At 39.8% G+C, this 576,716-nt stretch overlaps 10 protein-coding genes, 1 long non-coding RNA gene, 1 other non-coding gene and 5 pseudogenes across 46 annotated transcripts in view; 7 read left to right on the top strand and 10 right to left on the bottom strand.

Moving 5' to 3' along the window:
- Positions 1–22,608, bottom strand: part of KRIT1 (KRIT1 ankyrin repeat containing) — a 35,241-nt gene extending 12,633 nt beyond the window's left edge. The window contains exons 1-13 of one of the 10 annotated variants that reach the window (XM_036328221.1): positions 22,196–22,308; positions 21,805–21,950; positions 16,072–16,175; positions 14,656–14,815; positions 13,554–13,646; positions 12,448–12,577; positions 9,999–10,242; positions 9,426–9,541; positions 9,112–9,255; positions 5,736–5,892; positions 4,966–5,073; positions 2,716–2,872; positions 1,557–1,708 (exon numbers count right to left, since the gene is read on the bottom strand). In XM_036328221.1, the coding sequence (XP_036184114.1) occupies positions 1,557–1,708; positions 2,716–2,872; positions 4,966–5,073; positions 5,736–5,892; positions 9,112–9,255; positions 9,426–9,541; positions 9,999–10,242; positions 12,448–12,577; positions 13,554–13,646; positions 14,656–14,815; positions 16,072–16,173 (1,563 nt within the window). In that variant the 5' untranslated portion in view covers positions 16,174–16,175; positions 21,805–21,950; positions 22,196–22,308. Of the gene's footprint in view, positions 1–1,556; positions 1,709–2,715; positions 2,873–4,965; positions 5,074–5,735; positions 5,893–9,111; positions 9,256–9,425; positions 9,542–9,998; positions 10,243–12,447; positions 12,578–13,553; positions 13,667–14,655; positions 14,816–16,071; positions 16,176–17,412; positions 17,531–21,017; positions 21,781–21,804 lie in introns of those variants that run through there. The other 9 variants (XM_036328217.1, XM_036328223.1, XM_036328220.1 and 6 more) reach the window with 9 other exon arrangements.
- On the top strand, positions 9,679–9,785 carry LOC118666737. The gene has a single exon (XR_004971064.1). It is a non-coding gene; the product is annotated as a U6 spliceosomal RNA (small nuclear RNA).
- A 23-nt stretch (positions 22,609–22,631) lies between the features above and the next one.
- Positions 22,632–156,935, top strand: ANKIB1 (ankyrin repeat and IBR domain containing 1). Of its 6 annotated transcripts, none has more exons than XM_036328216.1 (20): positions 22,632–22,847; positions 53,666–53,954; positions 56,036–56,336; positions 75,003–75,185; positions 86,049–86,166; positions 97,922–98,130; positions 99,300–99,388; positions 107,088–107,232; positions 110,245–110,411; positions 115,556–115,644; positions 122,792–122,922; positions 128,079–128,213; positions 129,351–129,437; positions 129,526–129,592; positions 131,397–131,542; positions 132,366–132,544; positions 133,374–133,425; positions 139,353–139,467; positions 140,418–140,551; positions 153,648–156,935. In XM_036328216.1, exons 2-20 carry the CDS (start codon positions 53,767–53,769, stop codon positions 153,654–153,656), a joined length of 2,544 nt encoding a protein of 847 aa, XP_036184109.1. In that variant the 5' UTR covers positions 22,632–22,847; positions 53,666–53,766; the 3' UTR covers positions 153,657–156,935. The 6 variants fall into 6 exon arrangements, with proteins under 6 accessions (XP_036184109.1, XP_036184106.1, XP_036184104.1 ...); XM_036328213.1 differs by lacking the exon at positions 153,648–156,935 and adding an exon at positions 140,878–144,045 and having other exon boundaries at positions 139,371–139,467; XM_036328211.1 differs by lacking the exon at positions 153,648–156,935 and adding an exon at positions 140,878–144,045.
- Positions 153,708–172,330, bottom strand: LOC118666238 (protein lifeguard 2-like). Of its 3 annotated transcripts, none has more exons than XM_036328228.1 (11): positions 171,825–172,330; positions 171,592–171,685; positions 165,610–165,881; positions 163,201–163,279; positions 162,970–163,023; positions 162,090–162,180; positions 157,894–157,931; positions 157,723–157,810; positions 156,324–156,413; positions 155,363–155,410; positions 153,708–153,890 (listed from the first exon to the last, which is right to left on the bottom strand). In XM_036328228.1, exons 3-11 carry the CDS (start codon positions 165,875–165,877, stop codon positions 153,747–153,749), a joined length of 900 nt encoding a protein of 299 aa, XP_036184121.1. In that variant the 5' UTR covers positions 165,878–165,881; positions 171,592–171,685; positions 171,825–172,330; the 3' UTR covers positions 153,708–153,746. The 3 variants fall into 3 exon arrangements, 2 of the variants coding, with proteins under 2 accessions (XP_036184121.1, XP_036184122.1); XR_004970912.1 differs by lacking the exon at positions 153,708–153,890 and adding an exon at positions 157,204–157,417 and having other exon boundaries at positions 155,364–155,410; XM_036328229.1 differs by lacking the exons at positions 157,723–157,810; positions 157,894–157,931.
- Positions 172,331–177,705: 5,375 nt separating this feature from the next.
- On the top strand, positions 177,706–187,762 carry GATAD1 (GATA zinc finger domain containing 1). Of its 2 annotated transcripts, none has more exons than XM_036328210.1 (5): positions 177,706–178,206; positions 178,768–178,893; positions 180,427–180,486; positions 182,635–182,818; positions 186,238–187,762. In XM_036328210.1, the coding sequence occupies exons 1-5, from the start codon at positions 177,949–177,951 to the stop codon at positions 186,426–186,428; spliced, it is 819 nt and encodes a 272-aa protein (XP_036184103.1). In that variant the 5' UTR covers positions 177,706–177,948; the 3' UTR covers positions 186,429–187,762. The 2 variants fall into 2 exon arrangements, with proteins under 2 accessions (XP_036184103.1, XP_036184102.1); XM_036328209.1 differs by having other exon boundaries at positions 177,707–178,206; positions 178,765–178,893.
- A 3,751-nt stretch (positions 187,763–191,513) lies between these two features.
- LOC118666581 lies at positions 191,514–192,347 on the bottom strand (annotated as a pseudogene).
- Positions 192,348–192,586: 239 nt separating this feature from the next.
- Positions 192,587–192,672, top strand: LOC118666653 (annotated as a pseudogene).
- A 6,337-nt stretch (positions 192,673–199,009) lies between these two features.
- On the bottom strand, positions 199,010–199,954 carry LOC118666233 (annotated as a pseudogene).
- An 11,564-nt stretch (positions 199,955–211,518) lies between these two features.
- Positions 211,519–261,219, bottom strand: PEX1 (peroxisomal biogenesis factor 1). 5 transcript variants are annotated; one of them, XM_036328204.1, is made up of 24 exons: positions 261,048–261,219; positions 256,416–256,559; positions 255,658–255,741; positions 255,353–255,467; positions 254,503–255,269; positions 252,808–252,927; positions 251,360–251,483; positions 251,026–251,129; positions 250,085–250,167; positions 248,818–248,950; positions 243,894–243,990; positions 242,150–242,320; positions 240,306–240,460; positions 236,482–236,671; positions 236,100–236,266; positions 234,503–234,637; positions 231,450–231,514; positions 227,087–227,229; positions 226,901–227,004; positions 225,965–226,141; positions 224,319–224,549; positions 222,750–222,938; positions 222,357–222,487; positions 211,519–211,785 (listed from the first exon to the last, which is right to left on the bottom strand). In XM_036328204.1, exons 1-24 carry the CDS (start codon positions 261,168–261,170, stop codon positions 211,701–211,703), a joined length of 3,837 nt encoding a protein of 1,278 aa, XP_036184097.1. In that variant the 5' UTR covers positions 261,171–261,219; the 3' UTR covers positions 211,519–211,700. The 5 variants fall into 5 exon arrangements, with proteins under 5 accessions (XP_036184097.1, XP_036184096.1, XP_036184099.1 ...); XM_036328203.1 differs by lacking the exon at positions 261,048–261,219 and adding an exon at positions 259,015–259,670; XM_036328205.1 differs by lacking the exons at positions 211,519–211,785; positions 261,048–261,219 and adding an exon at positions 259,015–259,672 and having other exon boundaries at positions 222,358–222,487; positions 222,755–222,938.
- Positions 215,812–222,045, top strand: LOC118666232. 2 transcript variants are annotated; one of them, XR_004970910.1, is made up of 3 exons: positions 215,812–215,863; positions 220,280–220,441; positions 221,257–222,045. It is a non-coding gene; the product is annotated as an uncharacterized LOC118666232 (long non-coding RNA). The 2 variants fall into 2 exon arrangements; XR_004970911.1 differs by lacking the exon at positions 215,812–215,863 and adding an exon at positions 219,733–219,816.
- Positions 261,220–261,416: 197 nt separating the features above from the next.
- On the top strand, positions 261,417–268,214 carry RBM48 (RNA binding motif protein 48). 8 transcript variants are annotated; one of them, XM_036328194.1, is made up of 5 exons: positions 261,421–261,703; positions 262,241–262,431; positions 263,969–264,114; positions 265,503–266,071; positions 267,545–268,214. In XM_036328194.1, exons 1-5 carry the CDS (start codon positions 261,593–261,595, stop codon positions 267,629–267,631), a joined length of 1,104 nt encoding a protein of 367 aa, XP_036184087.1. In that variant the 5' UTR covers positions 261,421–261,592; the 3' UTR covers positions 267,632–268,214. The 8 variants fall into 8 exon arrangements, with proteins under 8 accessions (XP_036184089.1, XP_036184087.1, XP_036184094.1 ...); XM_036328195.1 differs by having other exon boundaries at positions 261,700–261,822; XM_036328196.1 differs by lacking the exon at positions 262,241–262,431 and having other exon boundaries at positions 261,417–261,703.
- On the bottom strand, positions 268,158–281,994 carry LOC118666228 (EF-hand calcium-binding domain-containing protein 1-like). The gene is made up of 6 exons (XM_036328202.1): positions 281,137–281,994; positions 275,991–276,146; positions 274,916–275,020; positions 272,543–272,697; positions 270,983–271,087; positions 268,158–268,258 (listed from the first exon to the last, which is right to left on the bottom strand). Exons 1-6 carry the CDS (start codon positions 281,192–281,194, stop codon positions 268,205–268,207), a joined length of 633 nt encoding a protein of 210 aa, XP_036184095.1. The 5' UTR covers positions 281,195–281,994; the 3' UTR covers positions 268,158–268,204.
- Positions 281,995–283,229: 1,235 nt separating this feature from the next.
- Positions 283,230–308,271, bottom strand: FAM133B (family with sequence similarity 133 member B). 2 transcript variants are annotated; one of them, XM_036328191.1, is made up of 12 exons: positions 308,050–308,271; positions 305,625–305,725; positions 301,770–301,867; positions 299,890–299,968; positions 299,182–299,256; positions 298,512–298,544; positions 298,037–298,099; positions 297,509–297,601; positions 295,752–295,802; positions 288,737–288,829; positions 286,977–287,024; positions 283,230–284,828 (listed from the first exon to the last, which is right to left on the bottom strand). In XM_036328191.1, exons 1-12 carry the CDS (start codon positions 308,264–308,266, stop codon positions 284,742–284,744), a joined length of 1,038 nt encoding a protein of 345 aa, XP_036184084.1. In that variant the 5' UTR covers positions 308,267–308,271; the 3' UTR covers positions 283,230–284,741. The 2 variants fall into 2 exon arrangements, with proteins under 2 accessions (XP_036184084.1, XP_036184085.1); XM_036328192.1 differs by lacking the exon at positions 305,625–305,725 and having other exon boundaries at positions 308,050–308,196.
- A 6,722-nt stretch (positions 308,272–314,993) lies between these two features.
- Positions 314,994–531,966, bottom strand: CDK6 (cyclin dependent kinase 6). Of its 5 annotated transcripts, XR_004970907.1 has the most exons (9): positions 529,046–529,196; positions 528,334–528,933; positions 467,371–467,506; positions 422,739–422,906; positions 378,335–378,444; positions 335,165–335,215; positions 333,737–335,054; positions 330,907–331,023; positions 330,650–330,777 (listed from the first exon to the last, which is right to left on the bottom strand). XR_004970907.1 is itself a non-coding variant. In XM_036328189.1 (8 exons), exons 2-8 carry the CDS (start codon positions 528,564–528,566, stop codon positions 325,239–325,241), a joined length of 981 nt encoding a protein of 326 aa, XP_036184082.1. In that variant the 5' UTR covers positions 528,567–528,933; positions 529,046–529,189; the 3' UTR covers positions 314,994–325,238. The 5 variants fall into 5 exon arrangements, 1 of the variants encoding a protein (XP_036184082.1); XM_036328189.1 differs by lacking the exons at positions 330,907–331,023; positions 333,737–335,054 and adding an exon at positions 314,994–325,385 and having other exon boundaries at positions 330,642–330,777; positions 529,046–529,189; XR_004970908.1 differs by lacking the exons at positions 330,907–331,023; positions 529,046–529,196 and adding an exon at positions 531,817–531,966 and having other exon boundaries at positions 330,655–330,777.
- On the bottom strand, positions 507,360–513,801 carry LOC118666223 (annotated as a pseudogene).
- LOC118666225 (60S ribosomal protein L31-like) lies at positions 522,382–528,471 on the bottom strand. The gene is made up of 2 exons (XM_036328190.1): positions 528,334–528,471; positions 522,382–523,414 (listed from the first exon to the last, which is right to left on the bottom strand). The coding sequence occupies exon 2, from the start codon at positions 523,407–523,409 to the stop codon at positions 523,032–523,034; it is 378 nt and encodes a 125-aa protein (XP_036184083.1). The 5' UTR covers positions 523,410–523,414; positions 528,334–528,471; the 3' UTR covers positions 522,382–523,031.
- Positions 531,967–558,007: 26,041 nt separating the features above from the next.
- Positions 558,008–559,455, top strand: LOC118665702 (annotated as a pseudogene).
- The last annotated feature ends 17,261 nt before the right edge of the window (positions 559,456–576,716 follow it).

Genomic DNA, 576,716 nt, shown 5'->3' with positions numbered 1-576,716 from the left:
GTGGATAGTGCTGCCCTGAACACTGCATACAGGTATCTGTTTGATTTCTTGTTTTTAATTCTTCAGGTATACACCTAGGAGAGAAAGTGCTGGATCATATGGTAATCCTGTTTAGTTTTTTGAAGAACCACTAAATTTTTTTTCATAGAGACTGCACCATTTTATACTCTCATTTGCAATGTACAGGGGGGTTCCAATTTCTCTACATCTTCACCAATACTTGTCATTTTCCTTTATAAATTTTTATTATAGCCATCTTAATAGGTTTAAATTGGTTTCTCATTTGTGAATAGATAGTTTTACTTTTCCTTTTCATATTTGGATGCCTTGTCTTTCTTCTTTCTCCTCCCTCCCTCCCTCCCTCCCTCCCTCCCTCCCTCCCTCCCTCCCTCCCTCCCTCCCTTTCTGTCTTTTGTCTACTTGCTCTGGCTAAAACTTCCAGCACTATGTAAAATAGCAGTTATGAAAACAGACATCCTTGTCTCGTTTCTGATCTTAAGAGGAATGCTGTCAATCTTTCAACATTGAGTATGATGTTTTGAGTTTTTCATAAACTCCATTTACCATATTGAGGAAGCTCCTATCTATTCCTAGTTTTGTATGTCAATTGAGATGATCACGTGGTTTTATTTCCTTCATTCTATTTGTGATTCTAACATATTTTTTTTTATTCTAACATATTTTTAATAAATAATCAGTATCTTAGTTTTTGGTAAATTTTATACAAATTTTGATATACCTTCCAGCATATTTGGGTAACAGGATCAAATCTCAGAGGGACAATATGAGTAGTCAGGCACAAAACATTTACCAAGTTTGGACATGGTCATTGAAATTTTCTTGTGCTGAAATCTGCTTAACCTTATTTGTTTAATATTTTCTTGAATAAAGAATATATAAATGCATTATATATTTTTTTCAGTTTTGAGACTTCCCTCCTACCCCAATTTTCATAGCTATCTACAGTAACCTTTATAGTCTAATTCAAATCCAAACATACTTGTTTGGAACAGATCTTTTTATCCAATGTAAACTGTATTTTCTTTTTTTAGTATCTATATAATTCTCTGCTTGAGTTGAGAACAGCTACTTACTGACTGTAGAGAACAATTTTTTATGTCTCGTTTGCAAATATAATTTTCTCCACTTAGAATATTCTTTTCTGTACTCCCCCATTCCAAGGTATCTCTTCGCTCCTTTGAGATTTACACACATTATTAGCCCTTTGTTAAATTTACCTTTGACACTATACTATTCTGAAAAAAAACTTTTTTTGTATAATCTGCCTTCTATCTGGTTGCTAATAATTCTCTTTAGGATAGACTCTCTTATTTCTTTTGCATTCTAAGACAATGAAAGGAAACCAACGAGGGGCTTTATAAAAGCAGTCTGACTCAAACTCTACCATTTACCAAAGGGATGTGAGGATTAAACAGAAAAACAGAAGTAAACCCCACCTGTACAAGAAGAGCACAAATTCTGCCTGTAGTGCCCACTATAGGAACTCAATAAATTCTGTACATTTTCATGACTATAAATAAGATTTTCAAGCAAACCTTTTTTTCAACTTCCAAAGGAAGTCTCACATCTCTTCTTAGGAAAAGCTGTGGTGTTTCCCTTTGGGGATCCAAATTAGTCAATTCAGCCAGTATTTCTGGCCAGTCCCGAACATGTTGCAAGGGTTTATGATATGGTTTGAGTTGAAGGCCTGAAAAACATCTTTCCTTTTATAAATGATAATGTAAAAATAGATCAATTATATCAATGCACAGAAACTTTGTATTAAACTCTCTACACTTAAGTACCGACTACACACAAATTAAGTGTAAATTTAAATCAACATTAACTTTAATTAATACTACTCGACTTGAGTTGATTGCTTTTGTTTTTAAGAATATAAGAATTGCCCTGGCTGGTGTTTCTCAGTAGTAAGAGCGTCACTGCAAGGACTGAAGGGTCACGGGTTAGATTTCCGGTCAAGGGCAGATACCTCAGTTGCAGCTTCCACCCAAGGCCCTGGTGAGGGTGCCTGCGGAGCAACTAGTCAATGTTTCTCTCACATCAATGTTTCTCTCCACTACCCTCCCCCCCATCCCTCCCTACCACTCTCTTTGGAAAAAATTTCCTTGGGTGAGGATTAAAAAAAAAGAAGAATTATGAGAATAATTCTTAAAAGTAAAAAAATTATTAAATCTATTTAAGATCCTTAATTTCATGATAGCCTAATTATGATACAATCAGTAGTATATGGTTAAAAAAAAAACAACCATTAGATAACCAATCAAAACAACCTCAATTAAATCCTTTATGTATTTGCAATAATTTGAGAGACAAATCTACAGTAAAAGATTGATTTTAAATAAAAAGATCTGAAAGAAAATTTATATAAAGAAGAAATTTTATATTATTTTGAGCACTGAAAATAAAGGCAAGTTGGATGAGCGCCACATTTAATGGCATTCAAATAAAATTCCATTGCCAAAGAAGAAATGTTTTGTTTTTTTACTACTTAAAATATTGTTTGAATTAAGTGAGGGAGGCTTACCTTTTTCAACAGTTTGAGCACAAATAATTTATATAAAAGAGAAGAACACTGTATCACTTTAAAATTTAAAAGTCAGTAATTAACTGTTATTAGACTGATGTTAAATGTAACTGACCAACCCACTCTCAAAAAAGAATAATGATGTTCACACAAAATAACAAATTTCTTACTGAGGTTTTCTGAACAGATCCAAATAGTGAAATATTGCTGTGTTTCTTGAGAGAGACGCATTCCTTCCATTATCTGCTGCACTGTGGTATTATTTCCATGCTTCAGTTCAACAGAACGGTATGATCCATCCATTCTGTATATTCGAACTTTTTCATACTAGAACAAAGAATGATAATAAATTATGCAACCTGGTTAGAAATTATACAACCAAATCACCAAAATGCTTTAATTTCAACTTCATCTGCTTAATATAGATTTCTAACATGGAAAATATCAGAAAAACAGCTTCAAGTGAGAATGTGCTGGCAATATTTTTCAAAATTTTACTTTTATTATTTATATTTTCTAAAACATTTTCCTCTGGATATCCCATATTCACATAATTTTGAGAAACTAAGACAAATTAGTTTGTTTTTTTTTTTAAATTCAACTTCAAAATCTTCTGAGAGGATTTTTTTTTTTGGTAAGTTGCTATGTACAATGTAGATATCAAATGGGGGATATACATTGGTTAACTAAATGTGGTGTTAGTCAAGTACCTCATGAGTCTAATGGGCCAAAAATTATACTACAGAAATGTGTACCACCAATAATTTGTCCTAAGAGAAATCTGTAATAGAAGACTTTGCAGGTAGAAGTTTTAAGCAATGGACCTTAAGTCAGTTTTTTTTCCTCCAGTTCAGAAATTCCTAGAGACAAATGAAATTCTCAGTAACATTTTTGTGGTTATGGGGTCTCCAAACAACTTCCAGGACAGTTCATTTTGGATAAAAGTACCTAATTCCTTTTATCTTTTACATTCCAATATAAAAAGTATGGGAAGAAAAAAAAGTATTTTAATATACAATTAGAAAATGAATTGCAATGACGTATAACATAAAGTTGCCTATACCACTTAGCTATTTTCTTGCCCTTGTCTTGTGCTCATGGAATAGTGTTTTCACAAAATGTGCATGAGTGTGTAATCATCTTTAAAGGGAAAGATCATATATTCTTTTTTTTTAATATGTATTTTTATTGATCAGAGAGGAAGGGAGAGGGAGAGAGAGATAGAAACATCAATGATGAGAGAGAATCACTGATCAGCTGCCTCCTGCTTGCCCCCTACTGGGGATTGAGCCCACAACCCGGGCATGTGTCCTTTATGGGAATGGAACCTGAGACCCTTCAGTCTGCATCTGATGCTCCATCCACTGAGCCGAAACAACCAGAGCGAGATCATATATTCTTTATCAGTTATCAATTTCAGCATTTCATGATGTTAAACTCACAGGACTATTCAACAAAGACTTACTGTCTCATTGATGGGAAGTTTGGAAAGGCTCACACATATGGGTTATATTTGTTGGTATCAAACTTTTATCCTATATCTGTTAATATGAATCCTTTTATCTGGTTTGCAAGTTTTCAAATCTTTAAATTAATGATAGATTTATCATCACTATAACTTTTAGGATTGAGTTTTTTTCTAATTGTTAATTCTTTTCTACCTTAATGTCACTGCTAGTTATTTTGGACATAATTAGATGGAAAGCCAGGTTGAATAGGCAAAACAAAAAAGCTAGGAAAGCCCTAACCGGTTTGGCTCAGGGGATAGAGTGTCGGCCTGCGGACTGAAGGGTCCTGGGTTTGATTCCAGTCAAGGGCATGTACCTTGGTTGCGGGCACATCCCCAATAGGAGGTGTGCAGGAGGCAGCTGGTCGATGTTTCTCTCTCATTGATGTTTCTACCTCTCTATCCCTCTCCCTTCCTCTCTTTAAAAATCAATAAAATATATATATATATATTTTAAAAAAGGCTAGGAAATCTCCAATCTTAACTCATGCCATGCACTTTCTTGAGGAGTAAAATGAATCTGTAATAGATAACTTGCTGAAACTAAATTAATGAATGATGGTTAATGTCAGTATTTACAAATATAAAATATTGCTGAGGAGGCCTAAGTAGAGATCTATGCTTCAATGAACAGATTAATTTGTAATTAACACACCAAGTACAGAGAATATACTGAAAATTAAATTAATTTTAAGTGATTAAAAGATTTACTTATGCAAGTTTCATTTTGTTAAGCAAGAATAAACATCCAACCATATGGATGATAGCAAAGTTAATGTTTATGAAGTCTAACCATGAGGTTTTATAAAAGCAGTAAAGAAACCAGCCATTCACCCTTACACCTTGTCACAGAACCTGAAATTACTTATCAATTTAAGTAGGATGCTTGGCTCTACTCTGAAGGTAATCTTACTGGTTTGTTAATGGCTTCCTTCAACAATTTTGCAGTTTCTTCCCAATTATTTTGTTTGTTTTCTTCACAAATATTTAAAGGGGATTTTCCTTGTTGGTCTGTTATGTGCTAAAAATGAGGGGGTAAAGAAGAGGATAAAGAAAAAAGGCATATAAATATATGGCAATCTAAAGGCAAACATTAAAGTTTGATTTAAAAAAAGACTCTTCTCAAGTAGTAAATATGAACCATACTTAGTACATGCTGTAGTTAAAATAAACATGAATTACCAAATATGAAAGACTTAAAGCTCAGATCAATGTGATTATTGTTTTTTAAAAGTTATGATTACAAATACAACAAAGGTTTTGTTAAAACTATTCTTTTTCCCTTCACAAAATACTTGTTAATACAAATTCTAGAAAGTGGGTAGAAAATCTTTTTCATTCTTAAATATATTTTTGAAGAAATACAATATGAAATGAAAAGAGGTTAAATTTTATACACATGCTGTAGAAGACTGAACAGTAATATGAATGTACTTAATGCCACTGAACTGTACTCCTAAAATGGCTTAAATGGTACATTTTATGCAAGACATATTTTAGCATCATCAAAAATGTTTATGTATAAAGCAAAGTTTACACATAATATGTATTCTGTATAGTAAGTGAAATTTGTTTTTATTTTTCAGCTAACCTCTCAAGTATACTACTGAGCATGTTAGTATCATTATTTGTTATTCACTGCTGAAACATTAAAAAACAACAACAACCTGGAAAATAACTTACTCTGTCAATTTCTGGATGGTTTAAGAGAATCTGTACTATTTCAGCATGTCCCCCACCAGCAGCAAAATGAAGAGGAGAACTAAGATGTCCATTTAAAAGGTTTGGATTGCACTTTCCTTTTTCTAACAATATGCGAGTGGCCTCAACCTTTCCAAGCCTATTTTTTAAAAAAAGAAAAAAGTCATTTCAAATGTTTTAAAACTCCAAATTTTAGAAGACACCCCAAAGAAATCTAAGATTTTTCTAGGCAGAGAGCAAGGAACTAAGATACAGACAATGTTTTCACTGCTTAGGGACTGATTCCTTATTAATTATTCTGGTTCAATTCAACTGTGTTTACTTCTGATCAATTCGGAGAAAATATAACCTCAAACACAAGATAGAGCACATAAAGTACAAAAATTATAATTTAAAGAGAGAAAATGTTTAGTCAAAAATATGTCCAGAATCAGAAAGTAACTCATAAACTTTTCACAAAGGTCTGTGATTTAATAGGCCCAAAGATGTAATTCTGTATGTAGCTGTTATGTTAGGTAGTGGATGACACATAAACATATGTAAAATACATAGTCGCTGCTCTAATAAAGGAGTACGATGTAATCAGAGAAGTAAAACAAAAAACATGGAATAGTTACATAATGCTCTATAATTTAAGTAACAGCTTAGGATACTAACCAACAAAATAAGGTACTATATACTTATCAAGATAGTATATAATTAATGCTTTAAAAATATTGGAAAAGGAAGATTATTATTTCAGTCTAAGATGGTTAAGTAAAGAGTTTTAATAGGCTAACAACTTTAACTGGATTTTAAATAGGAATAAACTGAAGAGATATTGAAGAGAGGTAAAATATTTTAGGTAGTGGGAAAAGTAATAAGCAAATCAAAGACCCAGAAAAGTGAGTAGTGAGTCCAACATTTGGTTACAGCCAAATACTTATGTAAGGATGCAGTTTGAAGCAATGATGGAAAAGTAATTAATAGTTTAGAAATAAATGGGTGGGAGGAGGAGAGAGGAAAGGAAATTTTTTTTTAGATATGGTGCATTTAAGGGGAAAATTGCACATCTTCAAAACTGGTTTGTTTTGATTTTTAGAAAGGAGGGGATGAGGGGTGAGGAGGAGAGACATCAGTGAGTTGCCTCCTATACATACCCCAACTGGGAAAAGAACCTACAACCTAGGGATATGCCCTGACAGGGAATTGAACCCACAGCCTTTTGGTTTATAGGATGATGCTCCAACCCACTGAGACACCTGGCCAGGGCCACTCAAAGTTAATTTTATCAAAGGATAAAACTTTTCCTTGGTGTATTGTAATAATAATATTTTTAAAAAAATACTGAACATGAATGAACTTTAGATTTAAAAATCAAAATCTTTAAATTATTACAATACTTTAATAGTAACAGCCAAGATTTATTGAGTGCTTATTATATGCCAGTACTCTAAAAGCATTATTTGCATTTTCTTCTTTAATCTTAAGAAAGGTACTATGATTAAGCCCATTTTATAGATAAAGAAACAGATCCTTAGAGACTTTAAGTAACTTGCTAACGGTCATACTTTTAGGAACTAAAAGTTGGGATTGAAACCTAGGGGCAATCCAAAACACATTAAATACTATACCATACTTCTGTTTTTATGCAACAGATAGTTGAAAATATTACCATTCTTTTATTAGATGAGAAAATAACCCTGCCCAAAAGGGCAACAAAATAGCCAAATATAAATTTGGGATTTCTAAATTAAAATTCACTGCCTGTGTCTTTCCTAATTCCACAGTGTACTTTCTTGGGGTTTGAACTATTCTCTACCTCTTTTTGCTTAGTTCCAGGTAAAGTATGTGAAGTTTTCTTAGTATTGTTGCTACTAGCAGTATTTACTAGTAATATGTGTAAACAACTGTTAAGTTTAGGTTAAAAGATTTAGGGTAACTTTTTACAAATTTGATATAAAAACTCTGTAATGGGCAGACAAGAACATATGGATAGAATATAGGAGCATATTTTTAAGGAATGGCATAGTTTAAAAGGAAGAAAAATGTATATTTATAAGCAACTGTATTTAGCTTCTTGATAACAAATACTGGAATCAGTAAAACAAAAGAATTTGAGCTGAAAAGAACTCTAGAAATTATCTAATTAATGCATTTTACATATAGATTTAAAAAAATGAGAGGCAAAGAAGTGAAATGAAGTACCTTGCTTAATGTCATGCAGTTAAGAAGTGTGGACACTTAATAAGCACTAAATAATATAGGCACTTTTTAAATGAGTCAAAGAAGTTCACTTTAGTACGTCAAAAGCAACTTTTCCATAAAAAGTAAATAACTTTATTACTTCCTCTCTAAAGGATGGGCTATATGGCAAATGGTTAACTACTGCTATGAATACAAATTTAAGAACTCAGACCAACGGAGGGGAAGAGTCACTATCGTGAGAAGAGTAGGTGAGCAAGAGCTACATTGGGCAACTAGTGGAAAGAGCTAGCCTCAATCCTGGGAGCTAATCCCTCTCATCTTAAAAAAAAAGAAAAAGAAAAAAAAAAGGAAGGCTTTAATGCGAATGAATGTTTTTGGGGGTTTCCTGATACCACAGCTTCCCAAAGAACTAAAAAGGTACTTTACTGATATAATGCAAGTAAATCATAAGTAGCTAACACATGTAAATTTTATAGTAAGGGTAAACAAACATAACTCCAATACAAAACAGATAAATAAGGGTCCTGTGCTGTGCAATGACATTTGCTAGTCATCAGCTATCTTTCTGTATGACCTGGTAATAATGCCTGAGAACACTAATGATACTTTTCCTATAGGGCAGACCTGGCAATTCTGAATGGAACACATCTATAGGCACATCAAAGACATAAACAGAAAGCTCATTAGGCAAACATGGTAGAAAAAAAGTGGCTGGAATGAGTTTTGAAAAGGAGCACTAATATTTGTAACCAACTAGAGGCCTGGTGCATGAAATTCGTACTCAGCCCAGCCTGCACCCTCTCGCAACCTAGGACCCCTTGGCGGACATCCCTCTTGCAGTCCGGGACTCCTTGCTCCTTACCACCTGCTTACTCTCTGCTCTTACCCCTCCACTCGCTGCTCCTTAGCACTGCAGCAGAAGTGGGAGAGGCTCCCGCCACCGCCACTGTGCTTGCCAGCTGTGAGCGTGGCTTTTGGCTGAGTGGCGCTCCCCCATGGGAGCATATTGACCACCAGGGGGCAGCTCCTGCATTGAGCATCTGCTCCCTGGTGGTCAGTGCACATTAGAGTGACCGGTCATCCTGCCAGTTGGTCGATTTGCATATTAGAGTTTTATTATACAGAATGATTCATTCTTTCTAAAAGGAAAATAAAAAGTAATCTTATTTACCAGCATGCATAATGAATGGGCGCCCAGTGGTCATTATCTAACTGATTGACTGAAAATTTTTCATTGAGAAGACGAGTTAATAATTCTGAATCTCCTTCACAGGCACTTCGATGGAGAGGAAAATCATCTACCCATGGTCGTTCTCTATTCATAAAAACAAATTGAAAGCTGTGTATCATTGAGAAGCCAGAAACTGAATTACTTATGCAATGATTATGTTATATATTAATTGCATATTACATGTTAATTAATTTTAAACTATAACAGAATGCAAGTTTTAAAAAAAGCAAGGTGGAGTAAAACCAAAACAGTACTTGTCTTCTGTGACACTGCTCATGCTTCTTTGCCATTTTTCCTGCTTGGGAATTTGGATTTTTGAGTAGTCTGGAGCTCCTAGACCAAAGTATGGATTTATTACCACTTTATCAACCTAGAAAGGGAAAATAAAACAAACAAAAAAACCCTTAAGAGCTTTAGATAATTAACTTTAATATATAAGGTATCCCCCCAAAATGTATACATACTTTGAATAATTATAAAGGCAGTGTTTATTAGAATACATTTCATGTGCTTGCTTTGGCAGCACATATACTAAAATTGGAACAATACAGAGAAGATTAGCATGGCCCCTGCACAAGGATGACCGGCAAATTCCTGAAGCGTTCCATATTTAAAAAACACACACAACATTTCATTTTTAAAATGTAATAGAAATCAACTGTTAAAATATATATATACATTTTTTTGGGACACCCTGTATATAGAGTTAAGTATGGATGTCATGTTAATATTTACAATTAGTAATAGATGCATTTATCTCAGGGGAAAAAACTCATTTGAGATGAAATGTCTTTTGAAATCAAAGCCAAAATTCATTCAATTCTTACCCTGTTTGTATACTGAAGATCTGATCCAAATAAAGGGTTGTAAATACAGGTATCTGCTTTCTCTAGGGCTAACATTTTACTCTTTATTTCTAGTGCACTATAGCCCATATGTAGTGAGTTTTCTGTCTGACCTGATTCAGTAGCATATGCAGGATTTATGACATTAGTTTTTATCCGCTCAAGAGGAGATGGTCGGAATAAAGCTGGAATAAAGTGAGATTGTGCATGACGTTCATCTAACCACCTGGCAAAATAGAATAAAAGAATAGTAGATACATTTGTTCAAAAGTGAGGATAAAAATATAATACTATCCAATTCTGGTACGTGATACTTTGTAATATTCAGATTTTTATACTTTTAATTAATGTTGGTTAAGTACTTCATTTACTATTAACAAAAGTTTTGATCATGGACATAGCAAACCACTTTAAAAAATGTATAAACCATTATAATAATAAAAACCCTTTTCAAAAAACATGAAGCACTTTTAAAATTTAAACCACTGAGACACAGGTACATTAGCCCTGTTGTTACAAAAAGACAAAGGCATGGTAGATTAAAAGACTTGTTCACTGATGAGAGTAACTCAATACTAAATCTAGTTTTATAACAAAGGAATCTTAATTAAAACAAGGCATTCTTTGCCATTTTTGAAGATAAAATTAACATGTTGCAAGCAAACAAGGACAATCCTATCTTTGGAGTTTTTCATTTTTATGAAAATGAAATGATACTTCAAAGACCATTATGATACTTCAAAAACCATTTCTTGCAAATTAAAACCATGAGGTATCACCTCATACCTGTTAGAAGGCTATTATTCATTTATTTTTGGTTAATCCTCACCCGAGTGTATTTTTTTCCATTGATTTTTAGAGTGGAAGGGAGGTGGAGAAGGGGGAGAGAGGTAGAGAGGTAGAGAGGGAGAGAGAAGGGGAGAGGGGGGGAGAGAGAAACATTAACATCAACGCGAGAGAGACACATGACTGATTGCCTTCCAAATGTGGCCCTGATCTGGGCAGGGGATCAAACATGAAACCCAAGTATGTGCCCTTGACCAGGTATCGAACCTGAGAGCCTCCAGTGCAAAGATCAGTGCTCTAACCACTGAGAATACTGGCCAGGGCTAGCTAGAATGGCTATTATTAAAAAGACAGGAAATAACAAATATTGATGATAATGTGGGGAAAAGGAAACTAACTCTCAGGCACTGTTGGTGAGAATGTAAATTGGTGCAGCCACTATGGAAAATAATATGGAGGCTCCTTAAAAGATTAAGGATAGAACTACCATATGGTCCAGCAATTCCTATTCTGGGTATCTACCCCAAAAATATGAAAACACTAATTTTTAAAGATTTATATACCCCCTATGTTTACTGCAGCTTTATTTATAATAGCCAAGGCATGGAAATAACCTAAGTGCCCATCAACAGATGATTGGGTAAAGAAGATGTGGCATACATATACAATGGAATACTATTTAGCCATAAAAAATGATGAAACATTGCTGTTTTCAACATGATGAATCTTGAGGTAATTATGCTAAGTGAATTAAGTCAAACAGAAGACAAAAACCTTATGATCTCACTCATATGTGGAATATTAAAAAAGAAACAAATGAACAAAACAAAGTCATAGATTCAGAAAACAGAATGGTAATTACCAGAGAGAAAAGGGGGAGGGTGAATTGGTTAGGGGGTCAAATATATGATATGGGAAGGAAAATAGACTGGGTTATGAACACACAATAGAGTATACAGATAATGAATTCTCGTATTTACACATGAAATTATTTAATGTTATTAACCAATGTCATCTTAATAAATGTAATTTTTACAAAATTTACCATTTAATGGAACTGGAGAGCATTATGCTAAGTGAAATAAGCCAGTCAGAGAAAGATAAATATCATATGATCTCAATCATTTGTGGAATATAATGAACAACATAAACTGACGAACAAAGATAGAACCAGAGTCATAGAGGCATTGAATAGACTGTCCAACCTATGAGGGAAGGCGGGGGGAGGGGGGGTGCGGGTAAGAGATCAACCAAAGGATGTGTATGCATGCACATGAGCATAACCAATGGACACAGATGGAGCGGGGGGTAAGGACATGTGCTGGAGGTTGGGGGCGGTCAGGGAGAGGTCAATGGGGGAAAAAGGAGATGTATGTAATACATTAAACAATAAAGAATTTAAAGTAAACTAAAAAAAAAAAAAAAAATTGCCACTAAAAAAAAAAAAAGAAAAAATAATTTTGCCACTAACTAAAAAAAAAAAAAAAAGAATTTAAAGTAAAAAAATAAAAAATAAAAAAATTTACCATTTATGAATACATATACTATTAATTTCATTATTTTCTTCCCAAAGTGTTGGTATCAGAGTTAATTTCTATTATCAACATATATTTTATTAAAAAATATTTTTAATGGCAGTTCTTACTTATCCAAGGCTATTAACATCCTTGCTGTAAGAGTAGCAAAGTGAGTGCTGGATTCACTACAGACTCGCATAATATCTTGTAAGCAGTAAAAAATTGGGCATCCTGGAGTATACGTATATTTAGTATTATCTGGAAAAGAAAAATTAAGAATTATGCCATCATATAAAAGGTTTACAACGGCATATTTCTTATTTAAAAGTATATGTTTATAAAAATAGTTAAATATAACATAAATTATTTTAGATTTATTTTTTAATATATTTTTATTGATTTCAGAGAGGAAGGGAGAGGCAGAAAGAGATTGAAGCATCAATGATGAGAGAGAATCACTGATCTGCTGCTTCCTGCATACCCCCTACTGGGGATCGAGCCCACAACCCTGGGCATGTGCCCTTGACCAGAATCAAACCTGGGATCCTTCAGTCTGCAGGCTGATACTCTATCCACTGAGCCAAACCAGCTAGTGCTATTTTATATTTCCAATTAGAAGACCTGGAGTCAAATGATGGGCAGCTCTGTGACCTTATCCACTTGGGTGAATACACATTTATAATTTTGGAGAATTAAAAAAATTATTTCTTCTTTCTCTTTCTCAATAATATAAAACTGATTAATAAGATTTCCAAAATAATTTTAAAAACTGAACTTTTTCCCCCAACTATGGCTGGGAAAACATTATTTTCAGTCCAGAAGCTGGAATATTACTTTTAAATCAAAACATCTTTGTTTAGCACTACCTGGTTTGGCTCAGTGGAAAGAGCGTCAGCCTGTGGACTGAAGGGACCTGGGTTCGATTCCGGTCAAGGGCACATACCCAGGTTGCAGGCTTGATCCCCAGTAGGGGGCATGCAGGAGAAAGATGATCAATGATTCTCTCTCATCACTGATGTTTCTATCTCTCCCTCTCACTTCCTCTCTGAATCAATAAACATATATTTTAAAAATATATATTTAACAAATTTCTCCATCTTACATTAATTACAACATGTATTTTATATAACAGTATTATGTAGTAACTATGAATGCAAATTCCTAAATTTCTAAATAGATTTTAACTTAGCATGTAAGGCACAAAAAGATTCATAAGATAAAACTTGAACTTTACCTTTGACAACTGATGGAACAATAAATAATGCTGCTTCTCTGCCCATCTTCTCCCCATCCAAAGGAAATTTCTTCAGTAGTACTACTCGTTTTCCTAATCATTTTTTGAAAAGTCAGTAAAGATAAAAAGTAATGGGCTTTTATATTTTATAAATTACTCTGAGAATTAAAATTATTTCAAAAAGGCAGTAAGAACAGTCAATTTTTATAATATGCCCTAATAAAAACTGATGATTCTGATAATATTCATTTTGTGGACAATCAACCAGTAGACTCATGGTCCTGGTCTTGACTCAATAGAAGAGAAGTTTCCTATGCCTGGAAAAAAAACTGTCCTGCTAAGGACTGGCAGAGCAGCTCAACAGGAAGGCATCCTGCAGGCTCAAACAGCATATAACTCCTCACTTGGCGGGGATGCAGACGGTAAGAATTTTACTACAGTCTAGAGTAGCTAAAGAGGGTGGTGTATAAATTGCAAAATCTTAAAAGTTTAGCATCTCTTCACTTAATCTTCAACCTCCGCCCTCAATTTCTGATTTTTATTAAAATCTGATTGGGCTACAAACTATTGTTTTGAATTGTAACCACCTTTCTTAGTTTATTTTCCTGATTTGGCAGCAAGGGAGACAAATAATAACCTACAAGTCTTGTACTCTAAAACCTCTCATCTTTGCAGTTCAAAGATACCTGAGAAACCATATTTCTAGCAAAAGTAGTTTGCACTTTCTTTTAGTTTCATGGCACCCCCCCTTGGCTGTTCTCTAAATCATTAAAAAAATTAAAGTCAGGTTACTTTTTCTTTACTCAGGTTACTTCTTCAAGGGGCTTAGCTGTATTTCAAAAAATTTTGAGTCTCTTTTAAGTTTTTTAAATGAAAAGCAGCATAACAAGAAATTGATTTTAATATATTTTTTAAATGTCTTTCTCCACAAGCATTTAAAGCAACTGTGTTAAAGAAAGAGCAGTGGGGAGAGATATATGTAATACTTTAAATTATAAAGATTTATTAAAATTAAATAAAAAAGAAAGAGCATAAGAAAAAAAGAAAGAAAAAGAGAAAGAAACAAAGAAATAAAGAAACAAAGTTGTGGGGTTTTTTTTACCTCTGATACCCTGGTTTGCAGGAGAAATTGGTTTGGTGGTTTCTACTACATAATCCAATATGCCTTGTGTTATTTCACTGTTGCCTTGAAGTTTAGTTTCCAACAAAACTTTCTTTCTCTTTTTTTTCTGCCCTTCAATGGGAACTTCATGCAATAAAATCTTAAATAAGAAAAGTAATAAGAGAAAGTTTAAATCAAATTTATTTACCCTGGAATATAAGCTAGCTGCATATTAGACACTAGTTGTATATTAGAATAATCTGGGAAGCTTTTTAAATAGTATTAATACCCAACTTCATCTCAGACCTATTAAATCAAAATGTGTAGGGAATGGGGTCCTGGTACTGGAAGTTTTCAAGTTCCTCAGGTGATTCAACAGTGCAGCCAGGAAGGACAACCAGTATGCCAGAGCACTGCTAAAGCAGCAGCCTCCTGAGAACCCCTGAAATATTCTAATAGGTTTCAGATAATTAACCCTAAAAATTAATTTAAGCAAAATGCTACAAAAATTAGCTGGAGTTAGGTGAGATTAGAAGTACTCTATTAGCCGAGGCCGGTTTGGCTCAGTGGGTGGAGCGTCGGCCTGCGGACTGGGGGGTCCCAGGTTCGATTCCGGTCGGGGGCATGTGCCTGGGTTGCGGGCACGTCCCCAGTGGGGGATGTGCAGGAGGCAGCTGGTCGGTGTTTCTGACTATCTCTCTCCCTTCCTCTCTGTGGAAAATCAATAAAATATATTTAAAAAAAAAAAAAAAAAAGAAGTACTCTATGATGTTTGGAATCTGCTGTATAGAAAAGATAACAATTCTATTTTTGGTCATCCCATCACATCTACATGTAAAACAGGGTGTGCAAAAGTAGGTTTACAGTTATGAGTGCGCAAAACCAGTTTATTCTTGTATTATTATTTATTAATTATTGTATCATTTTCCATACAAACAATTATAAATCTACTTCTACCCCACCCTGTATAATTGAAGACTACAGAAAAGTAACTTAATCTCCTAAAACTTAACTAAAGGTAAAAAGATATTTTTTTAGTGAACTGTTGAAAACAGTTGCTTGGGATAATAACAAAGAACAATATGTAGACTGTAATTTTGAATAAACTGACTTTAAAAAATTTTTCTTTAATTTTGAGAGCCATTCCATAAATTGTACTAAAAACTAAATAAATTATCTGGAAAACTCAAACAAGTACCTTTTAATATCTAATAACTTATATGTATCAATGAATAGAAAAATGGTGAAAAATATACAGCAGAAAAAGACAGTGATGGGCAGAGATCTAGGGTTGTCAATTTTAGCTTGTCAACATCTAGGCTGTCAAGAATTTACAGGATAAGACTACATGTAAATGAAAATAATAAAGAATGACATTCAATAGTAGCAAATCAAATGTTAGCAGATTGTTCTCACTTCATATGACTTAGCTTTGTATTCCCGGGAATTTAGACTGGCCATATTCTTTGGACGAATAACAGCAACATATGCATCTTCTATGTTTTCTGGATTCCCCATTGCTTTATTAAAAAAAACAAAGAAATATCTTGAAAGATTACATTAAAGGACACATAATCACTTTATACACTACTAAATAAGATGTTGATTTTTCTATCTTAGAATATATATACTACCTAAAAGGCAAGCCTGAGATGACTGTTATATCTTATCATTAAACTATTTAAAACCTTAGCTTGTAATTTAAGACTTCCTTGTAATCCGTTTTCCCTTTTCTGTTAAAGGTAAAAAAACAAAAAACAAACCAAAAATAAACCACAACATACTTTCAGAAGTCTTAATTGCATAAAAATCTACCTTTTATATTTAAAATAGTGATACAATTATAAAAATGTCTTGTATTGAATTGAAATAGTGATTCAGAATATTAAACACTTATTTTCCATAAATTACACAAAGTGCAGGTTATTTGGTTAATAGTTTGGAAGCTGTAACTAGGTAGCTGCTGCCATTGACTTTTTTTTTTTTTTTTTTTCAGAATCTTTAGAGAACTTTGATATGTGACATTTGAATGAGTTAAGGTATAGTTTATAACTTCCTTTGGAGGTGCCTGCCACTGTCAAAAACATTTGGTTAGTTGATAAAAGCTTTCTGACAATATGTACTAGTAAAAATATTTTCTACTTCCAGAAATAAAAATATTTTTATCCCAATATATATTATATATGTACATATATATACATATATACACATATATATATATACACACACATATACATACACATACATCTGTAGACTTTTTCCCCCAGACTAATTTTAAATCTCCATTGAGCAATTTCCAACGAGTGAGTGAATTTCAAGCACCCTCCTGGTAGTTTAATAGTTCTATGTTCTTAAGTGCTATTATTAAATGTTTTCAAGGCTAGACTAAAATGCATCTTTGCATTGAATATATTATATTTATCTTTTAAAAAAAGCTTTCCTCATTTACATGCCAGCAAATTTCTTTTAAAAAAATTGATTTTTAGAGAGAAGAAGGGAGATAAAGAGGGAAGAAGGGAAGGAGGGAGGGAGGGAGAAGAGGGGGGAAGGGGGAGAGGGGGAGAGGGAGAGAGAGAGAAAGAGAGGGGAGAGAGAGAGAGAGAGAGAGAGAGAGACAGACATCAATCAATCAATCAGTTGCCTCTTGCGCCATGACTGGGGATCCAACCCAAAATCTGGGTATGTGCCCTGACCAGAAACCAAACGCCCCAGTTTTTGGTTTATGTATGATGCTCTAACCAACTGAGCCACACATACCAGCCAGGGCAGCAAATTTCTAAGAAAACATCAAACACAGTTTCCAGGTCATGTTGAGATGAATGTTCAATTTTTTTCAAGTCTATTAGGCATTAAAATGATCTCTCTGTTCATATTTAATGAGTTCTTTATTGCTCCTACTGTCATAGAGAGAGAAAGAAAAAGATAATTTTCAATAAAAGTTTTTAAATATCATTTCAGAGGAGATAAAGGAATTTTTATTCTGTTTTCTCAAATGAAATTAATAAAGTCATTTTGGAACCTATATTTTAAAAAAAAGCCCTATAATTTGAAAATTTCCTTAAAAATAAATTCTTTTAAAATACAGTTGCTTTTGTCATTTTAAGTAAACATTAGCCTTACATTAAAACAACTATTAAAATTATTGCACAGTTCTAGCTGGTTTGGCTCAGTGGATAGAGTGTTGGCCTGTGGACTGAAGGGTCCCAGGTTTGATTCTGGTCAAGGGCACATGACCGGGCTGCGGGTTCAATACCCAGTGGGGGGGAGCATGCAGGAGGCAACCAATCAATGATTGTCTCTCATCACTGATGTTTCTGTCTCTCTGTCCCTCTCCCTTCCTCTCTGAAATCAATAAAAATATATCTTAAAAAAACATTGTTCAAAAAATTATTGCACGAAAATTTAATATTATTTAAGTAATTAAATAATCTTAGTTTATTTTAAAGTATAAAAATTTTTACTTATTTAGCCCTAGCTGATCTATCTCTCTCCCTTTCCCTCTCTGAAATCAATAAAAATATATTAAAAATTTTTTTTCACTTGTTTAGATGCAGATATTTCACCAGAGAAACTACAATAAAACATTAAAATTGAGATATTCATTTTGAAGATATATCATTCATTCTCACTCTACATCTCATAGGATTTTTTTCAGTTCAGTTTTCCATAAGATCATTCTTAAAACCCCACTTCATGTAACAGAGCTTCGTATACTACTGAAATCAAGATAAGTCCTTTTGCTTCTCAGAATTTCTATTTAGCAATTACTTTTCACTTCACATTAACAATGACCAAGACAACAGATGCTCAAATTATGATATGTATGGATATCTCCTTAAAGACTACAAGCTCCCAAAGAAAGGCATTGTATTGTGAATACAAAAGGTATATGCACAAGTAAATAAAACATTTGTGTGTTTTATTTCTATTAAGCACCTAAAAAAGAAAACAAGTAATTCTTAGTTTTCTAAACACTATTTAAATATATTTTTTTTATTGATTTCAGGGAGGAAGGGAGGGAGAGAGAGAGAGAGAAACATCAATGATGAGAGAGAATCATTGATCGGCTGCCTCCTGCACGCCCCCCACTGGGATCGAGCTTGCAATCTGGGCATGTGCCCTTGAATGGAATCGAACCTGGGACCCTTCAGTCCGCAGGCATCCACTCTATCCACGGAGCCAAACCGGCTAGGGCTAAACACTATTTAAAGCAAATAAATTCTTTTGGTCAACTAATATTAGAAAAAATATATATCTATAAGCAAAATGCTTTACCGATGCTCATCACTTCTCTAAAAGATAAACAGATGTGATATAATAAAAAACATTACCATGAAGGTTATATAGTATTTTGTTTTTACATCATTTAATGTTAACATAACCCTAAGAGATTCTAAAAATTGATTTTCAAGAAATATTCATAGTTGAATATTCTTAATATACGTATTTCCAGTGACATGAAAAAAAGAAACAAAGGCTAAAGTTAGGAAAAGAATAAAAGCTACTAATATATGAAGGCAAAACTGCTAAGGCAGAAACAAATGTGAGGGGACTGGGAGGTTAACTTGAGCTAAAAATAATTAAGCTATAACTAGAGTTTGCAATATGCTTAGACTGGGTTTTAAATAAGGGTTCAAGTTACTAAGTATAGGAAATATGTGGCATTTTGTTATATGCTTCATTCTATTCAGGAAAATACTTTGACATAAATGATGATATGCTGCCTAAATAATGAGGCCTTACAAATATGCAGAAGTGGTTCTCAATTGGAGAACCACCTATTAACATCATCCCATAACATCCACTACTGGGAAAGGACATGCGTGTCTCTTTGCTCAAAGCCACCCAAAAAAGTACCTAATTGGGATCATTTGAAAATCTATAGGGGCCTGGCTGGTGTGGCTCATTGATGAGCGTCAACCTATGAACCAGGAGGTCATGGTTCAATTCCTGATCAGGGCACATGCCCAGGGTTGTGGGCTCCATCCCCAGTGTGGGGCGGGCAGGGGGCAGCCGACTAATCATTCTCTCTCATCATTGATGTTTCTCTCTCTCTCTCTCTCTCTCTCTCTCTCTCTCTCTCTCTCTCTCTCTCTCTCCCCTCCCCCCTTCCTCTCTAAAATCAATAAAATTATATTTAAAAAGAAGAAAATACATAGGGGCCTTTCTAGTGGTCACTATGACTGGGGGAAGGGAGGTATACAAATGGCCATTTAGTCCCCAATAGGCAGGTCTGTTAACATCTCTCTACTATGCTACTCAGTCCTATTTAACAAAATGCCAATGTCTTTTAATAAGAAACACCTGCTAAATAGAGTACAGAAGTGCAAACTTAAAAAGACTTTTGCAATGAAGAATCAGTATGTAAATATAAGGATCATAAATTTCCTATCAGAAGTTGAAGTCAACAAGATGATTTACTTACCAGTTTGTAAACTACATGCTAATAGAAATTACCAATAATCAGAAAATATATCTTCATAAATACCTCCCCATCTCCCCCTCGTCCAAAAGCACATTATCTTAGGATTCTGTAAGATGTTCCTGAGACCAAAAAGAAAGCTCTCCCTTCCTCCATCCTTCAGCAATGTTTCTCAATCTTTAAAATCCATGTCAAGCCCTGGCTGGTGTGGCTCAGTTGGTTGGAGAATCGTTCAATACACTGGAAAGTGACGCTGGATTCCTGCTCAGGGCACATGCCCAGGGGCCATAAGGAAGGCAGCCAATTGATGTTTCTCACATCCATGTTTCTCTCTCTCTCTCTCTCTCCAATCAATAAGCATATCATCTGGTGAGGGTTAAAATAACAAAAACAACAAAGTCCATGCCACCTTTAAATAACCAAAGCAACCCACAAACCTTACTGTCCATAGTTGAAAATAACTAATAAAATGCATTTTATTTTTATCCCTACCAGCCAAAATGACTTTTATCAAGTTGCCTTTAAGTTTTTATTGCTTTCATTTTTCTAAATTTAATTTAATATACTTTTAAAATAATAGAAATAATAGTTAACACCTATAATGCTTATTTTGTGCTAGACGCTGTGCTAAGTGCCTTCCATAAATTAACTCATTTTACTCCACCCCCCCCCCCCACAAATCTGATGATGTAGGGATTATTTTTATCCCCATTTTACAGATGAAAAAAACAAGTAGAGTGTCTAAATTACTTGCCCCTTCCCCATTCTCCTGAAACAAATCCACTATTTTAAAGCATTATAACATTAAAGAGGAGAGATGGGAACTAAATATCAGGAATTCCCCTACAGGGATTTTTGACCATAAAAACCTCATTCTTAAATTGGTTAATGGCAATAAAAAGAGAGGAAGTAATAATGAAGCCGAATAGAAAATACCCACTAGCGCTGCTGCTCCTCAGCTTCTTTCTCCTTGTCCGTTCAATTCGTCACTCGTCAATAAACCTCACTGATAATTTTAGAATTCTTTTAAGTGGCACTCTACTCTTCAATTTAAGATATTTGATAATCTTCAAATAGCTTTCGAAGGCAATTGCACTAAATTTGGCTAACAGAGAAGGAACTAAGTAATCAGTGAAACTGGCAACCAAGTGAATTCCTACAGTGAACAGCACGTACACTCAATGAGCTTCTTTGGGGAAAGCACCATATCCCTAGTGTATCTAAATAGGCTACATATTCGTTGTTACTGTGGTTCTATAACCCAATTCTAAGGGGGAAACATTAAGAGAAAAAGCGGGTCACGGAATGAAATGTTCTGTATTGCTATGAAAACATTTTTGAGTTTTTGACCTTTCCTCCAAATGAGATGAGCACCGCAAAACCGTGAAAAGACTAGACGAAGGGAGAAACTGTGAAGCCACACCCCTTCTCCCGGGGTGCGATGAGAATGGAAGTGAGAGAGAGCTGGGCCAGCTCGGTCAGACAGCTGGTGCGGCTAAAAGCAAACCCAGAAAGCGCACAGCCTCTAAAAGATGGAGAGAGGCGCGGCAAGGAGAGCTGAGCGGGAACGGCGTGCGGTGCCCAGGTTTCCCAGACGTGACAACAATAAACACGCCGCCCGGGTGGGGCAGTACCACAGCACCGGGGGCGGCCGGGCACGCCTCTCCGCTCCCAGAGCTGCCACCCAGCCAGGGGCGTTGGCCGCTGGGAAGAAATAAATTCCTTGCCTGGAGAGACCAGATGCGGAGATAGTCCAGCCTCCCGCCTCTGCTTTCTCGCTGGAGTCTGGATCGTGCAGCTCCACGTCTCACCCGTGCGGGCGGCCGAGCACCTCCCAGGCCGCTACATTCGCCTCACGGGGTGGGACAGCCACCTGGGGGCGGGGGACCGTCCCGCTGTCTCATTCCTCCTTCCCTTCCCTTCCCTCTCCCAGCGGCCGGGCCCAACTTCCTGTGACAGGAAAACCCTGGGTCGCCCGCGAAGTTGCCGGATGTGTCCGGCCGCGCTCCCGACCCCGCGCCTCCAGAGCTCGGAGGTCTGGAGCTTGGAGAACCTCTAGCCCACGGGCCGTTTATTGTCCTGCCCTCTCTTCGCACCTCAACACCATAAACGCCTCACCCTCTCCCGAGCTAGGGGTTTCCAGACAGTCACAGGCCTTCGCTTTCCATCCCGCCGCTACCGGGGCGAGGGAATCGCTTCCGGGTTCACACCCGTGACAGCCTCGCGGGTGGCGGCGGAAGAGCTTCCGGGTCGGCAACCGAGCTGCGGCCGTTACCTGCTGCTTCACGCTGGGGCTGCGGGCCGCGTGGGGCCGGTGGCGGGAGGCTCGGGTGTCGGCGGCGGGCGCGCCTGCAGCTGAGCGAGGGGCGGGTACGGGAGGAGGACCGGGGCTGGGCGCGCGCGCGCCAGGCTGGAGCATGAGCCGGACTTGACCGCGAGGCGGAGGCGAGAGCCACCGCCCCCTCTTCCCCTCCCGCGAGAAAGGCGGCGCGGCGGCCGGCGAGGGATGGGGGGCGCCTGCTGACGGAGCCTCGGCGCGGACGCCTCCGGCTCACGCAGCGTTCCCGCGGGTCCCCGGCGCGCACCCTCGGCCCCAGCAGCATCCGCCCGGCGGGCGCACCCGGGCGGGCGAGGAGGGGGCGCCCGTCCGGGTGGGTGGGGCGGGGAGGGTAACCGAGGTCACGGACTCCGCGGGAGAGGCTGGGGCGGCCGCGGCGGTGGCGGAGCTGCGGGGTCCTGCCGACCCTCACCTTCGGCCCGGGAAATAACCGTAAGTCTCCGCTTCGCCATACGGGTCTGTTTGAGGCTCACGCAACCCATTGGGGCTCCTGGTTCCGCGCTGCCCGGTTCACGCCCTCCCCGGCTTCCAACGAACGTGCCTGCCTGCCCTCGCGGAGGGCTGCCCGCCCGTCGCCGCTCCTCCGTCGGTCCCCCGGGGCTTTTCTCCCGGTGAATGTGCCAGCCTCCGCGGCGCGTCCCATCCTCCCCGTTCTGGATGCCCCTCCTGGTCCCTGTCCTCGAAGGATCGGTGTCCCCCCTCTTTTCCTTCCTGCACCCCAGTCTTCACGGCCTCCCCCGCCCATCCTTTGAGACGTGGAAAGGCTGCGGGTCTTCGCTGGCCGGCGTCTTGGGCAGCGGGATGGAAGTGCCGTGCAGGGACGGCTGCGATGGGTGGGGATCGGTGCAGATGGCTTGTGTGACTTTCATTTTTGGAGCTTTTGCCACCAAAACAAAAGAATGGGCCTCTTTCCTGGACCCTCCTTCCTCTCCCTTCCTCTAAGCCGTGTGCTCTCCGTGGCTGCTTTGAGGCTCGGGAAATTGGAACGAGAGCCGTAATGAACCATCTCCCGAGGAGGTTTGGAGAATTAGTCTCGCAAGCTCCGTTCCCGCGGAATGGGATATTGAACAACCTTGTATTGAAATCAAGACCCCGTCCACAAGGGCTTTAAGAGTAAATCTGATAAATGGATGTGAAAACAAAAGTCTGATGTTTCAAATGTGTTTTGGAATTTAGTTCTTAATTTACAAAGTGTGTGAATGATGTGAAAATCGATTGGAAGGTTTTGTTTCCTTAGTGGTAAAAAACAAAAATCCCACTGAAGTGATTTTTTAAGGATTTGTATCAGATTATATTTGGTAAGATATTATTTTAAATCTTTAATTCCAGAGAGGCCCTTTTTAAAATTTTTACTCGTTTGGATCAACCACCTACAGATGTTACACACCTTGGTGCTATGACCTCCCTGCTTCTTAGTTTAAAAAAAAAAAAAAAAAAATTAACTGTATTTCCAGATTTTTGACTAGGCTTTTTTTTCTCATTAAAATTTGATTGGCTTTTTAAATTGCCACTGCAGAAATTAGATTTAAAAATATTTTTAATGCTGTCAGTGACTGGACAATAGCTCTTACATGCCTTCATGCACTTGATACTTTTCAAGGCACCATTGGAAGCAAATGATAATTTAAGAATAATTTTACTCTGTGTTGCAGATTTTTTGTTATTCTGTAAACTTCTGTAACATTGCCTGTTAGCATTGTTTCTTGTTTGTTTCTGAAAACATTGTCATTTTGTTAAAGGTAGATGTGTCTAATGATGATTTTTTTTGTTTCTTTTCAAAACCTTCAAGCAGTTGATTTGGGACTGTTATTTGATTTGTAACTTGAGACTGTTCACAGATTTTAGTTTGAAGTAGGCTCAGGAGATGCAGCTCCAGCCGTCTCTCTGGAAATGTAGTTTACTGACCCGGCTCAGGAACCGAGCGGTGTATGAAGTTGAGTGTATTATTAAGTGTGCCCTTCATAAAGTCCATCAGTTTCCAAATAGAAGAGTGTGGTGCTGCCCTGGTCCGTGTGGCTCCGTTGGTTGAAGCGTGGTCCAGTGCACCGAAGGGTCGCAGGCATCAGGTCAGGGCGCATACCCACGTTGAAAAATAAAAGAGTGGTGCTGTAGTGAGGTGGACAGTAACTTGGAAAGGTCTTTTTTTTTAAAAAGCCTACTGAGCCCTATTATTCTTGGACGAAAGGTACGGAAAATGGGACTGTATTTTCATATTACACTTTTTCCCTTGCCCACTGCACTGAGAACTTTGAGTCTTCAATACCAAGGGTTTCCAAAACCTTGAGTAGACTGTGCCTAAGTGTGGGCTCTAACAGGTGACTGCTGAGACATGGGAGAGTTTTGTTAGACACTCTTTTATACTTCTTTAGTACTGCCCACTTTTGGAATAATTGATTTTCTTTCTTTTCTGGGGTGTGCACTTGAACTTGTGAAAGTGAAGTATGTGTGTTTACAACTTAGTTGTAGTTAAAAGTTTAAGCTAATTTTCATGTATATATAGATGGAAGAGCTATGAATTAAACTTACCTGATTCTCCTTGACTGGAAGTTAAAAAAGATTCCTCAATGCTTTGGGTACGTTTTCCATTTTTCAGGATGTGCACAACATTTTTTTTTAGATGACATTTAAAAATACTCTAATATTAGACTTTTTATGTGACACATTTGCCAAAACAGATTTGAGAGTGGCTCAGTCATTATTACAAAGACCAGTCTGAGGTGAATTTTTATGCATGGTTCTGAAAATGCTTAGGTATTTTATTTTCTTTCTCAAAGTGACTTGCTTAGGGCATAGTAATTTTTGGACTGTTTATTTTTCAGACAACCTCAGACTACCTCTTTTTTTCCCCTTTCCAGATAACTTCATACTCACTTCATTTCAGTAAACCTTTATTGAATACCTACTGTGTGTGCCAGGCACTGTGTTAGATTCTGGGACTATAAGGATAAATAAGTTCAGATTGCTTTCCTCACTGAATTTGCCAAATTTAGATATTTAACTATGAGTCTATCCACCTGCCTTTACAGATTTCTCTAATAGGTTTTTAAGTCACTTGACTGCATTTCAGGGTTGTTTCACATCCTTGCTATAATAATAAACACATTTGCCTGACTAGTGTGGCTCAATGGTTGAGCATTGATCTTTGAACCAGGAGGTCACTGTTAGATTCCCAGTGAGGGCACAGGTTGTGAGCTCCATGCCCAGTAGGGAGTGTGCACGAGGCAGCTGATGGATGATTCTCTCTCATCACTGAAGTTTTTATCTTTCTTCCTCTCCTCTCTGACATCAGTAAAAGTATATTTTTTTTAAAAAGAAGAAACACAATAAATACTATTATGTGCTTAATTCTTGCTAGCACCATGCTAAGTCCTTTATGTACATTATCTCATTTCGTTCTTAGAACAGTTCTAAGTGTATTTATCTCCATTTAAAAACCGTACCAAAAAACCCCAAGCCATACAGATTCTGGTTTACAGTAATGCTAAATTTTGTTTTATTCGTAATATGCTAGAAAAGATTTGACCTTACAGTTTCTCCTTATGGGAAAGAAGTTGTAATATAGTTATAATAGTTTTTAAGTTCCCTAATAATGCTTTAAATTGAAGAATTCTACTTTTATGAGATATTGGTAACTTTTGTTTTCTAAAGCATACGAATTGTTATCAAAATGTAATTTTCAGTTGTTTAAACCTTTGAAAAGTCACGTCTGAAGTTTATTATGGTTAACCATAACCAGTCTTCAGGCATACATAACTCCTTTTTACTAATTCAGCAAGGAGATCCAGGGTCTATAACATGTATTAAAAAAAAAATGTGTGTATTCTTTAGGAAGGACAGAGTATTGAGGTATATGAAGTCTATTTAGCTGTAATTTTTTTTTTTTAGTTTAATTTTGACATCTATCTAAATGCCTTGCAGAGTTTCTGTTTCTGTAATGAAAATATATTCTTTCACATTTATAAATGATCATACTCATCTATTAATAAGATAATGCTTTATTAGCAATTTCATATGTTTCATTTTAATAATTTTTCAGACCCTCTCACATTTTTTAAGGATGGTCTTCCACTGTCAACTCTTTTCACCAAAAGCCCCATATGTGTTCTAAAATTGTTATTTTGTTTTATTTTTATTTTTTTTACCAAAAACTCAACAGTTGCCATTCTTTAGGCTAAGACCTTTTGTTACTGGTTACACACTCTTCTGTTTTAGGACTGTAGGGCAAATAATTATTCCTCCTCTAAGTTTCTAAGAAAGGTAATCCTTGATATTTTTTCTATGCTCAGTCTGATATACATATTTTAATTTGACATAGACAGTTTCTCCCTCCCATTGTAGCAGAGTCCTTGATAATCAGGTCACTGTATTTTTCTGATTGGAACAATGTTGTATGTAGAATTACTGTTCAAAGACAGAACAATGATTAAATTATAATGTGTTAGGTGCTGAGACCACAAAGATGAATGAGTCAAGATTCCTTTCCTCATTGAACTGTAAAATGCCTGTTTAAAGTCCATGAAGAGAAAACATTGAGATGCTCTTCTATAAATAGACATAAAAACATTGCCCTCCTTATTAATGTACCGCCTCAGAACATTGTAAAGGAAGGTACGTAAATAAACATATTAAATAGGGTTTTCACTCTGTCATGGCCTCAGACAATAATGATTATTGTTTGTTCTAGCACTAGATATTCTATATTACATCTTTATTTCACATTTTATTATTTTGAAATAATTTCAAACTTTCAGAAAAGATTCCAAAACAGTACAAAGTATTCTTTCACTCAGATTCTACCATTGTTAATTTTTTTACTGCATTTGTTCCATCACCTGCTCTCTCTCTCTCTCTCTCTTGCTCTCTCTCTGTCTCCATACATATATTACATACGTGTGTAAATACATACCCATTATCATATTTTTTTCTGAACCTTTCAGAGCAAGCTGCAAACATGTTCATTCCATCACCCATAATCTCTACAAGTGCCTATATCTCAGAAACAAGGTAATCTTATATAGCCAGCATTTAACTCTCCAAATTAGAAAATGAGCATTGGTCCAACACTACTATCTAATCCAATTCATATTTCATGAATATCCCAACAATATCTCTTTCTTTTCTGGTCCAGGATCCTTCTCAGGAATACTGGTATATGTTGTATTTAGTTATATCTCTTCAGACTTCTTCAGCTGCTTTTTTCCTTGAAAGTTTGAGAAAGTACAGGCCCTACATTTTGTAGGATGACCCTCAATCTAGGTCCATGTGATATTTCCTCATGACTTCAATCAGGTCCTGCATTGCTGGTATGAATACCACAGAAATGGGGTTGTGCCCTTTTCAGTGCATCTAATGCAGAGGCATACAGTGTCAAACCATACCACTACTGGTGATTAATACCTTGGTCATGTGGTGTACTTTCATATTTAATCAGTATTTGTGGAGAGGTAGTCCAAAATTATGCTATCATCCTGTTTCTCATCAAACTTATGCTTACTAGCCCTAGTGGGGGTGTCAGTGATGACTCCTACCCTAATTCACCACTTTTATGATAATTTCCAAATGGTAATTCTCTATTTGTATTATTCCTTTTACATGTATTGGTATTTTTTTTGTAAGGTAGAACTTTCCTTTCTCCCATGTATGTATTTATTTGTTTATTAAATCAGCAAGGACTCATGGTTTTCAATTTTATTTAGTGTGTTGTGATTTATTAGTTATTATTTATTTTGCTGTTTACATTGTCCCTGATTTAGCCACTGGAAACCTCTGCAAGCTGGCACCTATGCCTGTTTATCATGTGCCCATCTCATTCATTGTGCATTTCTGGCAGAACATGCTGTTCCTGGTTCATCTTGTACTTTGTCTGGTCTAGTCCTGGAATCAGCCATTTCTCCAAGGAGCTCTGTTTGATTGTTGTTGTTGTTTATCTTTGTAAAAGATGGTGTTTAAAAACAAAGGTTAGGGGCTTAGTGTGCTCATTGCTACTGAGGTGTCATTCCTTATGCAGGAGTGGGGAACCTTTTTTCTGCCAAGGGCCATTTGGATATTTATAACATCATTCTTGGGCCATAGAAAATTATCAACTGAAAAATTAGCCTGCTATATTTGGTCAAACATTTAATTAACTCACCCCCAATGCCTTGGCAGGGCCAGACCAAATGATTTCATGGGCCAGGCGTTCCCCACCCCAGCCTATAGGAAGTAGGAAATGTATGAAATGTATGAGTATGTGAGTATGGTATATATATATATATATATATATATATATATATATACACTCTCACATTCATAATTATTTCTATGCCTGTACATATTATAAAACTGTAAGTTATGTTTCTATACTTCCAATTCCAGTCCAGTTCCCCAGGCTTCTTTCTAGTCCACCTCCTTTCCATGTTTATAAATGCCTTCTCTGGCAGTAAGAAACTTGGCTTCACATTAAGCTCAGTATGGTTTTACTTACTCGCTCATTGTGTTATCATTCTCCCTGCCATGTAGACCACCCTGTATCTTCCTCTCCTGCCCTGCATCATTGACTGCTGGGTTTGCTGGCTATGTCTCTGTGGGTCCACAACTCCTTGCAATTCCCTATCCCCACTCAGCATCCCATTATTCTTGGCTGTGGGCCAGTTGGCTCAGACCTCTGCTGGCCTTCCTAACTTGCCCTCAGTGTCCTGCATCTTCAGCCAGCATGCTGACTATTTTGCATGGCTCAGTATTTCATTAGTTAATTTTTAATTATATTACCAAGGATTTATAAACATGCATATATATGATGAAATAGATACATAACTTCCCCAGACACAAATGATAGCACACTATAGTAAATGTTCTACATTTTGATTTTTAACAACTATATTGTATTTCATTGTGTGCATGCACATATGTGTATATACATCCCGACAGACACAGACACATACACACAAACCCTCCTGACCTGTAGTAGATTGAGTAATGACCTTAAATTCCTCCCATCCTGGTATGCAGTCCTCTTTGCAATGTGATTTTGCTGCTTCTCCTAGCTAGAGGTGGACTCTATTTCTCCATCTCCTGAGTCTTGACTGGCCTTGTGATTTGCTTTGACCAATAAATATGGTGGAAATGATATATGAGTTCTGGAGCTTGGTCCTTAAAAGGCCCTCAAGGAATACCCTCCTGCAACTGCCATGTAAAGAAGCTGGTCTAGCCTGTAAGAGGACAAGGTCTTTTGGAAGAGAACCAAGTATGCCTCTGTTGACAGTTAGTGTCAACTAGCAGACATGAAAGTGAGCTGTCTTGGACCTACTCACTCAGCTGACCCTTTAGCTCAATGTACCTGCAGAGGAACCAGAGGTGAAAGCAGCAAAGAAACCATCCAACCAACCTACAGAATTTTGAGAAATAATATTGTTTTGAGGCACTAAGTTTGGGGTCGTTTGTTCTGTAGCAGTAGATATCTGAAAGCATATCTGTTCATTTTGGACATTTGGTTGTCTCTAGTCTTTTACTATGAACAAGATTGCAGCAAATATCTATATATATAAAAGCATAATATGCAAATCGATCAGGTGGCAGAACAACCAGTCAGCTGTGACGTGCACTGACCACCAGGGCGCAGATGCTCAATGCAGGAGCTGCCCCCAGCCTGATCGGGGCCTGCTGGCCAACCTTTCGGTCCCCCCCCCCCCCCCCCCCGGCTGGCAGGCTCCAATCGCCCAATAGGCAATGGGAAACCGGGGGGAGGGGGGAGGGCGGTGGCACATCTGCCAGGGCCCCAGTCCTCTGTCAGTCGCCCCACATAGAGCGACCAGTGGCGAGGGGGGAGACGGGGCCGGCGAGTGGGTAGGAACAGCCAACCTCTTGGTCCCCTGGCCGGCAGGCTCCAATCACCTTATGGGGTACCAGGAACCAAGGGTGGGTGGTGGCTGACGCTAGCAGTGCTGTGGCGCTGTTAGCCCCGCCAGTCGCTCCACACACAGAGGGCAACTGTGGCAGCAGTGGCAGGGGGTGGGGCTGGCTGCCGGCAGCCGGGGAAGATCAGCCCTAATAGCAGGCCAGGCCTAGGGACCCTACCCATACATGAGTTTTATGCGCCGGGCCTCTAGTCTTGTATATAATATATATTGTTTTAATTTTAATAATGCCAGATTATTTTCCAGAAATGTTGATACAATTATTATTGCTATCATTAATATCTGAGAGTAACTTTCCCCCATAAGCTGATGTTATCTGATGCTTTTCTTTGACAATAAAATATGTATAAAATTTGTTTCTTATTAATTCTGCATTTTCCTAACTACTTGTAAAGCTGATCATCTTTTGATGTACTTGTTGGTCCTTTTGGTTCTTCAATTCTCTGAATTGCTTATTCATATCTTTACTCATTTTTTTTTTATTGGAGTTTTTTTCCTTATCAGTTTGTTGGTTTTCTTTCATATATAATGGATATAATCCTTTAGCTTTGTTTGTAAATATGTTGTTTGTCTTTTGTTTTTGTCTTAGTTTATGGTATTATATACCATACTTTTTTTGTATTTCATATAATCATTAATGTCTATCTTTTTCTGTATGACTTTGATGAGAATATATCTCTCCTATTCTAGGTTTTACTAACTTTTTCCTAACTTTTCTTCCAACTTTATGTTATCTTTCCTATCAATTAGGAAATGATTTTTAAAGTGTGGTATTAACAAATTAGGTGGGAAGATGGCGGCATAGGTAAACACTTGAACTAGCTGCCTCTCACAACCACATCAAAACTACAACTAAAAGACAAAATGGATATCATCCAGAACCATGGGAAGGTTGGCTGAGTGGAAGTCTGACAACTAGAGGGAAAGAGAAAAGCACATCTAGACTGGTAGGAGGTGCGGAAGAACGGAGGTATGGAGGCGCGCGAAATGGGCTGGCAACTGGGTATGCTGTGGTCTTTTTCAATCGGGAGGGAGATACAAACTCCTGACTGCTCTGAATTCCAGTTCAGGGCAAAACTCTAGGGACCCAGACTCATATGGGGAGAAACTGGACTGTCTTGCATCAGGCCAGAACATGAGGGCGGCTTTCTCTCAGAGGTGCTTGCAGCATTCATTGTTCCTGCACCAGGCCGCGGGACCTATCAGGCAGGGCTGATGGGCAACCATTGTTGTTTGCACCGCCCCATGATTCCCTGAGACCCCTCCCCACCCAAGCTGTGCTCAGAGGCTTTTGCATATGAATAGCCTGCCCTTTTGCAATCTAAAACCTAACAAACTGCAACTGGGTCAAAGAACCCCAGAGCTTCCAAAAGAAGGCCTAAGGCTCGTCAGCAGCCTGCATTGCTTCACAGCTGCACCTCATCTGGGCACCTCCAAACCCCAAACAAAGAGGAGGAATCTGCAGATCTCTCTGTAGTTCCTGCTGGGTGGCCTCAGGCAGTGGCTGACTTTGCACCTTCTTGGAGATCCAAGAGCCAGTGTACCCAGTGGTCAGTGAGACCACACCAGATTACAACTCTTCAGATCCATAAGAGACACACTCGGGGGCAGACTCAGTGAGCACCAAAGCCCCACTGAAGCAAGTCCTGCCCCATAAGGGTGTTTCCAGCACAGCAGTTCTCCCATTGTAGACACAACTGGTCCTCATAGCCAATTGGCCTGGAGGTCAATTCCTCCCAGTGATACCAACAGCAGTCAAGGCTTAACGACAACAAGACTGTGCACACAGCCCACAAAGGGGTGCACCAAGAGCGTCCACCTCAGGTGACTGGGGAGGCTGAGGCACTGGGCCCTGTAGGACACCTAACACACAAAGCCACTCTATCAACACAGGAAAGCAGCCAAAATGCGGAGACAAAGAAACATACCACAAATTACAGACAAAGAAACATGTCACAAATTACAGAAATTACAAACTACTGGATATAGAGTTCAAAACCCCAGTTATAAGGTTACTCAAGAATCTTCTAGAAAGCTCCGAGAAATTTAGTGAGACCCTCAAGGATATGAAAAAGAACGAATTAGAAATTAAGCATACACTGACTAAAATAAAGAATAATATATAGAGATCCAACAGCAGACTAGAGGATCCCAAGAATCAAGCCAAAGATTTGAAATACGAAGAAGCAAAAAACATCCAACCGGAAAAGCAAAAAGAAAAAAGAATCCAAAAATATGAAGATAGTGTAAGGATCCTCTGGGACAACTTCAAGTGTACCAACATCCCAATTATGGGGGTGCCAGAAGAAGAGAGAGAGAGCAAGATATTGAAAACCTATTTGAAGAAATAATGACAGAAAACTTCCCCTACCTGGTGAAAGAAATAGACTTACAAGTCCAGGAAGCGCAGAGAACCCCAAACAAAAGGAAATCAAAGAGGACCACACCAAGACCCATCATAATTAAAATGCCAAGGGCAAAAGACAGAGAGAGAATCTTAAAAGCAGCAAGAGAAAAACAGTTACCTACAAGGGAGTACCCATATGACTGTCAGCTGATTTCTCAACAGAAACTATGCAGGCCAGAAGGGAGTGGCAAGAAATGTTCAAAGTGATGAATAGCAAGAACCTATAACCAAGATTACTTTACCCAGCAAAACTATCATTTAGAATTGAAGGTCAGATAAAGAGCTTCACAGATAAGAACAAACTAAAGGAGTTCATCGCCGCCAAATCAGTATTATATGAAATGCTGAAGGGTATTCTTTAAGAAGAGAAGAAGAAAAAGATAAAGATAAAAAATTATGAATAGCCGAAACCGGTTTGGCTCAGTGGATAGAGCGTCGGCCTGCGGACTGAAAGGTCCCAGGTTTGATTCCGGTCAAGGGCATGTACCTGGGTTGCAGGCACATCCCCAGTAGGAGATGTGCAGGAGGCAGCTGATCAATGTTTCTCTCTCATCGATGTTTCTAACTCATTATCTCTCTCCCTTCCTCTCTGTAAAAAATCAATAAAATATATTTTTAAAAAAATTATGAACAACAAAGTGACAACAAATACATATCTATCAACAAGTGAATCTAAAAATCGAGTGAATAAAAATTATGAACAGAATAAACTGGTGAATATAATAGAATTAGGGGCATAGAAAAGGAGTGGACTGAATTCTCGGGGGAAGGGGGTGTGGGGGTGCGGGAAGAGACTGGACAAAAATAGAACACCTATGGATGTGGACAGTGGTGGTGGGGGGGGTAAGGGCATGGGGTGGGGTGGGAACCGGGTGGAGGGGAGCTATGGGGAGAAAAAGAGAAACCACTGTAATAATCTGAACAATAAAGACTTATTAAAAAAACAACAACAAATTAGGTGGTTCATTTTCTTTAATGAGAAGTTAGAGGTAGGCGGTCCAGCGTGGTATGGTGGCTTCATGATGCTATCAGGAATATAGACTTATATATCTTTCTGTTTAGTCATCATAGCAGGTATTTGTCACCTCTTGGTTCCAGAATGGCATTCCAGGCTGAGCAGCAACTTTTTGTGCTCTGGGAATGGGGCCAAGACAAAGCAGGTCCCCCATAAGAGAAAGTTCTTGTGAAATATATTTTCTTTCTTTGAAAAAAATAATGCTGATTTTGCTTTCTGAATCATAATAAATGTGTGTGTAGAATAAGGCCTGAGAATCTTTTTCTTTAACCTGTTGGACAGCCATAGTTCCCCCATCTCCAAAGTTATTTGTAAGAAAACAGGGAAATAAACATGATTATATTCTCAAATTGAAAACTAATGTTGAGAACATAGGACTTTATCATTATGTTCAATAGATAATATGAAAGGTGTTTTATACACCAGTATAATACTGAATATTATGTGATTCTTGTCCTCAAGAAGTTTACCAGATAACTGGGGAAGCAGATTAAACATTTCATTACAGTATTTGATGGTAAGTGAGTGTATTTTCAAGTTGGGGAGGCAGGACATCTAACTATGTTGGTTGAGAGTTAGAGAACTATGATCAGGATAGGAAAATGGTTTCTAAGCTAAGTGACTAGGAGGAGTTAATCTATTGAGGAGGAACTTGTAGGGGGATGGTAAGAACATTCCAGGAGTTCACTGGTTTGTGGGAGTTATCAGAGATAGGCAATGATGAGATAAATTCTGGTTTAAGCAGGGACTTTTCCTTATATCCTTAAAAGCCAGGAGCCTTGGGAAGGTTTTAAAATGGAATCGGACAAGATTGGACTTGATAAAGTTAAGCTAGTTGAGTGGTGGTGATGGGGGGAGAGGAGAGTGGATGCTTTAGGGAGTGAGATCTGGATCCAAGGGCACCTATTAGGTAGGAAGTTTATCTGATGTATTAATATCTAGTCTGTATTAAGTATTTATTGAGTACCTTTGTGAATATAATGGGGGGAGGGATAAAGAGATATTAAAAATAGTTCCTAATCTCAAGTAGTTCGTATTTTGAAATAACTACCAGGTAAAGACTAGATATCAACAATATGAGGCAGTATACTAATATTATGGCTTCTATCTCATAAAGTGAGGGCAAGTAAAGACCAGAATTAAAGCTTGAACCTAGAAGATATTCAATACTCCAAAGCACATATTCTTTCCATGTATACCGTGCTGCCTTCCACAGCACTTACTTAATTATCAATATGTTACCTGTCAGTTACCTAGAACCCTTGTGAAATAAGATTGGAGTACCATTAAAAAGATCTTCAGCTTGGGACACAAAATATCAAAGGAGCTCCAGGCTTTCTCCAAGCAGTTTCTCTGTTGAATAGAGTATAACCAGGAAGATAAATGTTGGTCAGAAAAATTGCCACATTATCTGAATTAAGTAGTGTTGTAAATAGTCTTGAGATTAGTTTCTGGGAAACTTAATATTGAACTAATGGGACTATGGAGGACAAGACTGGCATAGCATGCCCTGTCATTAGATAACTGAATAGCATTCTTATTAATGTTAATGGTCTTTTTTCCCTTGTTAATCTGTTAAACTATTAGTTTGGCACAGGCAAAATAAAGATGGCTAGAGATAATAATTTTATCCTTTGGTGTCTCTAATTTTGTAAGTATGTGCTTGCCATGTGACTCTCCGGGCTCAATTGTAAGTTGAGACATTTGGATAAGATCTTCTGAGGGTTCTTCTTGCTCTGAAATGTGACTTGACATGACATCTACAGAATTACTTAAAAAGTTAGGATATGACATTCTGATTGGAAGAACATCATCTTCCCTATAGACTAGGGAGGACTAGGAAGGAGAGAGAAAGGTTGGGCTGATACCTTGGTATCACAGACAATGCTCTAACCAATTGAGCTGAGCTACCCAGCCAGGGCCAACATCAGTGGCTTTATATCTTAACATTAAATTGTTTATACAAAAAGTATACAATCTATACATTGTCAACCTCCAAATTATATCTCCAGCCCAGACCTTTTTTCCTCAACTTCAGATTTGTATATCCTTTGGGCTGCCGGACATCTAGTAGGCCTCTCAAATGTTACATGTTAAAAAATAAGCAGATTTCCCCCTTCTCATACCTCGCCTCCTGCAATCTTCCCCTCTCAGTAATGGTAACTCCATCCTTCCAGGTGCACATGCCAAGAAACTTAGAGTCATTCTTATCTTTTCCCTTTCTCTCAATGCCTACTTCCAAGATGCCAGCAAATTCTGTTGGTTCTTACCTTCACGGTACATCCAGAATCTGATCACGATTCACCATCTCCACTGCAGCCTCCCAGGTCCAAGCTACCATTATCATTTAGTACTTGGATTAGGGCTGCTGCTTCCTAAATAGTCTCCCTGTTTCTAGTCTTGCTGCCACCCTCATTAGTCTTTTAGACAGACAGCCAGGGTGATCCTGTTAAATTAAATCAGGTCATTTCATTCCTTTGCTAAAAACCCTCTAGTGGCTTCCCTTTTCACCCAGAGTAAAGGCCTAGTGATTTATGTTGACCCTTCAAAACTCTAAACAGTTCACCTGCCCTCATTACATCTCTTCAGATACTACTTTCTTCCTCACTCTACACTATGTAACACTGGCCTCTTTTCTGTTCCTTGAACAGATAGGGTATGCTCTTAAAAAAAAAAAAAAAAAAAAAAGATTTTTGAGAGAGAGAGAGATTTGTTGTTCCACTTATCTATTCATTCATTGGTTGATTCTTGTATGTGCCCTGACTGGGGATCGAACCTGCAACCTTGGTGTAGTGGGACGATGCCCTAACTGGCCAGAGCCTAGGGCATGCTCCTTTTCATTGGCTGTTTCCTCTGTCTGGAATACTCTTACCCCTAGATATCACATGGCTCACTACCTCCTTACTCAAATGTCACTTTCTCTAACCATTCTTTTAAAAATATGACATCTCAAAACTCTATCTCCTTTCTAGCTTACACACAAAAATAGTACAATTCCAGAGGCCATACATAACACCTTTGGAAACAACTAATTCACCATTGTTAGTATACTCCAAGAAGGACATATATTATTAGGCAGTACAGGTTAAAGAACCCTCAGTGTGACTTACTGTGTCGTCTCCGACCCTACGGTTCCCAGTCTAGTCCAATTAATTCAGTCCAGTATTTGGTTTCAGGACTCCCTGAAGGCAGACAGTACCAAACAGATTTGCTTGTCCATGACATCAGTTCATCCTTCTCACAAATACTAATGACATCTCGAGATAGTCTGCATGGAAAGTGCGGGAACTAGGCCACCCTATGCTGTCTTGTAGTAAGTTTGTCAGGTGTGATCATAGCTCAGTTTGAATTCAAAATGTTCATAGCTTCTTGTAAAGGCGGCATTGGCAATTCCTTCAGTAAGAGGAGGATGGACTGGATGAAAGAAGGTGAAGGGGTTAGCCAAAGAATATATATGCATAACCCATAGACACAGACAACAGTGTGGTGTTGGCCAGAGGGAAGTGGGGTTTAGGTTTGGGTAGAGGTGGGCAAAGGGGGATGAGGAATGAGGACAACTGTAATAGTGTAAACAATTAAAAAAAAAAGTAAAAAAAATAATAATTCTAAAAAACAGAGATCATTAATACCCTTTCCCATGCCTTCTAGGATGCTAGATTTCTGTTTTGTCTCTTTTGTTACAAAATGAATGTGCCCTATTTAGCAATCATAACTATATTTTTCAATCATCACCTGTTCTCACCCAGACCTTTTATCCACAAAGATTGGGTTTAAAAGATACAGAAATATTTTTTGTAGAAAAACATTTTCATGTAATTTGACCAGAAAGATACATTACATTCAGGAATTGGTCGGGATTAAATCCTGACTTTTCAAAAATATTAAAAATGGGATAACATAATTTCCCCTCTTTTTTTGTCCTAATTATTATCTAGTGAGCAGTCTGAAAAAGGTCAAAATCAATCTCTCTCTCTCTCTCTCTCTCTCTCTCTCTCTCTCTCTCTTTTTCTCTCTTTTTTTTGACAACTGTATTTCTCTCTCTCCCTATATTTAGTAATTAAAATGATTCATTAAGGTGTATCTACCAGGAGAAAGGTGAGGGAAGTAGAGCCAGTCTATCAGTCCATTGTTGTAAATTGTAACTAATCTCTCAGAAGAAGTCCAGAATCCAGTCTGTCAGGAGTGAAGTGAGTGGAGGGGTCACACTCCTTGTGATATGCTCTCCTCCAACTTGCAGCTTTTGGCAGGAATCACAAGTTAGGAATGCAATTAGCCTCTGAATCAGAAATATAGAACTGATCAGTAGCCTAATTTTAGATGTTCCCATCAGAGAGTAAGTCATTTCTTGTGGGGCATGTGGATGTGAACCAGACAGTCTAGCCAGCATCTAAGGATGTTTTCATAGTTTAGGGCCCCACAAAGGAGTGTCCTAAATCTGCAACACTCCCAGAGTCCAAATTCTGTTCATTGAGGCACTGCCTGCCTTCTTTTCAGCTGAGCTTTGGGCTGAGGCTGAAGCAGCCCATATCAGACAGCTTCATTGTTTGTTGTTGTTTGTTAATCCTCACCCAAGGATACTTTGATTTTTAGAGAGAGTAGAAAGGAGGAGAAGAGACAGAGAGAGAGAGAAACATCTATGTGAAAGAGACATATCAATTAGTTACCTTCTGCATGCATCTGGACCCGGGGCAGGGTATTGAGCCTGCAGCCGAGGTACATGCCCTTGACTGGAATCGAACCTGTGACCCTTTAGTCCATAGTCAAATTCTCTAACCACTGAGAAAACTGGCCAGGGCTGACAGCTTCATTTTTTTATCAGTCAGGCCAAGGCTATTGGAAACTGAATTTAGAATTCCAACAAATCTAGCAGTTAGTCATTTGCAGATCCAAGACAGCTGTGTTCCAAATACAAGTAACAAGCATGGCTTCCTTAGCTCTTTTATTTTGTCAGTCTTAGAGTCCAAATTGACCGACTCAAAAATATACATATCAGGCTGAAGGAGCATCTTCCTCTAAGAATCAGGAACTTGATTTCATAAGAGCTCATTAGTGAATAAAAACTGCTTTTTAGCACTGTAAAAGTGTATCTACATCTAGAGATTGCCTCTCTTTTTATGTTGCCTCCTTTCTTGCAGAGGCTGCAATAAAAAATAATCAGTTATGGAGACTTACTCTGTTTCTAATATTTAAAGAGTTTATTGCATCTGCTCACCAGCAACAAAAGGCATGGAAGTTTTGTCCTACTGCCATATTCTTTTTAATTGCAGCTTTTTCTGATTGGGATGAGTATTTATGAAATTATAAGCACATAATATTTTATGTTAGTTTTCTCATACATCCAGATGTGACAGCCACAAAATACAAAAAAAGCATTTTGTAAAAATTTCCCTTTTTTCCCTCATTGCAAATTTTTAGAATATATTGTTGAGAGTATTACAAATGCTCCCCTTCTCTCCCCCACTGCCCTCCCTCCAACCAGTTCCCACCCCACCCCAAGCCTTCACCACACTATTGTCTGTGTCCATAGGTAATGCCTATCCTATATAATCCTATATAATAAAAACCTAATATGTTAAGTGTTCGGTCGTCCATTCAACCAATCAAAGCGTAATATGCTAATGATATGCTAAGGCTGCTCAATTGCTTGCTATGACGTGCACTGACCACCAGGGCGCAGACTCTCTGACCGGTAGATTAGCTTCTTGTTGGGGTCCAGCCAATCGGGACTGAGCGAGATGGGCTGGACATGCCCTGGAGCCCTCCCATGGTCCCTCCTCGGCTGGCCAACCTCCTGCATCCTTCCCCAACCCCGACTGTGCACCGGTGGGGTCCCTCGGCCTGGCCTGCGCCCTCTTGCAATCCGGGACCCCTTAGGGGATGTTGGTGTCGGCCTGACAGCAGAATGACCAGCTGCTATGACGTGCACTGACCATCAGGGGGCAGATGCTCAATGCAGGGGGAGCGCCGCTTAGCCAGAAGCTGGGCTCATGGCTGGCAAGTGCTAAGGATGTCGAACTGCGGGGAGCGGGCCTAAGCCGTCAGTTGGACATCCCCCGAGGGCTCATGGACTGCGAGAGGGCTCAGGCCAGGCTGAAGGGACACCCCCCCCCCCCCCGCAGTGTGCGAATTTTGTGCACCAGGTCTCTGGTATGCATATAAGTTCTTTGGTTAATCTCTTCCTGTTACCCCTCCCCCCTTCCCTCTGAGATTCCTCAGTGTGTTCCATATTTCCATTCCTTTGGTTCTATTTTATTCATCAGTTTATTTTGTTCATTAGATTCCTTGCTCATTTATTTTGATTTTTACATTCAGTTGTTTGTATTTATTGCCATTTTGTTGTTCATATTGCATGTCGTCATCTTCTTCTTCACTGCTTTTCTCTTGCTGCTTTTAAGGTTCTCTCTTTGTCTTTAACCTTTGGCATTTTCATTATGATGTGTCTTGGTGTGGGCCCCTTTGGTTTACTCTTGTTTGTTACTCTCTGCTCTTCCTAGTCTTGTAAGTCTATTTCTTTCACCAGATAGGGGAAGTTTTCTGTCTTCTCCTTCTGGCACCTCCATAATGTGAATGTTGGTACCCTTGAAGTTGTCCCAGAGGCTCCTTACACTATCTTCATATTTTTGGATTCTTTTTTCCTTTTGCTCTTCTGATTGGGTGTTTTTTACTTCCTCATATTCCAAATTATTGATTTGATTCTTGGAATACTCTACTGTTGAATCCCTGTAAATTATTCTTTATTTTAGTTAGTGTATGCTTAATTTCTGACTGGTCATTTTTTTGTGTTTTTGAAATTCTCACTAAGTCCCTTGAAGCTCTCATTAAGATCCTTGAGCTAGCCCTAGCCAATTTGGCTCAGTGGATAGAGCGTCATCCTGCCGACTGAAAGGTCCCAGGTTCAACTCTGGTCAAGGGCACATGCCCGGGTTGTGGGCTTGATCCCCAGTTAGGGGTGTGCAGGAGGCAGCCAATCAATGATTCTCATCATTGATGTTTCTATCTCTCTCTCCCTCTCCCTTCCTCTCTGAAATCAATAATATATACATAATAAATAATCCTTTAAGTAAATTTAACATTTACATGGTTACCATTGTGTGTGTGTGTGTGTTTTGGGTTGGGAGTATATCCTGGCATAATGCTAGAGGATTGCGTTTGCTGCAGCAGCAACTAGGTTAAAGGAACTGTTGAAGTGTAGCCCCCTCCACTTCTCCCCCCCACCCCCCGGGTTTATCTAAAACTTTGCTCCAGCCCTGGCAACTGATATAACCCTTTTTTCCTCTCACTTGTAGGAGAGAACAATGCAAACTTTCAACATTTTTGGCCTACCCAAAGCTCACCTTTGGGAATGTTTAGGCCCATTTTTCTCCAACCTTCAGAAAAGAACAAAAATCAAAGATATCACCTGGGATGTAATTCCCCCCATCCCCGCATTTTGGCCAGTACAGACAAAACAGCCAGAGGTTCAGCAAACCAACCATTTCAAATTTCATAGGCAACCTTATTTCTCATAACAGAAATTAGCTCAGCTGCTGTTTTATATCACGGATAACTTCACAGCTATCCAGGGACCGAAGGCTCATTATTCCCCACTCTTTCAGTCTTTCATTTCTCAAACAATGCTTTCACCATAATTTAATGAGTCCAGGGTAGTCTAGCAAATCCCACTTTTGACACCACTGTGACCACTTCTGACCTCACCTCCATGCTCAGTGATTCTCTTGAAGGACTCACACCCAAATTCATTACAGCAAAAGCAGCAAGTTGAAATGCATTTAGGGCAAAGTCCAAAAGAAGCTAGACACAAGTTTCTGTGAGTACTCTCCCCACAGATTCGAACAGGATGTGTCTGATTTCTCCAGCATCAAATTATGACAACACATGTGAAATGTTTTCTACAAAGGAAGCTCACTAGAGACTTAGTGCACAGGCTTTTATTGAAGGCTGGTTATGTAGGCAAATTTTGCCTAGAATGTACCAAAATTCCGGGCTCCCAGAGGACAAGCAAATGCTTAGCATATACCATGTTGTTTATACAAACAACCTAGGTACCGTGAGCCAACACCAATCAATTGTGGAATGGTGTACACCCTCCTTAAATCCACGTTTCCAGACACCATTCAAGGGCCAATCTTGTAAGCAGGTCTTTTTAAGGACAGCCATCTTAGACCTGCAATGTATATAACCCTTTTCTGTAGAATAGGGTAGCACAGTGGTTCTCAATCTTCTGGCCCTTTAAATACAGTTCCTTATGTTGTGACCCAACCATAAAATTATTTTCGTTGCTACTTCATAATGTTGCTACTGTTATGAATCAAAATGTAAATATCTGATATGCAGGATGGTCCCCTGTGAAAGGGTCGTTCGACCGCTAAAGGGGTCGTGACCCACAGGTTGAGAACCGCTGAAGCACATCCTCAGAGAAATGGGGCTGAATTTGTAATATTGAATAAACTTAGTTTAACATGATAAATTACTTTAGGTTTAGCAAGACAATGGATAAAAAACAGTATGAGCTCCTAGCAGCTAAATAGTGTTATACCTTGACTCAATATAATACTTCTAGATATCTACCCATAACAATTTAAAATGAGTCCTCTAAATGGATATAGCAAAGCCATGTAGACTCACTGACTTTAAGACATTTTATTTATGCTTTGTGGTTAGTGTAAGAAAGGGATTTCTTCTCTTTTAATCCTATTTTGTAAACTTGTACTAAATTTGAATATTCATAATTATTAGAGATATGTTAGGGAACAGTTCTGTTCCCTGACATGAAGACATATAACTTCCAATTACAATTCATTTTTTAAAGATTTCAAGCATTTAATACTGCTTGCAAACAGTAAAAATTATTACCTTTATAAACAATATTTGATTATACATTTCTAAACTTCCATAAATAGTATATAATTATTTTTCAATTGGATATACAGTTTATTTAAGTTTAGGGAGCCTCAAGTTTGAGACTAAAGGTTTGCCTTTTGAAACGTAAGTAATTTTGACTTTTTTTTTCAATTGCATCAACTTCCTAATACCAAGATAGAAGACTACCAATTTAAAATTTTCACTTATGTTTATGAAGTAAGGACAATACATTATTCAAAAATTGTGAACACAAACATTGCTGAATAATCAGAGATGCCAAAGTTGCTGAAATTAAGCAGCCATAGCACCATAGCATTACAGCCTTAAATGTTAATTTTTCAGCACTATGAAATTCTGAATTCAAAGTATAAGAAAGTCTTGTGAAGGGAGAGTTGAAATATAACACATAATATTTTGAGTAGTCAAAATTCAAATGTAGGAAAGCTGAATATTGCCTAAGAAAAATTTTAGCTAACTGAAAAATATGTTTGTGTGAGTTCTGTATTTTGTGATAATTGCAGATAATTATGTTTTGATAGGAAATGGAAAAGTGAGAGCGATGCTTCACATATTAGTTGTACCCCAAGTTTTAACTCTTTTCCACTTGTGGCCCTCATGCTACCTATTTTCAGTGTTCACTTGCCAGCTTGGCAAAAAGGGGCAGTCAGCTGCTGCCCTTTGCAGCTGTTTTCATTTCTTCCTTTTCTAACTGTTGTGTCCTTTTCCACACTGTGAAAGCCATATCGATATAAAAGGTAACAAGAGCAGCAGAATATATGTAGAACATATATATGTTGGATTAATCTCTTTTTCCTTGATTGCTGAGAAACCTCAGGCAGCCAGACTACCACATATAATTTTTTAGTGCTATCATGATAATACCTTTGTGTTTATGTAGCCATTTTATTTTGAATTCTGCCATATTTTAAGATATTGTAATAACAGTTAATTCTCATTTTGGAGTGCATATTACAGGGAAGTTGCTTTCTTTGTTAAAAGATTTTTCTCAGCTTAGATCATTGTCATAGTATTTGCTAATACTCATAAGTTTTCCTATAGACTGTGAATTTTCATGAACTACTTCTAGGAAGCTACCAAGAGTAAAGCCATATTTGACTTCGATTTAATATGCAGTTAGGCAGGCTAAATCCCAAATTTCGTAAACCATACTTCATTTTTAGCAATATTTTAGACTGAGATCTCTTGCTCCTTGCTATGATGTGTGTGTGTGTGTTCGTGTTCGTTCGTTCCATATGCTCACAATGTGAGATTCTATGTACTGTTCCTGGTTTTATACTAAATTCTACAGCCCTTCACTTAGTATTTTTTAAGTGCAATTACATAGGAGAGACTGGCTAATATTGACAGAAACCTAGAAAACTAGTGAAAATGCAGTTACTTTGGTTCAGAAGATAGTTGAACATAGTTCCCAAAGGTCGAACATCTTTTAAGTCATAAAGTCTAGACTACCAGTTATCTATTATTCCTGATCTGGAACATAGAGTTGGTGACAATTTTCTTAAGGTTTTACTGTCTTTTAAAAAGAATGAATATGACTTGCAGATCCTGATAGGGGAAGGAAGATAAAATGTATTGAGTACCTGCTATGTGCTAGGCACTGTATTACCTACTTTATCTAGGTAATCATGACAATTCTTCAAGGTAGGTGGCTTTATCCCCATTTTATAGATGAGGAAATTGAGATTCATAGAGGCTAAGTGATTTATACTAGAACTAGGAAGTAATAAATTTGGGATTCCAACCCAAATTGTCTGTGCTATGCTCCTTCCATCAAATCAGGGGTTGGCAAGCTGTAGCCCCTTGGCCAAATAACCATGTCTATTTTTGTAAATGAAGTACAAACACTACCACACCCATTCTATTACATATTGCCTATGGCTTTCAAGCTACAATAGCAGAATAGAGTACAGTCATGTGTTGCTTAACAACAGGGATATGCCTCATTCTGAGAAATACCTCATTAGTCATCGTGCAAACATCATAGAGTGCACTGGATATTATAGCCTACTACACATCTAGGCTACATGGTATAGTCTGTGGCTTCTAGACTAAAAAACTGTACAGCATATTGTAGTTAATACTGTAGGCAATTGTAATACAGTGTATTTGTATATCTAAACATAGAAAAGGTACAGTGAAAATAAAGTATAAAAGGTAAAAAATGGTACACCTCTATAGGGCACTTACCATAAATGGGAGCTTGCGGGATTGGAAGTTGTTCAGGATGAGTCAATAAGTTAACAGTGAGTGAATATGAAGACCTAAGACTGAACATTACTGAACACTACTGTAGACTCTATAAGCAGTATATACTTAGGCTACACTAAATTTATAAAAAAGAATTTTCTTTAATAATAACCTTAATTTGCTGTAACTTTTTTACTTTATAAATTTAAAAAATTTCAAGCTTTTCTACTCTTGTAGTAACACAAACACATTGTACAGCTATACAAAAATATATTTTTATTTGTATCCTTTTTCTATAAGCTTTTTCTATTTTAAAGTTAAAATTTTTTGTACTTTATAAACGTTTTTGTTAAAAACATAGACACAAACACACTCATTAGACTAGACCTACACAGGGTCAGGGTCATCAGTATCATTGTCTTCCATCTCTACATCTTGTTTTACTGGAAGGACTTCAGGGGCAGTAATATACATTGAACTGTCATATCCTGTGACAGTGATGGCGAACCTATGACACACGTGTCAGAGGTGACATGCGAATTCATTTTTTTCGTTGATTTTTCTTTGTTAAATGGCATTTAAATATATAAAATAAATATCAAAAATATAAATCTTTGTTTTACTATGGTTGCAAATATCAAAAAATTTCTATATGTGACATGGCACCAGAGTTAAGTTAGGGTATTCAAAATGCTGACACGCTGAGCTCAAACGGTTTGCTATCACTGTCCTATGATAACAGTGCCTTCTTCTGGAGTACCTCTTGGAGGACCTGCCTAAGGGCTTCCTCAAGAAGGTGTCATTCTTTTCAGAGATGTGTTTCCTGTGATTTACTTTGTTTGTTTCTTCTTTTTTTAAATCATAGATTTACTTGTAAGCAGATAGTGCACTGTGAATAGTGAAAAGAAAACCTTTCAGTGTTGTTGTCCATGTTTGCTAACTTTAAGGAACTTGTTGAGTTCTGCAAAAGCTTCTGTTAAACTCTTCACTGTGATTTCACTTGGGGTTCTTATGTTCTCCTGCAGTTTCCTTTGCCTTTTCTTCAGCTATGTTTTTTTTTTTTTTTTAAATATATTTTATTGATTTTTTACAGAGAGGAAGGAAGAGGGACAGAGAGTTAGAAACATCAATGAGAGAGAAACATCGACCAGCTGCCTCCTGCACACCTCCCACTGGAGATGTGCCCGCAACCAAGGTACATGCCCTTGACCGGAATCGAACCCGGGACCCCCCAGTCCGCAGGCCGACGCTCTATCCACTGAGCCAAACCGGTTTGGCATTCAGCTATGTTTTTGTTGTTGTTGTTGTTCCAGTTCCAACAACTCCTTGTTAGTCAATTTCTTAGGAACCACCTCTAGGAACTCCTCAATGTCATCTCATCCATGGTCACATTAAAGTTGTTTGCCATCTCAATCACTGCCTTGTTGCTTTTTGCAACCTTTGCGCTATGACATTATGATGGCTATGACGTCATTAGGCAATAGGAACTTTTCAACTGCATTATAATCTTACTAGAGCAACGGTTCTCAACCTGTGGGTCGCGACCCCTTTGGCAGTCGAACGACCCTTTCACAGGGGTCGCCTAAGACCATCCTGCATATCAGATATTTACATTACGATTCATAACAGTAGCAACATTATAGTTATGAAGTAGCAACAAAAATAATTTTATGGTTGGGTCACAACATGAGGAACTGTATTTAAAGGGCCAGAAGGTTGAGAACCACTGTTAGAGGCTCAGTGCACAAACCCGTGCACCGGTGGGGTCCCTCAGCCTGGCCTGGGGGGATCGGGCTAAAACCAGCCGGTGCAAGAATTCATGCACCGGGCCTCTAGTATGCATATTAGATCTTTGGCTAATCTCTTCCTGTTCTCCCCTCTCCCCCCTTCCCTCTGAGATTCATCAGTCTGTTCTGTTTCCATGCCTGTGCACTGAGCCTTCTGGTGGTCATTGCATGTCATAGCTACTAGTCGAAGGGTTGCTTAGGCTTTTATATATATAGACTAGGGGCCCAGTGTGTGAAATCGTGCAAGACCCAGGACCCAGAGTCCAGCGGCTCGGCAGGACCCAGAAAGAGTCCTGAGGCCGCTGCCACCGCTGTGGGAGGCAGGACCCAGAAACCCACCCATGCCTCCAGTCAAGTCCTCCAGAGTCAGGCCCCCACCCACAGCCTCCTGCTGGTCGGTCGTGATGGCATGACGACCACAAGCTTTTTATATAATAGATGGGATCACTATTATATATGCAGTCCATCATTGACCAAAATATTGTTATGTAGTTCATGACTGTATTTTATTCTTTTTGATTCAGTTGTAAATGGCATTGTTTTCTTAATTTCTCTCATAGTTTGTTATTCATGTATAGAAATGCAGTAGATTTCTGCATATTGATCTTGTATCCTGCAACTTAGTATCATTGTGTATCACAATACATCCATTAGAAAGGCTACTGAAAGGGTGATAAAAAAAAAAGAAATCCAGTGGTTCAAAGTGCTAACCAAGATAATGAAGTTAAACAACTTACCACATGTCCCAGTAATTCTGCTCCTGGATATTTGCCCAAGGAAAATTAAAACACATATTTACACAAAAACTGTATGTGAATGTCATTATAGTTTTACTTAACAGTTGCCCCAAACTGGAAACAACCAGCATGTCCTGTAATATGTGAATAGTTAAACAAACAGTGGTACATCCACAAAATGCAGTACTACTCAGCAATAAAAAGGATTGAACTATTGATTCATGCATCAACACAGATAAATCTTAAATGTATTTAAAATGCTAAAGCCTGAAAAAGATCTAGCTCAAAACCTGTAATGGCTCCCTATCACAAACAAAATAAAATAAAAACCTTACAATGTTCATCTTTATGATCCCACTGCAATATAAACTCTATAGATGCATTGGTTTCTATTTGTTTGTTCACTTATATTTGTTAACTGAAGAAAATAAATATTAATACTTCTGGTGTATAGGTGAAGAAACAACTGAAAGAGATTAAGTTACTTGGTAAAATAGAAACAGAATTTGAACACAGCACTTCCTGACTATTACCCCCTTTTCCTTGCAGTCACAGTTCTTGCTAATACATTAGGCTTAGCACAGTTTCAAAACCAATCTATGGTCCTTAATAGTAAACTGTATATATTTTAAACTTTTCGCTCTGGCCTTGTCCTTTCTAGACCAGTTGAAATCATCCTCCCCACCCCATGATTCTAGTGCATGGCAATAAAAATTACTACATGTTATGGAATAAGTGAATGAACAGAGTTGATAGCTTAATATATTATTTGCCCACATGGTTTCTGTCTGTTGTAGTATATTGACTTTTCATGACTTTCTTCCTTATTTATTTTTTTTACCTTACACCTTGATAATTCTTTTAGAGTCTTTTTAAAACCATCCTCTCCTTTTTACTCAGTTTTATTGTAATAACAATTAGAGCATTTCTTTGGACGTAGAGCTTTTTGGAATTTTCTTCTTTGAGACACATCTTTCTGATTTCAAGACGGGGGTGGGATTGGACATATTATTTGAGTGAACTTTCTACTTCTGTTCTGGCTAAAGGAATGTTTAGTTGTAGATTGAAATTGTTGTTATTAGTTGTTGAGTTGTTGTTTTTTTAAAAATATATTTCATTGATTTTTTTACAGAGAAGAAGGGAGAGAGATAGAGAGTTAGAAACATCGATGAGAGAGAAACATCGATCAGCTGCCTCCTGCACACCTCCCACTGGGGATGTGCCCGCAACCCAGGTACATGCCCTTGACCGGAATGAACCTGGGACCCTTCAGTCTGCAGGCCGACGCTCTATCCACTGAGCCAAACCGGTTTCGGCGAGTTGAGTTGTTCTTAACTGCAGAAAGTTGCAGGATGATGTGTGTACGTACGCATGTGTAATAATGGGGTCTTCTTCCTGTTAAGTGAAAAATAGGAGTCACTTATTTTGTTTAGGTCAACAATTTCAATCCGTAATTATGACTTTAAGATAATTTACTTTTGTAGAAACAGATAAATTAGATGTTACTTATATCTGAAGTATTTCATCTTCTGTAAAAGGTTTCTGGCGGTAGTTTATTAATTTAAGTGCACTTGAGTTGTTGCACTGATTATTAACCTATGAATGGGAAAGTTGAGAGACAAAGGTTTAAAGCAAGAGTTATAGAGCCCTTCACATTTAAAAGTTAATGAAAAATTAGGGAAAGCTATCTGGTGTTCATTGGCGGTGTTTTTTTCTTACTTTTTTCATTAAATACTTATTAAGTGCTTTACTTTACTAGTCAGTGATGAAGCTTTACCTGGATTTTCCTGTATAACTTAAAAGCCCAAAATAAGAAGTTATTTGATAATCTATCACTTGTATCTTGAAGCTCTCTATATAGATTTATCTTAGAGTTGGAGAAATAGTACTTAAGTGTTTGATTTCAAAAATAAAGGGAAAACAGTCACTTCAGGTTATGCTGCTATAGCTGTGAAAAAGTAAAAGGACAAATCTGGCAAGACTTGTGAAAATAAATCTGAGAATAGAATTATGGCTGCTTTAAATGATGCATTTCCTGGTGACTTTCAGGCTTATTGAATTCATATTTAAAAATGAAACATACTTGAAAATAACTGAGAACTACAAAAAGATTTCCAGATACCATTATGCTTTCAACATGAGTAACAGTAATATTTAAATGCACATTTAGAGTATTATTGATTTTTTTTTAAGTATCTTGGTTGTTTTAACTAAGTACTCCCATGATGATATAATTGCTTTCTTAGATACTTTTTTCACATGTTGGATAGAAATTATTTTCATATAGGATATTTCTCTAAAGTAATAATGTAATTCAATGATAATGTTATTTATTAGTGTAATCGAAAACTCTGAAATGTTCATAATTTGAGCTATAGTCTGTCAGGGAAGAAAGATAAGGCTAGACAATTGAAAGTTTCCAAATCCTTAGGAAAGACCTTTTAGAACCCATATGATTTCTTTTTCCATATGATATTCTTTATATTTTTTTATAAATAAAAATATACAATGAACTGAATGGAGTTTTCATTAAGAATAATAAACTCTTAAAGTGCTTAAAGCAGTACAACAAAACAAATTAGTTCACTAAGGATAAACATATGGCTCCTAGATTCTATGAAAAACAAAAGAAAAATAAAATCCAGGCTGTTGCTAAAAAATCCCAAAAGTGGCTATAGTATATTTTGATAGATTGTGGGAGGGGGAGTTTGCTCCTCATTCAAGATGAGATGATAAATGACTTTATGATAAAGGTTTAACAACTCTCTAGAAAGTTAAATAAATTGTTTAAAATTATGTAGCATAATCCAATATATATATAAGTATTTATAGTATATCTATAGTAATAAAAGTGTAATATGCTAATTAGACCAGATGTCCTTCCGGACGACCTTCTGGACGAAGCTGGGGCTGCAGCCACGGGATCGAGAAAGCTGTCCCAGATTCAAGGGATCCAGGCAGCCACTGTGGCTGCAAGGGAGGAATCCAGGCAGCCACCACAGCTGCGAAGGCCTACTCTTGCACGAATTTTGTGCACCGGGTTTCTAGTATTTATATAGTAGTATATATAAATAGTACATATGCATACAAACACATATTTATGTACATTATAAATAAGGCAGTTATTTATCAAAATGCTAATAGTGGTTATCTTGCAGTAAAGAGACAAGGAGTTTTTGTCCTTTTTTTTTCATATTTTCAAAACATTCTCTGTATATGTATTTGCATATTTAGAGTAAAAAGTCAGTAACAACCTTTAAAAGAGCCAAATGATGACCTTCTTAAGTATAGTTGTGTGCCAGAAAGTCTACTGCTATAGTAAGTAGGTAGTTAATACCTATCTCTAAAATAAGTTTAACAGATGTCTTATCCTGCCTGCTCACCTTGATCTCCATACTCAGATATAACATTTAGCTAGAGGTATTCAGGAGCTTTTTATACAGTGGTGTATGCACATTGAACTCACCTCAGGAGCTTAAATTCTAAGGCCTGGGTGCCTCCCACTAGAGACTCTGATTTTATTTATCTGGGATGTAGCTTGGCCAATGAAGTTCTGCTGGGGTCCTGCCCCAGCAGGTCCAGGGGTCCCCAAAGGTGTGGACGGAGTCGGCGAAGAAGGAAGGACACGGAGACAGTGTTCAGTTGATCAGCAGCCTAGCCAGGATCTCCAGCCAGGATCTCCAGCCAAGTTCTGGTCTGGATCTCCAGCGAAGTTCTGGTTCGGACCTCCAGCCAGGTTCTGTTACCATGTTCCCTCGCTAGGTTCTCCAGCCAGGTTCTGTCCAGGTTCTCCAGCCAGGTTCAGTCACCAAGTTCTAGTCAGGTTCTCTTGCCAATTTCTGTAGTCAGGTTCAGGCCAGGATCTTTTGTCATGTTCTCTCGCTAGGTTCTGTCTCTAGGTTCTGAGGCCAGTTTCTGTCCAGGATCTTTTGCCATGTTCTCTCCAGCGAAGTTCTTCTGTCTCTAGAGAACGTTCTGTGTAGGTTCTGTGCCTAGGTTCTGTCTCTCTTGGTTCCGTATTCTAAGTTCTGTGTCTTGCTGTCTTATTACATCTGTATTTATACCAGTTGATTCAATCCTATCAATCTCTATTACAAAGGTTAGGGCGTTTCTTATCTCCATTCCAGGGAGTAAAGATTATGTAGCTTAAGCATGATTGTTCATAGTTAAAGTGATTAATTACCCACCTGGCACTAGTTAAGAGGTTTTATTCCCTCCCTAACTTCAGGGGAAAATCCCTACCTGGGAAAACAACCTTTCTCAGAGACCTTGGTTAAAACACATAGTGCCAAGAAGGTGAGCAAACATATTAAGAACAGTATGCTATATATGCCAGGTCCCTTGAAACAGCAAGCATGGACCGGCTCCCGGCAAAGTTCCCCATGTTATTAAATGTATAGCCAAAGTTGAGAGCCTCTGTTATACAGAAAACTAAAAAGAAAAATAAACCACCCCAGCCAGTAAGGCTCAGCATCGACCCAGCAACCAAGAGGTTGCTGGTTCAATTCCCAGTCAGGGCACATGCCTGGGTTGTAGGCTCAATTCCCAGTAAAGCGTTTTCAGGAGGTAGCCGATAGGTGTTGTTCCTCTCTCATCTCTGTCCCTCTCCCTTCCTCTCTAAAAGCCAAAACATTAAAAAAAACAAAAACTAAATTGTTTTTCACTCCTTTAATTTGTATTCTGTTAAAACTGTTACTGCCTCTACAAAGCTTATGTTGAAAAAGTACGTATTATTTTCAACTTTTCTTAATGCTATGTTTTAATGTCCAGCCTGCCACTGAGTTAACTGGGTGACATGATGGATTCTTGTATTCTCCTTCTAAGTTTTTCTCCCTCTAGTCTATCTTCTACAATGTCACAATAACTAATTTTCCAAAGCATAAAATAATTATATCATTGCCCTTCATAAAGCCTTTAATTATCTGTTCTTTACAGGTTAAAGTAAAAGTTTATCAGTCTGGACCCAACCTAGTATTTTATTTTATTTCCTGGTAGTTCAACACTAGAGAACTTGAACTTCATTCGTACTGAATAAGCCTTTTGTTTTATACCTGCCTTTGCATATGCTGTTTCCTTTATCACTTATTTTGATCATAGTTCAAGAGTAGATTCAGAATCATTTCTTGGAATGGAAGGAAGCTAGCATTTATTGAATACACTAGTCAAGGACTGTGGTAGGTACTTTAAATAAAATACTTATAATCCTCACAGCCATCCTTAAGAAATAGTCATTTTCTGCCCTGCCAGTGTGGCTTAGTGGTTTAGCGTCAACTTATGAACAAGGATGTCATGGTTTGATTCCTAATCAGGGCCCATACCCAGGTTGTGGGCTCCATCCCCAATGTGGGGTGTGCAGGAGGTAGCTGACCAATGATTCTCTCTCATCATTGATATTTCTATCTCTCTTCCTCCCTCCCTTCCTCTCTGAAATCAATAAAAATATTTTTTTAAAGGAATAGTCATTTTCTTTTACTGTGCAGTTAGGAACCCAAGGCTTTTAGAGGGTAAATAGCTCAAAATTGCACAGCTAGTGTAAGTAGGTAAGAGATTTTGAGCTCCAAATCCAGTGATTGTTTCCATGTCCTTCTTCCTCTGCCCACGTCACATTGTTTCAGTAGTTAATGCCCATATAATTATTATCTTAGCTTCTTTCTAAACATAGTATGTGCAAGTATTTGATGTTTTCAGTTTTGTTTTAAATTCTTCATAGTAGAAATAAATAAATGTAATGGTCTTAAGGTAGAATAAACAGTTTCCATTGTTCTGTGTATAGTCAGTTTTAATACTTCACTGTGACTATCTCATTAACCACTTGAGTTGTATGGTCCTATATGTTTATATTTGTAACCTTTTCTCTGATGTCCTTATGAGTACTGAGCAGTTTCAATTTAACATCTATTCTGTAGTTCTTATATGAGCAAAAATAAAAATCTACATTTTTCACTATCCCACAAGTTGGTAGAGTCAGATTTATACATAGTTTATATAGAAATTTAAATACATTCACCCATAAAATTCAGTTAAATGCATTTCCTGTTCATGTAAAGAGGAACATTGAAAAGCTACTGTATGTAGATAACTTTAATAGTACAAAGTACAGCCTGTGAAACCTTAGCAGTCTCTGTACTGGAAAATGTTACAGTTTAACAAGAAGTTAATTTGGACAGTGTTAAAAATTTGAGACTTTTTTGGCTAGTAAGATAAATGTAATACTAGTATAAGTTGTCACTTTACCTTCTCTTTCTAGATTTTATTAGTGTTCTTAATTGTGATGGTTTCTTTAGGATACTGCTTCATAATTATTGTTTCCCAGTCTCATTTGATCTTTTTTTTCTCTATTAGAATGTGAAACATGTTGCAGAAGCATTCAAGAAGTGGCTGAAGGGGGAGGAAAAAAGTGCCATTGCCTCTCAGAAAAAAACAACAAAACAACAAAACAAAACATGGGAAATACAACCACCAAATTTCGTAAAGCACTCATCAATGGTGATGAAAACCTGGCCTGCCAAATATACGAAAACAACCCTCAGCTAAAAGAATCCCTTGATCCTAATACATCTTATGGGGAACCCTACCAGCACAATACTCCATTACACTATGCTGCTAGACATGGAATGAATAGAATATTAGGGTAAGTATTCCTATAAACAAGTTGATAATAAATTAGTCAAGGGAGAAAAACATATTAGTGAAAGAGGGAAAAAACCCTGATCTTTGAAAATATATACATACAGATGTGGGTGTTATATGGTATTGTAGTGAATTGAAATTTCTAAAACTGAATATGCTTAAATTATTAGGTATGACTTTTTAAAATTAAGTCTAAATTAGACCAAAAGTTTTAATAGTGAGGTTGGTTCACATATTTTTGTTGCTACAATGATTTTGATTCTAGAAAAGTACTTATCAACAAATTGCAGGGACTGGGCCCTATAGCAAAGTTCTTAAGCTCTGATTCACTAGTTGAAGTTGAAAAACAGATACTTTTGCCTTATCTAGTTATGATCAGATTTGAGTTTCCTTTCTTTTAATGGGGTTTAGTTACTTAAGAAGACTTTTCTAAAAGTGAAACATTTCCTTAAAATTTAAAATACTAACAAACTTAAAGCTTTTCAAGTATTAGTAACAGGGAATATATTTATTCAGATTCTTACCTAATTACAAGGGAGTTAAATTTGATATTTACTAGCTTATAACATGAAAGAAGCAAAGGATAGAAAAGTAGCTCCAAAACAAATTTAGTTTTTTTAGAAGTAGATTATGCAGCTATGGGAGTCTGATGCTAGAACAGAAAGAAAGAAACACTTCTTTGCTTACACAGTGAAACATAATTCTTAAACATGTATTCAAAGCTTTTTAGAACTTAAAAACTTTCAAGCTTTTTAAATTTCATTTTATACAAATTGTTGTTCAAATTAAGCTGTTCTTTTATATATGTATATATTTTATTGATTTTTTTAAAGAGAGGAAAAGAGAGGGATAGAGAGTTAGAAACATCGATGAGAGAGAAACATCGATCAGCTGCCTCCTGCACACTCCCTACTGGGGATGTGCCCGCAACCAAGGTACATGCCCTTGACCAGAATCGAACCTGGGACCCTTTAGTCTGTAGGTTGATGCTCTATCCACTGAGCCAAACTGGTTAGGGCAAGCTGTTCTTTTTTATATACCTGAAACATGCCATGTGTGTTCTGTCTGCCATGTCCATGCTGCTCTCTTTGCCCCAGAATCCCCTTCCCCACTCCACTCAGCTTTCTCTTTCTTTGCTAAATCTTACCCTTCCTTCAAGGTCCTGGGAAGGCTTTATCTTCTTAGCCTGTCACAACTCACAAGAACCTCAGTCTTTCTTTCTTTTTTTTTTTTTAACTTATACAGCTCTTTTTTGTTTTTATTACTTGTTTGGCATTCACTATCTCATTGTATCTTCTCTCTGCCTATCTAAATTGCAACTTTGTGATAAAAGTGTCTTTTTTGTACTTCTGTCTTTTTTGTACTTCTAGCATCTAGCATAATATCTTACACAAAGTAAAAATAAATTTTATAAAATCATTGCACAAGGGTCCTGCCTGCTAGCTCAGAGGGTGAGTGTCAACCTATGAAACAGGAGGTTACAGTTTGATTTCCGGTCAGGGCACATGCCCAGGTTAGGGGCGATCCCCAGTGCGGGGCGTGCAGGAGGCAGCAGATCAGTGATTCTCTCTTTATCACTGTAGTTTCTATCTCTTTCCCACTTTCTTTCTCTCTGAAATGAATAAAAATATATTTTAAAAAATTATTGCACAAGGAAATATTCTTATGACCAGGATTATAGTAAGATTTATGGTGGTATAAACTAATAGGATTTTAAGAAAATATTTGAAATGAAATGTGACAACATCTAGAAAATCTGCATAACTTGGTGAATCAGTACTTTTCAGAAGATCATTATGTATATGACTTTTTAAAATTATGCATGGGTAAAAGATTATTCATAATGCAAGGTAGATCATTGGATTTTAATGTAGCAGTGAAGAAGGTTCTTTGATATTAATTTCAGAGTCTGAAAAGTAATCTTTAGGTTTGATTAGCAATAAATGACAACTTGTTGAATTTTTGGTATAGTATCAAATGTGCATATTCATAATTATCTTTTAAATTTGTTATCTTCTATGTATTCTTATTTCCAAGTAGGAAATAATTGATTTTTGTCCTTCTTTTCCTTTACTACTTTAGGACTTTTCTTTTTGGTAGAGATGGAAATCCAAATAAACGGAATGTGCACAATGAAACATCTATGCATTTGTTGTGTATGGGACCTCAAATTATGATATCTGAAGGAGCCCTTCATCCTCGTTTAGCACGCCCCATGGAAGATGATTTTAGAAGAGCAGATTGTCTGCAGATGATCTTAAGATGGAAAGGAGCCAAACTTGACCAAGGGGAATATGAGAGAGCAGCTATTGATGCTGTAGATAACAAAAAAAACACACCCCTGCACTATGCTGCTGCCTCAGGGATGAAAACCTGTGTAGAGGTAAAACTTTGTTGTTTTGAATAATCTGCATGGTAAAATTTTCGTCTTGAAAATGTGTAATAATCAGTGTTTCTTTTGCTTTTTAAAATTGTATTTATTTTGATCTTCACCAAAGGATATTTTTCCCATTGATTTTTTTTAGAGAGACTAGAAGGGAGGGAGAGAGACACAGGGCTGGGCAGAGGGCTGGGATCGAACCTGTAACCCAGGTACATACCCTTGACCACAACACTTAGGTTCAAAGTCTGATGCTCTAACCACTGAGCAAAACCAACCCGTGCATGTTTTGCCTATCTTAACAGTTAACTAGTTGTTTTTGTCCCTTTTGTGGTTCTAAAAGAAGCAGGATTTCTTTCACGTAAAGTCATTCCCCTGTTTTAGGTAAATATTAAAAACAAACCCACAGTTACACAGCAAACCTTGGGAATAAAATGGTATCAAGAGCAACTGAAGCCGAAACCGGTTTGGCTCAGTGGATAGAGCGTCAGCCTGCGGACTGAAAGGTCCCAGGTTCGATTCCGGTCAAGGGCATGTACCTGGGTTGCGGGCACATCCCCAGTGGGAGATGTGCAGGAGGCAGCTGATTGATGTTTCTCTCTCATCGATGTTTCTAGCTCTCTATCTCTCTCCCTTCCTCTCTGTAAAAAATCAATAAAATATATTTAAAAAAAAAAAAAGAGCAACTGAAAATTTGCTAACATCCCTGAAGATAACAGTAATCAATTAAACACTATAATATTGAGAGTAATAGCTTTAGTAGAGACATGTTTTACTTTTTTGCTGATTTTTAGTAGACATTGTATAATAAAATGTATGCATATTGGATATGGCAACTCTTGGCAATGGGAACTATAGTTAAAGATATTGTTCAGTTCCCTAAGCAAGAGATAAATATTAATGAATACATTTATTGGGTTATCTTTAAAAACATTGATAATTTTAAAATGTGCTTCTTTTTCTGTTTAATGTGTATTAAAGTGTTCCTGAATATTGTATTTGAGCTTTTTTCCTCTATATAATTTCATATATATATATATATATATATATATATATATATAATATCTAACAACAGGCTTAGTTAAGGTCAGCCATATATAATGTAGGATCTTAAGATAAGAAATCATTACTCTCTTTATAGTATCATCACTACTTACAACTGGTTTTTCTCAGTTACATTCATGTCAATTTATACATAACTCATAGGGGTTCTTTCATATAGATATATTTATGATGGGGAGCACTTTCCCTAAGATCACAGAGTATCTACCTTTCCAAAAAGGTAGACTTTTGTTGAAAAAAAAAAAAACACACAAAGATCCTAATCAGGTTAAATTATATATCTGAAAATTTACTATTTCCTTAATATTATTCATGTATATATACTTTATACTTCTGAATTGATACCAAAAATATGGATGCCCTTCATTTTCTTACTCAGATTAAAAGATTACGTTATTTAAATGATTTCTTTAGAGTATCTTTTTTAAAAAAAATATATTTTATTGATTTTTTACAGAGAGGAAGGGAGAGGGATAGTGAGTTAGAAACATTGATGAGAGAGAAGCATCGATCAGCTGCCTCCTGCACACCCCCTACTGGGGATGTGCCTGCAACCAAGGTACATGCCCTTGACCGGAATCAAACCTGGGACTCTTCAGTCCCCAGGCCGACGCTCTATCCAGTGAGCCAAACCGGCTAGGGCTTTAGAATATCTTTTTGTTGTTGTTATTGACAGTTCTTTACTGTATCTTAGTGTCAATTCTTTTCACTTCTAAAACCCTTATCTTTTGTTTACTGCTATTATTTGTGATATTTATTAATCTTTTAGAGTCTTTTATTTCTTGGGTTTGTGTCACCTTTGCCCACTAGTTAGTCAGTGACAGTTATTAACATGAAACTACTTTTTTTTCAGGCAATGTTTTCTAACATTGATTCACAGCATGGTAGAAGGATGTCCAGAGGATTCAGGGGAAAGGAGGTTATTGGAAGAATTCCTGAGGCTTTTACACAAGCCTTTTTGTATATTGTTCTATGCCCACCTCCCGTGAAAGAATCCCTGCTGTAGTGACTCACCATTACTGATGGGACTGTGTCATATTTCTCAAGCGAGTTAGAGTAGACAATAGCTCATTCTTGATAGTAGTAATAATGCTCTTAAATTGCTGCCTTAATATCTTTTTTTTTCTTTTTTTTAAATATATTGATTTTTTTATTGTTTAATTGCTTAAAGTATTACAAAGGGTATTACATATGTCTCCTTTTTTCTCCCGCCCTTGACAATCTCCTGGCCTCCCCTACCCCCCAGTGTCTTATGTCCATTGGTTATGCTTATATGCATGCATATAAATCCTTCGGTTGATCTCTTACCCTCCGCTTCTGCCCCCCTACCCCCCAACCCCCCTGGCCTTCCCGCTGCAGTTTGACAGTCTGTTTGAGGCAGCTCTGCTTCTGTATCTATTTTTTTTTAATTTATTTTATTGCTTAAAGTATTACAAAGGGTGTTACATATGTGTCCTTTTCTTCCCCCCCGCCCTTGACAATCCCCTGGCCTCCCCAACCCCCCAGTGTCTTATGTCCATTGGTTATACTTATATGCATGCATACAAGTCCTTCGGTTGATCTCTTACCCCCCCTCCCTCCTGCCCCCCAACCCTCCCGGCCTTCCCGCTGCAGTTGGACAATCTGTTTGAGGCAGCTCTGCTTCTGTATCTATTATTGTTCAAAAGTTTATAATGGTCTCTATTATCCATGAATGAGTGAGATCATGTGGTATTTTTCCTTCATTGACTGGCTTATTTCACTTAGCATAATGCTCTCCAGTTCCATCCATGCTGTTACAAATGGTAAGAGTTCCTTCTTTTTTACAGCAGCATAGTATTCCATCGTGTAGATGTACCACAGTTTTCTAATCCATTCATCTACTGATGGGCACTTAGGCTGTTTCCAGGTCTTAGCTATGGTGAATTGTGCTGCTATGAACATATGGGTGCATATATCCTTTCTGATTGGTGTTTCTGGTTTCTTGGGATATATTCCTAGAAGAGGGATCACAGGGTCAAATGGGAGTTCCATTTTTAGTTTTTTGAGGAAACTCCATACTGTCTTCCATAGTGGCTGCACCAGTCTGCATTCCCACCAGCAGTGCACGAGTGTTCCTTTTTCTCCACATCCTCTCCAGCACTTGTCGTTTGTTGGTTTGTTGAAGATAGCCAGTATGACAGGCGTGAGATGGTACCTCATGGTTGTTTTGATTTGCATCTCTCGGATGATTAGTGACTTTGAGCATGTTTTCATATGTCTCTTGGCTTTCTGAATGTCCTCTTTTGAAAGGTGTCTGTCTCTTTAGATCCTTTGCCCATTTTTTGATTGGATTGTTTATCTTTCTTTTGTGAAGTTGTATGAGTTCCCTATAAATTTTGGAGATTAGGCCCTTATCAGATATGACATTGGCAAATATGTTTTCCCACGCAGTGGGTTTTCTTGTTGTTTTGTTGATGGTTTCTTTTGCTGTGCAGAAGCTTTTTATTTTGATGTAGTCCCATTTGTTCATTTTCTCTTTAGTTTCAAGTGCCCTAGGAGCTGTATCAGTGAAGAAATTGCTTCGGCATATGTCTGAGATTTTGTTGCCTTTGGATTCTTCTAGAATTTTTATGGTTTCCCGTCGTACATTTAAGTCCTTTATCCATTTTGAGTTTATTTTTGTGTATGGTGTAAGTTGGTGGTCTAGTTTCATTTTCTTGCATATATCTGTCCAATTTTCCCAATACCATTTATTGAAGAGACTATCTTGACTCCACTGTATGTTCTTGCCTCCTTTGTCAAATATTAATTGAGCATATCGGTTCGGGCCAATTTCTGGGCTCTCTATTCTATTCCATTGATCTATATGTCTGTTCTTGTGCCAGTACCAGGCAGTTTTGAGAACAGCGGCTTTGTAATACAGTTTGATATCAGGTATTGAGATCCCACCTACTTTGTTCTTTCTCAGGACCGCTGCAGCTGTTTCGGGTCTTTTTTTATTCCAGATGAATTTTTGGAAAGTTCGTTCTAGATCTGTGAAATATGCCGTTGGTATTTTAATGGGAAGTGCGTTGAATTTATAGATTGCTTTGGGTAGTATGGACAGTTTAATGATGTTGATTCTACCAGTCCATGAACACAGTATGTTCTTCCATCTGTTTATGCCTTCCTTTATCTCTTTTTTCAATGTCCTGTAGTTTTCTGAGTAGAGGTCTTTTACCTCTTTAGTTAAGTTTATTCCTAGGTAGCTTAATATTTTTGGTGCAATGGTAAATGGGATTGTTTTTTTAGTCTCTCTTTCTGAAAGTTCACTATTGGTGTATAGAAATGCCTTAGATTTCTTGGGGTTAATTTTGTATCCTGCTACATTGCCAAATTCATGTATTAAGTCTAGTAGTTTTTTGATGGAGTCTTTAGGGTTTTGTATGTATAATATCATGTCGTCTGCAAATAAGGACAGTTTTACTTCCTCTTTTCCAATTTGGATGCCTCTTATTTCTTCTTCTTGTCTAATTGCAATGGCTAATACTTCCAGTACTATGTTGAACAGGAGTGGTGAGAGGGGGCATCCCTGTCTTGTTCCTGTTCTTAGGGGAAATGGTGTTAGTTTTTGTCCATTGAGTATGATGTTGGCTGTGGGCTTGTCATATATGGCTTTTATTATGATTAGATTCTTCCTGATTGAGTTTTGGAATGTTGTATTTTTCTAGGAATTTGTCCATTTCCTCCAGATTGTCTAGTTTGTTGGAGTAGAGTTGTTCATAGTATTTTTTAACAATCATTTGTATTTCTGTGGGGTCTGTTGTTATTTCGCCTCTATCATTTCTGATTTTGTTCATTTGGGTCCTCTCTCTTTGCTTCTTGGTGAGTCTGGCTAGAGGTTTGTCAATCTTGTTTATCCTTTCAAAGAACCAGCTCTTGGTTTCATTGATTTTCTGTATTGTTTTTTGGTATCTATGTCATTTATTTCTGCTCTAATCTTCCCTCTGCTCACTCTGGGGTTTTCTTGTTGCTCTCTTTCTAATTCTTTGAGTTGTAGAGTTAGATGATTTACTACCATTTTTTCTTTTTTTATGAGATAGGCCTGTAGAGCTATAAACTTCCCTCTCAGGACTGCTTTCATTGTGTCCCGTAGGTTTTGGATTGTTGTGTTTTCATTGTCATTAGTTTCCAGGATGTTTTTATTTTCTTCTTTGATTTCCTTGGTAACCCAATCAATATTTAATAACATGCTATTCAGCTTCCAAGTGTTTGAGTATTTGGGGTTGTTTTTATTGTAGTTTATTTCTAATATTATGCCATTGTGGTCTGAGAAGATGGTTGGTATGATTTCAATCTTCTTGAAATTGGGGAGACTTTGTGACCCAATATGTGGTCTATTTTTGAATATGTCTTATGAGCACTTGAGTAGAATGTATATTCCGTGGCTTTGGGGTGAAGTGTTCTTAAGATGTCAATTAAGTCCATCTGATCTAGTGAGTCATTTAGGATTGCTGTTTCTTTGCTGATTGTTTGTTTAGAGGATTTATACAGTGATGTCAGTGGTGTATTAAAGTCCCCTACTATGATTGTATTGTTGTCGATCTCTCTGATATCTTCCAGGAGTTTTTTTATGTATTTGGGTGCTCCTGCATTGGGTGCATATATGTTTATAAGGGTTATATCTTCTTGTTGTATTGATCCCTTTAGTATTATGAAGTGGCCTTCCTTATCTCTTGTTATGGCCTTCACTTTGAGGTCTTTTTGTCCAATATAAGTATTGCTACCCCAGCTTTCTTTTCATTTCCATTTGCCTAATATTTTTCCATCCTTTCACTTTCAGTCTGTGTGAGTCCCTTCTTCTGAGGTGGGTCTCTTGTAGACAGCAGATGTATGGGTCATGTTTTTTTTATCCCTTCAGCCACTCGATGTCTTTTGGTTGGAGCATTTAGTCCGTTTATGTTTAAAGTTATTATTGAAAGGTACTTGTTTGTAGCCATTTCTTTTTTTGTGTTGCTGTTTTCTTTCTGAGCTTTTTATTTCTTCTTTTTACACCAGTCCTTTTAGCATTTCTTGCATTGCTGGCTTGGTGGTGATAAACTCCCTTAGCCTTTTTTGTCTGTGAAGCTTCCTATTTCCCCTTCAATTTTGAATGATAGCCTTGCTGGATAGAGTATTCTTGGATTCAGTCCTTTGCTTTGCATCACTTTGTAAATTCCCGTCCATTCTTTTCTGGCCTGATGTGTTTCTGTTGAGAAATCATTTGATAATCTAATGGGAGATCGCTTGTATGTAGCTTTCTGTCTCTCTCTTGCAGCCTTTAAGATTCTCTCTTTGTCCTGAACATTTGCCATGGTAATTATGATGTGTCTTGGTGTGGGTCTTTTTGGGTTCACCTTGTTTGGGACTCTCTGTGCTGTGTGACCTTTTTTCTTCCCCACCTCAGGGAAGTTTTCTGATATTATTTCTTCATATAGGTTTTCTAAATCTTGTTCCTCTTTCTGTTGTTCTGGCACCCCTATTATTCGTATGTTGTTTCGTTTCATGTTGTCCCATAGCTCCCTTAGGCTCTCCTCCTGTCTTTTAATTTTTTTCTCCAATTGCTGTTCAGTTTGGGTGTGTTTTGTTTCCCTGTCTTCGAATTTGCTAATTCGGTCCTCCACTTCTCCTAGTCTACTGTTGTAACTTTCAATAGTGTTTTTTATTGCAGCTATGTCACTCTTCATTTCTTCTTGGTTCTTACATAATTTATTGATTTTTTTAATCTGTTTCTTCTTGCTTCTTGCATAAGTTATTTATTTTTTCCTCCATCTGGTTTATGCATTCTATGACCCTTAATCTGAATTCTTTTTCTGTCATGCTGCATGCCTCGGTTTCACTTAGCTGCTTTTCTTGCGAGTCCTCCTTTTCTTTCCTTTGGGGGTTTCTTTGTCTACCCATGTTTGATCTCACCGACATATCTAGATGTTGAGTCGTTCAGTGGCTCCTCCCTGGGTGGCAGTGGCTTCTCGGCCTGTGGTTGCTCCTCGGGCGGTTGTGGTAGCAGCTGCTCCTCAGTTGGCAGCAGCTCCTGTGGTGGGTGCTGTTCACCGCTGTGGTGGCTCCTCTGGCTGGTGGGGGGAGGCTTCACACACAGCTGCTGTTTCTCAGACAGAGGGTGTTGTGATCAGGAGGCTGCTGTTCCTTGAATGCTGCCTTAATATCTTACTGCCAAAAATTCTATAAACATTGCTTTAGTAATCGTTGATTTTATAATATGTTTGCAATGACATTCTTATCAAATTGTTCAAAAAAATAGAGTATAGTGTTTTTACCAGCATTATTTTTTCCTCAGTGAATGACATTTGTGCCAGGTTTTATTCTAAACTATCTGACAGGCCTGATGATTTGCTTCATGTGAATGTCTGTATATGTTTTAACTGTTTGATTTATCAGTATATCAGATTACATAAACCACACCATTTGATGACTTTTTATTTTTCTATATATTCAAAGGAGCTCTTAGACTTAATGTAAAACATCCCAAATAGAGCCCTATAAATACCTTGGTTACATTTATCCTAGTTTTCATCGGCAAATTTCAGCATATCGTTTTACCCATATAGCACTATCTTAAATCTCTTATAGTATACTACAGGCCCGATACACGAAATTCATTCAAGAGTAGGCCTTCCTTCCCCCAGCTGCCGACATTGGTTTCCCTCTGGCGCCTAGGACCCGGGCTTTCTTTGCAGCCCCAGCTTCATCCAGAAGGTCTTCCAGTCTAATTAGCATATTACGCTTTTATTATTATAGATACTGGACTGTACACTAGCCCAGCCTTGCGCCCTGAATGACTTTGGTAATGCTTACTATTAAGTAAAATAGAAGATTTTCCTGGGGAAGCATACATTAACTAATTCGCAGAGGTCTTACTGTGTTTTTTAATGCTAGTGCATAGAATACATGCATTTTTAAAAATCTATGTTAGTGTACTTCTTAAAGTATTAGTGGTTATGTATCTTTATTTCATGTCTTACTCCTTTAGTGAACAGGAAAGGCTTAGACTTCTCTTATAAAGTTTACTATCATAGGTAATTTAAATGTGGGCTCCTCCCCACCCCCCAAACTACTTATTTGACTGCATCATTGTTTTTAGACCTTTAGTCATAAGAATAACAATTATAGCCCTAACCGGTTTGGCTCAGTGGATAGAGTGTCGGCCTGCAGACTGAAAGGTCCCAGTTTCGATTCCAGTCAAGGGCATGTACCTTGGTTGCAGGCACATCCCCAGTGGGAGGTGTGCAGGAGGCAGCTGATCGATGTTTCTCTCTCATCGATGTTTCTCTCTATTCCCTCTCCCTTCCTCTCTGTAAAAAAAATCAATAAAATATATATTTTTTAAAAAAGAATAACAATTTTACTAACATTTGTATATACTGTTTTTCTAATCTTCATAATGCTCATTGGTACCAAGCATGATATAAAGGGTTTGGCTTAAGTGACAGAGTATTATCAGGTATTTATTACTGTCTTGGTCCTCATAGTGACTATCTGTAGGACCTTGAGTGAGTCACTCAACCTCTTTAAGATTATCATTCCCAACCATCCAAGACGAAACCATCACAGTTACCTCAAAAGTCCCCATTTAGCCCTAGTCAGTGTCACTCAGTGTATAGAGCATTGACCTATGGACTGAAGGATCCTGGGTTTGATTCCCGTCAAGGATTGCAGGCTCAGTCTCCAGTAGGGGGCATACAAGAGGCAGTTGATCAATGATTTTCTCATCATTGATGTTTCTATTTCTCTCTCCTCTCTTCCTCTCTGAAATCAATAAAAATATATATTTTTCAAAGTCCCCATTTAGCACCAATTTTCTGTTAATCTATGATTGTAATAAAATATATCCCATTTCAGAATCTAAGCCTTTAAGGCTAAATTGATTATTTTATTCCATGGCTAAGGTCAAGCTGTTTTTTGTTTTGTTTTGTTTTTTAACTATTAAAGCACTTATATCTATGGAAATATATCTTCTCTAGTTATTTAAATATTTTGCTCTCTGTATGTTTACGTAAGAACGAAGTTGATAAAGTTGTCAGTTGGCAATTTCACATGTGCATTTAATAGTTTAAATGGTTTCCTATGCCTCATTTAGAACCAGAGAAATGACATATTTACTTTAAAACTTCTCCTTCTCCCTATAATAATTGTGTTTCATAATAAGCTTAAGGTGTGTGTGTACACACACACCACACACACACACACACACACACACACAACGTAGGAGCCTCTCAATCATAGAGTTTGGGGAACTTATCAGTGGTTATATGTAGAATATTGCAATGGAATTTCCAGCCCTGAAATCTTTGATGCTATATTGCTTCCTACCTAATTGACTTCACCATATGAATTTTTCAGGTCTCTCAAGTTCAACATTTCCAAAAATGTACTCAGTCTTCTTTAGCCACTTGTTTCTCTTCTTGATTGCCTTGTTTCTGTTAACGATGCTACTACCATTATCTCTTGATACCTGGATTTACCTTGGACTGATTTTTTGTTTTGTTTTTTATTTTAGGGTTTTTTTGTGGTTTTGTTTGCATCGAACTCATGCTGCTTGTTTGCAGAATAGAGCTCTTCCTTGTCTCTTTTTCCCAGCCCTTCCTTTTTGTTTCTGTTGTCCACTCTTTCTAACACCAGGTGCTTATATTAAACCTTCGCTTTGGGATATTTTTCACAACTTCCTTAAGTAGGAAAATCTGGAGTTTCAAAAATATTAATCATTCAAAATTATTTATGAGATAAAAGTAATGTAAATAATAGTGGACTGTATTGGTGTCAAAATTGGAAATGCTTATATGTTAAACATTTATTAAGGATAAACTATAAATAAAGCCCTTCTAATTCTAATTTTTTTTATATTTCAAAGAATTGTTCTGAGGATCAGCAAACTTTTTTTCTGTGAAAGTCCAGATAGCAAATATTTTAGGCAATTGCTCAACTCTGCCCTTGCAGCTGAAAAGGAGACATAAACTATACAGTAACAAATAGGCCCGGCAGTGTTCAGTAGAACATTGTTTATGGACACTCCCACATAAATTTCTTATATTTTTCACATAGTATTAAATATTCTTCTTATTTTTTTCAACCACTTAAAATGTAAAAACAGTTTTTAGTTCTTGGTCTATACAGAAACAAGCAACAGGCTGTGTTTGGCCCACGGGCCTTAATTTGCAGTGGATCCCTGCATTATGCAAAGAACTGGGAAAGGAGAGCAGGACTGCACGCTTCAGAAGCTTATTTTAAATAGATGAAATAACATTATCAATATGTACAATTGCTGTATGCTTTAAGATTATACAAAATGGAACTCCTTTAAAACACATCTTCCAAGATGTTATTACAATAAATAGTACACTTTTTTCTTAGTTGTTGAGAGTTTTTGTTTTTCTGCTTTGTAATAGAGATGGACTTTGGAGAGGAATGGTGGTTAGGTCTATTAGCATGGCCCAATTAAAATCGAGTGACTTTTCTCCTTTTGGCAGACTCCCTAGAAAAGCCTCATCACTAGACCTCATTTTATTTATATTAGTGCTTCACATGCCATAGTGATTCAATAAATGGTTGATATGACAGAGATTGTTGTTTTTGATAGGGCTTTAAAGCATCTTTTTAAAATGAGTATTATCTTAGGTATTTCTTGTGCACTTCTGTTCTACTTGTTTATTCACAGTTCTAATTGTAGCTGCTTGTCAGATCAAATAGAGGTCACTAGAAAACCGAAGATGCTAAGTCACACTTTTTCCTTCCCAGCCACAGAGCCTGTTTGACACTTTGGCAGCTATCAAAGCATTTCACACTTCATTGAAAAGCCATAAAAACCATTCATAGGTCAGACTGAAGAGTTTTACCTAATTATATTGTATTTTTAATACCTGGAATTTTAAAACTGTAAAGAATACAGAATTTGTGGTCCCAGCTCAGCAGTGGAGTAACTCTGCCTATCTGGGACTCAGTTTTCTAATTTTTAATCAAGAAAGATATTGCCTCCAGAATATTATAATGCTAAGGGCCATATAAATCATTTAGGCAGTGGTTCAAGCTCCCCATCCCAGGAGCACTCCAGCACCTCTCCCCTCCCTCTATTCTTTCCCCACAGGCATACACCTCCTAAACTCTAAAGGACACTATGAGACTTGCAACCAGGACAGCAATGGGCAGTGGTAGTTCATCCCAGGCAAACCCCCTGAGATTCTCCCCAAGGTTCCCTTTTCTCTGACTTCTTAATGAGCCAAAGCAGACTAGCCTAGGCTCACTTCCCTAACCCTTTCTTGTTTCACTGTCCTCAGTCTTTATAAATGTCCTCTAAAATTCACCTGGACTCGTATTGTGAAGTCTTTCCTGCATGAAGTCAAGAATCCACACCCAGATCCCCTTTCTGGTAATAGTAGTAAGGTTTGAGTGGGTATGATTTCACTTTAAGTATTCAGAGGAGGCTACTCAAAATGTCACTCTCAGACCTGTAGCATCAGTAACTACTGGGAGCTTATTGACACTCATAAAAGAGAAAGATGCAAATTGTACCTTCATGACGCCCTCCAGCCAATCAGGAGTGAGTATGCAAATTAACACAACAAAGATGGGCTAATTTTCATAGGCAGGCACTGAGCTGCTGGGGGTGGGGTGGCACGCACTGCCCCAGCCAATCCGGGCCTCTGGGCAGCGTGGGAAGGCGGAAAGGCGGCTCCGGGCTAGAGCAAAGGCGCCCGGAGCAAAGGCGGAAAGGCGGCTCCAGCCAGAGCGAAGGTGGTATCAGCAGCCAAGGGAAGGAAGGCCTATTCTTACATGAATCTTCGTGCATCGGGCCTCTAGTTATAAATATAGCCCACCAGACCTCCCGATTCCAAGTCAGAATCTCTAGGGAGTAGACTCCAGGAATGTTTTAAGCAAGTTCTCTGGGTAATTTTTTTGCACGTTACAGTTCTGTGAAGCACTATCTAGGTCTCAAACATATAGATTGAAGTATTTTGTGGAAGGACTGATAAGACAGATCATGTAAAATGAAGATAGAGTCCATAACAAAGGAAAAGAAACTAAATGCCAAGGTCAAGAATTTGGGATTTATTTATAGAAAATTGAGTCACTGAAAATGTTTGATTAGAAAAGTGCTAGTAAAAGAAGATACATTAAAATTAGCTTAATGGTTGTAGTGTAGGACAGATTTGAAGAGTAATTCTAAAGCGGTGTTTCTTAAGGTCTTGCTCTATGAAGAATGATCCTGAGACTGGTGTTGGTATCAATCATTCGGGAAGTTGTTGGAAATGTGGAATCTCATGCCTCACCCCTAACTACTTTTTTTTTCTTTATTGATTAAGGTATTACATGTGTCCTTATCCCCCCATTGTTCCTCCAACCCCCACCCCCCACTCATGCCCTCACCCCCCTGGTGTCTGTGTCCATTGGTTGGGCTTATATGCATGCATACAACTCCTTTGGTTGATCTCTCCCACTTACCCCCACCCTCCCCCACCTTCCCTCTGAGGTTTGATGTTCTGATCAATGCTTCTCTGTCTCTGATCTGTTTTTGTTCATCAGTTTATGTTGTTTATTATATTCCACAAATGAGTGAGATCATGTGATATTTATCTTTCTCTGACTGGCTTATTTTGCTTAGCATAATGCTCTCCAGTTCCATCCATGCTGTTGCAAATGGTAAGAATTCCTCCTTTTTTACAGCAGTGTAGTATTCCATTGTGTAGATGTACCACAGTTGTTATTTTTGTTGTTGTTTTTACAGTCATTAATTCTACTCCTTGAATCTGAGCTTTCCTTCCTTCCTTCCTTCCTTCCTTCCTCCCTCCCTACCTCCCTCCCTCCTTCCCTCTCTCTCTCTCTTTCTTCCTTTCTTCCTTCCTTCCTTTCTTCCTTTCTTCCTTTATTTCTTGTTAAGATTATTACAGATGTCCCTCTTTTTCCCCCCATAGCTCCCCTCCACCTGGTTCCCACCCTACCCCAGGCCTTTGCCACCCTATTGTCTGTGTCCATAGGTACAGCATACATGCATATAAGATCTTTGTCTAATCTCTTTCCACCCCCCCCCCCAACCCTTTCCCTCTGAGAATCGTCAGTCTGTTCCATTTCCATGCCCCTGATTCTATTCCATTCTCCAGTTTATTCTGTTCATCAGATTTTTTATTCATTTGATTTTTAGATTCCCTTGTTGATAGATATGCATTAGTTGTCACTTTGTTGTTCATAATTTTTTATCTTTACCTTTTTCTTCTTCCTCTTCTTAAAAAATATCCTTCAACATTTCATATAATACTGGTTTGGTGATGATGAACTCCTTTAGCTTTTTCTTGTCTGTGGAGCTCTTTGTATGACCTTCAATTCTAAATGAGAGCGTTGCTGGGTAGAGTAATCTTGATTGTAGGTTCTTGCTATTCATCACTTTGAATATTTCATGCCACTCCCTTCTGGCCTGCATAGTTTCTGTTGAGAAATCAGCTGACAGTCATATGGGTACTCCCTTGTAGGTAACTAACTGTTTTTCTCTTGCTGCTTTTAAGATTCTCTCTTTGTCTTTTGCTCTTGGCATTTTAATTATGATGTGTCTTGGTGTGGTCCTCTTTCACCGGGTAGGGGAAGTTTTCTGTCATTATTTCTTCAAATAGGTTTTCAATATCTTGCTCTCTTCTTCTGGCACTCCCATAATTGGGATGTTGGTACACTTGAAGTTGGCCCAGAGGCTCCTTACACTATCTTCATATTTTTGGATTCTTTTTTCTTTTTGCTCTTCTGGTTAGGTGTTTTTTGCCTTCTCGTATTTCAAATCATTGACTTGATTCTTGGGACCCTTTAGTCTGCTATTGGATCTCTGTATATTATCCTTTATTTCAGTCAGTGTATGCTTAATTTCTGACTGGTCCTTTTCCATTTTATTGGCATTCTCACTAAGATCCTTGAAGGTCTCAATAAGTTCCTCGGAGGTTTCTAGAAGATTCTTGAGTAACCTTAAAGCTGTGGTTTTGAACTCTATATCCAATAGTTGGCTTTCTTCCATTTCTTTCATTTGTGACTTGTTTCTTTGTCTCCATATTTTGGTTGCTTCCTTGTGTTTGTTTCTATGTATTGGGTAGCTGCTAAGTCTCCTTGAGTTGATAGAGTGGCCTTGTGTAGTAGGTGTCCTATAGGGCCCAGTTGCTCAGCCTCCTCAATCACCTGAGGTGGAGACTCTTGGTGCACCCCTTTGTGGGCTGTGTGCACAGACTTGTAGTTGAGCCTTGATTGCTGTTGGTGTTACTGGAAGGAATTGACCTCCAGGCCAATTAGCTGTGTGGACCAGCTGCGACTACAGTGGGAGAGCTTCTGTGCAGGAGACACCCTTATGGGGCAGGACTTGCTTCAGTGGGGCTTTGGTGCTCACTAAGTCTGCCCCTTGAGTATGTCACTTATGGATGTGAAGAGTTGTAATCTGATATGGTCTCACACTGACCACTGGATACACTGGCTCTTGGGTCTCCAAGGAGGTGCAAACTCAGCCACTGCCTGGGACCACCAGCAGGAGCTACAGGGAGATCTGCAGATTCCTCCTCTTTGTATTGGGTTTGGAAGTGCCCAGACTGAGGCCCAGTGGTGAAGCAAGGCAGGCTGGTGCTGGTACTGGCCTTGGGCCTTTTATTGATAGCTTTGGGGCTCCCTGACCCAGCTGCAGCTTGTTTGACAGGTTTTAGACTGAGAAAGGACAAGCCATTAATATGTAAAAGTCACTGCACATGGCTTGTTGGATTGTAAGTTGGGTGGGGCGAGGTCTCAGAGAATCTCCAGAGTGGAGCGAACAGAAATGTCTGCCAGTCCGCCCTGCACCGGGGAGGTCCCAACACAGGAACAATGACCGCTGCGAGCACCTCCATCTGAAAGAAAGCCGCCCCCACGTTTCTGCCCCAATACCAGACAGTCCAGTTTCTCCCTGTATTTGTCTGGGTCCCCGGTAGCTTGTAATTCAGTTCAAGGTGCTGACCTTTCAAGACAGTGGTTTTCAACCTTCCTAATGCTGTGACCCTTTAATACAGTTCTTCATGTTGTGGTGACCCCCAACCATAAAATTATTTTCGTTGCTACTTCATAACTGTAATTTTGCTACTGTTATGAATCGTAATGTAAATATCTGATATGCAGGATGTATTTTCATTGTTACAAATTGAACATAATTAAAGCATAGTGATTAATCACAAAAACAATATGTAATTATATATGTGTTTTCTGATGGTCTTAGGCAACCCCTGTGAAAGGGTCATTCGGCCCTCAAAGGGGTCGCGACCCACAGGTTGAGAACCACTGTTTTAAGAGGAGCAGCTGCATCTCTAGCAGCTGTGTAACTCAGCCCCAATCCTCACTTGGTTTTATAGTTCATAGTTCTTACTGCCCGTAGGGACGTCTCTGGAACTCTGGGCAGGGAGTCTGGTGTGGGGCTGGGACTCCTTACTCCTCCAGACGGCCTCCAAAGAGGCGATCTCCCTCCCTATGAAAAAAGCGGCACACCTGGGTGCCAGACCAGCCTATTCCGTGTCTGCACACCTCCTACCAGTCTTAATGCGCTTTCTTCTTTACCTGTCTAGTTGTAGTACTTCCACTCGGCCAGCTTTCCCGTGGTTCTGGATGATAGTTCTGTATTTTAGTTGTAATTTTGATGTGGTTGTGGGAGGCAGCAAGTACAGGTGTTTACCTATGCTGCCATCTTGGTTCCAATCCTTCACCACAGTTTTTTAATCCACTCATCTGCTGATGGGCACTTAGGCTGTTTCCAAATCTTAGCTATGGTAAATTGTGCTGCTGTGAACACAGGGGTGCATATATCCTTTCTGATTGGTGTTTCTGGTTTCTTGGGATATAGTCCTAGAAGTGGGATCATGGGTCAAATGGGAGTTCCATTTTTAGTTTTTTGAGGAAACTCATACTGTTCTCCACAGTGGCTGCACCAGTCTGCATTCCCACCAGCAGTGCACGAGTGTTCCTTTTCTCCCCATCCTTGCCAGCAATTGTCATTTGTTGATTTGTTGATGATAGCCATTCTGACAGGTGTGAGATGGTATCGCATTGTCATTTTGATTTGCATCTCTCAGATGATTAGTGACTTTGAGCATGTTTTCATGTCTCTTGGCTTTCCTTATGTCCTCTTTTGAAAAGTATCTATTTAGGTCCATTGCCCATTTTTTGATTGGGTTGTTTATCTTCCTTTTGTTAAGTTGTATGAGTTTCCTGTAAATGTTGGAGATTAAGCCCTTAACAGTGATAACATTGGCAAATATGTTCTCCCTTGAAATGGGCTTTCTTGTTGTTTTGTTGATGGTTCATACCATGTTCATGGATTGGTAGAATCAACATCGTTAAAATGTCCATACTACCCAAACCAATATATAGATTCAATGCACTCCCCATTAAAATACCAATGGCATATTTCACCGACCTAGAACGAACTCTCCAAAAATTCATCTGGAATAAAAAAAAACCAAAATACCCAAATAGCTGCAGCAATCCTGAGAAAGAAGAACAAAGTAGGTGGGATCTCAATACCAGATATCAAGCTGTATTACAAAGCCACTGCTCTCAAAATTGCCTGGTACTGGCACAAGAACAGACATATAGACTAATGGAATAGAATAAAGAACCCAGAAATCGACCCAAACCACTATGCTCAATTAATATTTGACAAAGAACATACAATGGAGTCAAGACAGCCTCTTCAAGAAATGGTGTTGGGAAAATTGGACAGATACATGCAAGAAAATGAAACTAGACCATCAACTTACGCCATACACAAAAATAAACTCAAAATGGATAAAGGACTTAAAAGTAAGACGGGAAACCATAAGGAATTGACAGGCAGCAAAATCTCAGACATATGCTGAAGCAATATCTTCACTGATGCAGCTCCTAGGTAAATGGAAACTAAAGAGAAAATAAACAAATGGGACTACATCAAAATAAAAAGCCCTAACTAACTTTGAATCTGTCTGGCAGAAAGCTGCCCCTCTTACCTCGCCCTCAGGCCAGACAATTCAGTTCCTTCCCATAGGTCCCTGGTACCTTTCAAGGTGCTGCCCTAGGGCAGTGGTTGGGAAACCGCGGCTCGTGAGCCACATGTGGCTCTTTGGTGCCTTGAATGTGGCTCTTCCACAAAATACCACGTGCGGGCATGCACGTACAGTGCAATTGAAACTTCATGGCCCATGCACAGAAGCCGGTTTTTGGCCTGGGCGAGTTGATATTTGGCTCTGTTGACTAATGAGTTTGCCGACCACTGAGATAGATGAAACAAGTATACAAGACGAGTGTGGATGGGAGAGTTGGAAGGGGTCGACCTCAGCAAATGTACCTCAATCAGATTGAGGACATTTTTAGCAAAGGCCAGCTTAGGCATACCCTAAGTAAGTTAATAACAATATACCTACCTATATAGTTTAAGTTTAAAAAATTTGGCTCTCAAAAGAAATTTCAGTCGTTGTACTGTTGATATTTGGCTCTGTTGACTAATGAGTTTGCCGACCACTGCCCTAGGGAGTGAGTCCAAGTCCATGCATGGGCCCTTTAAGAGAACTGCTGGGACTTCAGCAGCCTGAGCCTCAATCCCCACTTGTTTTTACAGCTAGAAGTTATGGGGATTTCTCTTTCTGGCACAGGAACCCTGGGCTAGAGCGCTTGGTGTGGAACTGCAACCCTTCACTCCTCAGGGGAACCTCTATAACTAAGATATCCCTCCCAACTTTTATCTGCTACATGTGGGTATGGGACCAGCCTGCCCCTCCTACCAGTATGGATGTGGCTTCTTCTTTACATCCATAGTTATTCCACTAGATTTCAGGCTGTTCTCAATGATAATTGTTTAGTTGTAATTTTGATGTGGTTGTGAGAGGACATGTGTACCACAGTCACCTATGTTACTATCATGACCAGAAGCCTTTATCACTTATTTTGAGGAATATTGAAAATGGTTTTGTTTCAGTGATTTGCTCATCCTAATTTCATTTCAGTGTTTGACTGAATAAGGAATGATACAAATGAAAATTTTTGTTCACTATGTCAGGAAATCCAGGTATTTGTGGTTAAAGTAACAGTATCACTGGTATCCTTCTTGTTTAAGAATGATTCCTAGAAATTTATAAAAGTGAAAGCATTGAATAACTATAAATTGTTTTATTGATAACTAAAACTTTATTTTTGAATTGGGCAGAATGCTTAAGAATTTCTTTTTAAGCTCTGGCCAGGTAGCTCAGTTGGTTAGAGTGTTGCCTCCATACACCAAGGTTGCAGGTTTGATCTCCTGTCAGGGCACATAGAAGAATCAACCAGTGAAGGGATAAATAAGTGGAAGAACAAATCGATATTTCTTTCCTCTCTCATTCTCTCTCTCTGAAGATTAATTTTCAAAAAGGACTTTATTTTTAAAGTTTAAGAAATTGGTGGTGTTGTAGCTTTTATTTTTAACCAAAAGGTATTCATCTTAATACTAATAAACAAGAATTGCCAATCTTAAAATCAGAAGCAACTAATACCTAAATAACTTTTATTGTCATTTTATGAACTAACATTGCATTTTTGTTGTGTTTCATTTATTAAAGGCTTTATATTTTTAACATGACAATAACTTATTTAAATCTATCATTGCAAATTTTTGAAAAAAATCTTTTTTAGATTTTAGTAAAACATGGAGGAGACTTGTTTGCTGAGAATGAGAATAAAGATACTCCTTGTGATTGTGCTGAAAAGCAACACCACAAAGATTTGGCCCTTAATCTGGAATCCCAAATGGTATTCTCACGAGATCCCGAAGCTGAAGAAATAGAAGCTGAGTATGCTGCATTAGACAAACGAGAGGTAAAGTGTATTTTTTTAATTAAAAAGTTATATGGATTTTATATTAAATTTTTTTCTTGTTTAAAGCCCAGTTTGTGTGGTCTTTTTTTGCAATGGTAAATATCCAGTCATCTACATAGCCATAAGTATAAAAATACATTTAGAAACCCTGAAGGTCTAAGCTTTCCTCTAACAAATGTGGGTATGCTTACTTACACATAAAAAGAGATGCTGGTATGTGGTATGAATCCTAACCACTCCTACTAATCCAAGACTCCAATCCTCCTGTTCCTCAGTCTCTCTCTGTCTTCTGGATTGTTCTTGTCAACAAACATGCTTTGGTAAATCCTGTCATAAAAGGCAAAAACAGCTTAACAGTCTTTCCATTGACCGCTCTTCCCTAGCCCTGTCCCAGTCTCCTGCAGTTGTAGACCATATCTCCCATTTTCATATGGGAAAAACCAACTTAATAGTTGCCCCTTCCAAATTCCTCCATTCTTTAGCCCATCTAAGTGTGACTTTCTTCCCTTCTGTGATGTAATTGAACTTATTATCATGGACATAAAGAGCCTTTCTTGTCTGAGTAAATATTACCTCCATTTACTTAGTTGTTCTAGCATAAACAACTCATGCATTCTTGATTCCCCATCTCTTCTTACATCCAAACAATCTGGCAATCCTGACAGTTTTACCTCCAAAACTATAACCTAAATCAATTTACTCCTCCCAATTTCCACTCCTACCTCCCTAGGCCCTTGCCACCCTCACTTCTCATATGAGCTAATGTAATAGTTTTTTCATATTAGTCTCCTTCCTTCTATTCTGGTTTCCTTAGAATCCCATCTTGTACACAGAAGCCAGAGTGACAATTTTAAATTAAAACGAGGTCATATTACTTAAATCACTTAGTAACTTTTTATGGTACTTAAAATAAAATCCAAACTATTTACTCAGATATAATACCTTTTGTCGTCTGGCTACTACTCACCTCTTCAACTTTATCTCAAACATTTTTTCTTAACACACTTTGCTCTAATTATCATACCTAGACTACATCAAGACTTTGCATTTGCTATTTTCTATGTCTGAAATATCCCAGTTTTTCTCTTGGCTAACTCAAGATCACTTTTTCAGACAGGCAGTCTTTAATCATTCTTTCTAAAATAAGTCCCTCTCCTTCCATTATTCTGTACTATAATATCCTGTTCGTCCCTCTTAGCATTTATCATGTGCTATAATTATTTTTATGTTTGTTTACTTATTTATTTCCTTTCTCTCTTATTAAATTGTTAACTCCACAAAGACCAGGGTCTTAACTGCCTTATTTAACAGTGTATTTTCAGTGTCTAACATACTGGTGCACAGTGGGCACCAATAGATATTCCTTAGATAGAGAAATTATAAGACAAAATAAATTTTTCCTCCTCAAATGATTCTGATTTGATGTTCAGTGCTAACTTGATTCTAAAAGAAATTTTATAACTCTTCTTTGTGTTTAATTGTATTGTTAGTTTTCTTTTTCCCATGAATTCCCAGCAGCTTGAGGGCTGCTATACTTTGCATATGGGGAAAAGAACTGAGTTTCTTAGAATTAAAAGATTTACGTTTCTTTACCTTTTGTGATTCTTTAGATTGTTTAATATTTATTCAGATTAAGTATACATAGAGAGAAGGCTGATGTCCTAACACTTTAATGTGGTTGTTCAATTCACATAGTAACCTTGAAATGACAATTATGACCCCTTCTTTTTTTAAATGAGGAAGATAAGCCAGGAAATAGTTGAATATCCTATCACCAAAGTAAGCTGAACCTGATTCTTATGACTTAAAAATCTAAGAATCTCTTTTTGCTACACGGCCTACCTTTTGACAACCGATACATAGAAATTATACTGTAATAATTGATATAAAAATTTAGTCAGAAGACATTTAAACAATAATATTCTAGCAGTAATGTTGATGTGAGTAATCTGAAAGTCATTTAGGTCTTTTCATCAAGATATCTTCATTTATTAGTAAATTTTTAAAATAATAATACTCATCAATAGATTTAACATCTAAATGAATATAGTATAACTATAATAAACTATTATGTTAAGCAAAAATATTTACAGAACAGTTTGACACTAATTATATAGGGGAAAAATGTATATTTGAAGAAGTTTGCTATATACCAAAATTATAATTGTGGATATGAGTGATTTTCTTTACTATTACTATTTTTTTCTATTTTCATGCATTGCTTAAAATTTATAATGAATATTTATTGCTAAAAAATTTCCTCCTTCCTGATTTTACTCATCAGAGGTAAGTTTCTTTTTTTATGCTACCAGACTTAAGCAAACATATGCATACAGAATTTTTAATGCAAAAGTAAGATCATATAGTATATTGAGTTCTGCTAAAATATGTTTTCAGGTTAATGGTATATCATGAACATCTTTCCCAAGTCTGAACATATGATCGACATATTTCTTACCTATTGATGAACATTTCAATAATTTAGATATTTTGCTAGTTTTGTACTTTTATTTTTAATCCATATTGTATTTTTTAAAATTGACTTCAGAGAGAAAGGGAGAGGGAGAGGAGATAGAAACATCAATGATAAGAGAGTCATCAATTGGCTGCCTCCTGCATGTCCCCTACTAGAGATCAAGCCCACATTCCAGGCATGTGCCCTGACCAGGAATCGAACCATGATCTTCTGGTTGATGCTCAGCCACCGAGCTACACCAGCTGATATTGGCTTTATTTTTGTCTACTATTTCATAATGTGAAAAGCACTACTTTCATAAATAAATACTTATATACAAATACTTATAGCAACACTACTCACAATAGCCAAAAATTGAAAACAGCCAAAATGTCTATCAACAGATAAATGGATAAATAAAATATGAGATATATATACACAATGGAATATTACTCAGCCATAAAGAGAACTGAAGTACTAACACATGCTAAAAATATGGATCAATCTCAAAAACATTATGCTAAGTGAAAAAGCCAGATACGAAGGACACATATTGAATAACTCCATGTATATGAAATGTCCAGAGTAAATAAATCCATAGAAACGAAAAGTACATTAGTGGTTGCCAAGGGCTGGGAGGAAGAAGGAATGTGACTACTTTATGGGTATGGGGTTTCTTTTGGGGTGATGAGATTGTTTTGGAACTAGATACAGGTGGTGGTTGTACAACATTGTGAATGTACTAGAGGCTACTGAATCGTACACTTTAAAATGGTTAATTTTAAGTTATGTGAGTTTCATAACAATTTTTAAAAACAAAAAAATAATGTTTGGGTTTTTTTTACTTCAATGTAAACAATACTTTTTTAAAATTCATTTTTGTATCTTCTTTGACCCTGATCAATTCTTGTATTATTCTGTCTATGCTAGAGTTTCACATGGCCTGCTATGTAATTGTATTAAGCCTACATAATTAGCACTTTTTAAAATTTATGTTCCCAAGGTGCAGTGTTTATTTTAGCTAAGGTTTCTATTCAGTTAATGATCTGCACAGTGTATAATATTATATCTCTGTAATTTCTTATTGACACATTTTAGTTTAGCTTTTTCCTCCAGGTGATTAGTTTATAAATGGTAAGATCTACTTCATTCATTCATTCTGCAAAACTGATTAACTGCTCTGCCAGACAATGTTTTAGGAGCTTAGAGATTTAGTGAGGAACAAAGTTAAACTCCTGCCTTCTAGGGGCTTATGTTTCATCATGGATAGAGAGAGACACACAAATAAGTTTAAAAATAAATGAACACAATTTTTGAGAATGGTAACTGCTACAAAAAAAATAAATAAAAGCTAGATGATGTATTAGACTAATTAGAGTGATGGCTGAGAGCAGTGTGTTCAATTTATTGAAGTCCCAAAAAAGAGCAGAGAAACTAGTAAGTAATGGGCCTCATGGACTATGGACAGGCTGTAGGAGTGGATTGTGTGAGTACACCTGAGTAAATAAAGGGGAAACCAAACATTGCACTGCTATGAAAGTCATCTAAAGACTCCTGCTTTCCAATTTAGAATTCAGGAAGGCTCAGGCTCTTTTTCTGGTAGGAAATCCATATGCTGGACTTTGCCTTAGCTGGCTACCCCAGTTAGCATAACGTTTAACCTACTCCAGGTGTCTTCCTCTTAGGTCAAAGTACACATCAGGGTAGCCTAGGTCTTGATCTTCAGGTGAGAACAGCTGAGTAAGTAGCATGGAAACTGAAAAGAAGAGAAGGGTCTGAGAATCCTAACGGCATTCTCTAGCTATTTTCCCCCCTTTCTCCCAGGCTACGCTCATGGATCACTAAAGAGAAATTGGTATTAAAAGGAATTGGAAATATCCTCTCCTTTCCTTGAGTGTCTTAAGATTTTAACAATTACATTATATTTGGGTAAATAAGTACTCATTTTTTCATTTTTTAACAATGAACGTGTTTTACCTATATAATTAGACGGAGGGGGCAGCTGTTTTCATTGTGAGAAAAAAAATACTTTCATAACTCCTTTGTCGTAGTCTTTTCTGAAACAGTTTTGAAGGTACTATCACTTTATACATGAAATCAAAGTGTTATCGTTTGTATGCTGGGCTGTTTTGCATTTCTTTAGTGATATTTTGATAGCAATAGTATGTACAGATGCAAAAGAGGCACTTTCAGCCCAGTTGGTGTGGCTCAGTGGTTGAGTGTCAGAGGTCACTGCTTTGATTCTCAGTCAGGGCACATGCCCGGATTGCAGGCTTAATCCCCAATGCAATGTTCAATGTACAGGAGGCAACCCATCAATGTTTCTCATTGATGTTTCTATCTCTCTATCCCTCTCCCTTTCTTTCTAAAATCAATTAAAAAGCCATATTTAAAAACAAACAAAAAGAGGCATTTTCATACTCTTTTTAAATTAGTTTCCTTTTCCTTCTTTGTATCAGGACTGACTGCTTGAAGGTTATTTGTGTTTCATCTGAAAATAGAAGCAGTTTGTCTTGCAACAGGAAAGAGAAAGGCACCTTCATTTTAATCCTTCCTGCAGAAGAAAGGACTTGAGCCCACTTGGGACTGAGCAATGTATTGAAATGCTTCACATGACCTAATTATAGTTCTGTTGCAGAGATTCAGAGTGAATATCTTACATACTCATGAAGGCAGCATGTCTTTCTCCTTCAAGAACTATTTTTTTTCTAGTGTAACCCATTTAAATTTTTAAAACTGCATTTTAAAGAAACTTTATGCAGATTGCTTTCTGTTACCCCTTGGTTAATATTTCTAAAATCAAACCTTACTTTGCTCAGCATAAATTAGGTAGAATGATGGCTATTATGAAAAAAAAATTTTTTAAACAAAACTATACCAGGAAATACACAATTGCCACCACTAGAAATACCAAGAAATATTCACCCTCTGCTAATTTAAGAGAGGTGCCTGGGAATTTGGAGCTCGTTTTTTAGAAGCAGTGGTATACATAGTATAATTTCTATCCTGGAGTGAGTACTACAAATTTAACCTTAAAAGGACTTGTTAGGTTTTTGCAAGGGAATGTGTGGTTCACAAGTTATCTTAAAAGCAAACTGTACATGATGATTTGAGGGGCTTTTCAAACAATGGTTTGCATTTACTTGCAATTTTTTTCTGTTGTAGTTAATGATACCCCTATATAGAATAGGTTAAGTTTTCTTTACTTTTTCTAGTTAGGTTCATATGATACTAGTGGCCCCGTGCATGAAATTCGTGCACATTAAAAGGGAACTAATTAGAGGAAATATTTTATCTTGCTATTTGCCCTTTCTCTATAATAGAAATGTCAGAGATGAAGGAAAATTAGTAAAACGTATATGAAAATCTTCCTCCTGTCAGAGTCTGAGGTGCACCGCGAGACCCAGAGTGAAGTCCCCACCCACCCGCATGCACCTCAAAATCATGCAAAACCCAGACCTGGCTGGCCCCACCCCCATTGGGCAAGATCCAGATCCGGCTGGCCCCACCCCCGTCAAGCCCCGCCGGGCGGGGGGCACACCTTCAAGTCCCCTGGCCCAGCGCTGGGTTGGGGGGGGTACAGCCTCAGGGCCCCCGTCAAGCCCCACCAGGCGGGGGATGCAGCCTCAGGATCCCCGACACACCCTCAGGACCCCTGGCCCAGTGCCGTGGCGAGGGGCATGGCCTCAGGTCCCCTGGCCCAACACCAGGGTGGGGGGTGCGGCCTGAGGTCCCCCAGCCTGGGCCGGGCAGGAGGCACCCTTTGAGGTCCCCCGTCAAGCCCCACCAGTGGGGGGCGCAGCCTGAGGTCCCCCAGCCTGGCGCTGGGGAGTGGGGGGCACATCCTGAGGTCCCCCGGCCTGGGCTGAGGCAGGGAGCATGCTTTGAGGTCCCCTGTCAAGCCCAGCTGGGTAGGGGGTGCAGCCTGAGGTTCGCCGGCGCAGGGAACATGGCCTGAGGTCCCCCGGTCCAAGGCTGGAGGCGCGGCCTGAGGTCCCCCATTAAGCCCTCCCGGGCGGGGGGCACAGCCTGAGGTCCCCCGGCCCAGTGCCATGGCAGGTGGCATGATGGCCTGAGGTCCCCCGTCAAGTCCCACTGGGTGGGGGGGTGCAGCCTGAGGTCACACTCCCCCCCCCCCGCCCCCCCATCCAGCGCCATGCAGCCTCAGGTCCCTTCTGATCACTCATTAAGACTCGTTATGGGAACCCCGCCTCCACTGTGGGCCCAGCCATCTTGTGATGGTGTGAGGGTTAATTTACATATTACCTCTGTATTATATAGGATCTGTATATGTAGAGGCTCATGGTAGTATACGTGAACGCATACATAGGTGCAGGAGGCTCTTAATACAAGGTCATACGAAATGCATTTAGCATAAGTTTTCACTATTTTTAAAATGCTCTAACTGGTTTGGCTCAGTGGATAGAGCCTGCGGACTGAATGGTCCCAAGTTCGATTCCGGCCAAGGGCATGTACCTTGGTTGCAGGCACATCCCCATTAGGCGGTGTGCAGGAAGGAGGCAGCTGATTGATGTTTCTCTCTCATCCATGTTTCTAACTCTCTATCCTTCTCCCTTCCTCTCTGTAAAAAATCAATAAAATATATATTTTTAAAAAATGAATAGCACTGCAGACTGTGTGCGTGCTCTGCCACTGTTGAAAACTCTAACATCTCCAGTGATTTATCTTTTATTTTTTAATTAATTTTTTCCTACGAAATATGTTCTGTATAAAAAGCAGAATGAAATGTTTATTGTTCTACCACTTAGAAATAATCCTTGTAACATGGTGCAGGATTGTCTTTCATTTTTCATCACTGGAATGGTATTTTATATCTTAAAGTTTTTCCCTCCTTAGCACTTCTATTTTTTTTTATTATTATTGATTTGAGGGGGTAGAGGGGAGAAAGAGAGAAAGAAACATCAATTTGTTGTTCCACTTATTTATGCATTCATTGATTACTTCTAATATGTGCCCTGAGTGGGGATCAAACCCAAAATATGGGACGATGCTGTAACCAACTGAGCTACCCAGGCAGAGATTCCCTTAATCTTTCTTTCTTTTTTTTTTTTTAATTGTTTTATTGCTTAAAGTATTACAAAGAGTATTACATATGTCTCCTTTTTTTCCTGCCCTTAACAATCCCCTTAATCGTTCTTGATATTTACAAACCCATCATGCCAATCATCTTGAATGACTACAGACTATTCTAACTTGTAGATGTCCTATATGTTCTTTAATGTACATTTGGGTTACTTGCATTCTGTCACTTTTATAACAAACATTGCAAATGACTACAATTTACCCCATATTTATGGTTATACCTTCGGATAGATTTCTACAAGTAAAATACTTGGGCCAAAGATAATTGGTTTAAAGATTCATAATACATGCTTGGTTGTTAAACGATATACCAATTTTTATTTTTACTCACAGGGCAGCAGAGGGCAATCTCACTGAAACCTTTCCAATATTGAGTATTATCTCTTATTAGTCCTGGACACTTTGCTAGATTTAAAAGTAATACAATTTTTATGTTTAAAACTTGGCAGACATTTATACAGTCAAGTCTATTACTCTTTTCTGTCATTAATACATGCATTGCTATATATATGTTCCTGCCAGAAGACATCTAAGGAGCAAGAAACAGGGGAGAAGGCCTGGGCTGGGGGGGCAGGGATGGGCTAGGAGAGGACAATGGGGGGAAAAGGGGTCATATGTAATATTTCAACAATAAAGAATTTTAAAAAAAGAAAAGAAACATGTCAACTGAGAAATTATCCCTGGTTAATAGAGTCCCAGTCATACAGGGTTAAATGAGAATTGATGAAATGGTTTACATGGTACCAAAAAAACAAAGCAAGAAATAAAGACAATATCTATTTCCAAAATATCGGTAAGCCAATTGCAATGGATGAGTTTTGCTAACCACTCAAAGCTCTCTGGAGACTGTGATATATGCTACCAGAGGACATCCTCAATGGTTGTTGTTCTGATAAGTACTTGGGAATTTATACTGCTTTTTAAGCGATGGCCTTTAGTTCTATGCATATTGCATGCAGCAAGCTTAAAACTGTTGAAAGGATTGAAATATGTGTATCAGTATTAATAATGCAAACACAATACTGAATAAAATTAGGCAGATTGCCTGGTGCCGTGGTTGGCAAACTGTGGCTCGCGAGCCACATGCAGCTCTTTAGCCCCTTGAGTGTGGCTCTTCCACAAAATACCACGTGCAGGCGCGTGTACAGTGTGATTGAAACTTCGTGGCCCATGTGCAGAAGTCGGTTTTCAGCCTGGGCGAGTCTATTTTGAAGAAGTACTGTTGATATTTGGCTCTGTTGACTAATGAGTTTGCTGACCACTGGAGTGATATATATAATGTTATGCCATAATATTATAACAGCTATCAATCAAATTCATAGTTAGTGATTGTCATAGGCAAGGATGAGGGAAATTAGGGAAATGTAATAGGAAAACATGTCACAGATTATGAGGTTTTGCTTCTTTTGTTTCATTTTGTTTTTAAAGGGACTTGAAACAAGTAAGAAAAATGTTATCAATTGTTTGAATAGTAAGACGTGTGATTTTATTCTTTATATGTTCTCTGTTAAAAAAAAAGATGAAAGATAGCAAAAGAACAAAAAACTTGAGATATATCATCTATATGAAAATTAAGGAACATTAATGAACACTCAAACATATTGAAATAATATGTTTATGGCTAAAAAGTCTGAATAATATAGCATCGTTACTTCTCTCCAAATTAATTAATAGGTATTATATAATCCCACTAGCAGTCTAAATTGGATATTAATAAGTGTAAATGTTTGGTGATTTCATGATTAAAACTGATTAAATTAACACATCTACACTAATAAAAGACAAACATGCAAATTGACCATACCTTCGCTACGCCTTAAGCCACGCTCACTAGCCAATCAGAGCGACTATATGCAAATTAAACCAACCAAGATGGCGGCTGGCAGCCACGGAGCTGAAGCGAGCAGGAGGCTTGGTTGCTCCAGTGATGGAGGAAGCCAAGCTTCCCGTCCGGCTCTGAACTCCACTCAAAGCAACAAAGTTTCAATTATAGAAGGTAAATAAACCCAGATACTTGCTTTCAGCCAGCCATGGCCACGGAGCTGGAGCGAGCAGGAGCCGGCTCTGAGCTCCACAGAAGGCAACAAAGTTTCAATTATAGAAGGTAAATAAACCCAGATACCTGCTTTCAGCCGGCCGTGGCCACGGAGCTGGAGCGAGCAGGAGCCGGCTCTGAGCTCCACAGAAGGCAACAAAGTTTCAATTATAGAAGGTAAATAAATCCCAGAATAAAAGAAAAAAAGGAAAGGCTGGGAGCTTCTGTCACCGGGGGGCTTGGCTAGCCTGAAAACGGCCCTCAGCCCCTCACCCAGACTGGCCAGGCACCCCAGTGGGGAACCGCCACCCTAAAGGGGGTGTGGCCAGCCTGCAAACACCCATCAACCCTCACCCAGGCTGGCCAGGCACTCCAGCGGGACCCCCACCCTGATCTGGGACACCCTTCAGGGCAAACCAGCCGGCCCCCACCCAGGCACCAGGCCTCTATCCTATATAATAAAAGGGTAATATGCAAACTGACCCTAACAGCAGAATGACTGGGAATGACTGCTCACTATGACACACACTGACCACCAGGGGGCAGATACTCAATGCAGGAGCTTCCCCCTGGTGGTCAGTGCACTCCCACAGGGGGAGCTCTGCTCAGCCACAAGCTAGGCTGATGGTTGCCAGTACAGCGGTGGTGGTGGTAGCCTCTCCTGCCTCTTCAGCAGCGCTAAGGATGTCCGACTGCAGCTTAGGTCTGCTCCCCGCTGGCAAGTGGACATCCCCTGAGGGCTCCCAGGCTGCCAGAGTGATGTCTGACTGCCAGCTTAGGCCCGATCCCCTGGGAAGCGGGCCTAAACCAGTAAGTGGTCATCCCTCAAGGTGTCCCAAACTGTGAGAGGGCACAGGATTGGCTGAGGGACCCCCTTGAGTGCACAAATTTTTGTGCACCAGGCCTCTATTATATTTATAATTGATTTGCAACAGAACTGGATAAAAATACTTGAGAACTTTAATCATGATTGCTCGATGTGTTTTTTTATTCTTTTTTGTATTATCCACATTTTCAAAATGGTCTTGTCATTATAGTATGATACTTTTATTTTAAAATGATAAGGTGCATAAGCCCTGGCATTCATTTTTCAGTTTAAAAAGACCTGGGAAAGAGTAGTTTGAAATAGTGGTGGAGCATACAGAACCTTTTGAACTTACATAACCAAACTGAAACTGAAATAAATAATAATCTTTTATTTGTTTATAGGCATTTTGAACTTCCTAAGAGTATAATAGACAATTTAACTTCTTTTTCCTTCTTTTCAAAGCCGTATGAAGGATTAAGGCCTCAGGATCTTCGTAGATTGAAGGATATGCTTATTGTGGAAACTGCAGACATGCTCCAAGCTCCACTGTTTACTGCTGAAGCTTTACTTCGAGCTCATGGTAATGAAACAAATGTCGTGCTTCTAATCATATGGGTGCCTTTTGAAGCTTTTCAGAGTTAAAAGATGGCTATTTTATTTAATACAGAACAAAATAGTTTGTTATACAAGCCTGAGTTGTTCTTTGGGCAGTGGTTACTGTACAGTACTCAGTATCTTCATAATATTTTGTATTGAAGTATAAACTGGCTGTAAATCACAGAGGAGAAATAGGAAATTTCTATTTAAAAATCAAGCTACTAAATCAACGTATAGGTTGTCTAATTTTAGAAATATGACTGATTTGAGCAGAGTTGAGCATTGTAATCCATAGTCCTAATCCTGGTTTTAACATTTTACTTGTTAATTAAATATTTGACAGTTGTGTTATTAGTATTATCACTTTATTTTATGTAAAAGCTGTTTCTCACCATGAAATGCACAAAGCAAAATTGTAGAGTCAACACAAGACTATACTATCCCCTCTTAAGGTTTGTTTTGAAGGAATTACTCGTTTTACTTAGGAAAAGTACTCAGCTTGACACTTAGCATAGCCATTCTGGGAGTTGTCACATGCTGAGCTAGATATGGACCCTTTCATTGCACACTTGTTATTTAACATTTTACTTGGTCCCAAAGACAATTTTTTTCTGATTTAGAAATAATTTTTAAAAAGAGAAAGGTAAATGGCTACTATAGTCCAGCCATTTTGAGGCTTACCTGTCTATTTTAACTATAAATCTTTAATCTATACTAAAATAGACTGTTAACTTCAAATTTTTTTTATATACTCATTTGATCAGAAGAAAATTTAAAACTCCGTATTTTATTATCTTTTGATCACTACCATAAATAATTTGGTATATAATCTTGGGGTTCTGTACTTGACACTCTTTTTCACTTTATAGCCAGTGACTGTAAAATTTTAGAGTAAAAAAGAATTTCCTGGGAAACCAACTGAGATTCCTAGGATTAATTCCAGAGAGTCCAAGTCATTAGGTGAGGGTAAGGCATAAAAAAGTGTGTTGTAAACAAGCCTACATTGCTGTACACATTTATCTAATGAAACCAAAAGTTTCAAATACCATCTGAACAGTAAAGAATATATCTACAACCTAACTTAATCAGGTATTCAAAGCTGTATTTCTAAATGCCTATTTAGCATTTTCTCCTCGTTCTCAAGATGTTTACCCTGAACTCATTTTCCCACTGTCTTAATACATGGGCACCAGCATTTCTCTAATTACTGTAGCCAGAAACTTGAAAGTCATACTTGACTCCTCCATTTCTATTATATTTGGCCATAGTCTTATTTCTCTTCCTAAATATCTCTGATCCTCCTCCCACCCTCCCTAGCTGTTTCTATTCCCTCTGCCATCAACTTAAATTCAAGATGTCATTATTTTTCATTTAACTGTAGTCTCCCAAGTCCTAGTTTCCAGTGTTTCCTTTCCTCTTTCATCCTGTTAATTTTTCCTTTGCCATTAGACTTTTTTTTTAAATGCACATTTAAGCATCTTACTCCCCTTCTGAAAAAACCCTTCACTGACTCTCCACAGACTTATGATCATCCAAACTCTCTAGTACAGTGGTTCTCAACCTTCCTAATGCTACGACCCTTTAATACAGTTCCTCATGTTGTGGTGACCCCCAACCATAAAATGATTTTTGTTGCTACTTCATAACTGTAATTTTGCTACTGTTATGAATCGTAATGTAAATATCTGATATGCAGGATGTATTTTCATTGTTACAAATTGAACATAATTAAAGCATAGTGATTAATCAAAAAAACAATATGTAATTATATGTGTTTTCTTTTTTTTTTTAAATTAAATCTTTATTGTTCAGATTATTACATTTGTTCCTCTTTTTCCCCCCATAACTCCCCCCCCATAACTCCCCTCCTCCCAGTTCCTGCCCCACCCTCCGCCTCACTCCCCACCCACTGTCCTCATCCATAGGTGCACAATTTTTGTCCAGTCTGTTCCCGCATCTCCCACACCCCTTTCCCCCCCCAAGAATAGTCAGTCCATTACCTTTCTATGTCCCTGATTCTATTATGATCACCAGATTATTTGTTCACTTGATTCTTAGATTCACTTGTTGATAGATGCATGTTTGTTGTTCATAATTTGTATCTTTACCTTTTTCTTCTTCTTCCTCTTCTTTTTAATATATTTTATTGATTTTTTACAGAGAGGAAGGGAGAGAGATAGAGAGTTAGAAACATCGATGAGAGAGAAACATCGATCAGCTGCCTCCTGCACATCTCCCACTGGGGATATGCCCGCAACCCAGGTACATGCCCTTGACCGGAATCGAACCTGGGACCCTTCAGTCCGCAGGCCGACGCTCTATCCACTGAGCCAAACCGGTTTCGGCCTTCTTCCTCTTCTTAAAGGATACCTTTTAGCATTTTATATAATACTGGTTTGGTGGTGATGAACTCCTTTAGCTTTTCCTTATCTGTGAAGCTCTTTATCTGACCTTCCGTTCTGAATGATAGCTTTGCTGGATAAAGTAATCTTGGTTGTAGGTTCTTGGTATTCATCACTTTGAATATTTCTTGCCATTCCCTTCTGGCCTGCAAAGTTTCCGTTGAGAAATCAGCTGACAGTCGTATGGGTACTCCCTTGTAGGTAACTGACTTTCTTTCTCTTGTTGCTTTTAAGATTCTCTCTTTGTCTTTTGCTCTTGGCATTTTAATTATGATGTGTCTTGGTGTGGTCCTCTTTGGATTCCTTTTGTTTGGGGTTCTCTGCGCTTCCTGGACCTGTAAGTCTATTTCTTTCACCAAGTGGGGGAAGTTTTCTGTCATTATTTCTTCAAATAGGTTTTCAATATCTTGCTCTCTCTCATCTTCTGGCACCCCTATAATTCTGATGTTGGTACACTTGAAGCTATCCCAGAGGCTCCTTACACCATTTTCGTATTTTCGGATCCTTTTTGCATTTTGCTTTTCCAGTTGGGTGTTTTTTGCTTCCTCGCATTTCGAATCTTTGACTTGATTCTTGCACTCCTCTGGTCTGCTTTTGGGTGTCTGTATAATATTCTTTATTTCAGTCAGTGTATGCTTAATTTCTAGTTGGTTCTTTATCACAACATCGAGGGTCTCATTAGATTTCTTGAGGATCTCGCTACATTTATCGGCAGTTTCTAGAAAATTATTGAAAGACCTTAAAATTGCGGTTTTTAGCTCTATATCCTCCATTTCTGTCATGTTTCTTTGTCTCCGCATTTTTTATGCTTTCTTGGTGCACCCCCTTGTGGTCTTTGTGCGCAGTCTTGTAGTTAAGCCTTGATTGTTGTTGGCAGTACTGGGGGTGATTTGACCTCCAGGCCAACTGGCTGTGAGAGTCAGCTGTATCTGCAGTGGGAGAACTTCTGTGCTGGATCTCTAGGGCGGTGCTAATCTAGCGTTTGCCTGAGGCTATTGGGCAAATGGCTCTGCGCAGGGCTTGTGCGGGGCGGGTCCCCGGGGATCTACAGGGCGGTCAGAGCGAGCAGTTATGGCTGCTCTCAGTTCCGTCCCTAAGGGCTCTGCCTCACAAAGTCCCAGCAACCACTGCAAACCTCGGAGAGAAAGCTGCCTTCGAGTTCCGACTGAAGCCAGACAGTCCCGCTTCTCCCGTTTGAGTCTGGGTCCCTAGAGACTCGCCCGGATCTGGAGCTCAGAGTCTGAAACTCCCTCCCGATTGAAAACAACAACCGCGCCCTCCGCCGCCAGCCCGCTCCGCGCGCACTCTGCACCTGAGTATTTCACTTCAGCACTGCGCCTCCTCTGAGTCTGGGTATGAAATTCTCTTTCCTCCTAGTTGTAGAATTTCCACTCAGCCAGCCTTCCTGTGGTTCCGGATGATGTCCGTTCCGTCTTTTAGCTGTATTTTTGATTGGTTGTTCGAGGCAGCAATCTCCAGCGTTAACCTATGCCGCCATGTTGGTTTCTCTATATGTGTTTTCTGATGGTCGTAGGTGACCCCTGTGAAAGGGTCGTTCGACCCCCAAAGGGGTTGCGACCCACAGGTTGAGAGCTGCTGCTCTAGTAGATCTCTATGAACCAGGCTGCTTTACTGATGCTGTCAATCTCCCCACTTCTTTTTATTTTTAACTAGAGGCCCGGTGCACAAAAATTTGTGCACTCGGGGGGGGGGTGGTCCCCTCAGCCCGGCCTGTGCCCTCTCGCAGTCTGGGACCCCTCGGGAGATAACGACCTGCTGGCTTAGGCCTGCTCCCGGGTGGCAGAGGGCAGGCCCAATCCCTAGGTGCAGCCCCTGGTCGGGCTCAGAGCAGGGCCGATTGGGTAGTTGGGGCGCCGCCCCCTGTCATGCACAGAGCAGGGCGGATTGGGAGGTTGTGATGCCACCCTCAGTCACGCTCAGGGTAGGGCCGATTGGGGGGTTGGGGCACCGCCCCCTATCACACTCAAGGCAGGGTTGATGGGGAGGTTGCGGCGCCACCCCCTGTCACGCACAGAGCAGGGCCAATCAGGGGGTTGGGGCGCTGCCCCCTGTCACTCACAGAGCAGGGCCCATCAGGGGGGTTGGGGCTCCATACCCTGTCATGCACAGAGCAGGGTCGTTCAGGGGGTTGGGGAGCTCCCCCCTGTCACGCACAGAGCAAGGCCGATCAGGGGGTTGAGGAGCTCCCCCCTGTCACTCACAGAGTCGAGCCGATAGGGGAGTTGGGGCACCGCCCCCTGTCACACACACAGCAGGGCCGATCAGGGGGTTGGGGCACCGTAGCCTCTCACACACAGAGCCGCAGGGCGATCAGAGGGTTGGGGAGCTCCCCCCTATCAGGCACAGAGCAGGGCTGATCAGGGGGTTGGGGCGCCTTCCCTGTCAGGAACAGAGCAGGGCAGATAGGGAGATTGTGGCCCCACCCCCTGTCACACACAGAGCCGCAGGGCGATCAGGGGGTTTGGGCGCTGCCCCCTGTCACGCTGATCCCAGTGCTGGGAGTCCTCGCGACTCCGCTGATCCCGGTTGGAGGCATATTACCCTTTTACTATATAGAGTAGAGGCCTGGTGCATGGGTGGGGGCTGGCTGGTTTGCCCTGAAGGGTGTCCTGGATCAGGGTGGGGTTCCCCACTGGGGTGCCTGGCCAGCCTGGATGAGGGGATGATGGCTGTTTGTAGCTGGTCACACACCCTTCAGGGTGGGGGTCCCCACTGGGGTGTCTGGCCAGTCTGGGTGAGGGGCTGAGGGCTGTTTTCAGGCTGGGACTGAAGCTCCCAACTTCTTTTTTTCTTTTTTCTTTTTTATTCTGGGCCAGCTTTAGCTCTGGCTCCAGCTCTGAGGCCTCTGCTGCTGCTGAAAGTAGGTGTCTGGTTTGTTTAGGTTCTATAATCGAAACTCTGTATCAACTCCAGCTCTGAGATCCCAGCTGGCTGAAAGCAGGTTTCTGGGGTTTTGTTTAGCTTCTATATTTGTAACAATGTTTCAAACTGCAAGCTCAGAGGCTGGCAAGGCAGGCAGGAACATTGGAGTCCTCCGTCACTGAAGCAAGCAGGCCTCATGTTGGCTTCAAGCTGCCTGGCTGCCGGCCGCCATCTTCGCTGGCAGTTAATTTGCATATCACCCTGATTAGCCAATGGGAAGGGTAGCAGACGTATGGCTAATTACCATGTTTCTCTTTTATTAGATAGGATATCGTTTTATTTCAAAAAGGAAGGGAGAGGGAGAGAGAGATCAATGATGATAGTGAGGGGGGGGCTTTCTCCTGCACACACACCCGTCCCCCCACCCCCCTGGGGATAGAGCCCGCAACCTGGGCATATGCCCTTACTGGGAATCGAACCGTGACCTCCTGATTCATAGGTCGACGCTCAACCACTGAGCCATGCCAGCCAGGCACGACTTCTTTACTTTCCCACTCTTATTGTCTTTAGGAGTCACCTCTTCCAGGAAACCTTTTCTTCTCATTTGGCCCCAAGTCTGCTTTGAGACCCTTCCTGTGTATTCCCGTTATATCCTGTGCATATCTAAGTCATACACTTAGAATTGAATATTGTGATAATCTATTTGCTTTTCCTCTGTATTATCCTGGGAGCTCTTAGAGGGCAGCTTTTTTTGTTTTTGTTTGTTCATTTCCATAATATCTGACATGGGTTAAGTCTGCAGAAATAGTAATAGAATAAATAGATAATATAGCTGAAGTGATATTTATATATATTTTTAAATTCACCTTTTTATTATAAAATTACATTTCTTCATTGCCATCTTTCTAAACTTTAAGTAAATCCTTTGGAAACAAATTTAAACCAGGGTCAAACATGAAATTCAGAATAGCTTTTAAAATAATAAAATTTAAAGATAAAATATTTTCTTTTTAGCCAGTAATAATGCTTTAAGTCTTTATATAAAAACTTGTACAGAAGCACCGACTCCCTTAAATTGTGTTTCTTTAGGATAAATTTCCCAGCACAAGAAGGTATATCTTTGAGCTTTTAATTACAGAAAGTACATTTAAATATACTGTAAATCTGGCAGAAAAGTAGAAGCTGTCCATTAGTGGGGAGCCATGACATAACAGTTGTATTAGGGTAGGCTAACTGTTGAAAGAAAAGTGTAAATTCAAACAGTAAACATTTATTAGTCATGTAAATGTCAAAAGTATTTCTCTTTATGGTTAGAAGTGGGAAAGGGATTCTGTTCACACATTTATTCAAGAACCCTAATTGATTGAGACTTTGCCATCTTATACAAAGTGGATATCTAAGGTTTATTCTGGGAATTATTTCCATTCCAGCCAGACAGTCAGAAAGGGGAAAGAGCATGGAGAAATAAATGTAGGAAATTTTTGAGCCAGTCCTGTAATACTCCTGACATAGGACACTGCTTGCACATATTTCATTGGCCAGAATTCAGATACATGGCCACACTTAACTGTAAGCAACATTTCTGTTCTATACTGTAGCACTTTTGTGTACCATACCCATTTCTGCCCCAGGTATCTAATTCAGCTAAATAATATAATGTATCACAACTTAAGTTAATATAAGGTATCATAATATAAGTTACAATACTATATAGAATCTAATGTGGGGAGCAGCTATAGGGTTAAGCCTCGGACTGACCTGTTGGCCAAGTCACAAACAAGTCCCAGCTTAGAGGGCACAGTCCTCTTAAGCATAATTAGGCTTGACCTTATGACGCTCCCTAGATCTTACCTGGGAAGCTAATGGGCTGAGGGAAGTGCAACAAGAACAAAATCAAGTGAAACTCACAAGAACAGTGTAACTTTGGTAACCACTACCTTGTTTACCTCTGACTATGAAAATAAAGGCTCAGATTGCCTCGGGATCTTTCTCTGTGGCCTCAGCCAGGCACAGGAAGATCCACAGAGACTAGAGAGAGCTAGAGAGTTCTGAACGCTGTCTCCGTGTAAAACATTCTTCGCCGACTCCGTCCACACCTTTGGGAACCCCTGGACCACTGAGGCTGAACCCCGGCAATCTAAGGTTAACTTTACAAGTAATTTTATTATAATTAAAAGAAACATTTCATCTCTATTTGCTTACATATATCATCAAGTATTATTAAATAAATGATCAACTCCATTTTTACTTCATTGGTATCACTCTAAATTACTTCTTTCACATAGTAGAGATCAATTTTAATAAAGTGATGTCTAATTTCCTACCTATAATTTGTCTATTCTGTGATAACTTTTTTGATAGAGTTTCATGCTTTTCCTCTGTTAAGGCATCAAACAAAGGCTAATGCAGGTTTCGATTGGACAGCTCTTCTATATTGTTTAGGTAATGTCAGTGGCATTTGGTAATTAAGAAGTACAGAGATAAATGATGTTAGTGAATAAAGTGGACAGTGGACAGAACTACAATTTACTCTAATTGCTCTCAAAACCAGGACAGGCTCTGTTTCAGGCTATTGAGCTGAACTGTTTGGAAGATTCATAGATTATAACCTTGGTTACATTCATTCAGCTTTACACAGGAAAATAGATTTGAACATTATATTATCTATTGTCAAATTTATTCCCAACATAATGAAGTTGATCTTGATTAAGCAGAAGACAAACATGTTTGGCAGTATTTGCTAAGTAGTAATTGAATTTTAAGGAGGACTCTGTTAAGAATACAAAAGATCATTCTCTGAGCATTTCTTCAGTAATAAAAGTAGCTTATATAATGGAATACTATCTAATGAGAAAATAAGTATAATTTACAAAATATGAGACCAAGGTTAATTTTGCTTGGGCCTAGAGTAAATTTATATTGAAGTCCTTTTTAAGTTCTGTTGTTGGAGTCTTATCATCTTTTATAGGCAATTAAATGTTGGTAGTCCACATCTTCTCTCTCTGCTCCCTTCTTGCAGAATGATATCTTCTCCCAAGGCTTCTATAGGTATAGATTTCTCCCTCTGGACTAGACCTCTTTTATACACGCATACTCTTATATATAACTGCCTATTTAAAAGCATGGAAGATTTGGCTTAGGGTGTTGGGCACAAATTGCAGTATACAGATGGTGTGTTATACAGTTGTACACTCAAAACCTATATGATTTTATTAACTGATGTCACCTCAATAAATGTAATTTTAAAATAATAAATCCTATGTAATAAGAGCCTAATATGCTAAGTTCTGGTTATCCAGTTGTCCATTCAATCAATAAAAGTATAATATGCTAATGATATGCTAAGGCTACACAACTGTTCACTATGACATGCACTGACCACTAGGGGGCAGACAATTGACCGGTTGACCAGTCGCTATGGCTTGCACTGACCACCAGGGGACAGACACTCTGACCAGTAGGTTAGCTGCTGGGGTCCGTGCGATCAGGACTGAGATGGGCCGGACATGCCCTGGAGCCCTCCCGCGGTTCCTCCCCAGCTGGTTAACCTCCCATGTCCCTCCCCAGCCCCAATCTTCCACCGGTGGGGTCCCTCAACCTGGCCTGCAACCTCTCGCAATCTGGGACCCCTCGGGGGATGTCAGAGAGCCGGTTTCGGTGGAACAACCAGCGCTATGACGCGCACTGACCACCAAGGGCAGACACTCAACACAGGAGCTGCCTCCTGATGGTCAGTGTGCTCCCACAGAGGGAGTGCCACTCAGCCAGAAGCTGAGCTCACGGCTGGTGAGTGCAGCAGTGGTGGCAGGAGCCTCGCCCGCCTCCGCGGCAGCGCTAAGGATGTCCGACTGATGGCTGGGGAGCAGGCCTAAGCCCTAAGCCGTCAGTCAAACATCCCCTGAGGGCTCCCACACTGCGAGAGGACGTAGGCTGGGCTGAGGGACCACCCCCCCCACCACCACCCCACAAGTGCACAAATTTCGTGCACTAGGCCTCTAGTAAACAAATTCTCAAAACAGATCTAAGGATATCTCAAAAACATCTTAAACTCATCATGTCTAAAACTAAAAATCATGCTCTTCCACCTCTGCCTGATTCTCTGGTATTCCCTGTTTACACAGATGGCAGCACCAACGAAATGACTGGGTTAACCTGGACACTAACTTTGGCATTTCCTCTCCTTTAGACTCAATATCCTGTTTTCACCAAATTATCAGTTTCACCTCTCAAATTGTAAACTTATGCCTTTATCTTCATCTACACTTACAGCCAACCACCTAGCCCCAGCTGCCATCATCTTTCACTTATACTACCCAATAGCCTGCCCAACCTTCCCTCCACTCTTGCCCTGTCCAATTTCTTCATTTGTTTCTTTGTTTCCATACTGTAGTCAAACTGATCTTATCAGATGTATTCATGAAAACCTGTCCTTCCTAACCCCATGCCCAACTTTTCACTGACTTTTACTCCTAAACTAATGATAACAATGTTATTAAATGAAGTCCTGCATGGCCAGCCCCTATTTCTTCAGCCTCATCTCACACAGTGCTTCCCCTCTAGTCTCCATGCTTCGGCTACATTGACCTTTTTAATTTCATGAGGATTCCACCTTCCCTCCTGCCACAAAGTCTTTGAACATGCTGTGTACCGTCTGTCCAGTGTGTCTTCCCTCTACCTTTTACCTAGGTAAATCATTCTTGTCCTTCAGCTGTCTCTCCAGGCCATTTTCCCAGTCACCTTCTCTGACCTCCCTGACTGGGATCCTCTACCTCTCTCTCCTTCATGTCTCTTCTGACATTGATGATTGTTTATTAAATGTGTTGATTTTCCTTAATGTCTTTCTCCTTATTAAACTATAAGTTCCATGAAGGCAGGAATTGTGCCTGGTTTTTCCTTCCATTGTATTTCTACTGCCTGACACAATGCATGGCACATAAAAGGCATTCAATAAGTATTTGCTACATAACTGATGTGATAGAATCCAAACAGAAATTTTTCTGAAAAATATTTGTAGTAGATAAGACTAAAGTTTACCATATTTCATATCTCTATGTATGAATTACAGTAGTTCTTTTTTCCTTTATTAAAGTGACATAATAGAGACTTTTGGAAAGTAATCATACTCTCCTAAGAAAAGTAATTTTAACTTTTTAAGTAAGACCTATCAAAACACTGAGGTCCATTTAGCAACATTTCCTGAATTGTACTCATGTGCAGTATTTTTCAGTTGTTGGATTTTTCTTACTCTTTGTTCTCTAGTCACTTTTTCTAGTGTTATTTTTCGTCTCCCCTGGCCACCACATGATATACTATAATTTTACAGAACCGCACATCTGTCTTTGTTATACTTCTGTGCCTTTGCACATATGGTTTATACAGGTAGAAATGCATTCCCTCTATCTTCATTGCATGTCTGAGTCATAATTATCCTGTTTAAACCACCATATACATTGACTTAACATGGTTGAAAACAATCTTATATAGAAAATTTCCACAGCTAATTTATATTTTGACTGTAAAATTATAGAGAATGAGCCTACAGTAAATAATTGAGTCTGTACCACTCTTGACCCTACGCTTGATTGTGCTGCACTTTGGAGTCACAGAAATCAGTTAAATAATTCCTCACTATCTTTGTGAGCCTGGGTAGGTTATATAACTTCCCTGAGTGTTCGTTTCTTCACCTCAATAATGGTTGAAAAGTTTGTTGTGAAGAATAAATGAAATAATGTGTGTAAAATACCTAGCAAAATAATTGGATATATTAGTTTATTATTTTAAAGGATTAGGATTTCATGGCTCTGGTGTTTATAATAACATGCTTCACTTGGTTATTTTTTAAATGTTTGTAGTAAGTATGAAGATAATATTTTTTAGGTAAGCCAGATTGGAGCTCACTTACTACAGAATTTATACCTAACTCACTAAAACTTTATTTATAGCCATAATCCCTTCAGAAGTTCCTTCTGCTTTTAAGCTTTTTATTAAATGATTTTTAAGTATTGTTAGCATTTTTGACATGTTTATAGTGAGCTGTGCAATAATTTTACAACTTGGTACCAGTGAAGCTAATTGCAAAATTAGGTATTTTTCTTGAAAGAGTAAAACAGCTAACTTGCAACAAGAATTTAGTAAATTCCAAAAGAGGTGAGCCACTTCTTTTGATTATTAGTAGAAATGACTAGAAATTTTGACTGTATTGTAGACATGGTTGTAATCCATGGTAGATTATAAAAGTTTAAATTCTGTTTAAAAATATTAATGAGTTAGCATACCTGAATATTCTATTTGCAATTACTACTTTATATAAGTATTTTTTTCCTTGGATGGCCACAGGAAATATCTTTTTAATTTATCCTCACTTTCCTTTGTTATTATGAAGTTCTTAAAACACCATAATTTTCTGTGTTTTTTGTTTGTTTTTGAGAGATAATCATTCCATTTTTCTTAAAGACTGGGACAGGGAGAAATTACTTGAAGCTTGGATGTCTAACCCAGAGAATTGCTGCCAACGATCAGGTGTGCAAATGCCAACTCCACCACCAAGTGGGTGTAATGCCTGGGACACGCTCCCTTCTCCAAGAACTCCAAGGACTACACGCTCTTCCGTTACCTCTCCAGATGAAATAAGTTTGTCTCCTGGGGATCTGGACACCAGTTTGGTATGGTTTTGTATTCAGTGTACTTCCCATAGTTTTGTGTTTACCTTTTTAATTGTTTCATAGACCCTCTATCATGTTCTGGTCATTGAATCCTATACCCTTCTTAAAGGATTCCATTATTTCATGATGTGGTAAATAATTCTTATCACAGAATATTTTTTTGATCTCTGAATTACAGACTGAAAAATAAAGGTTTTCTTTACTCATTTCAAAACAAAAAACATAGAAGAGTGTAGGAAAACCACCTACTATATTTCCACTTAAAAACTCCAGTTGCTTAAAGTTTTTAAACACACCATACTGAAATATTAAAAGGTGAGATTGTGATAGGCACTTTACACCAAAAATATGAAAAAATATTTTATATTTTCTTCAAAACATTTATACTATGTTGATAATTATGTGTTTGTTTTAGTAAAGCTTCTGGAGTTTGTTATCTAGATAAACTTCCATAAAAATGTTACTGAGAAACAGTACTGCCTGTGTCTGCATTTTTCACTGGCATAACATTCGTATACTGTTATAGGAAATTTTTAAAGTTTCTTGAATGAGTCAGCCCTCAAAATTTGTGATAAATGAAAGTATTCCAGGTTTTATCTAGGCCTTCTTAGAAAACAGAATCCTACTTCTATAATTTACATCTGTAACATTATAATGTTTGTTTCTAATAAGTCATTGTTTAGAAATTACATAGTTTTATAGCAGAGTTCCTTGGGTAGAAATCCTTGACTTGCTACTCTGAATATCCTGAGTTGCTATATTGAAAAAACAGTTACTCTGTTTTTGTAGATTTTCTGGGGTGAATATAGGGTAAAAGACATGATATTGAAGTAGTAATTTTGAAATGGACAATTTGATCTTGACCTGAATAGATTGTAATGATTTTTTTCTTGTACTTCCTTTTCCAAATGTGTGTAGTCACTGATTAATTTAATATATAAATTTGGAGTGTAAGAGTAAATCTCACAATCATTTATAATGAGGTAAGCGTATTTGTTATTCAATCAAAGGTAGGCACACTAATTTTAACTTACCTTATAATTTTGGAACACTTAACTTTTTATAATTACTGTATTAGTATTTTTGCCTTAAACTAATGGACAGATGAATGTATTGCACTCTTTTCAACATATGACTTTGTTTAAATCATTGCTCTTCTTCATCTCCAGTGTGACATTTGTATGTGCAGTATTTCTGTATTTGAAGACCCGGTGGATATGCCCTGTGGACATGATTTCTGTAGAGGATGTTGGGAGTCGTGAGTATGCATTATATTTCTTACTGCATGATAGCACTCTGATTTGACAAAAAGAAAATTTTTTGCTTTTAATATTTAATTATATGGATTATTTTATTGGTTACAGAGTTATTGCACTTCACTACTAAGGAAGAATTTTATTTTCCTTATTTTAACATTTTTCCATCTATTACTTTTGTGAAATTATTTAATTTAGCAATTAGTGTTATTTTTAGCTTAATGTAAAGTACTTTAGGGGACAAAGCAGGTATATGTAAATGTGTTTTCTTAGTATTTGAATTTATATTACAGCTCATGTACATCTCAAGCCTACACCTGAATATCAACAATTTCTTATATCCCAAGAATTTTTAAGCATCTATTTTTATGCTTTCTCTGAATTTTTGTAACGAATTTTCTCTGAATTTTCAAATAACCTTGAAAATCTATAAGAATATGGATGTTTAAAATTCCTTTTTAAAAAATTCAAAGTTGCCGAAACCGGTTTGACTCAGTGGATAGAGCGTCGGCCTGTGGACTGAAGGGTCCCGGGTTCGATTCCGGTCAAGGGCATGTACCTGGGTTGCGGGCACATCCCCAGTAGGAGATGTGCAGGAGGCAGCTGATCGATGTTTCTCTCTCATCGATGTTTCTAACTCTCTATCCCTCTACCTTCCTCTCTGTAAAAAATCAATAAAATATATTTTAAAAAAAATTCAAAGTTAAATGCTTCTGCTAGGCATGGTTGGGTATATACTACAAGTGGAAAACTTATTTTGCTTCTCACGTTTATTCTTCTTCCTATTAACTTGCCAAGATTTATAATTTGCCACATCCATTAACTTTGCTCTAATGTATTTTTCTAGAGAGGTTTATAAACAAAATGAAGATCAATATAATGAGTAGTATAATACTATGTTTTCTCTGGAGACACATAAATATGCTGACCTAATGAAGCATGACCTAAATGAAGCATGTCATTATTTAAGGAAATCTTAAAAATCAGAAGTTTTCAAACTACTCCTTTTCATGGAGTGCTGGGTACCAAGTTTAGAGAGCTGGGGAAATACCATGTTGGGTAAGAAAGCCAAGAATATGAGCAAATACTTATTGGGGTGTAATTGACATGTAATAAACCACATATTTAAAATAAATAATATTGTTAGCTTTGGCATGTGTGTGTATCCATGAAACCATTACCACAATCAAGATAATGAATATATCCATCACCCCCAAAAGTTACCTCATTTCTCCTTGAAATCCCTCCTGCCTTTCTCTTTTTGCCTCCTTATCCTCCCACCACCACCCCCTCCCTCCAATCTGTAGGTAACACTGATCTTATTTCTGTCACTCTGGCTTCATTTTGAGTCATTTTCTTATCTGTTTTCTAAACCAGAGTATGAAGCAAGATTTCGTTTGGAGGAGGAAAAAATACTGCTTAAAAGAAAGTCAGAATGAATAAGGCTCTCAGGTTGTTTATTTTAAAACGTAGGCTAGTCAGTCTAATTACGTAGGATCAAATCAGTACAGTTGATGCAGGTAAACTAATTGGCAAGGGTCAGAGCTCACATTCCAAAGTATTGTATTGTATTAGGAAGTATTATCTGGGTTCTACCAGGTTTGCTACTGTTGACCTTGGTTTCTATGTGAAAACTGAAACCTCTCCTCTTCCCAGGGATTTACTTGATATTTTTTCGACTTCCTCAGCCTGTCTTAGCTAACTCCTATAACAGGAACCATTTCCTATACTCACCAGACTATCCCTTGAGAAGCTTATGGTAAGATTTAAATTTGAAAGATCGAATTATTGTTTTCTATGGTATCTTATTAGCCTACCTAGGATTCTCCTATACAGGAGTGCCAGGTAGTTCTTGTCAAATCAAGCACCAGTAAAACAGGTTTCAGGTTGGGTGATTAATATGTTAATAAAGTCATTTTTAAATTAACTGCAGCCTTTTCATATTTTGTAGGCATATAAAAAAGAAATGCCTCTGTCCAAAAATCAAGGAAAAAAAATGTTAAAGTCCTTAGATAGTTTGAAAACCTCTCAATTTATTTTATGCTTCCCTACCTCCTTAACAGTCCAGCCAGATGCTTTGAAGCACCTATGCCAAGAGCTTAAATGAAAGGGAAATTAGTATTACCCACCCTAGAATATCATTCCTGCTACTTATTGTTGATTTAGTTAACTGGTAACCTCTCTGTGCCTCAGTTTTGTAATCTATAAAATGGTGATAATAGTAAGGACTTCATAAATTATTGTCAGTTTATTGTTAAATGGCTTAATATATATAAAACTAGAGGCCTGGTGCACGAAAATTTGTGCACTTGGGGGGGGGGGTCCCTCAGCCCGGCCTACCCCCTCTCATAGTCTGGGAGCCCTCAGGGGATGTCCACGGGGAGCAGGCCTAAGCCCCAGTCTAGCCTCCCTCTGTGGGAGGCGACTGGGCTGATCAGGAGAAGGCACCGCCCCCATCACCCTGCTGTTGCTAACACTGCCAGCCACAGCGGCTGTGAGGCCTGAGCCCCAGGCCTTGCAGCCGCCAGAGCTCATGGCTGCCTGAGTCCATGGCTGGCGTGAGCCCTAGGCCTCGCAGCCACTGTGGCTTTGTCTGGATGGATGTCTGGAAGACATCTGACCTAATTAGCATATTACCCTTTTATTAGTTTATATGCTTAGAACAGGGCCACTCAATAAATGTTACTTATCATTTTCCTAAGTTTGGTAATAAGCAGAGAAATATAATCTGTGAAGCTGATGTATAAGTAAAGTTTGCCTCAGATTTCTTTCTTTAACATTTCATCAGCTTCATGTTTTGCTTATAAATTTAGTGGGAAATTGTATTTTGATGAGGATTAACAGCATGGCTCTCAGATAAATGACCCTGACTTCTGTCATTATGATCCCCAGAGGTAATTAAACTGGTTCTGATGCATTAGAATACATGCAATTTAAAACATCATATAGTACTGTATCTAAGTAAGCTATGCACTCTAACCAGAGTACTATAGCCACATGCCGCATAACTACGTTTTGATCAGTGAAGAACCATATGTATGAAGGTGGTCCCATAAAATTATAATGAATTATTAGAAAAAAGTTTGTTTGCAATGTTGAAAGGAATGGCTGGACCCAACTACAATACCAAATTTACTGCTAGCTCTGGGTGATTTAAATAAATGAGGAGGCTCAGCATGCTGTCTACTGCTGTGTCCACACATGTGTGCAGTTGCACATCACACACAAAAATACTCATTTCCCTTCCCTCCATTTCTCTTTCTCTCTTTCCTCCCAGTCCTTTTCCTCCATCCACTCCTCTCTTCTTCTCCCTTTTGTTATTTCTCATCTCAAGCTTTATCTCTCTGGGTTTCTTTATATCTCCACTCTCACTTTCCCCTTCTCTTCCTTCTCCACCCCTCACCTCTCCTACCTCCTGATGTCCATTCTCCAAAGGTACCTCCCTCCACAGCCCTCCCAATATCCCCCAATGCATGCACACACAGGTGCACAACTTTATCTTTTATACCGTATTTTTAATGCACCTTTCTATTTTTAGATATATAAATATGTACCATCGTGTTGCAATTGCCTGTAGTATACAGTGCAGTAACATTCTGAAGCCTAGGAGCAGTAGACTATATACCATATAACCCAGGTGTGTAGTAGGCTATACAGTCTAGGTTTGTGTAAGTGCACTCTCTATGATGTTCTCACAAGGGTGAAATCACCTAATGATGCATTTCTCAGACTGTGTATCCCCTTGTTAAGTTACATATGACTGTATAAGATAAATTATATCCAACTTTCCAGGGAACCTATTCATAATTAAAATGAAGAGATTCCTGTTGTGTGAAAAGGGAACTCTGCAATTAGCACTTTTCTAACTTTTAGTTTCAAGATCCCTTTAGACTCTTAGAAATTCTTGAGGAGTCCAAAGAGCTTCTGTTTATATGGGTGATATCTATCATCTATATACTATATTAAAAATTAACACTGAAAAAATTAAGATTTGTTTATTCACTTTGATAATAAACGCATTGTATGTTAACATAATATTTACTATGAACAATAATTTACCTCCATTAATAAATTAGAAGAGTGGTATGTTTTGCTTTTTTGCAAATTCTTATATCTACTTATGCATTCAGTATGTTATAATTTATTGTTTTGGTCAATGTTTATAAAGAAATCTGTCCTCACACATGTGTAGATGGAAAAGAGAGGTATATTCAGATAGGTTTGGATATTCTTTTGATATACATCAAAACTCAATAAATAGTATTTTCTTAATGGTTAATTGCAATGTAAAATTTAAAACCATACTAATGGACTTTTTTTACTCTTACATTAAAATCCCTGGGTCTGTGTTGCACTTTTAATAGCTCTTTTACTCTTATCTGGTTTTGTAACATCAGTTGGAAAATATTGGTTCACTGGATTGTTTAGATCTTCCAATGTTAACATATTTCACTACACACAAATATAGTAAAAAGTCACATTAATTAATATCATTACCAGTCTCATCAGGAAAGTTTCTGATACTGGGAAGCTGTCAAACAGATAAGAATCTTTTAAAATTCTAAGTTTTATCTGAAGGCTTGAATTTTGTCATTGGCAATAAATACCCCCAACTTTTTTCCTTGACATGCCAGGTTTATTTCATTCATTTTTAAAAGTAGTCTACCATTTAACCTAGTCTGAATAATCATTGTTTGCAGTCACTCTTTGAAAAAAAAAGGTGTTCCATGATAAAAGCAAGTGAGGCTGCTTGTATTTGAACAAGAGCCTGTGCGTTTTCCTTGAGATAACCATCATGCTTTGTTTAGTGTGCAGCAGAAGTTCATTGTATTGTACTTACTTCCCATTTCATTAATACTTGATCAATAATTAATAATTTTTATTACTCCATCAAGGGTATTCTTAAATGAAACTGGCATTTGTTTGTTTTTTAACTTTGAATATAGAGCAATGAAGAATGCAGTCTACTAGTATAATTTTAGGGCCACTGCCATGATTCATGCTAAAGCACCAGCAGTTTTAACCAAAAAACCAAATGAAGGCTTAATATTTTGAAAATAGTTTTAACCTCATAAACCCCCTGGGAAGCCTCAGGAACCCTCATAGGTCTACATATCACACTTAAGAGAATGGCTTGCTCTGTAACATTTTCCCCTGAATTCTTTATCCATCCTTCTGCCAAATTATTTTTCTTGACACAGTAATACAAATAATTTTTAACTGGTAACTAATTTGCAGAATGTTCTCCTATTGGAATATATCAGACTTTTATGGAGCCTGTGTAGTTTTAAAACATTGAAAAAGGGGGGAGATTTTAAAGATGCTGAATTAAAATGCCTATGGGATATTTGAACAAAAATGTGTGTAATCAAGACCTATAATTAAGGGAGATATGGGTTTTAAATTTCATTAGCATGTAAGTGGTAGTTTATGATAGGGGTATTTATGTATTTATTTATTTATTTTAATATATTTTATTGATATTTTACAGCGAGGAAAGGAGAGGGATAGAGAGTTAGAAACATTGATGAGAGAGGAACATCGATCAGCTGCCTCCTGCATACCCCCCACTGGGGATATGCCCGCAACCAAGGTACATGCCCTTGACTGGAATCGAATCCGGGACCCTTCGGTCTACAGGCCGACGCTCTATCCACTGAGCCAAACTGGCCAGGGTTGTGACAGGGGTATTTAGATCATCCAGGAAGATTGTATGGAATTGGGAAGGGACGAGTTTGGTGTGAAAATCTTAGGGAGCAGTAAAATATAAGTGAACAGGAGAGTAAAATGCACTAGTGAAAAAGATGGACAAGAAGCAGCTAAAAGTAAGAAGAATGCTAAGAAAATGTTAAAAAGTTCTGGGACCCAGAGAGAATCTGAAAGAATGAACTGTTAACAGTGTCTAATGCTCTAGAGAAGTGAAAGCAAATAAAAACTCAGAAGTCTTGAGTAGATTGAGCTAATGAGTAATCTTAATGGCCATGTTGTGACCGGTTACTCAATGAAAAGGTGATAGAAGCTAGAGTGTTACCGGCTTAGAACTGAATATGGACTTGAGGAAGGCATGGCAAGTCATTATAAACTATTTTGCCAAGAAACTTTGATAGGAAAGCAAAGTAGAACTAAAAAAAGAGTCATTTGACTGAGAAAGGTTTTAAGGATGGGGAAAACTTGAGTATGCTGTTGTGCTAAGGGTGAGAGATGAAACAAAGGGAGCAGATGTGACAAGTCTTATTAGTAAGCTTGATACTTTAAGTGCAGTGGAATTAAGAGACAGAACTAAAGGGAAAATATACTCTAGGCCAGCGGTTCTCAACCTGTGGGTCACGACCCCTTTGGTGGTTGAACGATCCTTTCACAGGGGTCGCCTAAGACCATCCTGCATATCAGATATTTACATTACAATTCATAATAGTAGCAACATTACAGTTACGAAGTAGCAATGAAAATAATTTTATGTTTGGGTCACAACATGAGGAACTGTATTTAAAGGGTCAGAAGGTTGAGAACCACTGCTCTAGGCAGTGGAATAATGAGCTATTGTTGATGGTGATGACTAGAAAATGATGATTTAATTTCCTGTTTTCCATTTATTTTCTCTAGGTTTAAATGTTAAATATACACTTCAAAAATTTTTTGTTTCTGTAGGGCAACATTAATAATAATAACAATAAAACTTTGCTAAAATTTATAAATTCTTATTCTGTACAAGGCACCATGCAAATATTTTACATACATTATATCTTTTTTTTTTTTAAATATATTTTATTGATTTTTTACAGAGAGGAAGGGAGAGAGATAGAGAGTTAGAAACATCGATGCGAGAGAAACATCGATCAGCTGCCTCCTGCCCATCTCCCACTGGGGATGTGCCCGCAACCCAGGCACATGCCCCTGACCGGAATCGAACCTGGGACCCTTCAGTCCGCAGGCCGACGCTCTATCCACTGAGCCAAACCGGTTTCGGCTACATACATTATATCTTATAACCTGTATAACAACCCTGAGACGTGTATATTTTTATCTCCATTTTATAGATAATAAAACTGAAGATTATATAACTTGTTAGTGGTAAGCCTGGAATTCTCTAATTCAAAATCCTGTTCTTAACCACTTAATTCACCTTGTGCTAGATTCCTGCCACTTTCCAGGGTGCCTTTTCCCTACTACCTCAACTAGTGTAACTGGAATAGGAAATGAAATCCATTTTAATATTTGTCCAGATGAAATATAAGCAGAAAACCTATTCTTCAAAAAGGCATGCTACATTTAAGTACCATCCCAAAATCTCTTAAGTTATGCATGGTTTAATTCTGTACCAGTGCTCCTTTTTGTTTAAAGGTGTAGAATATTGAGAATTGAATATGACCTTTCTAAACCACTTATTTCTGAATTTTTAATGTTAACAAATGTATTGTTTTAAATTTTTAAAGGATGAAGTGGAATAGGAACATGTAAAAATATGTAAAACATAAATATATACGTGTATGTATATTCATATAAATAATGAATGGTTGGGCAGGTAGTGAGTGTGGACTGTGATTTATATGAATCAGTGTGTTATACCTGATATTCCACACTTAGTCCACTGGTGTTATTTTAATTATATTGTAGCAGATAATTCAGCAAAAAGATAAAATCTTAGACTGTGTAAATAAATTTTATCTTTGCCCATTTTCTATCAATTGATCATTTTAATAGGTTTTTGAATCTGAAAATTCAAGAAGGTGAAGCCCATAATATTTTCTGCCCTGCATATGATTGCTTCCAACTTGTTCCTGTGGATATCATAGAAAGTATAGTTTCTAAGGAGATGGACAAACGATACCTACAGTTTGATATTAAGGTATGCTGGAAATTCTCAGTCCAATCCCATAATTTTAATTTTATGAAAACTATACAACAGATTTCATTTAATATTTTTGTTTTATTTTTGAAAAATCATGAAAATTGCATAAAGGAAATGAAATTTACTTTTGTCTCAAAAATTGCATAAAGGAATGGCAGCATTAATTGAAGTTTTAAGCTAAAGCATTATTTAATGATCATGAAAGAAGTAAAAGTGAAAAGCTAAAATAGTCATTTATTAAAAGAAATAAAACTATTGCTCAGAACTATATACGGATTTGCCTGTTGTACTTTTATAACTTATTGATCAAGATAATGTTCAAAGTAGATAGTAGTACTTTAAGTTTTCCAAAAGACATTATCTATACTACTAATAAAGAAATATACAAATTATCTGTTATACCATAACGTCACAACCAGATCAGCAGGCTACATCCCCACCCTCTGCTCAGGCAGCTGCAAGGCCCAGGGTAGGGTAGGATAGGATACAATAGGCAGGGATAAGAAAGGAGAGGGAGAAGAAGGCAGGCCTGCATGCAGACAGGTCGAGAGGAGAAACAGAAATACAGAAAGGGAACAAGAAAAAGACACAGGAATGGAAAAGGGGAGGAAATTCAGGGCTGCACACAGGAGGGGTTGGCAACCGCAGCAAGGGCGGGAGCAGGTGCACCCGGCGAGGGGCAGGGCAGGAGCCCTGCCCAACACAGGAGGGCCAGGGCGGTGGCCCCCAGCGTGGGCCGTTGGCAGGGAGGCGTCCACAGGTCCGGGACGGAGTGGTGGATGGTCTGAGGCCTTCTGAGTGGAAGCGCTCTTGCTTCGCAGCAGCAGCAGCACCCGGGCTGTGCAGGCCTCGGCCTCCCTCACTGGGCCAGGGGTCCTGGGCAGGGAATGGGAGCAGGACAACGGTGGGGAGGTTGGGGAAGGGGGTGCGGCGAACACCTGGCGGGGACTGAGTCCTGGTCTGGGGGTTAACACCCCTATGAACGAAAGCTTTAAGAAGGAAAGGAGGGAGGGAAGAACTTTATAAAGGAGTCAGTAGAGAATAGATTTAAAGAAGGAAAGAGGATGAATAAGTGAACTGTAGGAGCTATAATGAAAATCAAGTATAGTTGTGTACTGGGGACAGATTTTAAAAGTAGGAGTCAAAAATGAAAAAAAATAAAACGATAGTGAATAATTATGCAAGTAGATAGATAGACATTAACAATGGAAGTAAGTAGAGAAGAATGTATGGGAAAGGTAGGATGAGAGAGCAAGAGGGAGGGAAGAAAAGTTTTAAAGGGGAGCCGGTAGAGCTTAAAAGGAGAATGAGAAGAAGGAAGAAATGGAGGAGGGAGCAAAGCAGGTCCAAGGAAGTGAAGAAAAAAATTAAGATGGGAAGGAAGGAAAAGGGAAGTGAGGGCAGGTGTAAAAAAGATAAAGGAAAGAAGGAATGTGGGGAGGGAGGGTAGAAGAAAGATGGGAAGAAGATGGAACAGAAGTAGGAAATAAGGAGGAAAGGAAAGTTTATAAATGATGAGTCAGTAGGAAAAAGTGTCACTTAAAGGAGAGAAAAATTGTATGAGAGGGAGAAGCCAATAAGGCAGTCAGATTGTGTGTGAAGGGGATAAGATTTTTTTTTAAAAGGGTAATAGGGGCGACCAGGCTGGCAGGGGAGAGCAGTTAGGGGGATCAGGCCGGCAGGGGAGGGCAGTTAGGGGGATCAGGCAGGCAGAGTGGTTAGGGCAGGCACTTGAGCGGTTAGGAGCCAGAGGTCCCGGATTGTGAGAGGGATATCCAGCTGGCAGTTGGACATCCCTTGAGGGCTCCCGAATTGGAGAGGGTGCAGGTTGGGCTGAGGGACCGCCGTTCTCCCCCCGACCCCCTGCATGAATTTTGTGCACTGGTCCTCTAGTATTTTATACTCCTAAATATAAATATTTAGAAATAAAAATTATCAACTTAGAAATATATGGGGTTGTCTTTTAGTTTCAAATAATAGTTCATGTAATGAATTATATTGTTTATTACATCTTTTTCTATATATTTATTAAGGAGTTATTCAGAAATATATGCAAATTACAAATTTTCTTTTATGATTTAAAAGTTCATCTTAAATGCCTTGTGCAGATTTTGGGGGTTCTAAACCCTAATGTGTAGACTTTTTAAAAAGTTCTACTGTTTCTTTAGATAGAAAGCATCACAATATTGATTTTTATGTATTATTAGGATGCCATTTAGATATTTAGTATTCTAATGCAACTAATAATCACATGTAAGATTCTGTTTATAATTAAGTTCATCAGAAAAGTGGCATACTGTATGAGAAAACATTTCTAAATTGCACATTTTCTGTGAATAATTGCATTTTTATTTTATCATCATCATCTTGGTTATTTAAAGAAACTTATATAAGTTTATATAAAAGAAAATGTAAATTTGAGAAATCATGTCATTACTGGGTAATTGCCACTTCTTTCCTTCTTACTAAATTGTTTCATGATTTCACTTATATGTGGAATCTCAAGGTCAAAACAAAATAACAAGCAAAACAAGAGTTACAAACTCATATATACAGAAAACAAACTGATGGTTACCAGAGGGGAAAGGATTGGGGGGCATGGGTGAAACATGTGAAAGGCACTAAGAGGTACACATTTCCAATTATAAAATAATTAAGTCAGAGAGATGTAGTGTACAGCATAGGGAATATAGTCAATAATATTGTAATGACTTTGTATGATGACAGAAGGTTACTAGAATTGTGGTGGTGATCACAGATATCCAATCACTGTGCTGTACATCTGAAACTAATGTAATAGTGTGTGTCAGTTATACTTAAAAAAAAAAGTTGTTTCGTACTTTCTGGTATTATTTGAGTTATATTTTGAGACTGACTACTTTGTATTAGTTCGCTTTTTTTTTTTTTCTTTTTTTTTTTGCTTTAAAGTAAATTAACATAGGAACACATTCTATATTAAAATTTAGTTAAAATATTTTTTGTTGTGTTTTGTTATTACTGTTTAAACAGGCCTTTGTTGAAAATAATCCTGCCATTAAATGGTGTCCTACTCCAGGCTGTGAAAGAGCAGTCAGACTAACAAAACAAGGCTCAAATACATCTGGGTCTGATACACTCAGCTTCCCCTTGCTCAGAGCTCCTGCTGTGGACTGTGGAAAAGGACACCTCTTCTGCTGGTCAGTACAAGACAAGTTGGAATTAGCCTAGGCACCTTCCTAATAGTTCTTAAAGAATTTGTACCTTCAATCAGGCTTTTAAATTTTACTGTTTGGTATTATTCTTATTAATTAAGTATATTGCATATACATTTATTGTGTGCTTGATATGTGCTGAGTACTGTGCCAAATATTTTGACATATTGAGTTCTCCTGTCTTTGCTACGAGTTGAGTGCTGTTATTATATCCATTTTACAGATAAAGAAACTCCAGCTCAGAGAAGTTGCCCGGGATTATGCAGCTAAGAAATGGCAGAAATGGGATTAGAGCCCAGCTCCATTTGGTTTCAGAGCCTATGCACTAATATCAGATTGCTGACCACAGATTAGAAAATGTTTAGAGTTTCACTCTGTTCCTTAAAATAAAAGTCTCCAGCCCTGGTCAGTATGCCAAGTGGTTAGAGCATTGGCTTACGCACCCAAGGGTCTTGGGTTTTATTCCCAGTGAAGGGCACATACCTGGGTTGTAGGTTCGCTCCCCTCCCCCAGTCAGGGCATGTGCTCTCTCACATTGATGTTTATCTTTCTCTCTCTCTCTGTCTCTCTTTCTCTCCCTTCTTCCCTTCTGCTCTCTCTGAAAAGCAGTGGAAAAAATATCCCCAGGAAAGAATTAACAAACAAACAAAAAATCTCTAGCAGTGATTCTTAACTAGGGATGCCCAGAATTACTGACAACTTTTCCAAATTGTCATCCCAAGCCTAGCAAGTCATGTTTTGATTTAGTAGATTTTGGAGGAGGGATCCAAAAAGCTCTTAGATGATTCTAATGCAGAGACCTACTTAGGAACTACTTTGTATGTCTTTAATTTCCAGTGCCTGATAAGTACTCAATAAGTATAAACTGATGATAAATCAATAATGGGTGGTATGTAACTATGTTTGCCTGACATCAGTATTCTAACTTTATTCAGAGTAGATTCAATGATAATTAACTTTTATTTAATTAAATGATCAAGAAAATAAGTAGTATTTTTTCTTTTTTGCTCATTTGTAGATTTATCACATATGCAAGGATATACTTTAGATGAATATAATACTCTTTACTTATCTACTTATTAGAACCAAAATTAAATTATAGACTTGCTAGATAATAAAAAGGCATAGTAATAAAATATTCCTATCCTGAAAGATCTGTTTCTTACCCTCAGCATCATTGTCATTAGCTAAAAATATTTATTCACCTGTCAACCTATATATAGCATAAACTCTAGGTCAGGTGCTACAAACAGTTACCCACACCAATTTTTGAAAATAAAGTTTTATTGGAACAAATACTTCTTGGCCACCAAAAATTTTATCACTTCCTGTTCTTATTCCTATAGTAGAGCTTTTCCTGTAATCAGAAATTTCAAAAAAAATTTTAAATAAATTCTGAGTAGAATTCTGCTCTTCTGTAATGTCTTAAAGAGAGAAAAAAATCTGCTGCATGCAAAAGGAAGCTTTGCAAGAGAGATCTTTATAAAATAAAGGCATGTGATTCTAGGTTTGCTTCTTTCTTTCCCCAAAAAGCTCAGAAATACTCTTTAAAGATGATTACAAAAACCACAAGAAATGGCAATAATAATTTCTTCTTTTTAAGAACAGCATGTGACAGAGTCAGTTGAGAGTCACTCCCAAGAGATGTCTGCCTGAGTAGAACTGAATGTATTCATTGTTAGGAGGGAAGGTAGGAGTAGGCATTTATTTCCCTTCCCACCAAAGGATAGCCTTTTCTATTATAAATTGTTCACCAACCAATTCTGTACCCTTTATAACTCAATCCAGAACGCTCTCTCCCCAAGCCTGTATAACTGCAAATTTGTCTCATCTTGACAATGTTATCCCATCAAAACCTGAATGGAATCTCACTTGAACCAGTGACTGCCCTCTGTTTTTCTTTTTATTAAGTAGAACATGCTACTACTTTGCCCTCTGGACTGACACAAAGTCTTTTTTTCTCTGAGTTAACTCCTTAAAGATTTGTTATCATAAATACTTCTTGATCACCAAAATCTTAATCTGTGAGGAGAAAAATTCAAAATTACCCTGGTATAGTGGTCATTTCTCTATTTTGTCAACTCTGAATGTCTCCTGGTTCTTTTAATCACAAATATATCCGTTGGAAACTGAGAAACTTACTTAGAATTCATCTCTTCTAAATCCGTGCAAGTCAAACCTATTTTAAAGTTATTCACTGAAATTGACTGGCATGAATATTCTAAGTAATAAAATGGTGAGGTTTTTAATATATCATGTAGCTTTGGAGCATTTATTTACTGAACCTATGCAAAGAAGCTTTAAAAATGGTGTCACCACCACCAGGAAACAAATTTGAACACCTGATAGGAAGGTTTGAATCACAGTGATACACCTGGTGAGGTCACAGTATCGGGTTTCTAGTCCTCTTAACTTTCTAGTGAGTCTCGGGGGCACCATGCAGAACTGTTAAGTACTTGGGAAAACTTGGAATGTGAATATCTTGGCACTAAAATTGTATAGTTCATTCTGGTTTCCTCCAATACCCAGGATAAGGATTTTAATACTGCATGCTCTCTTGTTAGGGTCATGAATCTTGATTGAATTAAAGCAACATTTTCATGCTTCATCTCCTTCTCCATCGACAGACAAAGGGACTCTTGATTTACGAGTCCACTGGGTGCCCTGGCTGGTTTGGCTCAGTGGATAGAGCGTCTGCCTGTGGACTGAAGGGTCCCGGGTTCAATTCCAGTCAAGGGCACATGCCAAGGTTGCGGGCCTGATCCCCAGTAGGAGACGTGCAGGAGGCAGCTGATTAATGATTCACTCTCATCATTGATGTTTTTATCTCTCTCTCCCTCTCCCTTCCTCCCTGAAATCAATAAAAATACATATTAAAGAAAGATGTAAAAAAATAAAAAATCAGTGGAGCCCTAAGCGGTTTGGCTCAATGGATAAAGCGTCAGCCTGCGGACTGAAAGGTCCCAGGTTTGATTCCGGTCAAGGGCATGTACTTGGTTGTGGGCACATCCCCAGTAGGAGGTGTGCAGGAGGCAGCTGATCGATGTTTCTAACTCTCTATCCCTCTCCCTTCCTCTCTGTAAAAAATCAATAAAATATATTTTTTAAAAATCAATGGAAAATAAATACATACATAAAATAAACAGAGGTAACAATATTTAAAAAAGAGAGAGAGAGAAAGTCCATTGGGCAAAATAAATGAGGCTGTCCTTGTTTGTGGACCTAATAGTTGAGTCTCATCCTTTCTTGCAAAATCAGAGTCTCAGACCCTTACCTTAATAGCTCTGGTTCTGGGAAAAAAAGATTTCCCCAGACTGGCAGTATTCAGCTATTTAAGTATCAGAGTTTTTCCAGCTAACAGAATATTCCCCATTTTTTCTAGGCCAGGAATGAAAACAGGATGCTATTTATGTATTTGGTAGAGATCAATCATAAGACCGTGTTTAAATATCATATCTTCTATATAAAGTAGCATACCCATATAAATACAGGTTTATCCCACTACCCTAAAGTGTTCCTATGAAACCTTTCGTAAGTGTAATAAGTGGAATGACATAAAGTGAAAATGCAGTGACGATTCTTTTACATGGAAAAATTTTGAGTGTACCCAGACCCAAAATATAACCTATCAAATCATACCAAGTACCACATAAAACACCACCAACATGTAGTAAAAGCAGCGCCACTCCCTCTGCTCCAGTGCATGCTGCTTATACAGTGGCCTGCTGCAAGACCAACGCTGAATGCCATTTTCACTTTCCGCCTTTTTTTATTTTTCTGCCAATGGTTGTGCGTGTTGACACATTTTCAAGGAAAGAACCATCCCTTGGTCTCTTGAAATTAGTTAACCTTCATATTTGGATAGGGTTAAGAATTTTAGATTAGACAACAATTTTTTTTCTTTATAATTTCTTACCAGGCACTTTTTCCCCTAAATGAACCCACTGTATTAATTTCAGTGGACTGTGTGCCAAAATTCCCCTTCCCATTCACTTGTTTTTAGTGACATTTTGAGGTGCAGTCTCAACAATAGGTACCAGGTCTGTCAGAATACTTGTCATCAATCATTGGTGTTTTGATTAAAACTTTCTTCAGGAATTTAGGTTTCAAGTACCTGAGAATATTCCAGTATCTTCATTACTTCTCTCAGAAGAACCTCACTTCCTACACACTGATAATCCAGATCATCAGTCACCTATCAGTCAGTAGCATTGTTATTACCAGACTTGAAGAAGTTCAGCCTTATTTTTCAGATGCCTTCGTTTTCAAAGATCTATAATAGTATTAAGTGGCAGCCTCTAGCTCTCTCTAATTTGTGGCCCTTGCTCTAGCTTCTCCTTTTTATACCCACTCTTAGCATTGCATTGAGAACTAGTGGAAACTGTGCCAATCAGTTATAGCATCCAGAAGAGATCCCACTGCTCGGGCTAGCACCTGAGGAAGTAGCAGGTCTGTCCTGTGAGGCTCTAGAAAAGGAAACCAGCTGCTACTGTCTAATGCAGCACAACTTCAGAGAATCAAGCATAGTGATAAATAGTTGTGGACTTTTGAAGAAGTAGCATTTATATTTTCAGACCCCTGTGATTATTTTCTGGGTCCTGTTAGAAATTGTTGTAAGAGCAGAGCTAGTCATACTGGTATTGATTCTACTAGGGGGAAAAATATTGAATACTCTAATTAATTTCCAGGGGGTGAAAATCTTAAACTTAATGGAAATAATTTATTTCACTGACTTCATTTGTTTTGTTTTAGGTACTGCAGATATATAAGGCTATTCTATACCTTAATTTTTGTTTTGTAAATGAATCATGAGGAATACAGATTCTGTATATCTACATACATTCTCAAGCACCATATGGAAACACTGTTCCTAGTTCTGTGGAATATTTCTAGCACTAGTGAATGGTAGTATTCGTGCCAATTTAAAATTAACAGTTATTACAGATATCCCTTACATTTTAGGACAGCAGAGTTGACTTTGATATGTACTAAAAGAATTCTAATATATCTAATTCCATGCCTCAGTTTTCTCAACTTCAAAATTGGAAGAGTTACTTTCCACCTATTCTTTTACCTGATGTTGATGAAGAATATTTTGTAAATTGCCATTTCTATGTTTTCCTTTTTAGGGAGTGCCTTGGTGAAGCACATGAGCCTTGTGACTGCCAAACATGGAAAAATTGGCTACAAAAGATAACTGAAATGAAACCAGAAGAACGTAAGCTGAATTTTTAGATAGCTATGCTACATATTTTCTGATTGCATACAAAAGATAATGTGGTCATAGTTCTTCATTTAAGAAGTTTTCAAGTTTGTTCATGCTAGGGTTCCCCTGTTAACATCACCCCTCTAATCAGCATCCTTTTGGAGATGACAGAATTTGCAAGAGGGACTCATAGGCAGGTTCCATGTTTCTAGCTGACTTGTTTTCCAACCTAAGATAGGCAGGGTAAACAGGGGTCTCGTTAAGGCTCTTCCTACAGCCTTCCCTGTTATCCTGGGTTAGGCTAACTAACTCTGTACTTTATGGGGAGAAATGTATGATCTGTAGTGAGAGGAAGCTTCTTATTTCCCTGGAAGCTTCCAGTGGAGAAGACAAGTAGATTCCTTGCTACTGTGTTTCTGTGGACTTATTAAATGCCATGTCAATAATGATTTTTATTGAGACTTCTATAAATACATTATCTCAATTCTCACAGAAATTGGTGAGATTAATATTAGTAATCCCATTTTACAAATGAGGAAATTAACACATTTTATTGAGTGACACAGGGCACAGGCCTGGTAAATAGAATGGGTTTGAATTAGCCTTCCTAATAGCAATTATTGCATTTAACAAGTAAATATATATGTTTTATAACAACTTTTATCTTCTGAAGTGTTTTATACAACTATTTTCTTTGAAATTAATATAGATGAAAATTAATTTAGAGGGGTTTTCTTTGCTTTTTAGATAATGGAGTTAGTTTGAGGAACTGCAAATTAGGACTAAGAATTTACTCAGTAATTTACACTTATTAATGAGCAAAGTACATGTTAAAAATGATGTTGTCCTTCCAAGAGTGTATGAGTTCTATAAATAGATTAGTACCATTACCTACAACACCTTTAAACATGACAACACAATTAGATTTGCTTTCTTTTCTTGCTTCTGACATCTATGTTTCTATTAGAGGTGGCTTGCTATTGTCCACATACCTACATTTTTTTATACATATCTAAGAAGCTTAAAGTTAAGGTCCATGGGAGAAGATTGCAAGAGATGAGGCTTGAAAGGTGGGTGTTTCCAGATTGTGAGGGTTCTTGCCAAATTGTCTGAATTTATCCTAATAACAGAATAAGCCATAGAATACATTTTTTTAAATAGAGATGTGGCATTATCAGAAATACTTTTATCAAGATAGACAACTAGGAAGAGTAAACTAAAGGAGAGAGACCAGAAGTAGGGCAGTGAATTTTTTTTTTTTAATATATTTTATTGATTTTTTACAGAGAGGAAGGGAGAGAGATAGAGAGTTAGAAACATCGATGAGAGAGAAACATCGATCAGCTGCCTCCCGCACATCCCCTACTGGGAATATGCCCGCAACCCAGGTACATGCCCTTGACCGGAATCGAACCTGGGACCTTTCAGTCCGCAGGCCGACGCTCTATCCACTGAGCCAAACCGGTTTCGGCTGGGCAGTGAATTTTTACTTTGGATCAGATGGTGGATCATGATACCATTAGTTAATTTAGGAACTTGAAATAAGGGAGTTACATTTAGGGGAAAATAACGAGTTTTGCTGTGGACATTTTGAACTTGTACTTTCAGGACATATGTCAAAGATGTAGTAGAAGTTGCCTGCAGCTCAGAAAACTTAGGAGAAACTTGTTAACTTTTGAATGGTATCTTCATTGTTTATTTAACATTTTTTTCTGCTACTTTGTTAGAATACAGAAATAAGATGCCCTCTACGCTCTTGAAATGTACATTTCATTTTACTTTTATTTTTGAAATGTACATTTTAGAGATGGAGACAGCTATATACAAAACTAAGGGAAAAAGAGTATTATAAATGCTGTGAGAGAACAGTGTACCTGCAATACATTGTGAGGATGGGGAGAGGGATAAAAGGAGGTTAGTTGTGTTATCTCCAAGGAGAGAATCAGAAAAAGTTTATAAAAGAATTGATGCATAAGCTGCATCTTGAAAGCAGGTAGATGCCCTTCACAGAGACCAGAATTGGAAGGGCATTCCAGGCATAGGCTGAAGGAGGAATGCGAAGCAGCGTGGCATAGTCCAGGACTACAGACAATTCAGTACAGCCAGTGCAAAGGAAGGCACATTGAGGGATCAAACTGCACAGACAGAAATGTGAATCAGGCTAGGGGACTGTCTAGGGCGGGGGGATAAAATGGACACATATGTAATACCCTTTGTAATACTTTAAGCAATAAAAATAAAAAAAAAAAAAAAAGAAATGTGAATCAGGTGTCTGGGTGGGTTATAAGCAATCCTGGAAGGTCTGGCTTTATCCCGAAACACTGAGAAAGTAGGTGTTGCCATATTACTAGGGTTCTTGCCAAATTTATCCTAGTAACAGAAGCCATAGAAAGCATTTTTTTTAAGTAGGGAAGTGGCATTATCAGAGATATTTTTATCAAGATAGATGACAGGGAAGGGTAGACTGAAGGAGAGAAGAAGGGGTTTTGAATAGGAGACGTAACTGAAGATGCTTACTTAGATCACTTGGGCAGAGGTGTGGATGATGGATTAGAGACTATTGAAACATTAGGTAAGAAAGCTGTTTCTGAGACAACTTCAGAATGTCCAAGAGGATTCGAGGGCTTGAACAAGACAGAGGCAATGCCGACGAGAGAGGAGAAGTGTATGCAGGAGAGTTAAGATGTCATACTAAGTTGAAAAGTGAGGGAGGGTACTTACTCGTTGCCAAAAGAGTTAATATACCACAGGAAATAATTAGTATAATATATTATTTGATTCTTTAATAGTAAGTAGCCAGAAGTGTCTGATTTGAGATGTAAAACAAATATTTTGAAATGGGTGATTATTTTCAGTTATCCTTTAAAATTCTAAAGTTGGATCAATTACTCCATATCCACTAACAAGCTTTACTAGGGAAGGAGAGGAAGAACGGCCAGGCCAGTAAGTCCAGGTTATTGGTGGCACTGTGACCGACTACCTTTACACGTGAAAGTGATGCTGGTAATGAGGAAGGAAATGTAATAGAACTAGGAAATGATATACATGGTGTATACATGTTTACTTCTGGTGGCCAGAGATAGGGAGACCTCAAATTAAAAACTGAAGATCACACTCAAAAAGTTCCAAATAGGGTTTTAATTCCGAGACATGGAGAAACTGTAGAAAATTGGATAGTAGGCAAGAGAGTGAGGATACCTATGAAGTGTCTACCAGAAGAGACAAAGCCAAGGCTGCAGAGAATGTTCCCAGCTGCTGGGAAAAACACAAGAGTTTTCTCACTTTTCTCCCACCGAAAGGTGTTGACTAGTCGGTTATTATAATGGCCACTTAAATTTATGAAATTGAGCCCTGACCAATGTGGCTCAGTGTTCAGAACATCGGACCAAGCACCAAAGGATTATGGGTTCGATTCCTGGTCAAGGGCACATACTTGGGTTACAGGTTCAAACCCTGGCCCCAGTCAGGGCACTTGCGGGAGGCAACCAATCAGTGTGTCTCTCTCACACCAGTTTCTCTCTCTCTCTCTCTCCCTCCCTCCCTCTCTCTCTCCCTCCCTCCCTCCCCTCCTCCCCTACCTTCCTCTCTCCCTCTTTTTCCCCTCCCCTCTCCTCTCTCTAGAAAAAAATAAATAAATGGAAAAAATACCTTTAGGTGAGGATTAACAAAAAAAAAAAATTAGGTTGAAGCTTAAAGCAAATAGTAATAAGCCAAGTATAATACTTAAGTAGACATCATTATATTTAAAAAAAAGAAAAGTATGATTAAATACACCATGGACTTTATATATTACTTTGGCTCATGATCTCATATCTGGCATAAACATTTTACATCAAACTTGTAGATTCATGGGAAAGATTCTCCCTTATGCCCAGTGTTCCATAGTCATTGAATTATGAGACTGAAAAGGAGCAACAAAATTTAATTCATGAAAAAAAGTATTAGAAAATAGATCAGTTTAAAGAATTAATTCCACATAAAGGTTCAGGTACTATTTTTAAGTTCTGAAACTGCCTCTAGTACAGCGGTTCTCAACCTGTGGGTCTCCACCCCTTTGGGGGTCGAACGACCCTTTCACAGGGGTCGCCTAAGACCATCGGAAAACACATATATAATTACATATTGTTTTGTGGTTAATCCTGTGCTTTAATTATGCTCAATTTGTAACAATGAAATTGGGGGTCACCACAACATGAGGAACTGTATTAAAGGGTCGCGGCATTAGGAAGGTTGAGAACCACTGCTCTAGTATGTCTAAATCAAAGCAAGAAGCAGGAATATTTTCTGAGAAATAATGGTTATTTATAAAATTGTCAGATCAGCCCTGGCTGGTGTGGTTCATGGTTAGAGTATCAGCTGGCACACCAAAGGTTCCCAGGTTCGATTCCCAGTCAAGGGCACATACCTGGGTTGTGGATTCAATCCCGGCTCTAGTTAGGGTACATTCAGTAGGCAACCAATTAATCTTTCTCTCTCTCTCTCTCTTTCTCTCTCTCTACCCCCTCTCCCTCCTTCCCTCCCTCTTTCTAAAATTCAATGGAAAAAATATCCTCAGGTGAAGATTAACAAATATAAGTAAATAAATAAGATTGTCAAATCAGTTTTTTCATAGTACATAATAAATGGTTATTGAATGGAATTCAAATTGTCTTTTTAAGAATTCAGTCTTTAAAAAGAACTTTGTTTTCACTTTCATACATATTGACCCTACTAATAGGTCTTAGATTCTGTTATTCTCAAATATTTTATTAAATGAAGTTAATATTTCTTAGAAAGAGACCTAAGCACACGAGATTATAAAGGAAAGAAGATCGAGATATATAGACATATAACTGAAGTAAAGGGAAGAGTATGGAAGTCAGTACGAGCGAAGACGACTCATCAGGTAGATTGAAGGGAGGTAAGGTATTGCAGGTATGAAGAACAGTATGTATAAAGGGCAGATGTATGAAATAAGCGTGTTCAGAGAACTGGAAGTGAAGGCATTTTTTTTTTTCAGCACAAGTTTTTGTTGTAATAGTGGTCATTTTCTGAACATGACTTATTTCATGCAATCTACTAAAATGCAGTTAGGAACTAGCATTCTCTCCAAGGGTGGGAGAAAAAACACTGTTATATTGCAGGCCACACAGCTACTTTGTTTTAATGGCTTTGTGCTTTATTTATTGTAACAATGGACAATAAGGTCATAAGAACATGTGAGAATCTCTGAGCTAAAAATAGTGTTGATGCTGAAGGGAGGAGAAAGGCCACTACATGTAAACAAAAATTAGATATTTGTACTTAGTAATTAGTTTTATAACTATACCCTTTGTAAACAGCATTACCTTTCCAGTTTGATCTTATTGGCCATGAGTATAGTTCATTCCAACACCCTAATCAAACCATCATCTACCAATGGGTTTTGAACTGGAGTGGAGTGTGATCAGTTCATTGCTGCTGTTGCTATTATTTGTTTTTTGCTGTGTGGAATTGAAAACCAGTACTTCATAGTCCAGCAGTAGATGCTGTGCTATTGTTGGCACAAACAAGGGTTTCTTGTGGCAAGGTGGCCCCCTCCTCCACTGCTGGGCTCCATCAGAGTGCTGCTCCTCGTCCCAGCTCTTCCAGTTCATATGCAGAGCCATTTCTGAGGGAGGGCTCAGTCAGCTCAAACCTTTGCCTCCTTCCCTTTCCAGGGATTTACATCTGGAGGTTGGGTAAGTTTTCCTTTTAAACATCAGTATTCAAAACATCTGATTTCTCCACTGCTTTTAACATTAGAACTAATCCCTTACCCCACCTTTCTGAGAGTGTCTGCATATAATCAGAGCCTTGATTGGACGGGCCACTTTGAGTGATTCCAAAGTGATTTTCTGACACCTCTTTCAGTAAGAAAACATAGGGCTTCTCTGAGCTCATAGAGCTAGAAAACAGAACAAACTTGATTATTGACATTTCTTGCAGGAAAAAATAAGTTTTTAATTTTGCATCTAGAACTGCCTCTAGCCCCTAACTCTCCACTGTGGGGGGAAAGTTTATAGAATGTAAAATGTCAAATTTAGAATATTTTAAAAGCATGGCATTCCTTTAAGATTGCAGGTTTGTTTTTTTCAAATTTATCTTTAATGTTGAAAATACTACAGATGTCCCCTTTCTTTCTCCATTGGCTCTCTCCACCCTGCCCTGGCCTCCAGATCTCAAATTTAGTAGAATGAATTGAGTTTAAGATGATGAAGAACGTAGATTTGTGTGGGGACAGAATGTGGGAGAAGTTTGCCAGGTAGACAGTAGCTAAATCATAAAGGGTTTTATATTCTTTGTTAAAGCAATTTGGTTTTATTTTGTAGTCCGTAGTAATTAGAGATTACTGTGTAGGCTGTATTGTGGGGGGTGGGAGCAGGGAGAAGGAGCTGGAGAGATAAGTTGGTTGTCTGTGTTTTAATTGTCTAGGCAGGAAGTGTGGAGGACCCTCGCAAAAGCAATAAAATTGGAAATGGAGAGGAACGGGTATGAAAAAGAGGTAGAATCAATGGGACATGGTGGGTTAAGGAAAGAGAAGGGTGTGTCCAAGATCATGCTCTTCCTGGATTGACTTGAGTAGATGATCTTATCTTTACCAGGGTAGGAGATAGAGAAAGAAGCGATTTGGGGGTCAATGGTAAGTTTAGTTTTAGACATGTCACATTGGGTTTATTTTTAGCTCATCTAAAATAATCATGGGTAAAGTGATGTTAATATTTCAATATAATTTTCATGTTTTTTACTGTGAGGAAGACTTTATGGCAATTATATTGACAACTGGCATATTTCAGAAATTATTGTCGAAAGTAACCATTCTTTCTATATTTTCTCTGATGCAATAATTATTTTAAACAGAGAATAACATAATGCTTTCTTTTAACTTTAGATATATTTCTTCCCCAGTTTATTCAAGCACAGCTTTAGGGAGAAATCTCTTTTAAATCAGATTTCCTAAATAGAGCTTTTGGAACACAGCTCCTTATCCTATAGTCATGCTATTTAAAATGAGGCAGTTTAAAAGTTTTGCCATAGAGCCTAGTGGGAAAATAAACCTGTGTTTAAAATTGAGAGGCAACCTGCAAAGAACACTCGGGGTTTTCCCTTGCAGTTCTATATTAAATCATTTATCTTTGTGTTTGTGCTTAATATCCTAAAGTTGTGGGAGTTAGTGAAGCTTATGAGGATGCTGCCAACTGTCTCTGGTTGTTAACTAACTCCAAGCCTTGTGCTAACTGTAAATCTCCAATACAGAAGAATGAGGGATGCAATCACATGCAGTGTGCTAAGGTAAGAAGCTAAAGAGGATTGTGAATGTTTTGCAATTGATTAGCAATTTGATTGGTTGTTGTAAACATAAAAATGTTTTTAGATTTCAGATGGATCCTAGGAGATTGCATTCTACATTCTTTTTGAGTAACTTAAGTATTGATTTATATTACTAAATTTGACGCTCATGGTGAATGTTAAAAATAAGAGTAAGGATCCAGTGGTATTTGGCCAGAAGATCCGAAACACCTGAGTCCTTCCCTGCCAATCACCTTCCCAGTGAGGGTCCTGAGAGAGTTTTGTCTATGTATAAATAGTAGTATTAAATGATAGTATACTACTGTGTATAGATCTCTTGCAAGGTTGGTTTTGGAGCACATAGCTTAGACTCAAGTCCCAAGCCAGGCCCCAGGAATCCCCATAAGTCTAAATCTAAATCTTGTTGTCTTTATATAAGATATGTGTACAATAAAGGTGCCCAAAGCATTGGGCAGACTTTAGGTCTGCTAATGAAACTGTTAATTAAATAAGTAATTCATTCTTAAATTGAAAATGAAAATGCCAACAAAGACCTACTTGACTAAAAAATGATTAATATGTATAATTACTATTAGACAGCTACCCTCCTGACTTAGTTGCATAGAAAGAAACTACCATATTTAAAACAAATACTCTGGAATTAGGTTAACAATATTTTATCCTATGCCTAAATGTATGAACATTTTTAAAAATCATAATGATAGTCCAATTTTTTTCTTGTCATTGGAAGTGCCATGAATATAAAAATATTTTAAATTATTGATAGGACAGTGTAATTTCTATTATTTAGGACTAGAGGCCCAGTGCACGAAATTTGTGCATGGGTAGGGTCCCTAGTGGCTGCCAGGGTCTTCCTTCATTCCACGGCACCCCTTGGTAGTCAGCACACGTCATAGCGAGTGATCGAACTCCCAGTAGGTCGAACTCCTGAGGGGACACTTTGCATATTAGGCATATACATTATATATACACACACACACACACCACACACACACAAACACACACACACACACACATACACATATATATATGTATATGTATATGTACATACACACACACACACACACACACACTAGAGGCCCGGTGCACGAAATTCATGCATGGGTAGGGTCCCTAGGCCTGGCCAGCGATCAGGGCCTTCCTTCCCCAGCTGCTGGCCGGGGCCTTCCTTCATTCCGCGCCGCCCCCTGGTGGTCAGTGCACATCAGGGGGCAATCAAACTCCCGGTTGAACTCCCGAGGGGACACTTTGCATATTAGCCTTTTATATAGATAGATAGATGTGACAGAAATACAAATAGTTAAGATTCCAATAAAATATATTAATATCTTCTAAGTATTATTTTATTTTCAACCTTAGAAACTAATGATCATTATTATTATGACTTTTAACACATTGTTTGCGGGTAGTTTTTATCGCGCGCTAACAGGTGGCGCAGGCCATTTTTGCTAATTTTTTGCACAAGTGGGCAACGTTCAGTAAAATTACAACAATTTTAGTTTACATATTTATACGTTACCCGCATTCTACCGCTAGTCTATAAAAAACGTATTAATACGTGTCCCGCGCTCTACTACACTGGTAGAACGTATAAATACGTAAAATGTATAAATACGTTTCCCACATACAATGTGTTAAAATAATGGTAGTTACTCAATGATTTTTACAAGCTTATCTATATATATAAAAGCCTAGCCCTAGCCGGTTTGGCTCAGTGGATAGAGTGTCGGCCTGCAGACTGAAGGGTCCCAGGTTCGTTTCCGGTCAAGGGCATGTACCTTGGTTGCGGGCACATCCCCAGTGAGGGGTGTGCAGGAGGCAGCTGATCGATGTTTCTCTCTCATCGATGTTTCTAACTCTCTATCCCTCTCCCTTCCTCTCTGCAAAAAATCAATAAAATATTTAAAGAAAAAAGAAAGCCTAAGTGACTGTCCAACCAGTAGCTATGACGCACAATGACCACCAGGGGGCAGACACTCCAACTGGTAGCTATGACACACACTGAACACCAGGGAGCAGATACTCAATGCAGGAGTTGCCAAGCTGCGGTGACTTGGCAGCTGTGGTTCTCGGGTGATGCACCCGGAACCAGAAAGGAGGGGACCCAGTTCCGGGGCACATCACTTGAGAACCATCCTTTCACAATCTGGGACCCCTCAGGGGATGTCAGAGAGCCAGTTTCTGCTTTATCCCCACAGGCCAGGCCAAGGGATCCCACTGGTGCACGAATCCGTGCACCAGGCCTCTAGTATTACTATAAAATTAACAGAAAGGAATTGACTTAGTGAAACAGTATTAATAATTTCCTAAGAGGCAAGAAGAAAAGCCTAGTACAGTATTCTGAGCAGAGTGCTTATTAGTTAGCTGATTAGGCCAAAATTATTTCTTTTGTTTTGTGGTCTTAGTCTCCAAAATTCATAGTAGTTTTTTCTTGGAAAATGTGATATAGACAGCGTAGATGTGTAAAGAAATACAGGTTGACCATAAAAATCAGCAGTTGGGTTACTAACAAAGGAGCAGGATCCAACATTACCTTTATTTCTTTAACACAGTGGTTCTCAACCTTCCTAATGCCGCAACCCTTTAATACAGTTCCTCATGTTGTGGTGACCCCCAACCATAAAATTATTTTTGTTGCTACTTCATAACTGTAATTTTGCTACTGTTATGAATCGTAATGTAAATATCTGATATGCAGGATGTATTTTCATTGTTACAAATTGAACATAATTAAAGCATAGTAATTAATCACAAAAACAATATGTAATTATATATGTGTTTTCTGATGGTCTTAGGCGACCCCTGTGAAAGGGTCGTTCCACCCCCTAAGGATTCGCGACCCACAGGCTGAGAACTGCTGCTGTAACAGCATCTACCAGTAGTATTTGATTAATATGTATTTAGTGAGTGAACGTTTTCATGAATTAACCAAACTAAGGCTATCAGGTAGTTTATCTTAAACAGATTTTGCTTAAGCTTCTTTAAGCATTTATAAGAAGCATTTACTTATATAGTATGTAAATTTAGCAGTCTTGTTTAATATACATCTAAAGTATTTGCATTGAACAAAAACAAAAAAAAAACACCTGATAAGTAATGCTTTTTTGTGTTTTTTTATTTTATGGTTTTTTTAAATATAAGTATAGTTGGCATACAATGTTGTATTAGTTTCAGATGTACAACATAGTGATGCAACATTTATATACCTTACAATATGATCACACTAAGTCTAGTAATCATCTGTCACTTTGCAAGCTTATCACAATATTATTTACGATGTTCCCCTTGATAAGTACTTCTCAGGACATAGAAGAAGACATCTAAAAAGTAATGGGCTTGCTACAGAAAAATTTTATACTTTGGGAATTTTTTTTAAATGTAAAAGTGGGACAACAAACAATTTATGTGTAATTGAATTCATGCTCTAACACAGTGACTAAATCATAATATACTTTTATTAATGCCCCAGTGTTAGTAATGATTCAGTAGAGCTTTTACTTTCTGGAATCAAATTGTTAAATATTTTTTTAAATGAGAAATTTGGCCCTATAAAAATAAATTTATTAATTTTTAAAACACTCATTACTCTATTCGTTACCCTTTTGAGACTATTTAGATTTTGCATTTACACATTTTAATACATATTTTTTAATTTATCCGGGTTATATTGATTAATTAAATAGGTTTCATGTATACAGTTCCATAATACATCATCTATGTATTGTATTGTGTGTTCACCCTGCATAGTCTGTCTCCTTTCATCACCGTTTATCCCCCCGTACCCTCTTCTACCTGCCCCTACTCCCTTCCTCTGGTAATTACCATACTGATGTCTATGTCTATGAGGGTTGTTTTTTGTGTGGATTTTTTTTCTTAATCCCTTCACCTATTTCACACATCCAGATACTAGTAGAATAAATATTGAAAAAGAAGATCTCGTTAATCTAGAAACTTAAGTAATATATACAAAGTGTACGACATATGAAGAAAAAAATATTTTTTAAATGAAGAAATTTTTAAGAACCCTATCTGTAAGACACAAAAGATGACAAACAAATGAAAAGATACAGTTCTTGGATAGAAAGATTCCAACAAAAATACCAACAGGTTTTTTGTTATGCATCTAGATAAGCAAAAGTTCATATGGAAAAATAAAGCAAGAATAGCTGGGAAAACTCTGAAAAAGAACAATGAGGAGGAACTAGCCTTATCAAATAGTAAGAGATATTATAAAAGCTCAATAATTAAAATAGCACAGTGCTGGCACATGAATCTACATATCAGTGGAACAGAATAGAAAGAAAGCCCAGAAAATAGACAAAGATAAATGGGAATTTAGCATATGGTAAAGTAGGCATCTCCAAACAGTGGATTAACCTGAAGTGTTCAAAATGGTAGTGAGATAACTGGAAAAAATGAAGTTGAATTCATATTGTATCCCCAGATAACATATAAACAGCTCAAAGTCTTACATTTAAAAAAAAAAAGACTATTAAAGTATCAAAAAAGAACATAGCCTTGGAATGGGAAGATCTTTCTGACTCAAAACCCATAAGCATACAAAAGGGTGGGGATGCATTTTCATACTGGAATGCTCAGTTTTTTGGCACTGTCTAATAAGTATAGTAATTGGGAAACTGAAAATTTCTAAAAAATGAGAAACAGGTTATATAGCAGCTGTGCTACTAAGAGACCTTTTAAACTTGTTCTCAGTTTCAAAACCAATTTGTCAGTTACCAGATGTTTTCAAATAGACTGGTAAAGCTTTATAGACCTAAGTAAGATTACCATGAACTTAGAAATGAAACATTTGTTGGTATATGTTTTTATTATTTGTAAAAAATATCCCTATTGATTTTTTTTCTAATTGATATTTTTAAAGATCCCTTGAGATTATCCATAATATCATGACTTCCATTGAGCTTATTTGTATAAACAGTAATCTTAAACTAACCCCACATCTTTCCAGAGTGCAGATAAGGCTTCAGAGGAAATGTGAAAAAGAGGGTGTGTCTTTAAGATTTATTTCTGGTCACACAGGCAGGATTGTTTAATCTCTACAAATTGGTAGATTAGAAATTGAAAATAACATGCATATTAACATGGAGAGATGTTTGCATGTATGTTTTCTTTTGAAGTGCAAGTATGACTTTTGCTGGATTTGCCTAGAAGAATGGAAAAAGCACAGTTCTTCCACAGGCGGTTATTATAGATGTACTCGCTATGAAGTCATTCAACATGTGGAGGAGCAATCCAAGGAAATGACTGTGGAGGTAAAGACAACTGTTTAAGCCAACACTTCTGGCTAAGCCACTTAATACCATTGCAAGTGCTTTGCATTTCTCCTTTTCCCATCTTCATCGTAATGAGGTATTAAATTGAATACACTTTAGAGTACCCTTTTATTTAAACAAATGGCTCTGTAAACTTAAGAGCTTTTTTTCCCCTTTTTTTATACTGAAGATAAGAAAAGTCATATGTGTCTCAGTCTCTCTCTGTAATGACTTAAAAACAATTTTTGTATTAAAGTATAGTTGACATACAATATTATATTAGTTTCAGGTATACAACATAGTGATTTGATAGTTACTAATTTATGCCATATGATGTGATCACCACAGTAAATCTAGTAACCATCTGTCACCATACAGAGTTATTATATTATTGACTATATTTTCTGTAGTGTACATTACATCCCTGTGACAAAAACAATTTTAATATAATATCAACAATAGAGTATTATGTTATAGCATATAATAAATATCTTAGTCTACTTGGCTGCCAAAATAAAATATCATAGACTGGGTGGCTTAAACACAGAAATATATTTCTCATAGTTCTGGAAACTAGAAAGTACAAGATCAAGATTCCTGCCAATTCAGTTTCTGGTGGTGACTCTTCCTGGCTTGCAGGCAACTCTGTTTTTGCTTTGTCCTCACATGGTGGAGAGAGAGAGTTCTGGTGTCTCTTCCTCTTATAAGGGCACTAGCTCTATGGGATTATAACCTAATAACTTTTATCACCTCACAGGCCCTTTCTCCAAATAGTCACATTGGGGGTTAGGGCTTCAACAGGAATTTTGGGTGAGTGGGGGAGCACAATTCAATTCATAGCAATAAGATGTGTAATAAAACATTGAAGATTATGATAAACATATGGCTTGAGAGACATCTTTGCCTTACACTCTGGGATTGTGGATTCAGTGGTTTGTCACAGGGAACACAAATGCAGGACTTTGTCCTGGGAGCCTTTAAATGTATTGGTTATTATTTTCTCTCAGTAAAATAGTAAACAAATCTGTATAAATCACTACCTATTACTAATAGAATCGTGAAGTGATTTTTTAAAAAGCAATTTTAAGAGCTAGTACTTTTACTTATAAAAGTCACTTATGGAGTTTTGTTTCCTAGGCTGAGAAAAAACACAAACGGTTTCAGGAACTTGACAGATTTATGCATTATTACACGAGATTTAAAAACCATGAGCATAGCTATCAGGTATGTCCCAAATCATTTCAAATGCAGACTTACACTGTTGTGGATAAATAAAGACAATGATATAAATTATTCATTTCTGTTTCTTTAGTTAGAACAACGCCTTCTTAAAACAGCTAAAGAAAAGATGGAGCAATTGAGTAGAGCTCTCAAAGAAAGTAAGTTATAAGTGGCATGTGGGATGATAAATGTAAAATAGCCTTCGATGCTTGTTAGTCCGCTGCTTCATTGGAAGTTAAGGCCCTTAAGGGAATATATTTATCTCCATTAGCTCACTCTGGTACTATTTGGAGTATTCTGAAACCCAGAGTGCTGCTTAGCATTTGAGTCCTCTGTGATTAGGTTTTCCACCTGGCTTACCTCATCTCCTCAGAATGCAGCCTACGCTGTTAGCAGATGAACACACATCATGGTTTTGCTTACTCTGTGCCACTGCTGTTGCTCTAAAATGTTGAGAAAAGTGGATGGGCCCTAAAAGTCATCTCTGACCTAGTCAAAAGAGCAAGATCTGCATGCCATCCAATTATCTGTGACTGAATTCCCAATGAGTCTTGAGAAAATTTAGCCAAATGCCTAGTGGAGTGGAAATCAAGGACAGACTGGGGAGAAATTACCTCGCTGGTGGATAATAGACACTGGATTCAAAAAGCAAAGACATGAGATAGGGCAAACTTGCAGATCCTGACATGGAAGTTTGGAAAGAACATTTCTAAAAATGGAATTAGAATGTAATATCTCACATTAGAATATAACACCCTTTTTATGAGAATAATTCCCTAATTAAGACAGTAACCATATGTGTCACTAGCAGCTCAGTCTCCTTATTATTAGTACTTAGACTTTTACAGTGACCTAACTATATCACATCAATATCAAACTCTTGAAGTTTAGTCCATGGTACAAATTGAAAAGCAAAACCCTCACAGGTTCTACAGTTCTTCAGCAGGGAATTTTGTCTGTCTCATCACTGATGTATTCCTAATGCTTAGAACAGTACTTAACATACACTAAACACTCAATAAATACCTGTGGATGTTTATTACTCTTTCTGTTCAATCTTTTGCAGGCTAAAGTAAGATATGAAAGAGAATAGCAGAATAAGATATGAAAGAGAACTAAAAGATACAGGATTAGAAAGGAGAAACAAAACTTCACACACTTCTCACTTATAATGAGCAGGGGTGTTTGTTTTATTTTTATTTTTTTACCTCTTAGTTCAGATCCCTATGCTAGGGCAGGTATTTTGGGATGGTCTGTATTTCAGTGTGTGTACATACCCATGTGATTTCTTTCTGCAGATGAACAGAATGATCTTATATCCAAAAGTACTTATGAAATAAATTCTGCTAAATTTCGATTTATTTGTAGTTCAGGAAAAAGCTTGTGTGGTATAATAATTTGGGATGGAACAGTCTCCCAGAATATTATACCACGCTAGATTTTCTTTTTCCCTCTTCCCACTCTCTCTCCCTTTATCTCTCTCCCTGGAGTTTTCTGTTTACTAGCAATTAGTTATTCAGTTGTTCTCGTGTTGCGTCTTTTTCTCCTTTCATAATAGGCATGACTATAACTTGGCTTTTATTTTTTCTTAGCAAACTCTTATTCAGCAAAGTTCCACCAGGGATAACCTAAAAAACTTAGTAAAGCATCGCAGCTCTGAGTTGACCTAAAGCTAGATTGGCTGCCAACAGGGTGAGAACAGAATCCAGGATCAGTTTGTGTGTGCTCTTTCATGACTGCCATGTGCTCTTGGGCTTGTGCGGGTGTTCCATTTATAAATGCATACAAGTCACACACGAGAGTCCTATGTAGGCTTTTAGTCTGCTTCCAATAAATACTATTCAGCTACTTCAAGCTGTTTCTTCTTAGGGGTTCTTTTTTTTCTTTGGAAAATTTAGTTGTGTAATTTTATAATAGCATATTTACAGAAGACTTTTTTACCCTGCCTGGTTTACTTCATAGCTGAAGGAGGCTGTCCAGATACCACTTTCATTGAAGATGCAGTTCATGTGCTCTTAAAAACTCGGCGTATCCTCAAGTGTTCTTATCCCTATGGATTCTTCTTAGAACCTAAAAGCACAAAGAAAGAAATTTTTGAACTCATGCAAGTAAGATATCTTTTTTAAATTAAATTTAAATGTAGTTATTATGAAAAGCAAATTTTTGACCACTTAACTAAGTTTTTTTGATGTAACTAGTCATCAATTTTTTCATTTTAGGGTGGTTTTTAAATAGTAATAAATTGAAATTTTTTTTTATGTTTAAATCGTCATTCGGCAGTTCTGAGCTATGCAGACATTTCTTAGTATGTTTAGTTCTTTGTTTTAAATTAGTTGAGGTGAAATCTGGCCTAATCTTAATTACATAATTAGGAATTTCATCTTCAAAAATGGTGGGCGGGGGGAGCATATTACATATTAAATGGGAAGGTTGTTATTTACCAATTTATTTTAGGAGTGCAACTAAAAAAGTTACAGGACTTTAAAAAACAAAACACCTAAGTCAGCTGATATCTCAGTGCCTGACCAGCTTCATTGTACATTCCTCTTCTAGACCTAAACCCACATCACAGGGCTCTTGCCTTCAGCATTTACGGATAGTCTGCACCACATATCATGCATCTGCATATATAGTGACTTGACTTGAAATTTATTAGTTTTTTTCACATAGACATATTATAAATTCCTTGTACACACCTGGTGTACTCACTCCTTCATGATCTATACCAACTACCTTGCTTAAACACCTATCACATGAGTGCTGTTTCCTATAATGTGCAAAATGGAAACATATGTTAAATGCAGTTACTTCAAAGATTGGATTAATTTCTGACTTCAAAATACTTAGAGTTAACTGAGAAACCAGATAGACTTTGGATTTGCTATTGACTAATCCACTCAGTCTATAATTTTTTTTCTCTTCTTACCATAGACAGACCTAGAAATGGTCACTGAAGACCTTGCCCAAAAAGTCAATAGGCCTTACCTTCGCACACCCCGCCACAAGATCATCAAGGCGGCATGCCTTGTACAGCAGAAGAGGCAGGAATTCCTGGCTTCCGTGGCTCGGGGAGTTGCTCCTGCAGACTCACCTGAAGCTCCCAGGCGCAGGTAAAAGGGATGCACACTGTGGAATCACCCTAGCTCCAGCCACAAACCAGCAGGTTGATTTTTTTAAATCCTACTAGAGTTTATATACCTAAAGTATGGAGAGCTGGTTAAAATATGGTAGCTTCTTTTTGGTGATTTTCCCCCAAGTACTATTTCTATTTTCCTCATTTTTCGTTTGTCATTGTGTAGTTTCTCACCAAGTTAGACTTGGTGAATTTCACACTTCAGTGAACTCATAATTCAGAGTATTCTAATGTGTCATTTCAGATATGTAATGTGTATAGTGATATGATAGCCATAAACATGTTGTAGAATTTGGAAGCCTTGCCAATTTGTCATGGACCTATTTGTATTTTGTGGTGAGGTTGTGAAAAAATTAGAAATCTGATATTAGTAAAGTTACTTAAGTGATATTTATCCTTTAAAGAATAGTTGAATTTTGGTTGTTTTACATACTTATACTACTAATGCCATTATAAGTTGAAGTATTTTTTATTCATAATAATGGCAAGCATTAGAAATTCCTTTGACCCTGTTTTTACATAAACATTTATAACCTAAAAACAGAAAGCAGTCATAAAATACTTTATTTTTCCACCATTTTACACAAACATAAAGTAACTTAGACTTTAAAAGAAATAATATAGTTGTAATAATTTTAATTATATTTAAAATTATTTATATTTAATTATATTCTATAGTTGATCTGCTTTGGTTAAATAAGTTCCAAGCAGAGGAATTAAAATTAATGTTCAAAAGGCAAGGGTCTGATTGTTTGTACTTTGCAGTACTGGTAATAAATCAAATGGTATGTCTAATTTCTTTGTAGCTTTGCTGGTGGAACATGGGATTGGGAATATTTAGGATTTGCATCACCTGAGGTAATTGTTTTGTGGGGGTTTGGCTTGTTTTGTTATATTTTTCCTTAGTATAATCCTGCTTGTATTTGCACCCTTTTCTATTCTAAATCCTCAAACTGTCAGCAGTGTTTTTCTTGTATAATAAAAATGCCTCAGCAGAGCCTGCATCTTAGTTATTTATGGTATTGGGTTATGATCACATTATTAAATGCATCTCCCCTTTATCATTTTTAATTACTGGATAGTCAGAATTAAGGCCAATTTATAGCATGTATTTTTGGAAAATATTGATTAATAGAAATACAAATTTCACTTATTAGAAATGCATTTCTAGTTGTAATATTATTTCAGCCTGAATCTAGTTTTTTAAGTTATTGAGATAACTCAAGAGAATTGGTTTATAATCAGTTGCTAAGGTGGAAACTTAACATTAGTGATGTTTATGCAGTAAGAAATGCTTTGCTTATTAATTGCTTTCTGCTTCTCTTAAGATTTTCACACTCTTCTTGTTTTTTCTTTGTTGTCATATACCATTTTAAAACATAGAAGGTCTAAAATACTAGCACTACAAATAGTAATTGCCGCAAATAAAAAATAAGGCAGAGTGAAAATCTTAATCATACTGCTATTTTCTGAGATTTAAATTGCCACCGTCAATGTTGAGTCTGAATTTTTATATGGTTTTAACAGTTCTCTACACTTTGTCTCCTTCCTTGCTCTTTTATACCATCCAGTGCTTGGAAGGAGGCAGGACAAGCAATGAATCTTTTATCCTTTGTATCCCATTTGTTATCTGCAACTGAAAGACAGTGAAATTGGTTATTATTCAGAAATGACTGTGGCTTATTTAAATCAGATACTTTCTCTTTTCAGCTGCTGAGGATACTTGCAATCACCTTGAGGCTTTTGTATTGGTAGATATATACAAGAAAATATTGACTTGAGAAAACAATTTATGCTTAGAGCTCTGATATGAGGGTTTTAGGTCTACTTAAATTCCCGCCCTCCATGGTAATATCTTAATTAAATGGCTGTCGTAAAACAGATTATGAACCTTTTCTCTACCTGATCTGTGCTTATTATTTCTTTGTTTTAATTACAGCTTTAGGGATATTGGGGGAAATGTCCACGTAAAAGGAGAAATAAACAAGCTTCAGTTATTTAAAAAAAAAAAAAAAAGAGCACTGAAGCTTTTAGAATTTCAAGATAGAAACACAATTTAGCAAAAATAAAACTTTACCAGTGTAGTCACCATCGTGCATGCATCATCTTGCAGCCTCTGGCTCATAGTAACGTTAGGAATCTTGAAATACTCGTCCTTGACTAATTTGGACCTGCTAATATGACTGACACAGATTCACTTTGCAAAAAATAGGAAGGCTTGCCACCTCACATGTGAATATTTATAAGTTAAATTATTGAGCTTTTGTTCTCCAGAGATTGAGAATTGTGAAAGTATCAATAACAATTCCTTCTTAAATTAATTTTTTATGAGTCAATAAAATTTAAAAAAATTATTTAACTCTCTTTTACTGTTCTCTTATTTAAAGTTTTTGGCACATTGAAAGACCAAGCTTTTATGTAAACCTTATTGCAAGTCTAAAGAATTACCACACGATGTGAAACTTTAAAACTTTGCATGTATGTAACTGTCAGGTAACTACCAAAATTTTATCTTTATTTTTTTTTCAAAATTTTATCTTTAAAAGTAAGCTTTTTGCCTTTATATAGACTCTGAAAAAATATTGCCAAACTCCAGTAGACTTTTAGGTTGAATTTATATTTTTTCAGTAAAGTTAATTCCATCTTATTCTTTTTTTAATTAAACTGAATGAGTCAGTGGCAAGAATAAGTATGTGTTTTGTGCTGCCTTAAAGGCAGTGGAGCTCAGGAAAGGCCAAGTCCTGAAGTTTGGGGGCCCCTAAATGCAAGGTCTAGCTCTGTAACTTGTTAGACCTTGGGCTGTGTTCTTCCTTAATTTGTTATCTTCGGAAATTTGTTATCTTCTAAATGTGGATGGTGATACCATGGGAGTTCTGGCAAAATTAGAGCATCTCTTTAAGTCACTGACAAAATTTGTGCTCAATAAATGCTAGCAGCTTTTTTCCCTATAAATCTTAGAACCTCTTAATCTTTGTAGCATTAACACTCTCAAACCATTTGGAGTATCCCAACTAAAGCCTTTTCATATGCTTACTTGAAGACCTTAGGGATCCTTGGAAATTTTCAGATAAGTTTAATTTTATGACAACAATTTTTTAAAGCCTATTGCATCCTGAGAAAATGCCATGTGAGTTTTCCATCAGAAAAATTATATAACGGGAGAAACCAAGATGGCGGCATAGGTAAACACCTAAAATTGCTGCCTCGAACAACCACTTCAAAAATACAACTAAAAGACAAAATGGACGTCATCCAGAACCACAGGAAGGCTGGCTGAGTGGAAATTCTACAACTAGAAGAAAAGAGAAAAGCACACTGAGACTCAGGAGGTGCGGAAATAAAGTGCAGAGGTACGGAAGCACGCGGAAACAGCTGGCAACTGAAGACGCGGTTGTCTTTCTCAATCAGGAGGGAGTCACAATCTCCCGACTGCTCTGATCTCCAGTTCCCGGCGAGTCTATGGGGACCCAGACTCATACGGAGAGAAACTGGACTGTCTGGCATCGGGCAGAAATTGAGGGCGGCTTTCTCTCAGAGATGCTTGCAGCGATTACCGCGGGACACTGAGACCCGGGGCCCCTTAGGGCAGGACTGAGGATCAGCCATAGCTGTTTGCTCCGCCCTGTTGATTCCCTGAGACCCTGAACCACCCAAGCTGTGCACAGAGGCTTTTGCATTTGAATAACCTGGCCCTTTGCAATCTGAAAATTACCTAACAAACTGCAGCTGGGTCAGAGAGACCCAGAACATCCAAAGAAGGCCCAAGGCCCCACAGCAGCTTGCATTGCTTCACAGTGGGCCTCATCTGGGCACCTCCAAACCCCAAACAAAGAAGAGGGATCTGCAGATCCCTCCGTAGCTCCTGCTGGGTAGCCTCAGGCAGAGGCTAAATTAGCACCTCCTTAGAGATCCAAGAGCCAGTGTACCCAGTGGTCAGAGTGGGACCATCCAGATTACAACTCCTCAGATCCATAAGGGACACACTCAGGGGGAAGACTCAGTGAGCACCAAAGTCCCACTGAAGCAAGTCTTGCCCCAGAAGGGTGTCTCCAGCACAGAAGTTCTCCCACCATAACCACAGCTGATTCTCACAGCCAGTTGGCCTGCTGGTCAATTCCTCCCAGTGATACCTACAACAATCAAGGCTTAACTACAACAAGACTGTGCACAAAGCCCACAAAGGGGTGCACCAAGAGTGTCCACCTCAGGTAATTGGGAAGGCTGAGCCACTGGGCCCTATAGGACACCTACCACAGAAAGCCACTCTATCAACACAGGGAAGCATAAAAAATGTGGAGACAAAGAAACAGGTCACAAATGACAGAAATGAGAGTTCAAAACCACTGTTACAAGGTTTTTCAAGAATTTTCTAGAAACCGCCGATAAATTTAGTGAGACCCTCCATAAATCTAGTGAGACCCTTGAGGATATGAAAAAGGACCAACTAGAAACTAAGCATACACTGACTGAAACAAAGAAGGTTATACAGAGATCCAACAGAAGACTAGAGGATCCCAAGAATCAAGTCAAAGATTTGAAGTATGAAGAAGCAAAAAATGCCCAACCCGAAAAACAAAAAGAAAAAAGAATCCAAAATGTGAAGATAGTGTAAGGAGCCTCTGGGACAACTTCAAGCATACCAATATCCGAATTATAGGGGTGCCAGAAGAAGAGAGAGAGCAAGATATTGAAAACCTATTTGAAGAAATAATGACAGAAAACTTCTCCTACCCGGTGAAAGAAATAGACTTACAACTCCAGAATGCTGAGAGAACCCCAAACAAAAGGAATCCAAAGAGGACCACACCAAGACACATCATAATTAAAATGCCAAGAGCAAAAGACAAAGAGAATCTTAAAAGCAGCAAGAGAAAAACAGTTAGTTACCTACAAGGGAGTACCCATACGACTGTCAGCTGATTTCTCAATAGCAACTATGCAGGCCAGAAGGGAGTGGCAAGAAATATTCAAAGTGGTGAATAGCAAGAACCTACAACCAAGATTACTTTACCCAGCAAAGCTATCATTCAGAATTGAAGACCAGATAAAGAGTTTCACGGATAAGAAAAAGCTAAAGGAGTTCATCACCACCAAACCAGTATTATATGAAATGCTGAAAGGTGTTCTTTAAGAAGAGAAAGAAGAAGAAAAAGGTAAAGATAAAAATTATGAACAACAAATACATATCTATCAACAAGTGAATCTAAAAATCAAGTGAATAAAAAATCTGATGAACAGAATAAACTGGTGAATAATATAGAATCAGGGGCATAGAAAGGGAGTGGACTGACAATTCTCAGGGGAGAAGGGATGTGGGAGGTGCGGGAAGAGACTGGACAAAAATCGTGCACCTATGGATGAGGACAGTGGGTGGGGAGTGAGGGCGGAGGGTGGGGCGGGAACTGGGAGGAGGGGAGTTATGGGGGGGAAAAAGAGGAACAACTGTAATAATCTGAACAATAAAGATTTAATTTAAAAAAAAGAAAAATGATATAACAAATTTCTTTTATAGTTTTTAAACTTTCATTTTCTCTAATTGGAAATATGTATATTCTGTGGTCAATAATAGATTATTTAATTCAGAATAATTTTGTGCCATTATCAAGTATACAAAGTAAACAAATTCTCCCTAAGTATAAGTCTTGAACTGAGATAAGAGTTTCATGTCATCTTTGTCTAAGAAATGTGATGGGCCTCAGTGGCCCAGTGAACCATATTAACACGTAACAGGCATCCATTTTGGGATCCTAGGCCTCCAGGCAAAGAGGACATGATATCCGAGCTCAGTAGGACATTTTAGAGAACCTTAAAAATCCCTCCAGGCACTTGTATCTTTTATGCTTTTGTTCCTAACCTAGCAAGATTGCTACCACCTCTTATTAGATCATACAGGTGAAGGACTTCAAATAAATTTAACCAGAGTGGTATGATGTGAAAGTTTCATTTGTAATATAAAACCTGTTCAGTACTTTCACAATATAAGCATAGTGAGTCCTCAAGGGTAACCTGGATAACCATAAACCTGAGTATTTTAGTGTTTATCACTGAAAAAATCTATAATTACCCTCAAAATTAGCCTTCTCATGTTGGTGTCATACATACTGACCTTTCTTCTCATCTCCTGTGTCATTAAAATCTGGAAAATAAACTCAGGGACATCTGCCTGGATTGTGTTCTTCCCATACAGTAAATAGAAAACACTGCACCTGCCTGTGTGGGAGGTAACCCCACATGTCAGTTGATGCCGATAGGAAGCCCAGCACCATCTCATTTTCAAGCTAACGCCATATCTCTCTTAAGCTGGTCATTTGTCTTGTGAGTGTGATATGTCACAGTCCCCAAAAAGACAAGATCTAACGATCTGACAAGGATTTAACAGTGTGTGCTTTTCCTTTCTTTCTGTTGAATGTATCACTTACTTTTTTAAAACCAAACTTCCAGGGAGAGCCTAACTTACATTAGTAAAATCATTACAGGATTAGCTATAATATTAAATAATATAAGACCCAGGCAAATGAAATAAGGCTCAGTTGCGATCTGGCTTTGGAGCTTGCAGGTACTCCCAATTTACCCAGGCGATTGTAATGACTACTTAAAATTTTTATTTTTCCCTTTCTGTTTCCTTGGCATGGCAAAACCTGAAGTTTCTTTTTCTAAAGCCACGTGATTTTATAATATGTATATAAAATCACACATTTTTTCCTCTGGGGGAAAAAGTGTGCTGTTTAATTTGCATTAAAAAAGCTGCATGCTCTCCTGTATTTTATAACCTTTGGTTTATGCAGGAATATGCTGAATTTCAGTATCGGAGGAGGCACAGACAGCAGCGCCGGCGAGGAGACGTGCACAGTCTGCTCAGTAACCCTCCAGACCCTGATGAGCCCAGTGAAAGCACTTTAGGTAAGTTCTTGGGTTGGGTATGTCTTAATCTCTTAGCTCTCTTGAGTTTATTCTTAAAACTGAGTAGGTGATTGTGAAAGAATTCGTAATTTAGATACACAATCTATAGGTAGCTGCTTCTAAGGTCACAGGGTACAGAAAACTATGGGGGTTAAGAACGCAGGCTTCTGAGTCAGAAAGACCTGGATTCATGACCGCATCTCACTGCCTATCAGGGAGACACTTCAGTTCAGTCACTGAACCTCTCCAAGCAGCAGTCTCCTCATTCTAAAGAAGCAATACTGAGAGTGCCACTAGGGGGCAATTGTGAGCTTTTAATGAGATAATGCCTGTAAAATCCTTAGGCATGAGAAGTACCTAGTGAGCATTCATAGGTGGCTATTGGTTACTGTAGCTATTGGTTACTGTTGGCTGTGTTCATGGAATGTTTTTCTTTTAGCCTCACTTTTCCTATAAGCATTCTTTAAAAGAAAATTTCTGGTATTAGGAGTAAATTATCTTAATTATCAACTTTTAAATGTTAAGTTATAATTGAAAGTCTTTATAATATCAGCAGAGCATCTTTAGTAAGGATCAACATGTCTGAAGATTTGTTCTTCAGGCATTGTGGTTCCCAAATTCTTTTTATTTAAAAAATAACTCTGAAAACTAAAACACCATTATTTATTGTTGCTTAAGAAAACAAAGAGGAGTAGCATTGGCCTTTCTGAATAGAACCATTTGTAGTGCAAGCACAAATGCAAAGAATAATCATGGATTTGAAGCAAATGGTATGAGATAGATATTGTTGCATCTGGTGAGACAGATATGCATAAGAAGTCTCTGGAAGATTAAGTGAATGTGTGAACACAGGTTTTCACCTGCACTGAAAGAGGAATTGCCATTTAACTAAGAAGATGTATGAAATCTGTATGGCTGAACTGTTTCTGGTACCACTTGCTCTGAAACAGATCTCCCAGAAGGTGGCAGTGGCCGCAGACCAGGCACCTCCGTGGTCAGTTCTGCGTCCATGAGTGTGCTGCACAGCTCTTCCTTGCGTGACTACACCCCTGCCAGTCGCTCGGAGAACCAAGACTCTCTTCAGGTAGTTTCCTGGGCGGCCCCCTGGCCCCTGCTTCTGCTCTTGCTCTGTGTGGCCTGGTTTTCTAATTTCACTTTTATTGCTTTCCTTTTTCTTCCTTACATTCAAAATTGTTTCAGGGGTGTGCTACAGGAAAAGAGATTTAGCTTTAGGAATTTTTCCCCTATAACATGGAAACTAAAATAAGATTTGAGTAGATAAAATAATTCTTCTGTATAAATAGAGGTAATATTAATTATCTGTTAGGTAAAAACACAGTGGTAAACCTCATTGGGTTAAATCATTTTTTCTTTTAAATTTTAAGTGATTTTACTTTCTGTTGCCCTCAGGCTCTGAGTTCTTTGGATGAAGATGATCCTAATATACTTCTTGCAATACAGTTATCATTGCAAGAATCGGGGCTGGCCATCGATGAAGGAAACAGAGACTTCCTCAGTGGCGATGCTTCCTTAGGGGCAATAGGCACTTCTCTACCTTCCAGGCTGGACTCCAGCCCCAGGAACACAGATAGCCCTGCAGCTGCGTTGAGCAGCTCCGAGCTATTGGAATTTGGCGACAGCCTCTTGAGACTAGGAGCCGAAAGTGACACATTTTCAAGTGACACCCTGAGTTCACACCCTCTCAGTGAGGCAAGAAATGAATTCTATCCCTCATCCAGTGACCCTGACTCAGCTGGCCAGGATGCCAACATCAGTGACAATCTTCTGGGCAATATCATGGCTTGGTTTCACGACATGAACCCTCAGAGTATTGTCCTGATTCCTCCAGCAACTACAGAAATCAGTGCAGATTCCCAGCGCCCCTGTGTTGGAGATGGGTCAGAAGGCGTGAAAGATGTAGAACTGGTGCCGCCAGAAGAAGACTCAGTGTTTGAAGATGCTGTGGTCAGTGAAGGTAGAGGAACCCAAAGAGAAGAAGAAAACTCTTTGGAAGAGAATATTCTGGCTGGGGAAGCAGCGCCTCAAGCTGGCGAAAGTGGTACTGAGGCTGCCAGCAAGGGAGCTGGTTCAGATGTCTCAAGTCAAACACCTCAAACCTCAAGTGACTGGCTGGAACAGGGACACTTGGTGTGAGCTGCACTCCTCTGTCTCCAAGTGCATCGCGGTACAGGTGGCATGCTGGTGGAGTGTGCTTCATGGAAACTGGATCCACTTAATTCCAATTCAACTCTAAACCACTGACATTAGGGTTGAATACAAGGAGTTCCCTTGAATGGCGGCTTCGTTTCGGAGTTTAACCTCACAGGAAACTTCTTTGGTATTTAAGTGGATAGCTTTCCCCTTTTTGCTGACAAAAAGAAGAGCAGGAGAGAAAGAAAAACGAATGGAGTAAGTAGGTTAGATTCCACACTCTAAGAAAATGCAGTCCTCTGTTTAGCCTAAGGCCAGCAATACTTAAAATGGAACATTTAAATTAAAGGCTTACTCCCTCATCCTTGGGTGGTTTTTCTCTTTAAAAAGAAAAAAAAAAGGTTTTCTTCATTTTAGAAGTTCTTTTGGACAGATCTGATAACACTGAGTTCCTCGATCTCTTTGTGCTCTTCCATAACTTTCTTCCTGCCTCTTGGTCTGAGCAGTGTGAATCGAAGTGTCCAAAGCTTCTCTTTAGTGCTGCATCTCCCACAATGTAATTAATTTTCATTTTCACATGAGTCAAAAATTTCTTTTCATGTCTTACAGTCCACTTGTGCCAAACTCTGACTCGGGCACTGAGAAGGCGTTCAGGTGTGGCTCCAGGGCAGTGTCAGCATTCTCGGGAGTAAAAGGTGCCACTTGGTAGCCATGAAATGCCAGGCTTTAATAGGCTTTTGTTGCCATGGAGACTGCATTTAAATAAATGTAGCCTGTAGCTTAAGTTAACTAAAACTAATGCTGCTGTTAAAAACAGTTTATTTTAATATTAAAATACAGTTGATTAGCAACAGCGGTGCTGTATTTTAAGAGACACTTTATTGAAAGTGCAATCATAGTTCTTTGTTTTCACAATTTTACAGTGCATTCTAATTACTAATGGGTGCAATTACTTTTAATGGTAAGTGTTTTATAAAATAGAAAACAGTGGAGTTTTTATGAGTTACAGTAAATCCGACAATTATTAAAAATCCAGTAAGACACCCTGCGCAACATGTTACCGTGCCTTTGCCTAACCTCAGTGGATAGCTGCCAGTTCAATAAGTGAGTCATTCAAATTTCAGTGTCTCTTCTGAAGTAACTATGCTATGAACTGCAGAGACCTCCATAAACCACCCATGGCCTTGCCTTTCCAGTCAATATAACAACTAAATAAATGTTCAATCCGTTTGTTTGCCTCAATAGCAAATGCTGACGTGTTTGTTCTGTTGCACAATACTCATTTGCTGTGTGACTACTGTTTAGTGTTGAAAAAATCAACTTCCTGGTTATCAGTGTCTTCCTGTGAAGAAAATACTGGTCTTAGTTGTAATTAAGATTCAATGGTACATTGTGTAATTAAAACTAGAGTAAACTGTTGGACTGGCTCTTTTACTTACATATTACCCAAACTAGCATAACATAAGCAAAGTAGATAGGCAACACCCCATTTAATGTTTTGCCAGATTTTTACCAAAAGTCTACAGATACCAAATTTCAGTACTGAGTTTGTACAGGCAAGTCCTGGACTGGGTGAAAGGTTGTATTAGTATTGATATTCACATGAGTTGTAATTATGGTTTTTTATTACTTTTTATTTTCCAAACCCTATTTTTGAAATATTCTTATATTTGGAATTCATGAGACCTAGGACATTATATTATTTAATATTCCTCAGGTTCTCCTGGGATTAAAAAGAAACTATGTAGGAATTGTTCCTATGCTTTGGGTGTCATAAGTCCACATTAGTTTTTATTTCCCCAATTATCAGAAACATTGATATCAACCCTTATTAATTTGTTGGGGTAAATATTAACTTTTTTCTACAGTGTATTGCTGTCTATTAAACTGAAATAGTCCATTAAAAAATTTTTTTACAAGTTTATTTTGGATTAAAAATATCAACACCGATCAGTTTTTAGACCAAGTTGTAATTCTTTTCAAAAGAAAGAGTCTGTATCATATAGCGGTGTCTTGCAAAGTGTGGAAGTGCTGCGTGAAGGCTGTGGAGTGCATGTTTCTGGTGAGGCCGGTGCCTGGCACCTGGTGTAGTAAGTAGCCCTTGTTCCTGTGCTGTTCTCTCCTGAGCATGAGGAAAGATCATTATCCAATTTGTACTTCCTTGGTACATATTTTAAAAACAACACAGTCATTGACTTTACAGTTCAGAAATAAAGTTTGGCAAAGCCTATTTTGTAAACACATTAATTTTATAATGTAAAAAAAATTACTCTAACCTTGACTTGTTATTTGCACTTTCATAGTCTATACTTGATACATTCCCCCTTTATATACAATAGGATTCTACAACCATGTAGATGTTTGGCCAAATGAATGCTGTTAATAATATGTAAAATTCTTTGATTAAACATTTATTACTTAAACTACTTCACTTTGGTCTCATTACATTATAGACTCTGTTTTAACCAAGTTAGGAAGCTGATCTTCCAGTTAAATTCCTTCAAATATGATGGGACTAGTTTGATTCTTACATGTAATCAATCAGTGCCTAATATTTTTTACAGTGAGCATTTTATATCTCAGAAGAGTAGATTTCTTTCTAGAAAGATATAAGTGGACTTTTCTAGACTATGACATGACTGTCCTTATTTTAGGAACTGCGGTAGTCATACTTCTTAAAGAAAGGTGGGCCAGAAAAGCTTGCTTTTGCTCTCTGTTCCACTTAAGACTGACAGATGGCTAACAAACTGAGTGGTGGCCAAACTTGAAGGAATTATTCTTCTCAGTCTATAAAATGAAACATTTGTGAGCAGGTATATGTTACCTTTTAACCAGCTATTTGCACAAGGGACCAGTTTATAGACTGGCTGAGACCAGCCTGCACGAGGCACCAGCTTACCGACTGGCTGAGAGGGAGATTTATGAAAGAGCAAACAAAGCACAATATAGAAAAGGATCATCACTGGACAAAACAGTCCTGTCCTGGTGCACACCTTGTTTGGGTGTGCCTAACAAAGTTGCCTGGGCCAGTTATGCAGCTGGAGACCTTAGCAGCAGGCTTGCTTTCAGGCATCGCTGTCCTGACCCTGGCTCCTCCACTGCAGCACACCCACTGCAGCTTAACTAAATGGAGCCTGTAGCTACGTTCGCCCGGGCCTGCGATGTTGCTCCTGTGGAACTGGGGTCAAGGGAGCTGACACAAATGTGCTGATGTTCATTCGCATGCTGTGCTGTGAGGGCTTTACCCCCGACTCCGGATATCCTTATCCTGTCAGCAGCCAGGGAACTGTGCCAGGCTGACTTACTGGTTTGTGAGCAGGGTAAAAGCAAGCCCCAGACCCCACAGTTTGACAATAATGTTAGAATGCTGACAGACGTGATTTTCTGCAAGAGAAACTGGGCCTAGTTTGGGAATATAAGACTCCATTAAATCTGTGTGGTGGTGAACGCTCTCACCCAAGGGATAGATTAGGGGTGGGGCAGATTAAGGGTTGTCCTTTCTGTTACTGAACAGGAGTTGAACTGATGTTGACAGTCTGAGGGATCAGATGTGGGATTGAAACGACGACGAAATGTGTTCCTGACTAGGAGTCGGCAGTTCCTGGAGCCTACCTGAAAGGTAATGTGATGCACCTGCTGAGTCAGGGAGTCGCCAAATGTAAAACAAATGTTATCAGCAATAGGAAGCTTGCTGCTTGAGAGTTTTGAGTGGACCAAAAACATTAAAAGTTCATTTGGTTGAGCTGCAACGCTATCCAAATGCAAAAGGGAATGCAAAGCCTTGCCTAACCGTGCAAGTCAGGCCCCCTCCCAGCAGTGAGGATAGTGCTCAGTATAGGAGCGACACCAGATGACAAAAGCTGCGGGTGTGCAGGAGCCGAGAGAAGGCCGTGGGCCCTGGCTCTGGATGCTGACAGCCTCAGTCCTGCTGTGGGAGAGGTAGCTGTGCCAGTTTTCAGACACTGACCCCAGAGCAAAGGGCTGAAGGAGAAAGAGGACCCTCCCCCACCCCTGGCCTCCTCACCCCCTTGGTTGATCTGCCACCCATTTATCACCCAGCTGTAGCTCCTGACTCGCACGCATTTTAGACTCCGCTGGGAAAAAGCATCTGGACACTTTCAGTAGTGGGGAGCGGAGCTTCCCTAGTGGGCCTGGCCCTTTGGGTGATTCCGTGTAATGTATTGCGTGCCCAAGAATATCGTGGCACACGTTAATTGTCAGGGATCCTCTCATTCAGGGACTGCCTTATGTAGAGAGCTGATGGTGGGGCATCAGTCACTCCCTAGCCTGCCTCCTTGTCCCATCTCTGGTGGTCCAGCAGAAACAATACAGAATCCCAGGAGGAGAAAGAAAGTTCTTTCCAACTTCCAGTATCATTTATTTTTCGAGGAGTCAACTGTTTACATAGTAAAAAGCTATGGGAGGTCAAAGGCACATGCCCGGGTTGCGGGTTCAATCCCCAGTGGGGGGCGTACAGGAGGCAGCCAATCAATGATTCTCTCGCCTCATTGATGTTTCTCTCTCCCCTCTCCCTTCCTCTCTGAAATCAATAAAAATATATTTAAAAGAAAAAAAAAGCTTTGGGAGGTTAGTGCAACACTTCACAGGTTAGGACAGATAAGCAAAGAATAACTTTGTTGATATGTAAACTAGTGTATAAAGGCCAAATTCCATAATATTAAAGCCCACGTGTTCATATAAAATATTGTGTAGCTACATCAATATTGAGTAAATGTGTTGGTGTGTCACATTTTCATTTTCCAGTTATTGGAAATCACTCCTTTTAACCTGAGTATTCAGGCCATCTCCCAGCACAACATCGCCACCTGCCGCCATGGCCACCATGTACACCCCTTTTGGAGGAAGACTACTATTAACCTGCTCTTAGGCTCTTGTTGAAACTGAATGCTGGACCCATGAAGCCTTCTGTATCACTTGGTATGACATCTCCACTTTAGGGTGAATAAACTGCAGTTGGAGAAGTAATATGGACCCAGCAGGCCTTGCAAAGAAATGGTTTATTTGGGAGTGCAGCTAGCCTGACGATAACAGCATTTTACTTTTACATGAAAAACTAGTAGCTACCCCTTTGGGGGATACTTTGTGGCCAACTCCACTGCCTGAAATAAAGCCACTGGTTTAGTTGGGGGGGGGGGGGGGTCTCAGTTCACAGGTGCCTGGGCTTGGTTCAACCACTTGGCAGTAATTTCTACCAAAAACCAACAACTCTTGTGGTTATAGAAAGGAAAGTCTAGTATTTATATAGAAAGGCAAAGGAACTAAAGTGGCTAAAACTATTTTAAAGAATAAAGAAATGGGAGAAACTAAGATGGCGGCATAGGGAAACACCGAAATTGCTGCCTCCTACAACAACTTCAAAACAATAAAAAGACAAAACGGACATCATCCAGAACTTACAGGAAGGCTGGCGGAGTGGAAATTCTACAACTAGAAGGAAAGAGAAAAGCACACTGAGGGTCAGGAGCTGCGGAAGTAAAGTGGAGAGGTACGGAGGCTCGAGAGTGCACAGAAAGGGGCTGGTACCTGAGGACGCAGCTGTCTTTTGAATCGGGAGGGAGTCACAAGCTCCCGACTGCTCTGAACTCCGGTTCCGGGAAGTCTCTGGGGACCCAGGACTCATACGGGGAGAAACTGGACTGTCTGGCAGCGGGCAGAACTCGGAACTCGAGGGCGGCTTTCCCTCAGAGGTTCTTGCAGCAATTGAATTGTCTGGACACTGAGACTCGCGCGGCCCCTTAGGGCAGGGCTGAGAATCCGCCATAGTTCCTTGCTCCGCCCTTTGATTCTCTGAGACCCTGCCCCACCCAGGCTGCGGCAGAGGCTTTTGCATATGAATGCCCTGGCCCTTTGCAACCTGAAAATTACCTAACAAACTGCAGCTGGGCCACAGACCCAGAACTTCCAAGAGAAGGCCCAAGGCTCCACAGCAGCTTGCATTGCTTCACAGCTGGGCCTCATCAGGGCACCTCCAAACTCCAAAAAAGGAAGGGGAATCTGCAGTTCTCTTCATAGCTCCTGCTGGGTAACCTCCAAGAGCCAGTGTACCCAGTGGTCAGAGTGGGACCATCCAGATTACAACTCCTCAGATCCATAAGGGACACACCCAGGGGGCAGACTCAGTGAGCACCAAAGCCCCACTGAAGCAAGTCTTGCCCCAGAAGGGTGTCTTCAGCACAGAAGTTCTCCCACTGCAGACACAGCCGATTCTCACTGCCAATTGGCCTGGAGGTCAACTCCTCCCAGTGAGCCTACAACAATCAAGGCATAACTACAACAAGACTGTGCACAAAGCCCACAAGGGGGTGCACCAAGAGTGTCCACCTCAGGTAACGGGGGAGGCTGAGCCACTGGGCCCTATAGGACACCTAGCACACAAAACCACTCTACCAACACAGGGAAGCATAAAAAATGTGGAGACAAAGAAACAGGTCACAAATGACAGAAATGGAGGAAAGCAAACGACTGGATATAGAGTTTAAAACCATGGTTATAAGGTTTTTCAAGAATTTTATGGAAACTGCCAATAAATTTAGTGAGACCCTCGAGAAATCTAGTGAGACCCTCGAGGATATGAAAAAGGACCAACTAGAAATTAAGCATACACTGACTGAAATAAAGAATAATATACAGAGATCCAACAGCAGACAAGAGGATCCCAAGAATCAAGTCAAAGATTTGAAATACAAAGAAACAAAAAATACCCAACTGAAAAAGAAAAAAGATTCCAAAAATATGAAGACAGTGTAAGGAGCCTCTGGGACAACTTCAAGCGTACCAACATCAGAATTATAGGGATACCAGAAGAAGAGAGAGAGCAAGATATTGAAAACCTATTTGAAGAAATAATGACAGAAAACTTCCCCTACCTGGTGAAAGAAATAGACTTACAAGTCCAGGAAGTGCAGAGAACCCCAAACAAAAGGAACCCAAAGAGGACCACACCAAGACACATCATAATTAAAATGCCAAGAGCAAAAGACAAAGAGAGAATCTTAAAAGCAGCAAGAGAAAGAAAGTCAGTTACCTACAAGGGCGTACCCATACGACTCTCAGCTGATTTCTCAACAGAAACCATGCAGGCCAGAAGAGAGTGGCAAGAAATATTCTAAGTGATGAATAGCAAGAACCTACAACCAAGATTACTTTATCCAGCAAAGCTATCATTCAGAATTGAAGGTCAGATAAAGAGCTTCACAGATAAGAAAAAGCTAAAGGAGTTCATCACCACCAAACCAGCATTATATGAAATGCTGAAAGGTATTCTTTAAGAAGAGGAAGAAGAAAAAGGAACTCTTACCATTTGCCACAGCATGGATGGAACTGGAGAGCAGATAAATACCACATGATCTCACTCATTTGTGGAATATAATGAACAACATAAACTGATGAACAAGGACTGATCCAGAGACGGAGAGGCATTGATTGGACTGTCGGGCCTTGGAGGGAAGGTAGGGGAGTGTGGGGGTAAGGGGGAAAGATCATCCAAAGGACTTATATGCAAGCATATAGGCCTACCAATGGACACGGACAACAGGGGGGTGAGGGCATGAGCAGGGGGGTGGGGGGGTAGGGGGTAACGTGGGGATAAGGACACATATGTAATATCTTAATCAATAAAAAATATATTTAAAAAAAAAAGAAAGATTGGAGAGAACCTGGATATGTATCAGTGGGGGACTAGTTAAATAAATAATTTGTATTATTATTTATATTCAAAAAAAAATAAAGAAATGGGAGGAATCATTCTACCCAATTTCAAGACCACTGTCTGCTACTGGTGGGAGAAGACACATACATGGATAAAACAGAGCAGAGACCCAAAAACAGTCCCACCAATGTCATCAACTGGTTCTGACAAAGGTGCAAAAGCAATGCAATGGCAGAAGGGTAACCCTTTCAACAAATGATGCTGGAACAGGGCTAGAAGATGCAAAAGTATGAACCTCTCCCTAAACCTCACACTTATATAAAACTTAAAATGGATCATAGATTTTAATGTAAAGTTAAAAATTTTTAGAGCCCTGACCAGTTTGGCTCAGTGGATAGAGCGTCGGCCTGCAGACTGAGGGGTCCCAGGTTCGATTCCAGTCGAGGACATGTACCTTGGTTGTGGGCACATCCCCAGTGGGGGGTGTGCAGGAGGCAGCTGATCGATGTTTCTCATCGATGTTTCTCATCGATGTTTCTAACTCTATCCCTCTCCCTCTCTGTAAAAATCAATAAAATATATTTTTTAAAAATAGAAAAAAGAAAGGAAAATTGTTATGATCTATGTTAGCAGATAATTCTTATCAAATTCTTGCCAAAATTATAATCCATAAAGGAAAACATTGATAAATTGGACTTCATCAAAATTTAAAACTTTGCAAAAGACCTTATGAAGAAGATAAAAAGACAAGCTACAGACTGAGAGAAAGTATTTGCCAGCTACATATCTAGAATATGTAAAGAACTCTCAAAACTCAACAGTAAAAAGAAAACCCAATATAAAATGGACAAAACGCATGAGACGTTTCACAGAAGACGACCGTGGCTAAGAAAGAACCTTATAAAAAGATGGTCAACATCACTATCCATCAGGAAATACAAGTTTAAATCACAAGACACATCACACCCCTACCAGAATGGCTGAAATAAATAGTATTAATACCAAATGCAGAGAAACTGGATCACTTATATATTGCTGGTGGGAATATAAAATAGCCCAGCCACCCTGGAAAATAGTTGGGTAGTTTCTTTAAAAACTAAGCAGGTACTTCCCAGCATTTGCACTACCAGACATTTATCACAGAGAAGTGAAAACTTATGTAAAATCCCGTATACATTGTTTATAGCAGCTGTACTTGCAATAGCCAAAAACTGGACTCCACCAAAATGTCCTGAAGTAGGCGAATGGCTAACCATGGTATAGCCGTGCAAAAGAATCCTATTCAGCAATGAATGGGAACTAACTACTGACACAAGTTGCAACGACTTGGATGGATCTCAAAGGCATGATGCTGAGTGGAGAACCTGAAAATGTCACGGACATAATTCCATTTATATAACATTTTTGAAATGACAAAATAATAGGGAAATAATTTAGTGGTCACGGGGGTTGGGAATGCTGGAGGGGGCCGAGAAGGAACATCTGTGGTGATGGACTAGTCAGTACATTGGTTAGCATGCACCTACACGTGTGAGAAAATAACAACTATACATGCATATTGTACCAATGTCAACTTTCTGGTTTGGATTTTATACATTTTGTGAAAGATAACCACTGGTGTGTGTGGGGGGGGGGGGGGGGGATGACCAGGTAAAAGTACACAGAGCCTCAGTTATCTTTGCAACTTCCTGTAAATCTATATTTCAAAATAAAAAGTTGGTGTGTTTTTTTAAGATAAGCCAGATTTGGCATGCAGACTATAGTTTGCTGACCCCGGCTTTAGAACAACAATCAGGCAAATGTCGTCTTAGTACATTGGAGCTGTCAGCAGTGCTACAACCGGGGAACCGTAGAGATCTTCAGCAGTTTCATTTGTTTCAAGGACTTTGATTAAGCAAATGATACACTGCCAACATCCGTTCTGGCGTTGACAGTCTTTGAGCCTGTGAGTGCAGTATGGCATACTAGGACATGGCTGACTGCACTAGCCTTTCGCATGCGTGATTTCATAAGGGCACTTGTGTGTAGATAGATGTGCTTATCAAACCATGCCTAGGGCTAGATGAGGGAATGCCCATTTGGGATAATATAAAGAACAAAAGTTAAAAGTATAGGCCCAAATTTGTGGGCATTATAGAAAGTGTAACCTGAATCCTATGGATTCGCCTCACTCTTTTCCTGTAAGCTTCCATTGCCCCCATTATAGGACATCATGAGTTGATTTACAGACGGATTTGGGACCACTCTTGCCAGATGTTCAGATTGTGGACTCTCTTCTAAAAAAAATGAATATATATTACTAAAAGGGTAATATGCTAATTAGACCAGACATCCTTCCTGACGAAGCCGAAGCCAGGGCCAGAGGGAAGCCAGCCTAGGTCCCGGGTGCCTGCCAGCGGCTGGAGGAGGGAAGCCCGCCTCCCGGCTGCTGGAGGGAAGCCAGTACCAGCAGCTGGGAGAAGGAAGGCCTACTCTTGCATGAATTTTCATGCATCAGACCTGTGTGTGTGTGTGTGTGTGTGTGTGTGTATTGATTTTAGAGAGGAAGGGAGAAGGGGAAAGAGAGAGAGAGATAGAAACATCAATGATGAGAGAGACACATCAATTGGTTGTCTCCTGCATGTGCTCCTACCAGGGCCAGGGATCAAGCCTGCAACTGAGGTACGTGCCCTTGATCAGAATCAAACCTGGGGCCTTTCAGTCTGCGAGCTGACGCTCTATCCGCTGAGCCAAACAGGCAAAAGATGAATTTCTAATACTGAGAATTAGTCTACTCATTTGATTGACCTTAAGAGGTGTGTCTTGCTCAGTCTTTACTAAATGCAGAAATGAAAAGCATTAGAATTTCTTTTGAGTCATCACCACTGTGGAATGGCACATACAGTAGATGCACACAATAGACTATGTGCCTGGGAACATTGCTGAGACAACAGAAATGCCTACTGGGGTTGCTGGGACAGCAGAAACTTAAGTGGAGAAAGAAATTGGCCAGCATTCCTTATTATATGCAGGAAGATTTTTTTGATGCCAGGAGGATATGCAAAACCTGAGGCTTTCCAGCTGCATTTGCTTTCTTGTGTGGCCTTAACTCACCATGACTTTGGTAGCAAAGCCTTTGACAAATGTACACACAGTAGTATTTGTCAAAATATCCAGACCAGGAAGCTTTAGAGGGAGGGTCCACCCGGATTGTTTTCTGGATGACTTTCATGTCCCTTTCTCTTCTTCATGCTCACATTTCAGAGGTTACCCCCATCTTCAGGACTTTGCTGGTAGCAATGAGATTATAAACACAATGAGAAGCTTTACCAAAGTTGTGGAGGTAGGGCTAATCTGAAATGACAGATAATCAAGTAGTCAGGTGTGTGTGACTATAGTGCTTATATTTCAAATGTCCTACTTGAGATCTGTAAGTTTAGTTATGTCTAGAAGTCGAGCTCTTGTGAATAATTCGAGAGACCAGAAGAGTCCATCTAGTCTCCCCATCCTCCCTGCTGCACAGTTCACCCATGCTGTAAAGATCCGTCCGTCTGTGTCCCTCAGGGACAAACCAAACGGGTTATAAGAGGTGTGTGAATAAATAAGTCAGTGCAAAATACATGGCTTCTTGTTTAATGGGGATGGAGTTTCAGTTTTGCAAGGTGAAAAAATTCTGGAGATTGGTTGCACAATAATGTGAATATACTTACTGCTATTGAACCATACACTTAAAAATGGTTAAGACAGTAAATTTTGTTATGTGTATTTTATCACAATTAAAATTGAAAATTTGATAATATTATGGGACCTCAAAGGAGGTCAGTTGTCCCAGACAACCAGTGGAGGTGGTCTCTGAGTTAAGCCCAGACGTGTAGGTGGGACAGCGACGCTGGCAGGTGACGCAGTGCTCTCCAGCCTTTCGTGTACATTAACTTCATGAATCCTCTCCATCCCCTTCTGGGAAGATACCGTCCTCTTCAGCCTGCCTCTGTAATCCAGGAGAAAGGCGGAATACTTTGGCTTACCTTACACTTAAAGTCAGACTGTGCAGAAATATTCCCATAGAATGTCCGAATCAAGAGAAGAGAATGGAGTAAATATAGGGTTCTGTAATCAATTTTATTCATAGAGAGAGATGTTTACAGCCTTAACTAAGTGCCAGGAAAATATCAACAAAATAACAGGCATCTAAGAAATGTTTAAGTATGGTATTTTGATACTCATCTTTTGAAATTATAAAAATCAGAAATGTCCCACAGGAAGTTTTGCAACGTGACAATGGAACTTAAAATATATAACAAGTTAAAGCTACCATCAACTGAATGTTTGCTTTCATTTGAAAAAAAAAATAAGTGCTCTAAAATATTTCTTTTAATCACAGGGCTTATGAGATGGCCACCTCTGCATGTCTGAGCCTGGCGGCACTTCGCAGATGGCCCTCCTTCCCTCTGGTCAGCACAAGCTAGCCTTGGCCATGGGCCTACCGTCCAATCAATTGCAAAATAAAAATAAAAAGGTTGATTATATCCAAGTAGATGTTCAGAGCAGCAAACACATACTCTTCAGGGTCCAGCTGCACATGATGGCTCCCCCCCATCAACAGCTGCACATCCATCACCAAGTACTTAAAGAAAAGAAAGAAAAATTAGCTACTTGAACTGTTCATTCCTATCCAATAACTGTCCTAAACCATCTGGGAAAGTTAGCATCGATACACATGATTGCGGAAAGTCGGCTTGTGGCTATATATGTTGTTATACAGCCTCAGCCATTTACAACGTTCACGTTTGCACTCCATTAAGGCAAATGCTTTGTCCTTCCTTTGCTTTTCCAGTCCAGTAGCCTTGTGACTTTAGTCAACGAGATGGGCCAGGTGGGCATATTGGACACAGTGATACTACAAAATGCCCTGTGTTCTCACTGAACAAAGAATGAAAATAAAATGGTTCCCAGCATTTAGATTCACACACAGCAATAATTTTGAATTCCTGGAGCTTTGTGGTGATGTCGGTATTTCCAAAATAGAATGAGGGAAGGTCATGTGAGTGATCAGAGTGGAAGAGAAGGGAGTCAAACCCTAGGCTGGGGGGATGCTAAAGCAGACGCCGGCCTGGACCACTAGGCCCTTCCCTCCACTCCCCCTCCCCGCTCCCTTTGTGATTCCAGCAACTCTGGGAGAAGGTTTCTACTTTACCACGTGATCCAGCAGTCACACTCCTCGGTATTTCCCCAAAGCAGCTGAAAATTTATGTTCACAAAAAAACCTGCACAAGGATGTTTAGAGCAGCTTCAAGCAAAATTGCCAAAACTTGGAAGCAACCAAGATGTCCTTCAGTAGGTGGCTAAATACATAAACTGTGATACATCCAGACCGAAATGAGCTCTCAAGCCATGAAAAGACACAGAGGAACCTTAAAAGTGCACATTACTAGGTGAGAGAAGCCAGTCTGGAAAAGCTACATACTGTCTGATTGCAACTATATGACTTCTGGAAAAGGCAAAACTAGGAAACAGTAAAAAGGTCAGTGGTTGCCAAGGGTTGGAGCCAGGGGAGGAATGAGTAGGCAGAGCATGGGATATTTAGGGCAGTGAAAATACTCTGTATGATACCATAACGATGGAACATGTCGTTTATTATCCATTTTTCCAAATGCATAGAATGTACACCCACAGTGAACCTAATGCAAACTGTGGAGTTTGGGTGATATTGACACCTCAATGTAGGTTCATCAGTGTAACAAATGTACCTCTCAGGGGAGTATAGTTAATAATAGGGGAGGCTGTGCATGTGTGGGCAGGGGTATATGGGAATCTCCGTATCTTCCTCTTGATTTTGCTCTGAACTTAAAAGTGCTCTAAAAAATCATCCTTATAAAAGGGGGAGGAGGAGCAGGGGGAGGAGGAGGAGAGGAAGGAAGAGGAGAGGGAGGAGGAAGAGAGGGAGGAGGTGGGGAGGAGCAGCAGCAGCAGCAAGTCTCCAGGAGTGCTTTCCAGTGAATCACTGACTCTACTTGACTCCACGCTTAGCACAAGGGCTAAGGTGGCACCTTCCATGCATGTACCCTACTCTGCCAAGAGAAGGAGAAATGGACTTACAAATGAGAAGAGCACAGTTCCGAGTGCAGCATACAACAGATGCAACCACTGCAAGAAGAAAGGAGACAACTGAATATTAAGAACAAGATTTGAAATAACAAAAGGGCGCACTTAGGTCACTGCTGTTAGATAAGGACCCAATTTTAAGAAAGTCATATCTGGCTTTGATCCCTCCTGCTCCCAGGATGAATTATTTAATGTCTCTGAACCTGTCTTCTTATCTATAAAATAGATGAGATGTGTACTTTTCAGGAATGTTGTGAGAACTGAATTGGATGCCTATATGACAAACACGTGGGCCTATGTCTGATACCTGTGAGAAGTCAGTGAATAGATTAAACAAAAAAGGGAATAAAGAAAAAAAATAGGAGCCTCCTCTAGCTGCTGTTGGAAAAGTCCTACGGAGCCCATCTCCACTTCCATCACTTCAAACAAGCAGCACAAGGAGTCTGATCTACCCTGGGCGCGGGTCCACCCACACTCCTCCTAGGGAAGGACAGCGGTAGTCCAGGGGAGGAGCTCCACCATCATGGCCCAGACCTCCTGTCCCTGGGACCCAACCACCTGGCCAGCCCCTGGGACGGGCCTCACAGTCCTACTGCCCCAGGGCCACTGCAGCCGGCTCCTGGGCCACACTCCACTTCTCAGTTGGTGGGAGACACGGGACCACTGTGCTGGGACGTGGACGTTACCTCCAGGACTTGCTGGTGGCCTTGCTGAGCCTTTCATCGTCCAGAATGCTCCCACGGACCCCCTTCCGGTCCCTCACCTGGGGTCGCATTGGCCCTCGAGGTCGGAAGGCTCTACCAGCCTTCGTCGCTCCCCCACTCCTCTCTCGCAGACATTTCTCCCAGGAAAGTCCCCCCACTCCCATCTCGGCTCTGCCTCTCAGAGGCTCCATCCTGACACCACCAGCCCCTCTCCCGGATCCCTAACTGTCCTCCGGGGGAGGCCCACTTACGTATGACCGTATGAAGATTAAGAGGATTCCGTAGATTAAAAGCACGACCAGCAAGACGAACAGCACTTCATTGAGCAGGGTGAAGTCCAGCTGGGGAAACACACACCAGGCACAGCTCAGTCACCGCCTCCACGGAATCCCGGGAGGATGAGGACGCGCCTCATACCCTGCAGACAGAAACTGGCCCGTTGGCTAATCATGTACCAGGCCAGTTTGGAGAACCAGGGAAATCCATCAGCCCAACCGCTGACAAGACATGAAGGGCCCTGCTGCCTGGGACTTGCTGCTGGCGGGAGGGGAGGGAGGGCTGTGGGGAAATCACAGGGGCCGCGAGGGGATGGTTTTTGAAGCTGGCGGTGGGCACATGGGAGTTCGTTTTGCCGCTCTATTTTTGTATTTCTACAAAATGTTCCCTAATGAAAAGGCACATTGAATGAGCAGGATGTAAATGTGTATGTGTAGCATGCTCATAATTATGCTCATAATTACCCATATCTTCAAAGTGTGAGCATAGACTACATTAATGAAATAAAATAGACCTAGAGGTTAATTAACTGGGTGCCCTTTTCACATTTGTATGCATACCTTTGAATAAAAAAATATATACATATACTAAACTTTCAAAAACTACTATTAATGATTCTTTTGTAATTTTGAAATTTATCAACATGCTTTTTGGTTTTGCCTTTATAAATCAGTGGCCAAATCAGCCGGGGGAGGGAGATTAAAATTTCTTTTAAAGAAAGGGGAATATTAATCTTCTGGCCTGAGAAATCTGGGATTGTACAGCAAAAGAAGGTCCTTGAATCCGAGACATTTTCTTGCAAGAGCTTTCTCCTAGTTCCTCTAGTTCTGCCCTCACTCCCTACCTTTCACATACCCAGGAAATGTACTCTGAAGTCCTGCATCACCTCGTGTGGTCCTCAGCCCAGCAGCAGGGGCACCACCTGGGATGCAGATTGACCTTCCGGCTCTGCGTGTCCGGGGGTGGAGCCAGCAAGCTGTGGTTCAACAAGCTCCCCAGGTGACATGCTGCTGAGAGCTTGTCCACAGGTGTGCTTCCCACACCTGGGGCTACTCCAAGCTGAGATGCGCTATCAGTACAAAACACACACGGGGTTTGAATATTAATTCAAAAAAGAGAATGTAGACTAGCTCATTCATATTTTTGTCATGTTGATTACTTGTTGAAATGACAATGCTTCACGTACATTGGGTTAAGTGAAAGATGTTATTCAGATTAATTTCACCTTACTTCTTTTTACTTTTTCAATGTGGTTCCTGGGAAAGCCCGAAGCCCCAAGGAGAGGAGGCCACAGGACAGCAGAGAGGAGAGCGGAGGGGGGAGGAGCATGTCCTGCACGCCCTTATGGCAGAAATCTGTTTCAGTGATACCTACTTTTGTTTGGAGAGCAAATAAAGTGAGCGATAACGTCACCAGAGCGGTTGCCCCTATGGCCCATAACACCTCATCGGCCTCATAGAAACTGAAACCAGAGACTGCAGTTATTGTTCACATACAATCGAGGAAAAGCACATGCAAAAAGGAAAACGTGTATCACTGACTTACACTGACACGGCTCCCAGCATCAGACCTTGCAAAAATGTCTGCAAACAAAACGCACAATCCATCAGAAGGCTGATCCCGAGGCCGGCAGCAGGGGCGAGGACTGGAGGGGGCGCGGGGGGGGGGGGGGTGCTCGTTGGCAGGGTCTAGGGAGCAAGTGGGAATACCCACAACCCTAGCGCACAAGCTACAGGGCAAATGGTTATAAAAAAATAAACAGTACAATTAAACATTCTCCCTAAGACTAGCAAGAGAAAATTCTTTTATTAGAAAAAGAATTTTAGGACACAATAGCAACTTTCAACATATTTAGTGAAGTAAATATGTATTGATTAGGAATGTGGAAACCAACGTAAAGGGTTTACCTGCAGACCATATTATCATTAATCAACTGGGGCCATCCACACAGAATCGTAACATTTTATCCGAGCGGGATATGCTATTTCTACTGCAGCTTCACCAACCGTTTCAGTACCGACCTTTCCCGTGGTGCTTGGGTGAGAATAAAACACTTCTTCAAGCCTAGGGGTGGGCTGAGGCATGAGGCCTCCTCAGTGAGAGGGGTGGTGTGAGGCACTATTTACAGAGCATGAGCTGCACCTGCAGGGGCCCAGCCAGGGCTCGGAGCAGAGCTGTATTGGGGCTGCATCAGGCTGCAGGGTGCCCAGGGGCCGGTGCTGAGAGCCAGCAGACAGCCACTCAGGAGGATGTCAGGCTCCAGGACAGCGGGCTGACCTGAGAGAGCTGCCCACTCCCCATGCGTGTCATTCTTACTTTCCCATGTATCTGTGTCCTTCTGCCCGATAGGAGCAGCTGGCCGATGGGGAGGGGAGAGCAGATTTTGCGGATGACCTGCAGCTCTCCCATACTGCCGGCGGCGGCATTGGCATAAATGCTCATACAGGATTCAACCCTGTCTCTGCTTCATCGGCTCAAGTAGTGACCAGCAGCCCAGGCCAGTTGGTTGTCCGGTTTTACATTCCTGCCACTCTGGTGGTACGAGAAGAAGGGGAGTCCTCCGGGGTGAGTACCGGGGATCCCACTTGCTGTCTGGACTGGGGTTCCTGGGGCTGAGGCCTGGACTCTAATCCAAAGCACTGCCAGGAATGCTCCTGTTGGAGTCCCAGCCGCAGCCTCAGCCATCCCTGTGGGCGGACGCCGTACGGGATGAAAGACTGCAAAAGAACAGGGCTCCTGGGAACCCTCAGCTGCCTCTCCACGGCCCAGACCGGGTGAGGAAGGGCCTACTGTGCTCAACCTACAAGTAAGCTGTCTTTGTTTTCATTAGAGGTCAAAAGGAAAAGGTTATATACAGTGGGGCCTTAACTTACGAGCGTCCCGACTAACGAGTTTTTTGAGATACCAGCTGTCTCTCCACCGATTTTTTGCTTTGAGTTGACAGAGTAATTTGAGTTAACAAGCTCCTTAACGAGCTCGGTCTCAGAATGAATTAAACTCGTAAGTCAAGGCCCCACTGTACCATGTGTATCCTACATACGCATGGTACTTTAATAAGGTGCTTGTCTCTGACCTTCTTTTCAAGGTTAATTTTCTTCTACTTGCTCAATTGTTTCACATTCCTCCATCTTCAGGAGCACATGGAAGAGAGAGCAAGAAAGAGGGAGGAGGGGGAGTGGGGGTGGGAGGAAGGAGGGTGCTGGGAGCCGGTTCATCCTTGCTGTTTCAAGGGACCTGGCATATATGGCATACTGTTCTTAATATGTTTGCTCACCTTCTTGGCACTATGTGTTTTAACCAAGGTCACCTCTCTGAGAAAGGTTGTTTCCCCAGGTAGGGATTTTCCCCTGAAGTTAGGGAGGGAATAAAACCCCTTAACTAAGTGCCAGGCGGGTAATTAATCACTTTAACTACGAACAATCATGCTTAAGCTACATAATCTTTACTCCCTGGAATGGAGATAAGAAACGCCCTAACCTTTGGAATAGAGATTGATAGGATTGAATCAACTGGTATAAATACAGATGTAACAAGACAACAGGACACAGAACCTACACAGAACCCAGAGACAGAACATGGCAAAAGATCTTGGACAGAAACTGGCCACAGAACCTAGAGAGAACCTAGCAAGAGAACATGGCTAGAGAACCTAGACACAGAACTTGGCTGGAGATCCTAGACAGAACTTGGGTGGAGATCCTAACCAGATCCTGGCTAGAGATCCTGGCTAGGCTGCTGATCAACTGAACGCTGTCTCCGTGTCATTCCTTCTTCGCCGACTCCGTCCACACCTTTGGGGACCCCTGGTCCTGCTGGGGTGGACCCCAGCAGGAGGGGAACGATTTCAAGCCGGAAACCCCCCTTCAGTTTTCCCAAGGGCAGGACAGTGAGTAACAAGAGGCCTTAGAAGTCGAACTTGCCCCATGGCTCAGGGGCCACAGTTCCCGGGGCAAGAGCAGTCTTCAGGATGCGAGTGTTTTCCTTTCTTCCCTCGGGTCCTTTTCTGAAATGGTTTTCTCTGTGCAGTTCCTAACACTTGGGCAAGACATAAAGTCTGGGGAATAGAACGAATTCTTACCCATCTATAATATTCCTTCTCTTAAGCTTTCCCTGCTGTGGAATAAACAGCAAAACTTCAGAAATGAGAGCTTCCTTTAAGACCAATAGCTTTGATCTCTTCTTGTAACAATAAATTTAAAAAATCAAAACCATTGAAAATTCTTAAAAATTCAAAATTTCTGGAAAAATACTCGCCCCCTCCCCCCAACACACACACACTCACCCACCCACACCACCACCACCATCATCCCCATCACTCGCCTCTGCTCCAGGATTCTCAGTATCTTTCTATTTGGCTTTTAGCCCCCACCGCTTCCTGAGTGTGGTCTGTGCAGGAACAGGGAGACCCCACTTGCTCAACTGGCCAATGAGCAAGGGATCCACACCAGCTAAAAAAAAAGTCCCTTCAACGCTCTGGCTGCTGAGAAAATGCCCAAATGTGGGCACCAGAGGGTCCGTCTTCTCCAGCCTGGGGAAGAAGCTATTCTCTCCGACAGAAATCACACTGGGCCTCTGCACAGTAGGGATGTCCCCTCTTTGGTCATGTGTCTTTGCTCGCTTTGACCACCAGGTGGCGCAGATTCGAATCTAGGCTCAACATTCAAGTGCATAGGACTGCAGTTTGTGTACTAATCTAACCACTGGCTTTAATCTTTTACCCTTATTTTTCCCCCAATCATATTCCTCCATATATATTTTACATTTTTTTAGTTTACCAAATTCATTCTTTATTGGATGAGTAACTGGAAACAAATTCGCCATTACCTTTGTGAAAATTTTGCTAGTTTAAAATGATCTCCACCAACTTATCTTCATTTATACTGTGGATATTTTTATAAGCTCCCATATGGAACCAGATGAGGAATCAATCAATTGGTAAATGAGTCTTCCAACATGGAAGGGTGGTCAACAGTGCTTGGGAGGACACGCCAGCTCTCCCCGAAAGAATCACTTGCCAACACACTGAGCCGGTTCTGGGTCCCCGCGGGCAGCACAGACAGGAACTGGCGGCAAGAAAAGGTGCCACCAGGTTTCTGAGGCCAGAGCGGCGCTGAGCCACAGAGGGCCCATGTGGCGAGGCCTGGCGAGCGGACGCCCACAAGGTGGCGCTGGTGAGACCAGAACAAGACCACGGATAAAGGAGAAGAGCCAGGGAGCAGAGGGCAAACACCCCTCACCGCCCAGCGCCGGGCCCCGCTCCTGGGAACTGGGAAAGGCCTCCTGGACTGAAATTCGGGGAATAGGAGGAACCTGAGCTGAGCTGGTTTCAGCTCCCAGTGAGACTTGAAATAAGTTTTACAAAAATAAAGAAAATGATATGCCGTGTACATGAGTTTGGGAACTAAATGTGGAACCCACTCTCCACAGCAAAGTCTGTGTGTGGCGCCGGGCAAGGGTCCAGGGACGGGTTAACTACTCCTGAAACGCAGCCCCGGGTGGCGTGGATCCCCCCGGTGGCCTCCAGGGAGCGGCCCGCGCCCCCGAGTTTCCCAGTTTACTAAGCGGGTGTGGACACGATCCCAGAAGCAAGTTTACGCGTCGCTGGAACGGAGCCAGCGCAGAGAAGGCCGCACAGGTGACTTCCACCTGCACTGTGCCACAGGGAGATTTCCCACGTACAAGGCACGACTTTAATAATGCGGTCACAGCACATCGCAAAGGGGCCACCAGGCTTCACTTACAAACAATCCCAGGAGAAGGTAGTTCGCAGGCACCTGACGGCGGAGATTCTCACAGCAGGCGAGCACGATGAGCACCGCGAAGAATGCGGGGCTGCGGACCGTTTAAAATCAGGTGTCATTTGCGTCCAATGACCATATCACGTGACACAGGTGAATAGAGACAGAAGTCATTATATATTAATACCTGATAATAAGTTTCATAAAGTTAACCAAAGTGTGGATTATCATCTTTACCTCTTTTTTTTTAACTTTTAAAACTGGCTTTTCTCATTGCTATCCACAGGTAGTTTGTGGGCTCTTTTAACATTTTTTTTAATTTTGAAATAATTGTGAATTCATTGGAAGTTGCCGAGAGGCAGAGAGGCACCCTTTACTTCGTTTCCCTTAATGGTTCCATCTCACATTATTTATAGTCTATAATACTAATGCCAGAGCCAGTAATTTGACACTGTACAGTGTGGGTATATAGCGCTCTGCATAGGACTGTGGCATAAATCTATGTGCAGATACATGTAACCAGCACCACAATCAAGACGTGAAACTATCCCATCATTAAAACATTAACAAGGGTCTCCCTGTGCTATCCCTTTATGGTAACACACAAACACACACACACACACACACACACACACCTAATTCTGGCAACCACCAACTTGCTTGTTTTCCATGTCTATAATTTTGTCATTTCAAGAATGTTATATCTGTAGGGAGTATGGGTGTGAGTGGAGACGGAGGAGGGTATGGGAGGGTATTAAAAATGATAGAGAAAAAGAAATAGCTATAAAAAAAGAACATCTCTGCTTAATTTTTAAATGAAGAACCTTGATCAATAGCTAGTAGGAAAAAAAAAACACTTTTTATTAAATCCAATAATACTTACAAGATTGCATAGGTGAACCAGGGATTCTTGTGCACCCAGTTTTTTAAACCTAGCCTGGTTAAAAAAAAAATAAAATCAATAGTTTTACTCAAGAAGTACTTAATTTTGCTAACTAATGTAATACTTAAGTAGAATTAAAACCATCTCAGGAGAAGGGGGAAACTCTAAAGGACTGACAGTGACAGAGGGGAACCACTCAGCGTCCCATTAGCATCAGCAGAGGAGACTTACCAGAAAATAAATACAGAGATGATGGCCCCAGTGATCACCAGCTGAGCAGACAGGAGGAGGAACACTTTTACAATGAAACCTGAGGAGACAGAAACGTTATTTTTGTGATGTAATCTTCAAAAGTAGTGACAGAAGTGCAATGACCTATCTTTGATACTTAGCCAAAGAAGTGCTTCCTCTGGCTGTTGGAGGCTGGGAGAGGAGCGCTGGTTTTGACGGAGCCGACTGAAGGAGGCCAGCTCTGCAGGCCCGTTTGAGTGTCTCATTGGAAGGCTGAGGGGTGTGCATGGAAGCCCCAACATTTTAAAGGCAAACTCGGGAATGGAGTCCCCTCTGAGGCACACCCTGTCCTCTCAGGCCCCAAAGTGATCTGAAAGGGCCAGGGGGGTCCAGCCACACCCGTGGGCAAAACGGAGACCAGAGAAGCCTGCAGGAAGGCTGGCCAAGCGGGTGCGTCCCCCTGGGCCGTGGCGGTGGCCTTGGGCTGCGGGGAGTTGGCAGCTTTTCCACCACGTTTCTCTCCCCCCACCTGCCGTGAGCCATTCCCTTCCCAGCTACCTGAGCAGAAACTAGGTAACCTGAGGGATTGTGAGCCGGACCAAGGAGCCCCCACGAGGGGCCTCCCGCGGCACAGCGCCGAGGCCTCTCTGTGGCCTGCTTCCTGCTGCGCAGCCGTTCCTGGGGCCTCTGAGGGGTGCTGGCAACGACAAGTTACCTTTTGGTGGTTTTATGCCAGTTGTAAAAGGAAAAAAAGAAATGCTGCTTAAAGTTGACTTAGCAGCGGTTCTCAACCTGTGGATTGCGACCCCTTTGGCGGTCGAACGACCCTTTCACAGGGGTCGCCTAAGACCATCCTGCATATCAGATATTTACATGACGATTCATAACAGTAGCAACATTACAGGTACGAAGTAGCAACGAAAATAATTTTATGGTTGTGTCACAACATGAGGAACTGTATTTAAAGGGCCAGAAGGTTGGGAACCACTGACTTAGAGGATCACAACTGTGTCCTTTTGCCAGGTTGTTTCTGGGTATAGGAGGTGTGACTGCGGCAAAATGGGCCTGAGCGATCTTAATGAAAGCACCAGGACGTATTTACCCAAATGTGCGCTGCCTACACTAAAACAGCCACATCGACTATGTATCAGGATCTGTGAGAGAATGAGTATTAAATGGCCCGCCTCATGAGACTAGACGTGCAGATGATGGAATCGAATTGAAAGTCCAGAAATAATTGTTGAGAATGTATGGTCTGCAACAGCATGGATGGAACTAGAGAGCATTATGCTAAGCAAAATAAGCCAGTCAGAGAAAGAGGAATATCACATGATCTCACTCATTTGTGGAATATAATGAACATAAACTGATGAACAAAAACAGATCCACAGCCACTTCAGTTACAGGGCCGAATGGGCTAAATGCAGTGACCTTCCCCTTGCGCAACCCCAGGGAGAAAGGACTGGCACCCATGGCAGCGGTGGCTGGCTGCCCAGGGACATCTGTTCTCCCCCATTACCTCACTATCTAACCCAGATCTTGTTACTGGTGGCAGTACAAGTGGCAATACAGGTGGCAATGGACCCAACTGAAAAACTGCAGAGGGAGGTGGTCACGTGGGCCAGGTGGAGTCAATGACGTGAGTTGAAAACTCTTGGGTGTGGTTTCTGGAAAAGCCTCTGAACAGAGGTCAGATTTGGAGGACACTCAGGGCATCTATCCATCCATGGCAGCCCTGGTGTTGTGAGGGCGGCAGACCAGCCTGGTCTCCTTCTTTCTTTTTCTTCTTCTTCTTCTTTTTTTTTTTTCCTCTTTCCCTACCTGGAAGGCTAGATAGAGCTCCAAAAGGCATCTCTCCAGCCACAAGGAGGGCGAGGGCCAGCAATGACATTCAAGCTCAACCTGTCCAGGCCCTAACAAGGCCTAACGGTGGCAAAGGGGTCACGGGGACCTGTGGCATTTGCCTTGAATTTTTTACCCTTGAACTTCATATTTCATGAAAGAAAAATACTTCTCATTTATTTACTAAGCCACCGTTTTTAAGTTTCTTTACTCACAGCTAAATGTACTTCCTGTACAGAATTAATATCGAAGGCGTTGAGTTCATATTCTTTAAAACTGAAGCCAATACTATGGTATTCACATTGTATACAGGTAAGGACATTCGACCATCAGTGACTAATTCATAATTCCTAAGGAAACCATACGCTTTTCACTACAATATGTTTACTAGGATTTTCTGAATGCTCTGGACAACTTGGGGGTGGTCTAGCCACAGCAGCCCTACCCCATGTTTCATGGAAAAGCCTGGCTGGGAAAAACTAAAAGCAAAATTCAATCTTTCTGTGGAAACATTTTAAGAGAACATATGCTTTTTCTCTCCCAGAGAGGAAATGTCTTTGTTCTCACCTCTGCGGATAGATGCTTCTGAGAATGGGCTGGCTTCAGCATTGCTCTCTTCAGGGGTGGTCTCATCTGAAATTTCCACCACGTAGAAATCAGCTCGCTGGTTGGTCTTTGGCTTTGGTTTCCCATGTGTTTGCTTGAGCTCAGGTGAAGGTGGTGTTGCCTTGGTCTCTTTAGATTCGGGCTGGGTGCTATTGTCTCCTGCTTTCCGGACCAGATGCTGGTGATCTCCGGTACTGAAGTCTACTGGCTCGCTGACCTCCAAGTCCATTTCCCTGAAGGGGAAGATGGTTATTCGGGTCCTTATGATCATACCACTCCAACCGTAACATTCAAATGTTTTCCCCTTATTTTAGCCCCCATGGCTCAGTACTTACAAAGTCAGTGCTCACTGACTGAATGAAGAACGCTTTTAAGATGACACCTATGGAGTAAGACTACTTGCACTCTATTGTGAAATTACATTCATTTGGCAAGGAGTTTAAGTTCCCTCTTCTGTGCCAAGTGCGGAGCTGCCCTTATCACTCACCTCTGCCCTCTGAGAGCTTACATGTGGAAGAGAAGAGAACCAAACAAACAATAGTATTTTGGGGCCAGGAACCATGGAGGATGGCACCGCAGCCTCTAACAAAGTCTGGAAGAGCATGCAAGGAGTACAAGAGGTTGTCGGAAGCTTCCAGAAAAAGCCAAGGCTGCAGATGACTGGGAGTTAGGTGAAGAGGCGGGGAAAGGTTTGCCAGGCAGCAGAGTCAGCCTGGACCAGGACTGGAGGAGCAGAAAGGGCAGGTTTCAGAAATTAAAAGTTCATGTGGCTGGAGCAGGGAGTTCAAAGGAGAGAGTAGAACTGGCTTAATCAGAGGACCAGCGGGGCAGGTCACTGATGGGCCAGCAAGGCCATGGCTGTGGTAGACGGAGTAATGTCCACATCCTAATCCCTGGAACCTATGAATATGGTACCTCACGTGGCAAAAGGAAAGTTGCAGATGCGGTTAAGAGCTTTGAGGTGGGATAGGATCCTGGATTATCTGGGTGAGCCCAGTAGAATCACAGGGGTGATTCTTATGATCATACTTACCAGGGGGAGGCAGGGGGACCAGAGCCAGAGAAGGAGGTATGACAACAGAAGCAGGGGTCAGAGCGATGCAATTGCTGTCTTTGAAGATGAAGGAAGGGGCCATGAGTCAAGAAATGCAGGCGGCCTCTAGAAGTTGGAAACGGAGGGAAACGTATCCTCTCGCAAAGCCCCCGGAAAGGAATGCAGCCCTATTGACACCTTGATTCTATCCCAGCAAGACTGATTTTGGACTTCTGACTTCCAGACAAGAAGTAAGCATTGTTTTAAGTCATTACGTTTGTAGTAATTTGTTACAGCAGCAATAAGTAACTAATAGAACAGGGAATCACTATGGGGTTTCCAGGAGGGGACCACAGGGCCTTGACTAGAGAGATTACACTGGGCCCAGCGTGGAGAATGAGCCAGAGGAGGCAAAAGTGGAAGCAGAGAGACCAGAAATCACCCTAGCTGGTTTGGCTCAGTGGATAGAGCATTGGCCTGCGGACTAAAGGGTCCCAGCTTCGATTCTGGTCAAAGGCACATGCAGGTGTTGTGGGCTTGATCCCCAGTAGGGGGCGTGCAGGAGGCAGCCAATCAATGATTCTCTCTCATCATTGATGTTTCTATCTCTCTCCCTCTCCCTTTCTCTCTGAAATCAATAAAAATGTATTTTAAAAAAAGAGAGATCAGAGGAGATCATGGTGGGCTTTGCCACGGTGGTTTGCAGCGGAACACAGTTCTTAGAAAACCAGTACTAAACAGGGCAAAAATGGCAAAAGAGAAGGTCCCCATGAGCCTCCTGGGGACAAGAAGACTTAGACAAGCCCCTGCTGCTGGCCTCCTGGCCCCAGAGAGAGCCAAGGAGGAGTCTGAAAAGGAGACAGCTGAGATGGCCAGGGCTTAGACAAAACGGAATGTTTGTAAATAGGTCTGAACAACCATGCTCTTGGAGAGGCAGACATTTTGTAAAGATGTCCCTTCTCAAATCAATCTGTAAAGTTTTACAAAAATTATTGGGATTTTTTTCAGTACTTGAAAATGTAATTTGAAAATGTAAAGTTCATCAAAAAGAGTAAATGTATAAGAATAATGAAGAGAAAAATTGAAAGAGGAGAAGTGATTTGCCTTATCAGAAATCAAAATATCCTAAAGTTATGCAATTAAAAGTGTGGCTCTACCTGAAAAAAAAAAAAAAAAGTGTGGCCCTAGCTGGTTTGGCTCAGTGCATAGAGCATTGGCCTGCAAACCAAAGGGTCCCGGATTTGATTCCTGTCAAAGGCATGTAACTCGGTTGCAGGCCCCTCACCTGCCTGGGCCCTGGTCAGGGCATGTGCAGGAGGCAGTTAATCAATGTGTTTCTCTCACATTGATATTTCTCTCTGTCTTTCCCTCTCTCTTCTACTCTCTCTAAAAATCAACGGAAAAATATCCTCAGGTGAAGATTTAAAAAAAAAAAAAAAGTGTGGAGTTTGCATAACAATGGATGAATGGATCAATGGGATGGAAGAGATTCAAAAAATAGAGTCATGTATAATGAGAATTTAATATTTGATAAAAGTGATATTTTAAGTTATTGTCCCAAGATGCTGGAAAACAAAGATTAGTAACTATTTCACATCTTTTACAAAAAGTATTCCAGATGAATTAAAGATACTATCATAAATAATAATAGCCATAGATATTGGAGAGGATGTGGAGAAAAAGGAACACTCATGCACTGCTGGTGGGAATGCAGACTGGTGTAGCCACTATGGAAGACAGTATGGAGTTTCCTCAAAAAACTAAAAATGGAACTCCCATTTGACCCTGTGATCCCTCTTCTAGGAATCTATCCCAAGAAACCAGAAACACCAATCAGAAAAGATAGATGCACCCATATGTTCATAGCAGCACAATTCACCATAGCTAAGATCTGGAAACAGCCTAAGTGCCCATCAGTAGATGAATGGATTAGAAAACTGTGGTACATCTACACGATGGAATACTATGCTGCTGTAAAAAAGAAGGAACTCTTACCATTTGCAACAGAATGGATGTAACTGGAGACCATTATGCTAAGTGAAATAAGCCAGTCAATGAAGGAAAAATACCACATGATCTCACTCATTCATGGATAATAAAGACCATTATAAACTTATGAACAAAAATAGATTCAGAGGCAGAGCCGCCTCAAACAGACTGTCAAACTGCAGCAGGAAGACCGGGGAGAGTGGGGGGCAGAAACGGAGTGTAAGAGATCAACCAAAGGACTTATATGCATGCATATAAGCATAACCAATGGACATAAGACACTGGGGGGTAGAGGAGGCCAGGGGATTGTCAAGGGTGGGGGAAAAAGGGAGACATATTTGTAATACTTTAAGCAATAAAAAAATAAAAATAAAAATAAAGAAAGAAAGAAAAAATAAAAGAAAATATCAATGAATATTTGTGTAAACCCTTGTAAGAATCCTATCTAATAAAAGACAAAAGGGTAATTGACCGTACCTTCCCTACGCTTCCTATTGGCTAATCAGGGTAATATGCAAATTAACCGCCAACCAAGATGGCGGCCGGCAGCCACGCAGCTGAAGTGAGCAGGAGGCTTGCTCGCTCCAGTGATGGAGGAAGCCAAGGTTCCCCACCTGCCACGGCCCAGCTCTGAGCTCCGAAAGCAATAAAGTTTCAATTATAGAAGCTAAACAAACCCCAGATACCTGCTTTCAGCAGGCTGTGGCCTCAGAGCTGGAGCGAGCAGGATGGCAACAAAGTTTTAATTATAGAAGGTAAATAAATCCCAGAATAAAAAAAAAGAAGAAGAAGAAAAGGAGAGGCTGGGAGCTTCAGTCGCCAGCCAGCCTGAAAACGGCCCTCAGCCCCTCACCCAGGCTGGCCAGGCACCCTAGCGGGACCCCCACCCTGATCCGGATCACCCTTCAGGGCAACCCAGCTGGCCCCCACCCGTGCACCAGGCCTCTATCCTATATAATAAAAGGGTAATATGCAAACTGACCCTAACAGCAGAATGACTGGGAATGGCTGGTCACTATGACACACACTGACCACCAGGAGGCAGACGCTCAATGCAGGAGCTGCCCTCTGGTGGTTAGAGTGCTCCCACATGGGGGAGCTCTGCTCAGCCACAAGCCAGGCTGATGGCTACCAGTACAGTGGTGGTGGTAGGAGCCTCTCCTGCCTCTTCAGCAGCACTAAGGATGTCTGACTGCAGCTTAGGCCTGCTCCCCGCTGTCAAGTGGACATCCCCCGAGGGCTGCCGGGCTGCCAGAGGGATGTCTGATTGCCAGCTTAGGCCCAATTCCCGGGGAGCAGGCCTAAGCCATCAGGTGGTCATCCCCCGAGGGGTCCCAGACTGCGAGAGGGCACAGGCCGGGCTGAGGGACCCCTCCACCCCCGAGTGCACAAATATTTGTGCACCAGGACTCTAGTCCTATATAATAAAAGCCTAATATGCTAAGTGCCCAGTCGGATGATTGTCAGTTTAACCAATCAAAGGGTAATATGCTAATGATATGCTAAAGCTGCTCAACCGCTCGCTATGACATGCACTGCCAGCAGGGGCAGACAGTCAACTGATTGACCAGTTGCTATGATGTGCACTGACCATGAGGGGGCAAGTGCTCAAAGCAGGAGCTGTCCACTGGTGGTCAGTGTGCTCCCATGGGGGAATGCTGCTCAGCCAGAAGCCGGGTTCATGGCGGACAAGCGCAGTCTCTGAGAGCTCCCAGACTGCGAGAGAGTGCAGGCAGGGCTGAGGGACCCCCCCCCGCCCCCGCCACTAATGCAAGAATTTCATGCACCAGGCCTCTAGTGATACCATAAAGAAATGCCTGACAGATTCGGGGTATAGAAAACCTTCCAATATCATGACAAAAAGATACCAGTAAATCTAGAATGCAAAATTTTTAACAAAGAAAAGATGAGCAGCTGAATAGAAAGATGAGATAAAAACATAAATAGGCAATTCATAAAGGACATTTCAATGATCAACAAACTTAGGTGACCATACATACCTACCTCACAAATAACCAAAGAAGTGCAGGTAGAAACAATTGTGAAATGGCATGTTTTTTTATTTGCATAAAAGACTAGCAAAAACTAAAAAAATAATTCTCAGAGTTGCAGGGGTGTGGAGAAATGGGTAGCCCAGGGCCACACTATGCCTTGCAGGCCCTGTGCACATTGGCCTTCATGGGTTCCCTCTCCATTAAAGAAAACATAAACAAGTATACTTTATAGCTGCACTGGTATATAAAATATGCAATCCAGTCTGGATCTATTGTGTACTATAAAGTCATTGGTATTATATTTTCTCCTGATTTTAAAAGAAGTTAAGCCATTTCCATAACCCCTACAACTATCATGGGCCTTGACAATGTGGAATTGGCAGGTGTGTAAGCCTTTTTGGTGAGTAATTTAGATGCATCTACCAAAACTCAAAATGTGTGCCTTACTTTAGACCCATTAGGTACATTTGTAGGAATTTTATCCCATAAAAATACCCACATGAATAGGCAGCCATACATGTAAAAGGGAGTTCATTACATCATTCACTATTTGTAACAGAAAGAAATGTAAAACAGGCTAGCTACGCAATATTAGGGAATGGTGAAGTTAATTTCAGCCAGGAAAATGCAGGTATATATATATGGGCTGGAAAGTTCACTTTTGTGTACTTTTGGAATTTAAGCAGCCAGATTATAGAATAATATTTAGTAAGCTCACATTAATGTTTTACACAGATGCATACATTTCCAGAGACTGAAAAGATACACTACCAACTATTAATGTGGTTGTCTCTAGTCACACAGCAGAGGTGGGGAATGCCTCTGGATTGTATACATTTTTATAATATGCATTTATTATTTATATAAAAAAGAAAGATTTGCATTTTGAAGAGAAAAATATTTTTTTTTCTTTTTTTTTTTTTTTACCAAGTCTGGAGCTCCTCTGCGGAGCGTCTTCACACCCAGCGTCTTCACACCCAATGATGCTCAGATAGCCAAGTGGGTTTCTTCCCCCGACATCCTGCAAATCAGAAGGGCGAGAGGCAGCACGGGCTTCAGAGCTCTGAAGCCAACACCAAACAAATAAAAACCAAAGGCAGCCGAGTTTTCCTCTTGAAACTATAGGGGCTGGTGCCCAAGTCACAAAAGGAAGCTCTCACCTGGCCCTCCAAACGCTTTCGGGCTCCCCGGCCAGCGCTCACCCCAGGACAGAGCAGAGTTCCGACGGCAGTTAGGAGAGTGGCAGTTGGGCGTGGGGGTGTCCTGGGAACCCCACTACCCAGGAGCGGGGCTCCGAGTCGAGTCCATCTGCCCAGCCTCGTACTGGTCAGAGTCACGGCCAATGGACTGGGTGCTGAGCGCCAGGGAGGCCGACACCCCCCCCCCCCCCCCCCCACACACACACACTGACTCGTCAGGGAGCGGCCTGCAGCCTGAGCAGGGCTCTGGGGGACGTGGCCTCCTCCGCACGTGCCATCACCTCGCGGGCAGGAGGAAGATGCCTGTGAAACTCCTTCGCAGGAGTAAGACTTGTTTATGAGAAAGCAGGCCTTGTGGTTCTGCGGACGATGACAGCGTTGGTGCCTCCCGCGATCCAAGGAGATGTCCACCCCGGGCTGCAGGCCAAGGAGGAGCCGGAGAGGCCTGACTCAGGCTGTTTGGTGAGAGAAGTCGGGGGGGGGGGGGGGGGGGGAGGGGGGGCTGGGAGCAGACACTTACTGACTTAGAACCACATGCCAAGCACAGAAACTGATCACATCTCCACACGGCCCTGAGTGGGCAGCACCATCCTCACTTTGCAGAGGGGCTGAGCTGCATGACGAGGTTCGGTTGCCAGTCCTTGAGCCGGTACTATCCACTCTACACCACCACCTCCAGCTAGGAGACAGCTTTGAGGGCCAAAGAGCTGCCTTCATTTCCTTTTCCATTTGATACTTTCTCCTTCCTGCCTCCTCCTGTTTCTCTTCTTTTTCTGCATTCTTCTTGTAATTAAATTTTAAAATGCATGCACGTGTCAAAACATTTTAAACAATACAAAATAGTGCAAAGTGAAAATTGAAAGTCTCCCTTCCTCATCACCTCTGTTGCCATCAATTCTCAGGTTCTTTGTCTAAATGACTAAAAATATGTACTCATCACATACATGGAGCTTTTAAATTTACATAAAATGATCATATTCTATATACTATTCTGTAAATTGCTTTTTTCCCCTTTTAAAAAAGCTATAATAAAGTATAATCTATATATAACATTAATTACTTTCAGGTGTACAACATGATGGTTTGCTACTTGTTGTTTTTTTAATATATATATTTTTCATTTCAGAGAGGAAGGGAGAGGAAGAGAGAGAGAGAAACATCAATGATGAGAGGGAATCATTGATTGGCTGCCTCCTGCACATTGGACCAAGCCCACAACCCAGGCGGAATCGAACCTGGGACCCTTCAGTCCACAGGCCTGACGCTCTATCCACTGAGCCAAACCGGCTAGGGCATGGTTTGCTATTTGTATAGATTGTGAAGTGATCACACATAAGTACCGTTAACATTCATTACCATATATAGTTACAAAATTTTCTTTTCTTGTGATGAGAACTTATAAGATCTACTCTTTTAGCAACTTTTAAATATGCAATACAGTATTGTAACTATAGTCACCATGCCCTTGACATCCCCTTGACTTGTTTATTTTATAACCGTAAGTTTATACCTCTTGACCCCCTTCACCCATTTTGCCCATTCCCCACCTCTGGCAACCATCAGTCTGTTCTCTGTATCTATGAGCTTGGTTATTTGTTTTAGGTTTGTTTGGTTTTTTGTTTTTTGAGATTCCACATATAAGTGAGATTATATGGTATTGTCTTTCTCAGTCTGACTTATTTAACTTAGCATAATGTCCTCAAGATCCATCCATGTTGTCCTAAATGGCAAGATGTCTTTCATTTTTTATGACTGGAGCCTCCATACTGTTTTCCATAGTGTTTGCACTAATTTACATCCCCACCAACAGTGCAAAAGGTTTCCTTTTCTTAACATCCTCACTAACACATATATCTTTTTTTTTTCTTTTTTAATAGCAGCCATCCTAAAAGATATGAGGAGATATCTCATTGCGGTTTTTGATTTGCATTTCCCTGATGATTAGTGATTTAGATCATCTTTCCATGTGCCTGTTGACCAGCTGTATGTCTTCTTTGGGAAGATGTCTATTCAGATCCTATGCTCATTTTTAAAAAATCAGATTTTTTTTTTTTTTTTTTTTTTTTTTGCTATTGAGTTGCATGAATTCTTCATATATTTTGGATATTAACCCCTTACCAAATAAATGATTTGCAAAACATTTTCTCCGGTTTGGTAACCTAACCATCTTGTGGATGGTTTTCTTTGCTGTGCAGAAGTTTTTTATTTACTTTTGCTTTTGGTATCAGTTTTTTAAAAAAAATCATTGCCAAGACTGATGTCAAGGAGCTTACCACATATATTTTCTTCTAGGAGGTTTATGGTTTAGGTCTTACATTCAAATCTTTAGTCCATTTTGAGTTAATTTTTGTTTTTTTTGTAGGAGGTGGTGGTCCAGTTTCATTCTTTTGCATGTGGCTGTCCAGTTTTCCTGACATCATTTATAGAAGAGATTGTCCTTTCTTCATTGTATATTCTTGGTTCCTTTGCCATAAATTAACTGACCATATGTATATACATGGGTTTATTTCTGGGCTATTCTGTTCCATTGATCTATGTGTCTGTTTTTATGCCAGTATCATACTGTTCTGAATACTATGGTTTTGTAATGTAGTTTGAAATCAGGGAGCATGATGCCTCCAGCTTTGTTGTTCTTCTTCAAGATTGCTTTGGCTATTTGGGGTATTTTGTGGTTCCATACATATTTTGGGATTGTTGGTTCTATTTCTCTGAAAAATGCCATTGAAATTTTTATAGGGATTACATTGAATCTATATATTGCTTTTGGTAGAATGGACATTTTAACAATATCAATATTTTCAATCCATGAGCACAGAATAGCTTTCCATTTATCATGTCTTCCTCAATTTCTTTCATTAATGTCTCCTAGTTTTCAATGTAGTTCTCTCACCTCCTTGGTTAAATGTATGGCTATCCCCCCTCTTAATTATCTCTGACATCTTTTCATATCAGCACATGTCAGAGCCTTGAATAGTTTCCTGTATCACTCAGAATAAAATCCCAAATCCTTACATTGGTTGACATAACCTTGATGCCAAAGTCTGACAAAGATATTACAAGAAAAAAAGATTATACACTTATCTCACTCATGGACATGCAAAAATCTTAAAATATTAACCAAATCCAGCAATGTGTGAAAAGAATAGCACATCACAATCATGTTGGATTCATTCCAGGAGTTTCAATGTTAATTTAACATTCAGAAATCTGTATGATCTGTAAGTTGATAAAGAAAAAAAAAGGATTATGCTCATCTCATAGAAAAAACTATTTTATAGGGAGCGGCTAGAGTCAAGCCTTGGGTTGACCTGTGGCCACAAACAAGTCCCAGCCTGGAGGGCAGAGCTCTCCTAGCATAGTTAAGCCTGACCTTGTAGCCCTCTCTAATTCCTTCCTAAGTAGATATTGGACTGTGGGAGGTGCAGCAAGTGTTGCCAAAACAAGAACATTTGTATACATGTTCATCTACCCTTGTTTTAATCAGACTATAAAATAAAGCATCGGCTTGCAGGCTGGGTCTTTTATGTCCTCATCCAGGCACGGGAGATCCACCGAGCCCCAGCTGTATTCTCTTGTCTGTCTTTTCTTCAATCCTTCACCACCCCTCCTCAGGTTCACCCTTGGCTGTGCTGGCACGGCACACGATCTGATAAAATTCTGCATTTGTGACAAAAATAGGAATAGAAGGGAACTTCCTTAACCTGACAAAGGGAATCTACAAAATCTATGGTGTTAGAAGTCATGCTAGTGGACCTTTCTGTGTATCGGGCAAGTGCAAGGGGACTCCTCTTATGGTAGTAATGTTCTATTAATTTGGTTGCTCAAGTGAGGTTACCTTGTGATAAGTTGTGCAGGAACGAGTTGGATACTTTACAGTATGTGTATTATACTTCATTTTAAAAGGTTGTAAAAATTTTTTACAAGGAAAAAAATGGAGTTCTTCAGAGGGTAGAGGGTGTGACCAGGGAGCTGTCAAGAACAGAAGATGGTGATCAGTGGAATGAGGGGAAATGGAGAGAAGGGGATGCTGTGTGGTCATGCAGGCGGCTATTTACCCCACCCAGGATAGCATCCTTTGGTGGAGAGGAAGTTGATGAACCAGGGGCCTCACCAGGAAAAGGAATCTCTCCTCAGCTTCACTTGGTAAAGCTGTGGTTGCATACCTGTGTCCATGGTCCTGGGGTTTGGGGACTTGATGTTTTTGGAGAGGAGATCAGATGCAGAGGGGGAAACATTACCAGGAGAAAGAAATTAGGGAGCATGAAAGTGCATATCTAGATGCCCCTCACAGAGTGTATCGTTCTAAAATAAGGGAACAGCATTCTTTACCTATTCTCCTCAACCACTTTTACAGTTGATCTTAATCCCCGTAACAGCCCTGGAGAATAGTTAATATTCTGTTTTACTGTTGGGAAAACCTTGACTCAGAGAGAGGATGACCGAGCCACAGCCCGACCCCAGGGCTGCTCTAAAGGCCTGTCCAGGTATGACACCAAGAGCAGCCACCGTTTTGGCAGCCAGTCCACATCATGGCTCCTCTGTTGATCAGCTAACAGTAGAACAGGAACATTAATATCTTGTTCTACGGGGGTCATAAGCACTGAGATTTCATGACGTCATAGGCATTCAACCCATTGGCCTTTCCCCTCTCCCAATCAGCCCACACCACCAACACATTCATCAAGACCTTGCCAAATACATCAAGTCCCCAAACCCCAGGACCATGGACACAGGTATGCAACCACAGCTTTACTAAGTGAAGCTGAGGAGAGATTCCTTTTCCTGGTGGGGGGCTGGCTTTTCATCATGGGTTGGTCCTAAGCCACCTGTTCTAGATTGTGGTCCAGGGAAGTCCAAGACCCTTGCAGGGAGTCCTTGGGGTCAAAACAGGTTCCCAACAGTGCCAAGCCACTTACTTGCCTTTCCACTCTCATTGCACTGGCATACTGTTCAGAGGGCTACAGGCCATATGATGACATCACCCAAGTATGATGACATCACTCAATGGTTAATAAACGTGTGCTTTGCCCTGGCTGGTTTGGCTCAGTGGATAGAGTGTCAGCCTGCGGACTGAAGGGTCCCAGGTTCGATTCTGGTTGGGGGCACATGCCTGGGTTGCAGGCTCGATTCCCAGTCGGGGGCGTGCAGGAGGTAGCTGATTAATGATTCTCTCATTATTGATGTTTCTATCTCTCTCTCCCTCTCCCTTTCTCTCTGAAATCAATAAAAATATATTTTAAAAAAAATAAATGTGTGCTTGGCATCTTAGGCTGAAATGTCTATTTCAACTCCTAACACATAAATGTCCATGGATATATAATCCATATAAACAAAAATACTTGGGGGTCTAAATTATAATTACAAAGTTACTATTACAAAAGTCCCCATTTCCCCCGCCTTTACGCACCTCCACCCAGCCCCCCCTGGAAATATATATATTCCCTGGATAATCCCTTCACCTTCTTTCATCCAGTTCCCCCTCTCCCCTCCCCTCGGAGAGCCGTCAGTCTGCTCCATGTATCCGTGCCTCTGGTGCTATCTGTTAAGCGCGCAAAGGGGTCCTGAGCAGGAGAGCCAGATTTAGCAAATGAAAATACGGGACGCCCAGTTAAGGCAGAATTTCAGATAAATTCGAACATTGCATGGGATATATATATTTTTAAAAAAATATTCTTTGCTCATCTGAAATTCAAATTTAATTGCACAGTCTGTATTTTACCCGCCAATCCTAGGCCTAAAACCAAAACCTCTCAAACAGCAAACTGAAAGGCCGCGCACGCCCCTACCCGGGCGCACTTCCGGTCAGCGGGGCGCGGGTCCCGCCCACCGCCGGAAGCTGCCTCAGGACCGCTGCTCCGCCTCCGGCGCCGCGGGCACCCGGGTGGTGCTGGGCTGGGCGCGGGGGGGACTCGCTTCCGGCCTCCGGGGACAGCGGCCGCGGCCCGGTCCCGGCGTGGACAGGGGAGCGCCCGCGCCCAGTCGCTCTCCCTGTCGCTGGACGTGGCGGGCCGGCCATCGGGCGGCCGGGCCGGCGGTCGCCATTCCCGTGTCGCTGCGCCCGCGCGGGCCGCCCGAGCCGGCCACCATGCCTCTGGGCCTGAAGCCCACCTGCAGCGTCTGCAAGACCACGTCGTCCTCCATGTGGAAGAAGAGCCCGCAGGGGGACATCCTCTGCCTCCACTGCTCTGGCCGCGGCGGCGCGGGCGGCGGGGGCGCGGGCTCGGGGGCCGCCGGCGGGACCGGGGGCGGCGGCGGCGGCGGCGGCGGGGGCCTCGGGGCGGCCACCTTCGCCAGCACCTCGGCCGCCCCTTCGCAGAGCAACGGGGGCGGGGGCGGCAAGCAGGTGAGCCCCTCCTCCCCCCCCGCGGGCCGCCCCCACCCCGATGAGATCTTAACCGGCTCGGCCCATTCTAAGCACCTTTTCTTACGAGAAATTGATAGTCTAAAGAAGCAAGAAAATTAAAAACCCCTGGGAATCCCTCCATTGTGGTGATATTTTGGGTAGCAACCAGCCATCCCGTTAGCCACACGCATGCGCAGGGGGTACCGAGGGTCCTGCTGCAGGGCTTGCCCCGTGTGAGGGGCGTCTCGTCGTTCCGTCCCGTTCGCGCCCTTTTAGTGGCGGCACCAGCTCCCCGCGGAGGGCGGCGGAGGCCGCGCTGCCGGGTGTTTCTCTGCTGTCGGTGCCCGTGAACAGACGTCCGCTTTTCGGAGGCTCCGGCGCTGCTCGCCGAGGCCCCGCCCTGCTTCCCGGAGCCCAGATAACGGGGTCGCCCAGCGGGAGGAGGAAGGGCCGGGATGAGGGGCGCGCTCCGCTCCGGGACCCCGTGGGGTGGCTGCGTCGGGACAGCATCCTTCCCGCGCTGTGGGTTCATTCCTCTCTGTTTTGTTCTCGATGTAGCAGAGTAAGCAGGAAATTCACAGGAGGTCCGCTCGGCTCCGCAACACCAAGTACAAGTCCGCTCCGGCTGCTGAGAAGAAGGTTTCCACTAAAGGAAAAGGGAGAAGACACATTTTTAAATTAAAAAACGTAAGGCGGTTGTGTTTTTGTTTTTCCACTGGCATGGCGTTGTGTGCAGTGTGTCCTGCCACAGCCTTCATCCCACCGCGACCTTCCTCCTTCCCCCGGAGCGCCTGGGTGGCGACCGGGGAGTGGCCCGCACTTCCCCTCTTTCCGGGAAGCGGGGTTTGCCTTTCTCCTTTTCCTCTGGGAGGTACACAGTCGGCGTCTAGAGGAAGAGGAAACGTGCGCCTGGGATGCGTCTTATTGGCTTCTTTATGCAAAGGCCTATGGTATGGCCAAGGACACCAGGAAACCTTTTTTCCTTCTTTAAAGATCTGAGTAAATAATAATACTGGAACTTGTTTATGTATTTGTTATTTTAGCCCCAGAAAAAAATGCATTTTACCGACTTAGGATCAGTTTGATGAATACGCATTAAAATTTTGCTAAACCTTTCCCTGTTCCACTGTAAGAAAACAGATTGTTGAAAGACTGGTGGTGGGGGTGGTTGCAAGCACATTTTCCGTGCAGTAAGTTCCCATTATCTTTGTAAGCACAAGGGGACATGGTCAGACACAATGGGCAGTTTGTTGTAGGCGGCTCTTTAAATCCTCAGTGTAACATTTCCTCTTCAGAACAGGAAGGACGGGCTGACCAGTAAAGGCATATTCATTCATAAAACACAGAGGGGCCTCCAGTATATTGTACAGATGGTGGATTCTTTCCTTACTAAGAGTAGTTGCCTCTAATTCATTTAAGATTTTAATAATTTAATTTTCTAAAAATGAGGCATTTGTTGGCTAGACAAAACATGTTAAGTAAATATTCATTTGATTATTTATAGTTGTATCACTTAAACATGTTTTATTCTTACGTATGATAGACTATATTCTCTGCAGTTATTTCAGTATCAATTTTTCTAGCGAACTCTTCAAGGATGATACCAAGACATATTTTGGGAGGCCTGCTTTCTCTGTTGTGGCATAAAAGAGTATATTTCAGCTTAAGAACAGATTTCAGTGGTGGGTGGATGGTGGCAGATTAATAAGAACTCCCAAGAAAATTTCTTTTAGCCTTAGTTCAGGCTTGCTAGAAAGTGGGTTCTGATAATATCTCAAGTGTCATAGCTGGTTCCATAGTCAGGTTGAGATGGAAAATGTCATCAAGGAAGCACTTTTTCACTTAGTGCTCACCCATTTTTTACTTCATTTCTGTCATGCTCAGGGCATTAGAGGCAATATATTTTTACACCTAAAATGTTAAAATGTAATAAAGCTTTGGAAAGGGCTTGTGTTAGCTCTCAGCAGCATAATCAGAAGCTTGTCCTCTAGTTCCCAGCCATTTTTAAGCGAATGATAGCAGAAATAGCAGTGGAAATATTCATACTGCACTTGGCGACAACATTCAGAAAATCATTTGTCTTTTTGCAGTTTTTGTCACCAAACAACAAATTTAGTATTTCTCAAATTACAGAACTCTCATATATGGTTGGAAAAAAATGCCTATATACACACATACACAGTATGAATGTGCTAATAATTTTACCTTTTTTTTTCACAGCCCATCAAAGCGCCTGAGTCAGTTTCCACCATAATCACTGCAGAATCAATCTTCTACAAGGTAAACACCTGTAGAGGTACTGGGGACGATTTGGGCCTACTGTATAATGTGCTACTAAAACGTTGGGTGGGTCTGAAGGTCTGTGTGATGGTGTTTTTTATTCTTCTCTAAGCTGTTTCTCCCAGGGGTAGCTGTTATAAAACATCTCACTCAGAGCTGATATGGGAGGGGAAGTTGCCTATTGAAATATGATTAGGATCTTGAGAGTTTCTTAACATAGATCATGAGAATCATTTTTAAAATATCAATGTATGGTGTGGAGCTATGAGAGTGAGCCATCCTAGACAATGTGATGGCACTGAAGGGTGAGAAGGACAGAGGCAGGATTTAGACGCGTAGAGGATGTCTAATGGGTAGTCAGCACTGGGATTCTAAAATGCCTTTAAGCAGAAGTGGGAGGATAAGGGCAGTGGGGAGTAGCACCTACTGGAAGTCCATGGTGAGACAGAGGGAGTCCAAGAATCCTTACCTGAGGAGATATATATACACACATATATATATATACATATATATATATAATTTTTTTAGTGAGAGTAGAACGGGGTCGGGGGGAAGAGAGAAACATCTATGTGAGAAAGATATCAATTGGTTGCCTCCCGCACATGTCCCGACCAAGACGGGAATTGAAACTGTAACCCAGGTATGTGCCCTTGACTGGGAATCAAACCCATGACCCTTCGGTGCAAGGGCCGAAACTCCAACCACTGAGCACCACTGGCCAGGGCTCTCTGATGTTTCTTCATCTATATTATATAGATTCTATAAAATAGGGATTGTAAATAGAAACTACTCATTTGGTCAAGTGAGATCATGTATATTTAAGCACCTAACTCTCAGTGAATAGGAACAATTATCACATTTTTAAATGTGTGCGTTATTTTCACAGCTAAACACAGAGTTTACAGATTAAGTCCAGGAGCAACTGACTAAGCTAAGAACTTCATGTACTAATGATTTTTAAGGCATATGTCGATGGAAAGCACGAGACCTGTTATTGCAAGTATCAGTAATTTATTACTGTGTGCCATGTGTTAGTAACCAGCAGGTAGGGGAATGTGGCCCACATTGACTCTACCCGTCCATAATGATCCAGATGCAACAGTCACCCTCGGACATATGGATAAAGCGTCCAGGAGAAACTCCTGGTCTCCAAGGTGCTCATGTCACAACTAAGTTACTGGAAATATTTTCTCAGAATCATTTTTGTGGTTTAGGTGCACACCCCAGCAGCTTTATCTGCTGCCAAGGCCCTATTTTGAGGGAAGCAGCAATGAATCACTCTTGCAGGCGGGTTCCTGCACCCACCTAAGGAAGTGCTGAGTGTCATAAATATTTGGATCAGCTATTATGGATGTTCAAATGAGAGATTATTTCTAGTTCAAGACCCAGGGAAGAGGACATAGGGTAGAAGGCAGAGGCAGAGTTATAAGGGTTCTAAACACAAAATATGCACAGGTTAGTTAGTTGGGTATGAAGTAGAGTATGGATACGACATGAAGCCTTGAATGCCAGAAATACCAGTAACTGTCTTGTGGGAGAATATCACAGAGAATAGGAAGGGAGGAGACAGCTGCCAGTGAGACTGGGGAAAGGTATGGTAAGTTGAGGGTAAAAACCTACGCTGAAGACCTATTACAATCAGAAGAGCTTCTATCATTTCTTTGGCTTTAGTTTGTAGTATCTCTTTTCCCTAATTGATGGTTGAGGAGGAAGGGATATAGGGCATATTTTCACCAGATAAGCACTGATTTTCAAGCCAGTATAGAAACAGACCGCTGAGCTAGTGTAGGAACCTCAGCTGCAGCTCTGCCTTTGGAGGCTTTCAGCAAGGCACTTAGCAGCACTTCACAGCTCAATTTTTCTATCCAAAAAAGTAGGGACAGTATTGTTGTGATAGAAAATCAAAGTATTTTTATAAGCACATTTTTTCCAGATGCAAGTTGTGTGTGTGTAAAATTTTTTTCATTCAAAAGTGAAACAATTTTAGAATTGGCATCAACCATATACACATAAGTTTATCAGTCCCTCTCAGAGCCCTTTTACTGACCACTTTGAAAACTCTTGCTTTTACATTAAGGAAGTTTCCATTCATAGCTCTGGTGCTGTTCTATTTATTTTAAATGTGAGATTATCTTCTATTTCCACCAGGGGGTATATTACCAAATTGGAGATGTTGTTTCTGTGATTGATGAGCAAGATGGAAAATCCTACTATGCTCAGATCCGGGGTTTTATCCAGGACCAGTACTGTGAGAAGAGCGCAGCACTGACGTGGCTCATCCCCACTCTTTCTAGCCCCACGGACCGATTCGATCCTGCATCCTACATCATAGGTGAGTTTGTCAGATGGTACAGGTCCTTGGACCCAGGTAAGTCTCTGTTATTAGGTATAAGAGTGCATTAGTCTGCTCAGGCTACCATAACAAAATACCACAGACTGAATGGCTTAAACAACAGAAATTTATTTTCTCATTGTTCTGGAAGCTGGAAGTCCAAGATGAAGGTGCTGTCAGCGTTAGTTGCTGGTGGAGCTCTCTTCCTGGCTTGTGGACTGTCACCTTCTTGTTGTACACAGTCCTTCTTCAGTCTCTTCATATAAGAACATCGATCCTGGCGGGTTAGGGTTCCACCCTTATGACCTCATTTAACCTTATTAACCTCCCTAATCCCTGTCTCCAAATGCCATCATTTGAGGGTTAGGGCTTCAACATATGAATTAGGGAGGGTGCAATTCAGTCCATAACAAAGAAGCATAAGTACCATTAAGTACACATAGAGAGCTTTATAGAAAACAGAAACATTTTATACAGCTGGGCTTTGAGTGCTGCCAGTTGTTTAGAGTTAGGCCTGTATGCACCTACTAAAAAGTAATGTGGATAAAATTTTTTTAAGTGACCCAAGATTAAACTATTAAAAGAATTTATTGCTCAGGAACTAGCAATAAATTATTTAGGTTACTTATAAAAATCTAAAAATAATTTCTTAAGGAACTATCACAGTTATTTCTAGAATCTTACATATTCTCAATATGCATCCTTCTTCATGTCACACATAATCATTCTAGACCAAGCATGTCAAACTCAAAGGCTAACAGGGTTCAAATAAACAAGGTTTAAGTGTATGTGGGCCACAAAAAAACAAAAGCTTCAATTTTCATAGAAACGTAAGTTTATTTCGATAGAGACATGCTGAATACAAAAGGCTGAAATAAATGAGTAATCGTTAACAGAAAATAATAGAACATTTTAATAAAAATTAATATTTTTTCTTGAACATTAACTTACCAGACACTGAATAACTGCACAAATTAATAAGTGTAACGCAAATAAACCTATTTTTCTTACTCTCCAAAAGCAAAATATTTCCTGTTGCGCACACCAAACAAGTCAGTACAAGACTAATGACGTGTCAGTCAGCTGCTAAAATATTTGCTGCTAGTATTGGTGGAGAGAAATGGTGCATCTGCATGTAAGGGAAATGAATGCAACACGATTATAGTAATCAGTCATTAGCAAACGTTGTAGTTCTTTATTAATAATTATGTATAACGATACTGTAAAAATTAAGTTATAAAATTTTTATTAAAACGTTTCTTACATCCCATTATATTGTCTGGGCTGCAAGTTTGACATGCTTGTTCTAGACCTTTTATAACATCATTGTCGATCTTTGAAATGGCAGCCACTGTACTAATTTCAGTGCTGCCAAAAGAAATGGTACATTTGTAATACTCTTTGTAATACTTTAAGCAATAAATAATTTTAAAAAAATTTAAAAAATAATAAAAAAAAGAAATGGTACAAATAATTCTTTATGTAGACTCACAAGAAGTTACTGAGTAATTCAATTTTGAAAGTATTCAGAGTTCTGTAACTGAACTTTGTAACCTTTCTGCAGTGGGCATGGGTTACTTTTGCACTGAGGAGAAAACACAACATTTTTTAGGGAGAACTCAGGGACAAATAACATTTCATTGTTATTGTCTCCTGCATGTCAAGTTTGATACATGACCAGTTTTCTGCTTATCTTATATAATAAAAGCCTACTATGCTAAGTGTCCAGTCAGCCGGTCAGCCATTCAACCAATCAAAGCATAATCTATAATGATATAAGCGTAATATGCTAATTAGACTGGACGTCCTCCCAAAGGACCTTCCGGACAAAGCTGGTGCTGCGAGAGAAGCCCGGGTCCTGGGTGCCTGCTGGCGGCCAGAGGGAAGCTCAGGTCCTGGGTGCCAGAGGGATAGCAAGTGCCAGCAGCCTGGGGAAAGAAGGACTATTCTTGCACAAATTTCGTGCATCAGGCCTCTAGTATGCTAATAATATGCTGAGGCTGCTCAACCACTTGCTATGATGGGCACTGACCACCAGGGGGCAGACAGTTGACCAGTTGCTATGACATGTACTGACTACCAGTGGGCAGATGCTCTGACTGGTAGGTTAGCTTGCTGCTGGTGTCCGGCTGATCGGGACTGAGCGAGCCGGGCTGGACACACCCTGGAGCCCTCCTGCAGTCCCTCTTCAGCTGGCCAACCTCCAGTGTTCCTCCTCAGCCCCGATAATGCACCCGTTGTGTCCCTCACCCTGGCCTGCGCCCTCTCGCAATCCAGGATCCCTCGGGGGATGTCAGAGAGCCGGTTTTGGCAGGATGACCAGTTGCTATGACACCCACACCACCAGGGGGCAAATGCTCAACGCAGGAGCTGCCCCCTGGTGGTCAGTGCACTCCCACAGGGGAGCACCGCTCAGCCAGAAGCTGGGCTCACAGCTGGCGAGCACAGTGGTGGTGGAGCACAGTGGTGGTGGCGGGAGCCTCTCCTGTCTCCATGGCAGCGCTAAGGATGCCCCACTAATGAACATCCCCATGGGGAGCTAGCCTAAGCCATCAGTCAGACATTCCCCGAGGCTGGGCTGAGGGACCTCCTTCCCCTCTGCCCTCCCCCCACCACGAGTGCACGAATTTCAGGCCTCTACCTGATTGATTGGATAGGATTGTCAGCAGAGGCAGTGATATGACAGAATTTCCTCCAGCTCCCCTCCCACCTCCTCTTCCTCAGATGCCAGAGCACAACCTCGGGGGCCAGACTGTCTGGGTTCGTAGCCTATACACTTACTAGCTGTGTGATGTTGGGCAAGTTCCTTAATCCTTGTCTCATTTTCCTCATGTAAAATGGAAATAATAATAGTGCCTACCACAGAGGGCTTTGCGAGGATTCAATGTATTGATATGTGTCAGTACTAAGAACAGTGCGGGCATATATAATAAACACTGTATAGGCTAAATATTATTTTTTTTAACACATTGTTTGCGGGTAGTTTTTATCACGCGCTAACAGGTGTCGCGGGCCATTTTTGCTAATTTTTTGCGCAAATGGCAACGTTCAGTAAAATTACGATAACTTTAGTTTACGTATTTATACGTTACCCGCATTCTACCGCTAGTCTATAAAAAACATATTAATACGTGTCCCGCGCTCTACTACACTAGACCTAGTAGAACGTATAAATAAGTTTCCCGCATACAATGTGTTAAGATTCCTTTCTATATTGAGTCACTGTTTTGGGGAGAATGCTGTATTCCTTAAGCAGTTAAAATAGAAAAAATGATGAGTAACTTCATAGTAATATATGTTCCAAGGGCTAACGTCAGGTACGACCAGACTGGTTTCTCCTAGTGTCTAGGAATTTTAACATTTTATGATAATGATATCCATGTTCAAAATGTGTTTAACCTTTCCATTGACGCCTTTAGGACCAGAGGAGGATCTTCCCAGGAAGATGGAATACTTGGAGTTTGTTTGTCATGCACCCTCTGAATATTTCAAGTCACTTTCATCACCATTTCCCACAATTCCCACCAGACCAGAAAAGGGCTATATATGGACTCATGTTGGACCTACTCCTGCAATAACTATTAAGGAAACAGTTGCCAACCATTTGTAGTTTAAAAAGTAAAACTGGATTTCCAGTTATTGTCTATTCATATTACTGCAAGATATGCCACATGTTCATTTAATGAAATTCTTAGATGGAAAAATGACTAAAAAGTTTTTCCCTACCACACAGTAATCATTAGTTTATTTATTACTAGTCACTTGGAAAACAAAAAAGGATAGAAAAGAAATATATTTTGAAGTTAAATGTTACAGTCTGCATGGGTATCTTCCCAAGGAGACCATTAAAAACATTGTCTATTTTTTATCCATAATTTATTTATAGAAACTCATAAAATGGATTGTATTTTTCTATAAGGACAAAATATGAATTAAGGTTTGGATTTCTGATGGACTTAATAAAATGTAGCTATGACCAGTTTATCTGTCACAAAGTTACACAAACTTCTATATAGGAAATGCCATGGCTGACTGCTGGCTGCTTTAACCTGAAGGAAAGTGATCGGTGGATAATTTTATTAGCTCAGGCCGTTCAAATTTGCATCTAATTCTTCTGTAGCAAAGAGGGATTCAGAATCATTTTGTTGATCTTAATATCAGTTATCAGTCAAAACAAGCCTTTCAATCAAACCGTAAGATTTTATAGTGCAGACAGTTAACTTCACTAAAAGCACACAGGAAACATTGTCAGTTGAGGTACCCCACTTGGTCATTTCTTGACCATTAGAACAGTCATTAGTCATAAAAATGATTAATAGGTCAACTATAATTGAAAAATTTTAAATTTTTTGTAATTAAAAATAAAGGTTTAATAGATCGTTAGCATTGATATCTAAAGAAGTCTATTCCAAAGTTAAACCACCTGCTATAAACTCATAATAATGGGCTTAAAGCAATACATTGGATTTAGAAGGCCTGTTGTTTGTGACGTTTCCCAGAATTCAGGTACAGGTTTACTTCAAGTGCAAGTCAGTGGAGTCAGGATGCCACAGTAAAAATGGGGGGAAGTGGAGATTGTGCACACTTGCCTCCTCTTCTGACTTAGCATTTTTTAACCCAGAAGAATTTGCCAGGACCTAATTTAATCAGAATGATTTTGAACTGTAGCACTTTTAACTGTTACCCCTTTCTACCCAGGTTTGTGTGTTAGAAGGAAGCAGCTGGAGATAGTTTTAGGTCCATAGTTAGCTCTCTGTAGTTATCTTTCTGTTCACAAAAATTATAGTAAAATTGATTGTAAATACCATTGTAAATAACTATCTAAATGCTAATGTTCAATGTACTTTAAATGTATTAAAATGTATTTTAAAAAACACATTTTAATACAATGTATTTTTCACTATGTATTTTCCACAATGTATTAAAATGTATTTTTGCAATGTATTTACTTTTGGTTTATTTCATTTAAACAATTAAATAGGGTTTTCTATCAAAAATGGTATACACAGAAAACAGCAGTGTTGTAGTATTCATAAGTTGGAGGGACAGCTTCCTCATCAATATATAATAGATTTTAAGACAATCAAAGTGGCTGACTGATAAAATGAACACTTAATGCAAGATATTTATTAAAATCAGGAAATATTTTAAAACCAGAGTATACACTGACTTTATAAATATATAAATACTTGTAGTATTTATTTTATTTTTTTGTTGCAGCATCTTTTAAAATAGGTTGAATTTTTACTTTCTTCCTCAACGAACACCGATGGCTCCCATTGCTTACAGGGTAGATTCATACCTATTTTCCTGTTGTCAGAGGCCTGCCCCAGTCTAGTCCCAACCTGGTCTCCCCCTTCTGTCCACCACTGAAATGTTCCCTGGACACTCTCCTCATTCTCCTGACTCTGAGTTCTTGTTCATACTGTTTTCTCCAACTCCACCACACAACAAGGGCTTTTCTTCTTTTCTCCCCCATATCCCAAATCAATTCATGGTTTTTACTGCATCTATAAAGTAGCACAAACAAGTCCGAAGAACCATGCAGCATCTTGAAGCTTAGATTCTATCCAGCCTGCTGAACTGTTCCTTTTTCAGGAACACGGATACCATGCAAAATTCTGATAACCTTGTTACCACCTATTGTGGCTCACTTAGGGCCCTCAACTCTGTCTCTCCATGGGACCTTCCAGATTCCCATGGCTCCTTTAAATCAATTTGTTTTATTCTGTTATATTGCATTTAAATTTCTACTTCTGTTGGCCCCACCCCTACCCCGTGTTTCCTGGGGGCAGAGATGGTGTGTTTTATTTACTCAGCTCTGCAACTCCCCCAGCACCTAATCCAGTTCCTGGCTTATGGGAGGAGCTGAGTGTCGAGTTCACATTTGATGTTCGTAAGATGGCTATTGATACTTTACTTAATACTAGTTCATCGTAACTTTGGCTTAAACTTCAAATTCTCTTGTGAACAGCCACCTCAAGTGGAATTTCAAATTGTTATATTCTACATTAGTATTAGATTGTTTTAATATTGTTTTAACAGGAGGTTCTTAAGATGACCTTTAATGCTCTTACACAAATAAATCTTAACGTGAGTAGCTGAAAAGATTATCCCAAACCATTCAGGTTCTTGGCTTTGAAAGGCTTTCCAGGACTTTTCCGTAGAGAAGTCTGAAACACAGTTGCATCTCAGCCATAAGAAAGTGGAAGCATAAGGGCACTGGGATAAAAATACATATAGTAGTTTTACATGTGTGTGTACATAGATACATAGACATGTTGCACATACTCAGAATGATGTTCTGTCATGGGCCAGAAAAGGGAGGGGCATTTTGTGGATTTTGTTTTGCCACCCTGGGCATATTTTAGGAACTGTTTTTACTACATACCAAATGTGTGAACCATACCTTTTGTAGGAAGGTGTATCTCCTACACCCCAAAAATATAAACCAAGAGGTCAGATCCAGGGAGAAATAAGGAATGCCTAAGCTACTGTGCCTTTGTGTGTGTTTTCTCTCTACTTTTCAGTATTTTCCAACTCTCCTGCAATGAGCATATATACACAGACACATTCGTTCGCAGGCTGCCCAACTGGCGTGGGACCACCAATTTTTACTCCATAAGTACATTCTTAGAACATTTAATAAACGGTTTAAGAGCTCTTAAACTCTTGTAAGGGAGATCAGCATGCTGAGGAAATAAACTCAGGTGTTTACTTTGATAGATTCACTTAGTCATTCTAGGAAATAACTCAGATGTGACATTTTTCGGCTTCATCAGCCCCGGGCCAGGCAAGGTTTAGCTCTGTGATGAAGGGCACCTGCCTCACCCAAGTTAGAGGCTTGGCAAGCGTGAGAGGTTGGTGCAGGTTCAAGTTTGTCCTTTCTCTCTCCCACTTCAAGTCTATCTTCCCTTCCAGACTGCCTGCCCTGCTGATTTTAGGCCTGGGGCCCAGATGCAGAAGCAAAAGCCTTACACAGACTCTTCCACAGGCTCCCACAATTGTGTCAGGTAACACCTCTCTCACAGCTCCTTTATTCTCATCAGCAGTTCTCAAACCTGTGGGTCGCGACCCCTTTGGGGGTCGAACGACCCTTTCACAGGGGTCGCCTAAGACCACCCTGCATGTCAGATATTTACATTACGATTCATAACAGTAGCAACATTACAGTTATGAAGTAGCAACAAAAATAATTTTATGGTTGGGTCACAACATGAGGAACTGTATTTAAAGGGCCAGAAGGTTGAGAATCACTATTCTATATCATTGCTAGTGTTCTGTTTCTCTGATCAAGTCCTGATGCTGAAATGCTGATAAGTCCCTGCTGTTTTTCATTATAAGCTACGTAGAATTATTTGGCCTTAAAAAAAAAAAAACTATGTGTTTATGTTTTACTTTGATACATAACTATGTATATGTATTACTTTGATATGTTTTTTACAATGAAAAGTAATGAAGGAAACCATTTAGACTAGAGAAAGATGAACAGATTATTGGATGATAAAATTAATTTCTATTTGTCACAAAATGTGCATACAAAATTAAAAACCAAACAACTTTTTCTTTTTTCTGTTAAAGAAATGGAATCATTAACATATTTCTTATTCAACACGACAGACTGGCATGTAATTACTCAACTACAAGCCAAAAAACTACAATCATAGCCTCAACTTCTTGTAACATCACTATTTCCAATTACTTTAACTTTTATGTTAGGAGCTGGGTAGAAGGTAGGAGGTTTATAACAAAAACATCTATATGCCTTGCCCTGGCCGGGTGGCTCAGTTAGTTGGACTGTGGACCTTACACCGAAAGGTTTTGCTTCCTGGTCAGGGCACAAACCTAGGCTGTGGGTTCAAAACCCGGTCAGGACCAATACAAAAGGCAACCAACTGATGTTTCTCACATCAATGTTTCTCTTTCCTTTCCTCTCTCTAAAATCAATTAAAACACATCCTCAGGCAAGGATTTAAAAAATATATAACAAAAAACCCCACCCCACCTATATACCTAAAATACTTCTCCCTATGGATCTGGAAGTGTGAGTAAAAAAGAAACAGTAACTTCAGAATGAAGGATGAAGGTGCTGCTGTAAAAATATAATTTTTTAAAAAACACAAATCTTTCAGCCTAGAAATCCTCTCCACAAGGGTAACAGCAGAAGAAAACACTGTTTTATCCACTGAGCATTAAATCGGAGTGATGCTTCCCGCAGGCACTTGGCCACGAGGTTGATTGCAAAGACAGCTCTCAACCCTTTCTAGAGCCAAACAGATGTGACCCATTGCACATAAGTCCTCAAGATAAACAATAACTAGTTATTAACTAAGAGAACTCGACAGCACCAATAGTTACACACAGTTCTTCCTAACGCAACCTGGTAACGGGTGAGCACCTACATGAACTAATCATCCAGAGGGTGGGGGGACAAACTCTCTCTATGACAGGAAGTACTGTTACAACCTGGAGCTAGCCTCCTGTGTCCCACAGACCCAGGGAGCGGTGCCACCTCCCGATGCTCATATTGCAGAGATGGGTCCCAGGTCATGGAGAAGGACATTCCTGTTTTTACATAAAGCTGACAGGGCTTATTTAGTTTCTAAAAAGATACATTTCAATGAGACTGAGAAAATACTTGTATTTATAAGTTTTCTAAGGTAGATAGTCTGTCAAGAAGAGCGGGGGAGTAAATCTCTTCCCTTATTTATTTATTTTATTTTTCACATGCATGGTTAGTGTTTCATTCTTTGAAGAATGGTTCTGAAACATTACACTAAGCCCGCCTGAAAGGTAAAGTTTAAAATAGTTTTTATAAAGATATGTTGTAACATATGTAATGACATTGTTCACGCTACAAAATCTCGATCATAAAGCTTATAATACACCTAGTTGGCAGTAGTACCCAGGTTTTCCCAATTGTCAGTCATCATTTTTCTCTTGTCTGCATGGACTTCTTCTCATGAGCTGCTTTCTGCTTTTGTTGCATGATCTCAGAGTCTGTTTTCTCTGAGAGGTAGTCAAGTTATCCTCTTTCTTTTTCCCTTGCTAATTTCCTGGGATTTCTTCATGTTTTTCTGGCGGGCAAGTTCTCGTTGATTTCCACGGGCCAAGCCGATCACCGCACTGAGCCCGGAAGAGAGCGACTCAGAAAAGCACAGGCTTCCTCGAATGCCTCTCTTCCCTTATTTTTAACAGAAATGAAGCCTCTTATTTGAAGGTCACATTGGCCTTACGGAGCACTCTGTACACTGGGAAGAGGCAGTGGGCAGCTTCTGACACAGGTCCTCATGGCAGGCCACTGGCATTCTGGTATCTTTGCCAGTGTTTCAAGGTGGAGGCCACGTCAGGGTTTGGGTAGAGACCCGGGGCTGGATTCCATGCTCAGCTCACCCAGCAGCCTTGGGAGGGCACGTCTGCACAGCCACACCTGGTGACCCTCATCACCATGGCTCTGTTAACAGGTCTAAGAGGCCCTGAATTTACTTACAAAGGCCAAAAACTGCTCCTGGGCCGGAGGAAAGCTCATTGTCAGTCTCCGCCAGGAGCACTTGTCAGTGCTCTGTGCCTGGCAGCATTACAAACATATCTCATTTAATAATCCGCCTTCTATCTCAATATGCCATTTTAGGATTTTGCACCTCGCTGAGATCCCGCTGTCCTCCCCCACCTTTATACCAGCGAGTCACAAACACATCAGAATCACCTCTGTGGCTTAAAAAAATGAAACAGTGCTCGCTTCGGCAGCACATACACTAAGAAAAAAAAAAAAAAAAAAAGGAACAATACAGAGAAGATTAGCATGGCCCTTGCACAAGGATGACACGCAAATTCGTGAAGCGTTCTATATAAAAAAGTAGTAATAATAAAAAAGCAAACAAACTGCCACTGCTGCTCCAAGGTTCCCCAGCCACCAATTAAATTAGAGCCTCCGAGAGTGAGACTGGGGCCTCACTGGGTTCCAGAGAATCTAGTAAAACCTAAATAGATTTTAAAAACGTTCGAAGTGTCGAGGTGATTCTAAAATGCCCCCAGAAATGAGAAGCACTGCTGAGGCTCGTTCTCTTGTATAGATTCTAACGTTCAGCTGATAGAAGCTAGCGTTTCTACAAAGAGAGAAGGAGATCTGCCAGTGTCCTGCTTTGGGACAAGGTAGGAAGATAATCAAAGGCCTGTTTATGCCATTACCCTCCAAGGAGGTAACTCATCTATGGGGGCCCAGAAAATGGAGGTTCCGTCACGACCTAAACCTGCACCCATCAGGCCGGCCTTAGAGGGAGCAGCTGTGCAGCCCCCGGCTCAGCTGCAGGCGGTTGACCTGAGCCGGAGGGACGTAGGCCTCCAGCCAGTCCCGCTCGTTTCCCGGGGTCTCCTCCGCCCCGCACGGGTCCCTCGCTCCCAGCATCCCGGGAACGGGGCTCCACGGCCTGCGGGCTCCGGCTCCCCCGTCCCTGGCCGCTTTCTCCGGAATAAAGGACATCATACTTGTTACTAAGCTGTTTTAGTTTTGTCCATTGGAAGCTTTGGCGACAAGATGGGCGGGAAGGCAGGTGCGGAGGATTCGGCCCGAGACGCAGGGGAGGACCGCTGCCCGCAGCTCGCCTCTCGGTAAGTTTCCCTCGGACTGAGCTCCGCCTGTGGTGCGTCCTGAGCTCTTGGAGTTTGTTGGTCCTGAAACTTTGTTTGTCCTAAGCCGGTGGAAGCCTGCGGTGTGAGAGCCCAGAGGTTCCATGGGGAGGCCCAGCGGGCCACACATGTGGGGTGTAGCCGCCCTCAGCCACAGGGTGCTGACGCGAACCAGGAGGATTTCTAGGAGGGAAAACAGTGGGTACCCCTCCATCTAAGAAAGCGAGAGAGCAGCCCCCAGGGGACTCCCTGAAACCTCCTGCTAACTCAGCATAAACTGCGGGGGGACCGGGGGAAGTAAATGAAGAAATCAGACTGCTGATCAGTGACACATCAGCACTGAAGTAGGCAGGCCTGGCTGTGGCTCAGTTGGTTAGAGCGTCCTCCAGCCACACCAAGGTTGTGGGTTCTCCCTGGTCAGGGAACAGACAAGAATCAGCCAATGAAGACATATCAGTGGAACAGCAAATTGATAGTTTGTTCTCTCTCCAATCGATTAATAAATTAAAAAAAACTCAAAATAGGCATAAGTCAGACTATTAAAAGCCTGACTTTTATTTCCCAATTACCATTGACATATCCTCCTATATAATAAAAGGCTAATATGCAAATTGTCCCCTTGGGAGTTCGACCCACTGGGAGTTCACCACTTGCTATGACATGGGAAGGGGGGCGAGGCGGAACAAAGGAAGGCCCAGCAGGCAGCCCGCAGCCGGGGGAAGGCCCTGATCCCTCCAATAAATCTAGTACCCACCTGGCACCATACATAGTTATTACAATATTATTGACTGTATTCCCTATGTTGTGCTTTATAGCCCCATGACTATTTTATAACAGCTGATTTGTACTCCTTAATCCCTCCCCCTTCTTCTCCTAGCCTCCCAAGCTCCTTCCTTTCTATATCTATGAGTTTTTATCAGCTTAGTAGAGGCCCAGCGTATGAAATTCATGCATGGGTAGGGTCCCTAGGCTTGGCTTGCGATCAGGGCCAATTTTCCCCCGCAGCTGGCCCCACCCCCGGTTCCCCATTCCCCATCAGGCAATCAGGGCCTGTGGGCTGGGGGCAGCCCCCAGGTGGTCAGTGCACGTCATAGCGACTGGTCGTTCTGCCTGCCGTCCAATTTGCATATTATGCTTTTATATATAGATAGATTCTCTGTATCTATTAATTTGTTAATTTATTTTGTTTTTTAAATTCTACTTATAAGTGAAATCATATGGTATTTGTCTTTCTCTGACTTATTTCACTTAGCATAATAACCTCCAGGTCTATCCATGCTATTGCAAATGGCAATATTTCATTCTTTTTTTTATTGCTGAGTGATATTCCATTGTATATATGCACCATTTCTTCTTTATCCATTTGTCTATTGATAGACACTTAGGTTGCTTCCGTATCTTGGCTAGTGCAAATAATGCTGGAATGAACATGGAATGAAGATCTTTTTGAATTAGTGTTTTGGATTTCTTCTGATATATTTCCAGAAGTGGAATTGCTGGGTCATAAGGCAGTTCCACTTAATTTTTTGAGGAACCTGTTTTCCATAGTGGCTGCACCAATCTGCATTCCCACCAATAGTACATGAATGTTCTTTCTTCACATCCTCACCAACAGTTGTTTGTTGATTTATTGATGATAACCATTCTGACAGTTGTCAGGTGACATCTTATTGTAGTTTTAATTTGCATTTCTCTGGTGATTACTGATGTTGAACATCTTTTCATTTCTGTTGGCCATCTGTATGTCCTCTGGAGAAATGTCTGTTCAGGTCCTCTGTCCATTTTTTAATCGGATTGTGCGGTTTTTGTTGTGGTTAAGTTGTATGATGAACTCCTTGTATATTTTGGATATTAGCCCTTATCAGATGTATAATAGTTATTTTCATTTTATTGGTTTCCTTTGCTATGCAAAACCTCTTTAGTTTGACATAATTTCATTTGTTAATTTTTTCTTGTTTCCCTTGCCCAAGGAAACATATCCAAAAAATGTTACTGAGAGTGATATAGAAGAGTTTAATGCTAGGAGCTTATGGTTTCAGGTCTTATATTTAAGTCTTAAATCCATTTTTAGTTTATTCTTGTATGTAGTGTAAGAAAGTGATCTAGTTTATTTATTTTTGCTTTTATCTGTCCCGTTTTCCCCCGCACAATTTATTGAATAGACTGCCTTCACCCCATTGTATGTACTTGCTTCTTTTGTCATCATAAATTGATTATATAGGTATGGGTTTATTTTTGGATTCTCTCTTCTATTCCATTGATCCATGTGTCTGTTTTTATGCCAGTTCCATGCTGTTTTGATTACCATAGCCTTGTAGTATAGTTTGATATCAGGTAGCATGATACCTCCAACTTTGTTCTTCTTTCCTAAGATTGAAAAGCCTGACTTTTAAGTCTTTTAGGTCCACAAAAACATTGCATGTGCAATGATTTTAAAGTTCTGTAATCCCTTTAAAGTTGGGAAGGGTGAACTAATTCGATAATTGATCCAGATAATCTTTTGGTGGGATAAATTTAATGATCAGTCCACTTATTCGAATTTACTGGAGAACATTAGAGATTCCAAATGCCGCTGAATAAAAGTTGCATCAAAGAAAAAATATTCTACCTACTGTAGAATTTTATAATAGTTTTGTAACTCTAAGGCAGTGGTTCTCAACCTTCTGGCCCTTTAAATACAGTTCCTCATGTTGTGACCCAACCATAAAATTATTTTCGTTGCTACTTCATAACTGTAATGTTGCTACTGTTATGAATCGTAATGTAAATATCTGATATGCAGGGTGGTCTTAGGCGACCCCTGTGAAAGGGTCGCTCGACCACCAAAGGGGTCACGACCCACAGGTTGAGAACCGCTGCTCTAAGGCATGCTTTTACTTATATGCATTTTACTTTGCTGAGAAAGCTGTAGGTTTAAAGTGTTTTGTGCGTGCGTGCGTGCGTGTGTGTGTGTTCAACATGCATACATATATGATCATAAAATAATAAAGCAATTCTATATTCTAGTACTTTATTCCTATTTATGCCAGTGTTTTTCAATTTACAAGTCTCAACCCACGAATGGGCCAAAACTAGCATTACTTTTATGAAATACAATAAAATGAGAAAGAATAGAGTAGAATAAGAGAGAATGGAAAGTATCAGAGAACATCTCATGTGGTAAGAGCTGGTATTGTTTTGTGAAAGTTGTTTCAGCAGTGTGCATGTATAACCTGGATCGCGAGTAAAATGTATTACTCCGGGTTGTGGTTAAAGTGATTTAAAAATCAGTGGTTTAGATCCTGGTATTTTTACTTTTGTAAGAAGCTGTAGCACCCCCTTTTACTGGCACTGGTTTCTATGAAGTATCTGAGTAATAGGTCAGAGCAAATATGTAGGCCAAAATGAGTCATTTCAATTTCCTGTCTAAAACTAGGGGCAGAATTTCTCTGTGGACATATGGTTGATGGTATTTGTTATTCTGGGATACTCCTTAGCTTTTAGTTGTTGATTTGTTTTATTCTTGGAAACTTCTTAGGAGGGTGAGTCTTATGCTAGTTTTCCCTAAAATATCAGGTTATCTAGGAAACTAGTAAATTCCATGAATTAATGCTATTGTCCAGTGTTTTACATTTAACATTTTAATTTTTCTTCTTTATACCTATGAGCATTGAGTATTTTACTGTAGGAAAAAAGATGCCCATCCCAATTTTAAGAATCCGTGCTTCTGTCTCCTGCAACTATTGTAGATGGCCAATTTCCATTGCTTTTACAATCACACTGATTCCTGATCAATCACTTCTGCTCTAATCTAAAAAAAAAAAAAAGTTAAGGACTAACATACTAGCTAGATTGTTTTGTTTTTCTTTCCCCCTTCCTTATTTACTCAAAGGAGGATTACTCCAATTTCAGTTGAGAAATAAGGACAGTTCACTCACACATATTGGTCATTTATTTATTCAGTGATCCCCCAGTACGGGGCACTGCTCTTGATCACAGCAGTGAACAACGAGCATGGGAACCCAGCCCTTTGTGGAATTTTCAGTACACCTTGGAGACAATGGATATGGTTTAAAAAAAAACCCTGTAAATTAGTAGTCAGGGCTCACAATACATGTTCTCCCAGTCAGACTCTTAGTAGATGACTATATTTCAGTTTAGGAATTTTTTTTTAATCTTTATTGTTCAGAATATTACAGTTGTTCCCCTTTTTCCCCCCCATAGCTCCCCTCCACCTGGTTCCCACCCCATCCTCTGCCCTTACCCCCCCCCCTCCCCCGCACTGTCCTCATCCATAGGTGTACGATTTTTTTAAAAATATATTTTATTGATTTTTTACAGAGAGGAAGGGAGAGAGATAGAGAGTTAAAAACATCGATGAGAGAGAAACATCAATCAGCTGCCTCCTGCACATCTATTGGGGATGTGCCCGCAACCCAGGTACATGCCCTTGACCGGAATCGAACCTGGGACCTTTCAGTCCGCAGGCTGACGCTCTATCAACTGAGCCAAACCGGTTTCGGCAAGGTGTACGAATTTTGTCCAGTCTCTTCCCACACGCCCATACCCCTTTCCCCTGAGAATTGTCAGTAAACTTTCTTTCTATGCCCCGATTCTATGATATTCACCAGTTTATTCTGTTCATCAGATTTTTTATTCACTTGATTTTTAGATTCACTTGTTGATAGATATGTATTTGTTGTTCATAATTTTTATCTTTACCTTTTTCTTCTTCTTCCTCTTCTTAAAGAACACCTTTCAGCATTTCATATAATACTGTTTTGGTGGTGATGAACTCCTTTAGCTCTTTCTTATCTGTGAAGCTCTTTATCTGACCTTTAATTCTGAATGATAGGTTTTCTGGGTAAAGTAATCTTGGTTGTAGGTTCTTGCTATTCATCACTTTGAATATTTCTTGCCACTCCCTTCTGGCCTGCATAGTTTCTGTTGAGAAATCAGCTGACAGTAGTATGGGTATTCCCTTGTAGGTAACTGACTTTCTTTCTCTTGCTGCTTTTAAGATTCTCTCTTTGTCTTTTGCTCTTGGCATTTTAATTATGATGTGTCTTGGTGTGGTCCTCTTTGGGTTCCTTTTGTTTGGGGTTCTCTGCGCTTCCTGGACTTGTAAGTCTATTTCTTTCACCAGGTAGGGGAAGTTTTCTGTCATTATTTTTTCAAATAGGTTTTCAATATCTTGCTCTCTTCTTCTGGCACCCCCATAACTTGGATGTTGGTATGCTTGAAGTTGTCCCAGAGACACCTTACACTATCTTCATATTTTTGGATTCTTTTTTCTTTTTGCTTTTCCGGTTGGGTGTTTTTTACTTCTTCGTATTTCTTTTTTTTCTTTCTTTTTTTTTTTTTTGTAGAATTATTTAAAATTATTTCCTCTGTGAAATTTTTGTGCCATGTTAAAAACTGTTCTTTTAAACAAAACTAATACTTTAAGAAGGTGAATTGTATGCTGTGTGAATTATATCTTGATTTTAAAGCCAAATTTAGACTGTATAGTGAAGGTTCCTAGACAGATTAAAGTACATGTTAAAATTCATTCTTAAAATCAGTCTTGATTTTTAAAAAACTCACTTTTTTTTTTTTTAGCAGGCTTAATTCACTTTATTTTTCTTGTATAAAATTATGTGGTGGCCACAGCGGGAGCCTGGGTCCTCTGCACAGAAACTCTGGTGTGGGTCTTGACAAGATGGTCAGTGAATTCCTGATAGGGAGATTTGGTGAACACGGTCTCTTTCCAGAGATCTGGGGTGAGATAGCTGTAGGTCTTAGAGATGGCATCAAAGGTGGCCTTGGCGAAGTTGCCCAGGGTGGCAGTGCAGCCCCTGGCCGAAGTGTAGCAGTCGTCAATACCAGCCATCATCAGCAACTTCTTAGGCACAGGGGCTGACACAATGCCCGTACCCCTAGGGGCAGGGATGAGGCGCACCAGTACAGAGCCACAGCGGCCAGTCACCTTGCAAGGTATGGTGTGGGGCTTGCCAATCTTGTTTCCCCAGTAGCCTCGCCCCACGGGCACAATGGAGAGCTTGGCCAGGATGATGGCTCCACGGATGGCAGTGGCTACTTCCTTTGAGCACTTCACACCCAGACCGACATGTCCATTGTAGTCCCCAACGGCGACAAATGCCTTGAACCGGGTCCTCTGGCCAGCATGTGTCTGCTTTTACAAAGGCATGATCTTCAAGACTTCGTCCTTGAGGGATGTCCCCAAGAAAAAGTCAATGATCTCCGATTCCTTGATGGGCAAGGAGAACAGGTAGATTTCCTCTAGGGACTTGATTTTCATGTCCTTGACCAGGCGGCCCAACTTGGTGACAGGGATCCACTCCTTGTCCTCGGCCTTGCCTCCACGAGCTCCGCGGCCTCGCCCCGGCCGCGACCCCGGCCTCGACGCCAGCCTCGGATGCCACTGCCAAATCCTCCATGGAAGCCACCGTGACCTCCTATTCCGGGGCCTCCGGGGCCTCCGGGCCCTTCCGCAGCACCGGCGTCATCCGCCATTTGGTGTTTCGTTGGAAAAGAAAAAAAATTCACTTTTAAACTAAAGATTACATTAGACACAGCGAGTCAAATAAAAATTGAAAATCATTACTTTGGAAAAACCCTTGGATTCCCATGGTATAGCAGTAGGCAGGATTAGTATATTCTTGACCATTTCTTAAATCCAGTGCAACCAGCCTTCCTCCAGCTTTGGAGCCCACCACTATTTCTATTGCTAAGTAACAGAGGAAGTCATTAGCTTGCATTTCAGGTCTAGGTTGTATGAGAAGTACAGTTTGAGTATGCATAGTTGACTTATCAGAAAATAAAGATATAGCTGCAATTTCACTCTATTCTTAAATCCTGCCATTTACTATATATAATTCATCCAATCCCTTTCCTCACTTCTATCAACTTTATGATTAAATTCTACTAGTAGTTCTAGTGAGCCTTCCCATTTTTTCTGTACATAATGCAAGTCCCCCCCAACCCCCCCTACACAAAACACAAACAAAAAAACCATAGTCCTTCCACATAGATCTACATAACATTGACATTTTTATGTATTTCTTTATAATAACTATAATAACTATATTTTTAAACAGTTGAGGTCATTATCTAAAATTATTATATATTTTTTTAGCTTTCTGATATAAGTAATGCTGCTTCTGATATTATAAATATAAATGTAATTCTTGACCCTTCTGAATGCACTTTTTTATTTTTATTTTTTTTAATCTTTAAATTCTTTATTAGTTAAGGAATTACAAATGTGTCCTCATCCCCCCCATTAACCCCCAACCTCCCCTCTCCCCCCACTCATGCTCTCATCCTCCTGTTGTCCATGTCCATTGGTTTGGCTTATATGCATGCATACAAGTCCTTTGGTTGATCTCTTCCCCTTACCCCCACCCTCCCCTACTTTCCTTCTGGGGATTGATAGCCTGATCGCTATTTCTCAGTCTTTGGGTCTGTCCCTTTTCATCAGTCTATGTTGTTCTCTATAATCCACAAATAAGTGAGATCATGTGGTATTTATCTTTCTCTGACTGGCTTATTTCACTTAGCATAATGCTCTCCAGTTCCATCCAAGCTGTTGCAAAAGGCAAGAGTTCCTTCTTTTTTACTGCAGCATAGTATTCCATCGTGTAGATGTACCACAGCTTTCTAATCCACTAATCTGCTGATGGGCACTTAGGCTGTTTCCAAATCTTAGCTATGGTGAATTGTACTGCTATGAACATAGGGGTGCATATATCCTTTCTGATTGGTGTTTCTGGCTTCTTGGGATATATTCCTAGAAGTGGGATCACTGGGTCAAATGGGAGTTCCATTTTTAGTTTTTTGAGGAAGCTCCATACTGTTCTCCACAGTGCCTGCACTAGTCTGCATTCCCACCAGCAGTGCAGAAGGGTTCCTATTTCTCCACATCCTCTCCAACACTTGTTGTTTATTGATTTGTTGATGATGGCCATTCTGACAGGTGTGAGGTGATACCGCATTGTCATTTTGATTTGCATCTCTCGTATAATTAGTGACTTCGGCCCTCTGTATGTCCTCTTTTGAAAAGTGTCTATCTAGGTCCATTGCCCATTTTTTGATTGGATCGTTTATCTTACTATTATTAAGTTTCATGAGTTCCTTGTAAATGTTGGAGATTAAACCCTTATCGGTGATATTGTTGGCAAATATGTTCTCCCATGCAGTGGGTCTTGTTGTTTTGTTGATGGTTTCCTTTGCTGTGCAAAAGCTTTTTATTTTAATGTAGTCCCATTTGTTTATTTTACTTTAGTTTCCATTGCCCTAGGAGCATTATCAGAGAAGAAATTCCTATAGATTTCGCTGCCTATAGATTCCTCTAGTATTTTTATGGTTTTCCATCTTACATTTAAGTCTTTTATCCATTTTGAGTTTATTTTTGTGTATGGTGTGAGTTTGTGGTCTTGTTTCATCTTTTGCATGTATCTGTCCAATTTTCCCAACACCATTTATTGAAGAGACTGTCTTGACTCCATTGTATGTTCTTGCCTCCTTTGTCGAATATTAATTGGAGATAGTGCTTTGGGTCAATTTCTGGGTTCTCTATTCTATTCCATTGATCTGTTCTTGTCTGTTCTTGTGCCTGTACCAAGCTGTTTTAAGAACAGTGGCTTTGTAATAGTTTCATATCTGGTATTGAGATCCCACCTACTTTGTTCTTCTTTCTCAGGATTCCTGCAGCTATTTGGGGTCTTTTTTTATTCCAGATGAACTTTTGGAATGTTCGTTCTAGATCTGTGAAATATGCCATTGGTAATTTAATGGGGATTGCGTTGAATCTATAGATTGCTTTGGGTAGTATGGACATTTTGATGATGTTGATTCTACCAATCCATGAACACAGTATGTTCTTCCATCTGTTTATGTCTTCCTCTATCTCTTTTTTCAGTGTCCTGTAGTTTTTCGCATATAAGTCTTTTACCTCCTTAGTTAAGTTTATTCCTAGGTATCTTAATTTTTTTTAATTAAATCTTTATTGTTCAGATTATTACAGTTGTTCCTCTTTTTTCCCCCCATAGCTCTCCTCCACCCAGTTCCCACCCCACCTTCTGCCCTTACCCCTCCCACTGTCCTCATCCATAGGTGTACGATTTTTGTCCAGTCTCTTCCTGCACCCCCACACCCCTTTCCCCCCAAGAATTGTCAGTCCACTCCCTTTCCATGCCCCTGGTTCTATTATATTCACCAGTTTACTCTGTTCCTCAGATTTTTTATTCACTTGATTTTTAGATTCACTTGTTGATAGATATGTATTTGTTGTTCATAATTTTTATCTTTACCTTTTTCTTCTTCCTCTTCTTAAAGAATACCTTTCAGCATTTCTTATAATGCTGGTTTGGTGGTGATGAACTCCTTTTGCTTTTTCTTATCTGTGAAGCTCTTTATCTGACCTTCAATTCTTAATGATAGCTTTGCTGGATAAAGTAATCTTGGTTGTAGGTTCTTGTTATTCATCACTTTGAATATTTCTTGCCACTCTCTTCTGGCCTGCATAGTTTCTATTGAGAAATCAGCTGACAGTCATATGGGTACTCCCTTGTAGGTAACTGACTTTTTTTTCTCTTGCTGCTTTTAAGATTCTCTCTTTGTCTTTTGCTCTTGGCATTTTAATTATGATGTGTCTTGGTGTGCTCCTCTTCGAATTCCTTTTGTTTGGGGTTCTCTGTGCTTCCTGGACTTGTAAGTCTATTTCTTTCACCAGGTAGGGGAAGTTTTCTGTCATTATTTCTTCAAATAGGTTTTCAATATCTTGCTCTCTCTCTTCTTCTGGCACCCCTATAATTCGGATGCTGGTATGCTTGAAGTTGTCCCAGAGGCTCCTTACACTGTCTTCATATTTTTCGATTCTTTTTTCTTTTTGCTTTTCTGGTTGGGTATTTTTTGTTTCTTCGTATTTCAAATCTTTGACTTGATTCTTCGGATCCTCTTGTCTGCTGTTGGATCTCTGTATATTATTCTTTATTTCAGTCAGTGTATGCTTAATTTCTAGTTGGTCTTTTTTCATATCCTCTAGGGTCTCACTAAATTAATCGGCAGTTTCCAGAAAATTCTTGAAAAACCTTATAACCGTGGTTTTGAACTCTATATCCAGTCGTTTGCTTTCCTCCATTTCTGTCATTTGTGACCTGTTTCTTTGTCTCCACATTTTTTATACCTTCTGTGTTGGTAGAGTGGTTTTGTGTGCTAGGTGTCCTATAGGGCACAGTGGCTCAGCCTCCCCAATTGCCTGAGGTGAACACTCTTGGTGCGCCCCTTTGTGGCCTTTGTGCAAAGTCTTGTTGTAGTCTTGTTGTAGTTAAGCCTTGATTGTTGTAGTTATCACTGGGAGAAATTGACCTCCAGGTCAATTGGCTGTGAGAATCAGCTGTGTCTGCAGTGGGAGAACTTCTGTGCTGGAGACACCCTTCTGGGGCAAGACTTGCTTCAGTGGGACTTTGGTGCTCACTGAGTCTGCCCCCTGAGTGTGTCCCTTATGGATCTGAGGAGTTGTAATCTGGATGGTCCCACTCTGACTGCTGGGTACACTGGCTCTTGGATCTCTAAGGAGGTGCTAATTTAGCCTCTTCCTGAGGCTACCCAGCAGCAGCTACGAAGACATCTGCAGATTCCCCTTCCTTTTTTGGGGCTTTGGAGGTGCTCAGATTAGGCCCAGCTGTGAAGCAGTGCAAGCTGCTGTGGGGCCTTGGGCCTTCTCTTGGAAGTTCTGGGTCTGTCTGGCCCAGCTGTAATTTGTTAGGTAATTTTCAGATTGCAAAGGGCCGGGGCATTCATATGCAAAAGCCTCTGCTGCAGCCTGGGTGGGGCGGGGTCTCAGGGAATCAACAGGGCGGAGCAAGCAGCTATGGCTGATCCTCAGCCCTGCCCTAAGGGGCCCCGAGTCTCAGTGTCCCAGTAATTGCTGCAAGCACCTTTGAGGGAAAGCCGCCCTCAAGTTCCAAGTTCTGCCCACTGCCAGACAGTCCAGTTTCTCCCCATATGAGTCCTGTGTCCCCAGAGACTTCCCGGAACTGGAGTTCAGAGCAGTTGGGAGTTTGTGACTCCCTCCCGATTCAGAAAGAAAGTCGCGTCCTAGTGGGGCCAGCCCCTTTCCGCGCACTCTCGAGCCTCCATACCTCTGTACTTTACTTCCGCACCTCCTCTGAGTCTCAGTGTGCTTTTCTCTTTCCTTCTATTTGTAGAATTTCCACTCAGCCAGCCTTCCTGTAGTTCTGGATGATGTCCATTTTGTCTTTTAGTTGTATTTTTGAAGTTGTTGTGGGAGGCAGCACTTTCCGGTGTTTACCTATACCGCCATCTTGGTTTCTCCTTAGTTTTTTTGGTGCGATGGTAAATGGGATTGTTTTTTAGTCTCCCTTTCTGTAAGTTCACTATTGGTATAATGAAATGCCTTAGATTTCTTGGCATTAATTTTGTATCCTGCTACATTGCCGAATTCATTTATTAACGCTAATAATTTTTTGATGGAGTTGTTAGGGTTTTGTATGTACAGTATCATGTCATCTGCAAATAAGGACAGTTTTACTTCTTCTTTTCCAATTTGGATGCCTTTTATTTCTTCTTCTTGTCTGATCGCAATGGCTAGTACTTCCAGTACTATGTTGAACAGGAGTGGTGAGAGGGGGCATCCCTGTCTTGTTCCTGTTCTCAGGGGAAATGGTTTTAGTTTTTGCCCATTGATTATGATGTTGGCTGTGGGTTTGTCATATATGGCTTCTATTATGTTGAGGTATGATCCTCTATTCCTACCTTGCTGAGAGTTTTTATCAAGAAAGGGTGTTGAATTTTGTTGAAAGCTTTTTCTGCATCAATTGATATGACTATGTAGTTTTTATCTCTTAATTTGTTTATGTGATGAATCGTGTTTATTGATTTTTGGATATTGTACCATCCTTGCATCCGTGGGATGAATCCTACTTGGTTATGGTGTATGATCTTTCTGATGTATTGCTGGATCCGATTTGCTAGAATTTTGTTGAGTATTTTGGTGTCTATGTTCATGAGGGATATTGGCCTATAATTCTCTTTCATTGTGTTGTCTTTACCTGGTTTTGGTATTAGGGTGATGCTGGCTTCATGGAATGAGCTGGGAAGTGTTCCTTCTTCTTGAATTTTTTGGAATAGTCTGAGGAGGATATATTTTAGTTCTTCCTTGAATGTTTGGTAAAACTCCCCTGTGAGTCTGGCCCCGGGCTTTTGTTTGCTGGGAGCTTTTTGATGACTGCTTCAATTTCTTCCATCGTTATTGGCCTGTTGAGATTTTTAGAATCCTCTGGATTGAGTTTTGGAAGATTGTATTTTTCTAGGAATAGTCCATTTCCTCCAGGTTGTCTAGTTTGTTAGAGTAGAGTTGTTCATAGTATTTTTTAACAATTCTTTGAACTTCTGAGGGGTCTGTTGTTATTTCGCCTCTTTCATTTCTGATTTTGTTTATTTGAGTCCTCTCTCTTTGCTTCTTGGTGAGCCTGGCTAGAGGCCCATCAATCTTGTTTATCCTTTCAAAGAACTAGCTCTTGCTTTCATTGATCTTTTGTATTGTTTTTTTGGTCTCTATGTCATTTATTTCTGCTCTGATCTTTATTATCTCCTTCCGTCTACTCACTCTGAGCTTTTTTTGTTGTTCTCTTTCTAAGTCTTTGAGTCGTAGAGTTAAATGACTATCATTTTTTCTAGTTTTTTGAGGTACGCCTGCAGTGCTATAAACTTCCCTCTCAGGACTGCTTTCATTGTGTCCATAGATTTTGGGTTGTTGTACTGTTACTGTCATTAGTTTCCAGGGTGTTTTTAATTTCTGCTTTGATCGCACTCATAACCCAATCATTATTTAGTAACATGCTATTCAGCTTCCAAGTGTTTGAGTTTTTTGGATTGTTTTTATTGTGGTTTATTTCTAATACTACGCCCTTGTGGTTTGAGAAGATGCTTGGTATGATTTCAATCTTCTTGTATTTGGGGAAACTTTGCTTGTGACCCAATATGTGGCCTATTTTTGAAGATGTCCCATGTGCACTTGAGAAGAATGTATATTCCGTGGCTTTGGGGTGAAATGTTCTGAAGATGTCAATTAAGTCCATCTGATCTAGTGAGTCATTTAGGATTGCTGTTTCTTTGCTGATTTTTTTGTCTAGAGGATTTATCCAGTGATGTCAGTGGTGTGTTTAAGTCCCCTACTATGATTGTGTTGTTGTTGATCTCGCCCTTGTTATTTTCCAGGAGGTTTTTTATGTATTTGGGTGCTCCTGCATTGGGTGCATATATGTTTATAAGGGTTATATCCTCTTGTTGTATCGATCCCTTTAATATTATGAAGTGGCCTTCCTTATCTCTTGTTATGGCCTTCACTTTGAGGTCTATTTTGTCAGATATAAGTATTGCTACCACAGCTTTTTTTTCATTTCCATTTGCCTGAAAGATATTTTTCCATCCCTGCACTTTCAGTTTGTGTGAGTCCCTTTTTCTGAGGTGGGTCTCTCGTAGACAGCATATATATGGGTCATGTCTTTTTGTCCATTCAGCCACTTGATGTCTTTTGATTGGAGCGTTTAGTCCATTTACATTTAAAGTTATTATTGAAAAGTACTTGCTTGGATTCATTTCTATTTTCGTGCCTGTGTTCTTTCTTACCTTTATATTTCTTCTTGTTACAGCATTTCTTTTAGCATTTTTTGCATTGCTGGCTTGGTAGTGATAAACTCCCTTAGCCTTTTTTTGCCTGAAAAGCTCCTGATTTCCCCTTCAATTTTGATTGATAGTCTTGCTGGATAAAGTATTCTTGTATTCAGTCCTTTGCTTTGCAACACTTTGTATACCTCCTTCCATTCCCTTCTAGTTTGATGTGTTTCTGTTGAGAAATCATTTGGTAATCTGATGGGGGATACTTTGTAGGTAACTCTCTGTTTCTCTCTTGCAGCCTTTAAGATTCTCTCTTTGTCTTGTACATTTGCCATCGTTATTATGATGTGTCGTGGTGTGGGTCTTTTGGGGTCCATTTTGCTTGGAACTCTCTGTACTTGTGTAACTTTTTTCTTCCCCATATCTGGGAAGTTTTTTGTCATTATTTCTTCAAATAGATTTTCTAATCCTTGCTGCTCTTCTTGTCCTTCTTGTAGCCCTATTATGCGTATGTTACTTCGTTTCATGTTGTCCCAAAGCTCCCTTAGGCTCTCCTCCAGCTTTTTAATTTTTTTCTCCAGTTGCTGTTCAGATTGAGCTTGTTTCTCTGCCTTATCTTCTAACTCACTAATTCGCTCCTCTGCTTCTTCTAGTCTGCTGTTGAAACTTTCCATGGTGTTTTTGATTGTAGCTATATCACTTTTCATTTCTTCCTGATTCTTGCATAGGTTGTTGATTTTCTCATCCATCCGGTGAATGAATTGTACAACCATTACTCTGAATTCTTTTTCTGTCATGCTTTTTCTGTCTTTTCATGTTGCATGCTTCAACTTCATTAATTTCCTTTCTTGGCAACTCCTCATTGTCTTTCCTCTGGGTGTTGTGTCGTCTCTTCATTCTGATTATCTCCCAATGGTTCAAACCTCGAGTTGCGTGGGCCTGGGCCGTGTGCAGTGGGAGCCTCACACCACCCTAGTGTCACTGAAGAGCTCTGACACTAAGATGTGTTGTTGTTGTGGGTTGGTGGGAACCAGGCTCGCTCAGAGTCAGTGTTGCCAGCGCTCAATGTGGCCTCGTGCGCGCCCTTAGAATCAGGGACCCTGCCTGCACCGTGCTGAAACAGAGACCTCCCTGGAGCATGTTGAAAATTAGCGCCGCCTAGCGTGCGCCAGGAGTCAGAGTTCCCCAAGAATCCAGTATCAGAGTCTCTGTTGCTTCGCGCGACCTCGCATTGAGAATCAGGGTCCCTGTGTGCCCTTGCACCAATAATTGGAGTCACTGGCTCTTAGTATGAATGCACAGGGAGTCAAGGATCTCAGGCGCAGGTGATAAGAAACACAGTCAAGTCACTGGTGCTTGGTGCTGCCTCCTGCCCGGAGAATCGGGGTCCCTGGGCCCGCGCTACGCAGGACAAATTCGCGGTGTTCACCCGATTGCTCCCAGCCCAGGGCTCCTGGAGCAGGCAGTGCGCGCAGGACCAGTTCCCAGTGTTCGTGCGTTTGCTCCCAGCCCAGGACTCCTGAAGCAGGCACTACGAAGGACCAGTTCCAAGGTGCTCAAGCACTTCCAGGCTAAAGTTCCTGTGGCAGCACCTGGCAAGGGGTGGGTCTATCAGTTACTATGGCGCTGCCCGTGAGCCTGCAGGGAGGGGGATGGGCTCTGTTATTCACGGGTCTGCCGCGGGGATTTCTGAACTTTTGGTGTCCGCAGGTCTGTAGCTGGGGTCACAGGTCTCTGTCCCCAGTGGCTGCAGGGTCCTGGTATGCGTCCGAGATCAGACTGGGTGGTGCTGAGGCCAGGATCCTAGTCTCAAGCAGCTCTGTTTCCCAAGATGGCGTGGTCGCTGTGCCCGTGCTGGCTGCCCAGGAGTGTCCACCTTCTTCGTATTTCAAATTTTTGACTTGATTCTTGCGATCCTCTAGTCTGCTGTTGGAACTCTGTATAATAGTCTTTATTTCAGTCAGTGTATGCTTAATTTCTAGTTGGTCCTTTTTCATATCCTCGAGAGTCTCACTAGATTTCTTGAGGGTCTCACTAAATTTATCGGCGGTTTCTAGAAAATTCTTGAAAAACCTTAGAAGTGTGGTTTTGAACTCTATATCCAGTAGTTTGCTTTCCTCCATTTCTGTCATTTGTGACCTGTCTCCGCATTTTTTATGCTTCCCTGTGTTGATAGAGTGGCTTTCTGTTGATATAGGGCCCAGTGGCTCAGCCTCCCCAATTACCTGAGGTGGACACTCTTGGTGCACCCCCTTGTGGTCTTTGTGCACAGTCTTGTTAAGCAAGACTTGCTTAACACAGTAGTTAAGCCTTGATTGTTGTAGTTATCACTGGGAGGAATAGACCACCAGGCCAACTGGCTGTGAGAATCAGCTGTGTCTGCAGTGGGAGAACTTCTGTGCTGGAGACACCCTTCTGGGGCAAGACTTGCTTCAGTGGGACTTTGGTGCTCACTGAGTCTGCCCCCTGAGTGTGTCCCTTATGGATCTGAGGAGTTGTAATCTGGATGGTCCCACTCTGACTGCTGGGTACACTGGCTCTTGGATCTCTAAGGAGGTGCTAATTTAGCCTCTGCCTGAGGCTACCCAGCAGGAGCTACGGAGGGATCTGCAGATGCCTCTTCTTTGTTTGGGGTTTGGAGGTGCCCAGATGAGGCCCAGCTGTGAAGCAGTGCAAGCTGCTGTGGGGCCTTGGGCCTTCTTTTGGATGTTCTGGGTCTCTCTGACCCAGCTGCAGTTTGTTAGGTAATTTTTAGATTGCAAAGGGCCAGGTTATTCATATGGAAAAGCCTCTGTGCACAGCTTGGGTGGGGCGGGGTCTCAGGGAATCAACAGGGCGGAGCAAGCAGCTATGGCTGCTCCTCAGTCCTACCCTGAGAGTCCCGGTAATTGCTGCAAGCACCTCTGAGAGAAAGCCGCCCTTGAGTTCTGCCCGATGCCAGACAGTCCAGTTTGTTCCCGTATGAGTCTGCGTCCCCAGAGACTCGCCCGGGACTGGAGTTCAGAGCAGTCGGGAGCTTGTGTCTCCCACCTGATTGAAAAAGACAACCGTGTCCTCAGCTGCCAGCCCTTTCCGCGTGCGCCTCCGTACCTCTGCACTTTACTTCCGCACCTCCTCTGAGTCTCAGTGTGCTTTTCTCTTCCCTTCTAGTTGTAGAATTTCCACTCAGCCAGCCATCCTGTGGTTCTGGATGATGTCCATTTTGTCTTTTAGTTGTACTTTTGAAGTGGTTGTGCGAGGGAGCAATTTCAGGTGTTTACCTATGCTGCCATCTTGGTTTCTCTCTTCTGTTTTCTTGCTCTGCCATCAGTTGCTGGTGGTTTTCACCTCATGTTTACAGGATGCTTGCTACATCTCCAGACATTGTGCCCTCATTCCAGGAAGGAAGCCCAGGGATTTCTACCAACCTACACTCTGGTCTAGAACTATGTTGTCACAGTCACGCATGACTGTAATGAAGCTCATGTGACTCAGTAATTCACTTTCCAGGGAGCACAGGAAAGCAAGGGGGAGGGCCTTGGAATGGATGTTGAATGAATCAGTCTATGAACCCCCAATTTGTGGGGATGCAAGTGGGAGATGTGATTTCAGTGGGGATGGGTGGGTCCTGGAGTAGAAGTCAGGCAGCTGCCATGTGAGAGGCCAGGTGCATGTGGCTTCCATATTCAGCAGCAAAGCCCACAATTAGGCAGTACCTGGGGTCTTCGGTGCTAATTGTAGGGTTCTTAAGACCAAAATAGATGGTCCTACTTGATTCTTGTAATTTAAAATTTTCCCTTTAGTAAACAAAGGACTGATTTATCACACATCAGTGAATTAGAGTTTTACAGGTGATGTGTTGGCTGGAGTAACGGAACATGATGTATATAACAGAAGTACAAATTACCATTCACGGCCTCATAACTAGCTGCAGAAAGGGCAATACTTGCTGCCTGGACATTTTTCTTTGCTGTCTCATGTTCCTTGTATGTATATTTCACCTAACTTTCTCCTTTTTCCTTTCCCCTTACCACATTACTACACAGTTTGTGTTGATAGTGGCTGACTGTACAATGTAGTTCATGGATTCAATATTGAAATAAAGTCAAGGTGAAACGGGGGAGGAATGGACATCATTCAAGACCCTGGCCTTGGAGCTGGATGGAGTATACAGGGGGATGTGATTCATTTCTGGTCAAGGGAATAATTAAACTTATTTGAATTTTGTAAAAATGGCACATTTGCTGATATAAGAAGAAAAGGTAATTGGATTTGTGAAAAATAGGGTATTTTGTTTCCAAAACAGTCAAGAAGTTGCTAAGCATAAAACTTGTCAAATGCAAGAAAGCTATTGAATATGCAATTGTTAGGTCTAAGAAATGTATTTAATTACATTCTCTACTATTTGGCCAATGTTATTTCATTAAAGATTTAATATATATTTATAGCAAATAAGATAAAGAATTTATTAATTTATTATAAATATCCCAATTTATTATATAATATTAATCTCAAGTAATCCTTATCATTATATCACCACAGGTTTACAAATCTGTAGTTTTAAAAAGTTAATTATTAAATAAAAAAGAAATTTACAGACACCATATTTACTGTTACAACATAGACAAGTCACAAAAAAAAAAAAAAGTTTATTTTATGCTAGGGTTACTTTCTGCCCAGGTCGAAACATTATTCCACTTTGATTTTTCCTCTTCTTTGGATTTTGAAAGTTTTCATACCTTAAAAAAGAAGTGAGATAATATTTAATACACGTAAATGCTAAAATTACAAAAGACAATGGATTCTTTGCAAATAGAATTATGTTTTAAGAAACATAAGGGAAACTGGAAAAAAGTGCTCATAACAGAAATTAATGTTCTTACAAATATATTTTCAAAAGTTGAACACCCCTCTAGAAAAAGGAGCAAAGGGGATAAACAGACAATTTAGAAAGATAAAGTACAAATGGCAGTGAGTAATATAAAAGTATAACCTTTATAATTATACTGCTGATCTAAACTTAGAAAAAGGAAAAGGACTCTCCCACTGTGCAGGAGACTGAGTATAACCTTTATAGTTATACTTTCATATGACTTATGTTGAGGGGAGCAGAATTGGTCACCCCAAAATGTGCCAGTTTGGCAGGTGCATCATTTTGAGCTGAAAGGAATCAAGACCCAGGAGACTCAGAAGGAAGCAGCTTTTTACCGTCCCCACAATTGCCTCGAATTGAGATAGGGGGCCTGTGCCAGAAAGGCAGCTATCCCAGAGTAACTATCTGAAAGCCTTACCTGCACAGCAGGACAAACACGGATTAGCACACACCCAGCTGTGAATCGCCTTCCTCCCCCTGTCCCCTTTGAAGCCCTGGCCCCATCCCTTTCCTTAGCTCAGAATAGCACAGAAGCTTCAACTGCCTCGCTGCCTCTGAGTCTCACATTTTTATGTGGCTCCCATAGGCACAAAATTAAATGGGACCTCTGACCAGAGCTGGCGAAGGTAAGAACTGTTACTGCCTCAGTCACCTGGACAGTGGGAGAGTCCTTTTCCTTTTCCTAAGTTTAGATCAGCAGGAAAAAATACTTGTGTGAACTAGTTGCTTGGGTGTGGTACAGCCGTGGGTAAACTATGGCCCGCGGGCCGGATCATAAAACTAAAAAAAAAAAAAGACCGTACCCTTTTATGTAATGATGTTTACTTTGAATTTATATTAGTTCACACAAACACTCCATCCATGCTTTTGTTCTGGCCCTCCGGTCCAGTTTAAGAACCCATTGTGGCCCTGAGTCAAAAAGTTTGCCCACCCCTGGTATAGTGACTGATAAAGATCTGTTATGAGTACTCATTTTCTATTGGTCCTTTCCCCCTATTGTCTGTCTTTTATCATAAGAAGGAAAATCCTAGGGTAGAAAGTAGGTAAGTCCTGTAAGCCCGTGGTTTGAGCCAGCCCTGCACCTGTTTCAGGAGACTTTGATGCGGGTCCCCTATTTAAAAAAACTGAAAGAGGTTTTCCTCTCATCTTGTTCTGTCTTGAGAGTTTGGCTTTGTAACCAGTGAGAATATTCTCTCTGGCCTCGGTCAGCCAAAAGATGCAAGTACCAGTTTGTACCTGCAGCCAGCTGAGTAGACTCTGAGACAGAAGTAACAAGCAGCACTCTGTCCAACTGGGTCAGCCCTTAGGGAGCTGGTCTTAAAGGCTCCCAACCAAAGAGGCCTTTGTCCTCTCAACCTTCATGGTTTTCTTAGTGCTGAGAAGTCCCAGTTCCGTAGTGCCTGCCCAGTGCCACAGATAGGCAGGCCTGTGACTGGAGGCATCTCATGTTCTCTGGGAAACCAGAGACACTGTTTTCACAGCACCATTGTTTTACCACCTCCTACAATGGTTAATTCTGGGAATGAACTTGATGGGTCTTGTGAGGGCTGCATCTTTTGCATCCATGCTTAAGTTACACAAAGGCTTACTGGTTTGCATCACTATTAAGGTTAATTAAAGATGCTACTTGTCAATGGCCAGGTGATGGATCCTTTGAATTGGAAAACTTCTAAATTTAAAAAAATTTAGTTAGAGAGCTCTCATGCTAAACAATCGCCTACTTGCACCTGTGGAAAGAGGACACACAGGAGTATTGCTGCTAACCATCCGGACTCCCTTAACCAGATGAAAGAACAGAAATTACCACATCCAATGTCAATTCCCTTCTCAAAGTCCAGCTCTGCCTGCCTGTTGTTGTTTTCTCAAGTATAGTTTACATTCAGTGTTATTTTGTATTAGTTTTAGGTATACCACATAGTGACTAGACAATCATATTTTACAAAATATCCCATATCCGATATTTCTAGTACCTACCTGGCACCATACGTAATATTACAATATTATTGACTCTATTTCCTATGCTGTACTTTATATCCCCATTACTGTTTGGTAATTACCAATCTGTACTTCTCAATTCCTTCACTTTTTTTCACCCAGCCTTCCCATACTCCCCTCTTTTCTGGCAACCATCAGTCTGTTCTATCTATGAGTCTGTTTCAGTTTTGTTTGTTCTTTAGATTCCACATATACCTGAAATCATATGGTATCTGTTTTTACCCGTCTGACTTATTTCACTTAGCATAGTGCCCTCTACATCCGTCCATGCTCTCACAAATGGTAAGATTCCATTCTTTTTTTTATATCCAAGTATATTCCACTATATATATGTACCACAATCTGCCTGTTTTAACTTCCCTGGGGGTTATATAGGTTACTCAGGCATGAAATTGAGAAGAATCATGTCCTTGGTGAATGTAGTTACCTCTATATTCAGAACATCCTACCAATTTTAGAAGTCAGAGAGGTTACTATCTATCAAAACCCTGCTCACAGGGACCTTGATGCTACTGCAGTTATCAGACAAGCCAGATGGCTCCGTGGAAACCCTCTCACAGGGGAGCCAATTACTCAAGGGCTGGAAGAAGCAACAGTAGAGCCTTTTCCCCTAAGGTGAACTGATCCAAGGTTGAACACCTTATACAGGCTTTTTAAAGGCATACTGCATTACACCCTGCAGCTTTGCATACAGGCATCTTTTGATTCCCACCTTAACTGAAAATCTGCAGGTAGTTGGATGGATGGTCAAGAGACTGTTATTTTACAAACTGGATTCTTTGCCAAACCAGAAATGTGGCTCTAGAAACATTTCAAAGTCTACCTATCTTTACCAACCCCAAAATCTACCCTGTTCCTCTCAAAATGCTTAGAGATATTTAGAACAGAATTGTCCTAAAAAGAGGAAAAATTTAAATAGTAATTATCCTACACTTCTGATAACAGCGAAATACATCTCACAACTCCTAGGAGAAAACATGCATTCTTTCTCCCTTGAAGATGTAAATCTTACCATGTCTTTAAAATATAAACACCTCAGGAGATAACCAAAACACTACCCCCAATCACCTGAGACTGAAAAGGACTTTCTACAACACAGACGGCTACAGAAGTTCCCAGTCCCAGATCTAGTCCAGAGCCTCCATAAGATTACTTGTCAAGGGCAAATAGACATCTTGGAAGTCTTCTCCACAAACATTAGTAAAAACCATCAGCCATTTGAGCAAGTAATCTTAACTTGTTCTACCAGAGACACAATTTGGATTCAACTGTTACTTATAAACTAGTGAGTTTTGTATTATTGTACCTGACTCATGGCTAAAATTTTGGAATGGAAGCTATATGGCAGCAGTTCTCAACCTGTGGGTCGTGACCCCTTTGGCGGCTGAACGACCCTTTCACAGGGGTTGCCTAAGACCATCTTGCATATCAGATATTTACATTACGATTCATAACAGTTATGAAGTAGCAACGAAAATAATTTTATGGTTGGGTCACAACATGAGAAACTGTATTTAAAGGACCAGAAGGTTGAGAATCACTTCTATAGGGTCTCTGTGTCGGTGTGTTTGTGAATGTGGATGGATATACGTATGTTATGTATATGTGATACTTTCCTCCAATCGGATGGTACTGCCAAAAATTAATTTGTGAAAAAGCTTTATTTAGTTGGCTTAAAAAATAAGCACTTATTAAGTTAAATAGTTCTAAACTCTCAAAAATATAATAGAAACTAACTCTAATGCTTTTCAGGAGAACCAAGATGGCGGCATAGGTTAACCCCGGAGTTTGCTGCCTTGAACAACTACTTCAAAAGTGAAACCAAAAAACGGAAGGGACATCACCCAGAACCACAGGAACGCTGGCTGAGTGGAAGTCCTACAACTAGGAGGAAAGAGAAACGCATACGGACACCCAGAGGAGGCACAGTGCTGAAGTCAAATTCTGAGGTGCGGAGTGCGCGGAGCGGGCTGGCGGCGGAGGGCGGGGTTGGCGTTTTCAATCGGGAGGGAGTCGCAGACTCTGAGCTCCAGATCCGGGCGAGTCTTTAGGGACCCAGACTCAAACGGGAGAAGCGGGACTGTCTGGCTTCAGTCAGAGCGAGTGCAGCTTTCTCTCTGAGCTTTGCAGCGGGTGCTGGGACTCAGAGAGGCAGAGCCCCTGGGGACAGGACTGAGAGCCGCCATAACTGCTCTCTCCGGCCCACCCTGTTGATCCTGTGCGACCCGCCCCGCCCAAGCCCTGCACACAGGCATTTGTCGGATAGCCTCAGGCAAACGCCAGATTAGCACCTCCCTAGAGGACAGAAGTTCTCTCACTGCTGACACAGCTGATTCTCATAGCCACTTGGCCTGGAGGTCAAACCCTCCCTGGAATTAGCTACAACAATCAAGATTTAACTATAAGACTGCGAACAAAGACCACTAGGGGGTGCACCAAGGAAGCATAACAAAATGCGGAGACAAAGAAACAGGACAAAATTGTCAATGGAAGATATAGAGTTCAGAACCACACTTTTAAGGTCTCTCAAGAACTGTTTAGAAGCTGCCAATAAACTTAATGAGATCTACAAGAAAACTAATAAGACCCTCGATCTTATATTGGGGAACCAACTAGAAATTAAGCATACACGGACTGAAATAACGAATATTATACAGACTCCCGACAGCAGACCAGAGGAGCGCAAGAATCAAGTCAATGATTTGAAATGCGAGGAAGCAAAAAACACCCAACCGGAAAAGCAAAATGAAAAAAGAATCCAAAAATGCGAGGATAGTGTAAGGAGCCTCTGGGACAGCTTCAAGCGTACCAACATCAGAATTATAGGGGTGCCAGAAGATGAGAGAGAGCAAGATATTGAAAACCTATTTGAAGAAATAATGACAGAAAACTTCCCCTACCTGGTGAAAGAAATGGACTTACAGGTCCAAGAAGCGCGGAGAACCCCAAACAAAAGGAATCCAAAGAGGACCACACCAAGACACATCATAATTAAAATGCCAAGAGCAAAAGATAAAGAGAGAATCTTAAAAACAGCAAGAGAAAGAAACTCAGTTACCTACAAGGGAATACCCATACGACTGTCAGCTGATTTCTCAACAGAAACTTTGCAGGCCAGAAGGGAGTGGCAAGAAATATTCAAAGTGATGAATGCCAAGAACCTACAACCAAGATTACTTTATCCAGCAAAGCTATCATTCAGAATTGAAGGTCAGATAAAGAGCTTCACAGATAAGGAAAAGCTAAAGGAGTTCATCACCACCAAACCAGGATTATATGAAATGCTGAAAGGTATCCTTTAAGAAGAGGAAGAGGAAGAAAAAGGTAAAGATACAAATTATGAACAACAAATATGCATCTATCAACAAGTGAATCTAAGAATCAAGTGAATAAATAATCTGATGAACAGAATGAACTGTTGATTATAATAGAATCAGGGACATAGAAAGGGAATGGACTGACTATTCCTGGGGGGGAAAGGGGTGTGGGAGATTCGGGAAGAGACTGGACAAAAATCGTGCACCTATGGATGAGGACAGTGGGTGGGGAGTGAGGGCGGAGGGTGGGGCGGGAACTGGGAGGAGGGGAGTTATGGGGGGAAAAAAAAGAGGAACAAATGTAATAATCTGAACAATAAAGATTTAAAAAAAAAAATAAGTATAACTCAAAAAAAAACAAAAACAAAACTCTAATGCTTTTCAAATTTACATGATCTGGGATAATCTTTAGTTAGAAAAAAAGTTTGTTTAATTACAATAATCATGTTTTCAGCGTTATTCGCATTTAATATAATGTTGACATACTTTTGTTCTACCCCGGTTTCTTAGTAAAATAAGCTCATGTTACAAAATTTATCGTTAATGGTTATCTACTTTAATGTCTCATGCAATTTTCACAAGTAATCTAAATATTTTTTTTAAAATATATTTTATTGATTTTTTACAGAGAGGAAGGGAGAGAGATAGAGAGCTAGAAACATCGATGAGAGAGAAACATTGATCAGCTGCCTCCTGCACACTCCCCACTGGGGATGTGCCCGCAACCCAGGTACATGCCCTTGACCGGAATCGAACCCGGGACCTTTCAGTCCGCAAGCCGACGCTCTATCCACCGAGCCAAACCGGTTTCGGCAGTAATCTAAATATTTTTAAGAAAAAGTAAATTTATGAGGTCTACTTGAATAATTTTTCAAAACTTTTTGGTAACTTACACTCTTAGAGTTTTGCTAATTTAAATGATGGGTGCTCATTGACTAGATCATTTTTAAGTAAGATAAAATACTGAACCACTACTGAACATGGGTTTCTTTTTTTTTTTTTTTTTTAAATATATTTTCATTGATTTTTTACAGAGAGGAAGGGAGAGAGACAGAGTCAGAAACATCGATAAGAGAGAAACTTCGATCAGCTGCCTCCTGCACATCTCCCACCGGGGATGTGCCCGCAACCCAGGTACATGCCCCCGACGGGAATCGAACCCGGGACCCTTCAGTCTGCAGACCGACGCTCCATCCACTGAGCCAAACCGACCTCGGCGAACATGGGTTTCTTACTACAATATTTGGATGTATTAGTAAACATGTCCTATGCTACAGTGAAAAACTGTACTAGTAGAAAGAGGGTTATGATCTAGAAATTATTAAATGTATTCATAGATTTGCCAATCTACAGAATGCTGGTGTAACATTTCAGAATTACTAGCAATTAAGGTTTTTAAGGGTTAGGGATTCTAATTAATATATGTAATTAAAACTATAAGAAATAAGAACTCTGTATACAAGGAAAGTAGGTTTGCTTTTGGTAAAAAGGTATGAGGGCTCTGGCCAGGGGGCTCAGTTGGTTGGAGCATCATCTGTGGGTTCAATCCCCAGTCAGGGTACGTGTGGGAGGCAACTGATTAATGTTCTCTCTCTTACTCTAAAATTTTTTTTAAAAACGTGGGGGAAAAAAAGTATGGAGATAGATTTTTGTTAAGGGAAATAGAAAGTTGAAGAGAGAATTTTACTTTGTGTAGTCAAGCTGGCTAAAATGGAGTAAATTTATTACAAGGGTTTTAAAAAATAAACTTTAATAAATTTCATCTGCTAAAAGGAAAAATTTTTTCTTGGTCTATTGGTTTGCTACTGATAAAAGCTAAAGAAAAACCTTTCACAATCTTAAGTAATTGGCCTAGAAAACAGATTCTTCTCTTATTAAAAGAGCTAGAGGGTTTTTTTTTTACAACTATGTAACTTTCTGTATTTGCCTGCGAAGTTTTTGTCGCTTTGGTTAAATGGATAACTATATATTGTTTCACAGTGATACAGAATCCTATTTGACTGTTTTAAAATCTTTTTATATTTTTGACAAATGTTCCCCAAATCAAATTCTAAATTAAGTATTTTGAACTCAAACTCACTTCAGAGTTTTTAAGAGACCCCTGGAATATCTCAAAAGATTTGTTAAACTAATTAGGCTTGTTATACAGTCATGCACCACCTGACGCGTTATGTGGAGAAACATGTCATGAGACAGTTTTATGGAACATCATGGAGTATATTTACCCACCAAAATCTAGAAGTAATGCTAAAACTTCTTTTGGTTATATCTGTATGGATATATGTTGTTATTATGTGTTTCAAAAACTGTATAAAATTTCTAAAAATTTGATACATAATGATATCCGTCATAATTCCGGGTATCATCTTAAAAATGTTGTGTGTCATAGAAATAATTATCTTGTCAATTGAATTATAATGAACTCACATCAGATCTTGAAACATGGCCATTTTTTGTCATTTACAGACAGTTACGGTTTTACTTTGATGCTTTTGCAAAAGTGTTCCTGCAAAAGTGCTACGTTTTCAAGGAGACTCTAACAAGTACAGGTTTCTCATAACCTTCAGATCATATCCCTGAACTGGGTAAGAATCTGCAGAACTCTGGTGGAGAACCCAATGGCTTCCTAAAACTGCTAACCAAAAAGCAAGATCAACAAGAATTAATTACATGGGACTCAATGAGTTAATGAGGATGATTATAACATTATTGGTTCTTTTGTTTTCCCCCCAGATTTAAGGAAACCTTCTTTTAAGCTATCAATAAATTGGTAAAAAATATCTTTGTAAACAAAGATTAACATATGCAACTAAATTTGTTTTTCTAATCTAATGTAAATTTAATTATGTACTAGACCAAATTTTTCTGCAGATTCTTACCCAGTTCAATGTTATGATCTGAAGGTTGTTAGAAACCTGTACTTGTTAGTCTCCTTGAAAATATAGTGCTCCCTACCTGAGCCCTCCAGAATTCAGAAACTCTTAGTGAATATTCTTACAATATAGTTATTTGCATAAGTTCAACAAGATTCTTTTCTCCTTCTAACAGACACAGTTAGAAACACTGATTATACTCTGAAGGCTTGAACTGGAATATATATTTGAGAATGCACATAGAAGGAACTAAGGTTCACTTTATGGAGCCAATGAAACACCTTGGAAAACCAGCCTGGTACCTGCTTACAGGGTTCCTAGCTAGCAGCTTTGCCAGGTGAGTAAAGAACATCACTTCCTGCCCTAACCGGTTTGGCTCAGTGGAGTGAGCGTCGGCCTGCAGACTGAAGGGTCCCAGGTTCGATTCTGGTCAAGGGCGTGTACCTTGGTTGTGGGCACCTCCCCAGTAGGGAGTGTGCAGGAAGCAGCTGAATCGATGTTTCTAACGATCTCTCTCCCTCTCCCCTCCTCTGTAAAAAATCAATAAAATAAAAAGAAAAGAACATAACTTCCTGGCAGATGTAGAAACCTCAGAGTATCTTGGGAACCTCAAGAGGCTTTGAAAAATTCCAATAAAGCAGATACACAAGAGCATATATAGATGATCACTATTCCTGCTGCACTTATGTAAATAATCAGGCCAAGTTTATTGAAACTACACTTAATGTGCAAACAGATTAGTTTCACTGTGGTTACCTTTGCTAGAAATGGGGTGAATGTAGAGAGAGGAATTATGTTTCAGTAATACACCTGTGCAGGTATCAGATTCTAGTGCTGTTAATTGATGTTTTGTCCTGTGTTTGATTACCACACATCTGCTTTCCTTACTTTCCTTCCCCTGTAAATAAAAACTACCCTTTTCCTGAAAACTGAATACAAACAACTTGGTCTAAACTTTCCAGAAATCACAGCAGGATATGCATGGGCAATCTTACTGCCTGTTGCTGTGTGAGCCACTCAGAAAGTTTACCTGAGCAGCCAAACTGCAAAAGATGCTTTCATTTGACACCTAGAAATCTCAACTGGCAGCCCTCAGGATGGAGTTATGGTCTGCTCTAATCATTAACCTTTGTTTTTCTTTTGTTCCCATAGAAATGTATCTGATTGCTTACACAATATAGGCCTAACTTTAGGAGCAAACCTGTATCACCACCTCCTGCAACCAGAGACACTGTTTAAACAGACCTATTCTCAGCACTAACAGGCTGCTTCAGTGAGCTGGAACCATCTACCCACTCAGCTTTTGGACTATGAAACTTCTTGAGGACTTTTCAAAGGTGGGGACCGAAAGGAACAGAATGTGCCACTTTGGCAGGTGCATCATTTTGAGCTGAAGGGAATCAAGACCCAGCAGACTAAGGAGTTTTTACTGCTCCCTTATCTGTCTAGAAGAATTTAGACAGTAGGCTGGTGCTAGAAAGAGAGCTATTACCAGAGGTAACTTTTTTTTTTCTGAAAGTCTTATCTGCAAGGCAGGGCAAACATTGATTATCACACATATGCTTTTCTCACCTTCCTTCCCTTTTAAATCCCTGGCCCCTATCCAGGTCCTGAGCTCAGGATAGTATATGAGCCTCAACTGTCTGTCTTTGAGTCTCTTATTTTTATGGGGCTCCCATAACATGTGCAATTAAATTTGTTTTTCTGTTAGAATCTATCTTATGTAAATTTAATTATGTACTGGACCAGCAGGAAAAATTTTCTGCCTTTACAATGTACACACACATGCATACCCCAAAGTATTGCAAAATTAAGAAAGAGTTGTGACTCTAAGTCACTACAGAGACAATTGCAAGATCCCTGTAACTCCAAATGTGTACGAGTGAGCAACTTGAATGTATTGGAGGAATGTTCTAGAGATTAGTAAAATACACATTATTTTGAAAGTGAAAACAATTTTTTCAAACTACATATTGAAACCATTTTGAGCTTTTAATTTTCCTTTTACTTCTTCAAAGCTCTTAAAATTATATTTGAATTAATGAATGATTTAATCAAAGAATTGGTTAATTAAAATGCATTTTTGACTTCTATACTCCTGAAGTTTATGGGTGTTTAAATGCATAACTACTAAACAAATTTCTGAATTGGTTTTTAAATATTCAAAATATTGGTGATTTTAAATAAGAACTTCAAGAGTTTAAATGTATAACTGTCAGTTCTAATAAGATGAATCAGAATCTGTTACTTACAGCTCAGTAAAACTCTTCCAGTCATCTTCAGTAATGGATGGCCTGGTGTGACTGAGTGCGGTCAGTAAATGCGACTGACTGATGGCCAGGCTGGTTTTGGCTGGTCCTGGTTGGTGAAGGGAGTCATCCTCCTTAAAATGAAAATGACAAAAAGTTACCTTAGGGACATGATTAAAAAGCAGCAGTCCAAGTGTTATCTCTTTTTGTCAGTGTTTCAGGAGACTTTGTGTCCGTTTCTGATACGAAGCACACAGCGATTTGACTCATCAATGAGTTTCAGTCCCTTGTTTATAAATATAGCTCACCTACAAATCAAATAAATGCATATCAAAAAAGGAAATACAATCTTTAAAAGTTTTACAATGATAATGGATGGGGAGAGAAAAGCCATACTCCACTTTGGCTCCGGTATCTGCTCTTGATAACACTGATATCTGCTCTCAGTTGGTCTCTTTGTTCCTGCGTAAGTTCTTGGTAACCTTCCTGTGAAGCTGTTCTGAACACTGGAGGCCGTGAACACAACTGATCTTTCCCAGGAGCATCCTGAGTCATGGAGCTTGGTGCAGACAGGCACAGTGAGCTCTGCAGGGTTAGGTGCAATAATGAGGAGGAGAGAGAAACAAAGTATATATTTATCAAAGATAAAGTAAAAAATGTTAAATACTAAAACTTGAAGATGGACAAGCTTATAATTTAATTAACTGAAGCTAAGCAAACTGCTTATCTATAACAATAAAAGCATAATATGCTAATTAGACCGGACGTCCTTCCAGATGAAGCTGGTGCTGGCAGCCAGGAAGGAAGGCCTACTCTTGCACAGATTTCATGCATTGGGCCTCTAGTATTCTATAAAGTCCATTTATAGCTATATTGTTGAACCGCCAGAGTGAAAACTGCCACAACACAAGGTTCTTTTAACACTTTGTTATTATATCTACCACACTAATGCCCTCAAGATAGATTCCAAATGAGCTTTAGTTTTCAACAAATATATAAGGTTCTGAAACATTTCTATATAGAAGTTAAAAAACAGAAAAACAATTAATGACTAGAATTAAAATAATAGCTCACTATTCTTAGGAATAAAAATGGATCACTTTTATAGTTTTAAAAACCTGAATTAACACAAATTTATAAAAAAACAAGAAAAAGATAACTAAATATCTGTAAAAATGTTATATGTGCCAATAAAGTAACTGCAAGCCACTGTTAATTTTGGGGGAGGGGGGAATGTATTGAATGCTATTTTAATTCAGTAAAACAATGATACTGCCCATATTTAATCTTAACATTTTTCTTGTGGAAACATTACTACTACTCATAACATTTTTATTGTGGTTATACTTTCCACCAAAAGTGTTACAAATAGATACCATTTTGTGGTCAAAAATTTTTGCATTATACCAACTTTCTCCTTATCCTCAAATGCTCTATAATAATAGAATTTAGATTTAATATAAAATGGATCTGCTACTAAAGATGTCTGAGGCCGAAACCGGTTTGGCTCAGTGGATAGAACGTCGGCCTGCGGACTGAGGGGTCCCAGGTTCGATTCCGGTCAAGGGCATGTACCTGGGTTGCGGGCATATCCCCAGTGGGAGATGTGCAGGAGGCAGCTGATCGATGTTTCTCTCTCATCGATGTTTCTAACTCTCTGTCTCTCTCCCTTCCTCTCTGTAAAAAATCAATAAAATATATTTAAAAAAAAAAAAAAAAGATGTCTGAGAACCAGTGATGAAGGGAGATAAACCTGAAAGAAACCAACTGGCTACTTTGCCACCCACTTGTTGCCAACTCTGTCTTAGTTCTTACCAAGAAATGAAAAATGAATCATTAGTGTAAGAAGAACAAGACTGTTTTACTCAAGAACCAGTCCATCAGAAAGAACATGTGGGGCTGGTTAGGAGACAAATCACTGTCCAACTTGACATCCCAACACTATATGATGACTGTACAACATACCAAATCAGAAGAGGTTCCATTCCCAAGTTCCGATTCATAAGAGCTTCCAAAGTAGAGCCGGTACATGTTGAATTTTGACTCATCTGGAAGCATTTCAGACATCTCTAGAGAAACAAGAGACTGCTCTAAGCCATACTCTCCATCCCCAGCTGAATCGTCAGAACCACTGCTGTGGTTAAGAAAAACCATTGAAGACAGACTTAGGTCACTGTCGGAACTGGAACTTCCATCCTAAAACACAAAAGGGCAAACAGATGTAAAGATCTAAATAATACTAGTACAATTCAGAAATAAACAACACAATACTTTCTAACAGACCAGTACAAGGAAAGTTGAGGTATTTTTCAAAAAAAGCTCTTATTCTCGAATGGTTCTGAAGACATAATAAAAATTAAACTATTAAAATAAAAAAAAGGTAAGATGGAATTGTAGATAATGTGCCAATCACCTCCCCAACACCCTCAACTCTGTAACAAACTTGGGAGTTAGACCTCTGATTTTATTTTTATGTTTCTTTCAATTCAAAATTTTCTACTCTAAAATGACTCAACCATGTTATAGAAATCTTTACAGATACATACCTTTTCTGATAATAAAAGGGGCAAAATGAAGAGCTTCAGTGGCTTGTCGAAATTAATAACAAAACTTAGTATCTGATTTAGGAACATCAGGCTCTGCAAGTGTCTCCAATAAAATGTAGGGAAGAGGAGTACACAAGAAAACCCTTCCTAGAAAATGTATGATAAAGCCCATAATGTAGCAGAGTTCAAATTATCTGCCATAAAAATCAATGTCCGTAGAGAACAGGCTGATTTTAGGGCTGGGGTACAGAAAGTACAAGATAAATGGAGAACACTCTGTTGTATCGGGAAGTTAAGTGACCAAAGAATGAGAGGACATATCAAAGGGACACAGAAGCCATCCCAAAGCAGCTCCTATTGGCCAGATCTGGGACAATGACCTTCAAAATAAATATACTTAAAAAAAAAAGTTAAAACTAAAAACTCCAATATTTTTCTGACTATATTATCTAATTCATGATATCCTATTTTATTTTTATTTTTATTTTTAAATATATTTTATTGATTTTTTACAGAGAGGAAGGGAGAGAGATAGAGAGTTAGAAACATCGATGAGAGAAATATCGATCAGCTGCCTCCTGCACATCTCCGACTGGGGATATGCCTGCAACCCAGGTACATGCCCTTGACCGGAATCGAACCTGGGACCTTTCAGTCCGCAGGCCGACGCTCTATCCACTGAGCCAAACCGGTTTCGGCCATGATATCCTATTTTAAATAATATCCTTCCACACATCAACATATTTTGCCAACAGTAAGGTAAGGTTAACACATTAAGCGCCCAGCTTAACATGTTTTGTCTTCCAGACGGAAAGTATAGTGTCAGTCACTGGTGACTGATAGAGTGCTTAACGTGTTAAAGAAAAAGACACTCAACTCTTTCTTCATAATTACAAACTCTCTGTAAAGCCAATATTCCAATGAGGGAACATCTGACTAAAGGTGAATTTCTATCTAGTTTACCAAAGTTGCTAAAAAATAGGAATTTTTTTAAGATTGAGATTTTGATATTGAGCTTCTCTTATCGCTCATAAAACACCTTAGCAACAATCTCAAATAACTTACTGGGAGTCCACAGGACAGCAGCCGTCCGTGCAAGGCCTCTAGCTGGGCATTGTACAGTAAAGCTTTCAGATCAGCTCCCGTAAAAGAGTCAGTTACGGAGGCCACATGCTGCAGGTCCACGTCATCTGCCAGAGGTAGAGGGCCACTGAGAACGTTTAAAATTTCAAGACGTGACACCTGAAGGGAGAAAAACTGATTTAACCAAAAAGGCAAAATTAAATATTAAACTCTGTATCTCACCATTTTTAATAAATTAACTTTACATATCTAATAAATGCACCACCAGTCTACTATTTATCCTCCTTAGAACTTTTCCCTAACAGAAGGAACAAAGGGAGGAAAATGAACAAAAACATTCTTAACTATTCAGTGTAAATCATTTCTTATTCAGACAGTGCTTATTTTCTAGACGGGCAAATGTGCTGAGAAAGTGTTTCAAAAGGAAAATTAAAATAATTTAAATAGCTACATGTGATAAAGTTAGGTATTTTATACCTTTGACTAATTTATTTTTACCTTTGGCTAGTTTATAAATTTCGGAACAAGACTTGGAACAACACAGGACTAAGAACAGTTAAAAATCGTATCTTTATGTACCGTCATATGCTTGATTCTGTATCAGAGTCTTTTGCTGGGATAATGAAACGTGTGATCTTTAAACACAGCAAATGTGGACATGCAATACTTGAGGTTTCCTTCCTTTTACCCCAACTGGCCAACACTGACGATCATACAGTTTTCACACTTGCATGGAAATGGCTGGGCCAAAGAGAAGATTCGTATCTAATTCAGAATCTTTTCATGCTTTGAGCAAACAGTGACTACAACCTTTGCCTAAAGCTGGTCTTCTGAGGACAACTGCCATTACATGGCAGAAGTTCACAAGGAAAGAGTGTAGCATGTGTTGGGTTTGGACTCTAAATATGAAATTGTCACCTGATCAGGAGGAGGACAGTATACACATTTATCTAGTCGGCCAGGCCTAAGCAGCGCAGGGTCAATCAAGTCAGGGCGACTAGTAGCAGCCAACACATAAACACCTGGGGGGAAGAATAAAAATTATTACTAAGTCCTGGTGAGATTTTTGTTATAATAAACTATTTTGGTATTTACTATTATTACCCTGTAAGCCTTCTACTCCATCCAGCTGAGTTAGCAACTGATTAACCACACGGTCTGTGACTCCTGTATTATCATGGCCTCGCCGAGGAGCAATGGATTCAAATTCATCGAAGAAAAGAATGCAGGGTTTTGCAGCCTGAGCTCTGGGAGAAACAAACAGTATTTAATAGTTTTGAATAGGGCTTCAGAGTTTGCAAGGTAATTTTATATACATGCACACACACATGTTATGTATTTATTTAAAGCCCACAACAAATCCTTGAAAAAGGCAAGGCCTATGCAATTTACTAGTTCTCAGTAAATTGGGTCTTAGCAAGGTCAAGGTGTTTGCTTATGACGCAGGCCTCCTGGCCAAGAACTAAAACCAGAGTCTTATTCAATAAGTGAAATGCTTCTTTGATTCTTAATATAAGTAAACATTTTTATATGCCTTCTAGAGGCCTGGTGCATGAAATTCGTACACTCGGCTGGGGGGAGTCCCTCAGCCCGGCCCTTGCCCTCTCACAGTCCGGGAGCCTTGGGAGATGTCCAACTGCCGGCTTAGGCCCATGGGGAGTGGGCCTAAGCCATCAGTGGGACATCCTTAGTGCTGCCGCGGAGGTGGGAGAGGCTCTCACCACTACTGCTGTGCTTGCCAGCCCTGAGTCTGGCTTCTGGCTGAGCAGTGCTCCCCTGTGGGAGTGCACTGACCACCAGGGGGCAGCTCCTGCATTGAGCGTCTGACCTCTGGTGGTCAGTGCGCATCATAGCAACCGGTTGTTCTGCTGTTCAGTCGATTTGCATATTAGCCTTTCATTATATAAGACTGGCCACCTTTATTTCTTTTGTGAAATGCCTATTCATATCTTTTTGTCCATTTAAAATTTGGCAAGCTCATTATTTTCATATTGTTTTGTAAGAACTCTGTATAAAATATATTTTGGTTATGTATATTACCTTTTTTCCTAATTTGAACTTTGACTTTTAATGTATTACTTGATTAACTAATTTTGTTTTAATTAAAGAAAAGAGAATATAAATTCCAGCTCTGGTAACAGGCTGGACTAGATGTCTGAAGAACTGCCCCTACTACAAAACACCTGTCATGCTGATTTAAAAAAACACACCCAACCGTATCTTATTAAATTAGCATGACAAGTAAAACAAATCTGAGGCCAACAACAGACTAGAACAGGGGTGGGCAAACTTTTTGACTCGAGGGCCACAATGGGTTCTTAAACTGGACCGGAGGGCTGGAACAAAAGCATGGATGGAGTGTTTGTGTGAACTAAGATAAATTCAAAGTAAACATCATTACATAAAAGGGTACAGTCTTTTTTTTTTTTTTTTTAGTTTTATTCATTTCAAACGGGCTGGATCCGGCCCGCGGGCAGTAGTTTGCCCATTGCTGGACTAGCATGATCTGCTCATGGAATGATTGCCAAAACTTTCCTAGAAAACCACTGGGTCTGATATTTGATTTGTGTAAAGATTTTGAACAAGTGACTAATTTTTCCCCTACAGTTACAGGACTATTTAGATTTTGTTTCTTCTTTCCTTGATTTTGGTCCATTCTATTTTTGTCCATGTCACCCAAGTTTCAAAAGTATTGGCATAAAGTTTGTCATATTATTTCATAATTTTCCCTTTTACATTTCTCATATCTTTAGTCATGTCCCTTTTTTGTCCCTAATATTGTTGATTCATACTCACTTTCTTCTTGATCTTGTTAACGATCGATCAGTTGTACCAGGCTTTCAAAAAATATTTGGGTTTGTTAACTTCTCTACTGAATTGTTTTCTATTTAATTAATTTTTGCCCTTAAGTTTATTATTTCCTTTTATTTTTAGTTTATGCCCATACTTTCCTAATTTCATGAGATGAATATCTACTGATCAACTTTAACCTTTTTTCCCCCCTAAGAATTTAAGGCTATATGTTATCCTTGAAATAAGTTGTGCAGCATCTGATAATTTTAATAGAATTTTCATTATTTTTTAAAATATATATTTTTATTGATTTCCGAGAGGAAGGGAGAGGGAGAGAAAGATAGAAACATCAATGATGAGAGAGAATCATTGATCAGTTGCCTCCTGCATGCCCCCCAGTGGGGATCAAGCCTGCAACCCAGGCATGTGCCCCTGACTGGAATCGAACCTGGGACCTTTCAGTCCGCAGGCCAATGCTCTATCCACTGAGCGAAACCAGCTAGGCTAGGATTTTCATTATTTAATAGTGCCAAGTATTTTCCATTATGATCTCCTTGTTAACCCATGAGTTATTTAGAAGAGTTTTGTTTTTTTTAATATCTAAATGTATGGAAGGGGATTATCCTTTTGTCATTTATTTTGTGTATTCAGAAAATAGTCTGTGAGATACTGTTTCTTTGAAACTTACTGTAATTGCTGTATATGGCCTGGCACATGGCCAATTTTCAAATATGTTCTAGGTGTGCTTGAAAAGAATACATCGTCTCCAGTTGTTGGGTACATGTTCTAAATATGCTTAGAGTAATCTTGCTGAATATGTTGTTTAAATCTTCTAAATTTTTACTATTTTAAACCTCAATCTAACTAATTATGGAGACCTATGTTAAAATATTTTCCTATGAAGGTGGATTTGTCAATTTCTCCTTGCAATTCTGTCAATTTTTGTCTTAAATATTTTGAAGCTATAATATTAGATACAAACAATAGAACTGTACTGTCTTCCTGATAAATTGACCCTTTTGTCAATATGGTGACTATCTTTATCTATAACAATGCTTTCCTGGTAATGTTCCATTTCTAAAATTGGGTGGTGGATATACAAGAATTCATATTGTTATTATTCTTCAAAATGTATATGTACATTACATATATTCTCCTAATTGCTCATTTTATATACAATTTTAGAAGAATGAAGTAGCTTTTTAATTTTAAAACTCCCTAGAATCTAATCACATTTAAATAATTATTTTGATTCTAAAATATTAGCTTTTTATTCATATGTATCTATATATATATATAAGCCTAAGCGACCGTTCGACCGGTAGCTATGACGCACACTGACCACCAGGGGGCAGACACTCACCCCACAGGCATGGAAACATGGAACAGACTGATGAATCTCAGAGGGGAGAAGGGGGAGGGTGGGAAGAGATTAACCAAAGATCTTATATGCATATACTAGAGGCCTGGTGCATGGATTCGTGCACCGGTGGGGTCCCTCAGCCTGGCCTGTGGGGACTGGGCCAAAACTGGCAGTCCAACATCCCCCGAGGAGTCCAGGATTCCAAGAGGGCATAGGCCAAGCTAAGGGACCCCACCGGTGCACCAATCCATGCACCGGGCCTCTAGTTTTTATATAAATGCAGTAACAGTTATACCCTTAATTAAGTTGGCCACACGGAATCTTAAATTAAACTAGATTGCCCAAGGAAGTCATTTTGACTGTTTTTTAATTTCAATTAGAAAAACAATTATGTATATAAGGACACAATGTCTTAGAATTTCGTGACTTTTTTTTACAACATATGAATGCGTTTATTAATAATTGTAGTTACCTCCCCCTCCATTTCCGGTATATATATGTGTGTTATACCTCTATTGCCCAAAAGCAGTCATTTTGACTGCTTGGGGGAAATTATGACTCTTATTATTGAATTGAGTAAATTTCTTATATGACCAGGTCTGCTCTGTATTGAAATAACAGTTTTCATTTTTTTTCCGATTACCGTCACATGATAACATACAAGTACATGATAAATTGTCGATACTTGATAAGTTGCAGTTGCTCAATTAGCTAAACTAGTACTTGTTATTCGAATCTTTATGCAGTGATACTTGTTCTAATAAGTTGTTTATTGTATTTCTTTTGCGCCCTAAATTCATGAAAGAAATGTCGAATAGAAGTGAGTTATTGGAAAAGCTAAGGAACGTAAGTGAAGAGTGCTCCGATATTATTCTTTCACAATGCAGTCATTTTGACTGCTTTTGGGCAATATAGGTATATACTAAATTTCCGTCTTTCTAGTGTTAAAAAGATAAAGTACAGCAATTATGTGGTTCATATAAGGATTTACTTTGAGGTTCCTTTGAATAACCACTTATGTATGATTCCACTTTCAGCATTTCAGGAATATTTCTTTTGTAAACATAAAACCAAATAATTTACCAAACTTAACATTGAAAATGTTTTATATTTAAGTGGTACTTGGTGAAACAGAATCTTTGTTTTCTAGATTATTAATAATCCACATAAATCACAGCTTTCAAATATCAGTTCTTAAAACACACACACACACACACACACACACACACACACAAACCAACTGAAGACCAGAAAGCATTGACTAATAAATAATGGAGTGAGTTACTTAAAAAACACTCATAGTGAACCAACCTAGTAAAAATATCCCGAACAGCTTGCTCACTTGCTCCAATATATTTGCTGAGTAACTCTGGCCCCTATTAGATAAAATAAAATTAAATTAGAATTACGATAAAATTGTTTAAAAACAATATATAATTTTTGTTTATGACTACGGCCAAATGCAGTCATAGAAAATTTTTAATATGATTAAGTGTCTCTTGAACCCATTTAAAAATTATGTGGCTAGAATAAATATCATACCACAAGTTCTACACTTGGTGTTTCCTCTGCCTAGACATTTGTCCCCAGATAGTCTCATGGCCCATTCATTGCTTCATTTCATTTAGATCTATGACAAAATGCGACATTCTCAGAAAAGCCTTACCCAACAACCCCATTTTGACCCACTCTAATGACTGCACCTCTTTATCCTGCTTGTCTTCCCAAGTAGCATCTACCACCACCTGGCAGTATATTATATATTGAATGTGTCTGTTTATTGTCTTTCACCATTAATAGAATATAAACTGCAAAAAGGCAGTTTTATTCGGCACTGAATCCCCAGTGCCAAAATAATGCCTGCCACATAGTACTGAATAGTTATTTATTTAGTAAAGTAATGAATGGTTTACAAGGGGGAAATGTTCTATTTCAAATCGTTGGAGATTCCAAAAAATATGTAATGAGATGAATTACTTTAATCGGCATCTTGAATTACTGAGACCAGTTTATTTGTACACAAGTTGGAGACTATATCATCCAAAACAAACTTTACTACATATAACAAAATCAATGAGGCCCTGGCCAGTGTGGTTCAGTTGGTTGAACATCATCCTGTGTACCGAGGGGTCTCTGGTTCAATTTCCAGCCATGCCCAAGTTGTGGGTTCGTCCAACGGGAGGCAACCGAATGCTGTTTCTTTCTCTCTCTCTCTCCTCTCTCTAAAACGTTTTTAACAATGACAAAACAATAGTGAGGATAGTCTTTTAAATTGGGATCTTTAAGGAAAAAAACACACACACCTGAATAGGTCCTAAAGTGATCTCCAGTGAAAGATCATTACCTCGAAAAGACCAAACACTGATCAGGATATGTGACCAAGATAAGGAACATCTAGCTCACTGGTGTGGTTGAGTGTCAAACCTTAAACTGGTCCACCCAGAGAGATTAGCTCTCTACTGAAACCTTTCCACATAGAACTCACCACAAATTGTGTTTTGAAAATCTACTAAAGGCCTAAGATGTCCTTCCTAAATTCTAAAATTCAACAATATTCACAAGCTTTACTCTTAAAATTATGTTTTTTAAAACCAGTGAAACTACATTCCAGTAACAAGGAAAAAAGATAAACAAGGTCACAGTTATTCCAGAAAAAAAGATAGGAAAATTTAAACGTTACAATGTTTCTCCATTATTGCCAGAATACTCATGTAACCAGCTCACAAAAAAATCATGTGATAAAAGAAAGGTAGGCATAAGTCAATTGTGAAATACTATACACTGGCTTTCAGTTTATAAATCAATTTTGAATAAGGTTATAATATATGATTCCTTTGCCTGAAACCTAATCACTCTTGATAAACTAATACTGCTGGTTGCTGAAACTGTACAACTAAGATATCAGAACCCAGACTAGTGGACTATGAGACATGCTGGCATATCCCTTCATTACCACACTCACCTTGTATCTGAAAAAACTCAGACCTAGTGTGACACAAGCGAAGATGAAATAGCCATCAGTAAGAGAACCACAAACCTAGCTTCCTGCCTGAGTGTGGTCTCCAGTCCTTATCTTTTAGGCCAGCCGTGGGCAAACTACGGCCCGCGGGCCGGATCCGGTCCATTTGAAATGAATAAAACTAAAAAAAAAAAAGACTGTACCCTTTTATGTAATGATGTTTACTTTGAATTTATATTAGTTCACACAAACACTCCATCCATGCTTTTGTTCCGGCCCTCCGGTCCAGTTTAAGAACCCATTGTGGCCCTCGAGTCAAAAAGTTTGCCCACCCGTTTTAGGCTTTCTTCTCCCTTCAAATATAGTGTGCTCTTTGATTTGACTATTTGTGTATAATTCCATTTATAAAGCATGAAGATTTTCCGTAAGAGCATAAGCCCTACAAAAGACAGGTGGCTCATTATTCAATTTGCTCACAGCTTTACTAAATGGATCACTGCTCCTACTAGCTTTCCAAATATCAGACTAACCCATAAAAAATAATGGTGCTCTGGCTGGTGTAGCTCGGTTGGAGCGTCGTCTCGTGCGCAAAAAGATGGCGGGTTCAATTCTCCATCAGAGCTCATACCCAGATTGTGGGTTTGGTCCCCAGTTGGGGCACGTTCAACCGATAAATGTTTCTCTCTCACACTGGTATTTCTCTCCCTCCCCCTCTCTCTACCTTCCCCTTCCATTCTCTAAAAATCAATTGAAAAAAAGAAAGAAACCTAAATGGTGGTGGTGAGAATGTGGAGAAAGAAGCACCCTCATACATTACTGGTGAGAAAGTAAAATGGTGGAATCACTGTGAAAAACAGTTTGGCGATTCCTCAAAAAGTTACACATAGAATTAAAATATCACCCAGCAATTACCCTCCAAGGTATATAGATTCAAGAGAAATAAAAGCATGTCCACACAGAAATTTGTAGACAATTTATAGCAGTATGATTCATAATAGCCAAAAGATGAAAACAACCCAACTGTCTAGTGACGAACAGATAAACAAACTGTGGCATATCCATACAATGGAATATTATTCAGGCATAAAAAGGACTAGAGTACCTGCTACAACTTGGATGACCCTTGAAAACATTATGCTAAGCGAAAGAAGCTAGACACAACAGGTGGGACACAGTTCATGATTCCTTTTATATGACATGTCCAGAATAGGCAAATCCATAGAGACAGAAAACAGATTACTGGTTGCCAGGGAAAGGAGGGAATAGGGAAAGGGATGAAAAAGTTTTGAAACTGGAGAGCATTGTGACTGAATTAAATGCCACTAAATTATACACTTTAAAATAGTTAATTACATATTACATAAATTTTATCCCAATAAAAAGAAAAGACAAATGCAAAACATACCTTGACACTAATAAAATTCATTCCACTCTCTCGTGCAATTACCCCAGCTAGTAAGGTTTTTCCTGTTCCAGGAGGGCCATACAACAGTACTCCTGTTCTCTGTCGTATGGGCAAGTTTGCAAATAATTCTGGGTACTGAAAAATACAAAAATATGACATCTCAGATCTAACCAATGACTAAGCAGCAGCCAAAGATCAATGTATACAATAAGTATTCAGATGGGGATAATTGCCACCTTTATTAACAGAACAATGATAGAAAATAAAATTATCACTCAATAAACAAACTCCTTAGATTTTTTTCCCCCCAATTAAATCATGGAACACATTCTACACAAAGTGCATGTAGCTGCATAGAATTTCTTTCCATTTTTTTCTGTGTGTGTGTTTTTTTAATACTATAAATGTACTACAGCCCTAGCCAGTTTTGCTCAGTGGATAGAGCGTCGGCCCTGGGACCAAAGGGTCCCCAGTTTGAATCTGGTCAAGGGCACATACCCAGGTTGTGGGCTCAATCCCTGGCCCTGGCAGGGGCATGAGTGGGAGGCAATCAATCAATATGTCTCTCTCACAAATCAATGGAAAAGTATCCTTAAATGAGGATTAAAAGAAAAAAGTACTACATTAATAAAAACCAGTCTTTTAATAAGTATACTGCCTTCCACTTACATGGTTCATGGGCAAGTTCTGACAGCTATGCAATTCAAAGAAAGAAGAAATAATGGAAAGGCTTGGGTAATGATAATAGACAGCAAAATTTCCCATTTGGTTACATTAACTGAGGTCCTTACCCATTTCTCTCCTCTTTGCCTAGGTCCCTGGTCTCATGCAATGATGCTTCTCTCTCAGGTTTCCAATTTAAACACACTCACCCCTAGTCACTACCTTGTGATCTGAAGAACAATCTACATTTGCCCCTATATTCTGCCATCTGCTTGGTCTATGCTGCCTGATCACTCTGCCTTTCCAGAACTGACACGCGGAGTCTGGAAATGTGGCTTCATCCATCAGTTCTGTGGCCTAGATGACTCTCCACCTCCCAGTTATTCCTACCTATTTCTGTTCAAATCCCAGCTGACAGTTCATTTTGCTTTAGTACAACCTGAATGAGTCACACAAAACATAAGAATTATGAAATTCACATCAAAATGTATTTAATGTGCCCAACCAGGTTTGGCTCAATGCATAGATCATCGGCCTGCAGACTGAAAGGTCCCAGGTTCAATTTCGATCAAGGGCACATGCCCAGTTTGTGGGCTCAATCCCCAGTGGGGGGTGTGCAGGAGGCAGCCAATCAATAATTCTCTCTCATCACTGATGTTTCTCTCTCCCTTCCTCTCTAAAATCAATTAAAAAATATATATTTTTAAAAAGTATTTAATGTAAATACCACCCCCACTTTCTTTATAATCTTCTTATGGGCAAGGAGTACATCTAATATTTAAAAAGTCTGTTAGCGTACCAAAAAATAGTGCTGGACATTTCTTTGGTTACTAAGAAAATACTTGTTGAATCAAACTGAGAATGGGCAGGCCAACACATAAAGCCAGTGACTCAGTGGATCTCTAGGAGTAAGTACTTGATTTTTTAAAAGTACCTTGGCTGGTAACTGGATGGTATCCATAAGGATCTGCCGAACTTCATGTAATCCACCAATCTTGTCCCAGCCCAGGTCCTGAGGTTTATGCAGGTTGACGTTTCGCAGAGATGCAGGAACAAATCCTTGGAGAGCCTTCTGGAAGTCCAGTGTTGTTAAAAGCAATTCTGTTTAAAAATAAACAAAACTTCTTTTGGTAGTCATATCTACGTATGAATTTTCAAAAGATGCCATCTACTTAGCTGACAATGCCAATCTTCTACTCAACCAACTACATATTTGAATACTAAAATGGAATATATTTAATTTGTCCCTTACTACAATTACATTTCTCCACCATGGAATGAAGATTTTAACTTTTGGTTTTAATGGTAAAACATACCTTCCCTGGTGGATATACTCTGATGAGAGAGATGAGAATGTATGGCTCGATCCACGAGCACTGTAAAATCTCTGGCCACAAACCCTTCAGTTTCTTTAGCTATACGTTGCAGGTCAAGGTCAGTGAACTTGTTTATATCACAGTCCAGTTTATTTTTTATTACATTATGCAGAATTTCACATCTTTGTTCCTAAAGAAAAAAACACAAAATTCAAATTTCTAATTTTTGCTCAGCTGTAAATTTTAGTACATATACTTTGAGAACTATCAGGTTGGCGTAATCTACCGTGACAGAAAGCAGACTGGTGATTGTCTGCAGATGGAATGGGGGAGGGATGGACTGCAAAGGGGCACTAGGAAACTTCTGGGAGTGATGGAAATGTTTGCTACCCTAATTGTGGTGATGGTGCCATGGTATATTAACATGTTAAAAGTGATCCAATTTGCCCTGGTCCATGTTTCTAAGTGGTTAGAGCAGGGGTAGGCAAACTTTTTGACTCAAGGGCCACAGTGGGTTCTTTAACTGGACAGGAGGGCCGGAACAAAAGCTTGGATGGAGTGTTTGTGTGAACTAATATAAATTCAAAGTAAACATCATTACATAAAAGGGTACGGTCTTTTTTTTTTTTTTAGTTTTATTCATTTCAAACGGGCCAGATCCGGCCCGCGGGCCGTAGTTTGCCCACGGCTGGGTTAGAGCATTGCCCCATGCACTGAAGCGTCTTGGGTTTGATCCCAGTCAAGGGCACATATCTGTGTTGCAGGTTTGATCCCTGACCCAGGCCAGGGTGCATGCAGGGAGCAACCAATAGATGTGTCTTTCTCATATCCATGTTTCTCTCCCTCTCTCCTTCCCTCCCTCCCTCCCATTCTCTCTAAAAATCAATGGGAAAAATATCCTCAGGTGAGGATTAACGACAACCAAAGAAAGTGAGCAAACTGTACATTTTAAATAATGAGTTTGTCTTCTTCAATTATACCTCAATAAGGTATAAAAAACTTTGATAAATAATTGCTATTTCTTTCTTCATTAAGAAAAGCCTTTTTTAGTAAAATCTGGTTTCTTTCAGTGTTTTTTTTTGTTCCTATAAAACTTATTTTTAAAAACATGTTCAATGGCCAAAACCACTATCATTTTGTTATCCTATTTAATAATAGACAAATATGGTAATTGACCATACCTTCGCTACACCTCCCATTGGCTAATCAGCATGATATGCAGATCAACTGCCAACAAAGATGGTGGTTAATTTGCATACGTAGGCTCCATGCGGTGGAGCGAAGACTGATGGCCTGGGGCAGGCGGAGCAGCAAGGCCTCATGTCCCCAGGGCCGACAGAGCAGCGAGGCCTGATGTTTCTGGGGCCAGCGGAGCAGTGAGGCCTGACGGCCCCAGGGACGGCAGAACAGAGAGGCCTCACGGCTCCAGGGCCAACAGAGCAGCGAAGCCTCACGTTTCCGGGGCCGGCTCCAGCCAGAACTTGGCCAGAGCGAAGGCCTGGGCCCCGGGTGCCGGAGGCAAACCAGTGCCAGCAGCCAGGGGTAAGGAAGGCCTATTGCACGAATCTCTTCGTGCAACAGGCCTCTAGTACTTAATAACAGGTATAATAATTTTATTCTCTTTTTTTAAGATATGTATTTATTGATTTTAGAAAGAGAAGAAGGGAGAGGGAAGAGAGACAAAAACATCAATATGAGAGAGGAACATTGATCAACTGCCTCCCATTACTCCCCCCCCCACCCCACCCCAATCCGTACTTCGACCAGGGATGGAACCCGAAACCTGGGCAGGTGCCCTGACTGGAAATTGAACCGGCGACCTTTTGGTGCATGGGGCAATGCTCCAACCAACTGAGCAGGTCAATACCTTTATTCTTCAATAACAGTTAGTTAGCACAGGGGTGTTGAGTATTTAGGGTAGATGCTAGGTAAGAATTTTAAATAAGAAGTTAAAATGTGCTTGCCAGTCCCAGATGAGCTATCACCACATAAACCATCATGAACTTGAGTCCCCAAAGGGGACGATGTGCCTTATGTTCTTGTGAAATCATGATTTATAATATGAAATATATATTTGGTTTTTGTCCTCATGTCTGGCACTGATTTCCTAAAACTCTTTGAATTTCCTAAGTGATGAGAGTGATAAAGGGGTCCTGACATTCACAACAAACCCCTTTCAATCACATGAGTTTATGTTAATGAGGTGACTTTGGGAAAGCACCTAAGATGGGGGCTGGTTGGCAGGGGAACCAACTGTAATTAGAGAGTTGAAACCTCCCGACTTCCCAGGATCGGAGTGGGGCTGGAGACTGAATTAACCGCCCATGGCCAATGATTTAATCAATCATGCCAGTATTTTATGAAGCCTCCATAAAAATCCAAAGGAGCAGGTTCAGAGAGCTTCTAACTTGGTGAACCAGACACTTCTGTGTGCCAAAGTGCTGTGCCCCAAGCTCCACGGGACAGAAACTCTTCTGTGAGGACAGGATCTCACCCTATGTATCTTTTCATCTAGGTGTTGATTCATATCCTTCAACATCCTCTGTAATAAACTAGTAGTCTAGTGAGTAAACTAGTATCCTAAATTGTGTGAGCTGATCTAGCAAATTAATTGAACTCAAGGAGGGGGCTGTGGGAATCCCTGATTTATGCAAAGTGCAGGGTCTGAGTATTTAGGGTAGATGCTAGGACTTGAAATTGGACTGGACTTAAAATCAACATCTGAAGTGGAGGGCTGTCTGTGATAGTGTCAGAATTGAGTTGAATTGTAGGACTCCCGGCTGGTGTCCAAGAATTTGCTTAGTGGTGTGAGGAAAAGACCCACACATTGGAACTGAATGCTGAAATCAGTGAATACAAAATATTAGTGCTGTCAAAAAAACCAAAAAACAGTTTGCCTGGCCAGTGTGGCTCAGCGATTGAGTGTCAACTCATACACCAAGAGGTCACAGGTTGGATTTCTGGTCAGGACACATGTCCAGGTTGTGGGCTTGATCCCCAGTAGGAGGTGTACAGAAGGCAACCGATCAATGTTCCCCTCTCATTGATGTTTCTATCTCTACCTCCTCCTTTCTCTCTCTCTAAAAAATCAATAAAGCATATTTTTTAAAAGTTTAATCAAATTTTTATAAGATATTTATTTGCATTCTCATTGCCCTTATTCATTAAGAAAAAAATGCTTGAAAAAGCAATTATGTGAGGTGTTGGATGTGTTAAGATGATTGTGGTAAATATTTCACAATGTGTATCAAATCATGTTGTACACCTTAAATCTATGCAATTTTGTCAAATTATATGTCAATAAAGCTGAAAAATCCTAATTTCCATGATGTATTTACACATTCCACCAAAAAACTGAAGTAGTTCAGAATTTTTAGGTTGTTTCTTTTAAAAGGAATAAAAAAAGAAAACTAGTTTGAAAAAAAAGAAGAAATGCTGTTTTCAAAAAAGCCATTTCCTCAGAAAGTACATAGTAATATGAAAATTGTAAGCACAATATGCACCAAATGCCACCTTTTAAAATATTCTTAAAATAATTTTTTTTTTCTATTTGATGAGAGAGACAGAGAGAGAGAGAGAAAGAGACACTGATTTCTTGTTCCACCTATTTATGAATTCATTAGTTGCTTCTTCCATGTGCCCTGACTGAGGATTAAACCTGCAACCTTGGTGTATTGGGACGATGCCCTAACCAACTGAGCTACCCGGCCAGGGTCTAAAATATTCTTAAGATCACTAACATAAGCATAGAGCCATAAATCAATAAAATTGAAACAATTTACATAAAGGATATACTTCAACAATTTTCACAAGCAGTATGTTACCTGATCAGGAGGATGGATATGCTGGACACACTGAAATATGTGAATTCCTTGAGGAGAAACAAGTGAAGGATGCAGGGAATGTTGAGACTGGCTTGTGGCAATCAGTGCAACCAAACTTCCCATGGAAATAAACTCTTTCAAAATATTGTTCAAAGCTAGAATCAAGCAATACAGTGTAAAAGCTTAGTAAATCTAAACACAGAAATTTTAAATGAAAAATAATGATAATCTAAAGTCATGCTCTAAGGTGGAATATGAATGGTTAGTCTCCTTCATATTTTTTAAAAATTAAATCTTCTATTCATTCAATGCACTCATTTATCTATTAAGGACCTAAAATTTTTGACCTGGCTCTAACCAATCTAATGGAGCAGAATAAGAGGCACTGAATGCTCAGAAAAATGCCTAGTGAAGTTCCTTACTTCTGGATCGATGCAGTAAATGAAAAGGAGTCTCTGAAATAAATATTATGGAAGGGTAATAACTTTCCACATTGTGTTCTGTAATAAAGCAAAATATAGCTCAATGAGTTCCTGAACAATCGCTTTCCACCCCAGGACTTGCAGGTTTGGGTGGTTATAGGTTGACAATGAACCAGGCATTAGTAATGTGTATCTGAGTCCTGACCTAGGAATTTGCAGCATTCCCTTAAACACCATACTTACAAGCCTTGCAAATGCTATAGGATTCAAATGTGAGATTAACATGGTTTATAATAATCCAAGCCACTGTTTTGCATTTTGTATCTATTTTAGCTCTTGAAAACCTTGAGGCAGCTGAATGCTGCCAAATCCTCTACCCATTGCCCCTGCCCCCAGTCCTCTCCTTGAATTCTAAGCTCCAGCCATGGGTTATTCCCTAACATACCATGATTCTTGTACCCCTGTGCTTTGCCTGTGGACCACACTTTCTTTGGTTCATATTAGCATGAAGCTACTTCATGCTAATTTCTACTCCCCCATCAAAACTCATCTCAGTTATCAACTCCTCCAAGAAGCCTTCCCTGTCAAGTCCTTACCCTCATACGACCCCCAATTTGGGGTATGTGTTCCTATAGTGCCCTGTAATACTCCAAGCAGAGCATACTGCCCACCTCCTAGTTGGGTCACCCTGGTCAAATTACCTATTCTTTGAATATCTCTTTCCCACCTGTAAAACCACAATATCTGCATGTAGAGTACAAAGCAATCTGTAGCCCAGAAAGGGCACTCATCACATGGCAGCTACCATTATTTTTATCAGTATTCTAAATTAAAATTGTCTGTTGCCGAAACCGGTTTGGCTCAGTGGATAGAGCGTCAGCCTGCGGACTGAAAGGTCCCAGGTTCGATTCCGGTCAAGGGCATGTACCTGGGTTGTGGGCATATCCCCAGTAAGAGATGTGCAGGAGGCAGTTGATCGATGTTTCTCTCTCATCGATGTTTCTAACTCTCTATCTCTCTCCCTTCCTCTCTGTAAAAAAATCAATAAAATATATTTTAAAAAAAATTGTCTGTTTACTTTTCTCTCTTCTCCCAGACTTTGAAAATAAAGACTGCACAAGCAATAGACAAATATTTGTCAAATGAACAAAGCAAGAGTAAATCTGTACAATTAAGCAATTTCTTATCAGTACAGGAGAATGAAAAGGCCCCAAAGCCCGATCATGAAGTTGCAGAATTTCCACACTGCTCTTATTCTACAGATTTTTGCTAATACAGACCAAGTGTAGAATGCTATCAGAAGCTCGAGACATAACAGCATATATTCTTTTCTCTGAAGAGAGAAGATTTGCCATTAAGACTAAAAATGCTGCCTGATGAAAGAAAAGGGCCTGAAGCCAGGGATGGGTGTGTTGCCATTACCATGCGCCAGCCTCTGGCTCTGTACCACCTCAGGACCCCGCTCGTGCTCCGGTGCAGCAGGCAGGCCAATAATGAGATCCAGGTCGTCCAGCAGAACAACAGAAGGCTGCCTGGAGGCAGCCTCTGAGAAAGCTGTCTCTAGGGTTTTTTGTATGTTTTCAAGCCTTTTTCCTTAAGACAAAAGATATCAAGTAGTTAATATTATTTCAGGGCTGGGAAAGCTCAGGCTACCATTTTGAAAGCATTAGAAAAGCTCAATATTAACTATTAAAATTTGATCCATATTTTGTTAATATACCAATTTTTAAAATTTGTTAATCATTGACATGGTTTAATTAATACAGCGTCAAAGGACGAAGGAATTTTATAAAACTGAAAAAAAGAATATGCTACTATAATTTCTGAATGTATGTATTTATACCTCACCTCGTTCCATATGGAATTTCAGGTGGCTTACAACAAAATAGTAAAATAAAGGCATATTGTGGGAAAATGTAAATGAGAACATGGGATCAGGATTTAGATAAAATCAAACACAAATGAACCTAGAATTGCTGTATATGAAGAATAAATTTGGCTTTAAAGTTCCTGGTGAATTATAAAGTCTTAATTTTCAAAGAATGGAAAACATACCAAATCATAAACCAATGTAAGGAGTTATTTAGCTGTAAAACAAAATTTTCACATGAGGCTTCAAACAGGACTGGGAGATGGGGAATCTCTCCAAAACCACCTTTACAGCATATGGAATAATGGGTTTCGCAAGCTATTTCTACTTTCTTACCATATACTAGATAAAAAAACAACAACCTGAAATTAAACAATGAGTTGGAACTATATGGTAGAGGTAGCCAAAGGGGTAAAAATAACTACTCAAAGTAAAATCTTTCCAATTGTTTAAAAAAATTGACTAGATAATAATGTCAATGTTAAAGACTTTTAAAAGTACAGAAGTGCAGCCCTAGCTGGTTTGGCTCACTGGATAGAGTGTTGGCCTGCGGAACAAGGGTCCTGGGTTCCATTTTGGTCAAAGGCACGTGACTTGCAAGGCTGCAGGCTCCTCCCTAGCTGGGGCCCTGGTTAGGGCTTGTGCAGGAGGCAACCAATCAATGTGTTTCTCTCACATTGATATTTCTCTCTATTTCCCTCTCTTCCACTCCTTCTAAAAAACAATGGAAAAATAGCCTCTGGTGAGGATTAATAGAAGTACAGAAGTGCATTTGGTAAATTGTAATTCACTTCGCTGTCCACTTCTACTCACCTTCCCTCCCGAGGCAACTGCTCTGCCAGTTTCCCATAACAATTCAGGGATAATTTATACCCTTTAGAGCAGGGATGGGGAATAGAATCATTTGGTCTGGTCCTGCCAAAGCATTAGGGGTGAGTTAATTAAATGTTTGACCAAATATAGCATGCTAATTTTTAAGTTGATAATTTTGTATGGTCCTCAAATTACGTTATAAATATTCAAATAGCTTTTGGCAGTAGAAAGGTTCTCACCCCTGCTTTAGAGTATATTCTAAATACTAACTTTCTCAGAGCGGCATTTTCAGGAATAGTCTACAAAGAGTTTTGGCAAGAAAAAAAAATGGCCTCCATTCATATGGAAAATTTAAACATTTTTATTAAATACATTAGAAAGCCAACCAAAGATTTAAATTTTTAAGGAACTTAAGATTAGATATTTGTATTTATTACAATAACAGCATTTAAATAATCTGTTTTTCTACCTGGATAGTCATACCTCGTAAAACCTTACAGTCAACCATCTCCACATGAGCGTCCAGTGTGTCAAATGCTTCCTTACAGAGCGCTTTGGCTAGAGTTGACTTTCCACTTCCCTACAAAATAATTAACTCATAAGAACTCAAAATATAGTCCGTCACAGAAATAGCCCCTGTCACTGTGGCAACCACAAAAATTAAGCCTCATCAATCAAGTACACACTATTATACGACAATATAGCTAAATAAAGCTGGGGTGGGGGGGCAGGTGACCCACATCCCTGGAACTATAGGATCACTTTACGGTGAGTGACATGTAACAAGTAACAGGAATGAGAGAGCACCTGGATTCATGAACTTGTAAGACAGCACTGCAGGATAAGTGGGAAAAACTATTTCCTAAATACTCAAGTCTAGCAAAGAGAACACATTATATTCTACAAAAAAACCAGGAGGTTCCAGCTTCCTAGCCTTAATAGCAGGATTCAAGTATTCTATAACCATACTAAAGGTAAACAGATGACAACACAATATCAGGAATATAAACCCACTGAAAGGGGCACTTCCCCACCCCAACTCCAACCTCAATTTGTACTAATACTAAAAATAATAAATTGCTTTGAAAAAAAGGGAAAAAAAGAGTATACACCAATTTAGCTGCTGTATGAGATATGCAGCAGCTGCTAAAGCAGGGCTTTTTTTTAAAGCTCACAGGAGCTGTATGTATGCATCCTATGTCACTATAGTGCCGACATGGCAAATAAACATCTAATTTGGTTTTTACAATTTGTTAGTTAAAACAATCACTAATATGTAAATCTTTTCTCTTTAAAAACAGGTAATGCTTCATTATTTATTAATAGGAGGAAATAATGTGAACATTCAACAATTATTTTAGATAAATAAAACTTATTCCTATTTAATTTCAAATATTTTTAATGAAAAATATTACCCACTTCTCTTATTATCTTAAATAAACTATAACTTTAATTCAGTTTCTTAGTAACTTGACAACGTAACTTGACCAATTAGGGTACAATGAAGCCCGCAGAGACTATTAAGGTGGGTAGAACAGTTTACTTTTCACATCAGGTAACTCCAGATTATATAGGGTTTTGATCCAATGTGCACTTTTTAATAATTTTTAGAACATACATAATAATTATAAATACTTAGTAGAAAAAGCTAAAAAATCTCTGGTAATCATCCCACCACACAGAAGTACCCTTTGCCAAGTATTCTAATATGTCTTCCTTATAGGCACTCCACTAACATTTATGCAAATTTATAAAGGTGGGATTACAGTATTCATGCAAGTTTGCAGTAAATCACTGTCCTCTTTATCAATAAATATAGAGCAGCATCTGCTCCCTAGTATACCATCACTGTGGGATATATTGGACCACAACGTTCAAAAAGCCCCTTAAGTGTATATTTATGCTGCTCCCAATTTTTAATTATTATAAGCTAAAATAAATATACACATACATACATATGTTTACTTATTTGTCAGATTATACCTTTAGGATAAATTTCTAGAAGCAGAATTCTACATCAAAACCTTTGTTTTTACATACTTAAAATTTTGCTAAGTATTGCTAGAGTGTACCCTTAAAAAGCTCAACACTGGTAGATTTTTATAGTTCTTTTAATAAATATTGATTTCTTTCCTCATACTACTATTATTTCTTACCACTGTTGTTTTGCCTAGCTTTAGCAACCCTACATTATTCTAATATGTTGTTTTTCATTATTGTGGACTAAAAAAACAGCCAAGGTTTTAATGCAAAGTTGAAATTCAACAGGCACTCAACAAACACTACCATCATCATAGTTTACAGAATTACATTTATATCTGAAGTCAATGGGTTTCAAAAAGAAATTAGGGGTGTTGTGGGATAGGTCCCACCAGTCATAATCATTTTGCCTAGTTAGAGGGCTTTTTCTCCTTACTGAAAATAATTCACATTTGTACAGCACTTTTTAGTTTACAGAGCCTTTTCGTGTATATTATTTCCTTAAATGAGGTGATTCTAAGAAGGCAAATAAGACACAAAAAAATGCCTTAAGTCAGGGCCAGTAAGTACATGAGAGACGTGGGACTCAAATCCAGGTCTTCGTTTGTTCTCCCTATTAGCCACGCTATCCTACATGAGACTTTGGTTTCTGAGTCAGTAGGAAATTCCTTTTTTCAAAAATAATATTCTACCATGATACATTTTGAAATTTGACACAGATAATCTAGAAACCACAGAGTACCTGCTATATTTTACTAGCTTTGCACACCTGGGATAAAGCCAACTTGATTGTGGCATATAATTCTTTTCACACATTGATCTGATTTGCTAATATTTTGTTGAGAATTTTTGTATCTATGTTTATGAGAGATAGTTTGTAGTTTTCTTTTCCTGTAATGTCTTTGTCTGGTTTTGGTGCTAGGGAAATGCTGGCTCAATAGAATGAGTTAGGAAGTATTATCTCAGCTTGTGTCCTCTGAAAGAGACTGTAGTGAAGTGGTATTATTTCTTACTTGTTTGGCAGAATTAACCCATGAACCCATCTGGGCCCTGGTGCTTTCTGTTCTGGATGACTATTAATTATTGACTCAATTTCTTTAATAGATATAGGCCTTTTTATATTGTCTGTTTCTTCTTGTGTGAGTTTTGGCAGCTTGTCTTCCAAAGGAATTGCTCTATTCATCTATATCATCATATTTGTGGACATAGAGTTTTCATTACTATTACTACTTTATTATCTTTTTTTCTATCCTCACCCGAGGATACATTTCTTAAATTGATTTTTATACAGAGAGAAGGGGTGGGGGAGAAGGAGGGAGGGAGGGAGCGAGGGTGGGAGGGTGGGAGAGAAAGAGAGAGGGAGAGAAGAAGAGAGAGAAATACTGATGAGAGAAACATCCATCAGTTGCCTCCTGTATGTGCCCTGACTGGGAATCGAACCTGCAACTTTTTGGTAAATGGGAGGATGCTCCATCCAATCTAGCCACCTGGCCAGGGCACTTTATTATCCTTTTAATGTCCATGGGAAATTTATCGATACCCCCCTTTCATTTCACATATTGGTAATTTCTCCCTCCCTCTCCTCCCTCCCTCCCTCTCTCTCCCCCCCCCCCCCACCCCATGTGTGTTTGTTCTAATTTTTTATTAGGCTATTACACAGGAGATTTACTTTGTAACAATCCATTTGATTTACAATTTGTGCACATTGTTTTCTGTGTGCTCCACTTTCAACTTAAATAATGCAAATTTTATCATGGCGTTTTCTTGTTCTTATGATAAATTCAAAATACTTTTTTCTCTTCTTTTTCCAGTTTTATTGAGCTATAATTGCCACATAACTTTCGGTAACTTATACAACATGATGATTTAGTAAACTTACTGGGGACTAGCCCAGTAGGGTTAATTAATGCCTCCATCATCTCATGTAATTACCATTTCTTTTTTGTGGTGATAACATTTAAGATCTACTCTCTTAGCAACTTTTAGGTATATAATACAGTACTGTTAACTATTATCACGGTGCTATACATTAGATCATCTCTCTTTTTATTTTTTCTTAGCTTGGCTAGAGGCTTATCAATTTCATTGGTCTTTTCAGAGAACCAGGTATTTTTGTTTCATATATTTTCTCTATTGATTTCCTGTTTCCAATTCATTGATTTCTGCTCTAATTATTATTTATTTTCTTCTGCTTACATTGAATTTCATTTATTCTTCTTTTCTAGTTTCCTGAGGTAGAAACGTAGATTACTGGAGTAGTTGCTATATTTTAAACAAAAATCAGAAGAAAGCAACTGGGCTAGTAACAGGAAAAAAGGTTATACTAGAGTTAAAAGTGAACAGAAATTTTAAAAGCCTTAAAATTTTGAACTGCAAAAAAGCATAAAGACTCACAAAGATCAAACTATACCCCTGGTGACAATACTTTTAGTAGAAAATAAAACTATAAGCCCTTTAAAAGGCCAGGGACCCTCTAACAAGATTGACAAGGTTTAAAAAGAGAGAAGACACAAAGCACCAATATCAGAAAACAGGACTTCACAGCAGATTCCGCAGTCATTAAGAGGACAAGACAATACTGAGAACAATTTTATGCTCATAAATTCGACAACTTAGAATAGAATAATTCCTCAAAAACGACAAACTACCAAATGTCTGCCAAGATAAAAATAGACAAATAAGGAAAATTGAATTTACAACTAAAAAGTTAACAATAAGAAAATCTCCAGGTCCAGATGGTTTTATTGGAGTTTTTACCACTTAAAGAACAATGAACACCAATTTCATATAACCTCTTCCAGAAAATAGAATGGTAGGAAAACACCTCTCAATTCTTTATAACCCTGACAGCAAAACCAGACAAAGAAATATTCTGTACGAAAACAGAAAATTATAGGCTAATATCTCTCATGAACTTAGATACCTTATTCATCACAACTTTCCAATATCTATTAGTAGGCCCTCAAAAATATTGAATGAATGAATGCTTTCAATACCTCGTATTAATCCTATATAATAAAAGCCTAATATGCTAAGTGCTCAACCGTTTCACCAGTCACTATGATGCACACTGACCACCAGGGGGCAGACGCTTCCACCAGTAGGTTAGCTTGCTGCTGGGGTCTGGCAGATCGGGACTGGGTGAGACAAGCCAGACATGCCCTGGAGCCCTCCTGCAGTCTCTCCCCAGCCCCGATCGTGCACCAGTGGGGTCCCTCAGCCTGACCTGCGCCCCCTTGTAATCCAGCACCCCTTAGAGGATGTCAGAGAGCTGGTTTCGGCCCAATCCCCACAAGCCAGCCAAGGGACCCCACCGGTGCATAAATCCGTGTGCACCGGTCCTCTAGTAACCCTATATAACAGATGGTCAGAACTCAGAGAGGAATTAAAAGTTATTAATGAAAATGAGCATATTTTAACCTCATACCTTTCCTCCTGTGAGTAAAACGGCTCCATTCCTAAGTCCAGCCACAAGGGACATTAGCTGCCGAGACAAAGGGCGTCCCAGGAGACTATGAGTGATGTGCTCCATGGAGGATACACCTAAGGAATTCACTCCTCTGCAAAATATGTAAATTGTTGCATGATAAAACACTGAAGCAGAATAAAATCTAGCTATAAAAAATTATAAAACTTTCCTTCCTAGGATAATGATTTTTAAAAGAGGAACATCTTACTCTTCTTTACTTGAAAGTATATGAAATTAATGCCAAATCTGAGGTACAGCTTTAAAACTAGTTTTTTATTTTCAAACATGTGCAAAACTAAGTTTGTCCAAATAGGATTCCTTAAGGAATCTGTCTTAACATATACAAATAACTCCCTTAAAATGATTTTTAGTTTGGTAATCAACATAATCATAAACGGGTGCTTTAGAAATGGTATAGGATACTTGAAGACTTATTTCCTCTTAAAAACTGCCTTTGAAATCCAGCTTTGATCTGTAGATTACAAAACATAAACTTCAACCTACTTCCTGTCTCTGACTGCCAATTTACTTCTGATAATATCAGAAATTCCTAAATTAGAGACTGAACTAAAGAAATTTTACTTTATACATGAATATTATGCTATATTTAAACATTATTACTTTACAGTTTAATTATTTTAATAAAACATTTACAGACTATACTATTAAAGGAAATCAAATCACTACTATTACCTCTACTAAAAGCCTCTGTGAAGAATTCTAAGAGGTAATGTTTATATGTCATTTCATACTGTATAAGTGATTTAAAAGATTAAGAGGTTCTTTCAGATTTGTCTAAAAGTTGAAGAAAACAATTAATCCCAATTAATACATTAATAAGATACTAAAGGAATAACTTAATTTGAAATATTTTTAAACATTCAACTAACGTTTTCAAATTTAACTTTCACAATAAATTTATTAGCTCTAAGAATTATTGTTTTATTCAAGCATAAATAAAACCAGGTCAAATCTAGTTGCTTTCTTCTCACAATCAAATTTCAAAGAAAAATTTCTAATAAGCTTCAGACTTTATCTAAGAAGACAAGGCAAATTACTAAGCTAGGTGTGAAAACAGAAATAATCCTTGAAAAAATACCTACTAATGCATTAGTAAGATTATTCAATGACATTAACATCTACTTTAATACTGACACATAAAAACCCTGCTAGAGATAATGTTGAACATGTCTCTAAACATGCTAGTTTGGCCATAACTTCTTACCCCAAGCAGTTCAGCTTTAAAAAAGGAAGAATAAAGTCAATTTCCTCACTGTTTTCTTCTTTTAGCATAGGATCTAGAAGGACCTATAGTAGCAAGGAAAAATCAGTTTTACATTTCAAAGCTGTATCTTTCGCCTGTTTTTCTTGGGTCCCAGAAAACTGAATTTCTGATTGTTACACCAGAGAGAAAAGATATAGTGTGCATGCAAGATCATTATTTAAAATAGCCTTGACAACAATAATTTACTCATCCAAGGAACACAAATATTTATGATCAACAAGCAGTAAAGAATGTTACTCCTTCATGCATTTTATAGACCTATCTTTATTTGCAAATTTGATTTGTGTCACATTCTTTTCACAATTCTTACATTTATTTGTATTTTCTCTAAATCATATTCCTTCAATTAAATTTTAAAAGTAGAGAAACAGTGTCTACTTCCAAACCACTGAAATTCTAAATGACTTCAGCATCTTCAGTTTTACAATGACAACAGCAAGTATCCTAACTAAAACATAATAGTCTAAAATAACCACTTTAAAAATACTTCTGGAAGTGATAATATTTGTAAAGAGCTGAGAATTTACGAATTGCCATAATAATATGAATTGTTCAGCAAAACTGCAAGTAAAAATCTGAATTTAAAAACTCAAACCACTAAGTTTTCCTTTGTTTCAAATACAGGAAGAATTTTAAATCATGATCCATTTACCAGTTAACACCATCAACTCTACTCCTTAAACTAAACTATGCTGAGGAATTGATTTTAAATTTAGGATAAATCAACAATTTATTAGGTAAGTTAAAGAGAGTATAGAATAAAATATTTTAAATCAAGTTATTCCTTATTTTATCATTTGCGCTTCTAATACACTTTAGCATGCAAGGAGTTACAAGTAAACTCATATCATTTCATTGAATGTTCAATAGGTTGTAATTACTTGTATTGTGATCTTCTGCAGCAGATTAGTACTCAACAGAAAAATATTCTTTTCTTTTTCTTTTTCCCAAGAATGAACTATATTCAGAGAAAACTCCTTCAACCCTATGGAAAAGAAAGTAATAAACGTATAGTACTGAAGCTGAGATGAAACACTATAAGATTTTAAATATCAAATTTATCTAAATATAACTAGAGGCACTCTTTGGGATGTAAAATCTGTTTAATTACCACTGTTATGTTTCCTGTTCACACGTGTCACAAGTTGGAAAAACAATGAAAAAATTTTATGACTTCTTCAATAGGAAAAATATCAAAATAACAAATTTACACACCATCTTTAATTTCCAGCTTAATATAGTCTTCCTCTGATATTATCAAAGGAAGTGTGGTTGTAGTAGACTGCTGTAGCCATGAAGAGAACACAGTTTTTATGTTTTCTTCACTTATATCTTTAGGCTGGAAAAAAAAAAAGAAAAGTAATAAATTATACTAATAGCTGACCTTAACCTTAACATCCTTCTTTTAACACCTTATCTTGCTAATAAAATGTACACCTTACCAAACAAAACCAGGAAGATGTTCACATTCTACAGGCATACACCAGTTTCTAAAGAATTAACAGAGTAGAAAAGTAAAACAGTCTAGCATTCTTTGAGGCTGAAAGATTAATACTAAAACAACATGGGAGAATGTGTTTTAAATTACATAAATGTAGCAAAAATGTCAACTTTTTAAAAGCCAAAACTGATCATATTTGTATTGGCACAACATATATAAGTGTACTGTTTATTAAAGACTCTGTTTCTCAGAAAGTTACTCACAGAATTACACATGATCTAGCAATTCAATTCCTAGATATATACGAAAAGAATTGAAAGCAGGGACTCAAACAGATGCTGTACACCAACATTCATCGCATTATTCAAAATAGCCAAAAAGGTGGAAACAATCTAAGTATCCACCAACAGATCAATGGATAAAACAAAAAACAAAACAAAAAAACCTGATCAATGAATAAACCAAATGTGAGGTATACATATATATATATATAATGTATTATTCAGCAATAAAAAGGGATCAAGTTCGACATATGCTACAACATGGATGAACCTTGAAAACATGTAAGTAAAATAAGCCAGACACAAAGGACAAATATTGTGTGATTCCATTTATATGATCTATCTAAAATAAGCAAATTCACAGAGACTATAGATGAGAGGTACTAGGATCTGGGGGATATGAGGGTAGGGAGTTACTGCTTAATGAGCACAGAGTTTCTGTTTGGGTGATGGAAAAGTTTTTGAAATAGATAGTGATGATGGCTGCACAACATTATGAATGGAATGCCACTGAACTGTACACCTAAAAATGATAAAACAGCATTTTTATGTTACACCTATTTTACTATGATAAAGGGTGGGGGGATTTATTTGCCCTTTTAACAAAAAGGAGTACTGCATTATTATTCTTTAGCTAAAGCAACTATAAAACATTTTTTTAATATATTTTATTGATTTTTTACAGAGAGGAAGGGAGAGGGATAGAGAGTCAGAAACATCAATGAGAGAGAAACATCGATCAGCTGCCTCCTGCACACTCCCTACTGGGGATGTGCCTGCAACCAAGGTACCTGCCCTTGACGGGAATTAAACCTGGGACCCTTGAGTCCACAGGCTGACGCTCTATCCACTGAGCCAAACCGGTTAGGGCAGCAACTAGAAATTTTACAACACAACTAAAACAATTGTGATATACTAGTAACATATAAATTTTAACTTACTAAGTTTTCTCTAGGTTGTAATTTTAGAGATCTTGGGATTTTAGGGATCATTTCCACTGGAGTTATCCTGACTACTGCATGCATTTCTATATTTAGTCTCTTTCTCAGGTCATCTGGAATCTGAAATTATAAAATAAACAAAAATATAATTATATTTAATGCTTGATTAAAAAATATTCCATAGCATAGATACTCATATTAACTTTTATGAATTCAGGTGAAATTATATATTATCATGATTCACAGTATAAACAAATATTCAGGTATTGTTATATCACAAACATTTCAATTTCCTCCTACATTTCTTTCTTTCAACAACCTCTTCAGAACGTGCTCAATGTCGACCTATCAAGTCAAGCCTGTTTGAGTACCTGATGGCAACTATTGGCATCCTTATTGGCCATGGCTCCCAACCTTTAAAATAGGGTGCGAAGTACACACTCTCACTACTCTCTTCTGTGGTCCCCAAGACTTTACCATCATCACTCCTTCACCCCGTTCTCATCACACAATTTCAAGGAAATAAGAGGGTATGCACACTTCATGGCAGAACCATTAATAAAGGTGATAAGTCATAACAAGTTCAGCCTTGGACAATGCAGTGGGGTCTCCTAAACTGAGTTTCGAGCTAACAGAAAATAATGAGGCAATGGTCCAGCGATTTAGAAAATGATGTAGATCAGAGATTAAAATTTTGTAAGTTGCCTGCATAAAGATCATAGGTTCCACTGTGAGAGTAAAAGAAATCCACAAAGGAAGCCCCCACCCCTTCCTACTTTGCTTCACTATCTTAATAATTTCTTCCCTTTTTCACCATAAAGTTTTACTTTACAATAATGGTTCAAAATTAGGTTCAAATAAATGGGGCTTGTGACTCATTTCACAAACGTGCAGCATTCATATTTGAGGCCAGGAAGAGAGGGTGGGACACTAGCTGCTCTGTCTACTTTCTCTCCTGTCACCACAAGTGAAAGAGTCGATACCAACAAAGTAAGCAGCTTCTGGGTACATTCCAATCCAGGTGCTGTCAGAGGCAGCCATGGGCCTCTCCTTACACTGGGCATTTCCCCCAATACATAACAAATCCTTTCTTTGCTTTTAAGAACTTGGAAACAGACGACGGAGGAAAAGGCCACGTGAAGATGGAGAAAGAGATTGGAGTCATTCAACCACAGCTGAAGAACCGTGCCTGGAGCCACCAAGACTGGAAGAGGCAAGGAAGGATTCTCCCCAGAGCCCTTTGGAAGGAGTACAACCCTGTCAACACCTTGAGAGAATAAATTTGTTTCTTATAAAAAAAAAAAAAAAAAAAGAACTTGGAAACAAACATTTGCAGGTATTACAGATGTGAGGCTTTATAGGGTATCCCAATCTAAGCATGAACTCTAGAGTCGCCCTGCCTGGGTTTGACTCCTAGTTCTACTTACTAGCTATTTAATCCCTGGCAAGTAATTTTGACCTCTCTGGGCCTGCGCCTAAGATTTTACTGTCAACGTTTACTTAGGCAAAAAATACACAATCATTACCCAAACAAGGACTTCACCCTACAATCAGAATGTGTCCCTGCAGGGATTTTAGATACTTTTTATTATACTGGCTTTCAATTAACATACAAAACATTATTCTAATTCATAATTTGGGGAAGTTCAAACAACATACAATTATTTCCTCCCTAATTATAAAATTTATACTAACCCAGACTTTCCCAAGATGAAGAGCTTCTACATTTTTGGTGTATTTTATAGCATTCTTCAATTCCTCAAGTCCATTCCAGACTACCTTTAGCACACAGGTCTTACCCGCTACTTGACTATGGTCTGGGCTAACTTGTTTTTGATCTAATGGTTCTGACACCTGCTTCTCTTTTTCAGGTGACAGGACATTTTGCTTTGTTTTACTTTGCTGTTGCTTTGGAGAAAGCAGTTGAACTAGGTTTCCATAGGTCACAGTAAAGCTGGGCTCTGCATCAAAATATTCTTGGTCCCATGGAAATACATGAATGGCAGAGTGTTTGTGAAACATAGATGTTGCTGATGCATTGCATATACTGGGAGGCTGAGATTTGCACACTCTGAAAATATTTCCTAGAGGAACAACATGTGACTGCATATTTTTGAATGCATTGATTTCAGTTACACCCCAGTAGGTCTCTTGTTTCTTCTCAGACCCAAAAGAAAAGATGCTTCCTATCATAGACCATAAGCTTGGGACTGATGGTGAGTCCAGTGTATCCTCGGGATCTGTTTCATTACACCCAGTGACTCTTCTAGTATTTGACTGAAGTCGCTTGGTTTGGAGTTCTTTTGCCAATTCTTTATGATCTCTTCCATAATTGTGAAATGTTTCACGCGTATTATCTGCTTTTGAAAATGTACTCTCTTTGGCTTGGCGGGTCTTTGGCTGAATGAGGAGTCTGGTGTCATTCTCCAACCTTCCGTAAGTAGCAGCTGGTATGAGTGCAACTGCATAGAAAATAAAGCTCATTAGTGCACGTTCACCTCTGCTTTGGACTCAATACTGTGTCGTACAGTATGATGGCACCTACCAATTTGGATAAATATGTAAGTTTGTTGATCAACCCAAACAGGAAAAATGGCTTTTGGAAAAACTATTCGAATTTGATCTAGAAGATGCTGTTCCAGGGAAGCAGCATGCAGTTCCTAGAACCAACAACAAAAAGATCAACTCACTTTACATTTTGTCTACTCCATATCTAGTAGGAAAATCTCAAGTCATTCCTATAACTCAAACCAACTCAGAATATAGGATGAAGCTCAGAGAAATCTAAAAACAGATATTGTGAAGTAGCTTAGTATTAAACTAGAATAGTTCTTATTTTATATTCTTTACCAGTATCTCCCAATCATCTGCTGAGAGAGGTTCCACCTCAACTTGTTGACAAGACACCACATGGGAACATGGCTTGAGAAACACCTGGAAAAGATTAAAAATATAAAACTACTTTTAAAAGACATTTTTGTATCCCTGAAAAATAAGTTCTCCCTTTAGGTATGTAATAGAGAGAGAGTGTGAGTGTGTGAGTGTGTGTGTGTGTAGTCCTTCACTTGACCAATATTAATACTTATTTTTAGCTAGGCCTTGATATACTCAGCATTTTAGGAAAAATTATTTCATAATAAATTATAGCAAAAAGGAAAATACATCCTAGTTCAACACATTTTTTAAAAACTAAAATAAAAAGCACTTTTTAAAAATTAATGTGTTAAAAAAATGCAAGAAGAAACAACAGTGTCATCAAGTCATAACCTGATCCAGTATATAAATACCATTTGCAACTATTCATTTTATAAAGCAAAAATAACTATACAAAAACAAAATTAGGGAACCTGGAAAGTGAGTAAAATAGACAGAATACAAAATCAACTAGAGAGCACAGTAGACTACAAGATAGTGACTTGAAAATAGAGTACACTGTAGATGAGTAACAATGGTAAATGTTGTCAAGTTGAATACTCTGGACTAATTATAGTAGCATACAAGTTGTCATCTCTCCTCCTTAAAAACAAAATCTGAACTTTACATTTTATTTCCATCGCTATATTATGTGATATTAGAAGAAAGTCATTGTCATCACATTTTGTGCTTACCTGTTCCCCATTTGAGAGTCCAAGTTTCTGACCAACTTGTCTGTTAATTTCAGCCACATTTTCACCTTGATCACTAAAATGCCTGCCTTCCACCCAGCTCAAGAATGCAGGCTGGTGACCCCATGCTACTTCGATAGCTTGATTCTATTTATTCAAGAAATTAAAAATGGGGGAGAAGGGTTTTGAAAAATTTTACATGCTTTTCTGGATTCACATAAATGGTAAAACTACAAACAAAAAAAGTTCTACAGATAGTTGATTGCTCTCTGTTATCCACCTCTATCATTGTATCCAAACACTGTAATCATTTTCAACACCCAACACTGGTGATACTATGGGTGAAAGCATACACTTACATTTCTATGATGGCATTATAAATTCAAAATAGCAATAGGTAGCCAATGAACTTATATAGCCTTGAGATATATATTCTGAATTAGTGATTCAAAGAAGAAAAACCTACAGAAGAACATATCTCTGCAGTATTTTCTGTAATAATAACAATTTAGGATTGGCTTAAAAGTGTCTATCAATATGGAGATTATTAAATAAGCTACACATTTACTATTTTAGTGAAGTATGAGTCAGTCACATATCATGATTATTAAAAATATAACTATTTATTTATTAGAAGAGTAAATGCACACGGTAGAAGTACAAAAGCATAACATGTAAGGGCAGATCCCTGTCCCGAGAGGTAATTACTGTTAATAGCTTATGTACACTTCCAGAAATTTTACATTATGCAGCTTCTTAAATGAAATTTTTAAAGTTCTAGAACTATGGAAACATTTATAAATTAAAAAATAACAAAACATTTATTCTCATTAAGAGTATTTACATAAAATATGTAAGTTTGTGACTAAGGATTAAAACAATGTTTTCTATGATTAAAGAATTATAAACCCATCATAGAAACCTTAGAAAATATATAAATGTGGAAGGAGAAACAGTAATTATTGATATTTCCTTCACAAAAAGACAATCACGCTAACAATTCTAATTTGGACTAATCCTCCTTCCTAAGCACATGTATTGTGGTAACATGGGTTAATAAATTATATTAATTTCAGGTGTACAACTTTATCACACATCTTTAATACCCCATCGTGTGCTCACCACCCAAAGTCCAGTCTCCTTTAGTCATCACATATTTGACCCCCTTTGCCCTCTTCATCCTTTCTGACCCTCCTTCCCCTTGGTAACAGTTTTTTACACAGTTGTATATTATAGTCATGATTTAGTATCCTTTCCACCCCCTTAACATTTTATCATAAGCATTTTTACATAGATCATGTTTTAATAAAACGAAAGAATTTCATGCATAGCTACTGACACTTAACATATCAGGAAGTTTTAGTATTATTAAATTCATTTACTTGCATCAAAATAAATCCACTAAATTTATTAAATAATAAATCCATTGATATATATATTTTACTATTTCAAAACTGGTAATAGGCTGCTTATTGTTTCTTTAAACAGAACAAATTTCAAAGGACAAAGTGAGTGAGTTCAAGCAGCTGTTCTCTATTTAAAAAACCATCGTGTATCACTTAGTTGTGTAATTTTTCTCACAATTCTTCACAGGACAGTCCCAGTGTTCTGGCTGACAAAAATCTTTCTACTGAGTACAGTGTGGTCAAATAGAAAGAGCCCTAGATTTGGAGTCAAAAGCCCTAAGTTACTCTATCAGTTGTAACTGTAGAAGCTGAGGTTACAAGAGTGAAGTTGACCAATCCCAGATGCTTTCTATGGGGTTTCTCAGTCAGTGATAAATAGCCCAGGTCAATTCCTGTACTCCTGTACTTAAAAGTAACTTTTAAAGCCAGAGATGCTGCCCTGGCTGGTTTTACTCAGTGGTTAGAGCATCGGCCCACGGACTGAAGGGTCCCGGGTTTGATTCCCAGTCAGGGGCATGTATCTCAGTTTTGGGTTCCACCCCTGCATGGGGTGCAGGAGGCAACCAATCATTGTGTGTGTCTCTCCCACTTCCACTCTGAAAATCAATAGAAAAAATATCCTCAGGTGAGGATTTAAATAAATAAAACCAAAGGTGTTAAATGAGGAAATATAAAACATTCCCTGAGCCCAATCCGATTTGGCTCAGTGGATAGAGCTTCGGCCTTCAGACTGAAAGGTCCCAGGTTCCATTCCGGTCAAGGGTTGTGGGCTTGATCCCCAGTGGGGGGTGTGCAGGAGGCAGCCGATCAACGATTCTCTCTCATCATTGATGTTTCCATCTTTCTCTTCCTCTCCCTTCCTCTCTGAAATCAATAAAAATATATTAAAAAAAAATAAAGTATGCCCTGAAATATCAAAAAGGAGAATTCCATCAACTCACTGGAAAGGGGGAACTCAACTTTATTAAACAGGAAAAATACTTCAATTATTCATTTGGTCAAAATGTAGTAACCAGCCCTATAAAGTCATCCTATATATGTTCAGCTGAATTTGGTAAACTTTGCAGACTAATAATGTTATTTTTATGTCAAAAGTTTTTCACTTGGACTACAGAGCCCCTGGGTACTCAGTAGAGAAAAAAAGGACAAGCTGGAAAGAAAGGAGCCCCTTTTCCAGTTTAATCTAATCAACATACCATCGACTGCCAGCTTTTGGCCAAACCTCCAGGTGAAACCATTGGTTGCAATGCCTTAGGATCAGCCAGGTTATTTCTGGCTAACACAAAAGAAATGACAAATCTGTACCTGGCCGCTTCTGGAAGGTGACTTAGGTTCATTTGTTTGTATTCAGTGTGGATATAAATTCTCTCCCCTATTTCAGGAATCACAGCAAGTATTGAGCCCAGAACACAGAAAACTGAGTTAAAGCAGTTGTTCTCAACTGGGGGTGACTTTGTCCCCCAGGAGACATATGGCAATGTCTGGAGACATTTTTGTTTGCCATCACTGGGAGGAGGAGTACCACCGGCCCCTAATGGATAGAGGCCGGCGATGCTGCTAAGTATCTTCCAATACCCGGGACAGAACCCACAACAAATTATCCAGCATCAAGTGCCAATAGTGCCCATGACATGGCATTCACACTGGGATCAAGTTATCAGTTACTATAAGAGAGCAGTCCTATAATCTCATTAGGTGGAGGGGGCCTGTTATTTTAAACTCGGGTGGGAACTGGAAGGCTGAAAATCGTCAAAGCTGACAGAGCACAGGGCAGGATTTGGCGATAGTGACTAGTCTCCAGCCAGGAATGAAGCTTGTCAGGGACAAAAGATCGCCTGCTTTATGGGAAAAGAAATAACGGAAGGATCTGCCGAATTTGCTATGCTTTGAAGATGGTGGGGGGGGGGGGGGAATAATCTAGAACTGAGATTTTCAGCCTTTTTCATCTCATCGTACACATAAACTAATTACTAAAATTCTGCAGCACACCAAAAAATATAATTTTTGCTGATGTGCCAAAAAAATAGATATGATTTTGATTCATTCACACTGGATGGCTATTGTTGTGTTGGCTGTTGTCATCTTTTAACTTGACAATCTTAAGGGAAAAGAGGTCAGTGCCCCTGCCTTCATAGTCAGGTATTGCATGTTTTAAAAATTCTTGCGGTACATGGGTTGAAAATTGCTATTTTGGAAAAACAGATACCGAGAAGAAGCGCAAGTGGAAATCATTTTTGAAATTATTGCAAAATCTTAACACATTTCCTGCATGGATTAGCCAGTGGCGGCTACCACACAACCAGGGTTCGCAAGGATTTCAAACACAGGTGTATCTCCTTCTATTGGGCTTCGCTTAATTGCGCCTCACAGATGTTGGCAGCTTCTACAAATTAAAAGCCAGACCCTCCACCAGCACAAGAGTACCACTGGCTCCATTGCCAAAGTCGTCTAATTGCCGCACCTTCTGGAACCAGGAAGGCAAGCCTGCCCATCTACCAGCCTTTCGCCCCATAAACACTCCAACTCGTAGGCCAGGTGCCTGTTTTCAGTTAGGAAAGTAGGACGCGGTATCTCTGCCAGTGGTCAGAGCCACGAATCACAACCACAGCCTCTAAAAAGGCAAGTGACAGCCGTGGTTCAAATACTGTTAAGGACACACGTCCCAGGCGGCATAACCCCCGCCGTTCCCGGCCCGCCTCCGAGGGGGTCCGAGCGCGGCGGCCAGGGCCGAGCCTCCCTCGCGCGACCCCCGCCCTCCCGCCCGCCGCTCAACCGCCGGACGCAGCAAACAAACCAAGCGTCCCGCCCTCCCGCCGGGCCCGCACCACAGCCGCGCAGGCACCTGGAAATCTCAGGCGGGAAAAGGTTTTTAAAAAACAAACAACAAAAGAAACGACTTCTCAAGAGCTTTCCAACCTGGAGTAGTATGTGAACGCAGAAACAGAGCATAAAGTAGTGAGCCCAGTTTCACCGACTGAAAGGCGCTGGAATAAGGCCAGTGAACTTAAACCCGGGATGCACCAGACGGGCAACCCCTCCGCTCCGGCCCTGCCCTCGACGGGCCCTCGGTCTGGCCTGCTCAGCGGCGCAGGGAAAGCAGCCCCGGGCCCGCCGCCGGGGGAGGCCCGAAAGCCACCGCGTCCCTGGAAAGCTCGGCCCGCCCGACCCCTGACTACCGACCAGGTGTCCAGCCTCCGGGTGGGAGCCCGGTCCCAGGCCGGCGCGTTACCTGCAGCAGGTGCAGCTGGGACACGAGGCGCCCCGGCAAATGGAGGAAGCAGTCGCGAGCGTTGGTGAAGGCCACAGTCACGGCCGCCCCACCCGCACCCACCAGGCGTTCGCTGCCCCACATCGTCTGCCAAACAGGACACCCCCGCCGCCCACCCACACCGACTCCGGACGAGCCCGCAGGCCCGGGCTTAGGAGCGGGATAACAACGATCGGCCCCGCCCCTCCCCGCGGCCCCGCCCCCTTTTCCCCTTCCCGCGGCCCCGCCCCCTTGTCCATTTCACGCGGCCACGCCCCCTTCCTGCGGCGCGTCTCAACGTGCGTAGGGGCGGGGCAAGCCAGCCTCCTGCCTCCTTCCTGGCCTCTCCGCCGCGCCGCTGGGGGGCGGCACCCAGTCCACAAGTCCTCTTTTGTAGGAAACGACGGCCAACGCTGTCGATTCTCCGGCCAATCCCGGCACGCCTTGACCCATCCCTCTCTCTTATTGGCTAAACGGGAGTGCAGCCGGCGGATATTGTCGTTTCTGTGAGAGCCAAAGCCGGCAAGATGGCGTCGGGCGGCGGGGAGCTGGGTGGCTTGTTCGACCATCATGTCCAAAGGGCTGCTTGCGACACGCGGGCCAAGTACCGGGAGGGGCGACGGCCTCGTGCCGTGCGGGTAAAGTGGTTTTTGTTTCATTTGCTACCCTCAGTAGTTTTATGTGAACTCTAGCCCCACGCGCCCAGCCTGTGTGAGTGAAGGCTTGCGAGGCCTCGGTCGGACCCATCTCCTTGCAGGTGGGTGTGAGGAATCCTGGGCATCCGCTACCAGAGGTTCCCACGACCCCTTTGGTCACTGCGAGGGCGTCCGCTCTGCGGAAACGAGTCTTTGTTTTAATCATTGTATCTTCCGTGTTTACGGCTCTCCTTGGCACATCGGAAGCACTCTGAATATTTAACTCTTTCCAGTAGCTGTACCCAGCCCATTTCTGCAAAATCTACCAATCGAAGGTAGTCTGTGTGAGGCTTTAGTCGGGCGAATTCACGTGGAGTGAGCTCTTCAACAGAGAGAAGGGCAAAGTTTTTGATTTTCTGTTTTCTGCAAACTGGTTGAAAAACATTTCTTGTTTTTAAAGCTTTTGGACATTTTTTAAAAAAGCAGATTTGTCTTAGACTTACTTATGAGATACATTTAACTTGTTTGCGTTTCTTTTAGGTATATACTATTAATTTGGAATCTCGGTACTTATTAATACAAGGAGTTCCTGCAGTGGGAGCGATGAAGGAATTAGTTGAACGATTTGCTCTATATGGTGCAATTGAACAGTATAATGCTCTAGATGAATACCCAGCAGAAGAATTTACAGAAGTTTATCTTATTAAATTTATGAATTTACAAAGTGCAAGGTAATGTGCAAGTTAAGCACTGTCCTACTGCCCCCACAGGCCCCAGGTTTCCCACATTCATACCTGAATTACCCAATAACAACATGGTTGTTCTTGTCTTCCTCCAGTCTTTTTAAACGTTTGCCTTTCTAAAAACACTTTCTATCACATCAGTCTCATGTTTAACACTTTGTCTTGTAGGGTGATAGATTAAAAATTAGGTTTAGAGTAAGTTTTCCAATTCCCTTGCTTACTAACATCATGATCTTGGACAAGTTATTAAACCCTAGTAAGCCTGTTTCGCTTGTTCTATAAAATCCATCTGATAAAAGGACCTGCTTACTGACGTTGTGTGAGGCTGAGATGAGGTAATCCATGTAAAGGGCTTAGCATAACGCCTCCTGTTCAGAATGCAGTAAACATTAGTTATTGAGGTTCTTACTGTTGTGCACCTATGTGAATTAACACCATCTCTTCCAGCTTTCTATGTAACATAAACTCAGTTCCAAAAAGGCTGAAATGTAAAATGCCTTACCTATTTTTGTGTAAACCCTCCCTCCTACTGATTTGTTCCAAGACCCATCCTTCCCTGGTTATTACAATTCATATTTTCTTTTCTGTGCCACAAATAGCACTTGTTGCCATAAAGCACTTATTTTATGGGGTCAGGTGTTATTCTCAGGTAGCTCTTAAATGCAGTCTCACTTTCCTAACCAACTTGCCAGCTCCTCATCATTAGGGAAGCTATTTTCTAGAGTCTTTGCATTTCCCACAGCACCTACCTAGTACAATTGGCCTTGGAGTTCGGCATCTGGATTTGAATCCTAGCTCCTCTCTCCAGAGTAAACATGGCCAAGTTCTAAATCTCCCCAGGCCTTACATTCATCATAGGATTGTTGTGAAATGTTAATTCAAGTGAAGCACTCAAGGACACTGCCTGGCATGTGGTAAAATCTCAATAAGTATTTCTTATTATCCCTGATCACAGAAGTACTTCAATATTTATTATAATGCCTGACCAGTTATAGATATTTAATAAGTATTTGTTGAATGATACCATCCTCTCATTGATTAGTTGTTATATATTTAGTATTTCCTCAATTATTAAAAATTTTACAGTTACAGTATTTTTATTAATTTTTTATATAGGAACACATTGTGCTGAAAATGCTAAATTGGGTATAAGCTAATTCTCAAGGGCCATTTAACTCCACACAGAGAAAAATCTCTATTTTATGGCAATGGATTGTGTGCCTTAGGCTAACCAGCTGGATTCTAAGTTGGTTAAAGGGAGTCTAGATATGTGTGGATGACTTAGCTCAAACCCCATTAACAATGTTGGGAGAGGGGAGGAAAGGCTCTTACTAGTAGAGTATGCACTAGATCAAGAAGGTCAATTCTATCCATAAGCAAATTACTTAATTCCCAAACCATAGGATGTACACACACATAGCAAAAGCTGGACTTTGCTCTTTAGATCTATACATTGTGTACTAGTCAAGGTTTATCCTAAGTAAATCTAGATTAATAAACCATGCTATCATGTATTTTTGTTTAGGATAGCCAAGAGGAAAATGGATGAACAGAGTTTCTTTGGTGGATTGCTTCATGTGTGCTATGCTCCGGAATTTGAGACAGTTGAAGAAACTAGAAAAAAATTACAAGAGAGGAAGGCTTATATAGCAAGAGCTACTAAAAATAAAGGTATGGAAAGCCTGTGACTAAACAGCTATGTGTCAGGCATTCTGCTAAGTATACCTTTATGGAGCTCTCAGTCTAGTGGGAAGAAGGGCAAGTAAATGATCACAGTATTCAACAACTGTAACATGATTCTTTGTAGCACTCAACGTAATCTGGGAGGGGAAGAAAGAGATGTTGATTTGTGGGAGAATTCCTACAGGATGAGAAGGGGGCTGAGTTTTGAAGGATAAGTGGACATTATTCAGAAGTTGAGGAAGAAATGGAAAGGCGAGCCAGATAGCATGTTTAAAGGAACAAAGGAGCATCGTGCATTCTGAGGAACTGTGAATAGTACAGGATAACCACACAGGGGCTTCGTAAAGGGCCTTGTGTCCCATGCGAAGGAATTAAAGCTTTGACTTGAAGTGAGAAACAGGATTCACAGACCAGTTCCCATTGGCTAATCTAAAACTGCTAAAAGTGGGAAAGTTTTACTTTTGACCAACAGTTGGCCAGGTGCCTCATATGCCCAACTGAGTTTCCCTAGACACAAATTCCAGATGCCTGGAATGGAGTCATGAGATCTGGTACGTGGGTTGTAGGACTAGAACAGTCAGAATTAGATTAAGATAGCATGTGTAGTCTGAAATCTGAATGCTACCAGAGGCTTAAATTACAAAATTTTCACCCTTTGGGTAAAAGTCAATGTCCATAAAGCTATTGAATATGGTGAGTTTGTGGCTGATTGGGGAATGGGCATGTGGCAATAGTGAAGAGAGAAATAAGTGGGGAGACTCTTGAAAACCTTACCTGAAAATTTGGGTATACAACTGTTGAGAGTCCCTGTAGACACTGAACTTTAACCTGTAGGATGTATAAATAAATAGCTCCGTACAAACTTATATGTGTGGGGGGCAAAGGAAATTACTAAATATGGGCCCAGCATATTGCTTCCTATAAAAACTAACACAAACTAAGCAGCATATACACTCGTACTGTAAAAAACAAAAAAGCAGCTTTGTATGTAATGACATGGAAAAACTCTCCAAAATCTACAGTTAACTGGAAAACAAAAAGGTGCAGAGAAATGGGTATTACAGGAGGAATACCCATAGGTGGAAGGAAGACATACTGGACAGATTAATAAGAAAGTAAGAATAGTGATTACTTATGGGGGGTGGAAACCAGGCATACAGGGAGCAAAGAAAGTGTAGCGTGACGCTATTATATCTTTATCCTTTTTAGCTTTTAAACCACATGAATGTATTGCCTGCCCAAGAAATAAAATTGTAAGGGTAACATTTGTTATTTTAAAGCAATGTTTGTTTTTAGAATTACACTTTTCTGAATGATGAAAACAGATTAACTATTTCTGTTTCCCTTTCTCTCACCTTTTAAATTGTAATATAAAGATTATTTCATGACAAAGAAGAAACTGGTTACAGAGTATAAAGACACAAAAGATTTTAGACAGGACTTCCACTCAAAGAAATCTGGATTTTGTGAAGCTGCGCTGAACACTTCTGCTGGGAACTCAGATCCTTGTCTTCCTTATTCTTGTGAATTGCCTTTGTGTTATTTCTCCTCAACATGTATGTGTTCATCAGGAGAGTACGAGAACAGAGCATCAAGCTCCTCTCAGTATGGGAGAAACCGTGATGAAACAGTGGGGCATTGTAACCACAGTGACTCTTTGCAGAAAGTGCAGATGAAAACTTTAAAAACTCCAGTGGCCTGCCCTGGTGCTCAGAAGGCTTTTACTCCTTCAGAGGCCGTTGACAGATTTATGCCTAGGACGACACAACTGCAGGAGCGGAAGAGAAGAAGAGAAGATGATCGTAAACTTGGACCTTTTCTTGAAACAAGCACTAGCAGTAATGAGGTGCTGATTGGGCCTCTGTTACCAGACATACCCAAAGTGGATATGCATGATGACTCCTTGAATACAACAGCGAATTTAATTCGGAATAAACTTAAAGAGGTAAGATCATTTAAAGAAGTCTCCTAAGAGATGATTTGGTTCTAGGACTAACCCTAAATGGAGAATTATTTATGAGAACTATAGTATCATTTACTATTTTCATTTTTTAGTTTTTGATGTGTTTACTGAATTTACTGAATTTTACTAACAAATACCATTTGCTTTGATACCATTAATCCTTACCTTAAACAAGAAACAGAATACTAGCCCTGCTGGTGTGGCTCGGTTGGGTGTCATCCTGTGCACTGAAAGGTTGCTGGTTCGATTACCCGTCAGGGTACATTCCTGGGTTGGGGGCTTGATCTCCAGCAGGGGCAGGAGGCAGCCGACCGAAACTCAGTGTTTTTCTCTCTCCCCCTCCCTTTCCTTTCCTCTCTCTAAAAATCAATAAAAAATCTTTAACAAAAGAAACAGAAAGCCATGTTTTATAATGTGATTAAGGAGGGGCAAGGTAGCTTATTTTATGTACATTTTTTACCTGGAAATTATTATCTGATTAAGGATAAGGGGTGTTTTGTAGTAATAAAAATCTATGGACACAGTTTTTATGCTTAAGCCTCTTTTAAATTTTTTAGTTTGTGCTGGCAACCCTTCCTTTCTTCACAGACAGCTGAACTAAGGCATGGATACAGATAGAGCTGTCTCAGCCAGAGCTGACTGTATTTTCAAGAAAAATATGTTAGGTCTGAATCCTAGGTATGGAAACAGTAGAACAATAAGGAGGAGAAATACTAAGTATAATTTACTATGGTTTCAAATAATTTCCCAGTTTAAGTGAAGACTGTCTTACTCTGCTGTAACTTATCGTCTCCTTTTTTCATGATGCATTTGATTTCATTTTCCCTAAACAATTGAGGATTGTAACATTTTCTGATTATTTCTTTAAATTTTTCACCCCTGCCCCAACCGCCATGTCTCTAAGTATATCAGACATTATCAGTGTTTCAAGTTGTATGCAAGCAGGATATCTATCTGTACCCATAAAATAACAAGGGACTTCAGATCTACAAAGGAATGTTAGTAGAGCCTGTTTACTTCTCTCCCTCAAAAATTTCTTCTTGTTAAATGGCTTTAAAAATAAAGGTGGGAGGTGATGGGGTAAGAGATCAACCAAAGGACTTGTATGCATGCATATGAGCATAACCAATGGACACAGACAGTAGGGGAGTGAGGGCATGTGCTGGGAGGGGGGTGGGTGGGAGCAGCCAGGGAGAGGTCAAAGGGGGAAAAAGGAGACTCATGTAATACTTTAAATAATAAAGAATTTAAATTTAAAAAATTGTTTACTCCCATCAGTGTTTGGACAGAAAACTGCTCTGTGCCTAGATTGTAGGCTGTACCTTGAACTTGGCTTAGCTCTGCTTCAAACATGATAGCAAGGATTAAACTATTGAATATATTATGTCTTCTGATAGTTTATTTATTCTTTTACTATAAAAATTAAGTTTTTCTGGTTCTCTTCTCTAAAACTAGGTGATTACAACTGTGCCAAAGCCTCCAGAGGACAAGCTGGAAGATGTGCATACAAGTCATCCATTAAAACAAAGAAGAAGAATATAAGATTACTAGTAGCAAATTAATATGTATTTATTTTTAGCCTGTCGTTTTAATTTTTGAAGAGATTTTACTGCTGCTATTTTTTTGAATGCACTCCTCTTTGTAATTTCTTTCAAGCTACTTGTTTAATTTAGTTTCACCTTTTAAAATTAGTTTATTGTGGACAAAATACTTGCCAGCCAACTGTTTCCCTTAATAAAAACTTTCCTAGAAACGCCATCCAGTGACTTTAGTTACATCTTATTGGCTAGAACTGGGCCCATGACTATTCCTGAGGAGTCTGGAATAGTGAATGCTTTAGGTTTCTATGGTTAAGGAAGCAAGAGAAAAGAGGGTTGGGAATGCCTGACTTGATGCTACAAGATCCAAGGTGGTGGACTAACTTAAATAAATTTGCTTATTATTACCTATTATAGATGTTATTTTGATCCAAACTTACTATTACAGAAACTGTTCTTACAATGTTACCTTTCACATTGCAGTAACTCTGTGTGAATTAACTGAAGGAAATAAAGATAGGCAACCAGGATCTGTTTTTTATTTTAATGCAAGTACTGAGTGATTCACATTAAAAAACTAGACAGAATCCAGGATGTGTTTGAATGCCAGGGCTTCAAAATCAAGACAAATCTGTAAAGTAAAAAAGTTAATAAACTATTAGAACAAAGCTGAAATTAGAAGCTTACATGCTTTAGTTAACGTATCAGATGAATTTATTTGATCTATGGCAGAAGCAAATTAGAATTTGTAAATTAGTGACTTCTACCACTACTTTTATAGCACACTCACTTTTTTTTCCCCTGTTAGTAGACTACATAATGGGAATCCAATTATGTACAGGCTGTTTTCATATTTTTACTGATAAAAATACTGGAGAAGGCCCATACCAAATGGCATCTCTTTTTCGTTCCTCCCTATCCTTAAGGGTCTGGCCCAGCCGTGGGCAAACTATGGCCCGCGGGCCGGATCCGGCCCGTTTGAAATGAATAAAACTTAAAAAAAAAAAAAAGACCGTACCCTTTTATGTAATGATGTTTACTTTGAATTTATATTAGTTCACACAAACACTCCATCCATACTTTTGTTCTGGCCTTATGGATTGAATTTGAACATATCAGTTAAGAAGGCTCATCTTCAGATATGACTTACTGATCCAGACTTGTTAGGAGGGCACTAGGTGGTAGATGGTCCATATATATATATATATATATATATATATATATATATATATTTATTTATTTTTTTTTTTTTATTATTGATTTTAGAGTGGAAGGGAGAAACATCAATGAGAATCATTGATTGGCTGCCTCCTGCACACCCCCTACTGGGGCTCGAGCCCACAACCTGGAGGCATGTGCCCTTGACCAGAATCAAACCTGGGACCCTTGAGTCTGCAAGCTGATGCTCTATACACTGAGCCGAACTGGGTAGGGCTAGATGGTCTTAATAGAAGCTGCAGGCAAGGGGGTTGGCCCTAGTTCCTCGTAAGGCAATTAGATATATTACTTTTGCAGAATTCAGGTAAAAGATGTATTAGAGACCTGACCATAGAATTAGGAAGAATACAGTGCTGTCTAGGACTTGAAGGTGTTATGAACCTCCACTTCAGAGTCTTACTGTAATTCTGATGGTGGTGGTCAGGAGCTGGTGGGGGCAGGAATGGGGAATTGTTTAACGGACACAGAGTTTCAGTTTTGCAAGATGAAAAGAGTTCTGGAGATTGCTTGTACAGCAGCGTGAATGTACTTTACTGAACCTGAATACTTAAAATTGATGTGGATGGTAAAGTTTATGGTAGGTGTATTTTAACACACACACACACACACACACACACACACACACACACACACACACACACACACAGTCTGACAGTCCTAAAGGGAGGAGCTGCTAAGTGGGTTCTTTGTTCTTGAATGGATTCCTGATATGTGTGTGGAGGCCAGCACTCCTCCCCAACCCTGCCAACAATATACTATTTGATCATGAGAGAAAGAAACCTTTCTTGTGTCAGGCACCAAAAGAAGATTCTGATTCAGTTAATTTAGGGTGGAGTCTGAGATTCTGCATTTCTCATAAGTCCCTAGGTGATACTATTGAGCTGGTGCACAGACTACACTGAGTAGCAAGGCTCTAGATAACTGGGCTACAGATGAAGTCTCTGGGAACAACTCCAGAACTGTTGGTATTCCATCAGATATAAGTAGCTACAACCCAGTCCATTATTCTGCACTGTTTCACCCATCAGTTCCTTAAAACGAGAAGTCTGCCTTTCACATATTGCATTTTACCACATATTTCCAGACAAGATGTGGGAATATCCCTGGTCAGGTGGCTCAGTTGGTTGGAGTATTGTCCTGTAGACCTAAAAGGTTGTAGGTTCGATTTCTGGTCAGGGCACATACCTAGGTTTTGGGTTTGATACCCAGATTGATGTTTCTTTCTCTCCTCTCTCTCCCTCCATCCCTCCCTCTACAATCACTAAACATATCCGTAGGTGAGGATTTTTTAAAAAAGGAATAAACTACATTGGGACAAATTAAGAGAGATGAGCTAGGATGGCTAAGGATAGCTTATTCAAGTTCATTCACAAAATCATCTAAATTACCACAGAATAAAAAGTTTCTTCAAAAAAGAAGTGTTTTCTTATGTCATGTTTGCAAAGCAGAGTTGATCAGAGGCAGAATTAAAATGTTAATGAATCAAATAAATTATTAGGCTGGCTCTTCTAGCTCAGAAAACTTTTGTCAAATCCAAACATGAAAATAAACCTTATGACCACAAAATACTATATATGTGTTCAAATTTTTTAAAATTTAATTTATTCTCATTGACAACATTTGGGTTGAAAGACATCAAGTTTTCTCCTAGCAGTTCTTGCTGAACCCATTCTTTATTCACTGTTCTATCCCTTAAGCAAGCCCAATATACCTTGGTTTTCTTTGGGGAAATATTAACATACAAGAAATCAGGACTTGTATACAGTTGAAGCCCAAAAGAAAAGTCTGTTGAATAGAATTACTTAAACAGTCACTACTGTCTTGATTCCCAAAGCACTAGGATGGGCTGAGCCCTTCATGGTTGTCTAGACCAGTGGTCAGCAAACTGCAGCTTGGCAAACTGTGGCTCACGAGCCACATGCGGCTCTTTGGCCCCTTGAGTGTGGCTCTTCCACAAAATACTGACTTCTGCGCATGGGCCACGAAGTTTCAATCGCACTGTACGTGTGTGCCCGCACGTGGTATTTTGTGAGGTGTAGCAGTGAGGTGAAGCCCTAAAGAGGTGAGTGTCCAACCAGTGTTATTTTCAGATCCGTTAAAATGTCCCCTCAACCTTTTTGGGCTGTTGGCACTGTACCTTTGCTTCTGGTAAACATTGTCCAAACACCTCCATCAAAAGTCTCTCTTCTTTCACTGCTTTTTCAAAGTCGGCAAAAGAGATCTTGCCATCGTTGTCATAATCCTAGAGAGGAAGCCCATATTGTACAGCTATTTTTGTGATAAAATAAGGACCACAGGGCAAAAATTCTCAAGCTTAATTTTTAGTACTAGAACTTGTTCCTGAAAGGATCTCTTACTTGGGAGCTCATCATGTAAAAAGGATAAAAGTGGAGTTGCTCAGATAAGGACTGAGGCACTGGGAGTTAGAGCACTCACAGCCCAAGATGGACTAGAGTCATGCAGACCACTGCTAGGCCTTTAGGGATAGTTGGGATCTAGAGAGGTGGGGAAGTGTGTGGAGGAAGTGCAGAATGGCCCAACCTGAATTATGACAGTAAGTCAGGAGAAGAGGGACCTGCCTCAAGTGGAGCATTGGTGACGGGGACTATGGGTGATTAAGTAAATCATGGGGATAGCATGTGTGTGGGTTATGTATGCCTTTAACTGCTTCAGTGAATTTGGATTTGATCTTATGGGTCTTTGGTGTGTGTTTTTTTCTTTCCGCATGTCAGGGTATAACTAAATCAGGGCTGCTGAAAGTCTAATCTAGAGAAAGGTTTGAATAATTGTCTGAAAAGGTCCACTCTGTAACATTTCCTTTCAAAAAAGAAGAGGGTGGTTTTGGTATGAGGGAACATACTGTCTCTCGAGAAGTCTTCCCTGAGCCCTGGCAGGGTCGAGTGAGCACTTCCAGTGGAAGGGGATACTCTGGACCTGTGTTAGCTGAGTCTGAGACGCGGCAGTCCACATCATGTTTCTTTCCTGAACTCCAGAGTCATGGGTTAGCCAAGCCCACAAATCTTAGGGCCACAAATATTCACCGGTATCCGGTGGAGGGTCATAGTAAGAAAAGGAGAGAAATTACTATGTCCATTAGAAATGGATATTATTGGTTTCATTGAATTCTGCACCCAATTTTCTAGTGTGACCTTGAGTAAACCCATCTGTACTTCAGTTTTCTCATCTGCCAAATAGAGATAATTTCTACTTTACAGGATTGTTTTGAGGATAAAATGAATTCATATATTAAAGTTCTGTGAAGGGCCTGGCATATAGCAAGCACTCTGTTTAAAAAACCTTTTATTATTATGTTATTCTATTATATTGAATATTTGGAAGAATTGAAAGGCTAAGGTCATGAAGACAGACTAAAATAGCACCCAATTTAATACACATTAAACCTGCTGTCTTTCCCACAATTAGTAAGGTTTTACTAATATTAAAATATTTCAAAATGAGAAAATTAACATTCATTTGGAATAGTGATTCATTTAATCACCCAGCAATTCCACAAATATTTTCTGAGCACCCACTATCAGCCAGACACTATTCCAGGCAATGGTCAGAGCAGAAAACAAACAAAAACTCCTGCCCTCATAAAGGCTGCATTTATTATGGAGGGAAATAATTTCTTCATCTTAGCTTTATCCAATATCTACTTGCTTGGTTATAATGAATTACAGTATTTCATTCTTACCATTTTCCTCAGCGTCATCTCTACCAATTCTTTTATTCCTTCATCAGTCTCTTCCTCAGATAACTGCTGGTGTAGACTGTTCCTCAACATGTCAAATATTTCCTCTCGAGAAATGTAACCATCATCACCATTCAAATAATACACTTCAAAACAGACTTTTCAAAGCATAAGATGTTTAAAGACTTGGATAAGGACAGTTAAAATGTCACTAATCTTCTCCTTAGTTATTTCATTATATAATAATAAAAACAATTTATACAACCTACAATTATTGGCCTATATGGTAAAGTGATTTTACAATAAAGCACCTTTTATTACATTTCTTTCCACAAGATAAAATACCCCTTGGAACGTATAAAGAAAGACTTGTAACTTCTGGATTTTGAAATTGAGGTTTTAAAAATAGTATGAAGCTGAAATAAAGGGGATACATATTTTTAAATCTCTGATCATACAATACATTTATACGTGTATACATATGTGTGTAAAAATCTCAGCTTTATGATTCTCTTCTTACATAGAGAACAAAAACTAAGTACACACTTTGCCATGTCACCAACACTTTTTGGTGTATTTAGCCAGTGAGTCTGTCATCTCTTTGGGGCCTGCCTGTCTGCACTACTCAGAAAAACTGCTCTCTCCTCAGAGAGTAAGCACTACTACAATCCACTCCTTCATCCACAAGTGACTTACTCAGGTCCTGGGAATACAGCAGTGCAAGAGCTCTTGTGGTGTTTGTAACCCAGTTAAGTGTTTTACAAAAGCAATAGAACCATGTATACAACTCCAGAGTATTAGATTAGCTGTGTGTTTTTGTCAAGTTTCTCCAATCTATTGCACACATGAGTTTGCAACACAAACCTTCTAAAAGTAGTATCTTCCCCCAAATTAACATATCTTGAAATGTATATGAAACATTTTTAGGAAGTGGGGTTAGAGGAGGAAACATTTTTTGATAGTGTGATGCTATTCAATCACCATACAGCTACTTTCAATGTCACAACCATTTTCACCAGGTATTAGTATTACCACAAGAATTTACATCCAAGAAACTTAGCTTTTCACTTTTAGGTGAGACTTTTGTATAGGAATGTTGCAATAAGCTTAATGGCAACTATATTTAAATGTTATCCTGTAAAAAATTAGACTGAAGAAGAAAACACACAAAACTAGAAACAAAAATGTCAGAAAGTTGGCGATTTTCTTTAAAAATGTGTTTCTTTAAAAATGTGCTATCACTTTAAAATGTGTTTAATTTAGGGATCTTTTTTTGAACATTCCAAATCCAAATTCAAGTGGAAGAAGGGATAAAAAAAATTGCTTAACTTCCTCAGTACTATGCTGTCTTCTCTTAAGCAATCTGTTTCTTTGAAAACTACTATTTAAAATTGTTCCTATTATCTTTCCAGGGCTCCTTGCCACAAATCTTGGAACTAGAGGTGTAAAACATAGGAAATACACACAACACCAATGGTACAGGTAAGGTGAGGCCTCAATTATTTCTAGGCAAAATTGTGAACTGGGCTGAAACCGGTTTGGCTCAGTGGATAGAGCGTTGGCCTACGGACTGAAGGGTCCCAGGTTCGATTCCGGTCAAGGGCATGTGCCTGGGTTGCGGGCATATCCCCAGTGGGAGATGTGCAGGAGGCAGCTGATCGATGTTTCTCTCTCATCGATGTTTCTGACTCTCTATCTCTCTCCCTTACTCTCTGTAAAACAATCAATAAAATATATTTTAAAAAAAAATTGTGAACTGGGATAATGTGTTTGGAATTCCTAATGTTCCTTTTCTGTAAGAGGCTCTCTTTATAATCTCCCCCCTTTGGGCTTTCATTGTCCTAGGCTTTCCCCCTTTTCATACATCTACACTAACACTATAGTATTGATGTCTGGTGGTTAACATGCGTTTTACCTTGTCACACACACACACACACACACACACACACACACACACACACAGAGGCAATGGCCCAATGTGACTTGTGCACTACCCGTATCAAGGCCTATTTCCTGCTGAGCTCAGAGGCAGCCTCAGAAATTTCCACCTTACTAGCTGGTAAGAGTTGGCATAAGTCCTAATCCTTAGTTTCTGTTATTAGCCTGGGCCTTAAGCCAAAGACCCATCCTGGTGACATCTGAACATTATAGAACCAGTGAATGAAGTGTTTGGGGATCCTGGGACTAGGGACTCTCCTATGAAATAGCCCACCCATTTCATCTGGCCTGTATTTTTTTAAAACTGTCATGAACTATTTTTGCAAGGTTGCTATAAAGAACATTGATTTTATATTTTTAAAAAATATTTAAACATTCACTAAATACAAAATTAACCATATATATTACTAAGCCAGTAATGCCATATAGAATTCTTACACTTCAGCTTTTCTTCAAAAGTCCCTCGAAGAAACACTGATAATCCTTTAACCCACTCATTTACATTTATGCAGTTATCACTGTCTTTGTCAAATGCAAAAAATACTGAAAAAAAGCACATATAAGTGTATTATTATTATTCACAGCTATTTTATAATTCAAGAATATGTATGTATAGATTTTTAAAAATCTCCTCCCAAACTGAGGGGAGAAAAGGGTTTTGGTACAATCATTCTTGAAAAAGTCAAAATTACTGAAAATGTTTTCCCCAGATTTCTATAGGAAGAAAAGTCATTCTCCTCCATGATCAATGATGATATTGTTTTGGACTGTTACTATGTACAATGATGGAGCCACTCAATGTAGTAATTTTTATTCTAAAAAAGTGGCAAAATTCTGTTCTAAAGAGCTTGTACAATGCCTGAAGATAAACTACTAAAATAATACTATTTTTAAATTACCAATGAAATCTTAATATAGAAAGTAAAATATTATTGACTCTTTTGTGGGTGATGAATGTTAATTATTTTGATTATGGTTATGAGTTCAAGGGTGTACATATATAGATCAAAACTTACCAAATTGAACACTAAAAATCAGTTAGTGAAATTGACTGGCTCATATTAAATAACTTCCTACTTTAAATAAATGACCTTATTTTTTTTTCAGTATAATGAGTACTTTTCATTTTTATGAGGAAAAAGAAATCATTGAAAACTTTACATGTCTACAGCATATGAATTTATAGACATCATGATTAAAAGCCACATGCTTATCTTTGAAAAATAATACTGCTAGCTTATTTAGCCCGTTACTAGATATCTCTAAAGTGGTACAGTTATAAGACATCTTGAGCAAATTTATATTAAAAACCATCCTGACAATAAAATCAACTACTGATTTGTATTGGCAGCACTACCAGAATTGTCTTTCTAGTTTGGCATTAAAAAAATCAAAGTCTTTGATGAAAATTAAATATATAATATTTGTCATATATTAATCTACTTATAAAGATGCCATATATATATGTTTGCCACCTCAGCGTGGCTCATTTCAGTCCCTTATGACTTCTTACCCCTATTCATTAGCTTATCATCAGTCATTCCAAACAAGCCGTGCAGGATCATTCGAAATGTGCTCCGATCTAGTCTAGCGTTATCAAGCCTCACATCAGGTTTTTCCACCAAGCCGTGAAAAAGTATTATGAGGCTCTCAACTTCACTTTTCTTGACTGTAAAATGAAAATATAAATATGACTTAATCATTGAGTTCTCCAATCTAACTTACAATATTTTACTAAAAGCTATTTTTTCCCTTGATTCGAGATGCCATAAAAAGTATGATATGGACTTGTTACTCAAGAGCTTACTTATACAATTAAGACAGTTCTCAGTTGGAAAGAGGAGTTGGGCCACTTTCATGGGAATGAACTTTGAATTGGGCCTTGATGCATAGTATTTTTTTATAGGAAGGAATGAGTTGGGGGTGGTAAAGTAGTGGAGAATTCCAGGGAGAGGTAACAATATGAATAAAGGAAAGAGGTAGAATGGAGGTTGAATATGTCTTCCTAGGAGCAGCATGTTGGGAAGAAGTGAAAAATAAGATAGAGGTGGAGGGCCTTGAATGCCTGGTCAGAGGATTAACATTTATTTTACTGGAACAGTGTCTCTCATGGTATCATCTTTGGCCCATCTGTATGAAAATCAACCCCTTCTCCATTGCTTGTTAAACATGCAAATTGCCAGGCCTTGCCCCAGACCTACCTCAGAATTGCTAACAGCAGGCCCAGGAATTAGCTTCAAAACAAGAGTTCAGTTGCAGTGGTTCTCAACCTTCCTAATGCCGCGACCCTTTAATACAGTTCCTCATGTTGTGGTGACCCCCAATTTCATTGTTACAAATTGAACATAATTAAAGCATAGTGATTAATCACAAAAACAGTATGTAATTATATATGTGTTTTCCGATGGTCTTAGGTGACCCCTGTGAAATGGTCGTGACCCACAGGTTGAGAACCTCTGCAGGGCTAAGTGGTTTAGGAAAAGACAAGTGGCAAGCTGTATTGAAAGGAAAACTGGAAGCACAGAAGCCAGGTCTGGAGTGATGGGGCTAGGGAGATGGAAAAGAGGTCAGAGAGTGGGGAAGGAGCCTGAGATACTGCCAAATAAATACATAAATAAATAAATAAATACATACACACACAAAAAAATTAGTAGGATTTCATGACTGGCTTTAAACTGAAACTTTTTAATACTTATGTACCTAGATCTCACTCCAAACTTAGTGACCTAAGGAGTAGATTTAAGAAGTGCACAGGTGATTCTAATGCACCATCAGGACTGAGAACTAAGGGATTAGACTTAGTGGGTTGGGGGTAGTAGACTTAAGTATTTGGGTTCTACTTCCATTCCTGAGAGACTAAATAGCTGAGAGACAGACAAGTTATATACCATCTTTACGCCTCAGAGTCCTCACCTATGAAAATTGGGTATTATCTGCCCTAAATGATCTCTGAGAGTCCTTAAGTGTCTAAAAGTCTAATTCTATGAATCAAAGGTTGAGAGAACTGAAAGAGAGAAAGCTGGTTACTATTTTTCTTGTTCCCTTCCTTGTCTTCCCTCCCTCCTTTCTTGTTTATTTCTGGGGAAGGTGGGGAGAAAAAAATTGTTAGATGCTGTCTTTGAAATGACCAGGTTACCCAACTGAAATTAATGATAGCACATAGCAAATAGCAGTTTGCCATAATAGGGCTTCCACTGTGGTCAAAATGACTCGGCTCTTCGGATGATTGACAAATCTAAAGAATAAGCAATTACGAAGGTACCCAATAGTATTTTATTAACTGAATTAGATCCTCAGGCTTCCCACTGTAGCTAGTATAAAATATGACTTAAAGGTCTTCGATGAACCAGGCAATGAATACTTCCTGCCTGCCTCAAGGTTGTTACACTTTGGTGGAGATAAAGTGCAGTAAGACCCTGACCGGTTTGACTCAGTGGATAGAGCGTCGGCCTGCGGACTCAAGGGTCCCGGGTTCGATTCCGGTCAAGGGCATGTGCCTTGGTTGCAGGCACATTCCCAGTGGGGGGTGTGCAGGAGGCAGCTGATCGGTGTTTCTCTCTCATCGATGTTTCTATTGATTTTTTACAGAGAGAGGGAGAGGGATAGAGAGTTAGAAACATCGATGAGAGAGAAACATTTATCAGCTGCCTCCTGCACACCCCCTACTGGGGATGTGCCCACAACCAAGGTACATGCCCTTGACTGGAATCGAACCTGGGACCCTTCAGTCTGCAGGCCGAAGTTCTATCCACTGAGCCAAACTGGTTAGGGCTTCATCGATGTTTCTAACTCTCTATCCCTCTCCCTTCCTCTCTGTAAAAAATCAATAAATTAAAAAAAAAAGTGCAGTAAGGTAGTACAAACACTATGATTGATGGTGGTTGTGGGTAACCCAAAGGAAGGAATAATCAATTGGGGGGAAGTGGTAAGAAATTAACAAGGGTCCCAAGGAGACGGTGTCATGAGCTAAGACCTGCCAAAGGAGTAAGCATTTGCCAGAAGAGGATGCTTGAATGCGTGGAGGCCTGTTCTGAGAGCTGCAATGGGGAGCTTACTGAAAAATTGAGGCAAGTTAACAGGATCAGATTTGCACATAAGGAAGATCACTTTGGCAGATTCTTGAAGCTACCTTATGAGTGGCGAATCCAGATGTGACAGGTCGTATTTCCCCAGAGACCACTGGAACAATCTACCCTACCCCACATGCTCTTCTTTCAATGTGACTTGACACTCCAGCCTTAGAAAGATGGGGTCTGTCCCCCTCACTTGAAACTAAGGGGGGGCTTTTGTGCTGGTTTCCTGTCAACCAATACAGTACATGAGTTATGAGGCGATGTGACTTTTCAAGGTTACATAATAGAAAGGGGACAAAAACTTGCGCTGAGGACAAAAACTTGGAAAGACATCTTTTTTGGAATATAAAGAAAAAGGATGCTCAGATGTGGACACTCTTTATGGAGTGCATAGTTATACCAATATGCTTGCCTGAAAGCAGTCCTGTTCAATTCCGATGGAGAATTACTACCTGAGTGGAAATGTTAGCACCAACACTACTGTGAATTAAATGGATCCCTGAAGAAAGTGAGGAGCTGTTTTCAAATATTGCGAGTCATCCAACAAAGCAATCAAGGATTTTAGACAATCTTCAGTGGGTAACTTTTTCTGAGTTTATTGATGGGGCTCACATTTCATTTTTAACTAAAGATCTTATATATGTGATCAAAACAATTGTGATACTTGAGAAATTGTGGATAGTGAGACTCATGTTGCGATGCCAGAGACTGACCTGTGTTAAGTTTTTTAGTGTAATTTTAGATTTACAAGAGAGGTGCAATGGCAGTATAGAGTTCCTATAAGTACTTCACTGTTCCCCCCTGTTGAGATCTTACATGGTACATTTGGCAAAAATAATACAGTAACCTGGCATATTATCAACTGAATTACAGATTTACCAGTTTTCCCACTGTCCTTTTTTAAATTCCAAGATCCATTTGGTTGTCATATCTCCTCCAACTTATGAGTTTTCAGTTTTTCCTTGCTTTTCATGACTGTGAATTAATGTTTCTTGCCCCGCTGGCGTGGCTCAGTGGCTGAGCATCGACCTATGAACCAGGTCACAGTTCCATTCTGGGTCGGGGGTATGGGCTCAATCCTCTTGAGGGGGCCAGCAGGAGGCAGCCAATTGATGATTCTCATCACTGATGTGTCTCTCTCCCTCTCTGAAATCAGTGTGTGTGTGTGTGTGTGTGTGTATAATCCTCTTAATTTAGCTTTGTCTAATGATTTTTTATGATTAGTTTATAGGAAGGAATGAGTTGGGGGTGGTAAAGTTAAGTGCTTTGGGGAAGAATACAAGATAAAGTACTATTCTTGTCATCACACTTCAGGGGCATACATGTACCTTCAATTACTTGCTTAAGTTGGTGGGTGGGTCTCTCCTTATTTAGTTCTGAGTTAAAGATCATGAACATAAACCATTCAGCACAGTGTCTTGCCAACAGAGAACGCAACAAACACCAGCTGTTAGTAATCTGAGTGTAAAGTAGTGATCTGGTTAGTGAATCAGTGTCAAAAACTTTCGAAAAAGAATAGTAACCCATCCCTTTTTTCAAACAATTATAAATATCTTCTTTGCAGAAGACTGTGGGATATGGGTCTGATCAAAGAATTGCTTTCAATAACAAATTATGGTATTTAACACTCATCACAGACATTGCTAAACATAATTTCATTAGGATGGGAGAGGAATTATATATTTTTAAGTATAAAAAATTCCTTTTGAATGTCATAAAACTCAGGCTCTGTTAGGAAAGCAGCAAATGACAGAAGACATTACATTAAACACTGGCTCAATCTGCCAGATACGACTTAAGGGACGTATGGACAGCAGGGTTGGAAACGGGCCCTACAAGTGCTTGAGGAGTTTAGATCACTTAAGATGTATCCGGAATAAGAGAAAACAGAATTAAATCCACAAAGAGAGTTTTAGAAAGGTGGTGCCTGTCCTAATGAGAAAAAGTGGAAGTGCTCAATAATTAGGCTGTCCAAGTGGCTGAAATAAAAGTAACTTCCTCAAATTCTAAAAACAGATTTTCAGTATTATCAGAAAGGCTTGTGGTCATACCGTAGAAAAAACTTTCATGAAGGTTACTTTTTAAGGTCAAGGCAAGGAGTTCCCCCCTCCAAATCTGTTAAGACTAGTTTTCATAAACACTTGCTATGTTCAAGGCACCATGCTACTGCAACATCCAGTTTCCTGTTACATATCTTTACCAGCTCCCTTAAGCAGAGCAATCATCTGCTTCTATGGATTTTGTGCCAGAGAACTCATGGAACTGGTTCAAGTAAACCTTTATACTTATCAGTCCTTGGTTGGCAGATAATCCTTTAGCACTTATGATCTCACGTAAATTCTCAAGCTCTTCTTTTCACATACACAAATATATTTCAGGATAGCTGGTTATTTTCAGTCTAAGTGCAGGGATAGTTGCTCACTTGCGGTCTGTTTTTTTTCAAGTGATCAGAACATTATATAGGAAACAGAGGAACTCTAATTTGGAGCTTACAAAGCACTTGTTAATGTCCAGCTAGTATGTCTACCAACGTTTCTTTTTGAATAAAGATGCTCAGGCAGTGCTGGATGTCTAGTCAGTACTCACAGCTCTTGACGGTTTTACTGATGGATTCCACCAGTTTTCCCAAAGCCTTCGGGTCCATGTTGAATGTGGCTTCAACACACAGCAGACTTCTCAGATAGCGTAGCTCCACGCCTGGGCGTCCTGGACTGCCACTGGTTCCAGTTCACAATGTCATACCCAACACAGAATGTGATGACGGCAACATTCCAGCAACCAAATACAGAAGGTTCTCAAGTAATTGTAAAAATATGCAACAATGGTTGTTACCTCTCAGTACTCATGCCATGATTTCACTAATGTTATTGTGATCTGAAATATCACAGCAATTCTAAGATCTATCTTTTCTTTGGGTCTAAACACCACTGACAGTGATACTTGCTATTATACTGCCATTTATATTTCCTCAGCACAAATTCTACAGTTGAAAATGTTTCCCTCCTATTTGAACAATTAAACTAAATAAGATTACAAAGACCTTAAGCTTTTAAGTTGAAATAAATTCCCAGGCTATAAAAAGCTCCTTCGAAGATTATAACCTCATTTGCAAACTCAAAACCAGTACCTTCTTATGATATCCAAACAGAGGCTTTACTCTGGGAGCTTCTAAAGAAACATTAAACCCCACTTTTACCCCTCTAACTTACATAACTGGTAGGAAAACATGATGCCAAAGGTAGACAAAAACAACTGTCTTAACTCTTGTCTACTGTCAAATCTTAGAGACCAAGCATCTTCTAGTTTGTATCTGATGGTCTTCACTGCAGTAAGAAAAAAAAAAGTACTAAAATAAATTTTAATAAAATAGCAGGGTGTGGGAGGCAGCTGATCAATGTTTCTCTCTCATAGATGTTTCTTTTTTTTATATATTTTATTGATTTTTAAAAAAATATATTTTATTGATTTTCCACAGAGAGGAAGGGAGAGAGAGAGAGAGAGAGTTAGAAACATCGATGAGAGAGAAACATCGATCAGCTGCCTCCCGCACATCTCCTACTGGGGATGTGCCCACAACCCAGGTACATGCCCTTAACCGGAATCGAACCTGGGACCTTTCAGTCCGCAGGCCGACGCTCTATCCACTGAGCCAAACCGGTTATGGCTCATCGATGTTTCTAACGCTCTATCCCTCTCCCTTCCTCTCTGTAAAAAATCAATAAAATATATTGGGGAAAAAACAAACAAACAACAACAACAACAAAAATATATATATAAAAATAAAAGTTTGAAACCTGTCACTTAAGTTTGAATAATTGCTCTCCTCTCAGTTCTTTGAAGTTAGCCATTGTTCTCCATAAAAGGAAAGAAAATTAGGCAATAGGCTTTAGCACATCTTGACTGATAGAATATGAACCCATATTCTAGATAAAATAAATTCAGGACACTCTTGTGGTATTTAAAACACCTTAATATATTAAGGGCAACCAAACGACTCTAAAACAACTAAAAAAGCAGCACTGGTATAAATTCAATTTTTCTGTCCAGACACTCATCAATTTTGTCTCAGTTACCTTGGCATAATTATCTGAGTAACATGCCTTGTGTTGAAAAGGGGTGGTTGGTGGAGGGAAGAAGTAAGAGATGTTGACTTGCACCATAACATTACCAGTCAAATTTTCTCCCCATACCTTATTAGGAGACTGTTAAGGTTATCAAAGAGAAACAATGCAAAAGGTTATCTCCCAGACAGTCAACAGTCTGGAAAGAGTACAATTTTGCCATATCACTTTCTTCCCCAGTCTAATAAAACAGACAGCTGCCTCTAGTGGAACAAAATCATCATATACTGGACCAGTCTGCAAAGGTACACCTTTAAGTTCATAGTAAAACTGATCATCAAACAACTCGATAAACTTATCTTTTAGTATTTTCATAACAATTCTGAGAAACTTCCTTTTGGGTACAAAATATCCCTCAAATTTGCTGTATACTCAAGAGCATATAGATATCTTTTATTAGGTAACAGTATGAAGCTTTACGCCTAAACTTTAAGGAAACTAACCAAGGAACATGTTGTTTTTTCAGCTAAAAACTTGGAGATATGTCTTATCCTCCTACCACTTAACACCTAGCAGTGTTTCTTAATCATTTTAACTTTACTTGTGACTCAAAGGAAGCTGATAGAACAAGGCTATTTTTAAGTAAAATAGCTATTTATTCAGCCTCTTGTCATGCCAAAATGTTTTGTGCATATACCACTGTAATTAGCACACAGGCAAAATTATACATCAAATTATATTTCATATTACCCGATTATATAAAAATGTAAAGTGAAAATGACTTTATCAGTTCCTTTTAACATAACTAGTAAACAATTCAGCAGGAGTTACGAGGCACAAAATCTTAGTAAAATGACACAGAAAGAGCAATAATGTAATTCTCACTTAAGTTTAACTTGTCATATTTTTTATGAATATACAAAGACAAACTTTTAAAACATTATATTTACTAAGATTCTGGCAAGAGCTTTATGTAACAAGACACAGCATTACCAGGCCTGCCACTCAACTTGTATATGGTAAGTCTCAGCTTCAATATGAAGCTGTTACACACAAAACCAACCAAACCAAATCTAAATTCTGCTTTTCACATGCTAATATTTTGGCAAGAATGCCATTAAATGCAGTAAGGAATTAAAGATAGCAAGAATAAAAAGTTGATAAAAGCTAAACTTTACAGCCTAACCAAAATTCATACAAAAAATAGCTATCACTGGTTACATAAAATATTCCTGACTGGTTAAAACTTAACAGTATAAAACATGCATTTTAGAATCTTTAGCTATCAAGTTCAAAAAGTACCAGTGTGTATTGGAAATGACTCCTTCCCAAAGCCAAAGTGTAGTCAAAATTAATCCAAATGTTACAATACATTCTAATAATAAAAATCATTCAGTATTATTGAAGTGGAGGTAAATTCCAGAGCTTCTGGGGCTTTCTCGTGCTGCAAAAGGCTGCTTCTCTGATTCACTCAAAGCAGCATATGACAGACCAAGGATGTTACTAAGCTCAGTAAAGCGCAAGACTGCCATACCCAGCTCTATCCTCCTCATGAAGCATGGCTACTGTGTCCGCAAAAATAGGATGTGTGAGGATAAAAGGCACGCTATTCTGCTAGCTAAAGAAATAGCAAACCACCCCCCACCCTTAAAAGCTCCTTCCCCAAGTAAATAAAAGTATACAAGGGGAAAACATTAAAATACACTTATCTACAGAGTAAGGATTTTAAAATATCAATGTAATCCCTACTTCAAAAACATTAACTAGAGTCATCTGGTCATTTCTGTTTATACCTTAATGATGTATCCAGACTCAATGTCTGTTGATTTATCATTAGATACTTCTAGTCAAAAATATTAACTTTATTCCCAAATATCAACCACTAGTACAACTGCAGTGCATTATCTCCCAGAGTTATTAAGCAATGGAAGAGAACAAAGACAGATGTTCAAGGAGCAGGCAACTCTTATGGCCCTTTCACACAGCGGCATGTGAGTGGCTACCTAACAATCCAGGAATAATTCTAGAAACAACAAAGGTCATGCATTTTAGTAAATATGCCATTATTTTCACAGTTGAGATCTCCTCAGACATTGCACTTTCTTTATAAGGGAATCCTGATTTTGCCTTTCATGGTGAGTCAGGACTTGAACTAGCAGCCTTCTTTTTCTTTTTCTTACTGTGTTTCTTATGCTTCTTTTTCTTCTTTGTCTTTTCCTGTAGAGATAGTTTCATGTTAGACATTTCTACATGAAAATATGCAAATTAAAAACAACTTTACCATGGTACTTCTGAGCTAATGTACATTTATTTCAACAATCCACACAATCAAGTAAGCTACTCAAAACATTTCTTGAAAAGTCTCAATAACCAATATCATGATGAAGAGTGCTTGGCGATTTCCAAAAGGATAAGGAAAAACTTTTAAATCATTAGCACATTAATGTAGATTTAATCAAAATTTCCCATAGAAAATAACATGGTACCAATTGCTTTATTTCATTTATTTACTTTCTAAAGGTAAAGTAATTGTAGTTACTGCAAAGAAATCCCCACACCACAGCAAAATAATGGTTTTTGCAAAATCATAGTTTTCAAAGCACATATCTATTAAATCTTCCATTTTTAAGTAAATAGAAACAAATATTATGTACTGCTTAGACCAGTGATGGAGAACCTATGACACGCTTGTCAGAGGTGACACACGAACTCATTTTTTTGGTTGATTTTTCTTTGTTAAATGGCATTTAAATATATAAAATAAATATCAAAAATATAAATCTTTGTTTTATTATGGTTGCAAATACCAAAAAATTTCTATATGTGACACGGCACCAGAGTCAAGTTAGGGTTTTTCAAAATGCTGACATGTTGAGCTCAAAAGGTTCGCCATCACTGGCTTAGACTGAGAGCACTTGAATTAAGTTAACTAACTGGTACAAAATATATTGATGGATAGTTGAAAAGTCTTTTTTTTAAAAATTCTTTATTGATTCAAGTATTATATGTCTCCTTTTTCCCCCATTGACCTCTCCCTGGCCACTCCCACCCCCCAGCACATGAGTTGAAAAGTCTTATTTAGCTTACTAAGACAGATGCTTGACTGTTTGAGGAAAATGCCACTGAAGCCTTGTAAAAGCAGTCAAATTGTCATTGGATAGAGGGAATTAGAATTTTGCTGAACTCAGATTTTCATGACTGACTGCTTCAGATACAGAAGAGAAAGCGGAACTTTTAGGAACAGATACTGGAAAGATGGCATCAAATGATAGATTATTTGTTTCAGGAGAAGAAAATAAAAAGCAAGAGGAGAGACAAAGAAGCATAGTAAAAGCAAAGCTTCCCACTCATTTCCTTATCTATTAAACTTTCCATAATCCTCCCCTCTCTCTCACAGACCTCTAATACTTTGTGGACCTAAGCTAACTTTCATCATTCTTTTCATTACAAGCCAAGTATACAGGGACAAAGAGTCCAAAATCTTGTGTTTGGGCTTTTAAAAAAGTAAGTTTTGGCCTTGGTCAGGTGGCTCAGTTGGTTGAGACATCAGCCTATACACCAGAATGTTAATTCTGAATCACACATTACCAAATGAACCTTCTTATCAGAGAAGGACCCCAACCTTAAGAGCTAGGGAAATTATGGGAGTTACCCTCAAATCTAAAAATGATGTTGTTCTCATTTTTATTTCACCTCTCCCTAAAAAAATGCCTTTAAAGGCCAAGGTCCACACTTAGTATACTGAGTGCCCCAGATTACTTTGCTGACAGGGTCCACATTTCTCTCTGATATCTGTATTCACTTTCTCTAGGTGGGTCGACTTCTCATTCGATTACTGCTTCTGTTTTCCTTATTCTCCTCCTCCTCCTCCTTTCTCCTTTCCTACTTCTCAATCTGCATAACAGCAGAGCTGGCTTTAGAAATGATCACAAGAATAATCTTTATTACTGAATCATTTATGTTGTCGTATTCCAGCTTATTACTCACTGCAGTTTGTGCTTAGAGGGGCCTTTTCTGTTATTACCAGGGTTGGTTGATCTGGAAGTAACTTCTATTGCAGATAGAGGGAATCACCATACCTTAATATCATATTTCATACCACACCTTCAGAAAGTCAAACAAAAGTTTGAGCTTACATTTATAACAAAATACTAAAACAGAAACAGAACATGCTTGGCATGAGGGTTTTCTTTCCTTTCCCTGAACCAACTTAATTTTCTCCAACCCATTAAGTGAAGCTGCTGAACACCACAATAAATATTTATTTGGTCCTAGTAAATGCAATCATGCTTTACCCATGACTCAATTTATATTAAATAAAAACAGCTATACTGTTGTCAATGTAAAAACGTAAGTGATACTTGCTGTTGTTTTTTCTCTGTCTTCACTGCTTTTCTTCTTTTTTGCCCGTACCTAAAAAGTTTAAGTTTTTGTGTAGAAAAGAAGACAAATATGTAACTTGTACTCATGGCATTTCTTTTTCATTCCCTAATATACCTTGCATCTTTAAAATGTGTATGTCAAAAACATTTGACAACCAAATGATATCTTAAATGCCTTGTTTAACCTCAAACCCATTAGATCACAATGAGGATTAAATAAAAAACATTTTTTAAAGAGGGGGAAATTAAGATCTCAAATCTCTAAAGGGCTTCTTTTATATTCCCTTTCAGCACCTAAAAACAACAGTGAGGTGCAATGGATAAAAAATATGAGCACTGAAATAAATAAAACAGACCAAGCTCTGTATCCTACCTCTGCCATGTATTACCCTCAATGTCATCATCTGTAAAATGGAAATTATATCCACCCTCAGGGGAAGTGCCTATAATAAAGTGGGGATTTCTCTAACTCTATGGTGTTCAATAAATAATAGCTATACACATAATGTATGCAGTATAAACCAATTAATCAAAATCCTTTTAAGTAAGAATTATCACTCCATGAATATTTTATTTTAATCTTTTAAAGTATGGTACACTGAATACAGATAAAATTCCAAGTTGCTAAAGCTTGCATGTATTTAATGTTACATCCAAATGTAATGTATTTTATGTATTAAGGTAAGTGCTCTAGAGAGCACTCAGGAAAATTGTTATCGTTTGTTATCTTGTCATAACAACGACGGGAATGGAGGCAGCTGTGTTGCATCTACATTTAACCAGGCCAACACAGATGATGCTGTCACACAATGTCCAGGACAGCCCTAACAGGACTGCCGAATAGCCTGCTAGACACTCATGTAATGAACCTATTTATAACAGAGAAGTTAAATTTACTGCACTATGAACACAAAGTACTTTGTACAGGGTTTTCAGATACACTCAACCATCTACATATTGAAATGTAATTTAATAAACACTATGGATTATTATTTTCTTGTATTTCTTCTATTTCTGTTAGGGGACAGTAATGTAAAAATGTGTAGGTTTTATATATATAAATATACATTTATGTAAAAGCTACAAATTTCATTTCAGAAAAGCATTACAAAATACTGCTACAAAATGAGAGCAATAGGCCCTATTTTACAAACGAGAAAGCCAATTCTGAGAAATACTTTTAGGAAGATAACTTACAGACCTAAAACTAAAAATGGACTATAATTCTAAGAGAGTACAAAATTTAAGACAGGGATATTAGAGCTGAAAATGACTGTATAGATGACCTCATCCTATTCCTTTAATCTATAGATAGAAAAACTGAGATCAGGTAAACATTTCTGCTCCACCTCATTACCTTTCTACTCCCTAAATAGCAGATCCAACAAAAACAAGGAAATGCCAGGTTTCAATCTGCTTTACACCATACAGCATCTTTCATGTAATTAAAAATATAGCATAATAAAAATAAAATATTAGAAGAATAAAAATAACATACATATCTCAGATTGGAAAGGAATCTGAGAATATGGTTAATTGTAAAAATAATAGTAATATAATTATCTTATGGAAAAATGCAAAACTTATTCTGAAATGGAACAACTTCTTTTTCTTTTTCATGGTACATCAAACTAGAAAAGTAAATTAAATACTTATGAAGTATTTTGTTTTTCAGTTAATATTAAATCAAATCAATAACTAGACATTTTATAGTGAAGAAAATAGATTTGATCATATACTTACCTCCTCAATATAATCTGACTCTGACAAAGACTCAGATGATAAAGGTTTATCTTCAGGATACATCTTTCTCTTTTTGCTGAGTCCCTTAATGTCCTAGTAAACAAAAAAATACATGGACCTTGACTCAAAAAGACATATTATTATTCCATGAAAATTTTATTTCTAAGTTCTAGTAACATTTCTTCCGATTATCATAAAATGATAATCCATTTTCATTTTAGAGATGTCTAAAAGTGACCAGGAATCAGTCTTTAAATCCAATGAAGTAATGCTTTTATTAAAAACCTAAAAAGAAATAACTATATATCCACTTAGATATAACATCCTCCTTATTTTCTTTAACTATATACGACAGAATTTTACAAAGTCATAAGGAACTATATAAACGGTACAAGATTTGGGTCCCTTGTATTCTAATTCCTTTGTTTCTACCCAAAGTTGTATCACACCGGCCTGATCCAGACAGTGCTGTAGAGAAGAAAAATCAATGGGTAATTATTTGCAATGATCTGAAAGAATCTGTACACAGTAATTCCTTTAGTGCATTAAGTATTAAATTCACATTAAAAAAAAATCTTTGTCTCTAAATATTTTTTTTTTAAATATATTTCATTGATTTTTTACAGAGAGGAAGGGAGAGGGATAGAGAGTTAGAAACATCGATGAGCGAGAAACATCGATCAGCTGCCTCCTGCACACTCCCTACTGGGGATGTGCCCGCAGCCAAGGTACATGCCCTTGACCGGAATCGAACCTGGGACCCTTCAGTCCGCAGGCCGACGCTCTATCCACTGAGCCAAACCGGTTAGGGCTCTAAATATTTTTAATGTTGAAAAAATGCATAGCTGGGGAAGGAGAGGGTCTCAGAGTGGAGGAGAACTCAGGACTTAAATATATATTTTAAGAAATGAAAAGTGTTAGGATTTACTAAAGCTTCAAAGTGGACATGCTGGTTACCATTTTATTATTTTTCCATATACTTTTTCTGTATGTCTCAAGTAGTTTCTAACAATAAAAACAACAGAACCACACAATGAAAAATGCTCACCCCTAATCTTAATTAAAAAATTATAAAAATAATATAAAACTTTATGCAGCATGAACCCAATTTTGAAGATATAAACAAAAAATTCATGTAGAAAATAAACTAACAGTGATGATCTTATGTATTAGATTACAGGTGATTAACAGGTTTATTATTTTGGTAGAAATAATAAATGCTCACTGTAAGAAAATTCACCTAAATCCCACTACCTAAACCATTAGGATTTTTGTAAACATCCTCCTATGTGTATATTTACAAGTTTACACAAATACTTGCTGTTTGGAACCCGCTCTTCTCACCCAATAGTATCTTTCCATGCCAACTACATCGTCATTTATGGCAGCCTTTGACATTCACTGAAAGTATATGCCACAATTTACTTAACCAATCTCCTTCTGGAGGGCAGCCATATGGGTTCTTTGCTATTAAAAACAAAGTTGAAATACAGTGAAGGGTACTTAAATGTAAAATCTTGATCTAACAATAATGACTAAGGCAAAGACCAAAGTAGCCTTCACCCAAATGATTTTCTCAATCTCCCACAACCCCACATTGTTTATTTCATTTTTTGAGTCACACTTTACCATAAAGCCTCTTTTATCATATTAATGTCAGATTGTTGGATTACATTTCATATTTACTTTTAGAATTACTAAACATATATTTTACCAATTTTTGTTTGTGAAGTGTTCTTTAATACCGAAGGTCACTAAGTTTCTGAATGATGTATTATTACTTTTTCTTAAGTCTGTTCATTATATTTAAACTTTGTTCATGGTTTATTTTTTTGTGATCTTTTTTGCCACTGAGAATTAGAATTATATGGTCACAAGTTTTTTGAGGCACAGTCTTTCCCTATCCCAATATTATATTCATCATGTCTTTCTCCAATAATATTTTCATAATTTAAAACTGGCTTATCTGAAATTTATTTGGCCTTAATGAGTGCCCAGCTTTATATTTCCCAAATGGCAAGTCATTTTGTCCCAAAAAAAACCCATCTTTATCATATATTAAATTCCACAAACACTTAAAAATTTTAACCTGAACTTTATACTGTTCCATTTTTTCTTTTTCTTTTCTGGTACCATACAACATTGTTTTAATCAAAGCATTTAAAATGTTTTAACATGTAGTAGGAAATGTCACACCCAGGAACATTTATTAAATCTTCATCTGCATCTCAGAACAGATTTATAGTTTTCTTCAAATAAGTCCTGTTCAATTCTTCCATTATGTTTTCTAATTGGACATCATATTGTACGTTCACAACAATTTAAACTAAATATGGGGCTAAAAACAATGATTGATATATATATGATTTATAATTACAACCTATCCCTTACAACAGAAAACCTAAACAAGATTAAGAGACGTAAAAGATGATAATTATGTGTATAAAAGAGTAATATTTAACTCTTATCAATCAGAAAGATCAAAAACAACCCAACAACAACAACAAAAAAATGGGCAAAGACTAAACAGGCAATTCATAACTCACAGAAAATGAAATCTGAATGGCTAATAAGCAAATGAAAAGGCTCAACCTTCCATACCAGTGATTTTCAACCTTTTTCATCTCATGGTACACACAAGCTAATTAATAAAATTCTGCGGCACACAAAAAATATACTTTTTGCCAATCTGACAAAAAGATAGGTACAATTTTTATTCATTCACACTGGACAGCTATTGTTGTGTTGACTGTTGTCATCTTTTCATTCGACAATCTAAGGAAAAAGAGTGCCCCTGACTAAATAGTCAAGTATTGCATTTTAAAAATTCCTGCAGCACACTGGTTGAAAAGTGCTGATTTATACGCATCAAACTAACAAAGAGGAAAGCCTCCCAGTGTTGACAAGTATGTATGGAACAAAAATACTATCATATGCTACTAGCAGGAATGCAAATTAGTAATAAGCACTTTGGTGAGCAAAAGGTAGACAAGTTAAATGTGTGTACATCCTAGCACTGAGAAATCCTAGTCCCAAGTATGTATCAGAATATTAACAATAACTTGTGGAAAAAGAAAAATGGATACAAAAATAGCCACTGAAGCACTGTTTGCATTACTGAAAAATGAAAACAATCTAGATGTCCACAATCAGAATGGAGCAATAAACTGTGGCAAATTAATAGAATGGAATACTTTAAGCAAAAGCAACAAACTTGAGAGTATCAACAAGGATAAATGTCAACAGCAATGTTGAGTGAAAAATACAAGTTTCAGAAGGAAACACAATGATACCATTTTGAAAATAAAAAATACTCTACACTATTTATGAATATATGTAACCAAAGTGTATAAATGTGGAAGGAAGGATGCATACTAATTCAGAAATAGCTGCCTCTAAAGAAGGAGAAAGTGTCTGGTACTTTTTTCCCCTCTGGTAACTATCAGTCTGTTGTCTGTATCTATGGGTTTGTTTCGTTTGTTTGCTGCTTTTTGTTTTATACCCCACATAGGACATATACATTTTTTTAAAACACGAAAGTAATCACTTTTTCTATAATGGTTTTTAAAATGAGAAATCAATGTTGAATCACTATTAACCATATGGTTTCTTTTGGCCAGTTACATTACAAATTATATTAATACACTTCTTATCTTTGAATTCTTATAATTAACCCAACTTGGCCACAAGTTTCTTCTTTTAGTATCTTAGTAAATTTTTATTTGCAAATTGATATGAAAGCACTCCTAGGTATATACCCAAGATCAATGAAAACATTATGGCCACACAGAAACTTGTATACATATGTTCACAGCAGCATTATTCATCTTAGCCAAAAGGTAGAAACAATTCAAGTATCTACTAATAGATGAATGGATAAATATATTGTGGTATATACATACAATGGAATGTTATTAATCCATAAAAAGGAACAAAGTACTGATATACGTGCTACCACTTAGATGAACCTCAAAAATATTACACGAAAGGAAAGAAGTCAGACAGGAAAGGTTACATATTGTATGATTGCTTTTATGATATAACCAGAATATGCAAATCCAAAGACATAGGAAGCAGATTAGAGGTTATGTGGTTATGTTGCTTTTGCTTATAATATTCTACTTTATAGGTTCTTTTCAAAGGGGTGATGAAAAAGTTTTAAAACTAGATTGAGGTAGATGTTGCACAGCATTGTACATACACTAAGCACCATCAAACTGTAATTTTAAGATGAGTAATAGAAAATTATGTGAATTTCACCTCAATTTTTAAAAATTATATAAAAACACAGTAAAATACAGTGGCACTCGTTCACAGTTTTCTTTCATTTAGTAATTGCTTTCCTTAGGCTTTATCCTATCTAATAAAAGAGAAACATGCAAATTGACCATACCCCTGAATGCTTCCCACTGGCTAATCAGCAGGATATGCAAATTAACTGCCAACCATGATGGTGGCCGGCAGCCAGGCAGCTGAAGTGAACAGGAGGCTTACTTGCTCCAGTGATGGAGGAAGCCAAGGTTCCCGGCCTGCAGCAGCCCAGTTCTGAGCTCCGGATGCAACAATGTTGCAATTATAGAAGCTAAACAAGCTCCAGATAGCTGCTTTCAGCCAGCAGTGGGCTCAGAGCTTAGAGCGGCAGTGATGGCAACAGAGTTTCAATTATAGAAGCTAAACAAAGCCCAGATATCTGCTTTCAGCAGCCGAGGCCTCAAGCTGGAGCCGGCCTCAGCGCTAAAGCCGCCTCTCAGCTCCAGTGACAGCCATAAAAAGCAAATAAATCCCAGAATAAAAAAAAAAAAGAAAAAGAAAAAAAGGAGAGGCTGGGAGCTTCAGTCACCCGCCACCCTGAAAACGGCCCGCAGCCCCTCATCCAGACTGGCCAGGCACCCCAGTGGGGACCCCCACCCTAAAGGGGGTGCGGGCAGCCTAAAAACAGCCATCAGCCCATCATCCAGGCTGGCCAGGTACCCAAGCGGGACCCCCACCTGTGCACCAGGCCTCTATCCTATACTACAGGCAGGTCGGGACAGCGCGAGCTGCCATCTGGGCCCCATGTGCAGCCCTGGGCAGCAGGGCATAAGCCCCCGCCCTCAACCGGGACCCCTATGTGCCACCTGAGCCCCCAGCTGGGAGCCCCGTGCCGCCTAAGCCCCACACTGCTAAGCCCTGCCCCCAGCTGGGACCCTATGACTACTGGAGAGCAGGAAAGTGCCGCTGGGCCCTGGGTCGCTGTGGTGATCCGGCCATCGGTAAGTAGAAAAGTGCAGCCTGTAGGCAGCCCCCAGCTGCGCCTGATCAGGGAGCGGGAAAGCCCGGCCTGCGGGCAGCCCCCAGCTGGGCCTGCTCCCCGGTCGCCATGGAGACCTAGAAGTGGGAAAGTCCGGCCTGTGGGCAGCCCCCAGCTGGGCCTGCTCCCCCGTCACCATGGCGATCCTGGAGCAGGAAAGCCCGGCTTGCAAGCAGCACCCCCATCCTGGCCATAGCTCAAGGGAGAGTACAACATGCAGTGGAGGCCAGGAGCCTGAGAGATTAACACAGAGGGGCTCCTGCTCCAAGCCCCCATGATGTGGCTGGGGGCAGGCCCCCAGCACACACACACACACACACACACACATACACACACAATGCCTGCTCTGAGCCTCCAATGTGGCTGGGGGCAGACCCCCAGTGGGGACACACACACACACACACACACACACACACACACACACACGGCAGCTGCTTCGACCCTACGTGGCGTGGCTGGGGGCAGGCCCCAGCAGACACACACACACACAGAATGCCTGCTCCGAGCCTCTGCTGCCAGACTGTGGCCATCAGTAGGACATCCACTGACGGCTCCCAGACTGTGAGAGGGGCAGGCTGGGCTGAAGGAACCCCCACCCCCCAGTGCACGAATTTCGTGCACCGGGCCTCTAGTCCTATATAATAAAAGCCTAATATGCTAAGTGTCTGGTCGACCGGTCGGCCATTCAACCAATCAAAGCGTAATATGCTAATGATATGCTAAGGCTTCTCAACTGCTTGCTATGACATGCAATGACCACCAGGGGGCAGGCAGTCAACCGGTTGACCAGTCACTATGATATGTACTGACCACCAGGGGGCTAACACTCCAACCAGTAGGTTAGCTTGCTGCTGGGGTCCAGCTGATCAAGACTGAGCAAGATGAGCTGGACATGCCCTGGAGCCCTCCCGCATCTCTCCCCAGCCCCAATTGTGCACCGTGGGGTCCCTCGGCCTGGCCTGAGCCCTCTCGCAATCCAAGACCCCTTGGGGGAGCCAGTTTCAGCCCAATCCCACAGGGGGAGCACCACTCAGCCAGGAGCCAGGCTCACGGCTGGCAAGCGCAGTGGCGATGGCAAGAGCCTCTTCCGCCTCCGCAGCAGTGCTAAGGATGTCCGAGGGGAAGTGGGCCTAAACCGTCAGTCGGACATCCCCCAAGGGCTCTAAGACTGCAAGAGGGCACAGGCTGGGCTGAGGGGACCCCCACTACCCTGCTGAGTGCACAAATTTCATGCACCGGGCCTCTAGTTTTTAATAATCAGAACAAGATTTTAAAATGTAAATCAGAAACATGCATAGGGATAAATTCATAATTAATTATAGTTAAATCACAAGTGAAGATAAAATATCTGCTTACAGTAGTAAAATTCTTTTTCAAAACTTATCTATGGTATACTCAATTTGAAACAGAAGTCCATGTTCTTTAATTAAAGGGGCCTCTTTTAAAATGACTTGAAGGAACAAAGGAAATGTTTAATCTCCATTACTTAAAATTTGTAATCTGAGATAATCCATTAATCTACACAAATTCAAGCTTTCTTCAGGAATACTCTTCTATCTTCTAATCAATAATGAAACCAATAAATAATTTCCTTAAATCAGTATGAAATGCCATAAAAGCCAAAAAAAAAAATCTCAAGTTAAAAAGGGGAACACATTATTGTTTATTCCTTTAAATGAAGTATTGTATGATAGATTACTTAAGGCAATGTAAAATTATAATTACCTTTTCTTTCTCACTTGCATCCTTTGACTTCTTTTTCTTTTTTAAACTATCCTAAACAAACAAATATTTTATCAATTTTAAATGTAAAAGATACAGCATAATAGCATAAAGATAAAAATACCAAAAAGGTGATTGGTTCTATAACTGAAAAAAGTTTACTTCAATACCAGAATTTTATTTTAAAAATATAGAAGAAATGTGTTGTGTATATATGTGATTGTAAAGAAATAGGCTTCTTCATGTATCTGTCCGTGTATCAAATCTATGTACACCAAAAATGACATACTGTCTGTGCAAACCACATGGTGTATTTTACTATAAGACTTTACGTCATTGCCTAATTTTGCCTGAGGTGGTCTTATGCACAGGTGTTCTAATTCACTGTGTGCTCAGACATTTCCCAATTTGATTTCCCTACTCTCCTTATAAGGAGGGGAGGTAAGAATTTTTGCTTTTGAATCCCTCAGTTCCAGTTATTAATAATCTCCCTGAGCCTTTCTTATCCATAAAGCGGGATAACAAATATCTACTTCATAGAGTTGTTGAGAGAATTGAGTTAACATGTCAAGAGCTTAGAACTATGAATAACATGTAATAGGCATTTAATACATGTTAGCTATCAATATCATTAGTCTGGCTCTTTTGCTTTAGAAGACAGAGGAAAAAAACCCAACATTTGCTGAATACTTATTAGACACCAGGCATTTGTCAGAAGAAATATCACTAGGGAAGTAGCTATCTGCCACAAAACAAAACAGTTGCTGCTTCTCCTGGGAGCCTGGGACACTGTCCAATGTGGTCCATGGATACCCCTGTATCAGCATCACAGAGGACATCTGTCAAAATGTAGACTTTTAAGACTAATCAGATTTACTCAGACTCTGAAAATGAGGCCCAGGAAACTACATTTTTATTGCAATGGGCACGTTTTTCTTATGACCACTAATGTTTGAGAGCATATTTGTTAGACAATTCTGGTTAGTACAGAGCAGACTTAGGTTCAGTAGAAAAGACACTAGACCAGATAATAGAACACATATTCAAGTTCTAATACTACCTGTATAAATTTAAGCAAGACATTTTTTTCTCTGAACAATGACTTTTTTTTAAAGCTTTTCTCATTGATTTTTTTTTTTGAGAGAGAGGGAAAGGGAGAGGAAGAGATAAAACATCGATGATAGACCAGCTGCCTCCCACACGCCGCCTTACTGGGGATCGAGCCCGAAACACAGGCATGTGACCTGAGTGGGAATCAACTCAGCAACCTCTTGGTGCCTGGGATGATGCTCAACCAATTGAGCCACGTCAGCTGGGCTCAACTTTGACTTTTCATGAAAACTAGAGGCCCGATGCATGAAATTTATGCAAGAGTAGGTCTTCTTTCCCCTGGCTGCCAGTACCGGCTTTCCTCTGGCAACCGGGACCCAGGCTTCCCTCTGGCCATTGGCAGGCACCCAGGACCCGGGCTTCCCTTGCAGTCTCTGCTTCATCAGGTCTAATTAGCATATTACCTTTTATTATTATAGATGGGAAAAATAATGCCTGCCAGGCTTATCATAAAGCTATCATGGATGTGTTGAGAGAGAAACATATGTATGAAGATATTTACAGAACAATTAAATGCCATATGTAAGGTATTAAGTGGCACAGAACATCTCAATTTTAAACTGAGAGCAATTTAAGATAGGAAGAACTAAAAGAAAAACCTAATTACATGTCTTCACTGTCCAATATGGTACTAATTTAAGTAATTTTACCTTACTGTCTGATTCAGTCTCTGACATGGAGCTTTCAGAAGATTTATGTGAACGGTTCTTCTTTTTCTTTTTCCTTTTTCCTTGTTTCTTATCCTATATAAAACATTTTTAGAAATATTTGCTTTCTGTTTTAAAAATATAATAGATGTATTTTAGTAATATTAAATCTTTATCAATATACAAAAGTTAATGAAAGGATCGGCTTTAAAGATATGCTTTACTTAATATTTAAAATGTAACATATCATTTCCTTGTTTTATAAAAAGTCAAGTGATTTGAGTCACACATAATTCCTAGCATCTAGTCAAATACCATTTTACATTTTTCAAATCCATTTCTTCTACTCATATTTTTAAATGAACAAGACAAATTCAAAATCTATAAAACATATACATCAATATTTACATCAGTGCTCTCAGAGATAATAAAACCTGTAAGTAAACATTTTTAACTGACATTTCATAATGTGTTTCCTTTGTCATTAAATAAATTACAGATATTTCATGGATCATCATAGGCAAACCTTACCTCATCTTCAGAATCTGAAGAACTGCTGGAAGAATCAGAGCTTGATGAAGAAGAAGATGAATACTTGACCAAGCACAAAACAATTAAAGCTTGTGAGATGCAGGAATCTTTTTCTTTTACTAAGTCTCTCAAATACTTAACTAAATCAACCTAGTGTCAGAAAAACAGATGCCATCTTCATAAGACTTAAGTATTAAAATGTCAAATTTCCTCACAGAAAAGGCTCAACAAAGTAACACATATAGCAATGGTGGTCAATTTCCCCTCTTTAATAGCAATACAGGAGTTACTAGGTTATAAGGAGGTTGGCACCTGTCTTTTATATCAGAAATAGAACAAAACCACCCATAACAATCAAAAGACCTCCAGGCTCTTTGACTCATCTAGAGTTAGCATACAGCCTATATAAATTATTCTTACTTTTTTCGTAGGCTTTTAATTATAGTATTTAGAAAAATGGAAAAGTTTTGCTCACCCTACCAGATTTCTTCTTTTCTTTTTTCTTTCTCTATAAGAAAACAAAAGTACAAGCCTAAATAAGCTAATGTGAACTTTCAAATGTATCTATAAATATAAAAGCCTAATATGCTAAGTGTCCAACGGGGTCAACCGTTCAGTCGACCACTCACTATGATGTGCACTGACCACCAGGGGGCAGACGCTCCAACCGGTAGGTTAGCTTACTGCTGGGGTCCAGCCGATTGGGACTGGGTAAGATGGGCAGGATACACTCTGGAGACCTCCCGCAATCCCTTCCTGGTCTCTAAAATATTTCTTCTAATGAATTTCCTTTCAATGTGCACGAATTTGTGCACTGGGCCTCTAGTCCAGTGATGGCGAACCTTTTGAGCTCGGAGTGTCAGCATCTTGAAAAACCCTAACTTAACTCTGGTGCCGTGTCACATATAGAAATTTTTTGATATTTGCAACCATAGTAAAACAAAGATTTATATTTTTGATATTTATTTTATATATTTAAATGCCATTTAACAAAGAAAAATCAACCAAAAAAATGAGTTCGCGTGTCACCTCTGACACGCGTTTCATAGGTTCGCCATCACTGCTCTAGTCTATTAATAATGGTATATAGCAGTATTATGGAAACCCAACTGTGAAATTAAGGATAGCAGTAAACATGGTCTTACCTGTCTTTTTTTGGATGAGCTCTCACTTCCACTTAATAATTTCTCCCTGTGTTTTTCTAGTTCTTTCTTCCAGTTCTGCAAAAAGGTTATAAACACCATCAGAGGGCATCTATCCCCTTACAATACATCTAATATGTAAGACAGCCACTGTTTCCTTTCTCAATCCTCTCACCCATCCAGCCTCTAATTACAAAAGATACTCCAGGTGCCAGAATCCTCTATTCTAACACCAAACAAGCCTTTGCCAGTTGTTTTTAAAGAGGACATTAAGAGATGGGAATTCTCCACTGTATATTGAGACTAGGTATTACTGAGGCTAGGATTTTTTTTTTCTAACAAAGATGGTTAGATTTTTTTCCAAACAGTAAAAATTAAATTAATCTATACTGTGGCTGAAATGCTGATACGTGTTTGTAATCAAAGCAAGCAAATATCACCATGGAAATCTCAGGATAAGATGTGGATAAGGGAGAGAAGGGGCAGAACCTAACATTTAGAAAACTTCAAGATTTAAATCACTGTAAGATGATTTTCCTCTCTTTCTTAACGCAGTCATACATTTATACACAAACCTGTACTCAATAAAACAAAAACACCTATGAAATACAGAGCCCCCTTAACCTAAAGAGGTAGGCCAAAACCCTTCATTTATTAAAAAGTTATTTCATTCTTCTTACATTAGCCTGTTTTTTTTTTAAAGGTACAAACCTCATTCATTTTTTCTTCAAATTCAGCCAATGCCTTGGAGCCTTTCTTTTTCTTTTCTAGTTGTTCTTTCACTTCTTCCCTTAAAAAATAGAATATAAAAATGTTTTTAAGCAATTCAAATTAGGGATGGATGCTTATAAATAAAACAAAATTTCATAAAGTTACCTTAGTATCCTAACTTATAAACCTCCATTCCAGTGTTGATGCACTTCGAATTTGTGTTCACATCCTTGTGAATCAATTATCATAATAAAGCCTAACAGATAACACTAATCACTCCTTTTCTAAACATGGATTATAAAAGTTTAATACAGAAGAGATTTGAGTACTACATGTTACAGGCACTGTTTTAAATATATTTTCCTTCAATCCTCACAACAATCCTGTGAGAAAAAGTATTCTTTTACTTCAAGATGAATTAAATTATTGTAGCTGCAATCTGGGGCAGCTTAGAAATCTGCCTAGTGTCACAAAGCTATTGTAGTTTCAGCATTAGAGTGAGCTAAGGTCTATTTGACTGAAACATTACCTTCTATTAGTAAATCATCCATCTTATAATGTACCTCAACATGTGCAGAAAAGAGAGCACAGCACACCTGACTGCTTATTTGTAGAAAGGCCTGCTTATACAACTGGCTCTGGCTGGTGTCTAGGAACTTGGATTTTAGGTGGGTCCTTACCATTCCCTGGTAAGAGTGGTTTACTGTGCCCGTTTGTACAAACTTTATAGTTTAGGCTGAACACCTGCATTCCTTCTGGGAGTCTGGAGTTTTGGCACCTGATAGGCAGAGGCTGCCAGTTCTCAACTAAAACCCTGGGCACACAGACTCCCCATGACCTCCCTTGGTTGGCAACATCTCACATGTGTTATCACAACTCTTGCTACGGTAATTCACACACGTCCTGTGAACTGCACAAGAGAGGAAGCCTTGGAAGCCTGCACCGTCTCCCTCAGACTTCACCCCCGTGCCTTTTCCCTCTGCTGACTGTGGCTGGTATCCTCACTGCAATAAATCTTACCCACAAGGACAACTATCTGTGAGTCCTAGCGAATTACTCGACCTTGGAGTTTTCTTGGGGACCTCTGACACACGTTATACTTGATGGAGCACAATCCTCTTTAAATTCATTCTTTCCCCCCAGTTTTAAAGACAAAATATATTTTGTTTTGGGATCATTTATTTTCCAGTATGCTGCAATTAGTCAATAATAGCACTCATGAATTCTGTAAGAGATGGACATGCTTACTTCCTGTTTAAGTCAAAGGAAGGATTCCCTTATATATGTAAGCACAACTTTCAACTACAGTTGCCCAGCTTCCAGAGGCACTTAGGAGTCTAAACTGATAACTCTCAAGCTTGTCATGTGTCACCTCAAGAATATGATATTTAATAATAAGGAAGACACTAAAAATAGTAAGGCCAGTGCTATGAATGTTATTTACAAAAGATTAGTGCCACTCAACCAGGGCAAAAAACATCAATTTAAAGCAAAAATCTTACAATGGGAAAAGCCAGCAGATAAAACTAGAAACAAGGCCTAACATTATCCTAACGCCTAGTTACACATCAATGAAGGATGAGATTACTCAAATTTATCATTTTAAAAAGAACACTGCAAGGTTTAAGTTCATTTTTCGGGAATAGAGAAGAGATTGGTGTGAAAAGATTATCTGGTAGTGTGTTAGCTATTTTGGGTGGTGGGTTCTCAAATGTTTGCTTTACACTCATGCATGTGTTTCATACATTTAAAAAACACATATCAAATATTACTTCAAAATTACATATCTGGCAGTTGCTTGGCAATCAATAAAAGTTATAACAATAACTGCTTAAACATATATGAACATTTCGTAAATAGGTAAATTATTTCACAAATACCATGTAGGCCTTGGTCGATTCAGATAATCTTGGATTGTTGGCCCTGAAGACTGGACTGGACCCCTTGATCTGGCCATTGCTATTGGGTTCATATAGGCCTTGAGGAAAGAACAAAAATTTACTTCATTAAAATAACCATTAAAAATACAAAAGCTCACTTAATTTTTAAAAAAATGTTTTTATTGATTTTAGAGGGAGAGGGAGAGGGAGAGGGAGAAGGAGAGGGAGAGGGAGAGGGAGAGAGGAAAACAATTATGTGAGAAATTGGCAGTCTCGTACATTCCCCCTACTGGGGATTGAGCCTGCAACTCAGGTATGTGCCCTGATGGGGAATCCATCAAGCAACCTTTCAGTTGATGGGACGACACTCAACCACCTGAGCCACAACAGCAGGGCTAGTATTCTGTTTCTTGTTTAAGGCAAGGATTAATGGTATCAAAGCAAATGGTATTTGTTAGTATATAGGTTCTTTGGTTTATCTCTTCTCGTTTCCCCAACTCCACATCGAGGTATGTCAGTCTGTTCCATGCCTCCATGCTTCAGGTCATATTTGTTGGTCAATTCATTTGTTCATTAGATTCTACAAATAAGTGAGATCATGTGATATTTGTCTTTCTCAGTTTGTGCTCTTAATCTTTAAACAATACTTTTACTAGGCACGAGAAAGACTTTTAAAACAAAAAAAGGTAACTGTTTTACAAAGGTAAAGCTTTTTCACTTGTTATACTTCAGTGTGAAAAAGAATACTAACATGAAGGGGGTGGGTGGTTAGGCATTAGTTAAAATAAAGAAATTGTGTGATTTCTTGAAACATCTCACTATCACTCAATTGCTTTAAATGCTTTTACTAATATACTAGAGGCCCGGTGCACAAAAATTTGTGCACTCGGGGGGGCGGGAGGGGGGTCCCTCAGCCCAGCCTGTGCCCTCTCGCAGTCTGGGACCCCTCGGGAGATAACAACCTGCTGGCTTAGGCCTGCTCCTGGGTGGCAGAGGGCAGGCCCAATCCCTAGGTGCAGTCCCTGGTCGGGCTCAGAGCAGGGCTGATTGGGGAGCTGGGGCGCCGGCCCCTGTCATGCACAGAGCAGGGCGGATTGGGAGGTTGTGATGCCACCCTCAGTCACGCTCAGGGTAGGGCCGATTGGGGGGTTGGGGCACCGCCCCCTGTCACATTCAAGGCAGGGTCAATGGGGAGGTTGCGGCGCCACCCCGTCACGCACAGAGCAGGGCCAATCAGGGGGTTGGGGCACTGCCCCCTGTCACTCACAGAGCAGGGCCCATCAGGGGGTTGGGGCTCTGTACCCTGTCACGTACAGAGCAGGGCGGATCAGGGGATTGGGGCGCCGCCACTGTCACACTCAGGGCAGGGCCGATGGGGAGGTTATGGCTCTACCCGGTCACACACAGAGCAGGGCCCGTTGGGGCACCACACCCTGTCACACACAGAGCCGCAGGGCGATCTGGGGGTTGGCAAGCTCCCCCCATCAGGCACAGAGCAGGGCTGATCAGGGGGTTGGGGCACCTTCCCCTGTCACGAACAGAGCAGAGCGGATAGGGAGGTGGTGGCCCCGCCCCCTGTCACACACAGAGCCGCAGGGCGATCAGGGAGTTTGGGCACTGCCCCTGTCATGCTGATCCCGGTGCCAGGAGGCCTCGCAGCTCTGCTGATCCTGGTGCTAGGAGGCATATTACCCTTTTACTATATAGGATAGAGGCCTGGTGCACAGGTGGGGGCCGGTTGGTTTGCCCCGAAGGGTGTCCTGGATCAGGGTGGGGGTCCCCACTGGGGTGCATGGCCAGCCTGGGTGAGGGGATGATGGCTGTTTGCAGCCGGTCAGGGGGTCCTCACTGGGGTGCCTGGCCAGTCTGGGTGAGGGGCTGAGGGCTGTTTTCAGGCTGGCAGGTGATTGAAGCTCCCAACTGCTCCTTTTTTCCTTTTTTTTTTTATTCTGGGCCAGCTTTAGCTCTGGCTCCAGCTCTTAGGCCTCCGCTGCTGAAAGCAGGTATCTGGTTTGTTTGGGTTCTATAATTGAAACACTGTATCAACTCCAGCTCTGAGATCCCGGCTGGCTGAAAGCAGGTTTCTGGGGTTTTGTTTAGCTTCTATATTTGTAACAATGTTTCAAACTGCAAGCTCAGAGGCCGGCAAGGCAGGCGGGGAATGTTGGTTTCCTCCGTCACTGAAGCAAGCAAGACTCATGTTAGCTTCAAGCTGCCTGGCTGCCGGCCGCCATCTTGGCTGGCAGTTAATTTGCATATCACCCTGATTAGCCAATGGGAAGGGTAGCGTATGTACGGCTAATTACCATGTTTCTCTTTTATTAGATAGGATAAGAACTAGAGGCTCACCGAAACCGGTTTGGCTCAGTGGATAGAGCGTCGGCCTGCGGACTGAGGGGTCCCGGGTTCGATTCCAGTCAAGGGCATGTGCCTGGGTTGCGGGCACATCCCCGGTGGGGGATGTGCAGGAGGCGGCTGATCGATGTTTCTCTCTCATCGATGTTTCTGACTATCTCTCTCCCTTTCTCTCTGTAAAAAATCAATAAAATATAAAAAATAAAAAAAAGAAAAGAACTAGAGGCTCAATGCACAAAATTCATACAAGGGGCTCTGCCCTCGCAGCCCTGGCTTCGTTTGGAAGGTCGTTCAGCTGTCTGGTCTAATTTGCATATTACTTTTTTTATTATTATAGACTAGAGGCCCGGTGCACAAAATTCGTGTGTGTGTGTGTGTGTGGGGGGGGGGTCCTCTCAGCCCAGCCATCACCCCTTGGGGGATGTCTGACTGCCAGTTTAGGCTCAATCCCAGGGATCGGGCCTAAACCAGCAGTTGGACATCCCTTTCACAATCCTGGACCACTGGCTCCTAACAGCTCACCTGCCTGCCTGCCTGCCTGATTGCCCCTAACTGCCCCTCATGCTGGCCTGGTCACCCCTTACTGCCCTCCCATGCCAACCTGGTCACCCCTAACTGCACCCCATGCTGGCATGATCGCCCCCAATTGCCCCCCGCCCCCCGCCGGTCTGGTCGCCCCATGCAGCCTTCTGTTCAGTCGTTTGGTTGTCCCTCACTAACCCCCCAGCCGATCTGGCTGCCCCACGCAGCCTGCTGTTTGGTCGTCTGTCCAGTTGTTTCAGTCCTGACGGCCCGTGGCTTTTTATATATTAGGGTTGTGGCTCCAAACTGCTGCATGAGTTTGGGTAAAAGAAAAAAAATCTGTTTTTGAAACTCAGGATGGCAAACTGGGCTCATAGGAATTTAAGTGGGCAGGTTGGAAAGAGCATGTAGTAAAACTAAGGACAAAATGTGCAGAACTGCATTTGTTACTTTAGTTACCTATTTTTATCTAGAGGAGACATCTACTTAGAACAAAGTAACAGAAAAAACACACAAAAACCCATGAAGGAAACTTCTGGAAAACAATGGGCACAAAGAGTGACTGACCATCATGAATTTAAGGGCCATTTATAAATCTCGAGAATTAAAATGTTCAATTAAAACACATACATACACACTCTGTTCAAGAATGCTCAATATCGCCCTAACCGGTTTGGCTCAGTGGATAGAGCGTCGGCCTGTGGACTGAAAGGTCTCAGATTGGATTCCGGTCAAGGGCATGTACTTTGGTTGCAGGCACAGTGCCAGTGGGGGGTGTGCAGGAGGCAGTTGGTCGATGTTTCTCTCTCATCGATGTTTCTAACTCTCTATCCCCTCTCCCTTCCTCTCTGTAAAAAAATCAATAAAATATATTAAAAAATAAAAGAATGCTCAATATCAAAGTCAACCCTGATGTAGCTATGGACTTTGGGTAAAAATGGCGTGTCAATGTCGGTTCATCAATTGTAACAAATATACCTGGAGCAGGATGTTGATAATGGGGGAGGCTGTGTACATGTTGGCACAGGGAGTATATGGAACTCTACTTTCTGCTCCATCTTGCTGTGAACCTAAAACTGCTGTAAAATATAATCCATTAAAATTTTTTTTCCACTGAAATTTAATGGTTTTTTAAAAAGCAATTGTGTCATCTTTAAAACTATAATTTTATCAATGTAAGAAGAAAAATGCCAATATTTTCATTTTGTTTTTTCTTCTTTTTTTCCACTTTATTAAGGTATTACATATGTGTCCTTATTCCCCCATGGCCCCCCCCCCCCCCCCACTCATGCCCTCACCCCCCTGGTGTCTGTGTCCATTGGTTAGGCTTATATGCCTGCATATAAGTCCTTTGGTTGATCTCTCCCCCTTACCCCCACCCTCCCCTACCTCCCCTCTGAGGTTTGATGGTCTGATCAATGCTTCTCTGTCTCTGGATCTGTTTTTGTTCATCAGTTTATATTGTTCATTATATCCCACAAATGAGTGAGATCATGTGATATTTATCTTTCTCTGACTGGCTTATTTCGCTTAGCATAATGCTCTCCAGGTCCATCCATGCTGTTGCAAATGGTTAAGAGTTGCTTCTCATTTTGTTATTTAAATTCAAGAATTATTACTACTGGGCTAAGTATCAGATGATCCAAGCTTTGTTCCCAATTTAAACAGTTCCACCGCCTCCTCCATTACAATGGAACACTGAATTTGACAACCCGCGTCTTTCATGTTTTCACATACCAACAACCTTTGAAGTGCAAACCAAATGTCACCAGAACACTCTGCGCCAAGACACCATGCAGAGAAACAAGCAGAGCCCAGAGTTATCAAAATGCCCTGCGGTAAGTGAAGCTCGCTTGTGAACACGTTCCAAATGCTTTAAAGGAATGCTTCGTACCAACCAACACATATCCCGAGTAAAACAAAACATCCCAGGCCTCCGTATGAACCCGGACCCAAGGCCTGATACATTCTAAACATTCAAGGCCCACGCACATCACAGAGCCCAAACACTCAACACCCCAAGCCTGAAGGATGGTCCAGCAGACACCACTTCCACTCCTGGAGATCCTGGGAAGCGGGAGAAAAGAGCACGCTTCAACCTTGTACTCAACGTTCACTAGGGTTGTTTCTAAGACACCTTGACTTTATGAAGACTACATAAAATTAAACGTTTTGAAGATGGAAAATGTCATCATTTCACAAAAGCAAAGATCATTCAGCACCCCCCGCCCCCCCAAAAACAACCGTGCAAAGGAAATAATCGTTGAGAAAAAGCGAGTTCATTCAATTTAGTACATTCGCTTTCATTTGCATCTATCTTTTTATTTTGGTGCTCAGTGGTCAAAACCCCGGCGTAGGCAAGCCTAGGAACTGTAAGGCTGCCACCCACGTTTACTGCTCATCTGTGTTCACGGCCCATCCGATCGGCGGCATAACCTGGGTTTTCCAAGCCAAGCAACCCAGCAGCCATCTAGAATGCCTTCTTCCCATCCCCACCTGCCAAGAGCACCTACCCTTTTGAATGCCCTCGGAGCCTCAAGCCTCCACCAGATGTCATTTCCTACCCTACTATTTATGCACTTCTTTTTATCTCACCTCCTAGAATAACAACTTCCATGCCAAGCACTTGCCTGGCCGTCCTCCCTTCCGTGGTCTCAACGATAGGTTGAGGGTTATCACTGATGTGTTACAGAAGAGGAAACTGAGGCTCAGAGAGAGGCAGCTGATATTGCGTCACCCAGCTCCCGAGGGACCAAAACCGATATCCCAAAATGTCAACACTCCCAGCCGACTCCAAAGCCAGCTATTTTCACGCCATTCAGTCCTTCCCGGGGCCTCCAGCGCTGGGCGAGGCGGACCCCCAGCCACATGCCTCGACCCCGGGTTTGCAAACGGGAGCGCGCCTGCGCCAGAACCGGGGCGCAGGGACCGCGTAGGAGGCCCCCGCGCCTCCATCCCACCTGGGTGCGCACGAGAGGGGCGCAGAGGTGGGGCGCGAGCCCCCGCGCCTCCACGAACCTCGGACTTATCGGAGAGAACCGGTCTCCCTGAGCTCTTGCAGCTCTAAAAATAAGGGGGGGGAGGGGCACTGCTGGCCCCAGTACTTCAGACAGGGAGCCTGGGAGCACTGGAAAGGCTGCGGCGTGGCTGAGGGTAGTGGAGCAAAGTGGGGGGCGAGAGGGGAGAGGGAAGAGGGAGGGGGCCCCCCGAAGGCGCCAACAGTGAGCTCGGCGCACGCGCGTCCCGAACCAGCGTGGGGGCTGCGGGTGGGGGAGGCTGGGTCTCCAGGCTCCAGGTCCCAGCGCCACAACCGACCCTCAGGCCCGGCCGGGAAGGCTGAGGGATCCCGCTCTTCGGCCGCGGGCCCCACGTCGCCCCATTGTTCTTCCCGCCAGATACTCACCACCCGGTTGTCCCGCTTCCCCATGGTGCTGGGCTGAGCGGACCGTGAGACGCCGAGAGAGACCAGGCCAGCGGAGCGGCCGAAGCGGGCGCTCACGGGACCTTCTGTCGATGCCCCACCCCGCCCAGAGAGCGGCGCCGCGCGGACCGTACGGCCGCGTCTGGCCACAGCGCCACCTGTCGGCGCGGAGGAGAGGCCAGCGCCGGCGGTCACCCATTCCAGTTCTTCACCACCCACCGCGGACAGAGAGTGCAGCAGCCTTCACCAAGACAACTCACCTCCGTTTGGCATTGCATTGTCCAATGCAGGTGTGAGACACTTGAAAGCATGTGCTTTCCTTATAAACTCACACTGGCTTTGGAGGGGTGAAGGAGAGTTGAGAAGTGGCATTACAGGTAACATGAAGGTGGGCAGAATTCCTACGGAGGATCTGATTGGGAAGGACATTCCAAACAGAGGGAACGGCCTGAGTGAAAGGAAAGGTGATGTGGCAGCACAGACCACGTCTGGTAGAGGGGAAACAAGGTTGGAAAGGTACATTGGAGCTAGAGGCCGAGGGCCTTGATTGAAGACATTTTAATTTATTCTGCAGGCAACGCTTTTGAACAAGGGAGTAACATGAGCATTGATGAAGGGCAAAGTTTTAAATAGTGACAATAATACTAATTGACTGGGGGAGGGATTTTCACCCTGAAGAGCATTCAAAGATTTTAACTCAAATGGCATCTTTAACATTAAAGTGGAACTGGGGGTCTTTATCCAAATTTAATAATATAGTTGACTGGTTTTCACATACTTTTCATTGTTGTGTGAGTATCAAAAAATTTTAACAATAGCTAGAGACACAGAAACCCAATCCATAAAGCCAAGTGTCTGTCCTTTGGGTGGGCACATCCCTAGACTGGAGATGGAAGCAGAGCACTTTAATGTTTGAAGACAACAGCTATTTTCATCACCCACTATATTAACCAAGGGAGCAAAAGACAGGAAACAAGTTAAATTCCCATCACAAAGGAACTGGTTAAATAAAGTATGGTACAACCATACAATGACAAACTAGGCATTTAGAAAGTGATGTACAGCTGCATGTGTTGATATGGAAGAATGGCCACTTTACATATTAAGAGAAAGAAGCGCAGAACTCTATATAGAATATGAGCGCATGTGCATTAACAATAGAATATAAATATTGGTTGAACTATATGAAATTGTTGATATTCAGCAATCTCTAACCGATAAGGATGGCAATTTCATATGGTTCAAATTATTACATATATATGCTTGAATATGTCCAGAAATTTTTCTGAAATGTTTACCCAATAAACCTTTAGTGTTGGTTGCTTCATAGTAGTACTAGTGGGTTGAGGGGGACAGGGCATGGGGATTTTTATTTTTCACCATATCTCCTTCTTTTCTGATTTATTTTATTTTATGGAAGATTGTTCAGCTAATCAACTCCCCTTTCTCTGATTCCATACTCACCATGTAACTTCTGGATGCAATTTTACCTACATTGAGAAAAAACATTGACCAGTAAACATGATTATTTTGTGCTCTTGACAGGTATGTTTCTCAGTGTACAAGACATAAAGAGGATTTTTTAAAACCAGGATTTTGAATTATGAAATGCAAGTAATAAACTCCTAGTTCAGTACTATTAATGGAAAAAGGTAGTGGAAGTTACCAAGTAAAATGACTCAGAAGGGAAAATTCCTGATACTCATGAGAGCTTTAAGTGAATCAATGTGCAATAATTTCACTATAATTCTCCCCTTGTTCTATCCCTACTGAGGTGACTCACAAACTATAAAAGTTTTTGGCCTCTTATTTCAGGTTGGCTTTTGTTAGTGTTGAAAGAGAACGCCTTTAATTAAAAAACACATAGCTCTACTGAAGTGTAGTTTACATATAATAAAATTTACCAGTTTAAAATGTACAGTTTGATGAGTTTTGACAAATGTATACAGTCATGTAATCACCACTACAATCAAGATATAGAGCCCTAACCGGTTTGGCTCAGTGGATAGAGCATCGGCCTGCAGACTGAAGGGTCCTAGGTTCGATTCCGGTCAAGGGCATGTACCTTGGTTGCAGGCACATCCCCAGTAGAGGGTGTGCAGGAGGCAGCTGATCTATGTTTCTCTCTCATTGATATTTCTAACTCTCTATCCCTCTCCCTTCCTCTCTGTAAAAAATCAATAAAATATATAAAAAAAATAGTTTGTTCATTTAATAGTAACCAAAACCTTTAAAAAAAAGAGATTTAGAACATTTTCATTTTTTATAAAAAATTACCTTGTATTTCTTTTTAATTAATTCCTTTCCCTGTCTTCTAGCCCCTGGAAACTACTGATTTGTTTTTTGTTTTTTCTAGAGTTTCATATAAGAGGAATCAAATAGGAGGTAGCCTTTTGTGTCTGACCTCTTTCACTTACAATACTTTTGAGATTCACTCATGTTGTTTATATCAACAGCTGTTCCCTTTTATTGCTAAGTAGTAGCCGCTGTATTTATAAATAACATTTTGCATATTCATTGACTTTTTGATGGACATTTGGATTTTTTTTGCCTATTATGAATAAAGCTGCTATGAACATTCCTATATAGGTGTTCCTGTGTATGTTACCATTTCTTTCAAGTTAAATACCTAGAATATATTTACATTGAATTGTAAATACATTAAGCTGTAGAATATTGAATTGAATTATAAGTATATGTTTAACTTTAACCCCCAGCAAAATGGCTATGTCATTTTGCATTACTGAGATCAATGGTGAGATTTTTAGTTGTTTCACATATTTATTAATACTTGGTGTTCCCTAATCTAAACATTTTAGCCATTCTAGTAGGTGTGTAGGGATACCTCATTGTGGTTTTAATTTATATTTCCCTAATGATTAATGCAGTTGTTCATCTTTTAGGTTCTTATTATTTTTTTTTTTTAATAATCTTCTTTGGTAAAGTGTCATTTCAAATCTTTTTCCCATTTAAAAAAGTAGGTTATTTTTCTGAATACTAATCCTTTGCCAGAATGTTTTGCAATCTTTTTCTCCCAATTGGTGGTTTGCCTTTTTATTTTCTTAAGAATGTCTTTCAAAGAGCCTAAGTTTTAAATTTGATGAAGTGCCATTTATCAATATTTCCCATTTGTGTCTTCTCTAAAAAATTATTGCTTAACCCAAAGTCACAAGATTTCCTTTTATGTTTTCTTCTTATGAGGTAAGGATCAAGGTTCAATTTCCCCCCAAATAGATATCCAATTTCTCCAGAACCATTTGTTGAAAAGATTGTCCTTTCCCCCATTGAATTACTGTATTATTTTGCTAGAGCTGCCACAACAATGTACCACACACTGGGTGGCTTAAGCAACAGAAATTTATTTTCTCACAGTTCTGGAGCCTTGAAGTCCAAGATCAAGGTGTCCACAGGGCCGCGATCCCAGTGAAGGCTCTCCCTGTTTCTTTTGACTTCCGTGGCCCCAGGCATTCTTTGACTTGTGGTTGAAAGAACGAGTAAACAAGTTTCCAGTGACTAGATGGCTTAAATCAAACTGCCGACACATACAAACAGATGCATGCACAGTACTGCTCATGGAAGCATTGTTTCACACAGTGAAAAGTGGGAATAGTGTGGGGAGAAATACCTACGAATAGAGGATTGGCTATGTAAATTATAGCACATTTATACAATGGGATACTATACAGCCATAACAGATGGTGATACAGATTTGTAGTCATTGAAATGACACGTTATCCAGGATATGATGTAAAGTAACAAATAATCCCCAGAGCACAATTTACAAGTATTGAGTGGGTTGGACAGCTTGTCTCCAAGAGTAAAATTATAGTTCCATAACTTGTATGTATCTATGTAAAGCTTGGTATCCAAAACTTGTCAAAATGTTAGAAATGATTTTACCTACAAGGTGGCATTTTAAGAAATACTCTTTTTCTTTGTAGTGTTTGTGTTCTTTAAGTACTTTATGGTGAGCATGTAATCATTTTATATTGACAGTTACATATAAATTGGTCACTGGAAACTCATTCACTTATTCATTCAACACAAATTGAACTTCTACTCTGTTCCAAGCACCTCTAGAGCCTAAAGTATGCAATTGTATTTCTTTCTTAAATGTGATATGCAATCTTCTTCCAGAACTGACCACACCATTTACTTCTCACTTGGAGTTGATAAGAATGACTTGATGAAATAAGATAGCTTGTATGGAATGTTCCAGAATGCCTGGCCCTTGGGTTTACTGAACCCCCTTCTCCTCTACAGAGTGCCATTTTTGCTGCACCCACAGTTGACTAACTGTATCACAATGAAATCCAACAAGGGTCTATTACAGCCGTGGGCAAACTATGGCCCGCGGGCCGGATCTGGCCCGTTTGAAATGAATAAAACTAAAAAAAAAACAACAAAAAACCCTACCCTTTTATGTAATGATGTTTACTTTGAACTTATATTAGTTCACACAAACACTCCATCCATGCTTTTGTTCCGGCCCTCTGGTCCAGTTTAAGAACCCATTGTGGCCCCTGAGTCAAAAAGTTTGCCCACCCCTGGTCTATTATCATTAACCATCACCATTGAACCAATGCTTCTCTTGACACTTCTGCCTATCAGATGCTCTTTGAGAGTGGAGGCCAGTGGTAGATGCTCAGTGAATATAAGTAAATTGACTTTGCTTAGCAGGTTTCTGCATACACTGTCCAAACAGATGTCATTTTTCCAATGAGGAATCCTAGAGACCACAGGAGGCATAGCATTCAGAACAATGGGCCCCATTCCAAGTGCTGCCTCCTCCTGGCTGATTCAGTACTTCTCAAAATTTTCCACAGGAGAGTGAATTGTGTCAAGGGGATCTGGTGGCATAGTCCTGTGTAGTTATTAAAATCATAAAATGTCTTTGAAGTTGGCTATATTATTTTAAAAATTTGAATGTTGCATTCTATTCTACACCTTTTTAAAAATGTATTTTATAAAGAGCATCTTTAATAAGAAACATTTTTCTTTTAAGTAAAATTGAGTATTGAGGAAGGTAGACCTTGTTTATCTAGCTTTGTATCCTCCCTTGTATATCCCAGGTTTCTGGGAACCCCAATTTGAAAAGTGCAGGCTCTACTATTTTTTTGTTCTTATCTACACTGAAATAAGTACACAATTTTTCGACTTAGCTTTTCACTAGCTTTAAGTTACAGTGCAGAGCAGGGGCCCCATGCTGCCGTGCAGATAGAGTGGAGGAGGAAGCTGTAATAGGATGTTTGCTGCAATTAACAGAAATTTACTTGGGCTACAGACATTGAAAGAAAAAATGAAATCTGGAGCAGACTTTATTCTAAGGATATGGGGCGTTTCTGAGCCCAGGGAACAGGCACCAGAAGGTTGGCTGGATTCAGTCTCTATACTTCCTTCTCTCCACAGACTGGCACCTCACGATCCTCTGCATGCCACAGGGAGAAATGTGGTCACCCTGACTTGAACTTCCAGATGTGTAAGAGGCTGACATGGTCCAGGAAAAGTGGCATTTGCAGAACAAGGATGGCCTCCTGGGGCCCATCCACTAGTTCTTCCTAGAGAACAAGGAAGTATACGTTGGACTGACACCACTACGGGCAGAATCAGTGACAAAGGCTGTCAATGAAATGAGGTTCTATGTGAGTAGAGCATGGATAACCAGAGATGACTGACTGGAGGATCTTTCTGTACACTGCTTTGAAAACAATGGTCCAGTCTAATCTGGTTGTACATACCTATGGTTTGTAAACATGTATAACTACGACTGACCTCTTAAATTACAAACTGAATTTTTGTAATAAAGATCAAATTCTTGACTCCTTTTATTATCCCTCCTGAATAGTTCATGTAGTTTTAAAAATCTAGACACAACTTAGGGCCTGTTAAAAATAACTGAGGCAAGTCCTAACGAGAGAATTCCCAGGGAACGCTGATGGACTAATTTACAAATACCTGGTATTGCACACACAGAGGGGAACATGTAAGAGGCAGCAGCTATGACCCCATGTTGGCTTTGTTGTGTGTATCGAGGTACTGCTTGGTCTGTCACTCTGCATCTCGTATATAAGGGGTGGAACAAAAATGGGCCAACATTAACAAATATTATCCCCCTCCCAAATCCTTCGGTGGTTCCAAACTCCTTTATATGGTATATTGAGCCCTTCATGACATCACTTCCTGACTCCTTCATACAGCTCCCCTACACCCCTTGACTAACTGTTTTCTAATATTAAGTCATGGCCTCTTAGTGGGGTTATGAAATCAGTTTGGTGGGTTGCCACCAGTGTTTTCAGAGTGGAGGATAATAAAACAGAACGTGTGTGGGACACATCGCATCATTTTGTGAAATACAAGTTTCTGATAATGTCCGTGTGTGTATATGTACCAGATCATGCGGTTAGATTCTATTTTTTCTATAGGCTATGACCCAGGTGTCTGAAAGCCACTGCTCCAGGTGTGACCTCTGCAGTCTTGCTGCCCGCTCTTTCAGAACTGCATGCCTCTGCACACGGGAAGTATTTTTCCTTGTCGGGATGGCAAACATGGACTTGTTTCGAGTCCACTCAAACGTCACTTCTGATGCAAACTTTTGGTTCATCTCCAGGTCATCAGCAATTGGTCACACAGACCTTTCCACAGATTTCCCCTGTAAGCGTCAGAAAGGCCTGCCCATGCCTCACTCATTTTCAGTTCTTCAGTGCTTAGCACGGTCAGCTCATAAGAGCTTATTAAATAGCTGTGACTGAACCTCTAAGCACAAGGAACTGCTATTTACTTTTTAAAAACATTTGAAGCCTGAAAAGGAGTCTCTTTGAAGTTTAAAACATACTCTGCTAAAACTTATTAAATGTTACTTTACTGACTGCGATTATATTCATTTTACATTATAATAAAAAATAGGATAGTAACGCATCTCCAAGAAAGCTGTTTAAATCGCTGTTTTTATTATTTTTATTTGCTACCAATCTTCTTGTAAGAAATACAGAAAGCATGACAAGTATACAAAGCATTTTTTTGCTTCCATGGAGCTTGTGTATAAGAGAAAACAATGACATTTCAACACCAATTCTTAACGAACAATAAATTTTCCATTATCTGAAAATAAATACCCAAAATTGCATTCTAGCACCCAGTAAGACATCCAGTTTCCAAAGGGTTATTGATCTGCAACCCCCTGAATTTTCTGACATGTTACCTTCTCCACTGCAGTGTTCACTACTGGCAGTTCTCTCTCCAAGTAATTCTTAAGAGTAAGGCGCATGCTAGAATGGCTACCTCTGACCTCAGAAACCCGGGGTCATAAAACATTCTTTACTTGAGCTTTTAAAAACAGATGGCTGGTGATGGGGTATTTAATGTAAGTTTTGGTGGCCATTGGCTTGCATATTTCATCTATACAAACACCTACTTTTTTATTTTCTTCTTCAGGTCTAGATCAACTGACTTGCATTTTCATTTACCTATAGGAAGGAAGCAAGATTATTCAGCTCAGGGTACTATGAAGAGGATAACTTTACAGATAGGCTTTCTTACTTTCTTTTTTTTTTTTCCTCCTCAGGGGGGTTTTCTTTATAGAAAGGAGGGATGGTCACTAGAGTGAGACAGTCCTCCCCATTCTGTTCCTGTCTCCACCGGAGGCCGTTTTTCTTTAAGGGTAAATGATCCTGATATGTAGGGAGATTCCCTGCTTTCAGAGAGCTGCACACACCCCTCCCCCACTTTTGGAGAGCACAGGGTTTATGCAGCCTGTGAGGAAGGGTACCCAGCTGAACCTGCCAGGCCAGTGTGGTAACTCTCAACCTTGTGTACAGAGAAAAGAGCAGAGCCTTATCTAACATCAAGCCATCTGCCAACATTCTTGTAAGACTATGTTCCAGACAGTAAATTTCCACACTGCTTCTCTGACCTGCTGAACCCAAAGCACCAAACCAGAGCATTCTGTAGCAACACGAGCAAACGGAATGAGAGTAATTTTGCACCTTTAAGAAACATGCACCCTTATGAGTCTGTACCCTGATATTAAAATAGCGGAATGAGTTTCAAGTATGAAGAAATACAGTAAAAGGATAGCCTGTAAATGGACAGAAAACAGCAGCCTGAAATGTGGTTTGTATTCTTGGTTAGTTTTTCTCCTTGTATCACAGCCCAAACTGAATGCTCTGTAGAATGACTTGGCTTAAAAATCAAGGTATATACAAAGATGCTAGAGGGCATTTGGGATTGGTTTTGTGAGCACACTCTGTGCCCAGCACCAGGAGCCTTCTCTTGATGACTGTGGCCAGCTGAGCGTCCGGTAAGGACGGCGGCCAAACCTGAGCACACCCGTGATGCTGAAAGGATCTTTCATCATGTCCCTGATGCCCAAAGAACAGCAGAGGCGGATGGAGAGCACCACATGGACTGGCCAGGATGAGGGCAGGGAGCACCTCAGAGGGAGGGAGGAAGAGATGCAGGGATGGGCGAGCATTAGCTCTCCTGGGCTGGCTCACACAGCCCAGATTAGTATCTGACATGCACATGCACAGTCTCCGCACCTCCAGAACCGTGATTTCAAACACAGAAACCAACAAAGCAAATGTCTAAATTAAGATTTTTTCTACTCTTAGAACCTTTCCTAGTCTAAGTAAAAAAAACAAAAGCAAAAAAAAAAAAAGCCCACTGGGTGTGACATCCGTGCTGAAACCTAGAAGAACGTTTTCTTATGTTAAGGCCCTATGGGAATGCAGAAACACGACTACAGTTCACACATCTCAGAAATGATAATCCTGCAAGACCCTCTAGTTCTAACCTGCCATCTACGGGCACCGATACTGTGCTCTCCTTAACACACCCTGCTCTGCTAGACCAAACACTTGCCATTTAGCCTTCAGATCAAAACCTAAAACACCAGAAATGCAACAAGCTTTTGAGGTTGTTGGGAATTATTGGTTATTAAGATCCCACTGTTGACTATTGTACACGCAGTCCTTGTTTTTACTACCAGACTGGATTGCTTCTGCACAAAACCAAGTCATGTGAAGCACGGAAACTTGGACTTCTCCATCTAGCACATTCTGGAAGCTTCAAGGCACAAGCTGACAGTTCTGCTTCTACAGAAAACTCTCACAATGCTCTCCTTGCACCAAAACTACCTGTTCCCACTACTGCACACAATGCCTACGAGGGCTCTAGATCGCACGTGGAGGCTCTTCTCTAGGCCAGACAAGAGGCTCTGCACTGGCACCCATAGTCTCGGCCTGGCATCAACTCCAGTGGCCATCTGGCAGAGTCCCTAAATTAAGGCAGTATCGGATGATTTTCTGTCTGTAGTTTTTATTGTTGCTATATTTTCACACTATATTATTATATGCATATTTGACAAAAGAACAACTACAAATTCCTTTGCTTTAATTCCTTACATAATGATAATTAAGACATCTAGACATAAAAACACTATAGCTATAGACTTAAATCCTACTATCATGTTAAAATGCATGCAGCTTACTTGGGGGCTGAGTCTAATCTTTACTTTCTTAGCTCTGTCAAGACCATGATCATGAAGGTTAAATGCATACCCTAATGCAGTCTGCCTTCAGTTGAACTTTCACAGGACTAGTGTGATGCAGCAATAAATAATATAAATGAATAATAATAGAAATAATTTATGCAAAAGTAGAAAAACTTGAAATAGATATTCCCCATCTTGTTAAGTGCTGATCCTAGGGGTAGTTGATGCTATTCACTCCATGTACTAATGTATTTATTATTTGTCATAGCAAAATAAATGAATACAAATAAGTGAGGAACTATAACAGTCATGTATACATTGTTGCCAACACAGGACCAAAATGAGAAGATATATAATGCACTTGGGGGGTGTTCAGTAAATGTATTATTGCTGAAATCTATTTTCATTATTCAGAGACTTCAAGGTCAAGTTCAGAGTTGCTGGTGAGCATAGAACTATTGTTAGCTAATACATGTTATAGCATTTCATAAAACTTAACATCAGAAACTTTCAAGTGAGGGTATACAGGCTATCTGCCAGACTGTAACCTAAGCACATAAACGGAATTTGGCTAGAAACCACAGAGGGCTAGAACTTAACTGTGTGGCTCTACCAATATGCTTGCTGATTAGTGCTACAGTCATAGTTCTTGGTAGTAATATGTACAGTTATGTGCCCCCTTTAAGAAAAACCTACATTTGACAATCCAAACACCTAAAATAAAGGATTATTTGCTTAACAAAACAATTCACACAAAAGTTCCTCTAACCAGGAAATTCCCCTACTACATGAGATACTTTGCTAACATTTCTTTAATTACTTGACAAAAAAAAAGAAAAAAAAAAGAAAAAAAAATCGGAACAAAAGAGTTAGGAGCTTTTGGCAACTGAAGATGAAGCAGAAAATAAACAATTTACACAACAAAACCCTTCCAGGCATATCTTTTGCCATCATATATGTAGAATGATAGAAAATTGAAAAAAAAACAACTTTCCTGTAATTATACATATCCTCTTTAAAAAAAAAAAAAGCAACTGAGCTTAGAGCTTGAGAGATGCCTGATAGACAGCTTCATACAGAGCAGCATCTCTTTATTACCTGAACTCCGGAGAATTGTGTTGTACTTATGTATGCACAGAAGACACCCGTTTACTTCTCGGGACATTTTACGCCCGAAGGTTGCAGAACAGATGCCTCTGAGACAGCAGCAGGCACGTGGACCACGGCGTTTCCAGCCGGGTCTGCACGTCATTTCAGCACTAACAGGTGAGCGGCGGGCGGGTCCCAGCCAGCTCCGCCCACTGCCGCTCTACTGCCAAAGGGGCGGGGCCCGAGCAGCGCGCCCCGAAGGTGTTCGGCCAGAATTAACACTGGCCCAACTGATACCAAATTCGTGGTTCGAATTCGGCCTTGACTTGTAACCTGCTTCAGTGGGACTTGAAGCAGAGGGACGAGGCCGATGATTTATGAGCTTTTGGACAGCCTCTGGTGTGTGCGTTATTTTGATTCAGTGTGAATTACTGAGACTTGCCTGCCCGCTACCCTTTAGGAAAGCTAAGCAGGCACTATGGAACTTCCCTCACTCCTTAGGAATAAACTTGCCTTCTGTTATGCTGTGTTAAGGAAACTCTGAAAAATACTGTGATTTCCTTCCTCCTAAATTTCAGTGACGCTAACTGGGGAAAGTGACTTCTAAAATGAACTAAAACTTGGGGGCTTAATGGGTTTTGGGGCAGACCTGTGAATTAAAACATGAGTATATGGATATCTATATTTATATCTATAATAAAATTGCCGAGAACTACACAAATGGAGAAATTAAAGACTAGTGTAGATATATTCCTAAATTAGCATACTCATGTCTAGACAAAAAAATTTTTAATTTGTAATTTCTTGTGAATTTACACTTGTGATTATACAAATGTAAAAATTAGCAGGTCTTTTAGTATTTCAGGGCTATTTCAGCATAGCCAATTCTTTAGGAAAAAATAGTTTTGCTATTTAGTAACTGATGTGCTACTTACTTTGTTCATCCGTTTTTTAAATTAGAGTTAAGACATTGAATTGTCTAAAGGCCACGATGGTAGGGGATGTGGGGATGTGAAAGCAGCAAACATGGGTTTGGTACGTGGGCTGGGGCACTGGTGGAGTTTTACACTCCTAACAAGACCTAGTGCTGCCTTTTTAGTAGTAAGTCTGTCCATCTTGGAAACTTTTGCACCTAGAAAAGTGAGGTATTTAGCTACCTCAAAATGTTTCTTAAATGAATGCCTAAGCTTTCTTTATCCACTTAAATGATCAAAATGAGAGTATTACTCATCCTCCAGAAAAATTTAATAGCAATCCTTCAGAACTTAGCTAACAACTAAAATGTCTAAGTTACAGAATAGTATGAAGACTATTTGCCTCCTAAAAAACAAGTGCTAGACAAGAGTTAAGTATGTGCACAAAAATACAATTAGAATGAAGTGTTCAGAAATAGCTCTTTAGCCTCAGATTCCCCCCCTCCAACCCCCTTCCCAGCCTCCATGAAAAGTGCCACCTTGTGGAATATACTGGAATAAAACAAGAAAGCTCATCTCAGGAGAGCGTGGATTTTAAAAGACCTTGTATCTCTTTTCCCTACAATATTAACTTCCAATTGCTGTAACAGAACTTAAGTTGCTGCCTGAAAAAAGCCATTATTTCTTTTCAGGTGGCTCTTGTTTTCTTCTTGAAGGCCAGAGCACCAGTATCAAGGAAACCAGTATGTTGATGGAAGTCTATTCATTTATCTAAATGAACTCCCTGGATTGCTGAGAAATAGCCCATTCATACGTCATTAAAAAACACACACAAACGAAAACAACTAACTGAGAAAATCAGAACCCTCCTCTTTTTGTTTTTTTCCAAAGGTCAGATGATAGAAAAGGCCAAAAGAATATTTTTGGTTTATTTTCTGAAAAAGCAGATGTTAGAAATGCTTGAGATATAGGTATGTAACAAAACTAGGTTGAAAACTGCATTGATAAGAAATGGAAATGCCATTTTCTTATGCTTTTGAGGAAAACACCATTACTAATCTTCTGAGGACTCACATTGCTTGACAGCTTTTTGGTCACCTCAAGAAGTTTCTCCACTGCGGAGAAGAAATATGGAACTATCTTCCTACTCATATATCTGCATGCATTAAATGCATATGCACATGGTAAATGGTTTGGGTTTCACAATTATTCAAAAGTCCTGGTGGCATAGGAAGCACATGTCTTTTTAAAATTTACTTTTTTTTTTTAAAAGAACAAACTTAGACTTGCCTAACAAGTGTAGCTTCATATGGCTGCTTTTTTCCACGAAATGAGAAAGGAATACAGATGGTTTAGTTTGCTTGGCTCAATTTTTGAAATGGTAGTTGTTTGAAATGGCTTTTCCAAGTTCATAGTTGTGAGATGACTTCAATATCAATTCTTACAATATGTTTGTTAAAATATATGTCCCTCAAAATACATTCCACTTTGAAATATTCTTCTTTAAATACCTTCATTTTCTCTAGAATTTCCTCTATTTATAGCTTGCTCTTTTTTTGATTTTTAAAGAATCAGAAATCATTTAATATCTTTATTTTTATATCAATGTAAAACATGCATTCTTATGAATTCTAACAATATCTATGAATTGATAACATTTCAGTATTTTCTTGCCAAAGTAAATATTCTATAGTCTCTATATCAACATAATTAAGTAATTCTCGGGGCTTATTAAGCTTTTAACATTATTCTTTCTTAGAGCCAAGTATGCAACACAGCCTGCTTTTGGAAAATGTGTGATAACTCTCATATGCTTATCATAAAAATAGTCAAGTTGTCACTTAAAAGAAAAGCAATTCTTTGGAGAGAAGAAATTTAATATGTTTATATTAGGAAGTTTACATGATTAAATTTCCATAACGGGTAGAAATTGCCGTTACTGACTCTTACTGGCACTACTTTTAAGAGAAGGCGCTATAGTTGGTTAAAAGCTCATTTTGAATACATAATTTAAGATTCAAAATGTTTGGTACAATTTAAGTGTTTTTCTCATCATTATGGATAGGACCACATCATGGAGTCAAACTATAAATTTCTCTATTAAAAAGTACATGTTTTCTTTAAAATATTAACATCCTGTGCATTCTGAAATATTCATTTTTACTTCAAACTAAAAGGCTGAGATTCTATTCTTAGGTGAATATTTTGAACTATTTTTAGTAAGTCACCTGGGGCTAAACGAAAAGCCTGCCATTCACAGTGCGTGTTTCCTGAGAGAAAATCATGAGAATGAAAGAATCTGAAGTGGCCCAGAGCTTTCTTCCAAAACTGGTTCTTTGCTCCTTGAGTTCCCACCCACTTCAAAGGAGAGATGAAGTGGGAGGCTCCAATGCACCTGATGCTTACAAGCTCTTACAAACTGTGTTGTTAAGGCGATAGGGTCAGGGCTTTATTAACCTTTGCCATGCAACAGCTAACTATTATGACTAAAGGGGCAAGTTTCTCCTTTACTCGTTGTAAATGTACGTTTTAACAAGTCTACCCTGCACAACAGCTCCCACAATGCCTGGGCTGCCAGGGCAGAATATGATATAGAAACTATCATGTACATTCTTGGACCAGTCCTAGAGAGAAATTCAAATGTGATTTCAAATCTCTCACCATTATTTCTACTGCTATAAGCTGCTTCCAGGTAACTCTGGGGCAGTCTGACCTTTGCAGCTGACCACTGCCTAGCTTCTGGCAAAGATGTCTGAAAACATATGTCACAGAAGAATGAGCTGCATTCAGTAAGTTTGCACTCTGCTATATGCTTCCAAGAACCTAACGGCAAGGGCGTTTGTGTGGGACCTGGATTTCAGACGTGGTGAGCCCGATGGAAATAACAGAAAACAAGAGAGAATCACTCAAGTGTCACAGCCACAATCATGGTAGAGCTTGAGCAGTCTCTTAACAAGTTCAGAGAGGCTGAGATGCCCTCTCATTCTGCCTCGCAGAGGATAATCTGCCAAGGATCTAATACCTTAAAGTTTGTGCTTTAAGTTTTCTTTATACACACTACTGAGAAATGACCCCAAAGCATATGTAGAAATAAAAGTTGAGCTCTTATTTGTTTAAAATTCTAAAGAATGCTGAAAAAATTCCAGTTTAGAACAGCTGCATTTTTCTAGAGCAAACTTGTGAAAACTTTTGCAAAAGCAAAAACTCAAGTTATGTTCACTCTAGCCATGAATACTAACAGAAAAGCTCATAACCAATCAGTGCAGTGAGTTTTAAAATTCAATTTCTAGGCCCCAGGAAAAACATCTTTGTATATTGCTCCCAACCAAAAGAAAAGGCAGAACTCCCATTTCCATGGGAGAATGCTAGTCTACTTAGTCCTAAATGCTCTGGATTCATTATATCTCAAGCATTTACAGTGGTGACAAAACATAATGCTGTCACAATGAAGAAAGTGTAAAACATTTCTTATGGCCCATCTTCTCATCCGTGCCTTTATTTTATTTATTTTTAAAAAATATATTTTTATTGATTTCAGAGAGGAAGGGACAGGGAGAGATAGAAACATCAATGAAGACAATCATTGATTGGCTGCCTCCTGCACGCCCCCTACTGGGGATCAAGCCTGCAACCTAGGTATGTGCCCTGACCAGTAACTGAACTGTGATCTCCTGGTTCATAGGGCAACACCATATCTTACTTTAGAATAATTTTCCTCCTCTTCAAGTTATTGAATCAGAACACTATTAAAAAATGGATTAAAAAAAGAATGGTCCTGATCCGAAAAACTGTCAAGGAGAAAACTCCCAATTTTTCTCTTGTTCAAGATAGTCACATACAATATTAAACTGTGAGGAATTCGGTAAGGCTTGACTACACACAAACATCACCTGGGATATTTTCTACTCAGCGAAGCAATGTCCATTCATTGAAAGCTCTAACCCTAAAACATGGTCTAATGGTTGCATGAACTCAAAACATGAGTCAGAAGGCAAAGTAGCTAAAATTCCTCAAACATACTTACTCGGTGTCTTCTGCTTATTAGAGCCAAATGAGCACTCACCACAAATAAGGCAGAGATGGCATGAACTATAAAGTATCTACAGAGAAAATGGCAAGAGGAAGAGTAAAGCTATTCACAATGCCCGAGTCAGGCTGGCTCTGCAGAGAGCAGGAGTGTGCAAGAGGCACTGGAAGTGAGCACAGCCTGAAGGAAGGAGGAAAGATTAGAGTAAATATTTCTTTCTAAAAAAAAATAGTTAAAAGATATTCCCTCAGATACTACACTGACAATATACTCCATAAAAACGTAAAACACGAAGTAACAGTTTAAAGCCATCTATGTGCTGGTGATAGAGAAGAACCAGTCTTCCACTCATTGTCTAGGTAACAACGGGGACTGACAGGTAGGAAGATTGCATTAGAGTGAGAGCACAGGGACCCTGTAAGGGATCGTGGAATTAGAGCCATAAACCATAATCTGAATCTATTTATGAAAGGTTCATTGAAAGAAAGAAGAAAGTGCATGCAAACAGCTTTAAGTAATCTGTCATCGGTAATGTAAGGGTAGTAATATTTATCAGAGGCGCTGGGGGATAGAGAAGATGGATACTTCGCAAATAAGGCAGTGCATTGTAGAAAAAGTACAGTGTCACAGGTGGGAAAGCTCAAATGGCATTCCTGTCTCTAGTCAGAGAACTACTCTCTAAACCAAACGAGGAAACAGTTTCGGACAAATTCCTAAAATCCACAACAACAACAACGAAAGAACCAAAAAGGAAATACATTTCAAACCAGGAAATAAAGGCTTTCTCTATGTTGTGGACCTATTTGAGGTGCATTCCCTAAAACCAAAGCAAGTAAGAAAAAAGCTTACAGGGCATCTAAAAAAAAGAAACCATAAAGCATTTTATACAGGTTAAAATGTACTCAGAATGAGTAATTCAGCTTTTGGAGGAGTAAATGAAATGTGTGCTTTAAAAAATAGGTCTCTTAAAGATACTAGAATTTTTTTTCCTCTTGGATGTGTGTCTAAAACTTCATCTAGATAGTGAACATTTCACTACTAACAAATTTACTACTTGTGGCCAGAAGAGAAATTCTGAGGACATAGGCTCAACTCTCTAATTTCAGGAGCCCATCCTGGTGAACCACCTTTGGTCCACAGATGCCTGTTACGTACTGGTCACTTTGAATCCCCAGAATTCAATTATTCTCGTCGTTTACAGAGAGTAACACTTTAAGAGATCAAAAATCACACACACACTCACTCAACATGTTCACTCAAAAGTACCAAATCAGGCCCGGCAGCTGCAGGGAGATCCGTCACAATCAGCTGTGCCTGGATTGCTCATTTTACTCTGGCAGCACTCAAGGTTAGAAAAATGAAATGGCAGCATGATTGGTCAGCAGCTTCTCTTCTGGAATTTTTCCATGTTTTTGACACAGACAGACAGACAAACACACAACGAACGAACATAAAGCTGCAATCACTCTTGCATTGATTTCAAATAGTAAACTAAGCCGTTTCCTCGGAGAAGCAGAGTCCACCCAGAAGACGGCAGCTAGAAGGTCCCCAGCCGGTGATCTCCCGCAGCTCTGCAGGGGCTGACGCAGGGGGACCCATCAGACACCAAAGGTGTTCTCCAGGAGATCCGCTGGAGGCAGCGGCTGGGAGCTCAGGCTATATTCATCTCCGAGTTGTTCTGGCTGGGCGGCAGGTGGGAATCCAGGCTCTCCTTGCGCCTCTCCAGGTCGTGGAAGTATGGGTGAGACAGGGCACCGTAGGCAGATATTCTTTTGGCTGGATTAAATGTCAAGCACTTCTGTGATAAAGAAAAAAAAAAATCGATTTACATGAAAACATGTCCCTTTTAAAAAATGTGCTCGGGTAGCTACATCTTCACTACCATGAATTATGTGCGTCTCTAATGAGAATGAGTATCTATTTCAAGGGACACTAAGTAAATTGTAGACCAAGCATGTCAAACTCAAAGACTAACACGGGCCAAATAAACAAGGTTTACGTTTATGTGGGCCGCAAAAAAACAAAAGCTTCAATTTTCATAGAAACGTAGGTTTATTTCGATAGAGACATGCTGAATACAAAGGGCTGAAATGAGTAATCGTTAACATAAAATAATAGAACATTTTAATAAAAATTAGTATTTTTTTCTTGAACATTAACTTACCACAAAATAACTGCACAAATTAATAAGCATAATGCAAATAAACCTATGTTTCTTTTCTCCGAAAGTGAAATACTTTCTGTTGCGCACACCAAACAAGTCAGTACAGACTAATGACGTGGCAATCGGCTGCTAAAATATTTGCTGCTAGTATTAGTGGAGAGAAATGGTGCACCTGCGCGTAAGGGAAATAAATGAATGCAAAACGATTATAGTAATCAGTCATTAGTGAACATTGTAGTTTGTTATTAATAATTAAGTATAACACGATATTGTAAAAATTAAGTTATGAAATTTTTATTAAAACGTTCCTTACATGCCATTATATTGGCTGGGCCGCAAAAGTATTCGTTGTGGGCTGTATGCGGCCTGTGGGCCGCGAGTTTGACATGCTTGCTGTAGACAGCTCTCATTTTATATATAACCTTAATGTATAAACTGCCCCTCAGAAAAAGGCAACACCTTTTGGGTTGCCTGTGGATTGTCACTACCCAGAATTTCTCTACAACCCACCCAGGTCCTTTAAAATATATTATTATTATTATTATTGTAGTAGGCATGTCATTTTCTTTAGGTAGTGATTTTTCTAATGCTAGCAAACTTTGTGCCATAGTTAGAGACTCCACCCTATCTCTGAAGTCTTCCTACAAGGTTTGTCAATGAGCAGAGAATGGCAAGGTGTTGTTCAAGTGTAAAGGATAATTACTCAACTGCTCTCCAAACCAAAACAGTTTCTGACAAATTCCTAAAATAAAATAGAAAATAACAACAAAAAACAAACACATGTCAAGCCAGGAAATAAAGGCTTTCTCTATTAAGGAGGAGGCATGTCAGGCTAAAATCTAGATGCTAATTATCCTAATCTACTAGCCAGCCATGCACCCTGCCCGAGGGCTACACCAGCAGAGGGATGCCTTCCTTCTAATTCACATCAAAGTGCCATATGGGCTAGCAGCATCCCCAGAAGGAATCCGTTAGATTCAATTCAAGTCTCTAAACTCTATTCCAGGCTGTGAACTCAAAGTGCAGGTAGAAGGTGATAGGAGGAAAAGGTGTGCCGTGGAGCAGAGATCTCCATCCCCAAACTGTTAATTCCTAATCAATTAGCCAGAAAAGTTTCCTAATCTCTGTCCATTTCCAATCCAACCCCAAGCAATCTTGTTCTTCAAGTCCACACTTTTCCTCCCACCAACACTGCAGGAGTACCCAGCAGGTGGCAAGCATTGCCCTGGGAGGTCACAAGTCGCAGGGAAGCTATAACAGCTTTTCCATCTTTGTGAGGCAAGATGCCCTGCAGTGAGCTGGGTATCTGACATGTCTATGTATTTGAGTCTTCTATGTACTCTAAAGACTTAACGTTATTACGGCTATAAAGACCACTTCCGTTTAATCTGAGTTTCTGCTCTTCAGGAGCTCTGTTAAACGTGACTGACATAGGAAAACATGTACACACAGAAAATACTACATATAACTTCAGGTGAATTTTTGAGTCCCCAGAAATCTTGCTTATCCTGAGCTCCCTGCCAGTCCATGGGTACTAGCCTCCTCACAGTGTCTTCCTTCTGAAAACCAAGAGCAAAAAGACAAGCAGGGGAAGGAGCTCGTTCACGAACGGTTCTACGGTCTCTAATAGCAACAAGCATTCTGAGAAAAGCTTTACAAGGAAGGGACGAATTCCCAAAGGACAGGAGAGTAGGGGCAAAATTCTTGAGACAGTTCTCTCTTTCCAGAGTCTAAGAAGAAGAAAGTTAGGTAGTGGCATTAGAAAAAGAAGCAGCCAGTTTAATCCCCAGAACATAGAAAAGAAGAAATAAAAAATTGTGGAGCCCAGCCAGTGTGGCTCAATGGTTGAGCATCAACCTATGAATCAAGAGGTCACCATGCGAGTCTCGGTCAGGGCACATGCCAGGGTTGTGGGCTCGATCTCCAGTGTGGGTTGTGCAGGAGGCAGCCAATCAGTGATGTTTCTATCTCTCCCCCCTCTCCCTTCCTCTCTGAAATCAATAAAAATATATTTTAAAAAAAGTTGTGGGAATGTGTTCAAGATACAGAGATGTCCCTAGAGGCTTCTCTGGGAGGAAGCCCTGTTCCCACAGTTATACTGATGGCTTAGAGCTGGAAAGAGGGGAGAGAGGAGAATTCCTTAGCCTCATGTGGGGGTGTGTGAGAATCTCAAGTCTTAATACATTATGTCCTATAGAAATAGTGTTGGGAAAGATGGCTAAGATCTATTATTGCTCTACCCCAAATGGCACAACTGGCTGGCTTGAGTATTAAAAAAAATCTCATCTCATAATATTGTTTCTGCAAGAGCATTTAATTTACTTCCTCAAAACACCCACTTATAAAATGAGTGCTTGAAATTACAACTTACTTAAGAGGATCTGCACTTTTCCAGCATATATTCCCTTTCTTCCCTTCCCTCCCTCCACGGTGAGCGCATTCTTTCCTCTCCCAAGGTTGGCCTTGGCCATGGACCTTGCTCTGGCCAGTGGGATGAGGACAGAAGTAGCAGGGAGGCTTTCCAAGCCTAGGCCTTCAGGGCCTTCTCATGCTTCTGCTTGCCCTTTTGGGAGCATCTGCCTTCTCCCAGGAGAAAAACATGCTCCAAGGAGCTGAAGCCTCTCTGGCCTGGGCCCCAGAATAAGGCTCATGGAAGGGCCTGTACTTGACCTGAAGGCAGGAGGAGAGCTGCCTTTGCCAATCTGCAAGGAAGAAATGCTCACTGTTATATGCTAGTATTTTTTTGTTTTGTTATTTGTTATGCAGCAAAAGCAGACTAAATACAATGACAGAAAGAAAAAAAAAGTGCCTCAGGCTCTGAAAACAGTTAGATAGCAGAAACTTTAACATTTATTTTTCAGCAAAAGCATCATATTTGGAATAAGTATTTAGCCTCCCAAGTTAACCATAACCAAGGGGACAAAACTCGAAAAGATGTTTCGATTTGAGTTGTTAAAAATAATTTCCCTTGCCCTGACTGGTTTGGCTCACTGGATAGAGTGTCGGCCTGCGGACTGAAGGGTCCCAGGTTCAATTCCGGTCAAGGGCATGTACCTTAGTTGCAGGCACATCCCCGGTGGGGGGTGTGCAGGAGGCAGCTGATGGATGCTTCTCTCTCATCGAATTTTCTGACTATCCCTCTCCCTTCCTCTCTGTAAAAAATCAATAAAATATATATTTTAAAAAAAAAATTTCCCCCTGCATTGTCTTATATACAGGGGTGGGCAAAAGTAGGTCTACAGTTGCTCATATGGAAAAAGACATGCAGGTTATGATGACAATAGCTTTACTAACTCAAAAGAATGTCACTCACTACTCAAACGTGTTTTTGCCCACCCTTGTATGTATATAAGAGCATTTATAAATGTTGTTGTATACATGTCCATACATTATGACTGAGGCATGATATAAAGTCAACCTTTTTTTTCCAGATGAAAATGAAGAATAATTTAACATGCTAAACTTCCAGATGTTAACCGTTTCTTAAATAACACCAACTTTCTAACACAGTCTTCACTTTTCCTTAGTAAATGATTTCCAATAGAGGCAACGGGTGTTGCTGGGGGCACGGCTGCCTATCTTGCACCAAGTGGCCCATCTTCTGCTTTCTAGTTCGAGCCTGAGTGCCCCCAGCAGCCTCAGCCAGTTCTGAGCTGTGTGGTTTCGGGCTGTCCTTTCCCTGAAAGCCTGTGGATATTATGCTTTCTGCCTAAGTTTCTCCTAGTCCCGATGTCACTGGTTCTGCTTCTTATTCCTCAACTTGCTTCTTCCTTCTCTCTTTGGTACGTGTCTTTGTTCATTTTTCTTCTTTGTCTCCTGCTACTTTCCCAGTCTAGCACTAGCGTGTTGTCTGACTTTGAAAGCCACCACTGCTAGGGGGGCACCCTAAATGAGCAGGTGACACTGTCTGCCACTCAAAGTTCCTGCTGAAAAGAAAAGCCTATGGTGGCCATATTTTATACACCACAATCCCTACCCCTTCCCAGCACAGCTAACGGGACCAGCAGCCTGGCAAAAAGGTAAGGTATGTCAGTAAGATTCTTTCTTCCTTTTCGGAATCTGATGTAGGAAATACTGATAGGGCAAATGCTAGCAGTGAGGGTTAGAGGTGGAAGAATCCATGAGTTATTTGAAGTTCTGATAGTCAAAGGACCAGACAGTGCAACTGAAAAGTATCAATGAGGTGGAGAAAAGGCATTTGGGGCAGAGAAAAGCAGAGGTGCCAAGAGCAGGTGATGCACAGGACAGAGACAGAGCACTTATACTCTGAATGGCTTCCCATTTCCAGGCCACATGAAACAGCCCATCAAACCCCCTTTTCTTAAGGTAATGTCAGTACTTGCCTGTGTTCTTGAAATCAAGCAAAAATTTTCCTAAATAGCAGATGAGTCACAAGTCTGTATATATTGTGAGACTTTGTCTAGGCAAATATTCTGACTTCTAATTAATTTATTTCAAAGGATACAGGCCGTAGGAATAAACAGTGGGGAGGAAGTTTAGCTGTCCTTATTCGTAACTTGGCATTGGAGGGAACCATTGCCTAAGCATCAGAAAATGAGCCACCATCAGGGAAAGATGGAGTGAGTTCCTACTGGGAAAATCAATGGCTCTGCAGACATGCCAACCACTGGCTGTGCCCACACAGAGCTGAAGCACAACATTTCTACTAAGACCTATAGACTCTTACGTCTATATTTGAAGTTCAGAGAATGGGAGCACTGACTCCTCCTGGTCTAGGTGTGAGAAGGAGAGCTGCAGAGAGATTGCGGCTCATGCCTTGTGAGGTGGTGGCACGTGATGCTGAACTGATGCTGTTCCCACCACCTAGAGAGGACAGGGAAAGTCTCTCATCAGCACAGTGCAGATCAACTCTGCATCGCCCGAACTTACCAGAAGTAGGTCTTTGCCTTGTTCATCAATGTCGCTTACAAAATTCTCAATAGGTTGAGGAGATTTTGAGTGAAAAGCCTGCCTGGGAAGGGCCACATCTCTAGGCCAGTCCTCTTCGCCTGGGAGTCCAATTACGCTACAAAAGAAAACCACATGTGAACATCAGCATTAGCTGCTACGCAGAAGCTATTTTCATACCAAATTCTAGACGAAGGTAAAGTCTAAAGGGCAGGCACAGGGGGCACAGAGCCCCGGAGCCCCTCACTTGTATGACTGGCAGGATGCTCATTTCTCTCTGTTCAGCTGCAATACGGTGATCATGGGTAGAGGGTAATCTCACAGGAGAATTGTAAAATTCGCTGGGAAGAGATAAGAGATTCCTCTGGAAGCAGACAGTAAACAGAAGAGATAATGAAGAAATGGAAAATATTCTATTACCAATAAGCCCTGACATACTGACAGGGCAGGGTCTGTGTATTAAAAGTAGACCCACATGGCCACAGAACATTTTCCTTTATGCCTAAGATTGCTTTTTGTGTTCTGATCAAGCACTTTGGTATTGACCTGCTTTTATGATGCTCATGTAACATCATTTCTTAACACATAATCTTTGTTAAAGATTAATTCCCCAACTACATCCATTAGAATCAGACAAAAAGAAGAGGCTGGAAGGTATGTTTTTCCTGTGTTATGCAAACACTATTTTATAATTTAATATCAAAATTAAGTTATATGTTTTTATTGCATAACTATTTCAAGGTATTCCAAAGTGAGCAAATAAATAAAAACAGTATTCATTTATGTTTTCCCTGAAAATGATTCTGAGTCCAGAAATGTGGACAGAGCATCAAATAATGTAAAAACAACACAGGCTTTAGAAACAGGCAGATCTAGGTTCAAATTCTACACCTGCCACTTATGGATAGGTAAGAAGAAATTGCTTAACTTCTATGAATTTCAGTGTCTTTTTTATACAATGAGTACTTGTCAACATCAATACATTACCCATTATTATTATCTATAAGAGGGAACATTAACCTAAAATGTGTTGGCACTACCACCTTAACATATGAACTGCTTGAGTTCTAGCAACGCATAATTTAAGGTTCTTCAGAAATATTGTAGATCAGTGGCTTTAAACAACATAATATACATTATGTAGATCTTATTTATAGCGTTTGTATAGGCAGTTAAGTAGATTTGAACAAAGGAAATCAGGGGATGCAAAAACTTATGTCTCACATAGACTGATTAATTCTAAACTAAAAAATTATAATTTAGTGAACAGAATCTATGACTATTCAAATACTGACAAATGATTTAAACTACAGTTAGAAATGCTGCTGGCCTGCCTGCATTAGGGTCTTCTTGGCCTGCCCTCGCTGGGACTAAGGCCCAGAGGGGTGAGTTCTCCTGAATGGATTTCCAAGTTTCAGGAAGATGTGGCGCTAAATGTCATAGGATCTCTATAGGGCTTTGTTCCCCTTCTCTCACCTAAACAAAGCCCAGGTTCTAGACCTCCCCTGGGGAGAGCAGACAGTGTGTCCTAACTGTACCCACCGGCGGGCGTCTGGGCAAAGACAATACTGCCTCTGTAGGATATGCTGGGAGAGCCATGTTATCGAGGCAGATAAAGACAGAGTCAGGGACATAGTTACTGGAACAAATGAATGGAAATGGCAACTGTACAAAATTTGCTTAATAGCAAGATCTAGAATAAGCGTGCAAAGAAGAAAAAAACCTCACTACAAATTATTAAAGAAAATAAAAATGTATGAGAATGGGAGAGGAAGAAAAGAAGAATGCTTATTAAAGAACTTCAAAATTTTTCTTTCATTCATTTTTATTTTTTAGCCATTTTTTATATTAATATATTTGCATACCATCACCAGTTAGTTACCTAGAAACTGGTTAGAACAACTATTAGTAATAATTTAAAATCTTTTTATTTGCAGCTTTCAATATATTTATATTGAGTTAAATCTGGCAATATGGGCAGCTGAATGCCAAAAGCCCTCCGAAAAATAGGGACTCTGTATGTATACGTGGTATATAATTAAATACATGTTTACATAAATAACTTTTAAAAGTGTTTGTAAGTCTATCACTTCCCCTGATCCCTCTAACAACCTCCCATGACACGTATTACCACTACTATTCAGGTATTACTATTTCTGTTTAATAGATGGGGAAACTGAGTTACAGGAATGAAATAGACTGCTAAAGCCATACATAGTGAGTTTAGCCACAGAGCCTGGAGTGAACCCAATTCTCCTCATTCCAAACCCAATATTTTGGTTCTAGTTAACGATGACTCTGGTCTTAAAAATGCTCCAAAATGCCACAGGCGAAAAGCATTCAGTTTCACTTTCAAAGTACTTGCTGTTCTTTGAAAGTATAAATCTTTCTAAACACCAACATTTTTCCCCCCTTAAAGAGAATGTGAATATAACTTTCTTTAAACATAATTCAGTTTCATACAGTATGAGCTTTTATGGCCCATATGTGAGCGTGGTGAAATTCTGATAGGCCCATTAAAAAGTGCCTGCATCAAATTTCAGTATTTGGACAGCTGAATATAAGCCTTAAAAGTTGACATTTGTACCAGAAAGAATGACAGAGCACAAAACCTATAACTGGCAGTGAAGGTGGGGACAGAAATCATTTTTCAAGTACTTGAAAAGTGGCACTAGGGTGCAGTATTGTCCCTTTTCTCTACGTCAAAGTAGTAACTGCAGTTAGAGGAAACAACCAAGAAGTAAAATCTAAGAGCATAGAACATGTAGGACTTCATGGCTTCTTTCCGCTTGCAACCTAGGATCTCAGGCCTTTGCCAAAGGTGGAACCGGCTTTCCCTTGGAAGCAAGTCAAACAGGCTGAGCAAAGGTTGCTCCTGGTCCATCTCACTGGCCACGTTATACTCAGGGGCACCAACAATGTTAACAAGATCGCAGACACCAGTGCTGGCGGTAGCCCAGGTGTCCAGGTGGTGTCAGTAGGGAAAGCAGGTGAAGGGCTTCACTGCCTGGCAAGCCGCTTTCCTTCCCACAGAGGGTGTGACTTTCCCACGTCCCTCTTAAAAATCACATACACACCAACGATATTCAACAGTGATGGGAAGAGTAGATGGAGTTCATCACTCAGTGACAAAGAACTGGACATTCAGAAGCCAGTTCTGTCCTGAACCACCCATCGTACGAAGTGTTCAGAAGCAGCAGTAGGAGCAGCAGCTGTGGCAGTTGCCTTGGACCCAGGCAGCCACCGACAATAAAACGAGCAAATGTTTTTCAGACCTCAAAGCCACCGGGTCCTGACTCAGCAGTGGCACTGGTGCTAACAGATGTCTGCGGGAGCTGTTTCCAGTTACCCAAAGAACAAAGTCAGGTTCCGGTTGTGTTCCAACTGTTTTAAGCAGTCATGCTTGGATAGATGGGGTTAAAATAGAACCCTTTTCTCCAGGGGTACTTCTCCCCAGTTTTACAGGCTACAAATATCATAAAAATCACCAGGATTCTTAGAAAATGTCCAAGACCGATGATCAGGGCTTTTTTATGTGTTCTATAACTCCCACTTTCTTCCTACTCCACCCCAGTTTTGATGGGACTTGGCAAATGCACAAATCCCCAAAGGATGCCATACTGCATGCTTTGTGAGAAGAAAAGCCCCCCCCCCTTTTACATTCTAGATACATGAAAGCATCCATACCCTCACATGCACACATGCAGACATGAATGGAAATCTGCAAATCAGCGAGGAGCTATGGAACAGACAACTGGAACCGAGGAACTGAAGCACAAGAAGGGAACGTAAAGAAAATTTAAGCCCAAAGTTTCATTTCTCAGGTAAAGAAGTTGAGGAACAAAATGGCTAAACAATTAATAACGAATGATAAAAACAGCTAACATTTAAAAAGCACTGACTACGGAGCGGGCACCGTGGAAGCTCTTTTTAGGGGATGTTAAATGACTTACTCAAGATTACAGTTATTTAGCCACAGACAGAGGATTAGAACCTAGGATTCTCATTTCCTATCGCAGTGCTCCGAAGAAAAACGGATTGTGTCGCACACCATTCTTCGTCCGGGAAAACAATGTCAAACCAACCTGGATAACTAAAGGATACTCAATGGGGACAGGAAGCCCAGTGGGCAGGGATGGGTTACCAGGCCACCAAGCAACCCACTTCTGATGGTGGATGCATCCGAAATGACCCCAGGCAGGCAACGCACCTGAACTAAAGAACGGGAGGTCAGCCAAGCAACGAAAGAGGAGCAGCGCAACAATCCACACGAGCAACATACAGGCCTCCAGAGCAGAGCGGTCAGGCCACCCGTCACGACGGGCTCTGCATAGAACAGCAGGCCTACCGTGTCCCCACTCACCACACAAATAGTAACACTGTCTGCGGCAGCAGCTTGGGGCAGGAAAGACAAGAGGTAAACGCATTATGTGAACGTCAGAGGAAAGTCACCGCGAATGTTCTAAGGCTACGGGCACTGGTGTAAAATTACAGTTATTACTTACTCCAAGATTTTTCCTAGTTGATCCACATCTGAACTTCCACGAAAAAGAGGCCTACAAGAATAAAGATACATATTAAACATGTTGAATTTTCTCAGGTTCATGTCAATCATAGTTGTCATTAGCATTGTTTAACAAGAAACAAAATATTCTCTAAGGGTGGGGAAGTAAGGAATCGAGACATTTCTTGAATGTCACTTACGGCAAGAACCTCTCATGAATAACTGCTGGTGCCCGGTGGCCATGTTTCATAATCACGACAATCCTACTCAGGGTCACTGGAATAGCAGTGCCACCATCACACACAGGCCTTGGCTGCAAAGTTCCACTTAACTCTGTGAGAGGTGGAGCAGGTCACTGTCCTAGTCTCAAACCAGGGGTATATGGTGTTCTTTCCAACTGATTTTGGTCAGAGCCTCCTCAGAGCACCCTTTCCTCACCACTAGGCAGGCAATTATAATACTTCCTCGTGAGTCTCTCTCCTTCCACTTGTCCCAAATGCTGTGGTGAGCTACCTCTGGGTTGCTGACTGTACCACTTTCCTTTCTCCCAATATTATGGCAGATAAGCATTACAAGTTCAAAACTCTAACTCTGGACTTCAGAAGTGTTTGTGAACACACAGCCCCCATTGCCTACACTGAGCATTTCACTGGCTGTGCCTGGTTAGCAAGCCCAGAGAGAACAGAGAGCACCAGTTTAATCTGATGAGCTCGTAGAGCAGCTTTGTCACCATGCCAGCCCCCCCCACACCCTCCCTGAAGAGTATCCACAGAGGCATGGGTGAAACTACCTTTGAGCATCATGGAGGAATCTAAAGTACATACTATATTCGCCATGGCTCTTGGGAAGCACACCAGGCAGACCAGTCTGAATGGATGTCATTCCTGGGCAAAGGCATTAGACCTTCTCTTTCCTGGGTGGACATGGAAACCCAAGCCTGAAGCTCAGCAGCAGCCCTGGCTCACACCCTCACTCTTTTAGTTTCCAGCTCCCTTTTGTTTTTGCCCCTTGACAATATTTCTAATATTTTTTGCTGGTTCCATTATGCATTTAAGCAAATGCTTGCTACATTTTTTTTTTTTTTACTTCTGCCTAGAGGTTTTAGCAGAGAACTTTCAAGTCATGTAGTCCCCCATCCTGCCAGGGCCGGAGGTGCTTGCCATCCAGGAATGAGAGCTGGCCCACCAGCATGGCCTCCTTTAATACAGAGAGCGGCAAGTAAAAGTCTGACTCAGAACCACTCTTTTGTGAATACTTAGCAAAACCTGCTATGGGAATACAAGAAGCGTGGAGGCAGCAATTCAGTGTACAGATCAGACGACTTTTGCCACCTGAGGAAGACCTGGCATGTTACTGTGAGGTCTGATAGCTTGGCTTTGTAGCACATGGGGGTTGGCTTGACTTATATAAAACCACCGAACTCTGGCTAAAATTAACCCCTAAAGAATGGATCTTTGCATGTAAATACACAGTCACAAGACAATGGAAATGGGGCAGAGGCCAAACTGGAACCAGGATTCTCACCTGACCCAGTAGTTGGACACAAATGTGATCAAACTCCAAGAACTACCTATTGACTTCCTGGATGAGAATTCTGAGTATTTTGTATGAGCCAGTTTTATGAAAGAGGGTCAGGAACATGGAATGGTATAATGGATTCAGAGGAAGGCTGAAACCTTCCAACAGGATGTGCTAGGGTGGAGTATGAAGAAGTGAGAGTAGGACTGCTCCAGGGGCTGCGTGTGACACATTCTGTTTTGAAATAGGGCTTTGAGGGAAAAAGTCTGGCTGCATCAGGTCTCTGAGCTGTGTGCAGCATGTAATGAAGAAACAAGGGCTGTACTTTCATTGATATTATTTTGAATATTTCCTCCTTCCTCAGGTTAGCTGAGTTAAATATCCTTTAATTCATATAATTTATGGTATACTTCAGGTGGACAAATATGAACATGATGTTTGATTATATTCTTTTTTTATATATATTTTTATTGATTTCAGAGAGAAAGGAAGAGGGAGACATAGAAACATCAATGATGAGAGAGAATCATTGATTGGCTGCCTCCTGCACGTCCCCTATTGGGGATCGAGACTGCAACCTGGGCATGTGCCCTTGACCAGAATCGAACCCGGGACCCTTTAGTCCGAAGGCCGATGCTCTATACTCTGAGCCAAACCGGCCAGGGCTGACTATATTCTTTGGGTAGTGGTGAGGAACAGTTTGATTCTACTGCCTTGAATAATTTTATAATTGTGAGAATGATTCAGCTAAAGCACACACATGCATGAGTTGGTCTTGGCTGGTAATTACCATGACATAGAGCTGAGCTGGAAGGAAGTAGAGGGTTGAAGGAGCCAAGATGGGAGGCGGGGGATAAAAGACAGTGAAAGACTGAGACTGAGAGAGAGATGGCCAGATAGAGAGACAAGCTGAGGAGGTCCAAAATAACTCTGAACTGTTTCTTCCCCCTGTCTAAAAATGTGCCCCTGCTGGAAACCTTTCTAGAGGCCCTGCATGAAGACTGAAGACGGGAGAGGAATGTTCAATTACATACCACGAGACAGAGGCTCATAAAAGATAAAAAGCCATGCATTTTTTCCAAATCATTGCAGGGAAAGAATCCACTAAGCTATCCCATCTTGTCTGGTTTTAGACATAAACCTCCTCACAGGTGACACACTTACTAATTCTTTTTAACTAATTATATAAAGATAAAATTAGCAATAGAGATATTCTACCCAGAGTAGTAAATTTGAAGCCTATTTTTACTGTTTTAAAAAATATTTCTTCCTTATATACACACTTTCTTTTAGGGGGTGAGGGGTTCAATAATGAAATGGAAAGATTACACCTACCAAAAAACCATTCCCAAATAAAGACTGTGCAATTGCTTTGACTGGAGAAACACATTAAAAATCCTTTTATTATACAGGACAAGACTTAAAAGTCAGGAACTTTTGTGCATTTTGCTATCTCAAAAACTACAATTACTTATTATAAATGACTTTGCAGTAGTTTAACCAAATGCTTGGGTAATGGTACACAAACATTATCTGCTAAAGACCTTTGTTGAATCTAAATGTCATGAATCTCACTTCTAATTTTATACCTCCATTTCTTTTCTCTTCACCTCACTATGGTCGTCCTTTTTCTATGGAAGATTTTCTCCACACTCTTTGAGGCTGTTCCGTTCTATTGCATTAACCCCACCTCCACCCCCCCTTTCTGTCTTTCACGGCCCTGAGCCTCTTTCTATTTCTATTTGGAATTCTCACATAAACTACAGAGGAGCCTACTGGAAGGTCTTTACCATCTTACCCTTTGAAAGTAATTTATTTGACAAGATAAACAATATTTGGGGGGAAATACCTGAAATTGAACATTGCTATAAGTTTTTATGAAAGAGAATTTTAGGTTATTTCCAAGCATTTTCCTCAAGTATTTTCCTTCACCATTATACTTGATACTAGTTAATGCTGATAAGATAAATTCTATGAAAGAAATACATTTTTCATTTATACATATAAGCATTTTTTCTTAACTAAAAGGGGATTATTGCAAAATATAATAGCAAGATTGCATTCATTTCAAACTATAGCAAAGTCAATTCTCTTCTCAGATCACCTTAGGCATAGTCATGCCAAAACAAGTATGGTGACTGGGGGTTTTTAGCAAGGATTTCCCCCATGGCTTTTTTGAATTTGTGAGAGTTTATAAGCCTTAATGTTTTCATGCCTTTAATATGTTGATTTTGTTTAGGATATTTGTTGACTTGGGGAAGGGCATAAACTTTGGTGATGGACATCCTGTGTGTGAACCCCTTCCAGCCAATTCTCCCTGAAGGATGTTAGGAAAGTCTCGTAGCCTCTTTGAACATACCTGCTTCCCCTGTAAAATGTCCAGTTTACAGTAGACCTACTAGCAAGTGGCAACCAAATACCCACACACTTTTTCACACTCATACATGGTAGCTATCTCCTTTGTTCCTGGCCACCGTTATACACAGATGATAACGTAAAGTTTTCATGTGGTGAACAAGAAAGGAAGGGGACATTAGGCACCATATGGTGGGTGTCCAAGTCATATTTAAGACTTCCTCTGAGCTCACTATATATTCTCTGCACCTGTTACAAGTCCTACACCTTTATCACCAAGAAAAGAAAAGAATAAATGTCAAAATTTCCAAGAAGGATTAATTAATTAATTTTGAATTGGTAATCTAACATCTTCTTCTGCATGCTATTTATCTAAAAACTATTTTATCAGTGAAGAGAATTTTCTTGGGTCAAATTACAAAGGAACTAAGTTTCAGATGACATGGCTTTCTAAACAAACAACAAAAAGAACATATAACTATCCCTCACAATCTCAATCAACAGTGGAAAACAACATTCAGAAGCAGGGTATGTTTTCTAGCAGATGAGAAGTGTATGCTGATGTGTCTGTTATAGAAAGGAAATGATTCATGCAGAATGGAAGATGACAGATTCCGTATAGTTATAATACTTTCATTGTACTGAGAAGAAGAGGAAGTCACAGATCACCCTATAGAACACCTCTGTAACCTGCACTTGACCTGCAGCTATAGTTTTAGCTGTTATGTTTCTTGATTAGAAGAGGAATTTTCCATATTCATAAAATGACCTTTTGAAAAATATGACCTAGGGCAATGGTCGCCAAACTCATTAGTCAACAGAGCCAAATATCAACAGTACAACGATTGAAATTTCTTTTGAGAGCCAAATTTTTTAAACTTAAACTATATAGGTAGGCACATTGTTATTAACTTAATTAGGGTACTCCTAAGCTGGCCTTGGCTAAAAACGTCCTCAATCTGAGGGGTCGACCTCAGCGAACGTACCCCCACTTCTTCTAACGCCACTTCTTCAAAATAGACTCGCCCAGGCCGAAAACTGACTTCTGTGCATCGGCCACTAAGTTTCAATCGCATTGTATGTGTGCACCCGCAAGTGGTATTTTGTGGAAGAGCCATACTCAAGGGGCCAAAGAGCCGCATGTGGCTCGCGAGCCGCGGTTTGCCGACCACTGACCTAGGGAATGTCTACTCTTTTATACTTGCTCCCATGTTCAGTTCTAGAGCTGATATCTGTTAAAAGTAATTAATTGATTTATTTTGTAAACACTAACCCAGTGATCACTCATTAAGCACATAGGGCTGCTTTAGATGCTGGGAGAAAGCCACTCTCCAAAAATATGTATTAAATAACATGTGGCCTTAATATATACTATACAGATATTTAAATTATGTTATACATTTTAATACAAATATATTAAAATATAAATATCTATAAATAAATATACATCTATATAGTACATACTACCATAATAATCCTTGTCCCCATGGGAGACAAGATATATAAACACAGGACCACGAAACAGAGTTCATCTCATTTTGCTAGTGGGAGATGGAAGCCCAGGTAAATCATTTAATTTTTACTGGCATGATGGGAGGCAGTCTGATTAACCTTTTTTTAAAAAAAATTTTTAATTGATTTCAGAGAGGAAGAGAAAGGGAGAGAGAGAGATAGAACCATCAATGATGACAGAGAATCATTGATTGGCTGCCTCCTGCACGCACCCCCACTGGGGATTGAGCCTGCAACCCGGGCATGTGCCCTAATCGGGAACGAACCGTGACCTCCTGGTTCATAGGTCAGTGCTCAACCATTGATCTGAATTTCCCAAACACCTGATTTATCAGATTAGGATGAAATAGTAAACAACAAAAATGTCTGTACAAAAGGGCATTCTTATACAACTACTATTTTATGCTTTCCTCTGGAAGGTTAGATTATGTAGAATTTGTTTGTTTTCTGCATTTTTCTATTATTCTGTACTTAGCATATTATGAGACTAATTACTTTGAAAATCAGAAAATCTGAACACCAATTCTTGCCATATTGCATGCATGCAGTCTGTTCACCTCTCCTCTTCCCTACTCCTATGCTAACCCACTTCTATTACTCGTTTACTTGTTGGTCTCTATAGACAAACTGGAAGGTCCCTGAGGACAAGGCCAACCCCTACTTGCTTCTGTAGCCAGAGCACAGGATTTACTGCCCACTCTGCCCATAACTGGCACTCATTTAATACATAAGAATGGTTACTGGTCCTCCTACCAAGAAAGCTTTCTCTCTCTCCTTCCCATCACCTTTATCCCTCCATCTCAAAATTCGCCTGTTTGCTTAATTTCAGGGTAATTCAAGTGCAAGCACAGATACGTATATATGAATAGATATACACACACTTAGAGCCAAACTGGATTTGATTTATATTGTTGTATCCATTTATGCTTTAACTGGTCTGTGGCACTTGACAAGATTTGCCTGCAAATAATGGGTATTTAAAACCAGGGCTGGCTGACAATTAGTCCCCTATATCTAAACTCTTGCCAAAACCATCAGAGAAGCAACAAGAGGTACAAAGGATGGGAGCTTTGCCCTTAGGTGCTGACTTCGCCCACATATGACAGGGATGGGCTCCTTGGAAGACAAAGAAAGACAAGTGTTGAGAAAAACTGTAGCAAAGGCAAAACAGAGTGAGGGATTAAAGAGGGTGTGGAGGGGAAAGAGGCACTTGAAGAAAACCTGTCCAGAAAGGAAGAGGGCTATTGGGGAAGAGCACGGGAGGAAAAACGTAAAAGCCCAAGTAACACAAGGGAAGGACTGGGGCAAAGGAAGAATCTGAGATGAAGTTCTGTCACTGAGACAGAGACCAACAGGAAAAAATACCTCTGTGAGGGAAGGGAGGGGCCGCTCACAGTGAAGACCTGATGAACATATTAGGGAGTGTGCTGCCATATCTGTCCAGTGCAGGGGATGCTGAGTCTGGTAATTCCCTTCAAAATAAATAGCTGAATTAACTTGTCCTTGGTACCAGATGTGAATAATTTATTTCTCCTCAGAGGGCTCATATTTACTGGATTATGAGTAACTTCCGAGAGACAGAGAGAAAGAGACAGACAGAGAGACACATGTCGCCATTTTTCAATCCGAGACTGAGAATTAAAATTAAACCAGAACTCAATCCGAGACTGAGAATTAAAATTAAACCAGAACTCATCAAACCACGTGACATTTCTGAAACATTACAAAACTTACAAATTAATATATTCACTGACTTAGTCAATTTTATCTATGACTAAAGAAGCTTAATTGATCATTAAATTAAGACAAAAAACATTTTTATCACTTCCACAATTACTGAGTACCATTTGCCAGAAATAATCATTTCTCTTAAATACTTAAAGAATTGCCTTTTCTTTCAGTGGCATCTCTTCCTGTCTTTGTCAGCATGAGCTGCCCTAACAAAATACCATAGGCTAGAACAACAGAGATCTATGTCCCACAGCTCTGGAAGCTGGGAAGTCCTACATAAAGGTGTCTGGTGAGGACTCTCTTTCTGGCTTGCAGACGACCACCTGCTTGCTATGTACTCACATGGCTAAAAAAGAAAGCTCCCTGGTGCCTCTTATAAGGGCCTTAATCCCATCTTGTGGGACCCATCCTCTTGACCTTATTTAAAACCCCATCTCCAAATACTATCAAATTGGGGTAAGGGCTTCAACATCTGAAATTTTGGGAGGTACACAAACATTCAGTCCACAACACTTCCTTCCTCATATTACTATAACAGTACCTTACATAACCTTTAAAATTAGAAAGCTGGGCTGGCATATTCTTGCCCAATAGGAGCAATAAACATGATTTGTCTCATTCTGCCTCTGGGATCCAAGCATTTGTAGTATATACTTTCTGGTAAGTTTTCTTGCCAAATTACATGTTCATTACTCCCTAGTGCCTCCCTTATCTCTTGCTCTCCAATCATACTGCTCAGGGGAGTTCTTAAGGCAGGAAATAAATTATGTAAATTATGTATTAAGCACTTTCTAAAGACTGGGTTCCTAAATATATTATTGCATTTTCATTCTCATTCTCACCCCAAAGTCAGCCCACTAGCAAGCACTAAGTATTAACTCTCCATTTGAAAGAAAGTTCTAAAACCAGGAAAAGAAATCTGAGTCAAACCTAAGAAGCAATCTTGCAAGGGTGAAGCATTTATATTAGTATTACTAATTACTAGGAAACTAGAGGCAAGTCCAGGGTCTGTGACCCCCATGGAATCACCCATCTTACTACAGGCAATAAGCCTGCTTAAAAGACATCTCAGGCTTAATACCCTGGGGAATGCTGTCTTCTGTCTCTACATATAACCACCGAGTTTGGATGACGGTCCTTCTCCCTTATGGAAATTCCAGTTGTAAAGCTGACTGCATTTTAAGTTGGGCTTGGTATCGAAAAACTTTAATGACAACATGCTGGAAGATCATCTGGGGCAAGGGTGATGGTGTGTGAAGACAGAATAGATTATCAGAGATTACCAGGGACACCTGGCAAAATCATTGCTGTAGATTAATTAGTCAGGCTTTAAGTAGTCACCTTCACTCTACAGAAGAAATGTGAAATAAAGACATCACTCAACTAAACTGGAACCTCACCATACCCCATAACTGTCTCACAACTCCTAGCCTTTCTTCATAGTGTGCCTTCCAGGGATAGACAGAAAAGCTGTAACAAGGAGTGGTCCATAAGTGAGAATCTCAGAACTCACGCTTCTCAAGATCTGGTCATTTGCGGGTACGGCACCCAGGAATAAGGTCACCAATAAGTCCAGATGGTTCCAGTTTTAACCCTGAAAATCCTATATGCTAGGAAGCCTCTCTGTCCCAGGCAAACTAGGATGGCTACTCAACCTATCCACAGTATCCAGGACGAGAGGTTATCGAAAATAAAATTTAAGAAAAGAACAATATTTTAAAAGAATCCTTGTCATTTCAAACGGCTGTTTTGAAAAAAATCAGACTAGCATCTCTCAAAACAGTAAGAACAAAAGGTGGTCCAATAGACAGGTGTCATTTTCTTTTTTCCCTAATAACTCACTGCTACTCTGTAATAAGGGTCTGTTCGATCATTGGTAGCTCCCTCCTCATACCGTCATTCAAGATGTTATTACTCTCGTTCAGCAAAAGGCCTGGTAAAACTATACACATCTTGCTCAGGGAAAGAGCACTGCCTATGACAGTCCTCCTGGTTAAAGTAACGGTCTGAAGGAAGTACATGATCAAAAGAGGTGGCCATCCACAGAGATTGGGGTAAAGCTACCTACTTATCTGGAATTACAAGAATTCATTTTGTCCAATCTGATTGACTGGTAGCAGGTAATAAGCGGTGAGCTGGGATGAGAATGATTCTGAACTGCTCTCTAGGTATAGCAGGAAAGTGCTGAGATTAATCAGCTTCATATGCCACAGTAAACAAACCAGCTATGCGAATCAAGGTGAATTGACTCAAGTTTTCTCTCTTTGCCAGACTGACATCAAAAGCAATACATAAAGAAGTTAGAAAATGTAAAACCTACTTAATGGCGACATACTCCTAAGAGCTAATATTACATAACATCAATTATTTTCTGTTTTCCAAAAAAAGAGGATAAGACGTTATCTCTAAAGATCTCTTTCAAACAAACTAAGGAAGGCACTATACCCCAGAGCAGGATCTGAATTCTGATTGTATATGGTAGTCAGTCCTCGGTTGAACAAGAGCAAAGAAACAAGAAAGGGGTTAGCGGTCATAATGAAGCTGCGACTGAATGTGACTCAAACCTCTATAAAGAAAAGAATCAAGGACATAGAGGGTGGGGTAAAAGTAGGCTTAAAGTTGTGAGTACGTGAAATAGAGTTTATTCTTGTATTATTATTAATTATTGTATTATTTTTGTATTATTTTCTATATAAACAACTGTAAACCTACTTTTGTTCCACCCTGGATTTTAAAGAATTATTTGTAGCCACACATTTCCACCTACCCTCTTAGCGTTTTTATCTTATGACAAGGAGCGGTAGAAAGCTTTTCCTTTTCCCCACCTTTCTAAATGGTAAAGGCACCTGGTATCCTGTATGAATATAATATTCCTATCCAGCACATTTTGGGTGAAATCCAATAAAGTGTGATAACTCAACAATTTAGCACAGGAAGCAAAGCCCACAACATTCCTTAGAAATTTCACAGACTATCTAGACAGAACAGACCCATTTGAATGGGATTTTTTTTTTTCTGTGATATTTGAAGAATGCAGTTTTCATGGCGGACACATTGGATTTGTGACAGATGCAAATCTAGATACGAAAACACACACACAATTAAATGATTCAGACTCCTGCAGTTTGCTTCCACAGACCTTTTTTCTGCACGGGTCAAACAAAGGAAAGTTGGTGTTTGACAACTATGGGTGACTCATCAGAGGAAGTTCTTACCATATGGATGTTTGCTGAAATAAAGCTGGTTAACAAAGCCAGCCTTTTTTCTCTCTGTGGGCCAATGAGGGTTTCATTTTAGGAAATGGAAGTGTCAATGTGGACAAACTGTCCTGAAGTATTTATAGCATAATGTGTACTTTCCTAAAACCGCCTTTGAACAAAGAATATGTGAATGGAAAATGAGATCTGAATTTATTTCACTCTCATGTCATCTGAACTGTGTTCTCTTCCTAAAACCCCTTCAGCACAGTGACATATACATAACATGACAGGGAAGTGGTAATACTATACTGGGTTGTGCCAGTGGTATCTCAATTAATTTTAAGAGCTCTTCATCCATTAAGGACATTACATCTTTTTCAAGTTCATTGCAAACATTTTTCTCCAGAAGTACCACATGTTTTTAAACTTTGCAGCATTTTTATTTTTTGATGAACAAAAGTTTTCAATTTTTATATAGTCCAATATATTAATATTTTTGTGTGTGACTTTTTCATGCTTTGAGAGTCTATCTCCATTCTTGGGTCATCAATATTTCCCACAGTTTCTTTATCCTTTTATGGTTTCATTTTTAGTATTTATTTGCTCTGTGGTAAGAAATATAGAGAATCTAACCAGATTACCATCCCCCCCCCCAATAAGTTGACCAGTTACCCTATCTCATTTGTGGAACAAGCCATTCTGTCCTCCAGGATTTGTGATTTATGATAAATTACATCACTTCCTAAACTGGGGACTTTTTTCTGGCTCTCTATTCTGTTTCATTAATGTCTGTCATTTCTTCTGCTGGAACCAATTTGTTTTTATTATTGTAGCTGCATAATGCATTTTAGTGCTTGGTGGTGGGAGTTTCCCTTTATAACTTCTTTTTTAAACAAAAAAATTCTTGGCTATTTTCACCAATGTAACTCTTCCCAAATGCATTTTAGAAAATCCCACTGGAATTCTGATTGGAGTTGCATGACCTATAAATTAATTTGCAAAGACCTTGTCTCAATATTCAATTTCCTCTAATATCTGTCTAGTATTCAAAAATTCTATACATCTATGTAAGTCTTTTATATCTCTCAATCAAGTGGTATAGTTTTCCTAATAGTATAGATCCCACACATTTGTTTATATTACTCTGCGTTTGGTTTTTACTGGGAATGAGATGGAGCTGCTACCAGCTGCAGAAACTGTCACTCTTGTCTGAGGTCATAATCCAGACTGTTCTCTTAAATCATGGGTTATGCTAGATTTGAAAAGTAGAAGTAGAAGAAAAACAAGGGACACGTAGGGGATGGTTTATATTCATAGCGTGAACGCTGTGAACCTCCTAGAAAAGCTTTAAAGGTTAAATAAAAAACATGCACCCAAAAGCACCGGGGGTTAGTGAAAAAGAGAAATAATGTGCTAATAAGCACTTAGAGCGATGACTCATTGCATTGGATCATCCTTGGGAAACTACCTACTAAGCAGAATTTAGCTGCTCAGGCGTTATTTTTGGTACACAATTTATTGCTACTTCCTCTTGGGAAAAAAATGATTAAACTCTGGCTTCCTAAAAAACATGAAAATGGTCATCCGGGCAGACCAGCCTGTCAGGTAACGACACTATTTCTAGAACTGGGGAGTGCTGTGTCCCCTGTAAAAAGACTCCTTTAAAACAAGGCAGAAGCACTTAGCCACGTGGAATGGAAAGAGGGATAAACCAGGAGACAGAAGATCCAGCTCCTAATGTGGGCTCTGTAACTGATTAACAAATTACTGGGTGCAGGCAGGCAGGCCACAAAACCTCTGCTCATCTGTTAAAGAACAGATATCACACTCCTGACCCACTCTAAACCACCCACGTCACGTAACCTCTGCTCGTCTGTTAAAGATCAGATACCACAGCTGCTGTCCCACAGACATGCTACAAAAATAATAAACCATACGGATGAAGCAGAACTGAGAAGTAAAATTAGCTGCTCAGTAGAGGTAATGCCATCAACCAGGAGCAAATATAATGAACTCTCACTCATTCTAAAATTATTCATTTTCATCAATACTGTATTACCTTTTATCCTTCCCCGCCTCCCTTGATTTCCTTTCCCTGGTTCCCAATAGCTAACTATGCAAAAAAAAAAAAATAAAAAAATAAAAAATCCAATGCTGTTGTTTTGGCCCTATGACTGGACCAAATCTCTGAATTTAATTTATCCATGATATTCTGCTGTGCTATCTTCAAAGACTGCTGGCTCAACAAACTTTACAAGTGATGTATGTAGTCAGGCCCTGGCTGGGTAGCTCGGTTGGTTATCGTCCTGATACGCCAAGGTTGCAGGTTTGATCTCTGCTCAGGGCACATGTAAGCAACAACCAATGAATGCATAAGTAAGTGGAACAAAAAATCAATGTCTCTCTCTCCTCCCTTCCTTCCCTCTCTCTAAAAAATAAATAAAAATGGCGTAGTCAGGAAAATGACACATACAGGTTAGTGCAAAATTAGGTTCACAGTTGTTTGTCTGGAAAAATAATACAATAATTAATAAATAATAAGAATTAACTCTGCTTCATGTACTCACAACTGTAATCCTACTTGTGCCCTACCCTGTATGGGGGAAAATGCGTTTCCTTATTCAGTACCTATAATAAATAGTAAAGCCAATAAGAGCAACTCTCCTCCTTTAAATGAGCTTGACTGTAGCCTTTTCTTATATTGATGAGGAAACTGAGGTCATGGGAGGTTAAGTGACTTTCTCAAGGCTTGATGTGTATTCTGTTCTTTCCTTCCTTCTTTCAGAGAATATTTACTGTGTCAGATGCTGTTCTGGAGGCCAAAAATATCGTAGTAAATGAAATGTACTTCTGAATGCATCAAGAAATTGTTGTTAGAATGTGTTTTTGCCTGATTAAGTGGTGAGTTTGAACACTTTTATTCCTATGCTTATTTACTGTTGGTAATACTTCTGTGAATTTCTACTTCTCAATTTCCAACACAGCCAGATAACTATGCTTAATGCAATGGGATAAGAACTAAAGGTAAGAGATATTTTTCTATTGTTACAAACAACCTGAAACATAGGCAAAACTCTCCTCATTTAATAAACGAGGAAGCTGGAGCTTAGGAGAGTTGTGTAACTTAAACAGACATAATCATATATGTGGTAAGTGTAGGAGCTGGAATCAATATTGTTAATTATGATTTCTTAATGATACTATTTTAACATATATCTAAATGCAAGCCACCATAATAAGTTTAAATGCAATCTATTATATATTTAAGTGCAAATGACCAGAGCACATTAAAAAATACGTTAAAAAATAAATATTAAGGTCAACCTTTGGCCTCAGTACAAAATACTTAATTTGTTTACAAAACAAATCAATTCATAAGAATGAGGTCATATGCAAGTATCACATGATCTCACTCATATGTGGAATCTAAGTAACAAAATAACTGATGAACGGAGTGGATCCAGACACATGGAATCATGGAACAGAGTATGGAATCTTGGAGGGAAGGTGGGTGGAAGGTAATCAATCAGCCAAGGTCCTTGTATGCATATATGCATGGTCCACGGGCACAGACAACGGGGCCGTGAGGGCCTGAGGTGGGGGGCGGGGGCAGGGTGGAGGGGGTTATGGGGGAAAAACGGGGACATATGTAATACTTTCAACAATAAAGAATTATTAAAAAATAAAAATAATCTAAAAAAAAACAAGAATGATGCCCTAGCCGGTTTGGCTCACTGAGTAGAGCGTCGGCCTGGGGACTGAAGAGTCCCAGGTTCGATTCTGGTCAAGGGCATGTGCCTTGGTTGCAGGCACATCTCCAGTAGTGGGTGTGCAGGAGGCAGCTGATCGATGCTTCTCTCTCATCGATGTTTCTAGCTCTCTATCCCTCTCCCTTTCTCTCTGTGAAAAATCAATAAAATATATTTTTAAAAAAACAAAAAAACACACAACAAGAATGAGGTCATATGAGTCTATTATGATCTGTTTGGATTACACATGCTCTAGAGCGGAACAACTCTATCTACCATGCATTTGGTTTCATAGTTGTTAGAGAAGGACATCAAGGGCAAAAATGTCAGTCATACTAGCAAAACATTTGGTGAAAAAAAAAGTACAGCAATAATTACATTTGGTAAATCATATATTAAAAAGATTAGAAATATAAATATATTAAATGTATGTTTATATAATATAAAATATTGATATTATATAAAAATATTTATCAAAAAGACTAGAAAAAAGGATATAAAGAAAATGGTAAGATGTGTGTTATCTATCTACAGGTTATAGGTAATTTTCATCCCCCCCTTTCTGCTTCTCTGAAGTTTTCCAAATCAAACTTTCTAAAAGTTTGCTATCATATTACTTTTAATATGAAAAATGCAATAAAACTTGTTAAATGAAAACAACAATCCAGATATATGCTGCCATCTCTAGAAATTTATGGTCTTAGAAAAAAGATGAATATAGAGACATTAAAACAGTTTTTTGGGGTATTTCTTCTATACTTAAGACTATGTGGCTGCAGGGAGCCGTCAGGTTACATGAGATTTCACACACTTAACTAAATTGAAGATTTAAATGGAAACTGAACATTTTACTCAAAAACTGCTTCTGGATACAGAAAATACTCTGGTCATATTTTAGATATTGAGCAAATAAATGTTTACTTTCTAATATAAAGGTTAATTACTTCCTGACCATCTATACCGCATGATGATCACTGGCGGGCCAGGCATGGTAACCAAGGGACACATTTTCTTGAAAATGGAACACAGATCCTTTTAACCTGGCACCAGAAAGGAGGAAAGCCTTGATACCAGGGAAGAGTCTGCAGGCTGAGCCTGGAGCAGCTGAGTAACTCGGCCACACCAATCCCACGGCCCATCACGGAACAACGTTTCACTGTCCCATGTTTAACTGGTCCACTCACTTGAGGCTGAACTTTCCTGGTGCCTTTCCCCACTTGTGTGGGAGTTCTGCCAAAGCCCAGATAGAAGGACGCTTCAGAGCAACTGTGGGGTTTGCCTCACTGAGTCCTGCTTTGTAAGGCTTGGGCTCTAACGGAGGCAGGACAACACACCCTGTGTGGACCCTCCTGGCTGGGCACGGACCCCGGCCTGCTCTGCCATCGATCAGTTGTGACCCGAGAGGGCTTTGCTAACTCTGAGCCTCCGTTTCTTTAGTCTATTCCTTGCATGCCCCAAGGAGCACGACTTACGTACTAAGTTATACTAAAATTGTCCACAAATTAAATAGGCTTCCTCTTCCAGTGCTTGAAAATGTCTTATGACCCCTAGACTTAACCAGCTATTGGAAACCAATGATACACAGAAAATGACTAACGTTTGCTTTTTAAGCAGACTACTGTATTTCGTCCAATCTAGGATGCTACCACAATCGATTGCAATTTACATTCCTGATTCTAGAACTAACCAGCTATGAAGTAAGGTACATCTCAGAAACACTGAAATATGGTAGGACAGCTGGTTAAAAACAGCCACTTTCTGTTGAGAGGTAGTAAAATGCTTCAGGTGTACTGTGCTCAGACTCTCCTGGATGTTACTCTGGAGCTTATATCTTTTGTTCCTTTATAGGTACATTCAAATTTTCAGTTCACTGAATACAGATTTACTTAAATATTTTTTTTCTTTCAAAAGTATCAAACACACACCTTGGGGCTTTGCTGAACACATGTGGAAAGCGGCCAGTCTCAAGTTCTTGAAATAAAAACAGCAAATTGGAGGCCTTGATAGCTAAGCACTTCTCAGTTACAACTTGTATTTCTTGGTAAGTGATGAATGGTGGCAACATTATTGAACATTTGTTCTGTAAGGAGGATTATGGAGTAACCTCTTTTGACATAATTTGGTGACCAGTCCCCCAGCCTCCTGTGTGTAGTAATGATCTGAGACGCTGACAATAAATAGCTTCAGTTCAACTCTAGTCACTCTCTTCCCTCAAGAACAGCTTTCTTGCTCAGCAGTATTACTGGAGAGCTGGGGTTTGGGTACTTAAAGCCTTCCTGTTCTCACTGGAAAATTGGAGTCAATGCCCGAGGCACCACCACGCTAGCCTCAGCCCTCACGATGGCATCAGACTGCAGGCTGAAACCGCTGTGAACAATTTCCTTTGTCCCCCCTTCTTTTCTTTAATTTTTTTGTTGTTGTTGTCTGGTTGTTATGGGTAGTGACAGTTTCTGGTTTCTTTCGTTTATCAACGGTTTCCTTTACCACAGCCTCTATTCCTCCCGCTGGAAGCCTGGCACGATTGGAAGCTGGAAGAGAAACCACAACCGAATAGCCTGGCACTTACTTTAACAGTCATTTCCAACCACAGATTAATACTATTACTGGATTTGACTAACGGCCCTCAATCAGCCCAACTGTCATCACTCGAGAACATACGAGCCAGTGAAAGCCAAAGGGGAAAATATAAGCACATTCAAATCATGGTACACTTTTCTCATTTCTCATCTTTTGAATCCAAAGGTACCTCTCTGATTATTATTCTCTTCTTGGTTTTCCTTAATAATCTGTATAAGGTATTGAGCAGGAGATAATATTCCCCTGCTTTTAGCTAGCTGGAGGCTTAAATCGGCTGGTAAGGGTTTGCCCGGGAACCAGCAGCATAAGAGGGCAAACTGTTCGGCTGCCCATGGGGCATGTATGTATCCTGCACCTTGGCCTGTGCCCCTTTGGAAACGGCACTGGATGCTGGTGTTGAAGAATGTTAAGAATCCAGCACCGAAGTCCAAATGAAGGAGGCCCTCTTGGAGATTGTGTTGATTACAGAGGTGCTCCAGGCCAGCCTATCTCATATGGGAACCAGGTTTTCCTCTCCATCATTCCCTTGACATAGCAGACTCCAGGCCTAGGGCAGGTGACAGGGTTTTCCAACAGATACTAAAAGAGTATGTATGGTATATGATATGATATATGACTGGCTCAACTACAATCAGATTCTATTCCAACTTGGAGCTTTCGGCATTGGCAAATACTCCATTACATGAGACTGAAGGCTCTGGAAAACTGTTAGTGATCTCCATTTCTTGGTCCTGACAGAAGCTAACCTACTCACAGAGAGAAGAGGACTCGAATGGCTATTATTTTTCTGACTGCTGACTGTGAGGTCCTACACTGGGTAATTCACAGACAGGAATCTCAATCTTCCTCCTTAAAACTGTAGTGAAAGGCACATGTGAGAAAATAAAGTAAAAAAATCTTTGTAGAGGGCGATTTAGTTCCATCTATCAAAGGCCCATTTTCCTACTTCCAGGAATTAGTTGTGGGAAAGTAGAATTTTAGTTACAAGAACATGCATCACAATATTGCTTTAAATTTCATTCATTCAATAAATATTTATCATGACTACTATGTGCCAGGGAATATTTAAATACAAATATATAAGATCATGATATATTTTTATATGAGAAAAGCAGGTTACCAAAAAAGCCTGAGCTGATTTTTATAAGAAAATAAAAACTTTATAATGAATAGACAATACAGCTGAAAGACACCAGTTAAATCATTAATAGTCATCTCTTGGTCACTGGCTTATGGCTTACTCTCCTTTCTTCTTTTTCTTACTCTTTTTAAAAAAGTATCTTATAGAGATCTATTTTGAGATTATATAAATCTTCTGATCTGAATCAAATGTTCACTCAAAGTTTCTGCATCATTCATTGATGATTCTCTAACACTATCCTTCCTTCTATATTTATTAGTTGGCTATCTACTGTAAGAAAGAGATTTCTCTTCTCTCCTATTTATCTGTTTATATCAGTGTGGACTCATGGATTTTTATTTTACCCAATAGGCTATAATCCATTGCTATAATCATGTATTTTGATGCTCAAATGGTCTCTGGTCTCAGCTTTGTCCAGTGGCCCCTTCAAGCTAAATTCTGTGCCCTTTTGATTGTTCCCATTATTATCCTATATAATAAAAGCCTAATATGCAAATTGACCAAATGGCAGAACAAACGGTCGCTATGATGCACACTGACCACCAGGGGGGCAGATGCTCAATGCAGGAGCTGCCCCCAGCCTGCAGGCCCCAGGCCAGTGCCAGCGGGAACCCCCTGATCACCCCACCGGTCGCCCCACAGATCAGCCCTGATTGCCAGCCAGGCTTAGGGACCCTACCCATGCACCGGGCCTCTAGTATATATATATATTTAAACATTTTCTTACTTGCTCTAGGCTTGTCTTATAGTCATTACTCATATATATTTAAAAATGTTCTACAATTACCATGGATTTCTTTTAAGTGAAGGAACATTAATACCTACTGCTTTTAAGTACATCTTATATAAAGTGTAAGATTTATTTAAAAAATTCCAGCCATGCCCACCCTGCATGGCTCAGAAATATTAAAACAAATGGAGCTCCCCTTTGAGTTCCAACCGAGATGGGAGAGGGGAGCATCTGCCTTACAAACCTGTATGAAAGGCAGTTATGTCCAGTAAGATCATTAAATGCATAAGTCATTGCTCTCTCCTTGATTGAAACCAGTGAGCCAGCCACACAACCTCAGATATGAAAGGGAACAGTTGAAGTACATTCTGTTCAATTACTGTCTCATAGCCAAATGTCTTCTATTCCCCCCCCCCCCCGCTCCTCACTCAGAAAACTGCATAGACGAATGGTGAGACAAAATCATTTTCATCTGTGATTGAGTTTCTTCCTGCTGACTGTTTGGAGTTTCCCTATGAGCTGGTATGAGACACTTCTTCCTGTGGCTCAGAACAAGATTGTGAGAGTCAACACTGGGGACTGTATGCCCGATTCTGTAAGGTACTAAGGAAAGCAAAACAGAAGCCTGTAATTCGCCCCTGTCAAAGCGTTAGTAGTCCCCCTCACCCCATCGTGCCTGGCTGGTTTCTCTAATCTTATTAGATGACTTGACTGAAACTGACTGTGTGCTCAGCCTCTGACTAGACTCTAGGATCAGTCCTAGCCTTTGTGGCGACTGTGGTGGGGTGGAGGGGAAGAGACAGGAGCCCTGCGACGATTAGTCACTGCTTAAGGACTGAGTCATTTGGCCATACCAGTCGACTATGACCTAAGTTCGTAATTTGTGCTCTAGGCATATAAGTCTGCCTAGAATCCCAGTACTCCAGGTCATGGGCTTTTTGATTCTGAATTCTCCTCATGTCCAATGTTGCCTCTGACAAGAAGCCACCCCTTATCCCAGGGGTCCTCAAACTTTTCAAACAGGGGGCCAGTTCACTGTCCCTCAGACCGTTGGAGGGCCGGACTATAGTTTAAAAAAAAAACTATGAACAAATTCCTATGCACACTGCACATATCTTATTTTGAAGTAAAAAAACAAAACGGGAACAAATACAATATTTGTATTTGCATGTGGCCCGCGGGCCGTAGTTTGAGGACCCCTGCCTTATCCTGTTCTAGAAAAATGATACACTGAGGTACTTTAACAATCTGGCCGAGAACAGTGGCTAAGTTTTACTAAGCATACGCAATGCAAATCCAGAGAGCATAAGCTGTTTTATTTAACCTCAGATAAACACAAGGTGGGAGATCTATATTAGTGCCCTCATTTTACAGTTCAGCAACCTGCAGCTGAGAGAGGGTTAATAATGAGTCACCATTACCAGCTAAGATGTGAGAGAGTCAGAACCAGATGCCCCAAAGCCAGTTCTTGCAACCACTTCACTATGTTACGTCTTTCAGATTGACTATGAACTGTTAATCCACTGTTGAGACGCTGACTGAACAAAAACTCCTTTTTTTTAAAAAAAAGAAAAATGAATGAATGGAAGCCACCCTGGTGAGCTAATGTCGAGACCAAATCACATTCTTTAGCTGAATCTAAGAAAAGAAAGAGGTGATCCCAAGGAACTAAGAGTCTACTAGAAACAGAAGAAGTTTGCCACATAGCACCTCCGTAGTTCACTCATCCCTTCTGCACACTTGGCATCAGTGACACACTCTTCGCTGTGCAGAGTGCAGGGAATACAGAAATGATGGGACGGATGTGTCCCTGACCTTGTAGGGCGTACAGGTTAGGTAAGGAGAAAGAAGAACAATCGTTAGAGAAGAAGGCTATGCAGGAAATAAGAGGCTCTGGTGGAGAGTAACAATGGAGTGGTCAGAAAAGGCCTCTCTCTCTAAGGAGGTGACTTTTAATCTAAAGGATGACATAGGAGAGGCAGAGCTCGTGTGTTCTATTCACTTCCTTTTCATTTTCGGTAAGAGCTGGAATTTGAGCATTTTTCAAGGGTGCTTTACAACTTGGGTTCTGTTAAGCAGGTCAACCACCACTTCATAACCCATGATGGGCTTCATCCACCCAAGGCAACATCACAAATATGGTATGAATGAGATTTCCAATAAAAATAAATACAGAAAATCACTTCAGAATCAGGGATAAGAGGAAAAAGCTCCTTTTGTTTTGCAGAGGTCATCCAAGTGTACTATTTGTTTCCTCCCTGCAGAACTGTCATATCAGCTTCAGTAAAGATGATGAAAGAAGAAAAGAAATGGGCCCAGAGGATCCTATGGAAACAAGGCCAAACTAGCTATTCGCATGGGCCCTTAGGGGAGAGTGAAAGGCAAAAGCTATGAACGAGGTCCAATTATTTTTTTCTATGAATGCCGTCTGTGTATTGGTCAGTTGTGGCACTCGAACACCAAAAGGCTTTCTGAACCAGCATTGGTGAGCCCTGACCTACCGTCTCTATATTTCTGAAAACAGTAAATTCATTTCCTCACAACCAGAGATTTTGGAGTCTGCTGAAGGCAACAGCACAGAAGACCTAGGGGCCTTCTTTACTGTACCTCAACTGCATTTTCTCTAGGAGAAGGCAAGCTCCCTAGGAATAAGTGGGGTTGGGATCGGAGACCATTTATAGCTAAGAAGAGCATGTTTTTGATGTGTAGAGAATTCAAATCATGATTATTTCCTTGTATCCAAAGACTGTAATAAAATGGTCGGGTACTCTCTTCACAGAGTAAATTCATGTTCTGAGACCCTCTACTCCCTGGCTTCCAGGAGTCTAATTTTTCTCCATCATAATATTTCCTCTAACTACTGAATAATTAACCCTAATGACTAGCCTAGTCTCACAGGAAAAAAAGGCTTGTGAAATCTGCTCCTGATGCATATAATACGTGCAGAAGGACACGTTAAGTAATGTGTGCAGTCTGAGAAGGCCAACATTCCTTTCCCAAGGCCTGGTCCACCCTGAAAATAGGGAGGAAGCCAGTGCGCTAATGATCGGAGCAGCCATTTTATTGTTTCACAACCACCCGGACCTAGAGGTTTCTTCTTTGCACACAGCAGCGACAGGGAACAGCACACTCCCCTGCTCCCCTTTGTCTGCCAGTACAACTCCACACCAACTGGCCAGAGCTGTCACCACCTGGGGCTGCCAATGTGGGCCTCCAGATTGCAAGGCCACAGGGTCAGATATGTGGCCTGGCACTGGGCCGACACAGTGCTGCGTATCCAAAGGGGCCAGCAGCCAGGCAGAGCCCTCTCTGTAATAGCTTGGCCACCTGTCTGAGAGGGAAGACAAATCCCATTTCATGAGGTTTGGCATGGTAAGCAAACCATATCCAACCCTGTATCCAAAAGCACTCAAGTGGCAAAAGGAAAAGAGGAGAAAAGTGCAGACCCCAAGTGTGGATGTGAAAGTGGGTTTCTTTGGGGATGAACCTTCTGGTTAATTTGGTTTGCATTCTATGGTGTCTTCACCCAGCTTCCATCAGTTGTAACCTGTATTTCTCAGGCTTTTAAGATAATTCTCCCAATCAAGTAACGCGATGCCAAAGCAATGGCATCACAGGGCTTTGCCCTTTCCTGCTTTTTAAAGGCCATCAAAACCATCATCCGTAACATACTCATACAGGAAAAAAATTGAGGCTTATCTTGTTTTTAAGCTATTGTGTTACCGGCATTTCAATGGCACAAGAAAGATAAAGTACATGTTTGCAAAACAAGGCCTGACCCAGGGCTCACCTGATACGCAGTTTGTATCCTGCTAAGTGCATATGACAGTAAGATTTCAAACGCATTAGAAACCGTGGTTCAATCAGAAGTGTGCTTCGACAACACAGGGAGGGCTCCTGATTACTTTGCAGTGAAGCCACCGTCACAAACAGGATTTCCTAAAGAGGTCTCGGGGCGAGGAAGCTTCGTTCTAACTTTGGCTCTGCCATCTGGGCAGCCCTGCCGCTCCTCCCCTACTGTAAACAGGCAGTTGGAGGCGACTGTGGAACACTCCTTCCTATTGTTCCTCAGGCTTCTCGCTTCCCTTTCATCTCTGGTCATAGCTGGAATTTATGGGGACACTGGATGACCTTCCAGGTCTTTGCTTCGGAGTTTATTTATTTCGTGCATACTCCTCAGAAGGGCTCCATCTTGCAGTCTCCCTCATTTGCCCAAAGGTGTGGCATCATCATTCTACACTGATAAAAAGTCCTAAAGACTTGTGTCCAGTTTGCATTATCCAACAGTGATTGTACATAAGAGACTACCCAATTTACACCTCCCACTCCAGCTAGGTATTGCTTTTCCAAGAATACACTGCTATTTCTATGGCTTGCTTAAGGAAGTCCTTGTTAAAGATCCCATCAGATATCTCCGAAACCCAGCTCAGAACTAACTTCATGATTTTTCTGTTATTCTAGTCCTGTTCGGAGTAATATTTAATTTTGTTAAGTTCTTGTAATATTTCTATATCACGTAGCTTAGCACTTCCATATGCAAAGAGTCTAATACCACTTGCTACTTACTTCCTGCTAACATATCCAGTTAGTTTTCTTATTTGCTCCTGTAGGTCCGGCCACAGACCTTGCTGAAAAGTGAAAAGTGGTCTTTCATTTCTTTGCTATCTTCCCCAGTATCCAGAATAATGTTAACCAACTAGCAAGGTTTTCAAAGAATATCTGAAAAACCATTGGCGTTCCTGGTTTCAGTAAGTTTTATTTCCTATGATGTGTGTTAAATATATATGTGTAAACATTAGAGTACTCTAAAGGAGTAATGCCAGGATCAGTATCTATTTAATATTGTTTACATCATTTCGGTTAGTAGAAGGATGTAACATCTCTAAATTTAAAATTAAGTGCTTTCTGGGAGTATCAAATAAAAAACAAACTTCTGAGATTGTATCAACAGAGAGAAATATGGCAATACTGTTGTTATGAGGAAGGCAAGGGTCAAATAATGCATCTGGCCCATTTTATGCCAAAGCAACTCAGAGTGACAGGCTCTGAGCTACAGGTTGCACCACATTCATTCATTCATTACTTATTTACTCAGTGCCCACTTATGCTATGCTCTGTTAGATATTAGCCATACAGTGGTGAGCGAAATAGAGATGGTTCTTGCCCTGGCCAGTGTTCCCAGTAGTTAGAGCGTAGGCCTACACACCGAAGGGTCATGGGTTTGATTCCTGGTCTAGGGCACATACCTGGGTTGCAGGTTCGATCCCTGGCCCCTGTAGGGCATGTGTGGGGCACAACCAATCGAAGTGTCTCTCTCACAATGATGTTTCTCTCTTTCTCCCCCGCTTCCACTCTCTTTAAAAATCAATGGAAAAAATATCCTCTGGTTAGGATTAACAACAGCAAAAATAGAGAGGGTCTATAGCTTCATAAGTAACAGGGCAGACAGGTTTTAAAATAGAAAACACTACAGTAATAAATAGGTAATTGCAAACTGTGGTATGTGCCATGAAGAAAAAGAATAAGGTGCAATTGCAGTGAACATGAGCGTTCTGATTTTAGTTTAGGTAGAGAAGGCCTCTTTGAGGAAATTCATTGAAGATGATATTTGAAGGATAAGGTGGATCAGCCAGGGAGGTGAATTGGGGGGCTAGGGAATATTTTAGGACTCCAGGAACCACTGGGTCTTGAAGGCACTGATCTAATTGTGGCGCCTGTATGGCAAAGCCAATACACTTATGAATCCCAATAAAAAGGACATAAGAAATTCATTTGCTCATTCAACAAGTATTTGTTGAATGCAGACCATGTGCCAAATACAGTCTAGGCCCTTGGGATATCCAAATAAACAAAGCAAATGTCTTTGCTACTGTAGAGTTTGTGTTCTGTGACAAACATAAAGGCCTTAAGTTATATTCACCCAAATATTACAGGTCTGGCCCCAGACCTTGGTATGTACAGGGTGTCCCAAAAAATGTATATACACTTTAACAGCTGATTCTATTATATTTGAAAATAAAATGTATTTAAGTCTGGTCGGTGTGGATCAGTGGTTGAGCGTTGACCTATAACCAAGAGGTCATGGTTCGATTCCTGTTCTCAGCACATGTCTGGGTTGCTGGCTCATGCAGGAGGCAGCCGATCAACGATTCTCTCTTATCACTGATGTTTCTACCTGTCCCTTCCTCTCTGAAATCAATAAAAATATATTAAAAATGTATTTTAATAAACACTGCCTTTATAATTATTCAAAGTATATGATGAACATAGAGAAAGTAATAGGGATGTAAAGGATACAGCGGACAGCTGTTACAATTTTGCACGGGTACCTTGTGTTTTTGCACATGTTGTGGGTAGAGGCACTGACTGCTTTTGTACTAGACTACTCTCGAGTGAACAGCATTGGATAATAGAGATGGTGTCTCCCTCTAGAGTACCAGCATGTTTGTTTACTCTTCAGCATAACAATGACTCCTGCCAGGGCAAAGGTCAGGTGGACATACTGCTCATTATAAAAGTCAGGCTCCCTAAGCTTGGAATTTGTTTTCTGTAACACACCTGTTGTGTGTATAGGTGTCACTTGGCCCTCTTCTCATTTCCCTATGGCAACTGAGGATCAGGGAACTGGAAAAAATACTGACACTCTAGCTATTACTATTGCTGTGAGTCATATGATCTTGTGTCTCTAACCCAGGAGGCTTGTGTCTTCTGCCTGTATCCATGAAACTGTGGCGGGCTAATTTGTTAGCTTGCAAATAGGGTCAAATCTCAGATCCTTCACAGTTCTTGGTATCAGTCAACTGACACGGAAGAATGGGCATTTTTTGGTTTAGAAAAACAAAACCCAAGAAGGGGATAAGGCTGAAGTCTATAAAATCAGTAAGAGGAAACTTGGCTGTGTTCACCAATCCTGAATATCATCAAGGGGTCAAATCCCTCACATTTGGGAGAGGTAAGTTTAAGACTAAAGAGAGGAATTTCTTTACAAGGAGGACACTAACTGTATCCATCTCAATAAATGGTTGCTGACTGTAAATACAAATTGTTTTTTAAAAGGTCTCACTAAGTTTATGGATGACCGACCTAGAATGCCCAACTTCAAAGTACTTAATGACTCAGTCTTTGCCAAGTAGGTCCTCTGCAACACGATCCTCATTGGACTATTGGGAAAGGCCACTAATCTGACCAGGTCAGGACAATTTTTTTTTAATCTTCACCGGAGGATATTTTTTCCATTGATTTTTATACAGAGAGGAAGGAAGACAGGGAGGGAGGGAGAGGGACAGAAATAATGATAGGTTGTCTCCTGCATGCACCCCAACCAGGGCTGGGGATCAAACCACAACCAAGGTATGTGCCCTTGACAGGGATTCGAACCTCTGACCCTTCAAGTCTGCAGGCTGATGCTCTAACCACTGTGCAACTGGCCAGGGTGTCAGGACCCCTTTTAATCTACAGAATAAGAATTAGACTCCTCACTGCTTTTTCTAAATCTAATTTGGATACACATACATAGACACATATATTTGAGATCTATAACTATAAGATTTCCTTTAGAACAAGCTATAATTCATAAAAATCTTAATTCATAAGTGTGAAATAATCCTGGTAAAATACGCTCATATTTTAGGGCAGTTGTTTCCCAAACTGGATGTGCAGAACACTTCCAGGAAATTGTAATAGGCACATCCTGAAAAAAGTGTTCTGTGGTTAAATATATTTGGGGAACAATGCACTATATATCCTTGGAATTTCAAAAGTTATACCAATAATAAGGGCTCTTATAGCTCCTGAGTAAGGAAACCTTTGTTTAACTCAGCATTTCCCAAAATACTTTAGTGTTTTCCTACCATTTCATAGCATGCCAACTTTATAAAGACGCACACATTTGAAGTGAAAAACAACAGCAGAAAGGGATAGAAAGGATTTCCTGATTTGCCTAGCTAGTAGCAGATAGGTAGATCATTTCCACTTGGGGAATCCTTGGTATCAATTGTTTCCTGGGTCCAAGAATTCAGAAAGGCCTGATTTCAGGAATATTTCCATTTAGTCGGGAAAGCATAACAATCATAGCTAACATTTATTGCTGCCAATTGATGTACTAGGTGCTACATTGCATACTTTACATTAAATTCTCACAATAAAACTGAAGAGGTACTCATTATCTGTTTTCACAGAGAAGGAAGCTGAGGCACAAGGAGGTTAAGTAACTAGTCCAAGGCTACATAGCTGGCAAGTGAAAAAGCTGGGATTTAAACCCAGGCAGTCTGGCTGCAGTCTCAATCCTTATGCCCTACCCCTGGTGGAACTACAGCATATATTAGCAAACTTCCACATTACCAGAGTTATTCATATCATAGTCACTGTAGCTTCGAGCTGGGTCAATGCCTTTTGTAAGTAGCGTTCAGGACTTAGGGACATAAAATAACACCCAGAGCTTGTACCAACACATCTTGAAAAACTGTCAAAGTTTTACAGTTGTACCAAAAGAAATAAAATAGACATGGGACAGCATGTACCCACTTGTCAAAACAATTTCCCCTTTGCATAATTCCTTCTTTTCACCAATTTGTTACTGTACACAACATTACCCTTTAAGTAAACAAACAAGCCACTTAGTTAAAATGGTTCATCTCCAAAATATTTTTCTTACAAAAAACGAATATAATGTCCGTACAGATTTGTGTCCTGTCCCCTTCCCCCCCCCCCCCCCCAAACACCCAATATTTTGTAAACTCTTAGTTGAGCACTGAGGGCAGGATCACACTGGGTGCTTCTGGCCTTTGGAACTGGTGCTACTCACGGTACCGGCATTCCTAGCAAGAGCACTTCAACAGCCATTCTGAGTTGTGTGTTCTGCAATGTTTACTGTTAATTCCACTGTGTCCTCTTGTTGTTGTTGTTTTTTTTGTCATGTTGCCATTATTTGATATGTTGGTGTTTTAATTTTATATTGCCGCTCTAACAAACTTGCAGGTTTAGAGCAACACCCATGATTCATTGCACAGATCTGTGGGTCAAAAGTCCAGGTATGGCTTGGCTCGGCTGGTTCTCCGCTTAAGAGTCTTACAAAGCTGAAATCAAGGTGTTGGTAGGGCTGCGATTCATTCTGGAGGTTCTGGGGATGACTAAATTCCCACCTCATTCAGTTGGCCAAATTCAGTCCAATGTGGTTGTTATGCTGAGGTCCCTGTTTGCTTGCTGGCTGTAAGCTGGGGTGGCCCTTAGCTCTTAGAGGACTCTCTTCAGTTCTTACGGCAGCAACAGAAGGCCAAATCCTCACATTTGGAATCTCTCTGACTTCCCCTCCTGCCCCATCTTCCTGCCTCTAGCCTGAGAAAGAGGTGTGTGATTAATCCAGCAATCATCAACCGGTGATCCGTGGACCACTGGTGGTCTGTGAGGTCCGAAAGGCTGGCGACCGCTGGTTTAAGGAAACCTTATTATCAGACCCACCCAGATAATTCAGAATAATCTCTTTATTTTAAGGTTCAAAACCTTAATTACATGTACAAAATCCCTTTTACCATTATAATGAAACAAATTCACAGGGGTTTGGGTATAGATATATTTAGGGTCCATTCTAGGTACAACTTTTGGTGAATGTTTCTGTGCCAAGATGGCTAACAGTGGTGAATATTAATGCTAACCCTGCCTCAAAACAACAATAACAACAACACAAAAACAAACGAAACAAAGAAAGAATTTCATAGCTTAACGTTAAATGCCAAGTTCCACCCTGTTTCCAGAGACATTTAGGTCCAGGAAACATTGTAGAAGGCCTTTGATATAAAAAGCATAAAGGATTGCTAGGTCAGCAATGGTGGCTGGAAGAAACTGACAGTCAGAAGCATAGGATGACTTCAGGGGACTAAAGGAATTACTACAAATCTATATTTCTAGGAATGCATCTTCATAGCCTGAGGTAACATTCAAAAAAGTTTTTTCTAACATGTAAGGGCAGGAGCAGAATTTTTTTAAATTCTTTTTTGTTTAAAGTATTACATAAGTCTACTTTTCCCCCCATTGACCTCTCCCAGGCAGCCCCCACCCCCCAGCATGTGCTATCACCCCCCTACCCCCCTGTCTGTGTCCAATGGTTATGCTCATATGCATGCATACAAGTCCTTTGGTTGATCTCTTACCCCCTCAACCCCCGCTTTCCCTCATAGGTTCGGCAGTCTATTCGATGCTTCTATGACTCTGGTTCTATTTTTGTTCATCAGTTTATGTTGTTCGTTATATCCCACAAATGAGTGAGATCATGTGATATTTATCTTTCTCTGACTGGCTTATTTTGCTTAACATAACGAGGAGCAGAATTCTTGGTATACTGGCTCTAACCCTTTAGTTGGATCCCAAGGAGACCCTGGAGATCTTGGGAGAGAGGCAGGGGCATCTAGGGAGCAGTGGCTATTTTACCAATGGGATGAAAGTATGTCAATATCCTAACAATGAGTAAGGGGCGCAGTAAGATATCCAAAAGCCTGAATAACATGAGAATTAGCACTCCCTTCTAGGGGAGGGATTCTATACAGCACACACATGTTCGTATTTCAATCCTCCTCATAAATTTATCAATTCATTGTTATTAAGCAATTCGACTAATGTTGAATATTTTAATTTCATTTTGGTGTTAATATAACCTTTAAATAGAGAAATACAGTGTTAAAGCAAAATGGGAAAATGCCAGAAATTATACTATCTGAAGGAGCAAATCACCCACCTGAACATTTAACCCAATTTGCGTTCGCATCACTTCCTTAGCTCTCCCACGTGTCAGTTCTGCTCTTTGTGCCTCTGAAGGACTGTAATTTGGCTGCTCCACTTTATGTCTTTATAATTGTTTCTTATCCCATTCATCTCTTTTTCCATTTCATCTTTTGTTTTGTTTTTCACTTTCACCTACTCTTCTCTATTTTTTTAGAGACCATTTCTTTCTAGACCATTTCTTTTTAGCCATAGGTGGGCTAAAACATGATTTTAGTCATATGTAATTAGACTTTCAAATCTGATGGTACATTCTGCCTGAAGCTTTTTCAGGGGTATTTCTGAAGTCCAATTATAGGGCTATTCTCATAATAAGGACTATTAATTCATAATGAAATTATTTGCTTTAAGCTTCATCCAGATGCTGTGGTAAAAAATATACTAACCCAACCACATTCCTATAGGGTTATTAGTACAGCCAGTACTAACAAGTGAGGTCTGCTGAAGTCACGGGTCTCTCCAGAATTTGGTGAAGCGTTGGGTGTTGGATCTGTAGACAATCCCTCAGAGAATCCTACCAGTCCTTCCATCCTTATGTGCTAATTTTGATAACCATCTTAGCTCAAGTACATACAAATCAGTTAGTGTTTAACAAACAAACGAACAAAACAATAACAGAATCCTTGCCTATCGGAGCCTTTCTGTTGTCTGTGCACATTTAGGACAACTTGCTTGGGAACAAAGTTCTTGGGTCACAGGTGTTCCCTCACAAAGCTACAGATATTTCTCTATTTCCCTCTGGCTTTAGGTAAATAAGAGAAGTCTGAGGCCAGCGTGATTTTCCTTCCTTTTTGTATAGCTTTCACATAAATTTATTTGGCCCTTTTAGGATTTTTTCTTTCTCCATGCAATTCAAGCATGTGCCAGCCCGTGCTTTGTTTCAGCCTCTGCGGTGGATTTCATGGGTTGCCTCCCCGTTATCCATTTTCCCCTTTCACCTTGTAGCAGAACCTGGTATTTCCAGATTACCATCTATCTGATCACCAGATTCCATTTCTCTGGTCTCAGTCCCTGCTTCAAGGGAGGGCGTATGTCACAAACAGTCCTAAGGAGGAATTCAGCACTCCTGTTTGGACCCCAGGCACAGAGGAATGCATTCTTTGTCTGAGTGTCCTGGTGTGTGTCTTCAGTGTCCTTGTCTGAGAAACTGGAACTACCATAATCACTTTGCCATGAGATAAGACAGTCTTTGAAGATGCCAAGACACAGAAAATGGAATCTTAAAGAAATGGAGCTGTAGCTTCTGGATTAAGGCAAACCTGAAGCTCACCTATCTCTGGAATCACTGTTTATGTGAGCCAACCAATTTATTTATTCTTTAGTCGATCCAAACTGAGTTTGCTATACTCACTGCCCTGAGTGTCTCAAATACCAGTGCCTTTTTTTCAATGGTTTCTCCCCAAATATTGTGAGACCTTTTAATTCACATACTCGAGTTTTATCTCAGTTTAGAACATGTTTCTTTCATTATGTTTTTGATTACTGCATTTTAAGACCATCAATTAATTTCGTAGGCCAGATTTCTATTGTCTACCCTTCATATTTGTCATTTTCTCACAGTTTTATTCTTTTCCTCAATGTTCTGATTCTACTTCCTATAGTATCAATTCTAATTTCTACTCCCTCCTCACATTTTAATTGTTCCACTGCACTGGATTTTCTTACAATGCCACAGCGCATTCATCTCCCTTCCCATCTCACTTGCTGTTTTTACATTTCAGAATGTTTAATTCTTGTGGCCTTCTGTTTCTGTTTTAGAGAGTATGTCTTGTAGCATTCATTTGAGTTAGTCTACTGATTTTAAAATTTTTTTCTTCTGACTTTGATAGTTAATCATTTTCAGAGTTTTGTATCTATTTTTTAGGCTTCTGGATAATGTTACTTGCCTTGTGCAGTCATTTTTTTCAAAGGCACAAGGCTTTTATTTTTTTAGTTTGCATTCTTACTTCTAAGAGGGGCAATCTACCTAGACAACTAGTAGTCAACACAATGTAGGCATTATTCTGAACTTATTTTGAAATCACTTAATGTTCTCTGAGTAGCTCTTAGATCGATTTTAATATCTCATGTCTCATCTAATATTGCTTTGACGTCTCTGTCTCTACCTATTAGCTATCCCATTCTTCTCACCTCCTGAACTCCTGATCCCATTTTGCACATTTTCCTGATATTTGTATTCCTATCTGAGAGAGAAAGAGATATAATTCTGATGGCAGAGGGGAGTCAACAACACTGTGGAGACATTGATAAGAAAAGTGTTGGGAACAGCTGCCCATTTTTTTAACTGAAATCAACCTTGTGTTTCTGAAACAAAGGAATGAGGGAGGGGAAAGGCCAATTTAACTATTGCCATGTACACCTAACAAACCTGAGCCATCAAATGGGTTTTTAATCTTGTTCTGGAAAAATGGGAATTCTTCCAAATAATTTTGCCATTTTTTTTTATTGGGGCTAAGTACTACTTAACTGCGTGCCTTTGAAATTAACTTTATTGCATGCTGATACCTGGAGAACGCAATATGACTCTGACAAGCGAAACCGACAAAGGGATTGACTTCCAAATTACTTCTGAATATGTATTAGTATGTCAAATTATTACCAATTAAATGATTGGGTAACATGGTACAAACACACTTGGCAGGCTCCTGATGCCTGACTTCCAAAGTTTTGGATCTTCTCCCAGGTTTTGGACCGAGAATGTCCAGCAAACTCTAACTGTGCCAGTGATAAGAGAAGAGCTGGTAGTATCCAATTCAGCTTATAGTAAAATCCAATTTCCAATGGAAAACTGCCATTTTGAATATTTCAATTTGCAAGTAAATACAGCCCACATGTCTGTAGTTGCCTATCAGACCTTTCTTTCTCATATTAAGACTTCACAAAATGTTTATAAGAAAATAAGAATAAGATTCAGAAATACATTTACCATATTCCTGGTTTTATAAAAGTGCTTTTGTGTGTGCACATGCACACACACACACACACACCCCTAAGCACCCAACAGGTCTTAAGCCTATCTCTGAGTAAATTCTAATACCTGTACATTGAATATAGCCAGTAAAACTGGAACAGTAAATCAGAAATGCTATACTATATGCAGAAGGTCATGTGGAATGCTCAGTACTTCCTATGGTTAAACTGGCAGGAAGTAAAGGAATAGAATGACAGAGTCAGAAAAGAGAGAAAGGGCAAGAGGGACAAAAGAGAATAGGAGAAGTTTGGAGAAAGGGAAGAGGAGAAAAAGAGAGAAAAGGAGGGAAAGAAAGAAAACTGGGTAGTATCTTTTATTTCTATAAGAAAAATGCCCTATTATTCTCAGTTAAGCCAAGTACTGGGTCTTATCAGACACCAGCTCCTCTAGCCACCATGGGAGGCCAGATGGGAGGCAGGAATTTGGTGCAAAACAATGGAGCATGGGTATCAGAAAGATACAGACCAACCCACAGCAGTGGGTTACATGGAGTTTCCAACAGCTTGTCACTACAGTCTACCATTTGAGGACAAGATCAAGCATAATCTTTTGTCACATTTTACCATTTGTTATAATTTAGCGCCTTAGGACTGTGCTGTGGAAAATTACTTAGGTTTACAACAAAATCTCACACATTTACATTTATTCGAAATACCTTGCACTGTTCACTCTATTTATTGTCTTGTCTAGTAAATTTGCATGAATGTTATAAAACGACAAATGTAATGTAATGGCATGCTTTGAAGAAGTTACCAAGGTCAGACTCTCCTCAGGTCAGATGTCCCAGCTCTAGCTAAAATTATTTTATTAGGGCCTGGCACTTCTTATTTTGTAGGGATGGGAAGCACCTCTAGCACATGAGAGCCAGGAGACCATGGTGAGAAGTTTGCCACCCACTGAGGATTAGACTGGTAAGAGATGGCTTTCAGTGTACAAAACAGCGACTTTCTCTGCCAGTGCTTTATAGTAAGAAATGGTGGCTTCTTGCCTCAAACTAATTTTTTTTTATACAAATTAATAGTTGACAAATGGGACCAGAAAGACCGGAGACTTGATGACCCAGGTAGAACGTAGACTGTTCATCTGATTCTTTTCTTATTTAGAGGGAGGGACTAATGTAAGGGTTTCCAGGGTTAGTCCAATGAGTAGACCCAGAAGAAAAAATCTGAGGTAAAGATGCATGAGGTTTGGCGATGAAGAAGACTTAGAAGGGCCTTGGCCAGTTAGCTCAGTTGGTTAGAGCTTCATCCCAATATGCCAAGGTTGCAGGTTCAAGTCCTGGTCAGGACACATACAAGAATCAACCAATGAATGCATAAATAAATGAAATAACAAATCTATGTTGTCTCCTCTCTCTCTCTAAAAATCAATGAAAAAGAAAAAGACTTAGAAGGAAGAGAGGGCCCAGGCTCCAGGTCCTGCCTAGAAGAAGATCAGACAGAACTCAGTGCACATTATTCTCCAAGCCGAGGCACTCTGGAACTCTGCAGAAGTGTCTTCCTGATGTCTGTGCACTGGAAAAACTAGTTTGAAAAACTGCTTGGAACTTTATCTTAAGACAATTTTCTTAACTGATAAAATGAGGTTGACTCGGTCGCTATTGCTACACAACTGATAAAAAGGAAACCCACAGTGAATTTTTCAGTTGAAAGATGCTTCAAGTAAAACTTAACAACAGCTTTTTATAAAATTACCATATTCATTTACATTTTCCTCTTGATACTATTTTTAAATAGGGGTAGAGGGGTAGCCAAGGCTTACATAAGAGTCTTTCTCTTTTTTTACTCTTGACAACCTTTCCTTTTTTACAAAAAATATTTTCATTGATTTCAGAGAGGAAGAAGAAGAGAGAGATAGAAACATCAATGATGAGAGACAATCATTGATAGGCTGCCCCCTGCATGACCCCACTGGGGATCGAGCCCACAACCCGGGCATATGCCCTGACTGAACTGTGATCTCCTGGTTCATAGGTCGACGCTCAACCACTGAGCCACGCCGGCTGGGTGACAACCTTTCTTAATCTTTGAGAATCTCAATCCCATCTCCCATCTTAAGCTAAAAACAGTTTACTTGAAGCTTTTTGGAGGGCAGTTTGGACCCTGTAATTTCGCTTCTGGAATTCACCATACAGAAATACTTGGGCAAATATTCCACAAATAAGCACAAGGATTTTACGGCAACATTGTTTGTAATGAGACCACAAACAAACAACCTCTAAGTGCCCATCAACGAGAAATTAAATTCTGAAATAAATGAATGAAAAATTATTTAGCATTTTAAGAATAAGTTAGATTTCTATGAACTGACACAATATATTACAATAAAATAAAATGAATAAGGCACTGTACAGAAGAGAATGGTGTATAGTATAAGTCCATCTCTGTGAGGGAAATTTACACATGTGCACGTGTGCATATGTAAACATGTACTTATAAAAACATATACCTTTGAATTTGCAATTAAGATGATCTGAAAGTATATCGGGGGGTGATCTTTGGGAAGTGGATTTTGGATGGGAGTAAAGACAATATTCACTTTTTATACTTCAGTACTATCTGACATTTTTGCAACCAAACCATTTTACTTTGTGGTAATTTTCAAAAAATAAAGCTAACTGGCATCTAGGTCTCCTAATTTGTTCCTTCCCTCAGGAATTCTTGTTTCTGAAAGTGGCATGTGGAGTGATGGATCACAGACACTGTGAGGCTCCCAGGTGCAAGCATTTTTTAAAGAGCACAGACTGGGGAAGATCTGCCAGTGCTGATGAACACACTCGAAGGTTGGCACTCAAGTGCCACTACTTCAGGGGACAAAGGCCGAGCAGCTGCCTCAACCTCAGCTCATTTGTTTTTACAGACAAGGACCCTACCCGAACTAGAAAAGATGACAACATTCGAGGCAGAAGCTTGAGAAACCAATGAGCCTAGAGTAGAAGGGCAATGACTCGTTTTCTCTTCCTTTCCCGATAAATGCAAGTTGACTGTTTCTTCTTTAATGTATCCTTTTATTTGGATGGTGTAGACCTGTGCTGTCCAACACAGTACATGTGGCTACTGAGCACCTGAAATGTGGCTAGTTCGCATTTGTTCAAATTTTTGTACCTACTGCATGTTGAAATAAGAATATTTTAGACATATTATGTTAAATAAAATATACTATTAAAACTAATTTTACCTGTTTCTTTTTACCATTAAAAAATGTGGCTCCTTGCCCTAACTGATTTGGCTCAGTGGATAGAGCGTCGGCCTGCGGACTGAAAGGTCCCAGGTTCGATTCTGGTCAAGGGCATGTACCTGGGTTGCGGGCACATCCCCAGCAGGAGGTGTGCAGGAGGCAGCTGATCGATGTTTCTCTCTCGTCGATGTTTCTAACTCTCTATCCCTTTCCCTTCCTCTCTGTAAAAAATCAATAAAATATACTTAAAAAAATGTGGCTCCTAGAACATTTAAAATTACATGGTGGCTCACATTATATTTTAAGGCACCGAATACAGTGCTTAGCTCATAGCAAGTGCCCAGTGAATATTATGCATTATTTGTACCAATGACTTGGATGATTTAAGTGATGAACAAGTGGTGAAGAAGTAGAAGCTGCATGTAGAGACACTATTCTTTTAAGAAGTTTGCCCATGAAGGAAGGAGGAAAAGACTGTGGACACTGAAGGAGGAGTGAGGTCTCTTCCAGGATGGAGGGATGAGAGCTACTACTACATGGGGAGATGCTGAAGAGGCAAATCAGAAGTAGATGATGGATGGGGGGAGGGTCTAGAAGCAGAATAGGATCAAGATCACAGGTTGAGGGATTTGCCTGGGAAGGAGGGAGAAGGCGTCCTTCTCAGAAACAGGACAGGATGAAGATGAACAGAGATTTTTGAGTTGATAGAAGGAACATTGAGGAACTCACTTGGGATAGCCTCACTCATCTCAATTAACTAGAGATGAGGCTAAATGCTGGCTTGGGAGTGTGGGAATAGATTGGGGCTTAAGGACTGTGGGGGATGGACAGGGAGGGAATTGTAGCACGGGAATGGGTCTGAGACTAAGGGAGGGGAGCCGGGGGAGAGGAGACGTGCTCACCAAAGGCCCAGATGGCAATGCTGAACCAACATGTGTGTTCCAGTTGCCCTTACTTCTGTCTGAAAGCAGAGCTTTCTTTTAAACGTGGAGCATTTGGATGATAATGACCTCTGAGATGCAGTGCCTCTGAGAAGGGAGCAGTGGACGTGAGTTCATCAGAAGGTTACTGAATGCTTAAGTACAAGCTGGGGGACCGGGAGCATTCAAGCGGAGTCACTCAGGGCCCTCAAACTGCAGTGTCCTCCTAGGTGCAAAGCACTTCCATCAGGAACACTGCTTCTAACCCTATGTGTAGTTCTACACTTTAAAAAAATCACAGGTTCTGAATGTGACAGGTTCTGAGGTGATGAAATTAATTAAGACTGGGGAGAGGGAGTAGGAGAGGATGGCAAAAAGTTGAGAGGCTCTGGCAGTATAGTGCTCCCAAGCAGCAGACAGGTTGATAGATTAGAATATCCCAATTCCCTTCTGAGGGAAAACGCCTGGATTTAGTTACCTTGAAGAAGGCGACTGTGAGGAAAAGTTCAGGAAGGAGGACAACCTGTGCCCCAGGACAGGGACTCCAAGAGGCACAGTGGAAGGGATTCAAGTTGAGAGCCAGAGGAGGGAGAAGAGGGTTGCTCAGAACAGAAATAAGACCTTGGGAAGTAGGCATGGACAGTAATTGTCAGTAAAAGGGAAGCAATGACTTGGGAAATTGGAGGGAAGGACATGATGGAGGAATGGCAGGAAGAGGACTACCAGAGAAAATCTAGTTTAAGGAGAAGACCACAAAACAGGCAGACCCAGGGTGTCAGACTGGAGAGGCGTGAGGTTGGGGAGCTGAAGGGCAGCACACCTGCCCCCATAGGGAGATGCCAGGCCTAATGATGGCTTCTCAGTGTAAGTCATGAGAACAAGCGTATTCTTCAAATCCATGTTAAAGTAAGATACACATTAAGAAGAACAGAAATCAATGTTGATTACATTAAAAAGCACTAATTTATTCTTTTCCCTGCATGCATTATTCACTCAAGATCAGTTCTTTTCCTGGATTCTATCTTGGGCATATCCTTACTCAAGAAAATGCTTCTTTGGAGTTTTCCCCATTTGGTTGGAGGGAGGGAAGGTGGAGGGGGGAGGGGAAAGAGAGAGAGAGAGAGAGAGAGAGAGAGAGAAACAATGGTACAGGAAATATCCAAGAAGACATAAGAAATCTCGAGGTCCAGCTGAGTGCCTTGGTTTCCACACACATGTGCTGACCCAACCTGAGGTGAGGAGTTTCCTCTCACAGACCAGGGCTTGCTTTCTGGTCAGCCAGAAAGGTCCTCATTTAGTCTAGGCCTTTAAGGAGACCACTCAAATATGGGGAAACAGCAGCACCGTAACCAATGGGAAAATTGGCAAGCCGCTCAGTGACATTTTAAAGACATTTGCTCACAGACCACTCAGCCACAAAGGACAGTTTTACTGTTAGTTTCTCAACTACTGGGTGTTTAATTCATAGAGCCCAATGACGGCAAGCCTAGACAGGCCACCATACATTGGGTAATATAACCATGAAGCCTTGTTTCTTTCTTTCTAACAGTGACTGTATTTAATATATTCTTCCTGGCGGCATTTGGCATTTCTTAGCTAGGGATCGGTAGTGTTGGCAACTCAGAACTTCTAAGAATTACTATCTGTTTACCACAATCTCCACATTCAACGAATTAGTAGCATGTTTTATTTTTTAAATGTGTATTTTCTTTTTAAGACTTTGCTATAACCTGGAAAACCTCACAGCTTTCAAACCACAGACAACAGATCTGACCAGGATCACAAGGTAACCGATAGATATCTGTAGAGTTAACAACTGTGAAATTAACTTGCCATGAAGTTAAAAAAAACCAATCAATCCCACCCATCCATCCATCTGTCCTATCCATCCAATCCCATCCTTCAAGCTGGCTAATTGTCTACTAACCACAGTTGTAGCAATGTTTTGTTTTTGTTTTTAGCATTAAAACATAGCTCCATGTGGAGTAAAGTTGGATTATCCATGAATGAACAACTAAAAGAGGAAGATAAAAAAAATCCAGCTCTTCTCTATTTTGTAGAATGCTACTGTGGGTCAGTGTGGGCAATTATTAAACCCAGATAATAGTGACAGATGGTATTTAAACTCTCTGGCTCTTTGGCAACCATCTGTCCTAAGATTTCTTTTTTTTTTACTGAGTTCACTTCTCCTAGGTATTTCATTGTAGAATAGAAGGCACGCACCCCTTAATATCACAGAGAACTGGTCAACCTTTGCAATATAGAAGAGACTAGAAATCAAAGCTATTAAATGTGTGGTTTGCTTCTTGACCTCTCTAAAATATCATTGCTGCTACATTGTAATAACATACAGAACATTCCAGAAAAAAATATGGCCTAATAGGTAAAACAACAGCAAGGGCAGAAACATGGCAGAGTGGAAAAATCAGTTAGAGTCAGGCAGACCTGGATTCAAACGTGGTTCAGCCACTTGAGAGCTGTGTGCCATGGGCACGTTCTTTATCCTCCTGAGGGAAGGCTCTAGTTCGCCATCTGGAAACTGGGTAATAGTCCTCAGAATGAATGTGGGTTTAAAGAGATAATGCAAGGGAAGGGCCCAGCCCTGGGTCTGCCACATGACAGATCCATGTTACGCCCTGAGCTTCTTTTCTCTCTCTCTTTTATGGAGGATGGTGAGCCTTGTATGACCTTGAAGGAAGGTTAATCATGACTTCTAGCCTTCCACTGAGAAATGTCTTTCCTCCCTCTAGTCTTCTCATTATCCCCATTTCTAGAACCCTACACGTATTCAGAGCTTTTACCTCAGCTCTGGCCTCTCTTCCCCACCAGGATTTAAGTTAATCCTCTAGAGAAGTGTCTTGCATATAGTAACCACTCAATAAATTATTTGTAGACTAGATGAAAAATACCTGTTACAGGGTTTCCAACATGTGACATGTACCACTGATGGTATGAAATGATTTCAGGGGGTGGACCTGGACTAGATTTCTTAATAATTTTAATGGTTATACTATACACACACACACACACACACACACACACACACACACACACACACTTTAGTGAATATTAGATAAATAAATAACTGGCTCATCAGATCTGTGATTTTATGTACTTTCCTTTAGATGAGGTTAAATATAAAAATAATGATTTAGGGTAAAAATTAAGTATGTATAGTTGTCATAAGAATATGTCATAAACCATGAAGAGATGACAAAATTATGGAAGTCTGCTTTTAGAATCTATGGCTTATGACTTTTCAGCTAGACACTCCACATTTGGGTCAATACTAAATCAAAAGTCAGGTCAGAACCAGGTCAAGCTGAAAGATGGACTCCAGAACACATCTGGCATAAGTAAGAAGCATGCACATTCTGATATCTGAGTGTTATCACAGGAAATGCCAAACGTGAACTGAGCAGGAACAAGGGTCAGATCCCATGGCTGTATGCAAGGTCACAGCCAAACTGACAGGAACTATCTAGGAGACAAGGTGTCCTCCCCAGGAAGGGTGTGTGGCAGGCCCTGCTTCATTCCCCCTCAGCTTTAAAGGCGAATGGGCCTGGAATCTGATACTGTTTTCCCCTAGAGGCAATTATTTCTCAGTTTACTATTTCTGTGTAAGGTTTTCTTTTGTGCACATCTGAAGGGCCAATGGGTCTCTACCCAATATCTCAATTTCCTGGCAAACTGAAGAGACTGTTGCTGCTATTATCAAAGGAGCCTTTCTCTGACTCCCTCTTCCCAGGCCCAATGTTAGGATGAGAACACAATCCTGTCATTTTGGAGTGGAATATACAATGAATTTTCCCCTATGAAAAAATGTAATAAATAGAAAATAGATTTTGATGAAGTAGTACAAATAATGTTTCATGTATGTTGCAGGTTATATAGGGTTCTGCAAGCTAGACTGGGAACCAGATTGCCAATCTATACTACCAACTCACTGGGGAAATGTATTAACATTATGAAATAAAAAATTTCCATAGGGGGTGACTACCTATACTTATAAATACAGCAAATTCCTTACTAGTGAATGTTTAACACTATATAGCTTAAATTTTATATTTATTTTCACATTTTTCAGAAGAAAATTGGTTTCGTCATCAATTATGAGTGGTGTTCACGTCTTGTACTATTGAAAAATAACTAATCACACTCCTGCCATAACAAAAGGACTCAATCTTTACATTTGAGGACAATTCTTGACAAATAAATGCAATTCCAATAAACATTTCTCTAATCAATTCCCAGCTACACCAAGTTATTCCTGGGATTAACTGGAATGACAGTCCTAACTCACACTCTGCAATATTGACAGAAATTGTTCTGACCATAAGCCTTTAACCCAATGTTTTCCACACGTGTCTGATGAAAAGAATTACATGAGGCGCTTTAAAAAACAAGAATGCCTGGCCTCAGCCCAGTAAAGCATCAGACTTTCAAGGGAGAACCTGAGAGCTGAACATTTAAAGCAGGGGTGGGGAACGTCTGGCCCATGGGCCGTATAAGGCCCTCAAAATCATTTGGTTTGGCCCTGCCAAGGCATTAGAAGTGAGTCAATTAATTATTTGACCAAATATAGCAGGCTAATTTTTAAGTCGATAATTTTGAATGATGTTATAAATAGCCAAACGACCCTTGGCAGAGAAAAGGTTCCTCACCCCGGATTTAAAGAATGCCCATCCCTGGTGATCCCGTCATCCAGCACAGTGGTTCTTACCATGGAGGGTGAATGAGGATCATCCGGAGGGCTTGTTAGCACACAGGCTGCTGGACCCTAGCCCTAGAGCTTCTAATCCAGTCGTTCTGGGGTGGGGCCTCAGACCCTGTGTTTCCCACCAGGTCCCTAATGATGCTGCTGCTGCTGGTCCAAGGACCACGCTTCCAAAACCACTTCAGACAAACCTCAGGGATATTGCGGTTCGGTTCCAGACCACTGCAATAAACCGAGTATTGCCAGTAAATAGAGTCATAATCTTCTTGCTGGTGGGAAGGTCTCGCCTTCAATTTGTAAACAAAAAGCAACATCTGACTTGTATGTATGTATGTATGTATGTATGTATGCATAACCCATGGACACAGACAATAGGGTGGTAGAGGCCTGGGGTAGGGGGTGGGGGAGGGCTATAAGGGGTCAATGGGAGAAAAAAAGGGGACATATGTAATACTTTCAACAATAAAGATGAAAAAACAACATCTGTGAGCTCAATAAAAGGAGGTATGCCTGTATGCAGCCTGCCTGGCAAAACACTGCAATTCAATATTATGTTTTATCTTCCCTCTTTGGTAGAAAAACAACATTGGATTAGAGCTCACAGAGTTCCTTTGGAATCATACCCCTGCTACTTTTTTTTTTTTTTTAAAAGCTGCTTGACATTAGACAAATAAATTTACCACAATACCTCACTTGTCTCTTATTGTGCGGAATCAGAAGATAACATAATGGAAGAGGTTTGGTCCTGAACTTGGCACACAGTAGGCCTGCATTACACATCTGTGTACTTTGATTTCCTTGCCATGATCCCCTCTTGTGAGCTACAGAAAAATCTGCTGAGTTCTAGAAATAGGTCTCAAAATGTATTATATGCACAAAACTCCATTTGGTTCAAACAAACAAACAAGCAAGCAAACAAGCAATGGCTGACCACTCGTGAGAGATCATGTAGCTTCATTTTGAACATTACATGTCCAATGGGAATATATACTCAGCTTTTCAACTCACATTTTCCCATGGAAGTAAAAATAGAAAACAAGGAGAGATTAGATTACAATTATGTTCTCTGTTTAATTTTGACCAGGCTGAATTTAGTACCTAGGTAAGAATTATTTTCCTGGCAGATCTTCATTATATTGTTTGGTTATTTCTTATATCCTTAAAATCAAACAAATCACAGACTCTTGGAGTCAGAGGAGCCCTGAGGTCATCCCACCCACTCACCCTGTGAATTCCACTGAAAACACCTCCGGGTGGTGGTCCAGCCTCTTCTTGGACACCTAATGAGAATGCACTATTTTCACGAACCCCAACCTCTTCTTCATTAGATTCCGTCCCCCTTTCGAGCAAAAATCTTTATTTCTGTAATTTTAATATCTTTGGTCCTTGTCCTGCTCACTCTCCTGCCCGAATATGCCTAATCTCTCCTCCACATGACAGCATGTTCTCAACCTGTGGGTCGCGACCCCTTTCGCGGTCGAACGACCCTTTCACAGGGGTCACCTAAGACCATCCTGCATATCAGATATTTACATTACGATTCATAACAGAAGCAACATTACAGTTATGAAGTAGCAATGAAAATAATTTGATGGTTGGGTCACAACATGAGGAACTGTATTTAAAGGGCCAGAAGATTGAGAACCACGGATTAAAGCATTCTGAAATAGTGTTGACATCTTCCTTGCCTGTTCCTCTTCAGCCTAAACATTGTGTGTTTTTTTCTCACCATCAAAATTTCCACATACTTAGCCCAGGTCCTCTTCCTGTGGACACAGTCCACTTTGAAGCTATTTCCTCACTGAAAAATACCATCAACATGCTTCATGTTCACTATGTCCTATTATCACCAACAAAACAAAACAAATTGTAGTGTAGCGTGTTTTTCTAGAGTTCCTAGAGCTGGAAGGCACAGTCAGACAACAGGATGCCATAAGGACTAGAGGGGGGTTTAGGGCTGGCCTGGTCACGGCAGCCTGAAGCAGGTGGATCTGGGAACTGTGACCCTACGTGAAACAGAAGGGCTGTGCTGCTTCTTAAATGACCCAAGACCCAGCCAGTTTCTTTCCAAGGAAGAGAGAGGGAAACAAAGGCATTTCTTACTTTCTACGAAACATTTCTGCGAATATGCAGCCGACACTCCAGAGGTCCACGGGGGTGGCGTAGCTGGACTGCAGCAGGACTTCTGGGGCCCGGTACCACAGCGTGACGACCTGCAACGGCAAACGGGCTGAGCGTTACTGAGGGAGACGACTGTTTGCTTTGATTCCTCATCCCGGGTGGCTTAATGCCAAGATTCGATTCCGAAAGATCAGATGAGGACACTGCGATAGAAGCTACGGGTAATGAGGACTCATCGCTGACAGGCCAGGAAATGAAATCACCACCACAACCTGGGTTCCTACCTCAGACTCTGCATGTCTTACTACGAGGGTACAATATGTGCATTTCAGAAAGCAAAGCAAAGACTTAAAAAAAAAAAACTGCCTTAAAGGGATTACCTTTTTCTTAAGGGGCTTACAAAAACAATACATGGGAAACATGTATTGGCAATGACTGCAGCTCAATTCCCAGGTCAGCATTACTGGGAAGTTAGAAGATGATTCCAGTGGCTGCTGGATGTGACTCTGCAGTCTAGAGAGCACCCTGGATAAGTCAAAACTTCTCTGATCACGAGACTTTGGGGAATTAAAATAAAGCCTCCTTCAATGCTGATCTTTTCAGAAAACAAATTTAAAAAAGTAAGAACTTAAGAGACATGTGTAACCCAATTGTTTATACCAGGTGCAAAAAATTCATCCAGAGGAAGGGATTCCCAAATGGGAAGAACCCCGCTTGATACAGAGCCCTGTATAATAATAGATGAAACACAACTGTAATTATTTCTACTAGGTTGAGAGATGAGGAAAGCATATCATTAAGGCTTCAGATTTATAAGAGCACGTAAGGGTTCAAGGCTTCTTTCTGGGGTGAGCAGACATTTTATGGATGCCTGGAATGAAGGTGTGTTCTTTACTGTCAGATAAGAAATGCAACACACATATCTATTACATAAGCCTTTTATATTATTCACATTCCTTTTATCCTTACTTATTGTTTTGTCTAATTGTATTTTTGCTGATGTCTCAATTTCCTGATATTCTGCTTTATGTATTTTGATGGTAGAGGACTTGGCACAGTAAGATTACAGTAATAAGTCTCCAAACTGGCTGCCATCAACTTCCTTCTCTCCTTGTACGCACACATTGCTTCTTTCATCAGAGGATGGAGTCTAATCCACTTTCCACTGAATCTGAGCTGGCCTTGGGTGGTGGAAATGGCATCTGAGACTACCACAATGAGGTAGGTCACAGGAATTCTGGCAGCCTGAACCTGGCTGAATATGCTTGCTCTTGAGATGCTTCCTCTGAGAACCCAGCTGCCTTGCAGTGAGAAGCCCACAAGATGTTCCGGTTGACAGCTTCAACTGAGATCTCAACCAACAGCCATAGGAGTGGACCATCTTGATGTTCACGCCCACTTGATCCTCTAGAAGCTAGGGTCTAGATGACTGTGTCCCCTGCCCTATCACTTGGAGGAGGAGAACTACCCAGCTGAGTCCAGTCAACCCACAGAATTGTGAGTGATAATAAAATGGTGGTTGTTTTAAGTTTTGGGGTAATAATATAGCAATTAGCTAATGAGATTCTTGACTGGTTCCTCTTCTTCATCTCATTTAGCATGTTTTGCTTTGAATTCATGCAAGGAGTCAAGTTTTATTTAAGGCAGGGGTGGGGAATGTCCGGCCCCGGGGCTGTATAAGGCCCAAGAAATCATTTGGTCGGGCCCTGCCAAGGCCGTAGGGGCGAGTTAATGAAACGTTTGACTAAATATAGCAGACTCATTTTTAAGCTGATAATTCTATATGGCCCACAAATGATGTTATAAATAGCCAAATGGCCCTTGGGCAGAAAAACAGTTCGCCACTATGGTTTAAGGAATAGCTGGCTGATATCTAAGGGAGAGATGGTGGTGATGTAATAGAAATTAAAAAAGAAAACAAATGGATCCACAATACCTAAACAATGTGACACAGTTATCATTTGGCTCCAACATCTTTCCAGCGTCATTTCCCACAGTATGTCCATATTCCCTACAGTTGTGTCACATATGAGACCACACTACAGGCTCTCAACCCTAACTGCACACCAGAGTCATTCATGGGGCTTTTAGGAAAACATAGGTGTGTGGGCCTTTTCTCACCTTCACTGAATTAAGGTCTCCATGGGTGGGGCCCCTGGAGTTTTTCTTTTAAATAAAAAATTCTTCAGGAAACCCTAACCCTTGACTAGGTTTGAGCACCTTTCAATGACACACACACATCCTCCAGCTTATGCCTCCATCCTCTTATTGACACTCTTCTCCTAGGCTGGAAAGCTCTTCTTTCTCCTCTTCAAACGTGGAAATTCTACTTAGTCCAGAAAGCCCAGCTTTGATGCCATTACCTCCCTGAAACCACTGCCACCTGAAAATCATACCTTGTAACACGGTTCATAAAAACTATGGTTCATTCTAGAGGGTGTGGACCCAACATTATCCATTGTTATGTCTACCACAATACTGTGCAAGTTGTAATTGGAGTTTAACAAAAATAAAATTAACGACTTCAAGGCAATCATTTCTAGAAGATAATTGGGCAAAATTCAATTACCAGTCATTCCCAAAAAAGAAGGTACTTACTACTTTTGGTGAGTAGAATGTGCAATTCTGAGCGCTAGTTTTTAGTTATAATTAATTTCTGCTTTACTAATATTTTTAGCTGGAGGAACACTTCCTTCCCTACTTCTCTGATGCACTGTCAACAGAAATGCAGGTGCAAACTGTCCATAAAGTTCCACTTGAGTGGTTTTGAGACATACACAGACACTGTGAGGTCACACACTTATCTTCTCACCTCAATATGAAATAAAGCCTAGCATCATATAAGATGAAAAGTTCAATCTGAATATAGCATTGTTTTAGGCTGTTCTAAAGAAGCTGTGATTTCTGATTGATTATGCATCCCAAATCATTTTAGTGATACTAATTACAATTCTCAAATAATTGTTTAAACAGCTTAAAATAAGAACAATATTGATATGGTTAAGAAGTTCCCTTCCATTTCTTTTTATTTTTTCTGAAAGAGAGGAGGGGGGAGAGAAACATCAATCAGTTGTCTCTCATGTGCCCCCATCATGGATCAAATCCACACAACCTGGGTATACGACCTGACTGGGAATCGAACCAGCGACTCTTCGGTGCATGGGATGATGCTCCAACTAACTGAGCCACAGGGTGCTTCCATGCCTGTTAAAATTTAGGTACTATTCAAAATGGATAATGAATCCAATGTCTTAAAAATGTTTATTAATAATGACCATTCTGTTTTATTCTATTATAGTATATTGGTTACATTAATAAATTTCCTAATATGTACCATCCTTGCTTTCTTAGAATAAATCATTCCTAATCATGGTTTATTATCCTTTTAATAGTCTCTTGAATTCCATTTCCTACTTTTTATTTAACATATTAACATATATATCTAAATGAGACTGATTCATAGTTTTGTTTTTTGTGTTAAGTTTTCATGTTTTGATATTAGGGACATGCAAGCTTTCCATCTTTTTCTATATTCTGAAATGTTACAAACAACGTAATAATCAGTCCCTTCAAGGGATTTACTTGTAAAACCATCTGGGTCTGGATCTTTCTTAGTAGCGTGTCTTTAACAACCTTGTAAATGTCTTCTTAGTAATTAGTTTCAACCTCTTTTGAATCAAATTTGCTAATGATAACAAATTTCCCTATGAAAATATTTAATTTAGATTTTAAAATGTATTGGCTTAAATTCTGTACAGAGTATTTCCGAATATCATCAGTTTTCTTGGTTTTCTGAGAAAAATATGACTTTTCTCTTAATGTTGTGTATATATATATTTTTTTATTATTAGTTAAGGTATTACAAATGTGTCCTCATCCCCCCCATTAACCCCCAACCTCCCCCCCACACACACTCATGCTCCCATCCCCCTGTTGTCCATGTAATGTTGTATATTTTTGTTTTTGCTTTATATCAGTCAGTCTGTTTGTCAATTTAGCCATATAATTTATTAAAAAAAAACTGACATGGAGTTTTATTTCTATTTTGGGAGGATTATTGTTTTATTTTATAATTAGTTGACTTCTTTTTTTCTTTTTTGTTAATCTTTAAATAAAATCTCATTTTGTTAATCTTTGAATAATATGTAATTTAAAGATTTAAAATCTTTAAATAATCTATAATTATTTTCTTAAAAAAGTAAATTAATTTGAAGGACAAATTATTTAGAAAAGTGTCTTAAAATTTCCATATGGTCATAAAATTTCCATAAAATTAATCATTATTTATGGTTATCCTTTAATTGCTGGATTTCTAATTTTATTGCATCATAGTCAAAGAATGTAACCTTTTCAATTTCCACTTGGTAGAATTTATTATTGTTTTCTTAATACTACCCACACACTTGGTTTTTGTTCCATAAGGTATAAGGGGAACTTTTAAGTATAAAGTTCTTTATTAACAAGATCCTTACTTATATTTTGTTCCATAAGGTATAAGGGGAACTTTTAAGTATAAAGTTCTTTATTAACAAGATCCTTACTTATATTTTTCTACATTTTATTTGTCAAACTCTAAAAGAGAATTTGCGTTTTTGTTTTCCTTCCCCCAGAATCTCCTGGTGTTTCTAAGAGTTTCTGCCTTATACACATTGGACTATGTTTTTAGTAAATAAAATTTATGACAAGAAAAATACTATGATGATAAGAAGAATTTAGATGATGGTAGACATAAAATATAAAATAAATACACAAATCCTAATAAGTCAGTTATAAAATATAATGAGAAAAAGACCCCATCCATAATAGTAACAAAAATGTAAAATACCGAGGAATTAAGAAAAGTGCTATTTATATAAGTAATATGATATATTATTGTTAAAGAACATAAAAAAACAAAATGGGAAGACAGACCATGACTAAGATGGGGAAAAGTCATATTATAAAGATAATAGTCACTCATATATTAACACATAAAAAATATATAAGACAAACCAATGATTTTGTTTAGAAATTTAATTTAGAAAATAATGCACCTCTGGCTGAATAATGCTTCATAGTTTGAGAAATGAGGATGAAGGGCATTTGCTCTCTGTTACCAAAATATACTCTAAGGTACCACAAATAAAATGGTGGTCCTAACAGATTAAAAAAAAAGTAAATTCCAGAAAGAGACTGATATGTTAATGGGGTTTAAAGTTCTTATAGCTGCTTATTTCCTCTGAGTGAGAGAGAAAACATACTTCAATAAGGGAAAGCAAGACCACTGGTCATCCATTTGGAAGAAAATAAGTTTGATCCCTACGTTACACCATCTACAAGAATCTATTAAGAAGAAAGTGGATACAGAGTGAAAGAACTAAGAAGTAGAGCTAGAAAAATGTATTGGGAGAGAACAGACGCGGACCTTGGGGTGTGGGAGTCCATGTTAGCATGATGGGAAATCTACAAGCCTGAGGTGAAAAGCCTTGTAGAGCCAGCTCTTTAAACTGAAAGCCTCCTCAGCAAACACTATAAAGAAAGGCAAACGACAAATGACAAACTGGGACCAAACATCTAAAACTAATTACGTCAATAAAACAATACAACAGAAAAATAGATGACAAATATGAAAGATAATTTACAAGAAGGAAAAACTATCAAAGCGACCCAATCTCATTAAAAGGAAGGAAGGAAAGAAGGAAGGAAGGAAGGAAGGAAGGAAGGAAGGAAGGAAGGAAGGAAGGAAGGAAGGAAGGAAGGGAGGAATCACAATAAAAGGCCTGGTTGGCAGAAATGGAGAGAATGACACCACTCAGCGTTGGCCATGGTATGGGAACACTTTTCAATCGTGAATTGGCACCATCTTTTTGGAGGACAATCTGACATTATGCATAAACTTAACAGTGTCCGTGTCCCTGACCCAGAGTTCCACTTGTGGAAACTTATCCTACAGAAATAGTCATGCTAGTCTACAAAGAGGTACTCACAAGGTTGCTTACTCCACAATAATTTCCAACAGAGGAATATTATTCAGCTATATAAAAAAATAATGAGCTAGTTTTTCATCCTGCTCATTCCTGCTCACATACAAAAATGTTATGTGATATACTGTTATGCGAATAAATAACTTTGTGAAATACATTCTAACTTTTATGAACAGCTCATGTGGGTGTAAATGTAGTAATCGTGTAGGCAAACAGAAATGTCTGCCAGGGCACACAGGCATCATGCTTTAAAAGCACAGCAGACACAAAAACATGGTGGTAGAAAGCTGGAAGGAAAAGAGGGGCTGCATGACAACTGCGGAGGTGCAAGACCAGTCAGGTGCTGTCGTCAGCAGGCACATTTTTTAGCTGAGAAAACAGAATGCCAGAGAGGTTGAGTAATATGACTGGAGCCACGGAGCCGAGATAGGAAAGGGCTGATTCTCATCGGGACCGTCTGACTTCAGCCTTGTGCTCTTCCCTCAACATCCCGCACAGCACCTTGAATTCAGCATGCCAAACACCCACAAATCAATAGGCCAATATACAGGTTAGGTTGCAATCACATAACTAACAGGAAAATATTTTAAATTTACCTTGAAATATTAAATGTGAACTTTAAAAAGAGTTTGCAAATTTCAAAAACTTCAGCTATACTTTGAGGTTAACAAGATTTGCTTTTTAAAAAAAGGGTTTAAGCCCTAACCGGTTTGGCTCAGTGGATAGAGGGTCGGCCTGCGGACTGAAAGGTCCCAGGTTCGATTCCGGTCAAGGGCATGTACCTGGGTTGTGGGCACATCCCCAGTAGGAGGTGTGCAGGAGGCAGCTGATCGATGTTTCTCTCTCGTCGATGTTTCTAACTCTCTATTCCTCTCCCTTCCTCTCTGTAAAAAATCAATAAAATATATTTTAAAAAAAGGGTTTAAGAAAAAGGTGACTATTATCCAGTTCTGATTCATAACAGTGCTCTGTATGGCATGACATTTATTCATCAAATTCCCATTTAATAATTGTAATGAAACCTAAGATTGAAAAATCTCTTGGGCATTCCCAAGATTTTTGCTTGGTCTCTGTGTATGTAAATCATTGTAACAAAATGAGAGAAATTAGATTCATTAATTAGGTTTATATTTATGGTCTATTTGAACTATCAGTATTTGTCTAATGAGACATCATTTTGGTTTAATCTTTGTGGAATTTGACATGCTTAAATTCCAAAACAAAGTATGACCTGTACAAGACTTACATTTCTGGTTAATTCGCTAAGAAGATAACTTCAACAACACTGAAGGCCTACATTTAAAAATAAGAAATTACTACCTTTTGTAATAGATATAAATCTATTAGTTGTTCCCTAGTTTATGTAATATTATCTCATAAATCAAGAGAGCTTTCCCAGTTTTAATTTCCTAATTTATGTGTCTGCTCTACATTCTCTAACCCTGTGTCCTTTAAATCCTCACTTTAAGCCACTGTAATTTAAAATATCTCAAATGATGACAATTTTTGTAATTTCTTGGAATTTAAAATGCATAAATTCCAAGTTTTTGAGGACAAATTGTAACGATTTTCCCTGACAGTACAAAATAAATTCTGTTTGCTTAAGAATCATTATACTTCTGTGCCTCTAAAATGCAAGACTGCTTAACATCAAACTAGTTTAAGTCACACATATGCGAATGTATTCATTTTTGTCTTTAAGCTTTATAAAGAACGGACAAGCCGAAACCGGTTTGGCTCGGTGGATAGAGCGACGGCTTGCGGACTGAAGGGTCCCAGGTTCGATTCCGGTCAAGGGCATGTGCCTGGGTTGTGGGCACATCCCCAGTAGGAAATGTGCAGGAGGCAGCTGATTGATGTTTCTCTCTCATCAATGTTTCTAACTCTCTATCCCTCTCCCTTCCTCTCTGTAAAAAATCAATAAAATATATAAAGAAAAAAAAAAAAAAAAAAAAAGAACGGACAAAACTGATAGAAATACTTCGAAACTTTAGTGCATGAAATAAGTTCTCGACAATGTAATTAACTTCCACCTAAAAGTTCTCTATGTTTTATAATTCTACACATCCTTAAAAACAAAATATAAGGATAGATTTAAAAACATGTTGAGGGAAACAATGATTGCAATGTATAAAGATCAACATTTAGAAATCTATGACAAAGGTGGCTTCTAACGATAACAATGCAATTATCTAATAAGCAAAGATAACAATAGGAACTATGGACAGAGTTTGGGGGTTGGAGCCAGCTGGAACCAAAGCAAATTCAAAGTTTACTACAACCATTACATGTATTAACAGCCTCCAGAGGCGGTGAATGGATTTGGCAACCCCAGGGGGAGCGGAAGCTGGGCGGGGGGGTATTCAAGGATATTTACACAAGTGGATATATCTGTTTAAAGTGCTTTGATCTCTATTCACAATTTTTTGAACCAAATCAATAACAGTATAAGATAAAGTAGAGCCAAGGCCAACTCTGACTCAAAATACATGTCAGAGGAAACCACTCCTACTTAATATTCAATTTAACAGTTGTTTTTTTTAAATTCATGTACCCTTTCAACCAAGAACCTGAACAAACTTTGTAGATATTATCTGAATCATCCTTATTTTATGGCTACATCCTTTTGCCTCTCCGAATGGTCTCTACCCTGGGAGGTGGGCCTGTATCTATCTTGTTGGGTATGGCCAATGGGAAGACGAGGCAGGAGTTCAGAGAGAGGGAGAGGGAGAAGGGTGAGGCAGCGTCTTTAACTCCTTGATTTCCTCCCAGCAAGGCAGTCTAGCGTTGGCTGTGCTGCCATCGCAAAGTCACTGTCCATTCTGGGCAGCCCATTCTGATTCCCTTCAAGTCTAGGAATGGTAATAGCCTGGCTACAACTAGGACTAACTTGACAGCATCATTCCCTGCACTTCCCCTAAACCCACTTCTCTGTAAACCTTCTCTGTAAACAAGCCTTCCCTGAGTTATCTTATTTTGAGCGTGCCATCTATTTGCTCTTGGGACTCCAACTAATACATTCAGTCCACAGATGGAAGTAGCATGGGTGGCAAGTTCTCTAAGCCTCAGTCTTTTCACCTGTCCAAGAGGATGTTTAGACTGGATGGTCTGTAAGGTGACCTCTGATGGCATTCTGAGAGTCCTTAAATGATTGGGCAATGGAAATAAAGATTTAAAAAAATGCATATACTGTACAGACCTAGACCCAAGAACTCTATCTTTGGACATCCTTGCCTTATACCTTGGGTTAGTACTTATTCATTGAGTATACCAGTGTGGGGATATTCTTCTGGGGGTGGGGGGTGGGGTGGGGAGGCCCTTCAACAAGTCTCAAATGAAAACTTAGATGATGATTTCTGAGGAATATGGATGTAATCCTTGGAATAACTCAAAATCTTTATATTGCCCAAGTGAAGACTTTCCAAGGTGTCCTGAAACCAACCCTCTGTGGATACCAATGGATGACTATAATTATGTACAGTATCTTTAAAAAAGGAACTGGACCTGTGGAGGGAAGGTGGGGCTGAACCAATTTGATTCAGAGGCTGTGTAAGAAGACTCAAAGGGCAATGACACAGGAAAAATGAGCTGAAATGGGTGTTCCCTCCAAGTGCTGGTGAAGGGACCCTTGGGCAAGAGTCACTCAGGAGACAGGGCCTGTGTATGTGTCTGTGGGGAGCGGGAGGGGAATGATAATGACCTGCTGAAGGATGAATGGAAGTGGAGTTCAGGGCCAGTGGCACTAACCATCTCTTTCTGAGCCTTATACCTCGGTCATTTGGTTAGTAGCTGTAGATCTACCTAAAAAAGGTTTTAACCCAGACATCAATCAAGCCTTAAATGGGCTTCAGTTCATTCATCAAGTGAGTGCCCACACAATGAGTGGTACCGTAAGTCCTGGGAAGGAAAGCAGCAAGTCAAAGGAGTTGGCGGAAGGACTACTGGGAGCAGGGCAGGATCAGGGGGGAGGATGTGTGTGTGACTTAAGTGCAGAACGATAGGGTCCTGTCTGTGCTAGTGTTCCTGCTACTTTTCCAGTAACTCCTTGGAGGTCTCTTCGTCCACCAGCCCCTTAAATAATTGTTTTCTCTAAGGCTGGATCCTCAGGCAGTTACTTTCCTTATGTGATGAACAATCCCTGGGGAGCATCCTAGGTGGGTGCCCCCAAATCCATACTCTGCAGAGTGTCTGACCCACATTTCTAACTGCCTCCTCACATCAGCACTTACTACTCCCTTAGGTACTTGAATTTCAAAATGGGAAACTGTCTTTCCTTTGACACTTGCTTTTCTTAGATTCTCTCTCTGCAAGCAAAATCACCACCTACCCAGGCTCCCCACTCATTCCCACTATCAAAGCGGTCCCCAGTTCCTGCTAACCTCTTCCTCCCTGACTGGCACAACAGCTTCCTCTGGGGTGTGTTTCTACAGTCTGTCTCCTTCCTCTCTGTCCTCTCTACTGAATCTGAAGCTGTGCTCACCACACTCCTGCTTAAAATCCTTCACCCACTCTCCAAAGCTTTTAAGGTCAAGTTCAAGTCCAATTTATTCACAATGCCCCCATATCTAGCTCCCATCTCTCTCTCTCTGGTTTTATCACCTGCTCCTCCTTCCCAGGAAAGCGCTCAGAGGCTTTATGGTTGTTCAAATATGCGTGCTGTGTCATGTCTCACGGCCTTCCCACATGCTGAGATCTTTCTCTGGAATGTTCTCTCGCAACACCATTCTTAATTCTTGTGAACCCTGCCCTGCCTAGTCCTCTCCAATTACATGTATCCAGCACTTACCACACGGCATCCCATTCATCGTGTACTTACTGCCTACTAAACCCAAAGCCAGACCTTTGAGGATGGAGGCCATTCCTAAATGAACTTTCCATCCCCAGCACCTCACAGAGCAGGTGTATAGCAGGCATAAAATAAATGTACATTTTAGTATATGTATGGGTACCCAGAAGACAGCAGAATGGAGGACTATAGGATTAGAATGGATAACTTTGGGCATGTCACAGGGGTTTCTATCTATACTAATAAAAGGGTAATATGCTAATAAGACCAGGAGACCTTCCAGGAGACCGGCCAGGGAGGGCAGTTGGGGGCCATGAGGCTGGCAGGGGAGAGCAGTTGGGGGCCATGAGGCTGGCAAGGGGGGGCAGATGGGGGCAAGCAGGCCGGCAGGCAGGTGAGTGGTTAGGAGCCAGCAGTCCCGGATTGTGAGAGGGATGTCCGACTGTCGGTTTAGGCTTAATCCCACACCAGTAGTTGGACATCCCCTGAGGGGTCCCAGATTGGAGAGGGTGCAGGCCGGGCTAAGGGATAACCCCCCCCCACACACACGAATTTCGTGCACTGGGCTACTAGTTATAGTATAAATTTATGGACTACGATCATGTTCTCATCCCCATACCATGCATTCTGAGAGTTCACTTACATTATCTTTAGTGAACAGATGACTTTTTAATAAAGTGTGATGACCATTTTATTTTTGTAACATGAAGTTTTAAAATGCCTGAAAGGCCCATGTTTTTCTTCAGGCTGTATTGTTTAAATTTCACGTTGAACTTGTAAAACTTAAAATAGTTACCACTTGCTATTATGTTTCAAGTAACAAACTCATTCTCTTTTTAGAAGTACAGTATAGTTTTGATTTTGACACTAAACAATCACACACTTGATCTCTCTCTGCCTTCACCATAGAAACCAAGCAAATATTTGTAGACATTCCTTCAACCTTCACAGATAAGTAGAAATGAAAATTATTCTGAATACAGGATATGGCAGGCTACAGAAATCATTTCCTTTTAAATGCTGTAACTTTGCAGAAAATCTATATACTTTGGGAGGCCACATAATCGCTCAGATTTGCAAGAGAATTTAAACATCGACTTTTTATTATTATTAAAATAGTCAAATGTCTCTAAAGTCCATGACTTCTTACTCCTTGGTTACTATGTTCATTTTTACACAGGCTGCATGGAAACCTACTAAATGAGCCCTTGCAAGATATAGTATGGTTAGTGCAAGTGATGAGTGTATTGAAAGCATGGCTTTAAAGTCTAAGTTCAGGCTCAAACATTCGCCATCTTAAAATTCTGCCTTCCTTAAACGGGAAGGATTTGGAGACCCTCAGCTGGAAGGAACTACCAAGGTATAGTTCACTCTACAATACCTACTCTCCCCGCTATAGCTTCTGCTCTACATCTCCATCTAGACAGGTTCACAGAGATCCATGCAAGAAAGGGAAGCCAAGTGGGCAATTTCAAACTAATCTGGGCTCCCAGAGATGAATGTAAAGTCTCCAGAGCGTCTTGGAGCTCCCACCATATACCGTGCCTTCAGCTTTAAAGGCAAACACCGAGAAAAAATGCTTCTGAAGATCAGGATGTTTCCTGCCATTCATTTAACAAGATTAAAACTGCAAACAAAAAAGGACACGACTGAGAAAAGAACTTAGATGACAGCATCAGGGAGTTGGGTTAGGTAGAAGGAAGTACTTTCCGACAAGAACTGTTAATGTCAAGTGGATTCTTGTGGGATTTTGGTGATCTTTTCTCAAAAACATTGCATTTTTATCCTCTCTGGGGCAAAGAGATGGGCGAGGGAACAGTACAGTTCTATGCTGGGTTGACTTCTTTATAATCTTCAGGTTAATGGTATGAGGTACTAATGATGCTATTTTTAAAGGTAAGGAAGCTGACATTCACAGATGTTAAGTAACTTGCCCAGGACCAATCATCTAGTAAATGGCAGAGCCAGGCTTTGAACCAGGGATTATCTGAATCAGGTTCATTCTCCTCACTGTGGAGACTGAATGACCTCAGGTCATCATCTTCTTCTTCTTTTTTCTCCCTGAAAACCTAATTACAAGTTTTAAAAAAGTCTGTATTTCCCAAACAGTCATTTCCATAGCAATGTAGGTTTAACAGGAAAGCTGATAAGAACAAAAATAAATTATTTTTCTAGGATAATGGTATCCCAAAGGATTTCACCAAGATGGCCACCAGTTGAGGGATCAGGGCTGTGGATGTGCCAATGGCTGGGTCCTGGGTGGAGGTAGGGGAAACCCCCCTACCCACAATGCTCTGCACGGGACCTGGAGTCTGGTAGTCTGTGCACAGCATGTCTCTGCTGACAAATGTTTCATGCTGTCTTTCCAGAACACTCCTTCCTTCCCAAACATGTTCTCCTTTTGTATTCCCCATCTCTGAAAACAAAATCACCACCCTACCAGTTCTCCAAGTCAGACTTCTTCACACGCACCCCACACCCCACCCCCTCCAATCCAGTTATGCAGACAAAGAAGGTGCCTTCTTATCTTTACAAAAAGATCAAAATGCACAGAGGACTGAAGTTGTGGAAGCAGAAGGATGGAAAACACAGTTTGGAGACCCTGACTACTCTCACCCACCGTTTTATAACATCGTTCCAGAGTAAAAGAAACTTCACATCACTGGACAGAAGAAACGCTCAGGTTTGCAGACTCAGTGCAGATGTGATGATATCACTCTGGATTTTACTATCTGGTTTTAAAGTTACTAAAACAAAGAAGTCTGATATGAAACATGTATCCTAGGCCTTTATTTCCCCTTTCTTTTATAATTTTTGTTCTCTTATTTTAATTCTTTCCTTTCTTCTTCTTTTAAAAATCTTTTTTATTGAAAGTATTACAAATGTTCTCCCTTTTTACTCATTGACCCCCCTCCTCCCCAGGCCTTCCCCACACTATTGTCTGTGCCCATGGATTATGCATATATGCATAGAAGTTCTTTGGTTGAATTCGTCCCCCGCAGCCCCCCGAGAATCCTCAGTCTGTTGCATGCTTCCATGACTCTGGATCTATTTTGTTTGTCAGTTTATTTTGTTCATTAGAGTCCACATATAACTGAGATCATGTGATACTTGTCTTTCTGACTGGCCCTTTCACTTAGCATAATACTTTCCAGGTCCTTCCATGCTGTCTCAAAGAGTAAAAGATCCCCCCTTTTCATAGTGGATACTATTCCATCGTGTAAATGTACCACAGCTTTTTTATACACTCATCTACTGATGGGCACCTGGGCTGTTTCCAGATCTTAGCTATTGTAAATAATGCTGCTATGAACAGAGGGGTGCATATATTCTTTCTGATTGGTGTTTCAGGTTTCTTAGGACATATTCCTAGAAGCGAGATCACTGGATCAAATGGCAGTTCCATATTTAATTTTTTGAGGAAACTCCCAAGCATGTCAAACTTGTGGCCAGTGGGCCGCATGTAAATGAGGCATGTGGCCCACCGGCCACGAGTTTGACATGCTTGCTTCACACTGTTTTCCACAGTGGCTATACCAGTCTGCATTCCCACCAGCAGTGTACTAGGGTTCCTTTTTCTCCTCATCCTTACCAGCACTTGCTATTTGTTGATATATTGATGTTAGCCATTCTGGTAGGTGTGAGGTGGTACCTCATTATCATTTTAATTTGCATCTCTGATAATTAGTGATGTTGAGTATTTTTTCATATGTCTATTGGCTATTTGTATGTTCTCTTTGAAGAAGTGTCTACTTAGGTCCTCTGCCAATTTTTTATTAGATTGTTTGTCTTCCTTTTGTTGAGTTAAATGAGTACTTTATATATTTTGGAAATTAACCCGTTATCATATGCATCATTGGCATATAGTGGGTTCCCGTTTCATTTTGATGCTGGTTTCTTTTGCTGTGCGGAAGTTTTTTGGTTTGATCTAGACCCATTTGTGTGTGTTTTTTTTCTTTGATTCTCCTGCCCTAGGTGTTGTATCAGTGAAAATTTTGCTCTGTGAGATGTCTGACATTTTGCTGCCTACAGTTTCTTTGAGGATTTTTATGGTTTCACACCTTACATTTAAGTCTTTTACCCATTTTTGAGACCTTTCTTTCTCTTTTAATTTCCCCCATCTTTCCTTTCTAAAATACATTTCTATACTTACAGAATTTTTAATATCTTTATATCTTCTCTGAGTGAAAGGGGAGGAAAGGCTCACTACAGGGACTATAGTGCTATTAATTAAATAGATAATTATAAAGTATATACATTCATTTGCTCTTGATGAGCTGCAATGCTTCTCATAAAATTATCTCCGCTTCTAAGAAGAACCACACTACTACTGAGGACTTTGCAGAGTATTTCTAGGTACATCCGCTACCAGGAGGGATACATGTGTGAACATCAAACCAGCGGAAGGCTTCTCACCGAAGCTCAGGCGCTCACGCTGCACATGTGCTCGGGCCGGTGTGGTTGCTGCATGCAAACATGACTTAAAAGGAAAACTAACCTTCCAGTTTGGGTAAAACTTGGCTTTTACCTCAGAACTAATTCAAAGAAATATTACTTTTCCATTTATAAACACTTCAAAGAATGCTGCTGCTTTCTAGAAATCTGTGGCAGGTAGCTTCTTTCATCCTTGAAATTGCGAGGGCTTTGAGAAATGGTCTAAGACGTGATTACAATGATATCAAAGAAAACACTTAGATGACACAAAGTATTTAAGATACTCTTTAGGTGCTGAGGGGTCATCTTAAATAACCACTGTAGATGTTTAATATAAAGAGGACCCTGATAGGTGGCGAAAATAGAAGCAGGACCTAGTGATGCCATCTGTGAAAGCCTTCCAGAACATTCTGAGGGGGAGTGGCTCCTTGGCCTTTACAGCCCATGCCTCGTACAGCCCCTGCTTTTGTGTGGTGTGACCATAAGCATCTGCTGCCATCTCTCCCCCACACAAGACCAAATAGCAGGGACTGGGTCTTAATGATCTTTGGTTCTCCAAAGCCTGGCACACTGTCTGACACACACCAGGCACTCAAAAACTATTTGTTTAATGTATGACCAAGAGGTTCTCGCAAATGTGCTCCCAAACTATAGAAACCAAACCAAACCAAACCAGGGAGGGAAGAGCCCCATCTGCCTTTGCATTATGCTGAATGTACAAAGGAGTTCCAGATTCATAAATATGGCAACAGAAGCAAATTTATACCTTGGAGGAAATTTCGTGTAGAGAACAAATAAGTGTTTGCTGCCTACTGGCACCTACTGATGATAGACAGGTAGGTAGGCAGACAGTTTAAGGCATTCATTTATCTGTTTATATTACAGTATACAGAGATCTTAAAATGTAATGCATTTTTACATAAGTACGTCCCTACATAACCACCCCTCAGACCAAGATATAGAATATTTACATCACCACAGACAGCCCTCTTGTGCCTTTCCTAGTCAATATCATTGCTGCACCACCACTGTGACTTTTATCACTCTGATTAATGTTGCTAGTTCTTATCTTTATAGAAAAGAAAGTATGGAGAGAGAGAGAGAGAGAGAGAGAGAGAAAGAAAGACATATGCTTAGTAGATACTGCAAAATAGTTTTCCCAAGTAGCTGAAGAATTTTATATTCCCACTAGGAATGTATGAGAGTTTCCAGTTTGTCCATATCTTTGCTCCCACTTGATATTCTCAACCATGCAAGTTAGTGTATCGTGCTATTGCCTATACTTTTGACTACCTAATTTATAAGAATATATGATTCTAGCCGGAACCGGTTTGGCTCAGTGGATGGAGCGTCGGCCTGCGGACTGAAGGGTCCCAGGTTCGGTTCCGGTCAAGGGCATGTGCCTGGGTTGTGGGCACATCCCCAGTGGGAGATGTGCAGGGGGCAGCTGAACGATGTTTCTCTCTCATCGATGTTTCTAACTCTCTGTCTCTCTCCCTTCCTCTCTGTAAAAAATCAATAGAATATATTTAAAAAAAAATGATTCTAAAAATGACAATATAACTTGGATTTATTAAAGGACTAATTAAACTCTCTGCAAAGATATAATAATGATATTTAACATTTATGCATAGATGTGTGACTCAATAGCTTAAGACAATTTTTAAAATGTTAGGCTTCTCTTCTTACTTTTGCCCCTGCTACATCTGACTCAGAAAATTCCCCATTCGTTTAAGCAACTGTCATTCCCTGGAGGTATATAAACTATATATTGACATGAAGTTCTTAAGCAACTTGGGCATTAAGTAGGGAAACTAAGCTAGAAAATATTTTGAAATATTTGTACCAAGATTCTGTTAAAATATTAATAATGTAAAAGTCTTAGAAGTTGTTGGATGATGATTTTTTAATAGCTTTCCTGTATGAAAATAATTCTGAAACATTATAAACTAACGTACAGGGCTATACCTGTCAGTCTAGGACTTGAGCTTAGTTAAGAGGCAAACCCAATGTTGCCACCTTTCCTTCAGGAAATCCTATTGTCAGGTTCCCAGGCATGAAATGTAAACATGGGACCCATGGCAACTATTTTGGGGGTGGGCTACAGGACAATCATCAGTGTACATGTGGTAGCATTTTCCCTTGTGTAGAAACTCTGAAAAACCGTATAAATAATTTCTTTATTTCGTGGACATGCATTTGCAGAGTGCCGCTTGGTGGCTGGTGCTCAGTGCTGGTGAATGAAGCACAGTTCCTACTCTTAACAGGGCTTACAGTCTGACCGACTGCAAACATGTCTTGGGGAAGACGTGGAAGGAACTCATGTGGCTATACTGTTAAATCTTGGCCACATTTTTACCCTGTTTACCATATTAAAGGCTCTGAGAAGCTCTACAGTTTAAAAAGAAACCTATTCAATTCAACATTTACAAAGTATTGTCCATGGAATGACACCCCCACCCCCCCGCCCTTAGCCTCATATAACACCTACTGTCATCCTATGAAATTAGGTTCCTTGGAAAATGACTTGAAAAGCAATAGTGCGTAACAATGCACAAGGTTAGGAGCACAAGTAATCCAAAATAAGATCTGAAATGTATGCAACTTCATATCTTAACTAGTGTCATCCTGAAAAAATGAGAGTTGAAATAACTTGCTTTGAGCAACAAATATCAAAATGGGGTTTTGCATTGAAAATGAAAGTACAAAATGGAAACTAAAGTTGCAAAAGTACCCTTCAGGGCTTAGGCACAACCATTATAGCATCGAGGGAAATTAGACAGAGTTAGATGGTGAGGAAGTCTTGATATGTCTTTATTCACTACCCTAGCTGTGTTAGCACAGATATGCTCACATTTAGGAAGTAACTGTTCTGAATACATAATTTATTTTCAATGACCTCTTTTTAAAAAATATATATTTTATTGATTTTTTTACAGAGAGGAAGGGAGAGGGATAGAGTGTTAGAAACATCGATGAGAGAGAAACATCGATCAGCTGCCTCCTGCACATCCCCCAACTGGGGATGTGCCCGCAACCAAGGTACATGCTCTTGACTGGAATCGAACCTGGGACCCTTGAGTCTGCAGGCCGACGCTCTATCCACTGAGCCAAATCGGTCAGGGCTTCAATGACCTCTTTATGGTAAAAGTAGAAGGCTGAAAAAATTCCGATTACTTAAACTTTCTGGCTATTTGTACACCGTGTGGGAAGAAGTTTATTGTGGTGTAAGGTTGAATTTCCCCAACATTGGACTGGACAACCTAACACAGTGATGGCGAACCTATGACACGTGTGTCAGAGGTGACACGTGAACTCATTGTTTTGGTTGATTTTTCTTTGTTAAATGGCATTTAAATATATAAAATAAATATCAAAAATATATGTCTTTGTTTTACTATGGTTGCAAATATCAAAAAATTTCTATATGTGACACGGCACCAGAGTTAAGTTAGGGTTTTTCAAAATGCTGACATGCCGAGTTCAAAAGGCTCGCCATCACTGACCTAACATGGTAAGGATCGAGACTCTACAGACAGATACCAGATGATGCCAGTTCTGGAGGAGTTTGTAGTCTAGTGAGGCAAATATAAAAAGAAATAACAGTAATACAGTGTGGTTGGAATTAGAATAAGGAATGGAGAAAGTGCTATGGAAACACAGATGATTTCATTAAAGAGAACAGGTAATTTATTGCTCCCACAATAAAGTACACACACTCTTTAAACAATAAAAATATGACTGCAATCCAGAAATTAATAAATATTTATTGAGCACCTATTTTATACTGTAAATCTGCATGCCAGACTTTCTTAAATGTCAAATTACTACTAGTCTCATAGAACTTCACATTGTTCTCAAAAGGAATGTAAAATATCTCAGATCCCTGGGTGATTTTATATCCCGAATTAGAGCCAAACTAAAAGTTAACTTTACACTTTGGAAAAAAGTCTAAAGGAAAGATCATGTGCAAGCAATCCCCAGTATTTGTAACCAGAAATACAGCAGGTCCTCGACTAACACCATTTCCTTACAATATTGACGAGGATTAAAAAAAACAACAACAAAAAAGGGTTCCTGCCTGGGGCCCTGCATAGAATTTGCTGTTCTCCCCATGTTGTGTGGGTTTCCTCCGGGTGCTCCGGTACCCTCCAACAGATGTGCACGCGAGGTGAACTGGCGTGTCTACACTGCCCCAGTCTGAGTGAGTGTGGGTGAGTGGCCCCGCCATGGAAGGGCGTCCTGTCCAGGGTGGGTGCCTGCCTAGCTCCCTGAGCTGCTGGGACATGCTCTAGCCACCCATGACCTTGAACTGGAATAAGCGGGTTGGAAAATAATTATCTTATTTGTTTGAATTCATCTTTCTTAAATGTATGTATAGCTCACATTTATTTCGATATTTAATACTAGAAGTGTTTTGGGTCTTGACTTAGAAGTTTGGTGACACTTTTGGGACTGCAATATGCCATAGGGACTTAACTCTTGTTTATACCAATTAGCCTATGGCAAAACTGGTTTTGTTTGTACATAGTTTCACTTAAAGTCACAACTTTAAAATACCTATCGATGACGTTAATGGAGGACTTATACATGTGTACTTACTGCATGCTTTCATTCCATAGAGCCAGCAGAGGGAGTAAACCTCTTTAAAAAGGCTTCAGTATAGATGGAGAAATGTAGGACTTCAGATGTAAAGAAAATCATTGATATAAAAGAAAACCTGGATGCAGAGACACATATTTCAAATACAGGGAAGTAACGGAACTATATATTTTAAAGTCCTGAAATACTGTGTAAGACAAGAGAGTAACACGCAATCACTGCGTACCCTGAGTGATTGCATCTTCCTGCCCCCTGAGCCAGACTGAAAGCATGAAGTCTCCCATCGGAAAGCCATGCAACAAAAGTTTCTGTAAAATACATCCTGCAGCAAAATCTAACTAATTGGCATTAATAGGAAGGGACTTCAATAGTGCATTTGCTGATTAGCAACAGCTACTGTCTGCCCAGTGCCAGTTCCACTCCCAAGGTTAAGTCCATATACACCAGTCACAGCACATTCCTGCCTCAACGTCCAAGACTAAGAAGCTGTTACTATAAAGAATGGAAGCTTCTTTCTTGGGATTCCCAAGTCCTTTGTGACTGTTATGATGAATTCACTTCTTAACAAAGCTACACAGGACTAAGTCTTCCTTTGCTTTCCTCATGGGAACTATTGTGAGAAATATTTTATTAATGCAACCAGGCATTTTATCCATTTTTATTTCTGGTACATTCATACACTTACTCACGTCTCCAGGTTTACACAGGCATTTTTTGATTAAGTTATCATTATAGACAATGTTTCTATTTTTCATAATGAGTATATATAATTTTTGTCTTTAAAAAACAATAAATTCAATAGGTGCTTGCTGAAACGGATTTATTTTCTTTTACAGTTCTTGGATCGAAGGCTTTTATCTTTATATTCAACCTTTCCTATCTAGTCATAAAATCATTTAGTGCTCTCAATTAGCCCCTGTGCATAGCTTTGGTTATACTGTCAGCCTTTACGTAGAATTCACTGTTGTAGTGTGAAGTTACTCTCACTGGATGAGACGAGATAAAAGAGGTTTCTATAGAAATTGTGGGAAACTCATCAGACTGAAATTGAGGCCTGACACATTGATAAGGTGAATGCCAGTCCCCAGGTGCCTCTGGGGACAAAAGAAGACCAAGATTTCACGTTACCTCCCGCTCAGTGTACAAAATATCTGCTCATAATCACTTATGTGGACTTCTATATGCTGAGGTACACATACCCACGATGCAAATACCAGCCATCAGTAAACTCATCATACAGTACATGGGGCACAAGACTGGATGGAGTAAGGGAAAGAGTCCTGGATTGAGATTTGGACACATGGATTTTCAGTCTCAGATAAGTCACTAAATAACCTGGCCAAAAAAAAAAAAAAAGGGTAATTTTACCACCCAACTATAAAATCAAGGGGTCACATTAGATAATTTCTTAAGTCCTTTCAACCCTAGAATTCTATAATCAAGAATGAATACATTCTACATGTAGGTCTACATCCAGGTGTGGGACGTTGTCCATAGAAACTTCACATGTAAAGAATGGAACTTTGATCAGAAGGAAAATTTAAAGGATGTTAATTAGTATCCAATAGAATTTGTGATTCTATAAAGCAAAACTGGAATTCCAGAGGAGACTGTGAAGAACCTTAGACAGTCGTTTAGACAGAGAAACAAAAGGCAAAGCCACATATCTCTTATCAAGGCAGTAACAGGCTAGAGAGCAGCCCTGTCTGCATGTCTGTGTGACAGGGTAGGGACTGTTGTCGGTCTTGTATTCTTTTCATAATCATAATAAGTATCATTATTCAAACAAGAATGTACAGTGACTGATTGTACTTTCTGTAGGCAAGCATCCAAATTTATTACAAAATATGCTCATAATAGCCATTTCAGAAGAAAGGGGTAAGATTTTATATGTCTGTTCAAGAAATACAGTTCCTTCTAAGAAAGGGCCATAGCAAAGAGGAAGAACACAGGTTATAATCTTTTTGCCCCCACCTAATGTAACATATGGAGCCATCAAGATGAATTCTGCGTTCACATCTTTAGACACAACCGAAGAGAAAAATTGTTATATCACATGACTGAAATTACATGAAATTACTGATAGACGGAATATTAACCCCTGTCCAACACACTGAAAAGTTCAGGAGGGAGAAATTAAGGCTATATGGAATATCTCTGGGAATTCCATTCTGTTTTCCTGCAACGGATTCAATGAAGGTTATTATGGTAAGTTATATGGTGAAATTATAGACTTTTCAAGAATCAGGTATAAAAGGCAACATAAACATATGCATCATCTTGATTTCTTTGAAACAACTACGATCCTAGGAGTAGAACAACTTTATTTAAATGAAAGAAAACCCCACAACTTCTTTGTTGGTGATAAAAGAAATGTGCGTTTTAAAAAAGAAAAGCAAGAAGCAAGGCTCAAGGTAATAAGTGCTTTCATGTTACCATTCTCCTATCGGAGGGCATTGGATGGAGCTAAAGGACAAAGAGATAAGGGCAATATTGCCAGTTACTAACAAACGGCAGATAAAAGAACTCTTCTGGATTCTGATTAAGTGACAGCATTCTACACATTCTTTCGACCTGAGAAAGTCAGACAAGAGCAGCAGCTAAGTTACATGTGAAGCCCCGCTAACTAAGCGTGTCTGCATGCTTTCACATTCCAGCAGGGCAGGGTAGGGTTCCTCCCCTCTCATTGAACAGAAACATGTTCTCTGTGCTCACAGCAATAATGCGCCTTTGCTTCAGCTTCCATAAAAAAAGCATAAATGTATATATGCTGAAAGCACAGAGCAGTTCTGTGCAGTGGGACGTGATGGCCGGGAGCCAATGTTTACAATCCCCTGGGTGGGAAAGGCAGGGTGAAAGGCTCAGGACGGCAGGCTTTAAAAGTCTTTGCTGTTGCCGACAGTGACCTTCGCCTCTGTTTTCAAAGCAGCTCTCAGGTTAACCCCTTGGATTCTGTGCGCGCTGGTGCTGCACAAAGGAAATACCTTTCTTTGGAGGACACCTCTCTCATGCACATCGGTTTCTGATTTCAGTCGCAGCAGCTCAGAAACACTGAGATTAAGAAGCGTGGATTCAAACCGCTGTCGGACCCACGGGCATTCCAGGGGCATTGAATCTGGATTTCCATGTGTGTGTGTTCTACAAAGTGAAAGTTTCCAGCTTCAGGCAATGGGCTCAAGCTTAGAAACCAGGGGATTGTGAAACATGAGCATATTTGGTCTCCAGGGGAGAAGGAAGCATCCAATTTATGCAGAAATGCTCTTTTCCCAGCTAGCCAATGAGAGGCCAGGCTCCCAGAGTGGGGCTTCCTATAGGGCTCTCCGGACTGGAAGAATGGTGCTTAAAATTAAAGACAGGCTAAATTGCTAACAGCCCAACTTAAAAAGCAGCTGAAGAGAAAACGCCAATTGTAGAAATGAAAAGGGAGTTTTCCAGTTTTAAGTTAAAGCTGACCACATTCAGCTTATTATTATAGTTGTTGGTGTTTCGGTGGGGGGTGGGGGGGGGGTGGAGAATTAACCATCTTTTATTCCTCATGAAAAGAAGTAAAGATCCCATAAAAACACTTCCCACATGTGTATGTTTTATTAGTCTTCACTCAATGATTCAAAGGATGTTATTCAGCAGTAACGTTATTTAAGACCTCAAAATGTTTACAGGGCGGAAGATTTACTTTGAGAACAAAACTGGTCTGATTAGGACTTGCGTGTATTTTAGGAAATGCTTTGGCCTCTGAGAAATTGTGTGGCTTTAAACACGTTTGGGATCTACACATTGATCATCATCAATACTGTTTTCCCTTTATTGTATGAAGATCATATGGAATTGCTGGGGTGTTGAAATGAATTGTGTAATTCTAATATTCAGCGTGTATGAACCCTTGACACATGTTTAAGGTTAAGGGTTCAGACTTCTGGAGACGAAAATGAAGACCAACAAACACCAGAAAATGTAATTAATATGTACAAAACTCATGAACATACATCTTATGAATATCATCCAATCAAATAGGAGACAGTAATGGCCTTTGTGTTACCAGGCAGTTGTCTATAACATCATAAAGTATGCATATCCTGTAGCTGGAAGTTCATTTCTAGGAGGAGAATGCTATTTGAGAATACTGTTTTACAGTTGTTCTTAAATAATAATGGGGTTTTAGTAAGTGCTTCTGAAAAAACAGTTATGAAAATTTCAGCTTCCCAAAGAATGTTTAAGAGTAATCAAAACCACAGTCCCAGCTCTCATGCAGACCAAACAACCTGTTCCTCGCTATCTATTGCAGAAGTCAATGGCGACTAAGTAAATATCTTCAACTCTAATGCAGACACCGACCAGAAATAATATTTTGAAAAGCTGAAAGACACCCCAGAGCTTCACAACAGAGAAGATGTAGCATCAGCCAATGTTTATTGTGGGTTTTCCATATGCTTGGTACTTTACTAAGGGCTTTACGAATTTTATGTCATTTAAATCCTGTAATAGTTTGTGAAGTAGGCACTTTTTCTATCTTCTAAGTAAGAGACTGAAGTTTGGAATATGGTAATAACTACAGTAAAGTCCCACAGCCAGCCATGTGTGAGAGCTGGCGTTCAAACCCAGTGTAACCCAGACTGCAGGTGTAACCTCTCGGTCTGAGAGCCATCCATGCAGACGGATCCCTAGCATTGCACAAGAAGCCCCTGGCAAACATATTTCACAGCTCTAACGGTTTGGTATACATTATAATTATTATTACGGGGGACCCCAAGGCTTATCAATCTTTCAAGAAGCGAGCTGCGTTCAATTGGAGGTTTTTCATTTTATTGCTGAATTAAAGCAGTAACATATGACTTCTAACTGAGGTCATGAAACTGCAATACTTTGTTCCTGCAATAGACTTACTAATATTTGTATGTTACTCTTGCATTTTAAATGGAATCTAAAAGTAGCCAAGGGGATTATCCCTATCACAGATTTTCATGTTTCACAAACCAGTTGGGGAATATTCTATTTGCAGACTCCAAGATCTAGTCACTTCCAGTCTGGACAACCCACCCCAGGTTTTTAAGACCTTGTTTCTTGTGTCTCCATAAATGAAGACTGTCTTTAAAAAACTGTTGTGAAATCAATGAAAATAATTGTTGCCATCTTTTATACAGTAATGACATGTCCCTTAAAAAAAGTTTTCAGCTTAGACTTGGTGTCTGAAACAGCTTCTAAATAACTAAGAACACCACAGCTATCCAGGAACGTTAACGATTGCAATATAATTATTAGGAACAACCAGTCACAACTGAGCTTCCCCCCACACAGTATAAAGTTAAAACTGTACAAATGAAGCCAAACTATGCACAGCTAGAAGGAATGTTACAGGGGGGCCCCTCTCAGTGAACAAAGCAAGCTCAGTTTGGCTCTTTTCCCCTCGCGCTACCACATCCGCACATCGTTAGTTGGAAAATTCCTGATATATGCTGTAATTTTTTGTGCTTTTCTTCCCCCCCAGTGCACTTAAGGCTTTAATGTCCAGATGCCATTTTCCCCCTTATCTGTCCCCGTTTGGTGCCCTGCCAGCTATGGTCAACAATTAATACAGCTGAAGAAGGAATACAGTACACTCCCTGGCAACGGGTACAGCCTGGCAGGAAATACCAAATAAAAACTTGATTATGTATTGTTTAACCATTTTGTTTGCCTGTAGGCCACCCTGTCGTCGGTGTAATTCAGACGAGCAGGCTTCATCTGGACGGTCTGTGTGCCGCACCATTGTTCCCAGAGCCTGTCACGCACAATCACTGGCTTCAGCCTGTGGCCCTCTAAATGAAAGGAGCAGATTCGTGGCAGCTTTCCAACCCGCATTCCTTTTAATTAGTCAACTTGTGGCCCCATGTTATAATAGATAAGTAACCTCTTAATATTCATGTAATTAATTAATTTTTTTCTCATTCAGTTATAAATGAGAAAAAAAGAAAGCTTTGCATGGGGAGGGGGGAGAAAGCTCCCTTCCCCCCATATGGGTCTGGTTTATGAAATAAGCATGTACTATTACAAAGACCACGGGAGACCATGTTGCCATGATTCTCCATAAGGACAGTTCCAGAAACCACAGGCCACCCATACCTATATTGAAGGCATATTATTTTTACATGGAAAAGAGTAACTGAAATCTTTGTTATGCATAAGTCTGACAGAGGCAGATGAGTAATCTTGCCAACTCAACTGGGCTGGGAAGCCTCCCTTCCATTTTAACTGATAAGCTACTATGCCCCCGGAAGATGGAAAGCTTACCCTTGTTTAAGATCCCCTGCAAAGCAAGGCTGATGTGACAATTGGCCAGCAGTTCTCAAAGTACTAGGAACACTGCTCTAGATCTTGATGATGTCAATAATTTTTTTTAATATATTTTTTATTGATTAAGATATTACATATGTGTCCTTGTCCCCACGTTACCCTCTACCCCCCCACCCCGCTCATGCCCTCACCCCCCCGTTGTCCATGTCCATTGATTAGGCCTATATGCTTGCATATAAGTCCTTTGGTTGATCTTTCCCCCTTACCCCCACCCTCCCCTACCTTCCCTCCAAGTCCCGACAGTCCAATCAATGCCTCTCCGTCTCTGGATCAGTCCTTGTTCATCAGCTTATGTTGTTCATTATATTCCACAAATGAGTGAGATCATGTGGTATTTATCCGCTCTCCAGTTCCATCCATGCTGTGGCAAATGGTAAGAGTTCCTTTTTCTTCTTCCTCTTCTTAAAGAATACCTTTCAGCATTTCAGATAATGCTGGTTTGGTGGTGATGAACTCCTTTAGCTGACCTTCTATTCTGAATGATAGCTTTGCTGGATAAAGTAATCTTGGTTGCAGGTTCTTGCTATTCATCACTTTGAATATTTCTTGCCACTCTCTTCTGGCCTGCATGGTTTCTGTTGAGAAATCAGTTGACAGTTGTATGGGTACTCCCTTGTAGGTAACTGACTGTCTTTCTCTTGCTGCTTTTAAGATTCTCTCTTTATCTTTTGCTCTTGGCATTTTAATTATGATGTGTCTTGGTGTGGTCCTCTTTGGATTCCTTTTGTTTGGGGTTCTCTGCGCTTCCTGGACTTGTAAGTCCATTTCTTTCACCAGGTAGGGGAAGTTTTCTGTCATTATTTCTTCAAAAAGGTTTTCAATATCTTGCCCTCTCTCTCCTTCTGGTACCCCTATAATTCTGATGTTGGTACGCTTGAAGTTGTCCCAGAGGTTCCTTACACTATCTTCATATTTTTGGAATCTCTTTTCTTTTTTCTTTTTCGGTTGGGTATTTTTTGTTTCTTTGTATTTCAAATCTTTGACTTGATTCTTGGGATCCTCTTGTCTGCTGCTGGATCTCTGTAAATTATTCTTTATTTCAGTCAGTGTATGCTTAATTTCTAGTTGGTTCTTTTTCATGTCCTCCATGGTCTCACTATACTTATTGAGGGATTCATTAAATTTATCGGCGGTTTCCATAAAATTCTTGAAAAACCTTATAAACGTGGCCTTGAACTCTATATCCAATCGTTTGCTTTCCTCCATTTCTGCCATTTGTGACCTGTTTCTTTGTCTCCGCATTTTGGCAGCTTCCCTGTGTTCATAGAGTGGCCCTGCGCGCCAGGTGTCCTGTAGGGCCCAGTAGCTCAGCCTCCCCAGTTACCTGGGGTGGACACTCTTGGTGCACTCTTGGTGCCTTGGTTGTTGTAGAATCACTGGGAGGAATTGACCTCCAGGCCAATTGGCTGTGAGAATCAGCTGTGTCTAAAGTGGGAGAACTTCTGTGCTGAAGACACCCTTCTGGGGCAAGACTTGCTTCAGTGGGGCTTTGGTGCTCACTGAGTCTGCTCCCTGAGTGTGTCCCTTATGGATCTGAGGAGTTGCAGTATGGATGGTCCCCCTCTGACCACTGGGTACAGTGGCTCCTGGATCTAAGGAGGTGCTAATTCAGCCTCTGCCTGAGGCCACACAGCAGGAGCCACGAAGAGGCTCAGCTGTGAAGCAATGCAAGCCGCTGCGGGGCCTTGGGCCTTCTCTTGGAAGTTCTGGGTCTGCCTGGCTCGGCTGCAGTTAGGTACATTCACATGCAAAAGCCTCTGCCGCAGCCTGGGTGGGGCGGGGTCTCAGGGAATCAAAGGGCGGATCAAGGAGCTATGGCTGATTCTCCGCCCGGAGTCGCGGGTCTCAGTGACCCCCTAATTGCTGCAAGCACCTCTGAGGGAAAGCCGCCTTCAATTTCGCCCGCTGCCGGACAGACCAGCTTCTCCCCGTATGAGTCCTGGGTCCCCAGAGACTTCCCGGAACCGGAGTTCAGAGCAGTCGGGAGCCTGTGATTCAAAAAGACAGCCGCGTCCTCAGGTGCCACCCCCTTTCCTCGCGCGCGCGCGAGCCGCCGTACCTCTGCACTTCACCTCCGCAGCGCCTCTGGCTCTCAGCGTGCTTTTCTTTCCTTCTAGTTGTAGAATTTACACTCAGCCAGCCTTTCTGTTGTTCTGGATGATGTTTGCTCAGTCCTTTGCGGTAATTTTCAATTGTTGTGTGAGGCGACAATTTCCCGGTGTTTACCTATGCCGCCATCTTAGTTTCTCCCAGATGATGTCAATAATTAAACAGTTATTGCTGTTAGCTATTAGCACATAATGAACCCTTTGAAATAAATATTAATAATGTCCATTGGGAATAAGAATAACATTTAAACTCAATATTTAAGTTCTTTAAATTATTTAAGTTTTTCATTTAAACCAAATTCTTCTCAAAGGCAGTAACAACATTTTATTTGTGGTAGGTCTTCACGGGCAAAATACATAGTGAGTGAAACACAGCTATGTCTGTACTGTTCCCGCACACTCTGTTATCAGTTCTCATGCGGTTCATGAGACATTTACAACATCACTTCAATGATTCACTCATCCATACCTATACTAATGTGCCTACTATGTGACAAGCGCTGGATACCAGTTACTTAGATGACATGAAGCTGACTGAGGACATGGCATCTGCACTCAAAAGCTCACATTTGAGTAGGAGAGGCAGACTACCAACTGTATAAGCTTTTGTGTCATAATTGAAGAGCTCGGGTTCAAATCCTGACTCCTGGTTTATGAGCTGTATCACCTTGGTGGAATATGTTAGCTTCTCCATGCCTTTGTGTCCTCATCTGCAAAATGGGGACAATTGAGAATCACGTGATGTGAGCTCCATATAGCATTTTGCAGATTCCTGGCTTTATAAATTTTTGCTATCAGCAATTATTATATACACATCAACTCCGCAAGGGTAGGGCAGGGTGAGGAACAGGGAAATAAAGTGTGGGAGGCTTCACAGAGGAGACATAAAGGCACAATTGGCAGAGGGAGGAGCTTGAGTAGGAAGGCTGAGGAGCATGACGCTACATGGACCACATGACAAAGGCCCTCGAGTGCCAGGTTGTAGAGCCTAGACCAGGGGTGGGCAAACTTTTTGACTCGAGGGCCACAATGGGTTCTTAAACTGGACCGGAGGGCCGGAACAAAAGCATGGATGGAGTGTTTGTGTGAACTAATATAAATTCAAAGTAAACATCATTACATAAAAGGGTACGGTCTTTTTTTTCAATAGTTTTATTCATTTCAAACGGGCCGTAGTTTGCCCATGGCTGGCCTAGACTTTATCCTGAGGGGAAGGGGACGCACTGAAGAGTTTTATGTGGGGGTTGCATGTCAGATTTGCATTTCAGAACGAATATTCTGGTAACTGTGGAGGGTGAAACTGGAGATGATCTTTGAGGCTGGGAGTGCAATCCAGGTGCGCCGGCAGGAGGACTTACAGTCCTACAGGAGAGGAGATGTAGGAGGAACAATTTTAAATGAGGCAGAAGGAGAGAGAAAAATCTAGGACAAGTCTCAGGCCTGGGTGACAGGGTGGATGATTGATCCATTGACCTCAAGGGGGACCCAGAAGGGGAATGACAGGAAGCCTTGCTGCTGTGATGATGTCCAGTTGGATACGTGGATCTGGGGCTTAAAGCAGTAGACCGAGCTGGACAGAAGATGAGTTCTCCTCCTTCAGGGCCATCTCCAGGAAGCAGAGGAGACTGCTGAGGGAGAAAGCACACACAGGGCAGATCTGGGGGAAGACAGAGGAGGGCAGTCAGCACAAAGGAGGAGACTGGGAGGATGAAGGGTAGGAAACTATGGCATCACAAAAGCCAAGGCAGAGGGAGGAGTAAGCATGTACCAGAAGATGCTAAGCAAGAAGAGGGCGTTAGAAAAGCCATGAGAGTAGCATGGTGGGAGCAGAAGGCTGTCTGCATAAAACTGAAGGGTTAATAGCACCCAGAGTAGAGGTCCCTCCAGTGACACCTGACACGAGGGAAAGTGTGATGGGGTGAAGGCATGGAGCTTTAGCTAACTGCCTTGAAAGCAGCTTAGTTCTGCAATTAAAAAAAAAAAGATCACATGACACAATGCTGGGCCCTTTCCATGGCTGTGGTGTGTGGGGGCTGCAAGTGAAGGGTTCTGACACTTTAAATCCATTAGGCATAGTAAACCCACTTTTACTCATAAATGATCCCAGCTGAACTTAATTTTATAGTGAGCATTGACAGATTTAAAAAAAATCCTCTTTTTATACTGCATCATAATTGTGAATCTCAGGATGGGCAAACCATATTTCAAATGACCTCATTAATCATTACAATATCACTTACAGTTAAGCAACTACAGCACAAAGTAAGTATTCTCAATACTCTGAACAGAAATGGAATATTTTTATGACATGAACGTGTCATGAAAAGAATATGTTGTGTGTGTATATGCAAGTAACTGATATTTTCATATCTCATTTATCTGTGGTTTATGACTTATTTGGACATATTCATCAACTTATATACTCTCCATTCCTTCTTGCATCACAGACATTCCTTTTAGGTTTATTTTCCTTTTCTTAGAAGTTTCTTTAGTGAGAAGCTGGTGGCAGTTTATCGTTTATTTGAAAATGTCTCTGTCTTGTGAATTATGTACTTAGAATTCTACATGTTCTGTACTTAGAATTCTACATGTACCTAGTCATAGTAATAAAGTATCTGTACTAGTAGAGCAGTGGTATTGCCACTGCAATGTCCTATAGGCACCAAGATAAGAAGAGCATAACAACTAGTAATCCACCAAGCATCACCCATCTCCGAGGCTTCTGGTCCACCCGGAGGATGCTAGGCATGCTTACCAAACACAAGCCATTGCTTCTAATCTCAAAGAGCTATGAGCAGCATGAAAAAGAAATGAAGTCACATTAAACTGAAGGAGAGAATAAAAGGCTTCCTGTAAAGGCAGTATTGTGAGGCTTAAGGAGTCTGTGGGAGTTCAGAGCAGGAAGTGTCTAAAGAGAGCTGGATCCTAGTCAGGTCATGTTGCAGAAGCGCTCGACTTGCATTTCCACACAACACTGCTTATGTGGCCAAACCACACCTTTCCCTTGAATCTAAGAGAAGCCAGGGTATGTTTTCTTCAGAGACAGAATCATGGTTTAATCTGAACCCTGAATCAGGCACGAGGTCAAGAAGAGAAATACTAAGACAATTGCTCTTAAAAACGAAATGAGAGAGTAAGCAAATGCATAAAAATGCCACACACACATTCCCTGAATGGCAGACCGAACATGCCATTGAGTTATTAGTTTAGGTACCAACCCCTTTTGTGAATGGGGGACATTCCGGCATGGCTTTGTAAAACAAAACAAGACAGTGCAGGTTATACAAGGGCTGGGCTGAAAGCCTCAGGAATTTCTTTCAACTAATTTCTTTGAAAGGTTAATAGCTGGAAGAGTTATGTGACACATCTTAAGCAGTCTATGGGAAAGAAATGTATGCTATTTGTGACATTAATTCCTAATCCATGGTACAATGAGTCACTTATTGACCAGGGAGGAATCTAATCTATTTGGGAAATGAAACTTTCTGAATATTAACTACTGAGCACCTATCCCCAAGAGAAAGTGATAACTGTAATACAAAGTGGTTTGGTCTAGAAATAAGATTAAAAGATCCATTTGACTACAGTGAGAAAAGGAATTTACTTTCATAAATTAGGGAATGTTACTTTTAAGTCATCTTCCCTCCTCTCTACAGAGATTAAATGCAGAACATGTCTATCCTGAAAAAAGCTTTTCTTTTCTTTCTAGAGTTTGTCTTATAGGTGGCAAAGACAAAAAGTACAATCACGAAGGGTTGTGTTGTGGGGTCAAAACTCAGTTTCTCCTCTCCCGCCCTGAACTACTTGCCTGGCATGTGAACATAAGCAGAGAGCAAGGACTGAAAAAAACCCAGCACCGGATTTCTGGGACTCAGAGACCTCACACTGAGAGATGGTGCCTGAAAGCGAGGCAGTTTGTACGATCTGTACAGTTAGTTCATTGACAGTTACATGCTCACCCATTCTCAGTCGCTTAATGAAAATTCTGCAACTTTTTGGATTTGCATATTCAACTTCCTGTATTCAAAGATCAGGTATATGTATAACCTTGGAAAGAATATTCCAAACTTTGGTACTATTGAAAAAACAGTGATAATGGTAAGATTTCCTCAAGTATTCATTTTAGGACTATTAGACACATGTTCCCTTTTGAAAAACACTTAAATAATAATGAAAAAGGAGAGAATGGTCTCCCTGAGAAGTCACTAACCTAAACTCTAATCTGAGCAGTCCTTCGGTAACTGGTTAATAGTAGGAACATGGTTGAAGTTGGGTATACTCATCTCTGTACCTGTCTTCATGCTCAGGTGCAAAGATGAATATTACTACTATGCAATTCAGTTAGAGGACTTTATTGATTACTTACTCTTTTTATGTATTAAGTCAATTCCCACAACAATTCTATAAGGGAGATATTATTGTTTTCTCCATTTTAACAAGTAAGAAACCCAGAACACAAGCTAAAGAATTTGTTTAATTTCACACAGCTTGTTAAATAGCAAGATAAACTCTAAACAAAAGGTCTGGGTCCAGCATGTGTCCCCCTAGCCAATGTGCTGTGCTACAGTACCTCTTGAAAAAAGATTATTGGGGGGGAAATCTCTTTGCCTTTACTTGGAAATGATAGAAGAGAAAAAGGAATATTCCAGGAACACTTGAATCAATTTAAGACTTCAAAAACAATGCTGCCAAGAAGGAAGAGAGAACCAAGGGAAGAAATTTTAAAACAATCAATGGAGTCACTGTTTCAAGAAAATAAAGGACGTATTCTCTTGGGAGGGTGTGAACTATTTATTCACCAATACCTGATGAGATAGAAACAACACACACACACACACACACACACACACACACACACACACACACACGCACACGCGCATACACGCACTCACGATAAACAAACTCAATATTAGAAAGAACACCGGTCACATACTGTCTTAAAGTCTATCTTTCCAAATGCTTTCAATTTAACCTCATCTGGCCTTAAGAAAGTAGGTGTTCTTTTAAGAGAAATGGCCATTATCTAGTGTATGATACTTGGGGGTTGGGGAAGCACGTGGTGGTGCTGGTGAAATTTTTAATTAGTTTTTTTAAAAAATCCTTCAACTCGAGACTCTTATTGCAATTGCATCCAACACCTAATTGCAATACCTGTTATTCCTTAGGAGGGGTGAGGGAAGAGAGGTGAAGGCGAGCGGCCCCAGGAAGAGAGCAATCTAACGAAGGGCAGAAAACATGTTCCACACCTTTACTTATTTACATCTTCCTTTCAAGCCCCACTGTGCCTTTCCGACTTTGGAAATTGAAAAACAAATCCATGATGCTATAGGAAAAAAAGAGTGGACAAGGTGAACCAAGAGAATGGAGAAGAGAGATAAACTGAGACCACACAAAATTTGCCTATAATGAGTATATATTAGTTTTATAATGGACATAAACATCTTAAAATACATCATCACGACCAATTGCTATTTTTAGTGAGCTTAAAATATGTGATGCCCAGTTTCTTCCCTGAAGGTGCTTGTTGTCTAATGAAAAGAGTAAATTATGGTATTTTGTGGCTGTTGACATTACATAACCCTCATTAGGGTTTAGTCATATAATGACCACATGCAAGGTATATAATTTGCCAACTTTAGCAAAAGCTGGGTTATGGGGATGGAAAAGGAGAAACAGAAAGACAGGTGGCTAATTAGATAGAACACAGCCATGTTGCTGGGTTTTTAGGCCCAATAAGCTAAAGATCTGTCATGTGAGTCCTGATAAAAAGACATTACTTTTAGAAAAAGACTGTCTATAAGTGAAAAAGCCATTTTATGATAGGTGCATTTTAATTACAAAAAGATAAACATTAAGCCATTAGAAAATTTCTGATTCACACAATTACTAGTAAGATGTCTTATGCAGATTCTACATTATAGGAGCTGTTCCATTTTTAATGGAATTGTATTAAAAGAAATTATACAATATTTATACAACTGGCAATAAAAATAGCAATAATTACACCAACAGTGACTACTATGCCCTGATCATGGATTTACATTGTTAATAACAACAGTGTAATACAAGGAGATGTATGACCAAAGACACTTATTTGACTAAAGGAATATTATCTTTTTTTTCATAAGGTAAATTTCATATCAGATGTGGTTTTCCTACTTTCCTCTGGATCTACATTTAACTACCTCCAGTTTCTATCCCCTCACTTTCCTGCCTTCATTCAGTGTCTCATTATATATTATACTAGGAGCCCAATGCACAAAATTTGTGCAAGAGTAGTCCTTCCCCTGGCTGCCGGCACCGGCTTCCCTCCAGCACACGGGACCCGGGCTTCCCTCTGGCTGCTGGCAGGCACCCAGAACCCAGGCTTCTCTCTGGCCATCGGCAGGCAACCAGGACCCGGGCTTTCCACGCAGCCCCAGCTTCGACCAGAAGGTCGCCCGGAAGGGCATCCAGTCTAATTAGCATATTTATTATTATAGATAATAGCTACTACATCAGAGGCAAATCAAAAGCACACGGAAGAGAAAGTGCCAAACTTTAAGCTATTGAGTCAGGTCCACTCCAGGGAGGAGGTGGCATTTGCACCGAGTCTTGAATAATGAGTTGGAATTTGTTAGGCTGAGAAGGGGAAAGGCAATCTAAGCAGAGGGACCACTGACCAATGGCGTGGAGGCACAACATCTAATGGCATGTTGTTTCACACAGAAGGAAACAGTCTGAAGTGGCAAGATCACAGGAGTGTGGAGATGGGTTTAGGGTGGGTGGGAAAGAAAAGGGGGGAGAAAGGTTAAGAACAGACTGTTGCACTCCAAAGCTCAGCATATACAGACCTGTGGGCACTGGGCAATTTTTACTCCTACGTCTCCCAAAGCCCGCTGGTTTCCCACGGTTGGTCCAGGCTCTGTAACTCCTCCCTCTGCTCCTTTCTATAAGCCAGCCTTGCCTTTCCAGGAAAAATAAAAATCTGCTTTTCTAACTGTCCTTCTGATCTTTCATCCAGTCTGGAGGAGGGAGATTTTATAGTCAAGCAAAGAAATGTTCCTGTATATACGTGAAGATCATCATTTTTGGAGTTCGTTTCATATTCTTGATAGCAACTTTCCCCATTAATTATAAAGTTGTAGTTATAATTTCTCGAATCTGCTTTTTTTTTTTTTTTTTTTTAAACTAGTAGAAGCTAGTTTTCTGGAACTAGGTTACAGACAGACTTTGGCCCATTTAACAAGGTCAGACTGTTTATTCTTGACAGAATTCTTTCCCACTGTAAAAAGGTACTTTTAAATGCCACATTCCAAGAGCAGTGCCAGTAAGCCACTGAAGCATATTTTCCCACAAGAACTGATACCATGTGCAGTCCCCACCTCGCTGAAATCAGCCAGTTACATAAGGTGCAGATAGCATTCAATATCGCCGTGAAATATATGAACCGAAGTATGCCAGCAAGAATTCAGAAAACTTCCATACAGTTCAAAACACCATAAAATTTAAAAACGAATTAACCAAAATATAAGTAGGGAAAAAGAAAGATGAGGATAGTTTTAGGAAAAAAAAAAGGAAGCATTTAAGACAGTGGAAGAATAGAAATCTTGTAACTTTATATTAGTACCCAAACCTAGAAGTAGTAGCGACCTTTCTCCCTTATTTTGGGGTTTTTATGGTTGAGTTGTTAAGTTTACAACCCCACTTTTAGATTCTGCCAGCCTTCAAAATAAATATAGGAGCAGTGCTAAAGTAAATTCTCCCTACACGTTCCTCGTCATTCTTTTGGATGTTTCCCTGAGACTTGAAGGTAGATGACTCCTCCAGAGCCAACTGTAAAGTTTAACATAGAAATTTATGAGGATTTAAAAATCACCAACATCCGTACAGATGCCGGGCACAATGATGCCACTCACCTTGGGTTTCGATCCCTAGAGAAAAGGAAAACAGAACACAGGAACAACAAGAGGAATAGCTCAGAGGCCCAAAGAGTATCATTTAGAGGCAAACTGGGAATATTAGCAATAAAATAGGAAAGAAAACCCAGTGTTACAAAGCAATCATAAAAAGTCTGAGCATAGATTAACAAAGACATGTACCTAATCCTCTCACGGACCCAAACGGACTAAATAGAACGAATAAAAGGAATTATAACACAGACATTTTCAACCTTTTCCTGTGAGACTATGGTTCCTCCAAATATCTTCATTAGAAAACACACCAAAAAACCAAAAAACACACCCTACAGAAAATGTTAAGTGCGCAAGTTGGGGAGGAGCAGGAAGGTTTGTGACCTTGGATAAGGAGGGAGGGATGAAGCACAATACTGAACTGAAGGTTAGGCCTGGCTGTCCAGGCAGACAGTCGAAGTGTAGATGTTACTCCCTCAAAGCTCAAGTTACTATCAGGGAGTGACGCAGGTAATTGGGAAGGCTGAGCTAAAAGTTGCGTCTAAACCAAATAATACACACACACACACACACACACACACACACACCTTTAGATGCTTATAACTGATGATGCAATGGCCCCAGCAGCAACATGGGAAATGCAGAGTTGGAAATTTATTCATTGATTCATATATGAAAGCCGGGAGCTGGCAATGCACTTAATTAAGTTCAAAGAGTAGTGAGAAATTTGATGGTGTTACATGATAAGGAATGTATGTTTATGTGTATGGGGGTGGTCATTGGGTGGGAATGGGAGCGCAGAGGGATAGGTTGGGGCTACACTGCACAAAAGATTCTCCATGCCTAGCTATGGAGCTAGCAACTCATTCTTTAGGCACCGGAGAATCAAGAGGATTCACTTCATTCATTCCACCTGGTATTTATCAAGTGCCTAGCAGGTGCCAGGAAGGCACTATGGGAACCAGTAAAATAGTATAAGATTTGGTTTGAGCAATTAAAAATGGATATGTCCAATGTAACAGAATTCAGTAACCTATTTTGACCTAGGAACTTACACTATGATACTATCAAAGCCTAAGCAAAACGAAGATATTGCCAACTCTCCTTCCTTACAAGGAAGTAAGTAGTGATATCTGCAAAACTGAGAAGCTCAGATATCCAAAGAATTAAAGAGGACATCAAGATCCAAGTCACAGAAACATTGCTTTTACGTACAATTCCAAGGACCTCATACTCTTTTGAATGAACATAAACAACATACTTGAGGTAAGCAATTTAGAGGATCTAGAAATATCTCATTAAATACAATTTGTTAGACTAGCCCCTGACCAAACATGGAAGGCATGTTCCCATAAGAATGTTAAATGTAAGAGGAAACAATTTATCCTCTCTACCCCCCACATCTTCTGAATCTCTGAGAAACCCGTTGCTTGCAAATCTTCTCTAAAGCATTTGGCATTGTCAACCGCAAGACGATGCCTGGTCTTTACACTCAAACTTGGCCTCAAGCTTCTGAGATTTGAATGGCATCATACAAGGTGTGTCTATAATGGGATATAAAAACCAGGCAGTGAGCGACCCTGTCTATATCACTCCCTGATGGGACATGCTGGCCGAACGTACATATGGAGGAAGCAAAGAACAACCCTGTCCTTTCTCTGAGTAAAAATATCCTCCAGGCAGTGGCTTTACAGGGAAACTCTTTTCGTCCAGAACTAACTCGCTACACTGACCACTGATGAAGGAGCTAGAATTAGGTGAGTCAAACGAGTAACTATCTTTTACAAACAAGGGAAGCAGTCATTTGATTAACTTCACAAGTATACTTGGTGCAATTAAATACCCACCCGCACGCACCCTCCCCCCAACAGCAGCCTTCTGTACAGTATGGCACACATTATCTTCCCACACGGGAGACATTCATTCTCGCAGTGGTCATCAATGTTTGCTTTCACTTGCGGAGGCAGAGTTAACCTATCAGATGGTAACTGAAAATGTGTTTTATTACCACTGAGAATGCGTAACGGAGGATCTGGATGCGTTTCCATGTTTGTTTTGGCTCTGGCATTTTCCACGTACCCAGCCTTGGGAATCCTGAAGAAAACGTGTCCTGTTCCCAGCTCTGTGCACTGCCCCATTGTGTTCCACTTCCCTCACTGGTGAAAGTGAAAACGAAACCGGCACAAACACCCCATTGTTAGCTATGAAATATGTACTGGCAACTGGAAGTTTTCACAAAACAGACCTGGTTGTGTCATGGCAAGGAGATGTTGAGCAGGGAGGGAGTTATAGGAGCCTTTCCGGCTTCAGAGGTGTGTCCTGCCCTTCCCCTGAGGTGCGGAGGCGACAGGGCTTTGGGTTTTTTCCATTATACTCATGTAATGCTCTAGGTTTGATTTACTCAGTATGCACTGGCAGCGTCTGCAGGCTTCTGTGGGAGCAACTCGGCTGCCCAAACTGAGGCACAAACCCTGCCAGGTCTCCATAGTAAATACAACAGGCACGGAGAGGAAACAAGCATAAACAATTTATTTTCTCCTGTAAAAGATGACATTGTTCTCCGATCTCTGGTCCTGTTTCACTCCGTCAACTTGGTGGTGCCAACGGGGTGCCGTACAATGAGTGATTCCAATCACAGGCACAGAAAATAAGCAGGGATTGTATGATGCACACGTCCACGGGGCCTGTGTCCAGGTGGGTTCGGAGAGGAGGGTGCTGGAGACCTCCTGAGCATCCCCCAGGCTGGCACGGGTGAGCAGGGAGGGCTTCCTTGACCCCCAGCCAATGAGGGTTCCTGGGTCACATGGGCCCACAGAAGTGTGTCCTTTATAGTTATCTGTTTCTGACTACACATCTCTTTGTGTGACTATTTGATTAAGATCTCTCTCCCTTTTGATGCTAAGTGCTATAAGAGCAAAGACCTTATTCATTTGTCTCACTATTGTTTCTTAGGTTACTTGACACATGGAAAGCGATTAATACTTATTTGTGGACTGAATGACACAGCTCCATCTCATTCAATTTCCTCCCTTAGGTTTATAAAAAAGTTTCTGAGCCCTGACCGGTGTGCTCAGTGGTTGGAGCATCCAAAGGGTTGCAGGCTCAATCCTCAGCCCCGGTTGGGGTGCGTATGGAAGGCAACCAATCAATGTGTCTCTCTCTCTCTCCCCCCACCTCCCTCCCCTTCCACTCTAAATAAAATAAAAAAAATTAGCCTTAACCAGTTTGGCTCAGTGGATAGAGCGTCGGCCTGTGGACTGAAAGGTCCCAGGTTTGATTCCGGTCAAGGGCATGTACCTTGGTTGTGGGCACATCCCCAGTAGGAGGTGTGCAGGAGGCAGCTGATCGATGTTTCTTTCTCATCGATATTTCTAACTCTCTATCCCTCTCCCTTCCTCTCTGTAAAAAAAATCAATAAAATATATTTTAGCCAGAACCGGTTTGGCTCAGTGGATAGAGCATCGGCCTGCGGACTCAAGGGTCCCAGGTTCGATTCCGGTCAAGGGCATGTACCTTGGTTGCAGGCACATCCCCAGTCGGGGGTGTGCAGGAGGCAGCTGATCGGTGTTTCTCTCTCATCAATGTTTCTAACTTCCTATTCCTCTCCCTTCCTCTCTGTAGAAAATCAATAAAACATATTAAAAAAAAATATATATATATTTTAAAAAATAATAAAATAAAAAAATTAATGGAAAAAATATGGAACGCTTGATTTCTCCTAAGCAATTGATTAGCCATTCAGCTGTATGCAAGGATGGCAGAAGTTTCATTCTGAAGTCTACATAAACCATCAGTCAACAAGAGGCACAAATTCATGCCTCCGTGGCTCACCACTGTGTCAAAATGTGGCATAAACTAGTTGTTTGTTTTTTTAAAAATTATAATTTCAGCAAGACTTACAATTTATTTTTAAAAATAGACTGTTGGACATTTGTGGAACTGCTGGACACCCTTTGTACAACCAGAGAGTTCCAAAGAACGTAGCTGGATATGCTGCGAAGTACTGGAGCCTACGGAGAAGAGGGAAGAAGTGGGGGTGGCGGGTTCTCCAAGCCATTTACAATATGGTAAATTCAGACTTAACCTGGTCACAAAATGCCTGTTGGAGTCTCAGTTTCCCCACCTGCACCGTGAGGTGGTTCATAAGGAGTTCCCAAAACACCAAATCTAGTGGCAATAGTATGGCCCTGCCTGTTAGGATTCAGTTTGGGGGAAAAGTAATAATGACCTTGCATCACTAGCAGAGTCATCCTGGGATGGCTGGTGATGTCCAGGCTCTGCTCTGAGACGCTCCCTGCCAGGTATGACTAAAACTCTGGCTGAGTCGTTGGTCTCTATTTCCCTTTTGTCTATACAGATATAAGTAAGTGGCACCATACACCACACTTGACATAGGAAGTACTTAGAAATGTTGACATTAGAATGACTCTACCTAGACTTTTAGCTCGTCTCATAGACATTCTATTGGATAAGCATATATTCCTGAAACATTTCTGCCACTGAGATTATATAACCGCACCAGTTGTGACGTTTACGTATCACTCATATGCAATGGAAAGGCCTTCCCTGTAACCTGTTCTCCTTGGTTTTCCACAAAGGAACCATTTCAATCAGGCCAAAACATTGATTTTCATGGTTTCAGAGAAGCTTTTCTGAAAAAAGTAACCCATGCTAAGTGAAAAGGTCCCCACTTCTCTTCACATCCCCAGCTCCTCGTCTCACAAGGGGCCTCTGATGCTCACAGACACTCTGCCCCTACGCCTGCGAACTGCTGAGGTGAGCACACAGGGGGGCAGACTGCTGTTGGGAGGAAGAGCCTGAGGATTGCTCATGCAGTTCCCATTTAGCCAGGGAATTCCCATGCCCTGAGCATGGCAGGGTGTGTCTTGGGCTCCAGGTGGCATATCTCTTTGGTATCCTGGGTTTTATGCCCCATGAGGGGAGCCATGGCTGAAGCAGGGCCAGTGCAGCCTCCTCTGAAGCATGAGACCCAGGCCAGGGGGCCCTCTTGTCATGTCTAAGGTATACATTGTAGCTACCCACATCTTCATTCCACAACCTTTTAAGCAATAGGTATAAACAGCACTCTGTATGGGTATACATGGTGCATGCCTGATTGTATATGAGCAGTCACAACCCAAGACGCCCTACCCACCTAAGTGCCATGCTAGAGGCAGCCCAGGACAGTGAGGTGTCTACAGGCACTTACACTCCTTTACCAAGTGGAGGCAAGTTAAATCATGTGGACGTACGTAATTACACACTCACAGCAACAACTACAGTCCAGGCTTAGTGACTGTCCTCAATTAATAACTACCCAAAAGGCTAACTCCTTCAAGGAGCTCACAGCCCGATAACTAAACCCTCCCCCCCACCCGCAAATAATTACAACAAGACAGAAAGCAGTATCGAGAAAGACATTAATAAGACGTCACTCTGAAATCACTGAGGGCGAAAAGGAGGGATTAAGTTCTGCAGGAGGTACCAGGAGGGAACATCTGAGTCAGGCTTTGGAAGGTCGGTAATACATCAGCATTCCTCATGCTGTAAAACGTCAGTTTCGAATCAGTTAACTTGCAATGCCTTTAACATTCCACAGATTAAGTCAATTCCCAGTTCCTGTATGACATAACCCACGAAAAAATGTGTATTTTCAGGAAGTGGAAAAATAAATACCAGTTTGGTCTGGAAAATTGCGATTCCAAGTCTTTATATGTCACCCTGTGTATGTGAACCAATATATCACTATGCTAAATGGGACTTTTTCCCTTTAAATAAGTAAATAAAAAAAAGCAACAGGGAAAATTTGAAATGCAGTACCCTATAAGAATCATACCTTTTATTCTTACCATTAAATTCCAACCCTCACTTTCAAGGAAAGTCTGCATTTGTTCCAGTGTCTTTTTTTTTTTTTACTTTATACAGCGTAAGCAGCACAAATCACAAATCAGATACTGAAAAATCAGGTTATTTATGATTGCCTTTCCGCTTTTCTCTATGAAATAATTGGCCTGCATTTTCCTGTCTGGACCTATCAACTTTCGGCAAGCATGGAATGTTAATTGAAGTTACGCACAAGCTGGGCTACCATTCCTCAAATTTAATAAGAAAAAAAAAATCAAAACCAATTGAGTTTCCTGTTTTTATTTATGGGTTTCAGTACCCACTTAGGGGAATCAAAATAAAGTGTCTCAGTGATGGCTCATTCTTCCCTCAATTAATGTCCTCAAGGAGACCAGTTCCTCCCATCTGCTCCTGGGATGACTGTCCGGATCATCAAGCCTATTCAAGCTTCTCCCCAGGGTCCTGCTACAACATGCGCAAGTACTTCCTGGGGAAGCCTGCAGCCTACCTCACCCTTCCCACTTGGAAACACAGAGACTCGGCCCTTTCTGGTGTGATTATATAAGAATACAAGGCTTGCCGGACCCAGCCCAAAACTGAGGCGTGTCCTTTAAACACCATCCTGTGCCTGGTCTTCTCAGAAACGATGGTGCATGCTGGACAAAGAGGAGACAAGTACTATGTATCTTTCAGTAATAATGGGGACACATTTCCAAGGAATCCCCTTTCAAAATTCAGATGCTCTAGTCTAGGTAAAGTATGTCAAACTCGCAGCGGGTGGGCTGCATGCCTCGTTTAAACGTGAGTTGGACATGCTTGCTAAAGTATGTAATGTTGGGGAAAGTATGTAACCTCACATGTGCAGGTTGTAGTATCCCCGTTTCAGGGGCGGGGAAGCAGAAGACTTTTGTAAACTGAACGTCTTTCTAAGGCAAGTTACCTCTCTCAGAGAATTTCTAACTCCCCTCCCAATTTTCTACTTCTCAGCTGAGGCGTTGATGGAATGTGGGGAAACAATTTTTGTTGTGCAGAACATCAGCTTCCTCGTAGCCGCTTCCATCCCCTGGGTCACTGTGATCACGAGGCACGGTCATCTCCACCCCCGGGGGGGGGTGCTGCCCCTGATGGAGAACCACTTCGAGGCTAAAGATGCTAAACATAAAGGGCACTGTATGCTCCCTGTGCTGCACTTTACATCCTGAGGCTGTTTTTACAACTAGCAACTTGTATGTATGAATCCCTTCCCCCTTTCCACCCATCCCCCCAGTCTCCCTCCCATATGTACGGTGTCAAGTGGGTACTAGACATAAGGGGGGCGGGGGTGGGGATAACTTCATAAGTTATAGAAATGTCTAATCACTATGCTGCACACCAGAAACTAATATAATATTGTTTGTCAACTGTACTTGAAGCATGTTAAGGCAGAACTCAATGAAAATAAAACATAAAAAAGCTGGGTTATGTGTGAAAAATGACATATTTACCCGAGAGGATTCTTTGTCTTAAGGCTTAATCTCATGCTTTGAGGACCATTTCTATAGTCATCATAGAATCAAAGGGATCCTCCACATCAACTCGATGCCCCAGATCAGTAGCACAGCAAAGGGCATTCCTTGCTTATTTTTTAAACCTATGCATGAATTCACTGTATGTAAAAAGCAGGCTTTTCAAAGAGCAGGGTTATCAGTGCCTACATCCAGGCTCCTCTTTTTATCTTTTGGGTGCAGAAGTTTATAAAAATTCATCTCAGAAACAATGAACTAGAAGGAGAAATAGAAGCTACACCAAAGTCAATAGCTATTTTGTTTTTTTGGGTCTGAATGAGACATAGAACAGGATATCATAACTGTAATGCTTTAGCAAAACACAGCCCTTTCTCTTTTGGCCTGGCTGAGCCTGTGCCCGGCAGGGTGGTGCTACTGGTTTATGGGCCATCCAAGTTCAATGCACATTGAAATTTTTTTTTTTTTTTGCACAGTTGACACCAGAGCTTCATAGGAGTGCTTTCACACCCTTGTGCAGGCACCCTGGCTGCTCCTCCCACCAGGATGCTGCAGACAGGTCAAGGTTCCTGGTGCTCTCTTTTCCCCGACCTTGGGCTGCGCTTCCCCCTGACATTATATATACGCAGCTCTGAAGAGAGCGTTACGACAAACGGCATTTGGAAATTTGTAACTGATTCCTTCTAGTGGCTAAGATGCAACGAGCTATTTCTGCAAAGGGCCCTGTCCACAACAACCCCAGCCCGGATGTGTCTGTAGCTGTGAGCAGAATGCCTTCCTCCTCCCCACGGCTACAGAAAACAGTGCAGAGGTCCTGCCCTCCAGCTGACCACCAGTAATAACAACATTAGGGGCAGGGAATGAGGGAAGTTTATCACTGAAAAGAGGAAAAACGAGTTTAAGGAAAGAACAGCACTTTCTCACTCACCACTGAGGTCAGAGCCATCTGAAAACTGTAGATGCGGGCAAGGCCGAAGTCAGCCAGTTTTATTTGTCCGCTGCTGGTCACCAGAATGTTCTGTGGTTTTAGATCACGATGCACTACTCGGTGAGAATGAAGAAAGTCCAGACCTCGGAGAAGCTGAAACATCATATCCTAAATAAGACCAAAAGAGAAAATCAATACACAGTCAAAACAGAAGTGCAACCTGCCAAGCCCTCGGCGCTCAGGGGAGTGCCTGGCACACAGAAAGCATTTGAGAAACATTTGCTGAATGAATGAATCCGTCTCCCTTCCTACCTCTCGACTCTCCCATTCTCAAGATCACTACAAAAATGTTTACTCTGGAGCTGTACTTTATTAATGAAAGGACAATTTAAAAATAGTTTCAGACGGCATAGGAAATATTCTGGAAGAACATATACCGAACTGGTGTCAGTGGTTAATGCTGGGGAGAGGAACTGGGAGAGGTGGTGGAGAGAGGGGAATATTTTTTACTTCGTATACTTCTATATGGTTTAGTATTTGATCTCAATAGTTAAAGTCTAGTGAATAATAATAATATTCATAGTAATTATTATTTTATAGCACCACATATTCAGCTGACACTGTGTCAAGCACTGTTATAAGTACCTTCTATTTAGTAGCTCACTCAATCCATACCACAACATTAAGGTAAATAATATCATCACCCCATTTTACAAGTCAAGAAAGTGATACACAGCATGTAATTAGCCCAAAGTCACACCACTAGCAAGAGACAGTTTTGATTCAGAAAGTCCAGAAAAAGTGAATTCAAATTCCCAATGCACTCCTTTATCAGATCAATGATGGGAGGAGTAGTGGGTAAAACCAGATAAGCCATTTAACCTTGCTGAGCCTCAGTTTTCCCATCTGTAAAATGGCAAAGTACCAAAACCTATTTTGTAGGATCATTGTTTGTAAAGCACTAAGCACAGTAGCAAGCATTCAATACATGGTAGCTGTTATTGCCATACTTAACCAGCATAAAGCAGGGGGCATTCAGAAAATAAACCAATAAAATCACATCTCTTTCTAATTTTAGAACTGATAAAATTAGAACATTTAAAACTCAGAAACAGTGTCTGAAAGTAGGAATTCAAAATTTGACCGTGATACGATACTCTGAAATCTGGGGTTAATAAGATTGATCTACCTCTCAAAATATTGTGAGAATGGTGTATACAAGGGAGGACAGACGTTATCTTGTTCATATAAAGGTTAGAAAAATGATTAGGCAGCATCATGGGCTTCACGGCTGTGGGGTGATGTGGTGTGAGGACACACACTACTCAGCAGCTGGACCACTAAGCCCCTCGCTGAGAACAGCAGATTTGGTTATTGGTTTAAGGTACTAGTTCTTCCTTTAGAGATGGGAGTTCTGTTTTCACATCCCAGCTTGTTTACAATTGAAGCCTTAGCTTTTCCATTTACATAATGGAGAAAATAGTGCTTCCTTTTCACACCATTATGAGATTTAAATGAAGTACTGTATGCAAAGGGGTTATGAAGTTTCTGGCACATGGTATCATTTAACTGTGATAATTGTTAAAATGTACTGTTTCCTGGGGGAGACAGAGTCACAAACAACCACAGGAAAATGTGATCAGTGCCATCAGGTCAGGGCACAAAGGGCTAAGGGTGGGTATGCAATGACACCGTGACTGGGATCTTCCTGAGATCCACCTAGATGGGCACAGTCCTCCCCGCTTCCCCAGTTTCACTCTCCCTGTTTCAATGACCCACAGTTAACTATGGTCCTAAAAAACTAAACGGGAAATTTCAGAAATAAACAATTCATGCATTTTAAATGCTCTTCTGAGTCGTGGGATGAAATTTGTGCTGCCCCACTCTGTCCCACCTGGGACATGGGTTATCCCTTTGTCCAGTGTGTCCACATTGAATACACTAACTGGCTGTTAGTCACCTGGTAGCCCTCTCAGTCATTAGACTGGTTAACAGATACTTTGAGAGAGAGAGAAAGAGAGAGAGAGAGAGAGAGAGAGAGAGAGAGAGAGAGAGGGGGAGATGGGTTGGGGGTGCGAGAGGAAGGAGAGGAGGGAGAGAGTGAGCACATTCTCATAACTTTTACTACAGCATATAATGTTATAACTGTTCTACTTTATTAGTTATTGTTAATCTTTTACAGTGCCTAAGTGATAGGTTAAACTTTATCATAGGTATGTAAGTATAGGAAAAAACATAGTATATATAGGGTTTGGTACTATTGTGGTTTCAGGCATCCACTGTGGATAAGGGGGGACCTACTATCTTCTGAATCTCCAAAGGTGAAAACTTTGGAGAAGACTGTACTGTCCACCGATAGTCAGTCCTTTGAGACTTAAGAACCACTATAGGCCAAACAACGAGTAAACATGAGCGTGAAAATGAAGCACAAAACGTTAAGGAGTCTTCCGCTGTGGCAAATAAGTCTTTATTGAAAACATATGCACACACTTGTAAGCACTAAATTTTAAATAGCATGACTAACCTAAAGTAATGTTATGCTGGTTCATCATTTTTAGCTTCTTGGATACCGAGTACCAACAATTTAAAATGGTACAAAGAATAAATCTGCTTGGCTCAGTTGTCACTGTCCAAACAATAAGCAGCAAATTAGCAGAACAAAGATTTAAAAATCTGAACTAATTAATTAATAATAAGGCCCATCTAACTTTATAAAAATCCTGGACTAGAGAGTAAATAAATGTGCACTGCTTTTATTTGTGCATTTACTTATAGCACATATGATACAGTTTTTAAAATTATAAAATTGGTGTATGCTTAATGCAATAAATTATAAAATTTTAAAAAATTCCATAGGAAGGACAAAAGTCACTCAAAATCCTACCCCTTAGAGAACAGAGAAATCTTCACTCTTAAATAATTTTTGTGTCTTTCTTGTCTGTGTTTCAAAAATCAGATGTAGGTATAAAAAGAATATATGGTTATATTGTTATAATTTACATAAGTACTATAATCATACTATAATTTATATAAATATTATACGTTTGTGCCATAGTATATTAAATGTTTATAAATAAAAATGGTTATTATTCTATACATGTTATTTTGTGGTTCTTTTAAAAAATGTAATAATTCATTGTAAATATTTTGCCACTACAACAAAACTTCTACAAAAAAGTTTTTTATACAACATGATTTTTAATGGCTGCATGGTTTTCCACCTTATCATTATACCATAATCATTATTTGTTTTTACTTGTGTTATTTTGGAACTTGTACTAAGAGTCTACTTTTCCTTTGTTTAAAGGGGAACATAGATGAAAATGACTTAATATTGCATCTAAGCACGGGTTCAGCGGTGTGAATCCTCATACTTGCACTAGAAATTGATTCCATGTAAGTGATGCCTATAAATATAGGAAAAGTTAGTTCTACACAAGAATTACCATTCTTCAGATTTTGGGGTTTTTTTTTGGTTAGCAAACAGGGTTTTCTTTTAAACCTAGAATATCTAGCCACAAGAAGAGTTTTGAACTAGTGAGCTTTGAATTAATTAACAATTTTAAGAAAATCTTGCCAAAAATCTCATTCCCTTCAGTAATTTAATTGTGAGGTAAGTTGATGAACATAATGGACCTGTAGTAAGTATGATTTGGGGACCCCCCTCAGCTTTAACCATCAGTCATTGGAACACCTAGTCTCAGAAGAAACACGCACTCAATTACCTCAGGAACTCTGGTCACAAGACATGGTCCCAGTTTTTGAGGATGATATGAACGAATAAGTCGTAACACTACACAAGGTATGAAAAAACACCTTTCCTTCAGAATCACAAGTAGTGCTCCGATCAAAGACATTTCACAGGATTCTCTACTTAACATTTATTATCTGTTCTATCTCAACTTACAGTATCATGAGACACACTTTTAAATGAGCTCCTCAAGATGTTAATCTAAATTAATCTGTTATATACAAGGCTCAAATATTTCACAGTAATCTTAGTGACACAATGTATAGATACTGCCAATGAAGGCTCTTTAAGTTAAACGTAGGTTAAGCCTTTTTATGTTACAGCGCACAGTCCTGGGAAGAAAAGGTTTGAATACCTAGCCTTCCTAATGATAAACAGTCACCTGGGGCCTCCTCACTCTGTATCTTTCTGAAATGCATGACGGGAAAGCATGTTTCAACAGGACTGCATCATGGAATGAAGTCTGACTTCCAGTGACTTTAGGTGGTGTTTTTGTCCTTGGCAACTCCCCTAAAAGACTCTGGACTTCAGTCTGAAATCTTTAAAGCCTTGTAATTTTTTTTAAGTGTTCTAGAACTTTAACCCTCTTATTTCTTTAAAATCAAAACAAACTAAAAACTTTTCTAAAAGGAAAAAGTTTTATTGCTGGGTCTTTTTCCAACTACAAAATAGTATAAATAGGTCCAAAATATACTAAAAACACTCAATTTATCTCACACAGTAAATCACAGAAATGACAGCTCTCAATAGATAATTTTTGGATATATCTACTTAATTGAAGTGCCATATTCACATCCTTACAGTTTTAGCCACAAAAATATACATGCGTAGTTTTCTCTATTAAACAATTCAAAATAAGACATATACAACTTTTAGACAAAGATAATCATTTTCCCCCTCCTTATAATGTGTAAACCACAGTCTTTTCAAATTTGTCTCCATGTTTCGACAGAATTCTCTTTACAATGATTTACTGTTTACTGGGTATCAGAGGAGGCTACAGTTTAAAACAGATCACACATAACGAAGGTTTTTTTATACTGAACCGATAACATGTTGACTTCTGGTAAGGGTTATGATTACAGGAAGAGAAGTGAAAGATCACAGGAGCCTATACATAACAGGTGATGATGAAGTCATAGAGAAAGTAGAGGACTACTGACAATAATGAGGGCCAGTCCCAGGATCTTTTCATTTTTTATAATTTTGCTGATAACAAATATTATTTTTATTTGCAAAATCAAATACACATAAAATTTACCATTTTAAACCACTTTAAGTGCACAGTTTAGTACTAAGTATATTCACACTGTTGTGCAACCAATCTTTAGAACTTTTCCATCTATCAGAACTGAAATTCTATACCCATTAAATATCTCCGCATTTCTCTCTCCCTGCCCAGACTCTGGCAACCACCCTTCTGCTTTCAGTCCTTATGAATCTGACTACTCTAGATACCTCATATCCTAGTAAGTGCAATCATCCTGTATTTTTGTGACTGGCTTATTACACTTAGCATAACGTCTTCAAGGTTCATCCCAGTGTAGCATACGTCAGCTTCCTTTCTAAGGTTGAGTAATACTCACTTGTATGAATATACCACATTTTTCTTATCCATTCATCTGTTGATGAATACCTGTGTTGCTTCTGCCTTTTGGCGATTCTAAATAATGCTACTATGAACATGGGCATACAAGTATGTCTTTGAGACCCTGCTTTCAATTCTTTTGGATATATGTACCCACAAGTGGAACTGGTGGGTCTAATCTCAGGATCTTTTAAGAATCCCAGTTCTCCCATAAAATGTGGAACAGTATTACTACATAAGCCATGAAGTAGAGAATAACAAAGCCATGGTTAGGTCCTGGACAGCCAGTGAGGCAGGCTCTGACGCTCACTCCCTCCACTTGTGCACTCAGGGAGATGCTGCTGTAAGTCGCAGCAGCAAGGTGACTGCATCATGCACACCTTTTACTCTATGTCAGAACTTGGCAGGGGCTCCTTATGCTTACACTGGTCAATTCACCAATGACAACAACAGGTTGCAGAAACTGCTGCATAAGCAGTTTCCCTCTTTCTTTCTCATTTCAGTCCTCAGGAGTACCCAAAGAATGCCTTCTCCAAAATCACGAAGGGCAAAACAAACCCTGACAAGGCCAAAGGAGGGTTAAAGCAAGTTCTTTAAAACTTCAGATCACTTGGGAAGTTGTAATTTTTGGTGAATTCAAAGCAAGCAATAAATGGAAGAACCAGGAGACAAGCTACAAGAGATACTTGTGAGCTCTTTCCAAAAAAGAGCAGTCAAGCTGTGCCCTATAACCAGTGACTTCAGCACAGCGTGTGTGGGGGGTGCACTGGGAGGAGTGGCAGAGGCAGGGGAAGCAGATAACTGAGCAAGGTGAAACATCGCCTTGGGGCTCTTCAGCAGAAACAAAAATGCAAGGCCTCTAATTGCAAGTGCTGGCTTTCTATTTTTACTGCTCCTAGGCAACGAGATAAAAGCATAATAAAAGTGGCTTTGTATATAGATTTTATTAATAAAATATGAATCCTGAAAAGAGAATGAAAATAATTCACTCCTGAAAGTAATGATAATGCTGAGTAAGTAAAGAACCAATCTTAACTAACTAGAAAAAAGAACAACAGATTTTTACCAATCCTGGAAACGGTGTTGGTGTTTGAGGAACAATGTCATGACTAAATGGACAGTTTGGAAGAAGAAAGCATTACCTCATCATGATGGCTATTACTAACCCACAGTGGAAAGTGATCAGGAACTGAAACTACAAATATGCAATGCTAATTATAACTTCTTGGGAGAAGGTTATAACAACCAGCATTGTATAATTAAGAATATACAAAGTATAAGGTGCCTAGGTTGTTGGCTAAGGACTCAAATAGTTTTTGTTCTATAAACATCTATCTATATAATAGAAGAATATGCATATTAGCTGGGATGCCATAATGTCATGACCAAACAGCAGGGACCTGAGGCTGCATGGCGCCTGGCCAGGGTGAGGGACCTCAGGCCACACCCCCCACCCTGCGGGACTTTACAGGGTACCTAAGGCCGTGCCCCCTGCCCCGGCACCGGGCTCAGGGATCTGAGTTTGCATCCCCCACCCAGTGAGGCTTGACAGGGGTGGGGCCAGCCAGATCTGGGTCTCACCCAATGGGGTTGGGGCCTGCAGGGTCTGGGTCTCCTGCGTTTTCAAAGCACGTGCAGACAGTGGGCTGAGACTTGACTCTAGGTCCTGCGGCGTGCCCCAGACTCTGACAGGAGGGAGATTTTCATACACATTTTACTAATTTTCTTTCATCTCTGACACTTCTATTATAGAGAAAGGGCAAACAGCAATATTAAAATATTTCCTCTAATTAATTCCCTTTTAATGTGCATGAATTTCGTGCATCAGGCCACTAGCTGTTTTATAATCCTTTAAAAATCATTTAACAATATACTGTGGATATTTCTCCATTTCAACACATATTCTTTATAATATAAAATTTTAAAAATACCAGGACAGCATGGATGAACCTGGAAAGCCCACCTAACTCTGGCCTCACCTCCTGGAACTCCTGTGGACTAGTGCCATCTTTACTCACTCACTGCTCTATGGCCTGGCCCCGTCTTCTTTCATACCGGATGAAAGAAGCCAGTCGGAAAAAGACAAATATCACATGACCCCACTTAGAAGTGAAATCTAATGAATATAATAACTGACGAATAGAATAGGTCCAGAGGCATGGAACAGACTGACAACTCTCAGAGTGGGTGGGGGAGACGAGCAGAGATTAACCAAAGACCTCATATACATACATACATGCATAACCAATGAACACAGACAATAGTGTGAAGTCCTCGGGTGCGGCAGAGGCTAGGAGGTGGGTAAAGGAGGGGGACCTAGGGGACATCTGTAGTACTGCCAACAGTAAAAAACAATGAACAAAAACAAAATATTATGCTTTATAATGGCTATATTTGGTAGAAATATCTTCTCATCTTTCCCCGTTCTCCCTCTCAATTCCCTCTTTTGAGAATGTTCCCCTCATGACATACTTCCCTTCTCTCCAAATGAGGTAATGTATTAGAGAAGTTGGTTTTCCATAGCATGGAACATATTATCATTTTCCTACTATAGCAGACATTATTGGTTGTCAGCTGTGAAGGACTGGTCCAAGGCAATCACATTCCCATTTGCTAGGAATTGATGTAGGGATGGACATGAGACCCAGTCCTGGCCAATGAGATGTATGGGCAGGATGTACGTCTGCTATAGAGTTCTGATAAGTAATTTTTTCTTTTATAATAGGATCATAGTATAAAACTCTCTGGTGAACTTCCTCCTCTCCTCCGCAAATCTTATACTAAATGCTACTGCTTGAGGGCATGAACTTGCAGTAGAACCATCTTGAAATAGAAAGGAAGACAGCTGTGCACATATAAAATGCCAGAGAGTAATGAGAAAAAGAGTCTGGATCTTTGATGACATAGCTAAATCAACTTTGGGGCTGCCCACCTCTGGCCTTGGCGTTACATCAACGATAATGCCCTTACTTAAAGCCATTTTGTTTTTCACTGAGTGTTCTGTAACTTGCAGTTGAAATTTATTTTAACAAATCTAACTTAAATAAAATTATATACTTTTACAATACTGTCTTTCCTTTCTACACATGCTGTGGTTCTCTATTCAAGTCTTCTGCCTCCTGCAGTAAAGTTTTGTCATTTCCCCCCCCACACACTTCCTATACTTGTGAAGCGCCCACTATAGTGGGTCTGGTCCTCACCTTTCCTTACATATATTCCTTACTGTTTCCCACTGATCTTGTCCCTCAAATCCATCCTTAACACTCTAGCTAGTATGATCTTTTTAACATGCAAACTTGATCCTACCAGATCATCCTCATGCCTGATCACCCTCAGACAAAGCCCACCTAACTCTGGCCTCACCTCCTGGAACTCCTGTGGACTAGTGCCATCTTTACTCACTCACTGCTCTATGGCTTGGCCCCGTCTTCTAAGAGTAGGGTCTGCTCTCATCCCTCCTACTCCAGATACACTAGAATCTTAGCACACTGTATCAACAGGTGTCAATAAACGTCCAATGGCCTTTCATAATGAAGCAAGTACCAACCTAATTGGAAAATGACCATGAAATCTATAAAAGCCGCGAGCTTAAAAAAAAAACACTGACTCCTCCCAGGAAGGAAAACTTCAGCAGGTGATAAAATGACAGGGGAATCAGAAAAAGCAGATTTGGATTAGGGAATAAGGACCCCAAGAGGTATGGCATATAAGTCAGTATTCCTACCTATTAGCCATTAAAACATCTTCAGATGTGTATTAAAACTTTTGGTTCATTATTTTAGAAGTATAACATTCTAGGCCTAAAATGAACATGGCAGTATGGAATAAAAATGGTGAAGGAGGTTTCCTTTCTACTTTTCCACTCCTATTCAGAATTCTTTTAGCATCTTGCCCATCAAAAGACATGGGTTTTAGCACTTTCTCAGCTGGGGTTATGACTCTAAGCAAATCACTTAGCCTCTCTCATCCCTAAGAGAAGCATTCTGTGGATCAAATCACTTTGCCTGAGTCATTTCTTGGATAGAAAATTGGACAACTCTTCTAATAGTTTAATTTCATATTGTCACATTGGTATTTCTCAAAGTGTGGTCTCTAAATCCAGTGCTATTTCCATTTCCATTTCATTCCAGCGACTAAGTTCCATTTCACCTTAACCACTAGCTAACTGACTAACCAAGTCCCAACTTTTCTGAACCTCGGTTTTTTCATTTATAAAAATTAGGATAAATCCTGCCCTGCCTCCATCGTAAGACTACACAGAGAAATCTGATGGTTCTATATTATATATTTAATCTGTTTTTTTTTTGAAACTGTCCAGTGCTGTTAAGCTAGACTGTGAATTCCCTGAGGAACAGGAATGGGGTGCGCCATTTGTATATTCTCCAAAGAATCCAATAAGGCACCTTACACAGACTTATCTGTTGATTTTACTTGATTTGACAAATCACTCAATAGTTTGCAGAAAGGCACGAAGATGACGTATAATGACTTCTGCTCTTGGCTCTGTGCACAGGAGTTATATGAACAGCCTCACTAATTAAACTGATTCCTGTTGTTAGTGAAAAAGGCCATAATCCTTCATTGTAGTTTATTGGTTATTCACTAAGAATATATCACATGCTTGCCAAGTGGAGGCACAAAACAAGTACAAAAGAAATTCCTCTTGCCCATGTATGTAACCTGAGAGATCTGCTCTGGAGATGTAAATTTCCGTTTTTGAGAGCAGTACGCTTTAAAAGAAAGAGCACTGAATTTACAGCTAAAAGCATGGATCTGACTTTCTGCTTACTAGTTATATACTCTAAGGCAGGTTACTTATAACTTTCTTGGGCCTTTATTTTCACAGGTACAAAAAAGGAAACAACCTCAAAAAGGAGATATTTAATAGTTAGTATATATTTTAATAATATATATTAAGTAGAACATTAAATATTTAAATACTTTAAAAAATGTATCTTTATTATTGAAAGTATTACAGATGGCCCCTGTTTTTCCCCCCTATTAACCCTCTCTACCCTGCACTCGCCCCTCCCAAGCCTTCACCACACTATTGTCTGTGTCCATGGGCTGTGCATATCTATATATATATAAAAGGCAAACATGCTAAGTGTCCCTCCTACTGTCCGACCGGCAGACCGGTTGCTATGACACGCACTAACCACCAGGGGGCGGATGCTCAACGCAGAAGCTGCTGAGCTGCAGTGACTTGGCAGCAGCAGTTCTCAGGTGACGCACCCCGAGACCAGAGAGGAGGGAGCCTGATTCCTCGTGGGGCCACGCGATTCCACCTTCGGCCGTGGGTTATGTAGTTTGCTGGGGCACTGTCTGCCCTGAATCTGGTTTACTGCACACTGGCATTTGCATACCACACTCTGTATGACAGCAACTTTGCAGAGTGCCCTCTCACACTCTGGGACCCCTTGGGGGATATCAGAGAGGCGGTTTCAGCCTGATCCCCGTAGGACAGACCGAGGGACCACACCTGCTGGAGGGACCCCGCTCACTCTGCAGAAGCCGGGTAGGGACTGAGGGAGGTTGGCTCCAAGGCATGTCCAGCCCTTCTTGACCAGTCCCACCCCGCTGGCCACCTTCTACTTAATTTCCTTTCAATGTGCACAAATCTGTGCACTGGGTCACTAGTATGCATATAAGTTCCCCGGTTAATCTCATCACCCTTAACCCCCACCACCACCTTCCCTCTGAAATTTGTCAGTCTGTCCCATGCTTCTAAGTACTTTATATAGTGTAAAGTACATGCTCATAATGAAGTGCTACCATTCATACAAAAGAAATATGAAGCCCCTACTATGTGTAAGGCATTGTACTCGGTGATGTTATACACAAGCACTGAAGACAGGAACCTGGGGAGCTCCTATTTTCCTGGGGAGAGAAGACATAAATATGCACCTAGACCCTTCAAGTCAGTATGTGGCAAGGACCACAAATGACACAGCACTGAGTAAGCATGGAGGAGGAAGCCAGTTTGGAGGGGGGCTGCTATTAGATTTGGTTGGGGAAGCATCTGCCTGGACGACCATACGAGCAGGGGCTTAGAGGAGAGCAAGTGATTAGGTATTGGAGACCAGAAACAGCCCTTGGAGGGCGCACTACTAACTGGGACCACAGTGCAAAGGGCTTTCTTGCTGGGCTGGTGTAGGCAGTTTATAGTGTCTTACCTTGTAGTCAATGGGAAACTAGTGAAAATGTGTGAAAGAATGCCATGCTATTATGGGTATATAGGATGGATGGGAGGTGCTATCAGGAGGCATTTATTCTACTCTGGACGTAAGACAGTAAGGGTCTGAACTAGAAATGTTAGAAAGGGAAAGCAAGGGGAAAGACAATTCAAGAGACAAATGTAGAATGTTAATGTTTATTTTCACAGGTCAACTTTAATTGAACATCTTTTGAGGGCTCTCCTACCTCTCTAGGTTACACACTGGGTAACTTTGGGCCTGTTATATAACATCCCCTCCCCTAGCATCAGGCCTTAGTTTCCTCATCTGTAAAATGGGTCAGACAACATTCTCTTGCAGGCTGCTAATAAGGACTAAAAACAGTGAACTTCCCAGTTTGCGTAACAGGTTTGGAACTGGTGCCATTAAATAAGAAGAGGACCCACCCATTATCAATGGCATCTGGCCACACTCCAGTAAGTTCAGATCTATCTAGTTTTCTCCAGTTAGTATGTGGACAGCTTCCCATCTTCCCAATCATTATTAAAATAAAAAAAATGCAATTAAATTGTGTGCCTATTAAAGGATATAATCTGTAAATATTTATTACTTTGATTAAATCAAGTATGAAGTCACCTGTTCTTAATTTTGGAAGTCTACAGATTGCTAGGTATGGAAGGTCCTTAGAAATCATCTGGCATGGCTGATGTGGATCTGTAGTTGAGCATGGACATACGAACCAGGAAGTCACGGTTCGATTCCCGATTGGGGCACATGCCCGGGTTATGGGCTCAGTCCCCAGTGTGGGGCATGCAGGAGGCAGCTGATCGATGATTCTCTCTCATCATTGATGTTTCTATCTCTCTCTCCCTCTCCCTTCCTCTCTGAAATCAATACAAACATATTCTTAAAAAAAAAAAAATCTGTTATTATTCGCTGAATGTATTGTCTCTTTCTGTAAATAACTAAACTTCCTAGGGTGGCTTTAAGTTACTTTCTACCCATTCTTGAACTGATTTCTCTGTGGGGCCTCCAACTGTTGAGGTTCCCTCACACTGTCCCATGGGTGCTTTCATGGGATAATAACCATGCACTATAAAAATGCAATATACATTTTTACTTAATGAACATACATATTCAGAAGCTACTGCTGAGCAGGAAAAAACATTACTAATGAACTTTCTTACATAAGTTTGGTTGCTTTCCCAGCTTAACAAATAGGAACTAGAATTTGTGATATTATTTCCTCATGTGATCCATTAATGCTGAACTGTGTGCATTCCAATACAGCGAGGGGGAGAGGCACAGGCGAGGACTCTGAAAAGAACACTTAGCTTCATTTGGTCAAAAAACGGTCTTTACAAGGGTTTTTATTACAGGTCATAAAACACTGCTTACCACAACGTACCTCTTCCTTGAAGGAGAAAAGAAATCCTTGCAGTGGTGAGAAGCCGAAAACAACACAGAGAATATTCGTGCCTCCTTCCCATAAACACATCTGTGCATATTATCTATTCTGGGTACAGCTGCATGCACAGCTGTTTATGGGGGCCTCAGAAGAGGCGGCACTTCAACATTTTTGCTTTTGTGTTGTTGCAAGGACTGAAATTTTAAGCTGCAGCCTGTTAGGAGAGAGGCAGCAAATGTATCTCTAGGGGGGAGGAGGCCCATATGCTCCTCACGAATAACTTCTTCCATCTACAGGAAGAGGCTCTGGGTGGTCATAGCTAGTCAGGAAAAAGCATGGAGGCCAAGAGGAAAAGGGATCTGTAGGCCAAGTGGGACTGAAGAGCTGCTCACCAAGGCAAAAATGAGCAGGAGGTGAAGAATCTAATGACTCTCTTACAAGGAACAATCCAGCAAGGTAATTAAAATAGGCATTACAATATGAATTGTCCAGGGAAACAGGGGCAACGCTGTGGCTAGGAAACTCTTAGTCTTAAGAGTATCCAGTCACTCCTTGGACTGCCTGTTGTCACAAACATGCCCCTCTTGTCTTCAAATCTTTTCCTGGCTCACCTAAAACTCCCAGTTAGCTTTTTTCTGCGGGGGCGGGAGGTGGGGGTGGGATCATTCTCTTTCCAGGTACCATAAAATCATCCTCCATTTCGCCTTACGTGCATCTTCTAAGGTCTCATTTAGTAGCTACCTGCCCATCCCTACTCCCATAATTAAAACCGCTGAGGGAAAACCATCACACAAAAGAGTGGTTACAAATCATAGTCGCTGATTTCATCTGGGCTTTCAGTATTACTTTCTGTGGGTCCCTGCTAAGCTCCCTTTTCTGTTGTCCGCAATGGTTACTGCAAACATTCACCATTTGTTTGTGTTCCCAATCATGTGTCTCATAAATATCTTAAATTCTAAATTGTCTTCACCTCCTCATCTCATTCATTCATGGCTCCAACTATGAATTAGTCATAATCTGAGGCATTCCAAGTCACAATGGCAGCTGGGAGAGCTCTCTTGAGTTTCAAACATGCAAACTTCAATGCTTCCTGCTCATGCTTTCTAGAATATTCCATAACAACTACAAATTCAATATGCTCCCAAATAACAGCACAGTTTCTTCACCTCCATCAAATCTGTTCCTCAACCTGAATTTCTTAACTTGTATAACGGTACCACCGTGCACACAAATGATTGCTCCAGAAATCTGACAGACATTCTAGATTCCTTCTCTCTTCTCAACCACATAATCAGTTTCTAAATTGCCTTTCAAACCAGCCCTTCTCTCTCATCTCCACAGTCCTTGTCAAGTCGCCAGTATCCCTTCCTGGATGACTGTAATAGTGCTCCAATACAGGTAGCTCCTGTCTTTAGATTAACATCTGTAAGCTTTTTCCCCCACAGTGTTGGCTAAATGATATTCCTAAAATGTCAACCTGAACCACACAGAAGTCCCCTCCTGTTCTCTATGACAGAGGTAGAACCTAGCTGGCTACCTAAAGAACTTAAATATCTGATTACCTAAGTAGGCCTGATTTCATTTCCGGCTGTGTCCATGCTCTAAAGGTGACATGCTGTGTTACAGCTTTGTTCCTTTGCAATGCTATTCCCATGCTGAGAATGTTCCCTCAATTGCTCTACCCCCACATATATACTTGCCTATCAGGCTCTTTCCAATTTGTGTTTCTAGATTTACTTTAAATAGACCTTGGCCAAGTCCCGGGCAATTCTCACACCCACAGGCTAAGCGAAGTGCTCCCCTTCTTTAAAAAAACAACAACATTTGTATTGATTTCAGAGAGGAAGGGAGAGGGAGAGATAGAAACATCAATGGTAAGAGAGAATCACTGATTGGCTGCCTCCTGCATGCCCCACACTGGGGCTCAAGCCCGCAACCCAGACATGTGCCCTGACGGGGAATCCAACCATGACCTCCTGGTTCATAGGTCTACGCTTAACCACTGAGCCACTCCGGCTGGGTGGTGCCCCCTTCTCTATCCCGCAGCACTCTTAGCAATAGTGTGTTACACAGCTTATTCTACTTTACTGTAACCATGTTTCCCCCTTACCAGCTTAGAGGCCCTTCACCCTGAAGAAGAAACTGGAAGTGGGGGTGGGGTGAGAAAAATAAAGGAGCATCCCAGGCATTTTACAGACATTGTTTTTCCCCAGGCACTTCGCATACATTATTTCATTTCTCACAGCCCCCCTGAGTAAATTCATATTCATTCATTCTGAATCTGTCTCACGGGCCAACTCTGTGACAGGCGCTGTGCTAGGCTGAAAAATAAGCACGCCTGGTCTCAAGGAGCTGACAACGAGGGGGAGATTCTGTGAGGTCAAGCAAGGTGCCTACCAGCTTCCCCTGGCCGGGAGCTTCAGCTGCTCAAGCGTTGGGCCCCAGTGAATAGGTATAAAGGAAATGCACAAGCAATGTTTTAAAAATATGCTATAGCCTGGCAATTCCACTTCTAGGAATGCATCCTACAGAGCCAACAGCACAAATTTACAAGTCAATACGAAGAGGATCCATGCTATTTGGTCTGAAACAGAAAAAAACACACACACCTAAAATGTCTACCAATAGGGGAATAGTTAAATTATGATGAGTCTACAATGTAATATCAGGTAACCATTAGGAACATATAACTGAGATAATCAACAGTGAAAGGGTAAGCCTTAGAGGGATACACACAGCTCGATAAATGTATACGTGTTCATATACTACGGGTGGATATGTCTGCATCAGGGTGGCCAGGTAAAATATAGGACATTCAGTTAAATGTGAATTTCAGATAAACAACAAATAATTTTTACATGTAAATGTATCCCACATATTACATCGGACATATTTAAACTAAAAAAAAGTATCTGTTGTTTACCTGAAATTCAAATTTAACAGAATGTCTTTATTTTATCTGCTAAATCTGGCAAACCCGTCTAAACACATATAAAAATGTTTGGAAGGTGATTAGCTACAGTTACAGGTTGTTGCCTCTGGATGTGGGGGTAGGAAGGAGGATATTAAAAGAAGATATTTCTGCTTTTGTAATATTGAGTGTTTTAAGTGGTAGCATGTGGATGAATTTCACTTTTTTGTGTTCCCTTGGAGTAGCCAGTTAAAATCACACACACACACACACACACACACACACACACACACACCTTTTACCAACCACAGTTTTAAGTTAGTAGCCAGCAATCTTTGGAAAATATAAAATTCGGTAAGTCTTTGATAAAGTTTGTGAAATGAGAAAAATCCTATAAGGATCATTTAAAAAATACTTCATAGAAACAGAAAGAACAAAGCATCAGAATCTTCTAAGAAATGATATATCCTTTTCTAAATTATATTAACAGTATTATGTCCTCAGTAAATTACTGCTGCTTAAAAATTGTAAGTACAACTTTTTCAGGTTTTGTTTTTAACCTCCACGTCCTGACACAGATCCTACAGAAGAATAAGTGACTCAATAAATTGTATACTTTTAATATTTAAAGTAAAAGCTAGAGAGCTGGTTCTGAAAGACAATGAAACAATCCATTTTAGGGAAGGGGCAATGATATAAATAACTTTGGGTTGTTTTTAGACTCATATTTAGCTTAACTGTTGAAATATTTTAGAATGAAAGCTAAGTCAACAATGACCTCTCAGGATAATCCCAAACTTCCTTTAGGCTGAGAGTTAAAAGCATTAAGTTTGCAGGCAGACTAACCAATGTAAAAACCCGAGTTGCACCCATCAAAACAAAACACTATCTTGTCTCACTATTTCCAATCCCTGCTTCTTTCCTCCTGCTTGTTGGAATCAGCATACACAGTCTTTCAAAATGGTTTCTGAAACGTTTCATTTGGCTGTGTGCAGGCAACTTCTTAGCACAGATTTTAGGGTCATCTCACTTTGTCAAACATGATACTTGTTGGTTTGCCAAGAGATACCAGGCTTGCCAGTGCTGGTGTTTCCTTAACAGCTTATACTTGAATGTACTGTAGTTTGCTTTTTAAAAATATACTTTTATAGTACATCTAAGAGGAATGTGGTATTTATACCCCCCACAAACACATAAGACTCTATGTATTTATGAAGCTAAAAGATAGCTAAAAGTTTTTCTTCCTTCTAGTTTATAAAACTTCTTTTCTCTTCTGGCATTGTATTTTATGCATTTTTTATAGACAAAATGCACAATAGAAATGGAAAGTTTTCAACATTTAAAAGCCTAGCTATGAGATTTCACTATCTGTCACATATATTTCATTTATAGTTAAAAATATTTTACTGGAGACTTAAAAAGTACCAGTATAAAATGTTAGAATTCCCTATTTCAAGTTGTCAAAATAGGCTAAAAACGCATGAGGGAAACATTTTGCTTCTGGGTATTTCTATATCTATCTATCATCTATCTATCTATCTATCTATCTATCTATCTATCTATATATATACAAAAGCCTAAGCAACCGAACAACCGAACGACCAAATAACCAAATGCCCCAAAGACCAGTTGGCCAGTTGCTATGATACGCACTGATTACGAGGGGGCAGACGCTCAATGCAGGAGCTGTGGTGGTCAGTGCGCTCTCACAGCCTACCTCCCGAGGCAGGCCAACCTCCCGCTGTCCCTCCCCCTGGCTGGCCAGTTCCTTCCCACCCCCCATCAGCCCCGATCGCCGGCCAGACCGAGGGACCCCACCTGTGCACGAATTCATGCACCGGACCTCTAGTTTTTATGTAAGAGAGGTCCAAATGATGGTAAAATCATGTTTGATGCAGAGGGGCAGGATCCCATTCACATTACTACACACTGGGATAAGATCTGAACACTATACATATCTGACAAATGACATGCCCACAATATCTAAATCAATTAGAAAAAGATACCTAACTAACATTTAAAAATGGTGAAAGGTATAAACAGGCACTTATCAAGGTGCATACTGTTATTAGTCAAAACAAACTTGATAATTAAAAGTATAACAACAAAAAAAGTATAACAAGATACTACTACAATGGTTCAAGTTGATAACATCAAGTGTTGACAAAGATATGGTGCAACTGACCCTCCCATAGCACTGATGGAGTAAAAGAAACTACACACAACAGTACACACTTTTATCTATAAACATAAAAGCCTAATATGCAAAGTGTCCCCTCGGGAGTTCGACCAACCGGGAGCTTGATCGCTTGCTATGATATGATGTGCGCTGACCACCAGGGGGCGGCGTGGAACAAAGGAAGGCCCTGCCCAGCAGCTAGGGAAGGGAGGCCCCAGCTGGCAGCTGGCAGCTGCTAGGGACCCTACCCATGCACGAATTTTGTGCACAGGACCTCTAGTATGAAATAAGCTAGTACAGTGATTACCTCTAGGCAGGAGTAATTAGACTGGGAGGGGGCATGGAGAAGCTTTGGAAAAGGCTTCCTGATCTGGGTGGTGGTTACATCACCAAAAACATCTTCAGATTAGTGCACTTTGTTTATTATGTCTTTTACACCTCCATTAGAAAAAAATCTGTCTTTTCAATATTCATCCAAATCTGGGAAGGTATTCCAGTTCAGGCATGCTTTTCAGGTCTGCCCTGGCAGGCTCATCATTAAAGGCTTCATAGATCAAGAGAGAGATCTCAGTTTCCCTTTGGGATCTGCTTCTTTTTACTTCTAAGTGGTATAATCACTCTGTCCAATATCCACCTGTATTAGTTTCTTCATTGGTATATAGGAGGATGACATGTGTCATATCCTAGTATAATATTAGGTAATATGCATGTAAGTGCTTTGGAAATATTGTGTTATATGGATGTACATATTATCATTATTCAGCCAGCATTTGAAAGAATCAAAGTTTCTTGAAACACAAAATGTGAAAAGTTAATTATGAGTAAGATTAAAATTGTCCAATCCAGTTCCTTTCATCCTATAGTTCATTGCAGTGACTCAGGGTACCTTTCTTGCTGGGTGATTTTGGGTATTTTTATATATCTCACCACATCTAAAACATCATCTATTTTAAGATTTATTATCACTTTAATGTACCACCAAGAAACAAAATCAATTGCCAATTAATCTATGACAACTTTTTCTTGTCACACAGAAGCTTTAAGTTACACATATTAAGAGGGCTCTTTAGACTTCTTCAGGTTTGGATTTTTATCATGTACTAGAGGTCTGGTGCACAAGATTCGTGCACTCGGGGGTCCCTCAACCCGGCCTGCACCCTTTTGCAGTAGGGGAGTCCTGGGGGCCTAAACCAGCAGTTGGACATCCTTAGCGCTATCCCGGAGGTGGGAGAGGCTCCTGCCGCCATCACTGCGCTTGCCAGCCTTGAGCCCCGCTCGGGCCTTCTGGCTGAGCCACGCTCCCCTATGGGAGCGCACTGACCAGCAGGGGGCAGCTCCTGCATTGAGCATTTGACCCCTGGTGGTCAGTGTGTGTCATAGTGACCAGTCTTCTGCCCTTGGGTCAATTTGCATATTAGTCTTTTTTTTTTTTTAAATTATAGGATCATACTTGAACATATATCAAAATTAAAATTGAAGTGAAATAATTTGATTAGGGTATTCCAAGAATTTCTTCACACTCAGTTCTCTTTCACATCACTTTTCTACTCAGAGTCCTCCATGTCTGTGTTTTCCAACACAATATTGTCCTCTGCATGATCAAGAGTATTAACAGTTGGGCAACAGAGCTCCACTGTCATCTCTAGGATTTTCATCGCGCCATTGACTAATCCTGCAAGTTCTCCAGCTCATGTGCAGTCAACAACAACGCAATCATGCCTGAAGCCTGACAGGGACTGGAAAATGCATTCCAACACGGGTATCTTAGAACAGATGAAATATAGTACTTACTCTCTTTGAACCCAGTTTCCTCTTTTTAAAAAAATATTTTTTATCATTGATGGTATTACAAATATCTCCCATCTCCCCTTCAGTTTCCTCTTTAATAGAACAGTATTTATCCTCACAGGAATGTTATAAAGATTAAATTAGGTAATGTTCTGAGGTAGCATATTATTGTTTGAAAATCATTTTCCATGAGAAAGTTTAAAATGTGGCTTCATTATCTCTAGGAACCCATGTTGCTTTTTCACTTTGGGCTGAAAATGCTTCATACTACAATTTATCCATTCAGCTATCCAATAAACATTCACTGAATAGGACATAGCAAAAGAATAAAGTGGGCACTGAGCTAAATGTTGGGGGTACTAAATTAGAGTCTTTCTCAATAAAAATCTTGCATAGCTATAATATTCTTTAACATTCTAACATCACTGGTGGTCAGTGATGTCCAAAAGGTTGTTTAGCAATCTGATCTGACATAAATAAGACCAGATTGCAGGATAATTTCTTATGAAACTAGGCTAATTCTTAGTGAATATTTTTTCTTTATATACATTTAAATCTTATTTTTTCACACAAAGAATATATGAATATGTTTGTGTTATGAAAAGATGCAAGACAAACAAACATAGAGTTGAAGTTCTACTTGACCACCTACTAGTACTGCCAGATAAAATAGAGGGTATTCAGTTAAACTTGAATTTCAGATAAACAATGAGTAATATTTTAGCATTTGCATGCCCCAAATACTGTATGAAACATACTAAACTTATTTGTTGCTTATTTGAAATGGAAATTTAACTAAACATCCTATATTTTAATTTGCTAAATCTGGAAAACTTGCCACCTAATTTAACCTTAGGGTGTCTTCTAAAGAGGTAGCCACTTAAATTACTTTGTTGTATAAAACTTCCAGGCTTGGTCTGTGAATTATATGTCCTTGTGCTTCAGATAAATGGAACCACACTGCCCTCACAGTTCTAAAATTGCCCCTTTTCCCTATTCCTCACTCAACACTCTGCTTATCTACATCATTCCTTTTAATTAATTGTCACACAGAATTCCATATCACAGCCTATTCAGCTATACCCCACTGATGAGCTGTTAGGTTATTCCCAACCCCCCCTTTATAACTAATGTTACAGCAAACTCTCTCATTCATACCTCTTTTTGCACTAGTACCAGGGTCCCTCTGAGGTAAAAATGCTTGGCTCCCGAATATACGCAGTTTTAGTTTCAATAGATACTATCAGATTGCCTCCAAAATGCTGTTCCAATTTATATTCTCATCAGCAGTACATGAGACTCTCCATTTCTTAACAGTCTCACTAATACCTGGCATTATCAAACTTTTTTTTTTGCTTGCCCCAATTTGATGGGAGAAATAATTCACTGTTGTTTTTTAATTTTTATTTCTCTGATTACACTGAAGTTTGGGTAGCTTTTGTATTTATTAACCAGTTATTTTTCTATATACTCACAACTCATCCAGTATCAATATTGCTGGAATGTATTTCATAGAGTCCACCTTTTTTTCCCATCTTAAAAAAAGGAACCAGTTTCCATTTCCAATATTTTGGAACTTCTAGATGCCACAAATCCTCAAAGGCTACCTGGGGCTCAGCTGTTGCAGCCACAAGTTCTTGCAGTGTGCTCAGTTATCATCTCCCTTTCCAGGACAAATTCAACAAGGCTCAAGCAAATAATCACCTTCTTTTCCAAACTAACAATTACTCTCTACTTATCTATCTCTGCTTCTTCCTTACTCGGGATGATGAGTAATCAAGTGCCGCCAAGCCTTGCTTCACAATTTCCCATTTCTTTCTGTTTAACACCCCTGCTACCCTTGTAGCTGAGCAACCCAATTAGCTCATTCCCAAACCACTGGAGCAACCTCTGACTGATCGCCTGTTGTAAACTCTTCTATCAGATTAATGTCTTAAAACACTACAACGATCATGTCAGCCACCCACCCCAAACTGTCAATATTCCCAGTACTTACATGATCAAATTCGTTTCTCTTCTGTTTAACTAACTTCTTGTCCTCATCCCTCTAATGCGCCCAAGTTGTTTAACTCAGTGGCTTGAACATTATGCTACACAAGGACTTAGAGGACAAATTAGATACAAAAGTAGAATGTATTTCCTTGCTAGGTAGGCTGTCTTTCCAGGAGGTAGAAACTGACAACTCTTAAGCAACACTTCCAAATCTGGTTTGTGTCGCTCATGTCTCAGAGTAACATCTTCAAGGTACTACAACAACTGCCACTTTCTCTATAAAACCAGTCCTTACTTTTCCCTCCTCTGAATTTTTGTAACACTCCCATTTTACCACTCACGTGGCATTTGTCATGTTCTGCCTTATGTGATGGCTATTTCTCTGTATTTTAGTTTCCCTTTCCAGATTTTAAAATATGTAGAAACTATGTTCACATAATATGTTCAACTTATTTAGCACATTGGCTTGATCATTGTGTTGCACAAGGAATTACAGGATAAATTAGATACAAAAGTAGAATGTATTTCTTTGCTAGGTAGCCTTTCTTGTTTCCATTTCAAGCATGCCAATACAAGTGGGTGCACTGAAGTACATCTAATATTAGGATATTTTAAAACTTAGCATTTCAATTTGATCAGCTGCCACCAGGAAAATATGACTAAAAAAAATCAAGGGAAAATGCACAGATGTTAAATATATTATTCTCAATGCTTTCACTTTTTAGGTGCTCCAGCACACAATGGAAAATTCTTAAAATCAATTACCTAAACTTATGATGGCATATTGTGTGTTCTATACTTAAAAAAATTTCAAAGGTAAAAAGTTATACGATTTGACTTCCCTAAGAATCTCAAGATTTTTTACAGTAATCCAGGAGGTAATTCATCACAAAAAAAGAGGCGAAAGGAAATGCAAATAGGCTTTTTATAGTCAATGAAGGCCCAAACCAGAAAGAAGAAAGGCCTCTGGGAATATCAACTAGATCAAGTGACTTCGGTGGGTCATGAAGGCCTCCCCACGCATTACCTACTTGGTATCACTGTAGACAATGTGGATAAGCCACTGTCATCACCTGCCACACCCTGGCATACTACTGTGACCAGTTTGGGTCTGCATATTTGAAAAGTGCATGAGAGTAACTAGAAAGTACACAGGAGAACAATCATCATCCTTTATATCATTCGGATGCCGACTGTTTATAAAATACTTTATACATTTTAACTCATTTGATTTGCACATTTTAATCCTTGTTTTACAGCTAAGGAAACTGAGGCTCAGGTAAATTCAGTGACTTGCTCAGGTCACATGGCTAATAACCAGGTGTCTAGTTGCCATGAACTTTCTTTCTTCACATCAAATAAATAAAATGAAGTAAGTAGATCCGAAGACCTTTAAGTAGTACTAGTGCTTCCCCAAATCTAGTCGATGTGTTGCTTCCTGAGGCTCCATAGAAGGCAAATGTGTAACTATTCATATTCTCCGCCCCCACTTCCCCATCCTCACCCGTGGAATTCATGAATATTAATGCAAAGTGTGCAAGGTGATTTTGTAACTTAATGTTAACCGAGAAAATAAAATATACTAGTATGCCGGCGTCCAAAACCAAACCTCAAATTCTTCTGGGTGGGTGTGCTAAAATTTTTATTTCTTTAATCACTTGTGCATTTTTTATCCTAAGCCTCTACTGTGCCTCCTTCCCACCGCTCACAGGGAATGCCTGACAGCTTTGCAGCACTTGCCCTATGCGTCCTCTAAGTGTTTGAAGGCATTCAAAACTGCAAAACAAAATTTGTTTATTTTAGCGATCCCTAGTCCTGCAATAGCACTCTGCTTCGATTTTAAAGATACAAGGTAATGTTTATTGAGTTGAACAAAAGCCCTGTATTTATTCTGCATATATCCCTATTTGACAAATATGCAAGTAACTGCGCCAGGAGCTACCGGGGAAATAGAAGGGGAATAAGAACTTTGATAGTGCCTATGCATTACGGAATGAATAGGAAGATAGAAATCATTATAACTCAACTCTTCATGGAATCAGGCTCTAACTGAAGAGAATGAAATGTTAAGAATGAAAGTTATAGCAAAGAAAGCAATATGGATTCTGGGTTAGGTCAGTAAAAATGAGGGTAAAGTTCAAACTAACATTATTTTTTAGAGGAGTGTGCAAATAACTCATTCAAACCAATAACAAAATGTTTTAAGTATAAGTCTATAGTACAGGAACTCATTCTATACAAATGAAGACAAAGCCACATTTAGATGCCTTTTGGAAAGTCTATTGGACTGGAATACTAGGACCTAGTTACAGTTCTAGCACTCGTCCTAACTTCACGATTTTGGGCAACTCACCTGATTTCTTTGTGATTCACTTTCTTAAATGTAACGTGGTAAGGCTGGACTATATGGATTCCAAGATATTTTTCAGTTTTTAAGATTTTATAACTTCATTGGTTTGTATATAAGTGATGCCTTCAAGCTTTTAAAAATGCCCTACTGCATAGGTTAAAAATGATCCTTTATTTACACTTTTAATTTGTAGGTACTTCTATAGAAACCTTGTCAACTTCTCAAGATTTCAAGTTGAGTTGGCACCATACAAACATATTTAGGAAAGGACAAGAGTAAAATGGAAATGGGATATATGTATATGGAGGAGGAATAATAATACTGAGTCTCAATAATAAAATCTTACTGCAAGAAGCCATTTCTAAAGAAAAGTAAAACAAAGAAGTGGACTTGGGTCACACTGTGGAAGGTGAGCCTTTTTCAACATCCCAGTCATCTTTTGGGACCGGATGGAAAAACTGGAGCACTGGCTTTGGAAATCTGTCCTGTTACATTCGCAATGTGAATTTCAAGTGTATTGCAATATGTTTTTACAAGCCCTGCTTGCTTTGCTTTAATGCAGCTCTCACAATATAAAAATGTACCTGGCATAACTGAGGTTTTAAAAAAGGATTTAATGATATTTAATGATAGAGTTTATAATGGCTTATTAAAACTATCCCCAGGTTTGGAGGCAGAGTGTGGATTACTAGCTAAACAACTATAAGGTATATTTTCTACAAAGATGTCATATTTGACAATTATAGCCTGGAAAGCTCCCTATTTTTTTTTTTTTTTTTTACAAAGGAAGTAGACACAGATTCTAATATCTATAAAGCACTAAATAAAGAAAGAAATCCCAGAAGTGGTTTCTAAACTGCTTAGAGGAAAATGTAATACAATAATTCCTTCAAAATGCTAAAATTCTATTTCCAGTGCTCTCTCACAATCTTCATTTGTTCTCAAATACAAGCATAAAATACTAAGTCACAGAAGAAAAACTGCGAAGAAGTTTTAAGGTGGTGATAAATCTCTTATTTTGGCTGCCAGGTAAGTACTGATATTTTAAGGAGAAAGGGATGCTTGTCTTGAACTAAGTTAGACTTCAACTCACAATTGCATTGAAGTTCAAGCGTCATTCTCCCAAAATTTAAAAAGCAAAAAGGGCAGGATCTTTTCATCAGGAAGAAGAGAATTTAACTACAGATTATCCTAGTGTGGGCTCTTTTCTCAATGACAAGATGGCAACAGCAGGCATAAACAGGTGACAATTCACAGATCTATGAGGAAATATAAAACTTGTGATCACATAGGCAATTCTGCCAACTTTTTATAGGACTGCTATGCTAAAGAAAGAGGCTGTATCTTTGAAAACACACTATGTATTCCTTAATGGTTTAAAAGTAAATCTGCAGAAGTAAGGGTATATTCTCCTCAACTCTGAATATAATTTTAGAGGCGTTTAAACAAAACACAATGTATGCAACAAATAGCCAATATCTAGTGAAAAGCTTTTCTTTCTGAATCCTATCGCTGACACTATGGGGTTTAATCATCATAAAATTAAACAGATCTGTCTTCATTTTGTTTCTGAATTTATTTTACACTGAGAGTCTTATAATAATTAAAATTATAAAAATAAATTGCTTTAATGGCCCAGAGGGCACGGAAATACGAAAGCATTTATGTAAATAGGACTTACCATTAAATAGGACTGACAAAGGTAAATAAATTATATTTAATCCTACTATGGTGACTGAGATGAAAACAGTCTAAAGAATTGTGCAAGAGTCACAAATCTAGCTCCTGGCTTTCTACTTGTATGAACTTGGGCAAGTCATTAATTAAGCTGGTTATGCTAGCTGCCTCCATCTGCAAAATGAGGACAGGGCTACTTCCCAACTGCAGGAAAATGTCCCAGGTCAACTTTAAAAAGTTTCCCCCAGAATTTAATCTTAAAAAAGATTAAAGCCAAATCTAATCCAGATACAAATGTATAGGAAATGTTCATTTTTCTTAAACATTCGGACTAGACAAGGTTTTCCAGTGACGTTACAGAAGTTGAACTATTCAACTGTTCATTAAAATAGTCATGCCTATTGATTCACTAGGCTTGTGTCTACATGAGAGAGAACTCTGAGGGTAAACAGGGGATAAGTTCTGGGGAAAAGAATGCAGTGAGTCATTAGAACTAGAAGTGAAAGGAAATGCTATACCAAATCCTATTGAAACTTCGGGACTTAAAATGAGAAACTACTTTTTTCCCACGAGAACTCAGCAATTATAATTTTAATGAATGCTAGGACATATTTTCAAGCTCTTAGTTGACATGTTTAAACGCAAGTGTTTCCAATGAAATGTGCCATTTTAAAAAATATAGTTACTATTGATGCCAAAACCAAGAGAATTTTTATGGAATTACATATTATGGACACATGACTCCCAAAGCAGTTCATCACGATTGATGTTATGATTCTGAATACCACAGGAGTTAGTAATGATTCGGTGCCGTCCCATGAAGTTCAAGCCAATGTTTTTTCATCTAATTGGCTCATCATTGTTCACTAAATTGGTATTTTCTCTGCTATCCTGTTTCCCATCATCTGGTATTCCTCTGGAGCCCACACAATGTTCAGGTATGTGCTTCAATGGAAACCTGATGCTGTATGACAGATTCTGAAATCAGGCCTAAGAAACAATTCTGAGAAAACAACGGAGAAGTATAATTTAAACATGAAGAAGTATAATTTAGTTTCTATATGTTTTCATTTGTATTGAAATAAGAATCTATTTTCTGATGAATAAATCCACTTCTGAACATCAAACTGACATTTAACTTATTAAATTATATGCTTCCATATGTGCCCGAGCTCAAACAGAAGTCAATGACCAATTATCCCCTAAAATCAGAGCTCCGTAACATGAGTAATAGAAAAACTCATATAGAGTCAACCCACAGTTAGGGATTGAGTACATATTTTTGTGAACTCCCATTTATGTATATTTTACTGCTTCTTCTTTGTGATCCAACATGGGGTATCCCCCCGAAAATATATACACACTTTCTAATAGCTCAATTGATGATTCTGTCTTTTCAGATTTAACCCACTGGAATTAATTATTCAAAATGTGTATACATTTTGGGGGGACATCCTGTATTTAAAAGATTATAAATACCTAAAGAGGTAAATTTCTCTAAACTATATATTATTTTGACATTAAAATTAAGAAATACTTTTTTTTTTTTAAATATATTTTATTGATTCTTTACAGAGAGGAAGGGAGAGAGATAGAGAGTTAGAAACATCGATGAGAGAGAAACATCAATCAGCTGCCTCCTGCACATCTCCCACTAGGGATGTGCCCGCAACCAAGGCACATGCCCCCGACCGGAATCGAACCTGGGACCCTTCAGTCCGCAGGCCAAAGCTCTATCCAATGAGCCAAACCGGTTTCGGCAAGAAATACTTTTATGTATTACTAAATATACTTAAAATTGGACAAGAAGACAATTTTTTAAAATTGGCATTTCTTGCTCTTATAGGGTCAACTAAAACTGGTGCATACAATTTATAGCCTAACATCAGGTAGAAGTTGACTATGTCCCTTACTGAAGAAAGTCACCTCTACCCTAGACTTGCGTTCCTTTCTACTCTCTTCTGTTAACAGGGCAGGGGGATGCCTTTGTTGCTGCTGTACTAAGTCAGCCCATGGAATAATATAAACAGCTCACCTGGGAAGGAAAGACTGAGTTCTGCCCCTGCTTCACTGTGAGATCTTACATGGAACCCCCCTGAGCTTCTGATTCCTAATCTATTAAATGATGGTCTCAGACTAGATAAAGCCATTAGAGGACTGCAACAGCTCTAACATCCATCACTGACTCTCTCTCCAAGCTCTCCTCAGTGATCATGTCACCTCTTTCTTCCACAGAGGAAGAGATGCAATCTAGATAATATGACTTAGTGTTATTTCTACTCAATTATCCTAACGGTTGGTCTTAGCCCTCACTTTATTTTAAATGGCGCTAGAATTTTCCTTAGTAACATTAAGTAAGAACACAGTGAAATCCAAGTAAAGTCCTTCCAATGTTTTGTTCTTGGTGCAATCATACAGATGAACATTAGCTCATGTCTCATACAGTCATCATTACTGGTCATTTTTAGAAAACCTGTCTGATAGAGACACTCATGCCCCAAGCAAGATGGCGTCTTTTCAGAAAAGAGAGTTTCAAGTTCACAAATGGGAACCCCATAGCCATTGGGGTTAAAACACTGTAATATACCATTCTCTGTTTTGCTCTACACACTTTTCAGGATTCGTTCATACAAGTAATTTCAATAAATGTAAGTTCACTTGGGACTGTCTCCTTCATTTGTCCCCTCCATGCTGGCCATCAGATTTTCACGAGACAAATCTACCCCAAAACAAAGTATGTGCTTACCAAGGTTGGTGAAGATGCTACTTGGATAACAACAGCTTAATCATTTCAGTCTTTAAAGAATAAAACAGTGTTTGGAAGCCTCTAACTTATTTTGAGTTTATTTGCTCATCTTGGATGGCCCTCCTCCTCTAGAACTGGTTCTCATTTCCCAAAGCTCTTGTTTGTGCTCTACAAACCACCCCAGCTCTTGGGGAAGCCGGCTCGACAAAAGTCCGTCAGCAAGATCGATCTCTCTGGAAATGGAAGCCGTCTGGAGCCCACCAATTTTAATGACTTCAGTTTGAACTGAAGAGGAGTTTATTGCCTCTCTAGTTCCCCTCCTCGTGGCAGTAAATTACCAACGATTAAAGAGCCCATTTTCCCTCACCCTCGTTGCCCCCACCACCCTTGTCTGCTCTCAGCAAAGACAGGAAAACACACACACACACAAAAAAACCCCACGCTCCCCAAAGTACAAAAACCCGCCACCAGGGCAGCAGCACTGTGGTCATTTCCCAAGGCATTATGATTGATAATGATCAGCAGAGCGTGGGATAATAGCTCCCCTTAATTTACCGGGCCCTTTGAAGGGTTAAAATATGGCAGATGTTGATAGCTGACACTCCTTGCGAACAGGAAAGACACATTGCTGTGGGGCCCACTTCTAGGCTTTCCCTTCCCCGCAGCTGTCTGTGTGGAGAGCTAATTGTATCCACTTGTTTAACCTCGGGGAACGTCTGGAGGGGACCCACTGCCACAAGGGTACCTTTTTTTTTTTAACGGTCATTTCCTCTCTGGTGTAACTTGCATGACAGTATGTGACAAGCAGAAATTAATGGGGACACGCTGTGCCAATTCCTCCTGAATTGCTGACACTGGCTACAGGCTGCCTGCTTGCCACCCAGCCAAGACCTCACATGAAACATGGCGAGGGGCCCACGGCTCTATTCACCAACAAGCCAGCTGGTCAGTGATGAGAGGATCCCAGACAATGCGGGGCGCACAAACCAGGAAGAAAAGGCTTTACAAACCGCGTCAAACCAAGGAGGTAGCATTTGCTGGGAGTTAATATGCTGGTTTATTTTCCTGAGTGGCAAACTGCAGGACTCCAATCTCCAAAGTACTTCAGATAGAAGGAGTATTCCTCTTCCAAGGCCCTCTAAGGTGTGAGTTAGGATAGCACCATCCCTCAGGCAGAAGGAAGCCACTTGAGATTCATCTCCAAGAAGAGTTTCCTAGCAGGCAGCTTCCAGGAAGGCCTAGGAGCCAACAGGGGATCTCTTGCCTCTAGCTAACTACCACAGTGGTGCCCAGTTTAAAAATTCTATGCGCGGGCTATCTCTTTCACTCTTTCTCCTACATACAAGCACACACACAAATGAATCTTGAGTTCAAGCCCATTAATTGCCTGCAACATTTTGCAAGATTGGGGAACCTGTCCCAATTTGGGCAAGATCCACTTTCTCCTCTTAATATAATCAGAAATCAAACTGCCAGTGGTGGATAAACATGGTGGCTCTGCAATGGATTAGGCCTTGCTGATTTCAGCTCCGACGAACAAATGATGAAGACACTTAATTAAAAAAAAAAAAAATGCACAGCAGAGGATCACCGAACCACAATCGTGTGCACCATCTTGTGAATCACTCAAAAGTCATATTTAAGGAGGAAAAAAAATGGAAAGTTGTGATGGAAAATCACACTGTTGAGCATTTTATTAAAAATCTGTGAAGCTCTAAGGCCCTTTTACAAAGATACAACAAAGAGGCTCCTCAATTTTGTCTGTTCATGGCATGGAGTAAAACTTTGGTGGCTCTGAAGTAGTGGATAGTCTCATAAAACCAAGAAACTATTCAATTCACTTTTTCTTCCCTCCAAAGTTTTAAAGTACTAGTACTCGTTGATGTGAAAATGTACCTGGTTTCTAAGAAAACAAGAAATACAGCAACCAGGGAATTCAGCTAATGAACCATGTGAAAGTTTTGGTCTAAGTTAGAAAGTCTTTCGTTTTTTGGGGGAATAATAGAGGGAGAGAATGCAATAACCTACAGCGTTACCAGGTTGACCCCGGGGAGAAAAAGGACTTGTGTTTCTGCTTCCAAGAGGGCTTTCAAAGCCAACATCAGAGTGGTGGCCTCAGAATGGCCATTCTTTGGCCACAAAGAGTTAGTTACAGGGACAGGCAGTCTATCTTTCCACCAACAAATGGAATTAACAAAATTCTCCAATTTGCTCTGGCAAGAAGCACAAGGCCAGAGAGAGAATAAAATGGTATGCATGACCACTTCCACCAGATAAAGGCTCTGGAAATAACTTTAGTGGATGGGCTGTTATTTCTGTAAATACAATCTGTGAGAGACCTACTGACTTTAGGAAAGATTTAAAAATGTTCCTAACTCAGAACTGGAATGTAGGCCTGGAAAAGACACAAAACAAGAAATCATGGAAGTGGAAACGCTAATTTCTTAAACACATTTCCCAAATATACTAGTATATAATGTGACTTGAGCCTTTTTATAAAGTTCAGCGCCAACAGTGTCTTTGAGAATTCCTGCTTTTGGATCACAAAGTAATATTTTAATGAAAACTTAAATACTCCAAATCTATATAGGGTGCTAAGAACATACTATGTAAGTAATAGGTCCTTTTTGCCGAGACCAATGTAGAAACATTAATAAACAGGAATCCTATTCAACTTCACAGATATTCCCACTTACGTGACAACTAGATGGGGTGAACTGGAATCTCTCAAAATTGATGCTTCACATATTACCACAGACGTGTGCATGTGCAATCCAGAGCTGGAAGAGTGATACCTACAGCTGCCCCAGCAAGATGTGCTGTGGGGGTGCTTCTTACGTCGTATCTCATTAGTTAAAATTTTTGCATTTATGAATTTAGCTCCAGCTCACACTTCTGAGGCCCCAAGTTTTTCCAGACTATAAATATCCGATTTAACAATGCCAGTAGGAGTACGAGAATTCTACACGTGGAATTTCATTTCATAGATACATTTTAGAAATGCATGTTTTTAGGTTACCTAGCGGATACCTGTCCTTATTAAAATAGCCTTTCTCAGCCTGCATACCACATGGTCATGGTCAAAAGCTGCATGGCTTGTCAAAGACTATCCAACAGCACACATGTTCGACAGGAGAGTTAGGGAACGATGAGTCGTATTTTAAAAGGCAATCCAGCAAGCAGCTGGATTTAACACATTTACAGGCTTCCCAGCCCTCCCCGATGCTTCCATAGGCCTCTTATCAGAACAAGAAGAATAGAGATCTCTGTTATGGCTTTCCTGTGGCAAGTAAAAGACAAGTCGATGATTTTCCAGTCCATTTCCCCCGGCAACATGCTCATCAATCACCAGAGGCTGGGACTTTGTTCTTCTGACTGGAGGAAAGAAAGCTCAGTGGTTTCTTGCTGAGTGAGACGGGACTCTCTCCCACCCAGTGCTGCCTCCACCTTTGACAGCTTAGGGCTCACAGGGCTAGGCGGGAACTCAGCAGTTCTACCCGGTGCGCAGATGGTTCGGTCTGGGATAAAAGCTACTCTGAATGTGTGTGGTGACGCCTATTTTCTAAATCCAACTCGGGGACTACCAAAGCTGCGGGCACTTAACTTTTTGTAAACAGCGTATCCGCAACAGTTTTCATTTACTGTCATCCACGCTGTTTTCACCTCCATACGTTCAAAGGGCCTCAATGGGAAGGGACAACAGACTTTAAAGGAAGACAGGAGAAAAAGCTTGAAAAATAATAAACATACAAATTTCCTTTGTACGGCATCAAACCCTCCCACCAGGCTCTCCGTCCTTTAATTTAGAAGAAATGTAGCTGTCTTTGGGTGGATGGTGGAGTTATTTGTGTTATTGTAAGGTGAATGTATGTTGGGAAGATCACTGTTAGCATTTCGAGTCTCAAATATTTTATTACTTCAGGAAACACTGGTAAGACATTTGACACTCCATTAAACTAATTTGGCATTCACAATATCTTATCTATTTGTGGGCAATCTGCCTATGTAGGCCAATACAGGTTTGAAAAGAAAGGTTCCTTTTTAGACTCAGAATAATGCGTATGTTCTAAAAAGCCTTTGCTTACCTATATTATGTGATTGTTATGAGCTCATTCTTAACAAGAGAACTGAAAGCTGATTTCAAGTAAAAAATATTGGAAAGCGAAAGATTATTAAAGAAACCCACACCACGTGGCTGCCACTATAGTAAAAACAGGCTCGTAACTTTTTTCCATATGCAGACATTAATTTAAAAGTTCACTACTCACCAGCAATTCCTTCTATTTATAATCTAATGAAATTTCTCCACAGCCTAGTTATACTAAATGGTCAAATGCCAATAAGATTACAGATAATCTTTATTTCAGATAAAAACAATGGTATCAGTCAGTCTTAACTACATTATTTTTTCCCTAGTCTTTCAATGTTTGCCATTTTATTAATATCAGCATCAATAAAAATATACTATATATTTTAAATGTATACACATTACTTTACAAAATATGTTCTAATGTGTTGCCTAGCAGCAAAGAAAATGGTATTATGTTGCTCATTCTTATGTTGGGCTATGCAGAAAATAGATATGTAAGATGTAAGAACTTTAACTTCCATGTATTGGAATGCATTCTCCATAAAAACAAATGTTAAAACACCCTTGTCAGATTATAAAAATATTAGATTAGTCTTATGAAAATGCCATTTTTGTAGGGCAAAAGCAGTCGATTACTGGCAATTCATATGGCTTAACGTAGTCATAGTACACGCTCATTTTAAACCATAAATATAAACAGAGATAGTACAGTTAGTATTTTAGTGTATGTCCTTTTAGTTTTCCATGCATGTATGTAAAATGTATTTCAAAATTGGGATCACGGAACATATACAGTTTGGATCTCATTCTTTTGGCAATTATTCTTCAAAACTGAGTTTTTTGAAAAATCATTCTGTCAAATGAATTTTTATAATTTATTTATCCTCTCCTATCATGGTACATTCTGATTTTTTAATGTACAATTCTCTATTGGTGAGGTTGAACATTTGCCTCATCTATCAGCTGTTGGGTATACATGTATTTGTTTGTGAATTTGTCTGTTTATGTTCCTTACCCATATCTAAAACTGGTTAATTTTTTTTCTTATTAGTTTGTAAGAGCTTTTTATATGTTAAGGCTATTAAACTTCTGGCATAATTTTTGCCTTTTAGTTCTATTTGAGTATTTTAAGTTTAAAATTTTATAGTATAATTTATGAATTATTTCTTTTATGATAGTATCTATAATTTTTTTGCTTAGAAAATTCATGTCTAATCCCACATCTAATATTTCTTTATATATTATTCTAGTCGTTAAATGTTAGTAGCAGCCCTACTCATACACACATACTTTCTGAAACTGTAAAGTGTTTAGACCATACAAGAGAGCACTTGCTTGGTATCCAAAGCTGAAAAGTGCTGTCTTCAGCCTCCTAACCAGCACTAAATGTTACTAAATCAGGCCTGTTTCTAGCAAAATTTACAAGCAAACTCAGCTGTCTCTTTTCTAAGGAAAATTTCCTGCTGTACAAAGGGTTACCTCTGAACAGTATCTCCATTATTTCACCCATGACTCCATTCCTAATTTTCTGTTTTCTGGCAGCTGCTCTCTAACTTACAAATAATGCGTGTCTTTGTTTAGAGCTCCTTAAAAAAAGTGTATATTCTAAATGTGGAAGAAAGCTCAATTTATTTTACTTTGAAACCTGAGAAATCAATAACATGAACCATATGTTAATTATGGAACTTGGTGATAAATAAAGTAAGAAGTCCTGTGAAACTGTGGTGGTGAAAGTGATGGTGAAGTTGAAACAGAAAAGGAAAGAAGTCCTTTCTCTTGGTGAGTGATGCTTTCATAAATCTCTCTGCTTGGGAGGATACCAAAATTCAGCTCTTTTCCTAATTCATTCTAATGCAATTTATATTTTACTTTCTTCCCCATCCCTAAGTGTTTTTATCAAGATCTTACAGCAGTGATGAGATGCATATCAAGGGATGTAAGTATAGTAGCAACATTTAGAAGAGGTGATGTCAAAGATAAGACGTGACCAATAGTTTTGACCTTGTATGTCATTTATTTGCATTAATATAGTTTTGCACTGGAGATATACCATAAATCAGCCCATATTTAATATCTGATTTAAATATTAAAGAACTTGATGATTATATTAAACTAGAGGCCCGATGCACGAAAATTTTGCAAGGGGCTCAGCCCCTGCCCGCCGCCTCAGCCCCTACTGCCATGGCATCCTCTAGAAAGACAACCAGTCTAATTAGCATATTATGCTTTTATTATTATAGATTGCTATGATTAGAATAATCATCATAATGTTTCTGATACCTACACTCAACATTGTGTGCATTTACAAAAGCTACTTTTGGGGTTTATTGCAGATTCATAAAACTCTTATTTTTTTCTTGGGACCCATTCAATCAATTCTCTTGTTACCACAAACCTATTTCTTCCTTCTTTTTGTATCCCATCTCTCTGACCCGGAATCTATTTTCATAGAAGGAGATAGCAGAGGAAAGCAGTGCCCTCACCTACAGCTTTTAAACCTTCTAGTGACCAGTGGTTCTGAACCTTCCTAATTCCTCGACCCTTTAATACAGTTCCTCATGTTGTGGTGACCCCCGACCGTAAAATTATTTTCGTTGCTACTTCATAACTGTAATTTTGCTACTGTTATGAATCATAATGTAAATATCTGATATGCAGGATGTATTTAGGCGACCCCTGTGAAAGGGTCGTCCGACCCCCAAAGGGGTTGCGACCTACAGGTTGAGAACCGCTCTAGTCTCAATGGACACTTCAGGTCTTCAGCTATGGGTGTTGATGAATTTCTCAATTCCAGATTTGAACATTAAAATATGATACATCAGTGAAATTAAAATGCCAACAGGGAGCAATCAAGTGTTCACTCCATGCTAACCCTACCATCCGAACATCGTCAACCGAGGATCACTGTTTCCAGATAAATCAGTATCTGCTTGCTGAATGTAGACTTAATCAACCTTTAATGTTGAAGTTCCTCAACTTAATTCACGATGAAATCTTCCTATGCCCCGTGGTCCCCAGTTCCCTGTTATGTTCTATTTTAGCTGTCCCATCTAAAAGTGGTGTGACTATACTAGAATAGAATGATAAATATTTCTTTGGTTTTGCCCAAGAAAGGAAAAATGAACAAGTATGGTCAGGGACAACAGAAAGCAATGGTACATACAAAAATCAACAAAGCTACTATTTATATTTGTTAAAGGCTTAGAACCACAACTGAAAGAATTCTGAGCAATCAAAGCTTCTAATACACAAGCCCCAAGGGGAGTACCTGAACACTATGTTTGGCCACACTGGTGTCAATGAAAAAAAATCTATGCCTATCATCCACTTAGGATTCATATGGCTTGGGTTCCTCATCTATAAAACAGGCTTAGGAATTCTGACTAGTTACACTTGCAAGTCTGGTAATGGCTTACTAATTTAAGATCACAGAGAACTATGAAAACATAAGTAAAATGAAACAAAAAACATCTTTCAAAGGTTAAATTATGAACACGTTTTTTTAAAGAATAGATTTCTGTATGGCCTAAGAATTTCTAGTTAGAATTCTCATATTCCTAAGTGTCTTCTCTTCATTAATGAGTTAACATTTTCCAATAAAAAAAAAACAACTTAAAAGTTAAAACTTTTAAACTAGTGTCATAGTGTGGGCGACTTTAGTTAAAATGCCACACCTGACTTCACCTGGACTTAGGTTAGAACTTCTGAATGGCTAAGGTTACCGATGCACAGGCAAGCAAATATTCCACAGGTTAGAGTCATCTTAGAATGTAAGGGAGATATTTTCCATTTCCCAGTCATGTCATATGAACTTCTTAGAAACTCCCTCCTGAGTTTATGTTTGGGACTGATGAATGGCTTAGGGCAGGGCTATGTAAAATGAGCACCCCAGGCTGTGGTTATGTAGGTGATTCACTGACCACACTGGGAGAAACAGAGCATCATGCTTACCTAACTAACTTCATTAACCTTTTATTAGGTGGTAGCTCATTTTTTCAAAATTTATTGGGTTTAGTCTATTTTCCAGACATCTAAATTAAGCTTACCAATGTATGGTAGAAGCCAGAGTTTTTAGAGGTTAGATTTATTCTTGATTATTTCTAATATTCAAGGAATTCTCTTTTACTTCCTAAGACTTCAAGTGTCACAGGCAACAAGGCTATGATACATGAGTCCAAAATCAGGTCAAACACTCCTTGTTTGATTTTCCTCTGTAGTCAATCTTTTAGGAGAATTTTGCTCTTTGAGAGTGATGACAAGGAAGAGGAAGAGCAGAATGATAGTAATCTCAACAATATTTCACATGCTGGTGATATTTTATTCTCATGACTGCCATTATGGGGTTACCAAATGTTTGTGAAAGCACTTGTTCATTCAACAAATATTTACTAGAAAGAAATCACTATTTTCTTAACTGCAATAAAAGGACCAATTAATTCTTCCAATTTTCTTAGGAATAATGAATAAGATGCTATTAGATAACTGATGGATACCTTCTCTACAGGCCTTTAACTAATTAAAATTTAGTGATTGCAAATTGTTAGCAATTCCTCTAGTAGAATGGTGCTTTTTTTTTTTTCTTTAATCATCACCTGAGGATATGTTTATTATTTTGACAAAGAGTAAGAGAGAAAGAGAAACATCGATAGATTGCCTCTTGTATGCACCCTGACCAGGGAACGAACCAGCAACCTAGGTATGTGCCCTGACTGGGAACCGAACCTGCAACCTTTCGGTGTACGGGAGGACGCTCAACCAACTGAGCCACAATGGCCAGAGCAGAATGGTGCTTTCTTAACTTCCAAACTTCAAAATATATATGAGTACCTGAAAGTTCCAGATAAGAATAATAAAAACCCAAATGCATAGATATAAGGAGAGTATTTTCAATTAGATTTTAAAAAGTAACTTAACTCTTTGAAGCTGCTTTTCTGATAGTGGGGACTGGGAAGAACTCTGCACACAAAGGTGAATTATTGGAATCTTGTTTAAATTTTTAAAAATGTGTAACTAACCAAATTATCTTTTAATTTTTAAAAAATATATTTTATTGATTTTTTACAGAGAGGCAGGGAGAGGGATAGAGAGTTAGAAACACCGATGAGAGAGAAACATCGATCAGCCGCCTCCTGCACATGCCCTGCTGGGGATGTGCCCACAACCAAGGTACATGCCCTTGACCGGAATCGAACCTGGGACCCTTCAGTCCGCAGGCCGACGCTCTCTCCACTGAGCCAAACCAGTCAGAGCCCAAATTATCTTTTAGATATATACCCCTGTGAGATGAGATGGGATCTATGATTAAGAGCATCAATCAAATTCTTGGTTTCCCATCTTTAATATAAAACATATTTAACACAGTCCAACAATGAAAGAGAACACTTTCTGGAATTTTGTTAAGTCAGTGCTGTATTACAGGAGAAAATGTTTTTTGTTCAGTGAAGATCAGTTGCTGGTTTTAGACAACATCTAAACCAAACCACCAAAGCAAACCCTTAATTACAATATGGATAATCCCACAGAGTCCCTGCCCAGCATAAAAACTAAAGTAAAAGAGCCAAGTGGATGTGCTGAGATATGACATGCCCTCCACTTACTTTTCGTGTGTGTGTGTGTGTGTGTGTGTGTGTGTACATAAAATCTACCCTTGAAATAGCAGTTTACTCACTTATATAATGGGAATATTGATGCCTACATTTCAGAGGGTTGAAGTTAAGATGTAGGCTGGTTACCAACACTTGTTTATAGGGTCCCTTATATAAGCTACTACCTGGGGATACTATAATAAACTAGAGGTCTGACTTTAAAACTCTGACCTTCCAGTTGGGAAAAATAAACAACACATAAAATTAATGAGATAATGTCAGCCTTATGAAGAAGACAACAGGACAAGGTGGTGTAATGTGGTAAATCATCACTAAATGCGAAGCTTTCGCTGAGGTGGTAAGAGAAGGAATCACGAAAATGTGAGTTGGGACTAGAATGATAAGATGTAGAAATCCTACTTGTGGGCCTTAGGAAATAGAAATGTGGAACTTTCCAAACAGGATGAACAGGAAGTACACACTGAGCTGGAAGGATATTGGAAGCAGAGGAAGAAGGCAGGTGTGGCAGGGAACAGTGAACCAGGAGAAGGATGGAGGCAGATGAGAGTTTGGAGGGTGTAGGAAGAAAGAGCTGCAGATCATGTAGGACTTTTGATTTTATTCTATAGGTCATAGGCAACCCTGGAGGCAAGTTTTCAGTAGGGAAGTAACACTTTTATCATGTTTTAACAAGGCTGTTATACAGAGGGTGATCTATAAAGGGGCAGAAGTGGAAGCAGCATGTTGAGTTAGGAAGCTGGTTTGACGAGTTGGACTACAGCTTTAGCGATGAAGACACTGAGAAGTAGTGAAATTGGGGATATCTTTGGAGGATAAAACCAAAAGTGGTCTTTAATGGATTGGATAAAGATAGTTAAGGAAAACAAAAAACCAAAATTGATGCCTAGGTTTGAGGCTCAAATAACTGGGCAGATGGGGAAGACTTGAGTTTGGGAGATAATTCTTGGACAATGTTTTGATGAAAAGATATCAAATGCCTGGATGACTATAATGCATTTAGAGCGTGGGGGAGAGGTCAGGCTGGAGAATAAATGATCTATGAAAATTTGGGGTTAAATGACATCACCTGCCAGAAAGTGTAGGCAGAGAAGAGAAGAGGGCAAAGGGTGAAGCCTTGAATGTTCCAACATTTAGAGCAGTGGTTCTCAACCTTCCTAATGCCGCCACCCTTTAATACAGTTCCTCATGTTGTGGTGACCTCCAATTTCATTGTTACAAATTGAACATAATTAAAGCATAGTGAGTAATTACAAAAACAATATGTAATTATTTATGTGTTTTCCGATGGTCTTAGGTGACCCCTGTGAAAGGGTCGTTCGACCCCCAAAGGGTCGCGACCCACGGGTTGAGAACCGCTGATTTAGAGGAAAGAGCCCAGAAAGAAGACTGTAACCAGGAAGGTTAGGCACATGCTAAACTTGGATGAGAATTATCCCTCTTCTATACTGAGCATCACTCTGCTATCTGTCGCTATGGTGATGTAGACTGGGTATATACTGCTGGTAACTTTTTAATGGACTCTACAAACAGATCCAATGCCTAAGGTGAGAGAGTATTTTCTAAAGAGATTCCAACTGAGCTTGATCAAAGTTTCATTTGCTTGTTTTAGTTAGTCATTATTTATTTTAGTGAGTCAGTCTAGCAGTACCTTTAGAATGACACTAGCTTTTACTTTTTAACCCATATTTCCTTTTAGAAAAAAAAATCCAAACCACTAAATAACTGTTATACTTTTTTATTACATATTTTAGATAAGTATATTTGCATAATTCTGTCCTCTTTCTCCAGATATGAATTTGGCTACTACAAGGGCCCAGGAAACTGCTTCAAGATTTATTTCTGGAAGAAACCTCAAAGTCAGATGATCTAAAAATATTATTCTCTGAAGAAGCTTCTTGAATTATTGAAAGGTACCACAGTTGTAGCTCACTCGTCCTACATTTCCCCCTAAATCTGGGGTAAACTCAGTATTGACTCACTTCTGGTCATCTATCTCTCCTACTGGAGTCAAGGGCCAATTGCTGGTGCGACTTTGATTTAACCTTCTCAGACTGGCTGCTTAACTTTTGCTTAGCAATATATCTGAGGTTCCTCTTTTAAAAAATCCCCCCAAATTCTGTGTGTGGGGGTTGGGGGAGGTCATACACAAGGGTGTGCATGAGGGTCTGGTTTGTGTGGAGAAAATGTTTCCTTTGAGTCAAAAGACTATATTTGAAGCTAACTTTCTTCAAAGAAAAACTATAATATAGGTTACATTCCTGATAACAGTTCAGATACCCGTTTTTTAAAAAACCAGAATGCCTCTAAGCACAATAGGTAACACACTATGAGTAATGTGTTTTTATAGGGCATAATAAGGGTAGAGAATGTGCAAAACTTGGTTGGGTAGAATATTACAATAATCAATCTTTTAAAATGCTACCCTGATGTGAAAGGGGAGTGCAATTACATGAAAGACTCTTAGGACTCAGGTTGTAAAAAGTGAAGAGGAAACTGCAGCCCAGCTACACAGAGGCTAGGAAAGCATGGTGTGTGTGTGTGTGTGTGTGTGTGTGTGTGTGAGAGAGAGAGAGAGAGAGAGAGAGAGAGAGAGAGAGAGAGAGAGAGAGAAGGTATGGGGTACATAGGATCTTGAGGACCAATAAAAAAACAGACTTTCAGGGAAACCATGCTGGCCAGCTATGAGTCTTAAGAGATCCAACTGTGCTACAGGAGTGAACTATAGGAAGTCAAACTGCTCTAAGTTGAGGCCCATCTTAGAGTAAAAGGCTGACCTCTGAGGTCTTTTGCACCAGAACTACTATTACAACATCCCACTTTGCTTATTAAAATGAAACTCATTAAACAGTCTTCTCGGGCATCTTTCACATGTGTACTTTCTTTTCAATTTATTCCATGTTACTACTAAAAGCAATTTGCATTAAATATAAGGAGAGATGTGCATTAAATATAAGGAGAGATGTGTGCGTGTGCGTTTAAAAAACATGGTCTCTTCGATTACTCCAGTCATGACATTAGATTGAAAAGAATTTCCCTCCAGGATCCTTATCGTTATTGTGAAGTATCTGTTCTTTGAATCTCTTGCCTTGTTTTTAAGATCACCTTATTATGCAACATCTGCTCTGAATTTCAAATGTGATAAACAGAGTATGAGTGCTGGTGGCAGATGGCTAATGACCAGCAGCGACAGGGCATTCAAGCCTGCCTTGTTTTCTGAGAAGCGATATTTTCATGTTAATTTGTTCTGTGTCCTGCAAAGATGAGACAAATCACCTGCTCATAATTCAGGCAAAGTGGAGACCACCAGGAACAGAGAGGGGCCATGGCTCGATTCCTTTGGGGTGAGAGGAGGGAAGCTCTGGGAGACTTTCCTCATCTGCAGTACAGGGGACCGGTCAGTCACGTCCCATTATGTCAGCTCTAAAAAGATGAACCAGCCCCCGGCATACCATATTGACACCAGAGCCACTGTTTACTGCAGGCAGATATTATTCATTAAAACAGATATTGCCCAGAGGCAGAAAACAGGTGCTATTAGGAGTGTGTGTCAGCCTCTGAAGTCTGGGTTTTGTTAAACAAACCTAATAGTACATGTAATCTCTGACTGAAACTATTACAACCAACAGAAATCTCTAAGAAACATTCAACTGAAGATAAAATGAAATGTAATTCACAGAGAAAATGACCCATACAGACACACAAACCTTTTCGGCTTTCTCAAGCCCTAGAGAATTCATTTGTCAAAGATGCATAAATAAAATATAATTTCTATTCCAGGACTGAGTCATCCAAAGAGGCCATATGGTCTTGCACTAAAAGAGCCCTGTCCTATTCTGGAGAGGAGGCTGATCTTTTGTGCCCTTTCAGGGTCTTCGAATTCCTACTCGTGAAATTATATTGCCAACTTCATCAAGCATTTTACATTCACAGAACGTCCAAAGAATATTAGGCTCTCAAAGACTTGATTAGATAGTCGATAAGCCAGGTCTTATACAAGGAAAGATAATGTACTATTAAAGGGAGGCCCAAGTACCAAATGACAGTTCAGAAAAAGAGGGCATTACTTTTTGAAAGCATTATGATTTTACACAGGAGCCTCTCCCCATATACATCCTGTCATATAGTGGTTCTTTTTCTGGGAGGCAGTTAACAAATGACTAAGGAACAAGGGGAAGGAATTTGTCTACAGTTCTTTCTGATCCTTTCTCATAGGGCGGCAGATAAAGGCATGAAAGAGAAAAAACAACAATCTGAAAGCCCCCTCTTTTTTTTCTCATGAAGTCCCCATAAATGGAAGGTGCTATATAAGCAAAGACACTGAAAATTTATCATGAACCCTAAAAGTGTTCCTGCCTATAAGTTTAATTAAACATGAAAGTCCAAGAAGACAATATCAAATCTCAAATGATCAAATAAAAATTAAACAAAGATAGCAATGAAGTCCTCCATAGTTAAGTAGATAAAAAAATAACTTCTGAATTAGAAAGAGGAAAGCAAGATATGGCAATTATAAACCTATGAGACAAAATTTGGTATTTGTTGAGTTTGTAGTACAGTAGGCATGAAGCTTTTTTAAGCAAAGGTCACCATCAACATGAATGGCTATATCTTGGGACATCAAGAAAAGAGATTAAAGAATGTGATGAAAATCTCAAGATGAAGTATGAATAAGCTGTCTATATGTGTTTATTAATTTTTTTTAGAATTAAGGTGCAACTTAAAATGTTGGAAAGAAACACCTATGGTTTTATTTTATTCTCACGATCTTCTCAATGACAATGATCAGTTCAGGATTATACCCTTAAATTACTTTATCAAAGACTGACATGAGCATTATGCAATAATTACAAGATTTCCCCAATGAGTTCACCCAACTATCAACCATCACAAATACTTAGGGTGTTTTTCTGCCTTAAAAAAACCCCAAAAGGTATTTAAAAGAACTTGAAACATTGTTATGTGATATATGTAAATGGGGAAAATAAGCCTATCATGGGCTCTCTTCTAGCAAACAGGTATTGAGCACAAAGACAAACTCAAAAAGAAGAAAACTAAAGTCAATGGAACAGAATTTGAGAGGAAAGATGGGTATAGAGCTAGAAGAGGAGCAAGAACAGGTAGTTAGGAATACCTACATTTAAAGAGATCTAATGTCCTTAAAACTGCTCAGAAAGAAATGGGATAATTTTTGAGCACCATATTCTTTTATGAAAGGCAGATAGGAGAAAGTAAATTCTATATTAGTCTAAAACCAAAGGAATAAATCAAGTTCTACATGTCAGTATCTGGGAATACCACTTGCTATCATTAAAAGACATTTCTTAACTCTGTTTAAAAGATAAACTATTTTTTCCCGGGCTGGCGTGGCTCAGTGGTTGAGCATGAACCAGGAAGTCAAGGTTCAGTTCCCGGTCAAGGCACATGCCTGGGTTGTGGGCTCAATTCCCAATGGGGGCTGTGTAGGAGGCAGCTGATCAATAATTCTCTCTCATCGTTGATGTTTCTATCTCTCTCTCCCTTTCCCTTCCTCTCTGAAATCAATATAAATATATATTTTTAAAAAATAATACAGACGATTTGTCTTTAAAAAAAAATAAACTATTTTCATCTGTTTATTCCTATAAATATGATTTAACTCATTTATAAACAACGAATAAGATAAGGAGTCACCTAATTCACAAAAACAAAGGGTCTTCATGAAAATCTGCACATGATGTGCATAGATCTAAAAGACCTACTGGGAAGTTCAGTTAAGTAGAACGAAGACACCAACTAAACTTTATAAGCAACTTTTTCCATTAGACTTAAAGGAAGAAAGGATTTCTAGTCAGTACACTGCATTTAGCTTGCTGACTTCTAAAAAACCTAAGTCATCTTTAAATCCCAAGAGTTTGGGATGGTCCTTAGCACTAGCTTCCTATAAATGTTTTTATTAATGAGAAAAATTGAAGAAAGAAGGGCCTGAGACCAGTATTTCCAATTTGTATAGCATGGTATATCCTGGAGTCAATATACAAGTAAAATATCTAATGTGCTCACATATGATGTTTCAGATTATATCTCTCAGAGTACATGAATTATCAGAAAAACACTGAGCTATATTTACTGCATTATACTTTCCAAAGTTAGGGCCACATAATTAACAAATAGATATTTTTCAATAAAGGTATTAAGAACTAAAGGATTTTCCACTGAGCCCTAACATTAATGAACTACAATATATCCCACTTAGCTATATTAAATATATTTATCTATACACTGAGTTCCAAAAGCTCCAATTCTGGCAATTTTCATAAAGGAAAGAATGCCATTGCTTAATAGACTATAATAGTGTGACTGTTTGACCAGGCAAAAAGACGATTCTTGGTACCTTTATGGTTTCAGTGGGCACTCCGGGCTCTGGAACTTTATTCAAATAAGTGGTCAAGTCTTGATCAACATGTTCAAACACTAATGTTAGTTTAGTTTCTCTGTCTGTTCGTGACACCGTGCACACATCAAATAACCTAAAAGGAAAAAGAGAGAGAGTGTAAGTAGGTGGCAGTAAGCAAAGAAATAACCTGTACGTCTTATATATGTCCCTCATTTTGATCAAACAGGAATAAAAACAGGGCCAGTGTTGACCATTCCTGTGATAATTTGTAAGGATACCCAATAGGACTTGACACACAGTAGCAAAGAGAAAGGAAGGCAAGTGGAGCCTGAGAATATCTTTGTGGAGTGTTTCCTTATTTAAGACCTTAGGTGGGCCTTGCTGCTGCTGATAGTTTTAAACACTGCAGCCTAGGAAAAACATGGTTCAGCCTAGGAAAAACATAGGTTAGCTCACAGTTCGAGAATTATTAAAAAGACTGACTGAGCATTCTTTGGAGATGCTGGACTTTGCAATGAAGTTTTCCCTGGAATTTAAGGTGTGAACAATCATGTCTGTGAAAATAAGTAGGATGGAATATGGAGAAATTTGGTTTATTTCTAAGAGAGCCTTCTCATTCTGGTCAATCAAATGATTTCCCTAGAAAGGGTATATATACATTCCTAGCTTTAAAATTCCAAATATCATGCTCATTAAAACTGTAAAATTCGAACTTTTTTTTTCAAGGGAAGAAACTGCATTGGTAAACTATGTCACCTTGAATGATAAAGACAGACTAACCAACTTCATGATCAAGTACGGCTGGGCGAATTCAATTTCTTTCATAAAATCCTACACCAATTCAAAATTTAAGTTTTGAAAACAAAGTTTTTAGCAGCAAAACAATAGAGTCAAAGACACATTTTCCTTTGATTTCAGTCATAAAAGTACACTCTCTAGTACATGAGATGTTCAGCAATTGTTTGAAGAATTAAGCCACTCATAAACAAGATGTCAGTAAATTTCTTGACAAGGATGTAATATAAACACTCAGAAAAGGCTAATAAAATGTTATTCATATTATTTTCTTTCATTTTAAAAACTTAATAACACTCTTTAAAGGGACTAACTATAAATGTGCACATAACCCAATTACTAAAATGCAGGGTTGACTCTCAATTATCCACTTTGTATATTACCTCTGTTAAATTTTTAATGCCTACCTGGCTACCATACCACCCGACTGTATGTCTCTAGGCTATATGGGACCCACAACATTCTCTGTGAATCTAAACTCAATGTTAAACTAAAGAACACTGTAAGTTAAATTTAGTGGGGTGAACAATACCAAAACCAACCACACACACTTCACAGCCAGATTCAAACTACTTTTTAATTATGGGCAGTTTGAGGTGAGTTCTACCACTCCATTCAAATCCACTAAGATCAACTGAATTTCTTCCTTACATTTATCTACTTCCAAGTACTCTGATTGTTAAAGTTTTAATCATCTACTTCCAAAGTTATTTTTTCTAAATTCTAAACTCTTCCAAAGTCACCAATGTGACTTATTCTGGAACACTCTTCTGATAAAGTAAAAACTCCTAGTTATTAAATGTATTAAAGAAAGTATCATAAGACATCTGAGTGCCACACTATGAAAAAACATGATTGCTATCGTGCATGGATCTGACACTCGAGACGTCTATCAAAAGAACTCTATAAATTGGGTAATTCCGAGTAACCTATCATGTATTCATAGGCTCCTGAGAACCATCTTCTTCCCATTAGACCCATAGACTTTGATGGCTTCACTTTTTATTTCCTTTGGAAGAAAAAGGAGTTCCAAATAACCAAGCTTCTTCCTATCTGCTGGGTCTATTTTTGTAATAAAATAAAATAGCAATGAACCAAAGATGGACTATACCAAACTCAAGGTCAAACATGGGGCTTCACCACTGCTCCTGTGCTTCATAAACGTTCCTTTAAACATGCTTCCCATCACATTTCCTCAAGGAAGACACAGCGTCTGCCACTGCTTCTGGCGGCAATGATTTCAGTAACTCTAGTTCTTATTGCACTTAGAGTTTTTAATATGTAAGACAGTTAAGTACTTTCCAAAAGGAAAAGAAACGTCTGACTGGGACATAACTGGAGAATGAAGTGATCGTAACACACGGCTGAGCCAAAGTCACCTGCTCTCAAACCGTTAAGTTACCAAACAGCCGTGGCCTATAATGTTGCTTCAGCTCGTGAAACCGTTTGCAAGCACTCTTTGTATGACACAATAGAAGAATAACATCTAACCCACCCAAGTACTTTTCCTCAAAGTTATATCACTCTATTCAAAATATTAAGACTCACCATTTTGAGAAAAAGCCCTATTTTTATTTTATTTATTTTTAAATTTTTATTTTTCAATTACAATTTACATTCAGTATTATTCTGCATTAGTTTCAGGCATACGCCATAGTGGTCAATCAGATACTTTACAAAATGTTCCCCCTGATATTTCCACTATCCACCTGTCCCCATATACTAGTATACTTACTACAACATTATCGCCTCTATTCCCTATGCTGAAATTTACATCCCCATGACTATTCTGTAATTGCCAATTTGAAAGGCCTTAATTTTAACTGGCAATTTTTAAAAAGTGGAATTTTTAAAGAGATGTGTCATAGTATACAGTGTGGAATCTTCTTATATGAATTTTAATGTATATACATATTCCAGGCTACAAAAAGAATGGTGTGAGGTAGGAGCAGCTCATGCTGTTCAAGGAGATAATCCTCTTTAAAGGTGGCATTATTAATTTCATGTGGGAAACCGAGCGTATCACATTCTCTTCCAAAATTCACAAGTGACATCGAGGGAAGTAAAAGTCCTAGGAGGACCTGCAGGATATCCCCTTTTTGGTTCTAATGTTGGGTACCAACATCCTATAGCCCAGTGTTCCACCGAAGTTCTGGGAAATACTGCTTTTCACTTAAATAAGAAATTTAGTTTGACTTAATTGTTCAGTAAACATTATCAGAGTAAAAAAGTTATATTAGTAATAATGGGTAGGAAAATGTCTTGTGACTCAACAGTTATAAATATTAATCTTAAGCATTTTAGAATATAATATATATGATGCTTTTTCATCTACAAAGACTCCCCCTGGAATTACCACAAATCAAAATAATAGGCACTTTGGTGGGAAATAAAGAGAAAATAGATGCAAATCTCACATAAATAACTACGCTAAGGAACTGAAATCCCTGATATTTGGCAAGAGGGCAATAATCTGTAATATATTTATACAAACCAATGAGGATGTGGCCAGGCTGCCTAGAACCTCTACACTTGTAAACCCAAAGAACCAGACAGGTCTGAACATTTGAACAAACACTGGAAAATAACTTCAACTGTATGATTCCTTGTGTTGACTACCATCTCAAGACTTTTTAAACTTTTTTTTTTTTTTTGCTGGTCAGTAAACTGACAAAAATACCATTTCAATGACTGCAGTTCCATAAGAGAAATATAACCACACTGTATTGAATATGAGCAATATCTCAGATTACTTTGAGAGGAAATGAAAACTACCATTCAATATTTATCCATTAGAGCTTCGCTTAATGTGACCCAAGTGAATGTTCAAAAAGTAGAAGTGGCCTGGCCAGTGGTTTAGCGTTGATCCATAAATCAGGAGGTCAGGATTCGATTCCTGGGCAGGGCACTGCCTGGGTTGAGGGCTCCATCCCCAGCAGGGGGCATGAAGGAAGCAACCAATATATGACTGACTCCCTTTCATCACTGATGTTCCTATCTCCCTCTCCCTTCTGCTATGAAATCAATAAAAATATATCTTCAAAAATTATTTTTAAAAAAGTAGAAGTGAAAAGGGGTTCTCAGCACTTACTGAGTCCATGAATCCAGTTTAGCTGTGAAAACACAATCCAGAAGAGGCACAATTAAGTCAGCCAAGCCCCCCACTATCTCATAAAGTAATTCTCTCACTGTCTCTATTGTCTTGACCCCCAGCTGCAGGGCTGGAGCAAGCACTGTGGTCCAGCACAGCACGCAGCTTTCCAGCTGTCCCGATGATGTAATTATCTCATAACAAAACATCTCCGTGAATTAACTCTGCATCCTACCCATTGTAATTCTTAATGATTGCTTCCTGTCCGTATTCTCTAACTTGCTATTCTGGATCTATTGCATAGGCAAGTTGTCTTCATCTAATGGATGGGATTACATCCAATAAATTTGGGATTTCCAAAGATTATCATTTACAAAGGTCTCCCAAACAACATGCTTTGGAGACACAAGCCCTGCCTTTCTATTGTGCTTATAATAGAAGGGAAACCTGCATTATTTGCTGTGATTAAACTTTGACCTGTCACAGGAAGTCCTATGAGGATTTTTTCCTGTCACTTTTCCCCCCATAATCTTGCTTGAATCTTTGGACATCAAATATAAGACGTCGGGCACAGCTGACTAAGAGCCCTAAACAAAATTTTACTTGAACTACAGCCTGTCTTTGGAATTGAGAAGACTTTTAAAAAATCTCTAATCTCTTCCTTTATAGCCCAAAAGCACATTCTGTGGCTAGAGCTTGCATGCAACAAATTTATGTTCACACATTCTATCAGGCCTACACTACTGAACACTGGCCAGGGTGTTCACATTTTGCTCAATAAATATGGACTGGGTGTGCATTTATTCTCAACTGACACTGGATAGTGTAAGAAGTATTTGCCACCAACAATAATGAGCATCCTGGATGCCAGAAGGAAATCGCCATTTTAGGGGCATTGATAAAATATCAGTACCTACTGTGTGCAGCCACTGTGTTTGGTTTGAGAGATTCCAATATATCTAAAGGCAGGTATTGCCCTTGAGAGCTTTACTATCTAGATGTGGGAGAAAAGGCTGATACATAAAACTAAAAGTAATGATGCATGGGTATGTAGCAATTCCAAATAAATTCTATAAACAGTGTATGAAACTTTATATATCATATTGGAGTAAATTCATTCTACATAGCCTGCCATCAGGGCCATGTCCGCCGCCCTGTGACACCTCCCACGCTCCGCAGATGCTGCCGGCAACCCACCCTACCCGCCCCGAGAGCCACAAGCCTTTTATGATATAGATTATAGTGCACATCGGTGGTGTCTGCCTTTCTACATCAATCACCGCTTCTGGAAACCATATTCTCATTTTCTGTTGAGGAACGACTCTATCCCATACTCAGGTAATATGGTATTGGGGGCATGGGCGCTGGATAGCATGTAATCTACCCTGGACAAAAAGAGTGACAATGATTAATTCAGGGATGGACAGGACCATGAGAATCAGTCCCAGGAATTTTAAACTAAAACTTCTGGGACAGTAGAGCTCTCTGTATTCTGGGATTACTAAACTTGCAACAGATCAGCCTGCAGCTGCTGACGGCCATCTCTGCCACCACTTCAGTGAGCCTTTCCCGGTGAACACTCAGCCAACACCAAACAGAGGAAGAGCAGAGAGATGACAGGCAAGAGATTCCGGGTGATACTGGTTAAGCACCGGGACCTGCTTGTGCCGACCTCCCCTGGATTTATTAGTTATGGGAGCCAGTAATGTCACTTTCATGCTTCCCCAGTTTGAGTTGGGTTTCTGTTGCAACAAAAAATAGTTCTAAGGCATGCATCAATATTTTGAAATGATCAAATGACTTTGAAACATTACTATCTGACTTCAAGTACGTCTTATACATCAGACAAAATGAATTAAGCTCAAGCACATAAGCAGTGGTAACTATACCCATTCTCTGACTTGCTGGGAGACTATTCGCCTGAAATGGTTTCTCCATGAGCTTGTCCACTGGGCAAAAGTAATTGACAGCCGCAGATCAGACTAATTCATCTTTCCCAAGAAGCCATGAGGCTTCTTCCCAGAATTCCTATTTGAGGTTCCTGGTTTAAGGAACACTTATGGCAAAAGTAGAGAAAGGAAGAAGAGAGACAAGCTCATCACAAAACAGAAATATGGCACCTAGAATAGAAAATAAAGTGAGGTGGCAAGAAATACTTTAAAACAATACAAAGTTATAGAATTTAATTAATTTAAAGGTTGAGTCCAAGGCTAGAACATATGTTCTCCTGAAACCCTCCACTAAACAACCCCTCTCCAACCTCACTGTTGCTCAGAAGGGGAAACAGACAGGAACGTGTATCAATAGTAACTCTAAAGCAGGGAAACCCTTTTGTTTTGTACTGTTACACTTAAGGCTACCCATAACCTGACAAGCAAATACAGTCAACATTTTTTACTTACTGAATCATTACATTCCTTACAGCCTTAAAGAGAGTGTTACAAGAAAGTTTCATGATTCATTTTCTCCCAGTTCATCTTTAAAGATTCTATTAATCTAGTTTTAGCTTCTATTTGCATACACCTGGCAGTGTGGATCTATGAGTTAATATCTTTGTATCCATTAGCCAAAAAATGTTTTACAAATTAAATGGGAATCCCCAAAACTGGACAAGTTTACAAGATGTGACTTGCACTACAGTAAATATTTAAAACTGAGCAAACGCTAAAACTTGTGTATATAGAAACACACTGGAACTGATTAGCACAAAACTGGTGTGCGATTAGCTCGGCCCCAGAGGAGCTATTTGGGATGTCTTCTACCTGCATTCTACCTGCACAGACCCTCATCTCTAGGGCTTCCTGGAGAACCACTTCCTGGATGAGCAGGTGAAACTCATCAAGTACACAGGTGACCACCCGACTCACCTCCAAAGGCTGGGGGTCCCCAAGCTGGGCTGGGCAAGTATCTCTGAAAGGCTCACCCTCAAGCACAACCCTTTGAGAGGCCCTCTGCATACCCCTGGTGTCTGGCTTTTGCCTGAGCCTCTGTCCCTGAAACCACTAGCCATTCTTTTAACCACCCTGGAGCCCTCTCCCATGCACTGGACCAAATAGAAACAGCTTTTTGCAGCAAAAAATACAAATAAATACAAACTTTAACTTTGCTTATTATATTCTTTTAATTCTCCCCAACACACACTAGGTACTCAATGTTTATTGAATGAATCAAATTTTTCAAAATTATATCGCAGGGAAAAGTCAGGAGCAAAGTAAAAGAACGAACCTTTAGGTCATTAGGAGAGCGCGGTACTCTAGGTCAAATCTTAAAACTGATGTTAAATGAGGAATCACACACTAATATGTGGCATTTATTAACGAACACTTGTTAGTTTGCTCCCTGTCTGCTAGCTACTTCTCCATATTTGGCATTTTGAGTCCTCACAACAACTCTATGGGGTGTTACTTATTTTATAGAAGAAGAAACACATGTATGTAAACAAATGCTCACTGCAGCATCATCCATAAGACCCAAAAGTAGAAACGACCTAAGTGTCCATCAGCTGATGAACAGATAAACAGACTGTGGCATATTCATATAATGGAATACTTTTGGTAACAAAAAGGAATGAAGTACAGGTACATGCTATGATGCAGATAAATCCTGAGAAATTATGCTAAGTAAAAGGAACCAGTCACAAAGGCCACACATTTATTGCATGATTTTTTTTTTTATAGGAAATGTCCAGAATAGGCAGATGCACAGAGGCAGTGCTTGCCTAGAGCTGGGGGGAGTGGGGAAGGAGAGGTGGGGGAGGAATGAAGAATGATTGCTAATGGGTTCTGGGTTTCTTTGTAGGGTGATAAAATATTCTAAAATTAGGCCATGTTGATGATTACACAATGAACATACTAAAACCACTGAACTGTATATTTATACAGGTGAATCTGATGTTATGTAAAGTCTCCTATATAATAAAAGGGTAATCTGCAAATTGACCAAACAGCTGAATGACCAGTCGCTATGCTGGGGGGGGGGGGGAGTTGGGGTATGAGGGGGTGGGAGTATAGGGGGGGCAGACACTCAATGCAGGCGCTGCCCCCTGGTGGTCAGTGCACTCCCACAGGGGGAGCACTGCTCAGTCAGAAGCCAGGCTCACAGCTGGTGAGTGCAGCAGTGGTGGCGGGAGCCTCTCCTGCCTCCAAGGCAGCGCTAAGGATGTCAGGCTACCAACAGTCGGACATCCCCCGAGGGCTCCCGGACTGTGAAAGGGTGAAGGCCAGGCTGAGGGACACCCCTCTCCCCGAGTGCACTAATGTCATGTACTGGGCTTCTAGTATCTCAATAAAGTCCTTCAAAAACAAAAAGAGAAAAGAAATAGCCATAGAAAGGTTTAGTTTTTTGCATGAGGCTCAAGGACAGTAAGTGGTGGAGATGTGAAGTCAGTCTATCTAGTTCCATAACCTAATTTCCTGACCCCTCTGTATGTAGCACAGCATTTGGGGGCAGATACCTCTCTGTGACAAATGAGACACCCTGCTGACACTCTTTGCAGGAATGCCAATTCCCAAATGTCTTCACTAAGCTTGGATATCCCATGTATGCTCTACATGCTGGGCTGAGAAAAACAGGTCTTCAGAAAATTCACAGGAAAAATTATAAAAGCTTATTTTCTCATTCAACTTTTCTTCCTTTCATCACTCATATACTTTTCTTCAATCTGTTCCTCCACGTTACTGAGAAAATCCTGATCAACAATCCTGAAAAGGTGGTTTTTAAAATTAAATATATTAACAACTTAAGTTTAACTTTGTTTGAGGGAAAAAAATAATATGCAGGCATTTACTGTCTTGCTAAAGGTATCTGATTTTTTAAAAATATATTTTTATTAATTTCAGAAAGAGAAGGAGAGGGAGAAAGAGAAACAACGATGAAAGATATTCATTGATTGGCTGCCTCCTGCACACCCCCCAATGGGGCCTGAGCCCACAAACGGGGCAAGTGCCCCTACTGGGAAGAGAATAGTGACCTCCTGGTTCACAGATCCACACCAGCTGGGCAAGGTATGTGAATTGTGATCCTCCCCCAATAAGGGATAACTCCATAAAAAAGAATGTGGGAAAAATAAAATTATTTCTCTGATATCTGCCTAATTGTCAGGTTGAAAGCGACAGAATTACTATGGAACACAAAAGAAACAACAACAGCTCACAAAGTCTTCAAATTACCCTAATGGTCACCATATACAAGCCAAAGAAAAGTACTGCATGGTATAATTATGGAATTTTATAAGTATGGAGAAAGTTTTAGGGATTACTTGGTGCTGTACAGCTGTTTTAATAATGAGGAAACACAGGTCGAGAGAGTGTACAATGGCAAAGCTAGCTAAACAAAGGAGTACGACACCTATGTCTCCTGACTAAAAATTCTGTGCCCTTTCTAATAGAACGAGGTAAAAGCAACCAAAACAACGAAAGCATGTTTTTTTAAAAAGTCACTATAAAAATTAACTTCTAACATCTTACATTTAAAAATGAGATTTATTCTAGCAAAATTTCCAGGAGCTATTGTGTTAAGAACACCCTCAGGAAACTATTAAAAGATAAGAAAACAAAACACAGTTGGAAAAGAGAAAAGAAGTGGTAGCTCTATCAACTACTAAACTGAAGGATCTGAAATGAGGTGTTTTGTTCAGATGCAAGAATGTATAAATACTAAGTTATGATTTTTAATATGTCCACATAATTTTATAATAGAGTTTGATCTTTGGTCGAAAAACATTTCAGGCAGGTAAATATTTCATGGTATTAAGAATGATTAAAAACTAAAGCAGATAAGAATTTGTAAATGTAGCTGTAACTATAACTCCTCCAAGGCAGAATTTTTCTTTTGAAAACACACACACAACAACAACAACAACAACAACAACAACATCACCACATTGGAACAACTCATACTGGGAATCTGTTAGGCAAATAGGTATTTCACAAAAGTAAATATTTTAGATACCTTATTCTTACCCATCTTAAGCCCTCCAACTTTTTAAAAATTAAAGTTTTCAGACAAAAACAAACTCATAGATATAGACAATAGATTGGTCATTACCAGTGGGGAAGAAGGTGGAGGGAGGGTGAAGTAGGTAAAGAGAGTCAAATATAAGGTAAAAGGAAACTAGACTTTTGGGAGGGGGGCATGCAATAATTAAAAGTACACAGATGTCAAATCAGAATCTTGTATACCTGAAAATTATATAGTGTTATTAATCAATGTTACTCCAATACATTTAATTAAAAAATAAGTTTTTAATGGAATTCTTTGTAGCATGCATTTAACATTTTCTTGACTTTTAAGCACAATATACTGATTATGTTCTACTGGTGGATAATTCATGATCATTATTATTATCATTAAATTATAATAGTTTAATTCATCACTGTCATTGTGATCCTTTATTTGAGCACTTTCTAGATGCACGAATATGAGGCAAGGAGATCCACACTGATACAGATTACAAATCAGTCAAAAAGCAAAAATCCAAAAAGAACAACACACAAAAAAAACTGGCAAAGGTAATAAAAGCCAATATTAGTGTATTTTAGTTTCAAACTCTTTTTATCCTGATATGATTAAAAAGACAAATTCAGCCTGGCTGGTGTGGCTCAGTGGTTGAGCATTGACCTATGAACCTAGGAGGTCATGGCTCGATTCCCAGTCAGGGCACATGCCTGGGTTGTGGGCTAGATCTGCAGTGCGGGGCCTGCGGGAGGCAGCTGATCAATGATTCTTTCTCATCATTGATATTTCTCTCTCTCTCTCCCTCTCTCTTCTTCTCTGAAAGAAATAAAAATATTTTAAGAAGACAAATGCATACGACAGTAATAAATCTATGTTAATGGCCACACAATGAATAAAGATGTAATTTGTGACAATAACAGCCTAAGGGGGAGGGACAGAATTGTATACGAAAAGTATTTTTTATTATTGTTATTTATTTATTGTTTTGAGAGAGAGAGATAGAAACATCGATCTGTTGCTCCATCCATCCATGCATTCATGGGTTGACTTCTGCATTTGCCCCAACCTGGGATTGAACCCAAAATCTTGGCATATAGGATGACACTCCAACCAACTGAGCCATCTGACAAAGGTTGAAAAAGTTTTTATATACTATAAAACTACTCTTTCAAACTAGATTGGTTATAAGTTCCTTTTAAAATATATTTTATTGATTTTTTCAGAGAAGAAAGGAGAGGGATAGAGAATTAGAAACATCGATGAGAAAGATCGATCAGCTGCCTCCTGCACGCCTCCCAGTGGGGATGTGCCCGCAACCAAGGTACATGCCCTTGACCGGAATTGAACCTGGGACCCTTCAGTCTGCAGGCCGAGGCTCCATCCACTGAGCCAAACCGGCTTGGCGAAGTTTTAAGATGTTAATTGTCATCTCCAGTGTAATAAAAAAATTCTTTGTTTTGAAACTATCTTCATGTCCTCAGAAATATTTTCTTGAATCTCCTCTCTAATCTATCATTATGAGCATTAGAATGAACCTGGAACTGTACCAGGAACTTTACATATGCAAACTCATTAAATTCTTTCAATATCTTTATTTAGTAGGTAGGTACTAATGTTCTCATTTTACAGATGAAGTCAAGATGAGATTCGGAGGGAAATTTGTCCAGAGTGACAGAGCTCATAAGATGCAGAACCAGGATTTCAATTAGAAGCCTTCACAGGCTTCTCCATCTCCGCCATCTGGACCTTCTACATTCATGGTCCTATTCTCTTATCAACTATTCTCTTCTCACCACCACCACCACATAACAAACAACAAATGATAATTATCTCCTTCATGGCCATGGCTTCAAATATGCCTAAATGTGGTGAATCCTTAACCTGTCTCTCAAAAACAGTTCTCTCCCCACACCCAGTTACCTTTTGGACAGCCCCAACCAATATTTTAAACACCAATATTTTAAACCCAACCAAAATTTCAAATGTCTAGAACAGAGCTCATCTCCTTGGTGAATCACACCAACATCCAACCAATTTTCTACCAGTAAGTCCAGAAACCTTCAAGTAATTTTAGATTCTTCCATTTCCCCATACCTCCAACCATTCACCAATCCATCACCAAAGTGTTTCTTTCTCCATTCACTTCCATTTCCTGAGTTCAGGTATTCATCACTCTTGCCTAGACTGCTACAGAGGGCCTTTATTCTGTCTCCTACCTCATGGAGACTCCCTGTCCTCACCTCTCACTCTGGTCAGTGAACATTCTACAGTGTACCTCTATTTATAACACTGAACAAATGCATTTAGCCAACAAATTACTTATTAAATATGTTATTCCCTCGTATTGTATTAAGTACCAGGAATAGAAAGATCAAAGGATAGAATACATTGTCTTAAGTTGTTCAGTCTTCTGGGAAGGCAGGCATAAAAACAATAATATTAACTAATCTGGAATTGCTGAGGTGGAGATATATACAGAATATTTTAAGAGAAATAGAGAGGGGCTCCTAACCCAAAACTACGAAAAAGGTTTGTAGAGGAAATGACAACTGAGCTGTCTTAGACCATTAGGAGTTACCCAAGCAAGTGGCAAAGAAAGTCACTCAAGACCAAGAGAAAGTGTGAACAAGGGACAGCAAAAAACCCTACTGGAGATAAACCTGATATGCCATCAGAAACTTTTATTTTGTGGGCAATGAGCACGCACTTTTGATTTTTAAATAGCTCACTCTGATGGGCATGGATAAGAGGGGAATAGTGGCAAGAAGACCAGTAAGGAGACTGTTACTGCAAGAAAATAAAGAGGGCCTGTCCTAAGGAATTGGCAGCAAGGACGGAGAGGAGAGTGCAGATTCCAGAAATATTTAGGAGGTTGAGTTGGCAGGACTTGCTAAGTGTCTGAATGTGGCGGGGGTGGCGGGATGAGGATGGAGGAAAAGCCAAGGATGACTCATAGGCTTTTGACTTTGGGGACTTGGTGCCACCCCATGAGATACAGCAGTGTTCCCAGACCTGTGGTTTGCAGAGACCTGTAAAATTTCCAACAAACATAGGTTTCTGACAGAACATTGCCAACTAAGACATAAATACACCCTACCATCTACTATCAGGTATTTCATAAAGAGAGCACATTTTAACACCCAAAATGTACACAGATTTAGCTTTCTGCAAAATTCAGCACAGGCCCTTATTTTTCTAATTTCATCCTAGATGATGAAAAATTGGTACCAGGCTTCACACCAACACTGGGAAGTTCTGAGGTGGAGATATAGGAGAAGAAATCCATTTGCTGTAGATGAAGAGTTGAAGACAGAATATGCAGTCCCCGCCCTCGCTAACTCTCTAGCCCCATGGTCGGCAAACTGTGGCTCGTCAGCCACACGTGGCTCTTTGGCCCCTTGAGTGTGGCTCTTCCTAAGCCTTAGGAGTACCCCAATTAAGTTAATAACAATGTACCTACCTATATACTTTAAGTTTAAAAAATTTGGCTCTCAAAAGACATTTCAATCGTTGTACTGTTGATATTTGGCTCTGTTGACTAATGAGTTTGCCAACCGCTGCGAGTCTAGCCCAATAGAGTTATCCCATGTACATTAAGGGTTGTAAAAGAGTTCAAGAGGTTATAGAAGCCCTGAATAAGAGGCACTCAAATGTGCCTAGAGCAAGAGTGGCCCAGGAGATGCATCACAAAGATGATCTGGAATTTGCCAGATAAGTAAAGGAAGTTTAGTACAGGCCAGGTAGAAGGAACAACGTATCCAAAGGTATGTAGGTATGCAGGAAATTCATATTTAGGGAACTGTGGATAGTTTGGCATGACTTGGTGATTATCTTGGAAAATGGCAAGAGAAGAGCTGGAAAAGTACACAGAAGCGAAATTGAGAAGAGTTTGGTAATCCAGGCTAAGAAGCCTGGAAGTTATCTTATGGGCATTGGGGAATAATCAAAGGACTTTGCAATGAGTAATACTATGGTCAGTTTTAACACTTGGAAATACCACTCTGACTGCAGACTAGAAGCTGGACTGTAGGGGAATAAAATTGGAGGTGAGGAAAATGGATAAAAAGTGTCTACAAGAGCCCTGGTAAGAAATACAAATACATTAGAGAAATAGAAGCAGCAGAGAAAGACCAATGCAACCAAGTATTTACTGAGCTCCTACATTCTTTAGGGGTTATTAAGGCCAATGAACCAAGATCCCTGCTGTCTTAGAGCTTCTTTTCTATTTTTGTTAAACAAAAAGAAGATAATCATACTTTCCATAATGTTTTGCAATTTAGAAAAATTAACAATGCCTCAACTGCTTTCATAAGTCCTTCTCTCTCTATCTGTATATGTGTGTATATATAACCTTTTTAAATTGCAAAAGGTTAAAGAACTGAGGCATTGAAGGTAAGTAGAACACCCACCATCTGAAAGCTTGTACATAAGGAGCCAGGATTGAGCTCAGATAATCAGGCATTAGAACCCTCACTCTTAACTGCTGTAGTCAGTTCTCCATTCCACAGCTTACTAGGACCCTCCGGATCTTGACCATAATTACCACTCAATTCTTTTTATTTAACTAGATTCTACCCATCCTGAAATATCTGCAGTTCCTGAAATGTGCGTAATTCCTTAACACAAGCTGCCACCACCTGTGCCTAGAAAGCTCCCCTTTTTTCTATCTGGTGACCTCCTCTACTCATCCACAAAGTCTGCTCAGGGGTGAACATCGTCCATTATCCTCACTTATCTCCCTTCTACCCTCCCACTTCCAGAGCCAAGACTCCTATTTTTATCACAACATACCTGACTCACTGGAGGCACCCAGCCATGATCGCTGAGTCAATAAATAAATCAATCAAAATATTAAATTGTCCTATAAGAGAGTACACTATATTTTTAGAAATAGCCGGAGCTAAGTCTGATAAATTAAGTGGAGGATTAGGCTGAGTAATATTCTTTTGGGTCCAAAAAAGAGGTGTGATAATAAAGTAAAGATGTTGATTTTGGGGTTTGACTCATAAAACAGTTCTGAAGAAAATTCCAAGAGTCTGAATATGTTTTGCTCAATGAAAGCAGAGCTAGAAAAACTGGACTGCCTCCCGTGGGACAAGATTTATTTGTTCCTATAAGTTCTCCTATGGCGGTGTTCATTTTGTTTTTGTCTCATTATTTTCAAGTCACGCAGTGTAATAAGGCAATTGCACTTTTATTAAACATACTCATTTCCTAAAGAGCAAGCCGCTAAGGAAGTGATCCCCATTTCCCCCCTCATGTTCTTTCCTCAGTAAGTGTCTTGACATGTTAAAGAAATATTTCATTATCAGAGGGTGATTTTGCTTATTTCCAAAGAGGGAAGCAATTTGCGACTCTTTAATTTAAACCTACCCCTAAATCCAAGGAATGCTTGGCTCATGGAAGGACAAACAAAGTATAGAATCTATTAACTTGTGATGCAGCATAGCTTTCAAAGCAATTTACATTTAGTATACATTTGAGTTAATTTAGCTGTTAGAGCAAATTCTAATCTCCCATGTATCTCGCCGGTACAAAAGTATACCTAGCTCCAAACTAGGTCACTAAATATTTTAACACAACAACATGTCCCACTTTCCCACCATTTTGAGAAATTTCCAAAGAACTACAAAAAGCAAGCTCCATGAAAGAAACAACCTCATACTCTAAATCACATGCTAGGTAAGCCCTGCACCAATTTGGGTTCAGGGCACTATCAAAATAGAAGAGATCTAATCTGTGTCATGGCACACATTCAATCACACTATTTCGCTCAGGTCTAAATCTTGACACATCAATAAGTCAATTGTGTTGAACTGGTCCTCAAAGATTTTGTCCAATTCTCTACATAAAACTATCCATCTATTTCAATTTAACCAGTCTTTAAGTTAGAACTTTATGGATCTTTACATTATGCATTTTGAATTAGTACCTACAAAAGTTAGATCTAAGCATTAGCTTAATAAGCACATCTCTGCTAACATCAGTTACTAGTGTTTCTTAGCTGTTAACAGGATTTCACTCTACTTAAAGCCACTCCCTTATTATCTGGCATCAGTTACTTGAGTATAAGACCACTATCTACAGAATACCCTCTGGAACTAAGATGGGAAATAGTAAACACAGAACAATGGTATCAAATACAGAATAAGGGCCACATCACCAGCAATTGAAATTAACTGGAAAACGAAATCCTATCCTAAAAAAAAAAAAAAAAAAAAAAAAAAAGAATTTCAATGTTGTTAGGTAATGAATAATACTTTAGAAAAATATAACCCTAGGAATGAACATATTTATACAACTTTTATAGTTATAGCCATGTGGATATTTAATCACTGCCTTCTTGGGTTATATTTCTTTGTTAGAAGTAAAACCAAAAAGCGAAATTAGCTACATATTACCCTTTAACAGAGAAATGAGCAGACAGTAAGTAGTTGTATGAGTTCACAGTTTTTACTGACTTGTTTTGAGATGCTAAAATGATGTTAAATCCAATAAGTTAGTCTCTTTTTAGTCTTTTTAATCGTTCTCATAGAATAATTTGAGGGAAAATTGTATTTCACAGGTTACTAAATGTATAAATATTGTTTATTTATTATAAATATATTATATTGTTTTTGACCCCCTCCTTGGATATTTACTTCTCTTTTCTTTGTTTTTAGGTATACAGTGTATTTATAATTAGGATAGCAGTTTCTTAAAGGAAAAAAATGAGTTGATTAGAGTAGGACAATTCCCCCCTTAAAGATATACTATTATTTGTTTAGAATTAAAAAAATTCGTTTATAAAAAAATGTAAAACCTCAAAGTATATAATTTAGTGCTTATTAATGACACAGGTAAGTAAAATAATAGGGAACTCTAAAACACTCTACTTAATACCAGTGAAAACTTTTTCAAATACCAGTATAACTTATATGTCAAAAAGTTATCTCTAGGAGGTTAATTTTAGGCAAGTTATTTCAGTGAACAGACACAGAAGTATCCATAAGTAGGACATGAAACAGAATATGTGGTAGTCCCTGAACCAAACTAAAGGGGAAAACTCAATGACTGAAGTAGGGGAAATAAAAATATAGGTGATGAGTTACTAGGAGAAAAGGCCCAAGAGACTATGACCATCCCAAACCTAAGAGACGAGGCTGTGATGGCTACTAACAGAGAGCAATATAATCAATTGAATTTACTTTTGCAAAAAGCCTATGTTTTTATCTATATAAAAGCTGTCTGGAAAAGACATAATTTGACAGGGTGGCCTGGACCCTGTCATAGGTGAGGGAGGAGTTTGTGTGACAAATAGAACTGCCTTCTCTACAGTCAAGATGGATATTACTGGCACAGGGATTGAGACCATCAGACAATGAGATCATCAGCCAATTCCCTTCATGGATTCAACACTCACTAATCAACTGTCTCACTACAGTGTGGCTTTCCCATAGATGAGTACGCCAGGGAGGCAATGCCTTAGTTGGCAAATCCCAGGACACTTGAAAAGTACAGCTTTTAGTGGAAAAGAGTTAACGAACAGTTTGGTTCAAACTTCAGTTCCTTGTGAGGTTGGCATGTGTCCACCATCTCTGGACTCTCAATCCCTCTAGGTATACTAATAAAATCGGGCTTCCAGCTTTAATACCAGGCAGATCCTGGAACATGGCAGCCACACCACAGAACTGTGTGGGCAGCCAGCCATCATTCTGACTGCCTCCTGAAAAGGCAACAGTGATTACCTTGACCTTGAGACATACCTTTTCTTCACACGGCAATAGGATGTTTCTGCATTTTGACTTTTAATTCATGAAACTTTTAAACTGTAAAAATAAAAGCACAATCTGAGGATGTATTTACCCAGGTTTGCTAGAAGAACTTCTAAACAAACCATCTCTTTGGGCAGCACAGATGAACGCTTCTGAAAAGGCCAATTCTTAGACTTAATTTATACAATACTGAATTGTTTTCATTGTGAATTGTCTCATGGGTTGGGAAACACTGGAGGGTGAGGAACTGATAATATAAAATCCCTCTAGGGCCTTGTCAAACACCTCTTCCTTACCCTCCACTGAAAATCAGCCACTTACTCAACAGTGGGTTCTTGTATACCTTGGATGTGCTAACACTGGAGATATGGCCAGTTAGCTGGATTGTCCCCTTAGGAAGCTACTGGAGTCACTGTCATGGGGACCCACTATAGCTGATGAGTCTACTTCCTATTTCGGGTATGCTGGGGAAGAAATACACTGAAAATTATGCACCCTGAGTAAGATTAGACTTTTCAAGTGAATTCTGTCAACATGTTACAAGAGAATTTTGTTCCTGGCTTTAGCTATTCAAAACACAAATTTGTCCTATTCATCTGATGTAAGACTAAACAAAAGCATTCATTAATAAAAAGCAGGGAAAACATAGTGCCAAAATCTTTGTATATTCTAGTGCACAATAAATTTATCTTCTTCCAGGCAAATGCATGCAACTTGTTTCAAATTCAAAGAAAGATAATGAAAAAAACTGTTTATAGTAGGAAATCTTCAATAATTCATAGTTTGATGATCTAATAAAATTACTTTAAAATGTCAAATGTCAAAATGCTGTATCAAATCTCTTCTTTTGCATTTCAACTCCAAGTTAACGTTTTGATGAAACATGAACTCAACAAATAGTAACTGTGTTTTATGGGAGGCTCTCCCAAGTTTTATTACTAAGCTCAGTTAAGCACAATACTTTCGACAGATTGGCTAAATAAAAGAGTTCTTACTTTTTATAAAATGTCACCCTAATGATTTTTAAGTGTCTATACATAAATTAATTAATCCACTCTTTGCATATACCAAAAATTCTGTGTCTATATCTAGAGCTTTTAAACAATGAGCAAATACTGAAAAACAAGGAAATTACTTCAAGGTAAACTCATCTATACAGTAGGGTTGCTGTGAAGATAAAACCATTTATTATAGGCATACTAGAGCTTGGGACATGTTACATGCTCCAATTAAAGATTGGTTGTGAGATGATGATGACAATGACAACTTATTCTTAAGTATTTTAGTTTTTATTTCATTTATTAGAGCTATTTTTTAAAGCATGAGGCTTCTCTTGGTGCATACCTTAAGCACGTTACAAAGCCCTCGTTTATCAATGAGGGACAGTCTCTCTGTGGCTAAGGGACTCCAAGGGTGTTGACCACTTTAGATTCTTCTACTCACTCAAGTCCCTCTTAGGACAGCCAACTCACTTCCTGGTCTTCAACCTGTGGCTCTTCATTCTTCCACCATCTCTGCCTCATTCTAGACACTTCCTTCAGCCCACATGTAAGGTTCCCAATGCCTCACCTCTCTTTTAATAGAAGAAAATCAAAGCTGTTCACCTCATCTATGGATCTTCTGTCCCTTATGTTTCATAGGGAAGTATCCTCTCTCCAAGGAGAGGTGTCTCCCCATCCATTGTGCCCTCCACCCTCTGATAAGCCCTCCTTTCATCAATGTTTACTCCCTATCATTCCTCCTCAATTTCTCCTCCACCGGCTCCTTCTTATACATCTATAAACATACTCATATTTCCTTTGTATAACAACAAAAATATTATACTAGTACTACTCTTACTTCAATCTGGTTGTCATTCAACCAACAACATTCCATTCCCCCGTTTATATGATAGTCTACACTTTGTGCTACACTTTCTCACTCCTTTGCTATCTGTTAACTGGCTTCTGTTCTCTCTCTTCCAGCAAAATCTGTCTTCATATGGGTACTGATTAACTGCCCACTACTAAGTGCAGTCTTCAATCTCTTGGCAGCACCTGAGATACCTGAATGAAATGCCTCCTTTTCCTTAAAACACTCCCCTCCCTTGGTTTCTCTGAGTTTTCTCCTATTTTGCCCTTCACTTCTCTGGCTTCTGCCTTCGTCTCTGTCTTTATTTTCCTCCTTCAATCCTAAATGCTGGTAATCTTCAAGTTTCCGTTTTCAGTCTTATTTCCCCCTTAAAATGTGGGCGTTCTAGCCCAGTCACTGATGCAACATTAGGACCCTATTTGCCAGTGACCTTGAGGATGGCAATTGTGTCTGAGGCACTATCTGAACCACCTGTGCTGTGAAGGCTGGTGTGAGTGAACACGTCACGTAGCTGGTGACACAGGCTTAGTCACTTGCTCAGTTTTCACATGGGGCATGTGTGGGTTGCTCCTGTGGGACATACAATGCCAGGAGTGGCATTCCAAGTGTGGGACTCTGCCGGGAGCCGGTCCATGCTTGCTGTTTCAAGGGACCTGGCATATATGGCATACTGTTCTTAATATGTTTGCTCACCTTCTTGGCACTATGTGTTTTAACCAAGGTCTCTGAGAAAGGTTGTTTCCCCAGGTAGGGATTTTCCCCTGAAGTTAGGGAGGGAATAAAACCTCTTAACTAAGTGCCAGGTGGGTAATTAATCACTTTAACTACGAACAATCATGCTTAAGCTACATAATCTTTACTCCCTGGAATGGAGATAAGAAATGCCCTAACCTTTGAAATAGAGATTGATAGGATTGGAATCAACTGGTATAAATACAGATGTAAGAAGACAGAACCAGGAGAGACAGAACCTAGGCACAGAACCTACACAGAACGTTCTCTAGAGACAGAAGAACTTCGCTGGAGAGAACATGGCAAAATTTCCTGGACAGAAACTGGCCTCAGAAACTAGAGACAGAACCTAATGAGAGAACATGGCAAAAGATCCTGGACTGAACCTGACTACAGAAATTGGCAAGAGAACCTGACTAGAACCTGGTGACTGAACCTGGCTGGAGAACCTAGCAAGAGAACATGGACACAGAACCTGGCTGGAGATCCTAAGCAGAACCTCTCTGGAGATCCAGACCAGAACTTGGCTGGAGATCCTGGCTAGGCTGCTGATCAACTGAACACTGTCTCCGTGTCCTTCCTTCTTCGCCGACTCCGTCCACACCTTTGGGGACCCCTGGACCTGCTGGGGTTGGACCCCAGCAGGACTCAACAGATCTATGTCTCCTTTAAGAATGCTATAGGTTTTCTGGACTCGAGCTCTTTCTTATACTTTAAGTATAACTCTGCCTTGGTTATTTCCTGAAAGCACATATAACTCAACATGTTCAAAATAGAACTCATCAATGTTCCCTCAAACCCGTTCCCCCTCCTGTGAATCCTACTTCTAACAGTGGTACCACCATCCCCTCACTCAAGATTAACACCACAATTCATTTTGTTAACTCTATAACCGGTTCAGCCACATACCCAGTCTGTTACCTAGACTATTTCTCATATTTAACTTCTACCCTCATTCTCAGGGAACTACCCCCACTTTAGGCCATCATTTTTCCCTCTCCCTAGGAAATGGCCCATCTCCTAAATAGTTTGTCTCTAGATTCTATTTCAACCAGGTTTACCATCTGCTGACCACACCACTTGAGCATATCTCTTCTACTCCCCTTCTCTTCACACACTGGTCAACTTGGCACCTCAGACTCCTCCATCATGCATCATGTCATTCATCTCCATGTTTGTGATTCTGCTCATATCCTTAACCTCTTACTTGAAGCCTAAAATTCCTGCTCCACAAGTTAAACAATTTCTTCTTCTTAAGAATTGTATTTGTACCTCTGAATGGTCCTTATACTTTGCTAGAGGCCTGGTGCATGGATTCGTGTACTGGTGAAGTCCCTTGGCCTAGCCTGCGCCCTCTCGCAATCTGGGACCCCTTGGGGGATGTCAGAGAGCCTACATCCCGATCTCTGCAGGCCAGGCTGAGGGGAACCCCCCCCATCCCCCGTGCATGAATCCATGCACCGGGACTCTAGTATGCATGTAAGATCTTTGGTTAATTTCTTCCCGCCCTCCCCACTCCCCACTTCCCTCTAAGATTCATCAGTCTGATCCATGTTTCCATGCCTGTGGTTTCCGCTCCTGCATTGAAGGTCTGCCCTCTGGTGGTCAGTGTGTGTCATTGCTACCGGCCAGTTGGCCGGTTGCTTAGGCTTTTATATATATACTAGAGGCCCGGTGCACAAAAATTTGTGCACTCGGGTGGAAGGGGGTCCCTCAGCCTGGCCTGTGCCCTCTCGCAGTCTGGGACCCCTCGGGAGATAAGGACCTGCTGGCTTAGGCCTGCTCCTGGGTGGCAGAGGGCAGGCCCAATCCCTAGGTGCAGCCCCTGGTCAGGCTCAGAGCAGGGCCGATTGGGGAGTTGGGGCACCGCCCTCTGTCATGCACAGAGCAGGGCGATCAGGAGGTTGTGATGCCACCCTCAGTCACGCTCAGGGTAGGGCCGATTGGGGGGTTGGGGCACCGTCCCCTGTCACACTCAAGGCAGGGTCGATGGGGAGGTTGTGGCGCCACCCCCTGTCACGCACAGAGCAGGGCCAATCAGGGGGTTGGGGCACTGCCCCCTGTCACTCACAGAGCAGGGCCAATCAGGGGGGTTGGGGCACTGCCCCCTGTTACGCACAGAGCAGGGCCCATCAGGGGGTTGGGGCGCTGCCCCCTGTCACGCACAGAGCAGGGCCCATCAGGGGGTTGGGGCACCGCCACTCTCACACTCAGGGCAGGGCTGATGGGGAGGTTATGGCTCTACCCCATCACACACAGAGCAGGGCCCGTGGTGGGGGAGGGTTGGGGCGCCGCACCCTGTCACACACAGAGCAGGGCCGATCAGGGGGTTGGGGGGCTGCACTCTGTCACACACAGAGCCGCAGGGCGAGCAGGGGGTTGGGGAGCTCCCCCCTATCAGGCACAGAGCAGGGCTGATCAGGGGGTTGGGGCACCTTCCCCTGTCACGAACAGAGCAGGGCGGATAGGGAGGCTGTGGCCCCGCCCCCTGTCACACACAGAGCCGCAGGGCGATCAGGGGGTTTGGGCCCTGCCCCCTATCACGCTGATCCCGGTGACGGGAGGCCTCGCAGCTCCGCTGAGCCTGGTGCTGGGAAGCATATTACCCTTTTACTATATAGGATAGAGGCCTGGTGCATGGGTGGGGGCCGGCTGGTTTGCCCTGAAGGGTGTCCTGGATCAGGGTGGGGGTCCCCACTGGGGTGCCTGGCCAGCCTGGGTGAGGGGATGATGACTGTTTGCAGCTGGTCACACACCCTTCAGGGTGGGGGTCCCCACTGGGGTGCCTGGCCAGTCTGGGTGAGGGTCTGAGGGCTGTTTTCAGGCTGGGGGTGACTGAAGCTCCCAACCGCTCCTTTTTTTCTTTTTTTTTTTTCTTTTTTATTGTGAGCCAGCTTTAGCTTTTAGGCTTGGCTCCAGCTCTTAGGTCTCCACTGCTGAAAGTAGGTTGCTGGCCTTTGCTTACAATGTTGCGATCCTGCTGGCTGAAGCCCGACGGACTAAAGCAGGTTTCTGGGGTTTTGTTTAGCTTCTATATTTGTTACATAGTTGCTTAGAGTTGCAGCTCAGAGGCCTGCAGCAGCAGGCGGGGAACGTTGGATTCCTCCGTCACTGAAGCAAGCAAGCCTCATGTTAGTTTCAAGCTGCCTGGCTGCTGGCCGCCATCTTGGTTGGCAGTTAATTTGCATATCGCCCTGATTAGCCAATGGGAAGGGTAGCAGTCGTACGCCAATTACCATGTTTCTCTTTTATTAGATAGGACTAGAGGCCCACTGCATGTTGATTCACACAATAGGCCTTCCTTCCCCTGGCTGCTGGCACCAGTTTTCCTCTGGCAGCCGGGACCCAGGCCTTTGGTCCAGCCGCAGCGAGGCTAGGCTTCTCTGCTCCGGCTGCAGCAGAGAAGCCAAGCCTCTTCAGTCTTCAGTCATCTTTAGCCTTCGCTTCGCGCCTGCATATGCAAATTAACCCGCCATCTCTGTTGGGTTAATTTGCATGCCCAACCTGATTGTCTGGTGGGTGTAGCGGAATGATGACCAATTTACATATTTCTCTTTTATTAGTGTAGATAGATTCTTTGCATTATAGTAGTTTGCACTGGTCCTCTAAGTTATAAGCGCACTTATAATTACCCCACTTAGATAAGGCAGGGACTGAACCATACACATTTTGATTCTTCAGGTGCATATTATATTGCCTGTAGTAGGTGCCTTGCACTCAGGAGGTGCTCAGTTAACCTCTGATGAATGGAAAGTCACCTAAGGCACTATTTTATGAGTGTATACCATGTCATATGCTACTATTCCCTGTAAGCAAAATACACTTTGGGAGTGAGATCCAAACTGTAGCTAAATGTTTTTAGCATCTTTGGGTCCATCCTAAAAGCATCTTCAATTCAAGCAATCCCATCAGCCAGTCCTAGAATAGGGCCCAGGGAAATTAGAATATACAAGAACTAATCCCCCAGTCTCATCAGAACAGAGACACCACAGAAACAAGCTTTATTTCCTGTGATACTATACACTGAGTGGCCAGATTATGATGACTGGCCAGATTATTATGACTACCCCATCAGTACAATGAAGTGAATTAGTTATGCAAATAATAATAATAATAAGACCTTGAGAGTATTTTCTTAGGAATTTTTCAATATTCAGTATTTTTGGAAGTGTCAATGAAGTACTGATGGGGTGGTCATAATAATCTGTCCAGTCATAATAATCTGGCCACTCAGTATAATATCGCATCGAATCTGAACTGCAAACTTTAGGAATAAAAAAAGGAGAAAATTATCAAAGTTCCATTTAATTTTCCATCCAGTAAACTGGAAATCTTTTATCATTTCATTCAGAGCCCAATAACTTACTAAATGGTAAACTGAAAACCTTAATAAAGCTTCCAAATTCATTTCACCTTTGCAAACAGGAAATTTCTTAAGAGCTGAAACAGCTACCTTAACATAAATTGGGTGAAAATGCTGTAATACTGGTACTATTAAATTATCTTCTTTATACTTAAGTGCACACAAATGGAAAAACTTCAAAATTAGCTAACAATTATATTTTAGAATCAGTTATAAATTTCATTTGACTCTTTATTTTGTTTGGAGGTGGGGGACAACTTCTATTTATCACAGGAATTCCTTTCTTTCCTTACACATGGACGTAAGCCTTTGTAGGAAGGGGTACTTCTGAAGTTTCAAAGAATCAAAGTGGAATAATTAACACCTTCAAAGTTTCTCTCATAAAAGGCTTTGCATAAACAATCTCTTTTTTATTACTTGAAACTAAAATTACAGCAATGTAGAATTTTAAAACTAGAGGTCATCAAGCCTTAGTCCTGCCTTTTGAAAATGAGGAAACTGAGGGAGGGAATGGTTAAGACCTGCCCAGGTTCTCCCTGGGAACAATCCTTTCCACCATACCATTCTGCCACTGAATATAGCAAAAGTACCTCTAAAATTAATTTCAGGAGGGAAAGCAAAGTATTCTTATACCTTCAAATGATCAAGTATTCTTCAGGGAAGCTTTCAAAATATATGGACAAAAAAGAATGTTTGCTACAATATTCTAGTATAACTATCCATCCTTTTGGAGGAATTCTAGCTTATTAAAAATGTGACTTAATATTCGGATACATCCTTCTGGGTTAGCAAATGCCTGTCATTTCCTAAAGTCGTGGGATATGCACAGTCACTCTACTTAACTGTCCTCTCCTCCCATAGGCACAAAGACATAAAGTGCCCGTTTATTACACAAGCACTATCACATATCTTTTCAACAGTCAGACTATTCTGGTTTGTGTACATAGCCACAGTCCCCACTGCTCAGGAGTTAATAATGTGTGATCATTAAAAAAATGCACTACTTTTTCATGTTCTCATTCCTTTAGGTGGTGAAGAATGCTGATGGTGGTGTCCACACAATGCTGTAGCTTAGGGTTTTCTCAACTTTGTAACTGTTCACATTTGAGGCCAGATAACTGTTATGGAGGCTGCCCTGTGCATTTTCGGTGTTTAGCAGCATCATTAGCCTCTACCCACTAGAAACCAGCATATATAGTCTGTCAACCAAAAAATATCTGCAGACATTGCCAAATGTCCCCTCAGGACAAATTTGCCCTCAGCTGAGAACTACTGCTATTGAGGGAGAGAGTTCACTCTCCATATATTCTTTATATTTTTAAAATATATTTTATTGATTTCAGAGAGGAAGGGAGAGGGAGAGAGAAACAGAAATATCAATGATGAGAGAGAACCATTGATTGGCTGCCTCCAGCAGCTGGGGATTAAACCCGCAACCCGGGCATGTACCTTGACTGGGAATCAAACCATGACATCCTGGTTCATAGGTCAACGCTCAACCACTGAGCCATGCCGGCCGGGCATCAGTTCAACTTTTAACATAACAGGACCCAATTTCCTCTATAACCTTATACAACTGAAACTAACAATATGGTACGTCAACTATAATTGAAAAGTAAATCTACAAAAGAATTTCTCTGTAACCAGAAAATGAGCACAGGATATACCATGTATAATAAAGCCAACAATAAAAACCAACAGGAATTTTACAACCTGTGGAATAGACCAAAAATATCTTGTTTGCTTGTTAAGTAGAACAACTCTTTTATCTGTATTTTTCTACTATAAAACCAAAAGCTGGGTGAATGCAAGATGGATTTACCTTATGTTTCCCATAAGAGACAGACTATGAAGAGAACAAAACAAATGTGTGTTTGTTTAGGTTTTGGGCAACAGTTCAACAATTTAAGATAAAGCATCATGAAGTTGTAGCTTCTACCAATTTTAAAGCCAAACTAATTTTAATTTACATTACTCCTTTGTACTTTGAGGCATGTTTTTTCCTTCCCTTTTCCCCTTTAACTTCATTTCTTCTTTCTGTTTATTCTATAGATACTCTTGCAGAAACAGAAGTTTTTTTGCCCTGCTAATTTTGACCTTTTAATTAAATTTCAAAACTAAGAAATAATTTATTTACTTTGATCTCTTCTAATATTTTTGATTCTATTTATCCATACAGAATTTTCTTCTTCCTATATATTTTTTCTTTTCCATTATTATTATTTTTTTTAAAATATATTTTATTGATTTTTTACAGAGAGGAAGGGAGAGAGATAGAGAGTTAGAAACATCGATGAGAGAGAAACATCGATCAGCTGTCTCCTGCACATCTCCTACTGGGGATGTGCCCGCAACCCAGGTACATGCCCTTGACCGGAATCGAACCTGGGACCTTTCAGTCCACAGGCCGACGCTCTCTCCACTGAGCCAAACCGGTTTTGGCTCTTTTCCATTATTTTGCTCCTCATCAAAACTTCTGCTTGCCCTTCACTATTACTATCTAAACCTCTCAACCTTTCCCTCCATAATCTGAAAGTTTAAGAGTGAAATTTGTATCTAACCAAAACATAATACAAGTGATTTTGTTTAAATAGACATGACAAAATGCCTTCCCTCACCTATCACAAATAACCAACCAATATAAGAAAGTAAACATTTTATTAACTAGAATTCTCTAACAGCAGGCATAGTCAGTGTTCGTAAGTGGCCATAAGGATTACAATAAACAATGAATCTTGAAATATTTTGTCAAACGACAAAGTATTAAATTATGAGTTTTAGTGTTAAATATATTTTGTCATAGGCTAATTCTTTGAAAAGGGGACTTATGCACAGAAGAGATGCCAACTTTCTACTAACTAGCCTTCTTTCACAGAACTGCTCAATTCCTTAATTATGAAAGTTAACAAAAAGACTTCCCTACAAATGTCAAAAATGTTTAAATTAGAAATTTCATTTGGTATTTCTTTTTAGTCATAATTAAATAGAATTCCTTGCCACAGCTCAAGATGCAGAGTGCTCACTAAGTCAGCAGATGAGAAAAAGCAAAAAAGGAATCAAAATGTCTGTTATTATATTGTGGGCAGCACCAGAAACATGGAGTCTTGAGCACATGCTACACATTCTCAGATTTCTATAGCAGTATCTCAGAGAACACATAAGACAAGAAGGGGTTTTGTGTGCTTTCTCCTATATTGATCATTATTCTTTGTTCTGTATGTCGAGTTGGTCCATAGTTTGGTGGAAATGCTGACAGGCATGTCTGAAAAAAATGATTCACACATTAACCACCTTCTAGAAAGGAAATGCTGTTTCAAGTAATTTACTGTTGATTGGACAGATGTTCTGCCTGGCAAAAAGTGGGCTTGCAAATTCTGTTTATCTTCTCCTATTATTTGCTTTTTATTTTAATAATCAATGGTGTGAAATCCAACATTCAATTTTCCAATAGCCTGAACCTTTCTGAAAATCTTATGCTTTGGAATGAAGCTCCTTGTGTAATTTCTCAAGTATTTTGAGACCAGGAGATTATATGAATATCCAGAACATAATCTATTTTCAGCTGGTAGGATAGTCACATAAGCAAAATGTTTCCAAATGAAAGATACTCAAAGGAATCCATATCATTGCATTTTTCAGTATGATTATGTAACAAGACGCCACTTCAAAGCTAACTTTTTATTTGGATTACATGTGCAAAAAGGTCAGGGCTATGTTTTCTGTAGGAATTTTCACTTTTGCTTATTTGGAAGCAGTTAAAGGCCCAGAAATTCTTCCTATTTAGAGACCTCTGTAAAGATGAAAAACACATCAAGAAACATTCAATAATAAATATGTTTTAAATATAGCAGTATTCTTGCTATAATATAGGTATGCATTTCTTCACTGTAAACTACTGCTTTAAAATGGACTTCAATAATAAAAATATATTTCTAAAGAAACTTCATGTCTAGATAATCTATAAGATGGTTTTTAAATTATTTAATAAGTTTTAAAACAAGTTGGTTGTCAACATGGATAAACTCTCAACCATGTCCTGTAACTAATGATAAATAAATAGCCCAGGAAAAGAGGTAAAGAGGTTTCCAGATTTTCTAAAATTTTCTAGGTTTTCTGAAATATTTAACCTCCAGATGGCTCAATATTAATACTGTAGAGTCTAACAATGTGGGTTAGTTCTAGATATACAACTAACTAATGAAAACATTCTGCTTTTAGTCACAAAGAGGCTATATTCTGGCCTATTCAGAAAGGGATGAGGGTCCACTGAACAGATCCACTATTTCCCTGTTTGGTCACTAAGCCTGTCCTAAAATTAAATAGCAAATACACTGCAACTGTAGTTTGAACTTCATTTCCTTCCATCCTGCCCCGGCTGACCGCACAGAAACAATACAAAGACCAAATGAATTATAATAGGACTGCTTTAAATTGAGGTAAGGATATATTTATTTATAGTTCAAGGCCAACGCTACTTCCTTAGATTGTGAACATCTTAAGAACAAAAATATGCTCAATGTCACTAATTATGAGAGATGCAAATTAAAACCACGAGATATTACTTCACACCTGTCAGAATGGCTATCAATAAACCAACAAACAGCAAGTACTGGCGAGGAAGTGGCCAAAGGGAACCCTCTTGCACTACTGGTAGGAATGCAGACTGGTGCAGCCACTGTGGAAAGCATTATGGAACTGTCTTATGACCCAGCGATTCCATTTCCGGGACTACATCTGAAGAAACCTGAAACACTGATCTGAAAGAATATATACACCCCTATGTTCATTGCAGCATTATTCACAATAGCCAAGATTTGGAAGCAGCCCACATGCCCATCAGTAGATGACTGGGAAAAAAAGCTGTGCCACATTTACACAATAGAATACTACTTGGCCATAAAAATGAAGGAAATCTTACCCTTTGCTTCAGCATAGATGGACCTGGAGAGCAGGTCCTTATTTTACCTACAAAAATAAGCCAGTCAGAGAAAGACAAGTAACTTATGATTTCAGTCATATGTGGAATCTCATGAACAAAATAAACAAACAAAACAGAAACAGACTTACAGACACAGAGAACAGACTGACAGCTGGCAGAGGGGAGAAATTTGGGGGACTGGGTGAAAAAGGTGAAGAAATTAAGAAAAAAATAAACTCATAGACACAGACAACAATATGGTGATTAACAAAGGGAAAGGGGGGTGGAGGAAGGTAGTGGAGGGTAAAGGACACGTGACTTGGGTCAGTGAACACACAATACAATATACAGATGATGTATTATAGAATTGTACATCTGAAACCTATATAATTTTATTAACCAATGTCCCCCAATAAATTCAATAAAATATAAAAAACATAAAAGACCCCCCCCAAAAAAACAACCACCTAATCCAGCATGGAGTTTAATGGTTTATACTTAATACCATTAATTAATTAAAAACCAAAAGGAAAGAATGATTTCTGATTTTGAATTTTTGATGATGAGGAAACCCAAGGTTCCCTGCAACCCCCAATGTGGACCAAGGTCACTGAATATTATTAGCCTGAGCAGGGCTGCAAAGAGAAACCAGGAAGTGCTGAGTCATCGTGAGCCCAAGTGACACTGCTGTCAGCACTTCAGGTGCCAGATTCAGAGGAGAGCGTACTTCCTTTGACCTGTCACTCTTCCTTCCTTTTCTCACTGGGCTAGGGTAGGTAACGAAGAGCTGAATGCCACCAAGTTGAGGAGCAACATGAATAACAAATAACATCATGTAACAGTTCTCATTCCATGTGTATCTGTCTCTACTTATGGCTATTACAGCAAACCATTTTAAAAATAAAATTAACAAAAGAAATAAATAAAATTAACACACACATATGGAATTTAATATCTGTCAGAATTAAGGGATTATATCTCTTGTTTCTGATAACAGAAGAGTTTCCTCCTCAAATAATCGGCATGCCTTTTTCAGCATTCAGTTTATGTGTATTTAATTACCAAACAGGACTTAACGAAACAGTCATATTCAAATGATCTTTGCATCACTAAAACACTTGTAATACTAGATAGAAAACTCTAAAATAGGAGAAATAAAACCAGGAGTCAGGTGACCTTTGACAGGTCATTTAAATTCTATGTCAATTTCTTTATCTACAAAATGGGAAAAACAATCTTCCTCCTCACTTCCATTACTCCTGCTGTGAGAGTAACTATGTTACTAAGAAGTAAGTGTGCTTCAGTCATGCAAAAAGGTTATGACAATTTCATTATCTATAATAAAAGCATAATATGCTAATTAGACCGAACAGCCAAACAACCTTCAGGACGTCATTCCAGACATCTTTCTGGACAAAGCCGCAGTGGCGGGGGCTGAGGCAGAGGCAGTTATGGGCGATCAGGCAGGCAGGTGAGCAGTTAGGGGTGATCAGACAGGCAGGCAGGCAGAGAGGTTAGGGATGATCAGGCAGGCAGGCAGGCAGGCAAGTGAGCAGTTAATAACCAGCGGTCCCGGATTGAGAGAGGGATCCCTGCAGGATCCAGCCTAAACCGGCAGTCAGACATCCCCTGAGGGGTCCGGGATTGAGAGAGGGTGCAGGCCAGGCTGAGGGGCTGGGCCTCTAGTTTATAAATAAAATAAAACAAACCCTGGGTCTTAGTCTAGCTTCTAAGTATTTCATTAAAAATGTTCAATAATTTCATTGAATTTGAATGTGTACATTGCACCCAGGTTAGAGTCCACACAAGACAATAAGCCTGGGAACACTAACAGGATTCAACAGTACTGGGCTATCTAAAAGTAAACTTTTATAAAAAACAATTATATATGAGAAATATCACAATGATACTTTATCGAGAAAAAAGGAAGTTTAAAGTGACACACCAAAAAATCAGCATTTAACATTTTTCTGCAGAATCCCCACAGGTCTCCAAACACCTATTCAAATAAAATCAACTTTTCCTCAAACACTAGCAATCAATTTTCTAAATCCTACTTAGTGTTATAATTGTGGTAAAGAAACAAAACAAAAACAGCAAATATTACTTTTTGCAATATTTTATTGCATTGCAGTAAATTATTCAGTTATATTATAGGACAAATAAGCATTGTGAGCTAGCAAGGGATTTAATAACATTTACCAAGTTTTATCTACTAGAAAAACCTTGAGTTCCCAGATCCAGAGGCCTTTGGGCAATCATCTTTGTAGTTCCTTTACCATTTTGTACACTTAGATGACATTAAAGTGACTGAAAAGATTTATATTTTTCTACTATATATAAAAACAAAACAGAAAGACTGCTCTTGGCTCTCAAAAAAGCAGACTAGAGTGACTTCAAGTGCATTAAGTCTTATGATGAAATGTGGAAATGATTCTAGCATCTAAAGATGGCAGAAGATGGAAAAGAATTCAAGATGACAACATAAGTCTATCCAACAAACATTACTGAACAGTTCCCATGTTCACAATGCCCAGGTCTTGCAACTGTGGTTTGTTATCTACAGGAATACTAGGCAGTCCTGACAGATTCCTGCTGGACTTAATAATTTCATTTCAAGGTTATAAAAGACGCACGTAACATTAGAATTTGAAGAGGACTTTATTGAGTTCAGAAGAAAATCACTCTTCTTCAAAACATTCCGAGTAGCTGAGTGGTTGTACCAAGGAGGAGAGAACGAGGCAGTGAGGTAACTAAATATTTGCCAAGTGTCGAGCACATAACAGGAATCTAAACACATTTAATATGTGTCCTAATTTTACAAAATAAGAAACTGAAGCTTAGCGGTAAGAAGCATAATATGGCCAAGTCATAGAGTCACATTGTAGAAAGAGAATGTGAACCCACATTTGAACTCCACTCTTAGGTTATCAATAATATCCAAGGGTCAATAAATAATAATGTGGTTTTGTTTCCAAGACCCCACGTGTGCTCTCAAACTTTTTAAAATTTCATGCTCAAATTTTAAAATCTGAGATGCCAGGATAGTACTTTTCCCAAAACACCATATATTAAATTATGGAATTATGGTTCGTGAATTTGTTCATGGTCTAACCTAAAGATATTAAGCCCGTGTTCAAGCATTTGCAGTAACATATGCATAAAGTTGATGCCACGCTACAATCAGCAGAATAAATTTTCAACTGTCATACACAACCGAGCGATTAGAACTTCTATCTCAGAAGCAAATGCACGTTATGTGAGATAAATGCCCAGCACTAGGGCTACAGGCGTCTAACGGGGAGCAATTTTCTTCTACACAAGCTACATACAACTAAATTTCCAACCCTTTGGTCTACGAACCCATGGCCTTTCAGTCCATTCCTAACAGTAGCCAAGAAAGCACATGCGATGCATAGTCATTTATGATTTGGGGTTCCGTTTCTATATAAACATGGGATAATTTTTAAGAACCTCAAAGTCCTTCAAATCCTATTAAGCTGGCAATCTACCCCTGCCAAAGTAGGTTTATTGGAATTACTGAGAAAATAACCGTGAAAAGAAGATGGAGGTGAAAATCAGGGCTCCAGAAAATTTGCAAGGGAAAGAGAAAGAGAATCAATCCCATATAACACTGCTTGCCTCAAAAAGAAAAAATTGCACCAAAGCTTTCTTCATTCAAGCTGTTGGTTTTGTCCCCTGTCTGCTCCCCCACATATCAGTGGGGGAGTGCAGTGAGTACATTCCCAACTCCTACTGCCAAGTTAAAATGAAAACGTTCTCAGTTTAGAAATGATTGAGGTGGTTTTCTTTAATCAAATTAGAGCAGCCAAATGTTCCTTTCAAAGGTAACTGTCTACTCTGCAGCTGTATGCAAACTACCACATCAAATGTGAGGGAAAAATAGCGATAGAACTGTGTCCTTACAGTACAGTGCTGGCTGCAGAGATGGAGAAACAAAAGCATCAGTGCGGCTAAGAACTACATTCACAATGCGCTTCCAAGAAATATGCTGACTTCACAAACTGAGAACAATGTACTGAAACTTCTAGTATATAATTAGCTATTTGGGGAGGGGAGGAACGTGGGGGTAAATTTCCCTTACAAACAGCTAACAAGCAATAGATACCTTGATGAGCTTCAGTGAGAAACATTAAATGACTGGCTGAGTCTTCACACACACACACACACACACACACACAAATCTTACAGACCTTGCTTTTTACTTCCTATCTCCATCAAAAACATACCACACTGAGTAATCTTGAATATCCAACCAGCTTCAATTAAGCTTGCAATGATTCATTTACATGCAGAACTTATTGTTTTAAATCACCAGACATGGGAAATTCCTGCAAAGAATTAATAGTGGGCTTACTTTTTTTCCCACTTTGTCTCTCCTAAGAAAAATCAATTGGTTCATATTCCCAATAGGTCATATTAGTTACTGCATGGTATAGGTTTATGCCAGCTGTTGGCTTTAGGGATGGTACACTAACAGTATGAAAACCTAGAATAACAATGACTTTAGATAGCCAGGCATAACAAGCAGTTGAAGAATGAGATAGTATTCTTTCTTTATTTGTAGCTCCCCAAATTAAGGAATGTAACATAAATAGGGGAGAAGTCTATCTCACATGATTCCCATATTTTTCCAAAGCAGCTGGTTCTGAATTTTTACATTCCTAGTGAAATATACAGACTACTTATTACTTTGGGTCACAGGCCCTTTGGCATATCCAAATTTAAAGACTGCTGCATTAAAAACAACAAAAACAAAAACCTCCTGCAGGTTATAAGCAATTCTGAGGCCGCTCCACCCTCTACTTCATTCAGGAAAGCAAATTGAACTACAAGAAATGATGACATTTTAATTATTCAAAAATTTATTTTAAGAAAGATATCAGATGGACTTCCAGTTCATAATGGCAGAGGTATCACAAATATTTGCCTGTAGTCTTTCTCAGATACTGCTGAAGTAAAAGGAGTAAATCCATAAGTACAGACAGTTATCCTTCCCCCCACCCCGCTCTCCCCCCCCCCACCCCCGTCATAAAAAAGAGGAGAGCTTAGTGATTTTTCTGGATGACCAAAAATAAATAGAAGTCAGTTGGTGGAAGAAATTGATGGAGAAAGTCACCAAAGTTACAGTGGTTTCCAAAGTGCAGAACATATAATCCAGGAGACACATTAAGAAAATACTTTTTATTATAGGCATTTTTAATCTCATTTCAAAATCGTTAGTTTTGTGCATTTTAATATCTATCTGTATATGTATTATCACTTTTATGTTCATGAATATCAGTGGCATGCTCAAATATTTGTAATGGAACGGAAGCCACTGCCCTAGGAAAAGCTATGAAGTCCTACTTCACAGTCATACCTACTCAGTTTTTATAAAAACTAACGGACACACAAGGCAGTAGGAGAGCAAGAGGGTTCAGACTTCCCTGCTGCTACAAACAACTCGGAACTGGACAAACATACGAAACACCTGTTTTCAGACACCGGACTACAGGTAGTATAGAACTGTGATCCCTGAGAAAAGGGAAACAAATGGGGAAATAAGGTGCCCCGGCTCTCTGCTTGGAGGCAATTTCCAGACCACAGGCACAGGGAGAAGGAACGCCCTGTGAGGCCTACAGTTTCGGTGAGTTGAGCAGGTAGAGCTGAGAAGACAAGGAAGCTGAGGTAACTAAAATGTGTGAGACAGGACTGAAGAAAGAGCCACCCAGGAGAAGTGCGTCAGAAATCACACGGGGAACCGCACAAGGCCCGCCAAAGGCTGCTTCTGAGGAACGTTGTAAACGGAATGATTCCTAGAGCTCACACAGGGCAAGAAATCTTTCTAGTTCTCAGCAGCCAAAGAAGAGAAACCATAAAAGATTAATTAATGCCTTAGCAGTGGACCTAAACTAGCCCTGCAGTAAAGCCTATACTATAGCCCTCCCCATAAAAAAATAAATAAAAAGAAGCCTTGGAAGGATCAAACTGAACCACAAGTAACTTCACTGCCCATCAGAACAAAGTCCAACATCTTTAAAGAAATAGAAGAAAAGCCAGCAGTGAACAATATAATATTCTCAATGTTCAGCATCCAATAAAAAAGCACTAGCCATGCAGACATACAGAAAAAATATAGCCCATAAGCAGGAGAAAAATCAGTCAATAGAAACAGACCCAGAAATAACACAGATTATGGAACAGCAGACAAAGACAGCAAAGCAGCTACTATAAATACTATGAATATGCTCAAAGACTTAAAGGAAGACATGAACATAATGAGGGGGAAATTAAGAAATATTAAAAATGAATCAAATGAAGCCTGTACCAAGGTAGATTATATGGACCAAAACAAGACTTATGAAATTTTAAAAGGATTAAAATAAAATAGAATTGTTCTTGGGTCACAATAGAATTCAATTAGACAGAAAAGTATTTGAAAAATCCTGTACATGTTTGGATATTTAAAAACACAAATCTAAATAATTCACAGGTCAAAGAAGAAATCACCAAAATAAGGTTAAAATGTTTTGAATGCAATGAAAATGGAACTACAATATATCAAAATCTGTGGGAAGCAAACAAAGCAATATAACTGCTTTATATCAGAAGAGAAGAAGATTGCAGAATCGAGCTAAGCTTCTATCTTAAGAAACTAAAAACTTAAACACAAAGTAGGAAAAGGAAATAAAAACAATAGTAAATAACAATGGAATAGACAAATGATAGAGGAAACTAATGAAAACAAAACTGGTTTACCATCAATAAAATTGATAAGACTGTTACCTGTATTGTCAAGAAAAACAAAGGCAGAACATACAAATTACCAATATCAGAAACAAAAAAGGAGACATTATTACAGATTCCGTTGACATTAAAAAAACCTAAGAGAATAAAGATAAACACTTTATATTAATAAATAAAAAACCTAGATGAAACATACAAATTCCTTGAAAAACATAAATCACAAAAAGCGATTCAACCTACATGGCTTCATGTCCTTTAAGTAAATACAATTTGTAATTTAAAACTTTCCCATAAAGAAAATGCTAAGTCCAGATGACTACATTGGTAAATTCTATTAATGTTCAAGAAGGAAATAATACTAATGCTACACAAAATCTTTCAGAAAATCCTTCAGGAGCTAGAAACTTGTATCAACTCATTTTATGAGGTCAACATTATCCCCAAATCAACACCTGAGGCATTATGAAAAAAGAAAATTACATAACAATATTCTTCATAAACATAAATGGAAAAATTCTTTAGCAAAATTTCAAAAACAATTTTGGAAAAGAACAAAGTTGGAAAACTTACACTACCTGACTTCAAGCCATACTATAAATCTATAGTAATCAAAATATCGTGGCATTGGAAAAAAGACAGATATATAAACCAATGGAACAGAACAGAGTCCAGAAATAGACCCACATTTACTAGTATATGGTCAATTGATTTTTGGCAAAGATGCCAAGGAAATAAAGAAGCATAGTCTTTTCAACAAATGGGGCTAGAACAGCTGGATACCCATACAGGAAAATAATTGAATGTTGACTCTTACCTCAAGCCACATGCAAAGATTTAACTTGAATGTATTATGGACTTAACATAAAAGCAAAAACTGTAAAATTCTAGAATATAACATATAAAGGAATCTATATGCCTTTGGGGAAAGTAAAGATTTCTTAAATAGGATACCAAAAAAAGCACAAGCCATCAAAGAAATAATGCTAAATTAGATTTTAGAAAAATTAAAAACTTTTCTTTGAGAGACACTTAAGAAAATAAAAGGCAATATAAAAGACATTCCAGAATATAGAAATGCAACAGAATAACCCAGTTTTTAATATGTTTTTATTTATTTTAGAGAGAGGAGAGAGAGATAGAAACATAGATAAGAGAGAAACATCGATCAGCTGTCTCCTGCATGCCCCTTCTGGGGACTGAACTCACAACCCGGGTATGTGCCCTGACCAGGAATGGAACCAATGACCTTTTGGTGCACCCTGTTTTTAAACACTTAACTTCCCAAAGAAGGTAAGAGAATGAACAATAAGCAAAGGAAAATCTGGTCAACATTAGTCATTAGGTAAATGCAAATTAAAACCACAATGTGATATCAGTTCACACCTAAAATACAATGGTTAAAATTTAAAAGGCTGACAATACCCTAAGTATTGCCTAGGATGCAAATCAAATAAAACCTGCATATATTGCTGGTGGAGATATAAAATGGTAGACCAGTTTGGAAAAGACTGGCAGTTTTTTTTTAAATTAAACATACAACTGCCATATTAGTCAACAAACCACTTCTAAGTATTTACCCAGATGAAATGAAAGCACATCATACCAACACAAAGATCTGTACATGAATGAATGTTCATAGCCATTTTATTTACAATAACCCCAAACTGGGAGCATCACAAGTAACATCAATAGGTGAATAGATAAACATATTGTGGCAAATGTATATAATGGAAAAGAAGGAATTACTGAAACAGTCAACAACATGAATGAACCTCAGAAATATTTGTGAAAGTCAAGTACAAAAGAACACAATACTCTTCAACCCCATGTACATGAAACTCTAGAAAGGACAGATATCTAATAATAGAAAGAACATTAGTGGTTGTTAGGGGTACAGGTGAGGAAGAGGATAGGGGCCTGAGGGAACTTTTGGGGTAAGAGAAGTGTTTTACATCTTAATCATGATGGTGGTTATATGGGTGTATAAATTTGTTAGAACTCATAAAAAAACAGTCTTTAAATGGATGTCTTTACTGTATAGAAATTATATCTCAATAAACTTAATTTTTTTAAAAAGCAAAAGGCTATCTAAAACATCATCAGGCATTTCAGGAATCTAGCAATAAGAAAAACAATAGTTAAAAACTAAACACTGACTAAACCAGAGATAATTTGGAGAACTTCATAAAAATGTAGAGTAATTCAAGGATATGTTACACCCATGTAAATAGGATAGGATGCTTTAAAAAAACAAAACAAGGGAACAAAAAAGAAGGGTGTTTTGAGGTTGAAATAACCATCAAAAGGGTGAATTTATTAGATGTTTGGAAAGTAATATAAAAGATTTCTATAGCATATGGAGTAAAACAAAACCAAATAAAATAGTTAGAAAATAGAGGAAAAGAAGGTCAGACACATAGAGGTCCAATCTGTGAGATTGAACTCTGACACTCAGAAGTCCCAAACTGAAAGATGGAAAATCTACCTAACAGGAGAACCTCAGAAAGAAAGAAGAGAATAGAGAGGAAGAAGCAATTTTTAAAAATAAAATAATCTGCAGAGAGAGAGCTTCCACGAAATGCCCAGCAAATGGAATTTTAAAAAGCATAATACCTAGATACATATTTCTGAAGAACATAGCAGGCTCCCAGACAAAAAAGTGATGAAAAATTAATTAGAAAATCATACTGGCAGATGATTACTCAACGACACACTCTATACAGAGAGAACAACAGTGTTTAGGTTCTGTGGTAAATTTTTTCATCCTGGACTTCTAAAAACAGTCAAACCATAATCAAATGTGAAGGACAATAAAGATGTTTCCAAATAAGTAAGGGTTCAAAAAGTTTATCTCCTATACACAATTCCTTAGAAAAATCACTCACAAATGTACACTAGCAAAACAAGGGTGTGAACCACTGAAAAGGACGAGCCATGATGCATGAATGAGTGGCTCCAACCCAGAGGAGCAGACCAAAAAGTCCCAGGAAGACAACTGGTCATCAGGCCCAGTAAATAAACAGCCCAGAGTACACCAAAACATCAAAGAAACTTCAGGAAATGAGACAAGTCAATAGAAATAGATGGTATGATGAAGAATTCGGAAAAAAAGTTTAGGCTGTGATAATGGCAAACTGTGCAAGAAAAAAATACAAAGGCAATTATAGACTCCAGGAAAAAGAAAACTACAAGAAAGCCATGGTCTGAATAAGACCATGTAAAATAGGTTATAATTTTTTTATTATTTTTATTTTTTTCATTATTATTATTTTAAATATATTTTATTGATTTTTTACAGAGAGGAAGGGAGAGGGATAGAGAGTTAGAAACATCGATGAGAGAGAAATATCGACCAGCTGCCTCCTGCACACCACCTATTGGGGATGTGCCCACAACCAAGGTTCATGCCCTTGACCAGAATCTAACCTGGGACCCTTCAGTCCGCAGACCGACACTCTATCCACTGAGCCAAACTAGTTAGGGCATAGGTTTATAATTTTCAAAAAGTGACGCAGAATAACAAAAACAGAATCTAGATGTCTGTATTTAAGAAAGTGCTTCTTATGACCTCATAGCATTGTACGATTGGGCCTGCAATTGTGGTTGTAGAACAGAGGCAACTGTTTAACAACTTTTAACAACTTCAGTAAAGTACCTGATAGATGTTCTGATGTTAAAGGGAGTATAGAGCTGGAAGAAAGATTAGGGAGATAAAATATTCTTCCTCTTACTAAATGGAAAATAAAGAGATCTGCCAAAAGTGCAAGAACAAAAATATGATGTTTAAATATAAAATTGTATTTATATTGTTACATTTAAAATTATTATATGAAATAAAAATATCCCTATCTAACAAACGTTGAAGGAGATGAATAGGGAGTAGTATTGATGAGCTAAATATCCATCTTTCAGAGTAGGAAATCAATAGATATTATCTGAAGTTTAAATATCAAGAAATAGAGCATAGCACATTATCTAGACTTATGGAGCAAACTACCAGAAACACCAAAAACAGTTAAAACATGTTGTATCTGAGTACTGGGAATAGGAATAGTTGGATAGGAATCTTGCTTTTTAATTATAAAACCCTTGGTACTAATCACTAAATACTAATGTCATGATTACAAGTTCTTTTAACACTCTTTCCAACAAGAGATACTGTATGTGCCCTCCCCTGAATCTTTGAACTCACTTCTAACCAACAGAATGTGGCAAAAATGACATCACCTGTTCCTGGGAACACTGCCTGGCTTTTGGAGCCAGGAGGCAGCATGTAAGTCCAACTACTTTGAAGCCTTGATGCTGAGAGGAAGTCTGGGCCACATGGAGAGGCAAGGTACAGGTGCTTTGGTCCACAGCCCCAGCCCAGGTCCCAGCCCAGGTCCCAGCCTTTATCAAGCTATGCGCGTGAAACCCAGTCTTTTTTTTTCTTTTTCTTTTATAGACAGGTGTATCACCTCAGCACGAATATCAATTAAATGTACAAAGTGTATAGGCAACAGTGTGCAGTGGGTTTCCATGTTGTCTTCTCTTCTGGTTAACATGCAATATGTGGATGTCTTGTGGCTGAGGGGTTTTTGTGGGGGCTGCTGGACGGTATATACAATATGGCTAATGACCTCGTCCTTTCCTCTAACCAAGCACACTGTCCTTTCCTCTTTAGTATGATGGTTTAGTGATGAAAATTCTACATCTGGGTAACATACTTGTGGCTCGTCAGATGTTCGGCAGATATTATGGGTATCTGGTTGGCTGTGGCTGTTGGAGCGAAGGGAACACTTGTGGCAGATGTTGTTGCGGACACAGTGGCTGGCGTAGCACCGTGCACCATGGGAACAACACTTGTAGTGGGTGTCATGCACAATATTGAGCCTGGTGGGAGAAATGCTACATGCTGTTGTAACTGCATGTTGGCTAGAGCCTGTTGGTATTGGAAAATGCCAGTGTTAAAGACTGCGGTGGCACCGTTGGTTTTTTCAAGAACAGGCCTCTTTGGTAATGGGGGAAGTACAGCTTGAGGAATTCCCAGGTCAAAGGTTGCCTTGAGGAGTCCCTTCAGTGATTTGACAGCTGCCTGAGTCATGGCAGCTGCAGTGGCTGCAGCCTGTGCTGCTGCAGCCTGGCTGACCTGGCATTGGGCAGCCTTGATCTTGGCTTGCAGATGTGCGGGAGGATGAATGTATTTGCACTTTTCCCGAGAGCATCTCCCTTTGATGTAATCCATACACACGGTGACAGTATTGTCATTGGTGTTAATCACTGTGCTGTCAGCAGGATGAGCAAACCGACAATTGTTTTCTCTTCGGTTGCAATTGCCACGCTGGTGTTCTTCACATACCTCAAGTCTGTCCGCATTAATTTCTGTGCTGCAGCTGCAGCAGCTGCAGGGATAGGGACCCCAGGGTTACCTGTAACCAACATGGGTGCAATCGGCAAGATCTCTGCTGGAATAAGGCTTGGGGAGACAGGTCCCAGGCAGGGATTAAAGGCTGCTGATGCATTGGTGGCTAAGCTGGGTGCAACTGAAAACATTGGCACAGGTTGTAATGGGGCACCGGGCATCATGGCATTGGCTAGTTGCATTTGTTGGGCCAACATGGTCATGTTCTGCTGCTGAATCAAGTTATTGCGCCCATTTATCTCAAACTGTGTTTTTAAGTGTGGGGGTGGGTGCAGATCTTTGCAGTTCTCCCTGGAGCAACGACCTTTCAATGAATCAAAGCAGGCGATTACTCGTCCATTTTCAACTTGGCAGCTTTTCGAAGGATGTGCAAATTTACATTCCGTGTCTGGCCGTGAGCAAGTCCCCCTTTGGAACTCTCTACATACTTACAGTGTTAGCCATTTTGTGTCCCGAATTGGTGTGACACTAACAGCCATGTTTAGATTTTACAGGTAAATTTTTCCGTGAAACCAACAAACCCAGCCCCCCCTCAAAAAAACAAAACAAAAACTACTACCAAAAAAAATGCTGAACTGATAAAACTTTAAAATGATGATGAAAATGTCCCCTCCAAAATACATTTCCCCCACTCCCTGCCTTAAAAGTACATGGAAAAATGTGTTGTCAATATCAAGGAAAAGATCTCCCACTAGAAATTCACAGCATGAAACTGTTAATTCAAAGAGGTTTTGGTGTTTGTTTTAGAGAAATCCTAGGATCTTAAGTAGATGAACGTTTAAAAGGAGGGCCTGGAATCAGCCTTGTGCTCTCAGTAACCCCTTCCCAGTGCCAATTTTGAGCCCAAAATGCAAGCATGAAAACATGGCAGACCCCTGGACACCGATTTTCCAAGCTGCTCTCAGCAAAGTTGTCTGAATGGGAATCTCCTCACAGCTGAATTTGCAATGGAGTTTGGTGGTGCAATCAGTATTGATTAGTTTGGCATAGACAGATGCAGCAGTTTAGAGCAAAATCGAGAAAATGATTTTGTTTTGTTTTGTTTTCCTCCTTGATTTCCTGGCAGAAGATATCTTACTTTTTTCAGCAAACTTTTCATTCAAAAACTAAAGCAGCCTAGGGCAATGCCAGATACTTAGAGCTTTTCTCTTGATTCTAAGTAGAAATGGGGGTGTCTGGGCTAGAGGTGGAGGGTGGATGTGCTGTCGTCACAGTCTAGCTGGCAGCAAGCAAGGCAAAAGCAGAGACTGCTCTAGAAGTGGTTCCAAGCAGCAGAGACATCAGGAAAGGCACTTCTTAGTACCAACCTCTCACATGTTTTTTTCACCAGCAGCCCGACTGCCTATCCGAGTGCCCAGGGCATTGTGGGAGTCCAGATTCCGAGAGGCCCACGATGGCAAATTGAACTTGTCAGTGCCCGGTCATGGGAGCATGGTGAGCGCCACAACTCATTCAGCTGCAGTCGAAACCCAGTTTTGATAGTGAGAACATCTCAGGATGAGTCAACCCCTCAGCTGCTGTGTCATTTCCAGTTGAATGGGGCAGAGATACACCATTCTCACTGTGCTTTGTCTGAATTCCCTACCCAGGGAAACCTTGAGCATAAGAAAATGCTCGTCTTAAGCCCCTAAATTTTGGGATAATTTACTACACAGCAACATTAACCAAGAACAAGTACTTTAACAGAAAAACGCGATTATTTTAAATTTTTTAAAAATGCAAACAAATCCCTTGGTCCTCTAGTAACTCCTTGTAATATATCTGACAATTGGCTGGGAACACCACACATTTTCATTCGGTTCCGTTCCGTTCCGTTCCATTCTGTTCTGTTCTGTTCTATTCCTCCCTTCTTTTTCTTTTTTTCCTTTTCTTTCTTTCCTTCCTTCTTTATTAATATTGCTCTTTATAACTGGTCATGACTAAGTAATATCAGACTCCTTAGAAGATTACAATCAACCAATCTAAGCAGAGAATGAAGGTGATTGGAATGGCAGCACCAAATAGTAGTATTGGGGCAAGGTTCATGATGGGACTGGCCATGTGGGCCTCATGACTTATAAGGGCAAATGTAGCTGTTTATACAGGGCTTTACACCTCGTGTCAAATTCTTGAGGACAGTTATTTTCCACCGGTGTGCTGCAATAATTTTTTAAACATGCAATACCTGACTATTTAATCAGAGGCATTGACCTCTTTTCCCTTAGGTTGTCAAATAAAAAAAATGACAACAGCCAACACAACAGCTGTCTGTGTGTATGAATCAAAATTATACCTGTTTTGGTTTTTTTTTTGGTCAGATCAGCAAAAAATATAATACATTTTTTTGATGTGCCACTGAATTTTAATAATTGGTTTATGTGTGTCATGATAAAAAAAAAAAAAGGTTGAAAATTTCTGCTTTAGGAAATGTATGTTAGTCAATCTTCCTTACAGAACTTCACCACCCAGAGAATTTGAAACTGTCTTAAAATTTCCACCAAAATATCTAAATCAATTCTGCCACAAATGATATGACCATCTAAAATATCACTTACTATTGTTTGTTTGAAATTATATTCAGAATTTAATGAAACATCAGTGGATGAATTAGCTTAGAAAGGATATACTTAGTGTCCAATCTACTCACTAATCATTAAATTATTAAATAGCTGCTAAATCCAATTTCAGAATCCAATTTACTATCATAGTAGAGACCTACATAATCTTCTAAAGAGTTTTAAATGCAATAATAGCAAGGAGTGAATAAAAAATAACATTTTTACTGTCAAGAAAATTATTGTAATAGAGTAATCTTTAGTTATAGTTTAACTATTCTCTCACTCAACAGATATTTATTGAACTGTATGTCAGGCACTGTTCTAGATTTTAAGGATAAAGCAGTGAACAAAACAAAAATCCCTTCCCTTGTGGAGCTTATGTTCTAATGGGTAGCCTACATGCTATATTAATTTATGCCATTACTTCATATTGACATGGTAGGCAAAATGGACAATGTAAAGATGTGCTACTGTAAAGTTCTCAAGAATAAGAAATCAGACAACCTGACCATTTTATTATTATGGAACTAAAAGAATAGCACTGAGGACTTTCTATCTATGCCAGCATTTTCATCTATATCACCAGTTCTCAGATTTTGAAGTGTAAGAAATTTCAGATATACAAGGTGGGGCAAAAGTAGGTTTCCAGTTGTTCACATGGAAAATAATATATTAATAAATAATAATACAAGAATAAACTGTTTTGTATACTTACAGCTGTAAACTACTTTTGCCACCCTGTCCATAGCAATTCCAGGTTCTGAAGCCATGTTTCATCTTCACCAAGTTGCATTTCTCACCTCTACCTCAACTTAGCTCATCTTCTGCTACCTTCTTCTCTCCTTTTAATGAGTATATGTGGTCCCTTCATGTCACAAAATACATCTCTAGACCATTCTTTATTTGCCTAATGATAGAATTATTTCTTAATTTTATTTCATCAACTAAAGCGGGGGAAAACTAATTTTTCATGAACAAAGATGCTACTCTTGACTAATCTCAAAAGTCCTGTTTCTCTAGGATTAGGAATTGGTACCAGTAGTCAACCATGCTCTTACATAGTTCTCTTTGAGATCAATGCCATCTCTCTAAACAGCCAACTTTTAAGGAGTAAAGAGTAATGCCTCCAAAATAGCGTTTTTTAAAAATATATATTTTTGTTGATTTCAGAGAGGAAGGGAGAGAGAAAGGGAGATAGAAACATCAATGATGAGAGAGAATAATCAATCGGCTGCCTCCCGTAGGCCCCTACCCAGGCAAGTGTCCCTGACCAGAACCGAACCCGGGACCCTTCAGTCCCCAGGCCAATGCTCTATCCACTGAGCCAAAGCAGCCAGGGCACAGCCTTTTATCTCTTTGCAAAAACTAACTGGTTTAGTAGAGAACCCAACTGGTATTACCAATGTCAAGTTCTAGACTAATGATTAATAGTTAGCTAAAAAACCACTGATTAAATCTCATGAACTTAAATTTGTAATGACTAGCAGGATATCAAAACTTTTGTGTCTTAATGTGTAAAAAAGGTGTTATTTCAAAGAAGGGATTCTTTACCTGTTCTTTAAGAAAATTTCCATATTTTAATACACTTCATTCATGATTAGCTCTGGGAGGCTGTCCTAGCCCAATCTCTAATCAGTCTCTTGGTTTCTCATGGCACAAAAACAAAACATACCATTTTTACCCAAGGCTATTTAATAACTTCTTTAAGTGATTCTACAGGGTTGGAATGTAGACGACATCATCTAAATCTCCCAACTTACCATTCTGTTTCTTGTATTCCACTAATAAGTTTTAAATGTATTGGTCAGAACCAATAACCTAAAGTATGAAAGTCTGCCCTTGAAATGCAAAGATGTTGGTGTTTATCATGTTCTGTTGCAGAATAGGTGTTAACTGTTAACCCAACTTTATGCTTTATATCTTCTAAAAAGAAAGCATTTTAGGTAAAGTAAATGTTTCCTACTAACCATTAGGAATATCTAAAAGAAATTATGACATTGCTTAGCAATAAAAAGCAGCAAAGAAAAAAGATGCAGTAGTCCTCCACCCTTATCCATAGGGGATAGATTCCAAGACCCCCAGTGGATGTCTGCAACCATGGATAGTATCGAACCCTATATATACTATATTTTTGTTAAATATTCATCCCTAAAGTTTAACTTACATATTAGGCAGAGCAAGAGATTAACAACAATATTAAACAGAACAATTATTACAATACACTAAATAAAAATTATGTGAATATGGTCTCTCTCTCTCTCTCTCTCTCAAAATATGTTACTGTACTATACTCACCCCTCTTCCTCTTGTGACGATGTAAGATCATAAAATGCCTACATGAAGAGATGAAGTGAAATGAATGATGTAGCAGCCTCATATACAATTTTTTTCCTCTCATTACCTTGAGAACGTTTACTTTTTCACTTAAAGGAAACATTTTATGACTTCTCTTTGGCATATCTGAATTGTCAGCAACACTATTCTTGTGCTTTGGGGCCATTAGTAAATAAAATAAGGGTGACCTGAACATAAACACTGCAATACCGTAACAGTCTACCTGATAATCAAGACAGCTACTAGGTGACTAAAGGTTGGGGAGCACATACAGCGTGGAGACACTGGACAAAGGGATGATTCACATCCCAGGTCGGAGGACGCGAGATTTCATCACGCTACTCAGAACTGCGCAGGATTTAAAAGTTCTGAATTGTTTATTCTTGGAATTTTCCATTCTGTATTTTCAGATGGTGGTTGACCGCTGGTAACTGAAACCACTAAAGACAAAACTGCGGATAAGGGGGGGACTACTGTATCTCACTACATATTAGTGGCCCTGAAAGAAAACTTTTTTCTTTGTGGACAGAAGTTCTTGCTGACTTCAATACAGAGTACATGGAATAAAATTTCAAGTCACGTGGCAGTTATGCCATAAGAAGAGCCTCAGAAAATTAATAAGCAGAAATTCCAATGTGTGGCATAAAAAGGAATAATTCTGTTTGAGATTTTAAAATTTAAAAAAGAGGAGAAAGAACAAGCAAGGAATTCGACTCTCCTTTGAGTTAATCTGAATAGTGAAACACAAAAGAAATCCTTAAGCTCCCACCCATCCTGACAATGTTCTCAGGGACACTGTGTCCTCAGACCCTCCTACAATAAATCTGTTAATGAATAGCATACAGACTGGGTAAACGGGACGCTAACTACCAAGATTAAAGACTGTATTTTACTATTATTAATATAAATCCAATACACATCTTTTCAGAAACACCTAGCTCCATTCATACTTTAACACTGTGTAGGGGAGGAGTGCTTCCAATCAGCAATACAGATATCTGTATACATGTCAGTTTCCTCCACAAAATTATAAACTACTTGAGGAGAGGAATACCTGTTGTTAATAATACCTTATATCTGTATAATAGTTGATCTTTATATACATAATTTTATTTGATCACTGCCATGCTCTAAGGTCAAAAGAGTAGTAGTAATCCCTATTATGGAGAAAACCACAGTTAAGAGACATAAAGGAATTTATCTAGATCACTCAGTTAATAGATGGAAGAATGAGGATAGAATCAAAGCATTCTAACTCCTTTACAAACATCCACAAGGAACTTCCACAGCTTCAGCAATGATCAGCTTGTTTCATCTATACCTCATTTTGAAATAAACTCTAGACAAGGGGTCCTCAAACTACGGCCCGCGGGCCACATGCAAATACAAATATTGTATTTGTTCCCGTTTTGTTTTTTCACTTCAAAATAAGATATGTGCATACTTACCTGGCAGGGGAGATACCATGATCACAAAATAAGATATGTGCAGTGTGCATAGGAATTTGTTCATAGTTTTTTTTTAAACTATAGTCCGGCCCTCCAACGGTCTGAGGGACAGTGAACTGGCCCCCTGTTTAAAAAGTTTGAGGACCCCTGCTCTAGACCTAATACCATTTTTTTGGTAAACATTTCAAGATGTAGGTACTTTCTGTGATCACTGTTAGTTACCTTTAATAAAATATTGAGTATAGCAGATAATCAATAAATACTTATTGCCCTAACCGGTTTGGCTCAGTGGATAGAGCATCGGCCTGTGGACTCAAGGGTCCCGGGTTCGATTCCGGTCAAGGGCATGTACCTTGGTTGCTGGCACATCCCCAGTGGGGAGTGTGCAGGAGGCAGCTGATCGATGTTTCTCTCTCATCGATGTTTCTAACTTTCTATCCCTCTCCCTTCCTCTCTGTAAAAAAATCAATAAAATATATATTTTTTAAAATTAAAAAAATAAAATACTTATTGAATATTATAGAACTTAAATGTGCTTTCAAACATTGTTACTCAATTCTGACCAAAAAAAAGAAATCAATTCTGAATTCCTAGATGGCACATACTCATTCATTCATTCACTCATTCACAAATATTTATTGTGAGCTATAAGATGCCAGCCACCATACTAAGTGCTTGGGGACAAGAAACAAGAAAACTCCCATACAAGCATAAGCTGAGGGAATTCACTACCAAATCAGTATTATAAGATATGTTAAAGGTACTTCTTGAAAAAAAAAGAAGAAAAAAATATAATAAAATCGCAATAATTACATAAAGTAATCAATAATTACTTTAAATGTAAATCAATTAAAGGCTCCAATCAAAAGATCCAGGGTGGCCAAATGAATAAGAAAACAAGATCCACATATATGTGTCTACAAGAGACCCACTTCAGGCCGAAAGACACACACAGACTGAAAGTAAAGGTATGGAAAAAGATACTTCATGCAAACGTGGGGAAAAAGCTAGGATAGCAATAGTTATATCAGACAAAACAGACTTTAAAACAAATACTGTAACAAGAGAAAAGGAAGAACCCAGCCATTCCACTTCTGGGTATTTATCGGAAGAAACCCAAAACATTAATTCAAAAAGATGTATGTATCCTCATGTTCATTGCAACATTATTTACAATGGCCAAGACATGGCAGCAACCTAAGTGTCCATCAATAGATGAATGGATAAAGAAGTGGTACATATGTACAAAGGAATATGCCTCAGCCATAAAAAAGGATGAAATCTTGCCATCTGCAACATCAAGGGACCTAGAGGGCATTATGCTAAGAAAAGTGTCAGACAGAGAAAGACAAGTACCACATGATTTCACTTATGTGTGGAATCTAAAAAATAAAATAAACAAAACAAAAACAAAAATCGTAAACACAAAGAACACTTTAATGGTTGCCAGACAAGAGGGAAATGGAGATTGGCTTTCGGGGAGGGGGGTGTGAAAAAGAGGAAGGGATTAAGATGTGCAAATTGCCAGTTATGAAAACAGTCAGGGAGATGTAAAGTATAGCATAGGGAATATAGTCAATAATATTATAATTACTACATATGGTGTCAGATGGGTTGTAATAACTATGTATGGTGTCAGATGGGTACTAGACTTATCAGAGTGATCATTCGTAAGCTATATAAATGTCTAATCACCATGTTGTACACCTGAAACTACTATAATATTGTATGTCAACTATAATCAAAAAATTTAAAAAAATTTTAAACATAAGGAAACAGTCCTTTCTTTTAGGGACCCTGCATTCAACTGTTCTAAGTGCGCACTGCGTGCACATACATACATGTACACACACACACACACACACACACACACACACAACTACCACATATGTGTTGAGACTAGAATTAGTTCAGGCTGGAAGAATACTTCTGAACTAAACCTACCAGTTTGTCAAGATGGAATTCAAATTCTCCATACACAAATTATGAAAAGACGTAGAAGACAAAGTTTAATGGGATTTAGTATCTTGACATTCTTTTAGAAATTATTAGGAAAGTTTTACTTAATTCTGCTCCTCCTAAGAGTTTTTCCAGTATAGAAAGCCAATGATACTAAAATTAGTGGGGAAAAATAAAAGTAAAAGAATTCAAGCAATTGATTAAAATGTATTCCTTACATTCTTACATTTAAAAATATTCAAATCATTTTCAACTTTTACTAAATGTGTGCATGTTTCCTAATGTTAATGTTGTCTTTACAGTATATGGAATTAAGTGCAAGACTGTACAGTTCATTAACTATGGGAATGACTTAAACTTAAAACTTTCTTTGATATAAACTATATTGGAGTAAAACAAAATGAAATGTTCTCTGTTCAGTACTCTTTATTCTTCCCAGGAACCAAATAAGTGTAATCCAATATACAGATCCATTTCCCCCCCTTTATCTGACACTCCTTAGTATTAACATTCATGTGATGGAAACACTCCATATAGTTCCCACCTTAATAACTGGACCTCCTTCCATTATTCATGCATTCTTATTTTCATTTTATTTCCAATGGATGCAGAATGTAAACAGCCATGACCACAAGATACATCCTGTCTCAAGGGCTTACAATTGGGGTATGGAAGGGTAGAGGATCAGAAGAGGGTGGCTAGAAGGAAGATTAACATTTTATCTTTTATAATAGACATAATAATATATGGGGGCAGAGATATACTCAGTGTCATAAAGCAGAAGTTTTATCAAAAGGAGGTATAAGGAATATACCACCAAAGGAAAATGAAAGTGGCATCAGAGCTTGGCCATGAAGGATGGGTAGCATTTCAACAGCGGTGTATTTGAAGATGGCGGTGCAGGTACTCACCACCTCCCACAATCACATCAAAATTACAAGTAAAATACAGAACAACCATTATCCAGAACTGCTGGAAAGCTGGCTGAATGGAAATCCTACAACCAGGGAAGTAAAGAAGAAAACACACTGAGACTGGTAGGAGGTGTGGAGGCATTGATCGAGCTGGTCTGGCACCCACATGTGCAGCTTTTTTAACTGGGAGGGAGATCTCTGCGGAGTCTGCCCGGAGGAGCCAGCCCCACACCAGCCCCCTAGCCCAGGGTCCCAGAGCTAGGAAAAGAAGTCCCTACTGTCCGTAAGAACTATGGGCTATAAAAACCAGTGTGGATTGGGGCTCAGTGACACAGAGGCTGCTGGAGACCCAGCTGTTCCTCTTAAAAGGCCGGCACCACAAACTGAACTTACAAGGTCCTGCTTCCTCTGAGCTCCACCACCAGATCGAGGTTCAGACACATACGAGGAGGAACTGGATTGTCTGGCATCAGAGCAGGAACTTGGGGACAGCTTTCTCCAGATGGAGGTACTTGCAGGGATCATTGTTTCTATGCTGGGACCTCCCTGGTCACAGGGCTGACTGGCAGCCATCTCTATTGGCTCCACCCTTGTGAGTCCCTAAGACCCTGCCTCATCCAATTTATAACCCCACCCACACTGTGAGCAGCAGCTTTTGCATATGAATGGCCTCTCCTTGCTTAGGCTAAAATCTCTCCAACAAGCGGCAGCTGGGTTAGGGAGTTCCAAACCTATCAATAAAAGGCCCGAGACCTGGCACCAGCAGCAGCCTGCCTTGCTTGACAGCTGGGCCTCATCTAGGCACTTCCAAACCCGATACAAAGAGGAGGAATCTGCAGTTCTCTCTGTAGCTCCTGCTGAGTGGCCCTAAGCAGTGGCTGACTTTGCACCTCCCTGGAGACCCAAGAGCCAATGTACCCAGTGGTTAGTGTCAGACAATACTAAATTACAACTCTACACATCCATAAGCAACACACTCAAGGGGCAGACTCAATGAACACCAAAGTCCCACTGAAGCAAGTCCTGCTCCATAGGGGTATCTCCTGAACAGCAGCTTTCCCTGTAGTTGCAGCTGGTCCTCACAGCCAATTGGCCTGGAGGTCAATTGCTCCCAGTAACACCGACAGCAATCAAGTCTCAACTACAACAAGGCTGTGCTCACAACTCACAAAGGGGTGCACCTAGAGCTCCCAGCTCAGGTGACTGAGGAGGCTGAGCCACTGGGCCCTGTAGAACACCTACTATACAAGGCCACTCTACCAACTCAAGGAGACATAGCAGCTCTACCCAGTACATAGAAATAAACACAGGGAAGCAGCCAAAATGCGGAGACAAAGAAACATGTCACAAATGAAAGATATGGAAAAAAGCAAAATACTGGATACAGAGTTCAAAACCACGGTTATAAGGTTACTCAAGAATCTTCTAGAAACCTCTCCAAAAAATGGAAAAGGACCAGTCAGAAATTAAGCATACACTGACTGAAATAAAGAATAATATACAGGGAGTCAACAGTAAAGGATTCTGAGAATCAAATCAATGATTTGAAATGTGAGGAAGCAAAAACACTCAACCAGAAGAGCAAAAAGAAAAAAAGAATCCAAAAATATGAAGTTTGTGTAAGGAGCCCAACATATTTGCCAATGTTATATCTGAAAAGGGTTTAATCTCCAAAATTTATAGGGAACTCATACAACGTAACGAAAGGAAGATAAACAATCCAATCAAAAAATGGGCAAAGGACCTAAATAGACACTTTTCAAAAGTGGACATACAGAAGGCCCAGAGACATATGAAAACATGCTCAAAGTCACTAATCATCCAAGAGATGCAAATCAAAACAACAATGAGGTACCATCTCACACCTGACAGAATGCCTATCATCAACAAATCAACAAACTACAAGTGCTGGCAAGGATGCAGAGAAAAAGGAACCCTCCTGCACTGCTGGTGGGAATGCAGACTGATGCAGCCGCTATGGAGTTTTCTCAAAAAATTAAAAATGGAACTTCCATTTGACCTGATAATCCCATTTCTAGGAATATATCCCAAGAAATCAGAAACACCAAGCACAAAGGATATATATACCCTATGTTCATAGCAGCACAATTTACAAAGCTAAAATTTGGAAACAGCCTAAGTGCCCATCAGGAGATGAGTGGATTAAAAAGCCGTGGTACATCTACACAATGGAATACTACGCTGCTATAAAAAAGAAGGAATTCTTACCATTCGAAACAGCATGGATGGACCGGGAGAGCATTATGCTAAGTGAAATAAGCCAGTCAGAGAAAATAAATACCACTTGATCTCATTCATTCTTGGAATATAATGAACAACATAAACTGTTGCACAAAAGTAAATCCAGAGACATAGAAGCATCGAAGAGACCATCAAACTTCAGAGGGAAAGTAGGGGAAAAAGGGGGTGGGGTGGGAATAAGAGATCAAAAAGGACTTGTATGCATGCATATAAGCATAACCAATGGACGCAGACAGTGAGGGCATGTGCTGGGGGATGGGAGTGGTTGGGGAGAGGTCAATGGGGGAAAAAGGAGACATATGTAATACTTTAAACAATAAAGCATTTTTAAAAACTCACAGAGGTGGATGGCAAGGAGCACATTTAGGGGAAATAGAGTAAACTGCCTGTAAGATACATGTAGCAAACCACACAATGAAAACAAGAAAATCCTATTATAGCAGAAGCCAGTATTAAAGACAAAAAATGGAGTCACAGGAAAAGTTTAAACATCAATTAGTATTTGAAGGCTCTTTCTAAATAGTCTTGGTGTGCAGATGCATTACAGTTAATACCCACTGATCTCCCTCTTTCTCAGTGTTTAGCCTGAGATACTTGCTAATGCTGTAGGCAACTCCAGAAAGATGAAAAGTTCTCACTGGAAGGGTTTATAATTTAACTTATTTTACTTCGTTCATTCAGGAAACATACTGGGCAGCTAAGAGTTATGAGCACTGTATTATTCATGAATATAAAAGATCCAGTCCTTGTCCTCACATCAGGGGAAACATAAAATCATTAAACTGAAAATACTTTTACATCCCAAAGGAGTTTTTTCAGATATGTAATGAACATTAGTCATCCTGTCCTGTTGACATTGGATATAAACCTGTATTTGAACTTTAGCTCTCCTCAGTTTGTAGCTACAATGTATATAAATGTGGAATAAAACAGCTGACTAAAAATAAGACAATTCTTTTATGCATTTACAAAACAATTCCCACACAGACCAAAGGGGGTTGGACTAAGTTAAATCTAAAACCCCTTCCAATTCCAAAATTCTTATACTTCGATTCTAATTCTATTGAACTAAAATCCTTTAGGAAGGCCAGGTAATAAGAATCAATAATTAAAATGGCTACATAAATGACAAAGCCAGCAGTTGCCCAAATTTAGGTAAACTTCTAAATGTTTAGTAATTATCCTATCCCAAATGGACTTCCAGTTACTCCTGTACACTCACACAGATTCCTGTCACTTGCCTTAAGGTGACTTTACTTCACCTCTCAGTGGAGAGCAGCTAAGTGCGCAGCTGGTAAAACAAAATCAACTATGACAGCAACTGGTGATATTCAAAACAACTGCCCGGGGAGTCTTATAAAACACCTCCCTCTGACTGCTGACCTGCCTGCCCCAGCAGACTTACGATCTATAGATCATTACTCAAATGGTGACCTTTATGTAGGCATGCCTCTTACCAACCACCAGTGCCCATGTTCAGTGCTGCCTCCTGGCCCTTCAACAAAGCCCAACACTACACACACTACCTGCTCCTATCACCAAGCCTCCTGCACCCAGATTTCATCTCCGCTATGATCGATCACTCCAGAAAGCTCTTAGCTTCCTTCCTAAAACGACAGAAACGCTAATCTGAATGTCATGAGAACAGCAATAATGGTGCAATTACTTCCAGACGCATGGGTAACATATTTGTTTACATGTCTGGAGGTTGCTTTGCTTCTTAATTTTTAAGTATTATGGTGTTTATTTCATTAAATGACTAGTAGATGCCAGAGTGACATTATGGCATCTTAGTTCACTCGTCAGACAAATACCAAGCACTTAGATTCTTCCTATTGTTCTTTGTCTAAAATGAACTCAATATTATTACTTAATTATTTAACTACATTATTTACTTGTATTAGTATTTAACTATAGCTATTTAAAGTATCAGTTATTACCAAATTCTTTTTAAAAAATATTTATTGATTTGAGAGAAACATTGATTTGTTGTTCCACTTATTTATGCATTCATGGATTGATTCTCCTCTGTGCTTAGACCAGGTATCAAACCTGCAACGTTGGCATATTGGGATGACACTCTAACCAATGAGTTACCTGGCCAGGGCTTACCCAACTTCTTTAAAAGCAGAATATAATGGATAATCATCATACTTTTTCCAGATCTACTTCAATAGGGCATACTGCAGAATTCAGGAATTTCCTGAATTGGTATGTCATTTATTCCTGGCAAACCATCACCTTTGTCTTTATACAGTTCATTTTTTCCAAACTAGAAATGTACTCATTTAACTTCGTCCATCACACACAATTAAAAAGAATTTTTTTTAAGTTTTTAATACGAGTCAACTACTTCATCATGGCATGATAGATAAGTTGCTTGACCTCTGGGCTTTAGTTTCTTTATGACAGAAAAGGGCTGAAAGACTTCCAGAATGTCTTCCAACCTTAATATCCTTGCGTTTACAATGACATAGTACAAGTACTGAATGTCTCATTCTTAAGAAAACATTCCTAGGGAATCATTAACAGCGAGGCATATTGTTTTTTCGTTTTGTTTTTGCAGTTTTATAACTTTATTTGGCAATCAGTGATTAGTTCTGATGCACATTAACTGTTTGTAGATTTTTGAAAGTGGGGACAGGTACAAAGGTGACCAACCTATAGAGCTTGGTTGGCGACTCTTCATCCTCATGATGTTTTCTGGACAACCATACGCAGATATGGTATCGGACATTCCTTATTCCTTTGACCCAGACAGCTTTGTTCAGCCTGGAGTCAATGCCTACATCTGGAGTTCCCATCTCCTTCAGGGCAAATTTCTGGATCTCCTTGAGTGCCTGAGGGGCACGCTTGTTGAAACCCACTCCATGGATGCGCTTGTGAATGTTGATTGTGTATTCTCTGGTCACTACCTCATTGATGGCAGAATGGTCCTCCTTCTTCTCACCACCCTTCTTTGCGGGAGCCATTATGCCTGGCCCAAGTTGGAAAAAAAGAGCGCGAGGTATTGTGGGAGAGGGAAGGTAGGTTTGCAAGTATAACTTCCAGGTCACCTGGACGAGGCATATTGTTTTTTAAAGATAACTTACTTTTAACAAGGAGTCTGTTTTCAATAGATATTCACTTACCATGTCTTAAAAATAGGAAAATACACCACTAGACATTCAAGTTTATACAAGTTTCCATCTTGTATACCATTTTCTTCTTGACAGAAAAATTCTAATAATGCCATGGTGATAATAGTTACGTAAAAATAATACAAGTGCAATGTCAACAATTCAGCATTACCAAGTTTTTCTGCAGGAACAAGGAATGGGCAGAATATCATTGTGAAAATGTTTATTTACTAAATAACCTTGATAAATTGGATACTTTTCAAGGAACTCCTAGAGAACGAGAGACCAAACACACTTTTAACATGCTGAAACTTAAAAAGAGAAAAACGTCTGCTTTTCCTTTCACTGAAACAAGTTCTAATAAATGTACTATTCAGCCACAAAATAACACTTTTATTTGGAATTCCCAGATGACTCAGCTTTATGCTGCATCAAATAATATGCCATATTTCTTCGACCCTGTTAATGATTAGGTTTTCCTTGAGAATATCACATTTTTAATGCTTTTTTTAATGCTATATATTATTGAGATCTTAAAAAGAGAAAGTATGAACTGCTGTAAAAAAAAAAAAAGAAGGAATTCTTACCATTTGCAACAGCATGGATGAGACTAGAGAACATTATGCTAAGCGAAATAAGCCAGTCAGAGAAAGATAAATATCACATGATCTCACTCATTTGTGGAATATAATGAACAACATAAACTGATGAAAAAAATAGAACCAGAGACATAGAAGCATAGAACAGACTGTACAACCTTTGAGGGAAGGTGGGGGGAGGGGTAAGAGATCAACCAAAGGACTTGTATGCATGCATATGAGCATAACCAACGGACACAGACAGTAGGAGGGATGAGGGCTTGTGCTTGAGGGAGGGGGTGTCAGGAGAGAGGTCAATGGGGGGAAAAAGGAGACTCATGTAATACTTCAAACAATAAAGAATTTAAAAAAAAGAAAGTTAGAAAACTCTTCTTGAATAATAATTACTGAGCTGCATGGATTTTTCTGTTGGCTTTATAACTTATTTATTTATTTTTAACAAGAGAAAATGATCAAATTTAATACATACATCATGTATGGGAACACCAGATACATGAGAGAGTCAGAGACCCACATGCAAGAGAAGTTCCTCTGTTGGCTTTTTATTTAAGCACTGATTAAATATGCTGACAAAAATAATTGAACATATTTAGATGCCACAAGTTTATTCACTGAAATGCCATGAGTTTTCGTTTCTGGAACCAGTACTTCAATTTGAATTACTTTCACTGCTATACTAACAACTTTGATCCCTAAGGACAACACTGGTAGCACTTACCGGTCTCTGTACTGACACAATACTATCATGTATCAGGGTTATGGTGATCATCTTATTCCTTCAACCATGGGGAATTACTGGAGGAGAGGAGCAGCTGTGACTTACTCAAGTATATTTCCCAGCACTGAGCCCATGGTGTTTAAACAGTAGGTTCTTCCTAAATCCTCACTGAATAAATAGAGCTCAAATGTTCATGATATATATATTGTTTATATGTCAATGTCTTCTTATATAGATCTATTTGTATGTCTCTAAGATGAAATTTAATTTTCAAAAAGCATTTGATTCTGATTAGTGTTTTGGTTATCTTACCTATTCAATCAGCAAACTCCTGGTAACCAAATTATCACAAAAAAATTAGTTGCTCTATAAAATTGGTTAGGTTAAATATAGTAAAGCAAGCCAATGGAAATAAAGTGGATTTTTAAAAAGAAAAAGAACTTCTCATCCCATTACAAGGTAAGTTCTAGAAGTGTAGACTTGGCCTGACTTGTTTGCTGCTGTATCCCCAGCTTCTAGCAGTGTCTGGCGCATAGTAGGCCCTCAATAAATATTTGGTGAATGAATAGACTGCTGATAAACCATATTATCCTACCTGCTTGTATATATTTAGTTCAGAACGTCAACAGAATTCATTTGTAGAGTGCAACGCTCCAATATAGGTTTATAATGAAGTCTGACTGTGGCAAAGGCTCTAGGGATTTGGGGTTACCAACCGTAAAGTAAGAGTAACTTTACATCCCAGGCTGATCAAGCCTTGGCTACGTCACATGCAGGTAAGCAAGAATTTCAAGTCATTATCCCCACACATGTAGACAGTGCCAGTGCCAACAACAACAAGTCAGCTTTTCTGGCAAATCCATCAAAATTAAACCTTAAACTTTTGGAAAAAAAGCTAATATGTTTATTATGCTCCTTCAAGCTTAGAGGCTTAACTATCTGTGGGAAGGGCCTATAATTATGGTAAATTACTTATGACTGGAAGGCAACTTATAAAGGCATCTGCCCTTTTAAGAAACCTTTAAAGAACCAGCAACAATCCTGTGGGGCAACAATAAATCACTGGTTTGGGAGCTCAACTTTGACAACTCTACCTGGGAAGGAAAAGAATTATTGTCCTGTCCTCGATTTCCTGACCCTGCAAATATCAGCAACCTCTGAAGTCCAGAATCCTAGTCTAGCCACACAAGTCATGGGGGCCAATGATTGCCCCAAGACAGAGGCGGAAGAGAAGAACCGTGAAGGAAACGAACTGAAATGGAGATTTGCAGCTTGTGAGGATGACATCATCAATAATTTCCTCAAGTGTCACTGACCCTCATGGCATATGACTGATGGGCGTTTCTGACAAACTACAGGCTCATTATATTCAAGTAGCTCCTTGGTTTCAGAGCTAATAATGTCTGGGCTTAAGTATGATTTGTCCTATCGTACAAGTCAGGCGAACTGATGCCTTCCTTACTGGGAACTGGCTCTGAGGCAAGGGGCCCACGAATCTGCCTGAACACAAATAATACTTGGACATCTGAAACACTTTTAAATGGACAAAGTGCTCTCACAGACACTATCTCAGTTTCTCCTTATGACTTGTACGAAGAAACTTAACATATAAAGATAATTTTAGAAAACGACCCCTTGTCTTCAATTCATAAGTATAGCTTTCAAGAATAGCCTGTGCTTTGTAAAATGCAGTGTTGCACAGGGGTGCCTCCATAACACCTCTACGTCAGGACAGCATCTTGTTTACACACATGAAGATCATCCTTGATTGGACACTCTCCAGAGGTAACAAACAAAATAAAACACAAATTTTAGTCCTAAAATTCTAGTGGTGGAATTCATCCTTTGGGAAACACCTAGGTGATTCTTCTAGGACGATAACTAAGTTACATGGGACAAAATGTACCCTCGTTTTTCCCTTCATTATCGCAAAGACTCCCCAAAAGCGTTTTTGTAGTTTTTCAAGGAAGAAAACACACACACAAAAGGTTAACGTATTGCTTTTATATGTGATCCCATCTTCCTAAAACACAATTCTCCCAATCTCATTATCTTCTGTCCCTCTCGGGCTTTACTGGTTAAGTGGAGGTATAATGGGGTCCTTATCTTTATAGCCATTTACTGCCTTATTTATGTATTTATGATTCTTTGCTGCCTTCTAGCCTGAGTCTCCCTGTGTCAGGAACAAAGTGCCACACAAATCACCAGCCTGGAATAAGAGGAGACAAGTTAAAACCTCCCAGGATGATTCTGTAGACACTTGGACTCCCTGAGTCTGTAGAGAGCTTGGTATTTCAAAGGTCAGTCTTGGGTCTCTCCACTTTGATGACTAATGTTAAATTGTTTGACTTGTTACAAAAATATTTAGCTGTCCTTATTTACATATTTTCATCCACAGTGCACACAGTAGGCACATATTTGTTGAACAGAATCCCTAGATGGATAAGAAGTCAGGAAGAAGAACCCAAGGCCCTTTTCCAACACATTCTCTCTCGAGAGTTGAAGAAAGGTAAAAGCACACCCTAATTTGTAGATGTTTCTGTGCATTCCTTTCTGACTTGAAACTATTCATCTGTTTAGAAAATAAAGAGAGAACACACCACACAGTGTCAACCACACAATGGGGAAATTCCAGGATCACCAAGAAAACACCATTATCCTAAGGCACACACACACACTTTACTACTGGTTTCCACACAGGAGACTTCAAGAACTTTTGTCTCCCCACCCACTGCATAACCCTCCAGAAAAGGCAAAGGCAGAATTTAGAATTTAGAATTTAAGGTTCCGTGTCTTGGACTCATATCTGCCCTGTTGGAGAAGTAGTCCAAAGACTATGTTGGCCCAGAGACATAACATAATAGGCAATATTTTTAGAATATTTAAAAGAACACTGTTGGAAAATGGGCATCAGCACTTTAGTCCTTAGACCATCAAGACTACTATTTATCATTATCTCTTTAATAAAGAGAAACCCTGGGTGTGATTGGCAAAAACATTGTTCTGCATTTTTTAACCTTATTTATACCAGTAAAGTTCTCTTCCTTCAAATGATCACTGCGTCCTGCTACCTCTCACTTATACTCAGTCTCTCAAAAATTCCCCAATGGCCAGGGAACTATGGGGGGGGGGGGGGGGGTGTAGGGGGTAGGGCTAGCAGGGCGTGTCTCAGGTCGGCTTGTTCTGTGCCTAAAGGGCACCCAACTTCCCAGACCCCTTTCAGGGCCGGCAGGGAGGGAAGCCTGCGTAGGTCACATTTTCTGATTTGTCTTTCTGCTCGCTGTCTGGCAAGGTCACCGGTTCTGGCTCGTGGCTCTGTCAACAAAACTTATTCTCTCCGTAAGGTCAACGGGTCGCACCGTGCCCCAGCCCCCTCCTCCCTGGCACTTTTGGATCCTCCTGGCCCAGCACTTTCCGGGCGCTCGGCCCCCGACGGCGCGGGCACCGTTCCCCGGCTCACCTGACCACGTTGGGGTGCTCGAAGGTCTCCAGGTGCCTCAGCACCGCCACCTCGCGGATGGTGGAGAGCGGCATGCCCTCTTCGCCGGTCTGCACCCGCACGCGCTTCAGCGCCACGAAACGGCCTCCGTTCTTCAGGTCCCGGGCCTTGAACACCTTCCCATAGGCGCCCTCCCCGATCTCCGCCACGCACTCGTACTGCTGGTCCGCGCGGCTCAGCCCGTCCTTCTCCATGCCGCCTGGACGCCGCACCGCTGGAGCGAGCTGGGGGCGCGCTCCGCTGGTTTGCGACCGCCGCTCGCCTTCCTCGGGACTCCCCGGCCCGCTCCCTGGCGCCCCGGAGCTGGGTCTGGCTCTCCCTCACCCCAGCCGACTACCGCGCTCCGGCGCTCGGGCTCTCGCGGCCGGCGGGGCTGGATGGAGCGACCTCCCCGCGGGCGGGCGGGCGCGACACTGGTGCCGCTGCGAAACTCCGCCTGCCGAGTCGCAAAGAAGCGAACCGATCCCTCCTCTTCCCTCCCCGAAGCGCAGTCCGCTGTACAGTCACCGAGCCGATTACATAGTCTCTGCCGGAGCGCGTCTCAGCCCACAATTATTCCACCTAAAAGGAGAGATGGAAGGACAAGAAGAAAGTGCAATCAGACATCCCAAACGCCTTCCTCCGGGTTCCTGCAGACTCCCCTCCTCCTCCTTCACGAAGCCCCCGTCGCTACCCTCCGCGCGCTCCTGCCTTCTCCCTGGCCGATTAATCTTCCTGGTTCTTCCGAGAAAAGCGAAGTTACTTTTCCGTCCCCGTAGGGCTGGAACCGTCTGCGCGCGGAGAGGTTGCAGGGGCCCCTCGGGGATGAGCGCGCCGCGCAGTGCCGCGCGGGACGCAGTGGAACGGGAGGGGGCGTGCCGAGCAGCCCAGAGTGTGCCGGGAGCGCGGGGGAGGGGAGGCGCCGGGCACGTCAATGTCACGGCTTAATATTTATTCCTCTATCATTGTGTTGTGTTGCTCCCCTCCCTCCCTCCCTTCCCCGGCCTGGACGCGCAGGGAGAGGGGCTCCGGGGTGCCGTGGGACGGTCAGGGGTCGCGCGCAAGCTGCTATGGAGGGACTGAGTCCACCCGTGTGGGGCCGTAGAGTGTGGGTGGGGGCCCCCAGGACCCTGTAACTCGATGCTTGGGAGTGTGCGAGAAGGGGTGGTCAGACATCTGCTCGAAAATTGCTTCCTTTCTTTCTACTTTCAGTTTTTCTACCAGGAAACATTTAAAAACGACTTGCATCACAAATAGTCTTTTGGGGGGTAAAGGAGTCTGGTTTGGAAATGGCACTCTTCCTTCGCCAACGCGTAGGACCTCCCTGGTGGAAACCCATCAGGACGGGAGAGGTGGGGTTCCCGCTATTGGGGAGTGGGTGGGTGGGCGGTGGGGTCCTGGATTGAGGGAGTCGCCCACGGGACTCCAAATGTGGGAGAAAGGGTGCTCGCCACATTTTAGCTCGTCTCTTTAAAGAATAACTTAAGGAGAAAGGTAACCACTGTAACCCGCCCTGAAATTTCTAACCGATTCCAACCCAAGTAAAACTCAATTTCCCCAGGAAAAAGGGTGGCGGTGACGTGGGGTGGGGTGAGGGGAGGAAATGCTAAGCCTCCGGGGGTGAGAGAGAAGAGGCTCCACTCCCGCGGCGGGGGCTCTTCCCCGACTCCCAGGATCATCTCCGATGTACGTAGCAGACAGAGGTTTCCATTCCCCTTTCGGCTTCAGGCCTGATGCCTTCGGCAGCCAGTCGCCCCCCCTCCCCCAGCCCTCCGCAACAAAGTGTAGGGTGGTGTGTGTGTTGGGGGGGGGGGGGGGGAATCACCTCCCCTCCCCATTCATTTTGCAATGCAGTTCCCAGGAAACCTCCAACCCGCGGCTACCGCAGCCCCGGCAGGATGTTCGCTACGCCGGCCGCGTGTCCGGAATTCCCGGGCCACCTAGGAATTACCTGCCCCGCACAGCTGGCCAGCTCGCCTTCTTCCAGGAATTAAAGAAACAAATGGCGCGACCCCCACTGCGTTCGGGCAGAGGAGACTTCAGCGAGGATGGAGCCTCTCACACGGACTCCACTCAAACTCTTCTTAAAGCGGGTAGGCGAGTCCTGGGGGAGCCGAGGAACGAGCCCCCGCCGTCTGCCCGAGGACCTGAGCCAGGCCGAGGGCCACACAGGTAGCGGAGGAGCCGCCGCCGGCTGCGCCGCCCGCCCTCCCGTGTCCCCACCCCCCCCATCCCATCCCCGCCCCTCCAGCCCCTGGCTTTGCAGCGAAGGAAGCGTCGCGGACGTCCCACCCCCGCAGGGAACTGCGCCCACTGCGCCTGCTGCCCCCGCCCGGCCCCGCACCACCCGCCCTAGCGGCCCCTCCTCGCTCCCCAGACCATCGGCTCCGGCGGAGAGAAACGGGAGCAACAGTGCCTTTACCCCCCCACCCCCCCTCCACTTTTTTTTGTTGTTGTTGTTGCTTTCCCACGCTGGCTGAATGTGACTTGACCCCATTTCAAAAAGTTTGACATAGTGCTTCAACATTTCCGCATTCCTCCGCGACTACAAAGGCTGCAGCCGCCTCCTTCTGCTTTCTGTCTCTGCTCTCTGTCTTCACACTCAATGAAATCCTTCATGTGCCTCTCTCGAAGCCTGCCAAGCACCGCAAGGGTCGCCACCAGCGCCGCGACCAGAGGCCGCACCGGGGACCACGGCTCCCGCGTGCGCGCACACACGGATGCGCCCACGTGCACACTGACCGGCGGGCTGCGGGGCCGAAGCTGCTCCCCGCGGGGTGTGCGTTAGAACTCCGATATTGGAAATTCGAAAAGTAAACTGGGAAGCTAAAGCGAACCTGCCTTGAGTCCATGCGGGGCTCCAAGCCTGGGCACTGGGCAGCCTGCGTGCACTCCTCCAAGTGTGCAAAACTCCGCCGCGGGGGTTGCCAGCGAGAAGCCTGCGTTCACGTTCACCTCGTGGTGGGAAGGTGGAGCCCACACCCACACCTCGGCGAGCGGGAGCGGGAGCTTTCGTGGGAAATCAACATGGGGCACGGGAACACATTCTCCCGCACAGAGTCCCCAGGGGCAGTGCATTTTCACCCCTAAATGTGGATTATTGTAGGACCGTCCGAGTGGAGTTTAAATTCCGTTTCAAAATCTGCATAAGGAGTGATTGTGCTTTTGCGCACGGCTATGTGGGAGCGGGCACAGGACCTGTGTTGGGCGTCCCTAGTGTGTGATGTCCTCAGTCTCTAGTCAGATTAGGAGAGACGCCTTGAGCGCCCCCAAACTGGACCCCGTAACTAGCCCGCCTTGGTTCGCAAAGGGTTAATCAAAGTGGATTCCGAGGACATACCCTCCACCCCATCAGTCACCCCCACCCACACTCTCGCTTCCGACCCCAGCCGAGGGCCCCACTCTCCCCCGGGGACCCCCTCCCCCCACCCCGCAGCCCACCCACCCGAGCGCCCAGATCCTCACCTGAGCGACCGGGCCACATCCGGCCTCGCGAGGGGGCTGCGAGTGTCAGTCCGACCTCCGCACGTGTCCGCGGCGGCGGGGAGCAGGTAACCCGGCTCGGAGGAAGGAGTCACCAGCTCGCTCTCGGCGAGGGGGTGGGCACAGCGGCGGAGGGCGGAGGGACGGCGGAGGGCGCCGCCCGCGCGGCTCGCAGGGGGTGGACGGGAGCCGTGGGGCTCCGGCCGGAGCTCGGGGCCCGAGCTGGGGAGGTAGCGGGGGCGGGGGCGGGGCGGAGGCCCGGGAGGCCGACTCTGCCCGAGACCCACCGGGCGGCAGGGTGGGGGGCTCGCGGCGCAGGGGCGAGCAAGTGTGCAAATTAAAGCCTTCCGGAGAGAGCGGAGGCGGCCGGAGCGGCGGTACTCGGAGCCTCCCAGCTCCCCAGCTCTCGGCTCCAAGTGGGGGGCGAGGCGGGGGGAGGGGGGGGGCTTAAATGAAAATTTCCGGCTTTCCCTGCAACTGGAGTGGGAGAAGCTTGCGACTAAAATCAGAAGCGTGAGGGGGATGTGTCGCCGGGAGTCGGCGGAGTTTCCACACCCAGGGTCGCCCGGAGTTGGGGTTTTGACAGAGTGAGGAGGGGGTATCAGCAGTTTGAGATGTAGACGGATGGGAAAAACACAAAACGATCGACAATAATTATGAGGGGCCCATGGGGATGGTAAATACCCACACTTTCCAAGAAACTGAAAAATCAGACCGAAAAATAATTCTTCTCTATTAAAAAAAAAAAAGTTTGGCAGGACGCCTTGCAGAAAAGAAAATACTAATCTGTCCAAGCACTTTTCACTTTCAGCATGAGCTACATTGGTTTTGTTTTCCTTCGCTTCCTTTCGGCCTCACAAAGCCCTATCTTTTCCTTTTGGACAGAGGGTATGATTTGGAAATTGTCAGGCACTCTTGTGGTTAACGATCACTTGAAGGGACTGGCCGGTTCACAATTATTAAGTGGTTAGCAAATGCTGAGGGTTCACTAAGGTATTTCTGAGGAGATAAAAAAAAAAACAAACAACAACAACACTAAAATTCAGTGTAAATAATAAAACCTCAAGATAACACACACACACACACACACACACACACACACACACACACACGAACGTGATTCAGTAGGTGCTCAGTTTGAATGCATTGTTGGAATTCTGAAATTTGAAACCTTGTAAGCATGTATCTTTACCTGCTGAGAAAACCTGAATACAATTATTTCAGGTGAAAATGCGATTTTGGCAGAAAAAAAGGAGTTTTCAATACTTTCTACCATGGAGTAAAACAAAACTTAAAATAACTTTTTTTTTTAAAAGAATTCAGTGTTGTCCAAAATTTTTATCTGTAAAATACTTGAAACCTTTAAAACAAAGCTTAAAAATTTATTTATTTCAGTGCTCTGTGGAAAATTAAAACCTAGCAAAATTCTGTTTGAATTAGGAATATTACCTCTATAAACCTTCTGATTTTTTTGAATTAAACCATATTGTTAGATTAAAATTTTACCTTTATAAAATTGATTCTAACAACAGTGTGAAGTAACAGGTTAGGTAAATAAAAATTGTTGCATTTCCACTAGCAAATATTTCTCAATGCATTATAATTTTTTTTTCTTAAAAATAAAAGTGAGTAATTGTTTCTTTATGCTTAAGATAATTCATAAAATACATTTTGTGTTTAGGAATATTTCTCCTAAAATAAAATACAATTTCTGAACAAAAAATATATTTGTAAAGATATTTATAATCTCATATAACTTTTAGACTTAAGAAAACAAATTACTGAATTTTGTATTTATATAAAATATTTATATAAAATATTGGATCACTACAAATCACTAGACTTTAAACCAGAGACATGAATGTGAATCCTCCATTTTGATCATTGTTCCAACTTATCAATGTTTTTAAAAACAAGATTTACTTGCCTAGTAATCAACACATTTATGTAATTCAGAAATAACTGTTAATAGTTAGTCATAGGAACCAACAAGTAATTGTAAGAATTTATTTGAGTAAATAATTTGTTTTAAAAATATTAAGGTGTAAATATCTTTAAAATTAACAAAAAAATGTGTTTTCTACAGTGCATTGCATTTTTAATTACTGAATTTGACAACAACCTTAGGTGGATTAGAAATGCCATAATTTAGGTTACTAGATTACTTGGTCACTGTAAAAAAATGAAATTTTATTTAATTACATATGTTAATATTGAGTGTTAACTCTTTTTTATGTCACCTGATTTCTCTGATATTGTTAGCTTGCCATTGTTCACTTTCCCTGGTTATGGTTCACATTAACATCTGGTTGCTTAAAGATTCAGACCAGGAAGTTTTACAATGGATTTTATAAAATTAGCAAATGCCAGATTGTTTTTGTTTATGGATAACTTCCTCTCTGGGTAACAGGTTATCATAACAAAATTTGTGCAAAGTTTATAAACTGTGAACCAAATTCCGACTCTTTTGTTTAGGAATCTTCGATGAATGAAAACATTACCACTCAAGAATAAATCATTATTTGCACCAATATTTTCACTCTGCATATCAGATTAGTGTAAAGTTACACATCATTTTATAAGTTTTTAAAAATCAGAACTCATGAATCTGTCTCCAAAATGATGTTGTAACTTACACTGAAAATTTTCTTAGTGTCACAGAAGAGATGTATTCCATTTGTGAATATTTCATATCAGATATTTGTAAATTTTTGTTTTCACCAAAATAAAAAATTTAAATTCTGGTCTATATTTTATAACCTTGGTTATAAAGAAATGAATACTTTATTTAAAATTAGTAGTTATATAATATATATTTAATTCTAAATGATCTCTGAATTATATTAGCTATTTGAATTTTCAAAATACATTTTCCAGAAACTCAGAAATGAGCTTTTGCTATAATCTGCACAATAATTTTAATTGGAGGTCCTTGTAAATGTATACTTTTTGTCTGTAAACCTTTTTTTCTGTATTGATTTGATAACTGTGAAATCAGTTACACTTATTTTAAACTGGGTTTATATGTGTATGTAAATGTTATCTTTGTTGAGTAATTACCATGAAAAACTTAACAGAAATAGCATAATAAAATTCAGTGCCTTTTAATGCATTCTTCCCCTATTTCCAAGGTGTTTTCTTGGGTCTTCCCTTAAAATATAATATTGAAAATTTTCTAAATATCCTAGGAAAACTCATTTGTACTACCAACATTTTTTGTTGTAAAAGTATGAACTTTAAATGATTTTTTAAAAGTTCAATCTTCTCAATAAATTATTTCCCATCAATTTGGAAATGACCTAGGTTTTTCTTTTTGGTTTTGCATGTGAACAGTGCATTGCATTTGAGCAGTGAAACTTGAAAAGATTTTGGTATTTGAGGTGAGAGGAAAAAATATATGGGGCAGCACCTTATAAATTTAATGAGAAAAAACAGACATTATTATCTATTGGAACATTCCGTTTTCATGGATTCTACTGCTCTATAATTATTGCTGGGCAACATGTCAGTACTATGTTCATATTTGTATAATTGTCATCATCTTTCCTATTTTCCCCCCGTTTGATAGACACTCATATCTTCTTTCTTCCTGTGTGTGTGTGTGTGTGTGTGTGTGTGTGTGTATCTGTATGTTCTTGGCATATTGTGACATGTTCGAAACATGTTCTAAATATCCTTTCACCAACTATATTAGAATTCTGAGTAATCAGAAAAATAACTGGAAATACACTTATAAAAGTTGGTGCTAATTACATGGAAATACCTACATTTCTTCTCCATTTATAGTATCCTGTAATTTTCACTGCCTTCTAACATTTCTTTTTTAAAGAATAAATACTTGTGCATTTCAACTACACAGATGGCCTAACAATGTTGCCATAGCTGCCTTTGGTTGAGCTAAAAGGTGTGTACAAACTTTAGGTAGACCTTGCAGATGAAGCAGTAAAAGTACAACACGGGGGTGAATGATGATAAAGTGGGATCTGGGAGGTAGAAGGAAGGTCAAAGAAAGGTACCTGGGAAAAACTTATTTTTTCTTACATAAGTTTTTATTAATTTTTAGAGAGAGAGGAAGGGAGAGGGATAGAGATATAGAAACATTGATGAGAGGGGCCACCTTCTACATGCCCCCCTCTAGGGCTAGAGCCCCAAACCCCAGCATGTGCCCTGACTGGGGAATCAAACCATGACCTCTTGGTTCCTGGGTCGATGCTCAACCACTGAGCCCCACTAGCTGGTGGGAAAGACTTCTATGAATGGCCTGGCAGCAGGTACAGGTGAAGAAAGCACATGTTGAGTCCTGGGGCCAAGAGAGTTCCTCAGTAATCTAGGTATGGCATATCCAGACAACCTGATTCTTCCAGAACGAATAGCATTCTGTGTCTATGCTATTGTGCAATAATAACCTGTCTTACTGAATGAGATAGTATAATGTATGTGTCCATATACATGTAACTATTTTATGTATCATTATGGATTTTTCCTGAAAATAATATACAATGGAATTCTTCACAGAATTCTTTGAATGCCTAGAACAAAGTATACAATACAGCTCTGCGGATCAAACATTTTACCATAAGTTGAAGAGAGGGTCCATTTTTAAAACTGTACTATAAATTTGTTCAAAGTTACCCATAGCTTCTTATACCCAGTATCTAGCACAGTAACTGGCAAGTATTTTATGTCCAATAAATGTTTGTCAATGGGAAAATTGGTTTTATGTCTTTTAGTCTGTCTTCTTTGGGGCTATTTCTTTCAATTTCCTTAAGGAAGATATGTTAGAATAATTTTTTAAATGTGATCCCAGCAAAGTGTTATGGATCAGTGTGCTGATTTCAGGACCTCGGAAATGTTTCATCTCTTCCTGCAGTTCCTTTTCTTTCAGCCCTCTTCTCTAAATTCTATCATCCTTCCAAGGCCCTGTTCCTTCCTAAAACCTAGAAGATTCCCTCAGCTGCACAGCATCCCTCTTCGCTCTAACTCCTGAGGATATCTGCTTTCTACCTTCCTAAAAGCTTGATGCTCTGCTATGTACTACCGTGAACTCCCCAAGAGTTATCTACCATGCCTTGCTCCCTGGGGCAATGCTCCAGTCCCCCCCACCCCCACCCCACCCGGCTGTGCCCTCTGGCTATAGTAGGTGGTAAACCAATGCAGCAATGGTTCTTGTCTCTCTCCATGAGTGTGACTGAGTCAAGCAAGCACAGAACAGACCAGAATAGTGTGACATAACTAGAATAACATTTAAAAAGCTGAGGATGATGTTCCACTTTGCTTAAACAGATCACCTGCTATTTGTGTGGATTTATGTTTTCTCTTGTGTTTCATATATTAGCTATTTAAAACATTTTTGTCTAAAAGAAAATGTGTTTAGATGAATTTCCGAATTTGTTGGAAAGACATATTCTCAAATCTTATCTGAAAGAAAATGTGTGTAGATAATTTTCTCCATTCCCTATCACTGAAAACGTCAATTAAACGATTTTTCTTTAAAAAGAGCAAATACTAAACTCTGAAGTAAATTAGATACTATATAGACGAGACCCTGGAAAGACTGATACTTTCATCTGTCAATATCCTCAATAACTATGTGAATATATCCTAAAGGACTGAATCCTTGATTTCTAAGTCTGGAGATGTTTTGTTCCTAGTTCTTCCTCTCTCAATGATGCTCATGGTACACTCGGGGACTAGTCACTTAACCGTTCTGACCTTTAGTGTCTATGTCTCTTAAATGGGTTTGCTAATCATTCAGAAAGATGTTATGAAAATAGCGTAGGGAGAGGCAATAAGAGTTTTACTTTCGCAAGATTGGCAGGTATAATGAAAGCTTCTGGTCAGAGGACCTGAAATTTAACCCTGAATTTGGCACAAACCACCTGTGTGACCTGGGGCAACACACCTAAACCCCTGGCCTTACAGTCCTTGTCAGTAAAAGAGATGATTCACCTGGATGATTTGTATAGCTGCTGCAGCTTAAAAATACTACTATCCAATCCAGAATTCTCTGCCTGGCGCCGTCATTAGAAAGCTGTTGTTATAAATACCCTGAATGAGAGTAGTGCTAGAGGATGCGACTCTGATGTCAGCAACCCAGACAGGGGTCTGGATTTCAAGTGTAATTGCTATTGGGGTCTCTTTAAGTTAACCCCTCTGGGTTTTCAAGACTGAACATAAATGAGGAGTTCTAGGAAAATACTGGGGAAAGTCACCAGTGCTTTTATTAGAAATAGGGAGAGAGGAGCCAGATTTTAATTTTTTGGCTGAAACTATGATGAATTAAGTTAATCAACCCTCATTAATAAAACGTGATAAGTAAATTACAATAGTATGCATAGAACTAGGATACTCGAGATTAGAAACTTTGGGTGATCACAGAAACTTTGGGAGATGTGACAGGACTCGAAGCCATTGAAAACATCAGTGGCAGCCAGTCCTCCACGAGTCAGGGAGAAATGGAGGGTCAAAGGCAATAGGCTGTGAATCTGAGGGACTCCAGCAATATTTGAACCCACAAGAGCTGCTGAGCCAAAGCCATTATTAAAATGTATGTGGAGGAACAGATTGTTGCCTCTGTATTCCTATTTTCCTATTCCTATTCACCACATTGGTCCAAATGCATGATTTTAAGGTCCTTTCTAGATGTGTAAAGGACATTTAGGCAGTTGGAACCAGGTAGTCCTGGATGGTAAACTTGACTAAACCTACCATGCGACCTTGAACTAGGTTGTTAAACTTTTAGATCCCTAGTTTCCCTCACCCCTGAAGTAGGGATACTATTATTCGCCACAATAATTTGGTGTGAGAATGATATAAACACTTACTGTGCATTTTGCACTTAGCAGACACTTAATAAGTATTAGTACACAATCAATATCCCTTTCATGAAATCACATTTCCTACTCTTTCTCTTTTTAGGAGCAGCTAACCCTTTGACTGACATGTCCTTTTTAGCTGCATACAATATATCCACCCATTACAGGAGGACTAACACTTAAACAGACCACACCTAAAATTATCTTGGGGCTTGCCAAAACCACAACTCTCTCTGGGTATGTGAAGAATGGACTGGTGGGTGGGCTATCTCACCTGAGCCCTCTCTTTCCTGTCCAGATCTTATCCCAGAACTGTTCAATCTCCTTAGTCTGTCCTTCACTGTCTTTCTCACTTTCTTCCCTCCAAGGCTCTGTTCTTCCTTTCGCCACTGCTTTGGTGTGACTCTAGGGACACTGCATTCTGCTCCTTAAATCTATACCCATAATTATTGACATGTTTCTTTAAAGTTCTGGGCTTTCTTGTATCTCTTCTTATAAGGTCACTAATCTCTTCATGAAGCCTCCGGTGGCATGGAGGATGGGCCGAGTCCCGCCCCTGTGCCCACCGCAGCCTCTCGGCTCACAGTTCCTTTCAAGGTGCACGAATTCATGCACTGGGCACCTAATATATAATAAAAGCCTAAATGACCATTATGGCAGAAAGACCAGAATGATGGGTTGTTATGATGCGCACTGACCACCAGGGTGCAGATGCTCAATGCAGGAGCTGCCCCCTGGTGATCAGTGCACTCCCACAGGGGGGGACACCGCTCAGCCAGAGGCTGGGCTCACAGCTAGTGAGTGCAGCAGCAGTGGCAGGAGCCTCTCCCGCCTCCGTGGCAGTGCTAAGGAGCAGTGAGCCAAGCAGTAAGGAGCAGTGAGCAGGCGGGCAGTAAGGAGTGAGGGGTCCCGGACTGCGAGAGGGCACAGGCTGGGCTGAGGGACCCACCTCCAGTGCATGAATTTCATGCACCGGGTCTCTAGTATTTCTATAATAATAAAAGCATAATATGCTAATTAGACTGAATAGCCAAACAACCTTCCAGACATTATTCCAGACATCCTTCTGGATGAAGCCGCTGCAGCAGGGACCAAGGCAGAGGTGGTTAGGGGTGATCAGGCAGGCAGGCAAGCAGCCAGGAGGATGAGGCAGGCAGACAGAGTGGGTAGGGGCAATCAGGCAGGCAGGTGAGTGGTTAGGATGATCAGGCAGTCAGACGAGTGGTTAGGAGCCAGCAGTCCCGGATTACGAGAGGGTGCAGGCCAGGTTGAGGGACCTCCTCCTCCCTCCTGTGCACGAATTTCATACACTGGGCCTCTAAAATATCTATCTATCTATATAGATATAGATATAGATATAGATATAGATATAGATATAGATATAGATATATAGATATAGATATAGATATAGATATAGCACTGCTTACATGATATTTCTGCATAATGTCCAATAGACATCTCAAATTTAACACATAAAACTGAAGTTTTTATTTTCTTCCCCAAACTGCTTTTCCTACACTTTTCTCCATCTTAGTACAAACAAATAAACAAAAACCCCCCCACTTTCATCTGATTGCTTAGTCCAAAATCTAGCAACCAAGTTTGACTCCTGTCTTTTTTTCACACCCTATATGCACTCCCATCAACAAATCCTGCCAGCCTTCCAGTCACACCTCGACCACTAGTGTAGCTACTTTCATCTGTTTCCTGGTCTATTGCAATAGCCTCTTACCTTACCTCCGTGCTTTTATCCTTGCTCTTCTGCCTTCTCCACACAGCAATCAAAGTGATCCTTTTACAATTGAAGTTAGATCATATCACGATTCTCCAGAGTCAAGACTCTCCAATGTCATCCCATTTCTCGCAGAGGAAAATCAAATGGTTTACAAGGCCTTACATAAACTTGCCCTACTTGACCATTACTCTGATTCTTCTTATCACTCTCCTTGCTTCTTCTGCTGCAGCCACACTGATCTCCTCGCTGTTCCTCAAACCAACCAAGCACGTCTCACACCTCTGAGCCTTCGCACTTGCTGCTTCCTCTGGCTAAAATGCTTTTCGCTCATTCATCTGCATGGCTGCCTTCCTCACTTTTTTCAGGTCTCACTCAAAAGTCCTTAGAGGAGTGTTCTCTAACCGCCCTACATGATGCATCCACTTCAGTCTCTATCCATCTTACTTCACTTTATTTTTCTTAGCACTCATCACCATCTGACACATTATAGGTTTATTTGTTTGTTTAGTGTCAGTTTCCACCCCACCTCCTGAATATAATTTACAGAAGATCAGGACCTTTGATTTATATTCTCTTGTATTACTAAAATAATCACTTGGGTACATTATGGAGACTGAATAAATATTTTAATGAATGAATGAATGAGCTCTCCTTCTATTACCTGTTAGCCTTACCACTAGCCAGTCTTTGGCTGGGTGATAGTTTATTAATGAATAACTATCTATAGCATGCACCTTTGTGCAATCCTTCTGATCCTTCTATTTTACATCCAACCCATATTCTGCTAGAGGCTTCAGCTGGGATTGTTCAGAATGGTGTTACTTAAGGATAACTAGATTTACACACATAGATAAAGTTATATCTAACATGACTATAAGTCAGTATATTCAATTAATTGAAATTGTCTCTTACACTTGAGTGTGTATGTAACAAATGTGAGTTTTAAAATATTTCTTTCTCCTCATATTAAGAGTGGGAAGCAGTTTAGAAGCCAGAGGTGGCCGGATTCATGTGTTAATCCATCCTGCTTCTTTCCTACCGTCTTATTACTCCAGGTTCTTGTGTGGCTGATGATAGCCAGTGAGGGGTAGCAGAGAGCCTCAGAGTAGGGGTTATGGAGCCAGGTTATGTTGGTTCAAATCCAGGCCCTGCCACATGTTAGCTTGTGTTCTTGGGTAAGTTACTTAGCTTCTGCAAGTCTCCGTTTCCCTATCTGGGATGACATTCTCGGTCTCTGAGGTTGTCCTGAAGATTTAATAAGTTAATCCATGAAAGCACAGGATTGGCACAGGAGAGTACATGCTAGCTATGATTACGAATATTCCTCCTGATAAGACAGCTGTCACTTCTTAGAGTTTTACTGTCCTTGTTCCTGGGCACCTGGCCCAGGATTTACTGCACGATATTCTGCGTTTAATCAGTATAAACACCACACCCTTGGAGCCCTTGTTACTAGTGTTATATGCTCAGTCTTCTTCTTTCTCTCTCCCCACTCCTTCCTTTTCTCCTTTTCAGAAGTTCCACCTTTCCGTACTTTCTTCTATATTTCCTCTCTCATACACTACACAGTCTGTTCTGGGTAGTTCTCTGTCCTCTCTTCCATTCGTCTGTTTCTTTCTGCTCTCACTCACAGAGCAAGATTTCTGGAGGAAGACCTGTCATGTCTCCAGGAAGAGTCCCCTGAAGCAAACCTTTCAGAGCTCTCACTTCCTGGGTAGAATTTTGCTCCTTCAAGCAGCCTCTGCTCAAGTTGATCAGAAATGCCATCTCAGCACTTTTAGCCCCTGTGTGGCTTAAACCAGCAGCATCCAGTGCTTTAGAAAACATAGACTTGTCTTATCAACAATCGTGGGCTAACAAAAAGCGATTGACCAGAACTTATTGTATTGCTCCTTGCTCTTAGGGGGCACCAATGAAACAATGTGGTTGCTTTGCTGCCTAGTAAAATTCGGTTCCAGTAATGATGAAAATAAAGGAAGGAAGGAAGATATGTTCAGCGGAAACTTTTTTTTTTCTCTCTTCCATTAGATTAGGAACTCCTTGAGCGAAGGGACCATTTCTGCTGTATTCATTTTTAGTGTAACGACCAGTGTCTAGCTTAGTGCCTTACTCACGATACGTGATCAGTAAATAAACATCCCCTGAATATTTGCTTTCCAAGAATTAGATAAATGTAGTAAAAAAAAAAAAAACAAACCTGAAGTTTTTTGAGTACACAAAGACTAAAGAAATGAAACCATGAATAAGGGCAGTGCTTTACGTGATTGTCATTTAGGTAGCTTTGTAAAACATAAAATCCTAAGCACTAAACTGTCACACTGATTTTAAAAAAAAGAACACAAATCTCTACAGTCCTATGAATTTTTATAGCATCTCCTCTGTGGCAATTATTACTATGAATTATAGTGATATGGAAATATATCTTAATTCTATTACTTGCAAAACTCCTTGGGGAACTAGGTTTTAACTATTGTTCCATATACATCATATTCAATACCAGTCTGCTGACTAAATTAATGAATGATTATTAAATGGTTGACATACTTCCATTCACTCAGAATGTTTGAAAAGATTTTTATATAATTGAATGGTCTTAGTAAGTAAAAGTTACTATTTATCTGATCTACCTGGATTGACATTAGAATATAAAATTAAATAAGTCAAAATTAAATTAAACCTAATGTTATTTTTATGAGTTCCAGTCAAGATGGTGGAGTAGTTTTATTGAGGTATAATTGACAAATAAAAATTGCATATTTTATGGAAAAACAAAAGGCACTTCAAGATCTTTAAGTTACCAAATTAGGAGAAACCAACTGGCCTCCTAAAATATATATATAACTTAATCTTTTGTTTTTGTCTACCAGTCTTTTACCATGCCTTTAAAAGAAACATGCTTTTTCAAGTTATCTAGTTGTATGGATTATGAATAAAAGGCAATTTTATATTTTGGTTAGAAAGATTTAAGAAGGCTAAAGTCCCTCAAAAAGTCAATATAACACTGAACCAGAGTGATTAAAATTATTGTATTTAAATTTTTCTTTAATACATTTGCATCTTGACATATTACATTTTTAGATCAATATGGTTTGTACATCTCTGCTGCTTGAGCAGGAGGAAATTATCATAATGAAAAGAGTTATTGAAAATGGTCCATGTTGTGTAATTCCCAGGATAAATGGGCTGAGTAGCAAATATTTCTGTTGTGAACTGTTTTATACCGAAATGTGCATTATTAAACCCATTTGTTGAACACATTGAAGATCGAATATCTTCCCAACCCGAAACTGGAAAATGTTTATTTGCCATTCCTCTCTTTACTCTGCTCAGATCTGGTTAGATATTGTTTCTGGGTTTTCTGGAATCCATTCCCACTAGACGGAAAAAATCATAGATGAAGAAAACAGAATTTACAATTTATAAACACATTTTAAACAAGATCGTAAGAAATTTAAAATAGTATACATAATAGAAACAGCATGTGGGAAAGCATATAGAAAGGCATGGTGGATGACTATTTTTTACACTATCATAAAGATCCTATGCATTTGAAGAACACAAAAAAAGCACATTAGTCATTAGGCTATAATAACTTGAGTGTAGCTAAAAGAATGCTCATGGTCAGGATGGTTTGGGGATGATGTTATGTGCCTTTGATTTTACAAGTATGTTACTTTATGTATACTGTGTGTTTTTATACACTTAACGGTTGTCCTTTAAAATATTATAGATGCAGTCAAATTGTTTTCTTTCATTTGGAATAATCATATGTGAGCCTGATTGCATGTTCCAATCACCACTAAAAGGAAATAAATAGTTAAAGCCTTTGCCAAAACATCAGTGGAACACCAAAACTCTAGAGTTGAAGGTAATATCAACAGCTGGAGTGGAGGGAGCAGAAAGCAGTCCCCCTCTTTGAGGATCCGTTTATTTCTTCTCCGGTAGCATTATTGATCTAGACAGAGTGTAACTGGAAGTAGGACACCTAGGTATAGATTCATTCATTTACTCATTCATTCAACAAATATCTATTGAGTGCCCACCAGCTTGGTACTAAGCATGGGGACATTTTATAAGAAGTGGGTAATGTGGTATTGTGACTTCTGGAGAGATCTCAAAATTTAAAATGTAGAATTGAAAGTCATAAATGGCGGTAAAAGTGCCATTGAAGCAGATGGAAATTGAGGGAAGTTAAGTGAAGAGACAGGTGTTATGTTGAGATGTGAAGGGGATATGAGACCAGTTATATTCCATTGCTTCAGGCAGTCTTTGCTGTGAATGATGCAGGAAAGATTTGAGGTACACTGGTGAGAATTACACGTGTCGAGCGGTTGGGGAGAATGTTCTTGCATGAATGTTGTTGGCAGTCCCAGCACAGTGGGAATGAGCATGAGTATGTTAGAGTGAGCCAGAGCACTCCAGGGTTTTCTCCAGCAGCGCTCTCGGGCATAAACAGAAAAATGGGACAGCGGGTATATTGTGGGTTTGCCCACTGACATGGTGGATTGCAAGAATGCGATGGGAACCTCAGTGTCTGAGAGGGCAATAATGGATGAGAAGAGTTCATGAATAGATGAAACTATGAAAGATTTAGTGTTTATTGAACTTGGTGAGCAGAAAGCACGGATGGGCATGGGAAGGGAAGGGGTGCCCTGGTGGATATTGGGGTTGTGTATTAAAAAAAACACACACTCAAAATGCCTGCAATGGTTAAATTCAGAGAGTGATCTTGTTGGTGCATGGAGTTGGAGGACTGCAGTTAACAAGATCATGGGACCCTACAGTTGAGATAATTGATGAGTCCCTAGCATGAATTTTGAAATTGTCAGAAGTGCTGATGAGGAATGAGGATGTGGAAGAAAATTATAAGCCAGGTGTTATATTTATTTAGAAAGGTGGAAGTGGGTCTCATAGGAGTTTAGTAAACAACACCTGTGGTGTCTTTAAGATAGTGGAACAGAGAACTGGTGTCAAATTTAAATAAGCAGAAAGAAATGGTCAGCTGAGTACTCCACAAATTTAAAGTCTGAACTTGTAGGTTGCTGGGGCAAAAATTCCCAGAGAACGAGAATTTACTTTTAAGATATTCATTTACTATATATAAACAAACAACTACATTTTTTCTAGATTCATTCAAATAAATGTTAATTTGTTGTTGATTATTTATGATTGTGAATACTGTTTTCCTATAAGAAAAATATTTTATATTTTGCCTCAAGTCCTTTCCTCAAATCTTTTTTTTTGTAGTGTGTCTTTATAGTTTCCCAGCTTTCAAGATGTCAAATAGTGGCCCTGGCCAGGTCAGTTGGTAAGAGTGTCATCCTGATATGCCAAGGTTGCAGGTTTGATCCCTGGTCAGGGCACATACAAGAATCAACCAATGAATGTGTAACTAAGTGGAACAACAAATCTTTCTCTCTCTCTCCCTTAAACCAATAAAAAAATTTTAAAAAAGTTAAATAGTGGAAGAATACACTTTCCCAAATACCAGGTACCCTAGGCTTTTTTTTTTTACATACAATAAGAATTAGATCCAATGGGTAGAACCACTGAATGAGGGAGCATGTTATTTTTCAAAGTAATCCTTTGTATCTAAAAAGAAGACAGTGTATTATTCCTCATTTTTTCTAACTAATACCAAAATTTATTTAACCTTACTTATATAATCATAGTCTTGAACTAGTTTTTGAAACCACCATTATATTGTATATATAAAATACAACTGATAGGATTATTGAAATGTGTGCCTTTTGCATTAGAATAGAGAACACAAATTTTTATGAGTTTTCTGACATGTGAATAATGGTCTGATTTATAAGCATGCTTATATATTTATAGATAATCTGATTTTTGCAAAGCCAGTTTCTTGCATGAATAGCTATCTAATTTATTTACAAAGCATAGTGAATGCTACTTAAATCATAATATAATGAATCTCTTCCAAGAAAATTCTTTAGTAGGGGCAGTATATTGTAGCAGTAAAGGTTGACACTGAAAACACCTGTCCTTTACAGTTACATGCTAAAAGGCAGGTATTCTTACATTTATTATGCTTACATTTATTATCACTACTATAATACTTTCCTGATAACTTGAAAGATTTCATAACAGCAATATTGTTTGTACTTTATCACTAACAGCAAATAAACTCTATTCATTCATTGGGGTGACTTTATTACTCTTCAATCCTTATTTAATGATACCAAGTGCATGGAATTCCAAAGTAAGATATTACCACTTTCGTACTTTCCCTCTTGCAGTGTTAATTCTTCTATGGAAGATGGTCATCTTGTCTGTTAGATCCTTCTCTAAGTCTGACTTTGTTTGATATGAGATCAAAGGGCTTTGATTTCCTATATCAATTAGGCTGGCTGTCTTGTCTCAATGACATTAAGTAGCCTCTGGAGACTAGTGACACCAGAGCAGGCGTCCTTGAGCTGATGGTTAGCATACAGTATGGCTGTCTTAATTCTTTCTAAATAACTAGAGGCCCGGTGCATGGATTTGTGCACATTGAAATTAGGGTCCCTTGCTCTGGCCTGTAGGGATCGGGCCAAAACTGGCAGTCTAACATTCCCCGAGAGGTCCCAGAGTGCAAGAGGGCACTCTGCAAAGTTGCTGTTGCTCAGCAGCTCCTGTGTTGAGCATCTGTCCCCTGGTGGTCAATGTGCATCATACCTACTGGCTGGTTGGCTGGTCTTCTAGCCTTTTATATATATAGACTAGTAGCCTGGTGCACGAAATTCGTGCACTGGGGTAGTTGGGGGGAAAAGGGCCCCTCAGTCTGGCCTTCACCCTCTCCAATCTGGGACCCCTCAGGGAATGTCCAAATACCTGTTTGTGCCCACACTTTTTTTTAAGAGATAAAAGCTCCATTGTTGTTTCTTTCTTATGCTTAAAACCATTGGAATTAGTAGGTATTCAAAGTGTGTATACATTTTGGGGGGACACCCTGTATATCTCTAGTCAGTGGTGAAAGAAACCAACAGCAGATTTGGAACCCCCAGACAGGGAACCTCGCTCACTCCCCACTTGTCTCCCCACTTCACTTTACACCTTCATGGGCAGCAGGAGAATCAACGTTTTCTCTCATTAATTTGGAAAAGCACGTCCTGTCACCCACTGCCTGGCAGGAGTGCGCTAGGTCCCAAGCAAGCGAGGCTCAGTCAGGGCAGCCTTTGCTCATGGGTGCTGGCACCCAAAGTGCACATTCCTATTCTACAGTCGCCCCGACTATCCCACTGTTTCACTGAGAGGATGGAATTCCTCTCCATCTTTGGGTTCTTGACCTTGAACGCTGACCGAAGGCACCTCAATGAGGGCCTCCCGCGCCCACCAGGTGTGTCTGTCTGCATCTGCTCCCACCTCAGCACCTGCATTAACCCCCTAGAGGTGATCTCATAGCTGCACTGGCCTCCGTGGGAACAGGGCATCACTACTCCGCCCTCTCACTGTCATCTCACAGGTGCCCACCCTCAGCACCCAGAACACCCAGACACTCTCCAAAGGACGTGAGCGCATCAGAGGGGATGTGTGCACATCCTGTGGGGGTGGTAGGCATGCTGGGTGGATGGAAGTGCGGTGAAGAAGCGGGGGGAACGTGTGCACGCCTTGTTTTGCAACTGTTGCAGGCGCGGGAGGGTGACAGTGTGCTGGGGGATGTTTGCACGCCAGGGGGGGATGTGCACACTAGAGGCCTCTGGCTTTGCAGATCTACAAACCCCCGTGGTGCGGCCAGGAGGACGTCAGTCTGGCCCACCACGGTGGCTGTCCCTGCGATCCTGCACCTTCTGGGCCAGGAAGCGGATCTTGCACAGCCACTCCTGGGCGCTGATGGCCTGCAGGTGCTACTTCAGCTCAGCCTGCAGGCTCCGCTTGGCGCACTCACAGCTGTCACCACCGCCATGTGGGGAGTACAGGTCGCCCTCCACCGGCCTGCCTCCCCTGTCCAGAGGCTCTCTGTGCTGCTCACCTGCCCAGAGTGACTAGGGCTGGGTGGAAGCCAGGCGTCCTGCCCTGCCCAACCCTGGCTGATCCGCCCCTGTACGAGCTGCCGCCCCGCCGGGAAGGGTCATGGATCTGGGTCCCAGACCGCGGACAGCTTCAAGCACTGCCCCCGCCCACCAGGTCATGGATCCGGGTTCCAGACCGTGGACAGCCTCAAGTGCTGCCCCCCTCCCGGCAGGGTCACAGATCCGGGTCCTGGGACAGCGGACAGCCTCAAGCGCTGCCCCCCACCCGGTAGGATCACAGGTCTGGTCCCGGACCACGGACAGCCTTGCCCGCTGCCACCTGCCTTCAGTATGCAAATTAGCGGCCATCTTGTTGCTTCAGGGTGAGGGTCCCCACTGGGGTGCCTGGCCAGTCTGGGTGAGGGGCTGAGGGACGTTTTCAGGCTGGCGGGCGACTGGAGCTCCCAACTTCTCCTTTTCTTTTCTTTTCTTTTTTTTTATTCTGGGATTTATTTACCTTCTATGGGTGTCACTGGAGCTGAGAGCCAGCTTTAGCTCTGAGGCCCGGCTGCAGCTCAGACCTCGGCTGCTGAAAGCAGGGATCTGGGTTTGTTTGGATTCTATAATTGAAACAATGTTGCGGTCCTGCTGGCTGAAGCCCGGCTGGCCAAAAGCAGGTTTCTGGGTTTTGTTTAACTTCTATATTTGCAACATTGTTTCTTAGAGTGCAAGCTCAGAGGCTGGCAGCGGCAGGCGGGGAACCTTGGCTTCCTCCATTACTGGAGCAAGCAAGCCTCCTGTTCGCTTCAGCTGCCTGGCTGCTGGCCGCCATCTTGGTTGGCAGTTAATTTGCATATCGCCCTGATTAGTCGATGGGAAGCGTGTCGGAGCTACGGTTAATTACCATGTTTGTCTATTATTATATAGGATAGTTTGTCTAGTCTGATGTCTTTCTCTTACGACTGTGTCCCTGTCTTATTTGTTCAGAGCAACCATGCAGCTCATGCCAGAACTGATAATCAGTGGTTTGAGTTTCTAAAAAGTCTGTAGAGACACATGGATTCTCTCCTAGAGTCAACATGTTTCCCATACTAAGGAAAGGTCCAGCTTTTTTGTTGTTTCTTTGACCTTTTGTAGAATATGAAGTACCAGAATATTTTACTCCAAATAAAGTCTAAATCCTATATCCAGAATTTACCCCAAAGTTTCTTAAAGGAAGCATTATCAAAAACATTTGTTGAGCCCTGGCTGGTGTTACTCAGTTGGTTGGGCGTCATCCCGTGCACTGGAAGGTTGCTGGTTCGATTCCTGGTCAGGGTACATGCCTGAGTTGCAGACTCTATCCCCAGTGGGGGGCATGCAGGAGGCAGCAGACCAATGTTCTGATCTCATATCAATGTTTCTCTCCCTCTCTCTTCCTTTCTCTCTAAAAATGAATAAAAAAATAAAGGATTTGGTGAGCCCCAAGCAAAGCTATGTAAACTCTACTACAATGTAGATTCTTCTGTATCTAGAAGTTTATAGTCTGAATTTTCCAGAGTCATATTTGATCATGTTTTTTGAGATAAGGCTTTCATTATCTCGCTAGAGAAAATTAAGCAATGTTTTTTAAAGAGTAAACAAGGCACTGGCATTTACTAACAACATTCTTTCTTCAGCATATTCAATCTCACTTCACTTTAAGAGAGTTCTTAGCCAGCTGCTTCAAGAAAAAAGCGGTTGTCAGGCATAAATTCACTGAGTTTGCCTTCCTCATCATCTTCAGACTCCTCTAGGCTTCAACCTATTCTTCCCTTCTTCCCCTTTATCCCAGAAGAAAAATCTCTACCCCTTTCTAAGACTCAGGCTTCCTTCCACCTGTGCCTCAAAGATCTGGCTTCCTCTGTGTCTCCCCTGATACTCCTGTTTTTGACCCATCCTTTCTCTTCTTGGTACACATATGTGCTCAAGACTCCACCAGACGTTAAAGAAATACAACACAGTGACAAAAACAACCTCTCTTTTTCTAGCTCAACTTCCCCTTTTTCTGGGCTAATGCCTTACGTTTTACTTTTTCTTCATCATTAAATTCTTTTTAAAAAATTTAAATTCTTTATTGTTTAAAGTATTACATAAGTCTCCTTTTCCCCCATTGATCTTTCCCCAGCCACTCCCACCCCCTAGCACATGCCCTCACCCCCCTACTGTCTGTGTCCATTGGTTATACTCATATGCATGCATACAAGTCCTTTGGTTGATTTCTCCCCCCCCCCCCCCACCACCACCTCTCCTGCTTTCCCTCTTAGGTTGGATGGTCTGTTCAATGCTTCTATGCCTCTGGCTCTATTTTTGTTCATTAGCTTATGTTGTTCATTATATTCCACAAATGAGTGAGATCATTATGATATTTATCATTCTCTGACTGGCTTATTTTGCTTAGCATAATGCCATCATTAAATTCTTAAGAAAGAAGACTATGGGACTTATTTTGTTAATTAACACTATTCTCTTTTTAACCCACTACCATCTGATTTCTGTCCCTATCCCACTGCTCTCACCAAGGTGGATAAGAACACTCAGTTACCAATCAATAGACACTATTCAGTTCTCCTACTTTCATATCTTTTCCATTTACTACTAACTATTGGTTTCTCTAATGGAAAGTATCTTCCCTTCTGAGTTCAGTCTCACTTGCATCTCTTGGTCCCCTTCATATATCCTTCTAGGGATGTGCCTCTTCCCTTACTTTCTGTCCCTCTCTCTATCCCTTTGAAGTTGTCATTCCCTAGGGTTTCTTTTTCATCCTTCTTTCCTCCTCCCTCTCACTTTTCCCCTACTCCTAGGCAATCTCATGATTTGGCTTGACTTCTCCTCCAGCCATAGATCTGCATGTCCAACTACTTATAGGAATTCTCATTGAGGCATCTCAACATTCAGCACAAGTACAGGATTGACATGGCACGCTCCCTATGGATTGTTCACACCAATTTCTATTCCCATTCTTCCTGGCTCAGTAGGACCCCATTATCCTCCAGGTGTCCAAGAGTGAATCATGACCCTCTATCTTACCTCTTTACTTCCTCTCAGTTCTACATCCTGAGAAGCTTTCTTCTGCACCTTCATTCTTCATTTCACTGCTTCAGTCTAGATCACAGCTCATCACCTCACACCTGGAAGGTTGCATCCAGGCTTTTCCTTAGTCATATATCTATATGTCACTACCAAGAGTAAGGACTTTCTTCAATTTCCAGCTGCCTTCAGGATGTACTTTAGTCCAAACTCCTTAGGGTGGCATATGATTCCCTTCAGAATATCTTTAAGTCTAGTTTTCTAATTAATTTCTGGTCTCCCACCCTCATATGCCTTCACACACACCAGACTGTTCCCCATCTATGCCTTCAGAATAGGAGCAAGGTGCTCCTTTCTCATGGTATGCTAACTTTTCTTCTCTCCTCTTCTCTGTCTGGCACATCTTGATTTCTCTTTTTATATAGAGCTCCAATATCATCTCCTTTCTACTGCACGAGTCCTCATGGACCACAGCCCTCACTCCATTCCCAAAACTTCTACAATATTAAGTGTTCTGCCTTTGGTGTTCCCAAAGCATTTTGTGCATACTTCCATTTGAAGTCCTTGTCTCATTGTCTTATAGGTACTTGTCTACTCATCTGTCTCTCCCAGCAGACTACCAGCTCCTCTAAAGCCATGCTCACCTTTTCCCCTATGCCAAAGATGCTTCCCAAGCCCGGACTGTGACTTCAAGATGAAATGGAGAGCCTTGGCTGACCGCCTCGGGCAGCATTAATAGTCTTCTATCCTCCTACAACTTTCTATTCATGTTCTCGATTAAAGCAATTATTATATTGAAGTTACATGTTTACTTTTCCATCTCTTCTCGCTAGACTGAGAGTATCTCTAGAGCAGGGACCTCATTTTTTTTTTTAGTACTTAAAACTACAAAAATTTATTTTTCATTCATAACACAGTGTGAACTGCCAAGGGCTCTTGTTCAGTGCAGTTACTCAGGACTTATCCTAACAGAGATACCCCTCAACACATGCTTTCACAATTGCTGTGGTGAAGGAGGAGCGGGGCTGGAGAGTTGGTCTGCAGCTCACCAGTGACACATGGCACGGACCTCATCTTATTCATCATTGCCATCCAGATGGTCAGCACAGTGTCCAAAACACAATAGCCAGCCAATAAAAGTGTTAAATAAACTGTCAACCCCCTAAGCCAGTGATGGCAAACCTATGACACGCGTGTCAGAGGTGACTCGCAAATTCATTTTTTGGTTGATTTTTCTTTGTTAAATGGCATTTAAATATATAAAATAAATATAAAAAATATGTCTTTGTTTTACTATGGTTGCAAATATCAAAAAATTTCTATATGTGACACGGCACCAGAGTTAAGTTAGGGTTTTTCAAAATGCTGACACGCCGAGCTCAAAACATTCGCCATCACTGCCCTAAGCCTTTATTATTTGCATTTGAGGTTTTTTTTCTATGTCATATGGTGCTTCTGTGTTTTGTTTTTATTGAGGTTTTGGTGCTTTTGTTTTGAACAGCTAGAAAGGATACAGTTTATTAAGTGCTTATTAATTTACTATGAACACTTTACATATATGACCACCACCTGCATAGATAACTGGAAAAATCTCAATTGCCAGAGAAGGATCATATTAAACGTTAGAAAACAATCTTGATTTGTGAAAACTGAGCCCTGAGAGAGTCCTGAATTAAAAGGAAAGGAGTGAACATATAAAGTGATATATAGTGCTTACTCATGGCACTGGAATGCCAATACATGTGTAACATCCCACACCCTGGAGTTGTTCTTTTTAAAAATAATTATTCATGCCATCTATTAGAAAAGTGAGAATCAAAACTAAGGTAACTGAAGCTACTTAACAAATTTGTGTTAAAAACCAAGGTAAAACTGCACAAAAAATCCTGTTAGTTCCAAGAACCATAGTGTTTTATAATATGTCTTCCTACTGGTATTTTCCTCATAACCACCAAGTTATGGGCCAGAAGAGAACATAACCACATTTTGATCCCCTGAAGTGGGCTTAAGGGTGAACTGGGGAAAAGTTATGGGGAAGCAAAGATCAGGAGACCCAGCTCTTTTCTCCTCCCCCACATTTCTCTACCATTTTAGGTTTACACAGATAATGCACGTTCACTGTATAAAAATCAGTCAACATGGATAAGCCCCCTGGGCTATAAATTGGAAGATTGATCTGAGTGAGCCTAGTTTCAGAGTCCCCATCTTCTATGTACTAACAAACTGTGAGTTATTTTTTGAACTCTCCCTTACCTATTAACTTTAGGTGATTTAAATCACTAGTAATATGAATTTAGTAATTATGTTAAATAACTCCATATTTTCTTTTACATGGTGAATCCCCTAAAAATAGGGCTGTTCGTGCAAACCCTGTGCTACAGACATCACTGTATTCTTCCCTTTACTTTTTCTTTTTTTCCCCTTGAGTCATGTTGTGCTGTGTGATGGGTATTTCCAACCCATGTACATACATTTTCACTTAGCCCATATCCTGTTTCCTACACTCCTCTAATCTTTACATATGAATCATTCAAAATTTTACCAATTCCAGAAATTACACTTACTTTTCCTCCCTTATTTGAAATATTTTTAGCATTCCTCCTAAATGAACTCACCATTGCTCATCCTAATTTGCATAATTATAGTTGGCTCTTGAGTAATTATCAATACTTTTTGTTTTTTTTCCCCTTGCTCATCTTCTCTACTTTTTGTAGAGGGTGGGGAAGTAGGGGGTAGTTCTCTCTCTGAGAGAAGGCATATGGCTGTGAAGGCACTTCTATTTAACATTAATTATCTATTGGGCATTGGCTCATTTTAAAGAGTGTTAGGCAGGTTGGGATCTGAGAAGGGAGGAACCAGGGTGGAAAGCAATTTGTCTGCATTAGAAAAGAATTGAGATGGACAGGAGGTACTGTTACTGTTACATGAACCACACATTTGGAGGTTCCAGTTCTCTGTGTGCCTCATTGTCATTCATAAATGGGGGGAAAACACAGGAGTTCCCTGAGAGGGCCACTTTCTGTTGTTCCCCTATTACAGTGATGGCGAACCTTTTGAGCTCGGCATGTCAGCATTTTGAAAAACCCTAAGTTAACTCTGGTGCCGTGTCTCATATAGAAATTTTTTGATATTTGCAACCATAGTAAAACAAAGACTTATATTTTTGATATTTATTTTATATATTTAAATGCCATTTAACAAAGAAAAATCAACCAAAAAAAATGAGTTCGTGTGTCACCTCTGACATGCGTGTCATAGGTTCACCATCACTGCTAGGTTAGGCATTTCTATGATGTGGAGTCATTATGTAAAGTATCCCAAGCCCTAGATGGCAGTGGGGGTACATGTTAGGAATGTACTTGAGTTGCTTGAGGAGAGAACTACAATGTTGTGGAAAGAGCATTGGGTTGGGGTCACAGAACTTGGTTCACACTTCAGCTCTGCCATTTACTGGTGTGATCACTGGAAGCCATTTAAGCTTTTCTGAGCCTTATTTTCTTCTTATGTAAAATGGGAATAATAGTACCAAACTCATATTTCGAGGATTTAATGAGATGATGCTTATGAAATGATTATGTAAGCTGGTGGTTCTCAAACTTTAGAGTTTTTGATTCTAAAGTTCTGGAATGGAGTTCAAGATTTTACATTATATTTCCAATAAATTCACATGGGAAGCCTGCTGCTGCTGGTCTGAGGGCCAGAATTTGGAATAATCCATAACGCACTGACAGGTGTTATTTTTTGATGTTATAGTTATTCTCCAAGAAAGAACACTACCTTTTACATATACCCTCAGAGAAATGAGAGAGGCAATGGTGATCACCTGTGAATTAAAGAAAAACTTTGGCCGGCTGATCGACTACATTACAAAAATGTCTAAAACTATTGAATTTGTTGGGGGAGGGGTATTAAACACATAATTAGGCACACTTTGAGTTTATTTAAATGTTCATGCACCTCTGAATTCACTGGTTAACAGTACTTGACAGGAAGTGGAAGTACAAAAATAAACAAGAAAGGCTCATCTCGTGGCATTGCTGCCTTAACTGAACACAGGAAGTCCTGGAAATCTTGCAAGACTGTCTGTTCCTTCATGATGTCTAGTCTGATTTCAAGGCCCCAGTGTACTTTATGTTTGTACTCAGGGTTCTCCAGAGAAACAGAACCAATTGGAATCTCTCTCTCTCTCTCTCTCTCTCTCTCTCTCTCTCTCTCTCTCTCTCTCTATCTCTATCTCTCTCCCTTTTTCCCTCTCTCCCTCTCTCATCTATCCATCTCCAAGGAGATATATTATGGAGGCTGAGAAGTCTAGACCCAGGAGAGCCTATGCTATATTAGTAGCTCCGGTCAGGGTCTGAGAAACAGGAAAGCCAATGGTGTACATTTCATTCCAAGTCTGAATTCAAAGGCAGTGAAAGACCCATGTTTCAGCTCAAAGACAGTCAGGCAGAAAGGGAGAGAATTCTTTTTTATTCGTATTTTATTCTATTCAGATCTTCAATGGATTGGACCAGGCCCACCCACACTGGGGAGGACAATCTGTTTTACTCAGTCTACTGCTTCAAATGTTAATCTCATCCAGAAACACTTTCACAGACATACTCGGAAATAATGTTTAACCTAATATCTGGGTACCCCATGGTCCCATCAAGTTGACACATGACATTAACTGTCACAATGTTGTTAATGAATATCTGAAAGGAGCTACTTTCAGTTTGATTATCATTAGCTTTCCAGTCTATAATGCTGCTTCAAAACATGTGATATACAAACTTTAACTGTGGCTATGTGTACAGCCAGTCCCATATTCTAGTTGTCACACATTTTACAGTAAAATATTTTAATGGACTACTTACAACTAAACATCCAAGATCTGGAAACAACCCAAGTGCCCATTAGTAGATGAGTGGAGAAAAAGGCTGTGATACATTACACAATGGAATACTACTCGGCCATAAAAAAAAAAAAATGGAAATCTTACCTTTTGGGACAGCATAGATGGAGTTGGAGATTATTATGCTAAGTGAAATAAGCCAGTCAGAGAAAGACAAATACCATATGATCTCACTTATGTGTGGAATCTAATGAACAAAATAAACTGACAAACAGGAGGGGGATTGGCGGACTGGATGAAAAAAGGTGGAGGGATTAACCAAAAAACATACACGTATAACACACAGACACAAACAACAGTGTGGTGATGGCCAGAGGGAAAAGTGGTGGTGGGGGGTTAGTGAGGTGGGAAAAAGGGGGTGGGGGGAAATATGGGTAGAAAAAGTTTCTGCTTGGGGTGATGGGTGCACGATGCAGTATGAAGACAATATTGTATTGAGTTGTACACTTGAAACCTATATGGTTTTGAGAACCAATATCACCCCAATAAATTCAATTAAAAAACACAGAAAATTTGTGTAATAATAGCCAGGGGCTGTTATCAACTATCACCATTATTATATTTATTACAAGAAAGGTGATGCTAACAGATCTGACAGAATATAAATAATGTTCAATATTTAAATACAGGGGTGGGCAAAAGGAGGTTTACAGTTGTAATACAGAGAAATAATCCAACAATTAATCAATAATAATACAAGAATAAACTGTTTTACATACCACTGTAAACCTACTTTTGCCCACCCCTGTATGTTAAGAATAATTCAGAATCACTTACTTATTTGTTGTCACAAATGTGTCAGAGTCTAGACATTCAGCCTTTAGCACTGAAGTACCATCTTCTGAAAATTGCTGTAGACATCCCCCCGACCCCCATCCCAGCTAATAAATGCAGCCGTGGAATGACAGACACAACATAATATGTTCCTGGAATCCCAGGAGGTATTTTAAAATGCAAATATTAAAATAGCCACAAAAGTTTCATGTTCATTTATAAGAGTGATGAAGAAAAATTTCCTACCACAGCACAGTAAGAAGAAAATGTTGAGTTTATTTGTGCATAGAGCTTTTTTGAATATGGCATCTTATTGTGGTAGGCTTCCTTGCTTTCCATCTCACCGATTCCCTCCTTGACAATGGACAGCTATTTCCTTTGTAACACAGAAACGCTCCCTTACAGAATCTTTTCCCACAGCTGGCTTTCATCACTTCTTGATAGGTACCTAAATATTTCAGTTTCTTCCACTTTATTTTCCCTTAACAATAACTGCTGCCCAATCAAATCATGTCGTCTCCTGCATGAGTATTTGCGATATTGAATGAGTGTTTATCAAGCACCATTTAGAATTCCCTATTTTCTCTTGTTTGGCATTTTCATAGACTCTTGGTCTCAATTATGCTTGGAGGTTCAAGTTTCTCTAACCATTTTAAAAGTTAGAGTTCAAAATTCATTGTGGACTTTTCTTTTGTCTTGCCCTATAGAGATTTTTGTGTGTAAATAAAAGACCTCAAAATCTAAGGCTTACTGCAGGACAGAGCTCCAACTGACCCAAGGTGGTGTGCCCCAGACCCCCATGTCCCCATTCGCCCCTTTCAGCTTCTCACCCCGAAGACCAGTGGCCAGATTTGACCATGAGCTACTCACATTACTCCCAACCTGCAAGTGGCTCCCCCGCTAGTTGTACTAGGTCTTGGCCCCTGGAGAGATGCTGGCTACCCTTTGGCCCAACATGCCCCCTATTGGGCTGGATAACTGGCTAACTACATACACAGGGCAGTTCAACCAGGACTGCCTCTCTGGAATAGCAGCCAACAAGTCCAGCATGATACCCAACGTGCCAAACCTGCACCTTGGGGCCCCAGGGATGGTTACCCTCCTATCCCCCTGGGAGTTTTGGGCAGCCCCCTTCCACTCAGCAGCCAGTTGCTCCATATGGAATGTACCAGCCCCCTGGAGGAAACCTGCCATCTGGGATGCCTTCAGACCTGCCATACCCAGGGACCCCTGTACCAGGCCAGCCTATGCCACTTCCTGGACAGCAGCCCTCAGAGGCCTACCCTGGGCATCAGCCAATGACATGCCCTGGGCAGCCACCAACGCCACCTCCTAGGCAGCAGCAACCGCAGCAACAGCTGGTGCTAAGCTTCCCAGGACACTAAGGGTCTGGGACCATCACCCTTGCTGTGCCCTCAGCCCACCTGGAAAGCAAGGCACCATCTCAGATGCTTTGACACCTTGCAAGAGGCCGGGGTCCTGCAAAGGGTTATGAAAGGCTTTGGGACTAAGGAGCAGGTCATCATGGACTGCCTGGGAGTCGCTCCCCAAGCAGCGACAGCAGATCCTCCTGTCCTTCAAAACAGTTTAAGCAAGGGAAGGATTTGATCAAAGATCTGAAGCCTGAACTGTCAGGAAACTTTGAGAAAACCATCTTGGCCATGATGAAGACCCCAGTCTTTTTTGATGTTCATGAGATAAAGGAAGCCACCAAGGGGCTGGCTTTGATGAAGCCTTCCTGATGGAGAGCCTTGCCTCCCACAGCAAGCACAGCCGGGAATTGAGCAGAACTTACCAAAGAGAATTAAAAAGACCCCGGAGGAGGCCATTCACAGCGACATGTCGGGGCACTTCCCGCACGCCTCATCTCTCTCTCAGGAAAACGAGGATGAAAGCACACATATGGACATGTTGCTTGCTCTACAGATATGTCCTCCTGGGAACAGATGGGTCCAAGTTCAATGCAGTCCTGTGCTCCCAGAGCTTGGCCTACCTGATGGCAGTTTCAATGAGTATCAGTGACTGATAGGTCAAGACATTGAGAAGAGCATCTGCTGGTATATGTCCAGGGACCTGAAGCAAGGCATGCCGACTGTGGTGAAATGTCTCAAGGATATTCCTGCCTTCTTTGGGCCATGCGCGGAGTAGGAACAAAGGGCCAGACCCTGATGAATATCATGGTATCTCACAGCGAGATGGACCTTCTAGACATCAATCGCTGTACCGTGACATCATGGGAGACACCTCGGGGGATTACTGGAAGATTCTGCTGAATATCTGTGGTGGCAAGGACAGAGTGATGACTGGTGACTCACTTCTGTCCACCTGCCAGCAACAGTGGTGCCAGGAAAAGGCCAAAAGAATGTCTGTTTCCATCAAACCCACAAAATAACCTCCCAGGTATCCCAGTGCTGACAGTCCTTGGAGCCTTGGCCCTGACCTCCACTCACCTCTCCTGATCTTATGTTGTGCTCCTGCTGAAGGGCCTGGGAACTCTCTCAGGATGCTTTTTCCTCCCCACCCCTTAGTCTCTTGCTGCTAAAGTAGATGTTTTGTTTCCTGACTCATTCCCCTTTGCTTGTAGCTGAGACACTGGGCTTCATTTTAGTCATGTAATTTTAATATTATTTATAGGTATTTTTTGTAGTCATTGCCAGACAGGTGCATACAAGTCCCTCTGTTGCCACACACATTTCAGGTGAGAGAGGTCAGGTGAGGCAGCGTCATGTCCTCACTGAGGGGAGATCTGTAAGGATAATCTGGATCTGGTGAGAATGTGTCATGAGCTTTGTTATTGCCAAACTCACTGCTTTTTAGAAAAGAAAAGACAAGACCAGAAAGTCATCTGTTCCTTCTTCCATGTAAAACACGAAAACAAAACCAGCTCCCTGCTAGTGGCAGGGGTTCTTGTAGTTGAGAATGTGCCTTAAACCTGAATGGTGGTAGCCAAAAGCTGTTTCTAAATTAAAGTCAGTCAGCTCTGGAAAAAACAACAACACACCTGAGACTGACTTTGTAACTTGTATAATAGATTGTGCAATTTATAAATAGTATTCAAACATGTGGTACAGAAACAAATATTATGTTTTAAAATGGCCACCAATGATAATAACAACTAATGCTTATTTTCTATTTACTACGAAGTAGGTGCTTGACTAAATAATTTTAATGTGTATTAATTTATTTCATCTTTCCAACAACCCTAGAAGTTATTAAGTGCTCTACTGCCCTTGATGTTCATGGGCAATCTCAGTATGATTACAATAGTTTGAGTTGAATTTCAGGTATTTGTAACCCAAGGAGTATTATCTATGTCAGCATGATACATGTTATCATGTTTGCATGTGTCTTTGTAGGTGTGCCAAGCAGGGAGATTAGGCAGAAAAGGCATGTGCCCTGTCTGTCCTATACCCATTTACATTGACTGAATTTACAAATCTCCAGAGAAAACTCCTGGGCATGGGGAAAACTCCATGGGGCCAGGAAGCTAACTTGCAAGGATTTCACTTGCATGGCCCCATGGGAAGAACTTGACCTTAAGAGAAGAAAATCTGAAGATCTTAATAGATATAACATAAATATGATTTTAAAACCAAATAATATAAAATGTTATTTGATAAAAAGTCTCCCTACCATCCTTGTCCTCCATCTGACCAATTCTCACCCAGCCCCTCCCACTGAGAGCCACTGTCCTTCATTTCTTTTGTAAATTTCCAGTTTCTTCATATACAAGCAAAAACAAATATAGATTCTTATTTAACAAATATAGATTCTTATTTACCTTCATTTGTTTACAAAGGTAGCATATTTTGCATACCTTCTACACCTTGCTTTTTTTGTGTGTGAGGTATTTTTTTTTTTTATCTTGGGCTTCTTTCTCTATTGGTATAAGAAAGCTTCCTCATTCTTTTCCACAGCTGTCTAATGATGGCATATCATCATTTATTTAAGCAGTTTCTTTTAATGGACATTCGGGATGTTTCTAATTTTGGGCTATTAACAAACAATGCTATAATGAAAAAAAAACTTTGCTTAAAAATCATTTCTCTCCTGTGCCTGAATAGCCGCATGATAAATTTCTCCATAGGTAATTCTGAGTCATTAGTGGCTTTTGTTATTTGAAAGTGAACACCTAGCTATCTTCTCTATGGAAATGGTAGGAGAAAGGATGTAAATGTATAGAGCTAAAAAGAGCTATAACCCCTTAGCACCCAAGCCCCTGTGGTGGGAACTGTCTTAGAGAGCCCAACCCAGGAAGAAAGATCATGTTTGTTTGTTTTTTATCACTTTCAGAGGATGGATGAGTATGGGTTTTAAAAGTTGCTGAAGAGGTAATACTGGAGTAGAGAGAGTGGCCCAAGGGAAGCATGGGCTAGGGTTCCAATGTGAAGGCAGGACTGTGTTCTTGGGCTGCTGAGGTTTGAGTAAAACGTTGCAAAGATTAGTGACCCCAGGTGGCCCTGGGGCAAGGGGTGGCACAAGGGCATCTCTTTCTCACATTGTCACATTTTTCTCACCTGGTACGAACAAGCTAGCAAAAGCCATAGGACTATGAAGCCTGGTGATATTTGGGTAATATATGCTTAGAAAGGGCTTGAAGAATAGAAATATATTAGTGAAGGAGTTCAGGGTAAAAGTTAATGCCCCACTTTGCCCAGCTCTTAATGTTAACAAATGTTAATCAACTCTGTTGAGAGTTGATGTGTATCTTCTCTGATTTTTTCATATAGGTACATATATTTACCAACAGCAATGATTTTTTATTGTATAAATAGGATAATTCTATATATACATGTTATTTTGTAATTATCAGGTTTTATTTTAAATACATATTTTGCAGATCTTTCCAAGTTAATATATGAAAGTCTGCTTCAATTCCTGATTTGGGGCTACTACAGAAAATGCTATGGTAAATACCTTTGTACTTGTCTCTGGGCATATATGTGGGTGCTTCTCAAGGACTAACTAGTTGTAGAAGTCCTGGACTGAAAGGTATGCACATCTAAAATGTTGATGGGTAATCCTTATTGTCTTCTAAACAAGGCTTTATTAGTTTGCTGTCTTGCCAACATTATAGAAAAGAGACTGCTTACATTCTTATGAATATTGCATCTTATAAAATCTTTAAAATTTTGCTGATTATATTTTAAAATTATATCACATTGTTGTTTTAGCTTACATTTCCTAGGTTATGCCTATGAAAGAGATGTTGAAGGCGTATTTCTTCTATAAACTGCCTGCTTATTTCCTTTGCCTGTTTTTCTAATAGGTAGTTGTCTTAATTAATTTGAAAAAGTCCTTTAATGTTCTTATGTCTGTTACAGATGTAGCAAGTATTTTCTCTTTGTCCTTTAACTTTGAACCTGGTTGTATCTATTAACACTCTTAGTTGTATCTTAGCTCGTTCAATTAATACAGACTGGGTAGCTTATAAGCAACAGAAATTGATTTCTCACAGTTCTGAAAACTGGAAAGTACAAGATCAAGGTGCCAGCATGGTCTGGTCAGGGCCCTCTTCCTGGTTCATACCTGGCACCTTGGTGCTGCTATGCCTCCATGTGAAGGAGTCTCTTTTGTGAGGGCATTAACCATGTTCATGAGGGCTCTGACTTCATGACCTAATCGCTTCCTCAAAGGCCCAAACTCCTAATACTATCATTTTTGGGGTTAGGATTTCCATATATGAATTGGGGGGAGCAAACATTCAGACCACAGAATTTCAACCCTGCACCTCTGCCCGCCCTGTGGCTCCCCACCAAATAAAATTCAGGTCCTTCTCACATGCAGAATATATTTGTTCCATCCCAACAATCCCAAAAGTCTTAATTTTGTTCCAGCATCAACTCAAAAGTCTAAGTCCAAAGTCTCATCTAAATCAGATGTGGGTGAGGCATTCATATTTTCCAAGCAAGTCCAAAACCTTAAGGACCACTGGGGCAGAGGTACCACCCGCTGGACATACTAGGGTGTGAGTTAGGTCCCCAAGGCTCTGGGTGACCCCACCCTCACAGCTTTACAGGATGCAGCCCAGGCGGCAAGCTCTCACAGGTTGGAGTCCCATGCCTGCCCCTCTCTGGGGCTGGGGTCTCAGGTGGCCCTGCCCCCACAGCTTCTCTGGTCATCGCCTTAGTGGGAATTCTGGCAGTGGCTCCTCTCCCTCCCGAACCTGCTGCTCTGGAGGCTCCATCTTTCCAAATGTAAATGGCAATATGCATTCCCTCAGGGCTCAGCCACTCGGTTCTGCAGGGATTCCACCAAGGTTTACTGCCCACCTGACCATCTTTCTCAGCACCTAAGGAGTGCATCAGGGGCATTTGGGAGCAAAGCCTACAATGTGAAGCAGCCAAAAGCCCCTCTTTTGAGATCAGTCTGCTTCCCAGGTCCTTATACTCTGAACCTGGATGGTAGGGCCAGTAGGAAATGCCTTTGAGGTTATTTTGCCATTGTTTTGAACAATAGATCCTGGCTTCTTGTATAGATGGCCAACCAATTTCTCCATTACCTTGAGAATAGCTCCTTTCTTCCGCTGAGATAGTCAGTCCACATTAATCTCCATAACAAATTCGGCCACACTCACTGCTCTCTCCCAAACAAGCTTTCTTATTTCCTTCAGAATGGAAAGGCTGGGAATTTTCTTAAAATTCTGCTTTCTTTTTGTTTAACAATTCCACATTTAGATCATTCCTCTCTTTTTGAATTTTATGATAAGCATTTTGGAGAAACCAGACCTCTCTTCCAATACTTAGCTTAGAAATTTCTTCAAAGCCAAATACCCACTTTTCATCACTCACGTTCTACCTTCCATGACACACCAGGACAGGAACACAATTCAGCTAAACCCTTTGCCACTTTATAACAAGAATGGTCTTTCCTGCAGGAAAGATGTTTTTCATTTCCGTCTGAGACCTCAACAGAATGAACTTGATCATCCATATTTCTATCAACATTCTGTTAACAAACACTTGGGTATTCTCAAAGCCAACTGGGGCTTTCACTACAGCTCTTCTCAGCTGAGCTCTCCCCAGAGCTGCCCTTTCTGATCCTATCACAGTAAGGTAGGCTTTTTCTAGCATGCACCTTAAAACCCGTCCAGCCTCTACCCATTATCCAGTTCCAAATACATTTTTAGGTATTTGTTACAGCAGCAACTCCACTCTTGGTACCAATTTTCAGTCTTGGTCTATTGGGGCTGCTATAACAAAATACCATAGACTGAGCAGCTTATAAGCAACAGCAATCCATGTCTCACAATTCTGGAGGCTGACGTCTGAGATCAGGGTGCCAGCATAGCCAGGCGGGGACTCTTTTCCGGGTAGCAAACTTCTTCTTATATCCTGTGAGGATACACCATGTGAGTTGAAGGAGCTAGGACAGTGGTTCTCAACCTTCCTAATGCCGCGACCCTTTAATACAGTTTCTCATGTTGTGGTGACCCCCAACTATAAAATTATTTTCGTTGCTACTTCATAACTGTAATTTTGCTACTGTTATGAATCGTAATGTAAATATCTGATATGCAGGATGTATTTTCATTGTTACAAATTGAACATAATTGAAGCATAGTGATTAATCACAAAAACAATATGTAATTATATATGTGTTTTCCGATGGTCTTAGGCGACCCCTGTGAAAGGGTCGTTCGACCCCCAAAGGGGTTGTGACCCACAGGTTGAGAACCGCTGGGCTAGAAGTTCTGTGGAATGTCTTTTAATTAATTAATTAGCTAATTAATAACTTTAAAATAATTAATCAATTAATTATTTTATTAATAACCTCAGATTACACACAGTTGAAGTAAATAATAAAGAACAAGAAGATAGGTAGGGGGGAAAATCCAAAATGTAACAGATTTTTAAAAATGGAATATAAAAACAATGGAATAAGAAAGGTAGGAGGCAGAGTGAAAATGTCTTAATTTCTGGAAAGAGACTAGAAAGAGAATGGGGTGAAGCAATAAGTAAGAAAAAATAGCTGAAAATGTTCAAAACCAATGAAAGTTATTCAAGAAGCTCTCAGAATGACAGAAGAATAAATGCTTGGAAAATTATAACTTACGGACACTTTAGTAAAATGGCTGAAAATAAAAAGCAATGACATTTTTAGCTGTCAGAGGTGGGGAAAGTGTGTATTACCTTAAAGGAAAAAAATTAAAATTCTCAACAGAAAGAGTGCACTACAGAAGAAATGTGGAATGATATCTTCAAAGTGTTGGGGAGAAAATACTAATCTAGAATTCTATGCTAGTGAAAATATGCTTTAAAAATAAAAGTGAAATAAACCATGTTCAGACAAATAAAAATTGAGAGAACTTGCCACTAGCTGCCCTACACTAAAAAAGAAAAAAAATAATAGCAAATGGAGGAGATGCAGGAAAAACAAAAAACGAACAATAGGAAGAGTAAGCACAAGGGGAAATAAAAATTAATATTGCTATATAAAACAGCAAAGATCAATGGGATCTTTTTTATAAAAGCCCTAATCCCATTCCCAAGGGCTCCACCTTCCTCACAGAATCACCTCCCCAACACCACACTTATCTAGCACCTTTGGGTGTCAGGTGTTTAACATATGCATTTTAGGGAAACACAAACATACACAACATAGCAAGTTGCAAATGACAGAAAAGTCTATTCAAACTGGTTTAAATAAAAATGGAAATGTATTGGTTTATATTTAGCTAAAAAGCCCAGGGATGGACCAGTGGTAAATACAACTGGATTCAGGATTTAAATTATGTGTCATCTAAGACTTAGCTTCTTTTTCTTTCAGTTCATTCATTCAACAAATATTTGAGTGCCTACTATATGCCAAGCAATGTCATAGGAAATAATTCATCAGTGAGTGAACCAGTGGAAGAAGGAAAACGTACTCCAACAAGTCAAGCACAGCCAGCAATTGAATTTGACTTTGATTATTTCTGACTTGAATTTTCTGCCCAATTCTGAAACAATCACTGTCAGGTAGTGTGTTGCTTTTGTTACCTGAGCAGCGATCATCAGACCTTCCTGGAACCAGAGGTGGAATCAACTTCCCTGGAACCACACTGAGAGTAGGGGAGGAGTGGATGGGCAAATAAGAATCAGCTCTTGCTTAAAGGAGGGTAATTAGATTCTGGGCAGCCTAAGCCACACAGTGTCCACTGATTGGTGTGTTTTGTTAGAGTTTGAATTTGTTCTGTAGTTAAATGTGTCTATCCTTTCCTTTATTGTTTCTGCAGTTTATTCCTTCTTTACTATTAAATTTGCAAATATATTTTCTTGTATTATCTTCCAGGTTGTATATATATTTAAAATATTTAGCTCTTAATTCATCTTTATTTTATTTTTGAGAATGTAAGGATTGAATCTTTAAAAAAATGTATGCTTATCTGATACTCTGATTTTTTATATTGAAAAAGGATAGATTTGCGTGATCAAAAAGTGTTCTAAATGATTGCCATTACAATCATTTATGTGCTAGGAGAGGGGAAATAGAGAGGTCATTCAGAGCACATGCACTGGAGGCAGGTGGGCCAGGGATTGAACTCGGCCACTGGTTCACTATGCATGGAGCAAGTCTCCAAGCCTCAGTTCTCTTCCCTGCAAAATGGTGACAACATCACTTCCTCATTGGATTGTTGTGATAAATAATTAGGCAATATTTGTAAAAAGATATAAGCTAGCTCTTGGCATGTAATAAACATGAATAAATAATAGCTAGTATATTTACCAGTGAAAAAGAGGAACACTGTTCAATAATCAGAAATTGTTTAAGTGGTTTATGATAAATCAATAAAATGGAATATTATGTAGGCACTAAAAATCACATTTTAGAAGATTTTTTAATGATATGAAAAAAATGTACACTATAATTTTTTAAAAATATATAATTTTTTATTATACCATCAGGAAAAAAAGACTAGAAGGAAAGCTTCCAAAATGTTAAAGGAGGATCTCTGGGTTCTAAATTGATAAATTTTTACATTTATCTTTGTACTTTTTTTTTTTACTTAAACCCTTTTCTCTAGCAAGAATTACCTTTATAACTAGAAAAGCATTATAAAATGAAATGTAATTTATGCTACAACATAGTACCTACACGTATGTGCAAAGGGAGAAGACAGATGTGAAAGCTACAAGAGGAGGTTGAAGGAGCCGACTTTTGAAGTGTCGGGAGAGGGGTCAATTGAAAACACCTATCTATCCTATGGACTTTGGGACCAAGTGAGAGAAACAAATGGAGAGCAAACCAACCACTTCTATCTATCTCTCTATGTATAAAAATAGAGAAATATGCTAATTAACTGGGATGCTGCAACGGGGTCGGACAGGAGGTTGTGTGGATGTCGGTGGCGGGGTGGCAGGGGGAGGGCCTGATCAGCAGAAGCCGAAGCTGCTTCAAGGGCCAGAGAGCAAGGCAGGGCTCTCTGGGTGAGCCCTGAGGGTGGGCCCACCAGACCCGAGGGTGGGCTTCTAGTTATTAATAAAAGTGAGAGGATGTGCCTTTAGATCTGTTAGCTAAGCAGGTTTGCTAACGGAACTGTAGGGTCTAACAGGGTCAGTCAGTGACAGCCTCCAAACTACTTTAGGGCAGGCAAGGACAGCAAGGAAGAATGTGTGTTCCCATGCAAGGAAGAGGCTGAGGAAGCACTATTCTACCATGTGCATCGATCATAATTCATTTAAACCATTCCCCATTATTGAGGAAGCGAAGTCTGCTCCTTCTCCCAAACTCATAAAACAGAACATTCACTCCTTCCCTGTGCAGGGTAAAGAAAGTGTTACCCTAGTGGCCTTTGCTTCACATAAAAACATGAAGCCCAAAGGATGGAGGCACCCTCCCAACACTAGGGAGTGTTCAACCAGGTCAAATACCATAGGCAGATTAATGAGGAAGAGGGCCAAAATCATTTTGCAGAATGGTGAGGAAGACATCAAACTGGAAGAATTCATTGGAAGTAGGGCAGTAATGATCAGCTGTAGAGATTACCATTTTAAGGAGTGAGCCAGTTAAAAACTGAGAGGATTATAAATTGAGAGAGAGAACATAAAAGAAAGGTTTACTTTTTGTTTTTTTAAATACATTTTATTGATTTTTTACAGAGAGGGATAGAGAGTCAGAAACATCGATCAGCTGCCTCCTGCACACTCCCCACTGGGGATGTGCCCACAACCAAGGTACAGGCCCTTGACCGGGGTCAAACCTGGGACCCTTGAGTCCGCAGGCCGACGCTCTATCCACTGAGCCAAATCGGTTAGGGCTACTTTTTGTTTTATTTTGATGTATTTATTTTAAAAGTTTGAGAATCAGAGAAACGTAAGCCTTTTTATAGCCTGAAAGGAGAGAATAAAGAGGGAGAATTTGAAGAGAGAAAGGAGAGAATGACAGGATGGAGTCTAGACTGGATTGGAGACAGGGTAAAATATTTTTTCCATCATTCGTTCAGGCTGAGAAGCCATGGAGCTGACTAAAGACAGCAGAATCACTTTGGGTAAGTGTGAAGTCCTCAACAAATTTTTAATTGAACCCATTAATACAGTTATTTTATTTTGTTTTTCTAGGGGTATAGAAGCAAAGGAAATAAATATTTTGGTACATTTGGTTTCATGAGTCAGCAAGACAGAAATGGCTTTTAAGAACTGAACAAAACAATAAAAACCCCAAACCAATAAAATTTAACAGATTAAGCATTTTTCCCCTCTTTTTTCTGAAAAGAAACTTGTTCTAGAGAGTAAGAGTCAAAACGAATTTTCAGAAGCATAAAGTTTAGGGTATAGTAAGCTTGAAAAAGAAAGGTTTATTTTATTGAGCCACCCTCTGAATTATACTTTATGTTATTATCAACTCCAGTTCCATGGAAAACAAGTGCATCTAATAAAAAGAGTTAACATGTAAAATCTATTAGAAAACTTTGAGTGATGTAAATGTCATAAATGATCTATGGAACTGAGAATGTATGCCTATAGCAGTCCCCAATTGGATTACATATGCAGATTTGGACATGTTCAATGAAACAAAGCAGGCAAACATACATAAGCTTTAGTTTTATCTTGTTACTATGATCGTTAAATCCTTTGCTCTCATGGAACTTCAAAACTGGCAAAAGAACAAAGCTAGAACTTAAAGTGGTGCTATTTTTAATCAGTCATGTGTTTCAAATACATTAATTGCATACCAACTCTTTAAAATAAGTGTGCTTGGCTAAGAGACAGGACATTTTGTTTTAGAAAGAAAGCATTTCCCCAATGCCTACTTTCCATACATGTAATCCATGTGAAGATTTTATTGCAGATTGATCACGAATGCGATGCTACTACAATACAAAGTGAGGAAATACAATACTCAGTACTTGACCTCCACATCTGATCCTTTTGGCACTCATGGGCTCTTTTCATTGGAAGACTTTGATGTATGTGGAGGGGCTCATCCCTCTCTCCTAAATCAAGTAACAGAGAAAGTAACAGAGATTCAGGGTCCAGTTACCAGGTTTGAATACAAATATGAAGGGGAGAATCTAGGAAAGATGGAGAGCAGAAGCAGGTGGCCATGTTTAAATCAGGACTTAGAAAACAAAGCCAGGTTTGCCAAGTGAAGGTCAGAGCAAGTAGTGTTTAGGAAAGTAAGAAAAGGTAGGGGAAACACTGCAACAAGGATAGGCGAATTGCTGCTAGAGAGGCTTTTCAGAAGAAGAATTCTTCTTCTATGTCCCATCTGACTCACCTATCAGATAAGCCCCAATTCTGGCAGCCCATGTGTTTCTCTGAAGAGACATAATAGCACGTTCCATGAAAACAAGTCGTCTATGAAGGTAAACAGGATGTTTCTGAACCGAGGGCTGAAGTGCCCTGGGCATAGCTTTGTGATCACCTGCATGCCTTGGTGAAAGAGCTGACTGCAATTAGCTCTTTGTCTGTATTCAAGGTCATTGTACAGAACAAAATGTCAGCAACCAGTTAAGGGTCAAAGTCTTTTACTCTGGCTTCAGTAGCACCCTTCTCTAACCTACTGGTCTAACTTGATCAAAGTTGTGCACACAAAACTAAGTGAAAGGGATTTTTCTGGCTCTTCATCTTTAAAATTCATATTTGAAATGTTATGTTAAGTCTTCTCTTTTTAGTCCTGGCAAAAATGAAAAAGGTGGGATATGGATAAAGGAGAACGTGTTTTACACTTGTTTCTCAATAGTGAGTAATGAGTGATAAGATTTCCTTTGGAATAATCAAGTTTTATACCTTATAATAGGGTATCTATTCTTATAAATATAGTTCCATTTAACCTCTTTTAAGTTATCACTTTTATTTTCTAAATTAGGGGTCTTTCTCTATAAAGGTCCAGAGTAAATATTTTAGTTTTTGTGACTCATTACCATCTCTGTGACCACTATTCAACTCTGCAGACTGAATGTAGCCATAGACAATATGTCAAAGAACGGGTATGGCTGTGTTCCAATAAAACTTTATTTATAAAAACAGGTGGCAGAATAGATTTGGCTTTGTTTGCTGACCCCTGCTCTAAATTTATAGAAAATTCTTAAAGTTTACTGTATTTAGAAAATTGAGACCATCAATTTGCTTTGAATGGTAATAATAATGGTTAGCTTTCATTGGACACTATGTGCCAGGAACTGCTTTGAAACCTTTATTAATTCACTTAATCTCCATACTGATTTTCTTTCAATAGGTTAATTAACCTGTCTAAAAGCTCTGCAAATGGTGAAGCAGGGATTTGAACCTTAGAAGTTTAATTTCAGAGTCTGAGCTTTTAACCATGAAAAGTAAATATCACCCAGGAGACAGTTTACCCATTTGCACTTGGAAAAGACTGGCAGGTGGGTTTCCCTCGAAGTACCTGAGGTGTCCACCTGCCACTTTCCTCTGACTTCAGGACGGGCTGGCCCGCATTCACCAGGCTGCAGCTTCTCCATGGGGGTGGCCACAGGAAAGAGGATGTGGGTCAGGCCTCATTCCTTCAGAGCAGCCTGGCTCTTTATTCTTCACAATTCACCACACAAGCCTGTAGAGGTGCATCCTCAATACTCCATTCTGGGTTGAAACATCTGGGAAAACTTTCTGAAGGAAGAGTTATCCAAGCTAAGACTTAAGGTAAGAGAAAAAAATATGCCAGACAAACAGAGATGTGGGGTAGATGGTGTATGTGTGTGATGGGGAGAAGTGTTTCAGAAAAGGGAGTGGCACATGCAAGGTCTAGATTCTGAAGAGAGTGTGGCTTCTTTAAGACCCTGAGAATTGTTGGGTATAGAAAGGAGACAGCAAGGCTGCAGAAGCAAGCGGGGGCCAGATCAGGAGGACTTTGCCATCGTGTTAAGAGTTTGGGTAGGGGAAGCCATTAAAGGTTTTCAGACCTGGGGGTGTTGTAATCAGATTTGAGTTTTAGAAAGATCACTCTGCAGAATGGAAAAAACACTGAAGGGCAGGTTCCAGTTATACAGGCAAGAGATGATGGTGACTTGCATGAGACTAGGGCAAGTCTAGAAAAAGAGAAACTGGTAGATTTCTAGAAATGTTTGGAAAGTAAATTTGACTGATCTCAAGGAAAAATGGGATTTTAGCTTTGGCTGGATGGAAAATGGTGCAGTGTCTGAGATAGCAAACACAGGGTTGGGAAGGAAAAATAAAAGAGCTGAATTTGAGGAAGCTGTGGGATATGCAGAGGAGGACAAGGAGTAGGATATATACAGGTCTGAAGCCCAGAAAAGAGTTTCAGACAAAAAAATTAAAATCTGAGATTCATTAGTAAATAGATGGTAACTGATACATTGGACTTGGATGAGATATTTGAGGGAGAATATCCAGTGAGAAGGAGCAGGGACTGAGACCAGACCAAGGAATGCCACACTGGAAGTGATAGTGAAGAAGCCTGAAAAGCAGGAGAAGTAGGAGAGAAACCCGGGGAGGGGTGCCTCTCGAGTATGAAAGAGAGTGCCTACGCAGTAAATATCTGGAAACTGTACCAGGGAATGAAGAAGACATTGGCCCCTCCTTCTAACCCAGATGGTTAAGAGTTGTAGGTCTCAAGGGGGAACCATATCCTAATTTAAGGCAAAGTGAGATACATTCAGAGAAGAGTCCGGGAAAGAGAGGGCATTCCTTTATTAATTTCCAGAGAATATACCTGTAAGTTTGAAGAAAATGCCCAGAAAGGCATGAATATGTATTTACAGGGCAGTGGTATATGTCCCTCCCTCCTTCTCCCGCCAGTGTTCCTAACATACCAACAAGATAAAAGCACCATCTCTCTGCAGGATAAGAATATCCAGACATAGACACGGGTGGGCAAAGGTAAGTTGACAGTTGTGAGTACACAAAACAGTTTATTCTTATACTATTATTTCTATGAAGGCTGGCAATTTGAGCACTTATGAGATTGTACCTAAGTGCACTGTGTCATTGTGACATTCTTTTGAGTTAGTAAAGCTATTGTAATAATCATAACCTGTATGTCTTTTTCCATATGAACAATTGTAAACCCACTTTTTTCCACTCCTGTATGTTAATCATTCAGGTAAGTACGACCCTATAACAGTAACCAATGGGACCAATGAAAAAGGAAGAAGCAATTTTTTGCAAAATAAAACATATCTGAAATATGCAGGGTTAGTTTGATGAGCTCCGTGTGCTGTTGTATACATCAGTATTTCCCAAATGACAGACTAAGAAGTTTTTCTCTCATTTGTTTATTTTCTCTTTAGTTTCCATTGCCCTAGACAGGGGTGGGCAAACTTTTTGACTTGAGGGCCACAATGGGTTCTTAAACTGGACCGGAGGGCCGGAACAAAAGCATGGATGGAGTGTTTGTGTGAACTAATGTAAATTCAAAGTAAACATCATTACATAAAAGTGTATGTTCTTTTTTTTTTTTTTTTTAGTTTTATTCATTTCAAACAGGCTGAATCCGGCCCGCAGGCCATAGTTTGCCCACGACTGCCCTAGGAGCTGTATCGGTGAAGATAGTGCTTCGGCATAGGTCTGAGATTTTGCTGCCTGTGGATTCCTCTAAGCCAGTGATGGCGAACCTATGACACGCGTGTCAGAGGTGACACACAAACTCATTTTTTTGGTTGATTTTTCTTTGTTAAATGGCATTTAAATATATAAAATAAATATCAAAAATATGTCTTTGTTTTACTTACTATGGTTGCAAAGATCAAAAAATTTCTATATGTGACACGGCACCAGAGTTAAGTTAGGGTTTTTCAAAATGCTGACACGCCAAGCTCAAAAGGTTCGCCATCACTGCTCTAAGCTTTTTATGGTTTCCTGTCTTACATTTAAGTCCTTTATCCATTTTGAGTTTATTTTTGTGTATGGTGTAAGTTGGTGGTCTAGTATCATTTTTCTTGTATGTAACTGTCCAATTTCCCAACACCATTTATTGAAGAAACTGTCTTGACTCCATTGTATGCTCTTGCCTCCTTTGTCAAATATTAATTGAGCATATTGGTTTGGGTCGATTTCTGGCTTCTCTATTCTATCCCATTGGTTTATATGTCTGTTCTTGTGCCACTACCAGGCAGTTTTGAGAACAGTGGCTTTGTAATATAGCTTGATATCTGGCATTGAGATCCCTCCTACTTTGTTCTTCTTTCTCAGGATTGCTGTAGCTATTCGGGGTCTTTTTTTATTCCAGATGAATTTTTGGAGAGTTTGGTCTAGGTCTGTGAAATATGCCGTTGGTATTTTAATAGGGAGTACACTGAATTTATGGATTGCTTTGGGTAGTCTGGACATCTTAATGATGTTAATTCTACCAATCCATGAACACGGTATGTTCTTTCATCTGTTTATGTCTTCCTCTATGTCTTTTTTCAGTATCCTCTAGTTTTCCGACTACAGGTCTTTTACCTCCTTAGGTAAGTTTATTCCTAGGTGTCTTAATTTTTTTGGTGCAATGGTAAATGGGATTGTTTTTTTAAATCTCTCTTTCTGTAAGTTCACTATTGGTGTATTAAAAAGCCATAGATTTCTGGGTGTTAATTTTGTATCCTGCTACATTGCCGAATTCATTTATTAAGTCTAATAATTTTTTGATGGAGTCTTTAGGTTTTCTATATACAGTATCATGTCATCTGTGAATAATGACAGTTTTGCGTCTTCTTTTCCAATCTGGATACCTCTTATTTCTTCTTCTTATCTCATGCAAGGCAAAATTACAAAAATGCAAATAATATAGTAAACTTTATACATTGAAATACTATTATTTTCAATCTCAATAACTGCCCTTTACTTTTAAATTATATTATTTCTTCACTTTTTTGGTTGTTAAATGTTTCTCTTTTATGAAACAATGGTAATAATAAATGATGATTTATTTTAATAATCTTTCTTAGCAAGATAAAATAGTGGCAACCTATTGATTTTACTGGTCTTTGAAATCTTTATGCTTGTGAATATTTTTTTTCAGTGTGATATAATTTGTTCATGCCAATTAGGAATTAAGAAGGCATGACTTAAATATTAGTTTATGTAACAATCTTTCTGTCAGTTTCCAGGTAACATGCACTAGCATCCCCTTTGGAACACAGAACTCTAAGTACAAAGGGTTCTGCATTTAATTACACTTGACCTTGCATACCAAAGGCACATATCATGCACACATATCCAATGAAAGACTGAGAAGTCCTAGAATTAAGATATCAATCAAATTTTGTTTAATGGATAAATAAATTTGTTTGCTGCAGAAAAATAATTCTGGTACACTTAATTAACATCTCCTAGAATTATCTTCTGTTAAGACCAGTTTGAGAAGTGTTTGAATAGTTGTTCTTGAACAGTAAGCAAATATGTGCCCCAATACTATAATATTATAGCCAGATATCTAAGGAAATCCAATAAAAGATGAAGCCTAGTTAAACGCAATTTCATTTTTTTTAAAAAGAGTAGTTTTCATTGCTTTTTTAGAAAGGGAGGAAGGGAGAAGAGAGAAACATCAATGTGAGAGTACATTGATCTGCTGCCTCCTGTATGACCTCTATTGGGGGTCGAGCCCCCAACTTGGGCTGGGAAACAAACCAGCAATCTATTGGTGCATGAGACCACAACCAGCCAACTGAGCTATGCTGGCCAATGTGCCAAGCACTTTTAGATGTACTAACTCATTCATTCCTCAAAATCAGCTACGAGGTAAGTACTATTATCCCATTTTATAGATAAAGGCATTGAAGCACAGAGAGGTTATGTAGCTTACCCAAGATCATACCATTGGGTCCAGACCTCTAGCCATTGGCCACTCTGCTGTGCAGCTCTCTGATGGGCTCTTTACAGCCAGGAGTTTCCCACTGCACAGTGGGACTGGCCACCTGTAAGCTTGCTGAAAAGTGAGTGATGGATCGAGGGACTCTGAAATTATTCAGGAAGCATACACCTGATCTGGACTGACTGTTTCTCAGATATGGTCTCACTATAAGACTTTATGAAGTTTCCACAGACTTTGGAATCAGTAGCAGCTGGGATAAACCCTATTTGAAAATAGTCACCAAGGAGCCATGGACTCAGAGGAAGAGTCTATATCTCCAGTCTCTCTGGAAGGATTTGGCCAGGATGGACAAACTTCTTAATCTGTATTTACTCTGGGAGAGGTTCAGGTTTCAAAGGCTCCTGAACCTCTGGGAAATGGTTAGTCTAGAGCTGGCTAGTGTCTGAGGCTGGTGGGAACAGAACTAGGAGGAGGGGGAACGGACAGAGGCTTGCTAATCCCTAATTGGGCCTCCACCCCAATTCTCTGTTCAATTCTTAGGCTGTCATATACAATTGACCTTTCATTTGAGAAGAAATAACATTCTGCTTTTATGCTTGCTAGGAAAAAACCAATGACTCAGTTGGCCTCCAATGAAGAAATTACTATATGTCACTAGTAGAAGGCCTGTAAACTTTCAGTACTAATTTAAGTCCAAGACTGTTCTACTCCAATTTTGTTGGAAAATTATATTGGGAAAAACACTTCCAAGAACCTCTGGATACCTTCAAAGTTCCTCCTGCATTTCAACAATCAATATGTAAAGTTTTTTTGTTGTTGTTGTTGGTTTTTGTGTGTGTTTTTTTCAGCTTACCAAAGCCAAATTCTCCTGGATAGTAAGGTGGGGTAAGATCATTGAAACATTTAATTTAAAAGAAATAGGAAATCTATTTTGCTAATTTGAAGTGTAACCAGGCATAGGAGGTGAGAAAGACTGCTTGTTTGTCCTTAGGACATTAGTAATAAAGTCCAAAGGTAGAAGGGAAGAAACTGTCTTCTGTGATGGGGTAATTTTTTTTTTTTCTAAAATAAAATTTTTCTTCCTGTTATCATGGTTTTGACTTTTCCCCACTAAACTGACAAGAGAAATTTCAATTTTGTCACAAAGGAGATGATCAGTCTGGAAGTCAAATGGTAGGGTGTCATCGTAATTGCTTGACAAATCATACTGAGATAAAAGCAATTGCTCATTCAGAGATAGAGTAAAATATTTGGGGGCCAAAATTGGTTTATAGGCCATTTGCTGATGAGCTTCTGTTTCAAAGGAATTCAACCTTTTGAGAAATCCCATCCTAGTATACTTTTGGGCTGCCAGTTTGTTTTGCTGAGTAATTGCACATTAAAACTATACTTTGTTTAATTGAAGACCATAAATGACAAAAGTCAGATTATCAAGAGAAGTTGTGGAAAATCCTTCTAACCTATTTTAAGAA

Source organism: Myotis myotis, unplaced genomic scaffold, assembly GCF_014108235.1.
Source record: "Myotis myotis isolate mMyoMyo1 unplaced genomic scaffold, mMyoMyo1.p scaffold_m19_p_11, whole genome shotgun sequence".
NCBI lineage: Eukaryota > Metazoa > Chordata > Mammalia > Chiroptera > Vespertilionidae > Myotis > Myotis myotis.
This window is presented reverse-complemented; position numbering and strand designations above follow the sequence as displayed.

Excerpts from the sequence above, each read along its gene's own strand:
- ANKIB1 (XM_036328211.1), top strand. The coding sequence starts at position 53,767 with ATGGGAAATACAACCACCAAATTTCGTAAAGCACTCATCAATGGTGAT. Across the intron at positions 86,167-97,921 it reads AGCTTTACTTCGAGCTCATG|ACTGGGACAGGGAGAAATTA; the intron begins GTAATGAAACAA and ends TTTTTCTTAAAG. Across the intron at positions 131,543-132,365 it reads AAATTTTTGAACTCATGCAA|ACAGACCTAGAAATGGTCAC; the intron begins GTAAGATATCTT and ends TTCTTACCATAG.
- LOC118666238 (XM_036328228.1), bottom strand. The coding sequence starts at position 165,877 with ATGGACTTGGAGGTCAGCGAGCCAGTAGACTTCAGTACCGGAGATCAC. Across the intron at positions 162,181-162,969 it reads TGGTTCACCTATGCAATCTT|CCCCGCATTCTTCGCGGTGC; the intron begins GTAAGTATTATT and ends AACGGTCCGCAG. Across the intron at positions 155,411-156,323 it reads TAATCTTCATACGGTCATAC|TGGTTGCATCTGTTGTATGC; the intron begins GTAAGTGGGCCT and ends TTCTTCTTGCAG.
- GATAD1 (XM_036328209.1), top strand. The coding sequence starts at position 177,949 with ATGCCTCTGGGCCTGAAGCCCACCTGCAGCGTCTGCAAGACCACGTCG. Across the intron at positions 178,894-180,426 it reads ACATTTTTAAATTAAAAAAC|CCCATCAAAGCGCCTGAGTC; the intron begins GTAAGGCGGTTG and ends TTTTTTTCACAG. Across the intron at positions 182,819-186,237 it reads TCCTGCATCCTACATCATAG|GACCAGAGGAGGATCTTCCC; the intron begins GTGAGTTTGTCA and ends TGACGCCTTTAG.
- PEX1 (XM_036328203.1), bottom strand. The coding sequence starts at position 259,155 with ATGAACCTAAGTCACCTTCCAGAAGCGGCCAGGTACAGATTTGTCATT. Across the intron at positions 252,928-254,502 it reads TTCATCTTGGGAAAGTCTGG|ATTCCAGATGACCTGAGAAA; the intron begins GTTAGTATAAAT and ends TTATAATTTCAG. Across the intron at positions 227,005-227,086 it reads TGGAGTAGAAGGCTTACAGG|GTGTTTATGTGTTGGCTGCT; the intron begins GTAATAATAGTA and ends TCTTCCCCCCAG.
- RBM48 (XM_036328194.1), top strand. The coding sequence starts at position 261,593 with ATGGCGTCGGGCGGCGGGGAGCTGGGTGGCTTGTTCGACCATCATGTC. Across the intron at positions 262,432-263,968 it reads ATGAATTTACAAAGTGCAAG|GATAGCCAAGAGGAAAATGG; the intron begins GTAATGTGCAAG and ends ATTTTTGTTTAG. Across the intron at positions 266,072-267,544 it reads TTCGGAATAAACTTAAAGAG|GTGATTACAACTGTGCCAAA; the intron begins GTAAGATCATTT and ends CTCTAAAACTAG.
- LOC118666228 (XM_036328202.1), bottom strand. The coding sequence starts at position 281,194 with ATGGACCCGAAGGCTTTGGGAAAACTGGTGGAATCCATCAGTAAAACC. Across the intron at positions 276,147-281,136 it reads CAGTAAAACCGTCAAGAGCT|TCAAGAAAAGTGAAGTTGAG; the intron begins GTGAGTACTGAC and ends TTCATTTTACAG. Across the intron at positions 275,021-275,990 it reads TGATAAGCTAATGAATAGGG|TATTTTTTGCATTTGACAAA; the intron begins GTAAGAAGTCAT and ends GCTTTTTTTCAG.
- FAM133B (XM_036328191.1), bottom strand. The coding sequence starts at position 308,266 with ATGGGTGACCGCCGGCGCTGGCCTCTCCTCCGCGCCGACAGGTGGCGC. Across the intron at positions 301,868-305,624 it reads TTATCAACATCCTGCTCCAG|GCCTATATGAACCCAATAGC; the intron begins GTATATTTGTTA and ends TCTTTCCTCAAG. Across the intron at positions 295,803-297,508 it reads AGACTGAATCAGACAGTAAG|GATAGTTTAAAAAAGAAAAA; the intron begins GTAAAATTACTT and ends TTGTTTGTTTAG.
- LOC118666225 (XM_036328190.1), bottom strand. The coding sequence starts at position 523,409 with ATGGCTCCCGCAAAGAAGGGTGGTGAGAAGAAGGAGGACCATTCTGCC.
- CDK6 (XM_036328189.1), bottom strand. The coding sequence starts at position 528,566 with ATGGAGAAGGACGGGCTGAGCCGCGCGGACCAGCAGTACGAGTGCGTG. Across the intron at positions 378,445-422,738 it reads AGATGGCTCTGACCTCAGTG|GTCGTCACGCTGTGGTACCG; the intron begins GTGAGTGAGAAA and ends TTGCCGTTGCAG. Across the intron at positions 335,216-378,334 it reads GCAGAAATGTTTCGTAGAAA|GCCTCTTTTTCGTGGAAGTT; the intron begins GTAAGAAATGCC and ends TTATTCTTGTAG.